Raw genomic sequence first — 576,716 nt, 5'->3', positions numbered from 1 at the left:
TTGCAGCCTCTGTAGTCAAGAGAACTTAAAATGGACCTTCCCATTGTGGCTGGAGTTTTTCAGTTTTCCAGGTTGTGATGAGATCCAGTCTCCCGGTTCCACCTTGTGTAAAGAAAAGTCTAGAGGTGGTGTTTGTGCCAATAGTCCCCTCTTTCGTAAATCTGAAAGAGAGCGTGACAGTGCCTGTAAATAGTTCCTAACAAAAATATCCCCTTCCCCCAAGGTGGGACACCCTTCAACTGTACTCCAGAAGGGAAACCCAAACATCATCTCATAAGGGGACACCCCCACATCCCTGCGTGGGGCAGTACGAATTCTCAATAAGGCCAGGGGCAGACACTTTATCCAAGGCATTTTAGTCTCCACCATTAATTTTGTCAATTGCGTCTTTAGGGTTCCATCAGGCAGCTGGCTTGCGCCCAACTGAGCCATGTCCTTTTCTTCCTTAGCAGTGAAAATGGGAGCTTTTTTATACCTTGTCTTATTGGGATTAAGGTCAGCAAACGGACTTCCTGTTGCATGGCTGCCCTTTTGGCCTCTTCATCAGCCAGTCTGTTCCCAATTGCGGTCGGGGTATCTTCCCTCTGATGGCCTGGTATGTAGACCACTGCTATTTCCCGGGGTAATGTCAGGGCTTCCAAAGTCAGAGTAATCATCTGTTCGTGTGCCAATTCCTTTCCTCTTGATGTAATCAGACCGCACTCCTTCCAGATCTTACCAAAGGTATGCACTACCCCGTATGCGTATTTGGAGTCAGTGTAAATTGTTCCAGTTTTCTCTGCCAGTACTCTGAGGGCTCTCTGCAAGGCATATAGTTCGCAGGACTGTGCCGACCAGCTTCCGGGTAGCCTCGCGAATTCTACAACTTCCCAAGCATCTCCTTCTATTATGGCATACCCGCTTCTCCTCATTCCGTCAACACATCTGGCGGAGCCGTCAATGTAGAATTCATATCCCTCTCCCAGGGGAGTATCGCAAAGGTCCTCTCGGGTCTTGGTCTGGAGATCCGTCAACTCGACACAGTCGTGCTCCACTTCTTCCCCTGTTTCACCGTCGTATAAAAACTGAGCTGGGTTGCAACTATTATTCTTAGCAAACTGTAGGTCTTCTCCGACCATTAAAATGGTCTTGTACTTTAATATGCGGGAATCAGTCAGCCATCGATGGGCGGTTTGTGCTAATAGAACACTCACAGAATGGGAGGTGTACACAGTCATCCTTCCTCCAAAAGTGAGTTTGCGTGCCTCCTCCACCAACAGAGCAGCAGCCGCTACTCCCTGGATATACGTCGGCCATCCGCGATACACTGGGTCCATCATTTTGGACAGGAAATCCACTGGGTGTCGCTGACCGCCATTTTCCTGCGTCAAAACTCCCACAGCTGTTCCTTGGTTATGAGTGACAAATTGCTGGAAGGGTTGTTTTAAAGAGGGCAGAGTGAGTACCGGGGCCCGCGTCAGGCGATGCTTCAAGTCCTCAAGCCATCCCTTCTCCTCCTGGGTCCATTTCAATGGATATTCATCTTCATTTGTCAGCTTTTCATACATAAACTTCACCAACGCTGAGTAAGGGTTTTGTTTCCTTTCCCCTCTGGACTCGGCATTTATCTGTCGGATAGTCTGTACCATAATCTTCGCTGCCCTCTTTTGACCTTCCTCTTCCCTCTGCACATATACTCTTTGCGCCTTTTTTAACAGGTCGCTCAAGGGTTTTTTCATTCCAGTCCTCCTCCTTTTCTAGTTTCTTCCTAATGTCCTGCCACGATTTGGAAACAAATTCAATTCGAATAAGCTGTTCACCCATTGGTGTACTAGGGTCCACGCCCGCATACTGTTGGACATTCTTTCTCACCCTCTCCAAGAAATCAGTAGGGGACTCATCTTTCCCCTGGTGGTTCCCAAATGCCTTGGTGAAATTGTGACCCTTTGGCACAGCCTCCCGTATTCCTTTAATCATCCACTTTCTGTATTGTCTCATACTTGCCAGTCTCTCGGGTGTTCGTTTGTCCCACCTGGGTTCATTCAGGGGATATTTTTGTTCATGGGGTCTGGGGTCCCCAGGTTGTTCACGTTCCCACATGAAGAGGGCAGCCTGTCGAATCATCTGCCTCTCCTGGGGTGAGAATAATGTTCCCATTATTGCGTGCATCTCTTCCCAGGTATATGTATTTGGTCCCAGGAACTGGTCTAACTGTTCGGCCAGTCCCATGGGATCTTCCAATAGACTTTTCATTTCCTTCTTAAATCCTCGCACCTCAGTACTGGTTAGGGGAACGTTTACATATCCCGTTCCCCCTCCCGGTCCTCTCATAGAAACTTCCCTCAGGGGATTTAGGCTTACTGGAGCCTTCGATGGTCCTGGACCAGTCTGGGATCTGGTCCAGGGTCAGTTTACCGGTGGAAGTTTAGGGTCCGACTCCCTTAATTCATCCCTTCGTTCCTGGCCCCTTCCGGGACAATCAGATTCATCACCTTTCCCCTCCAGCAGCGAGCTTCCCTCGGGCACAGTGGGCACCGGGGGAACATAAGGAGGGGGGAGGTTGTCCAAAGGTTCCCACTTCTTTTCTCCCGCTACCCTCAATTTAAAACATTTTGTTAAGGATCCTGGCCAGGGAACCCAACAAAATGCATACGCCGACTCTTCTTGATTCACCTTTTGTCTCGAGTTTACATATATGTTTAATGCTTATCTCACACCAAGACACAAGAGAAACTTGTCCGTGAACTACTCTTTGCAGACGATGCCGCTTTAGTTGCCCATTCAGAGCCAGCTCTTCAGCGCTTGACGTCCTGCTTTGCGGAAACTGCCAAAATGTTTGGCCTGGAAGTCAGCCTGAAGAAAACTGAGGTCCTCCATCAGCCAGCTCCCCACCATGATTACCAGCCCCCCCACATCTCCATCGGGCACACAAAACTCAAAACGGTCAACCAGTTTACCTATCTCGGCTGCACCATTTCATCAGATGCAAGGATCGACAATGAGATAGACAACAGACTCGCCAAGGCAAATAGCGCCTTTGGAAGACTACACAAAAGAGTCTGGAAAAACAACCAACTGAAAAACCTCACAAAGATAAGCGTATACAGAGCCGTTGTCATACCCACATTCCTGTTCGGCTCCGAATCATGGGTCCTCTACCGGCACCACCTACGGCTCCTAGAACGCTTCCACCAGCGTTGTCTCCGCTCCATCCTCAACATCCATTGGAGCGCTTACATCCCTAACGTCGAAGTACTCGAGATGGCAGAGGTCGACAGCATTGAGTCCACGCTGCTGAAGATCCAGCTGCGCTGGGTGGGTCACGTCTCCAGAATGGAGGACCATCGCCTTCCCAAGATCGTGTTATATGGCGAGCTCTCCACTGGCCACCGTGACAGAGGTGCACCAAAGAAAAGGTACAAGGACTGCCTAAAGAAATCTCTTGGTGCCTGCCACATTGACCACCGCCAGTGGGCTGATATCGCCTCAAACCGTGCATCTTGGCGCCTCACAGTTTGGCGGGCAGCAACCTCCTTTGAAGAAGACCGCAGAGCCTACCTCACTGACAAAAGGCAAAGGAGGAAAAACCCAACACCCATCCCCAACCAACCAATTTTCCCCTTCAACCGCTGCAATCGTGTCTGCCTGTCCCGCATCGGACTTGTCAGCCACAAACGAGTCTGCAGCTGACGTGGACTTTTTACCCCCTCCATAAATCTTCGTCCACGAAGCCAAGCCAAAGAAGAAGATCTAACCCAATCCTCATCAGATCCAAATTTCGGCCACCAGACCGAGGAACCTTTGATAGGCTGTTTCAACCAAAGAAGACAATATTGAATCATCTTTTTCTTGTCTTTGTCTCGATATCATTTACTATCCCAATTTTCAAACATTCTCCCCAAAGGGCTGTCAAGGGGAACGCCCCCGGAAAAGTCCTGATCTTTCAGACGAGCCCTTAGATTTTGATCCTCCCATTTCCTCGCCTAGATCCATTTATCGTTGCTGAGGACCCCCCCCCCCCCCCCGTTCGGGACCCTACTCCCTTTCATCTCGGACGCCTCGTCGGAGGTACTATCCCTCCGCCGGTTCCCGCCGAGGTTTTCCCTGGGGTCTATCCTAAGGTCCCACGACAGGGTCCTCACGCCACGACAAAGGCTCTACACCTGATTTATCGTTTTATATATTTTTTTCCGTCATGACCGTTAACTGGGTGGTCTCGTCCGTCAATCCCCACACCACAATCGTAAGTCGTCACTTACTGGTGTCTTCCTGGGGATTGAACCATCACCCCTCTCCTTTTCGTCTTGTCGTGTCACCTTGTCCGGATACCACTCGCTCAAGCCGCCCGAGGCGACGAGCAAGGGACTAGGAGCCGCTCTACTCAGCGGGGTGCACCACCTCCGATGTCCCCTTTCTTGCCTCCTCCCACGGCTGGAGTGTAGATCCCGGAAGTACAAATTCTCACACATGAGTCTCTTTAAAGTTGGTGACACGACAAGCTTTATTTACAAGTCTGCAGAGTTGGACTCAACTGGCTTCTCGCCAAGTCAAGCCCCGATACATACAGTGCATTGATTTTTAAACCTTTTTTGCTTGTCCTTCCCCTCCTCTTTAACACTGTTTTAATTGGTTAGTTTTTGCAAAATCATTCTAAGTACACTTGCATTTGTAATTATCATGTTAGTCATGTACACTACGAACTCTGCACACACTAAATTCTGTTTTTCACTCTTTTATCAATCTTTGGCTCCTACATGTCTCTTTGTGACCATGAAAGATCTCTGTTTGTTATAACATTGTCCAGCTGAACTTTTATGGTAAGCTCCCTGTCTATTCTGGCTTCCCCTTTTATGATTAATCATCACATTTTAACTTAAGCCCTTTTTAACCTAAATTCTCTATCTATAACACTGAATAGGGATGAATTCCGATAAGAGTGTGAGGAAGGGTTAGCAAGTATAATAGAAGAAAGGTCTTATAGTGATAGAAAGAATTAGTTAGCAAATTCTGCATATAGAATTAGTAACTCCTGGGGGTTGAGATGTTTGAATAAGAACAAAGGCAGATTCATGAATAAGGACAATGACATGATGGGACCCAGACAGGATATTCCCCCCACCCCCCATGGTCTTCCAAGTTTACAGAAACTGCAGGTAGGCAGACAGAATTACCAAATGCCAAACCAATCCAGGAGGCAGAAGAATGTTAAGGGGGGGGGGGGGGGTGGTATCTCTACACTGAAATGAACCGTATAAAAGTTGGGTGAGCCCCAGTATGTGTGTGTATTCCCATGGTAAGGGGAAGCACCCCTTACCATTTATTGTTGTACAATAAATGTTCTTTGTTCTCCATTTTTGTCTCGAGCGAAATCTGTGAAGGTACTTCTGTTTCTCACAAATGGGGGCTCGTCCGGGATCGCACTCCCTCCACTGACAGAGTGCCCGACGACGGGGGTAGATGCACCCCAGCTGATTCAGCTGGACTCCCAGATGAAGGGTGACTGGTCAGTGGACGAAGCGAGTAATATCCGAGAGGAGGCATTGAGAACAAAAGACAGGAGGACATTAAGGAAGCGCGCTAGGAATAGCTACTGGATCCCGGTAAGAGGAATTTATTTACCTGCTAGTGTGGGAGGAGTAAGTAGCAAGAGAAACAGTCCTGGAGAAGGACGAGAAGATCAGATACCTAAACATAGTCTGTTAGGGTTATTGTTATCTGATTGGGGTGCGGGGAGAACCCATGGGAAAGATAAACAGACCATGGTCAGGTATTGCTATCAGGAATGGGTTAAGAATCCGATAAGAGGGAGTTCGGTATATTGGCCAAAGTTTGGATCCGACGAGGACTGGATGTGTCAGGCATTGAACATCTGGCTCTACCAAAATCAAGGAGGTAATACCGAGAGCAGAGAATATGCAGCCTGTTGGCTCAGTGGATCGTTTGATCAAATGATTTTGAGCAAAAAGGATTGTAAGAACAAGAAGGATGAGGAACCTTCTGCCCCTGAAATACAAGGATGGGATGTGTTACATTCTCTTCCTCCACCTTATGCTCCCCCTGTGCCGGCTCCTATCTTCCCCCTCTCACCTACACTTTACCCTTTTTCACCTTCCCCTCTTCCTCCACAGTTAGAGAAAGAAAAAGAAAGTAGGGGTGGTATGATGACCCGCTCACAGAGTACAAGATTACTGCCTCAATTGACATGAGAGGAAGGAGACTTTGATTATGAGGGTCATTCAGAACATCATAGAGGAGGGGATAAGCTAGAAATTAACTGGATGAGACCTTTATGAGAGGTTTCCTTGGGAGGAGATGTGGGGGGTCTCGGGTTCGTAAATGTGCCTCTGATCAGTACAGAGATGTGCAATTTTAAGAAAGAAATTACCTCTCTGATAGAAGACCCTCAGGAATGTGCAGAACAATTAGATCAATTTTTGGGACCTAATATATATACCTGGGATGAATTAATGTCTATCTTTAAGACTCTGTTTACTTTGGATGAGCGTGGAATGATTCACCAGGCAGGCATTAGGATCTGGGATAGGGAACACCAAGGGGGACCAGAGGCGATACCTGGAGAAGCTAAATATCCCCTGGCAAACCCAAATTGGGATAAGACTACTAATGATGGTCGCACGTGAATGGATGAGTACAGGGTTAATCTAATAAAAGGAATGAAGGAGTCTGTTCCAAAAGGACAGAACTTTAAGAAGGCATTTGAGGTTCCCCAAGGTCCCGAGGAGACCCCCTCTACATTTCTGAATAGATTGCGTGTGGCCATACAGCAATATGGGGGGTTCGATATAGGATCCCCAGCAGGTGAACAGTTGGTATTGACGGGCTTTGTTACTAATTCAGCCCCAGATATCAGGAAGAAATTACAAAAGACAGAGAATTGGTATGATCAGGGAATAACACAGCTTTTACAGATCACACAAAGGGCATACGTCCAGAGGTCTGAAGATAAACAGAAAGGAAAGGCTAAGATTTCGATGCAGGCAGTCAAGGAAGTTGTGGAGGGACAGCAGGGAAATGTTAGGAGCTGTGTGCCAGCTCCTGGACATTGGGAGGAGCGCCAGGGGTGGGGAAGTAGAGACCAGAGCAGAGGCACGGGTAGAGGAGAATTCTGGGGACGACGACCATCCCCGGGACCCCATGGAGACCCTGGTAGAAATTGGGAAACAGGAGCATTAGTTTGCTATTATTGTATAAAGGAGGGACACTTTAAGAGGGAATGCCCAATGCGAGCCAGGGAGACGCGATCTTATGCATTGATGGAGGCAGATTATGAATAGGTGGGTCAGTCAATACACACCGTGGGGCTGCACAGAGAACCATTTGTAAATTTATGCATAAGACCCCACAGTGATGAGATGACTTTTCTAGTAGATTCTGGGGCAGCCCGGTCTAGTATTTTACAACAGCCCAAGGGTGTTAAAACAGAAGGGACAGTGCTGGTTTTGGGAGTGGGAGAAAGAGATTTTACGGTTCCTATACTAAAGAATGTAAGGATACAAATGGGAGAAAAGATAATAACAGAGGGTATTTTACTAGTTCCCCAAACTGGAGTTTGCCTGTTGGGAAGAGATTTACAAGACCAATTGGCTATCGGTACCAGACCACAGGGATCTGGTTCAATTTTATGTACTAACAGAGGAGGATCGGGAACTAATAAATCCTAGGGTATGGGCAAAAAGAGGCAATAGAGGAGGATTAGATGTTCCTCCCCTGTAAGTTACTTTAAAATACCCTGACCAAGTAATTAGACAAAAACAGTACCCAATTCCTATGGCTGGCCGAAAGGGCCTGCAGCCAGTAATTGACCAATTGGTGAAAGATGGTATACTCGAACCTTGTATGTCACCTTTTAATACCCCAATTTCACCTGTCCAAAAACCAGACGGTACCTATCGATTAGTGCAGGGTTTGAGGGAGTTAAACAAAATCATTCTCACCCGTTATCCGGTTGTACCTAACCCCTATACGATAATGGGTAAAATTGATCCCCATAGTGTGGTTTAGTGTAATTGACCTCAAAGATGCCTTCTGGACCTGTCCGTTGGCAATAGACAGTAGGGACATGTTTGCATTTGAGTGGGGAAAATCCTTTTACAGGACGGAAAAATCAATACCGGTGGACGGTCCTTCCCCAGGGCTTTACAGAATCCCCAAATTTGTTTGGCCAAGTTTTAGAACAGGTACTAGATGAGGCCCCTCGGAGAGAGAATTGTCAATTAATACAATATGTTGATGATTTATTAATCACGGGAAAAATGTATGATGTGGTTAAACAATACACTGTTGAATTTCTGAATTTCCTAGGGAATAAGGGTCTTAGAGTGAGCGAGTCAAAGTTACAATTTGTTCAATCTGAAGTTAAATACTTAGGTCATCTGGTTAGTCAAGGGATTAGGAAGATAAGTCCAGAGAGAACACACGGTATTCTGCAGATCCCGCCTCCAAAGAGTGCTCGAGACTTAGAAAATTCCTTGGTTTAGTGGGATACTGTAGAATTTGGATTGAGAACTATTCTAGCCTGGTCAAATTTCTTTATGATAAACTTGCGACTCTAGGGGATGAAACTGTTGTCTGTACGGAGGAGGAGATTAAAGATTTTACCTTGGTGAAACAGCGTCTTATTAGTGCCCCAGTTTTGGCTTTACCTGACCTAAATAAGCCATTTGATCTATATACCAATGTGAAAGATGGTGTGGCCATGGGAGTATAAATGCAAGAGAGGGCAGGCTTTAGACAACCAGTTGCCTTTCTGTCAAAAACTTTAGATCCTGTTTATCGTGGTTTGGCCAGAATGTGTGCAAGCAATTGCAGCCACTGCTATTTTCGTCGAAGGACGAAAGATTATGTTTGGTGCCCCGATGTTAGTTCATACCCCTCACACAGTCTGCACCATTGTCTTACAATGTGCCAGAAGGTGGCTTACTGATTCTAGAATTTTAAAGTATGAAGCGATTCTCATGGATAAGGATGATTTTACACTGATTATGAACAAAGAACAGAATCCAGCCGCCTTCTTGGTTTCTCCAGATTCTGATACTGTCCCCAATGATTTAGAGCATGTATGTTTAGAAGTGATTGATTTACAGACAAAAATTAGAGATGATTTAAGTGATGAACCTTTACAGGAGGGTGAAAGATGGTTTATTGATGGATCTTCCCGCTGCATTGACGGCATTCGTTATAGCGGGTATAGTATAGTGGATGGGAATGAAGGAGTTGTGATTGAAGCCGGTCGGCTTCCTGGTAATTGGTTGGCACAATCCTGTGACTTATATGCCCTCTGCAGAGCTCTCCAGGGTTTAGAAGAAAAGGTGGGCACAATCTATACCGACTCCAAGTATGCTTTTGGTGTAGTGCACACCTTTGGAAAGAGCGGGGAATGATAACTGGGAAGGGACAAAAGTTGATCCATGAGAACTTAATTGTTCAATCCTTAGATGCTCTTATGTTACCTGAGGAGATAGCTATAGTTCATGTATGGGACCATCAAATTATTGACAGTCCTGAAGCACAGGGGAACAGACGGGCAGATGAAGCTGCCAAACAGGCTGCACTCACAGAAAAAATAGACATGCAGCTGTTACTCCCCACCTCACATGAGGTTCAAAAGACTCCCATCTTTTCACAGGAAGAGGAGATTTATATGAAAGACCAGGGAATGCGTCAAACTGCCGATGGATTGTGGTGGACGGCAGAGGGACACCAAGTACTGAACAAAGCCCTGGCTCGTCAGATTATTGATCAGCTCCACCAGCAGACTCATTGGGGAACACATGCACTTGTTGATGCTTTTGTACGGTCCTTTAATTGCTTGAGAATATACACCATAGCCAAGCAAAGTACTCGGGGGTGCCCAATCTGTCAGCGAGTGAATAAGAAAGTCATGCACCAGGTAATGCCTGGCGGTCACGATATAGCCGTACGCCCGTTTCAATGACTACAGATTGACTTCACGGAATTACCTAAGATAGGGGTTTATAAATACCTTCTGGTGATGGTGGATCATTTTACTCAATCGAGGTACACATTTTACCTCTCAGGAACTCCAGGGTGTGTGTAAAATTTTGGAAATAGATTGACAGTTACATACCCCATGGCACCTCCAGAGTTCAGGCCGTGTTGAACGGATTAATCAGACCCTGAAAAATCAACTCACTCGACTTCATGAGGAAACTGGCCTCTCCTGGATTAAATGCTTACCCTTAGCTTTAATTAGGACTCGCACAGCTCCTCGTAAGGACCTTGATGTCTCACCATATGAAATTATGTTTGGTCTTCCTTGCATGGGATTCCACACTGATACCCCTATCCCTGAGGCTAATGACCAGTACATATCTAAATATTTACAGGGACTTTCTACTTCTCTGTATGACTTACTACAGAAGGGTTTATTAGCTCAAAACACACCCCTGGACTATCCTATTCATTCTGTTAAACCTGGTGATTGGGTATATGTAAAAGCATGGCAAGACCATAAACTAAAACCAATATGGGACGGCCCTTATTGTGTACTTCTGATTACAGACACTGCAGTGTGAACAAAAGAAAAGGGGTAGACTCACATACAACACATTAAACAAGCTAACTCACGAACTAAAGACGTTGATAATACACCCTCCACCTGGCGTGCAGTCTTGCATCCTTCTGGTCTGAAAGTTACGCTACGCTGGGAAAAAGTGCTGTAATGTTATCTTTATTATTTGCTGTGTTGTTTTTCTGCTAGTACCAACCACCCAATTGTACACAATGTATTAAGTCCTCCTGGAATAGAGGCAGCAGAGGTGATAATTACTTTGAGGAATGGACAGGTTTACCTTTAGAATGCAGACAGGGCACAGGTATATAGTGTATTCATAGTGGGGTACTTTATTTAGTATGGTTTAATTTAAGATCCCAACATGGACCAGGGAAACAGAACTGCCCTAGGGGAGTGGATTGGGTTTGCGTCCCGACCTCTAAAGATAGTAAAGAGATGAGTGCTAAAAATATGGTACAAAGGAGAAGGTGGGAAAATGATAGGCAGAACATTAGTCAGGGCTATACCTGGAGTAGGGATAAAGGGGGTATAATATGCTAATGCTCGCAGACAAGCTGCTACTCACAGGTTAGGTAACAATAAACGGTCCCCCCCCCCCAACTTGGCATCTTGTAAATCATCCTTTGGGTCATGAATGCATTCAGAAGGCTAAAGGGAAGGCTAAAGGCAAGGCTAAAGAAAATCACTATAAGGGTGATTCGAGTTGTAAATGGCTCAAGCTGCTCCAGAATACCACAGCTGTTTGGCATTTAAACCGTTTAACCAGACTCCAGGCAGTTTTGAAGATTATCACCAAACAGACAGCAATGGCTTTGGATTTATTGGCTGAAGAACAATGACAGATACGAGCTACAGCTTCTCAAAACCGCCTGGCTCTTGATTACTTGTTAGCTGCTGAGGGCAGCGTTTGTGGAAGATCGATTGATGACAATGGTCACAATGGTCAGGCGGTTGAACTTTTTACTGGTGACTGGAAGTGGATACACACAGCCCTTATAGCAGTTGGACTCATTACTTTAGCCATCATGAAACTTCCCTGCCTAATGACTTGTGTGCAGTGTTTAATTCAACGGACCCTTCATCAGATCACTACAACCCAAAGAATGTATGTTTCCAAAACTCCGTCTGATGATGCTGAGATTGCAGTTCGTTTGCTGACTCGCTGGGAAAAAGACCAAGTTTCCAGTTGAGAATTTACTAAGCGTAGCTAAAGAAAAAGTGGGGATTGTGACAGATAATAGATTATAGGGAGTTAGTATGAATAAAATAATAGATTATAGGAAGTAAAGTTAGTATGAATAAAATAATAGATTAAAATTAGTCTGAATGAAATAAGAATAGACTAGACTAGAGGAAGTTAAGTAAGTGCTGAATAGGGATGAATTCCGATAAGGGTTACGCATGTATAATAGAAGAAAGGTCTTATAGTGAAGCAGGTTCTGCATATAGAATTGTATGCAGAGGTTGAGAGGTGTGAATAAGGACAAAGGCAGATTCATGAATAAGGACAATGACATGATGGGACCCAGACAGGATACCCCATGGTCTTTCAGATTACAGAAACTGCACTGAGGCAGACAGAATTACCAAATGCCAAACCAATCCAGGAGGCAGAAGAATGTTAAAGGGGGGGGGGGGGTGGTATCTTTTTTTTTCTTTGGCTTGGCTTCGCGGAAGAAGATTTATGGAGGGGGTAAAAGTCCACGTCAGCTGCAGGCTCGTTTGTGGCTGACCAGTCCGATGCGGGACAGGCAGGCACGGTTGCAGCGGCTGCAGGGGAAAATTGGTTGGTTGGGGTTGGGTGTTGGGTTTTTCCTCCTTTGCCTTTTGTCAGTGAGGTGGGCTCTGCGGTCTTCTTCGAAGGAGGTTGCTGCCCGCCAAATTGTGAGGCGCCAAGATGCACGGTTTGAGGCGATATCAGCCCACTGGCGGTGGTCAATGTGGCAGGCACCAAGAGATTTCTTTAGGCAGTCCTTGTACCTCTTCTTTGGTGCACCTCTGTCACAGTGGCCAGTGGAGAGCTCGCCATATAACACGATCTTGGGAAGGCGATGGTCCTCCATTCTGGAGACGTGACCCACCCAGCGCAGCTGGATCTTCAGCAGCGTGGACTCGATGCTGTCGACCTCTGCCATCTCGAGTACTTCGACGTTAGGGATGAAAGCGCTCCAATGGATGTTGAGGATGGAGCGGAGACAACGCTGGTGGAAGCGTTCTAGGAGCCGTAGGTGATGCCGGTAGAGGACCCATGATTTGGAGCCGAACAGGAGTGTGGGTATGACAACGGCTCTGTATATGCTTATCTTTGTGAGGTTTTTCAGTTGGGTGTTTTTCCAGACTCTTTTGTGTAGTCTTCCAAAGGCGCTATTTGCCTTGGCGAGTCTGTTGTCTATCTCATTGTCGATCCTTGCATCTGATGAAATGGTGCAGCCGAGATAGGTAAACTGGTTGACCGTTTTGAGTTTTGTGTGCCCGATGGAGATGTGGGGGGGCTGGTAGTCATGGTGGGGAGCTGGCTGATGGAGGACCTCAGTTTTCTTCAGGCTGACTTCCAGGCCAAACATTTTGGCAGTTTCCGCAAAGCAGGACGTCAAGCGCTGAAGAGCTGGCTCTGAATGGGCAACTAAAGCGGCATCGTCTGCAAAGAGTAGTTCACGGACAAGTTTCTCTTGTGTCTTGGTGTGAGCTTGCAGGCGCCTCAGATTGAAGAGACTGCCATCCGTGCGGTACCGGATGTAAACAGCGTCTTCATTGTTGGGGTCTTTCATGGCTTGGTTCAGCATCATGCTGAAGAAGATTGAAAAGGGGGTTGGTGCGAGAACACAGCCTTGCTTCACGCCATTGTTAATGGAGAAGGGTTCAGAGAGCTCATTGCTGTATCTGACCCGACCTTGTTGGTTTTCGTGCAGTTGGATAATCATGTTGAGGAACTTTGGGGGACATCCGATGCGCTCTAGTATTTGCCAAAGCCCTTTCCTGCTCACGGTGTCGAAGGCTTTGGTGAGGTCAACAAAGGTGATGTAGAGTCCTTTGTTTTGTTCTCTGCACTTTTCTTGGAGCTGTCTGAGGGCAAAGACCATGTCAGTAGTTTGCGCGAAAGCCGCACTGTGATTCTGGGAGAATATTCTCGGCGACACTAGGTATTATTCTACACTGAAATGAATTGTATAAAAGTTGGGTGAGCCCCAGTATGTGTGTGTATTCCCATGGTAAGGGGAAGCACCCAACTTTGCACTGTTGTACAATAAATGTTCTTTGTCCTCAATTTTTGTCTCGAGTGAAATCTGTGAAGGTACTTCTGTTTCTCACAATCCTGACTCCCCTCACCTCCCCGACCACAACCTCCTTTCGTACTTGACCCTCCCCTCATCTCCCTGACCCCCTCACCTCCCTAACCCCCTCTCCTCCTAGACCTCCCCACCTCCCTGATTCCTCACCTCCATGACCCCATCACCTCCTTGATGTCCTCTCCTCCTTGACCCCCTCACTTCCGACGCCCTCCTCCTGCTCACCTCCCACGACCCTCCCCTCCCTACTTCCCTGATTCTCTCCTCACCTCCCTGACCCTACCCTACCCCGACCTCTCCCCACCACTTCCCCATCACCCCTTCACCACCCCTCCTCCCTGATCCCCTCACCACCCTGACTCCCCTCACCTCCCCAACCACAACCTCCTTTCCTACTTGACCCTCCCCTCTTCTCCCTGACCCCCTCTCCTCCTAGACCTCCCCACCTCCCTGATTCCTCACCTCCCTGACCCCATCACTTCCTTGACGTCCTCTCCTCCCTGACCCCCGTCACTTCCGACGCCCTCCTCCTGCTCACCTCCCTGACCACCACGACCCTCCTCTCCCCTCCCTACTTCCCAGATTCTCTCCTCCTCCTCAACTCCCTGACCCTACCCTACCCCGTGACTCTCTCCACCCCACCACTGCCCATCCTCTCCACAAGTGCTCCCTCCTCCCCACCACAGCCCTTGTAGGACGAGGGTGGGGGGGAGAGAAGCTCTTTCATACACAGAGGGGGCAGGGGTGTGGAACCAGCTGCCAGTGGGAGTGGAAAGGTGGGGACAATGATAGTGTTCAAAAGACTTTTATTTGGGGGGCTTAGGGAGGGGAGGCTAGTGTTACGGAGTCTAGAGGCCCCCAAAAACCAGCAGCAATGGATATGCACCACAACACAGGGTTACTTAAACAAAAGTAGTTTTAATTATATTTGAACAAGTAAACAGAATTAAACTTTAACTTATTACTTAACGTACCTAACCCCCCCACCCCCTCTAATACTAAGTGTAGGTGTGTGTAATGTGTATTTAAGATTAGAAAACTTCTTTGGATCACAGTCCAATCTCACTGGTTGTAGTCAATTCTTGAACTGTGCACAGAAGTTAGCATTAAAAAAGTTCACCAGGCTTTGGTGCTTAACAGGCAAATGATTACCACTCAGGAGGTTTCTTGCTGGTTTTCAAAGAGAGATTCTTTTTCCAGGCCATCTGCAACTGATTCTTTCTCAGTCAGTCTTGCTGACAAAACTTGCCCCCTTCAGGGTTCTCCAGATGATCCTCTTTCTTTCAGGTCACCTTTCAGACTCCCAATCTTCTCCTTTGACCAGAGAGCCTTCCAAAGTTTGCCAGCTTGCCCCTCTGGAACTGATTTCTGTGACTCCTTCTCTCTCACTCGCTGAGAGCAAAGCTGTTCTGTCTCTGCATGCAAAAATCACATGCTCTCCCAGGCAAGCTGCTGCCAATGCTACTTTGTTGTTCCTCTGCGAAAAGCACTTTGCAAAAGTCCTGCAAAAATTCTGTTTTAAAATGTGTGTGTTCAAGCTGCTCTAGTAATTCCTCCCAATCCACCTCTAAATACTCTATCACACTAGAGGGGCAAGTCCAGCATGGAGAGACGGGCATTATCTGTTCTGTGAGACTCTGACGTTCTCAGTCCCTGTGATATTTAGGACTCTGCTGTAAAGACTGCACATGGACAATGGTGGCCACTGAGGTCCCAACTGAGCCTTCAGATGGGGTTGGGGAGAAGACCAGGAAAGACATCCTCCTGGTTTTTTCGACATTTAGTGCAGGGCCCAGTGGGTCAAGCAGCACAGGAGGGATAGGAGGGACGGTCGATGTCTCGGGCCGAGACCTTCGCGTCTTCACGCTGTCTTCATCCAGCATCTTGTCTTTTGGTTTATATTCCAGTCTCCGACATGTCCACAGTCCCAACATTTCCTGGTTCTCCGGGGAGTTGTATGCATAAATATCCAAGAGCTGAACCCCCTCTCCCTCTCTCTCATCCTCCCTCCCCCTTGCTCCCCTCCATTTCTTCCTCATCCCCTCCCCTCTTTCTCCCTACTCCCTCTCTGCCTCCTAGCCCCTCTTCCTCCCTCTTTCTCCCCCTCCCTCCTCAACTTCACCCTCTCCCCTTCCCCTCTTCACCCTCTCTACCTTCCCCTCTTCACCCTCTCTACCTTCCCCTCTTCACCCTCTCTACCCTTCCCCTTGCCTACCCCTCCCACTTTCTCCCTATCCCCTCTCCCTCACCACCCATTCTCTCCCTGAACTTTTACTCCCTACCCTACTCTTTCCCTTATTTTCTCCCCTTTTACACTCCCTGCCCTCCTTCCCTCCCCTCTTTCTCTCCCTCCCCATCTTTTCTCCCTCCTCCCTTTCTTTCCCCCTCACCCTTACTCTCTCCTTCCCCATGGTCTCCACCTTTCTCTTTCTCCCTCTTCCCCTTTCCCATGTCTCTCTTCCCCTCCCCCCCCCCCAACTTTCTTCCTCTCCCCACTGCAGAGGTATTGAAGTAAAAGTCAATGAGACAAACCACAAACCCGAGACCACTGTCCATGCCTGGTGAGGAACAACTTCTCCAGCAGTTTGTTTCGACCCTGATGTGTCGTCAGTAGTTAAGACTGGCTGTTCATTGGAGGTCCCAGACCATTGTTCTATTCTCAGCACTGACCTCAGAGCTGGTCGCCCATTTCCCCTCCATCCAAGTCTGGTGGGGAACCCCTTATAGATGGCCTGCGGAGGAAACCATTGTCACTTCACAGGAAACCAGGAGGCCATTCAGCCCTTTACACCCGACTCGCTCTCCAACACCACCACAGCTGATCTGGCGTCGGGTCACCAATTCCCCACACCCTACAATCTGTTCAACTTTCAAAAACTTAGCCCCCTCCAGTTTGAATTTCCCCAGCCTTCACTACATGGCGGGGTAGAGGGGTTCAGAAATCAATCACCCTCTGAGACAATTTGTTATACACTTCATTATCAAACAAGTGCCCTCTAATCTTGCTACTCCATCCCTTGTTTGACACTCTCCCAATGGAAATCTCTCTGACAAAGCACCTGAGGATTGTGTTTCAATAAGGTATTCCCACCCCATTCTTCCAAACTTCAGGGAAGACGGATCCAATTCAGAGCAAAGCAAATAACATCAAATCCAAAAACTCAGCACATGTCAGAAACACCGTCCCATCACCCACTCCCGGGGTCAAACACAGAGTGAAGTTCCCTCCACATCATCCCATCATTCACTTCTGGGATCAGACATAGAGTGAAGCTCCCTCTGGGGTCAGATACAGAGTGAACCTCCCTCTACATTGTCCCATTACACACTCCTGGGGTCAGACAAAATGTCTGAGGGGGGTGTTTTGGAGGGGAGGTGAGGTGTTGAGCAGGGGTGGAGGGGATAGGTAATGTTGATGAGGGGAGGGGTAGTGTGAGGAGAGGTGTTGAGGAGGGGTATCCTGGGTGAGCTATCCTCACCTGGGGTGGGGAGAGGGTCAGATGCAGAGAGGGAGGTACAGCTAGGGGGAGGGGAGGCAGTCCTGTCACACCTCAGGGTGAGGAGATTGTCCTGTCATATGCCTGATGTCCTGTTGATGGGGGAAGGGCCCTGGGGAATCAGGAGGAGGAGTCACTCCCTGCGGATCCCCCAGCCTCTAAACTGCTCCAGAAGCCATGGAATTGAGGTCATCGCCGTGGTGAATTCCTCGGGTTGTTGCTGGTCGGGAACCTTGTTGCTAGTCGGGAATCTTCTGACAAATCAGACGCACACTTGGGAACGTCATAGGGATCCAAGGCAAGCTGAAGCCAGAGGAGCTTTGTCTGTCAGGGATGGACCAGGGCGTCGACCTACGAGCTACTCCTTTGTCTCTGGCTCTGCCACTCCCCCCAATCAATACTCTCCACCACCACCTACTCTTCGCCAGAACTCCCAGAATGGTGTCCCGCTCAACGAGCAGTTCCTCAGCTGAGTGTTCCATCTGCTTCCGGAGAAACGCGGAGACGCTGAGATCCGGGACTATCTGCCAGTGTCCGTTCTGGAAACAAGAACAGAAACGTTCCACAAGTGTGCGCATGATGCAAGGAATGTGGACAGATGGCTGCATTCCTGGTCCAGTCACACTGAGACTGCAGCCATCTCACCAACAATCAACACAAGCACACCTCAAGCATGTGTGTTAAGACCACTGCTCTACTCTCTCTATTATGACAGATATGCTTTGGGAGATAGATTGCGGCAGATTTTAGTATAGGTCACATACAAACACTTTAAAGCAAATCATATAAATACTGGAGCTCTCCCCCATGCTAGATATATCGGCCCCAGAACCTTTGCAGAAACTTTGGAGAGTGCCCAAGAGGCTAATGGATTGTTGTCTACAAAAAGGCCACAGATAAAGAGTTTGTCGGAGCCGCATTTTGTCTGGAGTGGAATTTTCCATTCTAGGAGGGTCTTGTGGTTTTGCAAGCAGAGGGAGAGAAAGAGAGAGACAGAGATGAGTTCTCCAGCTTAACAGTCAGCAGCAGCAGCTGGGTCTAGAACAGGTCAAGCTGGCAAGCTTATGGAAAACCCCATTTGGAAGACAGGTTGTGAGTGCTTAGTTCTGCCTGGTCAATGCCCTTGTAGTTCATGCAAGAGGATAGGACTGGCTGCCTAATGTTTCACTTGAAATAAGGGAAACAGAAAAGGAACTGTGCTGACCTGAAAGAAAGAAGTGATCATCAGGAGAACCCTGAAGGTGCAAATTTCGTCAGCAAGACATTGAAGTGGCTGATTAAAAAGGAATCAATTGTGAATGTCCTGGAACAACAAATCTCTCTCTGAAAACTGACAAGAAACTTCCTGAGTGGTAACCATTTACCTTGCAAGCACCAAAGCATGATGAACTGTATAAATGTTAAATTCTGTGCACAGTATAAGAATTGATTGCAATCAGTGAACTTGGAGGAATGAGAAGTGTGAACCAAAGAACTTTTCTGAACTTACACACACGTGCGCTTAGAATTAGAAGGGGGTTAAGTTAGGTTAGTGAAGTCAATAGTACGAAGTTAAAGTATGATTCTGTTTTCATGTTAAAAGATAATTAAAAGCATCTTTTGTTTAAGTAACCATTTGTCTTGGTGAATTTCTATTGCTGATGAAATTGCCCCATCAGGGTTTTCCAGATAGTAACCTCTTTATTTCAGGTTACAACAGAGCCCGTTTTGTTCCTCTTATTCAAAGAGAAACATCAGACTGATAGCACTTCCAGCCATCCGCCACTCTGGAGGTTTTTCATCAGGTTCTTCCTGGATTGCATTGTTCAGTGTCCCACACCCATTGACTGAGAGAGCTTCTTACTTTTCAATCCAACTGGCTTCCAGAAAAGCCCAAGTGACTCACTTGCAAAACCCCCACCTTCTTCAGCAAACAACAGGAGTTCTTTCTTCTGCTCCCATCTGTTGTTAGATCAACAAAACCCAGGAGTGATCTTTCTGTGCACTTTGTCAAAACCCTTGAAAGAGCTTCCAACAGCCAGTCTCTCTCTAGTCCATTCATTTTATGACAACAGTTCAATTAACACCTACTTGTGAAATGTGTTTAGCATTCTCCAGAGATCTTTAATATTTCTTCAGTCTTTCAAATAAGATCTGTTTTAAAATGTGTGTATGTATGTAGCCTACTCTAAACCTTACCAAATTCCCCAAATATTATAATCATTACATAATCTACGTTTGCCGATGACACCATGGTCGTCAGCAGAATCACAACCAGCAATGAGGAAGGGTACAGGAGGGAGAGAGATCAGCTCGTTGAGTGGTGTCACGGCAACAACCTTGCCCTCAACATTAGCAAAACACTGATTGTGGACTTCAGGAGGGGGGAGTCAGGAGAACACAAACCAGTCCTAATCGAGGGGGTCAATAGTGGAAAGAGTTAAGATCTTCAAATTCCTGGGTGTCAACATCTCTGAAGATCTGTCCTGTCAATACAATCAAAATCAGCAGCTATACCTAGGTGTTTGAGGAGATTTGACACGTCACCAAAGACTCTGGCAAATTTCTACAGGTGGACTGCGGACACCATTCTGGCTGGTGGCATCACTGCCTGGTACAGAGGTGCCAATGCCCAGGACAGGAAAAGAGAGCTGTGAACTCGGCCAGCGCCCTCATGGGCATCAGTCTCCACTCCATCGAGGGCATCTACAGGAAGAAAACAGCCACCACCCCAGGCCATGACCTCTTTTCATTACTACAACTGGGAAGGAGGTCCAGGAGCCTGAAGACAAACACCCAGCGGCACAAGGGCAGCTTGATTTCCCCCCCCCCCCCCCAACCCCGCTGTCAGATTCCCAAATGGACAATGACCCACAGACCCCGCCTCACTTTCTCTTCTTTTGGACCAATTTATTTATTTTTAAAATGTAATTTACAGCGATATTTGCCCCAGAGATGCTGCTGCGAAACAACAAATTCCGTGACATGTTCTTGACAATAAAATCTGATTCTGAAGGCTCCCCAACGCCTCCACTTCCTCAGAACCCCAAAGGAAATTCAGCACATCCCGGTACCCCTTCCAAATGTTTTTGCAGAGAGTACCTGTCCGTAGGCATCACAGGTCGGGAAATGTCCCCACCTGAGACTGCAAGGAACTGCAGAGAGCTCAGGGCTCGCTCACACACACACACACACACACACAACACACAACACACACACACACACACACACACACGGACACACACCTCGATCGATTCCCATCATACCTCCCGCTATCTCAGGGAAAACCGCCGACATTCTAAAGGACCAGTCCCACACTCTCTTCTCACCCTTTCCATTGGGCAGAAGGAGTTTGAAAGCGTATGTCACTAGATTGAAGGACAGTGTCTCCCCTGCTGTTACCAGAATGGAAAGTAAAATGGTGGTGCCTTTGCATTAGCTGTAATTTCTAACGGATAGGCCCACAGTACAGGATAACCGGAGACCAGGGCGTATAGACGGGAAAGCAGTAACGGACTGGTGTTTCTCGACTGGGTAATCCGTACAGGAAAGAGGGAGCAAGAAAGCCACAGAAAGATGGGAGAAAGAGAGAGAGAGAGAGAGAGAGAGAGAGAGAGAGAGAGAGAGAGAGAGAGAGAGTGATGGGATAGATATGAGCCACGACAAAGGGTTACTTAAACAAAAGGTGCTTTTAATTATCTTTAAACTTAACCCCCTTCTAATTCTAAGCGCACGTGTGTGTACAAGTTCAGCAAAGTTCTTTGGTTCACAGTCCAATCTCACTGGTTGCAGGGAATTCTTCTACTATGCACAGAAATTATCATTAATAAAGTTCACCAGGGTTTGGTGCTTAACAGGTAAATGGTCACTACTCAGAGGGAAACACCAGACAGCCAGTCCTCTCCTTTGACCAGGTCGTCTTCCAAAGCTTGCCAGCTTGTCCCACTGGAACCGATATCTGTGTGTCTCTCTCTCACTCCCTCCTCTCCGAGAGCAAAGCCTGCTTTTTTCCTCTGCTCTCTGCCTGCAAAGATCACATGAATCTCCAGACAATGAGTCCTGTTTTCCAGACAAAGCTGCTACTGCCTATTGTTACATTTGTTGCCTTTTGCAAAGGACAGTCCATCATGATTCTGTGAGCACTTGCAAACACTCCTGCAAAAGCTGTGTTTTAAAGTGTGTGACCTGCTCTAACAAACCTTTCCCGATTTATCTCCCCAACACCTCGATATAGCTCACAGGAGAGCGAGAGGGAGAAAGATAGAAAGAGAGATGGGAGAAAGAGATAGTGATGGGATGGTGGGATGGGAGAGAGAGAGGGGAGAAAGATGGAAAGAGAGATGGGAGAAAGAGATAGTGATGGGATAAATGGGAGAGAGAGAGAGAGAGGGGAGAAAGATGTACACCTGGATAGAGACACATAAAATGGGTGGGGGGGGGCGGCGCAGAGAGACAGGAGGAAGGAAATGAATCATACACGGAAAGAGAGATAGAAGGAAAGAAAGATGGAAAAGGAGAGAGAGAGATACAGTGAGAGAGGAGAAAGAGAGAGAAGGGGAAGGAAAGAAAGGAGTCACATATAGGGAAAGAGGATTGGAAGTGGATGGAATTGAAAAGTAGGGCAGGTGTCCTGGGGAGGAGAGAGGGCTTGTGAGAGGGAGAGCCGGTTCGGAGTACACACAGCAAGACTCCACTGAATGAGTAAATCTCCCAGAGCAACAGGGATCCACTCCATCTGTTGTGGAATCCCCCTCTGACTTCCTCCCACCACCACCCCAACCGCCCACCCCCTCCTGAGAGGACAGAGGAGGGGCCCCCGCGCCACTGGCTTCCTCGTCGCCCCTCAGGGTCAGAAAGCATGACACAAGCTGGAGGTACCTGCACGGTAACAGGAAACGAGTAGACCAATCCCTCAGGAACTCCGTAGCCATTCCGATCAGAGGTGACGCCCATGGATACCCATTCACCCTGTTGTCGGGGAGAGGGTGGGAACGTGGGAAGAATAAAAATAAAAAGATTAGCGTCAGATCAGTGCAAATGGGCGACTGTTGGTCGGCATGGACTCGATAGGCTGAACGGACTACCTCCTGTACGTCTGACTCCATGAACAATGGGGCTAAGGTGAACAACAGTGCAAACTGCTGTCCAAAGTGCAAATGGCAGGCAAAACACAGAGGGAAGAGGTCACCCCCTTTAAGGGCCAGCTGTGTTCCCTTCCTCGGGCCAGAGAATCTTCACAATATCGTTAATGCACACAGCGAGAATCTCAGAAATTAACTCAAAAGACCTACATTCCAGGTCGCTGGGGCAGGCGGGAGGATCTCATAGCCTGCACAAACCCCCTCCTCCACATTCCCGGAGACATCTGGCTCCAGTGGGGATAAATTCCCTAATCCTCCTGTAGAACATCCCAGCAAAGAAATAGGCTCCTCTGCCCATCTAGTCTGTGCCGAACTATTAGTCTGCCCAGTCCCACAGACCCTGACCATTAGCCCTCCACACCCATCCTATCTAAATTGTCAAAATCAAGCCCCACATTCACCACTTCAGCTGACAGCTTGTTCCACACTCTCTGTGTGGTTCCCCTCCCAATGTTCCCTTTAACCATTTTCACATTCACCCTTACCCCATGACCTTTTATTCGTGTCTCATCTAACCTCAGTGAGAAAAACCCTGCTTGCATTTACTCTCTCTATCCCCCTCTAAATTTTGTATACCTCTATCAAATCTCCCCTCATTCTCTTATGCTCCAGTACATACTAGCCAATTAACCTCCACCCCCGGTACGTACTCATGGGCCAAAATGGCCTGTTACCGTGCTGTATGTCTAAATTAAAAATTAAAAGGTTGGCCACCCCCGCTCCAGGGAATAAAGTCCTAATCTATTTAACCTTTCCCTGTAATTACTGTATAATGTTAAAATATAGAACAATGCAGGAACAGGCTCCTTGGCCCACGATATCTGTGCTGAACATGATGCCCAAATTAAATTAAAACACTGCCTGCACATGTTACCTGCCTAGAAGCCTCTTAAAGACGATTGTATCTGCTTCCACCACCACCCGTATTCAGCTACCATTCTCCGTGTAAACTGCACATCTCCTTTTAAACCCCCCACCCCTTCCCTTGGCCCTCGTATGTGACATTTCCACTCTGGGGAGAAAAAGATTCTGACCGTGTACTCAATCTGCACCTCTCAGAATTTCATAGCATGGTCACATTAACCTGAAACTTTGGGATGCCATTCGATTCATGGACACTCTCTTTCCTGCTGCGATCGGACTTCTGAATGAACCTCACGCGCTGTCTTTGCTTCGTCCTGACGGAAATATGCCTGTCTTACTTGTAGAAGAACTCGCAAAAGAACATGGAACAATACAGCACAGTAAAGGCTCTTCAGCCCTCAATGTTGTGCCAACGCATATAACCCTTCCTTAAAAAAAGTACTCAACCCTCCCTGCCCCGTAACCCTCTATTTTACTTTCATCCATTTCTAAGAGTCTCTTAAATGCCCCCAGTGTTTCAGCCTTCTCCAGCAAGGCATTCCAGGCACCCACAGCTCTGTGTAAAAAAAAAAAAATCCCCTTTATCTCTCCCCTAAACATCCCTCCTTTCATTTTATATGCATGTCCTCTGGTGTTTGCTGACCCTGCCCTGGGATACAGGCATTGGCTGTACACCATGTCTATGCTTCTCGTAATCTTGTAGACCTCTACCAAGTCTTCTCTCATACTTCTACGCTCCAAAGAGAAATGTCCCCAACTATGCTGACCTTGCTTTCCAATCCAGGCAACATCCTGGTGAATCTCCTCTGCCCCCTCTCCACATCCTTCTTGTAATGTGACCAGAACTGAACACATTGTGGTCTTAACAGAGATTTGTAACATGCCCTCCCTACTCCTGAATTCAATCCCCCTGTTAATGAATCCCAGCATCCCATTGGCCTTCTTAACTGTCCGATCAACTTGAGCGGCAAAATGTGCATTACACAAACATGCTGGTTTGAGGGTAGCAGGGATCACAGAGGGTGGAACAGTGACAGAGTCTCTCACAGAACTCCCATCAAAGAGAGGAGGAGAACTTCTGCAGGGTAGGCATCCTCTGAAGTGGAGTGCATTTACACAGTAAACAATCGGGCAGTGGGGAAGTGCGGTAGGACAGAGGGATCTGGGAATACAGATACATCATTCCCTGAAAGTGACATCACAGGTTGTAAAGAGAGCTTTTAGCACATTGGCCTTCACGAATCAAAGTACAGACTACAGGAATTTTGGTGACATAGTGAAGTTGCAAGGCCAAAGATGGAGCACTGTACATAGTTTTGGTTATCTAACTACAGGAAGGATATCGATAAAAGTGTAAAGGATGCTGCCGGGACTTGAGGAACTGAGTTACAGGGAAAGGACTTCAAGATTCCTTTACTGTCATGTCATAAAAAGTGTCATATTACACGAAGATGACTTTAGTCTGCCAAAAGGCCTCTGCCATCTGCTGAAGTTGCTGGGTGCCTCTCAGTCAGAGAAAGAGAAGCAAAAGAGAGTGATCCCACCCCCCCCCCCCACCAAGAGTCACCAAGCGTCTGTGGATTCGCCTCCGTGTTCCCGTTGCCTCCGCAGCTGCACAGTCCAGTCCAAACCACCCGAGCTCCAGATCCAAACCTCCGACACAAACAGGACCCCTTCAGCACCCTCTCACAACCCGGTTCCGATACCCGGTATCCCTTCAGCCAGTGTCGAGTCCGTCCCCAGCAGCCTTTTGACCACAGTCCCCAGCAGCTCGCGCGGGTTGTTCATCTCGAGTTGCCAACAGCTCCGCAGGCTGTGTGTTCCTCAGCCTCAGAGACCCCCCCCCCCCGCCGGACCGCCGCCGTGGTCACCTCCTCTGCTTCTCCTTCTCCAACGCAGGGGCCGTCTCCCTGTTTTCTGGTGCCCTGCTACCAGTTTTTTGCCTCCCTGGAGTCTGCAACCCCACGCGGCTGCTGACGATCATGGAGCTGCCACCTTGGGTCCGGGATTTTAAATAAAACCACTTTAAAACAGGTTTGGACTTTATTCCCCAGAATGTCGGAGAATGAGGAGGCTGCGTAAAGGTTTAGAGTGAAAGGGGGAAAGTTGAAAGGGCACTTTCATTAGCGGGGACTTGTTCATGCAGAAAGTGGTGGGAATGGGAACTGAGCTGCCAGCCGAAGTGGCGATAGCAGACTCAATTTAGACATTTTTTAAAAATTTGGACAGGTGGGTGAATGGGCTATGGACTGGGTGCAGGTCAGTGGGACAAGGCCAAAAAATAGTTTAGCACAGATGAGGAGGCCCATAGTGTTTAACGGTTCCATGGACCCTCGAGACTGGCAAGTCTGTGAAACATGAAAGACCACAGAAATGCATGCAGAACTATCTGGTCAAGCAGCGTTCATAGGAGAAGATATATGACCGACATTTCGGGCCTGAGCCCTTCTTCAAGGTACGAAGACCCCCGAGGAAGAACTCAGGCCCAAAGCATCCGTCATATTTTTCTACTTCCCATGGGCGCTGCTTCGTAGTAAAGGCAGTGCTGAGTTCCTCCAGCTTTTCCGTATGTTTTTATGTTTGTGTATTGCAAATTTTCTCATTGCGTCTTGGTTCATGTGACAGTAAATTTAATTTTTTTTAAAATTTAGACGTATAGCATGGCAATGAGCCTGTACCAGCCAAATATGCCAATTAATCTATGATCCCCATAATATTTTCAGGGTGGGAGGAAACCAGACCAGCCATAGGAAACCCATGCGAACATGCAGAGAACATACGCATTTACAAAAGGCAGCGGATTTGAACCTGGGTCTCTGGAGATGTTATAGAGTTACACTAACCACTACACTAATCGTGCTGACTCTTCCACTCCCCGTCAGCCCAATGTGCCATCCCGGACTCTGTGAACGGAGGGCTGTTGGTATGTGGCCCCGTCGCACACTGCCATGTCACACCACTGCTCTGTAAACCCTCCCCACCGATGCCCGGAGAGAGTGTACCTCCTTCGTCCCAAGCCACCAAGCCCTCAGGTGGTCGCAGATGGCTTTGGTGACAGATGCAGCGCTGGAGAGTTTGCGAGAGCGGACCACAGACGCTTCCCGGTGCTGAACGGCCTGTGGGGAGGGTGGGGGCGAGAGATGGACTGTAGAGGGTTAACAGGTGAGTGAGTTGTTCTACAGTCAGAGGAAATGCTGGCAGATCAGGTCTGGTTTGCATGTGTGAGAGTGTGAGAGAGAGAGCGAGAGCGAGAGCGAGAGAGAGAGAGAACAAACATAAAGGTAAAAGTGCGTGCATGTGCGCGTGTGTGAGCACGCACGTTGGGGGGGGGGGGGGTGGGATGGGAGAATGGGATGGAGAAAGAGGGAGATGGAGAGAAGAATGTGTTAAAGACAATAGGACAGAGTGTCCAGTATGAATGGATGGATGGGGGGGGGGGGGAGAGAGAGAATTAACAAATATGTAGAAAGACTGACTGATGAGGATATTAAGAAAGAACAGAGAGAGAGAGAGAGAGAGAGAGAGAGAAAAAGAGGGGAAAGTGACAAGACAGAAAAAGAGAGGAGGGAGAGGAGCAAGGGAAAGGGAAGGGAGTGAAGGGGGAATGGGGTGGAGTGGGGGAAGTGGTGGAAAGGAGTGAAGGGGCAGGGCAGTGAGAGGGAAGGGGGAAGGTATTGAGGAAAGGGGGAAGGAGAAGTGGAAGGGAAGGTCACTGGATGAAGGGGAGGGAGCAGAGGTAGGAGGGGAGGGAAGGACTGGTTTATGGGAAGGAGGGGAGGAATCATGGTCTCTGATTGAAGGTAGGGGAGCACCTACCGTGATGAGATCCCTATCAAGCCACTGGTCGTGGCGGAGTGGAATTTTGCATGAGCCGCAGGAGATGGTGGCGAGCTGTGTGTCAGCGATAGGGGCGCCAGAACATTTGCCCCAGACAACCACGTTGCTAATGACCCCGGGATCGGTTCCCAGTCTATGGGTGAGCTGCAGACACAGGGGTGAATAGACAGCAATGAGCTCAGCAAGGGAGCATCGACTGCCACACCACACCTCACCCCCCCCCCAATACTCTCCGGACACAAACGCCAAATGCTCCCTCCAATTCCCCCCTCTCCCTCTGATTCCCCCACATTCCCAGATTCCCCCAACCCTCTCCCCAATACACCTCCACACTCTCCTGATGCCCCCACCCTCTCTCCAATTCCCCCCACTCTCTCGACACCCCCAACCTCTCTCCAGATACCCCCATCCTCTCTCCGATTTCCCCCGACCCTCTCCTGATTCTACCCTCTCCGATTCCCCCAACCTTCACTGATTCACCCCTAAATCCTCCCTTCACCCTCTCCTCGATTCCCCTGAGCCTCTCCCAATTCCCCCCCGACCCTCTCTCTGGTTCCCTGATTTCCCTGGTAACAATATTAATATTTGGGGAGAATTCATAAGATTTAGAGTAGGTCACATACATACACAATTTAAAACATCTTATTTGAAAGACTGAAGAATTCACATTGCAAGATCTCTGGAGAATGTAAACCTTTCACAAGTAGGTGTTAATTGAACTGATGCCAACCTCACTGACAAAAGGCAAAGGAGGAAAAACCCAACACCCAACCCCAACCAACCAATTTTCCCCTGCAACCGCTGCAACCGTGTCTGCCTGTACCGCATCGGACTTGTCAGCCACCAACGAGCCTGCAGCTGACGTGGACATTTACCCCCTCCATAAATCTTCGTCCGCGAAGCCAAGCCAAAACAAAACAAAAACAAAAACATAAAATGCTTGACCATTGTCTTGCTGAAGTCAAATTGTCTATCCGTACCCTTTCTACAAAGTGCTCATAGAAAGGTCAATTCTGGATTGTTGTTAACTAAGATAACAACTTGAGAAGAAGAAAGAACTCCTGTTGTTTTGCTTTGGGGTTTTGCAAGACATGAGTCACATGCTCTCTTTGGAGTTTAAGTTGGAAAAGAGAGTTAAGAGCTCAGTCAGTCAATCAGTGTGTGGGACACTGACAAATAACTGAAAAGTGCAATCCAGGGAAAACTGTTTGAAACTGACGAAAGCAAGTTCCAGAGCAGTAGATGGTTGGAAGTGCTATCTGTCTGATGTTTCTCTTGAAATAGAGGAAGGAATGGAACTTTGTGGTGGCTTGAAGAGGTTACCATCTAGAAGACCCTAATGGGGCAAGTTTCATCAGCGAGAGGTGACTAGTGGTGGTACCTCAGTTTTTTTTTAAATTTTATTTTTCACACCATAAACCACATTGACCAAGATACATACATTTTCCTTTTCAAATATATAGTGTCATTTTCTCCCCCCCCTCCCTCCTCCCATCCCACCCTCCCTACCTCACCCACATTGACCAAGATACATACATTTTCCTTTTCAAATATATAGTGTCATTTTCTCCCGGCCCTCCCTCCTCCCATCCCACCCTCCCTACCTCCCCCCCATTCATTTAAAGTACAAAATCTAAGATACATTAAACCAGTCAAACAATGTTGTCACTCAATAAAAATAAACAAGAAATGCCACTGAGTCAATTCTTTTCATTTCCTTCTCCTTTCGTTATTTTAGGTGGTAGATGTCCCCGGTAGGTTTTCTCTATTGTGTTTCATGTATGGCTCCCATATTTGTTCAAATATTTCAATATTATTTCTTAAACTATATGTTATTTTTTCTAATGGAATACATTTATTCATTTCTATATGCCATTGTTGTATTCTCAAATTATCTTCTAATTTCCAGGTTGACATAATACATTTTTTTGCAACGGCTAGAGCTATCTTAACAAATCTTTTTTGTGCACCATCCAAATCAAGTCCAAATTCTTTGTTTTTTATGTTACTTAGGAGGAAGATCTCTGGGTTTTTTGGTATATTGTTTTCTGTAATTTTATTTAATATCTGGTTTAGATCTTCCCAAAATTTTTCTACTTTCTTACATGTCCAGATTGCATGAATTGTTGTTCCCATTTCTTTTTTACAATGAAAACATCTGTCAGATACTGTTGGGTCCCATTTATTTAACTTTTGAGGTGTAATGTATAGCCTGTGTATCCAGTTATATTGTATCATACATAACCTCGTGTTTATTGTATTTCTCATAGTTCCAGAGCATAACTTCTCCCATGTTTCCTTCTTTATCTTTATATTTAAATCTTGTTCCCATTTTTGTTTAGTTTTACCATTTGTTTCCTCATTCTCCTTTTCTTGCAGTTTAATATACATATTTGTTATAAATTTTTTGATTATCATTGTATCTGTAATCACATATTCAAAATTACTTCCCTCTGGTAACCTCAGACTGCTTCCTAATTTGTCCTTCAAGTAGGATCTCAGTTGGTAATATGCCAACACTGTATCTTGAGTTATATTATATTTATCCTTCATTTGTTCAAAGGATAATAATCTATTGTTTGAAAAACAATTTTCTATTCTTTGATCCCTTTTTTCTCCCATTCTCTAAAGGAAAGGTTATCTATTGTAAAAGGGATTAACTGATTTTGCGTCAGTATTAGTTTTGGTAATTGGTAATTTGTTTTATTCCTTTCTACATGAATCTTCTTCCAAATATTGAGCAGATGATGTAATACTGGAGAACTTTTACGTTGTACCAATTTTTCATCCCATTTATATATGTTCAGGTATCTTCTCCCCTATTTTGTCTAGTTCTAATCTAGTCCAATCTGGCTTTTCCCTTGTTTGATAAAAATCTGATAGGTATCTTAATTGTGCGGCTCTATAATAATTTTTAAAGTTTGGCAGCTGTAAGCCTCCTTGTTTATACTATTCTGTTAATTTATCTAGTGCTATCCTCGGTTTCCCCCCTTTCCATAAAAATTTCCTTATTATTTTCTTTAACTCCTTGAAAAATTTCTCTGTCAAGTGTATTGGCCATGCCTGAAATAGGTATTGTATCCTTGGGAAAATGTTCATTTTAATACAGTTTATCCTTCCTATTAGTGTTAGTGGTAAATCTTTCCAATGCTCTAAATCGTCCTGTAATTTTTTTCATTAGTGGATAATAATTGAGTTTATATAGATGGCCGAGGTTTTTATTTATTTGTATACCTAGGTATCTTATTGCTTGCATTTGCCATCTGAATGGTAATTCCGTCTTAAATTTTGAGAAATCCGCATTATTCATTGGCATTGCTTCACTTTTATTTGCGTTAATCTTATAACCCGACACTTCTCCATATTCGTTCAATTTCTTATGTAATTCTTTTATTGATAATTCTGGTTCTGTTAAGTATACTATAACATCATCTGCAAATAAACTGATTTTATATTCCTTGTCTTTTATTTTTATCCCTTTTATTTTAATTTCTGTTCTTATCAATTCTGCTAGTGGTTCTATAGCTAACGCGAAAAATAAGGGTGATAGTGGGCATCCCTGCCTTGTTGATCTGCTTAAATTAAATTGCTTTGATATATATCCATTTACTGTCACTTTCGCCAATGGCCCCTTATATAATGCTTTAATCCAATTAATATACTTCTCTGGTAAACTGAATTGTTGCAATACTTTGAATAAATAATTCCATTCTACTCCGTCAAAGGCCTTCTCTGCGTCTAAAGCAACTGCTACTGTTGGCGCTTTATTCCCTTCTACTGCATGAATTAAGTTAATAAATTTACAAATATTGTCTGTTGTCCGTCTTTTTTTAATAAATCCAGTTTGGTCTAGATTTACCATTTTAGGTAAATAATATGCTAATCTGTTTGCTAATAGTTTAGCTATTATCTTATAATCTGTGTTAAGTAAAGATATTGGTCTATATGACGCTGGTGTGAGTGGATCTTTCCCTTGCTTTAGTATTACTGTAATTATTGCTGTTTTACATGAATCTGGTAAGCTTTGTGTTTCATCAATCTGGTTGATTACTTCCAGGAGTGGCGGAATTAATAAATCTTTAAATGTTTTATAGAATTCTATTGGGAATCCATCCTCTCCAGGTGTTTTATTATTTGGTAGTTTTTTTATTATCTCGTGTATTTCTACTATTTCAAATGGTTCTGTTAATTTATTTTGTTCCTCTATTTGTAATTTTGGTAGTTCAATTTTAGTTAAAATTTCATCTATTTTGTCTTCTTTCCCTTCGTTTTCAGTTTGGTATAATTGTTCATAGAATTCTCTAAAGTTTTCATTAATCTCCGTTGGATTATATGTGATTATTTTGTCTTTTTTCCTTGATGCCAATACCATTTTCTTAGCTTGTTCTGTCTTAAGATGCTATGCTAGAATTTTGTGCCTTTTTTCCCCTAGTTCATAATATTTGTTTTGTCTTCATTATGTTCTTCTCCACCTTATATGTTTGTAGTGTTTCCTATTTTATTTTTTTATCTGCCAATTCTCTTCTTTTAGTTGTATCTTCCTTCATTGCTAATTATTTTTCTATATTTACTATTTCCCTTTCCAACTGCTCTGTTTCCTGATTGTAGTCCTTCTTCATCTTGGTTACATAACTTATTATTTGCCCTCTGATGAATGCTTTCATTGCGTCCCATAGTATAAATTTATCTTTCACTGATTCCGTATTTATTTCAAAGTACATTTTAATTTGTTTTCAATGAATTCTCTAAAATCCTGCCTTTTAAGTAGCATGGAGCTTAATCTCCATCTATACATTCTTGGAGGGATGTCCTCTAACTCTATTGTCAATATCAAGGGTGAATGGTCCGATAATATTCTAGCTTTATATTCTGTTTTTCTTACTCTGTCTTGGATACGAGCTGATAACAGAAATAGGTCTATTCTTGAGTATGTTTTATGTCTACCCGAATAATATGAATATTCCTTTTCCTTTGGGTGTTGTTTCCTCCATATATCCAAAAGTTGCATTTCTTCCATCGATTTAATTTAAATTTGGTTACTTTGTTCTTTCTGTTAATTTTTTTCCCAGTTTTATCCATATTTGAATCCAAATTAAGGTTGAAATCCCATCCTATTAATATGTTCCTTTGCGTGTCTGCTATCTTCAAAAAAATATCTTGCATAAACTTTTGATTTCTTCGTTTGGTGAATATACATTGAGTAGATTCCAAAACTCCGAATATATCTGACATTTTATCATTGCATATCTTCCTGCTGGATCTATTATTTCCTCTTCTATTTTAATTGGTACATTTTTACTGATTAATATAGCTACTCCTCTTGCTTTTGAATTATATGACGCTGCTGTTACATGTCCTACCCAATATCTCTTTAATTTCTTATGCTCCATTTCAGTTAAATGTGTTTCTTGCACGAATGCTATATCAATTTTTTCTTTTTTCAGTAAATTTAGCAGTTTCTTCCTTTTGATTTGGTTATGTATTCCGTTAATATTTAAAGTCATATAGTTCAACGTAGCCATTTTATACTTTGTTTATCTTCCCTTTCCGTTTCCTCATCATCACCTTTCCTTCTTATCCATTTCTGCTTTCTTGTTTTGAACACTTTACAACATTTCTAAAACATCAAACATTTTCCTTATTCTCCTATTTAAAACTTCTTTAACCCCATTCTCCCCTCCCCCTCCTGAGTGGCCCTTTATCCCTTGTCGGGCAACCACATCTCCCCTCTCCATTTGGATTTGCGAATTCATTCGCAAGCGTCAACTGATTTTGCAGTGACCGTAACTCCTCCCCACCCAGCCCTGACCCCCCCCAGAAAAGATTTCAATTTTCATATATAACAAAGGTCACTCTTTTAATTCCCTCCTTATTTCCTATATTCCCTTTCATTCCCTTATTAATTCTTATCTATACTCTATATATTTTCCTCTAAATAGGGATACACTCATTTATACATATATATATATATATATATATATATATACCCATATACACACATACATATAGTTCGTGGTCATTTTTACTCTCATTACATGTCTTCATCTCTCTGCTTGTTTTGTAGTTGTTCTGCAAATTTTCGTGCTTCCTCTGGATCCGAGAATAGTCTGTTTTGTTGCCCTGGAATAACTATTTTAAGTATTGCTGGGTACTTTAACATAAATTTATATCCTTTTTTCCATAGGATTGTTTTTGCTGTATTGAACTCCTTCCTCTTCTTCAGGAGTTCAAAACATGTCTGGATAGAAAAAAACTTTTTGACCTTTGTATTCCAGTGGCTTTTTGTCTTCTCCTATTTTTTTCATTGCTTTCTCCAATATATTTTCTCTTGTTGTATACCTTAAGAATTTTACTAAAATAGATCTTGGTTTTTGCTGCGGTTGTGGTTTCGGGGCGTGTTCTATGTGCCCTCTCTATTTCCATTTCTTCCTGTAATTCTGGTCTTCCTAGGACCCTGGGGATCCAATCTTTTATAAATTCTCTCATATTCTTGCCTTCATCTTCCTTAAGGCCCACTATCTTTATATTATTTCTTCTATTATAGTTTTCCATTATATCTATCTTCTGAGCTAACAGCTCATGTGCCTCTTTAACTTTTTTATTAGATTCTTCTAATTTCTCTTTTAAGTCCTCTACTTCAATTTCTACGATTATTTCTCATTCTTCCACATTATCCACTTTTTCCTATCTCTGATATGACCAATTCTATTTTATTCATTTTTTCTTCTGCCCTCTTAATTCTTCTTTTTATCTCATTAAATTCTTGTAATTGCCATTCTTTCACTGATTCCATATATTCTTTAAAAAAAAATATATCCATTGTCCTGCCTTTCCCTTCTTCTTCCATTTCTCTATGTTCTTCTTCTTCTTCCTCTGGGTTGGCCATCTGTTGTTTCCTTGTTTTCTTTCTTGTTCTCGTTATTTTCTATGTTCTCTTCCTGTTGCTGTGTTGTAGCTGTCACACTCAGCTGTGGAGATCGACTCCTCAGCTGTTCCCCCCTCTCATCAGTGTGTTTCTTTTCATGCGCATCACGCATGCGCGACTCCTCGCGCATGCGCAGTTGCGCACTTTTACTCGGCACCGCGAGCCATTTTTGTAGTCCCGAACTCGGGACTTCCACCGACCTTAGGGAGCGGGCTTCTCTCTCCGCGGCGGGCCTCCTCGGACAGGTAAGGCCTTCATCTTCTTCTTCCGACGTTCTTTCATCTTCTCTTCTTCCCGTTGCTTTTGACTTTTCTCTCTTCGCTGCCATTTTCTTCTCACCTTTACTTTTACTTTGTTTTAATTTTTATTCTTGTACCTTTGTGTTTTGTGTTTTTTTTTCAACTTTTCCGGAGAGGGCTGGAATTCCCTGACCGGCCACTACTCCATCACGTGACTCCTCGTGGTACCTCAGTTGTGGAAATCATGGAGCAACAAATATCTCTCTCTGCAAACCCTACAAGATCCTTCCTGAGTGGTAAACATTTACCTTTCAAGCACCAAGCCTGGTGAACTTTATACATGTTAAATTCTGTGCACAGTATGGTGATTGCCTGCAATCAGAGAACTTGGAAGAAGTGAGATTGAACTGTGAACCAAAGAACTTTTCCTGAATTTACACACACATTGCATACACTTGCGCTTACAATTAGAAGGGAGTAATTTGGGTTAGTATAGAGTATAGTATAAGAATAAAGTTAAAGTTTGATTCTATTTTCATGTTTGAAGTTGATTAAAAACCTTTGTTTTGAAAGCCACTTTTCTTGGTGAATGTCTATTGCTGTTGGGTTTTGGGGTCCTTTGGGCTCGTAATACCTCAAACTCTGTCCCCGATTCCCCACCTGACCTTCTCTCCGATTCCTCCATCTCCTCTTGACGATTCCCCACCCGAACCTCCCTGTTCCTCTCCCCATTACCTAAAGCTCTTTCCTATTCCCCTACCCTCCTCTCCAATTACTCCCGACCTGTCTCCCAACTCTCTCTTCGAATCCCCATCGAATACTTCCCTACCCCCCTCTCTAAATCCCCATCGAATCCTTCCCTACGCCCCTTCTCCAAATGCCCATCGAATCCTTCTCTACCCCCCTCCGATTCCCCAACCCTCTGATTCACCCCAAAATCCTCCCGACACCCTATCCCCGATTCCCCTGACCCTCTTCCCAATTCCCCATACCCTCTTCCCGATTCCCCTGACCCTCTCCCCGATTCTCCACCCAACTCTTTCTCTGAATCCCCACCAAATCCTTACCTACCTCCTCTCCAATTCCCCCTGACCCTCTCTCTGATTATCCCAACCCTCTCAGATTCCATCTGATCCTCTCTCTGATTCTCCAAATTCTTTTCATAAACCTTTCCGGTGCCCCCACCCAACTTCGTAATTCCGTCCGGACCACACCCCACCGCCTCTCCGAGCTGACGTAAGGAGATTCCCGTGAGCATCATCCCAGCCAGTTCCCGGCATCTGCATCCTTGCCTGCTCCCTTACCTGGGCCTGAGCTCGGTTCTGATCCAGCCTTGCCAGGCAGGTGAAATTTTCCGGAGGGAGGGATGGCGCAGAAATCATGGCAACCAGGCAGTCGGTGTTGGCCAAGTCTCCCACGACCAGGACCTGCAGATCGACCCAGAACAAGAGTGCGTCAGGCTCAGAGTTCTGCCATCCCTGTCCCCAATGCCTGATCTCCCACTAATCAAGTTTATTGTCACGTGCAAAGACATACATTGAGAAAGTTTGTTTTGAGACCAGTCTAGCTAGCTAGGCCGTACATTGTAGAGCAGAACTGTGCTGATGACACAACAGCCGTTGGCCTCACAGCAACAACGATGAGTGGCACTACAGAGAAGAGGTAAAAAATCTCATGAAATGGTGCAAGAGGAACAACCCAAGTCTCAACATGAACAAGATGAAGGAGATGATCGTGGGTGTCAGGAGGACCAGGAATGATCGCCCTCCACTAAACATCATCAACTCTGTAGTGGAGAGAGCAAACAGCACCAAGTTCCTTGGAGTTCACTTAACTAGTGACCTATCATGACACACATCTCCTCATTTGTCAGGAAGGCGCAACAGCGACTCCACTTCCTGAGAAGACCGAATCGGCCAAGGTTACCAGCCACTGTCACGTCACCTTTCTACAGGAGCTCTATCGATAACGTCCTGGCCAGCTGCATCACAGTGTGGAGTACGGTTGCTGCAGAGAAACGGATCGGAGGTCAACCCACAGGGCTATAAGAGTGGCAGAAAGGAGTCTCCATCCACCTCCCCACCACCCCTTGACGTGATCTAGTGGGAATGTTGTCCTAAGAGGGTGTGCAAAATCGGTGAAGACCCCCTCCACCCCCGCATCTTTCCTGTCGGTGGTTGGGGGGGGGGAAAGATACAGGAGGATCAGAGCCAAGTGAAACCACACGTGAGCTGTGGTTCCTCAGAGGCTGAGGAACAGCTTCTTCCTGGGTGCAGGCAGTGAGGACGAGCAAAGGAAAAGCTGGCACTCACCTTCTGAAACTCATATTCATGAAAGAAATTTTATTTATTTATTTGTATATACGAATACTTATCCTGGCTGTTTGTCTGCTTGTGTGTTACGTCTGGTTCTGTTCTGTGTGTTTTGCACCAAGGACCAGAGAATTGTCGAGTGCATTAAGGTGAAAATAAATGATTTGAGTAGACAAAGTGTGTTCAGCTACAAGGGCAATGTTATTGAATTTGGGTTAAACACAAAAGTCTGCAAACGTCAGGGTTATAGCGCTATACATAAAATGCTCTAGAAACTCAGCAGACCTCGCAGCATTTATGGGGAGGATGGTAATGGAGAGGTCGTAGCTACCACAGGGCGGCGCTCTTGCGCTCCTATTTGGAGAACACGTTGCATGTCAATGCAAGACTCACCCCCAAGTCATCAAGGTGACCCTTGCGATTGGCCCACCTCAATCACCAGGTGCTGCAGACCAGACAGCCTGCCTGGACTCAGCCCTGACCTTCATCCAATTGGTCCGGGTGAATCACCTCGGCTGACCCCTGCACTTGGCTTCGAGCCACTGGCCACAGCAGCCAACAGCGCCCAGCCTGCCCCAAGTGATTGCACCCCCCCTCTCCAATACTGCCTGCAAAACTATAAAGGACCATGTGCCCCTTTTGGACTCCTCGTGGCACATAAGTAGCGCCTTCCGCACTGGGTTGGGGAGAGTCCCGAGGTCAGGTAGCAAGAGCCGTGTCTGTACCGGTCAAGGGATGGAGGCACACAGAATCGTCTTGATCCTGATTGTATGCATTTGTAATTTCCCCAGTTTCTGTCAGTTTCTCCCTTGTTATTTCAATCTTCTTCAGCATGATGCTGAACCAAGCCATGAACGACCCCAACAATGAAGACGCTGTTTACATCCGGTACCGCACGGATGGCAGTCTCTTCAATCTGAGGCGCTTGCAAGCTCACACCAAGACACAAGAGAAACTTGTCCGTGAACTACTCTTTGCAGACGATGCCGCTTTAGTTGCCCATTCAGAGCCAGCTCTTCAGCGCTTGACGTCCTGCTTTGCGGAAACTGCCAAAATGTTTGGCCTGGAAGTCAGCCTGAAGAAAACTGAGGTCCTCCATCAGCCAGCTCCCCACCATGACTACCAGCCCCCCCACATCTCCATCGGGCACACAAAACTCAAAACGGTCAACCAGTTTACCTATCTCGGCTGCACCATTTCATCAGATGCAAGGATCGACAATGAGATAGACAACAGACTCGCCAAGGCAAATAGCGCCTTTGGAAGACTACACCAAAGAGTCTGGAAAAACAACCAACTGAAAAACCTCACAAAGATAAGCGTATACAGAGCCGTTGTCATACCCACACTCCTGTTCAGCTCCGAATCATGGGTCCTCTACCGGCACCACCTACGGCTCCTAGAACGCTTCCACCAACGTTGTCTCCGCTCCATCCTCAACATCCATTGGAGCGCTTTCATCCCTAATGTCGAAGTACTCGAGATGGCAGAGGTCGACAGCATCGAGTCCACGCTGCTGAAGATCCAGCTGCGCTGGATGGGTCACGTCTCCAGAATGGAGGACCATCGCCTTCCCAAGATCATGTTATATGGCGAGCTCTCCACTGGCCACCGTGACAGAGGTGCACCAAAGAAAAGGTACAAGGACTGCCTAAAGAAATCTCTTGGTGCCTGCCACATTGACCACCGCCAGTGGGCTGATAACGCCTCAAACCGTGCATCTTGGCGCCTCACAGTTTGGCGGGCAGCAACCTCCTTTGAAGACCGCAGAGCCCACCTCACTGACAAAAGGCAAAGGAGGAAAAACCCAACACCCAACCCCAACCAACCAATTTTCCCCTGCAACCGCTGCAACCGTGTCTGCCTGTCCCGCATCGGACTTGTCAGCCACAAACGAGCCTGCAGCTAACGTGGACTTTTTACCCCCTCCATAAATCTTCGTCCGCGAAGCCAAGCCAAAGAAAGAATCTAAAGTGTACATTTTCCCCTTGCGTATCATGCATGCATGTATGCTCACGTTTATATAGCATTTTCACCCTGTTGCCCTGTATTGGAGGATTTAAACCACAGCTTTAAACCATGTTTTTTGCTCCTGCAAGGCTGAGAATCAGTAACCTGCTTGAGTCTCAGCAGACATCAGCTAAATTCCACCATGAGGCCCAGAGATGCAGTTATCTAACAAAAAGTCATCTGTGTACCAAGAACATTTAATCTTCCTGCTTGTTTTGGTCACAGTCTTTCAGGCAGACCTAACCTTTTTTTTTTAAATTTTTTATTTTTCACACCATAAATCACATTAGCCATGATATACACTTTTTCTTTTTCACACATATACAGTGACTTTTTCTCCCCCCCCCCCCTCCTCCCAAGCCACCCCCCCATCCCTCATCCATTTTAGGTATACAATCTAGGTTGCATTAAGCCAGTCAGACAATGTTGTCATTCAACAAAAATACACCAGAAATTCTACTGAGTCCATTCTTTTCTTTCCTTCTCCTTCCATCAACTTAGGTAATGTTTGTCCCCAGTAGGTTTTCGCTATTGTATTTAATGTAAGGCTCCCATACTTGTTCGAATATTTCAATATTATTTCTTAACCTATATGTTATTTTTTCTAATGGAATACATTTATTCATTTAAATTTAGTAGTTTCTTCCTTTTAATTTGGTTATGTATTCCATTAATATTTAAAGTCATATAGTTCAGTGTAGCCCTTTTATATTTTGTTTATCTTCTCTTTCCGTTTTTCCATCATTACCTTTCCTCCTTTTCCATTTCTGTTTTCTTATTTTCAACTCTTTATAAGACAACATTCCTACAACATCCAACATTTTCCTTATTCTCCTATTTCTATCTTCTTTATCCCCAATCTCCCCTTCCCCTCCTGAGTTGTCCTTTATCCCTTGTCGGACAACCACATCTCCCCTCTCCATTTGGATTTGCGAATCCACTCGCAAGCGTCAACTGATTTTGCAGTGACCGCTATTTCCCCCCACCCAGCCCCCCCCAGAAAAGATTTAACTTTTCATGTCACAAAGGTCACTCTTTTAATTCCCTCCTTATTCTCTCTATTCCATTACCTTCCCTTATTAATTCTTGTCTATACTATCTATATTTTCCTCTAAGTATAGATACATTCACGTATGCACATTGTCTCTATTCACTCTTATACCTCTTTACCCGCATACATATCAATCGTGATCATTTTTACTCTCATTACCCGTCTTCATCCCTCAGTCTATTTTTGTCTTTACCCACATACATATCAATCGTGATCATTTTTACTCTCATTACCCGTCTTCATCCCTCAGTTTATTTTTGTAATTGTTCTGCAAATTTTCGTGCTTCTTCTGGATCCGAGAATAGTCTGTTTTGTTGTCCTGGAATAAATATTTTCAATACCGCTGGATGCTTTAGTATAAATTTATACCCTTTCTTCCATAAAATCGCCTTTGCTGTATTGAACTCTTTTCTCTTCTTTAGGAGTTCAAAACTTATATCTGGATAAATGAAGATTTTTTGCCCTTTATACTCCAGTGGTTTGTTGCCCTCTCTTACTTTTTCCATTGTCTTCTCCAGTACCTTTTCTCTTGTAGTATATCTTAGGAATTTTACTACAATAGATCTTGGTTTTTGTTGTGGTTGTGGTTTAGAGGCCAATACTCTACGTGCCCTTTCTATTTCCATTTCTTGCTGTAGTTCTGGACATCCTAGGGTCTTAGGGATCCACTCTTTTATAAACTCCCTCATATTCTTGCCTTCTTCATCTTCCCTAAGGCCCACTATCTTTATGTTATTTCTTCTGTTATAATTTTCCATTGTATCTATTTTTTGAGCTAGTAGTTCTTGTGTCTCTTTAGTTTTTTTATTAGATTCCTCCAATTTCTTTTTTAAGTCTTCTACCTCCATTTCTGCTGCTACTGCCCGCTCTTCCATCTTGTCCATTTTCTTTCCCATTTCTGTTAAGGTCATATCTATTTTATTCATTTTCTCTTCTGTGTTGTTTATTCTTTTTCTTAAATCATTAAATTCCTGTGTTTGCCATTCTTTAAATGACTCCATGTATCCCTTAATAAGAGAAAGTACCACCTTTATCTTGCCTTTCTTTTCTTCTTCTATTTCACTGTACTCTTCCACTTCCTCTTCTTCTTCCTCTGGGTTGGCCATCTGTTGTTTCTTTGTTGCCCTTTCCTTCTCTTCTTTCTTGTTTCTATTGTCTTCTGTGGTCTCTTCTTGCTGCAGGTGTTCTGCAGCTGTCGTTGCCGGCTGTGGAGATCGACTCCCCAGCTGGTCCCCCCTCCCGTCGGTGTGTTTTTTTTCATGCGCGGTTGCGCACTTTTACTCGGCTCAGCGAGCCATTTTTGTAGTCCATTATTTACCGACCTGAGGGAGCAGGTTTCTCTCTCCGCAGCGGGCCTCTTCGGACAGGTAAGGCCTTCACCTTTTTCCTCCGTTGTCTTCTCTTCCTCTCTTCTTACCGTTGATTTTGATTTTTCTTTTTTTGTCGCCATCTTCTTTCCACCTTTATACTCACTTTTCTGTAACTTTTATTTCTGTGCCTTTGTGTTTTCCTTTGTTTTTCCCGACTTTTCTGGAGAGGGCTCAGGCAGACCTAACCTTGATGCAAAATAAACCATTGTATTCAAAGTGATAAGCTGAAAGTTGTGTTATTTGATAGAAGCCTAGCCATGCTAGCTTGCTTGCTTATCTTTCTTGCTGTGCTGGGAATAGGTGCTTGAGTAAGCAGTTTTCGGGTAATATAAGTCATGGTCCCGCTGCTGAAGTTTGAGACTCTCCGAGAGGTGGCAACATCTCTCAGCAAGAAGAACTTCTAGAGTCTAGCCAACTTCCCGGTCGCGGGAGGTGGAGAAGCTGCTACCGGCACCCCGACAACCTACCTTTATGGAAGAAAGGGTATAAATTTATACTAAAGCATCCAGCGGTATTGAAAATATTTATTCCAGGACAACAAAACAGACTATTCTCGGATCTTTGGCCGTTGGGACCAGTCCAGGCGTTGATAAGTATAATTGGGAAGGGCTTGCACACTGTAGAATTTGTAATCAGCTTTAGAATTTGTAATAAAGATTTGTATAAACTGAAGTGCTCTCGGCATGTGTGTCTATTTTCTTTCGGTAGCTCAAACACTGTGACCAATCTAAAATGAACAAAGTGAGAGGTACAAGTTTACCCAGGACATGCCATGTTTGCAACCCCAAAATAAATGTTTGCTTTGTACCCGATTTTGGTCCGGTTCTTAACCTGTGGAATCCACGTGAACCCTTACAACCAGGGTACCTGACGTTTCAGGTCTGAGCCCTTCCTCAAGGTGTGAGCAAAAAGTGGGCAGGTTAGGGGGAAGACTACAAGCCAACAGGGAAGGCCAACATGGGTGGGAGGGGTAGAAAAGAAAAAAAGCTGAGAAGTGTTGGGGAGGGGGAGGAGTATGGAGAGCTGGAATGAAGACGGAGGGATAGAGAAAGAGAGTCCTGGAGACTGGAGAAATTGATGTTAATGACATCTGGTTGGAGGGTGCCCAGACAGACGATTAGATGTGGTTCCTCGAATTTGCAGTAGCCTCAGTTTTGGCCATGCACGAGGATAGTCATGTCAGTATGGGAATTGAAATGGGATGTCCCCACTATTACGGCGGACAGAGCAAAGGCGCTCGATGGAATGGTCTCCCAGTCTGCGTCCAGTCTCTGATGTAGAGGGCACGACAGGAGCACACGGTGCAGTCAACGATCCCCCACAGGTGCTCACGTGTGGTTTCGCTTGGAAGCTCTGCTTGGGGCCCTGAATGGTGGTGAGAGAGGGAGTGTTTGGAGGAGAGGGGAGGAGGTACTGGGGTGAGGTTCCTTCAGGAATGCGATAACAGCAAGATACACACTGCCTCCCCCCCACCCCCGTGTGATTTCGTACTTGTGAACCTTCTTCCTGAGATGGGGGGGGGGCGGGTGTGAAGAGGATGTGGCGGGGTGGGTGGGATGAGTTTTCTAGTGCATTGGCTGTTTTTCCGAAGCAGCGGGAGTTGTCGGTGGAGTCTGTGGAGGGGAGAGGAGGGGTGTGCTCGTCAGCACCTGTGTGTGTTTAGGTGAGTCTGTAAATGTCATAGAATCATCAAACATTTATTCCCAGTTCAGGTCCTTCGGCCCACAATGTTGTGCTGAACTACAAGTATCTACCAAAAAGGAACTAAACCCTCCCTACCCCATAACCTATTTTTCTTTCATCCCTGCCTAAGAGTCTAAGTGGTCCTAATGTTCCAGCCTCCCCTGCCATCCCTGGCAAGGCATTCTAGGCACCCACTACTCTAGGTAAAAAAACTCATCCCTGAAACTTTACTTCCTTCACTTTGAACAGATGTCCGCTCCTACCCTGGAAAAAAGGTGCTGGCTGTCAACCTTTATCTGTGTCTCTCATGATCTTGCAGACCTGTATTATGTCATCCCTCATCCTTCTTCGCTCCAAAGAGAAAAGCCCCATGAGACATATTTTCCAATCCAGGCAACACCTTGGTGTAATCCTGGTTGATCTGGATCCCTCCTGCTGGGATCTGTCTGTTCCAAGTGGAATTCTGCTGGGATCCTGTTCCACATGTTCTCCTCCTGGGATCCTCCTGTTCCATGTGGGATCCTACTGTTCCACAGGGGATTCTCCTGCTGGGATCCTCCTGTTCCACGTGGGGTTCTCCTGCTGGGATCCTCCTGTTCCACGTTGGATTTTCCTGCTGGGATCCTCCTGTTCCATGTGGGATTCTCCTGCTGGGATCCTCCTGTTCCAGGGGAATCCTCCTGCTAGAATCTACCTGTTCCATGTGGGATTCTCCTGCTGGGATCTTGCCGTAACTCTCCTGTTCCATGTGGCTCAGTGCCATGATCTGAGGGGTTTTTATGGCAGTGGGATCGGGCATTGATGCAGCTCCATGCTAGCCCTGAATGACATGGGTTAGCCTAAAGAGAGAATCACGGTGTCAGGGACCTGGGTAGGGGTACCGAGAGAGAGAGAGAGAGAGAGAGAGAGAGGTGAAACAAGTTCTCTCAGCCAGTGTGTGTAACACTCAAAGCTTGGTGGAACTGAGAGCCAGCAGAAGCTCCAGAGTGACGGATGACTGGAAGTCCTATCTGTCCGATGTTTCTCTTGGAATAAGAGAACAGAAAGGAACTCTGTGGTAGCCTGAAAGAAAGAGGTTATCATCTGGAGAACCCTGACGGGGCAAGTTTCATCAGCAAGACAGTGACGCAACTAATGGTGGTACCTCAGTTGTGGAAATACTGGAACAACTCTCTCTGCAAACCCTGCGAGAATCTTCCTGAATGGTAACCATTTACAGCACCAAAGCCTTGTAAACTTTATTCATGTTAAATTCTGTGCACAGTATAAGAATTGCCTGCAACCAGTGAACTTGGAGGAATGAGAAGTGAGATTGGACTGTGAACCAAAGAACTTTTCTTACATTTACACACACATTATATACACATGCGCTTAGAATTAGAAGGGGGTTAAGTTAGGTTAGGTAAGTCAATAATGGTAAGTTAAAGTTTGATTCTATTTTCATGTTTAAAGATAATTAAAAACAATTTTTGTTTAAGTGAATACTTGTCTTGGTGAATGTCTATTGCTGCTGGGTTTTGGGCTTGTAACAACGCTGACAATCTGGGCAGATTCAGGAATAACATAACAATTTACAGCACGGAAACAGGCCATTAGACCCTTCTAGTCACGATGCCGAGACCGGATCCCCTCGTTCTCTAATCCCAAGTGATTTCCAATGGTTAACATGGCACAGCACTCCTCTCTGGGGGCGGGGATGGAACTTCAGCTGCACGATCTCAAGCACGTGCGCGCACACATGCACACACACACTGCACAACATACACTCACTGATGCACTCATACCTATGCGTGCACACATGACCACAAACACGCACAACAGACACATACACACAGACAATGCACATGCGCAATACACACGCTTGCACACCCATACAAACACACCCTCCATGAAAAAGGGGACTGAGGACCTCCAAGGGGCCTGGGAAAGATCCAGGAGGAGAGGATTTACCTGGAATGAGGTGCCGGGGCAGGGGTGTCAATTATGATGTTCAGGAGATGCAGGCAGGTATGTGGTCAGTGAGGGTCATGGACGAGGTCCAGACATAGGCAAATAGGACTGGGCCAGCATGTTCATGTTGGGCTGAAGAGTCTGCTCTGCACTGTACAACCTCCTACCTTGACGGTCTTCTTGGCGTAAGCATCCAAGGCGTGACCGTACGACCTGAACCTCCGAGCGTTGGCCGTCAAGAGATGGTCATGCCTCACAGCCTCCCACGTTGGGCGCGGATCCAGCAACACAGCGACATCCGCTTCCCTGAATCCCACCTCCTCCTGGTGCGTCACCGCCACTCCTGCGGAAGGGTGGAAACTCCATTCAACAACCCTGGCGCATCTGTGATGCATCTTGGAAGGTCATACTTTAAGGCAGAGTACAGGGTTAATGGCCGGTTACTTAACAGTGTGGATGAACAGAGGGGCCATAGGGTCCAAATCCATACATCCCTCAAGGTCGCTCGGACAGGAGGGGGGGGGGGAGTCACGTGATGGAGTAGTGGCCGGACGGTGAACTCCAGCCCTCTCCAGAAAAGTCGAAAAAAATAAAGGAAAACACAAAGGGACAAAAATAAAAATTAAAGTAAAGTGAGTATAAACGTGGAAAGAAGATGGCGACGAAAAAAGAAAAATCGAAACCAACGGTAAGAAGAGAGGAAGAGAAGACAACGGAAGAAGAAGGAGAAGGCCTTACCTGTTCAAAGAGGCCCGCGGTGGAGAGAGAAACCCGCTCCCTCAGGTTGGTAGAAAGTGGACTACAAAAATGGCTCGCTGAGCCGAGTAAAAGTGCGCAACCGCGCATGCGCATGCAAAAAAATACACCGACGGGAGGGGCGACCAGCTGGGGAGTCGATCTCCACAGCCGGCAATGACAGCTGCAGAACAGCAGCAGCAAGAGGAGAACATAGAAGACAACGAAAACAAGAAAGAAGAGAAGAAAAGGACAACAAAGAAACAACAGATGGCCAACCCAGAGGAAGAGTACAGTGAAATGGAAGAAGAAGGGAAAGGCAAGACAAGGGATATACTTTCTCTTATTAAAGAATACATGGAGTCATTTAAAGAATGGCAAGCACAAGAATTTAGTGATTTAAGAAGAAGAATAAACAGTACAGAAGAGAAAGTGAATAAAATAGATATGACCTTATCAGAAATGGGAAAAAGAATGGACAAGGTGGAAGAACGAGAAGCAGCAGTAGAAATGGAGGTAGAGGACTTAAAAAAGAAATTAGAGGAATCTAATAAAAAAGTTAAAGAGACACAAGAGCTGTTAGCTCAGAAAATAGATATAATGGAAAACTATAACAGAAGAAACAACATAAAGATAGTGGGCATCAAGGAAGATGAAGAAGGCAAGAATATGAGAGAGTTTATAAAAGATTGGATCCCCAGGATCTTAGGATGTCCAGAACTACAGCAAGAAATGGAAATAGAAAGGTCACATAGAGCATTGGCCTTCAAACCACAACCACAACAAAAGCCAAGATCTATTTTAGTAAAATTCCTAAGATATACTACAAGAGAAAAGGTACTGGAGAAAACAATAGAGAAAGTAAGAGAGGACAACAAGCCACTGGAGTAGAAAGGGCGAAAAATCTTTATTTATCCAGATATAAGTTTTGAACTCCTGAAGAAGAGAAAGGAGTTCAATACAGCAAAGGCGATTTTATGGAAGAAAGGGTATAAATTTATACTAAAGCATCCAGCGGTATTGAAAATATTTATTCCAGGACAGCAAAACAGACTATTCTCAGATCCAGAGAAAGCACGAAAATTTGCAGAACAATTAAAAAATAGACTGAGAGATGAAGACGTGTAACAAGTGTACGAAAGACCGCGAACTAAAAACACACATAAGTTTTGAACACCAGAAGAAGAAGAAGGAGTTCAATACAGCGAAAGCGATCTTATGGAAAAAGACTATTCTCGGATCCAGAAGAAGCAAGGAAATTTGCAGAACAACTACAAAACAAGCAGAGAGATGAAGACATGTAATAAGAGTAAAAATGACCATAATCTATATGTATGTGGGTAAAAAGGTATATGTGTGTATAAATATATAGTGTGCATACATGAATGTATCCGTATTTAGAGGAAAATATATAGAGTATAGACAAGAATTAATAAGGGAAGGAAATGGAATAGAGGGAATAAGGAGGCAATTAAAATAGTGACCTTTGTTACAAATGAAAAGTGAAATCTTTTCTGGGGGGGGCTGGGTGGGGGGGAGTTACGGTCACTGCAAAATCAGCTGACGCTTGCGAGTGAATTCGCAAATCCAAATGGAGAGGGGAGATGTGGTTGTCCGACAAGGGATAAAGGACAACTCAGGAGGGGAAGGGGAGATTGGGGCTAAACAAGTTTTAAATAGGATAATAAGGAAAATGTTTGATGTTTTAGAAATGTTGTCTTATAAAGTGTTCAAAACAAGAAAGCAGAAATGGATAAGAAGGAAAGGTAATGATGGAGAAACGGAAAGGCAAGATAAACAAAGCATAAAATGGCTACACTGAACTATATGACTTTAAATATTAATGGAATACATAACAATATTAAAAGGAATAAACTGCTAAATTTACTGAAAAAAGAAAAAACTGATATAGCATTTGTGCAAGAAACACATTTAACTGAATTGGAGCACAAGAAATTAAAAAGAGATTGGGTAGGACATGTAACAGCAGCATCGTATAATTCAAAAGCAAGAGGAGTAGCTATATTAATTAGTAAAAATGTGCCATTTAAAATAGAAGAGGAAATAATAGATCCAGCAGGGAGATATGTAATGGTAAAATGTCAGATATATTCGGAGTACTGGAATCTACTTAATATATATTCACCTAACGAAGAAGATCAAAGGTTTATGCAAGATATTTTTTTGAAGATAGCAGATACGCAAGGGAACATATTAATAGGAGGGGATTTCAACCTGAATTTGGATTCAAATATGAACAAAACTGGGATAAAAATTAACAGAAAGAACAAAGTAACCAAATTTATAATTAAATCGATGGAAGAAATGCAACTTTTGGATATATGGAGGAAACAACACCCAAAGGAAAAGGAATATTCATATTACTCGGCTAGACATAAAACATACTCAAGAATAGACCTATTTTTGTTATCAGCTTGTATGCAAGATAGAGTAAGGAAAACAGAATATAAAGCTAGAATACTATCGGACCATTCACCCTTAATATTGGCAGTAAAGTTAGAGGACATCCCTCCAAAAATGTATAGATGGAGGTTAAACCCCATGTTACTTAAAAGACAGGATTTTAGAGAATTTATTGAAAGACAAATTAAAATGTATTTTGAAATAAATACGAAATCAGTGAAAGATAATTTTATACTATGGGATGCAATGAAAGCATTCATTAGAGGGCAAATAATAAGTTATGTAACCAAGATGAAAAAGGACTATAATAAGGAAACAGAGAAGTTGGAAAGGGAAATAGTAAAAATAGAAAAAGAATTAACAATTAAGGAAAATACAACTAAAAGAAGAGAATTGGCAGATAAAAAATAAAATAGGAAACACTACAAACATATAAGGTGGAGAAGAATATAATGAAGACAAAACAGAAATATTATGAACTAGGTGAAAAAACGCACAAAATTCTAGCACGGCAGCTTAAGACAGAATAAGCTAAGAAAATGGTATTGGCATCAAGGAAAAAAGACAAACAAATTACATATAATCCAAAGGAGATCAAGGAAAACTTTAGAGAATTCTATGAACAATTATACCAAACTGAAAACGAAGGGAAAGAAGGGAAAATAGATGAATTTCTAACTAAAATTGAGCTAGCAAAACTACAAATAGAGGAACAAAATAAATTAACAGAGCCATTTGGAATAGTAGAAATACAAGAGATAATAAAAAAATTACCAAATAATAAGACACCAGGAGAGGATGGATTTCCAATAGAATTCTATAAAACATTTAAAGATTTATTAATTCCGCCACTCCTGGAAGTAATCAACCAGATTGATGAAACACAAAGCTTACCAGATTCATGTAAAACAGCAATAATTACAGTAATACTAAAGCAAGGGAAAGATCCACTCACACCAGCGTCATATAGACCAATATCTTTACTTAACACAGATTATAAGATAATAGCTAAACTATTAGCAAACAGATTAGCAGAGTATGTACCGAAAATGGTAAATCTAAACCAAACTGGATTTATCAAAAAAAGACGCACAACAGACAATATTTGTAAATTTATTAACTTAATTCATGCAGTAGAAGGGAATAAAGCGCAAACAGTAGCAGTTGCTTTAGACGCAGAGAAGGCCTTTGACAGAGTAGAATGGAATTATTTGTTCAAAGTATTGCAAAAATTCAGTTTACCGGAGAAGTATATTAATTGGATTAAAGCATTATATAAGGGGCCATTGGCGAAAGTGACAGTAAATGGATATGTATCAAAGCAATTTAACTTAAGCAGGTCAACACGCCAGGGATGCCCACTATCACCTTTATTGTTCGCGTTAGCTATAGAACCACTAGCAGAATTGATAAGAACAGAAAATAATATAAAAGGGATAAAAATAAAAGACAAGGAATATAAAATCAGTTTATTTGCGGATGATGTTATAGTATACTTAACAGAACCAGAACTATCAATAAAAGAATTATATAAGAAATTGAAGGAATATGGAGAAGTGTCGGGTTACAAGATCAACGTAAATAAAAGTGAAGCAATGCCTATGAATAATGCGAATTTCTCAAAATTTAAGAAGGAATCACCATTTAGATGGCAAATGCAAGCAATAAGATACCTAGGTGTACAAATAATAAAAATCTCGGCCAACTATATAAACTCAATTATTATCCACTAATGAAAAAAATTACAGGACGATTTAGAGCATTGGAAAGATTTACCACTAACATTAATAGGAAGGATAAATTGTATTAAAATGAACATTTTTCCAAGGATATTATACTTATTTCAGGCACTACCAATACAACTGACAGAGAAATTCTTCAAGGAGTTAAAGAAAATAATAAGGAAATTTTTATGGAAAGGGGGGGAAACCGAGGATAGCACTAGATAAATTAACAGAATGGTATAAACAAGGAGGCTTAAAACTGCCAAACTTTAAAAATTATTATAGAGCCGCACAATTAAGATACCTATCAGATTTTTATCAAACAAGGGAAAAGCCAGATTGGACCAGATTAAAATTAGATAAAATAGGGGAAAAGATACCTGAACACATATTATATAAATGGGATGAAAAATTGGTACAACATAGAAGTTCTCCAGTATTACATCATCTACTCAATATTTGGAAGAAGATTCATGTAGAAAGAAATAAAACAAATTATCAATAACCAAAACTAATATTGACGCAAAACAAGTTACTCCCTTTTACTATAGATAACCTTTCCTTTAGAGAATGGGAGAAAAAAGGGATTAAAAGAATAGAAAACTGTTTTTCAGGAAATAGATTATTATCCTTTGAACAAATGAAAGATAAATACAATATAACTCAAGATACAGCGCTGGCATATCACCAATTGAGATCCTACTTGAAGGACAAATTAGGAAGCAGTCTGAGTTTGCCAGAGGGAAGTAACTTTGAATATGTGATTACAGATACAATGATAATCAAAAGATTTATAACAAATATGTATATTAAACTGCAAGAAAAGGAGAATGAGGAAACAAATTGTAAAACCAAACAAAAATGGGAACAAGATTTAAATATAAAGATAAAAAAGGAAACATGGGAGAAGTTATGTTCTGGAACGATGAGAAATACAATAAATATGAGGTTACGTATGATACAATATAACTGGAATCACAGGCTATACATTACACCTCAAAAGTTAAATAAATGGGACCCGACAATATCTGATAGATGTTTTCGATGTAAAAAAGAAAGGGGAACAACAATTCATGCAATCTGGACATGTGAGAAAGTAGAAAAATTTTGGGAAGATCTAAATCAGATATTAAATAAAATTACAGAAAACAATATACCAAAGAATCCAGAGATCTTCCTCCTAAGTAACATAAAAAACAAAGAATTTGGAATTGATCTGGAGGATGCTCAAAAAAGATTTGTTAAGATAGCTCTAGCCGTAGCAAAAAAATGTATTATGTCAACCTGGAAATTGGAAGATAATTTGAAAATACAACAATGGTATATAGAAATGAATAAATGTATTCCATTAGAAAAAATAACATATAGTTTAAGAAATAATATTGAAATATTTGAACAAATATGGGAGCCTTACATGAAAATAATAGCGAAAACCTACCGGGGACATGCACTACCTAAATTAACGAAAGGAGAAGGAAATGATAAGAATTGACTCAGTGGAATTTCTTGTTTATTTTTATTGAATGACAACATTGTTTGACTGGTTTGATGTATCTTAAATTTTGTACTTTGAATGGATGGGGGGGGGAGGTAGGGAGGGTGGGATGGGAGGAGGGAGGTGGGGGAGAAAATGGCACTGTATATGTTTGAAAAGGAAAAAGTGTGTATCATGGTTAATGTGGTTTATGGTGTGAAAAATAAAAAAAGAAAAAAAAAAGGTCGCTCGGACAGATAAGAAGGCCGCTGGGATGCTGGGCTTCAATAGTTGTGGGATTGAGTTCAGGAACCGTGAGGTAATGTCAGAGCTCTACAAATCTCTAGTGAGACCACACTGAGAGTATTGTGTTCAGTTCTGGTCACCTCATTACAGGAAGGATGTGGAAGCGATGGAGATGTCGCAGAGGAGATTGACCAGGATGTTGCCTGGATTGGAAAATAAGTCTTACATAGCAGAACTGGGACTCTTTGGAGCGAAATGGATGAGGGGTGACTTAATGGAGGTCTACAAGATTATGCAAAGCTGAGATAAGGCAGGCAGCCAGCACCTTCTCCCAAGGGCAGGAGTGGCAAACACCAGAGGACAAAGTGATGGGAGGAAGGTTTAGGGGAGATATCAGGGCCAAGTGTTTTTATACAGAGAGGGGTGATGGTGGAAGCTAGAACAATAGGGGAATTAAGGAGGCGCAGACACATGGACGAAAGAAAAATAGAAGGCTATGAGGTAGGGAGGGTAATTTTTTTTATATATAGGTCGCGCATCATTGGTCTATTCTGAGTGGTAATGTCCTATCTTATAGAAACGTGTAAAATTATGAAAGGCATAGGTAAGATCGAGGTAGGTAAATTCAAGGTAGGAAAGACAGAAGTAGGTAATTCTGAGGTAGGTAAGATAGAGTAGGTAAGGCAGAGGTAGGTAAGATGTTTCCATTGGTGGGGGAGACCAGAACTAGGATTCAGGGTAGTAGATTTAGGATGGAGATGAGGAGGAACTGCTTTTACCAGAGGGGAGTGAATCTGTGGAATTCGCTGCCCATTGAAACAGTGGAGGGGACCTCGGTCAATATATTTAAGACAGGGTTAGATAGAATTTTACATAGATGGGGAATCAAATGTTATTGGGAAAAAAGTGGAGATTCCATTATTGTCACATAATACTACATGTAGAATGTAACATACACCAAATTTTTAAACTTTTGTCTACCGTGAGGAAGACAAGAGTTGCCATTTTGTCCAGCGCCCCCCACAGAAACAAGGCCCCAGCAAGGATCGAACTTGCCACCCCTGATTTACAAGGCCAGTACTCTAACCCCTGAGCCATCATGAAGATGATCTTATCATTAGAACAGCCATGATCTTATTGAATAGTGGAGCAGGCTCGAAGGGCCAAATGGCCTAATCCTGCTCCTATTCTTTTTAATGTGCTTACGTTCTTTGTTCTAAGGATGAAGGGGCTGGAGGAGAAGGATAGCAACAGGCTGCTCCAGAGACCCGGGTTCGATCCCTGCATCCTTTCCTGATCACCTCCTTCGTTCAGCTAACTTCTCATTAAATCCGCCTCCCTCTCCCCCAGGTTCTACTGATATGGATTTCCAGCATTTTCTGGTTTTCTTTCAGACTTGCAGTATTTTGATTTGCGGCTCTGCAAATTCCAGGAGCTCCCACCTTCTCCCCTCCTAGTCAAGGAGGTCAGTGCAGCGGCTGGAGCCCCTGCCTCACAGCACCCAAGACCCAGGTTCGATTCCCGGCTCTGGGGCTGCGAGGGAGTGAGAGAGAGCGGGGGAGAGAGAGCACACGAGAGAGAGGTTAGAGAGGAGAGAGTGGAGAGTGAGAGAAAAAGGGAGAACTGGATGGAGAGTGGGTGTGCGTGCGTGAGATAGTGTGTGTGAGAGAGTGAGAGTGTGAAAGAACTGTGAGAAAGAGAAGGGGAGCAGATGAGTGAAAGGGGGAGAGTCAGAGATCATGTAAGAGCACGGGGGGGGGGGGGGGTTGAGAGAGAGAGAGAGAGAGTGCTTATGTGCGCATGAGTCCATGTGTGTGTGAGGAATTTACACATTCTCCCCACACAGCTCCAGTGTTCTCTCACATCTTCACCAGTCAGTGGGTTAACTAGCTCACCAGTGCCCTCTCACATCCTCACCAGTCAGTGGGTTAACTAGCTAACCAGTGGGTTAACATCCTCACCATTCAGTGGGTTAACTCGCTCACCAGTGTCCTCTCACATCCTCACGAGTCAATGGGTTAACTAGTTCACCAGTGTGTTAACATCCTCACCAGGCAGTGGGTTAACATCCTCACCAGGCAGTGAGTTAACATCCTCACCAGGCAGTGGGTTAACTAGCTCTCCAGTGTCTTCTCACATCCTTACCAGTCAGTGGGTTAAATAGCTCACCAGTGTCCTCTAAGATCCTCACCAGTCAGTGGGTTAACATCCTCATCAGGCAGTGGGTTAACTAGCTCTCCAGTGTCTTCTCACATCCTTACCAGTCAGTGGGATAAATAGCTCACCAGTGCCCTCTCACATCCTCACCATTCAGTGGATTAACTCGCTCACCAGTGTCCTCTCACATCCTTACGAGTCAGTGGGTTAACTTGCTCACCAGTGTCCTCTCACATCCTCACCAGTCAGTGGGTTAACATCCTCACCAGGCAGTGGGTTAACTAGCTCTCCAGTGTCTTCTCACATCCTTACCAGTCAGTGGGATAAATAGCTCACCAGTGTCCTCTAAGATCCTCACCAGTCAGTGGGTTAACTAGCTCACCAGTGCCCTCTCACATCCTCACCATTCAGTGGGTTAACTCGCTCACCAGTGTCCTCTCACACCCTCACCATTCAGTGGATTAACTCGCTCACCAATGTCCTCTCACATCCTTACGAGTCAGTGGGTTAACTCGCTCACCAGTGTCCTCTCACATCCTCACGAGTCAGTGGGTTAACTCGCTCACCAGTGTCCTCTCACATCCTCACGAGTCAGGGGGTTAACTCGCTCACCAGTGTCCTCTCACATCCTCACGAGTCAGTGGGTTAACTCGCTCACCAGTGTCCTCTCACATCCTCACGAGTCAGTGGGTTAACTCGCTCACCAGTGTCCTCTCACATCCTCACGAGTCAGGGGGTTAACTCGCTCACCAGTGTCCTCTCACATCCTCACGAGTCAGTGGGTTAACTCGCTCACCAGTGTCCTCTCACATCCTCACGAGTCAGGGGGTTAACTCGCTCACCAGTGTCCTCTCACATCCTCACGAGTCAGTGGGTTAACTCGCTCACCAGTGTCCTCTCACATCCTCACGAGTCAGTGGGTTAACTCGCTCACCAATGTCCTCTCACATCCTTACGAGTCAGTGGGTTAACTCGCTCACCAATGTCCTCTCACATCCTTACGAGTCAGTGGGTTAACTCGCTCACCAGTGTCCTCTCACATCCTCACGAGTCAGTGGGTTAACTCGCTCACCAGTGTCCTCTCACATCCTCACGAGTCAGTGGGTTAACTCGCTCACCAATGTCCTCTCACATCCTTACGAGTCAGGGGGTTAACTCGCTCACCAGTGTCCTCTCACATCCTCACGAGTCAGTGGGTTAACTCGCTCACCAGTGTCCTCTCACATCCTCACGAGTCAGTGGGTTAACTCGCTCACCAATGTCCTCTCACATCCTTACGAGTCAGTGGGTTAACTCGCTCACCAATGTCCTCTCACATCCTTACGAGTCAGTGGGTTAACTCGCTCACCAGTGTCCTCTCACATCCTCACGAGTCAGTGGGTTAACTCGCTCACCAGTGTCCTCTCACATCCTCACGAGTCAGTGGGTTAACTCGCTCACCAATGTCCTCTCACATCCTTACGAGTCAGGGGGTTAACTCGCTCACCAGTGTCCTCTCACATCCTCACGAGTCAGTGGGTTAACTCGCTCACCAGTGTCCTCTCACATCCTCACGAGTCAGTGGGTTAACTCGCTCACCAATGTCCTCTCACATCCTTACGAGTCAGTGGGTTAACTCGCTCACCAGTGTCCTCTCACATCCTCACCAGGCAGTGGGTTAATTAGTTAGCTGCTGAAAATGCCCCCTTAGCGAGGGGAATTTTGAGAGGAGGGGTGGGGGTTTGAATTTGGGAGAGCTAATGGGTGATTAATGGTCAGCAAGGAACTGTTGGGCTAACGGGTCTGTTTCCATGACGTACCTTTCCGTTCCGATGGTGGAGAATAACTGCCAACATTGTCGGTGGCTTGGTGTGGAGGCTGCTCTGACACATGGGAGCATGGTGGCACAGCAGCTCCCAGAGACCCAGTCTCGATCCCCACTTCCGACGCCGAATGTGGAGCTTCCTCCCATATCCCAGGTCAGTGGGTCGATTGGCCCTCTGGGTGTGGGTGATGAGGCATGAAGTGGGACGAGAACAGAATTGTGGGGAAAGGAGGGTTGCTCAGAAGGCCTGCATAGACTTAATAGGCTGAACAGTCTCCAAGTGAGAGAAAGCTGGGATGGGCAGGTTTAACTGAATCAGCCTGACCCGAGTTATAGCCCGTGTTACCTCGAAGAAGTTCAAAGGCACAGTCTTGTAACTCCATTGCCACCCCGGTCAACGCGTCCAACTCAGAGGAGCTGCCCAACAGTGCGAGGGCCACGGGCTGGAAGACAAATGGCAGCAGTCAAGGACCGGCAAAAAGATGCAAGGGAAGACATCCCAAGTTACAGGAGAAGGCGGACAGGCAGCGGGACTTGGAGGGGGGTGTGCCTGCGAGCTCCCACCCTCCGACAGCTCGCATGCATGGACACATACGAGCATTCCTTGGCAGGTGCTGAGCACTGAGGGAAGGAGGGAGGAGAAGGAGGGTGGAGGGAGAGTTAAGGGAGGGTAGGCGTGGTTGAAGAGAGGCGCAGAGGGAGGGGTGGGACGGAGGGAGGCAGGGTAGGAGCAGCACAGAGGGTGATAGGGGATGCACAGAGGGTGGGAGGGGAGGAGTGGAGAGTGGGAGAGGAGGGTCTGCTGAAGGGAGGGGAGATGATGTGGAAGAGAAGGGAGGTGCAGGGGAGGAGCAGAGGGTAGGAGGAGAGGGATGCAGGAGTGGCATGGAGGGAGGGAGGCGAGATGTAGAATCAGGGAGGGGAGGTGCAGAGGGAGGGAGGGATGGACAGCAAAGGTACAGAGGAATGGACAGAGCAGAAGGACGACAGAGTGGAAGGACAGAGGGGAGGCAGTGCAGAGGGGCAGAGGGATGGAGAGGAGGCAGTTCAGGGAGGTCAGAGGGATGGACAGAGTGGAGGGATGGAGGGGGGCAGTGCAGAGGGTTGGAGGGATGGACAGAGCGGAGGGATGGAGGGGAGTTAATGCGGAGGGACAGAGGGACGGACAGAGCAGAGGGATGGACAGAGCGAAGGGACAGACAGAATAGAGAGATGGACAGAGCAGAGGTTCGGAGGGATGGACAGAGCAGAGAGATGGAGGGGAGGTAGTGCGGAGGGGAAGAGGGTGGGAGGGGCAGAGGGTGGAAGAGGAGGGGCTGCTGAAGGGAGGGGAGATGCTGTGGAAGAGAAGGGAGCTGCAGGGGAGGGGCAGGAGGGGAGGACCAGAGTGTAGAAGCAGAGGGATGCAGGAATGGCACGGAGGGAGGGAGGGAGGGAGGCGAGATGCAGAAGCAGGGAGGGGAGGTGCAGAGGGCGGGAGGGATGGACAGAGCAAAGGGACAGAGGAATGGACAGAGTGAAGGGATGGAGGGGAGGCAATGCAGAGGATCGGAGGGATGGACAAAATGGAGGGACAGAGGGAAGACAGTGCAGAGGGACAGAGGGATGGACAGAGTGGAGGGATGGAGGGGAGGTAGTGTGGAGGGACAGAGGGATGGACAGAGCGGAGGGATGGATGGAAGGCAGTGCAGAGGGTTGGAGAGATGGACAGAACAGAGGGATGGAGGGGAGAGTGCAGAGGAACAGAGGGATGGACAGAGCGGAGGGATGGAGTGGAGGCAGTGCAGAGGGACAGAGGGATGGACAGAGCAGAGGGATGTATGGAAGGCAGTGCAGAGGGTTGGAGATATGGACAGAGCGGACAGATGGAGGGGAGACAGTGCAGAGAGACAGAGGGATGGACAGAGCGGAGGGATGGAGTGGAGGTAGTGGAGAGGGACAGAGGGATGGACAGAGCGGAGGGATGGAGGGGAGGCAGTGCGGAGGGATGGAGGGGAGGCAGTGCGGAGGGACGGACAGAATGGAGGGATGAACAAAGCAGAAGGACAGAGGAGAGTGATGGAGGGGAGGTAGTGTGGAGGGACAGAGGGATGGACAGAGCGGAGGGATGGATGGAAGGCAGTGCAGAGGGTTGGAGAGATGGACAGAACAGAAGGATGGAGGGGAGAGTGCAGAGGAACAGAGGGATGGACAGAGCGGAGGGATGGAGTGGAGGTAGTGGAGAGGGACAGAGGGATGGACAGAGCGGAGGGACGGAGGGGAGGCAGTGCGGAGGGATGGAGGGGAGGCAGTGCAGAGGGACGGACAGAATGGAGGGATGGACAAAGCAGAAGGACAGAGCGGAGTGATGGAGGGGAGGTAGTGTGGAGGGATGGACAGAGTGGAGGGACAGAGAGAGCAGTAGGTCGGAGAGGACGGATGGACAGAGTAGAGAGATGGAGGGGAGGTATTGCAGAGGGACATCGTGAGGAAGTGGCTACATTGGCACCTGCCTGCTCTTTCCCATACGCCTCCCCACTGGCCAGGCTGTAGAGCAGGGAGTAGGCGATGTGGCCAGCCGCTTCCGTCACCACGACTTTCACTGGGTCAGCCTGCAGCTGGGGAGGGGGGGAAGCGGGTTATGGGGTGAGGTGAGAGAGCATAGTTATGCAATCAGCTCCAAACAGGCCAGCGGAAGCTTGCCTTCCCCAAACACCACCTCCATCCAGGTAGGTCAGCAGCTGTCAGTCACCCGTCTCCTCACCTCCACCCCCAGTGCTGACCCTCTGCCTCTGGCTGCCATTTCTGCTCCACATCTCCGCTCTCACCGAACAATTTTGGCGCTCAAGCCTCTGCGCTCTGCGCCTGGTGCAGGGGCCACCTAGAGGACTGTCCGCACGACCGAAACATCCTGAATTTTCTTGCACTTACTGCAGTCGTGCTTACAGGCTACCCCTGCTCTCTGAAAGCCAAGCGTTCCTATGAAAATTTTGTCAGGCAAAATGGCATAAAGCGAAGAAGCCATTACCATTAACTTATACAGCAAAAATTTCTGAGCGTCCCCAGACCCTGAATAAACCTAAATTAACACTAACATATCGTAAAAGCAGGAATGATATGATAAATACATAGCCTATATAAAAGCCTTTATTTAGTTTACCATAGCACAGAAAAACAGGACATTTGACCCCTCCAGTCTATACTGACCAATAAAGCCAGCCAGTCCCCATTGATCTGCTTTCATTCCACGGATTTATCCAATTTATTTTTTAAACTCAAGATTGAATCTCCATTCCACCACATGGCAGCTCCAACCACCCTCTGAGGAAAAAACATTCCCCTAAACCCCTAATGTTCCCCTTATACCCACCCCCCCTTTCAGCCTAAAGCTATGACCTCTTGGTCTAAATTTATACATTGGAAGGTTAAAGCACTGAAAGGCATGATCCAGGGAGACAGTGGATGTTAACTGCTGATGTTAATAAAGAAAGGGATATTGAAGCTCAATTACAGTTTGTTTTTAATTTTCCCCTCTCTGTCTTCCTTATGGTAGACAAAGTTAAAGAATTTCATGTATATTACATTCTAAATGTAGTACAGGCACTTTATCCGGAACCCTAGGGGGACAGTGTGTTCCGAGTTTTGGATTTTTCCGGATTTCAGAACAAAAGCCAGCTGCCCCAGATTTAAGCCCACCCAAATTGTGCTGCCCTATCCACCCTCTTCCAGTCGTGCTGGCATCTCTCTCTCTCCCTCGCCTCCCCGAGTCACACTGCTATCTCTCTCCCCCTTCGCCCGCCCGAGTTGCACTGCTGTATTTCTCGCCCCCACCCCAGTCGCGCTGCCATCTCTCCCCCCCCCTCGCCCACCTGAGTCGCGCTGCCATCTCTCCCCACCCCACACTGCTGTCTCAGTCTCTCTCTCCACTGAACCAGCACCAGGAAACAAAAATGCCAGAATTTGGATCTTTCCAGATTTTAGATGTCCGGATAAAGGATTGTGACAATAATGGGACCTTTACCTATTTGGAGCATGCTGATAAAGAACATTTTTGATTAATAAGGAATGGGTGGGAGGCCTGGTTGGCGTAGCGGTTAGCGCAATGCCATTACAGCGCCAGCAAACTGGGTTCAAATCCCACGTTGTCTGTGAGGAGTTTGCACATTCTTCCTGTGTTTGCATAGGCTTTCCCCACCGTTTCCTTCCACCATTCGAAATGTATCGTGGGTTGAAGGTTAACTGGGTGAAATTGGGCAGCAAGGGCATGTGGGCCAGAATGGCCTGTTACCGTGCTGTATGTCTAAAAGAGCAAGACAAGAATAAACTCCAGAGGGTTGTTAACTCGACGTGAGACATCACAGGCACCAGACTTCAGGACATCGACATGAGACAGTCTTAAAAAAGCAGCCTCTATCCTCAAAGACCCCCCCCCCCCCACCACATCCCCCAGGCCATGGCCTCTCCACTCTTCTACTGTCAGGAAAAAGGTCCAGGAGCCTGAAGATGAGCACAAGGGCAGCTTCTTCCCCGCTGTCATCAGATTCTTGAATGATCAACGAACCAAAGACACGGCCTGACTCTTCGTCCACTGTTATTGTTATTATTTTATTTTTTATACTAATGTTGTAAGATGGTGAAAATATGAATGTTTGTACTGTGATTCTGCTGAAAAACATGACTTGTTCATGACAATAAACCCTAATTCTGATCTGTGTCATAGTGCGTGCACGTGTATCTGTGTCTGCGTGCATCTGTGTGCACACGCGCGCACCTGTGTGTCTATCCGTGTGTATTTATTTGTGTGTGGTCGTGCGCACATGTGTGTGGTCGTGCGCACATCTCTGTGATGTGTGTGTGCACACATCTGTGTATATCCGTGTGTGTGTGTGTGTGTGTCTCCAGCCAATCAGATAACAGAGATCAACTTTCAGTCAACACAGAGAAGGTGAATAAGCCACCAATCAACTGTCACTGGAAAAATCGACGCCCAATTACAATCAGCTCTTTGCCTCAGTTCCTCAACGGGCAGCCAATCACGTGGCATCTATTGCTTGAGAGGAAGATGCTAGCCAATCATAAAACAATTGACCCACCGGCCAGCCAATCGCAGCATTGGACGGATGCTGCTGCCAATCACAGGACAGTCCGCCAGGTGGTCCCTATAGTGATTGACATGGCATCCGACCAATCTGGCTGTTCCCAGCGCCTCGGGCCTGGAAACCTAGAAGTTGCGGCGCTTGAGGCGGACAAAATGAGCCGCTCACCCCCACCCCTCGACATTCCCCTCCCCCCCTCCCCCCCCCCTCCCCCCCCTCCCCCTCCCCCCCCCTCCCCCTCCCCCCTCCCCTCCCCCCCTCCCCCCCCTCCCCCCCTCTCCCCCCCCCTCCCCCCCTCTCCCCCCCCTCCCCCCCCTCCCCTCCCCCCCTCCCCTCCCTCCCCCCCCGCCGAGCGGCTGCCACCGGGGAGGGGGGGAAAACCGACTCACCATCGCCGCACACTGGGTCAGCGGACAACAACCGTCCACCTTCAGAGAACTGGCCCCTCCTCCACCGTAGACCCCGCCTCACTGCCGAAGCGGGAGCACGCGCGCGCATGCGCACAAGCCTCGGCCCGGACCGGCGCCACCCATGCGCACAAGCATCGCGCCTTGCCCCGCCCCCTCCCCCCCCCCGCGGACCGGGATTGCACATGCCCCTTCGCTTGTATTTAAACGGGCCGCCGCCTTCACCAATCTGCTGGAGGGGCCAACCTGGGATGGCTGAGCCAGCAAGGCTGGGGAGGCTGGGGAGGCTGGGGGAGGCTGGGGGAGGCTGGGGGAGGCTGGGGCAGGCTGGGGCAGGCTGGGGCAGAGTCAAGATTCATTTATTGTCCCCGTAATAAAAACCGTGTCGTATTAGGTTAAATTGCCTGCTGCAAGGCGGCCAGATTCACCACCAGCAGTCAGAAAGAGAGAGTGAGTCGTTTCCCTCCCCCCGCAGCATCACTGAGTGCCCGTGGGTTCCCCCCCCCACCCCGCAGCCGCACAAGGGTCCAGTCTAAACCGTCGGCAGGGCTGGATTGGCAGGTGTAAGGATTCTGGAATGTGAGGAGTCAAGCAAGTGCTCATTAGAAATGAAGTATTATGGGTTAAATCAGGTGAAGGGATGCTGAAATGGGAAGAAGGGTTATAAAAGTATAATAAAATAAGGATCTTCAAAACAGGATAGCAAGTAGATAGCTTGAGCAAGTCTTGGGGATTGATTAATGAGTAAAGAACAAAGACATGATATTTCCTGGCTAACAAGTTTGCAGGAAGGCACATAAACTGATAAGAAGTTAGAATCCACGTGGGCAGAATTACCTAATGCTAAACCAATCCAGGAGGCAGAAGAATGTTAGGGGGAAGGTATCTCTGTACTGAAATGAAATGTATAAAAGTAAGCACCCAAATTTGCATTGTTGTAATAGTATAATAAAAATTCTTTGTTCTCAATTTTTGACTCGAGTGAAATCTGTGAAGGCACCTCTGCTTCTCACAAATGGGGGGTCGTCCGGGATCCCACTCCCTCCAGTGACAGAGTGCCCGACGACGAGGGTAGGTGCACCCCGGCTGATTCAGCTGGACTCACGGACGGCGGGTGACTTATCAGTGGACGAAGCGAGTGATATCCGAGAAGAGGCATTGAGAACAAACGACGGGAAGATATTAAGGAAGCGCGCTAGGAATAGCTACTGGATCCCGGTAAGAGGAATTTTACTTACCTGTTAGTATGGGAGGTGTGAGTAGCAAGGGAAATAGTCCTAAGGAAGGACGGGACAATCAGATAACTAAGCAAAGTCTGTTAGGATTAATGCTATCTGATTGGGATGTGGGTGTTAGAAATTAAAGTACCTTTAAAGAAATTGCTCGAGACAAAAATTGAGAACAAAGAACATTTATTACTGTCAGAAATAAAACTTCTCACACATGAGTCTCTTTAAAACTGATGACACGACAAGCTTTATTTACAAGTCTGCAGATTTGGACTTAACTGGCTTCTCACCAGTTAAGCCCCGATACATACAGTGCATTGATTTTTATACCTTTATTATTTGCCCTTCCCCTTCTTATTAATACTGTTTTAATTGGTTAGTATTACAAAAACATTCTAAGTATAACTGCATTATTAATTATCACGTTCGTTACGTACGCTGTGAACTCTACATTCACTGAATTCTGTTTCTCACACTTCTTATCAATCCTTTGTCTCCTGCATGTCTCTCACTATGACCATGAAAAGATAGGTTTAAAAAAACATATTCAGCAGCTCCTTCTGTCCTTGACTGCTAGTAAACTCTCTGTCCATTCTGGCTTCCCTGTTTATGATTAATCATCACATTTTAACTTAAGTCTTTTTAACCTAAATTCTCTATATCACAATCCACCCCTTTCTCTCTTTAAAATGTGTTGAATATATGTATAGATATGAATGGGGATTCTAAGCTAGGGAAGAGAAATGTTTTATGATACATTAATCTCACGCTGAAATAAAAGTCGTACAGGGTCTCCCATCCCCCCTGGTTGCATAGCTTGTTCGACCATGGAAATCACCAGGCTGCGTAGACAGGGAATAATACAGGGCAAAATAAGTAGGAGGAATAAAATACCTCCGATGACCCACAAGAAGGTACGCCACCAGGTTCCTCCAAACCATTTGTCCATCCAATTAAATTGTGGGAAAGGATGCCAGGTTTGAACCGGTACATGGGACAATGTACGAATATTATCAGCGATTTTACGAATGGCTTTTCCATTATCATCAATCTGTAAGCAGCAGTTAGTCAAATTAAGTTTACCCCTACTGGGTATTTGCCGGCTCGTGAGAGACAATAAAAACCAGAGGGGACGTTAGAGAGAGACCAGGTTTCTCTTGATCTCGTTCGGTTAGTTGTCCAAATGCGGGAAATCATGGTCAATGAATTGAGAGGTTCTCCCCACCAAGGCCATTGTTCTGACATCCGTGGACCCCCGCAGACCCAACAATTAGTTACATTAAAAGTTCCTGCAATTTTAGTTGCCAGATCTACAAAAAGGTTATCTCCCCCAATTGCATTACTGAAACTTACATGGTTATTTGGATGGACTCGAACTAAGTCCGGCTGTCTTAAAGGGACAGGCAATTTCAAGTGTGGAGTGTAACTTTTCATTGGAACAGTACGTTGGTGTATGCAAAACCAGAGTCCATCAGGGCATGGTGGGCTTGAGTCACCTTTCCAACCGTTAAGAGGGAAAGGAGTGGTATTAGGAATCTGTATATAATGACCCATATTATTTCCTTCTTTTTCCACACAAGGGGTATATGGATGTTGGGTGGTATTTTCTGCCCAACATTTCTCAGGAACTGAGGTATGGGAAATGAAATTACCTTCCTTTCTTCCCCAAATGTGGTCCTGAAACAGGACCACTGTATCTCTGCATTTCTTACATTTCACACCTGATAAAGACATAGGCAAACTAAGAAAAATCAAAGAACATAACAATAACATTGTGAATTAAGTCTTTTTGCGAAATCGTAAGGTAAGAGGTTTTTCTCCAGGAATACAAGTCCAATCTGAGTTCGTATCAGGGTCCTGTGGCGCCTCTACAGGTCCCTTAAATCTGGATGCGTGTGTCCACCCCTTCTCTCTTGTTCGTGCTGCAGCTTCTGTAGTTAAGAGAACTTGGTATGGACCTTCCCACTGGGGCTGGAGTTTTTCAGTCTTCCAGGTCTTGATAAGAATCCAGTCTCCTGGTTCCACTTTGTGTAAAGAAAAGTCTAGAGGCAGTGTTTGTGCCAATAGTCCTCTCTTTCGTAAATCTGTAAGAGAGCGTGACAGTGCCTGTAAATAGTTCCTAACAAATATATCCCCTTCCCCCAAGGTGGGACACCCCTCAACTGTACTCCAGAAGGGAAGCCCAAACATCATTTCATAAGGGGACAGCCCTACATCTTTTCGTGGGGCAGTACGAATTCTCAATAAGGCTAGGGGCACTTTATTCAAGGCATTTTAGTTTCCACCATTAACTTTGTCAATTGGATTTTTAGTGTTCCATTCATACGTTCGACCTTCCCTGAGCTTTGTGGATGCCAAGGGGTATGTAATTTCCAAGAGACCTGTAATGCATCACAAATCAATTGCTGGATTTTTGAAGAAAAATGTGGACCCCTGTTTGAGTCTATAGAATCCATTATACCATATCTGGGGATTATCTGCTCTAGGAGGAGGCGAGCTACTGTAGAGGCTGTAGTATTTATTGTTGGGAAGGCTTCTACCCATCGGGTAAAGTGATCTATTATCACCAACAGATATTTCCATCTTTGAACTTGAGGTAACTCTGTGAAGTCGATCTGGATACGTTGAAAAGGGCGTATGGCTAATGGTTGACCTTCCATGGTCCCTGTCCTCATTATCTTCTTATTAATATTTGTGCATAGGTAACAATTTTGCACCTCTTGTTGGGCCAAGGTGTAGATTCCCTTACACACATATTCTCGAAGCACTGTGTCACATAAGGCTTGAGTGCCCCAGTGGCTCTGTTGATGCAGGTGTTTTAAAATGTTGCGAGTTATTTCTTTATTTAGAACAGTTCTTCCATCTGGTTTTTTCCATGTTCCATCAGGTAATTGGCTTGCGCCCAGCTGATCCATGTTCTTTTCTTCCTTAGCAGTGAAAATGGGAGCTGTCTTTATGCCTTGCCTTATTGGGATTAAAGTCAGCAAACGGACTTCTTGTTGCATGGCTGCTCTTTTGGCTTCTTCATCAGCCAGTCTGTTTCCAATTGCTGTCGGGGTATCTCCCCTTTGATGGTTGGTATGTAGACCACTGCTATTTCTTGGGGTAATGTTAAGGCTTCTAAAGTCAGAGTAATCATCTGTTCGTGTGCCAATTCCTTTCCTCTTGATGTAATTAGACCACGCTCCTTCCAGATCTTACCAAAGGTATGCACTACCCCGTATGCATATTTGGAATCTGTGTAAATCGTTCCAATTTTCTTTGCCAGTATTCTGAGGGCTCTCTGCAAGGCATATAGTTCACAGGATTGTGCTGACCAGCTTCCGGGTAGTCTCGTGGATTCTACTACTTTCCAAGTATTTCCTTCTATTATAGCATACCCATTTCTTCTCATTCCGTCAACACATCTGGCGGAGCCGTCAATGTAGAATTCATATCCTTCTCCCAGCGGAGTATCGCAAAGGTCTTCTCGGGTCTTGGTCTGAAGATCTGTCAACTCGACACAGTCATGCTCCACCTCTTTCTCTGTTTCACTGCCGTATAAAAACTGAGCTGGGTTGCAGCTATTAATTTTTGCAAACTGTAAATCTTCTCCAACCATTAAAATGGTTTCATACTTTAATATACGAGAATCAGTCAGCCATCGATGGGCAGTTTGTGTTAATAAAACACTCACAGAATGGGAGGTGTACACAGTCATCTTTCCTCCAAAAGTAAGTTTACGTGCTTCCTCTACCAACAGAGCAGCAGCCGCTACTCCCTGGATACACGTCGGCCATCCACGAGACACTGGGTCCATCATTTTGGAAAGGAAAGCCACTGGGTGTCGCTGACCACCTTTTTCCTGTGTTAAAACTCCCACAGCTGTTCCTTGGTTATGAGTGACAAATAGCTGGAAGGGCTGTTTTAAAGAGGGCAGAGTGAGCACTGGGGCTCGTGTTAGGCGATGTTTCAAGTCCTCGAACCATCCCTCCTCCTCCTGGGTCCATTTCAATGGATAGTCATTTTCATTTGTCAGTTTATCATACATAAACTTCACCAAAGCTGAGTAGTCCTCTATCCATAACCTACAGTATCCTAAGAGTCCCAGGAATTGTCTTATTTCCTTCTTATTACGGGGTAAAGGCATTCTAGTGATTCCCGCAATTCGTTCAGGGGTAATTCGTTTCTGTCCTTTACTTATCTGGTGTCCCAGATATATCACAGTTTTCTCAACAAACTGTAACTTGTTTCTGGACACCCGTAGACCCTTTTTCCCCAGATAATTCAAGAGTCTAATGGTCTCTCTCCTCATTTCTTGTTCCTTGGGTCCTGATAATAGTAAATCATCCACATACTGCATTAGTTGGGAATCATCAGATTGTGGATAGTCCATCAGGATTTGTTCTAGCATTTGTCCAAACAGGTTTGGAGATTCAGTGAACCCTTGGGGCAATACAGTCCACCGAAACTGTCTCCGTCTACCTGTCCATGGATTTTCCCATTCAAACGCAAACATATCTCTACTTTCCTCTTCTAACGGACAAGTCCAGAAGGCATCCTTCAAGTCGATAACACTAAACCACTCATGGTCTGGGGGAATCCGACTCATAATAGTATAGGGATTAGGCACCACTGGGTGGCGGGTCTGAACAATAGCATTCAAACTTCTTAGATCCTGAACTAGGCGATAGGATCCATCTGACTTTTTTACTGGGAGTATAGGGGTGTTATAAGGTGACATGCATTCTTCTAATAGTCCGTCTCGTATTAAAGTCTCAATTACCGGCTGTAGCCCTTTTCTCCCTTCCAAAGAAATAGGATACTGACGTTTCCTTACCGGCTGATGACCTGGTATTAATGTGACATGTAAAGGTGGGATGTCCAGACCTCCTCGATTTCCCTCCTTATACCAGACTCTCTCGTCAATCTGCCGTTCATCCTCTTCCTTTAAAGCGCAGAGGTGGACTCGCACTTCTCCGTCCACAGGGAGAGCACCCAAACCTAGGAGAGCCTGTAAGTCCCTTCCTAGGAGGTTAAATCCAGCCGAAGGTAATAACAAGAGGTCTTGTACCCCTTCTCTTTCTTCCAGTTTCACTGTTACTTGGGGAATTATTGATACCATTCTGGGAGCTCCTTCTATCCCAGAAATTGTCAAATTACTTTTTATAGGCTCAGTTCCGATTGGCACAGTTATTACACTACTTCGTTCCGCTCCTGTGTCCACCATAAACACCACCTCTTCTCCCTTGGGACCAATGTTTAGTTTTACCAGGGGTTCCCTCTTATATTTGGTCCCTAACATTTGGAACCCCTGACACCCCTAATCTTCTTCCATAAGTTCGAGGGCACGCAATTCCCTCTTGTATCGGGGGCATTCCCTCTTAAAGTGTCCTTCCTCATTGCAGTAATAGCATTTAACAAATCTCCGGGGTCTTCCCTCTCTTGGATATTTTGGATTGTTTAGAGGAAGGTTTTGTTTTCTTTCCCCTCTGGATTCAGCATTCATCTGTCGGATAGTCTGTACCATAACCTTTGTCGCCTTCTTTTGATCTTCTTCTTCTCTCTGCACATATACTTTTTGTGCCTTTTTTAACAGTTCACTTAGGGGTTTTTCACTCCAGTCCTCCTCCTTTTCTAGTTTCTTTCTAATGTCTTGCCATGATTTGGAAACAAATTCAATTCGAATAAGCTGTTCACCCATTGGTGTACTAGGGTCCACACCAGCATACTGTTGGACATTCTTTCTCACCCTCTCCAAAAAATCAGTAGGGGACTCGTCTTTCCCCTGGTGGTTCCCAAATGCCTTGGTAAAATTGTGACCCTTTGGCACAGCCTCCCGTATCCCTTTAATTGTCCACTCTCTATATTGTCTCATACTTGCCAATCCCTCGGGTGTTCGTTTGTCCCACCTGGGTTCATTTAAGGGATATTTTTGTTCATGGGGTCTAGGGTCCCCAGGTTGTTCATATTCCCACATGAGGAGGGCAGCCCGTCGAATCATCTGCCTCTCCTGGGGTGAAAATAATGTTCCCATTATTGCCTGCATCTCTTCCCACGTATATGTGTTTGGTCCCAAGAATTGGTCAAGCTGTTCAGCCAGTCCTATAGGATCTTCCAATAACTTTTTCATTTCTTTCTTAAATCCCCGCACCTCTGTACTAGTTAGGGGAACATTCACATATCCCGTTCCCCCTCCCGGTCCTCCCATAGGAACTTCTCTCAGGGGATTTAGGTTTATTGAAAACTTTGATGGTCCTGGACCAGTCTGGGATCTTGTCCAGGGTCGGTTTACCGGTGGAAGTTTAGGGTCCGACTCCCTTAATTCATCCTTTTTATCCCGGCCCCCTTCGGGGCAATCAGATTCATCACCTTTCCCCTCCGGTAATAAGCTTTCCTCGGGCGCAGTAGGCACCGGGGGAATATAAGGAGGGGGAAGGTTGTCCAGAGGTTCCCATTTCTTTTCTCCTGCCACTCTCAATTTAAAACATTCTGTTAAGGATCCTGGCCAGGGAACCCAACAAAATGCATATGCTGACTCTTCTTGATTCACCTTTGGTCTCGAATTTACATATATGTTTAATGCTTGTCTAACCCAATCCTCATCAGATCCAAATTTCGGCCACCAGACCGAGGAACCTTTAATAGGTTGTTTTGACCAAAGGAGACAATATTGGACCATCTTTTTCTTGTTTTTGTCCCGATATCTTTTACTATCCCAATTTTCAAACATTCTCCCCAAAGGGCTGTCAAGGGGTACTCCCAGGAATTGTCCTGAATTTTCAGACGAGCCCTTAGATTTTGATCCTCCCATTTTCCCACCTAGATCTGTTTATCGTTGCTGAGGACCCTCTCGCTCTGGACCCTACTCCCTTCCTCTCAGACGCCTCGTCGGAGGTGCTGTCCCTCCTTCGGTTACCGCTGAGGTTTTCCTGGGGTTGACCCCTCTCTTCTCGGCACTTCGTCGGAGGTGCTGTCCCTCCTTCGGTTACCGCCGAGGTTTCCCTGGGGTCTATCCTAGAGTCCCGCGACAGGGTTCTCACACAACGACAAAAGATCTATACTTAATCTATTCCGTTAGGTTTTTATCCAAACAGGTGTATCCCGTTACACCTGTTACCCAATCCCCACACCACAATCGTAAGTCGTCACTTACCGGTGTCTTCCCGGGGATTGAACCGTCACCCTTCTCCTCTCCGTCTTGTCGTGTCACCCTGTCCGGATACCACTCGCTCAAGCCGCCCGAAGCGACGAGCAAGGGACTAGGAGCCGCTGAACTCAGCGGGGTGCACCGCCTCCGATGTCCCTCTTCTCGCCTCCCCTCACGGCCGGAGTGTAGATCCCGGACGAGCCCCCATTTGTCAGAAATAAAACTTCTCACACATGAGTCTCTTTAAAACTGATGACACGACAAGCTTTATTTACAAGTCTGCAGAGTTGGACTTAACTGGCTTCTCACCAGTTAAGCCCCGATACATACAGTGCATTGATTTTAATACCTTTATTATTTGCCCTTCCCCTTCTTATTAATACTGTTTTAATTGGTTAGTATTACAAAAACATTCTAAGTATAACTGCATTATTAATTATCACGTTCGTTACGTACGCTGTGAACTCTACATTCACTGAATTCTGTTTCTCACACTTCTTATCAATCCTTTGTCTCCTGCATGTCTCTCACTATGACCATGAAAAGATAGGTTTAAAAAAACATATTCAGCAGCTCCTTCTGTCCTTGACTGCTAGTAAACTCTCTGTCCATTCTGGCTTCCCTGTTTATGATTAATCATCACATTTTAACTTAAGTCTTTTTAACCTAAATTCTCTATATCACAATTACTACAACAATGCAAAGTTGGGTGCTTCCCCTTACCCTGGGAATACACACACATACTGGGGCTCACCCAACTTTTATACAGTCAATTTCAGTATCAGAATGCCCTCCCCCTTACATTCTTCTGCCCCCTGGATGGGTTTGGCATGGGTAATCCTTCCTGCCTACGTGCAGTTTCAGTACACTTGGAGGACCAGGGGGTATCCTGTGGGTGCCCCATCATGTCATTGTCCTTATTCACACCTTCCTGATTCTCTGGGCTACAGTCTCTTGATATGCAGAGTTGACTCATTCTATCTAGGGTTGGCTAATTTCATATGTATAAATCTGTGTCTGGTTAGCTAATTAGAAATGTATGACTTGGTACTTCTGTCCAGGGCTAGGAGACCCTTATCTGATCCAGACTACCTCAACTTCCTACATTCTATTGTACCTTACCATTCCTTATCTTAGTCCTATGGTCTTGTCACAAAGACTAGAAGATTCTTATGTTAATCGTGCTGACTCTGCTTTCCTGCATCCTAATCCCCAAGCTTATCCTGTTTGTACTGGTTACAGCCATTTTACTGATGAACTTTAGTTTCTTCCATGTTCATAATTTTAGATCAATTTTCCCATCTCTCACAATCCTCACTTTTCTTTTAGATCAGTAATACTGATCTTTCACCATGATCAGTGTTACTGATCTTTGGCTACTAGTGTCAGTGTGACTGATCCCCCCCCTTCCTCACTTTTCTTTTAGATCAGTAATACTGATCTTTCAAGTGTAAGGTGTAGTTTTACCCAGCTGGTCAATAACCGAATTGTAATATCTGTGTAAAGTCTTTAGGTAGGGGAGCACCGTGAAGGTCAGAGTAGCGAGTCCAGCTGCTTATTAGGGTTGCGAGTATCAGGCTCCAGTTCTCAGTAAAGAGTCTAGTCCATCCCACATCAGTCCGAAGTTGCCACGTCTGAACATGGGCATGGGCAGATTCAAGTTGAAACATTGAAGCAGTGCCACCCGACTTTTGTAAGCATTGTCCTGACGAAGTCTGTGAGAAACGCTGCCTTCAGCAGCGAACGAGTAGCAGTAGTCAGGCGGTTCCGTTGAATTGTGGCTAGTATCTGATGTCCTCTTCAGCCCCGAACCCTAGGGCCATCGATCTCCGAAGGCTGTTTGGAGCCTGATATTAAAGTGTCAAGCAGCTCACGTTGTTGGAAACTGGTGCTCCCCTTCACGGGGTGATGAAAAGTGACCAAGCTGGGGGGGGATTGTTTCTTGTGATTTCACTGTGTGTTGCAGCTTGTCTGCTAACATTAGCAGATGTATCATTGAACTTGTTAGTTGCAGCCTGTCTGTGTACATTAGCATATGTATTAACTCTCTCTCTCTCTGTTACATGTACAATCCTGACTACAATTCTGTCTGTCTTTGTCCCACCATGTCCTTTGTGCTATCGCTTCAAAACTCCTGTCTTTAATACCTGTGTAGGCTAAGATACAAATTAGATGTACTCCACTAAAGCTGTTCAGTTCCCCTGGTCCGTATTGGAATCCCTTGTTAACCCATACCCCACTATGACTATACATTAAATCTATGCCCTGTCTGCATTCTAAAGGAGCACAATTGTAACCTCTGCTGCCCCTATTCCAGGGGGACTTAAAACATTAACGAACAATATTCCAAAAAATGAGTAAACAACAATGAAAGTAAAACCCATTGAAAGCAGCAATAAAATACAACAATAACTGAATAAACCACAATAAATGTAAAGCTCATTGAAAACAGCAAAAAAAATATTCCAAAAAATGAGTAAACAACAATGAAAGTAAAACCCATTGAAAGCAGCAATAAAATACAACAATAACTGAATAAACCTCAATAAATGTAAAGCTCATTGAAAACAGCAATAAAATACAACAATAACTGAATAAACCATTAAAACACGACAATAAATGTAAAACCCATAAAAATACGGCAATAAAGAATACAACAATAACTGTATAAACCATTAAAAAAACGAAAAAAATGTAACATTACGGCACTTTGTCACGGCGCAGTGTAAGTTTCAGGTCTGATGGATGAGGAACTGCACGCCAGGTTGGGGTTTGAATCTGTGTGTCGTGATGTTGTGGTTCAGAAGCTGGTTTAATTCTTTGAATGTGGGTCCAGCCTTTCTGTCTTGTTCTTACTGCGGTGTCTGTAATTAAAAGTACACAGAAGGGACCATCCCAGGCAGGTTTTAGTTGATCCTCTTGCCATGCTTTTACATAAACCCAATCACCAGGTTTAATAGAATGTATAGGAAAGTCTAAGGGTGGTGTTTGGGCTAAGAGTCCTTTTTGCTTTAAATCTTGGATGGAAGTAGAAAGCCCTCGTAAAAATTTAGAAATGTATTGGTCATTAGCTTCAGGAATGGGAGAATCAGTGTGGAACCCCATAAATGGGAGCCCAAACATCATCTCATACGGTGAGACTGCAAGATCTTTACGAGGTGCTGTCCGAATTCTAATCAGGGCTAATGGTAATGATTTAATCCAGGAAAGACCAGTCTCTTCATGAAGTCGAGTGAGTTGGAGTTTCAATGTTTGATTCATACGTTCGACTCGACCCGAACTTTGGGGATGCCATGGGATATGTAGTTGCCATTCTATTCCTAAGTTCTTGCAGACACCCTGTAGAATCTTAGAGGTGAAATGCGTACCTCTATTTGAATCAATGGTCTGCATCATACCGTATCGTGGAATGACACATTCAATGAGTATTCGGATGACAGTGCTGGCACGATCATTCGGGGTAGGAAAAGCTTCAACCCATCTTGTAAAATGATCGACCATGACAAGGAGAAATTTGTAAATACCAATCTTAGGAAGTTCAGTAAAGTCTATTTGTATGCGCTGGAACGGGCGAACGGCAATGTCGCGACCGCCAGGTATTACTTGGCGCATCGATTTCTTATTAACCCTTTGACAAATGGGACAAGATCTAGTAGCAAATTTAGTAATATTGTATATGCCAGGGCAGTGAAGGGAACGTGCAAAGGCATCAACAAGGGACTGGGTTCCCCAATGTGTTTGTTGATGTAACTGATCTATGACTTGGCGGGCTATGGCTTTGTTAATAACTTGCCGTCCGTCTACTGTCCACCACAAGCCGTCGGCAGTCTGGCAAAATCCCTTATCTCTCATTGCGACCTCCTCTTCCCGTGAAAAGATGGGATTCTTTTTAATCTCTATCGGCGTGGGTAGTAGCTGGTATATATGAATCTTTTCTGCTAATGCCGCCTGTTTGGCAGCTGCATCAGCCTGCCTGTTTCCTCTAGCTTCAGGACTGTTACCAGTCTGATGTCCCCGCACATGTGCAATGGCAATATCGGACGGGAGTGTTAAAGCCTCTAGGGATTGGGTAATTAACTGTTCATGGGCTAACTTTTGTCCTTTGCCAGTTATCATCCCTCTTTCTTTCCATATCTTACCGAAGGTATGGACTACACCAAAAGCATATTTAGAATCAGTGTAGATCGTTCCTACCTTGTTCTCTAGTTCGTGGAGTGCTCTACAGAGGGCATATAGCTCACAGGATTGTGCTGACCAATGACCAGGGAGGCGACCAGCTTCGATCACCAGTTCCTGTTTACCGTCCACTACACTATACCCGCTATAGCGGGTTCCTGCAATACAACGTGAAGAACCATCAATAAACAATTTTTCCCCTTCAGTTAAAGGGACATCGGTTAGGTCTTCCCTAATTTTTGTTTGTAAGTCGATAACCTCTGAGCACACATGTTCTAAATTGTCCAAAGGCTGGTCATTAGTTGGAGAGATGAGGAAGGCTGCTGGGTTGAGAGTTTTGGTTGTAATTAAGGTCAAATCATTGCTGTCCATTAGTATCGTTTCGTATTTTAAGATTCTCGAATCCGTGAGCCACCTTCCAGCCCGCTGCAAAAGAATATTGCGGACTGTATGAGGGGTATGCACTATCATAGGGGCACCGAAAGTAATCTTTCGTCCTTCTTCCACCAAAATTGCAGTGGCTGCTACGGCTTGTATACATTCTGGCCAGCCGCGACAAACGGGGTCTAAAAGCTTTGACAGGAAAGCCACTGGTTGTCTATAGCCAGCCTTGCTCTGGGTGAGCACTCCAGTGGCTGTTCCAGCTTTGGTATTAGTGTACAAATCAAAGGTTTTGTTTAGGTCGGGCAGCGCTAAAACTGGGGCACTCGTTAGGCACCGTTTAACGAAGTTGAATTTTTCAATCTCTTCATCCGTCCAGTCAAGGGTTTCGGTTCTTATACTGGAAATCTTATCATAAAGAAATTTGACCAGAATCGAATAATTTTCTATCCATATTCTACAGAATCCCACTAACCCGAGGAATTTCCTGAGTTCTTGGGCATTTTTGGGAGGGGGGATCTGTATAATACCAGTTATTCTTTCTGGGCTAATTTTCCTGGTTCCTTGACTAACTAGATGACCTAAGTATTTGACCTCGGTTTGTACAAATTGTAATTTGGACTCACTGACTCTCAGACCTTTCTTCTCCAGAAAATTTAAAAGTGCTACCGTAAAATCTTTAGCTAATTCCTGTGTTCTTGCAGTAATTAGCAAGTCATCCACATACTGTATGAGTTGGCAATTTTCTATCTTAGGAGCTTCATCTAATACCCGCTCTAAGACTTGACCAAATAAATTGGGCGATTCTGTAAAGCCTTGGGGAAGGACAGTCCACCGGTATTGGTTTTTACGGCCAGTAAAGGGGTTCTCCCATTCAAAGGCGAACATGTCTCTGCTTTCTGTGGCTAATGGACAAGTCCAGAATGCATCCTTTAAATCAATGACACTAAACCATTGATTATGGGGGTCAATTTTACTCATGATGGTATACGGGTTGGGTACAACCGGGTGACGGGCAAGAATGAATTTGTTAAGCTCCCTCATGTCCTGTACTAGGCGGTAGGTGCCGTCTGGCTTTTGAACAGGTAAAATCGGGGTATTAAAGGGAGACATACAGGGTTCGAGTATACCGTCTTGAATCAACTGGTCAATTACGGGCTGTAAACCTTTCCGGCCAGCCATCGGAATTGGGTACTGTTTCTGTCTAACAATTCGTTGAGTATCTTTTAGCGTGACTTGTAGCGGAGGAATATCAAGGATTCCTCTATTTCCATTCCCTGCCCATACTCTTGGATTTATTAGTTTGCGATCTTCTTCGTTTAAAACATAGAATTGTACTCCAATGCCTGATTGTAGAGGTCGAGTACCGATAGCCAATTGGTCCTGTAGATCCCTTCCTAGCAAGCATACTCCGGCTTGGGGAAGTAATAGAAGATCCTCAATTATGATCTTATCTCCCATTTGAATACTGACTTCTCGCAATACCGGGACTGGAAAGTCTCGTCCTCCTACCCCAGAAACTGTAACTGTCCCTTCTATTTTCACCCCCTGGGGTTGGTATAGAACGCTAGATCGGGCAGCTCCAGAATCGACCAGAAATGTCATCTTATCCCTGTGGGGTCCTATGCATAAATTAACTAACGGTTCTCCTTGCAGCCCCACGGTATGTATTAATTGAGAACCGTGACCCCCCTATTCGTGATCAGCTTCCATCAAGGCATAGGAACGTGTGTCCATTGCTCGCAGTGGGCATTCCTTTTTAAAGTGCCCTTCCTTTCTACAATGAAAACAAATGAGGGGTCCTGTTTCCCAATCTTTCCCAAAATTTCTAGGGGGCATACGTCGTCCCCGGAATCCTCCTCTACTCCTCCACCTGCTGGGGTCTCCACCTCCCCACCCGTGGCTCCCCTCACCTCGTACAGAAGTTGGCCAGTAATCCTTATCTTTTTCGTGATGGTCAGCTACTATTCCTTTGACTGTTTGTAATAGAATTTTAGCTTTCCCTTTTTGTTTATCCTCTGCCCTCTGTACAAATGCTCTCTGAGCAATCTGCAGTAACTGGGTAATTCCTTGCTCGTGCCAATTTTCTGTCTTTTGTAACTTTCTTCTGATGTCTGGGGCTGAGTTGGTAACGAAACCCGTTAGAACCAATTGCTCCCCTGCTGGGGATTCTATGTCGAGACCCCCGTATTGTTGAATTGCCGTGCGCAATCTATTGAGAAATGCAGAGGGGGTCTCCTCAGGACCTTGGGGAACCTCAAAGGCTTTTTTGAAGTTCTGTTCTTTGGGGACAGATTCCTTGATTCCTTTGATCAAATTAATCCTATATTCCTCCATCAGTGTGCGACCAGCACTGGTATTTTTGTCCCAATTAGGTTTTGTGAGAGGGAATTTGGCTTCTCCAGGGATCGCCTCGTGTCCCCCTTGGTGTTCCTTATCCCATGCTTTAATGCCTGCCTGTCGGATCATTCCCCGCTCATCTAAGGTAAACAAAGTCTTAAAGATGGCTGTTAATTCCTCCCAAGTATACAAAGTTGGTCCCAAAAATTGGTCTAACTGTTCGGCACATCCCTGGGGATCTTCTATCAGGGAGATTAATTCTTTCTTAAAATTACGTACTTCAGTGCTGGTCAGGGGCACATTTACGAACCCAAGACCTTCTCCTACGGGAACCTCCCGTAGGGGTCGCATCCAGCTAATTTCTGGTTTCTTAGATTTGTGTTCCTGTTCCCTGAGGAATAAATCGCAGGGTTCTGCCACTTCTTCCTGAGGGGTCTCACGCTGTTCTGAGTTACAATGTTCTACCTCTACTGTTAACGGAGGTGGTAATCGAGCGCTTTGTGAGCGAGTCACCATACCACTCCGGTTCTCCTCTTTCTTCTCTAGTGGTAGGGGAGGAGGGGGAGGTGCAGAAGGGTAGGTAATAGGAGGGGAAGGAAAGATAGGAGCTGGCATAGGAGGAACATAGGGTGGAGGGAGGGAATGTAACACATCCCAACCCTGTGGTTCAGGGACAAGAGGTTCCTCCTCTCTCTTATCCCTGAATTCTTTCTCATTCAAAACCAGCTGTTCAATGGATCCCTTGAGCCAGCAGGCTGCATATTCCCTGCTCTCAACATTGTCTTTCTGGTTTTGATAGAGCCATAGGTTCAAAGCTTCACACATCCATTCATCCTCGGATCCGAATTTTGGCCAGTACACGGAGCTCCCTTTAACCGGGTATTTAACCCATTCAATACAACAATACCTGACCATCGTCAGTTTCTCTTTACCACGGGTCTTTCCTGTGCCCCACTCAGATAACATCAACCCAAGCGGGCTGTACGTAGCTATCTGGTGGTCACATCCTGTGTCAGGACTCTCCTCTTTACTGCCCGTTATTCCCATGCTTAGAAACAAGTAAAATACTCTTACCGAGTTCTAGTAGTACTGCTCTAGCGCGCTTCCTTCCGCCGTTTGTTCTCAATGCCTCTTCTCGGATATCACTCGCTTCTTCCACTGACTAGCCACCCGTCGCCCGTGAGTCCAGCTGAATCAGCCGGGGTGCACCTACTCTCGTCGTCGGGGCACTCTGTCAGTGGAGGGAGTGTGATCCCGGACGAGCCCCCATTTGTTAGAAATTAAAGTACCTTTAAAGAAATTGCTCGAGACAAAAATTGAGAACAAAGAACATTTATTACTACAACAATGCAAAGTTGGGTGCTTCCCCTTACCCTGGGAATACACACACATACTGGGGCTCACAGTCAATTTCAGTATCAGAATGCCCTCCCCCTTACATTCTTCTGCCCCCTGGATGGGTTTGGCATGGGTAATCCTTCCTGCCTACGTGCAGTTTCAGTATCATGTCATTGTCCTTATTCACACCTTCCTGATTCTCTGGGCCACAGTCTCTTGATATGCAGAGTTGACTCATTCTATCTAGGGTTGGCTAATTTCATATGTATAAATCCTGTGTCTGGTTAGCTAATTAGAAATGTATGACTTGGTACTTCTGTCCAGGGCTAGGAGACCCTTATCTGATCCAGACTACCTCAACTTCCTACATTCTATTGTACCTTACCATTCCTTATCTTAGTCCTATGGTCTTGTCACAAAGACTAGAAGATTCTTATGTTAATCATGCTGACTCTGCTTTCCTGCATCCTAATCCCCAAGCTTATCCTGTTTGTACTGGTTACAGCCATTTTACTGATGAACTTTAGTTTCTTCCATGTTCATAATTTTAGATCAATTTTCCCATCTCTCACACGGGGAAAACCCGTGGGAAAGACAAACCAACCATGATCAGGTATTGCTGTCTGGAATGGGTTAAAAAACCCGATAAAAGGGAATTCGGTATATTGGCCAAAGTTCGGATCCGATGAGGACTGGATGTGTCAGGCATTGAACATCTGGCTCTATCAAAATCAAAGAGATAATATTGAGAGCAGAGAATATGCAGCCTGCTGGCTCAGGGGATTCTTTGATCAACTGGAATGCAAGGACAAGAAAGATAAGGAACCTTTTGTCCCTGAAACACAAGCATGGGATGTGTTACATTCCCTTCCTCCACCATATGCTCCTCCTATGCCGGCTCCTATCTTTCCCCCCCTCCTATGCTCTACCCTTCTGCACCTTCCCCTCCTCCCCCACAGCTAAAGAAAGGAGAAGAAAGTAGGGGTGGTATGATGACCCTTCACAAAGTACTCGATTACCACCTCTATTGACAAGAGAGAGAGGCGACTTTAATTCAGAGCAGTGTGAGACCCTCAGGGAAGAAAGGGCAGAACCCCTTTGATTCATTTCCCAGAGAGCAGGAATCTAGACATTATAAAGGAGAGGATAAGCCAGAAACTAACTGGATGAGACCTTTACGGGAAGTTCCCATGGGGGGGTCTCGGTTTTGTAAATGTGCCCCTGACTAGTCCGGAGGTGCGTAATTTTAAGAGAGAATGCCCAATGCAAGCCAGGGAGACGCGACCTTACGCACTGATGTGTTGGAATATAGGGGTTAATTAATCATAGAAAATATGTAGAATATATGCTTATGTACTATTCAGTTTGTATACATGAATCCAGTACTATGTAACAATTTAATATTTACCTCATGGTGAAGGGAAAGAGCAATGTAAGTAAGGGGCAGCCACAGTATGTAGCAAAGTTGGTTGATTACAGTAGGTTTAGAATTGCCTGCTCCCAAAATACAAGAGAGGATATGTATGAAACAATTTAGTAGGAATGTTAAGGCATAAGGAGGTGTTGATTAGCACAAACAAAAAGAATCCTGACAGAGACTGTCAGAAACAAAGAGAATGGAATCAGTAAGAAGCTAAGACAGAAGGAGGTGTTTAGTTGAACAGAAGAATATGGCCAGATGAGAACAAAGAAATAATTAGAAATATCTGGGGTATAAATTGATTTCTGATCAAAACAACAGGATATTCTGACCTTGCGGATTAAAAAAGATGGGAGCTCTACACCCCAGATAACTGCAGAGCAGGAAATTACTTGTGATAAATCTTATACAAGAAATCTAGCAAAGGAAGCCAACTTTTGTTCTGTATGATAAGGTTGAGCTGTATAAACTGTAGAGACTGGACAGTAGAGGTCAGTCTTGGGGAATAGCTCACTGTGCAGGTGACCTATGAATTAATGACTGAACCAGAGCTCTGTTAAGCTTTATTCTTATGCTGTGTAATAAACTGATTCTCCTATCACTTTGTTAGAAATTGAAGTACCTTTAAATTAATTGCTCGAGACAAAAATTGAGAACAAAGAACATTTATTTTACAACAATGCAAAGTTGGGTGCTTCCCCTTACCCTGGGAATACACACACATACTGGGGCTCACCCAACTTTTATACAGTCAATTTCAGTATCAGAGTGCCCTCCCCCCTTACATTCTTCTTCCCCCTGGATGGCTTTGGCATAGGCAATCCTTCCTGCCTACGTGCAGTTTCAGTACACTTGGAGGACCAGGGGGTATCCTGTGGGTGTCCCATCATGTCATTGTCCTTATTCACACCTTCCTGATTCTCGGGGCTACAGTCTCTTGGTATGCAGAGTTGACTCATCCTATCTAGGGTTGGCTAATTTAATATGTATAAATCTGTGTAAGGTTAGCTAATTAGATATGTAGGACTTGGTACTTCTATCTAGGGCTAGGAGACCTTTATCTGACCTCAACTTCCTACATTCTATTGTACCTTACCATTCCTTTTCTTAGTCTTATGGTGGCTCTTGTCACAAAGAAGATTCTTATGTTAATCGTGCTGACTCTGCTTTCCTGCATCCTAATCCCCAAGCTCATCCTGTTTGTACTGGTTACAGCCATTAACTGATGAATTTTAGTTTCTTCCATGTTCATAATTTTAGATCAATTTTCACATCTCTCACAATCCTCACTTTTCTTTTAGATCAGTAATACTGATCTTTCACCATGATCAGTATTACTGATCTTTCAAGTGTAAGGTGTTGTTTTACCCAGCTGGTCAATAACCGAATTGTAATCTCTGTGTAAAGTCTTTAGGTAGGGGAGCACCATGAAGGTCAGAGTAGCGAGTCCAGCTGCTTATTAGGGTTGCGAGTATCAGGCTCCAGTTCTCAGTAAAGAGTCTAGTCCATCCCACATCAGTCCGAAGTTGCCACGTCTGAACATGGGCATGGGCAGATTCACGTTGAAATCTTGAAGCAGTGTCTTTAACCGCCCGACTTTTGTAAGCTTTGTCCTGACGAAGTCTGTGAGAAACGCTGCCTTCAGCAGCGAATGAGTAGCGAGAGTCAGGCGGTTCCGTTGAATTGTGGCTAGTATCTGATGTCCTCTTCAGCCCCGAACCCTAGGGCCACCGATCTCCGAAGGCTGTCTGGAGTCTGATATTGAGGTGCCAAGCAGCTCACGTTGTTGGTAACTGGTGCTCCCTTTCACGGGGTGATGAAAAGAGACCAAGCTGGGGGGGATTGTTTCTCTTGATTTAATTGTGTTTTGCAGCTTGCCTGTGAGTCTCTCCCTGTGTGCGAAATGTACATTGATTAATCACTATGTAGGCTGTTAACTGACTATCGCTACTGTGTTCCCCCTGGTCCGTATTGAAAATGCCCTAAATCTATGCCCTGTCTACACTGTAAAGTAGCACAATGGTAACCTCTGCTGCCCCTATTCCAGGAGGACTTAAAACATAGCGAGTTCTGAAGTGACATATACAGTTAACAAACAATACCCAAATAAATTAATAAACAGTTAAAAAAATAAACAGTTAAAAATACAACAATAAATGTAACATTACAGCACTTTGTCACGGCGCAGTGTAAGTTTCAGGTCTGAAGGATGAGGAACTGCACGCCAGGTTGAGGGTTGAGTCTGTGTGTCGTGGTTAGGAAGCTGGTTTGCTTCTTTGAATGTGGGTCCAGCCTTTCTCTCTTGTTCTTACTGCGTGGTGTCTGTAATTAAAAGTACACAGTAGGGACCATCCCAGGCAGGTTTTAGTTGATCCTCTTGCCATGCTTTTACATATAACCAATCACTAGATTTTAATAAAATGAATAACAATCTGACTTTCCTTTGTGTTAGTGTAAAAATTGTAAAATGAAACACAAACCATATTTGCATGGGTTTTGAATATGTTAGACCTTATTAAAATGCAGTTGAAGCTGCTTGTCTGTATGGGGCACAACCCTCCAATATGTTAGAGTGAGTACATAACAGACATTGCAGCACAAGAGCCCCTGCAAGAGAACTTGAAACATATTCAACCTTTAGTTCTGCCTTAAGAGCACAATTAGCCATAATGATTAGGCAAGTGATATTAACTGTATTGTAACTGAATTTATTTTAAAATAGCCGAGTGGGAATAAGACATGTCTTTGTTACTGCCGACGGCAATGAATTTGACGATTATTTAACATCGCTATTGTAATTGTAAAATTAAATGCCTTGTGCCACAGCTCACAACCATATATCATATAATAACCATATAACAATTACAGTACGGAAACAGGCCATATTGGCCCTTCTAGTCCGCACCGATTTACATGAAACTCCAACTAGTTCAACCTACCTACTCCCTGTCCATAACCCTCCAACCCCCTCACATCATGTACTCATCACTGCCACTGTAATATAGTTGAACTAACCACTACACTACCCAAAGTGAGACAAGAGCCCATGCATTTTCTGACTAAAGGTCACAAGTGCAGCCAACAGATTACTTCAAGGCACTTTCAGCCTTGCTCCTCTGTGCAGCCATGTAATCTTTGAGAAGAGGCAAACATAACCAAGGGCATTAAGAGGGTAAAAATCTGGCAATTTTCTCTCATTGGGGAGCTTGGAACCGATTGTTGATTTTGTAAAATGAAGTTGAACAGGCTTGTACACATTTTCAGACTGCTTGTGCAGTGAGTGCCATACACCATGGTCTTCTGATTCATTGGTGAGGAGGTGATCAGTAAGATGCAGCAGTGGAAGTGCTTGCTCAAAGGCTGGAGGAAAATTAGACTTAGACCTGGATTTGTCAGAATGATAAGAGTTTATCTAAAGCTGGCTTTAGATAGAAGAACATCACAGGTGCTCCTCAATTTACGATAGGGTTGCGTTCCAGCAGACCCAGCATAAGTTGAAAAAAAATCTTAATTGGAGACGTACCTTGTCTAACATTGACAGCACTGTATCAGTCCCCATACGGATCCCGCTGCCCCACTCTCTAACGACAGCACTGTAAGCTTTCCGAAAATGTGATTAACCAACGAGGCTACAAAAAATTCACCTTAGAGGAATTATCAAAGTTTATTGGAAAAATCAATGATGCTTGTGATGACCTTTAACACATTATATGAAAGTAAATGACAGTCATGCTATTGTGTCATCGTAAAATCATAAGTAGGGGAGCACCTGTATTACCTTTCATATTTTTCCAATGTTGATTGCACACACAATCATTTAAGTACTGGCTAGTTTCTATAATATTGTACTTAAAGTTTTGCTGCATGAATCCTGGAGCTTGTGGAGTCATTAGTGAATCAAGAAATATTGGTGCCATGCCAATTTCTCTGTACCATGCCAATTTCCCAGTCCTGAAGCCGGGACGTAGTGAATAGTATCAGGTACAAGATCTGTGAGTAATTAATGCTATTATTATTCCTATGCGCCCAATTGTTCTGAACGATGCCACCAATTTAAATCATATTCCACCTATTGCAGTACTCACACACCACCATAGACCAGTTCGCAGGTTTATTTCTCCATTAAGCTGAATCCAGTCGCGCAAGGTTTACCTCCGTGATTATTTACAATGTAACTTCCGCACTACCGGATTTAAATATAAACCTGATGAATGGGGGAAAGTTATCATGAATTAAATAACAGCGGCAATACAGAGAAATTGTGCTGAGGCATTAATTTCACTCCGGAGGAAAATGCACCAGAGAAATGAATGATTAAACTTATAGGAATCCCCATAGGAATCCCCAGAGGTATCTTTATTCTCCAGAGGTGGGTGATCTTTAAACTCACGGACCTTGACTGCTGAATGTGTAGAAGAAATGTACTAAATCTATTGATAGGGCTCCATACCTCTAACTGCTAGACAAGAGCCTGAAGCCTCAATTTCAAGTGCCACAGTGCACTTAAAGGGACATGCACACTCCCCCTTCAACTGGCTGATCCAGCCACTTTACACATCAGATCCTTTCTTTATCTTACATACACTTAAAATAAGACGTGTAGAACTCACCCTATTTGCGCAAACATTTCTCCCTGTAAATGTTATAACATCACTTAACTCTCAGGTACTCCCTGTGCAAAATCACATTTGAATACAATTTATTTCATAAATTGGAATGAACTGGTAGTTAAATTTGCTAATTCTACAATATTGAAAAACGATCATTTATGACATTTAATTTTTAGCATGAATTTTAATCAATATTGGTCAGTGACTGAAGTGGGAAGTCGTGATTTATGAAATTATCTCTGGTCTCTACTCTCCCACTCCCGACACTTCTCCCAACATTCAGGAGCTGGCACACAGTCCCTGCCTTTTTCATGTTACTCATCTACTATTCCTTTAACTGCTTGCATCAAAATGTTAGCCTTTGCTTTCTGCTTATCCTCAGATGTCTGGACAAATGCTTTTTGTGTGATCTGCAGAAGCTGGGTTATTCCCTGCTCATGCCAATTTTCTGTCTTTTGTAATTTTCTCCTAATGTCTGGGGCTGAGTTGGTAACAAAACCTGTTAGAATCCCCAGCAGGGGAACAATTGGTACTATGTCGAGACCCCCATATTGTATATATATTTGGTCCCAAAAATTGGTCTAACTGTTCAGCACATCCCTGGGGATCTTCTATCAGGGAGGTCAGTTCTTTCTTAAAGTTATGCACTTCAGTCACATTTACAAAACCGAGACCCCCTCCCACGGGAACCTCCTGCAGGGGTCTCATCCAGCTAACTTCTAGCTTATTATTTCTGACCCTGCCCTTTCTTCCAGTAGGTTACGTACCTCCGTACATACAAGGTTCAAGTATACCATCTTTCACCAACTGGTCAATTACTGGCTGCAGCCCCTTTCGGCCAGCCATCGGAATTGGATACTGTTTTCCGATGGCTGGCCGAAAGGGGCTGCAGCCAGTAATTGACCAGTTGGTGAAAGATGGTATACTTGAACCTTGTATGTCACCTTTTAATACCCCAATTTTACCTGTCCAAAAACCAGACGGTACCTATCGATTAGTGCAGGACTTGAGGGAGCTGAACAAAATTATTCTCACCCGTCACCCGGTTGTACCTAATCCCTATACAATAATGGGTAAAATCGATCCACATAGTAAATGGTTTCGTGTGATTGACCTCAAAGATGCTTTCTGGACCTGTCCATTAGCAACAGAGAGCAGAGACATGTTTGCCTTTGAATGGGAAAATCCTTTTACTGGACGCAAGAATCAATATCGGTGGACGGTCCTTCCCCAGGGCTTTACAGAATCACCAAATTTATTCGGTCACGTCTTAGAACAAATACTAGATGAGGCTCCTTGGAGAGAGAATTGTCAGTTGATACAATATGTTGATGATTTGTTAATTACGGGAAAAACGTATGAATTAGCTAAACAGTATACTGTTGAACTTTTGAATTTTCTGGAGAATAAGGGTCTCAGGGTGGGCGAATCCAAATTACAATTTGTTCAATCAGAAGTTAAATACTTAGGTCATCTGGTAAGTCAGGGAACTAGGAAAATAAGTCCAGAGAGGATACGTGGTATATTACAGATCCCCCCCTCCCAAGAATGCCTAAGAACTTAGGAAATTCCTTGGTTTAATGGGATACTGTAGAATCTGGATTGAAAATTATTCTAGCCTGGTCAGATTTCTCTATGATAAACTCACGATTCTAGGGGGCGAAGCTGTTGTCTGGACAGAGAAAGAGATTAAAGATTTTAACTTGGTGAAACAGTGCCTTATTAGTGCCCCAGTCTTGGCTTTACCCAACCTAAATAAGCCATTTGACCTATATACCAATGCGAAAGAAGGTGTAGTCACCGGAGTACTAACACAAGAGAGGGCAGGCTGTAGACAGCCAGTTGCTTTTCTGTCAAAAGTTTTAGACCCTGGAGAGTCACGTGATGGAGTAGTGGTCGGACGGTGAACTCCAGCCCTCTCCAGAAAAGTCGCGAAAAACAAGAGAAAATACAAAGGCACAGAAATACAAGTTAAAGAAAAGTGAGTATAAAGGTGGAAAGAAGATGGAGACAAAAGGAGAAAAATCAAAATCAACGGAAAGAAGAGAGGAAGAGAAGACAACGGAGGAAAAAGGTGAAGGCCTTACCTGTCCGAAGAGGCCCGCTGTGGAGAGAGGACCCCACTACCTCAGGTCGGTAGAAAAAGAACTACAACAATGGCTCACAGAGCCGAGTAAAAGTGCGCAACCGCGCATGTGCGAGGAGTCGCGCATGCGCGATGCGCATGAAAAAAAACACACCGACGGGAGGGGGGACCAGCTGGGGAGTCGATCTCCACAGCCGGCAACGACAGCTGCAGAACACCTGCAGCAAGAAGAGACCACAGAAAACAATGGAAACAAGAAAGAAGAGGAGGAAAGGGCATCAAAGAAACAACAGATGGCCAACCCAGAGGAAGAAGAAGAGGAAGAATACAGTGAAATAGATAAAGGGAAAGGCAAGGTAAAGGATATACTTGCTCTTGTTAGAGGATACATGGAGTCATTTAAAGAATGGCAAACACAGGAATTCAATGATTTAAGAAAAAGAATAAACAACACAGAAAAGAAAATAAATAAAATGGATATGACCTTAACAGAAATGGGGAAAAAAATGGACAAGATGGAAGAACGGGCAATAGCAGCAGAAATGGAGGTAGAAGACTTAAAAAAGAAATTGGAGGAATCTAATAAAAAAACTAAAGAGACACAAGAATTACTAGCCCAAAAAATAGATATAATGGAAAATTATAACAGAAGAAATAACATAAAGATAGTGGGCCTTAAGGAAGATGAAGAAGGCAAGAATATGAGGGAGTTTATAAAAGAATGGATCCCTAAGGCCCTAGGATGTCCAGAACTACAGCAAGAAATGGAAATAGAAAGGGCACATAGAGCATTGGCCCCTAAACCACAACCACAACAAAAACCAAGATCTATTGTAGTAAAATTCCTAAGATATACTACAAGAGAAAAGGTACTGGAGAAGACAATGGAAAAAGTAAGAGAGGGCAACAAACCACTGGAGTATAAAGGGCAAAAATCTTCATTTATCCAGATATAAGCTTTGAACTCCTAAAGAAGAGAAAAGAGTTCAATACAGCAAAAGCGATTTTATGGAAGAAAGGATATAAATTTACACTGAAGCATCCTGCGGTATTGAAAATATTTATTCCAGGACAACAAAACAGACTGTTCTCGGATCCAGAAGAAGCACGAAAATTTGCAGAACAATTACAAAAATAGACTGAGGGATGAAGACGGGTAATGAGAGCAAAAATGATCACGATTGATATGTATGTGGGTAAAGACAAAAATAGACTAAGGGATGAAGACGGGTAATGAGGGTAAAAATGACCACGATTGATATGTATGCGGGTAAAGAGGTATAAGAGTGAATAGAGACAATGGGCATACGTGAAAGTATCTGTAATTAGAGGAAAACATAGATAGTATAGACAAGAATTAATAAGGGAAGGTAATGGAATAGAGAGAATAAGGAGGGAATTAAAAGAGTGACCTTTGTGACATATAAAAAGTGAAATCTTTTCTGGGGGGGGCTGGGTGGGGGAAAAGAGCGGTCACTGCAAAATCAGTTGACGCTTGCGAGTGGATTCGCAAATCCAAATGGAGAGGGGAGATGTGGTTGTCCGACAAGGGATAAAGGACAACTCAGGAGGGGAAGGGGAGGTTGGGGATAAAGAAGATAGAAATAGGAGAATAAGGAAAATGTTAGATGTTGTAGGAATGTTGTCTGGTAAAGAGTTGAAAATAAGAAAACAGAAATGGAAAAGGAGGAAAGGTAATGATGGAAAAACGGAAAGAGAAGATAAACAAAATATAAAATGGCTACGCTGAACTATATGACTCTAAATATTAATGGAATACATAACCAAATTAAAAGGAAGAAACTACTAAATTTACTGAAAAAGGAAAAAATAGATGTAGCATTTGTCCAAGAAACACACTTAACTGAATTGGAGCACAAGAAATTAAAGAGAGATTGGGTAGGACATGTAACAGCAGCATCGTATAATTCAAAAGCAAGAGGAGTGGCTATATTAATTAGCAAAAATGTGCCATTTAAAATAGAAGAGGAAATAATAGATCCAGCAGGGAGATATGTTATGATAAAATGTCAGATATATTCAGAGCTTTGGAATCTACTTAATATATATTCACCTAACGAAGAAGATCAAAAGTTTATGCAAGATATCTTTTTGAAGGTAGCTAATACGCAAGGGAACATACTAATAGGAGGGGATTTCAATCTGAATTTGGATCCAAATATGGATAAAACGGGGAAAAAAATTAACAGGAAGAACAAAGTAACCAAATTTATAATTAAATCAATGCAAGAAATGAAACTTGTGGACATATGGAGGAAACAAAACCCAAAAGAAAAGGAATACTCATACTACTCGACTAGACATAAAACATACTCAAGGATAGACCTATTCCTGTTATCAGCCCACATTCAAGGGAGAGTTAGGAAAACAGAATATAAAGCTAGACTATTATCGGACCACTCACCCCTGTTATTGGCAATAGAGCTAGAGGACATCCCTCCAAGAATGTATAGATGGAGATTAAACCCCATGCTACTTAAAAGACAGGATTTTAGAGAATTTATTGAAAAACAATTAAAAATGTACTTTGAAGTAAATACGGAATCAGTGGAAGATAAGTTTATACTATGGGACGCAATGAAAGCATTCATTAGAGGACAAATAATAAGTTATGCAACCAAGATGAAGAAGGACTATAATCAGGAAACAGAGCAGTTGGAAAGGGAAATAATAAACATAGAAAAAAAATTAGCAATAAAGGAAGATACAACCAAAAGAAGAGAATTGGCGGATAAAAAAATAAAATATGAAACATTACAAACATATAAGGTGGAGAAGAACATAATGAAGACAAAACAGAAATATTATGAACTAGGTGAAAAAACACACAAAATCTTAGCATGGCAGCTTAAGACAGAGCAAACTAAGAAAATGGTATTGGCAACAAGGAAAAAAGACAAACAAATTACATATAATCCAAAAGAAATTAAGGAAAACTTCAGAGAATTCTATGAACAATTATACCGAACTGAAAACGAAGGGAAAGAAGGGAAAATAGATGAATTTTTGACTAAAATTGAACTACCAAAACTACAAATAGAGGAACAAAATAAATTAACAGAACCATTTGGAACAGTAGAAATACAAGAGATAATAAAAAATTTACCAAATAATAAAACACCAGGAGAGGATGGACTCCCAATAGAATTCTACAAAACATTTAAAGATCTAATAATACCGCCCCTCCTGGATGTAATCAACCAGATTGATGAGACACAAAACTTACCAGACTCATGTAAAACAGCAATAATTACAGTGATACTAAAACAAGGGAAAGATCCACTCTCACCAGCGTCATATAGACCAATATCTCTGCTAAACACAGATTATAAGATAATAGCTAAACTATTAGCAAACAGATTAGCAGAACAGGTACCGAAAATGGTAAATTTAGACCAAACTGGATTTATCAAAAAAAGATGCACAACAGACAATATTTGTAAATTTATTAACTTAATTCATGCAGTAGAAGGAAATAGAGCACCGGCAGTAGCAGTTGCGTTAGACGCAGAGAAGGCCTTCGACAGAGTAGAATGGAATTACTTGTTCAAAGTATTGCAAAAATTCAGTTTACCGGAGAAGTATATTAATTGGATTAAAGCATTATATGAGGGACCATTAGCGAAAGTGACAGTAAATGGACATGTATCAAAGCAATTTAACTTAAGCAGGTCAACGCGGCAGGGATGCCCACTATCACCATTATTGTTTGCGCTAGCTATAGAACCACTAGCAGAATCGATAAAAATAGATAATAATATAAAAGGAATAAAAATAAAAGACAGGGAGTATAAAATCAGTCTATTTGCGGATGATGTGATAGTGTACTTAACAGAACCAGAACTATCAATAAAAGAACTATATAAGAAATTGAAGGAATATGGAGAAGTGTCGGGATACAAGATAAACGTAAATAAAAGTGAAGCAATGCCTATGAATAACGCGGATTTCTCAAAATTTAAGGAGGAATCCCCATTCAGATGGCAAATGCAGGCAATAAGATACCTAGGTGTGCAAATAAACAAAAATCTAGGCCAATTATATAAACTCAATTACAATCCACTAATGAAAAAATTACAGGACGATTTAGAGCATTGGAAAGAGCTACCACTAACACTGATAGGAAGGATAAACTGTATTAAAATGAACATTTTTCCAAGGATACTATACTTATTTCAGGCATTGCCAATACAACTGACAGAAAAATTCTTCAAAGAGTTAAAGAAAATAATAAGGAGATTTTTATGGAGGGGGGGGAAACCGAGGATAGCACTAGATAAATTAACAGAATGGTATAAACAAGGAGGCCTACAATTGCCAAACTTCAAAAATTATTATAGAGCCGCACAATTAAGGTACCTATCAGATTTTTATCAAACAAGGGAAAAACCAGACTGGACGAGACTAGAATTAGATAAAATAGGGGAAAAGATACCTGAACACATATTATATAAATGGGACGAAAAACTGGTACAACATAGAACTTCTCCAGTATTACACCATCTCCTCAATATATGGAAGAAGATTCATGTAGAAAGAAATAAAATAAATTATCAAATACCAAAACTAATATTGACGCAAAATAAGCTACTCCCTTTTACAATAGACAACCTTTCCTTTAGAAAATGGGAAAAAAAAGGGATTAAAAGAATAGAAAATTGTTTTTCAGGAAGTAGATTCTTATCCTTTGAACAAATGAGAGATAAGTACAATATAACTGGAGATACAGCGCTGGCATATTACCAACTGAGATCCTACTTGAAAGATAAATTAGGAAGCAATTTGAGTTTACCAGAGGGAAGTAACCTTGAATATGTGATTACAGATACAATGTTAATCAAAAGATTTATAACAAATATGTATATCAAACTGCAAGAAAAGGAGAATGAGGAAACAAATGGTAAAACTAAACAAAAATGGGAACAAGATTTAAATATAAAGATAAAAAAGGAAACATGGGAGAAATTATGTTCTGGAACGATGAGAAATACAATAAATACGAGGCTGCGTATGATACAATATAATTGGTTACACAGACTATACATTACACCGCAAAAGTTAAATAAATGGGACCCAACAGTATCTGATAGATGTTTTCGATGTAAAAAAGAAAGGGGAACAACAATTCATGCAATCTGGACATGTGAGAGAGTAGAAAAATTTTGGGATGATCTCAATCAGATATTAAATAAAATAACAGAAAACAATATACCAAAGAATCCAGAGATCTTTCTCCTAAGTAACATAAAAAATAAAGAATTTGGAATTGACTTGGAAGATGCACAAAAAAGATTTGTCAAGATAGCCCTAGCCGTAGCAAAAAAATGTATTATGTCAACCTGGAAATTGGAAGATAATTTGAAAATACAACAATGGTATATAGAAATGAATAAATGTATTCCATTAGAAAAAATAACATATAGTTTAAGAAATAATATTGAAATATTCGAACAAGTATGGGAGCCTTACATTAAATACAATAGCGAAAACCTACCGGGAACAAACATTACCTAAGTTGATGGAAGGAGAAGAAAAGAAAAGAATGGACTCAGTAGAATTTCTGGTGTATTTTTGATGAATGACAACATTGTCTGACTGAATGAATGCAACCTAGATTGTACACCTAAAATGGATGAGAGGGGGGGGGGGTTGGGGGGGTGGCTTGGGAGGAGGGAGGGGGGAGGGAGAAAAAGTCACTGTAAATGTGTGGAAAAGAAAAAGTGTATATCATGGCTATTGTGATTTATGGTGTGAAAAATAAAAAATTTAAAAAAAAAAAAAAAAAAGTTTTAGACCCTGTTTGTCATGGTTGGCCAGAGTGTGTGCAAGCCATCGCAGCCACTGCTATTTTAGATGAGGAAGGATGAAAGATTATGTTTGGTGCCCCGATGATAGTTCACACCCCTCACACAGTCCGCAATATTCTCTTACAACGTGCTGGAAGGTGACTCACAGACTCTAGAATTTTAAAATATGAAGCGATCCTAATGGATAGGGATGATTTGACCCTGATTACGAATAAGAACACAATCCAGCAGCTTTCTTGGTTTCTCCAAATTCTCACAATACCAGCATGTATGTTTAGAGGTAATAGATTTACAGACCAAAATTAGAGAGGATTTAAGTGATGAGCCTTTACAGGAGGGTGTAAGGTGGTTTATTGATGGATCTTCTCGTTGCATTGATGGCACTCGCTATAGCGGGTATAGTGTAGTGGATGGGAAAGAAGGAGTGGTGATTGAAGCCGCTCACTTTCCCGGTCATTGGTCAGCACAATCTTGTGAATTGTATGCCCTCTGTAGAGCTCTCCAGGGTCTAGATAACAAGGTGGGCACGATCTACACAGACTCAGAGTATGCTTTTGGTGTAGTGCACACCTCTGGGAAGATCTGGAAAGAGCGGGGAATGATAACTGGAAAAGGTCAAAAGTTGATCCATGAAAACTTAATTGTCCAATCTCTAGATGCTCTTACATTACCTGAGGAAATAGCTGTAGTTCATGTACGGAGCCATCAAAGTGGTGACAGTCCTGAAGCACAGGGGAACAGACAGGCAGATGCAGCTGCCAAACAGGCTGCGCTCATGGAGAAAATAGACATGCAGCTGTTACTGCCCACCCCTGGAGTATCTTATTCATTCTATTAAACCTGGTGATTGGGTATATGTAAAAGCATGGCAAGATCACCAACTAAAACCTGTCTGGGATGTCCCTATTGTGTACTTTTGATTACAGACACTGCAGTGCGAACGAAAGAAAAGGGGTGGACTCAAATACAACGAATTAAACAAGCTGCTGATCCACGGACTAAAGACATTGATAATCTACCCTCCACCGGGCGTGCTGTCCTTCATCCTTCTGATCTGAAAGTTACACTACGCTGGGAAAAAGTGCTGTAATGTTGTTTTTACCATTTACTGTATTGTTTACTTGTTGGTTCCCAGTTTTTGGGACATCCCTAAATTACTCATGATGTATTAAGTCCTCCTGGAATAGGGGCAGCAGAGGTGACAATTATTTACCTTTAGAATGTAGACAGGGCGTAGATATAAAGTATAGTCATCGTGGGGTATGGGTTAATATAGGATCCCAACATGGACCAGGGGAACAGAACGACTCTAGAGGAGTAGATTTGATTTGTATTTTGGCCTCGACAGGTATGAAAGAGAGGAGTTTTAAAGGGATAGCACAAAGGAGATGGTAGGACAAAGACAGACAGAATGGTAGTCAGGATTGTACATGTGGCAGAGAGAGTTAATACATATGCTAATATTCACAGACAAGCTGCAACTCACATGCTCAGTGATACTTATGCTAATGTTCGCAGACAAGCTGCAACTCACAGGTTAAGTGACAAGAAACACCCCTCCCCAACTTGGTCTCCTGTAAAGCATCCTTTGGGTCACACAGACATTTGGAATGTTAAAAAAAACCCACCACTGTAAGGGGAGTTCCAGCTGTAAGCGAAGTAAGCTGCTCCAGAATACTAAAGCTGCTTGGCATTTAAATCGTTTAATCAGACTCCAGGCAACCTTGGAGATCATCACCGAACAGATAGCAATGGCCCTGAATTTAAGGGCTGAAGAAAAACGACAGATACGAGCCACAGTTCAACAAAACCGCCTGGCTCTCGATTACTCGTTGGCTGCTGAAGGCAGCGTTTGTGAAAGACTGGTTAAGGACAATGTTCACAACGGTCAGGCGGTTAAAGACACTTCTTCAGGAGTTCGAAAATCTTCCCATGCCCAGGTTCAGACGGGGCAACCTTGGTCCGGTGTGGGATGAACTAGACTTTTTATTGGTAACTGGAGTCTGATATCCATAGCCCTTATAGCAGCTGGACTCACTATTCTGGCCATTATGGTGCTCCCCTGCCTAAAGACTTGTGTGCAGTGTTTAATTCAACGGGCCCTTCGGCAGGTCACTACAACCCAAATGATGTATGCTTCCCAAACTCCGTCTGATGATGCTGAGGCCGCAGTTCGTTTACTCACTCGCATGGAAAGGGACCAAGTTTAACAGAACACTACCGAATGGGGATTTACTAAGCGTAGCTAAAGAAAAAGGGTGGATTGTAAGGGATACTGGAATGTGAGGAGTCAAGCAAGTGCTCATTAGAAATGAAGTATTATGGGTTAAATCAGGGTGAAGGGATGCTGAAATGGGAAGAAGGGTTATAAAAGTATAATAAAATAAGGATCTTCAAAACAGGATAGCAAGTAGATAGCTTGAGCAAGTCTTGGGGATTGATTAATGAGTAAAGAACAAAGACATGATATTTCCTGGCTAACAAGTTTGCAGGAAGGCACATAAACTGATAAGAAGTTAGAATCCATGTGGGCAGAATTACCTAATGCTAAACCAATCCAGGAGGCAGTAGAATGTTAGGGGGAAGGTATCTCTGTACTGAAATGAAATGTATAAAAGTTGGGTCAGCCTCAGTATCTGTGTGTATTCCCTTGGTAAGGGGAAGCACCCAACTTTGCATTGTTGTAATAGTACAATAAATGTTCTTTGTTCTCAATTTTTGTCTCGAGTGAAATCTGTGAAGGCACCTCTGCTTCTCACAGGAGCGTTTAATTAGTGTTCCTTGTAGCATAGAGCTGTGCCTGCACTGAGTCGAGGGGAGGTGGGGCATCGTAGTGATTTTTCCATGATCATTGTATGTACCAGTTCGTTATATGTTGTGTGTGTCTGTGTGTGTGGATGTCTGTGTGCGCGCATGTGCGTGTGTGTCTGTGGCTCTGCATGTGCGTGCACGCGCTTTACATCAGTTGCCATTTTCCCACACTTGTCTTCTGTAAATAAAATCCTTCTCTACATCAAAACTGTGTTCAAAGTCCTTGCCTTTGAGACCTACCAAACCTGTTTCCTCACTCACAACACCTTGTCAAAGGGCTCAGGCCTGAAATGTTGGTGATAAATTGCCGTCTCCTATGAGTGCTGCGCAACCTGCTAAGTTTCTCCAGCATATTTGTGCATCGCACTTGCCCCCAGTGTCTGCAGAACAATTTTGGGTCCAGAGTGCAGTAGCTGCAGTCTCCCCAGTGTCGTCAAGATTGTTTGGACTGGAGACCACATGAAGTGACAGTGGAAAACGGAAAGGATTCAGTCCCAAAGTCAAGGGGATCCAATCGCGATGGCTTGTGGAGAAGAAAAAGGCCGCCCAGAAGGAGAGCCGAGACCCAGGAGGCAATGCCACCCAGGACTGGCAAACAGGTGAAAGGAGCCCCGGGAAATGCCACAGGGAGGGGGAGACTTGGAAACACCCTCCGCACCTGCAGCAAGAGCGCCAAGTCGGGCGCTGAACATGACACTTGCACTTTAATCAGCGAGAGGCCGGGAAGCGCGGTGGGGTGGAGAGGACTCAAACCGCGGTGCGGCGAGCCGAAAGCGTCGGGTCCAGGGACGTGATGAGCACTGGCGGCAGGGGTGAAGACAGCGAGGAGGAGGAAGAACACGAGGGGAAACAGAGGCGGCAGCAATGGCGGAAGCCACGAGGCCAGGGGACCCGGTAAAGAGGACTTCCTGAGAGATGTCCACTGGGAGAGTGGACTATTTCGGCCTGTGGAAAGGACTTGGCTCAGAAATGTAATGCAAGGGACCCTCACGGACTTAACGGAGAGAAGATTGGGGGGGGGGGTGAGCGAAGACAGGTTAAGCAGAGTGGAGGGCGAGTTAGGTGCCCTGGTAAGGGAGAGAGAGCGAATCTGGGCGACGCTAGAGGCCCTGGAGAATTACAGACGCAGGAACGGAATCAAAGTTGTGGAGCTCAGGGAAGATGCTGAGAGTAAGACCCTGCGGACTTCTTCCAGAACCGGATCCCCGGAGCACTGGGGGTAAAGGTGGAGCGGGTGAGTCAAAAGACACCCCTTCCAAAACCAGGCCCTGGGCAGAAACCTCGCTCAGTCCTAATAAAACTGGCGTGCTACTGGGATAGGGAGAAAATCCTGGGGGCAGTGAGGGAAAGGTGTGGGGTCGCTGGAGTGACACAAGATATTCTGCTACTCTGATATTAGTGTGGCACTTTTAAAGTGGAGAAAAGAGCTTGAGCCAGTTGGAAAGGCTAAAAGGGTATGAATGCGTCTCAAGGTACTCAGCCACTCTTACCAGGGGGATGGGAAATAATTAAAAAAAAATCAGAGCTGAATGAGGTGCAACAGTTCACGAGAGAGGGTGCGGATCTTGTCGGACTCTGGCTTTACCTTACTCTTCATTTAGTCTATGTGTAGTCTGAGTCCAGCGTGTTCTTTGAATGAAGTGATAGGAGAAGGTATTCGGTTCAACAGTCAATTTATTACACTGCACAAGAATAAAACTTAACAGAGCTCTGGGTCAGTCGTTAGTTCATAGGTCACCTGCACAGTGAGCTATTCCCCAAGAGTGACCCCTATTGTCCAGTTGGTTCAGTTTATATAGGTCAACCTTATCATACAGAACAAAAGTTGGCTTCCTTTGCTAGATTTCATTATCATACAGAACAAAAGTTGTCATCCTTTGCTAGATCTTTTTGCATAAGGGTTATCACAAGTCATCTCCTGTTTTGCAGATATCTGGGGTGTAGCACTCCCATCTTAATCCTCCAGGCCAGACTATCCTGTTGTGTTGATCAGAAATTAATTCATCCCCAGATATTTCTAATCACCATTCTGTTCTTGTCCGGCCAATTTCTGCTGTTCTCTTTAACACCTCCTCCTGCCTTAATCTTCCTCCTAGACTGGTTTTCCATTCTCTTTGTTTCTTGCAGGCCATTCTTTGTTCTGATCTGGCCTGTGTCTCCTGTGCTACTCACAACCTCCTTTAGTTTGAGCATTCCTCCTAAATCGTTTTATGCATTTCCTCTCCCTGTATTTGGGAGCAGACAATTTTGCTCAGCCAACTTTGCTCCATGCTGTGATTGCCACTTAATCACATTACTCTTTTTCCCTGAACCATGCAGTAAATATAAAATTATTAATTAATCATTTCTTTCATAATGTTTTAACCTCTAGATTCCAACAGTCCCCCTTTTGGTCTCATGAAAATGAGACCAACCACCAGTTAACTTATGGGACCAAGACCTCAGGAGTTTTTGCAAGGACTGGCATCTCCGATCCCTTGTTAAACTTAACCTCACAAACTTGGCCATTATGAACACACTTCAGTCCAGTGGGGGCCCCAACACAGTGTTCAGGAACGTCAGTCCAATCCGCAAAATACTGTTTCGGTTCATTATGGGCCTCCCAGGCTGATCACAAACACTTTGTACAGTTGTTTCCTTCTCCAGATGCTTCAAGGGCTAGGAACAACATCACCCATAGTCCCCACATAGTATTCATCCCAGCTCCCTTCATTGTTTTGATGCCAATAAATGGATTATACCGTCAACCACTGATACACAGTCACTGTAGTCCAATAGTCTCTTTAAAAAGGGACGTTAAGTGTTCTTAGTCCGTGGTTTCTTCACAGAGTCCCAGTCATCTCCGTTCGAATCTGTTCCAGTGTCCGTATCGGTGGGTCCGTTGCTGTTCAGACTCCAATGATACCACGTCTCGCTTTTTCCCTGTAGTCGAACCGCGTGGGACATTCTCTCCACCGCTCTGTAGGGTCCTGTCCACCTGGGCTCCGACCACTTTCTTTTGATGACCTTTAGCAGAACCCACTCCGCGACTGAAGGTATCGGTGTTTCCTCTTTTCTGCTGGGACTTGTGACCTGTTGTGAAAAATCTGACACCAGAGCCGTTTGTTTATCATAATAAAGTTTGCATCCCATTGAACTTACCTCATTCTTCGTAGTCTGAATTCCGGCTCCTGGTCCTGGAAACTGGTGCCCTGTTTGTAGTTCATATGGAGTAAATCCTGTCACAGAACTTACCGAACTCCTTATTGACATTAATGCCAGGGGCAACGCATCCACCCAATTTAATTTGGTCCGTGCCTGTACTTTCCCGATCTTACCTTTTATTGTTTGGTTCATCCTCTCCACTTTCCCTTGGGATTGCGGATGGTACACCGTTCCAAAGGCATGTTTCAATCCCAACATTGCTTCTACCTCCTGTAGATCGTTATTCTTAAAATGACTTCCATTATCGGACCTAATTTTTCTAGGAAATCCGTGTCTTGGAATATACTGGTTGATCAGGAATTTACTTACTGTCCTTGCATCTTCTCTTTTGGCAGGGATTGCCTCTGGCCACCCTGTGAACACATCTACTGCTACTAAGAGGTATCAATAGCCACTTACCCTCTCAATCATGTCCGTATAATCAAGTACAATTTCCTGCCCTGGTAACTTAGGTAACGGGAACTGTCCTTCATGTGGCTTTACAGTCGCCTTGACATTGAAAGTTATACATACCTCACACTCTCTAATATGGTTCTCCACCATCGCCGGCAGGAAGGGGTGCCACCAATGTATCAAGTACCTTATCATCTGCTTCTTTTCACAGTGTGTTAGCCCATGCGCCTCCTCGAGGAGGGGTTTCATGAGTCCAGATAGTAAAACTGGCCTCCCGTCTATTGATCTCCATAGTCCTTGATCCTTGGTTCCCCCCCCTTTCCTCCCATACCATCCTTTCCTGAGGTGATGCCTTTGCTTGTCCTGTATTATTACTTCTACCCTACACGGTGGTAATAAGTCATGTGCTGTTCTGTCTGCCTGTATCATAATAAACTGAGGGCCGTATCCTGCTGCCCTTTTAGCGGCCATGTCCGCTTCCTGATTTCCCCGAGCCACCATCGTATCTGTTCTATCATGTCCTTTACATTTAAGAACTGCTAATGCCCTTGGTTTCAGGAGGGCCTCAGCCAGTTTTCTAACGTCCTTCTCGTGTTTAATTGGGGTCATTGCTGCTGTTAAAAACCCACTTCTAATCCATTGACTAAGTTCAACCTGTATTGTCCCTACCACATATGCCGAGTCTGTATACATATTGACCTCCTTCCCTTCTGCCCATTCTAATGCTGCTATCATTCCCTGTAGTTCTGCGAGTTGTGCTGACTCCTTTCCTCTCATTGTCCCTGTAATGATTTCTTCAAATCCTCCTGTAGTTTGTCGTACCACCGCATAGGCAGCTTTCAATCCATCTGTGGGGTGTCTGTAACAACACCCATCTGTAAACAAGGTTTCATCTGGTTCTCTTAAGGGTGTAGCCTGTAAGTCAGGTCTTATTTTAATATCCTTCACTACCCTCTTGTCACAACAGTGTGGTTCTCCCTCTCCCATATTGTCTGCCATGTTAATGCCTTCATGGGTAAACGTAACATATGGAGCATTCAGGATCTTTTCTAGTCTCGTCTGCCTTAGCGAAGTCATTGTAAATGCTGTCGAGCTCACAAATGCTACAATGTTATGTGTTGTTAATACCGTCAGGCCATGTCCCATTACTATGTGTGCCACCTTTTGTAAAATCTTTGCTACTCCCGCTGCATGTCTCGTACATGGTGGGTGTCTGTCTTCCGTTGGGTCTAGTGTGATACTCACATACATGAGCACACATCTTCCACCCACTTTTTTCTGAAAAAGAACACCATCAATTGTGTGTGCTTTTTTAGAAACATCCAAAAAGAAAGGTAGTTTATAATTTGGAATCGCCAAATCTATAGCTGTTGTAAGAGCTTGTTTCAATAGAATAAAACTCATCTCAGCCTGCGCAGTCCAATCAAGTGTAGCTCCCAGATTCCTCATCCCCTGCTCATTCACCAAAGTTCGCAGTGGATGTGTCAACTCACCATACGATGGGATAAACTGCCTACTATAACCTGACAAACCCAAAAACGAAAGCATTTCCTTAACTGTCTTTGGTTTTGGATGATGTAGTATCGCTGTTCGATGTGCAGGGGAAATCCCTGTGCCTTTCACTGAGACCATTCTACCTAAACAGGTGACCACCTGCCTGCAGCATTGCAACTTTAAGCGAGAGACTTTAAAGCCTGCCTTGAACAGCTGCACTAGCAGGAGACAGGTGGCCTCCAAACAGGAAGTATGATCAGGTGCTGCTAATAGGATGTCATCTACATACTGGATCAGAACTACCCCACCTGGCAGTGCTAGCCCCCCCCAGCTGTTCTTTCAATACCTGATTGAAAATCCCTGGAGATAAGATAAAGCCCTGCGGAAGCCTAGTATAACGCAACTTTCTACCTCTGTACGTGAACGAAAACACATCTCTTAATGGTTCTGCCAGCGGCAAGCAAAAGAAAGCATTCGCTAAATCTATGCAAGAGAACCACTTGTGGTTAGGGGTTAAAGCAGTCATGGCAGTATATGGGTTTGGTACTGGAACTGTGGGTGTTCTCACAATACCATTGATGCGCCTTAAGTCATGGGCCATCCGATATTTACCCGTGTCTTGTTTAGGAACAGGTAAAATGGGTGTATTCCAACTAGAACGCAAATGTTCCAACACCCCTGAATACATAAGGCCATCAATGGTCTCTGCCAAACCTTCCTCAGCTTCAGGTTTGTGGGGATACTGCATCTGCCAAATAGGGGTGTAATCTGACAGTTCGAAGGTTATGGGATCAACCTGCTGACAAAAACCCACATCTGCTGATCCCACTGACCACAGGTTCTCAGGGAGAGAATCTAGCATAGGGGCCGAGTTGGGGTGATCCATCTTCTCTCTACCATGAAAGCATTCAATCTGTCTATGCTCAAGGAGGACTTGATCATATGTCGGAGACAAAATTCTGTATGCCTGACCAGATGAGGAGAACTGCACTGTCGGTATTTGGGTATCGGACCAGTCACTTAGGGACATCAAGTTCCGACACATTGGTCCCAAATCTTTTGCCTGGTGAGTAGTGCCAATTGCAAGGGTGACATGAGGAATGGCCTCACCTGCCATCTCATACCATTCCAGCTGTTCAGATGTCAGTGCCACCGTAGTGGCCACTCCCTCCTTTCCTACCACTATGTAGTCCGAATTAATTTCCCATAGCATGCCCTCTACCTCTTCATAAAAGGCATGTTGATACATTTCATCCCCATCCCTATCGTAAAAGAGGGTCATATGGGGAGGGTCCGAGGGAGGGGTATACGGGTGTAACGTCTGGATCCACGGCTTCCATTGATTATAAAGCTTTAGCAGCCCTCCCTTCTGTGGGTCCTCTGGTTGCAACAACCCCCAGTAAATGTCAGCCCATTGTCCCTCAGACGCAGATCCTCCAGCTGCCGCCAACAACATCTGAGAACTGGAATGCAGTGTAGTTAATGAACAGTTCATAGAATATCCATTTGGAAAGGTGACCTCTATTCCGCTGGGTCCACAAAGGATCGATGCTCCGCACCTGACCAGCAGGTGTCTGCCCAAAAGATTGGTAGGGCACCTGGCTGACAAAATGTCTTGATGTGTAAAAGTCTGTCCCGCCACAGAAGTGACTAGTGGTGTAGAAAACAGCAGATTTTCTGGTGTACCCGAGAACCCTATCAGCTGGACGCTAGAGGATGATGTTTTATCTTGAAATTCAGTGCCAGTGAGTGTTGAAAATCTGGCTCCCGTATCCACTAAAAAGGATACTTCCATGTCCATTACTTTAATCTGCAGGAAAGGGTCTGCCAACCTAGCCTGCTCGTGGGTGCTCGGGCTCCGTCACTGTGGGCAATATTGCTCCTCCTCTGTCAGCAAAGGGAATTGTCTCTTCGGAGCTAGAGCCGCATAGGGTGCCTGATGTACTGGGGGTGGCACTGACGATCTCTGGGGCTGGACCCAATGCTCATTTTGTGGTGGTCCATATCCCCTTCCCCCAGTGTCCCGAGGATCCCAAGCTAGGGGGCAGTCTCTCTTCCAGTGTCCTGGCTGACCGAATACAAAACATACGGCTGGTTGCATTCGTGGAGCACCCCGACCTCTCCCTCTTACTCGGAATCCCCCCCATTGGACCTCCCATTCTGGCCACATAGGTGGGACCCGGTGCCCAATATGGGGCCGGGTGCCAACTCATATTATTCCCTTGTGGTGGCTGCGGTGGCTGCTGAATCATTTGGTTCGCACCATTTGAGGAAATATTTTTTGCCTCGTTTGCCTTTTTCCTAGCCTCTTCCAATTGAAGCTTAAGGAGTTGCACTTGTGGCGACTCCGTAGTTTGTTTGTCCTCCTTTTGCTTAGCCCTGTAACGTTTCATGTGATGGGTCAAATGTTTTTCCCATTGCTCACTCGAGCAGCCAGGAATATCAGGGTTATTCTCTAACGCTTCCCTAACTACAGCTGGCAGTCCACTCATTACTGCAGCCCTAAAGAGTGTAGTCTGCAAGGGATCTGTGGCTGGGTGTACTTCTGCTTTATCCGTCCAACTCTCCTTACACTGACTCCAAAAGGTCAAGATCTCCTCATCCTCTGACTCCTTTTGTCTATTGTGAGGAATGGGGGTGGTGTGATCCTCTGACATTCCTACCGAGAAGGCATTCTCAAGTGTCTGTTCTTGCTCTCTCTCATTCGTTTTTTCCAGTCGCATACTAGTTTCCCTCACTTTACATACATCATTCTGTATTTCCTTTGTTAACTCCTTCATTTCCTTCACCCTTTCCTGCATAACTCTCTTAAGTCTCTCCTTCGCCTCCTGGAGTTCGTGACCTGCTAATTCAGTGACATTCACTATTCCCTCATTTATCTGCATCATTGGCATCTGGGGAATAGGATAAGGTGGTGGCAATGTCTCTGGTAACTTTGGATATAGCGGGGCTGACGGCTTAACCTCCCCCGTATTCTCCTTAGTGATATGGGATCCCTTTTTAATATCATGTTGAAGGTTCGCTTCCACAGCCATGCAAGCCAATGTCATAATGTGTAAATCTGCCCTTCTCTGATCCTTCACTTTTTTCTGTTGTTTAAGCCTTCTTCTATTCCATATAGATCCTTGTCCCTTTGCCTCATGTTCCTGTACCTCCTTGGCTGCTTCCCTCTCTGCTTCTCCTAAGTACAGTACCAGCCGGATTTTTTCAAACCCTCGTGGTACCTTCCCCTGACTCTGCAGCTCTCTCCATATCTGTTCGTACCGTGCCATAGCCTGTACCTCCTCTCCCTTCGGTAATCCTCCCAGTAATTGATTCCTTGTTTTTTCCCACTGTCGGTTTACAGATGGGGGAACCCCTCTGTCTCCCCCGAGCTCTTGCCCTACATCCCTATTTACTCCTTCCATCTCCGTTCTGATCTTTAACCCTTTAGACTTCATACTTCACTGGGTCTCTCCCCTGGTAGGATTTTGACACCTTGCAATCTACTTCGTCCCTTCCCACGTTATTATGAACCCCAGCAGCACACTACACACGATCCTTAAACAAATACTTATAAACTATTATGATTTACTAGACGATTCCTAAACAGATACTTATCCACTATAGAAGCAAATAACTATAAAACAATACACCTTATACAGATACTGATTCTTTTTCTTTGGCTTGGCTTCGCGGACGAAGATTTATGGAGGGGGTAAAAAGTCCACGTCAGCTGCAGGCTCGTTTGTGGCTGACAAGTCCGATGCGGGACAGGCAGACATGATTGCAGCGGTTGCAGGGGAAAATTGGTGGGTTGGGGTTGGGTGTTGGGTTTTTCCTCCTTTGCCTTTTGTCAGTGAGGTAGGCTCTGCGGTCTTCTTCAAAGGAGGTTGCTGCCCGCCAAACTGTGAGGCGCCAAGATGCACGGTTTGAGGCGATATCAGCCCACTGGCGGTGGTCAATGTGGCAGGCACCAAGAGATTTCTTTAGGCAGTCCTTGTACCTTTTCTTTGGTGCACCTCTGTCACGGTGGCCAGTGGAGAGCTCGCCATATAACACGATCTTGGGAAGGCGATGGTCCTCCATTCTGGAGACGTGACCCATCCAGCGCAGCTGGATCTTCAGCAGCGTGGACTCGATGCTGTCGACCTCTGCCATCTCGAGTACTTCGACGTTAGGGATGTAAGCGCTCCAATGGATGTTGAGGATGGAGCGGAGACAACGCTGGTGGAAGCGTTCTAGGAGCCGTAGGTGGTGCCGGTAGAGGACCCATGATTCGGAGCCGAACAGGAGTGTGGGTATGACAACGGCTCTGTATACGCTTATCTTTGTGAGGTTTTTCAGTTGGTTGTTTTTCCAGACTCTTTTGTGTAGTCTTCCAAAGGCGCTATTTGCCTTGGCGAGTCTGTTGTCTATCTCATTGTCGATCCTTGCATCTGATGAAATGGTGCAGCCGAGATAGGTAAACTGGTTGACCGTTTTGAGTTTTGTGTGCCCGATGGAGATGTGGGGGGGCTGGTAATCATAGTGGGGAGCTGGCTGATGGAGGACCGCAGTTTTCTTCAGGCTGACTTCCAGGCCAAACATTTTGGCAGTTTCCGCAAAGCAGGACGTCAAGCGCTGAAGAGCTGGCTCTGAATGGGCAACTAAAGCGGCATCGTCTGCAAAGAGTAGTTCACGGACAAGTTTCTCTTGTGTCTTGGTGTGAGCTTGCAGGCGCCTCAGATTGAAGAGACTGCCATCCGTGCGGTACCGGATGTAAACAGCGAATTCATTGTTGGGGTCTTTCATGGCTTGGTTCAGCATCATGCTGAAGAAGATTGAAAAGAGGGTTGGTGCCAGAACACAGCCTTGCTTCACGCCATTGTTAATGGAGAAGGGTTCAGAGAGCTCATTTAGTGTCGCCGAGAATATTCTCCCAGAATCACAGTGCGGCTTTCGCGCAAACAGAGGAACTACTGACATGGTCTTTGCCCTCAGACAGCTCCAAGAAAAATGCAGAGAACAAAACAAAGGACTCTACATCACCTTTGTTGACCTCACCAAAGCCTTCGACACCGTGAGCAGGAAAGGGCTTTGGCAAATACTAGAGCGCATCGGATGTCCCCCCAAATTTCCTCAACATGATTATCCAGATACTGATTATACACTACTATGGTACACGATCCTTAATCAAATACTTATTACACACTATAAAAACAAATAACCATCACCATACACCTTATTCTAATTGGCCAAGTGTCTAAAGCTATCTCTCGAGATCGCTACTAGGGGGACTCCAACCCCCTTTCTACTAGCAGGACTCCAACCCCCTTTTTACTACAGGGGACTCCAACCCTGTTCTACTAGGAGGACTCCAACCCCCTTCTACTACAGGGGACTCCAACCCCGTTCTACTAGGGGGACTCCAACCCCCTTTTGTTTTATTCTTTGGCTTTAACGAGGGCTTTTGCAGAGTAGTGACAACACACAATTTATCTTTGCCAATAGCAGAACTTCGTTAAAACAGGCGTCTGCTTACCTCCCTTTGTAGAATGGTCACTTGTTGTTATCACCACACCACAATCGACCGGTGTTTCGTATCTTTTTCTTCCGTCACTTCTCCATCTTCATCACGTCGGGGTCACCAAATTGTCGGACTCTGGCTTTACCTTACTCTTAATTTAGTCTATGTGTAGTCTGAGTCCAGCATGTTCTTTGAATGAAGTGATAGGAGAAGGTATTCGGTTCAACAGTCAATTTATTACACTGCACAAGAATAAAACTTAACAGAGCTCTGGGTCAGTCGTTAGTTCATAGGTCACCTGCACAGTGAGCTATTCCCCAAGACTGACCCCTATTGTCCAGTTGGTTCAGTTTATATAGGTCAACCTTATCATACAGAACAAAAGTTGGCTTCCTTTGCTAGATTTCATTATCATACAGAACAAAAGTTGTCTTCGTTTGCTAGATCTTTTTGCATAAGGGTTATCACAAGTCATCTCCTGTTTTGCAGATATCTAGGGTGTAGCGTTCCCATCTTAATCCTCCAGGCCAGACTATCCTGTTGAGTTGATCAGAAATTAATTCATCCCCAGATATTTCTAATCACCATTCTGTTCTTGTCCGGCCAATTTCTGCTGTTCTCTTTAACACCTCCTCCTGCCTTAATCTTCCTCCTAGACTGGTTTTCCATTCCCTTTGTTTCTCGCAGGCCATTCTTTGTTCTGATCTGGCCTGTGTCTCCTATGCTACTCACCACCTCCTTTAGTTTGAGCATTCCTCCTAAATCGTTTTATGCATTTCCTCTCCCTGTATTTGGGAGCAGACAATTTTGCTCAGCCAACTTTGCTCCATGCTGTGATTGCCACTTAATCACATTCCTCTTTTTCCCTGAACCATGCAGTAAATATAAAATTATTAATTAATCATTTCTTTCATAATGTTTTAACCTCTAGATTCCAACAATCTGGCTTTTCTCCAAGGGACAGATCTAATGGAGAGGGAACATCAAAAGCTAAAGAGGGAATGGGTAGGCCAGGTTCAGCTCAAGTGGTGGGGTGGGGGGGGGGGGGGGGGCAATTCTGATAGGTAAGAGTGTCCCAGTTATTGACTGAAGATAAAACAGAGAGATTTGTAATGGTACACTATCAGAATCCTGGACCTTAGTAAATGTTTATACCCCCTATCTTGACAACAAAACATTTATACAAGAGACTTTCCTAAAATTGGCAGAGGGAAAGGAGAACATTTTGGTTGGGGGAGGACTTTAACATCTGTCTGGACCCTGTCTAGATTAAGAAAATAGCTAAAACAAAGGCATCAAGGGCTACCATTGGTTGTATGAAGGAGCTGAATCTGATCAATGTATGGAGGCGGAAGCTTCCCAGGGAGAGGGACTGCTCCTCTATTCAAAACTACACAACTCCTACTCTAGATTTTTTTCCTGGCTTCAGCTCACATAGAGGGTCGTATCATAGAGGCTGAGTATACAGTGAGGCTCCTCTCAGACCATTCACCTCTATTATTAACAATAGAAATGCCAGCAACAGTGTTGAGGTGGAGTCTTAATACGTTGCTATTAAAGAAGCCAGAATTTTGATGGAGCGCAGATATACATGTTCTGCAAGACCAACTGTGCTTCTACTCCAGATAAATTTCTCTATGGGACACTCTCAAGGCGCACTAATTGGGGACACAAAAACGGTTAACAAAGAATATACAAAGGAAGTGGACGTATTGAAACAGGAGATTACTCGCCTCGGAAAGGATTTCCAAAATTTGTTCCAAGGACCATTACATTACCAGGAGGTGCTCTAACAAGTAAGAAATTGAAGTGCAATATGTTATGGAAAAGTATAGTATGGAATAGGCCATAATGTGGTTAAAAACAAAAATAAATTATGAATTGGGGAGAGAGAGAGCCCACCAAGTCCTCTCTTGGCAGCTGAGGGCAGAACAGGTCTCATGGATGATCAAACCGGAGTGGCAGGATCTCGTAAAAAAACAAATTTTATGAAGGTCTACATCAGTGATCCTCAGCCTTTTTCTTTCCACTCGCCTACCACCTGAAGTAATTCCTCTGCCATCGGTGCTCTGTGATCAGTAAGGGATTGCTTCAGGTGGGATGTGGGTGGAAGAGAAGAAGTTTGTATCATCCCTCATTGACTCGTTAAGTGCACGGTTTCAGAGCTCTGAAGGAAATGGGCCAATTTTTCTCAAGCCAAATATTTCAGTAATAATCAGGTCCAGAGCAGCAGTTCTCAACCTTCCCTTCCCACCCACATCCCACCTTAAGCAACCACTTATTAATCACAGAGCAACAATGACAGAGGAATTACTTAAAGTGGGATGTGAGTGGAAAGTAAAAAGTTGAGAACCACTGGTGTATCTAAATCAGAATTTATTGGGGGGGGGGGCTGATAAAGCCAGCGAGATCCTGTCTAAATTAGAACTGCCAAATTTAGGACCCAGAAGAAAAAGATGCATTAGATCTTCCCTTTATGGAAGAAGAGATAGGGAATGCATTGAGCTCACTCCAAGCTAACAAGTCTCCAGGGGAGGATGGGTTTCCACCTGAGTTCTATAAAGAGTTTAAAGACTTATTGATACCTCTTTACCTGGAGATGGTAGACCAGGCAATGGAGACCTAAACCCTCCCAGAATCTTTTTCGATGCCAATCATTACAATGATGCTTAAAAAACACAATGATCTGCTAAAGCCATCCTCTTATAGACCTATTTAAACACAAATGATAAGGTACTGGCCAATGCCCTGGCAAATAGATAGGCAAAACATTTGGCAAAGCTAATAAATGAGGACCAAGTTGGCTTTGTACAGAAAAGACAGGCAGACTGTTGAGGACAAAACATGGATGAGAGGGGCTTAGCTGTGGCCCTGGATGCAGAAAAGGCATTTGACAGAATGAAGTGGGATTTTTTTCATTTAAAGTGCTGGGAAAATTGGAACCAGGGCCAACTTGGATCAGGGCACGTGCCCAAGACTAAAGTTGTGACCAATGGACAAATTTCCTCAGCCTTCCCACTGACAAGGTCAAGTAGAAAGGGGTGCCCACTATCTCCAGCTCTGTTTGTACCATTGGTCAGGATCCAAATATTAAAGGGTTCAGGACAGGCCAGGGAGAGCATAATATTAATTTGCATGCCGATGACATCCTGATATATCTGACGGACCTGGCCAACTCATTGTCGAAGCTGCGCTCCACTCTGTAGGGGATCTCTGGGTATGAGGGATAAATCATATCACTTATGAAGGGGAAAATTACAGTCGTAAACTAAAGTGGCCACAAAAATGGGATCAATGGAGTTAGAATAGATAATAACCTGAATAATTTATACAGGTTAAGTTACATCCCCCCCCCCCCCCCCATCCCCAATTTGCTTGGGAAAATTGAGGATGATCTAAATAGATGGATGTCCCTGCCTATTGCATTAGTGGGCAGGGTTAACTGTATTAAGATGAATGTGTTGCCAAGGCTCTCTTTCAGACACTGCCATTGGGATTCTTCAAACATTTCATTGCGGGAGTATGGAATGGAAAGGTAACCATTGTCTCAATGGAAAAATTGACCTGGGTTTACAGTCTGGGCGGATTATTTTTAAAAATACTATTGGGCAGCCCAGTTGAGATACATCACCGCACTCTTTGGGGGGGGTGGTGGGAGGGGTGTACCATCCTGGGCACAAATCGACCTGCACAAGGTAGGTGAGCAGATGGCATAGGACTTTATTTATAAGTGGGATGCTAAATTGCTATCAGGAAAGAAAGGCAGCCCCATATTAAAATGAATAATCCTCATTTGCAATAAAATTAACCAATATGTAGGAACCAAAGTAGTGCTGTCTCCAAATTCGCCCCTGACTCCAGATAGATTAATACCATTGACGATGGGTCACAAGATCCTGGACACCTGATGTCATAATGGCGTCTTGTGCGTAGAGGACTGTTACAAGTGGGGGCGGCTAATGACGTTTGAGCAACTTAGGATGTTTTATGTTTCACTGCTACCTTCAGATAAGATCTTTTCTACAAGATAGATTAGGCCCTACCAGCGTGCAGTGACTTGATTTGAAGGGGGAGTTCATTTCAGCAATGCATTTCATGCCCCAAACCAGGCCCTGATAGGTCGAGGCAATAGAGCTTGGGAATAACGGTTGAGGAACGGGGCCGGCCCGATTGGTGCTGGATCAGCGTGACTGCAGTCATCAATGGGCGGCACAGGCTGGTACTGCATCAGCTGGCCATGACACCACAAAAATTGAACAGATGTAAACCTGAACTATTGGACCAATGTTTTAGATGTTGCATTGCACGCAACCTGGCCGTGTGCCAAGGTGAGAGCCTTTTGGGATGGAACTGGGCCAAGTCCTGCGGGAGAAAAAAATTGTAGGCAAAAAATTCCCTCAGAACCCAGCATTGGGAAACATAATGGACGTACGATAAAGCTGTCCGAATTTCAAATCTGATTTGTCATGATCACTTTGGCGGTGGCCAGGAGGTGCACAAAAATTGCCTGGAAGCCCAACTCCTACCTGGTGTTAAGTGGGCGGTAGGGGGGAGGGGAATAAAGAGAACTCAAACTCTATGAAAGGTTTGTGAGGGATACTGGAATGTTAGGAGTCCAGAGATACTGGAAGCAAGTGCCAATTAAGAATAAAGTATTATGGGTTAACTTAAGGTGAAGGGATACTGGAATGTGAGGAGTCAAGCAAGTGCTCATTAGAAATGAAGTATTATGGGTTAAATCAGGGTGAAGGGATGCTGGAATGAGAGGAAGGGTTGTAAAAGTGTAATAAACTAAGGATCTTGTTGGACTCTGGCTTTAACTTACTCTTCATTTAGTCTATGTGTAGTCTGAGTCCAGCGTGTTCTTTGAATGAAGTGATAGGAGAAGGTATTCGGTTCAACAGTCAATTTATTACACAGCACAAAAATAAAACTTAACAGAGCTCTGGGTCAATCGTTAGTTCATAGGTCACCTGCACAATGAGCTACTCCCCAAGACTGACCCCTATTGTCCAGTTGGCTCAGTTTATATAGATGAACCTTATCATACAGAACAAAAGTTGGCTTCCTTTGCTAGATTTCATTATCATACAGAACAAAAGTTGTCCTTTGCTAGATCTTTTTGCATAAGGGTTATCACAAGTCATCTCCTGTTTTGCAGATATCTGGGGTGTAGCGTTCCCATCTTAATCCTCCAGGCCAGACTATCCTGTTGTGTTGATCAGAAATTAATTCATCCCCAGATATTTCTAATCACCATTCTGTTCTTGTCCGGCCAATTTCTGCTGTTCTCTTTAACACCTCCTCCTGCCTTAATCTTCCTCCTAGACTGGTTTTCCATTCCGTTTGTTTCTTGCAGGCCATTCTTTGTTCTGATCTGGCCTGTGTCTCCTGTGCTACTCACCACCTCCTTTAGTTTGAGCATTCCTCCTAAATCGTTTTATGCATTTCCTCTCCCTGTATTTTGGGAGCAGACAATTTTGTTCAGCCAACTTTGCTCCATGCTGTGATTGCCACTTAATCACATTCCTCTTTTTCCCTGAACCATGCAGTAAATATAAAATTATTAATTAATCATTTCTTTCATAATGTTTTAACCTCTAGATTCCAACAGTCCCCCTTTTGGTCTCATGAAAATGAGACCAACCACCAGTTAACTTATGGGACCAAGACCTCAGGAGTTTTTGCAAGGACCGGTATCTCCGACCCCTTGTTAAACTTAACCTCACAAACTTGGCCATTATGAACACAGTTCAGTTCAGTGGGGGCCCCCACACAGTGTTCAGGAACGTCAGTCCAATCCGCAAAGTACTGTTTCGGTTCATTATGGGCCTCCCAGGCTGATCACAAACACTTTGTACAGTTGTTTCCTTCTCCAGATGCTTCAAGGGCTAGGAACAACATCACCCATAGTCCCCACATAGTATTCATCCCAGCTCCCTTCATTGTTTTGATGCCAATAAATGGATTATACCGTCAACCACTGATACACAGTCACTGTAGTCCAATAGTCTCTTTAAAAAGGGACGTTAAGTGTTCTTAGTCCGTGGTTGCTTCACAGGTTCTCAGTCACCTCCGTTCAAATCTGTTCCAGTGTCCGTGTCGGTGGGTCCGTTGCTGCACACTGACTCCAATGATACCACGTCTCGCCTTTTCCTTGTAGTCGAACCGCGTGGGACGTCCTCTCCACCACTCTGTAGGGTCCTGTCCACCTGGGCTCCGACCACTTTCTTTTGATGACCTTTAGCAGAACCCACTCCGCGACTGAAGGTATCGGTGTTTCCCCTTCTCTGTTGGGACTTGTGACCTGTTGTGAAAAATCTGACACCAGAGCCGTTAGTTTTTCATAATAAAGCCTGCATCCCATTGAGCTTACCTCATTCTTCGTAGTCTGAATTCCGGCTCCCGGTCCTGGAAACTGGTGCCCTGTTTGTAGTTCATATGGAGTAAATCCTGTCACAGAACTTACTGAACTCCTTATTGACATTAACGCCAGGGGCAACGCATCCACCCAATTTAGTTTGTTCCGTGCCTGTACTTTCCCGATCTTACCTTTTATTGTTTGGTTCATCCTCTCCACTTTCCTTTAGGATTGTGGATGGTACACCGTTCCAAAGGCATGTTTCAATCCCAACATTGCTTCTACCTCCTATAGATCGTTATTCTTAAAATGACTTCCATTATCGGACCTAATTTTTCTAGGAAATCCGTGTCTCGGAATATACTGGTTGATCAGGAATTTACATACCGTCCTTGCATCTTCTCTTTTGGCAGGGATTGCCTCCGGCCACCCTGTGAACACATCTACTGCTACTAAGAGGTATCGATAGCCACTTATCCTCTCAATCATGTCCATATAATCAAGTACGATTTCCTCCCCTGGTAACTTAGGTAACGGGAACTGTCCTTCATGTGGCTTTACAGTCGCCTTGACATTGAAAGTTATACATACCTCACACTCTCTAATATGGTTCTCCACCATCGCCGGCAGGAAGGGGTGCCACCAATGTATCAAGTACCTTATCATCTGCTTCTTTCCACAGTGTGTTAGCCCATGCGCCTCCTCGAGGAGGGGTTTCATGAGTCCAGATGGTAAAACAGGACTCCCGTCTATCGATCTCCACAGTCCTTGATCCTCGGTTGCCCCCCTTTCCTCCCATACCATCCTTTCCTGAGGTGATGCCTTTGCTTGTTCCTGTATTATTACTTCTACCTCACACGGTGTCAATAAGTCATGTGCCATTCTGTCTGCCTGTGTCATAATAAACTGAGGGCCGTATCCTGCTGCCCTTTTAGCGGCCATGTCCGCTTCCTGATTTCCCCGAGCCACCATCGTATCTGTTCTATCATGTCCTTTACATTTAAGAACTGCTAATGCCCTTGGTTTCAGGAGGGCCTCCGCCAGTTTCCTAACGTCCTTCTCGTGTTTAATTGGGGTCATTGCTGCTGTTAAAAACCCACTTCTAATCCATTGACTAAGTTCAACCTGTATTGTCCCTACCACATATGCCGAGTCTGTATATATATTGACCTCCTTCCCTTCTGCCCATTCTAATGCTGCTATCATTCCCTGTAGTTCTGCGAGTTGTGCTGACTCCTTTCCTCTCACTGTCCCTGTAATGATTTCTTCAAATCCTCCTGTAGTTTTTCGTACCACCGCATAGGCAGCTTTCAATCCATCTGTGGGGTGTCTGTAACAGCACCCATCTGTAAACAAGGTTTCATCTGGTTCTCTTAAGGGTGTAGCCTGTAAGTCAGGTCTTATTTTAATATCCTTCACTACCCTCTTCTCACAACAGTGTGGTTCTCCCTCTCCCATATTGTCTGCCATGTTAATGCCTTCATGGGTAAATGTAACATTTGGAGCATTCAGGATCTTTTCTAGTCTCGTCTGCCTTAGTGAAGTCATTGTAAATGGTGTCGAGCTCACAAATGCTACAATACTGTGTGTTGTTAATACCGTCAGGCCATGTCCCATTACTATGTGTGCCACCTTTTGTAGAATCTTTGCTACTCCCGCTGCATGTCTCGTACATGGTGGGTGTCTGTCTTCCGTCAGGTCTAGTGTGATACTCACATACATGAGCACACATCTTCCACCCCCTTTTTTCTGAAAAAGAACACCATCAATTGTGTGTGCTTTTTCAGAAACATCCAAAAAGAAAGGTAGTTTATAATTTGGAATCGCCAAATCTGTAGCTGTTGTAAGAGCTTGCTTCAATAGAATAAAACTCATCTCAGCCTGTGCAGTCCAATCAAGTGTAGCTCCCAGATTCCTCATCCCCTGCTCATTCACCAAAGTTCGCAGTGGATGTGTCAACTCACCATACGATGGGATAAACTGCCTACTATAACCTGACAAAACCAAAAACGAAAGCATCTCTTTTACTGTCTTTGGTTTTGGATGATGTAGTATCGCTGTTCGATGTGCAGGGGAAATCCCTGTGCCTTTCGCTGAGACCATTCTCCCTAAAAAGGTGAAAACCTGCCTGCAGCATTGCAGCTTTGAGAGAGAGACTTTAAAGCCTGCCTTGAACAGCTGCACTAGCAGGAGACAGGTGGCCTCCAAACAGGAAGTATGATTGTGTAAATCTGCCCTTCTCTGTTCCTTCACTTCTTTCTGTTGTTTAAGCCTTCTTCTATTCCATATAGATCCTTGTCCCTTTGCCTCATGTTCCTGTACCTCCTTGGCTGCTTCCCTCTCTGCTTCTCCTAAGTAAAGTACCAGCCGGATTTTTTCAAACCCTCGTGGTACCTTCCCCTGACTCTGCAGCTCTTTCCATATCTGTTCGTACCGTGCAATAGACTGTACCTCCTCTCCCTTCGGTAATCCTCCCAGTAATTGATTCCATGTTTTTTCCCACTGTCGGTTTACAGATGGGGGAACTCCTCTGTCTTCCTCGAGCTCTTGCCCTACATCCCTATTTACTCCTTCCATCTCTATTCCGATTTTTAACCCTTTAGACTTCGTACTTCACTGGGTCTCTACCCTGGTAGGATTTTGACACCCTGCAATCTATTTCGACCCTTCCCACGTTATTATAAACACCAGCGGCACACTGTACACAATCCTTAAACAAATACTTATTATAAACTATTATGATACACTATACGAATCTTAAACAGATACTTATACACTATAGAAACAAATAACTATAACACAATACACCTTATACAAATACTTATTATACACTACTATGGTACACGATCCTTAATCAAATACTTATTGCACTCTATAGAAACAAATAACTATCACAATACACCTTATTCTAATTGGCCAAGTGTCTAAACCTATCTCTTGAGATCGCTACGAGGGGACTCCAACCCCGTTCTACTAGGGGGACTCCAACCCCCTTTTTACTACCGGGGACTCCAACCCCGTTCTACTAGGGGGACTCCAACCCCCTTTTTACTACAGGGGACTCCAACCCCCTTTTTACTACAGGGGACTCAAACCCCGTTCTACTAGGAGGACTCCAACCCCCTTCTACTACAGGGGACTCCAACCCTGTTCTACTAGGAAGACTCCAACCCCCTTCTACTACAGGGGACTCCAACCCCGTTCTACTAGGGGGACTCCAACCCCCTTTTGTTTTATTCTTTGGCTTTAACGAGGGCTTTTGCAGAGTAGTGACAACACACAATTTATCTTTGCCAATAGCAGAACTTCGTTAAAACAGGCGTCTGCTTACCTCCTTTTGTAGGATGGTCACTTGTTGTTATCACCACACCACAATCGACCGGTGTTTCGTATCTTTTTCTTCCGTCACTTCTCCATCTTCATCACGTCGGGGTCACCAAATTGTCGGACTCTGGCTTTACCTTACTCTTCATTTAGTCTATGTGTAGTCTGAGTCCAGCGTGTTCTTTGAATGAAGTGATAGGAGAAGGTATTCGGTTCAACAGTCAATTTATTACACAGCACAAAAATAAAACTTAACAGAGCTCTGGGTCAATCGTTAGTTCATAGGTCACCTGCACAGTGAGCTACTCCCCAAGACTGACCCCTATTGTCCAGTTGGCTCAGTTTATATAGATCAACCTTATCATACAGAACAAAAGTTGGCTTCCTTTGCTAGATTTCATTATCATACAGAACAAAAGTTGTCATCCTTTGCTAGATCTTTTTGCATAAGGGTTATCACAAGTCATCTCCTGTTTTGCAGATATCTGGGGTGTAGCGTTCCCATCTTAATCCTCCAGGCCAGACTATCCTGTTGTGTTGATCAGAAATTAATTCATCCCCAGATATTTCTAATCACCATTCTGTTCTTGTCCGGCCAATTTCTGCTGTTCTCTTTAACACCTCCTCCTGCCTTAATCTTCCTCCTAGACTGGTTTTCCATTCCGTTTGTTTCTTGCAGGCCATTCTTTGTTCTGATCTGGCCTGTGTCTCCTGTGCTACTCACCACCTCCTTTAGTTTGAGCATTCCTCCTAAATCGTTTTATGCATTTCCTCTCCCTGTATTTTGGGAGCAGACAATTTTGTTCAGCCAACTTTGCTCCATGCTGTGATTGCCACTTAATCACATTCCTCTTTTTCCCTGAACCATGCAGTAAATATAAAATTATTAATTAATCATTTCTTTCATAATGTTTTAACCTCTAGATTCCAACCATCTTCAAAACAGGATAACAAGTAGATAGCTTTAGCAAGTCTTAGGGATTGATTAATGAGTGAAGAACAAAGACATGATACTTCTCTGGCTAACAAGTTTGCAGGAAGACACATAAACTGATAAGAAGTTAGAATCCACGTGGACAGAATTACCTAATGCTAAACCAATCCAGGAGGCAGAAGAATGTTGGGGGGAAGGTATCTCTGTACTGAAATGAAATGTATAAAAGTTGCGTCAGCCCCAGTATCTGTGTGTATTCCCAGGGTAAGGGGAAGCACCCAACTTTGCATTGTTGTATAATAAATGTTCTTTGTTCTCAATTTTTGTCTCGAGCAAATTCTGTGAAGGTACTTCTGTTTCTCGCAAATGGGGGCTCGTCCAGGATCCCACTCCCTCCACTGACAGAGTGCCCGACGACGAGGGTAGGTGCACCCCGGCTGATTCAGCTGGACTCACGGACGGCGGGTGACTTGTCAGTGGACGAAGCGAGTGATATCTGAGAATAGGCATTGAGAACAAACGATGGGAGGATGTTAAGGAAGCGCGCTAGGAATAGCTACTGGATCCTGGTAAGAGAAATTTTACTTACTTGTTAGTATGGGAGATGTGAGTAGCATGGAAGATAGTCCTAGGGAAGGACGGGACGATCAGATAACTAAGCAAAGTCTGTTAGGATTAATGCTATCTGATTGGGGTGCGGGGAAAACCCGTGGGAAAGACAAACAGACCATGGTCAGGTATTCCTGTCTGGAATGGGTTAAAAAACCCGATAAAAGGGAATTCAGTATATTGGCCAAAGCTCGGATCCGAGGATGACTGGATGTGTCAGGCATTGAACATCTGGCTCTATCAAAATCAAAGAGATAATATTGAGAGCAGAGAATATGCAGCCTGCTGGCTCAGGGGATTCTTTGATCAACTGGAATGCAAGGACAAGAAAGATAAGGAACCTTTTGTCCCTGAAACACAAGGATGGGATGTGTTACATTCCCTTCCTCCACCTTATGCTCCTCCTATGCCGGCTCCCATCTTTCCCCCTCCTCCTATGCTCTACCCTTCTGCACCTTCCCCTCCTCTCCCACAGCTAAAGAAAGGAGAAGAAAGTAGGGGTGGTATGATGACCCTTCACAAAGTACTCGATTACCACCTCTATTGACAAGAGAGAGAGGCGACTTTAATTGAGAGCAGTGTGAGACCCTCAGGGAAGAAAGGGCAGAACCCTTTGATTCATTTCCCAGAGAGCAGGAACCTAGACATTATAAAGGAGAGGATAAGCCAGAAACTAACTGGATTAGACCTTTACGGGAAGTTCCAATGGGAGGGGGGTCTTGGTTTTGTAAATGTGCCCCTGACTTGTCCGGAGGTGCGTTATTTTAAGAGAGAATGCCCAATGCAAGCCAGGGAGACGCGACCTTACGCACTGATGTGTTGGAATATCTTTGGCTTGGCTTCGCGGACGAAGATTTATGGAGGGGGTAGAAGTCCACGTCAGCTGCAGGCTCGTTTGTGGCTGACAAGTCCGATGCGGGACAGGCAGGCACGGTTGCAGCGGCTGCAGGGGAAAATTGGTTGGTTGGGGTTGGGTGTTGGGTTTTTCCTCCTTTGCCTTTTGTCAGTGAGGTGGGCTCTGCGGTCTTCTTCAAAGGAGGTTGCTGCCCGCCAAACTGTGAGGCGCCAAGATGCACGGTTTGAGGTGATATCAGCCCACTGGCGGTGGTCAATGTGGCAGGCACCAAGAGATTTCTTTAGGCAGTCCTTGTACCTTTTCTCTGGTGCACCTCTGTCACGGTGGCCAGTGGAGAGCTCGCCATATAACACGATCTTGGGAAGGCGATGGTCCTCCATTCTGGAGACGTGACCCATCCAGCGCAGCTGGATCTTCAGCAGCGTGGACTCGATGCTGTCGACCTCTGCCATCTCGAGTACTTCGACGTTAGGGATGAAAGCGCTCCAATGGATGTTGAGGATGGAGCAGAGACAACGCTGGTGGAAGCGTTCTAGGAGCCGTAGGTGGTGCCGGTAGAGGACCCATGATTCGTAGCCGAACAGGAGTGTGGGTATGTAGAATATATGCTTATGTACTATTCAGTTTGTATTCATGAATCCAGTACTATGTAACAATTTAATATTTACCTCATGGTGAAGGGAAAGAGCAATGTAAGTAAGGGGCAGCCACAGTATGTAGCAAAGTTGGCTGATTACAGTATGTTTAGAATTGCCTGCTCCCAAAATACAAAAGAGGGGATATGTATGAAACAATTTAGTAGGAATGTCAAGGCAAAAGGAGGTGTTGATTAGCACAAACAAAAAGAATCCTGACAGAGACTGTCAGAAACAAAGAGAATGGAATCAGTAAGAAGCTAAGACAGAAGGAGGTGTTGAGTAGAACAGAAGAATATGGCCAGATGAGAACAAAGAAATAATTAGAAATATCTGGGGTATGAATTGATTTCTGATCAAAACAACAGGATATTCTGACCTTGAGGATTAAAAAGATGGGAGCTCTACACCCCAGATAACTGCAGAGCAGGAAATTACTTGTGATAAATCTTATGCAAGAAATCTAGCAAAGAAAGCCAACTTTTGTTCTGTATGATAATGAAATCTAGCAAAGGAAGCCAACTTTTGTTCTGTATGATAAGGTTGAGCTATATAAACTGTAGAGACTGGACAGTAGAGGTCAGTCTTGGGGAATAGCTCACTGTGCAGGTGACCTATGAACTAATGACTGAACAGGAGCTCTGTTAAGCTTTATTCTTATGCTGTGAAATAAACTGATTCTCCTATCACTTCATTTAACGAACACGCTGGACTCAGACGTGGGGTAGGGTAGGGTAAAGCCAGAGTCAGACAGATGGAGGCAGATTATGAATAGGGGGGGGTCACGGTTCTCAGTCAATACACACTGTGGGGCTGCACGGAGAACTATTGGTAAATTTAAGCATAGCACCCCACGGTGACGAGATGACCTTTTTAGTAGATTCTGGGGCAGCCCGGTCTAGTATTTTACAACCACCCGAGGGTGTTAAGATAGAGGGGACAGTGATGATTTCGGGAGTAGGAGGAAGAGACTTTACAGTCCCTGTATTAAGAGATGTAAGAATACAAATGGGAGAAAAGGTAACAACAGAGGATATTTTACTAGTTCCCCAAGCTGGAGTTTGTTTGTTAGGACGAGATTTACAGGACCAATTGGCTATCGGTACCAGACCACAGGAATCGGGTATCGGGGTTCAATTTTATGTGCTGATAGAGGAGGATCAGAAAATAATAAATCCTAGAGTATGGGCGGAAAAAAAAGGAAATAGAGGAGGGTTAGATGTTCCTCCCCTGCAAGTTACTTTAAAAGATTCTGAACAAGTAATTAGACGAAAACAGTATCCAATTCCTATGGCTGGCCAAAAGGGGCTGCAACCAGTAATTGACCAGTTGGTGAAAGATGGTATACTCGAACCTTGTATGTCACCTTTTAATACTCCAATTTTACCTGTCCAAAAACCAGACGGTACCTATCGATTAGTGCAGGACTTGAGGGAGCTGAACAAAATTATTCTCACCTGTCACCCGGTTGTACCTAATCCCTATACAATAATGGGTAAAATTGATCCACATAGTAAATGGTTTAGTGTGATTGACCTCAAAGATGCTTTCTGGACCTGTCCGTTAGCAACAGAGAGCAGAGACATGTTTGCCTTTGAATGGGAAAATCCTTTTACTGGACGCAAGAATCAATATCGGTGGACGGTCCTTCTCCAGGGCTTTACAGAATCACCAAATTTATTCGGTCAGGTCTTAGAACAAATACTAGATGAGGCTCCTTGGAGAGAGAATTGTCAGTTGATACAATATGTTGATGATTTGTTAATTACGGGAAAAACATATGAATTAGCTAAACAGTATACTGTTGGACTTTTGAATTTTCTGGAGAATAAGGGTCTCAAGGTGAGCGAATCCAAATTACAATTTGTTCAATCAGAAGTTAAATACTTAGGTCATCTGGTAAGTCAGGGAACTAGGAAAATAAGTCCAGAGGATACGTGGTATATTACAGATCCCCCCCCAGAATGCCCAAGAACTTAGGAAATTCCTTGGTTTCGTGGGATACTGTAGAATCTGGATTGAAAATTATTCTAGTCTGGTCAGATTTCTCTATGATAAACTCACAATTCTAGGGGGCGAAGCTGTTGTCTGGACAGAGGAAGAGATTAAAGATTTTAACTTGGTGAAACAGTGCCTTATTAGTGCCCCAGTCTTGGCTTTACCCAACCTAAATAAGCCATTTGACCTATATACCAATGCGAAAGGAGGTGTAGCCACCGGAGTACTAACCACAAGAGAGGGCAGGCTGTAGACAGCCAGTAGCTTTTCTGTCAAAAATTTTAGACCCTGTTTGTCGTGGTTGGCCAGAGTGTGTGCAAGCCATCGCAGCCACTGCTATTTTAGATGAGGAAGGACAAAATATTATGTTTGGTGCCCCGATGATAGTTCACACCCCTCACACAGTCCGCAATATTCTTTTACAACATGCTGGAAGGTGACTCACAGACTGTAGAATTTTAAAATATGAAGCGATCCTAATGGATAGGGATGATTTGACCCTGATTACGAATGAAGAACACAATCCAGCAGCTTTCTTGGTTTCTCCAAATTCTGACAGTACCATAAATTAGTTAGAGCATGTATGTTTAAAGGTAACAGATTTACAGACCAAAATTAGAGATAATTTAAGTGATGAGCCTTTACAGGAGGGTGAAAGGTGGTTTATTGATGGATCTTCTCGTTGCATTGATGGCACTCGCTATAGCGGGTATAGTGTAGTGGATGGGAAAGAAGGAGTGGTGATTGAAGCCGGTCATCTTCCCGGTCATTGGTCAGCACAATCTTGTAAATTGTATGCCCTCTGTAGAGCTCTCCCGGGTCTAGAGAACAAGGTGGGCACGCTTTTGGTGTAGTGCACACCTTTGGGGAGATCTGGAAAGAGCGGGGAATGATAACTGGAAAAGGACAAAAGTTGATCCATGAAAACTTAATTGTCCAATCTCTAAATGCTCTTACATTACTTGAGGAAATAGCTGTAGTTCATGTACGGAGCCATTAAAGTGGTGACAGTCCTGAAGCACAGGGGAACAGACAGGCAGATGCAGCTGCCAAACAGGCTGCGCTCACGGAGATAATAGACATGCAGCTGTTACTGCCCACCCCTGGAGTATCCTATTCATTCTATTAAACCTGGTGATTGGGTATATGTAAAAGCATGGCAAGATCACCAACTAAAACCTGTCTGGGATGGCCCCTATTGTGTACTTTTGATTACAGACACTGCAGTTTGAACGAAAGAAAAGGGGTGAACTCAAATACAACGAATTAAACAAGCTGCTGATCCATGGACTAAAGACATTGATAATCTACCCTCCACCGGGCGTGCTGTCCTTCATCCTTCTGATCTGAAAGTTACACTACACCGGGAAAAAGTGCTGTAATGTTGTTTTTACCATTTACAGTATTGTTTACTTGTTGGTTCCCCGTTTTTTGGACATCCCTAAATTACTCACGATGTATTAAGTCCTCCTGGAATAGGGGCAGCAGAGGTGACAATTATTTACCTTTAGAATGTAGACAGGGCATAGATATAAAGTATAATCATAGTGGGGTATGAGTTAATAATATAGGATCCCAACATGGACCAGGGGAACACAACGACTCTAGAGGAGTAGATTTGATTTGTATTTTGGCCTCTACAGGTATTAAAGAGAGGAGTTTTAAAGGGATAGCACAAAGGAGATGGTGGGACAAAGACAGACAGAATGGTAATCAGGATTGTACATGTGGCAGAGATAGAGTTAATACATACGCTAATGTTCACAGATAGGCTGCAACTCACAGGCTCAGTGATACTTATGCTAATGTTCGCAGACAAGCTGCAACTCACAGGTTAAGTGACAAGAAACACCCCTCCCCAACTTGGTCTCCTGTAAAGCATCCTTTGGGTCACACAGACATTCGGAATGTTAAAAAAACCACCACTGTAAGGGGAGTTCCAGCTGTAAACGAAGTAAGCTGCTCCAGAATACTAAAGCTGCTTGGCATTTAAATCGTTTAATCAGACTCCAGGCAGCCTTGGAGATCATCACCGAACAGATAGCAATGGCCCTGAATTTAGGGGCTGAAGAAAGATGACAGATACGAGCCACAGTTCAACAAAACCGCCTGGCTCTCGATTACTCGTTGGCTGCTGAAGGCAGCATTTGTAAAAGACTGGTTAAGGACAATGTTCACAACGGTCAGGCGGTTAAAGACACTTCTTCAGGAGTTCGAAAATCTTCCCATGCCCAGGTTCAGACGGGGCAACCTTGGTCCGGTGTGGGATGAACTAGACTTTTTATTGGTAACTGGAGTCTGATATCCATAGCCCTTATAGCAGCTGGACTCACTATTCTGGCCATTATGGTGCTCCCCTGCCTAAAGACTTGTGTGCAGTGTTTAATCCAACGGGCCCTTCGGCAGGTCACTACAACCCAAATGATGTATGCTTCCCAAACTCCGTCTGATGATGCTGAGGCCGCAGTTCGTTTACTCACACGCTGGGAAAAGGACCAAGCTTAACAGAACACTACCGAATGGGGATTTACTAAGCGTAGCTAAAGAAAAAGGGTGGATTGTGAGGGATACTGGAATGTTAGGAGTCCAGAGATACTGGAAGCAAGTGCCAATTAAGAATAAAGTATTATGGGTTAACTTAAGGTGAAGGGATACTGGAATGTTAGGAGTCAAGCAAGTGCCAATTAAGAATAAAGTATTATGGGTTAACTTAAGGTGAAGGGATACTGGAATGTGAGGAGTCAAGCAAGTGCTCATTAGAAATGAAGTATTATGGGTTAAATCAGGGTGAAGGGATGCTGGAATGAGAGGAAGGGTTGTAAAAGTGTAATAAACTAAGGATCTTCAAAACAGGATAACAAGTAGATAGCTTTAGCAAGTCTTAGGGATTGATTAATGAGTGAAGAACAAAGACATGATACTTCTCTGGCTAACAAGTTTGCAGGAAGACACAAACTGATAAGAAGTTAGAATCCACGTGGGCAGAATAACCTAATGCTAAACCAATCCAGGAGGCAAAAGAATGTTGGGGGGAAGGTATCTCTGTACTGAAATGAAATGTATAAAAGTTGGGTCAGCCCCAGTATCTGTGTGTATTCCCAGGGTAAGGGGAAGCACCCAACTTTGCATTGTTGTAATAGCATAATAAAAGTTCTTTGTTCTCAATTTTTGTCTCGAGCAAATTCTGTGAAGGTACTTCGGGGAATAAAGAGAACTCAAACTCTATGAAAGGTTTATATGGAATTAACAAGTATGAAATGTTGAGTAGCCCGCTAACAGGGATGCCAAATGGCTGACAAATGTGGCGACCATGCAGACCCTGTGGGGGCCAATGACCTTCGACCCAGGTGGCCACCTGCATGGCAGGAAACAGCGAGCAGTGGCGGGAACACTGATCAGCACTGTCGTGATGTCACTCCTGTCATCAGCAGTAGGGGAGGGGAGAATATAAGGTGTGTGTGTTTGAGATTCTTCTAATCATGTTAATAATTGTTGGAGTTTGAGTGGGAAAACTATAAATAAAATATTCAAAAAGATCAATTGTCCTTGGCACTTTCCCTTGCTTTAATCCTACTCATTTTCTCTGATAGGTGTCCAGTTAATCAGACTGATGGAGCTGCTACATTTCCATTTGACTGATGAGATCGCTGTGGGCTCTCTCCTGCAAATGAAAGTTAAAATGAAATTCAGCTGCCCGATATCTGAACTGAAATCAGAAACTGCGGAGACTGCACAATCACGGAAGCACAACGCATTTATTGTACTGGTGATGCAGAAGATTGGCTTGCAGGTGCAGGTGGAACGCTGGCCTTTATTGCCGGAGGGATTGAACTTGGGAGCAGGGAGGTTCTGCTGCGACTGTACAGGGTCCTGGTGAGGCCACATCTGGAGGACTGCGTGCAGTTCTGGTCTCCTGACTCGAGGAAGGATGGACTGGCTTTGGAGGTGGTGCAGAGGAGTGTGACGGGTTATATAGTATTATATATAAATGTTTTTAAAAAGCATAGATTGTGGGGGGTTTAGTGTATGGGGCATTTCACAGACAGAGAAACACTTCACAAAAGATACCTCATTTGAAATGCATGGGCAGAAACTTCATGTCCACAGTGACTACAGAAACTTTGAAGAATACCTATTGTGACAGAGTATATAGATGTTTTTGGGAGATAAATTGGGAAAGGTTTGTTTCAGTATGTTTGTGACAGTGTATATAGAGGTGTTTGGGAGAGAAATTGGGAGATTTGTTAGAGCCAGTCACACACAGACACTTTAAACCACAGAATTTTTGCAGGGTCCCCAGACTCATGATGGACTGTCAAAGGCAACAATGTGGCAACAGGCAGCAGCAGCTTTGTCTGGAAAACAGGTTGGTGTCTGGAAGAGCAGGTGATCTTTGCAGGGAAGCTTTACTCTCAGAGTGGGAGGGAGTGTGAGAGAGAGGAGAGACAGAGTCTCCAGTTCCAGAGCGACAAGCTATCAAGCTTTGGAAGAACAGCCTGGTCAAGGGAGAGGAACACCTGTTTGGTGTTTCCCTTGCAATAGGAGAAACACAAAGGAACTTTGTGGTGACCTGAAAGAGGTTATTATCTGGAGAACCCTGAAAGGGGATGAGTTTCATCAGCCAGACACTGGAGTGGCTGTCCTGGAACCAGACAATTCTCTTTCTGGAAATGAACCCTCCTGAGTGGTAACCATTTACCTGTTAAGCACCAAAGCCTGGTCAACTTTATTAATGCTACTGTGCACAGTACAAGAATTGCCTGCAACCAGTGAGTTTGGACTGTGAACCAAAGAACTTTTGAAAACTTGTATACATATCACACACACATGTGCTTAGAATTAGGATGGGGTTAAGTTGGGTTAGTGAACTTAATAGAGATAAGTTGAAGTTTGATTCTGTTTTCATGTTCAAAGATGATGAAAAGCAACTTTTGTTAAAGTAACCATTTGTCTTGATGAATATCTATTGCTGCTGGATTTTGGGGTCCTCTGGGCTCATAACAGGTCACATACAAACACTTTCAAACAGATCTTATTTGAAACACTGGAGCTCTGCCCAATGCTAGACATATCTGCTCCATGGCTTTTGCAAGAGCTTTGGATTGCCCAAGAGACTTCACTAATGGATTGTTGTTTACAAAAGGCAAGAGATGAAAGAACTTGTCAAAGCTGCAGATTGTCTGGAGGGGAACTTGCTGTTCTATGAGGGTCATGTGGTTTTGCAAGCAGAGAGAGTCAAACAGTCTTTCTGAGAGAGAGAGAGAGAGAGAGAGAGAGAGAGAGATCATTCTACAGTGTTACAGACAGCAGCTGGGACTGGAACAGGACAAGCTGGCAAGCTTATAGAAAGCCCCATTTTGGAAGACGGCCTGGTCAAAACCTTTGTGGTTCATTCAAGAGGAGAGGACTGGCTGCCTAATGTTTCACTTGGAATAGAGGAAACAGAAAGGAACTTGATGGTGACCTGAAAGAAAGAGGCTATCATCTGGAGAACCCTGATGGGGCAAGTTTCGTCAGGAAGACACGAGTGGCTGTTTAAAAAGGGATCAGTTGTGGATGTCCTTGAATAACAAATCTCTCTACACCGACAAGAACGTTCCTGAGCAGTAACCATTTACCTTTCAAGCACCAAAGCCCAGTGAACTTTAAACATGTTAAATTCTGTGTACAGTGTAAGAATTTCCTGCTACATTTGGCAGTGTTGGAAGAGCAAGATGTAAGATTGTTAGATAATTCATTCACAGAGTTTGAATTTAAGAGGGATTACAGGCCAGTGAAGATGGATTTATGGTGGAATTTTATAAGGAATTTCATGATTTGTTGTTTCCAGTATATGAGGTTGTGAGGCAGGCCACAGATATTGGATTATTCTTGAGAACATTGATTACGGTAATACCAAAGAAAGACAGAAACCCATTGAAAGTTGGTTCTTATAGGCCTATATCTTTACTTAATGTGGATTATGAGATTGTAGCAAAAGTTTTGGCTAATAGATTGGCAAATTTTTAACCAAAATTAGTGCATGGAGATCAAACAAGATTCATTAAAATAGATATTCAGTTGATAATATTACTAAATTAATTAAAATAATTAATGCATCCAGACAGCAAGTTAATCAACCAATGATATTAGCATTGGATGTTGAGAAAGATTTTGATTGTGCAGTGTGGTATTTTTTATTTAAAGTGTTAGAAAGATTTAAGTTTGGGCCATTTTTTATAGGTGGGATTAAGGCATTATATAAGAACTCTTCTGCACAAGTGGTGACAAGTGGTCAAATTTCATAATAATAACATAACATAACAATTACAGCACGGAAACAGGCCATTAGGCCCTTCTAGTCTGCACCGAACCAAACACCCCTTTCTAATCCCACCTCCCTGCACAATGCCCATAACCCTCCATCTTCCTCTCATCCATATACCTGTCCAACCTTTTCTTAAATAATACAATTGACTCCGCCGCCACTATTTCTCCCGGAAGTTCATTCCACACAGCTACCACTCTCTGAGTAAAGAATTTCCCCCTCATGTTACCTCTAAACCTCTGCCCCTTAATTCTTAACTCATGTCCTCTTGTTTTAAACTTTCCTCCTCTTAACGGAAATAGTCTATCCACATCCATTCTGTCTATCCCTTTCATAATCTTAAATACTTCTATCAAATCCCCTCTCAACCTTCTACGCTCCAAAGAATAAAGACCCAATCTGTCCAATCTCTCCCCATACTCCAGATGCTTAAACCCAGGCAACATTCTGGTAAACCTTCTCTGCACTCTCTCCACTCTGTTTATATCCTTCCTATAATTAGGCGACCAGAACTGCACACAGAACTCCAAATTAGGCCGCACCAACGTCTTATACAATCTCAACATCACCTCCCAACTCCTATATTCCATGCAATGATTGATAAAGGCCAGCATACTAAAAGCCTTCTTCACCACCCTATTCACGTGAGTTTCTACCTTCAGGGAACGATGTACCGTCACTCCTAAATCTTTCTGCTCTTCTGTATTCCTCAATGCTCTCCCATTTACCACATATGTCCTATTCTGATTCTTCTTACCAAAATGAAGCACCTCACACTTATCAGCATTAAATTCCATCTGCCATTTTTCAGCCCACTTTTCTAAGCAGCCCAAATCCCTCTGCAATCCTTGAAAACCTTCTTCATTATCCACTATTCCACCTATCTTAGTATCGTCTGCATATTTACTAATCCAATTCACCACCCCATCATCTAGATCATTAATGTATATAACGAACAACAATGGGCCCAATACAGATCCTTGAGGCACACCACTGGTCACCGGCCTCCAACCTGACAGACAATTATCCACTACCACTCTCTGGCCTCTCCCTTTCAGCCAATGTTCAATCCATTTGACTATCTCAAAATTTATACCTAAAGACTGCACCTTCCTAACTAACCTTCCATGTGGTACCTTATCGAAGGCCTTACTGAAGTCCATATAGACAACATCCACTGCGCTACCCTCATCCACATTCCTAGTCACCTCTTCAAAAAATTCAATCAGATTGGTCAAACATGACCTTCCTCCCACAAATCCATGTTGAGTGCTCCTGATCAGACCCTGTCTATCCAGATGTTTATAAGTACTATCTCTAAGAATTTTCTCCATTAATTTACCTACCACAGACGTCAAACTTACAGGCCGATAGTTGCCAGGCTTCCTCCTTGAACCCTTTTTAAATAACGGAACCACATGCGCAAAGCGCCAATCCTCCGGCACTATCCCCATATCTAATGACATTTGAAAAATTACCGCCAGAGCCTCTGCTATTTCCTCCTTCACTTCTCTCAATGTCCTGGGGAAGATCCCGTCTGGTCCCGGAGACTTATCCACCTTTATATTCTTCAAAAGCCTTAAAACTACACCTTTTGTAACCTCTATATTCCCCATATTTACCCAATTTGCTTTCTCAAGCATTTAATTTGTGTAGATCAACTGGACAGGGTTGTCCATTGTCACCAGCCTTGTTTGCACTAGTAATCAAGCGATTAGACAGAATATGACAATTCAAGTTATTACAATTGGACAACATGAGTATAAAATCAACTTATTTGCAGACGACGTATTGATATATTTATTTAAACCGAAGAGTTCATTATGACCCTTACAAGAATGATTGGAATATTATGGGTCAATGTCAGGATATAAAGTAAATTGGGAGAAAAGTGAGATATTACCAATATTTGAAGAAGATTATTCCAATTGTAGGCAAATTACTAATTTTAAATAGTCTGAGAAAGTTAAGTACTTAGGGGTATTTATCCATAAGGAATTTAAGAATTTGTATAGTTTAAATTATTTATCTTTGTTAAATAGTATTAAATTTGATTTGAATCGATGGAAAGATTTACCATTGATGTTAATTGGCCGAGTAAAAAATTGTATGCATGTATTCAGTATTTTCAATCAATTTCATGTTTGGCACCGGGGAATTTTTAAAAAGAATTGAATAAGGTGGTGCATCTCTTTTTATGGAAAAGTAAATTATCAAGAGTATCGATGCAAAAGTTGACGTGGTCATATGACTTGGGAGGTCTTCAATTATCACATTTTCAAAATTATTATCAGGCAGCATAATTGAAATTTATTAGCAGATTGTTTGATATTGACTGATCACCAATGTGGGCATATGTGCAGATGGATCAGATACATGAAAAGTCATTACATAATTTTATATATGTGGAATTTATCACTTTTGCAAACATATAAAGTACCAGTCTTAATTAATTTATTTAAATTATGGAACAAGTGGAATCCGTCTACAGCAGGGGTGTCAAACTCAAATTCACAGAGGGCCAAAATTAAAAACTTGGACTAAGTCGTGGGCCAAACTAAATATTTATTGAAAATTTTCAACAACATCTGCATGTTTTCTCTTCTTTCAACATATGTAATGTTAAACTTTTTCTTATTAAAATAAATGTTTAATAATAGTTTTGGTTAAACTCTTTCCAGAAGAAGCATTAACAAATGAGAAATAAAATATTCAATAAATAATATTTCCCTATAGCCTTTAAGCTCCTTTTAAATGTATTTTTTTTCACAAGCCAACAAGTCAAAAAAATAACAACTTGCTTCAATGACAAACAGGTTTGTCTTTTAAAATGATGAACATATAGTCTGCCTCCCACCTGTCTTGAAAGGTTCTGTTTTCTGTCTTTCGTTTGGCCATTTTTCATAAAGGGTTTATTACATGTGAGTTGGGTGACAGGTCGCAGATGCTAATGAAAGTAAAGAGAGGAGGTGGGGGCGATTAGCGGGCTGACGGGCCGGTGCCAACACATTTGCAAAGCATTCTGGGATTTGTAGTATTAGCTGTGCATGCGCTATACTGGCGCGGCGGCCAGCGGCCCAGCTCTAATACATATTTGATATGATCTTGCGGGCCTAATATAATTATATCACAGGCCAAATTTGGCCCGCAGGCCTGAGTTTGACATGTGTGGTCTATAGATTCGAAAGAAATATGTTTAATTAGAACTCCGCTATATCATAATCAATTGATTCCTTTTTTAATGCATAATCCTTATTTGAAGGAGTGGGACTTAAAAGGTTTGGTATTAATTGAAGATTGTTTTGAGACAGGTTTATCTCTTTAATTTGATAGACTTGGGGAGAAGTTTGGAATATAATGAAACGTTATTTTCTTATGATCAAATACGGGATTTTTTAATAAGTTTGGTCGAGATTTGATATTACCAAGGCAAATGAAGTTTGAAATGCTGCTTTTGGATAAGGGAAAAAAGGTTTGTTTCAGAGATGTATCTGTTATTACAATCAAAAATGAAGTAATCTGGAGTGTTGAGTAAGAGATAAATGGGAACAGGAGTTAGCTATGGTAATCCCTGATGAAGTGTGGTCTGATTTATGTCTACATAGTGTTACAAAATTAGTTAACGTACATTTTACATCAGTTATATTTAACTCTGGAAAAGTTAGAGGTATGGTTTTAGGGATTCTGATTTGTGATTTAGATGTGGAGATCAGGTAGGTACTTTTATACATGTTGTGTGGGAATGCTCAAAAGTTAAACCTTTTTGGAAAAGGTTATTAAATTTTTGCGAGATTTATTTCAAGTATAAATGGTTATGCTTATTAGGATATATGAATCCATTAACAACAAGTTTAGATAAATTTCAGGTTGCATTTATTCGTTTAAGTTTGGCAGTTGCTAGAAAATGGACAGCGGTAACTTGGAAAAATGAAGTAGACTTAAGTATACAGAGATGGCATAATGAAATTCAATCATGTTTGTATTTAGAGAAAATTACATACAACTTGAATAATTAAAAAAAATATGTAGACTTCATATTTGAAATGTATGAAGTTAAATGTTAAGTAATTATTATTTTTATTTACATTGTAATTCAACCCATGTTACATATTCGTATTTTGTAATAACCTTCCTTCTGTATGCTAAGTTCTGGGGGAGGGAGGGATAGTAAGGGGTAGGGGGGATAAGAGGGTGGGAGATACGGGGTTTTTTTCTTACATGTATGTTTTGTTATATTCTTTTCTATTACTTGTAAAATTTAAAATAAAATTTACAAAAAAAAAGAATTGCCTGCAACCAGTGAACTTGGAAGAATGAGAAGTGAGATTGAACTGTGAACCAAAGAACTTTTCTTACATTTACACACTCATCACATAGACGTGGGCTAAGAATTAGATGGGGGGTAATCTGGGTTAGTTGTTAATAGAGATAAGTTAAAGTTTGATTCGGTTTTCATGTCTAAAGATAATTAAAAACAACTTATGTTTAAGTAACCATTTGTCTTGTTGAATTTCTATTGCTCTGGGCCCGTAACAGAAGGTTCACCAGGTGGATTCCAAGGACGAGGGGGTTGGCCTACAAGGAGATATCAAGTCATCTGGGACTGAACTCGCTGGAATTTAGAAGAATGAGAGGGGATTTTATAATATATAAAATTACGAAAAGCATCGATGATTGAGGTAGATGGTTGTTCCCATTGGTGGGGGAGACCAGAACTAGGGGACAAAGCCTTGAGATTCAGCGTAGTAGATTTAGGATGGAGATGGTTTTCTGCTCCTTGCTCTCCCCGGGTCTGCACCAGCAGCAGCTCCTAAGGCCTAATTGAGGGGAAGCCTGTTTGGTCGGCTGCAGCATCCAGCCGGGCAATCAATCCTGCAGTTTTTTTTCAGGCAGTGGGGACAGGGTACCCATGTGAGGCGAGATCTCAATGGTGAGTGAACAACAGTGAGCGAGTTGCATGGGCCCCTTAACCATTCATCCGACAGTGGGGCTCAGTCAAAGAACGCTCTGCAGGCACTTGCTATCTTTGGCATGGCTTTAATTCCAAACAGTATAAATCACAAATAGTGCAACATCAAAAGGGAACATCACCCAAAGCAAACCCCTGGCACATCGCCTGCCAAAAATGAGGTCCTTGGCTTGGGGCTTCTTCGTTCAACCTCTTCATCAAGCCCATGTGCTTACGAGATAGGCCACCCTGTCATGCGCTCGTGAGCTCCCGAGATACCCATGTGCTCATCCCCAGCAAAGCTGAGACAGGGAAGACACAGGGCCAAGGGCAACCTTTCCCCATCCCCATTGTTGGAAGGGGAAAGGCAGATTTTATTTTGCTGGGAAGGGGAATTACAGGTGACGGGGTGGGGGGGGGTGGACGAAAAGGTGGGTGGAGTTGAGACTACATCAGTCACAATCTCATTGAGTGGCCACTCCCACTTCTTGTGTTTTTAAGTTTGGACACATCGTTAACCATCCAAGTTGCCGCGCGTGGCAGAAGTTGCTCTGCCTGGGATCGGGAGCCTCGCGAGGCAGTGAGCGCAGCTCAAGAGTGCAGTGCCAACCCTCCCCTCTCTTTCCCGTTGCCTCAGAAAGGTATTGAAGGACCTCTCCCCTACCGAGTCCACCCCCTCCTCCTGTCGGGGAGCAGGATCAGAGGGTGCACCCAGCGGCAGCCATCAAGCTCCAGAATGAGCCCCCAGCCCCCACCATCATCTTTCCCTTTGCTTGATCTTCCGCTGCCCCACGACGCAGGATGTCTTTCCCCGAACAAGCAGAGGACCCTTCCGGGGATGGTGGAAAGGATGACTCCCTTTGCCCTCCCCCCCACCCCCACAGGAGGCAGAGCTTCACTGGCCAGGGAGACTAGGTTGCCCGAGGCAACCACAGACCCTTCTGTCCTCAGAGATCTGCCAGTTATATGAACCCATTACAATCACACCCAACGTTCCTTACAACAACCCCCCACCCACCCCACAAAGAAACTTCTTCAGCCAGATCGTCAGGTATGTTTAAGGCAGAGATAGGCAGGTGGCTGAATAGACAGTGCATCAACATTGAAGAGGAGAAAGCAGGGGAGTGGGAGAATGGATCAGCTCACAATGGAATGGCAGAGCAGGCTCGACAGGCCGACACAGAAGGGAAAGGAGAGAAAGACACCCACCCTGCACCTCTTTGGGATGCTGGGATGCAGGGGGTGGGGTGGGGAAATCAAGGGTCATCAGGAAAGAAATCAGCTGAACAGCGTTCCGCAGCCTGCTGAGCTCGAGAAATAACGCCGCTGTTGGAGACTTCGATTTCCAACCTGCGCTGCTGGCTGTGTGGAGTTTTCAGGTTCTCCTCCACCACCCCCCCACCCCAGTGTCCCAGCTTCGTCTGGTATCTGAAGGGGAGGGGAGGGGCTGAAGGGTAGTTCTCCGCTGTCAATGTGTTTGGGTGGGGGGGGGGGTGAGTGTACAATGGGGTCGGTGGATGGTCAGCAGGGATTCAGGCCTAAGGGCCTGTGTCCGCGTGGTATCTTTCCACGGCCCTGCTTTTTGCTCCTCTGAATGACCCAGGGTCAGACAGATCTCAACGACGCCAGATGTTCCTTGATCATTCCACATCCTTCTTTCATACAGAGGACGATGAGCCGTTCTCCGATCTGTGGAGGGACCACCGACGGTCTGAGCGTGTGGAGGGCGGGGAACTCGCGGCTCCTTCTCTCCCAAGCTTCATGGAGGCTCAGTCATTGACAGCAGGAAATATAGACATCCATGTATTAGAGGGATTTTTCAGTGGGATGGGGAGGGGAGGAACAAGGAGGTCAACCAGTGTTCGTAAAGGATAGCAGAGACTGGAAGGGCCAAATGGCCACCCCTGTTCTGACTGTCATACCTCTGAGGTGTTTTATTGCATTGAAGGTTGGGGGGTGGTTATTGAAAGGGAAAGCAAACTGCAGGTGAGGAAGGAGGGGGAGGGGTTGGGAAATGGAGCAGACCCTTGGAATCAGCATCCACGCCGGAGAACGCTGACCTTGTCGGGGTGCGCATGGGATTCTGGGGCAGGTTGTGGTTCAGGCCTCTGGGCAAGGTAGCCTCCACCCCGCCCTTCAACCTGTCACACGCCAATCCCCAACCACGCAGGTCCTGGGGTTGAGGGCAAAAAAGAGCAGGACAAGGTCCAGCAGAGAAACGTCTGGGGTGGCCACGGGAAGCGACTTAGGTTCAATGGCGAGCTGGGCGGACAGACAAGCAGTAAGCTCTTCCTGCCAGCTGCCTCTCTCTCTCTGTTCCTCCCTCTGGCCTTCGTTCAGTTCACCACGCACTTCTCTCGCCTGCTACACCTTCGCCGCTGATGCTCTAGCCCTCTCTCCAACCGGGCATCCTCCTCCTCAGCACTATCATGGGCGGGGAGAGAGAGAGAAAACAACTGTCATCACCGCTCAGAGCAATCATGGCTGCAGTTAGTACGCGCGGGGAAGGACTGAATGAATGATAGAACACTGCAGCCCAGAAAACAGGCCATTTGGCCTATCTAGTCTGTGCCAACCATTATTTTGCTAGTCCCATTGATCTGCTCCCATTCCATGTATCTATCCAATTTATTCTTAAAATGTAAGATCAAGTCACTACATCGGATGGCAGCTCGTTCCACACTCCTGCCCTTCTCTGAGTGAAGAACTTCCCCCTAAACCTTTCCCCCTTCATCTTAAAACTATGACCCCTTGTATTTATTTCTCCCAATCTAAGAGGTAAAAGCCTATTCGCATTCACTCTCTGCACCTCTCATAATCTTGTAAACCTCAATCAAATCTCCCCTCATTCTTCTTCACTCCAAGGAATAAAGTCCTGACCTGTTTAATCTTTCCCTGTAACTCAACTCCTGAAGACCCGGCAACATCCCAGTAAATCTTCTTTGCCCTCTTTCTATCTTACTGATATCCTTCCTGTAGTTTGGTGCTCAGATCTACACACAATATTCCAGATGTGGCCTCACCAATGTCTTAAACAATGTCAACATAACATCCTAGACTCAATACTTTGATTTATAAAGGCAAAGATGCCAAAAACATTCTTTACAACCTTGTCCACCTGTGACACCACTTTCAGGGAATTAGGTATCCTTATTCCCAGATCTCTTTGTTCCTCCGCACTCCTTAGTGCCTGACCATTTACTGTGCAAGTCCTACCTTGGTTTGTCCTTCCAAAATGCATCACCTCACACTTGTCTGCATTCAATTCCATCTGCCATTTTCTGGCCCAGTTTTTCAGTTGGTCAAGATCCCTCCCCATGCTTTGAAAGCCTTCCTCGCTGTCCACAACTCCTCCAATCTTAGTGTCATCAGCAAACTTGCTGGTCCATTTTCCCACATTATCATCCAGATCATTGATATAGACAACAAACAACAATGGTCCCAGCACCAATCCCTGAGGCACCCCACTCGTCACAGGCCTCCGCCACTCTGTCTTCTCCGATTCAGCTAATTTCAAATCCAGTTTACAACCTCTCCATGAATATGGAGAGCCTTCTGAACTAACCTCCCACGTTGGATCTGGTCATAGGCCTCACTAAAGTCCATGTATACAACATCCACACCCTTTCCTTCATCTACTTTCTTGGTAACCTCCTCAAAAAAAAAATTCCAATATTCGTTAAACACAATCTACCACATACAAAGACATGTTGAATGTCTTTACTCACCCCTTGGCCATCCAAATACTTGTATATCTGATCCCTCAGAACACCCTCCAATAATTTACCCACTACTGATGTCAGGCTCGCCGGCCTGTAATTTCCTGGTTTACTTTTGGAGATTTTTTTTTAAACAACAGAACAACATGAGCTACCCTCCAATTCTCTGCACCTCACCAGTGGCTCCGGATGTTTTAAATATTTCTGCCAGGGGCCCTGCAATTTCTCCACTAGCTTCCCTCAAGGTCTGAGGGAATATCATGCCAGGCTCAGGGGATTTATCGACCTTCATTAGCTGGAAGATAGCAAGCATTTCCTCCTCTTTAATTTCTGAATGTTCCATGCACTACAGTTTGTTTCTTCTTTATACCAGTTTCCTGAGTAAATACTGATGCAAAAAAACACCCCATCTCCTTAGGCTTCACACATAGACGACAACTCTGATGTTCTAAAGGACCAATTTTATCCCCTACTATCCTTTTACTCTTAACGTACTTGTAGAAACCCTTTGGGTTTACCCTCACATTATCTGCCAAAGCAACCTCATGTCTTCTTTTTGCCTTCCTGATTTCCTTCTTAAGCAGCCTCCTTTGAAGAAGACCGCAGAGCCCACCTCACTGACAAAAGGCAAAGGAGGAAAAACCCAACACCCAACCCCAACCAACCAATTTTCCCTTGCAACCGCTGCAATCGTGTCTGCCTGTCCCGCATCGGACTGGTCAGCCACAAACGAGCCTGCAGCTGACGTGGACTTTTTACCCCCTCCATAAATCTTCGTCCGCGAAGCCAAGCCAAAGAAGATTTTCTTACATTTCCTATACTCTTCTAGTACCTCATTTGCTCCTTGTTGCCCATACCTGCTATACACCCCTCTCTCCTTCTTAACTAAATCACCAATATCCCTCAGAAACCAAGGTTCCTTATGCCTGTTAACTTTGCCTTTAATCCTGACAGGAACATGCAAACTCTGCACTCTCAAAATTTCCCCTTTGAAGGCCTTCCTCTTACTGAGCGCATCCTTGACAGAAAACAACTGATCCCAACCCACTCTTCCTAGATCCTTTCTCATTTCCACAAAATTGGCCTTTCTCCAATTTAGAATCTCAACTCAAAGTCCAGGCCTATCCTTATCCATAATTAACTTGAAACTAATTACATTATGGTCACTGGACCCAAAATGTTTGTCGACACATATCCTAACACCTGACCTGACTGGTTCCCTATAGGAGATCAAGTATTTCATCCTCTATATATTGATTTTGAAAACTTTTCTGAACATATTTGACAGACTCCAAGCCACCCAGCCCTTTTACAGTATGAGAGTCCCAGTTAAAATCTCCCCCGATCACAATGTTCTGTTTCTATTGGCCTGCTCTCTCCCTACAGATTTGCTGCTCCAATTCTCTGACTACTGGGCAATCTATAATACAAAACCCATCAGTGTGGTCACCCCTTTCCCGTTCCTCAGCTCCACCCATATGGCCTCTGTAGATGAGTCATCTGGGCACTCTAGTCTAAACTCAGCTGTAACTGGAAATGCCCCTCCTCCCCCTTTCATCCCTCCCCCTCTGTCACGTCTGAAACAAAATGGGAGCCTGGAACATTGAGCTGCCCCTCCTGCAACCAAGTCTCATTAATAGCAATAATCTGGAGTTTTTCCTGCCCTCCTTACCAGGCAGTGATGCCACCGGACAGAATGCTCTCCACGATCCACCTGTAGAAGTTTTTGAGATTCTTTGGTTGACGTACCCAATCTCCTCACAAAGTAGACCAACTGGCGAGCCTTCTTCGTGACTGAATCCACACGGAGTCCCCAGGGCAGATCTTCAGAGATGTTGACACTCATAGATTTGAGGTTCTTGGCCCTCTCCATTGCCGACCCCTTGAAGAGGACTGGGTTACGTCCCCCTAATTTCCTCCTGAAGATGGCTCTTTCTCCACAGTCCTGAATGAACCTCACCACTGCACTCTCATGCTGCCCTTGCTATGTACAAGTTAGTCTTTTAACACGATGCCATTATGCTGCCATCTGTACCACTGTGCACGCTGTTGAATTGCTGGATTAACATTTTGCAGGAGCACCACTGAGAGGGTCCCGCCCGGCTGCATCACCACATGGGCCGGTAGCAGCAAAGCATCAGACCGGAGATTCATATAGAGCATCGTTGAATACTGGGGCCTCCCTTTCACCATTTGGTTGACATGATGGTGGCCGGTAACCTCGCCCGCCTCATTCTTCTCAGGAAGTGCAGTTGCTGTTCCGCCTTCCTGTCGAGCTCCATATACAGTGTAGAAACTGGACTGTCAGTCCCTACTGATCAAAATTACTCACTGATGCCAGTCCTATCTGTCCTTGTTATGGCCCCACATCCCTCTAAAACTCCTATCTGTCTGAATGTTCCTTAAACGTGCCTTAACCACCTCCTCTGGCAGCCTACTCTTTCTCAGGAGGTTGAGGAGGGCAAGGTTACTGGCCCCCATTTTGACCAACATTTTACAGCAGAGGGTCCTGTCCGGCTGTATCACTGTGAGGGACGGTAGCTGAAAAGCATCGGACCAGAAGTCAGACCCAGAGTGAATCTCCCTCCACATGATCCCATCACACACTCCTGGGGTCAGGCACAGAGTGAAGCTCCCTCCGCACCATCCCATTGCACTCTCCAGGGGTCAGACACAGAGCGAAGCTCCCTCCGCACCGTCCCATCTCACTCTCCCAGGGTCAGACACAGAGGGAAGCTCCCTCCGCACCATCCCATCAATGCTCCTGAACGCTGAACTTCCCCCCGGGAGTATTGCTTAAATCAGGCTCAAATCAGAACTCATTTTCCATCCAGCGCCCTGCATCTTTGACCTACTACATCAGGAAGGAGGCACAGGAGCATCGAAATCAGGGCCGGCAGTCTGGGGAATGGCTTCTCCCTGCAGGTTGTGAGTTAGATGAACAGTATCTGTTCCGAGCAAGTATTTATTTGAATCATTTATGTGCTGAGTATTGTCGGTTCGTGTGCACACTGTGGTCTAGAGAAATGCTGTTTTATCTGGAGTTTCATGACCTGAACTTGAAGCAAATCTCTCTCATAGTGCCAGGTGGACCTGAACTTGAACCTCAGACGTAACCGAAGAGGGCAAGGGGGATGTAAGTGAGGCACTTTCTGCAGGCATTCCCCCCCACCCCACCAAGGATCCTGCTCCACTTACAACCTCTCCTTCGCATCGAGGTCCTGCACCAGACAGTCCCGTTGATTGACCAGGGAAACCAGCTCCTCCAGTAACAGGTGCTCCCTGCGCTGCTGGGCATCCGTCTTCTTCCAGTCTGGGGGGGAAAGAATGTCAGAAGGAAACACCTGGGGGGGGGGGGGGAGGGGTGGGGATGGGGGTTCCAGGCACTGGCGCCGGCTGGCCGAAGGGGGTACCAGGTATCGGAACCGGGACGTGATCGGGTCGGAAGTTCCGGTTGCCGACGCTTTGGAGCTTGGGTAGTTGAGGCAGGGCTGGAACTGAATCCATGGATGTTTGGTCTCTCCGAAAGTGGGGAACTCTCTTTTGCTTCCCTGACAGTAAAGGGCACCAGGCAATACCCGCTGAGGGCAAATCTATCTGCCTTAAGGTAGGCTGAAGGAAATTTCGCGCAGTGTGGAGAGGCAGACGCGGACTGGATCGGAATATGAGGCAAGAGCTTTTCTCTCTGGGGTGAAGCAGGACGACAGGAGACTTAATAGAGATTCTGAGAGGAGTAGGTAAGGTGACAGCCCAGCGCCTTTCTCCCCCAGGCAGGAATGGCGGATACCTGTAAAAAGTGAAGGGCAGGAAGTTTAGGGGAGACGACAGGGGTACGTTATTTTTTAACCAGGGAGATGCGAATGCCTGGAATGCCTTGCTGGGGATGGTGGTGGAGGCTGGAACATTGTGGGCATTTAAGAGACTCTTAGATGGGTATGAATATGTAGGTCGGCACAACATCGAGGGCCGAAGGGCCTGTATGTGCTGCAAGGTTTGAAGCTCCCATCGACATGACAATAAAGGAAACTTGAGAAAAAGAGAGGAGAGAAAATTATCTCAACCTGTTGGTAATTGGGGGTGGCTGGTGGACAGCACGGATAAGATGGGCCGATGACACCCCGCAGTCACTGCGGTGATGGAAGGAAGGAGGGGCTTGATTACCTTCGATGGCCATCATGGCTCGCAGCTCCCGGTTCAGCAACTCAAACTTCCGCTCGAGATCCTGCTCCTCCTCTCTATGTGGACATAGGAGCAGAGGTCAGTCTGGTAGGTAGGGAGAGGACACCGAGCAGGATTGGCTGGAGGTGAGGTAGAACTTCCTTCACTAGGGGAAGCACATCCAAGTTGCAAAACAAATAGTGAGCAAACGTGGACAGAACTGTTCGAGATGGGGAAGGTCCAAGTTCAGGAGCATTGGTGGGACGGGGAGAAGGGACCTTCACTTTGGCTCTGACCCTGGGATTGTCTGATGACATGGTGCGGAGGGAGCTTCACTCAGTGTCTGACCATGGGAGTGTGTGATGGGACGGAGAGGAGGAAGCTTCACTCTGTGTCTGACCCCGGGAGTGTGTGATGGGATGGAGAGGAGGCAGCTTCACTGTGTCTGACCCCGGGAGTGTGTGATGGGACAGAGAGGAGGGAGTTTCCCTCTGGGTCTGACCCCGGGAGAGTGTGATGGAACCGTGCAGCGGGAGCTTCACTCTGTGTTAGACGCCAGGAGTATGTGATGGGACGATGTGGAGGGAGCTTCACTCTGTGTCTGACCCCGGGAGTGTGTGATGGGACGGTGCGGAGGGACCTTCACTTTGTGTTTGACCCCGAGAGTGTGTGATGGGATGGGGCGAACTGACCTTCGCACTGTGTCTGACCCCGGGTGTGCGTGATGGGACGGAGAGGACGGAGCTTCACTCTGGGTCTGACCCTGGGAGAGTGTGATGGGACCGTGCAGAGGGAGCTTCACAGTGGGTCTGATCCCAGGAGTGTGTGATGGGACGGTGGGTGATCCCAAGATGTACCACTGCCCCATCCACATGTTGGTGCATATTGGCAATGCAGCCCAGCACAAGCACCCACCCCAGCATGCAGCCAGCAAGCTGACCAATGCACTCACAGCAGCTGCAGCTGGTCCTGTCGGCGGATCAGCGCGTTCTTCTTGTTCACCAGAATGAACCACTCCTGGATCAAGACTTCCTCCTCCATCCTGCTGGTTCCTGAAATAATCCAGTGTCATTATCCAAAGCCCACCTTCCGTCCAGGAGCCAACCTTCAAACCTCGGGGGATGCAGGCGGTGAAACCTCGCAGGCTTGCTGAGTGCCCCGCAGTTCCACAGAGTGAAGTTCCCTCTGCTCCGTCCTGACATGCGCAGTTCCACCCGTGCGCTCCGCCTCTCAGTTCTAGAGATCATGGGTGTGCCTCCTTCCCTTCCTCTAGGTGTAGCTTTTATGTTCTCCGTGACCCCTCTCCCCCCACCAATCCATCTCATCCATCCAATCAAGGCACTCCCACACTCTAGAGTCTAGAACGGGTGGTTTCTTGTCACGTAAAGGCAGCCCACACCGTAATAAAGCAAACAGCAGAAGCCAGCAGGAACAATTAACCCTGGAAATGATAGTGGGAATGAGAAGTGATCAGGAAAGAGTTTAGTAACTCGTTCTCTGCACTGAACCCCACTCAAAGTATCGGAGTGTTCGTCGCACTTTTATGCACCTGTGGGCAGGGGTCTGCATGAGACTCTTACAAGTTTCATTCACTTAGCAAATTTTACAGTAACTTGCTCCCCCGTGGAGTTGAGAGATGTCTGGGACATGTCAGAGGGTCCTTTACTTAAGGTGCATTGACCTTCTTGTGGAGTTGGCTACTATCTCAGCACGGCACAGAGAAGGCCATGTTAAGAAAGCAATTATATTCCCACCATCTTGCAAGCAGCTACTCGTAAAGCTTATTCTTTAACTTATTCTTTCAGACTTCAGTTCAATGGAGGCATCTCTTGCGACTGCTCCCCATCGATCCCTCAAGGTTGCCAAGAAGGTAATTAAGGTGTACGGTGAGCTGGCCTTCATTAGTCGGGGAGGGGTGCGCTGAGGGATCGAGTTCAGGAACCACAATGTAATGTTGCAACTCCATAAAACTCCGGCAGGTCCGCACCTGGGAGTACTGTGTTTGGTTCTAGCCGCCTTGTGGCGGGAAGGAGGTGGAAGCTGTGGAGAGGGTGCAGAGGAGATTCACCAGGAGGTTGCCCGGATGAGGAGAATATGTCTTATGAGGCAAGGTTGACAGAGCTGGGGCTGGAGTGGAGGATGAGAGCCGAATTAATCGAGTTGTACAAGATGCAAGGGGGCATAGAGAGAGAGGGTGGACAGCCTGGGGGTGAGACTGGCAAACATAGGAACATAGGAAGTATGTGGAGAGGCCCATCGAGCCTGCTCCCCAATTCAATACCATCATGGCTGATCTAATTTATGAGCTAACTCCACCAACCTGCCTTCTCCCCATATCCCCTAATTCCTCTATCCGAATTTTAAATACATTTAATGAGGCAGCTTCAACCACTTCCCTGGTTAGAAAATTCCAAACATTCACTACTCTCTGGGAAAAACTATTTTTCCTCATCTCTGTCCTAAATCTACTCCCCCGAATCTTGAGACTGTGTCCTCTCATTTTAGTTTCCCCGGCCAGCTCAAAAAACCTTCCTACATCTATCCTATCCATACCCTTCATAATCTTATATGTTTCTATAAGATCTCCTTTCATTCTTCTGAACTCGAGCGAATGCAATCCTAGACGATTTAATCTTTCATCATAAGTCAACCCCTTCATCCCAGGGATCAACCTAGTAAACCTCCTCTGGACCGTCTCCAAAGCCAGTAAATCCTTCCTCAAATATGGAGACCAGAACTGGACACAGTACTCCAGGTGCGGTCTCACCAGTACCTTATACAGTTGCAACATTACCTCCCTACTCCTGAATTCAATTCCTCTAGCGATGAATGCTAACATTCCATTTGCCTTCTTAATAACCTGCTGCACCTGCAACCTAACTTTTTGTGATTCATGCACAAGCACTCCCAAGTCCCTCTCCATAATAGCATGCAGTAGTTTTTCACCCTTTAAATAATATTCAGCTATTTTATTTTTCTTGCCAAAGTGGATAACCTCACACTTACTAACATTGTACTCCATCTGCCAGACCTTTGCCCACTCATCCAGCTTAACTATATCCCTCTGCAGACTCTCCACATCCTCATTAAATTTGCTCTTCCACTCAATTTGGTGTCATCCGCAAACTTGGCTACACCACATTTTGTCCCCTCCTCCAAGTCATCAATGTAAATGATGAACAGTTGTGGGCCTAACACTGACCCCTGCAGCACCCCACTTACCACTCTCTGCCAACCTGAAAAACTCCCATTTATCCCGACTCTTTGCCTCCTGTCAGACAACCAATCCAGGCCAATATACTTCCCCGGACTCCACTTTCCTGTAACTTACTGATAAGTCTCGTGCGGCACCTTATCAAACGCTTTCTGGAAATCCAAATATACAACATCAACCTGTTCCCCTCTATCCACCGCACCCATTATATCCTCAAAGAATCCTAACAATTTCTAAAACCATGCTACATCTGCCTGATTGAACCCTTATGTTCCATAAGTTTCACTATTTCATCTTTAATGACGGCTTCAAGCATTTTTCCAACTACAGACGTCAAGCTAATTGGCCGATAATTTCCAGTCTTCTGCTTACATCCCTTCTTAAAAAGTGGCGTGACATTTGCTGTCTTCCAGTCTGCCGGGACCTGCCCAGAATCCAAGGAATTTTGGTATATGACCACCAATGCATCAACTATAACTTCAGAACCCTTGGATGCATATCATCAGGACCAGGTGATTTGTCTGGCTTTAGTCCCATTAGTTTTTCCATCACTACTTCCTTTGTAACAACTATTTTATCAAGGCCCTCCCCAACATTCGCATCCTTAACTCCGCACTTGGGCATGCTGGACGTGTCTTCCACCGTGAAGATTGACACAAAATATTTGTTTAATGCCTCGGCCATTTCCTCACTTTTTGCTACCAGTTTTCCTTTCTCATCCTCTAAGGGTCCTATGTTAACTCTGGCCACCCTCTTCCGTTTTATATATTTATAAAATTTTTTGCTTTCTGTTTTTATATTTTGTGCCAATTTACTTTCATAATCGTTTTTCCCATTTCTTATTACCCGCTTTGTAACCCTTGTTGTCTCTTAAAGTTTTCCCAATCTTCCAGTTTCCCACTGCTCTTTGCAGCTTTGTACACCTGCGCCTTCAATTTTATACTCTCCTTTATTTCCTTTGTTAACCACGGTTGATTTTTCCCTCTCTTGCTGCCCTTTTTCCTGACCAGAATATATTTTTGTTGAGCATTACAAAATATTTCTTTGAAAATCTTCCACTGTTCCTCAACTGTTTCACCAATTAGCCTGTGCTCACAGTCCACTCTGCCCAATTCTTCCCTCATCCTATGGTAGTCACCCCTGTTTAAGGATAATATATTAGTTTTAGATCTAACTATTTCCCCTTCCATCTGAATGAGAAATTCAATCATACTATGATCGCTATTTCCCAGATGGTCTCTGACTATTACATCATTTACCCTACCCATCTCATTGCACAACACTAGATCCAGGAGAGCATTTTCTCTTGTGGGTTCCTTAACATGCTGCTCAAGAAAGCTATCGCGGATGCATTCTATGAAGTCCTCTTCTAGACTCCCACACCAACTTGATTTTCCCAATCTATGTGGAAGTTAAAGTCCCCCATGACTACTGCCGTATCATTAATATCTCTCTATTTATTTCCTGTGCCACTAAACTATTGTTATTTGGTGGGCGATAGATAACACCCACCAATAATTTTTTCCCTTTATTATTCTTTATCTCTACCCAAATGGACTCAACATTATGCTCTTTAGATCTTATATCATTCCTCACTACTACCTGGAGCTCTTCTTTGATTAAGAGTGCAACTCCACCTCCCTTACCATCCTGTCTATCTCTTTGCACCACCTGATACCCTTGAAAATTTAATTCCCATTTAGGGTCACCTTGTAGCCATGTTTCCGTGATGGCTACCAAATCATAGGCATGGGTACCGATTTGCGCCTCAAGTTCACTAACCTTATTTCTAATACTGCGGGCATTCAGATAAAGTGCCCTTATGCGCTTTGCCCTTTTAATATCTAGTGACTTCTGTAACCTTTTCTTTTGATTTTTCTGCCCACTATTTTTCTTTGTAATTCTCTTAACACTATCATTGACCCGAAAACTCACTGCACCATCTGATTTTTTACTTTCTCCTCCCACCATTACTTTTCCTATTTTACTTTTCCTGGCCATTACTTTATCTTCCCTACCCTTTTCCCCATCACTCTGGTTCCCATACCCCTGCCAAATTAGTTTAAACCTTGCCCCACTGCTGTACCAAACATACTTGCCAAAATGTTGACATCTTTTAGATTTAGGTGCAACCCATCTCTCTTGTAAAGATCATGCCTTCCCCAAAAGAGATCCCAATGATCCAAGAAGCCAAATCCTTGCCTTGTACACCAGCACCTCAGCCACAAGTTCATTTTCCTTATCCTTACATTCTTTTCATCACTTGGATTTGGTACAGGTAGTAATCCCGAGATCACCACCCTAGCGTTCCTGTCTTTCAGCTTTCGTCCCAAGTCACTGTAATCCCTTTTCATTACCTCCTCCCTTTTCTTGTCAATGTCGTTTGTACCCACATGTACCAAGATATCAGGCTGCTCTCCCTCTCTTCTCAGAATATTTTGGACCCGATTTGTGATATCTCGTACCCAAAACACCAGAGGATGAGGGGAGGCATCAGGGATAATTATTATTTATTTTCTTTTTAACCACAGAGAACAGTCCCTGGAATCCATTGCCGGGGTTGATGCATTCAAAAGACTTGGATGTAAGAGAAACAGAGGGTTACAGACATGAGGTAGAGAGTTGGGTAGGTTTATACAGGTCGATATGACATCAGGGGCCGAAGGGTCTGTACTGTGCTGCAAGGTCCTGTTTGGACATGAAACCCATTCGTGACAGGCAGAATTAAAGCAAAGGACCCCATGGTCGGCCCACACCATCACACCAGTGTTCAAAGGTGCCATTGTACGCTTTGCCCTGTGGGTTCGCGGTTCTCCCCCCACCTTCCGATGACAGATGGTGGACAGTAAGTCAACACATATTTGAGCACCGCAGGCACGTGGGCTGGTGTCACTTAAATTATATTAAGATGTCACAGGAGAAAAATAAGGGCAATTTTAAAGAAAAACACCAGAAGTGAAAAAATAATTCAAGATCTGAACAAATGTTGGCCGCGCGGTGGGAAAGCGGGCCAAGGTTTGGTGGCCCTGCAGCAGTTATGGATTGGGCGATGACATGACCATAAGTAGGCCATTTGGCGATCCGTCAATCAAATTCCTGGGGGAACAGGGGTGGGGGGGGGGGGCCAACATCTCTGAGATTTGGTGCGTAAGCAAACCTCTACCGGTGGAGAGCATCACTGCCCAGGACAGACAGACACTGACTCCCACTTTGACTTCCCGGTCCTGGGCGAAACAACCTTGCCACATCTTTCACCATTCGGAACACTTCTGAGGCTCCCTCCCCCCCATCATTCTGAACTCCATCCTCAGAGAAGGTTCACCGGATCGATTCTCGGGAGCAAGAGAAGAGGAGCCCAGCTCATCGGAGTTTACACTTGGGGAGGTCAGATGTGAGGGGGTGGCGTGCCACTTAATAGGGCCATGGCAGCACTTGAGGCTGTAAAAAGCACTGGTGAGGCCTTGGAGTACAGCGGACAGTTTCAGTCTCCTTATTTAAGCAGGGATGCGCTGATCTTTGGAGGAGATTTACAAGAATCATTCCCCAAATGAAGGGATGAGCAGATGAGGAATATTTGACAGCTCTTGGACTGTTCAGAAGAATGAGGGGGGGAAGCATTTTGAACGTTGAAAGGCCTGGATAGCGTAGGCATGGCAAAGTTGTTTCGCACGGTAGGGGAGTCTGGGACAACTTCAGGATTGAAGAGAGCCCATTTAAAATAGAGGTGCGGAGGAATTTCTTTAGCCAGAGTGTGGTGAAGCCCTGGAATTTGCTGCCACGGGCGGCTGTGGAGGCCAGGTCGTTGGGTGTGTTGAAGGCAGAGGTTGATAGCGATCTGAATAGTCAGGGTGTCGAGGGTTATGGGCCTGTGGGGAACGAATCAGCTCACGATGGACTCTTTTATCCTATCCCTCCAGATACAAATGTTAACATTGCAGGGACGTTCTTCGGGCTGAGGGGTTGAGGAACTATTCTTGAAGAAAGAGGTTCCAGAAGTCAGGTTTATTTACAATCTGCCTGAAGGTATCAGTGAGAAGAGATCGTGACCAGGATGGGTTGACGGGTGGTGGAATGTGTCACTCAGCCTAAACCCGACCCTAATATGTGGGTGAAGGGTGGAAGCATGGGGAGAATCAGAAGCAATCAGTGCAAGAAAGTAGTTAACGGACATCACGGAATCAACGGACCGAAGGGCCTCCCTCCCCTGTTCACTTACCAGATGCCATCAGGTGTCGCAGTTGCTTCTCGACCACGGCGGCCCGGGAGTCGATCTGCTTCTGTTCGCACTCCAGAGCGCCCATCTCGCTCAGCACGTACTGACTGATGTCTCGGAACCGCTGGGGACAGCAAGATACACATCATGTAGAAGCAGCCATAGGCAGGAAGGTGACACCAAGAGTCAGACCAGCCCACACCAGAACTGTACACCGGTGTTATACAGTGAAAGACCCATCCCCACCATTACTGTACCCCAGTGTGAAATAGCAACAGACCCATCCCCACCAGTACTGTACCCTGGTGTCATACAGACACATCCCCACCAGTACTGTATCCTGGTGTCATACAGACACATCCCCACCAGTACTGTATCCTGGTGTTATACAGACAGACACATCCCCACCAGTAGTGTACCCCAGTGTTATAAAGTGACAAACCCATCCCCACCAGTACTGAATCCCAGTGTTATATAGCGACAGACTCACCCCACCAGTACTGTAACCCAATGTCATACAGTGACAGACCCATCCCCACCAGTACTGTAGCCCGGTGTTATACAGTGACTGGCCCGTTCCCACCAGTATTGTACCCCAGTGTTATACAGTGACAGGCCCGACCTCAACAGAACTGTTTTTTTTCTTTGGCTTGGCTTCGCGGACAAACATTTATGGAGGGGTAAATGTACACGTCAGCTGCAGGCTCGTTTGTGGCTGACAAGTCCAATGCGGGACAGACACGGTTGCAAGGGAAAATTGGTTGGTTGGGGTTGGGTGTTTCCTCCTTTGTATTTTGTCAGTGAGGTGGGCTCTGCGGTCTTCTTCAAAGGAGGTTGCTGCCCGCTGAACTGTGAGGCGCCAAGATGCACAGTTTGAGGCGATATCAGCCCACTGGCGGTGGTCAATGTGGCAGGCACCAAGAGATTTCTTTAGGCAGTCCTTGTACCTCTTCTTTGGTGCACCTCTGTCACGGTGGCCAATGGAGAGCTCGCCATATAACACGATCTTGGGAAGGCGATGGTCCACCATTCTGGAGACGTGACCCACCCAGCGCAGTTTGATCTTCAGCAGCGTGGATTCAATGCTGTCGGCCTCTGCCATCTCGACTACTTCGATGTTGGAGATGAAGTCACTCCAATGAATGTTGAGGATGGACTGGAGACAACGCTGGTGGAAGCGTTCTAGGAGCCGTAGGTGATCCCGGTAAAGGACCCATGATTCGGAGCCGAACAGGAGTGTGGGTATGACAATGGCTCTGTATACGCTAATCTTTGTGAGGTTTTTCAGTTAGGTGTTTTTCCAGACTCTTTTGTTTAGTCTTCCAAAGGCGCTATTTGCCTTGCCGACTCTGTTGTCTATCTCGTTGACGATCCTTGCATCCGATGAAATGGTGCAGCCGAGATAGGTAAACTGGTTGACCGTTTTGAGTTTTGTGTGCCCGATGGAGATGTGGGGGGGCTGGTAGTCATGGTGGGGAGCTGGCTGATGGAGGACTTCAGTTTTCTTCAGGCTGACTTCCAGGCCAAACATTTTGGCAGTTTCCGCAAAACAGGACGTCAAGCGCTGAAGAGCTGGCTCTGAATGGGCAACTAAAGCGGCATCGTCTGCAAAGAGTAGTTCATGGACAGATTGCTCTTGTGTCTTGGTGTGTACCCCGGTGTTATATAGCGACAGACCCATCACCACCAGTACTGTACCCTGCTGTTAAGACAGTGACAGTGACAGTGACCTGTCCCCACCAGTACTGTGTACCAGTGTTATACAGTGACAGACCCGTCCCCACCAGTACTGTACTCCAGTGTTATACAGTGACAGACCCGTCCCCACCAGTACTGTGTACCAGTGTTATACAGTGACAGACCCATCCCCACCAGTACTGTACTCCAGTGTTATACAGTGACAGACCCGTCCCCACCAGTACTGTGTACCAGTGTTATACAGTGACAGACCCGTCCCCACCAGTACTGTACTCCAGTGTTATACAGTGACAGACCCGTCCCCACCAGTACTGTACTCCAGTGTTATACAGTGACAGACCCGTCTCCACCAGTACTGTACCCCAGTGTTATACAGTGACAGACCAGTCCCCACCAGTACTGTACTCCAGTGTTATACAGTGACAGACCCGTCCCCACCAGTACTGTGTACCAGTGTTATACAGTGACAGACCCGTCCCCACCAGTACTGTACTCCAGTGTTATACAGTGACAGACCCATCCCCACCAGTACTGTACTCCAGTGTTATACAGTGACAGACCCGTCTCCACCAGTACTGTACCCCAGTGTTATACAGTGACAGACCAGTCCCCACCAGTACTGTGTACCAGTGTTATACAGTGACAGACCCGTCCCCACCAGTACTGTACTCCAGTGTTATACAGTGACAGACCCGTCCCCACCAGTACTGTACTCCAGTGTTATACAGTGACAGACCCGTCCCCACCAGTACTGTACTCCAGTGTTATACAGTGACAGACCCGTCTCCACCAGTACTGTACCCCAGTGTTATACAGTGACAGACCAGTCCCCACCAGTACTGTGTACCAGTGTTATACAGTGACAGACCCGTCCCCACCAGTACTGTACTCCAGTGTTATACAGTGACAGACCCGTCTCCACCAGTACTGTACCCCGGTGTTATACAGTGACAGATCCGTCCCCACCAGTACTGTAACCCCATGTTGTCGTGCCCACGTATGTGTGATGAGTGGATGTAACCCCTGGCTGCACGACCTACCGGAGTGTTGTTCTCAGACTTGTTCTCTGGAACATTCTCCTTTTCACAAGACTGTTCCTCTTGTCGGGACTGCTGCCTTCTCACCTCTGCACGTGAAAGGGGCAACAGAGTTATAACCCTACCCAACTGCAGCCACATCACCCACCCCCCCAAAGCTCCTAGTCTCCACACAGGGCATTCTGCCCTATGGTGCCGTGCTAGCCTTTTCCCAGGTTTTCCCTCAGCCTCAGAATGGTAAGGCAACACTGGAACCAGAGAGGGAAGGGAAGGACAGATGGGACATGGGGAAGGGGGAAAATTCCAGGGGAGGCAGAGGACTAGCTCTGTGCACAGTTGACAGGGAGACACCCTCCAACTGAGAAGAAGAAGCAGAGAGAGAAGGGACCCTGTGGGATGGTGAGTACAGCAGAGGGCCAGTGAGGGTCTCTGCGGCTGAAGAACACGGGGCTTCCAATGACTCGAGGTGAGGAACGCATGTGAGTTGCTGGTGACTGTGGTGAAAGGACTAGTCCTAGTCTGTTGGAGACTGGCTGAAGGGGTACAAAGTTGTGCAACAGAATAAGTTAATAAAATATATGTTTAAAAGGGGAAATAAGATTACATATCAGAAACAGAAAAAAGAGAGGAAAATAAAAGTTCCAGCAATCAGTGAGGGGCCGGCAGGGTGAGAGAGGAGTGCGTGAGGGGCCGGCAGGGTGAGAGAGGAGTGCGTGAGGGGCCGGCAGGGTGAGAGAGGAGTGCGTGAGGGGCCGGCAGGGTGAGAGAGGAGTGCGTGAGGGGCCGGCAGGGTGAGAGAGGAGTGCGTGAGGGGCCGGCAGGGTGAGAGAGGAGTGCGTGAGGGGCCGGCAGGGTGAGAGAGGAGTGCGTGAGGGGCCGGCAGGGTGAGAGAGGAGTGCGTGAGGGGCCGGCAGGGTGAGAGAGGAGTGCGTGAGGGGCCGGCAGGGTGAGAGAGGAGTGCGTGAGGGGCCGGCAGGGTGAGAGAGGAGTGCGTGAGGGGCCGGCAGGGTGAGAGAGGAGTGCGTGAGGGGCCGGCAGGGTGAGAGAGGAGTGCGTGAGGGGCCGGCAGGGTGAGAGAGGAGTGCGTGAGGGGCCGGCAGGGTGAGAGAGGAGTGAGTGAGGGGCCGGCAGGGTGAGAGAGGAGTGAGTGAGGGGCCGGCAGGGTGAGAGAGGAGTGAGTGAGAGGCCGGCAGGGTGAGAGAAGAGTGAGTGAGGGGCCAACAGGGTGAGAGAAGAGTGAGTGAGGGGCCGGCAGGGTGAGAGAGGAGAGAGTGAGGGGCCGGCAGGGTGAGAGAGGAGTGAGTGAGGGGCCGGCAGGGTGAGAGAAGAGTGAGTGAGGGGCCAACAGGGTGAGAGAAGAGTGAGTGAGGGGCCGGCAGGGTGAGAGAGGAGAGAGTGAGGGGCCGGCAGGGTGAGAGAGGAGTGAGTGAGGGGCCGGCAGGGTGAGAGAGGAGTGAGTGAGGGGCCGGCAGGGTGAGAGAGGAGTGAGTGAGGGGCCGGCAGGTTGAGAGAGGAGTGCGTGAGGGGCCGGCAGGGTGAGAGAGGAGTGCGTGAGGGGCCGGCAGGGTGAGAGAGGAGTGCGTGAGGGGCCGGCAGGGTGAGAGAGGAGTGCGTGAGGGGCCGGCAGGGTGAGAGAGGAGTGCGTGAGGGGCCGGCAGGGTGAGAGAGGAGTGCGTGAGGGGCCGGCAGGGTGAGAGAGGAGTGCGTGAGGGGCCGGCAGGGTGAGAGAGGAGTGCGTGAGGGGCCGGCAGGGTGAGAGAGGAGTGCGTGAGGGGCCGGCAGGGTGAGAGAGCAGTCAGTGAGAGCAGTCAGTGATGGGCCATGTTTCAGGACAGGGTTTTGCGTTCCGAGTTCAGCATATTCGATATCTCTGTAGTGGCTGTTTGTGTTTCTCCAGACATAGGGGAAAAGAACAACTCTTTGCAGTAACCTGGAAGAAGGCATATTTCTTTGATAAGACACTTTCGTTGCTAATTGAAGGAAATCAGTTTGCATGTCCAACAAATCTCTCTCTGCACCCACCAAAGACCTTTGTGTCTGGTAACAACTTAAGGGATAGGCCCTCCTGCCCGTGGCTGCTTCTGCACTGATGTGCATTTTTCTGCCTCCCCAGCAGTCCTGAGGAATGTAATGACTGTGCACAGTACACTGAAATGTGTACTGAAATGTACTTATGGAGGGCTTAGAATTAGGAGGGGTTAAGTAACTTAATAGTTAAATACTGATCTTATTACGAAGAAAATTCAGGTAATTTTGTTTAAGTCGCCATTGTATTGGTGAATATCGGCCGAATGCGCTGAAGGCTTCCTGATCAAGTCGGAGGTTTGGATCAGGAGCTCAGGTTGCCAACGATTTGGACTAAAGGGACTGAGCCTGCGGGAGCACTGGAATCCACGGGTGACCCTTGTGGGTGGGGGGTGCGGGGAGAGACACTCTTTTGCTTCTCTTTCTCTGACTGGAAGGGAAGCCCGTCACTCTCTGCTGCTGGCAAATGGCCCGGCTGCTGGCAAATGGCCCGGCTGCTGGCAAATGGCCCGGCTGACGGCAAACCGCCCCGCTGACGGCAAACCGCCCCGCTGACGGCAAACCGCCCCGCTGACGGCAAACCGCCCCGCTGACGGCAAACCGCCCCGCTGACGGCAAATCTCTCTGCCTCGTGGCAGCTAACAGCAATCTTGTGTAACATCACATCTGTTTTACTGCATGACAATAAAGGGATCTTGAATCTTGGGTGTCAAGAGGGAGGTGGAAACACAGGAGAAAGTTAGAGGAGGGGGAACTCGTTCACAGAAATTAGAGGATCCACTGATCATTGGACTGTAGAATGCAAGGTGCCCCATTTTAACATTTAAGAAGAATTTGGATGGGAGGGGTACAGAGCACTGGTTGCAGGTCAGTGGGATGAGGCAGAAAAATAGTTTGTCATGTCCTCGAAGGGCTCGTTTCTGTGCTGCAATGTTCTAAGGTCCTAAGTACACTTTCCGGGAGCTATGGACTTAGACCTCCTAGATCACTCTGTAGAAAGATCGTGCTAAAAAAAGGTTATCCAATCACATCTGACTAAGCGTAAACTCCGGTAAGCCTCCCTCACTCCCAAGAATTGATCCAGTGAGCCTTCCCTCAAGTTGGATTTCAGGAGAATGAAGGGTGGGGTGGGGGGTGCTTCATAGAAGCATTCCGAATGTTGAAAGGCTTGGGCAGAGTGGAGGTGGCAGAAAAAGGTGTTTCCCATGGTAGAGGAGTCCAGGACAAGAGGGCACAACTTCAGGATTGAAGTGAAACTTGCGGCCACAATTGGCTGCGGAAGCCAGGTGGGCACCAAGGAGTGGAAACAGAGGGGTGGAGCCAAAGGTTTGAACACTCAGCGGTGGGAACAGAGGAGTGGGCACCAAGGGGTAGGAACAGTGGGGTGGGCACAGAGGGGCGGGAACAGAAGTTAGGTGTATTTGTGGCAGAGATTGATGTGTATCTGAATAGTCAGGGCATGAAAAGTTTTGGGGAGAAGGCAGGGGAATGGGTCTGGGTGGGAGAACGATGGGGGTGGGAGAACGATGGGGCTGATTTGACAGCCTTTTTCTGCTCCTATGTTCATCACGTAGAAAGGTGCCTAATTAACTACGTAGAGTGAACATGCACACTGCAGTTGAACCTCTCCGATACCCCAGGACATACCGAGGTGCTGCTCCACACTGGACTGGTATCTTCCCTGCCTGGGCGAAGGCAGCTTGGCGGTGGACTCTGGGCAAATCTCGATCTGTACCTCACTGACATCCAGCTGTGGAGGACAGAGAACAAAGTTGCCGACATATCACACAAAGGGGATGAGCTGGTCTTCAGGCATTCAAACATCTCATTTCAACCTGTTTCCCTCCCCCCCCCCCCACCCCACCACCATGGGGAAAATGCCAGATGTTCCCATTCTCCCGGCCATGCCTCGTGATCCCCTCCAGAGCTCCCCTTCCACCCCTGGGGCCACATTCAGCTACCCTTTTGGCTTTCACCTCTCTTTCCAGGGCCCCCTCTCCCCTTCCCCCCTTTCACTCAGACCACTACCTGCCTGCTCAGAAACACCTCTCCCCGCCCTCTCAACCCCCTCTTTTCTCCCCCATCTCTCCTCCAACTCTCCTTAAATGGCATCCCTCGTGTCTCCATCATCCTCAGGTGCCTTCTCCCCTCCCCCACCCTCTCAGACCCCTTCTCCCCAACCCACTCAGAATCCCCTCTTCTCTCCCGTCCCCTCTGACCAATCTCTCTTCTGCCCACCCTCTCAGACCAACTTCTCCATTCCCCTGACCTCTCAGAACCCCCTCCCCTCCAGCCACCGACTCTTCCCAAAACTCTCCATTCCCCTACCCTCCCAGACGCCATATCTGCTCTCCCGCCCTCATCAGACCACCCTCTCTGGCCCTTAACCCACCCAGACCCCTTTTATCCTGCCCTCAGGTTCCCCTCACCCGCCAAATCAGACTCCCTCCCCTCCCCCTTACATAGCTCCATCCTCAGAGCACCCTCTCTCCACACTCCACCCTAATAGAGCACCCTCACTCCATCCCCGGGCCTCTCCAACGCCCATCTCCCTCCCCATTTTCAGACCACCCTCCCCCACCCTCTCAGACCAATCTCCCCCATCCGCCCCCCCTCAGACTAACCTCTCCACTCCCCTGCCCTCTCAGACTCCCTTTCCATGCCCTCTCAGAATCACCCTCCCCTCCACAACACTCTCAGACCCCCTTTTCCCCTCCCCATCACACCAATCTCCCCTCTGCCTACCCTCTCACACCAACCTCTCCTCTGCCCCTCAGATTCTTCTTGCCCACCACCTTCTCAGACCCCATATCCGCTCTCCTGCCCTCATCAGACCACCCACTCAGACCCCCAGCCCTCCCAGACCCCCCTTTACCCTGCCCTCAAGTTACCCTCCTCAGCCCTCTCAGACCCACTCTACCCTCTCCCTCCCAGAGCGTCTTCCACCCCCTCCCAGCTCCCCCTCCCTCACTCCTCAGAGCACTCTCTCCCCATCCAGACCAAGCTTCCCTCCACCCTCACAGCACACCACCGCACTCCCGAACCCCTTCAGAACTTTCCCCTCCAGGGCTCCTCCTCCCCTCCCTACCCCCTCCAGGGCTCCTCCTCCCCTCCCTACCCCCTCCAGGGCTCCTCCTCCCCTCCCTACCCCCTCCAGGGCTCCTCCTCCCCTCCCTACCCCCTCCAGGGCCCTCCCTACCCCCTCCAGGGCCCTCCCTACCCCCTCCAGGGCCCTCCCTACCCCCTCCAGGGCCCTCCCTACCCCCCTCCAGGGCCCTCCCTACCCCCTCCAGGGCCCTCCCTACCCCCTCCAGGGCCCTCCCTACCCCCTCCAGGGCCCTCCCTACCCCCTCCAGGGCCCTCCCTACCCCCTCCAGGGCCCTCCCTACCCCCTCCAGGGCCCTCCCTACCCCCTCCAGGGCCCTCCCTACCCCCTCCAGGGCCCTCCCTACCCCCTCCAGGGCCCTCCCTACCCCCTCCAGGGCCCTCCCTACCCCCTCCAGGGCCCTCCCTACCCCCTCCAGGGCCCTCCCTACCCCCTCCAGGGCCCTCCCTACCCCCTCCAGGGCCCTCCCTACCCCCTCCAGGGCCCTCCCTACCCCCTCCAGGGCCCTCCCTACCCCCTCCAGGGCCCTCCCTACCCCTCCAGGGCCCTCCCTACCCCCTCCAGGGCCCTCCCTACCCCCTCCAGGGCCCTCCCTACCCCCTCCAGGGCCCTCCCTACCCCCTCCAGGGCCCTCCCTACCCCCTCCAGGGCCCTCCCTACCCCCTCCAGGGCCCTCCCTACCCCCTCCAGGGCCCCCCCCTACCCCCTCCAGGCCCCCCTACCCCCTCCAGGGCCCCTCCCTACCCCCTCCAGGGCCCCCCTACCCCCTCCAGGGCCCCCCCTACTCCCTCCAGGGCCCTCCCTACCCCCTCCAGGGCCCTCCCTACCCCCTCCAGGGCCCTCCCTACCCCCTCCAGGGCCCTCCCTACCCCCTCCAGGGCCCTCCCTACCCCCTCCAGGGCCCTCCCTACCCCCTCCAGGGCCCTCCCTACCCCCTCCAGGGCCCTCCCTACCCCCTCCAGGGCCCTCCCTACCCCTCCAGGGCCCCCCCCTACCCCCTCCAGGGCCCCCCCCTACCCCCTCCAGGGCCCCCCCCTACCTACCCTCCCGGCCCCCCCCCCTCCCCCCTCCAGGGCCCCCCCCTACCCCCTCCAGGGCCCCCCCTACCCCCTCCAGGGCCCCCCCTACCCCTCCAGGGCCCTCCCTACCCCCTCCAGGGCCCCCCCTACCCCCTCCAGGCCCCCCCTACCCCCTCCAGGGCCCCCCCTACCCCCTCCAGGGCCCCCCTACCCCCTCCAGGGCCCCCCCTACCCCCTCCAGGGCCCCCCCTACCCCCTCCAGGGCCCCCCCTACCCCCTCCAGGGCCCCCCCTACCCCCTCCAGGGCCCCCCTACCCCCTCCAGGGCCCCCCCAACCCCTCCAGGTCGCTCACAACCCCTCCAGGGCCCTCCCGAACCCCTCCAGGGCCCTCCCGAACCCCTCCAGGGCCCTCCCGAACCCCTCCAGGGCCCTCCCGAACCCCTCCAGGGCCCTCCCGAACCCCTCCAGGGCCCTCCCGAACCCCTCCAGGGCCCTCCCGAACCCCTCCAGGGCCCTCCCTAACCCCTCCCCTCCCTAACCCTTCCCCTCCCTAACCCATCCAGGGCCCACTCTCCCCTCCCTAACCCCTCCAGGGCCCACTCTCCCCTCCCTAACCCCTCCAGAACCCACACTCCCTCCCTAACCCCTCCAGAACCCACGCTCCCCTGCCTAACCCCTCCAGAGCCCACTCTCCCCTCCCTACCCCCTCCAGAACCCCCTGCTCGCTCCAGGGCCCACTCTCCCCTCCCTAACCCGTTCAGAGACCATACTCCCTTCCCTATTCCCTCCAGAGCCCCCTCTCCCCCCCCTCCAGAACCCTCTACCCCCTCCAGGACTCATTCTCTCTTCCCTCAACCTCCAGAACCCACTCTCCCCTCTCTACCCCCTCCAGAGAACCTCCAGGGCCCACTCTCCCCTCCCTAACCCCTCCAGGGCCCACCTCCCCTCCTAACCCCTCCAGGGCCCTCCCTAACCCCTCCAGGGCCCACCCTCCCCTCCCTAACCCCTCCAGGGCCCACGCTCCCCTCCCTAACCCCTCCAGGGCCCACGCTCCCTCCCTAACCCCTCAGGGCACACGATCCCCTCCCTAATCCCTCCAGGGCCCACTCTCCCCTCCCTAACCCCTCCAGGGCCCACGCTCCCCTCCCTAACCCCTCCAGAACCCACGCTCCCCTCCCTAACCCCTCCAGAACCCACGCTCCCCTCCCTAACCCCTCCAGGGCCCACTCTCTCCTCCCTAACCCCTCCAGGGTCCACTCTCCCCTCCCTAACACCTCCAGAACCCACGCTCCCCTCCCTAACCCCTCCAGGGCCCACTCTCCCCTCCCTAACCCCTCCAGGGTCCCACTCTCCCCTTCCTAACCCCTCCAGAACCCACGCTCCCCTCCCTAACCCCTCCAGAGCCCACTCTCCCCTCCTCACCCCTCCAGGGCCCACTCTCCCCTCCCTTACCCCTCCAGGGCCCACTCTCCCCTCCCTACCCCCTCCAGAGCCCCCTGCTCCCTCCAGGGCCCACTCTCCCCTCCCTAACCCCTTCAGAGCCCATACTCCCTTCCCTATTCCCTCCAGAGCCCCCCTCCCCTCTCTACACTCTCTAACCCCTCCAGAACCCTCTACCCCCTCCAGAACCCTCTACCCCCTCCAGAACCCTCTACCCCCTCCAGAACCCTCTACCCCCTCCAGAACCCTCTACCCCCTCCAGAACCCTCTACCCCCTCCAGAACCCTCTACCCCCTCCAGAACCCTCTACCCCCTCCAGAACCCTCTACCCCCTCCAGAACCCTCTACCCCCTCCAGAACCCTCTACCCCCTCCAGAACCCTCTACCCCCTCCAGAACCCTCTACCCCCTCCAGAACCCTCTACCCCCTCCAGAACCCTCTACCCCCTCCAGAACCCTCTACCCCCTCCAGAACCCTCTACCCCCTCCAGAACCCTCTACCCCCTCCAGAACCCTCTACCCCCTCCAGAACCCTCTACCCCCTCCAGAACCCTCTACCCCCTCCAGAACCCTCTACCCCCTCCAGAGAACCCTTTCCATTCCCTACTCTCTCCAGAACACACTCTCCCTTCCCTACCCACTCGAGGGCCCACTTTCCCCTCTCTACCTTCAGAGCCCCCTTTCCTCCCTGCTCGCTCTCTCTCTCCCCTCTCAAGCCCGGGTTACCTCGGCTTTTGAGGCCGCCCATTCGACCTGGGCTTGGCTGCTCTCGGGCTCCTCCACCGAGCTGCTGCGCTTCCGCGATCGCTTCTTCCTCACCAGGTCGGCGTCCCTCAGGTGCGAGAAGCCCGACCGGCTGGACCTGCTTGGGGAGCGGCTCTCTGTGGACAGTGAGCGCTGCGGCCTATCAGGCCTGCTGGCAACCTCCGTGAGTCCCGGCCCCGGAGAACTCTGAGGCTTCTGCCCCTCCACTCCCGGGCCGCCACCATCCTCCGTCGTGACCCGCTTCCCATGCTCCTCCACGCCAGGCGCCGTGGCGACCTTCTTCCCATCAACCTCTGCGGTCTCCCTGAGGTACCGACATACCGACTCTACCGGAGCCGGCGTCAGTGCATTCGGCCTATCCATTGGGCACGATGTAATGGGATTCCCCGGGGAAGTCTCTGCGCTGGGAGGAACTCCGTTAACTTTCTCCGCCGCGGAACCCTCCTCCACCTGCTTTCCCATCACCTTTGGCGCAGGGGTCGCTGTACTGGCGACCTTCTTCCCATGCTCCTTGGCTGCAGGTACCTCCACCATTCCTGAAACCTGCTTCCCATGATCCTTCGCTGCAGATAACCCGGTGACTCCCGAGACCTTCTTCCCATGACCCTTGGCTGCAGGTACCTCCACCAGTCCTGAGACCGATTTCCCATGATCCTTTGCTGCAGGTACCTCCACAACTTTTTCGACCTGTTTCCCGTGCTCCTTCGCTGCAGGTATCTCCTTGACTCCTGAGACCTTCTTCCCATGCTTCTTCACTGTAGGCACTTCTACAAGTTTTTCGACATGCTTCCCATGATCCTTTGCTGCAATGCCTTCTGCGACCTGCCTCCCATGCTCCCCCGCTGAAGGTAAATTCGCAACTTCTGCGACCTGCTTCCCATGCGCCTTCGCTACAGCTACCTCCGCGACTCCTGGGACCTTCTTCCCTTGCTCCTTCGCTGCAGGAACTGCCACAAGTTTTTCGATCTGTTTCCCAAGCTCCTTTGCTGCAGGTAAATTCACAACTCCAGCGACCTTCTTCCCTTGCTCCTTCGCTGCAGGAACTGCCACAAGTTTTTCGATCTGCTTCCCATGCTCCTTTGCTGCAGGTAAATTCACAACTCCAGCGACCTGCTTCCCATGCTCCTCCAGCACGTCTGCCTCCGCGAAGGTCTCCGCCACCTTCCCGTCGGGCACTACGGCGAACTGCTTCCCATGCTGCCCTGCGCCCTTGGCCGGTCCTTCCGCGCCGCCCGCCTCCTGGGCTCTCCTCCTCGTTTTGGCCACCGGCATGTCCGCTTGACCCGTGCACTCACCAGGCTGCGGGCCCGCCATGGCGGGGCCTGGGCTCTTGCTGCCCCTCCTCTGGACCTCCCGCTTGGGCCTGGCGGGTGGCTGCGGGAACGCGGGCGCTGACTGCTTCTTCTCCGAGTAGAACTGGATGGGATCGAGCGAGCAGTTCGGGTCGGAGTCAAAGCGGCCCACCTTGTACGTGCTGTGGCTGCTATTCTCCTCGATCTGCACCACGTCCAGCTCCTGGCCCGTGAAGTGAGCCCGGATCTGGCACAGGTAGGTCATCACACTGAGCTTGTCCGGGATGGCCAGCAGTACCATGTCCTGGGGCTCCAGCAGCCGTGAGATGCCCAGGCTGGCAAAGGCGTCAAAGGCCTGGTGGGAGGGGGAGGGGTGGGGGAAAGGGTGGGGAACAGAGGAGGGGGAAGGGGGATAGGGAGGGGTAGGAGAAACAGGAGGGGGAATGGAGGAGGAAGGGGAATGGGGAACAGGGGAGGAAGGGAACAGAGGAGGGGGAGGGGAATAGAGGAGAGGAGAAGGAAGGGGAATAGGGGAGAGGAGAAGGAAGGGGAGAGGGAACAGGGGAGGGCGAAGGGAACAGGAGGGGAGGGGAACCAGAGGAGGGAACAGAGGAGGAGGGGATGGGGGAACCAGAGGAGGGGGAGGTGGAGGGGGGAACAGAGGAGGGGGTAGGGGGAGTAGGACAGAGACAGAGGGACAGGGAGGATGGGGAGGGGGGAAAGGAAGGGAAAGGGGACGGATGGGGGATGGGGAGGGAGGGTGATGGGGTAGAAGGAGAATGGGAGGGAAGAGGGAAAGAGAGAGGAGACTTTTACTCGCTATTAATCGGAAGCAGCCACGAGGAGGCTGCAGACTCTGGTGAGCGGAGCGGGCCAGAGGATAGGAAGACCAACCCCCCCCCCCCAACCCATCTGAGAGGGAGAAGTGGAGGAGGCAACCTGTGTTTGGGGGGGGGGGGGGGATGGTGGAGGCTGCTGCCGAGAGACACGCCAGGCTGCGGGTGGCTGGAGAATGGCTCAAACTGGCCGGAGGGCACCAGGTATCGGAACCAGGATGTGAGGAGGTGCCGAGGGTGCTGAAGGGTTCCTGACCGTGTGGGAGGTTTGGATCTGGAATTCAGGTCACCGATGGTTTGGATCTGGACTCTCTGTGGCTGCGGGGGGCTGGAGGAGTATCTACGGGCACTCGGTGACTCGTTGGGGGGAACTCTCTTTGCTTCTCTTTGACTGTCAGAGGCGCTTAGGCAATTCCTGCCAGAGGAGAATCTGTCCACCTTGCAGCAGGCAAAAAGAAATTTCATGCACTGTTTTATTACTTGACTTTCGAACACTTATTTTTTTAATAGTAATTGCCGGAAGACGGTCATAATATGAACGTTTGCACTATGATGTGGCTGCAAAACACCAAATTTCATGCCTTGTCCGTGACGATAAATTCTGATTTTGAATTAACTCTTCGAGCAGCAGATACAGAAATGCCTATAGTGTAGTCGACTAGAATGTCAACAGTTAAACTGTTCTGAAGTTATTTCGATAGAAAATGAATTCGCACTGGGTTTTCTGGGCTAAAAAACACAATTTTCTGGTTAAAAACTGCCGGGCTTCATATTGTTTGGCCCGTGACTCAGATCAGTGGTTCTCAACCTTTTCCTTCTCTCTCACGTCCCACTTTAAGTAACCCCTCTGTCATCGGTGGTCCATGATCAGTAAGGGGCTGCTTAAGGTGGGATATGAGTGAAAAAGTTGAGAATCACTGCTCTGCACCCAATTGTTACTGAAATATTTGGCTTGAGAAAAATTGTCATTGGCCCATTTCCTTTGGAGCTCTGAACCTGTGCATAGGAGTCCATGAGGGACGATTAAAACAGCGATTGTCAACTTTCCCTTCCCACTCACGTCACACCTTAAGCAACCCCTTACTAATCACAGAGCACCTACAGCATAGGGATTACTTAAAGTGGGATGTGAGTGGAAAGAAACCAGTTGAGAACCGCTTTCTACATGTGGCCCACAACCAAAAAGGTTTGGCCACTGCTGCTTTAAACCCTATCTACCTACCTGTCTAAATATCTTGTAAACATTTCCCCCCAGCACCTCCTCTGGCAGCTCGTTCCACACTCTGGCCATCCGCTGTGTGGAAGAGTGGGCCTCTCAGGTCTGTTTTCAACCTTGCCCCTCTCATCTTAAACCTGCACCCTCCAGTTTTAGGTTGCCCTGCGCTGAGGGAAAAGGCCAACGACGGTTTACCTTGGCCGTGCGGGTTATTCCCTTTATGTGGGCAGGACCTGTTTCGTTTCCCAACTGGCAATGTGGGGGTGGGGCATTCCCGGGGGATGATGGGAAGGAGGGCTCTGGTGGGGTCCACTTGCTTTCTCCATTAGAATGGCTCACTCTCAGCCCACAGGCCCATGCCACCCAATTAACCTACATCCTAAGGTATGTTTGGAATGGTGGGAGGAAAGCGGAGCAGTCACAAGGACAAGGTGCAAACTCCTTACAGTCAGCGCCGGGATTTGAACCCAGGTGCTGGTGCCACAACAGTGTTGTGCTAACCGTGACAGGTTGGCACAGGTTTTATAAACCTCTATGGTCTGTTTTCCCTCGGCCTCCTCCTCCTCCTCCTGCAGGAAGAAAAGTCCCAACCTATCCGGGCTCTCCTCCCAACTCAAGTCTACCAGTCCTGGCATCGTCCTCGGTCGGGGGCAATCAACAATCCCACAATCCCCCACCATAAGCTGGCTCCATCACGCAGACCTACCTCCTGGAAGCGGGCTGCTTAATCTCTGGGTTAAACGTATGCAGATTGCATGGAGAGCAGAAGGGCGGTGTGACGGGTACGGCCCCGTGCCTCCCGGGGGGGTGGGGGGGGGGGCTCGCTCCTGACTTCTGACTTCTGCTTGTGTGTGTGAGGCGTCTAGCACATCCTCCCTGCGACTGCATGGATTCTTTCCCCCTGCCCAGGTCGCTCGGATTTCTGCAAGACCAGCAGGTCAACTGCTGTCGGTTGTGTCTCAGTGTGTGTGGGGGAGGGGGTTTTCAGTGGAAGAATGATCATTGTAAATGTCCAGTTGGAGGCCAGCACTGACCCTGTGGGCTGAAGGGCCTTCTGTGCAACTAATTTCAACAAGAGTTTGCAGATTATTAACCTTAAGCAGGCAGGACCTGTTTCATTTCCCAACTGGCAATGGTGGTGGGGGATGATGGGAAGAAGTGCTCTGGTGGGGCCCACTTGCTTTCTCCATTAGAGTGGCTCTCTCTCGGCCCCAGCATTCACCTTCTGCGTCTCACCGCTACACACCCAATACTCCCCATAACTGCAGCAGCTCACCTTCCTGTTGTTGGCTTTTATGTCCACCGGGTCCAGCGAGGAGTAATCCCTGTGGGAAGAGAAGAGGGGACGTAGAGCCATGGGGGAGCGATTTGGGATTGGTTGTGCGATACACTGGCCCAGGACCAATCTGGATCCCCGCGGGAGCCCTGGAGTGGAGCCAGAACCCTTTGGGGTGCTCAGTGGGGAGCTGGGACCCCGGGGGGTTGCCCAGGGCAGAGCTGAGAAGGGCAGAGTACCCCAGAGTGGAGCTGGGGAGAGGAGGGCCCAGGGCGGAGCTGGGATTTGGGGTTTCAGGGCAGAGGTGAGGAGTAGAGGGCTCCAGGGTGGGGCCGGGAAGGGTGGAGAGGTTAGGACAAAGCTGGGGTGGAGTTGGGATCGGAGGCTCCAAGAGGGCCAGGGTAGTGGCGGATTCTCGGCGGGAGCCAGCTTGTTGCGAAACCTGGGGGTTGCGGTGGGGGCTGGTGTTGACCCCAGTGTGGAACTGGGACTGGGTGGAGAGGTGTTGGTCTTAGTGTAGATCTGGGATTGGGTGCTGGGGTTTTGGCCCCCAGTGTGAAGTTTGGACTGGGGAAGGATGTTGGCTCCAGTGCAGAGCTAGGACTGGGGAAGAGAAGGTTGTGTTGGCTCCATTGTGGAGCTGAGACTGGGAGTTGTGGTGTTGGCCCCAGTGCAGAGCTGGGATGGGAGTGGGGGAGACTCCAATGCAGAGCTGAGACTGGGAAGGGAGTGATGTAGGACCCAGTATGGAGCTGGGACTGGGGAGGGGGAGTGACGTTGGCCCCAGTGTGGAGCTGAGACTGGGAGTGGTTGTGTTGGATCCAGCATGGGACCGGGGGGGGGGGGGGGGTTTCAGCTCCAGGGCAAAGCAGTCGTACTCACACAAGTTTTGGGTGGAAGTGGTGCAGGATGGCGCAGAAAGCCAGACCGTTCCTCCAGGATGTGGTGAAGTTGGTGATCTTTAGCCGAGGGTAGTTCTGGGTGACCTCCCTGCACCAGTCCAGCAGCCGGCGGCTGGGGTTGACGGGCATCGTGGTCTGGAGAGAGGAGAGGGCTCGGTTACCCCACCCTATCTCTAAACGCTAAACAGCAGAGCAATGCATTAACCTGCTGGAGAAACTCAGGAGGTCATGCAGGATACATTAGGGGTAAAGCGGGACCAACAGGTGTGGTGAGAAAACTGTTGAAAAGTGATGGGGCAAGGGGCTAGCTCTCTGAATGGAGAGGGAAGAGGATGGGGAGCTGGAGGGGAAGGGAAAGAGAGAGATTGGGGGGTGTGGAACATGGAATTAATGGAACATGGAGAAGTCGATGTTAATGCCGTCTGGTTGGAATATTGGGTTGTTCCTCCAATTTGCAGATGGCTTTGGTTTAGCACGAAAACAGGACTGTTTGTTGGGAACCAGGGTGGTCAGGACCAGAGCAGTGGGGGGGGGGTATTAGGGTCCATGGGGGTGGGGTGTGGTCGAGGACCAGGGGGTTCCAGGACCAGAGCAGTGGGGCATACCTGGGATAGGGGATTGGGGACGGGGGGGTGGGGTTGGGGTGGTCGAGAACAAGGGCAGAGAGGAACCGGGGGAATGGGGTCTGGGGGGGGGCTGGGTTCAGGGAAAAGGGATCAATGGATCAGGGACCAGTGGGGGGAGGGGGGTCGAGGACCTTGGGGATTGGGGAGGTTGGAGACCAGAGGGGTCAGGAACCGGAAGGGTTTTGTTGACACAAAACTGCAGAAGCTGAAATCCTGAGCCAGCAAAGTGGAGCTGGAGGATCTCAGTGATGTCAGTGAAATGGGGGGGAGAGAGAGAGGGAATATGAGAGAGGCATCACCAGGGTTGGTGTCACCCACCCACCCACGGACCTCCTCCATACCAGATCAGACAGAATCCTTAGTGATGTTTTTGGTACTAATGTTACCCGTAAATCATAATTCCCATAGATCACTGAATCTAACGGCAAAAGTCGTGAGATAAACAACTAGAAAAATTTAAATTCCAATATCATACGGACAGCGACTTTAAAACCCCAACAGCAACAAAAACAACAGCGCTTGCTTTTTTTTTGCGGGCAGATGAAACCAGGTGATTCGAAATGTCCTCGTTGGGCAATAACAACAGCTCTGACCTGGGTCCTGTTAGAAGGTTCAAAAAGTAAATGAGCATCGAGTTTTAGCTTCGTAGGCCTATCGGTACATGGAAGCCTGGCTTACAAATAAGTCTTTTGTTGTTAGAACCAACGACAGGGATATTTTTATTAAAAAAAATTTCTGCTGAAGCACTGCACAGAAATTTCATAGACAGTCAATTTAACTCAGTGGCTCTCTCAAATGGTGTCATGTTGAGGTCCAGAGAAAGCAGTCGTCCTCTCGATACATCTGTTAAATTTGAAGAGACTTGGCGACCTTGTATAAATGAATTCCACATGACATAGTAAGTATAAATATTTTCCCTTCCGCACTACAGTTTATTTTATTTCTTTTTTCTTGGTTGGTGAGGACCAGACGATTAATTTTTATTAATAAATTCTCAGGATAGGCTGCCCAGTCTTTTTATTTCAAAATTATTCTTCTTTTGAAGATTTCAGTTTGAGGTGTGGTCCTCATGCAATATGTTGTCAGACAATTATATTTTTCCCCTTTTTGATACTGTTCTCCTATTCTCATGTTTTGTTTACCCAACATATGATTAATAAAAGATTGAAAAAGAAAGACAGTTGGAATTGGATTTGAATAGAAAGATCGATGAAAGTGTTTGGAGGAACTTGTGTGAAGACAGTATGACTCAGGTTATAAATGTACAATATAATTTAAAAAAAATCTTAGTTCTTCAGATTTGTGTTTTAGGTGTGGTCAGGAAATAAATACTTTTTTTTCATTCGACTTGGACTTGTTCTTAGGTTAAAATTTGTTGTTTACAAATTAAATTGTTTTTAGAACAGGTATTGTTACGAGCCCAGGACCCCCAAACCCAGCAGCAATAGATATGCACCACGACAAAGGGTTACTAAAACAAAAGTTGCTTTTAATTATCTTTAAACATGAAAATAGAATCAAATTTTAACTTATCTCTATTGACTTACTTAACCTAACTTAACTCCCTTCTTATTCTAAGCGCACGTATATGTAATGTGTGTTAAGTTAAGAAAAGTTCTTTGGTTCTCAGTCCAATCTCACTTCTCACTCCTCCAGGTTCACTGGTTGCAGGCAATTCTTATACTGTCCACAGAATTTAACATGTATAAAGTTCACCAGGCTTTGGTGCTTGAAAGATAAATGGTTACTGCTCAGGAAGGTTCTTGTCGGTTTTCAGAGAGAGATTTGTTGTACGTTGGATGCCCACAACTGATTCCTTTTCAATCAGCCACTTCAGTGTCTTGCCGAAGAAACTTTCCCCCTCAAGGTTCTCTGGATGATAACCTCTTTCTTTCAGGTCACCATTGAGTTCCTTTTTGTTTCTCTTATTTTGAAGTTAAACATTAGACAGCCAGTCCTCTCCTCTTACATGAACCACAAGGGCTTTGAGCAGGCTGTCTTCCAAAATGGGGTTTTCCAAAAGCCTGCCAGTTTGTCCTGTTCCAGTCCAGCTACTTCTGCTGGCTATAATACTGTACAAGTGACATCTCTCTCTCTCTCTCTCTCTCTCTCTCTCTCTCCCTCTCCCTCTCCGACTCTTGCTTGCAAAACCACATGACCCTCTCAGAACAGCAAGTTCTCTTCTAGACAGCAGCGACTCCGGCATGCTCTTTCATCTGTTGCCTTTTGCAAACAACAACCCATTAGTGAAGTCTCTTGATCACTCTCTCAAGCTCTTGCAAAAGCTGTGAGGCCCCAATATGTCTAGCATTAGCAGAGCTCCAGTATTTCAAATAAGATCTGTTTTAAAGTGTTTGTATGTGACCTACTCTAACAAACCTTTCCCAAAAACATATCTATATACTATGACAAAGTATTAAAAGTGAATTTACCATTTGATCCATTGTTATTTTTTATCAGGGAATATTAAATCGATTGCCTTAGGGTTGAGATTGACTAGGCATCAAATTGAATTTTTACATTGGGCTTTGGCTGTTTCTTAAAAATGTTTAGCTATTACATGGAAATCTGATTTGGTTTTAAGTATAAAAATATGACATATTGAAATGAAATCTTCTATTCCTTTAGAAAAGATGACGTATAATTTGAGAGATAAATATTTTTTACTTTGTTAAAGTGTGGAGCCCCGATTTGAAAATTCTTGGTGTTAAAATTTGATCTCTTGGTCTGCACCAGTGGATATCTCTGCTTCCTCAGCTAAAAGGTTGATTACGATTGATTTTATTGATGATCTCCCTCTTCCTTTCCTTGTCAGTGGGTAGGGAAGGAGGGAAGGTGTTAGTGGGGTGGTTGAGGGAGGTTGGGGTGGTGGGTTTATTTAATCATGTGATGTTCGTATCAATATATTATAATTAATGTTATGTGATTTAAAAATTTAAATAAAATAATAAAAAAAGACTGATGATGTCACCCGGTGCGGTCTGAAACCCCCCCCAGTTACGCCAGTGGAGAGCAATACAGTCGATGCAATCATGATGGCTCACCACCCCACCCCACCAAAAACTACTGTGGAGAGCATTCTGCCCAGCGGCATCGCTATCTGGAATGGAGTCTGGACAGGAAGAGGCTCCATCAAGGGCGACAACAGGAGGGGGGCATCTCCAGGAGGGGGGCATCTCCAGGAGGGGGGCATCTCCAGGAGGGGGGCATCTCCAGGAGGGGGGCATCTCCAGGAGGGGGGCATCTCCAGGAGGGGGGCATCTCCAGGAGGGGGGCATCTCCAGGAGGGGGGCATCTCCAGGAGGGGGGCATCTCCAGGAGGGGGGCATCTCCAGGAGGGGGGCATCTCCAGGAGGGGGGCATCTCCAGGAGGGGGCATCTCCAGGAGGGGGCATCTCCAGGAGGGGGCATCTCCAGGAGGGGGCATCTCCAGGAGGGGGCATCTCCAGGAGGGGGCATCTCCAGGAGGGGGCATCTCCAGGAGGGGGCATCTCCAGGAGGGGGCATCTCCAGGAGGGGGCATCTCCAGGAGGGGGCATCTCCAGGAGGGGGCATCTCCAGGAGGGGGCATCTCCAGGAGGGGGCATCTCCAGGAGGGGGCATCTCCAGGAGGGGGCATCTCCAGGAGGGGGCATCTCCAGGAGGGGGCATCTCCAGGAGGGGGCATCTCCAGGAGGGGGCATCTCCAGGAGGGGGCATCTCCAGGAGGGGGCATCTCCAGGAGGGGGCATCTCCAGGAGGGGGCATCTCCAGGAGGGGGCATCTCCAGGAGGGGGCATCTCCAGGAGGGGGCATCTCCAGGAGGGGGCATCTCCAGGAGGGGGCATCTCCAGGAGGGGGCATCTCCAGGAGGGGGCATCTCCAGGAGGGGGCATCTCCAGGAGGGGGCATCTCCAGGAGGGGGCATCTCCAGGAGGGGGCATCTCCAGGAGGGGGCATCTCCAGGAGGGGGCATCTCCAGGAGGGGGCATCTCCAGGAGGGGGCATCTCCAGGAGGGGGCATCTCCAGGAGGGGGCATCTCCAGGAGGGGGCATCTCCAGGAGGGGGCATCTCCAGGAGGGGGCATCTCCAGGAGGGGGCATCTCCAGGAGGGGGCATCTCCAGGAGGGGGCATCTCCAGGAGGGGGCATCTCCAGGAGGGGGCATCTCCAGGAGGGGGCATCTCCAGGAGGGGGCATCTCCAGGAGGGGGCATCTCCAGGAGGGGGCATCTCCAGGAGGGGGCATCTCCAGGAGGGGGCATCTCCAGGAGGGGGCATCTCCAGGAGGGGGCATCTCCAGGAGGGGGCATCTCCAGGAGGGGGCATCTCCAGGAGGGGGCATCTCCAGGAGGGGGCATCTCCAGGAGGGGGCATCTCCAGGAGGGGGCATCTCCAGGAGGGGGCATCTCCAGGAGGGGGCATCTCCAGGAGGGGGCATCTCCAGGAGGGGGCATCTCCAGGAGGGGGCATCTCCAGGAGGGGGCATCTCCAGGAGGGGGCATCTCCAGGAGGGGGCATCTCCAGGAGGGGGCATCTCCAGGAGGGGGCATCTCCAGGAGGGGGCATCTCCAGGAGGGGGCATCTCCAGGAGGGGGCATCTCCAGGAGGGGGCATCTCCAGGAGGGGGCATCTATCCACATCACCGGCCAAGCGGTGACCCCTTTGTCCCGGTGAAATTCCCAGGAACTTGGGACCTCCCAGGCCTTTCGCACCATGGCCCAAATTGCCGTGAATTTGCCCTCCCTGGAAATTTTTTTGGGTTGGGCATCCTGCCCAATTATTCAAGTTCACCCCTCCCCTATCCACCCTCCCTGCGATGGCGACAAGATATGGGAGGCATGGCCGACTTCATTTCCCATAATCCCTCACACATCTGGAGCCGCTGTGGGAAATCCAACTGCGTGAGGGATTACAGTAGCTGAAGACGTCCACCGCACGCAAGCCCCTACGCCACGAGGCTTCCCCTGCTCTTCACGTCACTGGGAGAGAGAGGGCAGTCTGGGGAAATCTCACCGGGGCCGTGGCCCTACTCATGAGGTAGCGGTCTGAGAAGGGTCACGGCTACCATCGGGAAGGAGGTCCAGGAGCCTGAAGATGAGCAACCAGCGGTACAGAAACAGCTTCTTTCCCTCCTCCGCCAGCTCTCTGGACAGACAGCGAACCCCAGGCACAACCTCCCTTTCCTTTGGCACTAATTTAAAAAAACTTAATTTGTAGCAATTTTTCCACTTTGCAAAACAACGGGTTTCGTGACACGCATTCACGAAAATAAATTCTGATTCTTCAACGCTTCCTGAATTACTGAAAGGCCTGGAGTCAGAGATCAAAAGTAATGCACATGAAGAGATTAATAGGCAGAAAAATAGTTCAGCACAGACGAGAAGGGCTGTAATGTTTTGTCTGAGAGATGATTAGGTAGGCAGACCACTGGTGGTGGGGTGGGGGGTGGGGGCTGTTGGGGGAGAGAAGTTTATTTTTCTTACTTAATCGCACCTAACCAACGTATATGCAGCTGCAACATGGCATCCCAACTCTTGTACTCAATGTCTTGGGTGTCTGCAGATGGTAACACAGACGGACTGGGACGGAGGTGCCAACTCTCGGGACGAAAATAAACCCCAGAGGGCTGTTAACTCTGCACAGGAACCAGACCCCACTCCGTCGAGAACATTGACACGAGGCGGGGTCTTAACAAAAGCAGCCTCTATCCTCAAAGACCATCCAGGCTGTGCCCTCTTAACTTTGCTACCATTGGTGGGCGGGGTGGGGAAGGTCCAGGAGCCTGAAGATGAGCACAAGGGCAGCTTCTTCCCCGCTGCCATCAGATTCCCGAATGATGAATGACACTGCCTGACTTTTCGTGCACTATTATTTTAATAGTATTGTAAGATGGTTATAATATGAATGTTTGGACTGTGGCGTTGCCGCAAAACACCGAATTTCATGACTTGTTCATGACAATAAATCCTGATTCTGATAAGGAGCCTGAGAAGTGTTGCAGAATGGAGAGATCTTGGGGTCAGGGACCACGGGACACTCAAAAGCAGCAGCACAGGATGACCATGTTGTTGAGAAGCCCTTTGGTGTGTTGGCCTTCATGAACCATGGGATCGAGTTCAAGAGCTGTGAGGCAATGTTGCAGCCACGCAAGGCCTCGGTGAGACCCCAGTTGGAATATTGTGATCAGTTCGGGTCACCTCACGACTGGAAGGATGTGGAGGCTAAAGAGAGAATGCAGAAGAGATTCACAAGGACACTCCCTGGATTGAAGAGCAATCTTTTCTTTATGGAGGATGAGAGGGTCACCTGAGAGACATTGATCATGGGGACGGCCAGAGGCTTTTTCCCCCGGGGCTGAAATGGTTAACACGAGGGGGGGCATAGCTTTAAGGGGGGGGGGAGGCAGAGATAAGTTCTTCATACAAAGAGTGGCAGGTGCATGGAATGTGCTGCCAGCAATGGTAGGGGAGGCAAGGACAGCAGGATCTTTTAAGAGACTGTGCCCAAGAGGAGGTTGTTCAGTTTAGATTACAGTAATAAAGGGGTCTGCAGACTTTTGTGGCTTACCTCATTTAGATTTTTAAACATAGACAGAAAGACAGCATGGTAAACAGGCCATTTTGGCCCCCTGAGCCCATGCCGCCCAATTGAACTACAACCCAAAATCCTCGAACTGTACTGGGGGGTGGGGTAGTGGAGGTTAATGGGGTGTAAATTGGGTGGCATGGGCCCATGGACTGAAATGTTACTGTAACCGTGCTGCATGTCTTAAAAAAAAATCCCCAATATGTTTCAAAAGGTGGGAGGAAACTGGAGCCCTCCCCCCGGGAAAAGCCCATGTGGACATGGGGAGAACGTGCCAACTACTTACAGCGCAGTCCTGATCGCAGGCACTGTAAAGGCTATGCCAACCGCTATTAGATAGGAACACTGAACTGATAAAAGGTGTAGGGTTATGTAGTCGTGAAGTTCGGGGCAAACATTAGAATAGGTTATTAGGCCAGTTACAATGCGGTGTGCCTGTACTGTACTGTTCGCTGTTGGGTTGAGAGGACCTCTACTGGTGTTTTTAAATTCTATCACCTTGGCAATCTCCAACCAAATGACACCAACATCGGCCTCTAATTTCCATGAACTTCCTCCCCCCTACCCGTTCAATCCCACAGTTTTCATCCACTCCCCCCTCATTTCTGCTTTCCTTCATCCCTCATGCTCCTTTCCCCCTTCCCCGCTCACCTCAACTAGTCCGTCACCCTCTAGTTCCATCCTCCCCCTCCCTCCAGTCGGGCTGTGCCTTTCTCAGCACTCTCTCCCCCACCCCTCAGCCCCTTTCTCTTCTACTCCCCCACCCCTCCCCACTTGCCTTCACCTGTCACCGTCCAGCCTGTGCTCACACCCCACCCCCCACTCCCTCGAACATGGCTGATTCTCAGTACCCCGAATGAAGAGCTCCAGCCAAATCGTCTTCTGCGGATGCTTCCCCGATCCGCTGAGTTCCTCCAGAAATTTGCCTGTTGCTCCTGTTCCCCAGCTCCTGCATCTTCCTTATTTACCCCAGCAACTGGAGGTCCCCTGCCATTTACTCTCCATGTCCTTCCAGAATTGACAGCACATGGTTAATGGCAGGATTCTTAACCGTGTGGAAGAATGGAGGGACCTTGGGTCCAAACCCATAGATCTCTCAAGGTTGCCGTACTAGGTTGATAGGTCGGTTAATGGGCTTCATTAATAGGGGGATTGAGTTCAAGAGTTGAGAGATCGCTCTGATTAGATTACACCTGGAGTATAGAAATCCCTTCTGGTCGCCTCATTACGGGAAGGACGTTCAGGTTATGGAGAGGGTGCAGAGATTTACCAGATGATACCTGGATTGGAGAACGTGCCTTATGCGATGGGGTTGACAGCGAAATCTTTGGTGCAAAGATGGATGAGAGGTGACTTCATAGAGATCTAAATTTTAAATTTCAATTTTTTAATTTAGACCGACAGCGCAGTGACAGGCTGCTTTGGTCCATGCTGCCCAATTGACATCTCATCAACATACAACTCCTGGTACTTTTTTCGAAGAGTGGGAGGAAAGCTGAGCCATGCTGCCCCCCCCACCCCCCCCGGGGGAAAACCCACGTGGACATGGGGGAAGAGCGGACAAACTTTCAGACACTACGTGATTTGAAGCCCGGTCCCGATCGCTGGGATGACCGTTATGCCAACCGTGTCTTCTTCCCCCCACCCCAATATAATGAGAGGTTTTGATAGGGTGGACTGCCTTTTCTTTCAAGAAAAACAATATACAGAGGACATAAATGTAAGGTGGGGGGGGGGGGGAGTTTAGGGAAGATGTCTGGGGAATGTTTTTTAAAAAGATATTGTGACAGTATATAGAGGTGTTTGGGAGATAAATTGAGAAAAATTTGTTTGAGCAGGTCACAGAAATGTTTTAAAACAGAATTTTTGCAAGAGTTTTGCAGGGAGCCCACAGACTCATGATGGACTGTTATTTGCAAAAGGTAACAATGAAGCAACAGGCAGCAGCATCTTTGTCTGGAAAACAGGTTGCTGTCTGGAAGAGCAGGTGATCTTTGCCGGCAGAGGCAGAACAGCTCTGCTCTCAGAGTGGGAGGGAGTGAGAGAGAGGAGGGATACAGACATCCAGAGGGGCAAGCTTTGGAAGACGGCCTGGTCAAAGGAGAGGACTGGCTGTCTGGTGTTTCCCTTGGAATAGGGGAAACAGAAAGGAACTCTGGGGTGACCTGAAAGAAAGAGGTTATCATCTGGAGATGATAACCTGAAAGGGCCAGTTTTGTCAGCAAGGCACCAGAGTGGCTGTCTTGGAACGAGAAAACTCTCTCAGAACCAACCTCCTAAGTGGTAACCATTTACCTGTTAAGCACCAAAGCCTGGTGAACTTTATTAATGCTAACTTCTGTGCATAGTCCAAGAATTGTCTGCAACCAGTGAGATTGGACTGTGAACCAAAGAACTCTTCTAAACGTTCTAAACACACATGTGCTTAAAATGATAGGGGGGTTAAGTGAGTCAATAGAGATAAGTTAAAGTTTGATTCTCTTTTCATGTTCAAAGATAATTAAAAGCAACCTTTGTTTAAGTTACCCTTTGTATTGGTGCATATCTATTGCTGCTGGGTTTTGGGATCCTCTGGACTCATAACAATACACAGAGAGTAATGGCCTGAAATGCATTGCCAGGGATGCTGGTGGAGCTGTGTACAACAGGGGCATTTAAGAGATTCTGAGACAGGCACCTGGATGCAAGAAAAATAGCGGGTTACGGTTGTGAGGGAGGGAAGGTCCAATCAGTCAATCTCAATGGAGATCCCATGGTGGCCACTGCACATTTAAGTAAAGCCTTGCTTTCTTTTCACCTTCCACAACTGAAATTTTTTAAAATGTGATGAGTAGTAGAGAATTACAGAAGAAACCAAAGGTCTGACTACTTCACGGGGAAAGGGGGCCCCATAAGCTTTGAGCAGAACCCTAAGTGGGGTGGGGGGGGGGGGTGGGGCGCCACAGCCGGAAAAAAAAAGGTTGAGAATGGCTGGTTCTCAACCTTTTTCTTTCCACTCACATCCACTTTAAGTAATCCCTTGGCTATCGGTGCTCTGTAAGGGGTTGCTTAAGATTGGTCATTGACTAGTTATGTGCATGGTTTCAGAACTCCAAATGGGCCAAGACAATCTTTCTCAAGCAAAATATTTCAGTAACAATGGGGTGTGGAGCAGTAATTCTCAACCTTCCCTTCCCACTCACATCCCGCTTTAAGCAGTCCCTTACTAATCACAGAGCACTGATGGCAGAGGGATTGTTTAAAGTGGGATGTCAGTGGAAAGAAAATTATTGTTGTCTAGGTTGATATAGGTCAGCACAATGTGGGCGGTATGATGTTTCTTTTATTGTAATAAAGAAACTTTGGTTCTTTTATAACAACTATATTAGCTTCAGATCTCAAGACCCTTGCGGAGGCATCCACTTTGAATCTACTCCAAGCTGCAACAACTCATCTCTGACTCCCTCTAGTGGTCAGGATTATCACTAGCATTCTGCTCTTCCCCCTTCATTCCTCAGCCTTTAACTCAGATTCTTGTCCTTAGTCCCTCACACCTTGAAGAAAGGTCTCAGCACTGAAACACCAGTAATATATCCTCCGGACACTGCAAGACACAGCTGAGCTTCTCTGTGTTTTGCCTGCTTATCACAACCAATGAACACCTGTTGCCTGTGGGTCTACCCCCTCCCATTCTTCCCTTTACCCCATCCTCTTCATTCAGGCACCTGGCTGCTTTTAACATACCTCGAGGAAGGACTCGGGGTGGTGGGGGGAGAGCTCGGATCATCGGTAATGTATCTTTACTTTCGGTTTGAGACCTACCGAGTCCCTCCAGCATTTCTGTGCTTTGACTACAATTTCAGCAAGACGGGTAGGGAGTTGGGGCGGGAACAGCTTACCAGGAAGCTGCCTGGTTTCGAGGGTTTGGGGTTATTGGGCAAAATTTGGAGATCTTTTACTGCATTGTCAGAAGCTGGAGGGAGTTCACCAAAGGTCAAGGGGGCCACCCTAATACTCAGAATCTTTTCCCCAGGGTTGAAACTTCACCAGGTAGAAGACAGGCGATTTTGAAGGAGGGGTTGGGGGTTACGTTTACTTTTGGTAAGTGCTTGGAACGGGCTGTAGTGGTGGTGGAAGCAGTTAAGGTTGAAGATAAACACTGAAGTATAGAGGGAGATAGATCAGGTGGGGGCAGAAAATCTTTTGCTTAAAATGGGAGCATTTAGCTCAGGCTTTGTCAGCCGTTTCCTGTGCTGTTCCAGGGAACAAGAGACCAGGATCTCACCATTCTAACGATGGCAGAGAGCTACAATGTCAAAAGAGACAGAGAAAAATAACTCACAGTTGAAGGTGTCACTGGTGCCTTCTGGTCTGAGGCATCTGTGTGAGTGCTCTTGACGGGGGAGGCGGGCCTCGGGCTGAGTGACAGTGGAGTGGGAGTGGCTTTCTGCATGGCTTTGGTTTCAGACTCCTGCTGGTTGGCTGGGGCTGCTGCGGCGGGCTCGACTGCCTGGCCAGGAGTCATGGCACTGGGCGGTGCAAATGGACCCGTTGACCCCACTGGGTCTGAAGGTTCTGCAGTCTTCAGAGAGCCTGAACAGGTCAATGGTGTGAGGTTAATGGACGCACTTGTACTGCTTCGCATTTTCTTCAGGCGGGGAGCGGGCTGTGGCATCTCGTTACTCACTCCACTGGTCAACGTGATCCTGAAATTAAGAGCAAGACATATAGTGAACTGTTCCAACAATGCATCTTGAAAGGAGGTCCAAATATCCATCAAATCATCACAGAGAATGGGGTCCGACACTTCATCAAAACAAAAGGTAGAATGGGATCAAACATTAACAGAGAAAGGGGTCCAATATTCCATCAAAATATCACAGATAATATTGTCCAACTCTCCAACAAATCATCGCAGAAAATGGGGTCCATCGCTCTAGCGCTCCAATAAAAAAATCAGCGAACAGGGTTCAACACTCCTTCACACCATCAAATAGAATGGGGTCAACACTCCATCAAACCATCATAGACAATCAGATCCAACATTCCATCAAGCCATCAGAGAAAATGGGGTGCAACACTCCAACAAACCATCATAGAAAATGGGCCCAACACTCCATCAAATGAACACCGAGAATGAGGTCCAACACTCCATCAAACATTCACAGAGAAAGGAGTCCAACACTCCAAACATTCACAGAGATAGGGGTCCATCAAACATTCACAGAGAAAGGGGTCCAACACTCCATCAAACATTCACAGAGAAAGGGGTCCAACACTCCATTAAACTATCTCAGAGAAAGGGGTCAACATTGAATCAAATCATCAAAGACAATCAGATCCACGCTCCATCACACCATCATATAGAATGGCGTCAACACTCCATCAAACCGAGAGGAGTCACGTGATGGAGTAGTGGCCAGTAGGGAAATTCCAGCCGTCTCCAGAAAAGTAAAAAGGGGTCCCACACTCCATCAAACATTCACAGAGAATGGGGTCCAATATTCCATCAATCTATCACCGAGAATGGGGTCCAACACTCCATCAAACTATCACATAGAAAGGTCTCAACCACGCGTTGAAAACTCCACAGAGAATGGGGTCAAGTACTCCATTAAAACATCACTGAACTGGGCCCAACATTCCATCACAGACAATTGGGTCAATACACCATCAAACCATAAGAGGGAATGGTTTGAACTCCAGCAAAATATCAGAGCAAATAAGGGCCAACATTCCATCAAACCATCACATAGATGGATATCCAATACTCCATCAGTACATCACAGAGAATATTGTCCAAATCTCCAACAAATCATTTTTTTTTTATAATTTAATTTTTTATTTTTCACACCATAAATCACAATAGCCATGATATACACTTTTTCTTTTCCACACATTTACAGTGACTTTTTCTCCCTCCCCCCTCCCTCCTCCCAAGCCACCCCCCCACCCCCCCCCCCCCCTCTCATCCATTTTAGGTATACAATCTAGGTTGCATTAATTCAGATAGACAATGTTGTCATTCAACAAAAATACACCAGAAATTCTACTGAGTCCATTCTTTTCTTTTCTTCTCCTTCCATCAACTTAGGTAATGTTTGTTCCCGGTAGGTTTTCGCTATTGTATTTAATGTAAGGCTCCCATACTTGTTCGAATATTTCAATATTATTTCTTAAACTATATGTTATTTTTTCTAATGGAATACATTTATTCATTTCTATATACCATTGTTGTATTTTCAAATTATCTTCCAATTTCCAGGTTGACATAATACATTTTTTTGCTACGGCTAGGGCTATCTTGACAAATCTTTTTTGTGCATCTTCCAAGTCAATTCCAAATTCTTTATTTTTTATGTTACTTAGGAGAAAGATCTCTGGATTCTTTGGTATATTGTTTTCTGTTATTTTATTTAATATCTGATTGAGATCATCCCAAAATTTTTCTACTCTCTCACATGTCCAGATTGCATGAATTGTTGTTCCCCTTTCTTTTTTACATCGAAAACATCTATCAGATACTGTTGGGTCCCATTTATTTAACTTTTGCGGTGTAATGTATAGTCTGTGTAACCAATTATATTGTATCATACGCAGCCTCGTATTTATTGTATTTCTCATCGTTCCAGAGCATAACTTCTCCCATGTTTCCTTTTTTATCTTTATATTTAAATCTTGTTCCCATTTTTGTTTAGTTTTACCATTTGTTTCCTCATTTTCCTTTTCTTGCAGTTTAATATACATATTTTTTATAAATCTTTTGATTAACATTGTATCTGTAATCACATATTCAAGGTTACTTCCCTCTGGTAAACTCAAGTTGCTTCCTAATTTATCTTTCAAGTAGGATCTCAGTTGGTAATATGCCAGCGCTGTATCTCCAGTTATATTGTACTTATCTCTCATTTGTTCAAAGGATAAGAATCTACTTCCTGAAAAACAATTTTCTATTCTTTTAATCCCTTTTTTTTCCCATTTTCTAAAGGCAAGGTTGTCTATTGTAAAAGGGAGTAGCTTATTTTGCGTCAATATTAGTTTTGGTATTTGGTAATTTATTTTATTTCTTTCTACATGAATCTTCTTCCATATATTGAGGAGATGGTGTAATACTGGAGAAGTTCTATGTTGTACCAATTTTTCGTCCCATTTATATAATATGTGTTCAGGTAATCTCCAACAAATCATTGAGGAAAATGCGGACCAACTCTCCATCAAACCATCACAGAAAATGTGGTCCAAAACTCCATCAAAACATCACAGATTATGGCGTCCAACACTCTATCAAACCATCACTGAGAATGTCGTCCAACACTCCATCAAATGTTCACAGAGAATGGGGTCCAACATTCCATCAATCTATCACTAAGAATGGAGTCCAACACTCCATCAAATTATCGCAGAGAATGGTGTCAAAAACGCTACGAAAACATCACAGAGAATGGGGTCAAGTACTACATTAAAACATCACTGAACTGGGCCCAACACTCCATCACATCATCACAGAGAAATGGGTCAACACTCCATCAAACCAACAAAGTCAATCAGATCCAATACTCCATCAAACCATCAGAGGGAATGGGATGGAACACTCCATCAAAATATCACAGCAAATAAGGTCCAACATTCTATCAAACCATCACATAGAAAGAGATCCAATAATCAATAGAAACATCACACAGCATATTGTCCAACTCTCCAACAAATAATTGCAGAAAATGGGGCCCAACTCTCCATCAAACTATAAGAGAGCATAGGGTCCAACATTCCATCAAAAGCACAGAGAAAGGGGTCCAACACTCCATCAAACATTCACAGAGAAAGGGGTCCAACACTCCATCAAACAATCACAGAGAAAGGGGTCCAACACTCCATCAAACATTCACAGAGAAAGGGGTCCAACACTCCATCAAACATTCACAGAGAAAGGGGTCAACACTCCATTAAACCATCAAAGACAATCATATTCAATGCTCCATCAAACCATCAGAGGGAATGGGGTCCAACACTCCAACAAAAGATCACAGCAAATAAGGTCCATCATTCCATCAAACCATCAGATAGAAAGAGATCCAATAGTCTTCAAAATATCACAGAGAATATTGTGCAACTTTCCAACAAATCATTGAAGAAAATGGGGCCCAACCCTCCATCGAACCATAAGAGAGAATGTAGTCCAACATTCCATCAAACCATCACAGTTAATGAAGTCCAACACACCATCAAACAAATACAGAGAATGGGGCCCAACACTCGGCCAAACATGCACAGAGAAAGGTGTCCAACACTCCATCAAACATTCACAGAGAATGGGTTCCAACATTCCATCAATCTATCACCGATAATGGGGTCCTACACTTCATCAGACCATAAGATAGATTGGGGTCCAACACTCCATCAAACATTCACAGTGAAAGGGGTCCAACACGCCATGAAACATTCATAGAAAAAGGGGTAAAACACTCCATCAAACATTCACATAGAAAAGGGTTCAACTTTCCATGATTGTATCACCGAGAATGGGGTCCAAAAATCCATCAAATCATCACAGACAATGCGGTCCAACTCTCCATCAAACCATCAGAGAGAAAGTGTTCCAACACTCCATCAAACATTCACAAAGAAAGGGGTCCCACACTCCATCACACATTCACAGAGAAAGGTCTCAACCACGCTATGAAAACACCACAGAGAATGGGGTCAAGTACTCCATTAAAACATCACTGAACTGGGCCCAACATTCCATCACAGACAATTGGGTCAATACTCCATCAAATCATAAGAGGGAATGGGGTCCAACACTCCAGCAAAATATCAGTGCAAATAAGAGACAACATTCCATCAAACCATCACATAGATTGAGATCCAATACTCCATCAGTACATCACAGAGAATATTGTCCAAATCTCCAACAAATCATTGAGGAAAATGCAGACCAACTCCCCATCAAACCATCACAGAAAATTTGGTCCAACACTCCATCAAAACATCACAGATTATGGCGTCCAACACTCTATCAAACCATCACTGAGAAAGTCGTCCAACACTCCATCAAATATTCACAGAGAATGGGGTCCAACATTCCATCAATCTATCACTAAGAATGGAGTCCAACACTCCATCAAATTATCGCAGAGAATGGTGTCAAAAACGCTACGAAAACATCACAGAGAATGGGGTCAAGTACTACATTAAAACATCACTGAACTGGGCCCAACACTCCATCACGTCATCACAGAGAATTGGGTCAACACTCCATCAAACCAACAAAGTCAATCAGATCCAATACTCCATCAAACCATCAGAGGGAATGGGATGGAACACTCCATCAAAATATCACAGCAAATAAGGTCTAACATTCTATAAAACCATCACATAGAAAGAGATCCAATAATCTATAGAAACATCACAGAGAATATTGTCCAACTCTCCAACAAATCATTGCAGAAAATGGGGCCCAACTCTCCATCAAACTATAAGAGAGCATAGGGTCCAACATTCCATCAAAAGATCACAGAGAAAGGGTTCCAACACTCCATCAAACATTCACAGAGGAAGGGATCCAAGAGTCCAGCAAACATTCACAGAGAAAGGGGTCCAACTTTCCATCATTCTATCAGTGAGAATGGGGTGCAACAATCCATCACATCATCACAGACAATGCGGTCCAACACTCCATCAAACATTCACAGAGAAAGGGGTCCAACACTCCAAACATTCACAGAGATAGGGGTCCATCAAACATTCACAGAGAAAGGGGTCCAACACTCCATTAAACTATATCAGAGAAAGGGGTCAACATTGAATCAAATCATCAAAGACAATCAGATCCAACGCTCCATCACACCATCATATAGAATGGCGTCAACACTCCATCAAACCGAGAGGAGTCACGTGATGGAGTAGTGGCCAGTAGGGAAATTCCAGCCGTCTCCAGAAAAGTAAAAAGGGGTCCCACACTCCATCAAACATTCACAGAGAAAGGGGTCCCACACTCCATCAAACATTCACAGAGAATGGGGTCCAACATTCCATCAATCTATCACCGAGAATGGGGTCCAACACTCCATCAAACTATCACATAGAAAAGTCTCAACCACGCGTTGAAAACTCCACAGAGAATGGGGTCAAGTACTCCATTAAAACATCACTGAACTGGGCCCAACATTCCATCACAGACAATTGGGTCAATACACCATCAAACCATAAGAGGGAATGGGGTCCAACACTCCAGCAAAATATCAGAGCAAATAAGGGCCAACATTCCATCAAACCATCACATAGATTGATATCCAATACTCCATCAGTACATCACAGAGAATATTGTCCAAATCTCCAAAAAATCATTGAGGAAAATGCGGACCAACTCTCCATCAAACCATCACAGAAAATGTGGTCCAAAACTCCATCAAAACATCACAGATTATGGCGTCCAACACTCTATCAAACCATCACTGAGAATGTCGTCCAACACTCCATCAAATATTCACAGAGAATGGGGTCCAACATTCCATCAATCTATCACTAAGAATGGAGTCCAACACTCCATCAAATTATCGCAGGGAATGGTGTCAAAAACGCTACGAAAACATCACAGAGAATGGGGTCAAGTACTACATTAAAACATCACTGAACTGGGCCCAACACTCCATCACATCATCACAGAGAATTGGGTCAACACTCCATCAAACCAACAAAGTCAATCAGATCCAATACTCCATCAAACCATCAGAGGGAATGGGATGGAACACTCCATCAAAATATCACAGCAAATAAGGTCCAACATTCTATCAAACCATCACATAGAAAGAGATCCAATAATCAATAGAAACATCACACAGCATATTGTCCAACTCTCCAACAAATCATTGCAGAAAATGGGGCCCAACTCTCCATCAAACTATAAGAGAGCATAGGGTCCAACATTCCATCAAAAGATCACAGAGAAAGGAGTCCAACACTCCATCAAACATTCACAGAGAAAGGGGTCCAACACTCCATCAAACAATCACAGAGAAAGGGGTCCAACACTCCATCAAACATTCACAGAGAAAGGGGTCCAACACTCCATCAAACATTCACAGAGAAAGGGGTCAACACTCCATTAAACCATCAAAGACAATCATATTCAATGCTCCATCAAACCATCAGAGGGAATGGGGTCCAACACTCCAACAAAAGATCACAGCAAATAAGGTCCATCATTCCATCAAACCATCAGATAGAAAGAGATCCAATAGTCTTCAAAATATCACAGAAAATATTGTGCAACTCTCCAACAAATCATTGAAGAAAATGGGGCCCAACCCTCCATCGAACCATAAGAGAGAATGTGGTCCAACATTCCATCAAACCATCACAGTTAATAAAGTCCAACACTCCACCAAACAAATACAGAGAATGGGGCCCAACACTCGGCCAAACATCCACAGAGAAAGGTGTCCAACACTCCATCAAACATTCACAGAGAATGGGTTCCAACATTCCATCAATCTATCACCGATAATGGGGTCCTACACTTCATCAGACCATCAGATAGATTGGGGTGCAACACTCCATCAAACATTCACAGTGAAAGGAGTCCAACACTCCATCAAACATTCACAGTGAAAGGGGTCCCACACTCCATTAAACATTCACAGTGAAAGGGGTCCAACACTCCATCAAACATTCACAGTGAAAGGGGTCCAACACGACATGAAACATTCATAGAAAAAGGGGTAAAACACTCCATCAAACATTCACATAGAAAAGGGTTCAACTTTCCATGATTCTATCACCGAGAATGGGGTCCAAAAATCCATCAAATCATCACAGACAATGCGGTCCAACTCTCCATCAAACCATCAGAGAGAAAGTGTTCCAACACTCCATCAAACATTCACAAAGAAAGGGGTCCCACACTCCATCAAATATTCACAGAGAATGGGGTCCAACATTCCATCAATCTATCACCGAGAATGGGGTCCAACACTCCATCAAACTATCACATAGAAAGGTCTCAACCACGCTATGAAAACACCACAGAGAATGGGGTCAAGTACTCCATTAAAACATCACTGAACTGGGCCCAACATTCCATCACAGACAATTGGGTCAATACTCCATCAAATCATAAGAGGGAATGGGGTCCAACACTCCAGCAAAATATCAGTGCAAATAAGAGGCAACATTCCATCAAACCATCACATAGATTGAGATCCAATACTCCATCAGTACATCACAGAGAATATTGTCCAAATCTCCAAAAAATCATTGAGGAAAATGCGGACCAACTCTCCATCAAACCATCACAGAAAATGTGGTCCAAAACTCCATCAAAACATCACAGATTATGGCGTCCAACACTCTATCAAACCATCACTGAGAATGTCGTCCAACACTCCATCAAATATTCACAGAGAATGGGGTCCAACATTCCATCAATCTATCACTAAGAATGGAGTCCAACACTCCATCAAATTATCGCAGAGAATGGTGTCAAAAACACTACGAAAACATCACAGAGAATGGGGTCAAGTACTACATTAAAACATCACTGAACTGGGCCCAACACTCCATCACGTCATCACAGAGAATTGGGTCAACACTCCATCAAACCAACAAAGTCAATCAGATCCAATACTCCATCAAACCATCAGAGGGAATGGGATGGAACACTCCATCAAAATATCACAGCAAATAAGGTCCAACATTCTATCAAACCATCACATAGAAAGAGATCCAATAATCTATAGAAACATCACAGAGAATATTGTCCAACTCTCCAACAAATCATTGCAGAAAATGGGGCCCAACTCTCCATCAAACTATAAGAGAGCATAGGGTCCAACATTCCATCAAAAGATCACAGAGAAAGGGTTCCAACACTCCATCAAACATTCACAGAGGAAGGGATCCAAGAGTCCAGCAAACATTCACAGAGAAAGGGGTCCAACTTTCCATCATTCTATCAGTGAGAATGGGGTGCAACAATCCATCACATCATCACAGACAATGCGGTCCAACACTCCATCAAACCATTATAGAGAAAAGGTTCCAACACTCCATCAAACAATCACAGAGATAGGGGTCCAACACTCCATCAAATATTCACAGAGATAGTGGTCCAACACTCCATCAAATATTCACAGAGAAAGGGGTCCAACACTCCATCAAACATTCACAGAGATAGGGGTCCAACACTCCATCAAACATTCACAGCGAATGGGGTCCAACATTCCATCAATCTATCACCGAGAATAGGTTCCAACACTCCATCAAACAATCACAGAGATAGGGGTCCAACACTCCATCAAACAATCACAGAGAAAGGGGTCCAACACTCCATCAAACATTCACAGAGAATGGGGTCCAACATTCCATCAACCCATCACCGAGAATAGGGTCCAAAACTCCATCAAAGTATGACATAGAATGGTCTCAACCACACTATGTAAACACCACAGAGAATGGGGTCAAGTACTCCATTCAAACATCACTGAACTGGGTCCAACACACCATCACAGACCATTGGGTCAACACTCCATCAAAGACAATTAGTTCTAATACTCCATCAAACCATCAGAGGGATTGGGGTCCAACATTCCATCAATCAATACGGAGAATGGGATCCTACACTTCATCAAACCATAAGATAGAATGGGGTCCAACATTCCATCAAACATTCACAGTGAAAGGGGTCCAACACAGCATCAAACATTCACAGTGAAAGGGGTCCAACACTCCAGCAAACATTCAAAGAGAAAGGTGTCCAACATTCCATCAAACATTCACAGAGAAAGGGGTCCAACACTCCATCAAACAATCACAGAGGAAAGGATCCAACACTCCATCAAACATTCACAGAGAAAGGGGTCCATCTTTCCATTGTTCTATCACCGAGAATGGGGTCCAAAAATCCATCAAATCATCACAGACAATGCAGTTCAACTCTCCATCAAACATTCACAGAGAAAGGGGTCCAACACTCCATCAAACATTCACAGAGAAAGAGGTTCAACACTCCATCAAACATTCACAGAGAAAGGGGTGAACACTCCATCAAACCATCAAAGACAATCATATCCAATGCTCCATCAAACCATCTGAGGGAATGGGGTCCAACACTCCAACAAAAGATCACAGCAAATAAGGTCCATCATTCCGTCAAACCATCAGATAGAAAGAGATCCAATACTCTTCAAAACATCACAGAGAATATTGTGAAACTCTCCAACAAATCATTGAAGAAAATGGGGCCCAACCCTCCATCGAACCATAAGAGAGAATGTGGTCCAACATTCCATCAAACCATCACAGTTAATGAAGTCCAACACTCCGTCAAACAAATACAGAGAAAGGGGCCCAACACTCGGCCAAACATCCACAGAGAAAGGTGTCCAACACTCCATCAAACATTCACAGAGAATGGGTTCCAACATTCCATCAATCTATCACCGATAATGGGGTCCTACACTTCATCAGACCATAAGATAGATTGGGGTGCAACACTCCATCAAACATTCACAAAGAAAGGGGTCCCACACTCCATCAAACATTCACAGAGAATGGGGTCCAACATTCCATCAATCTATCACCGAGAATGGGGTCCAACACTCCATCAAACTATCACATAGAAAGGTCTCAACCACGCTATGAAAACACCACAGAGAATGGGGTCAAGTACTCCATTAAAACATCACTGAACTGGGCCCAACATTCCATCACAGACAATTGGGTCAATACTCCATCAAATCATAAGAGGGAATGGGGTCCAACACTCCAGCAAAATATCAGTGCAAATAAGAGACATTCCATCAAACCATCACATAGATTCAGATCCAATACTCCATCAGTACATCACAGAGAATATTGTCCAAATCTCCAACAAATCATTGAGGAAAATGCAGACCAACTCCCCATCAAACCATCACAGAAAATTTGGTCCAACACTCCATCAAAACATCACAGATTATGGCGTCCAACACTCTATCAAACCATCACTGAGAATGTCGTCCAACACTCCATCAAATATTCACAGATAATGGGGTCCAACATTCCATCAATCTATCACTAAGAATGGAGTCCAACACTCCATCAAATTATCGCAGAGAATGGTGTCAAAAACGCTACGAAAACATCACAGAGAATGGGGTCAAGTACTACATTAAAACATCACTGAACTGGGCCCAACACTCCATCACGTCATCACAGAGAATTGGGTCAACACTCCATCAAACCAACAAAGTCAATCAGATCCAATACTCCATCAAACCATCAGAGGGAATGGGATGGAACACTCCATCAAAATATCACAGCAAATAAGGTCTAACATTCTATAAAACCAACACATAGAAAGAGATCCAATAATCTATAGAAACATCACAGAGAATATTGTCCAACTCTCCAACAAATCATTGCAGAAAATGGGGCCCAACTCTCCATCAAACTATAAGAGAGCATAGGGTCCAACATTCCATCAAAAGATCACAGAGAAAGGGTTCCAACACTCCATCAAACATTCACAGAGGAAGGGATCCAAGAGTCCAGCAAACATTCACAGAGAAAGGGGTCCAACTTTCCATCATTCTATCAGTGAGAATGGGGTGCAACAATCCATCACATCATCACAGACAATGCGGTCCAACACTCCATCAAACCATTATAGAGAAAAGGTTCCAACACTCCATCAAACAATCACAGAGATAGGGGTCCAACACTCCATCAAATATTCACAGAGATAGTGGTCCAACACTCCATCAAATATTCACAGAGAAAGGGGTCCAACACTCCATCAAACATTCACAGAGATAGGGGTCCAACACTCCATCAAACATTCACAGTGAAAGGGGTCCCACACTCCATTAAACATTCACAGTGAAAGGGGTCCAACACTCCATCAAACATTCACAGTGAAAGGGGTCCAACACGACATGAAACATTCATAGAAAAAGGGGTAAAACACTCCATCAAACATTCACGTAGAAAAGGGTTCAACTTTCCATGATTCTATCACCGAGAATGGGGTCCAAAAATCCATCAAATCATCACAGACAATGCGGTCCAACTCTCCATCAAACCATCAGAGAGAAAGTGTTCCAACACTCCATCAAACATTCACAAAGAAAGGGGTCCCACACTCCATCAAATATTCACAGAGAATGGGGTCCAACATTCCATCAATCTATCACCGAGAATGGGGTCCAACACTCCATCAAACTATCACATAGAAAGGTCTCAACCACGCTATGAAAACACCACAGAGAATGGGGTCAGGTACTCCATTAAAACATCACTGAACTGGGCCCAACATTCCATCACAGACAATTGGGTCAATACTCCATCAAATCATAAGAGGGAATGGGGTCCAACACTCCAGCAAAATATCAGTGCAAATAAGAGGCAACATTCCATCAAACCATCACATAGATTGAGATCCAATACTCCATCAGTACATCACAGAGAATATTGTCCAAATCTCCAACAAATCATTGAGGAAAATGCGGACCAACTCCCCATCAAACCATCACAGAAAATTTGGTCCAACACTCCATCAAAACATCACAGATTATGGCGTCCAACACTCTATCAAACCATCACTGAGAATGTCGTCCAACACTCCATCAAACATTCACAGAGAATGGGGTCCAACATTCCATCAACCTATCGCCGAGAATAAGTCCAAAACTCCATCAAAGTATCACATAGAATGGTCTCAACCACGCTATGTAAACACCACAGAAAATGGGGTCAAGTACTCCATTCAAACATCACTGAACTGGGCCCAACACACCATCACAGACCATTGGGTCAACACTCCATCAAACCATCAAAGACAATTAGTTCTAATACACCATCAGAGGGATTGGGGTCCAACATTCCATCAATCTATCACGGAGAATGGGATACTACACTTCATCAAACCATAAGATAGAATGGGGTCCAACATTCCATCAAACATTCACAGTGAAAGGGGTTCAACACAGCATCAAACATTCACAGTGAAAGGGGTCCAACACTCCAGCAAACATTCAAAGAGAAAGGCGTCCAACATTCCCCATCAATATTCACAGTGAAAGGGGTCCAACACTCCATCAAACAATCATAGAGGAAAGGATCCAACACTCCATCAAACATTCACAGAGAAAGGGGTCCATCTTTCCATCATTCTATCACCGAGAATGGGGTCCAAAAATCCATCAAATCATCAGAGACAAGGCCGTCCAACTCGCCATCAAACCATTAGAGAGAAAGTGTTCCAACACTCCATCAAACATTCACAAAGAAAGGGGTCAACACTCCATCAAACCATCAAAGACAATCATATCCAATGCTCCATCAAACCATCAGAGGGAATGGGGTCCAACACTCCAACAAAAGATCACAGCAAATAAGGTCCATCATTCCATCAAACCATCAGATAGAAAGAGATCCAAGACTCTTCAAAACATCACAGAGAATATTGTGCAATTCTCCAACAAATCATTGAAGAAAATGGGGCACAACCCTCCATCGAACCACAAGAGAGAATGGGGTCCAACATTCCATCAAACCATCACAGTTATGAAGTCCAACACTCCGTCAAACAAATACAGAGAATGGGGCCCAACACTCGGCCAAACATTCACAGTGAAAGGGGTCCAACACTCCATCAAACATTCACAGTGAAAAGGGTCCCACACTCCATTAAACATTCATTGAAAAAGGGGTACAACACTCCATCAAACATTCACAGAGAAAATGGTTCAACTTTCCATGATTCTATCACCGAGAATGGGGTCCAAAAATCCATCAAATCATCACAGACAATGCAGTCCAACTCTCTATCAAACCATCAGAGAGAAAGTGTTCCAACACTCCATCAAACATTCACAAAGAAAGGGGTCCCACACTCCATCAAACATTCACAGAGAATGGGGTCCAACATTCCATCAATCTATCACCGAGAATGGGGTCCAACACTCCATCAAACTATCACATAGAAAGGTCTCAACCACACTATGAAAACATCACAGAGAATGGGGTCAAGTACTCCATTAAAACATCACTGAACTGGGCCCAACATTCCATCACAGATAATTGGGTCAATACTCCATCAAACCATAAGAGGGAATGGGGTCCAACACTCCAGCAAAATATCAGTGCAAATAAGGGCCAACATTCCAACAAACCATCACATAGATTGAGTTCCAATACTCCATCAGTACATCACAGAGAATATTGTCCAAATCTCCAACAAATCATTGAGGAAAATGCGGACCAAATCTCCATCAAACCATCACAGAAAATGTGGTCCAACACTCCATCAAAACATCACAGATTATGGTGTCCAACACTCTATCAAACCATCAACGAGAATGTCATCCAACACTCCGTCAAATATTCACAGAGAATGGGGTCCAACATTCCATCAATCTATCACGAAGAATGGAGTCCAACACTCCATCAAATTATCGCAGAGAATGGTGTCAAAAACACTACGAAAACATCACAGAGAATGGGGTCAAGTACTACATTAAAACATCACTGAACTGGGCCCAACACTCCATCACATCATCACAGAGAATTGGGTCAACACTCCATCAAACCAACAAAGTCAATCAGATCCAATACTCCATCAAACCATCAGAGGGAATGGGATGGAATACTCCATCAAAATATCACAGCAAATAAGGTCCAACATTCTATCAAATCATCACATAGAAAGAGATCCAATAATCTATAGAAACATCACAGAGAATATTGTCCAACTCTCCAACAAATCATTGCAGAAAATGGGGCCCAACTCTCCATCAAACTATGAGCATAGGGTCCAACATTCCATCAAAAGATCACAGAGAAAGGGGTCCAACACTCCATCAAACATTCACAGAGAAAGGGTTCCAACACTCCATCAAACATTCACAGAGGAAGGGATCCAAGAGACCAGCAAACATTCACAGAGAAAGGGGTCCAACTTTCCATCATTCTATCACCGACAATGGGGTGCAACAATCCATCACATCATCACAGACAATGCGGTCCAACACTCCATCAAACCATTACAGAGAAAGGGTTCCAACACTCCATCAAACAATCACAGAGATAGGGGTCCAACACTCCATCAAATATTCACAGAGATAGTGGTCCAACACTCCATCAAATATTCACAGAGAAAGGGGTCCAGCACTCCATCAAACATTCACAGAGATAGGGGTCCAACACTCCATCAAACATTCACAAAGAATGGGGGTCCAACATTCCATCAATCTATCACCGAGAATAGGTTCCAACACTCCATCAAACAATCACAGAGATAGGGGTCCAACACTCCATCAAACAATCACAGAGAAAGGGGACCAACACTCCATCAAACATTCACAGAGATAGGGGTCCAACACTGCATCAAACAATCACAGAGAAAGGGGTCCAACACTCCATCAAACATTCACAGAGATAGGGGTCCAACACTCCATCAAACATTCACAGAGAATGGGGTCCAACATTCCATCAATCTATCACCGAGAATAGGTTCCAACACTCCATCAAACATTCACAGAGATAGGGATCCAGCACTCCATCAAACATTCACAGTGAAAGGCGTCCAAAACTACATCAAACATTCACAGTTAAAGGGGTCCAACACTCCAGCAAAGATTCACAGAGAAAGGGCTCCATCAAATATTCACAGAGAAAGAGGTCCAACACTCCATCAAACATTCACAGAGATAGGGGTCCAACACTCCATCAAACATTCACAGAGAATGGGGTCCAACATTCCATCAATCTATCTCCGATAATAGGTTCCAACACTCCATCAAACAATCACAGAGATAGGGGTCCAACATTCCATCAAACAATCACAGAGCAAGGGGTCCAAAACTCCATCAAACATTCACTGAGAAAAGAGTACAACTCTCCATCAAACATTCACAGTGAAAGTGGTCCAACACTCCAGCAAACATTCACAGAGAAAGGCGTCTGTCCAACACTACATCAAACATTCACAGAGAATGGGGTCCAACACTCCATCAAACATTCAGAGAGAAAGTGTTCCAACAATCCATCAAACATTCACAAAGAACGGGGTCCAACACTCCATCAAACAATCACAGAGAAAGGGGTCCAACACTCCATCAAACATTCACAGAGAAAGGGGTCAACACTCCATCAAACCATCAAAGACAATCATATCCAATGCTCCATCAAACCATCAGAGGGAATGGGGTCCAACACTCCAACAAAAGATCACAGCAAATAAGGTCCATCATTCCATCAAACCATCAGATAGAAAGAGATCCAATACTCTTCAAAACATCACAGAGAATATTGTGAAACTCTCCAACAAATCATTGAAGAAAATGGGGCCCAACCCTCCATCGAACCATAAGAGAGAATGGGGTCCAACATTCCATCAAACCATCACAGTTAATGAAGTCCAACACTCCGTCAAACAAATACAGAGAATGGGACCCAAGACTCGGCCAAACATCCACAGAGAAAAGTGTCCAACACTCCATCAAACATTCACAGAATGGGTTCCAACATTCCATCAATCTATCACCGATAATGGGGTCCTACACTTCATCAGACCATAAGATAGATTGGGGTGCAACACTCCATCAAACATTCACAGTGAAAGGAGTCCAACACTCCATCAAACATTCACAGTGAAAGGGGGCCCACACTCCATTAAACATTCACAGAGGAAGGGGTCCAAGACTCCATCAAACATTCACAGTGAAAGTGGTCCAACACTCCATGAAACATTCATAGAAAAAGGGGTACAACACTCCATCAAACATTCACAGAGAAAAGGGTTCAACTTTCCATGATTCTATCACCGAGAATGGGGTCCAAAAATCCATCAAATCATTACAGACAATGCGGTCCAACTCTCTATCAAACCATCAGAGAGAAAGTGTTCCAACACTCCATCAAACATTCACAAAGAAAGGGGTCCCACACTCCATCAAACATTCACAGAGAATGGGGTCCAACATTCCATCAATCTATCACCGAGAATGGGGTCCAAAACTCCATCAAACTATCACATAGAAAGGTTTCAATCACGCTATGAAAACACCACAGAGAATGGGGTCAAGTACTCCATTAAAACATCACTGAACTGGGCCCAACATTCCATCACAGAAAATTGGGTCAATACTCCATCAAACATTCACAGAGATAGGGGTCCAACACTCCATCAAACATTCACAGCGAATGGGGTCCAACATTCCATCAATCTATCACCGAGAATAGGTTCCAACACTCCATCAAACAATCACAGAGATAGGGGTCCAACACTCCATCAAACAATCACAGAGAAAGGGGTCCAACACTCCATCAAACATTCACAGGATAGGGGTCCAACACTCCATCAAACATTCACAGCGAATGGGGTCCAACATTCCATCAACCTATCGCCGAGAATAAGTCCAAAACTCCATCAAAGTATCACATAGAATGGTCTCAACCACGCTATGTAAACACCACAGAAAATGGGGTCAAGTACTCCATTCAAACATCACTGAACTGGGCCCAACACACCATCACAGACCATTGGGTCAACACTCCATCAAACCATCAAAGACAATTAGTTCTAATACACCATCAGAGGGATTGGGGTCCAACATTCCATCAATCTATCACGGAGAATGGGATCCTACACTTCATCAAACCATAAGATAGAATGGGGTCCAACATTCCATCAAATATTCACAGTGAAAGGGGTTCAACACAGCATCAAACATTCACAGTGAAAGGGGTCCAACACTCCAGCAAACATTCAAAGAGAAAGGAGTCCAACATTCCATCAAATATTCACAGTGAAAGGGGTCCAACACTCCATCAAACAATCATAGAGGAAAGGATCCAACACTCCATCAAACATTCACAGAGAAAGGGGTCCATCTTTCCATCATTCTATCACCGAGAATGGGGTCCAAAAATCCATCAAATCATCAGAGACAAGGCCGTCCAACTCGCCATCAAACCATTAGAGAGAAAGTGTTCCAACACTCCATCAAACATTCACAAAGAAAGGGGTCAACACTCCATCAAACCATCAAAGACAATCATATCCAATGCTCCATCAAACCATCAGAGGGAATGGGGTCCAACACTCCAACAAAAGATCACAGCAAATAAGGTCCATCATTCCATCAGATAGAAAGAGATCCAATACTCTTCAAAACATCACAGAGAATATTGTGCAATTCTCCAACAAATCATTGAAGAAAATGGGGCACAACCCTCCATCGAACCACAAGAGTGAATGGGGTCCAATATTCCATCAAACCATCACAGTTATGAAGTCCAACACTCCGTCAAACAAATACAGAGAATGGGGCCCAACACTCGGCCAAACATTCACAGTGAAAGGGGTCCAACACTCCATCAAACATTCACAGTGAAAAGGGTCCCACACTCCATTAAACATTCACAGAGAAAGGGGTCCAACACTCCATCAAACATTCACAGTGAAAGGGGTCCAACACTCCAGCAAACATTCATAGAAAAAGGGGTACAACACTCCATCAAACATTCACAGAGTAAAGGGTTCAACTTTCCATGATTCTATCACCGAGAATGGGGTCCAAAAATCCATCAAATCATCACAGACAATGCAGTCCAACTCTCTATCAAACCATCAGAGAGAAAGTGTTCCAACACTCCATCAAACATTCACAAAGAAAGGGGTCCCACACTCCATCAAACATTCACAGAGAATGGGGTCCAACATTCCATCAATCTATCACCGAGAATGGGGTCCAACACTCCATCAAACTATCACATAGAAAGGTCTCAACCACACTATGAAAACATCACAGAGAATGGGGTCAAGTACTCCATTAAAACATCACTGAACTGGGCCCAACATTCCATCACAGATAATTGGGTCAATACTCCATCAAACCATAAGAGGGAATGGGGTCCAACACTCCAGCAAAATATCAGTGCAAATAAGGGCCAACATTCCAACAAACCATCACATAGATTGAGTTCCAATACTCCATCAGTACATCACAGAGAATATTGTCCAAATCTCCAACAAATCATTGAGGAAAATGCGGACCAAATCTCCATCAAACCATCACAGAAAATGTGGTCCAACACTCCATCAAAACATCACAGATTATGGTGTCCAACACTCTATCAAACCATCAACGAGAATGTCATCCAACACTCCGTCAAATATTCACAGAGAATGGGGTCCAACATTCCATCAATCTATCACGAAGAATGGAGTCCAACACTCCATCAAATTATCGCAGAGAATGGTGTCAAAAACACTACGAAAACATCACAGAGAATGGGGTCAAGTACTACATTAAAACATCACTGAACTGGGCCCAACACTCCATCACATCATCACAGAGAATTGGGTCAACACTCCATCAAACCAACAAAGTCAATCAGATCCAATACTCCATCAAACCATCAGAGGGAATGGGATGGAATACTCCATCAAAATATCACAGCAAATAAGGTCCAACATTCTATCAAATCATCACATAGAAAGAGATCCAATAATCTATAGAAACATCACAGAGAATATTGTCCAACTCTCCAACAAATCATTGCAGAAAATGGGGCCCAACTCTCCATCAAACTATGAGCATAGGGTCCAACATTCCATCAAAAGATCACAGAGAAAGGGGTCCAACACTCCATCAAACATTCACAGAGAAAGGGTTCCAACACTCCATCAAACATTCACAGAGGAAGGGATCCAAGAGACCAGCAAACATTCACAGAGAAAGGGGTCCAACTTTCCATCATTCTATCACCGACAATGGGGTGCAACAATCCATCACATCATCACAGACAATGCGGTCCAACACTCCATCAAACCATTACAGAGAAAGGGTTCCAACACTCCATCAAACAATCACAGAGATAGGGGTCCAACACTCCATCAAATATTCACAGAGATAGTGGTCCAACACTCCATCAAATATTCACAGAGAAAGGGGTCCAGCACTCCATCAAACATTCACAGAGATAGGGGTCCAACACTCCATCAAACATTCACAAAGAATGGGGTCCAACATTCCATCAATCTATCACCGAGAATAGGTTCCAACACTCCATCAAACAATCACAGAGATAGGGGTCCAACACTCCATCAAACAATCACAGAGAAAGGGGACCAACACTCCATCAAACATTCACAGAGATAGGGGTCCAACACTGCATCAAACAATCATAGAGAAAGGGGTCCAACACTCCATCAAACATTCACAGAGATAGGGGTCCAACACTCCATCAAACATTCACAGAGAATGGGGTCCAACATTCCATCAATCTATCACCGAGAATAGGTTCCAACACTCCATCAAACATTCACAGAGATAGGGATCCAACACTCCATCAAACATTCACAGTGAAAGGCGTCCAAAACTACATCAAACATTCACAGTTAAAGGGGTCCAACACTCCAGCAAAGATTCACAGAGAAAGGGCTCCATCAAATATTCACAGAGAAAGAGGTCCAACAATCCATCAAACATTCACAGAGATAGGGGTCCAACACTCCATCAAACATTCACAGAGAATGGGGTCCAACATTCCATCAATCTATCTCCGATAATAGGTTCCAACACTCCATCAAACAATCACAGAGATAGGGGTCCAACATTCCATCAAACAATCACAGAGAAAGGGGTCCAAAACTCCATCAAACATTCACTGAGAAAAGAGTACAACTCTCCATCAAACATTCACAGTGAAAGTGGTCCAACACTCCAGCAAACATTCACAGAGAAAGGCGTCTGTCCAACACTCCATCAAACATTCACAGAGAATGGGGTCCAACACTCCATCAAACATTCAGAGAGAAAGTGTTCCAACAATCCATCAAACATTCACAAAGAACGGGGTCCAACACTCCATCAAACAATCACAGAGAAAGGGGTCCAACACTCCATCAAACATTCACAGAGAAAGGGGTCAACACTCCATCAAACCATCAAAGACAATCATATCCAATGCTCCATCAAACCATCAGAGGGAATGGGGTCCAACACTCCAACAAAAGATCACAGCAAATAAGGTCCATCATTCCATCAAACCATCAGATAGAAAGAGATCCAATACTCTTCAAAACATCACAGAGAATATTGTGAAACTCTCCAACAAATCATTGAAGAAAATGGGGCCCAATCCTCCATCGAACCATAAGAGAGAATGGGGTCCAACATTCCATCAAACCATCACAGTTAATGAAGTCCAACACTCCGTCAAACAAATACAGAGAATGGGACCCAAGACTCGGCCAAACATCCACAGAGAAAAGTGTCCAACACTCCATCAAACATTCACAGAATGGGTTCCAACATTCCATCAATCTATCACCGATAATGGGGTCCTACACTTCATCAGACCATAAGATAGATTGGGGTGCAACACTCCATCAAACATTCACAGTGAAAGGAGTCCAACACTCCATCAAACATTCACAGTGAAAGGGGGCCCACACTCCATTAAACATTCACAGAGGAAGGGGTCCAAGACTCCATCAAACATTCACAGTGAAAGGGGTCCAACACTCCATGAAACATTCATAGAAAAAGGGGTACAACACTCCATCAAACATTCACAGAGAAAAGGGTTCAACTTTCCATGATTCTATCACCGAGAATGGGGTCCAAAAATCCATCAAATCATTACAGACAATGCGGTCCAACTCTCTATCAAACCATCAGAGAGAAAGTGTTCCAACACTCCATCAAACATTCACAAAGAAAGGGGTCCCACACTCCATCAAACATTCACAGAGAATGGGGTCCAACATTCCATCAATCTATCACCGAGAATGGGGTCCAAAACTCCATCAAACTATCACATAGAAAGGTTTCAATCACGCTATGAAAACACCACAGAGAATGGGGTCAAGTACTCCATTAAAACATCACTGAACTGGGCCCAACATTCCATCACAGAAAATTGGGTCAATACTCCATCAAACATTCACAGAGATAGGGGTCCAACACTCCATCAAACATTCACAGCGAATGGGGTCCAACATTCCATCAATCTATCACCGAGAATAGGTTCCAACACTCCATCAAACAATCACAGAGATAGGGGTCCAACACTCCATCAAACAATCACAGAGAAAGGGGTCCAACACTCCATCAAACATTCACAGAGATAGGGGTCCAACACTCCATCAAACATTCACAGAGAATGGGGTCCAACATTCCATCAACCTATCGCCGAGAATAAGTCCAAAACTCCATCAAAGTATCACATAGAATGGTCTCAACCACGCTATGTAAACACCACAGAAAATGGGGTCAAGTACTCCATTCAAACATCACTGAACTGGGCCCAACACACCATCACAGACCATTGGGTCAACACTCCATCAAACCATCAAAGACAATTAGTTCTAATACACCATCAGAGGGATTGGGGTCCAACATTCCATCAATCTATCACGGAGAATGGGATCCTACACTTCATCAAACCATAAGATAGAATGGGGTCCAACATTCCATCAAACATTCACAGTGAAAGGGGTTCAACACAGCATCAAACATTCACAGTGAAAGGGGTCCAACACTCCAGCAAACATTCAAAGAGAAAGGAGTCCAACATTCCATCAAATATTCACAGTGAAAGGGGTCCAACACTCCATCAAACAATCATAGAGGAAAGGATCCAACACTCCATCAAACATTCACAGAGAAAGGGGTCCATCTTTCCATCATTCTATCACCGAGAATGGGGTCCAAAAATCCATCAAATCATCAGAGACAAGGCCGTCCAACTCGCCATCAAACCATTAGAGAGAAAGTGTTCCAACACTCCATCAAACATTCACAAAGAAAGGGGTCAACACTCCATCAAACCATCAAAGACAATCATATCCAATGCTCCATCAAACCATCAGAGGGAATGGGGTCCAACACTCCAACAAAAGATCACAGCAAATAAGGTCCATCATTCCATCAAACCATCAGATAGAAAGAGATCCAATACTCTTCAAAACATCACAGAGAATATTGTGCAATTCTCCAACAAATCATTGAAGAAAATGGGGCACAACCCTCCATCGAACCACAAGAGTGAATGGGGTCCAACATTCCATCAAACCATCACAGTTATGAAGTCCAACACTCCGTCAAACAAATACAGAGAATGGGGCCCAACACTCGGCCAAACATTCACAGTGAAAGGGGTCCAACACTCCATCAAACATTCACAGTGAAAAGGGTCCCACACTCCATTAAACATTCACAGAGAAAGGGGTCCAACACTCCATCAAACATTCACAGTGAAAGGGGTCCAACACTCCATCAAACATTCATAGAAAAAGGGGTACAACACTCCATCAAACATTCACAGAGAAAAGGGTTCAACTTTCCATGATTCTATCACCGAGAATGGGGTCCAAAAATCCATCAAATCATCACAGACAATGCAGTCCAACTCTCTATCAAACCATCAGAGAGAAAGTGTTCCAACACTCCATCAAACATTCACAAAGAAAGGGGTCCCACACTCCATCAAACATTCACAGAGAATGGGGTCCAACATTCCATCAATCTATCACCGAGAATGGGGTCCAACACTCCATCAAACTATCACATAGAAAGGTCTCAACCACACTATGAAAACATCACAGAGAATGGGGTCAAGTACTCCATTAAAACATCACTGAACTGGGCCCAACATTCCATCACAGATAATTGGGTCAATACTCCATCAAACCATAAGAGGGAATGGGGTCCAACACTCCAGCAAAATATCAGTGCAAATAAGGGCCAACATTCCAACAAACCATCACATAGATTGAGTTCCAATACTCCATCAGTACATCACAGAGAATATTGTCCAAATCTCCAACAAATCATTGAGGAAAATGCGGACCAAATCTCCATCAAACCATCACAGAAAATGTGGTCCAACACTCCATCAAAACATCACAGATTATGGTGTCCAACACTCTATCAAACCATCAACGAGAATGTCATCCAACACTCCGTCAAATATTCACAGAGAATGGGGTCCAACATTCCATCAATCTATCACGAAGAATGGAGTCCAACACTCCATCAAATTATCGCAGAGAATGGTGTCAAAAACACTACGAAAACATCACAGAGAATGGGGTCAAGTACTACATTAAAACATCACTGAACTGGGCCCAACACTCCATCACATCATCACAGAGAATTGGGTCAACACTCCATCAAACCAACAAAGTCAATCAGATCCAATACTCCATCAAACCATCAGAGGGAATGGGATGGAATACTCCATCAAAATATCACAGCAAATAAGGTCCAACATTCTATCAAATCATCACATAGAAAGAGATCCAATAATCTATAGAAACATCACAGAGAATATTGTCCAACTCTCCAACAAATCATTGCAGAAAATGGGGCCCAACTCTCCATCAAACTATGAGCATAGGGTCCAACATTCCATCAAAAGATCACAGAGAAAGGGGTCCAACACTCCATCAAACATTCACAGAGAAAGGGTTCCAACACTCCATCAAACATTCACAGAGGAAGGGATCCAAGAGACCAGCAAACATTCACAGAGAAAGGGGTCCAACTTTCCATCATTCTATCACCGACAATGGGGTGCAACAATCCATCACATCATCACAGACAATGCGGTCCAACACTCCATCAAACCATTACAGAGAAAGGGTTCCAACACTCCATCAAACAATCACAGAGATAGGGGTCCAACACTCCATCAAATATTCACAGAGATAGTGGTCCAACACTCCATCAAATATTCACAGAGAAAGGGGTCCAGCACTCCATCAAACATTCACAGAGATAGGGGTCCAACACTCCATCAAACATTCACAAAGAATGGGGTCCAACATTCCATCAATCTATCACCGAGAATAGGTTCCAACACTCCATCAAACAATCACAGAGATAGGGGTCCAACACTCCATCAAACAATCACAGAGAAAGGGGACCAACACTCCATCAAACATTCACAGAGATAGGGGTCCAACACTGCATCAAACAATCACAGAGAAAGGGGTCCAACACTCCATCAAACATTCACAGAGATAGGGGTCCAACACTCCATCAAACATTCACAGAGAATGGGGTCCAACATTCCATCAATCTATCACCGAGAATAGGTTCCAACACTCCATCAAACATTCACAGAGATAGTGATCCAACACTCCATCAAACATTCACAGTGAAAGGCGTCCAAAACTACATCAAACATTCACAGTTAAAGGGGTCCAACACTCCAGCAAAGATTCACAGAGAAAGGGCTCCATCAAATATTCACAGAGAAAGAGGTCCAACACTCCATCAAACATTCACAGAGATAGGGGTCCAACACTCCATCAAACATTCACAGAGAATGGGGTCCAACATTCCATCAATCTATCTCCGATAATAGGTTCCAACACTCCATCAAACAATCACAGAGATAGGGGTCCAACATTCCATCAAACAATCACAGAGAAAGGGGTCCAAAACTCCATCAAACATTCACTGAGAAAAGAGTACAACTCTCCATCAAACATTCACAGTGAAAGTGGTCCAACACTCCAGCAAACATTCACAGAGAAAGGCGTCTGTCCAACACTCCATCAAACATTCACAGAGAATGGGGTCCAACACTCCATCAAACATTCAGAGAGAAAGTGTTCCAACAATCCATCAAACATTCACAAAGAACGGGGTCCAACACTCCATCAAACAATCACAGAGAAAGGGGTCCAACACTCCATCAAACATTCACAGAGAAAGGGGTCAACACTCCATCAAACCATCAAAGACAATCATATCCAATGCTCCATCAAACCATCAGAGGGAATGGGGTCCAACACTCCAACAAAAGATCACAGCAAATAAGGTCCATCATTCCATCAAACCATCAGATAGAAAGAGATCCAATACTCTTCAAAACATCACAGAGAATATTGTGAAACTCTCCAACAAATCATTGAAGAAAATGGGGCCCAATCCTCCATCGAACCATAAGAGAGAATGGGGTCCAACATTCCATCAAACCATCACAGTTTATGAAGTCCAACACTCCGTCAAACAAATACAGAGAATGGGACCCAAGACTCGGCCAAACATCCACAGAGAAAAGTGTCCAACACTCCATCAAACATTCACAGAATGGGTTCCAACATTCCATCAATCTATCACCGATAATGGGGTCCTACACTTCATCAGACCATAAGATAGATTGGGGTGCAACACTCCATCAAACATTCACAGTGAAAGGAGTCCAACACTCCATCAAACATTCACAGTGAAAGGGGGCCCACACTCCATTAAACATTCATAGAGGAAGGGGTCCAAGACTCCATCAAACATTCACAGTGAAAGGGGTCCAACACTCCATGAAACATTCATAGAAAAAGGGGTACAACACTCCATCAAACATTCACAGAGAAAAGGGTTCAACTTTCCATGATTCTATCACCGAGAATGGGGTCCAAAAATCCATCAAATCATTACAGACAATGCGGTCCAACTCTCTATCAAACCATCAGAGAGAAAGTGTTCCAACACTCCATCAAACATTCACAAAGAAAGGGGTCCCACACTCCATCAAACATTCACAGAGAATGGGGTCCAACATTCCATCAATCTATCACCGAGAATGGGGTCCAAAACTCCATCAAACTATCACATAGAAAGGTTTCAATCACGCTATGAAAACACCACAGAGAATGGGGTCAAGTACTCCATTAAAACATCACTGAACTGGGCCCAACATTCCATCACAGAAAATTGGGTCAATACTCCATCAAACATTCACAGAGATAGGGGTCCAACACTCCATCAAACATTCACAGAGATAGGGGTCCAACACTCCATCAAACATTCACAGAGAATGGGGTCCAACATTCCATCAATCTATCAACGAGAATAGGTTCCAACACTCCATCAAACAATCACAGAGATAGGGGTCCAACACTCCATTAAACAATCACAGAGAAAGGGGTCCAACACTCCATCAAACATTCACAGAGATAGGGGTCCAACACTCCATCAAACATTCACAGAGAATGGGGTCCAACATTCCATCAACCTATCGCCGAGAATAAGTCCAAAACTCCATCAAAGTATCACATAGAATGGTCTCAACCACGCAATGTAAACACCACAGAAAATGGGGTCAAGTACTCCATTCAAACATCACTGAACTGGGCCCAACACACCATCACAGACCATTGGGTCAACACTCCATCAAACCATCAAAGACAATTAGTTCTAATACACCATCAGAGGGATTGGGGTCCAACATTCCATCAATCTATCACGGAGAATGGGATCCTACACTTCATCAAACCATAAGATAGAATGGGGTCCAACATTCCATCAAACATTCACAGTGAAAGGGGTTCAACACAGCATCAAACATTCACAGTGAAAGGGGTCCAACACTCCAGCAAACATTCAAAGAGAAAGGAGTCCAACATTCCATCAAATATTCACAGTGAAAGGGGTCCAACACTCCATCAAACAATCATAGAGGAAAGGATCCAACACTCCATCAAACATTCACAGAGAAAGGGGTCCATCTTTCCATCATTCTATCACCGAGAATGGGGTCCAAAAATCCATCAAATCATCAGAGACAAGGCCGTCCAACTCGCCATCAAACCATTAGAGAGAAAGTGTTCCAACACTCCATCAAACATTCACAAAGAAAGGGGTCAACACTCCATCAAACCATCAAAGACAATCATATCCAATGCTCCATCAAACCATCAGAGGGAATGGGGTCCAACACTCCAACAAAAGATCACAGCAAATAAGGTCCATCATTCCATCAAACCATCAGATAGAAAGAGATCCAATACTCTTCAAAACATCACAGAGAATATTGTGCAATTCTCCAACAAATCATTGAAGAAAATGGGGCACAACCCTCCATCGAACCACAAGAGTGAATGGGGTCCAACATTCCATCAAACCATCACAGTTATGAAGTCCAACACTCCGTCAAACAAATACAGAGAATGGGGCCCAACACTCGGCCAAACATTCACAGTGAAAGGGGTCCAACACTCCATCAAACATTCACAGTGAAAAGGGTCCCACACTCCATTAAACATTCACAGAGAAAGGGGTCCAACACTCCATCAAACATTCACAGTGAAAGGGGTCCAACACTCCATCAAACATTCATAGAAAAAGGGGTACAACACTCCATCAAACATTCACAGAGAAAAGGGTTCAACTTTCCATGATTCTATCACCGAGAATGGGGTCCAAAAATCCATCAAATCATCACAGACAATGCAGTCCAACTCTCTATCAAACCATCAGAGAGAAAGTGTTCCAACACTCCATCAAACATTCACAAAGAAAGGGGTCCCACACTCCATCAAACATTCACAGAGAATGGGGTCCAACATTCCATCAATCTATCACCGAGAATGGGGTCCAACACTCCATCAAACTATCACATAGAAAGGTCTCAACCACACTATGAAAACATCACAGAGAATGGGGTCAAGTACTCCATTAAAACATCACTGAACTGGGCCCAACATTCCATCACAGATAATTGGGTCAATACTCCATCAAACCATAAGAGGGAATGGGGTCCAACACTCCAGCAAAATATCAGTGCAAATAAGGGCCAACATTCCAACAAACCATCACATAGATTGAGTTCCAATACTCCATCAGTACATCACAGAGAATATTGTCCAAATCTCCAACAAATCATTGAGGAAAATGCGGACCAAATCTCCATGAAACCATCACAGAAAATGTGGTCCAACACTCCATCAAAACATCACAGATTATGGTGTCCAACACTCTATCAAACCATCAACGAGAATGTCATCCAACACTCCGTCAAATATTCACAGAGAATGGGGTCCAACATTCCATCAATCTATCACGAAGAATGGAGTCCAACACTCCATCAAATTATCGCAGAGAATGGTGTCAAAAACACTACGAAAACATCACAGAGAATGGGGTCAAGTACTACATTAAAACATCACTGAACTGGGCCCAACACTCCATCACATCATCACAGAGAATTGGGTCAACACTCCATCAAACCAACAAAGTCAATCAGATCCAATACTCCATCAAACCATCAGAGGGAATGGGATGGAATACTCCATCAAAATATCACAGCAAATAAGGTCCAACATTCTATCAAATCATCACATAGAAAGAGATCCAATAATCTATAGAAACATCACAGAGAATATTGTCCAACTCTCCAACAAATCATTGCAGGAAATGGGGCCCAACTCTCCATCAAACTATGAGCATAGGGTCCAACATTCCATCAAAAGATCACAGAGAAAGGGGTCCAACACTCCATCAAACATTCACAGAGAAAGGGTTCCAACACTCCATCAAACATTCACAGAGGAAGGGATCCAAGAGACCAGCAAACATTCACAGAGAAAGGGGTCCAACTTTCCATCATTCTATCACCGACAATGGGGTGCAACAATCCATCACATCATCACAGACAATGCGGTCCAACACTCCATCAAACCATTACAGAGAAAGGGTTCCAACACTCCATCAAACAATCACAGAGATAGGGGTCCAACACTCCATCAAATATTCACAGAGATAGTGGTCCAACACTCCATCAAATATTCACAGAGAAAGGGGTCCAGCACTCCATCAAACATTCACAGAGATAGGGGTCCAACACTCCATCAAACATTCACAAAGAATGGGGGTCCAACATTCCATCAAACATTCACAGAGAAAGGGGTCCAACTTTCCATCATTCTATCACCGACAATGGGGTGCAACAATCCATCACATCATCACAGACAATGCGGTCCAACACTCCATCAAACCATTACAGAGAAAGGGTTCCAACACTCCATCAAACAATCACAGAGATAGGGGTCCAACACTCCATCAAATATTCACAGAGATAGTGGTCCAACACTCCATCAAATATTCACAGAGAAAGGGGTCCAGCACTCCATCAAACATTCACAGAGATAGGGGTCCAACACTCCATCAAACATTCACAAAGAATGGGGGTCCAACATTCCATCAATCTATCACCGAGAATAGGTTCCAACACTCCATCAAACATTCACAGAGATAGGGGTCCAACACTGCATCAAACAATCACAGAGAAAGGGGTCCAACACTCCATCAAACATTCACAGAGATAGGGGTCCAACACTCCATCAAACATTCACAGAGAATGGGGTCCAACATTCCATCAATCTATCACCGAGAATAGGTTCCAACACTCCATCAAACATTCACAGAGATAGGGATCCAGCACTCCATCAAACATTCACAGTGAAAGGCGTCCAAAACTACATCAAACATTCACAGTTAAAGGGGTCCAACACTCCAGCAAAGATTCACAGAGAAAGGGCTCCATCAAATATTCACAGAGAAAGAGGTCCAACACTCCATCAAACATTCACAGAGATAGGGGTCCAACACTCCATCAAACATTCACAGAGAATGGGGTCCAACATTCCATCAATCTATCACCGATAATAGGTTCCAACACTCCATCAAACAATCACAGAGATAGGGGTCCAACATTCCATCAAACAATCACAGAGAAAGGGGTCCAAAACTCCATCAAACATTCACTGAGAAAAGAGTACAACTCTCCATCAAACATTCACAGTGAAAGTGGTCCAACACTCCAGCAAACATTCACAGAGAAAGGCGTCTGTCCAACACTCCATCAAACATTCACAGAGAATGGGGTCCAACACTCCATCAAACATTCAGAGAGAAAGTGTTCCAACAATCCATCAAACATTCACAAAGAACGGGGTCCAACACTCCATCAAACAATCACAGAGAAAGGGGTCCAACACTCCATCAAACATTCACAGAGAAAGGGGTCAACACTCCATCAAACATTCACAGTGAAAGGCGTCCAAAACTACATCAAACATTCACAGTTAAAGGGGTCCAACACTCCAGCAAAGATTCACAGAGAAAGGGGTCCATCAAATATTCACAGAGAAAGAGGTCCAACACTCCATCAAACATTCACAGAGATAGGGGTCCAACACTCCATCAAACATTCACAGAGAATGGGGTCCAACATTCCATCAATCTATCACCGATAATAGGTTCCAACACTCCATCAAACAATCACAGAGATAGGGGTCCAACATTCCATCAAACAATCACAGAGAAAGGGGTCCAAAACTCCATCAAACATTCACTGAGAAAAGAGTACAACTCTCCATCAAACATTCACAGTGAAAGTGGTCCAACACTCCAGCAAACATTCACAGAGAAAGGCGTCTGTCCAACACTCCATCAAACATTCACAGAGAATGGGGTCCAACACTCCATCAAACATTCAGAGAGAAAGTGTTCCAACAATCCATCAAACATTCACAAAGAACGGGGTCCAACACTCCATCAAACAATCACAGAGAAAGGGGTCCAACACTCCATCAAACATTCACAGAGATAGGGGTCCAACACTCCATCAAACATTCACAGAGAATGGGGTCCAACATTCCATCAATCTATCACCGAGAATAGGTTCCAACACTCCATCAAACATTCACAGAGATAGGGATCCAGCACTCCATCAAACATTCACAGTGAAAGGCGTCCAAAACTACATCAAACATTCACAGTTAAAGGGGTCCAACACTCCAGCAAAGATTCACAGAGAAAGGGGTCCATCAAATATTCACAGAGAAAGAGGTCCAACACTCCATCAAATATTCACAGAGATAGGGGTCCAACACTCCATCAAACATTCACAGAGAATGGGGTCCAACATTCCATCAATCTATCACCGATAATAGGTTCCAACACTCCATCAAACAATCACAGAGATAGGGGTCCAACATTCCATCAAACAATCACAGAGAAAGGGGTCCAAAACTCCATCAAACATTCACTGAGAATGGGGTCCAACACTCCATCAAACATTCAGAGAGAAAGTGTTCCAACAATCCATCAAACATTCACAAAGAACGGGGTCCAACACTCCATCAAACAATCACAGAGAAAGGGGTCCAACACTCCATCAAACATTCACAGAGAAAGGGGTCAACACTCCATCAAACCATCAAAGACAATCATATCCAATGCTCCATCAAACCATCAGAGGGAATGGGGTCCAACACTCCAACAAAAGATCACAGCAAATAAGGTCCATCATTCCATCAAACCATCAGATAGAAAGAGATCCAATACTCTTCAAAACATCACAGAGAATATTGTGAAACTCTCCAACAAATCATTGAAGAAAATGGGGCCCAACCCTCCATCGAACCATAAGAGAGAATGGGGTCCAACATTCCATCAAACCATCACAGTTAATGAAGTCCAACACTCCGTCAAACAAATACAGAGAATGGGGCCCAAGACTCGGCCAAACATCCACAGAGAAAAGTGTCCAACACTCCATCAAACATTCACAGAATGGGTTCCAACATTCCATCAATCTATCACCGATAATGGGGTCCTACACTTCATCAGACCATAAGATAGATTGGGGTGCAACACTCCATCAAACATTCACAGTGAAAGGAGTCCAACACTCCATCAAACATTCACAGTGAAAGGGGGCCCACACTTCATTAAACATTCACAGAGGAAGGGGTCCAAGACTCCATCAAACATTCACAGTGAAAGGGGTCCAACACTCCATGAAACATTCATAGAAAAAGGGGTACAACACTCCATCAAACATTCACAGAGAAAAGGGTTCAACTTTCCATGATTCTATCACCGAGAATGGGGTCCAAAAATCCATCAAATCATTACAGACAATGCGGTCCAACTCTCTATCAAACCATCAGAGAGAAAGTGTTCCAACACTCCATCAAACATTCACAAAGAAAGGGGTCCCACACTCCATCAAACATTCACAGAGAATGGGGTCCAACATTCCATCAATCTATCACCTAGAATGGGGTCCAAAACTCCATCAAACTATCGCATAGAAAGGTCTCAATCACGCTATGAAAACACCACAGAGAATGGGGTCAAGTACTCCATTAAAACATCACTGAACTGGGCCCAACATTCCATCACAGACAATTGGGTCAATACTCCATGAAACATTCACAGAGATAGGGGTCCAACACTCCATCAAACATTCACAGCGAATGGGGTCCAACATTCCATCAATCTATCACCGAGAATAGGTTCCAACACTCCATCAAACAATCACAGAGATAGGGGTCCAACACTCCATCAAACAATCACAGAGAAAGGGGTCCAACACTCCATCAAACATTCACAGAGATAGGGGTCCAACACTCCATCAAACATTCACAGAGAATGGGGTCCAACATTCCATCAACCTATCGCCGAGAATAAGTCCAAAACTCCATCAAAGTATCACATAGAATGGTCTCAACCACGCTATGTAAACACCACAGAAAATGGGGTCAAGTACTCCATTCAAACATCACTGAACTGGGCCCAACACACCATCACAGACCATTGGGTCAACACTCCATCAAACCATCAAAGACAATTAGTTCTAATACACCATCAGAGGGATTGGGGTCCAACATTCCATCAATCTATCACGGAGAATGGGATCCTACACTTCATCAAACCATAAGATAGAATGGGGTCCAACATTCCATCAAACATTCACAGTGAAAGGGGTTCAACACAGCATCAAACATTCACAGTGAAAGGGGTCCAACACTCCAGCAAACATTCAAAGAGAAAGGAGTCCAACATTCCATCAAATATTCACAGTGAAAGGGGTCCAACACTCCATCAAACAATCATAGAGGAAAGGATCCAACACTCCATCAAACATTCACAGAGAAAGGGGTCCATCTTTCCATCATTCTATCACCGAGAATGGGGTCCAAAAATCCATCAAATCATCAGAGAAAAGGCCGTCCAACTCGCCATCAAACCATTAGAGAGAAAGTGTTCCAACACTCCATCAAACATTCACAAAGAAAGGGGTCAACACTCCATCAAACCATCAAAGACAATCATATCCAATGCTCCATCAAACCATCAGAGGGAATGGGGTCCAACACTCCAACAAAAGATCACAGCAAATAAGGTCCATCATTCCATCAAACCATCAGATAGAAAGAGATCCAATACTCTTCAAAACATCACAGAGAATATTGTGCAATTCTCCAACAAATCATTGAAGAAAATGGGGCACAACCCTCCATCGAACCACAAGAGAGAATGGGGTCCAACATTCCATCAAACCATCACAGTTATGAAGTCCAACACTCCGTCAAACAAATACAGAGAATGGGGCCCAACACTCGGCCAAACATTCACAGTGAAAGGGGTCCAACACTCCATCAAACATTCACAGTGAAAAGGGTCCCACACTCCATTAAACATTCACAGAGAAAGGGGTCCAACACTCCATCAAACATTCACAGTGAAAGGGGTCCAACACTCCATCAAACATTCATAGAAAAAGGGGTACAACACTCCATCAAACATTCACAGAGAAAAGGGTTCAACTTTCCATGATTCTATCACCGAGAATGGGGTCCAAAAATCCATCAAATCATCACAGACAATGCAGTCCAACTCTCTATCAAACCATCAGAGAGAAAGTGTTCCAACACTCCATCAAACATTCACAAAGAAAGGGGTCCCACACTCCATCAAACATTCACAGAGAATGGGGTCCAACATTATATCAATCTATCACCGAGAATGGGGTCCAACACTCCATCAAACTATCACATAGAAAGGTCTCAACCACACGATGAAAACATCACAGAGAATGGGGTCCAACATTCCATCAATCTATCACCGAGAATGGGGTCCAAAACTCCATCAAACTATCACATAGAAAGGTCTCAATCACGCTATGAAAACACCACAGAGAATGGGGTCAAGTACTCCATTAAAACATCACTGAACTGGGCCCAACATTCCATCACAGACAATTGGGTCAATACTCCATCAAACATTCACAGAGATAGGGGTCCAACACTCCATCAAACATTCACAGCGAATGGGGTCCAACATTCCATCAATCTATCACCGAGAATAGGTTCCAACACTCCATCAAACAATCACAGAGATAGGGGTCCAACACTCCATCAAACAATCACAGAGAAAGGGGTCCAACACTCCATCAAACATTCACAGAGATAGGGGTCCAACACTCCATCAAACATTCACAGAGAATGGGGTCCAACATTCCATCAACCTATCGCCGAGAATAAGTCCAAAACTCCATCAAAGTATCACATAGAATGGTCTCAACCACGCTATGTAAACACCACAGAAAATGGGGTCAAGTACTCCATTCAAACATCACTGAACTGGGCCCAACACACCATCACAGACCATTGGGTCAACACTCCATCAAACCATCAAAGACAATTAGTTCTAATACACCATCAGAGGGATTGGGGTCCAACATTCCATCAATCTATCACGGAGAATGGGATCCTACACTTCATCAAACCATAAGATAGAATGGGGTCCAACATTCCATCAAACATTCACAGTGAAAGGGGTTCAACACAGCATCAAACATTCACAGTGAAAGGGGTCCAACACTCCAGCAAACATTCAAAGAGAAAGGAGTCCAACATTCCATCAAATATTCACAGTGAAAGGGGTCCAACACTCCATCAAACAATCATAGAGGAAAGGATCCAACACTCCATCAAACATTCACAGAGAAAGGGGTCCATCTTTCCATCATTCTATCACCGAGAATGGGGTCCAAAAATCCATCAAATCATCAGAGACAAGGCCGTCCAACTCGCCATCAAACCATTAGAGAGAAAGTGTTCCAACACTCCATCAAACATTCACAAAGAAAGGGGTCAACACTCCATCAAACCATCAAAGACAATCATATCCAATGCTCCATCAAACCATCAGAGGGAATGGGGTCCAACACTCCAACAAAAGATCACAGCAAATAAGGTCCATCATTCCATCAAACCATCAGATAGAAAGAGATCCAATACTCTTCAAAACATCACAGAGAATATTGTGCAATTCTCCAACAAATCATTGAAGAAAATGGGGCACAACCCTCCATCGAACCACAAGAGAGAATGGGGTCCAACATTCCATCAAACCATCACAGTTATGAAGTCCAACACTCCGTCAAACAAATACAGAGAATGGGGCCCAACACTCGGCCAAACATTCACAGTGAAAGGGGTCCAACACTCCATCAAACATTCACAGTGAAAAGGGTCCCACACTCCATTAAACATTCACAGAGAAAGGGGTCCAACACTCCATCAAACATTCACAGTGAAAGGGGTCCAACACTCCATCAAACATTCATAGAAAAAGGGGTACAACACTCCATCAAACATTCACAGAGAATGGGGTCCAACACTCCATCAAACTATCACATAGAAAGGTCTCAACCACACTATGAAAACATCACAGAGAATGGGGTCAAGTACTCCATTAAAACATCACTGAACTGGGCCCAACATTCCATCACAGATAATTGGGTCAATACTCCATCAAACCATAAGAGGGAATGGGGTCCAACACTCCAGCAAAATATCAGTGCAAATAAGGGCCAACATTCCAACAAACCATCACATAGATTGAGTTCCAATACTCCATCAGTACATCACAGAGAATATTGTCCAAATCTCCAACAAATCATTGAGGAAAATGCGGACCAAATCTCCATCAAACCATCACAGAAAATGTGGTCCAACACTCCATCAAAACATCACAGATTATGGTGTCCAACACTCTATCAAACCATCAACGAGAATGTCATCCAACACTCCGTCAAATATTCACAGAGAATGGGGTCCAACATTCCATCAATCTATCACGAAGAATGGAGTCCAACACTCCATCAAATTATCGCAGAGAATGGTGTCAAAAACACTACGAAAACATCACAGAGAATGGGGTCAAGTACTACATTAAAACATCACTGAACTGGGCCCAACACTCCATCACATCATCACAGAGAATTGGGTCAACACTCCATCAAACCAACAAAGTCAATCAGATCCAATACTCCATCAAACCATGAGAGGGAATGGGATGGAATACTCCATCAAAATATCACAGCAAATAAGGTCCAACATTCTATCAAATCATCACATAGAAAGAGATCCAATAATCTATAGAAACATCACAGAGAATATTGTCCAACTCTCCAACAAATCATTGCAGAAAATGGGGCCCAACTCTCCATCAAACTATGAGCATAGGGTCCAACATTCCATCAAAAGATCACAGAGAAAGGGGTCCAACACTCCATCAAACATTCACAGAGAAAGGGTTCCAACACTCCATCAAACATTCACAGAGGAAGGGATCCAAGAGACCAGCAAACATTCACAGAGAAAGGGGTCCAACTTTCCATCATTCTATCACCGACAATGGGGTGCAACAATCCATCACATCATCACAGACAATGCGGTCCAACACTCCATCAAACCATTACAGAGAAAGGGTTCCAACACTCCATCAAACAATCACAGAGATAGGGGTCCAACACTCCATCAAATATTCACAGAGATAGTGGTCCAACACTCCATCAAATATTCACAGAGAAAGGGGTCCAACACTCCATCAAACATTCACAGAGAATGGGGTCCAACATTCCATCAATCTATCACCGAGAATGGGGTCCAACACTCCATCAAACTATCACATAGAAAGGTCTCAACCACGCTATGAAAACACCACAGAGAATGGGGTCAAGTACTCCATTAAAACATCACTGAACTGGGCCCAACATTCCATCACAGACAATTGGGTCAATACTCCATCAAATCATAAGAGGGAATGGGGTCCAACACTCCAGCAAAACATCAGTGCAAATAAGAGGCAACATTCCATCAAACCATCACATAGATTGAGATCCAATACTCCATCAGTACATCACAGAGAATATTGTCCAAATCTCCAACAAATCATTGAGGAAAATGCGGACCAACTCCCCATCAAACCATCACAGAAAATTTGGTCCAACACTCCATCAAAACATCACAGATTATGGCGTCCAACACTCTATCAAACCATCACTGAGAATGTCGTCCAACACTCCATCAAATATTCACAGAGAATGGGGTCCAACATTCCATCAATCTATCACTAAGAATGGAGTCCAACACTCCATCAAATTATCGCAGAGAATGGTGTCAAAAACACTACGAAAACATCACAGAGAATGGGGTCAAGTACTAAATTAAAACATCACTGAACTGGGCCCAACACTCCATCACGTCATCACAGAGAATTGGGTCAACACTCCATCAAACCAACAAAGTCAATCAGATCCAATACTCCATCAAACCATCAGAGGGAATGGGATGGAACACTCCATCAAAATATCACAGCAAATAAGGTCCAACATTCTATCAAACCATCACATAGAAAGAGATCCAATAATCTATAGAAACATCACAGAGAATATTGTCCAACTCTCCAACAAATCATTGCAGAAAATGGGGCCCAACTCTCCATCAAACTATAAGAGAGCATAGGGTCCAACATTCCATCAAAAGATCACAGAGAAAGGGGACCAACACTCCATCAAACATTCACAGAGATAGGGGTCCAACACTGCATCAAACAATCACTGAGAAAGGGGTCCAACACTCCATCAAACATTCACAGAGATAGGGGTCCAACACTCCATCAAACATTCACAGAGAATGGGGTCCAACATTCCATCAATCTATCACCGAGAATAGGTTCCAAAACTCCATCAAACATTCACAGAGATAGGGATCCAGCACTCCATCAAACATTCACAGTGAAAGGCGTCCAAAACTACATCAAACATTCACAGTTAAAGGGGTCCAACACTCCAGCAAAGATTCACAGAGAAAGGGGTCCATCAAATATTCACAGAGAAAGAGGTCCAACACTCCATCAAACATTCACAGAGATAGGGGTCCAACATTCCATCAATCTATCACCGATAATAGGTTCCAACACTCCATCAAACAATCACAGAGATAGGGGTCCAACATTCCATAAAACAATCACAGAGAAAGGGGTCCAAAACTCCATCAAACATTCACTGAGGAAAGAGTACAACTCTCCATCAAACATTCACAGTGAAAGTGGTCCAACACTCCAGCAAACATTCACAGAGAAAGGCGTCTGTCCAACACTCCATCAAACATTCACAGAGAATGGGGTCCAACACTCCATCAAACATTCAGAGAGAAAGTGTTCCAACAATCCATCAAACATTCACAAAGAACGGGGTCCAACACTCCATCAAACAATCACAGAGAAAGGGGTCCAACACTCCATCAAACATTCACAGAGAAAGGGGTCAACACTCCATCAAACCATCAAAGACAATCATATCCAATGCTCCATCAAACCATGAGAGGGAATGGGGTCCAACACTCCAACAAAAGATCACAGCAAATAAGGTCCATCATTCCATCAAACCATCAGATAGAAAGAGATCCAATACTCTTCAAAACATCACAGAGAATATTGTGAAACTCTCCAACAAATCATTGAAGAAAATGGGGCCCAACCCTCCATCGAACCATAAGAGAGAATGGGGTCCAACATTCCATCAAACCATCACAGTTAATGAAGTCCAACACTCCGTCAAACAAATACAGAGAATGGGGCCCAAGACTCGGCCAAACATCCACAGAGAAAAGTGTCCAACACTCCATCAAACATTCACAGAATGGGTTCCAACATTCCATCAATCTATCACCGATAATGGGGTCCTACACTTCATCAGACCATAAGATAGATTGGGGTGCAACACTCCATCAAACATTCACAGTGAAAGGAGTCCAACACTCCATCAAACATTCACAGTGAAAGGGGGCCCACACTCCATTAAACATTCACAGAGGAAGGGGTCCAAGACTCCATCAAACATTCACAGTGAAAGGGGTCCAACACTCCATGAAACATTCATAGAAAAAGGGGTACAACACTCCATCAAACATTCACAGAGAAAAGGGTTCAACTTTCCATGATTCTATCACCGAGAATGGGGTCCAAAAATCCATCAAATCATCACAGACAATGCGGTCCAACTCTCTATCAAACCATCAGAGAGAAAGTGTTCCAACACTCCATCAAACATTCACAAAGAAAGGGGTCCCACACTCCATCAAACATTCACAGAGAATGGGGTCCAACATTCCATCAATCTATCACCTAGAATGGGGTCCAAAACTCCATCAAACTATCACATAGAAAGGTCTCAATCACGCTATGAAAACACCACAGAGAATGGGGTCAAGTACTCCATTAAAACATCACTGAACTGGGCCCAACATTCCATCACAGACAATTGGGTCAATACTCCATCAAACATTCACAGAGATAGGGGTCCAACACTCCATCAAACATTCACAGCGAATGGGGTCCAACATTCCATCAATCTAGCACCGAGAATAGGTTCCAACACTCCATCAAACAATCACAGAGATAGGGGTCCAACACTCCATCAAACAATCACAAAGAAAGGGGTCCAACACTCCATCAAAGATTCACAGAGATAGGGGTCCAACACTCTATCAAACATTCACAGAGAATGGGGTCCAACATTCCATCAACCTTTCGCCGAGAATAAGTCCAAAACTCCATCAAAGTATCACATAGAATGGTCTCAACCACGCTATGTAAACACCACAGAAAATGGGGTCAAGTACTCCATTCAAACATCACTGAACTGGGCCCAACACACCATCACAGACCATTGGGTCAACACTCCATCAAACCATCAAAGACAATTAGTTCTAATACACCATCAGAGGGATTGGGGTCCAACATTCCATCAAACATTCACAGTGAAAGGGGTTCAACACAGCATCAAACATTTACAGTGAAAGGGGTCCAACACTCCAGCAAACATTCAAAGAGAAAGGCGTCCAACATTCCATCAAATATTCACAGTGAAAGGGGTCCAACACTCCATCAAACAATCATAGAGGAAAGGATCCAACACTCCATCAAACATTCACAGAGAAAGGGGTCCATCTTTCCATCATTCTATCACCGAGAATGGGGTCCAAAAATCCATCAAATCATCAGAGACAAGGCCGTCCAACTCGCCATCAAACCATTAGAGAGAAAGTGTTCCAACACTCCATCAAACATTCACAAAGAAAGGGGTCAACACTCCATCAAACCATCAAAGACAATCATATCCAATGCTCCATCAAACCATCAGAGGGAATGGGGTCCAACACTCCAACAAAAGATCACAGCAAATAAGGTCCATCATTCCATCAAACCATCAGATAGAAAGAGATCCAATACTCTTCAAAACATCACAGAGAATATTGTGCAATTCTCCAACAAATCATTGAAGAAAATGGGGCACAACCCTCCATCGAACCACAAGAGAGAATGGGGTCCAACATTCCATCAAACCATCACAGTTATGAAGTCCAACACTCCGTCAAACAAATACAGAGAATGGGGCCCAACACTCGGCCAAACATTCACAGTGAAAGGGGTCCAACACTCCATCAAACATTCACAGAGAAAGGGGTCCAACACTCCATCAAACATTCACAGTGAAAGGGGTCCAACACTCCATCAAACATTCATAGAAAAAGGGGTACAACACTCCATCAAACATTCACAGAGAAAAGGGTTCAACTTTCCATGATTCTATCACCGAGAATGGGGTCCAAAAATCCATCAAATCATCACAGACAATGCAGTCCAACTCTCTATCAAACCATCAGAGAGAAAGTGTTCCAACACTCCATCAAACATTCACAAAGAAAGGGGTCCCACACTCCATCAAACATTCACAGAGAATGGGGTCCAACATTCCATCAATCTATCACCTAGAATGGGGTCCAAAACTCCATCAAACTATCACATAGAAAGGTCTCAATCACGCTATGAAAACACCACAGAGAATGGGGTCAAGTACTCCATTAAAACATCACTGAACTGGGCCCAACATTCCATCACAGACAATTGGGTCAATACTCCATCAAACATTCACAGAGATAGGGGTCCAACACTCCATCAAACATTCACAGCGAATGGGGTCCAACATTCCATCAATCTATCACCGAGAATAGGTTCCAACACTCCATCAAACAATCACAGAGATAGGGGTCCAACACTCCATCAAACAATCACAAAGAAAGGGGTCCAACACTCCATCAAACATTCACAGAGATAGGGGTCCAACACTCCATCAAACAATCACAAAGAAAGGGGTCCAACACTCCATCAAACATTCACAGAGATAGGGGTCCAACACTCCATCAAACATTCACAGAGAATGGGGTCCAACATTCCATCAACCTATCGCCGAGAATAAGTCCAAAACTCCATCAAAGTATCACATAGAATGGTCTCAACCACGCTATGTAAACACCACAGAAAATGGGGTCAAGTACTCCATTCAAACATCACTGAACTGGGCCCAACACACCATCACAGACCATTGGGTCAACACTCCATCAAACCATCAAAGACAATTAGTTCTAATACACCATCAGAGGGATTGGGGTCCAACATTCCATCAATCTATCACGGAGAATGGGATCCTACACTTCATCAAACCATAAGATAGAATGGGGTCCAACATTCCATCAAACATTCACAGTGAAAGGGGTTCAACACAGCATCAAACATTCACAGTGAAAGGGGTCCAACACTCCAGCAAACATTCAAAGAGAAAGGAGTCCAACATTCCATCAAATATTCACAGTGAAAGGGGTCCAACACTCCATCAAACAATCATAGAGGAAAGGATCCAACACTCCATCAAACATTCACAGAGAAAGGGGTCCATCTTTCCATCATTCTATCACCGAGAATGGGGTCCAAAAATCCATCAAATCATCAGAGACAAGGCCGTCCAACTCGCCATCAAACCATTAGAGAGAAAGTGTTCCAACACTCCATCAAACATTTACAAAGAAAGGGGTCAACACTCCATCAAACCATCAAAGACAATCATATCCAATGCTCCATCAAACCATCAGAGGGAATGGGGTCCAACACTCCAACAAAAGATCACAGCAAATAAGGTCCATCATTCCATCAAACCATCAGATAGAAAGAGATCCAATACTCTTCAAAACATCACAGAGAATATTGTGCAATTCTCCAACAAATCATTGAAGAAAATGGGGCACAAACCTCCATCGAACCACAAGAGAGAATGGGGTCCAACATTCCATCAAACCATCACAGTTATGAAGTCCAACACTCCGTCAAACAAATACAGAGAATGGGGCCCAAATCTCGGCCAAACATTCACAGTGAAAGGGGTCCAACACTCCATCAAACATTCACAGTGAAAAGGGTCCCACACTCCATTAAACATTCACAGAGAAAGGGGTCCAACACTCCATCAAACATTCACAGTGAAAGGGGTCCAACACTCCATCAAACATTCATAGAAAAAGGGGTACAACACTCCATCAAACATTCACAGAGAATGGGGTCCAACACTCCATCAAACTATCACATAGAAAGGTCTCAACCACACTATGAAAACATCACAGAGAATGGGGTCAAATACTCCATTAAAACATCACTGAACTGGGCCCAACATTCCATCACAGATAATTGGGTCAATACTCCATCAAACCATAAGAGGGAATGGGGTCCAACACTCCAGCAAAATATCAGTGCAAATAAGGGCCAACATTCCAACAAACCATCACATAGATTGAGTTCCAATACTCCATCAGTACATCACAGAGAATATTGTCCAAATCTCCAACAAATCATTGAGGAAAATGCGGACCAAATCTCCATCAAACCATCACAGAAAATGTGGTCCAACACTCCATCAAAACATCACAGATTATGGTGTCCAACACTCTATCAAACCATCAACGAGAATGTCATCCAACACTCCGTCAAATATTCACAGAGAATGGGGTCCAACATTCCATCAATCTATCACGAAGAATGGAGTCCAACACTCCATCAAACTATCACATAGAAAGGTCTCAACCACACTATGAAAACATCACAGAGAATGGGGTCAAGTACTACATTAAAACATCACTGAACTGGGCCCAACACTCCATCACATCATCACAGAGAATTGGGTCAACACTCCATCAAACCAACAAAGTCAATCAGATCCAATACTCCATCAAACCATCAGAGGGAATGGGATGGAATACTCCATCAAAATATCACAGCAAATAAGGTCCAACATTCTATCAAATCATCACATAGAAAGAGATCCAATAATCTATAGAAACATCACAGAGAATATTGTCCAACTCTCCAACAAATCATTGCAGAAAATGGGGCCAACTCTCCATCAAACTATGAGCATAGGGTCCAACATTCCATCAAAAGATCACAGAGAAAGGGGTCCAACACTCCATCAAACATTCACAGAGAAAGGGTTCCAACACTCCATCAAACATTCACAGAGGAAGGGATCCAAGAGACCAGCAAACATTCACAGAGAAAGGGGTCCAACTTTCCATCATTCTATCACCGACAATGGGGTGCAACAATCCATCACATCATCACAGACAATGCGGTCCAACACTCCATCAAACCATTACAGAGAAAGGGTTCCAACACTCCATCAAACAATCACAGAGATAGGGGTCCAACACTCCATCAAATATTCACAGAGATAGTGGTCCAACACTCCATCAAATATTCACAGAGAATGGGGTCCAACATTCCATCAATCTATCACCGAGAATGGGGTCCAACACTCCATCAAACTATCACATAGAAAGGTCTCAACCACGCTACGAAAACACCACAGAGAATGGGGTCAAGTACTCCATTAAAACACCACTGAACTGGGCCCAACATTCCATCACAGACAATTGGGTCAATACTCCATCAAATCATAAGAGGGAATGGGGTCCAACACTCCAGCAAAATATCAGTGCAAATAAGAGGCAACATTCCATCAAACCATCACATAGATTGAGATCCAATACTCCATCAGTACATCACAGAGAATATTGTCCAAATCTCCAACAAATCATTGAGGAAAATGCGGACCAACTCCCCATCAAACCATCACAGAAAATTTGGTCCAACACTCCATCAAAACATCACAGATTATGGCGTCCAACACTCTATCAAACCATCACTGAGAATGTCGTCCAACACTCCATCAAATATTCACAGAGAATGGGGTCCAACATTCCATCAATCTATCACTAAGAATGGAGTCCAACACTCCATCAAATTATCGCAGAGAATGGTGTCAAAAACACTACGAAAACATCACAGAGAATGGGGTCAAGTACTACATTAAAACATCACTGAACTGGGCCCAACACTCCATCACGTCATCACAGAGAATTGGGTCAACACTCCATCAAACCAACAAAGTCAATCAGATCCAATACTCCATCAAACCATCACAGGGAATGGGATGGAACACTCCATCAAAATATCACAGCAAATAAGGTCCAACATTCTATCAAACCATCACATAGAAAGAGATCCAATAATCTATAGAAACATCACAGAGAATATTGTCCAACTCTCCAACAAATCATTGCAGAAAATGGGGCCCAACTCTCCATCAAACTATAAGAGAGCATAGGGTCCAACATTCCATCAAAAGATCACAGAGAAAGGGGACCAACACTCCATCAAACATTCACAGAGATAGGGGTCCAACACTGCATCAAACAATCACAGAGAAAGGGGTCCAACACTCCATCAAACATTCACAGAGATAGGGGTCCAACACTCCATCAAACATTCACAGAGAATGGGGTCCAACATTCCATCAATCTATCACCGAGAATAGGTTCCAAAACTCCATCAAACATTCACAGAGATAGGGATCCAGCACTCCATCAAACATTCACACTGAAAGGCGTCCAAAACTACATCAAACATTCACAGTTAAAGGGGTCCAACACTCCAGCAAAGATTCACAGAGAAAGGGGTCCATCAAATATTCACAGAGAAAGAGGTCCAACACTCCATCAAACATTCACAGAGATAGGGGTCCAACACTCCATCAAACATTCACAGAGAATGGGGTCCAACATTCCATCAATCTATCACCGATAATAGGTTCCAACACTCCATCAAACAATCACAGAGATAGGGGTCCAACATTCCATAAAACAATCACAGAGAAAGGGGTCCAAAACTCCATCAAACATTCACTGAGGAAAGAGTACAACTCTCCATCAAACATTCACAGTGAAAGTGGTCCAACACTCCAGCAAACATTCACAGAGAAAGGCGTATGTCCAACACTCCATCAAACATTCACAGAGAATGGGGTCCAACACTCCATCAAACATTCAGAGAGAAAGTGTTCCAACAATCCATCAAACATTCACAAAGAACGGGGTCCAACACTCCATCAAACAATCACAGAGAAAGGGGTCCAACACTCCATCAAACATTCACAGAGAAAGGGGTCAACACTCCATCAAACCATCAAAGACAATCATATCCAATGCTCCATCAAACCAAGAGAGGGAATGGGGTCCAACACTCCAACAAAAGATCACAGCAAATAAGGTCCATCATTCCATCAAACCATCAGATAGAAAGAGATCCAATACTCTTCAAAACATCACAGAGAATATTGTGAAACTCTCCAACAAATCATTGAAGAAAATGGGGCCCAACCCTCCATCGAACCATAAGAGAGAATGGGGTCCAACATTCCATCAAACCATCACAGTTAATGAAGTCCAACACTCCGTCAAACAAATACAGAGAATGGGGCCCAAGACTCGGCCAAACATCCACAGAGAAAAGTGTCCAACACTCCATCAAACATTCACAGAATGGGTTCCAACATTCCATCAATCTATCACCGATAATGGGGTCCTACACTTCATCAGACCATAAGATAGATTGGGGTGCAACACTCCATCAAACATTCACAGTGAAAGGAGTCCAACACTCCATCAAACATTCACAGTGAAAGGGGGCCCACACTCCATTAAACATTCACAGAGGAAGGGGTCCAAGACTCCATCAAACATTCACAGTGAAAGGGGTCCAACACTCCATGAAACATTCATAGAAAAAGGGGTACAACACTCCATCAAACATTCACAGAGAAAAGGGTTCAACTTTCCATGATTCTATCACCGAGAATGGGGTCCAAAAATCCATCAAATCATCACAGACAATGCGGTCCAACTCTCTGTCAAACCATCAGAGAGAAAGTGTTCCAACACTCCATCAAACATTCACAAAGAAAGGGGTCCCACACTCCATCAAACATTCACAGAGAATGGGGTCCAACATTCCATCAATCTATCACCTAGAATGGGGTCCAAAACTCCATCAAACTATCACATAGAAAGGTCTCAATCACGCTATGAAAACACCACAGAGAATGGGGTCAAGTACTCCATTAAAACATCACTGAACTGGGCCCAACATTCCATCACAGACAATTGGGTCAATACTCCATCAAACATTCACAGAGATAGGGGTCCAACACTCCATCAAACATTCACAGCGAATGGGGTCCAACATTCCATCAATCTATCACCGAGAATAGGTTCCAACACTCCATCAAACAATCACAGAGATAGGGGTCCAACACTCCATCAAACAATCACAAAGAAAGGGGTCCAACACTCCATCAAACATTCACAGAGATAGGGGTCCAACACTCCATCAAACATTCACAGAGAATGGGGTCCAACATTCCATCAACCTATCGCCGAGAATAAGTCCAAAACTCCATCAAAGTATCACATAGAATGGTCTCAACCACGCTATGTAAACACCACAGAAAATGGGGTCAAGTACTCCATTCAAACATCACTGAACTGGGCCCAACACACCATCACAGACCATTGGGTCAACACTCCATCAAACCATCAAAGACAATTAGTTCTAATACACCATCAGAGGGATTGGGGTCCAACATTCCATCAAACATTCACAGTGAAAGGGGTTCAACACAGCATCAAACATTCACAGTGAAAGGGGTCCAACACTCCAGCAAACATTCAAAGAGAAAGGCGTCCAACATTCCATCAAATATTCACAGTGAAAGGGGTCCAACACTCCATCAAACAATCATAGAGGAAAGGATCCAACACTCCATCAAACATTCACAGAGAAAGGGGTCCATCTTTCCATCATTCTATCACCGAGAATGGGGTCCAAAAATCCATCAAATCATCAGAGACAAGGCCGTCCAACTCGCCATCAAACCATTAGAGAGAAAGTGTTCCAACACTCCATCAAACATTCACAAAGAAAGGGGTCAACACTCCATCAAACCATCAAAGACAATCATATCCAATGCTCCATCAAACCATCAGAGGGAATGGGGTCCAACACTCCAACAAAAGATCACAGCAAATAAGGTCCATCATTCCATCAAACCATCAGATAGAAAGAGATCCAATACTCTTCAAAACATCACAGAGAATATTGTGCAATTCTCCAACAAATCATTGAAGAAAATGGGGCACAACCCTCCATCGAACCACAAGAGAGAATGGGGTCCAACATTCCATCAAACCATCACAGTTATGAAGTCCAACACTCCGTCAAACAAATACAGAGAATGGGGCCCAACACTCGGCCAAACATTCACAGTGAAAGGGGTCCAACACTCCATCAAACATTCACAGTGAAAAGGGTCCCACACTCCATTAAACATTCACAGAGAAAGTGTTCCAACACTCCATCAAACATTCACAAAGAAAGGGGTCAACACTCCATCAAACCATCAAAGACAATCATATCCAATGCTCCATCAAACCATCAGAGGGAATGGGGTCCAACACTCCAACAAAAGATCACAGCAAATAAGGTCCATCATTCCATCAAACCATCAGATAGAAAGAGATCCAAGACTCTTCAAAACATCACAGAGAATATTGTGCAATTCTCCAACAAATCATTGAAGAAAATGGGGCACAACCCTCCATCGAACCACAAGAGAGAATGGGGTCCAACATTCCATCAAACCATCACAGTTATGAAGTCCAACACTCCGTCAAACAAATAAAGAGAATGGGGCCCAACAATCGGCCAAACATTCACAGTGAAAGGGGTCCAACACTCCATCAAACATTCACAGTGAAAAGGGTCCCACACTCCATTAAACATTCATTGAAAAAGGGGTACAACACTCCATCAAACATTCACAGAGAAAATGGTTCAACTTTCCATGATTCTATCACCGAGAATGTGGTCCAAAAATCCATCAAATCATCACAGACAATGCAGTCCAACTCTCTATCAAACCATCAGAGAGAAAGTGTTCCAACACTCCATCAAACATTCACAAAGAAAGGGGTCCCACACTCCATCAAACATTCACAGAGAATGGGGTCCAACATTCCATCAATCTATCACCGAGAATGGGGTCCAACACTCCATCAAACTATCACATAGAAAGGTCTCAACCACACTATGAAAACATCACAGAGAATGGGGTCAAGTACTCCATTAAAACATCACTGAACTGGGCCCAACATTCCATCACAGATAATTGGGTCAATACTCCATCAAACCATAAGAGGGAATGGGGTCCAACACTCCAGCAAAATATCAGTGCAAATAAGGGCCAACATTCCAACAAACCATCACATAGATTGAGTTCCAATACTCCATCAGTACATCACAGAGAATATTGTCCAAATCTCCAACAAATCATTGAGGAAAATGCGGACCAAATCTCCATCAAACCATCACAGAAAATGTGGTCCAACACTCCATCAAAACATCACAGATTATGGTGTCCAACACTCTATCAAACCATCAACGAGAATGTCATCCAACACTCCGCCAAATATTCACAGAGAATGGGGTCCAACATTCCATCAATCTATCACGAAGAATGGAGTCCAACACTCCATCAAATTATCGCAGAGAATGGTGTCAAAAACACTACGAAAACATCACAGAGAATGGGGTCAAGTACTACATTAAAACATCACTGAACTGGGCCCAACACTCCATCACATCATCACAGAGAATTGGGTCAACACTCCATCAAACCAACAAAGTCAATCAGATCCAATACTCCATCAAACCATCAGAGGGAATGGGATGGAATACTCCATCAAAATATCACAGCAAATAAGGTCCAACATTCTATCAAATCATCACATAGAAAGAGATCCAATAATCTATAGAAACATCACAGAGAATATTGTCCAACTCTCCAACAAATCATTGCAGAAAATGGGGCCCAACTCTCCATCAAACTATGAGCATAGGGTCCAACATTCCATCAAAAGATCACAGAGAAAGGGGTCCAACACTCCATCAAACATTCACAGAGAAAGGGTTCCAACACTCCATCAAACATTCACAGAGGAAGGGATCCAAGAGACCAGCAAACATTCACAGAGAAAGGGGTCCAACTTTCCATCATTCTATCACCGACAATGGGGTGCAACAATCCATCACATCATCACAGACAATGCGGTCCAACACTCCATCAAACCATTACAGAGAAAGGGTTCCAACACTCCATCAAACAATCACAGAGATAGGGGTCCAACACTCCATCAAATATTCACAGAGATAGTGGTCCAACACTCCATCAAATATTCACAGAGAAAGGGGTCCAGCACTCCATCAAACATTCACAGAGATAGGGGTCCAACACTCCATCAAACATTCACAAAGAATGGGGGTCCAACATTCCATCAATCTATCACCGAGAATAGGTTCCAACACTCCATCAAACAATCACAGAGATAGGGGTCCAACACTCCATCAAACAATCACAGAGAAAGGGGACCAACACTCCATCAAACATTCACAGAGATAGGGGTCCAACACTGCATCAAACAATCACAGAGAAAGGGGTCCAACACTCCATCAAACATTCACAGAGATAGGGGTCCAACACTCCATCAAACATTCACAGAGAATGGGGTCCAACATTCCATCAATCTATCACCGAGAATAGGTTCCAACACTCCATCAAACATTCACAGAGATAGGGATCCAGCACTCCATCAAACATTCACAGTGAAAGGCGTCCAAAACTACATCAAACATTCACAGTTAAAGGGGTCCAACACTCCAGCAAAGATTCACAGAGAAAGGGCTCCATCAAATATTCACAGAGAAAGAGGTCCAACACTCCATCAAACATTCACAGAGATAGGGGTCCAACACTCCATCAAACATTCACAGAGAATGGGGTCCAACATTCCATCAATCTATCTCCGATAATAGGTTCCAACACTCCATCAAACAATCACAGAGATAGGGGTCCAACATTCCATCAAACAATCACAGAGAAAGGGGTCCAAAACTCCATCAAACATTCACTGAGAAAAGAGTACAACTCTCCATCAAACATTCACAGTGAAAGTTGTCCAACACTCCAGCAAACGTTCACAGAGAAAGCCGTCTGTCCAACACTCCATCAAACATTCACAGAGAATGGGGTCCAACTCTCCATCAAACATTCAGAGAGAGTGTTCCAACAATCCATCAAACATTCACAAAGAACGGGGTCCAACACTCCATCAAACAATCACAGAGAAAGGGGTCCAACACTCCATCAAACATTTACAGAGAAAGGGGTCAACACTCCATGAAACCATCAAAGACAATCATATCCAATGCTCCATCAAACCATCAGAGGGAATGGTGTCCAACACTCCAACAAAAGATCACAGCAAATAAGGTCCATCATTCCATCAAACCATCAGATAGAAAGAGATCCAATACTCTTCAAAACATCACAGAGAATATTGTGAAACTCTCCAACAAATCATTGAAGAAAATGGGGCCCAACCCTCCATCGAACCATAAGAGAGAATGGGGTCCAACATTCCATCAAACCATCACAGTTAATGAAGTCCAACACTCCGTCAAACAAATACAGAGAATGGGGCCCAAGACTCGGCCAAACATCCACAGAGAAAAGTGTCCAACACTCCATCAAACATTCACAGAATGGGTTCCAACATTCCATCAATCTATCACCGATAATGGGGTCCTACACTTCATCAGACCATAAGATAGATTGGGGTGCAACACTCCATCAAACATTCACAGTGAAAGGAGTCCAACACTCCATCAAACATTCACAGTGAAAGGGGGCCCACACTCCATTAAACATTCACAGAGGAAGGGGTCCAAGACTCCATCAAACATTCACAGTGAAAGGGGTCCAACACTCCATGAAACATTCATAGAAAAAGGGGTACAACACTCCATCAAACATTCACAGAGAAAAGGGTTCAACTTTCCATGATTCTATCACCGAGAATGGGGTCCAAAAATCCATCAAATCATTACAGACAATGCGGTCCAACTCTCTATCAAACCATCAGAGAGAAAGTGTTCCAACACTCCATCAAACATTCACAAAGAAAGGGGTCCCACACTCCATCAAACATTCACAGAGAATGGGGTCCAACATTCCATCAATCTATCACCGAGAATGGGGTCCAAAACTCCATCAAACTATCACATAGAAAGGTCTCAATCACGCTTTGAAAACACCACAGAGAATGGGGTCAAGTACTCCATTAAAACATCACTGAACTGGGCCCAACATTCCATCACAGACAATTGGGTCAATACTCCATCAAACATTCACAGAGATAGGGGTCCAACACTCCATCAAACATTCACAGCGAATGGGGTCCAACATTCCATCAATCTATCACCGAGAATAGGTTCCAACACTCCATCAAACAATCACAGAGATAGGGGTCCAACACTCCATCAAACAATCACAGAGAAAGGGGTCCAACACTCCATCAAACATTCACAGAGAATGGGGTCCAACATTCCATCAACCTATCGCCGAGAATAAGTCCAAAACTCCATCAAAGTATCACATAGAATGGTCTCAACCACGCTATGTAAACACCACAGAAAATGGGGTCAAGTACTCCATTCAAACATCACTGAACTGGGCCCAACACACCATCACAGACCATTGGGTCAACACTCCATCAAACCATCAAAGACAATTAGTTCTAATACACCATCAGAGGGATTGGGGTCCAACATTCCATCAATCTATCACGGAGAATGGGATCCTACACTTCATCAAACCATAAGATAGAATGGGGTCCAACATTCCATCAAACATTCACAGTGAAAGGGGTTCAACACAGCATCAAACATTCACAGTGAAAGGGGTCCAACACTCCAGCAAACATTCAAAGAGAAAGGCGTCCAACATTCCATCAAATATTCACAGTGAAAGGGGTCCAACACGCCATCAAACAATCATAGAGGAAAGGATCCAACACTCCATCAAACATTCACAGAGAAAGGGGTCCATCTTTCCATCATTCTATCACCGAGAATGGGGTCCAAAAATCCATCAAATCATCAGAGACAAGGCCGTCCAACTCGCCATCAAACCATTAGAGAGAAAGTGTTCCAACACTCCATCAAACATTCACAAAGAAAGGGGTCAACACTCCATCAAACCATCAAAGACAATCATATCCAATGCTCCATCAAACCATCAGAGGGAATGGGGTCCAACACTCCAACAAAAGATCACAGCAAATAAGGTCCATCATTCCATCAAACCATCAGATAGAAAGAGATCCAAGACTCTTCAAAACATCACAGAGAATATTGTGCAATTCTCCAACAAATCATTGAAGAAAATGGGGCACAACCCTCCATCGAACCACAAGAGAGAATGGGGTCCAACATTCCATCAAACCATCACAGTTATGAAGTCCAACACTCCGTCAAACAAATAAAGAGAATGGGGCCCAACAATCGGCCAAACATTCACAGTGAAAGGGGTCCAACACTCCATCAAACATTCACAGTGAAAAGGGTCCCACACTCCATTAAACATTCATTGAAAAAGGGGTACAACACTCCATCAAACATTCACAGAGAAAATGGTTCAACTTTCCATGATTCTATCACCGAGAATGTGGTCCAAAAATCCATCAAATCATCACAGACAATGCAGTCCAACTCTCTATCAAACCATCAGAGAGAAAGTGTTCCAACACTCCATCAAACATTCACAAAGAAAGGGGTCCCACACTCCATCAAACATTCACAGAGAATGGGGTCCAACATTCCATCAATCTATCACCGAGAATGGGGTCCAACACTCCATCAAACTATCACATAGAAAGGTCTCAACCACACTATGAAAACATCACAGAGAATGGGGTCAAGTACTCCATTAAAACATCACTGAACTGGGCCCAACATTCCATCACAGATAATTGGGTCAATACTCCATCAAACCATAAGAGGGAATGGGGTCCAACACTCCAGCAAAATATCAGTGCAAATAAGGGCCAACATTCCAACAAACCATCACATAGATTGAGTTCCAATACTCCATCAGTACATCACAGAGAATATTGTCCAAATCTCCAACAAATCATTGAGGAAAATGCGGACCAAATCTCCATCAAACCATCACAGAAAATGTGGTCCAACACTCCATCAAAACATCACAGATTATGGTGTCCAACACTCTATCAAACCATCAACGAGAATGTCATCCAACACTCCGCCAAATATTCACAGAGAATGGGGTCCAACATTCCATCAATCTATCACGAAGAATGGAGTCCAACACTCCATCAAATTATCGCAGAGAATGGTGTCAAAAACACTACGAAAACATCACAGAGAATGGGGTCAAGTACTACATTAAAACATCACTGAACTGGGCCCAACACTCCATCACATCATCACAGAGAATTGGGTCAACACTCCATCAAACCAACAAAGTCAATCAGATCCAATACTCCATCAAACCATCAGAGGGAATGGGATGGAATACTCCATCAAAATATCACAGCAAATAAGGTCCAACATTCTATCAAATCATCACATAGAAAGAGATCCAATAATCTATAGAAACATCACAGAGAATATTGTCCAACTCTCCAACAAATCATTGCAGAAAATGGGGCCCAACTCTCCATCAAACTATGAGCATAGGGTCCAACATTCCATCAAAAGATCACAGAGAAAGGGGTCCAACACTCCATCAAACATTCACAGAGAAAGGGTTCCAACACTCCATCAAACATTCACAGAGGAAGGGATCCAAGAGACCAGCAAACATTCACAGAGAAAGGGGTCCAACTTTCCATCATTCTATCACCGACAATGGGGTGCAACAATCCATCACATCATCACAGACAATGCGGTCCAACACTCCATCAAACCATTACAGAGAAAGGGTTCCAACACTCCATCAAACAATCACAGAGATAGGGGTCCAACACTCCATCAAATATTCACAGAGATAGTGGTCCAACACTCCATCAAATATTCACAGAGAAAGGGGTCCAGCACTCCATCAAACATTCACAGAGATAGGGGTCCAACACTCCATCAAACATTCACAAAGAATGGGGGTCCAACATTCCATCAATCTATCACCGAGAATAGGTTCCAACACTCCATCAAACAATCACAGAGATAGGGGTCCAACACTCCATCAAACAATCACAGAGAAAGGGGACCAACACTCCATCAAACATTCACAGAGATAGGGGTCCAACACTGCATCAAACAATCACAGAGAAAGGGGTCCAACACTCCATCAAACATTCACAGAGATAGGGGTCCAACACTCCATCAAACATTCACAGAGAATGGGGTCCAACATTCCATCAATCTATCTCCGATAATAGGTTCCAACACTCCATCAAACAATCACAGAGATAGGGGTCCAACATTCCATCAAACAATCACAGAGAAAGGGGTCCAAAACTCCATCAAACATTCACTGAGAAAAGAGTACAACTCTCCATCAAACATTCACAGTGAAAGTTGTCCAACACTCCAGCAAACGTTCACAGAGAAAGGCGTCTGTCCAACACTCCATCAAACATTCACAGAGAATGGGGTCCAACACTCCATCAAACATTCAGAGAGAAAGTGTTCCAACAATCCATCAAACATTCACAAAGAACGGGGTCCAACACTCCATCAAACAATCACAGAGAAAGGGGTCCAACACTCCATCAAACATTCACAGAGAAAGGGGTCAACACTCCATGAAACCATCAAAGACAATCATATCCAATGCTCCATCAAACCATCAGAGGGAATGGTGTCCAACACTCCAACAAAAGATCACAGCAAATAAGGTCCATCATTCCATCAAACCATCAGATAGAAAGAGATCCAATACTCTTCAAAACATCACAGAGAATATTGTGAAACTCTCCAAAAAATCTTTGAAGAAAATGGGGCCCAACCCTCCATCGAACCATAAGAGAGAATGGGGTCCAACATTCCATCAAACCATCACAGTTAATGAAGTCCAACACTCCGTCAAACAAATACAGAGAATGGGACCCAAGACTCGGCCAAACATCCACAGAGAAAAGTGTCCAACACTCCATCAAACATTCACAGAATGGGTTCCAACATTCCATCAATCTATCACCGATAATGGGGTCCTACACTTCATCAGACCATAAGATAGATTGGGGTGCAACACTCCATCAAACATTCACAGTGAAAGGAGTCCAACACTCCATCAAACATTCACAGTGAAAGGGGGCCCACACTCCATTAAACATTCACAGAGGAAGGGGTCCAAGACTCCATCAAACATTCACAGTGAAAGGGGTCCAACACTCCATGAAACATTCATAGAAAAAGGGGTACAACACTCCATCAAACATTCACAGAGAAAAGGGTTCAACTTTCCATGATTCTATCACCGAGAATGGGGTCCAAAAATCCATCAAATCATTACAGACAATGCGGTCCAACTCTCTATCAAACCATCAGAGAGAAAGTGTTCCAACACTCCATCAAACATTCACAAAGAAAGGGGTCCCACACTCCATCAAACATTCACAGAGAATGGGGTCCAACATTCCATCAATCTATCACCGAGAATGGGGTCCAAAACTCCATCAAACTATCACATAGAAAGGTCTCAATCACGCTATGAAAACACCACAGAGAATGGGGTCAAGTACTCCATTAAAACATCACTGAACTGGGCCCAACATTCCATCACAGAAAATTGGGTCAATACTCCATCAAACATTCACAGAGATAGGGGTCCAACACTCCATCAAACATTCACAGCGAATGGGGTCCAACATTCCATCAATCTATCACCGAGAATAGGTTCCAACACTCCATCAAACAATCACAGAGATAGGGGTCCAACACTCCATCAAACAATCACAGAGAAAGGGGTCCAACACTCCATCAAACATTCACAGAGATAGGGGTCCAACACTCCATCAACCTATCGCCGAGAATAAGTCCAAAACTCCATCAAAGTATCACATAGAATGGTCTCAACCACGCTATGTAAACACCACAGAAAATGGGGTCAAGTACTCCATTCAAACATCACTGAACTGGGCCCAACACACCATCACAGACCATTGGGTCAACACTCCATCAAACCATCAAAGACAATTAGTTCTAATACACCATCAGAGGGATTGGGGTCCAACATTCCATCAATCTATCACGGAGAATGGGATCCTACACTTCATCAAACCATAAGATAGAATGGGGTCCAACACTCCATCAAACATTCACAGTGAAAGGGGTCCAACACTCCATCAAACATTCATAGAAAAAGGGGTACAACACTCCATCAAACATTCACAGAGAAAAGGGTTCAACTTTCCATGATTCTATCACCGAGAATGGGGTCCAAAAATCCATCAAATCATCACAGACAATGCAGTCCAACTCTCTATCAAACCATCAGAGAGAAAGTGTTCCAACACTCCATCAAACATTCACAAAGAAAGGGGTCCCACACTCCATCAAACATTCACAGAGAATGGGGTCCAACATTCCATCAATCTATCACCGAGAATGGGGTCCAACACTCCATCAAACTATCACATAGAAAGGTCTCAACCACACTATGAAAACATCACAGAGAATGGGGTCAAGTACTCCATTAAAACATCACTGAACTGGGCCCAACATTCCATCACAGATAATTGGGTCAATACTCCATCAAACCATAAGAGGGAATGGGGTCCAACACTCCAGCAAAATATCAGTGCAAATAAGGGCCAACATTCCAACAAACCATCACATAGATTGAGTTCCAATACTCCATCAGTACATCACAGAGAATATTGTCCAAATCTCCAACAAATCATTGAGGAAAATGCGGACCAAATCTCCATCAAACCATCACAGAAAATGTGGTCCAACACTCCATCAAAACATCACAGATTATGGTGTCCAACACTCTATCAAACCATCAACGAGAATGTCATCCAACACTCCGTCAAATATTCACAGAGAATGGGGTCCAACATTCCATCAATCTATCACGAAGAATGGAGTCCAACACTCCATCAAATTATCGCAGAGAATGGTGTCAAAAACACTACGAAAACATCACAGAGAATGGGGTCAAGTACTACATTAAAACATCACTGAACTGGGCCCAACACTCCATCACATCATCACAGAGAATTGGGTCAACACTCCATCAAACCAACAAAGTCAATCAGATCCAATACTCCATCAAACCATCAGAGGGAATGGGATGGAATACTCCATCAAAATATCACAGCAAATAAGGTCCAACATTCTATCAAATCATCACATAGAAAGAGATCCAATAATCTATAGAAACATCACAGAGAATATTGTCCAACTCTCCAACAAATCATTGCAGAAAATGGGGCCCAACTCTCCATCAAACTATGAGCATAGGGTCCAACATTCCATCAAAAGATCACAGAGAAAGGGGTCCAACACTCCATCAAACATTCACAGAGAAAGGGTTCCAACACTCCATCAAACATTCACAGAGGAAGGGATCCAAGAGACCAGCAAACATTCACAGAGAAAGGGGTCCAACTTTCCATCATTCTATCACCGACAATGGGGTGCAACAATCCATCACATCATCACAGACAATGCGGTCCAACACTCCATCAAACCATTACAGAGAAAGGGTTCCAACACTCCATCAAACAATCACAGAGATAGGGGTCCAACACTCCATCAAATATTCACAGAGATAGTGGTCCAACACTCCATCAAACATTCACAGAGAAAGGGGTCCATCTTTCCATCATTCTATCACCGAGAATGGGGTCCAAAAATCCATCAAATCATCAGAGACAAGGCCGTCCAACTCGCCATCAAACCATTAGAGAGAAAGTGTTCCAACACTCCATCAAACATTCACAAAGAAAGGGGTCAACACTCCATCAAACCATCAAAGACAATCATATCCAATGCTCCATCAAACCATCAGAGGGAATGGGGTCCAACACTCCAACAAAAGATCACAGCAAATAAGGTCCATCATTCCATCAAACCATCAGATAGAAAGAGATCCAAGACTCTTCAAAACATCACAGAGAATATTGTGCAATTCTCCAACAAATCATTGAAGAAAATGGGGCACAACCCTCCATCGAACCACAAGAGAGAATGGGGTCCAACATTCCATCAAACCATCACAGTTATGAAGTCCAACACTCCGTCAAACAAATAAAGAGAATGGGGCCCAACAATCGGCCAAACATTCACAGTGAAAGGGGTCCAACACTCCATCAAACATTCACAGTGAAAAGGGTCCCACACTCCATTAAACATTCATTGAAAAAGGGGTACAACACTCCATCAAACATTCACAGAGAAAATGGTTCAACTTTCCATGATTCTATCACCGAGAATGTGGTCCAAAAATCCATCAAATCATCACAGACAATGCAGTCCAACTCTCTATCAAACCATCAGAGAGAAAGTGTTCCAACACTCCATCAAACATTCACAAAGAAAGGGGTCCCACACTCCATCAAACATTCACAGAGAATGGGGTCCAACATTCCATCAATCTATCACCGAGAATGGGGTCCAACACTCCATCAAACTATCACATAGAAAGGTCTCAACCACACTATGAAAACATCACAGAGAATGGGGTCAAGTACTCCATTAAAACATCACTGAACTGGGCCCAACATTCCAACACAGATAATTGGGTCAATACTCCATCAAACCATAAGAGGGAATGGGGTCCAACACTCCAGCAAAATATCAGTGCAAATAAGGGCCAACATTCCAACAAACCATCACATAGATTGAGTTCCAATACTCCATCAGTACATCACAGAGAATATTGTCCAAATCTCCAACAAATCATTGAGGAAAATGCGGACCAAATCTCCATCAAACCATCACAGAAAATGTGGTCCAACACTCCATCAAAACATCACAGATTATGGTGTCCAACACTCTATCAAACCATCAACGAGAATGTCATCCAACACTCCGCCAAATATTCACAGAGAATGGGGTCCAACATTCCATCAATCTATCACGAAGAATGGAGTCCAACACTCCATCAAATTATCGCAGAGAATGGTGTCAAAAACACTACGAAAACATCACAGAGAATGGGGTCAAGTACTACATTAAAACATCACTGAACTGGGCCCAACACTCCATCACATCATCACAGAGAATTGGGTCAACACTCCATCAAACCAACAAAGTCAATCAGATCCAATACTCCATCAAACCATCAGAGGGAATGGGATGGAATACTCCATCAAAATATCACAGCAAATAAGGTCCAACATTCTATCAAATCATCACATAGAAAGAGATCCAATAATCTATAGAAACATCACAGAGAATATTGTCCAACTCTCCAACAAATCATTGCAGAAAATGGGGCCCAACTCTCCATCAAACTATGAGCATAGGGTCCAACATTCCATCAAAAGATCACAGAGAAAGGGGTCCAACACTCCATCAAACATTCACAGAGAAAGGGTTCCAACACTCCATCAAACATTCACAGAGGAAGGGATCCAAGAGACCAGCAAACATTCACAGAGAAAGGGGTCCAACTTTCCATCATTCTATCACCGACAATGGGGTGCAACAATCCATCACATCATCACAGACAATGCGGTCCAACACTCCATCAAACCATTACAGAGAAAGGGTTCCAACACTCCATCAAACAATCACAGAGATAGGGGTCCAACACTCCATCAAATATTCACAGAGATAGTGGTCCAACACTCCATCAAATATTCACAGAGAAAGGGGTCCAGCACTCCATCAAACATTCACAGAGATAGGGGTCCAACACTCCATCAAACATTCACAAAGAATGGGGGTCCAACATTCCATCAATCTATCACCGAGAATAGGTTCCAACACTCCATCAAACAATCACAGAGATAGGGGTCCAACACTCCATCAAACAATCACAGAGAAAGGGGACCAACACTCCATCAAACATTCACAGAGATAGGGGTCCAACACTGCATCAAACAATCACAGAGAAAGGGGTCCAACACTCCATCAAACATTCACAGAGATAGGGGTCCAACACTCCATCAAACATTCACAGAGAATGGGGTCCAACATTCCATCAATCTATCACCGAGAATAGGTTCCAACACTCCATCAAACATTCACAGAGATAGGGATCCAGCACTCCATCAAACATTCACAGTGAAAGGCGTCCAAAACTACATCAAACATTCACAGTTAAAGGGGTCCAACACTCCAGCAAAGATTCACAGAGAAAGGGCTCCATCAAATATTCACAGAGAAAGAGGTCCAACACTCCATCAAACATTCACAGAGATAGGGGTCCAACACTCCATCAAACATTCACAGAGAATGGGGTCCAACATTCCATCAATCTATCTCCGATAATAGGTTCCAACACTCCATCAAACAATCACAGAGATAGGGGTCCAACATTCCATCAAACAATCACAGAGAAAGGGGTCCAAAACTCCATCAAACATTCACTGAGAAAAGAGTACAACTCTCCATCAAACATTCACAGTGAAAGTTGTCCAACACTCCAGCAAACGTTCACAGAGAAAGGCGTCTGTCCAACACTCCATCAAACATTCACAGAGAATGGGGTCCAACACTCCATCAAACATTCAGAGAGAAAGTGTTCCAACAATCCATCAAACATTCACAAAGAACGGGGTCCAACACTCCATCAAACAATCACAGAGAAAGGGGTCCAACACTCCATCAAACATTCACAGAGAAAGGGGTCAACACTCCATGAAACCATCAAAGACAATCATATCCAATGCTCCATCAAACCATCAGAGGGAATGGTGTCCAACACTCCAACAAAAGATCACAGCAAATAAGGTCCATCATTCCATCAAACCATCAGATAGAAAGAGATCCAATACTCTTCAAAACATCACAGAGAATATTGTGAAACTCTCCAAAAAATCATTGAAGAAAATGGGGCCCAACCCTCCATCGAACCATAAGAGAGAATGGGGTCCAACATTCCATCAAACCATCACAGTTAATGAAGTCCAACACTCCGTCAAACAAATACAGAGAATGGGACCCAAGACTCGGCCAAACATCCACAGAGAAAAGTGTCCAACACTCCATCAAACATTCACAGAATGGGTTCCAACATTCCATCAATCTATCACCGATAATGGGGTCCTACACTTCATCAGACCATAAGATAGATTGGGGTGCAACACTCCATCAAACATTCACAGTGAAAGGAGTCCAACACTCCATCAAACATTCACAGTGAAAGGGGGCCCACACTCCATTAAACATTCACAGAGGAAGGGGTCCAAGACTCCATCAAACATTCACAGTGAAAGGGGTCCAACACTCCATGAAACATTCATAGAAAAAGGGGTACAACACTCCATCAAACATTCACAGAGAAAAGGGTTCAACTTTCCATGATTCTATCACCGAGAATGGGGTCCAAAAATCCATCAAATCATTACAGACAATGCGGTCCAACTCTCTATCAAACCATCAGAGAGAAAGTGTTCCAACACTCCATCAAACATTCACAAAGAAAGGGGTCCCACACTCCATCAAACATTCACAGAGAATGGGGTCCAACATTCCATCAATCTATCACCGAGAATGGGGTCCAAAACTCCATCAAACTATCACATAGAAAGGTCTCAATCACGTTATGAAAACACCACAGAGAATGGGGTCAAGTACTCCATTAAAACATCACTGAACTGGGCCCAACATTCCATCACAGAAAATTGGGTCAATACTCCATCAAACATTCACAGAGATAGGGGTCCAACACTCCATCAAACATTCACAGCGAATGGGGTCCAACATTCCATCAATCTATCACCGAGAATAGGTTCCAACACTCCATCAAACAATCACAGAGATAGGGGTCCAACACTCCATCAAACAATCACAGAGAAAGGGGTCCAACACTCCATCAAACATTCACAGAGATAGGGGTCCAACACTCCATCAAACATTCACAGAGAATGGGGTCCAACATTCCATCAACCTATCGCCGAGAATAAGTCCAAAACTCCATCAAAGTATCACATAGAATGGTCTCAACCACGCTATGTAAACACCACTGAAAATGGGGTCAAGTACTCCATTCAAACATCACTGAACTGGGCCCAACACACCATCACAGACCATTGGGTCAACACTCCATCAAACCATCAAAGACAATTAGTTCTAATACACCATCAGAGGGATTGGGGTCCAACATTCCATCAATCTATCACGGAGAATGGGATCCTACACCTCATCAAACCATAAGATAGAATGGGGTCCAACACTCCATCAAACATTCACAGTGAAAGGGGTCCAACACTCCATCAAACATTCATAGAAAAAGGGGTACAACACTCCATCAAACATTCACAGAGAAAAGGGTTCAACTTTCCATGATTCTATCACCGAGAATGGGGTCCAAAAATCCATCAAATCATCACAGACAATGCAGTCCAACTCTCTATCAAACCATCAGAGGAAAGTGTTCCAACACTCCATCAAACATTCACAAAGAAAGGGGTCCCACACTCCATCAAACATTCACAGAGAATGGGGTCCAACATTCCATCAATCTATCACCGAGAATGGGGTCCAACACTCCATCAAACTATCACATAGAAAGGTCTCAACCACACTATGAAAACATCACAGAGAATGGGGTCAAGTACTCCATTAAAACATCACTGAACTGGGCCCAACATTCCATCACAGATAATTGGGTCAATACTCCATCAAACCATAAGAGGGAATGGGGTCCAACACTCCAGCAAAATATCAGTGCAAATAAGGGCCAACATTCCAACAAACCATCACATAGATTGAGTTCCAATACTCCATCAGTACATCACAGAGAATATTGTCCAAATCTCCAACAAATCATTGAGGAAAATGCGGACCAAATCTCCATCAAACCATCACAGAAAATGTGGTCCAACACTCCATCAAAACATCACAGATTATGGTGTCCAACACTCTATCAAACCATCAACGAGAATGTCATCCAACACTCCGTCAAATATTCACAGAGAATGGGGTCCAACATTCCATCAATCTATCACGAAGAATGGAGTCCAACACTCCATCAAATTATCGCAGAGAATGGTGTCAAAAACACTACGAAAACATCACAGAGAATGGGGTCAAGTACTACATTAAAACATCACTGAACTGGGCCCAACACTCCATCACATCATCACAGAGAATTGGGTCAACACTCCATCAAACCAACAAAGTCAATCAGATCCAATACTCCATCAAACCATCAGAGGGAATGGGATGGAATACTCCATCAAAATATCACAGCAAATAAGGTCCAACATTCTATCAAATCATCACATAGAAAGAGATCCAATAATCTATAGAAACATCACAGAGAATATTGTCCAACTCTCCAACAAATCATTGCAGAAAATGGGGCCCAACTCTCCATCAAACTATGAGCATAGGGTCCAACATTCCATCAAAAGATCACAGAGAAAGGGGTCCAACACTCCATCAAACATTCACAGAGAAAGGGTTCCAACACTCCATCAAACATTCACAGAGGAAGGGATGCAAGAGACCAGCAAACATTCACAGAGAAAGGGGTCCAACTTTCCATCATTCTATCACCGACAATGGGGTGCAACAATCCATCACATCATCACAGACAATGCGGTCCAACACTCCATCAAACCATTACAGAGAAAGGGTTCCAACACTCCATCAAACAATCACAGAGATAGGGGTCCAACACTCCATCAAATATTCACAGAGATAGTGGTCCAACACTCCATCAAATATTCACAGAGAAAGGGGTCCAGCACTCCATCAAACATTCACAGAGATAGGGGTCCAACACTCCATCAAACATTCACAAAGAATGGGGTCCAACATTCCATCAATCTATCACCGAGAATAGGTTCCAACACTCCATCAAACAATCACAGAGATAGGGGTCCAACACTCCATCAAACAATCACAGAGAAAGGGGACCAACACTCCATCAAACATTCACAGAGATAGGGGTCCAACACTGCATCAAACAATCACAGAGAAAGGGGTCCAACACTCCATCAAACATTCACAGAGATAGGGGTCCAACACTCCATCAAACATTCACAGAGAATGGGGTCCAACATTCCATCAATCTATCACCGAGAATAGGTTCCAACACTCCATCAAACATTCACAGAGATAGGGATCCAGCACTCCCTCAAACATTCACAGTGAAAGGCGTCCAAAACTACATCAAACATTCACAGTTAAAGGGGTCCAACACTCCAGCAAAGATTCACAGAGAAAGGGGTCCATCAAATTTTCACAGAGAAAGAGGTCCAACACTCCATCAAACATTCACAGAGATAGGGGTCCAACACTCCATCAAACCATCAAAGACAATCATATCCAATGCTCCATCAAACCATCAGAGGGAATGGGGTCCAACACTCCAACAAAAGATCACAGCAAATAAGGTCCATCATTCCATCAAACCATCAGATAGAAAGAGATCCAATACTCTTCAAAACATCACAGAGAATATTGTGAAACTCTCCAACAAATCATTGAAGAAAATGGGGCCCAACCCTCCATCGAACCATAAGAGAGAATGGGGTCCAACATTCCATCAAACCATCACAGTTAATGAAGTCCAACACTCCGTCAAACAAATACAGAGAATGGGGCCCAAGACTCGGCCAAACATCCACAGAGAAAAGTGTCCAACACTCCATCAAACATTCACAGAATGGGTTCCAACATTCCATCAATCTATCACCGATAATGGGGTCCTACACTTCATCAGACCATAAGATAGATAGGGGTGCAACACTCCATCAAACATTCACAGTGAAAGGAGTCCAACACTCCATCAAACATTCACAGTGAAAGGGGGCCCACACTCCATTAAACATTCACAGAGGAAGGGGTCCAAGACTCCATCAAACATTCACAGTGAAAGGGGTCCAACACTCCATGAAACATTCATAGAAAAAGGGGTACAACACTCCATCAAACATTCACAGAGAAAAGGGTTCAACTTTCCATGATTCTATCACCGAGAATGGGGTCCAAAAATCCATCAAATCATTACAGACAATGCGGTCCAACTCTCTATCAAACCATCAGAGAGAAAGTGTTCCAACACTCCATCAAACATTCACAAAGAAAGGGGTCCCACACTCCATCAAACATTCACAGAGAATGGGGTCCAACATTCCATCAATCTATCACCGAGCATGGGGTCCAAAACTCCATCAAACTATCACATAGAAAGGTCTCAATCACGCTATGAAAACACCACAGAGAATGGGGTCAAGTACTCCATTAAAACATCACTGAACTGGGCCCAACATTCCATCACAGACAATTGGGTCAATACTCCATCAAACATTCACAGAGATAGGGGTCCAACACTCCATCAAACATTCACAGCGAATGGGGTCCAACATTCCATCAATCTATCACCGAGAATAGGTTCCAACACTCCATCAAACAATCACAGAGATAGGGGTCCAACACTCCATCAAACAATCACAGAGAAAGGGGTCCAACACTCCATCAAACATTCACAGAGAATGGGGTCCAACATTCCATCAACCTATCGCCGAGAATAAGTCCAAAACTCCATCAAAGTATCACATAGAATGGTCTCAACCACGCTATGTAAACACCACAGAAAATGGGGTCAAGTACTCCATTCAAACATCACTGAACTGGGCCCAACACACCATCACAGACCATTGGGTCAACACTCCATCAAACCATCAAAGACAATTAGTTCTAATACACCATCAGAGGGATTGGGGTCCAACATTCCATCAATCTATCACGGAGAATGGGATCCTACACTTCATCAAACCATAAGATAGAATGGGGTCCAACATTCCATCAAACATTCACAGTGAAAGGGGTTCAACACAGCATCAAACATTCACAGTGAAAGGGGTCCAACACTCCAGCAAACATTCAAAGAGAAAGGCGTCCAACATTCCATCAAATATTCACAGTGAAAGGGGTCCAACACTCCATCAAACAATCATAGAGGAAAGGATCCAACACTCCATCAAACATTCACAGAGAAAGGGGTCCATCTTTCCATCATTCTATCACCGAGAATGGGGTCCAAAAATCCATCAAATCATCAGAGACAAGGCCGTCCAACTCGCCATCAAACCATTAGAGAGAAAGTGTTCCAACACTCCATCAAACATTCACAAAGAAAGGGGTCAACACTCCATCAAACCATCAAAGACAATCATATCCAATGCTCCATCAAACCATCAGAGGGAATGGGGTCCAACACTCCAACAAAAGATCACAGCAAATAAGGTCCATCATTCCATCAAACCATCAGATAGAAAGAGATCCAAGACTCTTCAAAACATCACAGAGAATATTGTGCAATTCTCCAACAAATCATTGAAGAAAATGGGGCACAACCCTCCATCGAACCACAAGAGAGAATGGGGTCCAACATTCCATCAAACCATCACAGTTATGAAGTCCAACACTCCGTCAAACAAATAAAGAGAATGGGGCCCAACACTCGGCCAAACATTCACAGTGAAAGGGGTCCAACACTCCATCAAACATTCACAGTGAAAAGGGTCCCACACTCCATTAAACATTCATTGAAAAAGGGGTACAACACTCCATCAAACATTCACAGAGAAAAGGGTTCAACTTTCCATGATTCTATCACCGAGAATGGGGTCCAAAAATCCATCAAATCATTACAGACAATGCGGTCCAACTCTCTATCAAACCATCAGAGAGAAAGTGTTCCAACACTCCATCAAACATTCACAAAGAAAGGGGTCCCACACTTCATCAAACATTCACAGAGAATGGGGTCCAACATTCCATCAATCTATCACCGAGAATGGGGTCCAAAACTCCATCAAACTATCACATAGAAAGGTCTCAATCACGCTATGAAAACACCACAGAGAATGGGGTCAAGTACTCCATTAAAACATCACTGAACTGGGCCCAACATTCCATCACAGAAAATTGGGTCAATACTCCATCAAACATTCACAGAGATAGGGGTCCAACACTCCATCAAACATTCACAGCGAATGGGGTCCAACATTCCATCAATCTATCACCGAGAATAGGTTCCAACACTCCATCAAACAATCACAGAGATAGGGGTCCAACACTCCATCAAACAATCACAGCGAAAGGGGTCCAACACTCCATCAAACATTCACAGAGATAGGGGTCCAACACTCCATCAAACATTCACAGCGAATGGGGTCCAACATTCCATCAATCTATCACCGAGAATAGGTTCCAACACTCCATCAAACAATCACAGAGATAGGGGTCCAACACTCCATCAAACAATCACAGAGAAAGGGGTCCAACACTCCATCAAACATTCACAGAGATAGGGGTCCAACACTCCATCAAACATTCACAGAGAATGGGGTCCAACATTCCATCAACCTATCGCCGAGAATAAGTCCAAAACTCCATCAAAGTATCACATAGAATGGTCTCAACCACGCTATGTAAACACCACAGAAAATGGGGTCAAGTACTCCATTCAAACATCACTGAACTGGGCCCAACACACCATCACAGACCATTGGGTCAACACTCCATCAAACCATCAAAGACAATTAGTTCTAATACACCATCAGAGGGATTGGGGTCCAACATTCCATCAATCTATCACGGAGAATGGGATCCTACACTTCATCAAACCATAAGATAGAATGGGGTCCAACATTCCATCAAACATTCACAGTGAAAGGGGTTCAACACAGCATCAAACATTCACAGTGAAAGGGGTCCAACACTCCAGCAAACATTCAAAGAGAAAGGAGTCCAACATTCCATCAAATATTCACAGTGAAAGGGGTCCAACACTCCATCAAACAATCATAGAGGAAAGGATCCAACACTCCATCAAACATTCACAGAGAAAGGGGTCCATCTTTCCATCATTCTATCACCGAGAATGGGGTCCAAAAATCCATCAAATCATCAGAGACAAGGCCGTCCAACTCGCCATCAAACCATTAGAGAGAAAGTGTTCCAACACTCCATCAAACATTCACAAAGAAAGGGGTCAACACTCCATCAAACCATCAAAGACAATCATATCCAATGCTCCATCAAACCATCAGAGGGAATGGGGTCCAACACTCCAACAAAAGATCACAGCAAATAAGGTCCATCATTCCATCAAACCATCAGATAGAAAGAGATCCAATACTCTTCAAAACATCACAGAGAATATTGTGCAATTCTCCAACAAATCATTGAAGAAAATGGGGCACAACCCTCCATCGAACCACAAGAGAGAATGGGGTCCAACATTCCATCAAACCATCACAGTTATGAAGTCCAACACTCCGTCAAACAAATACAGAGAATGGGGCCCAACACTCGGCCAAACATTCACAGTGAAAGGGGTCCAACACTCCATCAAACATTCACAGTGAAAAGGGTCCCACACTCCATTAAACATTCACAGAGAAAGGGGTCCAACACTCCATCAAACATTCACAGTGAAAGGGGTCCAACACTCCATCAAACATTCATAGAAAAAGGGGTACAACACTCCATCAAACATTCACAGAGAAAAGGGTTCAACTTTCCATGATTCTATCACCGAGAATGGGGTCCAAAAATCCATCAAATCATCACAGACAATGCAGTCCAACTCTCTATCAAACCATCAGAGAGAAAGTGTTCCAACACTCCATCAAACATTCACAAAGAAAGGGGTCCCACACTCCATCAAACATTCACAGAGAATGGGGTCCAACATTCCATCAATCTATCACCGAGAATGGGGTCCAACACTCCATCAAACTATCACATAGAAAGGTCTCAACCACACTATGAAAACATCACAGAGAATGGGGTCAAGTACTCCATTAAAACATCACTGAACTGGGCCCAACATTCCATCACAGATAATTGGGTCAATACTCCATCAAACCATAAGAGGGAATGGGGTCCAACACTCCAGCAAAATATCAGTGCAAATAAGGGCCAACATTCCAACAAACCATCACATAGATTGAGTTCCAATACTCCATCAGTACATCACAGAGAATATTGTCCAAATCTCCAACAAATCATTGAGGAAAATGCGGACCAAATCTCCATCAAACCATCACAGAAAATGTGGTCCAACACTCCATCAAAACATCACAGATTATGGTGTCCAACACTCTATCAAACCATCAACGAGAATGTCATCCAACACTCCGTCAAATATTCACAGAGAATGGGGTCCAACATTCCATCAATCTATCACGAAGAATGGAGTCCAACACTCCATCAAATTATCGCAGAGAATGGTGTCAAAAACACTACGAAAACATCACAGAGAATGGGGTCAAGTACTACATTAAAACATCACTGAACTGGGCCCAACACTCCATCACATCATCACAGAGAATTGGGTCAACACTCCATCAAACCAACAAAGTCAATCAGATCCAATACTCCATCAAACCATCAGAGGGAATGGGATGGAATACTCCATCAAAATATCACAGCAAATAAGGTCCAACATTCTATCAAATCATCACATAGAAAGAGATCCAATAATCTATAGAAACATCACAGAGAATATTGTCCAACTCTCCAACAAATCATTGCAGAAAATGGGGCCCAACTCTCCATCAAACTATGAGCATAGGGTCCAACATTCCATCAAAAGATCACAGAGAAAGGGGTCCAACACTCCATCAAACATTCACAGAGAAAGGGTTCCAACACTCCATCAAACATTCACAGAGGAAGGGATGCAAGAGACCAGCAAACATTCACAGAGAAAGGGGTCCAACTTTCCATCATTCTATCACCGACAATGGGGTGCAACAATCCATCACATCATCACAGACAATGCGGTCCAACACTCCATCAAACCATTACAGAGAAAGGGTTCCAACACTCCATCAAACAATCACAGAGATAGGGGTCCAACACTCCATCAAATATTCACAGAGATAGTGGTCCAACACTCCATCAAATATTCACAGAGAAAGGGGTCCAGCACTCCATCAAACATTCACAGAGATAGGGGTCCAACACTCCATCAAACATTCACAAAGAATGGGGGTCCAACATTCCATCAATCTATCACCGAGAATAGGTTCCAACACTCCATCAAACAATCACAGAGATAGGGGTCCAACACTCCATCAAACAATCACAGAGAAAGGGGACCAACACTCCATCAAACATTCACAGAGATAGGGGTCCAACACTGCATCAAACAATCACAGAGAAAGTGGTCCAACACTCCATCAAACATTCACAGAGATAGGGGTCCAACACTCCATCAAACATTCACAGAGAATGGGGTCCAACATTCCATCAATCTATCACCGAGAATAGGTTCCAACACTCCATCAAACATTCACAGAGATAGGGATCCAGCACTCCATCAAACATTCACAGTGAAAGGCGTCCAAAACTACATCAAACATTCACAGTTAAAGGGGTCCAACACTCCAGCAAAGATTCACAGAGAAAGGGGTCCATCAAATATTCACAGAGAAAGAGGTCCAACACTCCATCAAACATTCACAGAGATAGGGGTCCAACACTCCATCAAACATTCACAGAGAATGGGGTCCAACATTCCATCAATCTATCACCGATAATAGGTTCCAACACTCCATCAAACAATCACAGAGATAGGGGTCCAACATTCCATCAAACAATCACAGAGAAAGGGGTCCAAAACTCCATCAAACATTCACTGAGAAAAGAGTACAACTCTCCATCAAACATTCACAGTGAAAGTGGTCCAACACTCCAGCAAACATTCACAGAGAAAGGCGTCTGTCCAACACTCCATCAAACATTCACAGAGAATGGGGTCCAACACTCCATCAAACATTCAGAGAGAAAGTGTTCCAACAATCCATCAAACATTCACAAAGAACGGGGTCCAACACTCCATCAAACAATCACAGAGAAAGGGGTCCAACACTCCATCAAACATTCACAGAGAAAGGGGTCAACACTCCATCAAACATTCACAGTGAAAGGCGTCCAAAACTACATCAAACATTCACAGTTAAAGGGGTCCAACACTCCAGCAAAGATTCACAGAGAAAGGGGTCCATCAAATATTCACAGAGAAAGAGGTCCAACACTCCATCAAACATTCACAGAGATAGGGGTCCAACACTCCATCAAACATTCACAGAGAATGGGGTCCAACATTCCATCAATCTATCACCGATAATAGGTTCCAACACTCCATCAAACAATCACAGAGATAGGGGTCCAACATTCCATCAAACAATCACAGAGAAAGGGGTCCAAAACTCCATCAAACATTCACTGAGAAAAGAGTACAACTCTCCATCAAACATTCACAGTGAAAGTGGTCCAACACTCCAGCAAACATTCACAGAGAAAGGCGTCTGTCCAACACTCCATCAAACATTCACAGGGAATGGGGTCCAACACTCCATCAAACATTCAGAGAGAAAGTGTTCCAACAATCCATCAAACATTCACAAAGAACGGGGTCCAACACTCCATCAAACAATCACAGAGAAAGGGGTCCAACACTCCATCAAACATTCACAGAGATAGGGGTCCAACACTCCATCAAACATTCACAGAGAATGGGGTCCAACATTCCATCAATCTATCACCGAGAATAGGTTCCAACACTCCATCAAACATTCACAGAGATAGGGATCCAGCACTCCATCAAACATTCACAGTGAAAGGCGTCCAAAACTACATCAAACATTCACAGTTAAAGGGGTCCAACACTCCAGCAAAGATTCACAGAGAAAGGGGTCCATCAAATATTCACAGAGAAAGAGGTCCAACACTCCATCAAACATTCACAGAGATAGGGGTCCAACACTCCATCAAACATTCACAGAGAATGGGGTCCAACATTCCATCAATCTATCACCGATAATAGGTTCCAACACTCCATCAAACAATCACAGAGATAGGGGTCCAACATTCCATCAAACAATCACAGAGAAAGGGGTCCAAAACTCCATCAAACATTCACTGAGAATGGGGTCCAACACTCCATCAAACATTCAGAGAGAAAGTGTTCCAACAATCCATCAAACATTCACAAAGAACGGGGTCCAACACTCCATCAAACAATCACAGAGAAAGGGGTCCAACACTCCATCAAACATTCACAGAGAAAGGGGTCAACACTCCATCAAACCATCAAAGACAATCATATCCAATGCTCCATCAAACCATAAGAGGGAATGGGGTCCAACACTCCAACAAAAGATCACAGCAAATAAGGTCCATCATTCCATCAAACCATCAGATAGAAAGAGATCCAATACTCTTCAAAACATCACAGAGAATATTGTGAAACTCTCCAACAAATCATTGAAGAAAATGGGGCCCAACCCTCCATCGAACCATAAGAGAGAATGGGGTCCAACATTCCATCAAACCATCACAGTTAATGAAGTCCAACACTCCGTCAAACAAATACAGAGAATGGGGCCCAAGACTCGGCCAAACATCCACAGAGAAAAGTGTCCAACACTCCATCAAACATTCACAGAATGGGTTCCAACATTCCATCAATCTATCACCGATAATGGGGTCCTACACTTCATCAGACCATAAGATAGATTGGGGTGCAACACTCCATCAAACATTCACAGTGAAAGGAGTCCAACACTCCATCAAACATTCACAGTGAAAGGGGGCCCACACTCCATTAAACATTCACAGAGGAAGGGGTCCAAGACTCCATCAAACATTCACAGTGAAAGGGGTCCAACACTCCATGAAACATTCATAGAAAAAGGGGTACAACACTCCATCAAACATTCACAGAGAAAAGGGTTCAACTTTCCATGATTCTATCACCGAGAATGGGGTCCAAAAATCCATCAAATCATTACAGACAATGCGGTCCAACTCTCTATCAAACCATCAGAGAGAAAGTGTTCCAACACTCCATCAAACATTCACAAAGAAAGGGGTCCCACACTCCATCAAACATTCACAGAGAATGGGGTCCAACATTCCATCAATCTATCACCTAGAATGGGGTCCAAAACTCCATCAAACTATCACATAGAAAGGTCTCAATCACGCTATGAAAACACCACAGAGAATAGGGTCAAGTACTCCATTAAAACATCACTGAACTGGGCCCAACATTCCATCACAGACAATTGGGTCAATACTCCATCAAACATTCACAGAGATAGGGGTCCAACACTCCATCAAACATTCACAGCGAATGGGGTCCAACATTCCATCAATCTATCACCGAGAATAGGTTCCAACACTCCATCAAACAATCACAGAGATAGGGGTCCAACACTCCATCAAACAATCACAGAGAAAGGGGTCCAACACTCCATCAAACATTCACAGAGATAGGGGTCCAACACTCCATCAAACATTCACAGAGAATGGGGTCCAACATTCCATCAACCTATCGCCGAGAATAAGTCCAAAACTCCATCAAATTATCACATAGAATGGTCTCAACCACGCTATGTAAACACCACAGAAAATGGGGTCAAGTACTCCATTCAAACATCACTGAACTGGGCCCAACACACCATCACAGACCATTGGGTCAACACTCCATCAAACCATCAAAGACAATTAGTTCTAATACACCATCAGAGGGATTGGGGTCCAACATTCCATCAATCTATCACGGAGAATGGGATCCTACACTTCATCAAACCATAAGATAGAATGGGGTCCAACATTCCATCAAACATTCACAGTGAAAGGGGTTCAACACAGCATCAAACATTCACAGTGAAAGGGGTCCAACACTCCAGCAAACATTCAAAGAGAAAGGAGTCCAACATTCCATCAAATATTCACAGTGAAAGGGGTCCAACACTCCATCAAACAATCATAGAGGAAAGGATCCAACACTCCATCAAACATTCACAGAGAAAGGGGTCCATCTTTCCATCATTCTATCACCGAGAATGGGGTCCAAAAATCCATCAAATCATCAGAGACAAGGCCGTCCAACTCGCCATCAAACCATTAGAGAGAAAGTGTTCCAACACTCCATCAAACATTCACAAAGAAAGGGGTCAACACTCCATCAAACCATCAAAGACAATCATATCCAATGCTCCATCAAACCATCAGAGGGAATGGGGTCCAACACTCCACCAAAAGATCACAGCAAATAAGGTCCATCATTCATTCAAACCATCAGATAGAAAGAGATCCAATACTCTTCAAAACATCACAGAGAATATTGTGCAATTCTCCAACAAATCATTGAAGAAAATGGGGCACAACCCTCCATCGAACCACAAGAGAGAATGGGGTCCAACATTCCATCAAACCATCACAGTTATGAAGTCCAACACTCCGTCAAACAAATACAGAGAATGGGGCCCAACACTCGGCCAAACATTCACAGTGAAAGGGGTCCAACACTCCATCAAACATTCACAGTGAAAAGGGTCCCACACTCCATTAAACATTCACAGAGAAAGGGGTCCAACACTCCATCAAACATTCACAGTGAAAGGGGTCCAACACTCCATCAAACATTCATAGAAAAAGGGGTACAACACTCCATCAAACATTCACAGAGAAAAGGGTTCAACTTTCCATGATTCTATCACCGAGAATGGGGTCCAAAAATCCATCAAATCATCACAGACAATGCAGTCCAACTCTCTATCAAACCATCAGAGAGAAAGTGTTCCAACACTCCATCAAACATTCACAAAGAAAGGGGTCCCACACTCCATCAAACATTCACAGAGAATGGGGTCCAACATTCCATCAATCTATCACCGAGAATGGGGTCCAACACTCCATCAAACTATCACATAGAAAGGTCTCAACCACACTATGAAAACATCACAGAGAATGGGGTCAAGTACTCCATTAAAACATCACTGAACTGGGCCCAACATTCCATCACAGATAATTGGGTCAATACTCCATCAAACCATAAGAGGGAATGGGGTCCAACACTCCAGCAAAATATCCGTGCAAATAAGGGCCAACATTCCAACAAACCATCACATAGATTGAGTTCCAATACTCCATCAGTACATCACAGAGAATATTGTCCAAATCTCCAACAAATCATTGAGGAAAATGCGGACCAAATCTCCATCAACCCATCACAGAAAATGTGGTCCAACACTCCATCAAAACATCACAGATTATGGTGTCCAACACTCTATCAAACCATCAACGAGAATGTCATCCAACACTCCGTCAAATATTCACAGAGAATGGGGTCCAACATTCCATCAATCTATCACGAAGAATGGAGTCCAACACTCCATCAAATTATCGCAGAGAATGGTGTCAAAAACACTACGAAAACATCACAGAGAATGGGGTCAAGTACTACATTAAAACATCACTGAACTGGGCCCAACACTCCATCACATCATCACAGAGAATTGGGTCAACACTCCATCAAACCAACAAAGTCAATCAGATCCAATACTCCATCAAACCATCAGAGGGAATGGGATGGAATACTCCATCAAAATATCACAGCAAATAAGGTCCAACATTCTATCAAATCATCACATAGAAAGAGATCCAATAATCTATAGAAACATCACAGAGAATATTGTCCAACTCTCCAACAAATCATTGCAGAAAATGGGGCCCAACTCTCCATCAAACTATGAGCATAGGGTCCAACATTCCATCAAAAGATCACAGAGAAAGGGGTCCAACACTCCATCAAACATTCACAGAGAAAGGGTTCCAACACTCCATCAAACATTCACAGAGGAAGGGATGCAAGAGACCAGCAAACATTCACAGAGAAAGGGGTCCAACTTTCCATCATTCTATCACCGACAATGGGGTGCAACAATCCATCACATCATCACAGACAATGCGGTCCAACACTCCATCAAACCATTACAGAGAAAGGGTTCCAACACTCCATCAAACAATCACAGAGATAGGGGTCCAACACTCCATCAAATATTCACAGAGATAGTGGTCCAACACTCCATCAAATATTCACAGAGAAAGGGGTCCAGCACTCCATCAAACATTCACAGAGATAGGGGTCCAACACTCCATCAAACATTCACAAAGAATGGGGGTCCAACATTCCATCAATCTATCACCGAGAATAGGTTCCAACACTCCATCAAACAATCACAGAGATAGGGGTCCAACACTCCATCAAACAATCACAGAGAAAGGGGACCAACACTCCATCAAACATTCACAGAGATAGGGGTCCAACACTGCATCAAACAATCACAGAGAAAGGGGTCCAACACTCCATCAAACATTCACAGAGATAGGGGTCCAACACTCCATCAAACATTCACAGAGAATGGGGTCCAACATTCCATCAATCTATCACCGAGAATAGGTTCCAACACTCCATCAAACATTCACAGAGATAGGGATCCAGCACTCCATCAAACATTCACAGTGAAAGGCGTCCAAAACTACATCAAACATTCACAGTTAAAGGGGTCCAACACTCCAGCAAAGATTCACAGAGAAAGGGGTCCATCAAATATTCACAGAGAAAGAGGTCCAACACTCCATCAAACATTCACAGAGATAGGGGTCCAACACTCCATCAAACATTCACAGAGAATGGGGTCCAACATTCCATCAATCTATCACCGATAATAGGTTCCAACACTCCATCAAACAATCACAGAGATAGGGGTCCAACATTCCATCAAACAATCACAGAGAAAGGGGTCCAAAACTCCATCAAACATTCACTGAGAAAAGAGTACAACTCTCCATCAAACATTCACAGTGAAAGTGGTCCAACACTCCAGCAAACATTCACAGAGAAAGGCGTCTGTCCAACACTCCATCAAACATTCACAGAGAATGGGGTCCAACACTCCATCAAACATTCAGAGAGAAAGTGTTCCAACAATCCATCAAACATTCACAAAGAACGGGGTCCAACACTCCATCAAACAATCACAGAGAAAGGGGTCCAACACTCCATCAAACATTCACAGAGAAAGGGGTCAACACTCCATCAAACATTCACAGTGAAAGGCGTCCAAAACTACATCAAACATTCACAGTTAAAGGGGTCCAACACTCCAGCAAAGATTCACAGAGAAAGGGGTCCATCAAATATTCACAGAGAAAGAGGTCCAACACTCCATCAAACATTCACAGAGATAGGGGTCCAACACTCCATCAAACATTCACAGAGAATGGGGTCCAACATTCCATCAATCTATCACCGATAATAGGTTCCAACACTCCATCAAACAATCACAGAGATAGGGGTCCAACATTCCATCAAACAATCACAGAGAAAGGGGTCCAAAACTCCATCAAACATTCACTGAGAAAAGAGTACAACTCTCCATCAAACATTCACAGTGAAAGTGGTCCAACACTCCAGCAAACATTCACAGAGAAAGGCGTCTGTCCAACACTCCATCAAACATTCACAGAGAATGGGGTCCAACACTCCATCAAACATTCAGAGAGAAAGTGTTCCAACAATCCATCAAACATTCACAAAGAACGGGGTCCAACACTCCATCAAACAATCACAGAGAAAGGGGTCCAACACTCCATCAAACATTCACAGAGATAGGGGTCCAACACTCCATCAAACATTCACAGAGAATGGGGTCCAACATTCCATCAATCTATCACCGAGAATAGGTTCCAACACTCCATCAAACATTCACAGAGATAGGGATCCAGCACTCCATCAAACATTCACAGTGAAAGGCGTCCAAAACTACATCAAACATTCACAGTTAAAGGGGTCCAACACTCCAGCAAAGATTCACAGAGAAAGGGGTCCATCAAATATTCACAGAGAAAGAGGTCCAACACTCCATCAAACATTCACAGAGATAGGGGTCCAACAGTCCATCAAACATTCACAGAGAATGGGGTCCAACATTCCATCAATCTATCACCGATAATAGGTTCCAACACTCCATCAAACAATCACAGAGATAGGGGTCCAACATTCCATCAAACAATCACAGAGAAAGGGGTCCAAAACTCCATCAAACATTCACTGAGAATGGGGTCCAACACTCCATCAAACATTCAGAGAGAAAGTGTTCCAACAATCCATCAAACATTCACAAAGAACGGGGTCCAACACTCCATCAAACAATCACAGAGAAAGGGGTCCAACACTCCATCAAACATTCACAGAGAAAGGGGTCAACACTCCATCAAACCATCAAAGACAATCATATCCAATGCTCCATCAAACCATCAGAGGGAATGGGGTCCAACACTCCAACAAAAGATCACAGCAAATAAGGTCCATCATTCCATCAAACCATCAGATAGAAAGAGATCCAATACTCTTCAAAACATCACAGAGAATATTGTGAAACTCTCCAACAAATCATTGAAGAAAATGGGGCCCAACCCTCAATCGAACCATAAGAGAGAATGGGGTCCAACATTCCATCAAACCATCACAGTTAATGAAGTCCAACACTCCGTCAAACAAATACAGAGAATGGGGCCCAAGACTCGGCCAAACATCCACAGAGAAAAGTGTCCAACACTCCATCAAACATTCACAGAATGGGTTCCAACATTCCATCAATCTATCACCGATAATGGGGTCCTACACTTCATCAGACCATAAGATAGATTGGGGTGCAACACTCCATCAAACATTCACAGTGAAAGGAGTCCAACACTCCATCAAACATTCACAGTGAAAGGGGGCCCACACTCCATTAAACATTCACAGAGGAAGGGGTCCAAGACTCCATCAAACATTCACAGTGAAAGGGGTCCAACACTCCATGAAACATTCATAGAAAAAGGGGTACAACACTCCATCAAACATTCACAGAGAAAAGGGTTCAACTTTCCATGATTCTATCACCGAGAATGGGGTCCAAAAATCCATCAAATCATTACAGACAATGCGGTCCAACTCTCTATCAAACCATCAGAGAGAAAGTGTTCCAACACTCCATCAAACATTCACAAAGAAAGGGGTCCCACACTCCATCAAACATTCACAGAGAATGGGGTCCAACATTCCATCAATCTATCACCTAGAATGGGGTCCAAAACTCCATCAAACTATCACATAGAAAGGTCTCAATCACGCTATGAAAACACCACAGAGAATAGGGTCAAGTACTCCATTAAAACATCACTGAACTGGGCCCAACATTCCATCACAGACAATTGGGTCAATACTCCATCAAACATTCACAGAGATAGGGGTCCAACACTCCATCAAACATTCACAGCGAATGGGGTCCAACATTCCATCAATCTATCACCGAGAATAGGTTCCAACACTCCATCAAACAATCACAGAGATAGGGGTCCAACACTCCATCAAACAATCACAGAGAAAGGGGTCCAACACTCCATCAAACATTCACAGAGATAGGGGTCCAACACTCCATCAAACATTCACAGAGAATGGGGTCCAACATTCCATCAACCTATCGCCGAGAATAAGTCCAAAACTCCATCAAATTATCACATAGAATGGTCTCAACCACGCTATGTAAACACCACAGAAAATGGGGTCAAGTACTCCATTCAAACATCACTGAACTGGGCCCAACACACCATCACAGACCATTGGGTCAACACTCCATCAAACCATCAAAGACAATTAGTTCTAATACACCATCAGAGGGATTGGGGTCCAACATTCCATCAATCTATCACGGAGAATGGGATCCTACACTTCATCAAACCATAAGATAGAATGGGGTCCAACATTCCATCAAACATTCACAGTGAAAGGGGTTCAACACAGCATCAAACATTCACAGTGAAAGGGGTCCAACACTCCAGCAAACATTCAAAGAGAAAGGAGTCCAACATTCCATCAAATATTCACAGTGAAAGGGGTCTAACACTCCATCAAACAATCATAGAGGAAAGGATCCAACACTCCATCAAACATTCACAGAGAAAGGGGTCCATCTTTCCATCATTCTATCACCGAGAATGGGGTCCAAAAATCCATCAAATCATCAGAGACAAGGCCGTCCAACTCGCCATCAAACCATTAGAGAGAAAGTGTTCCAACACTCCATCAAACATTCACAAAGAAAGGGGTCAACACTCCATCAAACCATCAAAGACAATCATATCCAATGCTCCATCAAACCATCAGAGGGAATGGGGTCCAACACTCCACCAAAAGATCACAGCAAATAAGGTCCATCATTCATTCAAACCATCAGATAGAAAGAGATCCAATACTCTTCAAAACATCACAGAGAATATTGTGCAATTCTCCAACAAATCATTGAAGAAAATGGGGCACAACCCTCCATCGAACCACAAGAGAGAATGGGGTCCAACATTCCATCAAACCATCACAGTTATGAAGTCCAACACTCCGTCAAACAAATACAGAGAATGGGGCCCAACACTCGGCCAAACATTCACAGTGAAAGGGGTCCAACACTCCATCAAACATTCACAGTGAAAAGGGTCCCACACTCCATTAAACATTCACAGAGAAAGGGGTCCAACACTCCATCAAACATTCACAGTGAAAGGGGTCCAACACTCCATCAAACATTCATAGAAAAAGGGGTACAACACTCCATCAAACATTCACAGAGAAAAGGGTTCAACTTTCCATGATTCTATCACCGAGAATGGGGTCCAAAAATCCATCAAATCATCACAGACAATGCAGTCCAACTCTCTATCAAACCATCAGAGAGAAAGTGTTCCAACACTCCATCAAACATTCACAAAGAAAGGGGTCCCACACTCCATCAAACATTCACAGAGAATGGGGTCCAACATTCCATCAATCTATCACCGAGAATGGGGTCCAACACTCCATCAAACTATCACATAGAAAGGTCTCAACCACACTATGAAAACATCACAGAGAATGGGGTCAAGTACTCCATTAAAACATCACTGAACTGGGCCCAACATTCCATCACAGATAATTGGGTCAATACTCCATCAAACCATAAGAGGGAATGGGGTCCAACACTCCAGCAAAATATCCGTGCAAATAAGGGCCAACATTCCAACAAACCAACACATAGATTGAGTTCCAATACTCCATCAGTACATCACAGAGAATATTGTCCAAATCTCCAACAAATCATTGAGGAAAATGCGGACCAAATCTCCATCAAACCATCACAGAAAATGTGGTCCAACACTCCATCAAAACATCACAGATTATGGTGTCCAACACTCTATCAAACCATCAACGAGAATGTCATCCAACACTCCGTCAAATATTCACAGAGAATGGGGTCCAACATTCCATCAATCTATCACGAAGAATGGAGTCCAACACTCCATCAAATTATCGCAGAGAATGGTGTCAAAAACACTACGAAAACATCACAGAGAATGGGGTCAAGTACTACATTAAAACATCACTGAACTGGGCCCAACACTCCATCACATCATCACAGAGAATTGGGTCAACACTCCATCAAACCAACAAAGTCAATCAGATCCAATACTCCATCAAACCATCAGAGGGAATGGGATGGAATACTCCATCAAAATATCACAGCAAATAAGGTCCAACATTCTATCAAATCATCACATAGAAAGAGATCCAATAATCTATAGAAACATCACAGAGAATATTGTCCAACTCTCCAACAAATCATTGCAGAAAATGGGGCCCAACTCTCCATCAAACTATGAGCATAGGGTCCAACATTCCATCAAAAGATCACAGAGAAAGGGGTCCAACACTCCATCAAACATTCACAGAGAAAGGGTTCCAACACTCCATCAAACATTCACAGAGGAAGGGATGCAAGAGACCAGCAAACATTCACAGAGAAAGGGGTCCAACTTTCCATCATTCTATCACCGACAATGGGGTGCAACAATCCATCACATCCTCACAGACAATGCGGTCCAACACTCCATCAAACCATTACAGAGAAAGGGTTCCAACACTCCATCAAACAATCACAGAGATAGGGGTCCAACACTCCATCAAATATTCACAGAGATAGTGGTCCAACACTCCATCAAATATTCACAGAGAAAGGGGTCCAGCACTCCATCAAACATTCACAGAGATAGGGGTCCAACACTCCATCAAACATTCACAAAGAATGGGGTCCAACATTCCATCAATCTATCACCGAGAATAGGTTCCAACACTCCATCAAACAATCACAGAGATAGGGGTCCAACACTCCATCAAACAATCACAGAGAAAGGGGTCCAACACTCCATCAAACAATCACAATGATAGGGGTCCAACACTCCATCAAACATTCACAGAGAATGGGGTCCAACATTCCATCAATCTATCACATAGAAAGGTCTCAATCACGCTATGAAAACACCACAGAGAATAGGGTCAAGTACTCCATTAAAACATCACTGAACTGGGCCCAACATTCCATCACAGACAATTGGGTCAATACTCCATCAAACATTCACAGAGATAGGGGTCCAACACTCCATCAAACATTCACAGCGAATGGGGTCCAACATTCCATCAATCTATCACCGATAATAGGTTCCAACACTCCATCAAACAATCACAGAGATAGGGGTCCAACATTCCATCAAACAATCACAGAGAAAGGGGTCCAAAACTCCATCAAACATTCACTGAGAAAAGAGTACAACTCTCCATCAAACATTCACAGTGAAAGTGGTCCAACACTCCAGCAAACATTCACAGAGAAAGGCGTCTGTCCAACACTCCATCAAACATTCACAGAGAATGGGGTCCAACACTCCATCAAACATTCAGAGAGAAAGTGTTCCAACAATCCATCAAACATTCACAAAGAACGGGGTCCAACACTCCATCAAACAATCACAGAGAAAGGGGTCCAACACTCCATCAAACATTCACAGAGATAGGGGTCCAACACTCCATCAAACATTCACAGAGAATGGGGTCCAACATTCCATCAATCTATCACCGAGAATAGGTTCCAACACTCCATCAAACATTCACAGAGATAGGGATCCAGCACTCCATCAAACATTCACAGTGAAAGGCGTCCAAAACTACATCAAACATTCACAGTTAAAGGGGTCCAACACTCCAGCAAAGATTCACAGAGAAAGGGGTCCATCAAATATTCACAGAGAAAGAGGTCCAACACTCCATCAAACATTCACAGAGATAGGGGTCCAACAGTCCATCAAACATTCACAGAGAATGGGGTCCAACATTCCATCAATCTATCACCGATAATAGGTTCCAACACTCCATCAAACAATCACAGAGATAGGGGTCCAACATTCCATCAAACAATCACAGAGAAAGGGGTCCAAAACTCCATCAAACATTCACTGAGAATGGGGTCCAACACTCCATCAAACATTCAGAGAGAAAGTGTTCCAACAATCCATCAAACATTCACAAAGAACGGGGTCCAACACTCCATCAAACAATCACAGAGAAAGGGGTCCAACACTCCATCAAACATTCACAGAGAAAGGGGTCAACACTCCATCAAACCATCAAAGACAATCATATCCAATGCTCCATCAAACCATCAGAGGGAATGGGGTCCAACACTCCAACAAAAGATCACAGCAAATAAGGTCCATCATTCCATCAAACCATCAGATAGAAAGAGATCCAATACTCTTCAAAACATCACAGAGAATATTGTGAAACTCTCCAACAAATCATTGAAGAAAATGGGGCCCAACCCTCAATCGAACCATAAGAGAGAATGGGGTCCAACATTCCATCAAACCATCACAGTTAATGAAGTCCAACACTCCGTCAAACAAATACAGAGAATGGGGCCCAAGACTCGGCCAAACATCCACAGAGAAAAGTGTCCAACACTCCATCAAACATTCACAGAATGGGTTCCAACATTCCATCAATCTATCACCGATAATGGGGTCCTACACTTCATCAGACCATAAGATAGATTGGGGTGCAACACTCCATCAAACATTCACAGTGAAAGGAGTCCAACACTCCATCAAACATTCACAGTGAAAGGGGGCCCACACTCCATTAAACATTCACAGAGGAAGGGGTCCAAGACTCCATCAAACATTCACAGTGAAAGGGGTCCAACACTCCATGAAACATTCATAGAAAAAGGGGTACAACACTCCATCAAACATTCACAGAGAAAAGGGTTCAACTTTCCATGATTCTATCACCGAGAATGGGGTCCAAAAATCCATCAAATCATTACAGACAATGCGGTCCAACTCTCTATCAAACCATCAGAGAGAAAGTGTTCCAACACTCCATCAAACATTCACAAAGAAAGGGGTCCCACACTCCATCAAACATTCACAGAGAATGGGGTCCAACATTCCATCAATCTATCACCTAGAATGGGGTCCAAAACTCCATCAAACTATCACATAGAAAGGTCTCAATCACGCTATGAAAACACCACAGAGAATAGGGTCAAGTACTCCATTAAAACATCACTGAACTGGGCCCAACATTCCATCACAGACAATTGGGTCAATACTCCATCAAACATTCACAGAGATAGGGGTCCAACACTCCATCAAACATTCACAGCGAATGGGGTCCAACATTCCATCAATCTATCACCGAGAATAGGTTCCAACACTCCATCAAACAATCACAGAGATAGGGGTCCAACACTCCATCAAACAATCACAGAGAAAGGGGTCCAACACTCCATCAAACATTCACAGAGATAGGGGTCCAACACTCCATCAAACATTCACAGAGAATGGGGTCCAACATTCCATCAACCTATCGCCGAGAATAAGTCCAAAACTCCATCAAATTATCACATAGAATGGTCTCAACCACGCTATGTAAACACCACAGAAAATGGGGTCAAGTACTCCATTCAAACATCACTGAACTGGGCCCAACACACCATCACAGACCATTGGGTCAACACTCCATCAAACCATCAAAGACAATTAGTTCTAATACACCATCAGAGGGATTGGGGTCCAACATTCCATCAATCTATCACGGAGAATGGGATCCTACACTTCATCAAACCATAAGATAGAATGGGGTCCAACATTCCATCAAACATTCACAGTGAAAGGGGTTCAACACAGCATCAAACATTCACAGTGAAAGGGGTCCAACACTCCAGCAAACATTCAAAGAGAAAGGAGTCCAACATTCCATCAAATATTCACAGTGAAAGGGGTCTAACACTCCATCAAACAATCATAGAGGAAAGGATCCAACACTCCATCAAACATTCACAGAGAAAGGGGTCCATCTTTCCATCATTCTATCACCGAGAATGGGGTCCAAAAATCCATCAAATCATCAGAGACAAGGCCGTCCAACTCGCCATCAAACCATTAGAGAGAAAGTGTTCCAACACTCCATCAAACATTCACAAAGAAAGGGGTCAACACTCCATCAAACCATCAAAGACAATCATATCCAATGCTCCATCAAACCATCAGAGGGAATGGGGTCCAACACTCCACCAAAAGATCACAGCAAATAAGGTCCATCATTCATTCAAACCATCAGATAGAAAGAGATCCAATACTCTTCAAAACATCACAGAGAATATTGTGCAATTCTCCAACAAATCATTGAAGAAAATGGGGCACAACCCTCCATCGAACCACAAGAGAGAATGGGGTCCAACATTCCATCAAACCATCACAGTTATGAAGTCCAACACTCCGTCAAACAAATACAGAGAATGGGGCCCAACACTCGGCCAAACATTCACAGTGAAAGGGGTCCAACACTCCATCAAACATTCACAGTGAAAAGGGTCCCACACTCCATTAAACATTCACAGAGAAAGGGGTCCAACACTCCATCAAACATTCACAGTGAAAGGGGTCCAACACTCCATCAAACATTCATAGAAAAAGGGGTACAACACTCCATCAAACATTCACAGAGAAAAGGGTTCAACTTTCCATGATTCTATCACCGAGAATGGGGTCCAAAAATCCATCAAATCATCACAGACAATGCAGTCCAACTCTCTATCAAACCATCAGAGAGAAAGTGTTCCAACACTCCATCAAACATTCACAAAGAAAGGGGTCCCACACTCCATCAAACATTCACAGAGAATGGGGTCCAACATTCCATCAATCTATCACCGAGAATGGGGTCCAACACTCCATCAAACTATCACATAGAAAGGTCTCAACCACACTATGAAAACATCACAGAGAATGGGGTCAAGTACTCCATTAAAACATCACTGAACTGGGCCCAACATTCCATCACAGATAATTGGGTCAATACTCCATCAAACCATAAGAGGGAATGGGGTCCAACACTCCAGCAAAATATCCGTGCAAATAAGGGCCAACATTCCAACAAACCAACACATAGATTGAGTTCCAATACTCCATCAGTACATCACAGAGAATATTGTCCAAATCTCCAACAAATCATTGAGGAAAATGCGGACCAAATCTCCATCAAACCATCACAGAAAATGTGGTCCAACACTCCATCAAAACATCACAGATTATGGTGTCCAACACTCTATCAAACCATCAACGAGAATGTCATCCAACACTCCGTCAAATATTCACAGAGAATGGGGTCCAACATTCCATCAATCTATCACGAAGAATGGAGTCCAACACTCCATCAAATTATCGCAGAGAATGGTGTCAAAAACACTACGAAAACATCACAGAGAATGGGGTCAAGTACTACATTAAAACATCACTGAACTGGGCCCAACACTCCATCACATCATCACAGAGAATTGGGTCAACACTCCATCAAACCAACAAAGTCAATCAGATCCAATACTCCATCAAACCATCAGAGGGAATGGGATGGAATACTCCATCAAAATATCACAGCAAATAAGGTCCAACATTCTATCAAATCATCACATAGAAAGAGATCCAATAATCTATAGAAACATCACAGAGAATATTGTCCAACTCTCCAACAAATCATTGCAGAAAATGGGGCCCAACTCTCCATCAAACTATGAGCATAGGGTCCAACATTCCATCAAAAGATCACAGAGAAAGGGGTCCAACACTCCATCAAACATTCACAGAGAAAGGGTTCCAACACTCCATCAAACATTCACAGAGGAAGGGATGCAAGAGACCAGCAAACATTCACAGAGAAAGGGGTCCAACTTTCCATCATTCTATCACCGACAATGGGGTGCAACAATCCATCACATCATCACAGACAATGCGGTCCAACACTCCATCAAACCATTACAGAGAAAGGGTTCCAACACTCCATCAAACAATCACAGAGATAGGGGTCCAACACTCCATCAAATATTCACAGAGATAGTGGTCCAACACTCCATCAAATATTCACAGAGAAAGGGGTCCAGCACTCCATCAAACATTCACAGAGATAGGGGTCCAACACTCCATCAAACATTCACAAAGAATGGGGTCCAACATTCCATCAATCTATCACCGAGAATAGGTTCCAACACTCCATCAAACAATCACAGAGATAGGGGTCCAACACTCCATCAAACAATCACAGAGAAAGGGGTCCAACACTCCATCAAACAATCACAATGATAGGGGTCCAACACTCCATCAAACATTCACAGAGAATGGGGTCCAACATTCCATCAATCTATCACATAGAAAGGTCTCAATCACGCTATGAAAACACCACAGAGAATAGGGTCAAGTACTCCATTAAAACATCACTGAACTGGGCCCAACATTCCATCACAGACAATTGGGTCAATACTCCATCAAACATTCACAGAGATAGGGGTCCAACACTCCATCAAACATTCACAGCGAATGGGGTCCAACATTCCATCAATCTATCACCGATAATAGGTTCCAACACTCCATCAAACAATCACAGAGATAGGGGTCCAACATTCCATCAAACAATCACAGAGAAAGGGGTCCAAAACTCCATCAAACATTCACTGAGAAAAGAGTACAACTCTCCATCAAACATTCACAGTGAAAGTGGTCCAACACTCCAGCAAACATTCACAGAGAAAGGCGTCTGTCCAACACTCCATCAAACATTCACAGAGAATGGGGTCCAACACTCCATCAAACATTCAGAGAGAAAGTGTTCCAACAATCCATCAAACATTCACAAAGAACGGGGTCCAACACTCCATCAAACAATCACAGAGAAAGGGGTCCAACACTCCATCAAACATTCACAGAGATAGGGGTCCAACACTCCATCAAACATTCACAGAGAATGGGGTCCAACATTCCATCAATCTATCACCGAGAATAGGTTCCAACACTCCATCAAACATTCACAGAGATAGGGATCCAGCACTCCATCAAACATTCACAGTGAAAGGCGTCCAAAACTACATCAAACATTCACAGTTAAAGGGGTCCAACACTCCAGCAAAGATTCACAGAGAAAGGGGTCCATCAAATATTCACAGAGAAAGAGGTCCAACACTCCATCAAACATTCACAGAGATAGGGGTCCAACAGTCCATCAAACATTCACAGAGAATGGGGTCCAACATTCCATCAATCTATCACCGATAATAGGTTCCAACACTCCATCAAACAATCACAGAGATAGGGGTCCAACATTCCATCAAACAATCACAGAGAAAGGGGTCCAAAACTCCATCAAACATTCACTGAGAATGGGGTCCAACACTCCATCAAACATTCAGAGAGAAAGTGTTCCAACAATCCATCAAACATTCACAAAGAACGGGGTCCAACACTCCATCAAACAATCACAGAGAAAGGGGTCCAACACTCCATCAAACATTCACAGAGAAAGGGGTCAACACTCCATCAAACCATCAAAGACAATCATATCCAATGCTCCATCAAACCATCAGAGGGAATGGGGTCCAACACTCCAACAAAAGATCACAGCAAATAAGGTCCATCATTCCATCAAACCATCAGATAGAAAGAGATCCAATACTCTTCAAAACATCACAGAGAATATTGTGAAACTCTCCAACAAATCATTGAAGAAAATGGGGCCCAACCCTCAATCGAACCATAAGAGAGAATGGGGTCCAACATTCCATCAAACCATCACAGTTAATGAAGTCCAACACTCCGTCAAACAAATACAGAGAATGGGGCCCAAGACTCGGCCAAACATCCACAGAGAAAAGTGTCCAACACTCCATCAAACATTCACAGAATGGGTTCCAACATTCCATCAATCTATCACCGATAATGGGGTCCTACACTTCATCAGACCATAAGATAGATTGGGGTGCAACACTCCATCAAACATTCACAGTGAAAGGAGTCCAACACTCCATCAAACATTCACAGTGAAAGGGGGCCCACACTCCATTAAACATTCACAGAGGAAGGGGTCCAAGACTCCATCAAACATTCACAGTGAAAGGGGTCCAACACTCCATGAAACATTCATAGAAAAAGGGGTACAACACTCCATCAAACATTCACAGAGAAAAGGGTTCAACTTTCCATGATTCTATCACCGAGAATGGGGTCCAAAAATCCATCAAATCATTACAGACAATGCGGTCCAACTCTCTATCAAACCATCAGAGAGAAAGTGTTCCAACACTCCATCAAACATTCACAAAGAAAGGGGTCCCACACTCCATCAAACATTCACAGAGAATGGGGTCCAACATTCCATCAATCTATCACCTAGAATGGGGTCCAAAACTCCATCAAACTATCACATAGAAAGGTCTCAATCACGCTATGAAAACACCACAGAGAATAGGGTCAAGTACTCCATTAAAACATCACTGAACTGGGCCCAACATTCCATCACAGACAATTGGGTCAATACTCCATCAAACATTCACAGAGATAGGGGTCCAACACTCCATCAAACATTCACAGCGAATGGGGTCCAACATTCCATCAATCTATCACCGAGAATAGGTTCCAACACTCCATCAAACAATCACAGAGATAGGGGTCCAACACTCCATCAAACAATCACAGAGAAAGGGGTCCAACACTCCATCAAACATTCACAGAGATAGGGGTCCAACACTCCATCAAACATTCACAGAGAATGGGGTCCAACATTCCATCAACCTATCGCCGAGAATAAGTCCAAAACTCCATCAAATTATCACATAGAATGGTCTCAACCACGCTATGTAAACACCACAGAAAATGGGGTCAAGTACTCCATTCAAACATCACTGAACTGGGCCCAACACACCATCACAGACCATTGGGTCAACACTCCATCAAACCATCAAAGACAATTAGTTCTAATACACCATCAGAGGGATTGGGGTCCAACATTCCATCAATCTATCACGGAGAATGGGATCCTACACTTCATCAAACCATAAGATAGAATGGGGTCCAACATTCCATCAAACATTCACAGTGAAAGGGGTTCAACACAGCATCAAACATTCACAGTGAAAGGGGTCCAACACTCCAGCAAACATTCAAAGAGAAAGGAGTCCAACATTCCATCAAATATTCACAGTGAAAGGGGTCTAACACTCCATCAAACAATCATAGAGGAAAGGATCCAACACTCCATCAAACATTCACAGAGAAAGGGGTCCATCTTTCCATCATTCTATCACCGAGAATGGGGTCCAAAAATCCATCAAATCATCAGAGACAAGGCCGTCCAACTCGCCATCAAACCATTAGAGAGAAAGTGTTCCAACACTCCATCAAACATTCACAAAGAAAGGGGTCAACACTCCATCAAACCATCAAAGACAATCATATCCAATGCTCCATCAAACCATCAGAGGGAATGGGGTCCAACACTCCACCAAAAGATCACAGCAAATAAGGTCCATCATTCATTCAAACCATCAGATAGAAAGAGATCCAATACTCTTCAAAACATCACAGAGAATATTGTGCAATTCTCCAACAAATCATTGAAGAAAATGGGGCACAACCCTCCATCGAACCACAAGAGAGAATGGGGTCCAACATTCCATCAAACCATCACAGTTATGAAGTCCAACACTCCGTCAAACAAATACAGAGAATGGGGCCCAACACTCGGCCAAACATTCACAGTGAAAGGGGTCCAACACTCCATCAAACATTCACAGTGAAAAGGGTCCCACACTCCATTAAACATTCACAGAGAAAGGGGTCCAACACTCCATCAAACATTCACAGTGAAAGGGGTCCAACACTCCATCAAACATTCATAGAAAAAGGGGTACAACACTCCATCAAACATTCACAGAGAAAAGGGTTCAACTTTCCATGATTCTATCACCGAGAATGGGGTCCAAAAATCCATCAAATCATCACAGACAATGCAGTCCAACTCTCTATCAAACCATCAGAGAGAAAGTGTTCCAACACTCCATCAAACATTCACAAAGAAAGGGGTCCCACACTCCATCAAACATTCACAGAGAATGGGGTCCAACATTCCATCAATCTATCACCGAGAATGGGGTCCAACACTCCATCAAACTATCACATAGAAAGGTCTCAACCACACTATGAAAACATCACAGAGAATGGGGTCAAGTACTCCATTAAAACATCACTGAACTGGGCCCAACATTCCATCACAGATAATTGGGTCAATACTCCATCAAACCATAAGAGGGAATGGGGTCCAACACTCCAGCAAAATATCCGTGCAAATAAGGGCCAACATTCCAACAAACCAACACATAGATTGAGTTCCAATACTCCATCAGTACATCACAGAGAATATTGTCCAAATCTCCAACAAATCATTGAGGAAAATGCGGACCAAATCTCCATCAAACCATCACAGAAAATGTGGTCCAACACTCCATCAAAACATCACAGATTATGGTGTCCAACACTCTATCAAACCATCAACGAGAATGTCATCCAACACTCCGTCAAATATTCACAGAGAATGGGGTCCAACATTCCATCAATCTATCACGAAGAATGGAGTCCAACACTCCATCAAATTATCGCAGAGAATGGTGTCAAAAACACTACGAAAACATCACAGAGAATGGGGTCAAGTACTACATTAAAACATCACTGAACTGGGCCCAACACTCCATCACATCATCACAGAGAATTGGGTCAACACTCCATCAAACCAACAAAGTCAATCAGATCCAATACTCCATCAAACCATCAGAGGGAATGGGATGGAATACTCCATCAAAATATCACAGCAAATAAGGTCCAACATTCTATCAAATCATCACATAGAAAGAGATCCAATAATCTATAGAAACATCACAGAGAATATTGTCCAACTCTCCAACAAATCATTGCAGAAAATGGGGCCCAACTCTCCATCAAACTATGAGCATAGGGTCCAACATTCCATCAAAAGATCACAGAGAAAGGGGTCCAACACTCCATCAAACATTCACAGAGAAAGGGTTCCAACACTCCATCAAACATTCACAGAGGAAGGGATGCAAGAGACCAGCAAACATTCACAGAGAAAGGGGTCCAACTTTCCATCATTCTATCACCGACAATGGGGTGCAACAATCCATCACATCATCACAGACAATGCGGTCCAACACTCCATCAAACCATTACAGAGAAAGGGTTCCAACACTCCATCAAACAATCACAGAGATAGGGGTCCAACACTCCATCAAATATTCACAGAGATAGTGGTCCAACACTCCATCAAATATTCACAGAGAAAGGGATCCAGCACTCCATCAAACATTCACAGAGATAGGGGTCCAACACTCCATCAAACATTCACAAAGAATGGGGGTCCAACATTCCATCAATCTATCACCGAGAATAGGTTCCAACACTCCATCAAACAATCACAGAGATAGGGGTCCAACACTCCATCAAACAATCACAGAGAAAGGGGACCAACACTCCATCAAACATTCACAGAGATAGGGGTCCAACACTGCATCAAACAATCACAGAGAAAGGGGTCCAACACTCCATCAAACATTCACAGAGATAGGGGTCCAACACTCCATCAAACATTCACAGAGAATGGGGTCCAACATTCCATCAATCTATCACCGAGAATAGGTTCCAACACTCCATCAAACATTCACAGAGATAGGGATCCAGCACTCCATCAAACATTCACAGTGAAAGGCGTCCAAAACTACATCAAACATTCACAGTTAAAGGGGTCCAACACTCCAGCAAAGATTCACAGAGAAAGGGGTCCATCAAATATTCACAGAGAAAGAGGTCCAACACTCCATCAAACATTCACAGAGATAGGGGTCCAACACTCCATCAAACATTCACAGAGAATGGGGTCCAACATTCCATCAATCTATCACCGATAATAGGTTCCAACACTCCATCAAACAATCACAGAGATAGGGGTCCAACATTCCATCAAACAATCACAGAGAAAGGGGTCCAAAACTCCATCAAACATTCACTGAGAAAAGAGTACAACTCTCCATCAAACATTCACAGTGAAAGTGGTCCAACACTCCAGCAAACATTCACAGAGAAAGGCGTCTGTCCAACACTCCATCAAACATTCACAGAGAATGGGGTCCAACACTCCATCAAACATTCAGAGAGAAAGTGTTCCAACAATCCATCAAACATTCACAAAGAACGGGGTCCAACACTCCATCAAACAATCACAGAGAAAGGGGTCCAACACTCCATCAAACATTCACAGAGAAAGGGGTCAACACTCCATCAAACATTCACAGTGAAAGGCGTCCAAAACTACATCAAACATTCACAGTTAAAGGGGTCCAACACTCCAGCAAAGATTCACAGAGAAAGGGGTCCATCAAATATTCACAGAGAAAGAGGTCCAACACTCCATCAAACATTCACAGAGATAGGGGTCCAACACTCCATCAAACATTCACAGAGAATGGGGTCCAACATTCCATCAATCTATCACCGATAATAGGTTCCAACACTCCATCAAACAATCACAGAGATAGGGGTCCAACATTCCATCAAACAATCACAGAGAAAGGGGTCCAAAACTCCATCAAACATTCACTGAGAAAAGAGTACAACTCTCCATCAAACATTCACAGTGAAAGTGGTCCAACACTCCAGCAAACATTCACAGAGAAAGGCGTCTGTCCAACACTCCATCAAACATTCACAGAGAATGGGGTCCAACACTCCATCAAACATTCAGAGAGAAAGTGTTCCAACAATCCATCAAACATTCACAAAGAACGGGGTCCAACACTCCATCAAACAATCACAGAGAAAGGGGTCCAACACTCCATCAAACATTCACAGAGATAGGGGTCCAACACTCCATCAAACATTCACAGAGAATGGGGTCCAACATTCCATCAATCTATCACCGAGAATAGGTTCCAACACTCCATCAAACATTCACAGAGATAGGGATCCAGCACTCCATCAAACATTCACAGTGAAAGGCGTCCAAAACTACATCAAACATTCACAGTTAAAGGGGTCCAACACTCCAGCAAAGATTCACAGAGAAAGGGGTCCATCAAATATTCACAGAGAAAGAGGTCCAACACTCCATCAAACATTCACAGAGATAGGGGTCCAACAGTCCATCAAACATTCACAGAGAATGGGGTCCAACATTCCATCAATCTATCACCGATAATAGGTTCCAACACTCCATCAAACAATCACAGAGATAGGGGTCCAACATTCCATCAAACAATCACAGAGAAAGGGGTCCAAAACTCCATCAAACATTCACTGAGAATGGGGTCCAACACTCCATCAAACATTCAGAGAGAAAGTGTTCCAACAATCCATCAAACATTCACAAAGAACGGGGTCCAACACTCCATCAAACAATCACAGAGAAAGGGGTCCAACACTCCATCAAACATTCACAGAGAAAGGGGTCAACACTCCATCAAACCATCAAAGACAATCATATGCAATGCTCCATCAAACCATCAGAGGGAATGGGGTCCAACACTCCAACAAAAGATCACAGCAAATAAGGTCCATCATTCCATCAAACCATCAGATAGAAAGAGATCCAATACTCTTCAAAACATCACAGAGAATATTGTGAAACTCTCCAACAAATCATTGAAGAAAATGGGGCCCAACCCTCCATCGAACCATAAGAGAGAATGGGGTCCAACATTCCATCAAACCATCACAGTTAATGAAGTCCAACACTCCGTCAAACAAATACAGAGAATGGGGCCCAAGACTCGGCCAAACATCCACAGAGAAAAGTGTCCAACACTCCATCAAACATTCACAGAATGGGTTCCAACATTCCATCAATCTATCACCGATAATGGGGTCCTACACTTCATCAGACCATAAGATAGATTGGGGTGCAACACTCCATCAAACATTCACAGTGAAAGGAGTCCAACACTCCATCAAACATTCACAGTGAAAGGGGGCCCACACTCCATTAAACATTCACAGAGGAAGGGGTCCAAGACTCCATCAAACATTCACAGTGAAAGGGGTCCAACACTCCATGAAACATTCATAGAAAAAGGGGTACAACACTCCATCAAACATTCACAGAGAAAAGGGTTCAACTTTCCATGATTCTATCACCGAGAATGGGGTCCAAAAATCCATCAAATCATCACAGACAATGCGGTCCAACTCTCTATCAAACCATCAGAGAGAAAGTGTTCCAACACTCCATCAAACATTCACAAAGAAAGGGGTCCCACACTCCATCAAACATTCACAGAGAATGGGGTCCAACATTCCATCAATCTATCACCTAGAATGGGGTCCAAAACTCCATCAAACTATCACATAGAAAGGTCTCAATCACGCTATGAAAACACCACAGAGAATAGGGTCAAGTACTCCATTAAAACATCACTGAACTGGGCCCAACATTCCATCACAGACAATTGGGTCAATACTCCATCAAACATTCACAGAGATAGGGGTCCAACACTCCATCAAACATTCACAGCGAATGGGGTCCAACATTCCATCAATCTATCACCGAGAATAGGTTCCAACACTCCATCAAACAATCACAGAGATAGGGGTCCAACACTCCATCAAACAATCACAGAGAAAGGGGTCCAACACTCCATCAAACATTCACAGAGATAGGGGTCCAACACTCCATCAAACATTCACAGAGAATGGGGTCCAACATTCCATCAACCTATCGCCGAGAATAAGTCCAAAACTCCATCAAATTATCACATAGAATGGTCTCAACCACGCTATGTAAACACCACAGAAAATGGGGTCAAGTACTCCATTCAAACATCACTGAACTGGGCCCAACACACCATCACAGACCATTGGGTCAACACTCCATCAAACCATCAAAGACAATTAGTTCTAATACACCATCAGAGGGATTGGGGTCCAACATTCCATCAATCTATCACGGAGAATGGGATCCTACACTTCATCAAACCATAAGATAGAATGGGGTCCAACATTCCATCAAACATTCACAGTGAAAGGGGTTCAACACAGCATCAAACATTCACAGTGAAAGGGGTCCAACACTCCAGCAAACATTCAAAGAGAAAGGAGTCCAACATTCCATCAAATATTCACAGTGAAAGGGGTCCAACACTCCATCAAACAATCATAGAGGAAAGGATCCAACACTCCATCAAACATTCACAGAGAAAGGGGTCCATCTTTCCATCATTCTATCACCGAGAATGGGGTCCAAAAATCCATCAAATCATCAGAGACAAGGCCGTCCAACTCGCCATCAAACCATTAGAGAGAAAGTGTTCCAACACTCCATCAAACATTCACAAAGAAAGGGGTCAACACTCCATCAAACCATCAAAGACAATCATATCCAATGCTCCATCAAACCATCAGAGGGAATGGGGTCCAACACTCCACCAAAAGATCACAGCAAATAAGGTCCATCATTCATTTAAACCATCAGATAGAAAGAGATCCAATACTCTTCAAAACATCACAGAGAATATTGTGCAATTCTCCAACAAATCATTGAAGAAAATGGGGCACAACCCTCCATCGAACCACAAGAGAGAATGGGGTCCAACATTCCATCAAACCATCACAGTTATGAAGTCCAACACTCCGTCAAACAAATACAGAGAATGGGGCCCAACACTCGGCCAAACATTCACAGTGAAAGGGGTCCAACACTCCATCAAACATTCACAGTGAAAAGGGTCCCACACTCCATTAAACATTCACAGAGAAAGGGGTCCAACACTCCATCAAACATTCACAGTGAAAGGGGTCCAACACTCCATCAAACATTCATAGAAAAAGGGGTACAACACTCCATCAAACATTCACAGAGAAAAGGGTTCAACTTTCCATGATTCTATCACCGAGAATGGGGTCCAAAAATCCATCAAATCATCACAGACAATGCAGTCCAACTCTCTATCAAACCATCAGAGAGAAAGTGTTCCAACACTCCATCAAACATTCACAAAGAAAGGGGTCCCACACTCCATCAAACATTCACAGAGAATGGGGTCCAACATTCCATCAATCTATCACCGAGAATGGGGTCCAACACTCCATCAAACTATCACATAGAAAGGTCTCAACCACACTATGAAAACATCACAGAGAATGGGGTCAAGTACTCCATTAAAACATCACTGAACTGGGCCCAACATTCCATCACAGATAATTGGGTCAATACTCCATCAAACCATAAGAGGGAATGGGGTCCAACACTCCAGCAAAATATCCGTGCAAATAAGGGCCAACATTCCAACAAACCATCACATAGATTGAGTTCCAATACTCCATCAGTACATCACAGAGAATATTGCCCAAATCTCCAACAAATCATTGAGGAAAATGCGGACCAAATCTCCATCAAACCATCACAGAAAATGTGGTCCAACACTCCATCAAAACATCACAGATTATGGTGTCCAACACTCTATCAAACCATCAACGAGAATGTCATCCAACACTCCGTCAAATATTCACAGAGAATGGGGTCCAACATTCCATCAATCTATCACGAAGAATGGAGTCCAACACTCCATCAAATTATCGCAGAGAATGGTGTCAAAAACACTACGAAAACATCACAGAGAATGGGGTCAAGTACTACATTAAAACATCACTGAACTGGGCCCAACACTCCATCACATCATCACAGAGAATTGGGTCAACACTCCATCAAACCAACAAAGTCAATCAGATCCAATACTCCATCAAACCATCAGAGGGAATGGGATGGAATACTCCATCAAAATATCACAGCAAATAAGGTCCAACATTCTATCAAATCATCACATAGAAAGAGATCCAATAATCTATAGAAACATCACAGAGAATATTGTCCAACTCTCCAACAAATCATTGCAGAAAATGGGGCCCAACTCTCCATCAAACTATGAGCATAGGGTCCAACATTCCATCAAAAGATCACAGAGAAAGGGGTCCAACACTCCATCAAACATTCACAGAGAAAGGGTTCCAACACTCCATCAAACATTCACAGAGGAAGGGATGCAAGAGACCAGCAAACATTCACAGAGAAAGGGGTCCAACTTTCCATCATTCTATCACCGACAATGGGGTGCAACAATCCATCACATCATCACAGACAATGCGGTCCAACACTCCATCAAACCATTACAGAGAAAGGGTTCCAACACTCCATCAAACAATCACAGAGATAGGGGTCCAACACTCCATCAAATATTCACAGAGATAGTGGTCCAACACTCCATCAAATATTCACAGAGAAAGGGGTCCAGCACTCCATCAAACATTCACAGAGATAGGGGTCCAACACTCCATCAAACATTCACAAAGAATGGGGGTCCAACATTCCATCAATCTATCACCGAGAATAGGTTCCAACACTCCATCAAACAATCACAGAGATAGGGGTCCAACACTCCATCAAACAATCACAGAGAAAGGGGACCAACACTCCATCAAACATTCACAGAGATAGGGGTCCAACACTGCATCAAACAATCACAGAGAAAGGGGTCCAACACTCCATCAAACATTCACAGAGATAGGGGTCCAACACTCCATCAAACATTCACAGAGAATGGGGTCCAACATTCCATCAATCTATCACCGAGAATAGGTTCCAACACTCCATCAAACATTCACAGAGATAGGGATCCAGCACTCCATCAAACATTCACAGTGAAAGGCGTCCAAAACTACATCAAACATTCACAGTTAAAGGGGTCCAACACTCCAGCAAAGATTCACAGAGAAAGGGGTCCATCAAATATTCACAGAGAAAGAGGTCCAACACTCCATCAAACATTCACAGAGATAGGGGTCCAACACTCCATCAAACATTCACAGAGAATGGGGTCCAACATTCCATCAATCTATCACCGATAATAGGTTCCAACACTCCATCAAACAATCACAGAGATAGGGGTCCAACATTCCATCAAACAATCACAGAGAAAGGGGTCCAAAACTCCATCAAACATTCACTGAGAAAAGAGTACAACTCTCCATCAAACATTCACAGTGAAAGTGGTCCAACACTCCAGCAAACATTCACAGAGAAAGGCGTCTGTCCAACACTCCATCAAACATTCACAGAGAATGGGGTCCAACACTCCATCAAACATTCAGAGAGAAAGTGTTCCAACAATCCATCAAACATTCACAAAGAACGGGGTCCAACACTCCATCAAACAATCACAGAGAAAGGGGTCCAACACTCCATCAAACATTCACAGAGAAAGGGGTCAACACTCCATCAAACATTCACAGTGAAAGGCGTCCAAAACTACATCAAACATTCACAGTTAAAGGGGTCCAACACTCCAGCAAAGATTCACAGAGAAAGGGGTCCATCAAATATTCACAGAGAAAGAGGTCCAACACTCCATCAAACATTCACAGAGATAGGGGTCCAACACTCCATCAAACATTCACAGAGAATGGGGTCCAACATTCCATCAATCTATCACCGATAATAGGTTCCAACACTCCATCAAACAATCACAGAGATAGGGGTCCAACATTCCATCAAACAATCACAGAGAAAGGGGTCCAAAACTCCATCAAACATTCACTGAGAAAAGAGTACAACTCTCCATCAAACATTCACAGTGAAAGTGGTCCAACACTCCAGCAAACATTCACAGAGAAAGGCGTCTGTCCAACACTCCATCAAACATTCACAGAGAATGGGGTCCAACACTCCATCAAACATTCAGAGAGAAAGTGTTCCAACAATCCATCAAACATTCACAAAGAACGGGGTCCAACACTCCATCAAACAATCACAGAGAAAGGGGTCCAACACTCCATCAAACATTCACAGAGATAGGGGTCCAACACTCCATCAAACATTCACAGAGAATGGGGTCCAACATTCCATCAATCTATCACCGAGAATAGGTTCCAACACTCCATCAAACATTCACAGAGATAGGGATCCAGCACTCCATCAAACATTCACAGTGAAAGGCGTCCAAAACTACATCAAACATTCACAGTTAAAGGGGTCCAACACTCCAGCAAAGATTCACAGAGAAAGGGGTCCATCAAATATTCACAGAGAAAGAGGTCCAACACTCCATCAAACATTCACAGAGATAGGGGTCCAACACTCCATCAAACATTCACAGAGAATGGGGTCCAACATTCCATCAATCTATCACCGATAATAGGTTCCAACACTCCATCAAACAATCACAGAGATAGGGGTCCAACATTCCATCAAACAATCACAGAGAAAGGGGTCCAAAACTCCATCAAACATTCACTGAGAATGGGGTCCAACACTCCATCAAACATTCAGAGAGAAAGTGTTCCAACAATCCATCAAACATTCACAAAGAACGGGGTCCAACACTCCATCAAACAATCACAGAGAAAGGGGTCCAACACTCCATCAAACATTCACAGAGAAAGGGGTCAACACTCCATCAAACCATCAAAGACAATCATATCCAATGCTCCATCAAACCATCAGAGGGAATGGGGTCCAACACTCCAACAAAAGATCACAGCAAATAAGGTCCATCATTCCATCAAACCATCAGATAGAAAGAGATCCAATACTCTTCAAAACATCACAGAGAATATTGTGAAACTCTCCAACAAATCATTGAAGAAAATGGGGCCCAACCCTCCATCGAACCATAAGAGAGAATGGGGTCCAACATTCCATCAAACCATCACAGTTAATGAAGTCCAACACTCCGTCAAACAAATACAGAGAATGGGGCCCAAGACTCGGCCAAACATCCACAGAGAAAAGTGTCCAACACTCCATCAAACATTCACAGAATGGGTTCCAACATTCCATCAATCTATCACCGATAATGGGGTCCTACACTTCATCAGACCATAAGATAGATTGGGGTGCAACACTCCATCAAACATTCACAGTGAAAGGAGTCCAACACTCCATCAAACATTCACAGTGAAAGGGGGCCCACACTCCATTAAACATTCACAGAGGAAGGGGTCCAAGACTCCATCAAACATTCACAGTGAAAGGGGTCCAACACTCCATGAAACATTCATAGAAAAAGGGGTACAACACTCCATCAAACATTCACAGAGAAAAGGGTTCAACTTTCCATGATTCTATCACCGAGAATGGGGTCCAAAAATCCATCAAATCATCACAGACAATGCGGTCCAACTCTCTATCAAACCATCAGAGAGAAAGTGTTCCAACACTCCATCAAACATTCACAAAGAAAGGGGTCCCACACTCCATCAAACATTCACAGAGAATGGGGTCCAACATTCCATCAATCTATCACCTAGAATGGGGTCCAAAACTCCATCAAACTATCACATAGAAAGGTCTCAATCACGCTATGAAAACACCACAGAGAATAGGGTCAAGTACTCCATTAAAACATCACTGAACTGGGCCCAACATTCCATCACAGACAATTGGGTCAATACTCCATCAAACATTCACAGAGATAGGGGTCCAACACTCCATCAAACATTCACAGCGAATGGGGTCCAACATTCCATCAATCTATCACCGAGAATAGGTTCCAACACTCCATCAAACAATCACAGAGATAGGGGTCCAACACTCCATCAAACAATCACAGAGAAAGGGGTCCAACACTCCATCAAACATTCACAGAGATAGGGGTCCAACACTCCATCAAACATTCACAGAGAATGGGGTCCAACATTCCATCAACCTATCGCCGAGAATAAGTCCAAAACTCCATCAAATTATCACATAGAATGGTCTCAACCACGCTATGTAAACACCACAGAAAATGGGGTCAAGTACTCCATTCAAACATCACTGAACTGGGCCCAACACACCATCACAGACCATTGGGTCAACACTCCATCAAACCATCAAAGACAATTAGTTCTAATACACCATCAGAGGGATTGGGGTCCAACATTCCATCAATCTATCACGGAGAATGGGATCCTACACTTCATCAAATAATAAGATAGAATGGGGTCCAACATTCCATCAAACATTCACAGTGAAAGGGGTTCAACACAGCATCAAACATTCACAGTGAAAGGGGTCCAACACTCCAGCAAACATTCAAAGAGAAAGGAGTCCAACATTCCATCAAATATTCACAGTGAAAGGGGTCCAACACTCCATCAAACAATCATAGAGGAAAGGATCCAACACTCCATCAAACATTCACAGAGAAAGGGGTCCATCTTTCCATCATTCTATCACCGAGAATGGGGTCCAAAAATCCATCAAATCATCAGAGACAAGGCCGTCCAACTCGCCATCAAACCATTAGAGAGAAAGTGTTCCAACACTCCATCAAACATTCACAAAGAAAGGGGTCAACACTCCATCAAACCATCAAAGACAATCATATCCAATGCTCCATCAAACCATCAGAGGGAATGGGGTCCAACACTCCAACAAAAGATCACAGCAAATAAGGTCCATCATTCCATCAAACCATCAGATAGAAAGAGATCCAATACTCTTCAAAACATCACAGAGAATATTGTGCAATTCTCCAACAAATCATTGAAGAAAATGGGGCACAACCCTCCATCGAACCACAAGAGAGAATGGGGTCCAACATTCCATCAAACCATCACAGTTATGAAGTCCAACACTCCGTCAAACAAATACAGAGAATGGGGCCCAACACTCGGCCAAAAATTCACAGTGAAAGGGGTCCAACACTCCATCAAACATTCACAGTGAAAAGGGTCCCACACTCCATTAAACATTCACAGAGAAAGGGGTCCAACACTCCATCAAACATTCACAGTGAAAGGGGTCCAACACTCCATCAAACATTCATAGAAAAAGGGGTACAACACTCCATCAAACATTCACAGAGAAAAGGGTTCAACTTTCCATGATTCTATCACCGAGAATGGGGTCCAAAAATCCATCAAATCATCACAGACAATGCAGTCCAACTCTCTATCAAACCATCAGAGAGAAAGTGTTCCAACACTCCATCAAACATTCACAAAGAAAGGGGTCCCACACTCCATCAAACATTCACAGAGAATGGGGTCCAACATTCCATCAATCTATCACCGAGAATGGGGTCCAACACTCCATCAAACTATCACATAGAAAGGTCTCAACCACACTATGAAAACATCACAGAGAATGGGGTCCAACATTCCATCAATCTATCACCGAGAATGGGGTCCAAAACTCCATCAAACTATCACATAGAAAGGTCTCAATCACGCTATGAAAACACCACAGAGAATGGGGTCAAGTACTCCATTAAAACATCACTGAACTGGGCCCAACATTCCATCACAGACAATTGGGTCAATACTCCATCAAACATTCACAGAGATAGGGGTCCAACACTCCATCAAACATTCACAGCGAATGGGGTCCAACATTCCATCAATCTATCACCGAGAATAGGTTCCAACACTCCATCAAACAATCACAGAGATAGGGGTCCAACACTCCATCAAACATTCACAGAGATAGGGGTCCAACACTCCATCAAACATTCACAGAGAATGGGGTCCAACATTCCATCAACCTATCGCCGAGAATAAGTCCAAAACTCCATCAAAGTATCACATAGAATGGTCTCAACCACGCTATGTAAACACCACAGAAAATGGGGTCAAGTACTCCATTCAAACATCACTGAACTGGGCCCAACACACCATCACAGACCATTGGGTCAACACTCCATCAAACCATCAAAGACAATTAGTTCTAATACACCATCAGAGGGATTGGGGTCCAACATTCCATCAATCTATCACGGAGAATGGGATCCTACACTTCATCAAACCATAAGATAGAATGGGGTCCAACATTCCATCAAACATTCACAGTGAAAGGGGTTCAACACAGCATCAAACATTCACAGTGAAAGGGGTCCAACACTCCAGCAAACATTCAAAGAGAAAGGAGTCCAACATTCCATCAAATATTCACAGTGAAAGGGGTCCAACACTCCATCAAACAATCATAGAGGAAAGGATCCAACACTCCATCAAACATTCACAGAGAAAGGGGTCCATCTTTCCATCATTCTATCACCGAGAATGGGGTCCAAAAATCCATCAAATCATCAGAGACAAGGCCGTCCAACTCGCCATCAAACCATTAGAGAGAAAGTGTTCCAACACTCCATCAAACATTCACAAAGAAAGGGGTCAACACTCCATCAAACCATCAAAGACAATCATATCCAATGCTCCATCAAACCATCAGAGGGAATGGGGTCCAACACTCCAACAAAAGATCACAGCAAATAAGGTCCATCATTCCATCAAACCATCAGATAGAAAGAGATCCAATACTCTTCAAAACATCACAGAGAATATTGTGCAATTCTCCAACAAATCATTGAAGAAAATGGGGCACAACCCTCCATCGAACCACAAAAGAGAATGGGGTCCAACATTCCATCAAACCATCACAGTTATGAAGTCCAACACTCCGTCAAACAAATACAGAGAATGGGGCCCAACACTCGGCCAAACATTCACAGTGAAAGGGGTCCAACACTCCATCAAACATTCACAGTGAAAAGGGTCCCACACTCCATTAAACATTCACAGAGAAAGGGGTCCAACACTCCATCAAACATTCACAGTGAAAGGGGTCCAACACTCCATCAAACATTCATAGAAAAAGGGGTACAACACTCCATCAAACATTCACAGAGAAAAGGGTTCAACTTTCCATGATTCTATCACCGAGAATGGGGTCCAAAAATCCATCAAATCATCACAGACAATGCAGTCCAACTCTCTATCAAACCATCAGAGAGAAAGTGTTCCAACACTCCATCAAACATTCACAAAGAAAGGGGTCCCACACTCCATCAAACATTCACAGAGAATGGGGTCCAACATTCCATCAATCTATCACCGAGAATGGGGTCCAACACTCCATCAAACTATCACATAGAAAGGTCTCAACCACACTATGAAAACATCACAGAGAATGGGGTCCAACATTCCATCAATCTATCACCGAGAATGGGGTCCAAAACTCCATCAAACTATCACATAGAAAGGTCTCAATCACGCTATGAAAACACCACAGAGAATGGGGTCAAGTACTCCATTAAAACATCACTGAACTGGGCCCAACATTCCATCACAGACAATTGGGTCAATACTCCATCAAACATTCACAGAGATAGGGGTCCAACACTCCATCAAACATTCACAGCGAATGGGGTCCAACATTCCATCAATCTATCACCGAGAATAGGTTCCAACACTCCATCAAACAATCACAGAGATAGGGGTCCAACACTCCATCAAACATTCACAGAGATAGGGGTCCAACACTCCATCAAACATTCACAGAGAATGGGGTCCAACATTCCATCAACCTATCGCCGAGAATAAGTCCAAAACTCCATCAAAGTATCACATAGAATGGTCTCAACCACGCTATGTAAACACCACAGAAAATGGGGTCAAGTACTCCATTCAAACATCACTGAACTGGGCCCAACACACCATCACAGACCATTGGGTCAACACTCCATCAAACCATCAAAGACAATTAGTTCTAATACACCATCAGAGTGATTGGGGTCCAACATTCCATCAATCTATCACGGAGAATGGGATCCTACACTTCATCAAACCATAAGATAGAATGGGGTCCAACATTCCATCAAACATTCACAGTGAAAGGGGTTCAACACAGCATCAAACATTCACAGTGAAAGGGGTCCAACACTCCAGCAAACATTCAAAGAGAAAGGAGTCCAACATTCCATCAAATATTCACAGTGAAAGGGGTCCAACACTCCATCAAACAATCATAGAGGAAAGGATCCAACACTCCATCAAACATTCACAGAGAAAGGGGTCCATCTTTCCATCATTCTATCACCGAGAATGGGGTCCAAAAATCCATCAAATCATCAGAGACAAGGCCGTCCAACTCGCCATCAAACCATTAGAGAGAAAGTGTTCCAACACTCCATCAAACATTCACAAAGAAAGGGGTCAACACTCCATCAAACCATCAAAGACAATCATATCCAATGCTCCATCAAACCATCAGAGGGAATGGGGTCCAACACTCCAACAAAAGATCACAGCAAATAAGGTCCATCATTCCATCAAACCATCAGATAGAAAGAGATCCAATACTCTTCAAAACATCACAGAGAATATTGTGCAATTCTCCAACAAATCATTGAAGAAAATGGGGCACAACCCTCCATCGAACCACAAAAGAGAATGGGGTCCAACATTCCATCAAACCATCACAGTTATGAAGTCCAACACTCCGTCAAACAAATACAGAGAATGGGGCCCAACACTCGGCCAAACATTCACAGTGAAATGGGTCCAACACTCCATTAAACATTCACAGAGAAAGGGGTCCAACACTCCATCAAACATTCACAGTGAAAGGGGTCCAACACTCCATCAAACATTCATAGAAAAAGGGGTACAACACTCCATCAAACATTCACAGAGAAAAGGGTTCAACTTTCCATGATTCTATCACCGAGAATGGGGTCCAAAAATCCATCAAATCATCACAGACAATGCAGTCCAACTCTCTATCAAACCATCAGAGAGAAAGTGTTCCAACACTCCATCAAACATTCACAAAGAAAGGGGTCCCACACTCCATCAAACATTCACAGAGAATGGGGTCCAACATTCCATCAATCTATCACCGAGAATGGGGTCCAACACTCCATCAAACTATCACATAGAAAGGTCTCAACCACACTATGAAAACATCATAGAGAATGGGGTCAAGTACTCCATTAAAACATCACTGAACTGGGCCCAACATTCCATCACAGATAATTGGGTCAATACTCCATCAAACCATAAGAGGGAATGGGGTCCAACACTCCAGCAAAATATCAGTGCAAATAAGGGACAACATTCCAGCAAACCATCACATAGATTGAGTTCCAATACTCCATCAGTACATCACAGAGAATATTGTCCAAATCTCCAACAAATCATTGAGGAAAATGCGGACCAAATCTCCATCAAACCATCACAGAAAATGTGGTCCAACACTCCATCAAAACATCACAGATTATGGTGTCCAACACTCTATCAAACCATCAACGAGAATGTCATCCAACACTCCGTCAAATATTCACAGAGAATGGGGTCCAACATTCCATCAATCTATCACGAAGAATGGAGTCCAACACTCCATCAAATTATCGCAGAGAATGGTGTCAAAAACACTACGAAAACATCACAGAGAATGGGGTCAAGTACTACATTAAAACATCACTGAACTGGGCCCAACACTCCATCACATCATCACAGAGAATTGGGTCAACACTCCATCAAACCAACAAAGTCAATCAGATCCAATACTCCATCAAACCATCAGAGGGAATGGGATGGAATACTCCATCAAAATATCACAGCAAATAAGGTCCAACATTCTATCAAATCATCACATAGAAAGAGATCCAATAATCTATAGAAACATCACAGAGAATATTGTCCAACTCTCCAACAAATCATTGCAGAAAATGGGGCCCAACTCTCCATCAAACTATGAGCATAGGGTCCAACATTCCATCAAAAGATCACAGAGAAAGGGGTCCAACACTCCATCAAACATTCACAGAGAAAGGGTTCCAACACTCCATCAAACATTCACAGAGGAAGGGATCCAAGAGACCAGCAAACATTCACAGAGAAAGGGGTCCAACTTTCCATCATTCTATCACCGACAATGGGGTGCAACAATCCATCACATCATCACAGACAATGCGGTCCAACACTCCATCAAACCATTACAGAGAAAGGGTTCCAACACTCCATCAAACAATCACAGAGATAGGGGTCCAACACTCCATCAAATATTCACAGAGATAGTGGTCCAACACTCCATCAAATATTCACAGAGAAAGGGGTCCAGCACTCCATCAAACATTCACAGAGATAGGGGTCCAACACTCCATCAAACATTCACAAAGAATGGGGTCCAACATTCCATCAATCTATCACCGAGAATAGGTTCCAACACTCCATCAAACAATCACAGAGATAGGGGTCCAACACTCCATCAAACAATCACAGAGAAAGGGGACCAACACTCCATCAAACATTCACAGAGATAGGGGTCCAACACTGCATCAAACAATCACAGAGAAAGGGGTCCAACACTCCATCAATCATTCACAGAGATAGGGGTCCAACACTCCATCAAACATTCACAGAGAATGGGGTCCAACATTCCATCAATCTATCACCGAGAATAGGTTCCAACACTCCATCAAACATTCACAGAGATAGGGATCCAGCACTCCATCAAACATTCACAGTGAAAGGTGTCCAAAACTACATCAAACATTCACAGTTAAAGGGGTCCAACACTCCAGCAAAGATTCACAGAGAAAGGGGTCCATCAAATATTCACAGAGAAAGAGGTCCAACACTTCATCAAACATTCACAGAGATAGGGGTCCAACACTCCATCAAACATTCACAGAATGGGTTCCAACATTCCATCAATCTATCACCGATAATGGGGTCCTACACTTCATCAGACCATAAGATAGATTGGGGTGCAACACTCCATCAAACATTCACAGTGAAAGGAGTCCAACACTCCATCAAACATTCACAGTGAAAGGGGGCCCACACTCCATTAAACATTCACAGAGGAAGGGGTCCAAGACTCCATCAAACATTCACAGTGAAAGGGGTCCAACACTCCATGAAACATTCATAGAAAAAGGGGTACAACACTCCATCAAACATTCACAGAGAAAAGGGTTCAACTTTCCATGATTCTATCACCGAGAATGGGGTCCAAAAATCCATCAAATCATCACAGACAATGCGGTCCAACTCTCTATCAAACCATCAGAGAGAAAGTGTTCCAACACTCCATCAAACATTCACAAAGAAAGGGGTCCCACACTCCATCAAACATTCACAGAGAATGGGGTCCAACATTCCATCAATCTATCACCTAGAATGGGGTCCAAAACTCCATCAAACTATCACATAGAAAGGTCTCAATCACGCTATGAAAACACCACAGAGAATAGGGTCAAGTACTCCATTAAAACATCACTGAACTGGGCCCAACATTCCATCACAGACAATTGGGTCAATACTCCATCAAACATTCACAGAGATAGGGGTCCAACACTCCATCAAACATTCACAGCGAATGGGGTCCAACATTCCATCAATCTATCACCGAGAATAGGTTCCAACACTCCATCAAACAATCACAGAGATAGGGGTCCAACACTCCATCAAACAATCACAGAGAAAGGGGTCCAACACTCCATCAAACATTCACAGAGATAGGGATCCAACACTCCATCAAACATTCACAGAGAATGGGGTCCAACATTCCATCAACCTATCGCCGAGAATAAGTCCAAAACTCCATCAAATTATCACATAGAATGGTCTCAACCACGCTATGTAAACACCACAGAAAATGGGGTCAAGTACTCCATTCAAACATCACTGAACTGGGCCCAACACACCATCACAGACCATTGGGTCAACACTCCATCAAACCATCAAAGACAATTAGTTCTAATACACCATCAGAGGGATTGGGGTCCAACATTCCATCAATCTATCACGGAGAATGGGATCCTACACTTCATCAAATAATAAGATAGAATGGGGTCCAACATTCCATCAAACATTCACAGTGAAAGGGGTTCAACACAGCATCAAACATTCACAGTGAAAGGGGTCCAACACTCCAGCAAACATTCAAAGAGAAAGGAGTCCAACATTCCATCAAATATTCACAGTGAAAGGGGTCCAACACTCCATCAAACAATCATAGAGGAAAGGATCCAACACTCCATCAAACATTCACAGAGAAAGGGGTCCATCTTTCCATCATTCTATCACCGAGAATGGGGTCCAAAAATCCATCAAATCATCAGAGACAAGGCCGTCCAACTCGCCATCAAACCATTAGAGAGAAAGTGTTCCAACACTCCATCAAACATTCACAAAGAAAGGGGTCAACACTCCATCAAACCATCAAAGACAATCATATCCAATGCTCCATCAAACCATCAGAGGGAATGGGGTCCAACACTCCAACAAAAGATCACAGCAAATAAGGTCCATCATTCCATCAAACCATCAGATAGAAAGAGATCCAATACTCTTCAAAACATCACAGAGAATATTGTGCAATTCTCCAACAAATCATTGAAGAAAATGGGGCACAACCCTCCATCGAACCACAAGAGAGAATGGGGTCCAACATTCCATCAAACCATCACAGTTATGAAGTCCAACACTCCGTCAAACAAATACAGAGAATGGGGCCCAACACTCGGCCAAAAATTCACAGTGAAAGGGGTCCAACACTCCATCAAACATTCACAGTGAAAAGGGTCCCACACTCCATTAAACATTCACAGAGAAAGGGGTCCAACACTCCATCAAACATTCACAGTGAAAGGGGTCCAACACTCCATCAAACATTCATAGAAAAAGGGGTACAACACTCCATCAAACATTCACAGAGAAAAGGGTTCAACTTTCCATGATTCTATCACCGAGAATGGGGTCCAAAAATCCATCAAATCATCACAGACAATGCAGTCCAACTCTCTATCAAACCATCAGAGAGAAAGTGTTCCAACACTCCATCAAACATTCACAAAGAAAGGGGTCCCACACTCCATCAAACATTCACAGAGAATGGGGTCCAACATTCCATCAATCTATCACCGAGAATGGGGTCCAACACTCCATCAAACTATCACATAGAAAGGTCTCAACCACACTATGAAAACATCACAGAGAATGGGGTCCAACATTCCATCAATCTATCACCGAGAATGGGGTCCAAAACTCCATCAAACTATCACATAGAAAGGTCTCAATCACGCTATGAAAACACCACAGAGAATGGGGTCAAGTACTCCATTAAAACATCACTGAACTGGGCCCAACATTCCATCACAGACAATTGGGTCAATACTCCATCAAACATTCACAGAGATAGGGGTCCAACACTCCATCAAACATTCACAGCGAATGGGGTCCAACATTCCATCAATCTATCACCGAGAATAGGTTCCAACACTCCATCAAACAATCACAGAGATAGGGGTCCAACACTCCATCAAACAATCACAGAGAAAGGGGTCCAACACTCCATCAAACATTCACAGAGAATGGGGTCCAACATTCCATCAACCTATCGCCGAGAATAAGTCCAAAACTCCATCAAAGTATCACATAGAATGGTCTCAACCACGCTATGTAAACACCACAGAAAATGGGGTCAAGTACTCCATTCAAACATCACTGAACTGGGCCCAACACACCATCACAGACCATTGGGTCAACACTCCATCAAACCATCAAAGACAATTAGTTCTAATACACCATCAGAGGGATTGGGGTCCAACATTCCATCAATCTATCACGGAGAATGGGATCCTACACTTCATCAAACCATAAGATAGAATGGGGTCCAACATTCCATCAAACATTCACAGTGAAAGGGGTTCAACACAGCATCAAACATTCACAGTGAAAGGGGTCCAACACTCCAGCAAACATTCAAAGAGAAAGGCGTCCAACATTCCATCAAATATTCACAGTGAAAGGGGTCCAACACTCCATCAAACAATCATAGAGGAAAAGATCCAACACTCCATCAAACATTCACAGAGAAAGGGGTCCATCTTTCCATCATTCTATCACCGAGAACGGGGTCCAAAAATCCATCAAATCATCAGAGACAAGGCCGTCCAACTCGCCATCAAACCATTAGAGAGAAAGTGTTCCAACACTCCATCAAACATTCACAAAGAAAGGGGTCAACACTCCATCAAACCATCAAAGACAATCATATCCAATGCTCCATCAAACCATCAGAGGGAATGGGGTCCAACACTCCAACAAAAGATCACAGCAAATAAGGTCCATCATTCCATCAAACCATCAGATAGAAAGAGATCCAAGACTCTTCAAAACATCACAGAGAATATTGTGCAATTCTCCAACAAATCATTGAAGAAAATGGGGCACAACCCTCCATCGAACCACAAGAGAGAATGGGGTCCAACATTCCATCAAACCATCACAGTTATGAAGTCCAACACTCCGTCAAACAAATAAAGAGAATGGGGCCCAACACTCGGCCAAACATTCACAGTGAAAGGGGTCCAACACTCCATCAAACATTCACAGTGAAAAGGGTCCCACACTCCATTAAACATTCATTGAAAAAGGGGTACAACACTCCATCAAACATTCACAGAGAAAAGGGTTCAACTTTCCATGATTCCATCACCGAGAATGGGGTCCAAAAATCCATCAAATCATTACAGACAATGCGGTCCAACTCTCTATCAAACCATCAGAGAGAAAGTGTTCCAACACTCCATCAAACATTCACAAAGAAAGGGGTCCCACACTTCATCAAACATTCACAGAGAATGGGGTCCAACATTCCATCAATCTATCACCGAGAATGGGGTCCAAAACTCCATCAAACTATCACATAGAAAGGTCTCAATCACGCTATGAAAACACCACAGAGAATGGGGTCAAGTACTCCATTAAAACATCACTGAACTGGGCCCAACATTCCATCACAGACAATTGGGTCAATACTCCATCAAACATTCACAGAGATAGGGGTCCAACACTCCATCAAACATTCACAGCGAATGGGGTCCAACATTCCATCAATCTATCACCGAGAATAGGTTCCAACACTCCATCAAACAATCACAGAGATAGGGGTCCAACACTCCATCAAACAATCACAGCGAAAGGGGTCCAACACTCCATCAAACATTCACAGAGATAGGGGTCCAACACTCCATCAAACATTCACAGCGAATGGGGTCCAACATTCCATCAATCTATCACCGAGAATAGGTTCCAACACTCCATCAAACAATCACAGAGATAGGGGTCCAACACTCCATCAAACAATCACAGAGAAAGGGGTCCAACACTCCATCAAACATTCACAGAGATAGGGGTCCAACACTCCATCAAACATTCACAGAGAATGGGGTCCAACATTCCATCAACCTATCGCCGAGAATAAGTCCAAAACTCCATCAAAGTATCACATAGAATGGTCTCAACCACGCTATGTAAACACCACAGAAAATGGGGTCAAGTACTCCATTCAAACATCACTGAACTGGGCCCAACACACCATCACAGACCATTGGGTCAACACTCCATCAAACCATCAAAGACAATTAGTTCTAATACACCATCAGAGGGATTGGGGTCCAACATTCCATCAATCTATCACGGAGAATGGGATCCTACACTTCATCAAACCATAAGATAGAATGGGGTCCAACATTCCATCAAACATTCACAGTGAAAGGGGTTCAACACAGCATCAAACATTCACAGTGAAAGGGGTCCAACACTCCAGCAAACATTCAAAGAGAAAGGAGTCCAACATTCCATCAAATATTCACAGTGAAAGGGGTCCAACACTCCATCAAACAATCATAGAGGAAAGGATCCAACACTCCATCAAACATTCACAGAGAAAGGGGTCCATCTTTCCATCATTCTATCACCGAGAATGGGGTCCAAAAATCCATCAAATCATCAGAGACAAGGCCGTCCAACTCGCCATCAAACCATTAGAGAGAAAGTGTTCCAACACTCCATCAAACATTCACAAAGAAAGGGGTCAACACTCCATCAAACCATCAAAGACAATCATATCCAATGCTCCATCAAACCATCAGAGGGAATGGGGTCCAACACTCCAACAAAAGATCACAGCAAATAAGGTCCATCATTCCATCAAACCATCAGATAGAAAGAGATCCAATACTCTTCAAAACATCACAGAGAATATTGTGCAATTCTCCAACAAATCATTGAAGAAAATGGGGCACAACCCTCCATCGAACCACAAGAGAGAATGGGGTCCAACATTCCATCAAACCATCACAGTTATGAAGTCCAACACTCCGTCAAACAAATACAGAGAATGGGGCCCAACACTCGGCCAAACATTCACAGTGAAAGGGGTCCAACACTCCATCAAACATTCACAGTGAAAAGGGTCCCACACTCCATTAAACATTCACAGAGAAAGGGGTCCAACACTCCATCAAACATTCACAGTGAAAGGGGTCCAACACTCCATCAAACATTCATAGAAAAAGGGGTACAACACTCCATCAAACATTCACAGAGAAAAGGGTTCAACTTTCCATGATTCTATCACCGAGAATGGGGTCCAAAAATCCATCAAATCATCACAGACAATGCAGTCCAACTCTCTATCAAACCATCAGAGAGAAAGTGTTCCAACACTCCATCAAACATTCACAAAGAAAGGGGTCCCACACTCCATCAAACATTCACAGAGAATGGGGTCCAACATTCCATCAATCTATCACCGAGAATGGGGTCCAACACTCCATCAAACTATCACATAGAAAGGTCTCAACCACACTATGAAAACATCACAGAGAATGGGGTCAAGTACTCCATTAAAACATCACTGAACTGGGCCCAACATTCCATCACAGATAATTGGGTCAATACTCCATCAAACCATAAGAGGGAATGGGGTCCAACACTCCAGCAAAATATCAGTGCAAATAAGGGCCAACATTCCAACAAACCATCACATAGATTGAGTTCCAATACTCCATCAGTACATCACAGAGAATATTGTCCAAATCTCCAACAAATCATTGAGGAAAATGCGGACCAAATCTCCATCAAACCATCACAGAAAATGTGGTCCAACACTCCATCAAAACATCACAGATTATGGTGTCCAACACTCTATCAAACCATCAACGAGAATGTCATCCAACACTCCGTCAAATATTCACAGAGAATGGGGTCCAACATTCCATCAATCTATCACGAAGAATGGAGTCCAACACTCCATCAAATTATCGCAGAGAATGGTGTCAAAAACACTACGAAAACATCACAGAGAATGGGGTCAAGTACTACATTAAAACATCACTGAACTGGGCCCAACACTCCATCACATCATCACAGAGAATTGGGTCAACACTCCATCAAACCAACAAAGTCAATCAGATCCAATACTCCATCAAACCATCAGAGGGAATGGGATGGAATACTCCATCAAAATATCACAGCAAATAAGGTCCAACATTCTATCAAATCATCACATAGAAAGAGATCCAATAATCTATAGAAACATCACAGAGAATATTGTCCAACTCTCCAACAAATCATTGCAGAAAATGGGGCCCAACTCTCCATCAAACTATGAGCATAGGGTCCAACATTCCATCAAAAGATCACAGAGAAAGGGGTCCAACACTCCATCAAACATTCACAGAGAAAGGGTTCCAACACTCCATCAAACATTCACAGAGGAAGGGATGCAAGAGACCAGCAAACATTCACAGAGAAAGGGGTCCAACTTTCCATCATTCTATCACCGACAATGGGGTGCAACAATCCATCACATCATCACAGACAATGCGGTCCAACACTCCATCAAACCATTACAGAGAAAGGGTTCCAACACTCCATCAAACAATCACAGAGATAGGGGTCCAACACTCCATCAAATATTCACAGAGATAGTGGTCCAACACTCCATCAAATATTCACAGAGAAAGGGGTCCAGCACTCCATCAAACATTCACAGAGATAGGGGTCCAACACTCCATCAAACATTCACAAAGAATGGGGGTCCAACATTCCATCAATCTATCACCGAGAATAGGTTCCAACACTCCATCAAACAATCACAGAGATAGGGGTCCAACACTCCATCAAACAATCACAGAGAAAGGGGACCAACACTCCATCAAACATTCACAGAGATAGGGGTCCAACACTGCATCAAACAATCACAGAGAAAGGGGTCCAACACTCCATCAAACATTCACAGAGATAGGGGTCCAACACTCCATCAAACATTCACAGAGAATGGGGTCCAACATTCCATCAATCTATCACCGAGAATAGGTTCCAACACTCCATCAAACATTCACAGAGATAGGGATCCAGCACTCCATCAAACATTCACAGTGAAAGGCGTCCAAAACTACATCAAACATTCACAGTTAAAGGGGTCCAACACTCCAGCAAAGATTCACAGAGAAAGGGGTCCATCAAATATTCACAGAGAAAGAGGTCCAACACTCCATCAAACATTCACAGAGATAGGGGTCCAACACTCCATCAAACATTCACAGAGAATGGGGTCCAACATTCCATCAATCTATCACCGATAATAGGTTCCAACACTCCATCAAACAATCACAGAGATAGGGGTCCAACATTCCATCAAACAATCACAGAGAAAGGGGTCCAAAACTCCATCAAACATTCACTGAGAAAAGAGTACAACTCTCCATCAAACATTCACAGTGAAAGTGGTCCAACACTCCAGCAAACATTCACAGAGAAAGGCGTCTGTCCAACACTCCATCAAACATTCACAGAGAATGGGGTCCAACACTCCATCAAACATTCAGAGAGAAAGTGTTCCAACAATCCATCAAACATTCATAAAGAACGGGGTCCAACACTCCATCAAACAATCACAGAGAAAGGGGTCCAACACTCCATCAAACATTCACAGAGAAAGGGGTCAACACTCCATCAAACATTCACAGTGAAAGGCGTCCAAAACTACATCAAACATTCACAGTTAAAGGGGTCCAACACTCCAGCAAAGATTCACAGAGAAAGGGGTCCATCAAATATTCACAGAGAAAGAGGTCCAACACTCCATCAAACATTCACAGAGATAGGGGTCCAACACTCCATCAAACATTCACAGAGAATGGGGTCCAACATTCCATCAATCTATCACCGATAATAGGTTCCAACACTCCATCAAACAATCACAGAGATAGGGGTCCAACATTCCATCAAACAATCACAGAGAAAGGAGTCCAAAACTCCATCAAACATTCACTGAGAAAAGAGTACAACTCTCCATCAAACATTCACAGTGAAAGTGGTCCAACACTCCAGCAAACATTCACAGAGAAAGGCGTCTGTCCAACACTCCATCAAACATTCACAGGGAATGGGGTCCAACACTCCATCAAACATTCAGAGAGAAAGTGTTCCAACAATCCATCAAACATTCACAAAGAACGGGGTCCAACACTCCATCAAACAATCACAGAGAAAGGGGTCCAACACTCCATCAAACATTCACAGAGATAGGGGTCCAACACTCCATCAAACATTCACAGAGAATGGGGTCCAACATTCCATCAATCTATCACCGAGAATAGGTTCCAACACTCCATCAAACATTCACAGAGATAGGGATCCAGCACTCCATCAAACATTCACAGTGAAAGGCGTCCAAAACTACATCAAACATTCACAGTTAAAGGGGTCCAACACTCCAGCAAAGATTCACAGAGAAAGGGGTCCATCAAATATTCACAGAGAAAGAGGTCCAACACTCCATCAAACATTCACAGAGATAGGGGTCCAACACTCCATCAAACATTCACAGAGAATGGGGTCCAACATTCCATCAATCTATCACCGATAATAGGTTCCAACACTCCATCAAACAATCACAGAGATAGGGGTCCAACATTCCATCAAACAATCACAGAGAAAGGGGTCCAAAACTCCATCAAACATTCACTGAGAATGGGGTCCAACACTCCATCAAACATTCAGAGAGAAAGTGTTCCAACAATCCATCAAACATTCACAAAGAACGGGGTCCAACACTCCATCAAACAATCACAGAGAAAGGGGTCCAACACTCCATCAAACATTCACAGAGAAAGGGGTCAACACTCCATCAAACCATCAAAGACAATCATATCCAATGCTCCATCAAACCATCAGAGGGAATGGGGTCCAACACTCCAACAAAAGATCACAGCAAATAAGGTCCATCATTCCATCAAACCATCAGATAGAAAGAGATCCAATACTCTTCAAAACATCACAGAGAATATTGTGAAACTCTCCAACAAATCATTGAAGAAAATGGGGCCCAACCCTCCATCGAACCATAAGAGAGAATGGGGTCCAACATTCCATCAAACCATCACAGTTAATGAAGTCCAACACTCCGTCAAACAAATACAGAGAATGGGGCCCAAGACTCGGCCAAACATCCACAGAGAAAAGTGTCCAACACTCCATCAAACATTCACAGAATGGGTTCCAACATTCCATCAATCTATCACCGATAATGGGGTCCTACACTTCATCAGACCATAAGATAGATTGGGGTGCAACACTCCATCAAACATTCACAGTGAAAGGAGTCCAACACTCCATCAAACATTCACAGTGAAAGGGGGCCCACACTCCATTAAACATTCACAGAGGAAGGGGTCCAAGACTCCATCAAACATTCACAGTGAAAGGGGTCCAACACTCCATGAAACATTCATAGAAAAAGGGGTACAACACTCCATCAAACATTCACAGAGAAAAGGGTTCAACTTTCCATGATTCTATCACCGAGAATGGGGTCCAAAAATCCATCAAATCATTACAGACAATGCGGTCCAACTCTCTATCAAACCATCAGAGAGAAAGTGTTCCAACACTCCATCAAACATTCACAAAGAAAGGGGTCCCACACTCCATCAAACATTCACAGAGAATGGGGTCCAACATTCCATCAATCTATCACCTAGAATGGGGTCCAAAACTCCATCAAACTATCACATAGAAAGGTCTCAATCACGCTATGAAAACACCACAGAGAATAGGGTCAAGTACTCCATTAAAACATCACTGAACTGGGCCCAACATTCCATCACAGACAATTGGGTCAATACTCCATCAAACATTCACAGAGATAGGGGTCCAACACTCCATCAAACATTCACAGCGAATGGGGTCCAACATTCCATCAATCTATCACCGAGAATAGGTTCCAACACTCCATCAAACAATCACAGAGATAGGGGTCCAACACTCCATCAAACAATCACAGAGAAAGGGGTCCAACACTCCATCAAACATTCACAGAGATAGGGGTCCAACACTCCATCAAACATTCACAGAGAATGGGGTCCAACATTCCATCAACCTATCGCCGAGAATAAGTCCAAAACTCCATCAAATTATCACATAGAATGGTCTCAACCACGCTATGTAAACACCACAGAAAATGGGGTCAAGTACTCCATTCAAACATCACTGAACTGGGCCCAACACACCATCACAGACCATTGGGTCAACACTCCATCAAACCATCAAAGACAATTAGTTCTAATACACCATCAGAGGGATTGGGGTCCAACATTCCATCAATCTATCACGGAGAATGGGATCCTACACTTCATCAAACCATAAGATAGAATGGGGTCCAACATTCCATCAAACATTCACAGTGAAAGGGGTTCAACACAGCATCAAACATTCACAGTGAAAGGGGTCCAACACTCCAGCAAACATTCAAAGAGAAAGGAGTCCAACATTCCATCAAATATTCACAGTGAAAGGGGTCCAACACTCCATCAAACAATCATAGAGGAAAGGATCCAACACTCCATCAAACATTCACAGAGAAAGGGGTCCATCTTTCCATCATTCTATCACCGAGAATGGGGTCCAAAAATCCATCAAATCATCAGAGACAAGGCCGTCCAACTCGCCATCAAACCATTAGAGAGAAAGTGTTCCAACACTCCATCAAACATTCACAAAGAAAGGGGTCAACACTCCATCAAACCATCAAAGACAATCATATCCAATGCTCCATCAAACCATCAGAGGGAATGGGGTCCAATACTCCACCAAAAGATCACAGCAAATAAGGTCCATCATTCATTCAAACCATCAGATAGAAAGAGATCCAATACTCTTCAAAACATCACAGAGAATATTGTGCAATTCTCCAACAAATCATTGAAGAAAATGGGGCACAACCCTCCATCGAACCACAAGAGAGAATGGGGTCCAACATTCCATCAAACCATCACAGTTATGAAGTCCAACACTCCGTCAAACAAATACAGAGAATGGGGCCCAACACTCGGCCAAACATTCACAGTGAAAGGGGTCCAACACTCCATCAAACATTCACAGTGAAAAGGGTCCCACACTCCATTAAACATTCACAGAGAAAGGGGTCCAACACTCCATCAAACATTCACAGTGAAAGGGGTCCAACACTCCATCAAACATTCATAGAAAAAGGGGTACAACACTCCATCAAACATTCACAGAGAAAAGGGTTCAACTTTCCATGATTCTATCACCGAGAATGGGGTCCAAAAATCCATCAAATCATCACAGACAATGCAGTCCAACTCTCTATCAAACCATCAGAGAGAAAGTGTTCCAACACTCCATCAAACATTCACAAAGAAAGGGGTCCCACACTCCATCAAACATTCACAGAGAATGGGGTCCAACATTCCATCAATCTATCACCGAGAATGGGGTCCAACACTCCATCAAACTATCACATAGAAAGGTCTCAACCACACTATGAAAACATCACAGAGAATGGGGTCAAGTACTCCATTAAAACATCACTGAACTGGGCCCAACATTCCATCACAGATAATTGGGTCAATACTCCATCAAACCATAAGAGGGAATGGGGTCCAACACTCCAGCAAAATATCCGTGCAAATAAGGGCCAACATTCCAACAAACCATCACATAGATTGAGTTCCAATACTCCATCAGTACATCACAGAGAATATTGTCCAAATCTCCAACAAATCATTGAGGAAAATGCGGACCAAATCTCCATCAAACCATCACAGAAAATGTGGTCCAACACTCCATCAAAACATCACAGATTATGGTGTCCAACACTCTATCAAACCATCAACGAGAATGTCATCCAACACTCCGTCAAATATTCACAGAGAATGGGGTCCAACATTCCATCAATCTATCACGAAGAATGGAGTCCAACACTCCATCAAATTATCGCAGAGAATGGTGTCAAAAACACTACGAAAACATCACAGAGAATGGGGTCAAGTACTACATTAAAACATCACTGAACTGGGCCCAACACTCCATCACATCATCACAGAGAATTGGGTCAACACTCCATCAAACCAACAAAGTCAATCAGATCCAATACTCCATCAAACCATCAGAGGGAATGGGATGGAATACTCCATCAAAATATCACAGCAAATAAGGTCCAATATTCTATCAAATCATCACATAGAAAGAGATCCAATAATCTATAGAAACATCACAGAGAATATTGTCCAACTCTCCAACAAATCATTGCAGAAAATGGGGCCCAACTCTCCATCAAACTATGAGCATAGGGTCCAACATTCCATCAAAAGATCACAGAGAAAGGGGTCCAACACTCCATCAAACATTCACAGAGAAAGGGTTCCAACACTCCATCAAACATTCACAGAGGAAGGGATGCAAGAGACCAGCAAACATTCACAGAGAAAGGGGTCCAACTTTCCATCATTCTATCACCGACAATGGGGTGCAACAATCCATCACATCATCACAGACAATGCGGTCCAACACTCCATCAAACCATTACAGAGAAAGGGTTCCAACACTCCATCAAACAATCACAGAGATAGGGGTCCAACACTCCATCAAATATTCACAGAGATAGTGGTCCAACACTCCATCAAATATTCACAGAGAAAGGGGTCCAGCACTCCATCAAACATTCACAGAGATAGGGGTCCAACACTCCATCAAACATTCACAAAGAATGGGGGTCCAACATTCCATCAATCTATCACCGAGAATAGGTTCCAACACTCCATCAAACAATCACAGAGATAGGGGTCCAACACTCCATCAAACAATCACAGAGAAAGGGGACCAACACTCCATCAAACATTCACAGAGATAGGGGTCCAACACTGCATCAAACAATCACAGAGAAAGGGGTCCAACACTCCATCAAACATTCACAGAGATAGGGGTCCAACACTCCATCAAACATTCACAGAGAATGGGGTCCAACATTCCATCAATCTATCACCGAGAATAGGTTCCAACACTCCATCAAACATTCACAGAGATAGGGATCCAGCACTCCATCAAACATTCACAGTGAAAGGCGTCCAAAACTACATCAAACATTCACAGTTAAAGGGGTCCAACACTCCAGCAAAGATTCACAGAGAAAGGGGTCCATCAAATATTCACAGAGAAAGAGGTCCAACACTCCATCAAACATTCACAGAGATAGGGGTCCAACACTCCATCAAACATTCACAGAGAATGGGGTCCAACATTCCATCAATCTATCACCGATAATAGGTTCCAACACTCCATCAAACAATCACAGAGATAGGGGTCCAACATTCCATCAAACAATCACAGAGAAAGGGGTCCAAAACTCCATCAAACATTCACTGAGAAAAGAGTACAACTCTCCATCAAACATTCACAGTGAAAGTGGTCCAACACTCCAGCAAACATTCACAGAGAAAGGCGTCTGTCCAACACTCCATCAAACATTCACAGAGAATGGGGTCCAACACTCCATCAAACATTCAGAGAGAAAGTGTTCCAACAATCCATCAAACATTCACAAAGAACGGGGTCCAACACTCCATCAAACAATCACAGAGAAAGGGGTCCAACACTCCATCAAACATTCACAGAGAAAGGGGTCAACACTCCATCAAACATTCACAGTGAAAGGCGTCCAAAATTACATCAAACATTCACAGTTAAAGGGGTCCAACACTCCAGCAAAGATTCACAGAGAAAGGGGTCCATCAAATATTCACAGAGAAAGAGGTCCAACACTCCATCAAACATTCACAGAGATAGGGGTCCAACACTCCATCAAACATTCACAGAGAATGGGGTCCAACATTCCATCAATCTATCACCGATAATAGGTTCCAACACTCCATCAAACAATCACAGAGATAGGGGTCCAACATTCCATCAAACAATCACAGAGAAAGGGGTCCAAAACTCCATCAAACATTCACTGAGAAAAGAGTACAACTCTCCATCAAACATTCACAGTGAAAGTGGTCCAACACTCCAGCAAACATTCACAGAGAAAGGCGTCTGTCCAACACTCCATCAAACATTCACAGAGAATGGGGTCCAACACTCCATCAAACATTCAGAGAGAAAGTGTTCCAACAATCCATCAAACATTCACAAAGAACGGGGTCCAACACTCCATCAAACAATCACAGAGAAAGGGGTCCAACACTCCATCAAACATTCACAGAGATAGGGGTCCAACACTCCATCAAACATTCATAGAGAATGGGGTCCAACATTCCATCAATCTATCACCGAGAATAGGTTCCAACACTCCATCAAACATTCACAGAGATAGGGATCCAGCACTCCATCAAACATTCACAGTGAAAGGCGTCCAAAACTACATCAAACATTCACAGTTAAAGGGGTCCAACACTCCAGCAAAGATTCACAGAGAAAGGGGTCCATCAAATATTCACAGAGAAAGAGGTCCAACACTCCATCAAACATTCACAGAGATAGGGGTCCAACACTCCATCAAACATTCACAGAGAATGGGGTCCAACATTCCATCAATCTATCACCGATAATAGGTTCCAACACTCCATCAAACAATCACAGAGATAGGGGTCCAACATTCCATCAAACAATCACAGAGAAAGGGGTCCAAAACTCCATCAAACATTCACTGAGAATGGGGTCCAACACTCCATCAAACATTTAGAGAGAAAGTGTTCCAACAATCCATCAAACATTCACAAAGAACGGGGTCCAACACTCCATCAAACAATCACAGAGAAAGGGGTCCAACACTCCATCAAACATTCACAGAGAAAGGGGTCAACACTCCATCAAACCATCAAAGACAATCATATCCAATGCTCCATCAAACCATCAGAGGGAATGGGGTCCAACACTCCAACAAAAGATCACAGCAAATAAGGTCCATCATTCCATCAAACCATCAGATAGAAAGAGATCCAATACTCTTCAAAACATCACAGAGAATATTGTGAAACTCTCCAACAAATCATTGAAGAAAATGGGGCCCAACCCTCCATCGAACCATAAGAGAGAATAGGGTCCAACATTCCATCAAACCATCACAGTTAATGAAGTCCAACACTCCGTCAAACAAATACAGAGAATGGGGCCCAAGACTCGGCCAAACATCCACAGAGAAAAGTGTCCAACACTCCATCAAACATTCACAGAATGGGTTCCAACATTCCATCAATCTATCACCGATAATGGGGTCCTACACTTCATCAGACCATAAGATAGATTGGGGTGCAACACTCCATCAAACATTCACAGTGAAAGGAGTCCAACACTCCATCAAACATTCACAGTGAAAGGGGGCCCACACTCCATTAAACATTCACAGAGGAAGGGGTCCAAGACTCCATCAAACATTCACAGTGAAAGGGGTCCAACACTCCATGAAACATTCATAGAAAAAGGGGTACAACACTCCATCAAACATTCACAGAGAAAAGGGTTCAACTTTCCATGATTCTATCACCGAGAATGGGGTCCAAAAATCCATCAAATCATCACAGACAATGCGGTCCAACTCTCTATCAAACCATCAGAGAGAAAGTGTTCCAACACTCCATCAAACATTCACAAAGAAAGGGGTCCCACACTCCATCAAACATTCACAGAGAATGGGGTCCAACATTCCATCAATCTATCACCTAGAATGGGGTCCAAAACTCCATCAAACTATCACATAGAAAGGTCTCAATCACGCTATGAAAACACCACAGAGAATAGGGTCAAGTACTCCATTAAAACATCACTGAACTGGGCCCAACATTCCATCACAGACAATTGGGTCAATACTCCATCAAACATTCACAGAGATAGGGGTCCAACACTCCATCAAACATTCACAGCGAATGGGGTCCAACATTCCATCAATCTATCACCGAGAATAGGTTCCAACACTCCATCAAACAATCACAGAGATAGGGGTCCAACACTCCATCAAACAATCACAGAGAAAGGGGTCCAACACTCCATCAAACATTCACAGAGATAGGGGTCCAACACTCCATCAAACATTCACAGAGAATGGGGTCCAACATTCCATCAACCTATCGCCGAGAATAAGTCCAAAACTCCATCAAATTATCACATAGAATGGTCTCAACCACGCTATGTAAACACCACAGAAAATGGGGTCAAGTACTCCATTCAAACATCACTGAACTGGGCCCAACACACCATCACAGACCATTGGGTCAACACTCCATCAAACCATCAAAGACAATTAGTTCTAATACACCATCAGAGGGATTGGGGTCCAACATTCCATCAATCTATCACGGAGAATGGGATCCTACACTTCATCAAATAATAAGATAGAATGGGGTCCAACATTCCATCAAACATTCACAGTGAAAGGGGTTCAACACAGCATCAAACATTCACAGTGAAAGGGGTCCAACACTCCAGCAAACATTCAAAGAGAAAGGAGTCCAACATTCCATCAAATATTCACAGTGAAAGGGGTCCAACACTCCATCAAACAATCATAGAGGAAAGGATCCAACACTCCATCAAACATTCACAGAGAAAGGGGTCCATCTTTCCATCATTCTATCACCGAGAATGGGGTCCAAAAATCCATCAAATCATCAGAGACAAGGCCGTCCAACTCGCCATCAAACCATTAGAGAGAAAGTGTTCCAACACTCCATCAAACATTCACAAAGAAAGGGGTCAACACTCCATCAAACCATCAAAGACAATCATATCCAATGCTCCATCAAACCATCAGAGGGAATGGGGTCCAACACTCCAACAAAAGATCACAGCAAATAAGGTCCATCATTCCATCAAACCATCAGATAGAAAGAGATCCAATACTCTTCAAAACATCACAGAGAATATTGTGCAATTCTCCAACAAATCATTGAAGAAAATGGGGCACAACCCTCCATCGAACCACAAGAGAGAATGGGGTCCAACATTCCATCAAACCATCACAGTTATGAAGTCCAACACTCCGTCAAACAAATACAGAGAATGGGGCCCAACACTCGGCCAAAAATTCACAGTGAAAGGGGTCCAACACTCCATCAAACATTCACAGTGAAAAGGGTCCCACACTCCATTAAACATTCACAGAGAAAGGGGTCCAACACTCAATCAAACATTCACAGTGAAAGGGGTCCAACACTCCATCAAACATTCATAGAAAAAGGGGTACAACACTCCATCAAACATTCACAGAGAAAAGGGTTCAACTTTCCATGATTCTATCACCGAGAATGGGGTCCAAAAATCCATCAAATCATCACAGACAATGCAGTCCAACTCTCTATCAAACCATCAGAGAGAAAGTGTTCCAACACTCCATCAAACATTCACAAAGAAAGGGGTCCCACACTCCATCAAACATTCACAGAGAATGGGGTCCAACATTCCATCAATCTATCACCGAGAATGGGGTCCAACACTCCATCAAACTATCACATAGAAAGGTCTCAACCACACTATGAAAACATCACAGAGAATGGGGTCCAACATTCCATCAATCTATCACCGAGAATGGGGTCCAAAACTCCATCAAACTATCACATAGAAAGGTCTCAATCACGCTATGAAAACACCACAGAGAATGGGGTCAAGTACTCCATTAAAACATCACTGAACTGGGCCCAACATTCCATCACAGACAATTGGGTCAATACTCCATCAAACATTCACAGAGAATGGGGTCCAACATTCCATCAACCTATCGCCGAGAATAAGTCCAAAACTCCATCAAAGTATCACATAGAATGGTCTCAACCACGCTATGTAAACACCACAGAAAATGGGGTCAAGTACTCCATTCAAACATCACTGAACTGGGCCCAACACACCATCACAGACCATTGGGTCAACACTCCATCAAACCATCAAAGACAATTAGTTCTAATACACCATCAGAGGGATTGGGGTCCAACATTCCATCAATCTATCACGGAGAATGGGATCCTACACTTCATCAAACCATAAGATAGAATGGGGTCCAACATTCCATCAAACATTCACAGTGAAAGGGGTTCAACACAGCATCAAACATTCACAGTGAAAGGGGTCCAACACTCCAGCAAACATTCAAAGAGAAAGGAGTCCAACATTCCATCAAATATTCACAGTGAAAGGGGTCCAACACTCCATCAAACAATCATAGAGGAAAGGATCCAACACTCCATCAAACATTCACAGAGAAAGGGGTCCATCTTTCCATCATTCTATCACCGAGAATGGGGTCCAAAAATCCATCAAATCATCAGAGACAAGGCCGTCCAACTCGCCATCAAACCATTAGAGAGAAAGTGTTCCAACACTCCATCAAACATTCACAAAGAAAGGGGTCAACACTCCATCAAACCATCAAAGACAATCATATCCAATGCTCCATCAAACCATCAGAGGGAATGGGGTCCAACACTCCAACAAAAGATCACAGCAAATAAGGTCCATCATTCCATCAAACCATCAGATAGAAAGAGATCCAATACTCTTCAAAACATCACAGAGAATATTGTGCAATTCTCCAACAAATCATTGAAGAAAATGGGGCACAACCCTCCATCGAACCACAAAAGAGAATGGGGTCCAACATTCCATCAAACCATCACAGTTATGAAGTCCAACACTCCGTCAAACAAATACAGAGAATGGGGCCCAACACTCGGCCAAACATTCACAGTGAAAGGGGTCCAACACTCCATCAAACATTCACAGTGAAAAGGGTCCCACACTCCATTAAACATTCACAGAGAAAGGGGTCCAACACTCCATCAAACATTCACAGTGAAAGGGGTCCAACACTCCATCAAACATTCATAGAAAAAGGGGTACAACACTCCATCAAACATTCACAGAGAAAAGGGTTCAACTTTCCATGATTCTATCACCGAGAATGGGGTCCAAAAATCCATCAAATCATCAGAGACAATGCAGTCCAACTCTCTATCAAACCATCAGAGAGAAAGTGTTCCAACACTCCATCAAACATTCACAAAGAAAGGGGTCCCACACTCCATCAAACATTCACAGAGAATGGGGTCCAACATTCCATCAATCTATCACCGAGAATGGGGTCCAACACTCCATCAAACTATCACATAGAAAGGTCTCAACCACACTATGAAAACATCATAGAGAATGGGGTCAAGTACTCCATTAAAACATCACTGAACTGGGCCCAACATTCCATCACAGATAATTGGGTCAATACTCCATCAAACCATAAGAGGGAATGGGGTCCAACACTCCAGCAAAATATCAGTGCAAATAAGGGACAACATTCCAGCAAACCATCACATAGATTGAGTTCCAATACTCCATCAGTACATCACAGAGAATATTGTCCAAATCTCCAACAAATCATTGAGGAAAATGCGGACCAAATCTCCATCAAACCATCACAGAAAATGTGGTCCAACACTCCATCAAAACATCACAGATTATGGTGTCCAACACTCTATCAAACCATCAACGAGAATGTCATCCAACACTCCGTCAAATATTCACAGAGAATGGGGTCCAACATTCCATCAATCTATCACGAAGAATGGAGTCCAACACTCCATCAAATTATCGCAGAGAATGGTGTCAAAAACACTACGAAAACATCACAGAGAATGGGGTCAAGTACTACATTAAAACATCACTGAACTGGGCCCAACACTCCATCACATCATCACAGAGAATTGGGTCAACACTCCATCAAACCAACAAAGTCAATCAGATCCAATACTCCATCAAACCATCAGAGGGAATGGGATGGAATACTCCATCAAAATATCACAGCAAATAAGGTCCAACATTCTATCAAATCATCACATAGAAAGAGATCCAATAATCTATAGAAACATCACAGAGAATATTGTCCAACTCTCCAACAAATCATTGCAGAAAATGGGGCCCAACTCTCCATCAAACTATGAGCATAGGGTCCAACATTCCATCAAAAGATCACAGAGAAAGGGGTCCAACACTCCATCAAACATTCACAGAGAAAGGGTTCCAACACTCCATCAAACATTCACAGAGGAAGGGATCCAAGAGACCAGCAAACATTCACAGAGAAAGGGGTCCAACTTTCCATCATTCTATCACCGACAATGGGGTGCAACAATCCATCACATCATCACAGACAATGCGGTCCAACACTCCATCAAACCATTACAGAGAAAGGGTTCCAACACTCCATCAAACAATCACAGAGATAGGGGTCCAACACTCCATCAAATATTCACAGAGATAGTGGTCCAACACTCCATCAAATATTCACAGAGAAAGGGGTCCAGCACTCCATCAAACATTCACAGAGATAGGGGTCCAACACTCCATCAAACATTCACAAAGAATGGGGTCCAACATTCCATCAATCTATCACCGAGAATAGGTTCCAACACTCCATCAAACAATCACAGAGATAGGGGTCCAACACTCCATCAAACAATCACAGAGAAAGGGGACCAACACTCCATCAAACATTCACAGAGATAGGGGTCCAACACTGCATCAAACAATCACAGAGAAAGGGGTCCAACACTCCATCAAACATTCACAGAGATAGGGGTCCAACACTCCATCAAACATTCACAGAGAATGGGGTCCAACATTCCATCAATCTATCACCGAGAATAGGTTCCAACACTCCATCAAACATTCACAGAGATAGGGATCCAGCACTCCATCAAACATTCACAGTGAAAGGTGTCCAAAACTACATCAAACATTCACAGTTAAAGGGGTCCAACACTCCAGCAAAGATTCACAGAGAAAGGGGTCCATCAAATATTCACAGAGAAAGAGGTCCAACACTTCATCAAACATTCACAGAGATAGGGGTCCAACACTCCATCAAACATTCACAGAATGGGTTCCAACATTCCATCAATCTATCACCGATAATGGGGTCCTACACTTCATCAGACCATAAGATAGATTGGGGTGCAACACTCCATCAAACATTCACAGTGAAAGGAGTCCAACACTCCATCAAACATTCACAGTGAAAGGGGGCCCACACTCCATTAAACATTCACAGAGGAAGGGGTCCAAGACTCCATCAAACATTCACAGTGAAAGGGGTCCAACACTCCATGAAACATTCATAGAAAAAGGGGTACAACACTCCATCAAACATTCACAGAGAAAAGGGTTCAACTTTCCATGATTCTATCACCGAGAATGGGGTCCAAAAATCCATCAAATCATCACAGACAATGCGGTCCAACTCTCTATCAAACCATCAGAGAGAAAGTGTTCCAACACTCCATCAAACATTCACAAAGAAAGGGGTCCCACACTCCATCAAACATTCACAGAGAATGGGGTCCAACATTCCATCAATCTATCACCTAGAATGGGGTCCAAAACTCCATCAAACTATCACATAGAAAGGTCTCAATCACGCTATGAAAACACCACAGAGAATAGGGTCAAGTACTCCATTAAAACATCACTGAACTGGGCCCAACATTCCATCACAGACAATTGGGTCAATACTCCATCAAACATTCACAGAGATAGGGGTCCAACACTCCATCAAACATTCACAGCGAATGGGGTCCAACATTCCATCAATCTATCACCGAGAATAGGTTCCAACACTCCATCAAACAATCACAGAGATAGGGGTCCAACACTCCATCAAACAATCACAGAGAAAGGGGTCCAACACTCCATCAAACATTCACAGAGATAGGGGTCCAACACTCCATCAAACATTCACAGAGAATGGGGTCCAACATTCCATCAACCTATCGCCGAGAATAAGTCCAAAACTCCATCAAATTATCACATAGAATGGTCTCAACCACGCTATGTAAACACCACAGAAAATGGGGTCAAGTACTCCATTCAAACATCACTGAACTGGGCCCAACACACCATCACAGACCATTGGGTCAACACTCCATCAAACCATCAAAGACAATTAGTTCTAATACACCATCAGAGGGATTGGGGTCCAACATTCCATCAATCTATCACGGAGAATGGGATCCTACACTTCATCAAATAATAAGATAGAATGGGGTCCAACATTCCATCAAACATTCACAGTGAAAGGGGTTCAACACAGCATCAAACATTCACAGTGAAAGGGGTCCAACACTCCAGCAAACATTCAAAGAGAAAGGAGTCCAACATTCCATCAAATATTCACAGTGAAAGGGGTCCAACACTCCATCAAACAATCATAGAGGAAAGGATCCAACACTCCATCAAACATTCACAGAGAAAGGGGTCCATCTTTCCATCATTCTATCACCGAGAATGGGGTCCAAAAATCCATCAAATCATCAGAGACAAGGCCGTCCAACTCGCCATCAAACCATTAGAGAGAAAGTGTTCCAACACTCCATCAAACATTCACAAAGAAAGGGGTCAACACTCCATCAAACCATCAAAGACAATCATATCCAATGCTCCATCAAACCATCAGAGGGAATGGGGTCCAACACTCCAACAAAAGATCACAGCAAATAAGGTCCATCATTCCATCAAACCATCAGATAGAAAGAGATCCAATACTCTTCAAAACATCACAGAGAATATTGTGCAATTCTCCAACAAATCATTGAAGAAAATGGGGCACAACCCTCCATCGAACCACAAGAGAGAATGGGGTCCAACATTCCATCAAACCATCACAGTTATGAAGTCCAACACTCCGTCAAAAAAATACAGAGAATGGGGCCCAACACTCGGCCAAAAATTCACAGTGAAAGGGGTCCAACACTCCATCAAACATTCACAGTGAAAAGGGTCCCACACTCCATTAAACATTCACAGAGAAAGGGGTCCAACACTCCATCAAACATTCACAGTGAAAGGGGTCCAACACTCCATCAAACTATCACATAGAAAGGTCTCAACCACACTATGAAAACATCACAGAGAATGGGGTCAAGTACTCCATTAAAACATCACTGAACTGGGCCCAACATTCCATCACAGATAATTGGGTCAATACTCCATCAAACCATAAGAGGGAATGGGGTCCAACACTCCAGCAAAATATCCGTGCAAATAAGGGCCAACATTCCAACAAACCATCACATAGATTGAGTTCCAATACTCCATCAGTACATCACAGAGAATATTGTCCAAATCTCCAACAAATCATTGAGGAAAATGCGGACCAAATCTCCATCAAACCATCACAGAAAATGTGGTCCAACACTCCATCAAAACATCACAGATTATGGTGTCCAACACTCTATCAAACCATCAACGAGAATGTCATCCAACACTCCGTCAAATATTCACAGAGAATGGGGTCCAACATTCCATCAATCTATCACGAAGAATGGAGTCCAACACTCCATCAAATTATCGCAGAGAATGGTGTCAAAAACACTACGAAAACATCACAGAGAATGGGGTCAAGTACTACATTAAAACATCACTGAACTGGGCCCAACACTCCATCACATCATCACAGAGAATTGGGTCAACACTCCATCAAACCAACAAAGTCAATCAGATCCAATACTCCATCAAACCATCAGAGGGAATGGGATGGAATACTCCATCAAAATATCACAGCAAATAAGGTCCAACATTCTATCAAATCATCACATAGAAAGAGATCCAATAATCTATAGAAACATCACAGAGAATATTGTCCAACTCTCCAACAAATCATTGCAGAAAATGGGGCCCAACTCTCCATCAAACTATGAGCATAGGGTCCAACATTCCATCAAAAGATCACAGAGAAAGGGGTCCAACACTCCATCAAACATTCACAGAGAAAGGGTTCCAACACTCCATCAAACATTCACAGAGGAAGGGATGCAAGAGACCAGCAAACATTCACAGAGAAAGGGGTCCAACTTTCCATCATTCTATCACCGACAATGGGGTGCAACAATCCATCACATCATCACAGACAATGCGGTCCAACACTCCATCAAACCATTACAGAGAAAGGGTTCCAACACTCCATCAAACAATCACAGAGATAGGGGTCCAACACTCCATCAAATATTCACAGAGATAGTGGTCCAACACTCCATCAAATATTCACAGAGAAAGGGGTCCAGCACTCCATCAAACATTCACAGAGATAGGGGTCCAACACTCCATCAAACATTCACAAAGAATGGGGGTCCAACATTCCATCAATCTATCACCGAGAATAGGTTCCAACACTCCATCAAACAATCACAGAGATAGGGGTCCAACACTCCATCAAACAATCACAGAGAAAGGGGACCAACACTCCATCAAACATTCACAGAGATAGGGGTCCAACACTGCATCAAACAATCACAGAGAAAGGGGTCCAACACTCCATCAAACATTCACAGAGATAGGGGTCCAACACTCCATCAAACTTTCACAGAGAATGGGGTCCAACATTCCATCAATCTATCACCGAGAATAGGTTCCAACACTCCATCAAACATTCACAGAGATAGGGATCCAGCACTCCATCAAACATTCACAGTGAAAGGCGTCCAAAACTACATCAAACATTCACAGTTAAAGGGGTCCAACACTCCAGCAAAGATTCACAGAGAAAGGGGTCCATCAAATATTCACAGAGAAAGAGGTCCAACACTCCATCAAACATTCACAGAGATAGGGGTCCAACACTCCATCAAACATTCACAGAGAATGGGGTCCAACATTCCATCAATCTATCACCGATAATAGGTTCCAACACTCCATCAAACAATCACAGAGATAGGGGTCCAACATTCCATCAAACAATCACAGAGAAAGGGGTCCAAAACTCCATCAAACATTCACTGAGAAAAGAGTACAACTCTCCATCAAACATTCACAGTGAAAGTGGTCCAACACTCCAGCAAACATTCACAGAGAAAGGCGTCTGTCCAACACTCCATCAAACATTCACAGAGAATGGGGTCCAACACTCCATCAAACATTCAGAGAGAAAGTGTTCCAACAATCCATCAAACATTCACAAAGAACGGGGTCCAACACTCCATCAAACAATCACAGAGAAAGGGGTCCAACACTCCATCAAACATTCACAGAGAAAGGGGTCAACACTCCATCAAACATTCACAGTGAAAGGCGTCCAAAACTACATCAAACATTCACAGTTAAAGGGGTCCAACACTCCAGCAAAGATTCACAGAGAAAGGGGTCCATCAAATATTCACAGAGAAAGAGGTCCAACACTCCATCAAACATTCACAGAGATAGGGGTCCAACACTCCATCAAACATTCACAGAGAATGGGGTCCAACATTCCATCAATCTATCACCGATAATAGGTTCCAACACTCCATCAAACAATCACAGAGATAGGGGTCCAACATTCCATCAAACAATCACAGAGAAAGGGGTCCAAAACTCCATCAAACATTCACTGAGAAAAGAGTACAACTCTCCATCAAACATTCACAGTGAAAGTGGTCCAACACTCCAGCAAACATTCACAGAGAAAGGCGTCTGTCCAACACTCCATCAAACATTCACAGAGAATGGGGTCCAACACTCCATCAAACATTCAGAGAGAAAGTGTTCCAACAATCCATCAAACATTCACAAAGAACGGGGTCCAACACTCCATCAAACAATCACAGAGAAAGGGGTCCAACACTCCATCAAACATTCACAGAGATAGGGGTCCAACACTCCATCAAACATTCACAGAGAATGGGGTCCAACATTCCATCAATCTATCACCGAGAATAGGTTCCAACACTCCATCAAACATTCACAGAGATAGGGATCCAGCACTCCATCAAACATTCACAGTGAAAGGTGTCCAAAACTACATCAAACATTCACAGTTAAAGGGGTCCAACACTCCAGCAAAGATTCACAGAGAAAGGGGTCCATCAAATATTCACAGAGAAAGAGGTCCAACACTCCATCAAACATTCACAGAGATAGGGGTCCAACACTCCATCAAACATTCACAGAGAATGGGGTCCAACATTCCATCAATCTATCACCGATAATAGGTTCCAACACTCCATCAAACAATCACAGAGATAGGGGTCCAACATTCCATCAAACAATCACAGAGAAAGGGGTCCAAAACTCCATCAAACATTCACTGAGAATGGGGTCCAACACTCCATCAAACATTCAGAGAGAAAGTGTTCCAACAATCCATCAAACATTCACAAAGAACGGGGTCCAACACTCCATCAAACAATCACAGAGAAAGGGGTCCAACACTCCATCAAACATTCACAGAGAAAGGGGTCAACACTCCATCAAACCATCAAAGACAATCATATCCAATGCTCCATCAAACCATCAGAGGGAATGGGGTCCAACACTCCAACAAAAGATCACAGCAAATAAGGTCCATCATTCCATCAAACCATCAGATAGAAAGAGATCCAATACTCTTCAAAACATCACAGAGAATATTGTGAAACTCTCCAACAAATCATTGAAGAAAATGGGGCCCAACCCTCCATCGAACCATAAGAGAGAATGGGGTCCAACATTCCATCAAACCATCACAGTTAATGAAGTCCAACACTCCGTCAAACAAATACAGAGAATGGGGCCCAAGACTCGGCCAAACATCCACAGAGAAAAGTGTCCAACACTCCATCAAACATTCACAGAATGGGTTCCAACATTCCATCAATCTATCACCGATAATGGGGTCCTACACTTCATCAGACCATAAGATAGATTGGGGTGCAACACTCCATCAAACATTCACAGTGAAAGGAGTCCAACACTCCATCAAACATTCACAGTGAAAGGGGGCCCACACTCCATTAAACATTCACAGAGGAAGGGGTCCAAGACTCCATCAAACATTCACAGTGAAAGGGGTCCAACACTCCATGAAACATTCATAGAAAAAGGGGTACAACACTCCATCAAACATTCACAGAGAAAAGGGTTCAACTTTCCATGATTCTATCACCGAGAATGGGGTCCAAAAATCCATCAAATCATTACAGACAATGCGGTCCAACTCTCTATCAAACCATCAGAGAGAAAGTGTTCCAACACTCCATCAAACATTCACAAAGAAAGGGGTCCCACACTCCATCAAACATTCACAGAGAATGGGGTCCAACATTCCATCAATCTATCACCGAGAATAGGTTCCAACACTCCATCAAACATTCACAGAGATAGGGATCCAGCACTCCATCAAACATTCACAGTGAAAGGTGTCCAAAACTACATCAAACATTCACAGTTAAAGGGGTCCAACACTCCAGCAAAGATTCACAGAGAAAGGGGTCCATCAAATATTCACAGAGAAAGAGGTCCAACACTCCATCAAACATTCACAGAGATAGGGGTCCAACACTCCATCAAACATTCACAGAGAATGGGGTCCAACATTCCATCAATCTATCACCGATAATAGGTTCCAACACTCCATCAAACAATCACAGAGATAGGGGTCCAACATTCCATCAAACAATCACAGAGAAAGGGGTCCAAAACTCCATCAAACATTCACTGAGAATGGGGTCCAACACTCCATCAAACATTCAGAGAGAAAGTGTTCCAACAATCCATCAAACATTCACAAAGAACGGGGTCCAACACTCCATCAAACAATCACAGAGAAAGGGGTCCAACACTCCATCAAACATTCACAGAGAAAGGGGTCAACACTCCATCAAACCATCAAAGACAATCATATCCAATGCTCCATCAAACCATCAGAGGGAATGGGGTCCAACACTCCAACAAAAGATCACAGCAAATAAGGTCCATCATTCCATCAAACCATCAGATAGAAAGAGATCCAATACTCTTCAAAACATCACAGAGAATATTGTGAAACTCTCCAACAAATCATTGAAGAAAATGGGGCCCAACCCTCCATCGAACCATAAGAGAGAATGGGGTCCAACATTCCATCAAACCATCACAGTTAATGAAGTCCAACACTCCGTCAAACAAATACAGAGAATGGGGCCCAAGACTCGGCCAAACATCCACAGAGAAAAGTGTCCAACACTCCATCAAACATTCACAGAATGGGTTCCAACATTCCATCAATCTATCACCGATAATGGGGTCCTACACTTCATCAGACCATAAGATAGATTGGGGTGCAACACTCCATCAAACATTCACAGTGAAAGGAGTCCAACACTCCATCAAACATTCACAGTGAAAGGGGGCCCACACTCCATTAAACATTCACAGAGGAAGGGGTCCAAGACTCCATCAAACATTCACAGTGAAAGGGGTCCAACACTCCATGAAACATTCATAGAAAAAGGGGTACAACACTCCATCAAACATTCACAGAGAAAAGGGTTCAACTTTCCATGATTCTATCACCGAGAATGGGGTCCAAAAATCCATCAAATCATTACAGACAATGCGGTCCAACTCTCTATCAAACCATCAGAGAGAAAGTGTTCCAACACTCCATCAAACATTCACAAAGAAAGGGGTCCCACACTCCATCAAACATTCACAGAGAATGGGGTCCAACATTCCATCAATCTATCACCTAGAATGGGGTCCAAAACTCCATCAAACTATCACATAGAAAGGTCTCAATCACGCTATGAAAACACCACAGAGAATAGGGTCAAGTACTCCATTAAAACATCACTGAACTGGGCCCAACATTCCATCACAGACAATTGGGTCAATACTCCATCAAACATTCACAGAGATAGGGGTCCAACACTCCATCAAACATTCACAGCGAATGGGGTCCAACATTCCATCAATCTATCACCGAGAATAGGTTCCAACACTCCATCAAACAATCACAGAGATAGGGGTCCAACACTCCATCAAACAATCACAGAGAAAGGGGTCCAACACTCCATCAAACATTCACAGAGATAGGGGTCCAACACTCCATCAAACATTCACAGAGAATGGGGTCCAACATTCCATCAACCTATCGCCAAGAATAAGTCCAAAACTCCATCAAATTATCACATAGAATGGTCTCAACCACGCTATGTAAACACCACAGAAAATGGGGTCAAGTACTCCATTCAAACATCACTGAACTGGGCCCAACACACCATCACAGACCATTGGGTCAACACTCCATCAAACCATCAAAGACAATTAGTTCTAATACACCATCAGAGGGATTGGGGTCCAACATTCCATCAATCTATCACGGAGAATGGGATCCTACACTTCATCAAACCATAAGATAGAATGGGGTCCAACATTCCATCAAACATTCACAGTGAAAGGGGTTCAACACAGCATCAAACATTCACAGTGAAAGGGGTCCAACACTCCAGCAAACATTCAAAGAGAAAGGAGTCCAACATTCCATCAAATATTCACAGTGAAAGGGGTCCAACACTCCATCAAACAATCATAGAGGAAAGGATCCAACACTCCATCAAACATTCACAGAGAAAGGGGTCCATCTTTCCATCATTCTATCACCGAGAATGGGGTCCAAAAATCCATCAAATCATCAGAGACAAGGCCGTCCAACTCGCCATCAAACCATTAGAGAGAAAGTGTTCCAACACTCCATCAAACATTCACAAAGAAAGGGGTCAACACTCCATCAAACCATCAAAGACAATCATATCCAATGCTCCATCAAACCATCAGAGGGAATGGGGTCCAACACTCCACCAAAAGATCACAGCAAATAAGGTCCATCATTCATTCAAACCATCAGATAGAAAGAGATCCAATACTCTTCAAAACATCACAGAGAATATTGTGCAATTCTCCAACAAATCATTGAAGAAAATGGGGCACAACCCTCCATCGAACCACAAGAGAGAATGGGGTCCAACATTCCATCAAACCATCACAGTTATGAAGTCCAACACTCCGTCAAACAAATACAGAGAATGGGGCCCAACACTCGGCCAAACATTCACAGTGAAAGGGGTCCAACACTCCATCAAACATTCACAGTGAAAAGGGTCCCACACTCCATTAAACATTCACAGAGAAAGGGGTCCAACACTCCATCAAACATTCACAGTGAAAGGGGTCCAACACTCCATCAAACATTCATAGAAAAAGGGGTACAACACTCCATCAAACATTCACAGAGAAAAGGGTTCAACTTTCCATGATTCTATCACCGAGAATGGGGTCCAAAAATCCATCAAATCATCACAGACAATGCAGTCCAACTCTCTATCAAACCATCAGAGAGAAAGTGTTCCAACACTCCATCAAACATTCACAAAGAAAGGGGTCCCACACTCCATCAAACATTCACAGAGAATGGGGTCCAACATTCCATCAATCTATCACCGAGAATGGGGTCCAACACTCCATCAAACTATCACATAGAAAGGTCTCAACCACACTATGAAAACATCACAGAGAATGGGGTCAAGTACTCCATTAAAACATCACTGAACTGGGCCCAACATTCCATCACAGATAATTGGGTCAATACTCCATCAAACCATAAGAGGGAATGGGGTCCAACACTCCAGCAAAATATCCGTGCAAATAAGGGCCAACATTCCAACAAACCATCACATAGATTGAGTTCCAATACTCCATCAGTACATCACAGAGAATATTGTCCAAATCTCCAACAAATCATTGAGGAAAATGCGGACCAAATCTCCATCAAACCATCACAGAAAATGTGGTCCAACACTCCATCAAAACATCACAGATTATGGTGTCCAACACTCTATCAAACCATCAACGAGAATGTCATCCAACACTCCGTCAAATATTCACAGAGAATGGGGTCCAACATTCCATCAATCTATCACGAAGAATGGAGTCCAACACTCCATCAAATTATCGCAGAGAATGGTGTCAAAAACACTACGAAAACATCACAGAGAATGGGGTCAAGTACTACATTAAAACATCACTGAACTGGGCCCAACACTCCATCACATCATCACAGAGAATTGGGTCAACACTCCATCAAACCAACAAAGTCAATCAGATCCAATACTCCATCAAACCATCAGAGGGAATGGGATGGAATACTCCATCAAAATATCACAGCAAATAAGGTCCAACATTCTATCAAATCATCACATAGAAAGAGATCCAATAATCTATAGAAACATCACAGAGAATATTGTCCAACTCTCCAACAAATCATTGCAGAAAATGGGGCCCAACTCTCCATCAAACTATGAGCATAGGGTCCAACATTCCATCAAAAGATCACAGAGAAAGGGGTCCAACACTCCATCAAACATTCACAGAGAAAGGGTTCCAACACTCCATCAAACATTCACAGAGGAAGGGATCCAAGAGACCAGCAAACATTCACAGAGAAAGGGGTCCAACTTTCCATCATTCTATCACCGACAATGGGGTGCAACAATCCATCACATCATCACAGACAATGCGGTCCAACACTCCATCAAACCATTACAGAGAAAGGGTTCCAACACTCCATCAAACAATCACAGAGATAGGGGTCCAACACTCCATCAAATATTCACAGAGATAGTGGTCCAACACTCCATCAAATATTCACAGAGAAAGGGGTCCAGCACTCCATCAAACATTCACAGAGATAGGGGTCCAACACTCCATCAAACATTCACAAAGAATGTGGGTCCAACATTCCATCAATCTATCACCGAGAATAGGTTCCAACACTCCATCAAACAATCACAGAGATAGGGGTCCAACACTCCATCAAACAATCACAGAGAAAGGGGACCAACACTCCATCAAACATTCACAGAGATAGGGGTCCAACACTGCATCAAACAATCACAGAGAAAGGGGTCCAACACTCCATCAAACATTCACAGAGATAGGGGTCCAACACTCCATCAAACATTCACAGAGAATGGGGTCCAACATTCCATCAATCTATCACCGAGAATAGGTTCCAACACTCCATCAAACATTCACAGAGATAGGGATCCAGCACTCCATCAAACATTCACAGTGAAAGGCGTCCAAAACTACATCAAACATTCACAGTTAAAGGGGTCCAACACTCCAGCAAAGATTCACAGAGAAAGGGGTCCATCAAATATTCACAGAGAAAGAGGTCCAACACTCCATCAAACATTCACAGAGATAGGGGTCCAACACTCCATCAAACATTCACAGAGAATGGGGTCCAACATTCCATCAATCTATCACCGATAATAGGTTCCAACACTCCATCAAACAATCACAGAGATAGGGGTCCAACATTCCATCAAACAATCACAGAGAAAGGGGTCCAAAACTCCATCAAACATTCACTGAGAAAAGAGTACAACTCTCCATCAAACATTCACAGTGAAAGTGGTCCAACACTCCAGCAAACATTCACAGAGAAAGGCGTCTGTCCAACACTCCATCAAACATTCACAGAGAATGGGGTCCAACACTCCATCAAACATTCAGAGAGAAAGTGTTCCAACAATCCATCAAACATTCACAAAGAACGGGGTCCAACACTCCATCAAACAATCACAGAGAAAGGGGTCCAACACTCCATCAAACATTCACAGAGAAAGGGGTCAACACTCCATCAAACATTCACAGTGAAAGGCGTCCAAAACTACATCAAACATTCACAGTTAAAGGGGTCCAACACTCCAGCAAAGATTCACAGAGAAAGGGGTCCATCAAATATTCACAGAGAAAGAGGTCCAACACTCCATCAAACATTCACAGAGATAGGGGTCCAACACTCCATCAAACATTCACAGAGAATGGGGTCCAACATTCCATCAATCTATCACCGATAATAGGTTCCAACACTCCATCAAACAATCACAGAGATAGGGGTCCAACATTCCATCAAACAATCACAGAGAAAGGGGTCCAAAACTCCATCAAACATTCACTGAGAAAAGAGTACAACTCTCCATCAAACATTCACAGTGAAAGTGGTCCAACACTCCAGCAAACATTCACAGAGAAAGGCGTCTGTCCAACACTCCATCAAACATTCACAGAGAATGGGGTCCAACACTCCATCAAACATTCAGAGAGAAAGTGTTCCAACAATCCATCAAACATTCACAAAGAACGGGGTCCAACACTCCATCAAACAATCACAGAGAAAGGGGTCCAACACTCCATCAAACATTCACAGAGATAGGGGTCCAACACTCCATCAAACATTCACAGAGAATGGGGTCCAACATTCCATCAATCTATCACCGAGAATAGGTTCCAACACTCCATCAAACATTCACAGAGATAGGGATCCAGCACTCCATCAAACATTCACAGTGAAAGGCGTCCAAAACTACATCAAACATTCACAGTTAAAGGGGTCCAACACTCCAGCAAAGATTCACAGAGAAAGGGGTCCATCAAATATTCACAGAGAAAGAGGTCCAACACTCCATCAAACATTCACAGAGATAGGGGTCCAACACTCCATCAAACATTCACAGAGAATGGGGTCCAACATTCCATCAATCTATCACCGATAATAGGTTCCAACACTCCATCAAACAATCACAGAGATAGGGGTCCAACATTCCATCAAACAATCACAGAGAAAGGGGTCCAAAACTCCATCAAACATTCACTGAGAATGGGGTCCAACACTCCATCAAACATTTAGAGAGAAAGTGTTCCAACAATCCATCAAACATTCACAAAGAACGGGGTCCAACACTCCATCAAACAATCACAGAGAAAGGGGTCCAACACTCCATCAAACATTCACAGAGAAAGGGGTCAACACTCCATCAAACCATCAAAGACAATCATATCCAATGCTCCATCAAACCATCAGAGGGAATGGGGTCCAACACTCCAACAAAAGATCACAGCAAATAAGGTCCATCATTCCATCAAACCATCAGATAGAAAGAGATCCAATACTCTTCAAAACATCACAGAGAATATTGTGAAACTCTCCAACAAATCATTGAAGAAAATGGGGCCCAACCCTCCATCGAACCATAAGAGAGAATAGGGTCCAACATTCCATCAAACCATCACAGTTAATGAAGTCCAACACTCCGTCAAACAAATACAGAAAATGGGGCCCAAGACTCGGCCAAACATCCACAGAGAAAAGTGTCCAACACTCCATCAAACATTCACAGAATGGGTTCCAACATTCCATCAATCTATCACCGATAATGGGGTCCTACACTTCATCAGACCATAAGATAGATTGGGGTGCAACACTCCATCAAACATTCACAGTGAAAGGAGTCCAACACTCCATCAAACATTCACAGTGAAAGGGGGCCCACACTCCATTAAACATTCACAGAGGAAGGGGTCCAAGACTCCATCAAACATTCACAGTGAAAGGGGTCCAACACTCCATGAAACATTCATAGAAAAAGGGGTACAACACTCCATCAAACATTCACAGAGAAAAGGGTTCAACTTTCCATGATTCTATCACCGAGAATGGGGTCCAAAAATCCATCAAATCATCACAGACAATGCGGTCCAACTCTCTATCAAACCATCAGAGAGAAAGTGTTCCAACACTCCATCAAACATTCACAAAGAAAGGGGTCCCACACTCCATCAAACATTCACAGAGAATGGGGTCCAACATTCCATCAATCTATCACCTAGAATGGGGTCCAAAACTCCATCAAACTATCACATAGAAAGGTCTCAATCACGCTATGAAAACACCACAGAGAATAGGGTCAAGTACTCCATTAAAACATCACTGAACTGGGCCCAACATTCCATCACAGACAATTGGGTCAATACTCCATCAAACATTCACAGAGATAGGGGTCCAACACTCCATCAAACATTCACAGCGAATGGGGTCCAACATTCCATCAATCTATCACCGAGAATAGGTTCCAACACTCCATCAAACAATCACAGAGATAGGGGTCCAACACTCCATCAAACAATCACAGAGAAAGGGGTCCAACACTCCATCAAACATTCACAGAGATAGGGGTCCAACACTCCATCAAACATTCACAGAGAATGGGGTCCAACATTCCATCAACCTATCGCCGAGAATAAGTCCAAAACTCCATCAAATTATCACATAGAATGGTCTCAACCACGCTATGTAAACACCACAGAAAATGGGGTCAAGTACTCCATTCAAACATCACTGAACTGGGCCCAACACACCATCACAGACCATTGGGTCAACACTCCATCAAACCATCAAAGACAATTAGTTCTAATACACCATCAGAGGGATTGGGGTCCAACATTCCATCAATCTATCACGGAGAATGGGATCCTACACTTCATCAAATAATAAGATAGAATGGGGTCCAACATTCCATCAAACATTCACAGTGAAAGGGGTTCAACACAGCATCAAACATTCACAGTGAAAGGGGTCCAACACTCCAGCAAACATTCAAAGAGAAAGGAGTCCAACATTCCATCAAATATTCACAGTGAAAGGGGTCCAACACTCCATCAAACAATCATAGAGGAAAGGATCCAACACTCCATCAAACATTCACAGAGAAAGGGGTCCATCTTTCCATCATTCTATCACCGAGAATGGGGTCCAAAAATCCATCAAATCATCAGAGACAAGGCCGTCCAACTCGCCATCAAACCATTAGAGAGAAAGTGTTCCAACACTCCATCAAACATTCACAAAGAAAGGGGTCAACACTCCATCAAACCATCAAAGACAATCATATCCAATGCTCCATCAAACCATCAGAGGGAATGGGGTCCAACACTCCAACAAAAGATCACAGCAAATAAGGTCCATCATTCCATCAAACCATCAGATAGAAAGAGATCCAATACTCTTCAAAACATCACAGAGAATATTGTGCAATTCTCCAACAAATCATTGAAGAAAATGGGGCACAACCCTCCATCGAACCACAAGAGAGAATGGGGTCCAACATTCCATCAAACCATCACAGTTATGAAGTCCAACACTCCGTCAAACAAATACAGAGAATGGGGCCCAACACTCGGCCAAAAATTCACAGTGAAAGGGGTCCAACACTCCATCAAACATTCACAGTGAAAAGGGTCCCACACTCCATTAAACATTCACAGAGAAAGGGGTCCAACACTCCATCAAACATTCACAGTGAAAGGGGTCCAACACTCCATCAAACATTCATAGAAAAAGGGGTACAACACTCCATCAAACATTCACAGAGAAAAGGGTTCAACTTTCCATGATTCTATCACCGAGAATGGTGTCCAAAAATCCATCAAATCATCACAGACAATGCAGTCCAACTCTCTATCAAACCATCAGAGAGAAAGTGTTCCAACACTCCATCAAACATTCACAAAGAAAGGGGTCCCACACTCCATCAAACATTCACAGAGAATGGGGTCCAACATTCCATCAATCTATCACCGAGAATGGGGTCCAACACTCCATCAAACTATCACATAGAAAGGTCTCAACCACACTATGAAAACATCACAGAGAATGGGGTCCAACATTCCATCAATCTATCACCGAGAATGGGGTCCAAAACTCCATCAAACTATCACATAGAAAGGTCTCAATCACGCTATGAAAACACCACAGAGAATGGGGTCAAGTACTCCATTAAAACATCACTGAACTGGGCCCAACATTCCATCACAGACAATTGGGTCAATACTCCATCAAACATTCACAGAGATAGGGGTCCAACACTCCATCAAACATTCACAGCGAATGGGGTCCAACATTCCATCAATCTATCACCGAGAATAGGTTCCAACACTCCATCAAACAATCACAGAGATAGGGGTCCAACACTCCATCAAACATTCACAGAGATAGGGGTCCAACACTCCATCAAACATTCACAGAGAATGGGGTCCAACATTCCATCAACCTATCGCCGAGAATAAGTGCAAAACTCCATCAAAGTATCACATAGAATGGTCTCAACCACGCTATGTAAACACCACAGAAAATGGGGTCAAGTACTCCATTCAAACATCACTGAACTGGGCCCAACACACCATCACAGACCATTGGGTCAACACTCCATCAAACCATCAAAGACAATTAGTTCTAATACACCATCAGAGGGATTGGGGTCCAACATTCCATCAATCTATCACGGAGAATGGGATCCTACACTTCATCAAACCATAAGATAGAATGGGGTCCAACATTCCATCAAACATTCACAGTGAAAGGGGTTCAACACAGCATCAAACATTCACAGTGAAAGGGGTCCAACACTCCAGCAAACATTCAAAGAGAAAGGAGTCCAACATTCCATCAAATATTCACAGTGAAAGGGGTCCAACACTCCATCAAACAATCATAGAGGAAAGGATCCAACACTCCATCAAACATTCACAGAGAAAGGGGTCCATCTTTCCATCATTCTATCACCGAGAATGGGGTCCAAAAATCCATCAAATCATCAGAGACAAGGCCGTCCAACTCGCCATCAAACCATTAGAGAGAAAGTGTTCCAACACTCCATCAAACATTCACAAAGAAAGGGGTCAACACTCCATCAAACCATCAAAGACAATCATATCCAATGCTCCATCAAACCATCAGAGGGAATGGGGTCCAACACTCCAACAAAAGATCACAGCAAATAAGGTCCATCATTCCATCAAACCATCAGATAGAAAGAGATCCAATACTCTTCAAAACATCACAGAGAATATTGTGCAATTCTCCAACAAATCATTGAAGAAAATGGGGCACAACCCTCCATCGAACCACAAAAGAGAATGGGGTCCAACATTCCATCAAACCATCACAGTTATGAAGTCCAACACTCCGTCAAACAAATACAGAGAATGGGGCCCAACACTCGGCCAAACATTCACAGTGAAAGGGGTCCAACACTCCATCAAACATTCACAGTGAAAAGGGTCCCACACTCCATTAAACATTCACAGAGAAAGGGGTCCAACACTCCATCAAACATTCACAGTGAAAGGGGTCCAACACTCCATCAAACATTCATAGAAAAAGGGGTACAACACTCCATCAAACATTCACAGAGAAAAGGGTTCAACTTTCCATGATTCTATCACCGAGAATGGGGTCCAAAAATCCATCAAATCATCACAGACAATGCAGTCCAACTCTCTATCAAACCATCAGAGAGAAAGTGTTCCAACACTCCATCAAACATTCACAAAGAAAGGGGTCCCACACTCCATCAAACATTCACAGAGAATGGGGTCCAACATTCCATCAATCTATCACCGAGAATGGGGTCCAACACTCCATCAAACTATCACATAGAAAGGTCTCAACCACACTATGAAAACATCATAGAGAATGGGGTCAAGTACTCCATTAAAACATCACTGAACTGGGCCCAACATTCCATCACAGATAATTGGGTCAATACTCCATCAAACCATAAGAGGGAATGGGGTCCAACACTCCAGCAAAATATCAGTGCAAATAAGGGACAACATTCCAGCAAACCATCACATAGATTGAGTTCCAATACTCCATCAGTACATCACAGAGAATATTGTCCAAATCTCCAACAAATCATTGAGGAAAATGCGGACCAAATCTCCATCAAACCATCACAGAAAATGTGGTCCAACACTCCATCAAAACATCACAGATTATGGTGTCCAACACTCTATCAAACCATCAACGAGAATGTCATCCAACACTCCGTCAAATATTCACAGAGAATGGGGTCCAACATTCCATCAATCTATCACGAAGAATGGAGTCCAACACTCCATCAAATTATCGCAGAGAATGGTGTCAAAAACACTACGAAAACATCACAGAGAATGGGGTCAAGTACTACATTAAAACATCACTGAACTGGGCCCAACACTCCATCACATCATCACAGAGAATTGGGTCAACACTCCATCAAACCAACAAAGTCAATCAGATCCAATACTCCATCAAACCATCAGAGGGAATGGGATGGAATACTCCATCAAAATATCACAGCAAATAAGGTCCAACATTCTATCAAATCATCACATAGAAAGAGATCCAATAATCTATAGAAACATCACAGAGAATATTGTCCAACTCTCCAACAAATCATTGCAGAAAATGGGGCCCAACTCTCCATCAAACTATGAGCATAGGGTCCAACATTCCATCAAAAGATCACAGAGAAAGGGGTCCAACACTCCATCAAACATTCACAGAGAAAGGGTTCCAACACTCCATCAAACATTCACAGAGGAAGGGATCCAAGAGACCAGCAAACATTCACAGAGAAAGGGGTCCAACTTTCCATCATTCTATCACCGACAATGGGGTGCAACAATCCATCACATCATCACAGACAATGCGGTCCAACACTCCATCAAACCATTACAGAGAAAGGGTTCCAACACTCCATCAAACAATCACAGAGATAGGAGTCCAACACTCCATCAAATATTCACAGAGATAGTGGTCCAACACTCCATCAAATATTCACAGAGAAAGGGGTCCAGCACTCCATCAAACATTCACAGAGATAGGGGTCCAACACTCCATCAAACATTCACAAAGAATGGGGTCCAACATTCCATCAATCTATCACCGAGAATAGGTTCCAACACTCCATCAAACAATCACAGAGATAGGGGTCCAACACTCCATCAAACAATCACAGAGAAAGGGGACCAACACTCCATCAAACATTCACAGAGATAGGGGTCCAACACTGCATCAAACAATCACAGAGAAAGGGGTCCAACACTCCATCAAACATTCACAGAGATAGGGGTCCAACACTCCATCAAACATTCACAGAGAATGGGGTCCAACATTCCATCAATCTATCACCGAGAATAGGTTCCAACACTCCATCAAACATTCACAGAGATAGGGATCCAGCACTCCATCAAACATTCACAGTGAAAGGTGTCCAAAACTACATCAAACATTCACAGTTAAAGGGGTCCAACACTCCAGCAAAGATTCACAGAGAAAGGGGTCCATCAAATATTCACAGAGAAAGAGGTCCAACACTTCATCAAACATTCACAGAGATAGGGGTCCAACACTCCATCAAACATTCACAGAATGGGTTCCAACATTCCATCAATCTATCACCGATAATGGGGTCCTACACTTCATCAGACCATAAGATAGATTGGGGTGCAACACTCCATCAAACATTCACAGTGAAAGGAGTCCAACACTCCATCAAACATTCACAGTGAAAGGGGGCCCACACTCCATTAAACATTCACAGAGGAAGGGGTCCAAGACTCCATCAAACATTCACAGTGAAAGGGGTCCAACACTCCATGAAACATTCATAGAAAAAGGGGTACAACACTCCATCAAACATTCACAGAGAAAAGGGTTCAACTTTCCATGATTCTATCACCGAGAATGGGGTCCAAAAATCCATCAAATCATCACAGACAATGCGGTCCAACTCTCTATCAAACCATCAGAGAGAAAGTGTTCCAACACTCCATCAAACATTCACAAAGAAAGGGGTCCCACACTCCATCAAACATTCACAGAGAATGGGGTCCAACATTCCATCAATCTATCACCTAGAATGGGGTCCAAAACTCCATCAAACTATCACATAGAAAGGTCTCAATCACGCTATGAAAACACCACAGAGAATAGGGTCAAGTACTCCATTAAAACATCACTGAACTGGGCCCAACATTCCATCACAGACAATTGGGTCAATACTCCATCAAACATTCACAGAGATAGGGGTCCAACACTCCATCAAACATTCACAGCGAATGGGGTCCAACATTCCATCAATCTATCACCGAGAATAGGTTCCAACACTCCATCAAACAATCACAGAGATAGGGGTCCAACACTCCATCAAACAATCACAGAGAAAGGGGTCCAACACTCCATCAAACATTCACAGAGATAGGGGTCCAACACTCCATCAAACATTCACAGAGAATGGGGTCCAACATTCCATCAACCTATCGCCGAGAATAAGTCCAAAACTCCATCAAATTATCACATAGAATGGTCTCAACCACGCTATGTAAACACCACAGAAAATGGGGTCAAGTACTCCATTCAAACATCACTGAACTGGGCCCAACACACCATCACAGACCATTGGGTCAACACTCCATCAAACCATCAAAGACAATTAGTTCTAATACACCATCAGAGGGATTGGGGTCCAACATTCCATCAATCTATCACGGAGAATGGGATCCTACACTTCATCAAATAATAAGATAGAATGGGGTCCAACATTCCATCAAACATTCACAGTGAAAGGGGTTCAACACAGCATCAAACATTCACAGTGAAAGGGGTCCAACACTCCAGCAAACATTCAAAGAGAAAGGAGTCCAACATTCCATCAAATATTCACAGTGAAAGGGGTCCAACACTCCATCAAACAATCATAGAGGAAAGGATCCAACACTCCATCAAACATTCACAGAGAAAGGGGTCCATCTTTCCATCATTCTATCACCGAGAATGGGGTCCAAAAATCCATCAAATCATCAGAGACAAGGCCGTCCAACTCGCCATCAAACCATTAGAGAGAAAGTGTTCCAACACTCCATCAAACATTCACAAAGAAAGGGGTCAACACTCCATCAAACCATCAAAGACAATCATATCCAATGCTCCATCAAACCATCAGAGGGAATGGGGTCCAACACTCCAACAAAAGATCACAGCAAATAAGGTCCATCATTCCATCAAACCATCAGATAGAAAGAGATCCAATACTCTTCAAAACATCACAGAGAATATTGTGCAATTCTCCAACAAATCATTGAAGAAAATGGGGCACAACCCTCCATCGAACCACAAGAGAGAATGGGGTCCAACATTCCATCAAACCATCACAGTTATGAAGTCCAACACTCCGTCAAAAACAAATACAGAGAATGGGGCCCAACACTCGGCCAAAAATTCACAGTGAAAGGGGTCCAACACTCCATCAAACATTCACAGTGAAAAGGGTCCCACACTCCATTAAACATTCACAGAGAAAGGGGTCCAACACTCCATCAAACATTCACAGTGAAAGGGGTCCAACACTCCATCAAACATTCATAGAAAAAGGGGTACAACACTCCATCAAACATTCACAGAGAAAAGGGTTCAACTTTCCATGATTCTATCACCGAGAATGGGGTCCAAAAATCCATCAAATCATCACAGACAATGCAGTCCAACTCTCTATCAAACCATCAGAGAGAAAGTGTTCCAACACTCCATCAAACATTCACAAAGAAAGGGGTCCCACACTCCATCAAACATTCACAGAGAATGGGGTCCAACATTCCATCAATCTATCACCGAGAATGGGGTCCAACACTCCATCAAACTATCACATAGAAAGGTCTCAACCACACTATGAAAACATCACAGAGAATGGGGTCCAACATTCCATCAATCTATCACCGAGAATGGGGTCCAAAACTCCATCAAACTATCACATAGAAAGGTCTCAATCACGCTATGAAAACACCACAGAGAATGGGGTCAAGTACTCCATTAAAACATCACTGAACTGGGCCCAACATTCCATCACAGACAATTGGGTCAATACTCCATCAAACATTCACAGAGATAGGGGTCCAACACTCCATCAAACATTCACAGCGAATGGGGTCCAACATTCCATCAATCTATCACCGAGAATAGGTTCCAACACTCCATCAAACAATCACAGAGATAGGGGTCCAACACTCCATCAAACATTCACAGAGATAGGGGTCCAACACTCCATCAAACATTCACAGAGAATGGGGTCCAACATTCCATCAACCTATCGCCGAGAATAAGTCCAAAACTCCATCAAAGTATCACATAGAATGGTCTCAACCACGCTATGTAAACACCACAGAAAATGGGGTCAAGTACTCCATTCAAACATCACTGAACTGGGCCCAACACACCATCACAGACCATTGGGTCAACACTCCATCAAACCATCAAAGACAATTAGTTCTAATACACCATCAGAGGGATTGGGGTCCAACATTCCATCAATCTATCACGGAGAATGGGATCCTACACTTCATCAAACCATAAGATAGAATGGGGTCCAACATTCCATCAAACATTCACAGTGAAAGGGGTTCAACACAGCATCAAACATTCACAGTGAAAGGGGTCCAACACTCCAGCAAACATTCAAAGAGAAAGGAGTCCAACATTCCATCAAATATTCACAGTGAAAGGGGTCCAACACTCCATCAAACAATCATAGAGGAAAGGATCCAACACTCCATCAAACATTCACAGAGAAAGGGGTCCATCTTTCCATCATTCTATCACCGAGAATGGGGTCCAAAAATCCATCAAATCATCAGAGACAAGGCCGTCCAACTCGCCATCAAACCATTAGAGAGAAAGTGTTCCAACACTCCATCAAACATTCACAAAGAAAGGGGTCAACACTCCATCAAACCATCAAAGACAATCATATCCAATGCTCCATCAAACCATCAGAGGGAATGGGGTCCAACACTCCAACAAAAGATCACAGCAAATAAGGTCCATCATTCCATCAAACCATCAGATAGAAAGAGATCCAATACTCTTCAAAACATCACAGAGAATATTGTGCAATTCTCCAACAAATCATTGAAGAAAATGGGGCACAACCCTCCATCGAACCACAAAAGAGAATGGGGTCCAACATTCCATCAAACCATCACAGTTATGAAGTCCAACACTCCGTCAAACAAATACAGAGAATGGGGCCCAACACTCGGCCAAACATTCACAGTGAAAGGGGTCCAACACTCCATCAAACATTCACAGTGAAAAGGGTCCCACACTCCATTAAACATTCACAGAGAAAGGGGTCCAACACTCCATCAAACATTCACAGTGAAAGGGGTCCAACACTCCATCAAACATTCATAGAAAAAGGGGTACAACACTCCATCAAACATTCACAGAGAAAAGGGTTCAACTTTCCATGATTCTATCACCGAGAATGGGGTCCAAAAATCCATCAAATCATCACAGACAATGCAGTCCAACTCTCTATCAAACCATCAGAGAGAAAGTGTTCCAACACTCCATCAAACATTCACAAAGAAAGGGGTCCCACACTCCATCAAACATTCACAGAGAATGGGGTCCAACATTCCATCAATCTATCACCGAGAATGGGGTCCAACACTCCATCAAACTATCACATAGAAAGGTCTCAACCACACTATGAAAACATCATAGAGAATGGGGTCAAGTACTCCATTAAAACATCACTGAACTGGGCCCAACATTCCATCACAGATAATTGGGTCAATACTCCATCAAACCATAAGAGGGAATGGGGTCCAACACTCCAGCAAAATATCAGTGCAAATAAGGGACAACATTCCAGCAAACCATCACATAGATTGAGTTCCAATACTCCATCAGTACATCACAGAGAATATTGTCCAAATCTCCAACAAATCATTGAGGAAAATGCGGACCAAATCTCCATCAAACCATCACAGAAAATGTGGTCCAACACTCCATCAAAACATCACAGATTATGGTGTCCAACACTCTATCAAACCATCAACGAGAATGTCATCCAACACTCCGTCAAATATTCACAGAGAATGGGGTCCAACATTCCATCAATCTATCACGAAGAATGGAGTCCAACACTCCATCAAATTATCGCAGAGAATGGTGTCAAAAACACTACGAAAACATCACAGAGAATGGGGTCAAGTACTACATTAAAACATCACTGAACTGGGCCCAACACTCCATCACATCATCACAGAGAATTGGGTCAACACTCCATCAAACCAACAAAGTCAATCAGATCCAATACTCCATCAAACCATCAGAGGGAATGGGATGGAATACTCCATCAAAATATCACAGCAAATAAGGTCCAACATTCTATCAAATCATCACATAGAAAGAGATCCAATAATCTATAGAAACATCACAGAGAATATTGTCCAACTCTCCAACAAATCATTGCAGAAAATGGGGCCCAACTCTCCATCAAACTATGAGCATAGGGTCCAACATTCCATCAAAAGATCACAGAGAAAGGGGTCCAACACTCCATCAAACATTCACAGAGAAAGGGTTCCAACACTCCATCAAACATTCACAGAGGAAGGGATCCAAGAGACCAGCAAACATTCACAGAGAAAGGGGTCCAACTTTCCATCATTCTATCACCGACAATGGGGTGCAACAATCCATCACATCATCACAGACAATGCGGTCCAACACTCCATCAAACCATTACAGAGAAAGGGTTCCAACACTCCATCAAACAATCACAGAGATAGGGGTCCAACACTCCATCAAATATTCACAGAGATAGTGGTCCAACACTCCATCAAATATTCACAGAGAAAGGGGTCCAGCACTCCATCAAACATTCACAGAGATAGGGGTCCAACACTCCATCAAACATTCACAAAGAATGGGGTCCAACATTCCATCAATCTATCACCGAGAATAGGTTCCAACACTCCATCAAACAATCACAGAGATAGGGGTCCAACACTCCATCAAACAATCACAGAGAAAGGGGACCAACACTCCATCAAACATTCACAGAGATAGGGGTCCAACACTGCATCAAACAATCACAGAGAAAGGGGTCCAACACTCCATCAAACATTCACAGAGATAGGGGTCCAACACTCCATCAAACATTCACAGAGAATGGGGTCCAACATTCCATCAATCTATCACCGAGAATAGGTTCCAACACTCCATCAAACATTCACAGAGATAGGGATCCAGCACTCCATCAAACATTCACAGTGAAAGGTGTCCAAAACTACATCAAACATTCACAGTTAAAGGGGTCCAACACTCCAGCAAAGATTCACAGAGAAAGGGGTCCATCAAATATTCACAGAGAAAGAGGTCCAACACTTCATCAAACATTCACAGAGATAGGGGTCCAACACTCCATCAAACAATCACAGAGAAAGGGGACCAACACTCCATCAAACATTCACAGAGATAGGGGTCCAACACTGCATCAAACAATCACAGAGAAAGGGGTCCAACACTCCATCAAACATTCACAGAGATAGGGGTCCAACACTCCATCAAACATTCACAGAGAATGGGGTCCAACATTCCATCAATCTATCACCGAGAATAGGTTCCAACACTCCATCAAACATTCACAGAGATAGGGATCCAGCACTCCATCAAACATTCACAGTGAAAGGCGTCCAAAACTACATCAAACATTCACAGTTAAAGTGGTCCAACACTCCAGCAAAGATTCACAGAGAATTGGGTCCATCAAATATTCACAGAGAAAGAGGTCCAACACTCCATCAAACATTCACAGAGATAGGGGTCCAACACTCCATCAAACATTCACAGAGAATGGGGTCCAACATTCCATCAATCTATCACCGATAATAGGTTCCAACACTCCATCAAACAATCACAGAGATAGGGGTCCAACATTCCATCAAACAATCACAGAGAAAGGGGTCCAAAACTCCATCAAACATTCACTGAGAAAAGAGTACAACTCTCCATCAAACATTCACAGTGAAAGTGGTCCAACACTCCAGCAAACATTCACAAAGAAAGGCGTCTGTCCAACACTCCATCAAACATTCACAGAGAATGGGGTCCAACACTCCATCAAACATTCAGAGAGAAAGTGTTCCAACAATCCATCAAACATTCACAAAGAACGGGGTCCAACACTCCATCAAACAATCACAGAGAAAGGGGTCCAACACTCCATCAAACATTCACAGAGAATGGGGTCCAACATTCCATCAACCTATCGCCGAGAATAAGTCCAAAACTCCATCAAAGTATCACATAGAATGGTCACAACCACGCTATGTAAACACCACAGAAAATGGGGTCAAGTACTCCATTCAAACATCACTGAACTGGGCCCAACACACCATCACAGACCATTGGGTCAACACTCCATCAAACCATCAAAGACAATTAGTTCTAATACACCATCAGAGGGATTGTGGTCCAACATTCCATCAATCTATCACGGAGAATGGGATCCTACACTTCATCAAACCATAAGATAGAATGGGGTCCAACATTCCATCAAACATTCACAGTGAAAGGGGTTCAACACAGCATCAAACATTCACAGTGAAAGGGGTCCAACACTCCAGCAAACATTCAAAGAGAAAGGCGTCCAACATTCCATCAAATATTCACAGTGAAAGGGGTCCAACACTCCATCAAACAATCATAGAGGAAAGGATCCAACACTCCATCAAACATTCACAGAGAAAGGGGTCCATCTTTCCATCATTCTATCACCGAGAATGGGGTCCAAAAATCCATCAAATCATCAGAGACAAGGCCGTCCAACTCGCCATCAAACCATTAGAGAGAAAGTGTTCCAACACTCCATCAAACATTCACAAAGAAAGGGGTCAACACTCCATCAAACCATCAAAGACAATCATATCCAATGCTCCATCAAACCATCAGAGGGAATGGGGTCCAACACTCCAACAAAAGATCACAGCAAATAAGGTCCATCATTCCATCAAACCATCAGATAGAAAGAGATCCAATACTCTTCAAAACATCACAGAGAATATTGTGAAACTCTCCAACAAATCATTGAAGAAAATGGGGCCCAACCCTCCATCGAACCATAAGAGAGAATGGGGTCCAACATTCCATCAAACCATCACAGTTAATGAAGTCCAACACTCCGTCAAACAAATACAGAGAATGGGGCCCAAGACTCGGCCAAACATCCACAGAGAAAAGTGTCCAACACTCCATCAAACATTCACAGAATGGGTTCCAACATTCCATCAATCTATCACCGATAATGGGGTCCTACACTTCATCAGACCATAAGATAGATTGGGGTGCAACACTCCATCAAACATTCACAGTGAAAGGAGTCCAACACTCCATCAAACATTCACAGTGAAAGGGGGCCCACACTCCATTAAACATTCACAGAGGAAGGGGTCCAAGACTCCATCAAACATTCACAGTGAAAGGGGTCCAACACTCCATGAAACATTCATAGAAAAAGGGGTACAACACTCCATCAAACACACAGAGAAAAGGGTTCAACTTTCCATGATTCTATCACCTAGAATGGGGTCCAACATTCCATCAAATCATTACAGACAATGCGGTCCAACTCTCTATCAAACCATCAGAGAGAAAGTGTTCCAACACTCCATCAAACATTCACAAAGAAAGGGGTCCCACACTCCATCAAACATTCACAGAGAATGGGGTCCAACATTCCATCAATCTATCACCGAGAATGGGGTCCAAAACTCCATCAAACTATCACATAGAAAGGTCTCAATCACGCTATGAAAACACCACAGAGAATGGGGTCAAGTACTCCATTAAAACATCACTGAACTGGGCCCAACATTCCATCACAGACAATTGGGTCAATACTCCATCAAACATTCACAGAGATAGGGGTCCAACACTCCATCAAACATTCACAGCGAATGGGGTCCAACATTCCATCAAACCATCAAAGACAATTAGTTCTAATACACCATCAGAGGGATTGGGGTCCAACATTCCATCAATCTATCACGGAGAATGGGATCCTACACTTCATCAAACCATAAGATAGAATGGGGTCCAACATTCCATCAAACATTCACAGTGAAAGGGGTTCAACACAGCATCAAACATTCACAGTGAAAGGGGTCCAACACTCCAGCAAACATTCAAAGAGAAAGGAGTCCAACATTCCATCAAATATTCACAGTGAAAGGGGTCCAACACTCCATCAAACAATCATAGAGGAAAGGATCCAACACTCCATCAAACATTCACAGAGAAAGGGGTCCATCTTTCCATCATTCTATCACCGAGAATGGGGTCCAAAAATCCATCAAATCATCAGAGACAAGGCCGTCCAACTCGCCATCAAACCATTAGAGAGAAAGTGTTCCAACACTCCATCAAACATTCACAAAGAAAGGGGTCAACACTCCATCAAACCATCAAAGACAATCATATCCAATGCTCCATCAAACCATCAGAGGGAATGGGGTCCAACACTCCAACAAAAGATCACAGCAAATAAGGTCCATCATTCCATCAAACCATCAGATAGAAAGAGATCCAATACTCTTCAAAACATCACAGAGAATATTGTGCAATTCTCCAACAAATCATTGAAGAAAATGGGGCACAACCCTCCATCGAACCACAAGAGAGAATGGGGTCCAACATTCCATCAAACCATCACAGTTATGAAGTCCAACACTCCGTCAAACAAATACAGAGAATGGGGCCCAACACTCGGCTAAACATTCACAGTGAAAGGGGTCCAACACTCCATCAAACATTCACAAAGAAAGGGGTCCCACACTCCATCAAACATTCACAGAGAATGGGGTCCAACATTCCATCAATCTATCACCGAGAATGGGGTCCAACACTCCATCAAACTATCACATAGAAAGGTCTCAACCACACTATGAAAACATCACAGAGAATGGTGTCAAGAACTCCATTAAAACATCACTGAACTGGGCCCAACATTCCATCACAGATAATTGGGTCAATACTCCATCAAACCATAAGAGGGAATGGGGTCCAACACTCCAGCAAAATATCAGTGCAAATAAGGGCCAACATTCCAACAAACCATCACATAGATTGAGTTCCAATACTCCATCAGTAAATCACAGAGAATATTGTCCAAATCTCCAACAAATCATTGAGGAAAATGCGGACCAAATCTCCATCAAACCATCACAGAAAATGTGGTCCAACACTCCATCAAAACATCACAGATTATGGTGTCCAACACTCTATCAAACCATCAACGAGAATGTCATCCAACACTCCGTCAAATATTCACAGAGAATGGGGTCCAACATTCCATCAATCTATCACGAAGAATGGAGTCCAACACTCCATCAAATTATCGCAGAGAATGGTGTCAAAAACACTACGAAAACATCACAGAGAATGGGGTCAAGTACTACATTAAAACATCACTGAACTGGGCCCAACACTCCATCACATCATCACAGAGAATTGGGTCAACACTCCATCAAACCAACAAAGTCAATCAGATCCAATACTCCATCAAACCATCAGAGGGAATGGGATGGAATACTCCATCAAAATATCACAGCAAATAAGGCCCAACATTCTATCAAATCATCACATAGAAAGAGATCCAATAATCTATAGAAACATCACAGAGAATATTGTCCAACTCTCCAACAAATCATTGCAGAAAATGGGGCCCAACTCTCCATCAAACTATGAGCATAGGGTCCAACATTCCATCAAAAGATCACAGAGAAAGGGGTCCAACACTCCATCAAACATTCACAGAGAAAGGGTTCCAACACTCCATCAAACATTCACAGAGGAAGGGATCCAAGAGACCAGCAAACATTCACAGAGAAAGGGGTCCAACTTTCCATCATTCTATCACCGACAATGGGGTGCAACAATCCATCACATCATCACAGACAATGCGGTCCAACACTCCATCAAACCATTACAGAGAAAGGGTTCCAACACTCCATCAAACAATCACAGAGATAGGGGTTCAACACTCCATCAAATATTCACAGAGATAGTGGTCCAACACTCCATCAAATATTCACAGAGAAAGGGGTCCAGCACTCCATCAAACATTCACAGAGATAGGGGTCCAACACTCCATCAAACATTCACAAAGAATGGGGGTCCAACATTCCATCAATCTATCACCGAGAATAGGTTCCAACACTCCATCAAACAATCACAGAGATAGGGGTCCAACACTCCATCAAACAATCACAGAGAAAGGGGACCAACACTCCATCAAACATTCACAGAGATAGGGGTCCAACACTGCATCAAACAATCACAGAGAAAGGGGTCCAACACTCCATCAAACATTCACAGAGATAGGGGTCCAACACTCCATCAAACATTCACAGAGAATGGGGTCCAACATTCCATCAATCTATCACCGAGAATAGGTTCCAACACTCCATCAAACATTCACAGAGATAGGGATCCAGCACTCCATCAAACATTCACAGTGAAAGGCGTCCAAAACTACATCAAACATTCACAGTTAAAGGGGTCCAACACTCCAGCAAAGATTCACAGAGAAAGGGGTCCATCAAATATTTACAGAGAAAGAGGTCCAACACTCCATCAAACATTCACAGAGATAGGGGTCCAACACTCCATCAAACATTCACAGAGAATGGGGTCCAACATTCCATCAATCTATCACCGATAATAGGTTCCAACACTCCATCAAACAATCACAGAGATAGGGGTCCAACATTCCATCAAACAATCACAGAGAAAGGGGTCCAAAATTCCATCAAACATTCACTGAGAAAAGAGTACAACTCTCCATCAAACATTCACAGTGAAAGTGGTCCAACACTCCAGCAAACATTCACAGAGAAAGGCGTCTGTCCAACACTCCATCAAACATTCACAGAGAATGGGGTCCAACACTCCATCAAACATTCAGAGAGAAAGTGTTCCAACAATCCATCAAACATTCACAAAGAACGGGGTCCAACACTCCATCAAACAATCACAGAGAAAGGGGTCCAACACTCCATCAAACATTCACAGAGAAAGGGGTCAACACTCCATCAAACCATCAAAGACAATCATATCCAATGCTCCATCAAACCATCAGAGGGAATGGGGTCCAACACTCCAACAAAAGATCACAGCAAATAAGGTCCATCATTCCATCAAACCATCAGATAGAAAGAGATCCAATACTCTTCAAAACATCACAGAGAATATTGTGAAACTCTCCAACAAATCATTGAAGAAAATGGGGCCCAACCCTCCATCGAACCATAAGAGAGAATGGGGTCCAACATTCCATCAAACCATCACAGTTAATGAAGTCCAACACTCCGTCAAACAAATACAGAGAATGGGGCCCAAGACTCGGCCAAACATCCACAGAGGAAAGTGTCCAACACTCCATCAAACATTCACAGAATGGGTTCCAACATTCCATCAATCTATCACCGATAATGGGGTCCTACACTTCATCAGACCATAAGATAGATTGGGATGCAACACTCCATCAAACATTCACAGTGAAAGGAGTCCAACACTCCATCAAACATTCACAGTGAAAGGGGGCCCACACTCCATTAAACATTCACAGAGGAAGGGGTCCAAGACTCCATCAAACATTCACAGTGAAAGGGGTCCAACACTCCATGAAACATTCATAGAAAAAGGGGTACAACACTCCATCAAACATTCACAGAGAAAAGGGTTCAACTTTCCATGATTCTATCACCGAGAATGGGGTCCAAAAATCCATCAAATCATTACAGACAATGCGGTCCAACTCTCTATCAAACCATCAGAGAGAAAGTGTTCCAACACTCCATCAAACATTCACAAAGAAAGGGGTCCCACACTCCATCAAACATTCACAGAGAATGGGGTCCAACATTCCATCAATCTATCACCGAGAATGGGGTCCAAAACTCCATCAAACTATCACATAGAAAGGTCTCAATCACGCTATGAAAACACCACAGAGAATGGGGTCAAGTACTCCATTAAAACATCACTGAACTGGGCCCAACATTCCATCACAGACAATTGGGTCAATACTCCATCAAACATTCACAGAGATAGGGGTCCAACACTCCATCAAACATTCACAGCGAATGGGGTCCAACATTCCATCAATCTATCACCGAGAATAGGTTCCAACACTCCATCAAACAATCACAGAGATAGGGGTCCAACACTCCATCAAACAATCACAGAGAAAGGGGTCCAACACTCCATCAAACATTCACAGAGATAGGGGTCCAACACTCCATCAAACATTCACAGAGAATGGGGTCCAACATTCCATCAACCTATCGCCGAGAATAAGTCCAAAACTCCATCAAAGTATCACATAGAATGGTCTCAACCACGCTATGTAAACACCACAGAAAATGGGGTCAAGTACTCCATTCAAACATCACTGAACTGGGCCCAACACACCATCACAGACCATTGGGTCAACACTCCATCAAACCATCAAAGACAATTAGTTCTAATACACCATCAGAGGGATTGGGGTCCAACATTCCATCAATCTATCACGGAGAATGGGATCCTACACTTCATCAAACCATAAGATAGAATGGGGTCCAACATTCCATCAAACATTCACAGTGAAAGGGGTTCAACACAGCATCAAACATTCACAGTGAAAGGGGTCCAACACTCCATCAAACAATCATAGAGGAAAGGATCCAACACTCCATCAAACATTCACAGAGAAAGGGGTCCATCTTTCCATCATTCTATCACCGAGAATGGGGTCCAAAAATCCATCAAATCATCAGAGACAAGGCCGTCCAACTCGCCATCAAACCATTAGAGAGAAAGTGTTCCAACACTCCATCAAACATTCACAAAGAAAGGGGTCCCACACTCCATCAAACATTCACAGAGAATGGGGTCCAACATTCCATCAATCTATCACCGAGAATGGGGTCCAAAACTCCATCAAACTATCACATAGAAAGGTCTCAATCACGCTATGAAAACACCACAGAGAATGGGGTCAAGTACTCCATTAAAACATCACTGAACTGGGCCCAACATTCCATCACAGATAATTGGGTCAATACTCCATCAAACCATAAGAGGGAATGGGGTCCAACACTCCAGCAAAATATCAGTGCAAATAAGGGCCAACATTCCAACAAACCATCACATAGATTGAGTTCCAATACTCCATCAGTAAATCACAGAGAATATTGTCCAAATCTCCAACAAATCATTGAGGAAAATGCGGACCAAATCTCCATCAAACCATCACTGAAAATGTGGTCCAACACTCCATCAAAACATCACAGATTATGGTGTCCAACACTCTATCAAACCATCAACGAGAATGTCATCAAACACTCTGTCAAATATTCACAGAGAATGGGGTCCAACATTCCATCAATCTATCACGAAGAATGGAGTCCAACACTCCATCAAATTATCGCAGAGAATGGTGTCAAAAACACTACGAAAACATCACAGAGAATGGGGTCAAGTACTACATTAAAACATCACTGAACTGGGCCCAACACTCCATCACATCATCACAGAGAATTGGGTCAACACTCCATCAAACCAACAAAGTCAATCAGATCCAATACTCCATCAAACCATCAGAGGGAATGGGATGGAATACTCCATCAAAATATCACAGCAAATAAGGTCCAACATTCTATCAAATCATCACATAGAAAGAGATCCAATAATCTATAGAAACATCACAGAGAATATTGTCCAACTCTCCAACAAATCATTGCAGAAAATGGGGCCCAACTCTCCATCAAACTATGAGCATAGGGTCCAACATTCCATCAAAAGATCACAGAGAAAGGGGTCCAACACTCCATCAAACATTCACAGAGAAAGGGTTCCAACACTCCATCAAACATTCACAGAGGAAGGGATCCAAGAGACCAGCAAACATTCACAGAGAAAGGGGTCCAACTTTCCATCATTCTATCACCGACAATGGGGTGCAACAATCCATCACATCATCACAGACAATGCGGTCCAACACTCCATCAAACCATTACAGAGAAAGGGTTCCAACACTCCATCAAACAATCACAGAGATAGGGGTCCAACACTCCATCAAATATTCACAGAGATTGTGGTCCAACACTCCATCAAATATTCACAGAGAAAGGGGTCCAGCACTCCATCAAACATTCACAGAGATAGGGGTCCAACACTCCATCAAACATTCACAAAGAATGGGGGTCCAACATTCCATCAATCTATCACTGAGAATAGGTTCCAACACTCCATCAAACAATCACAGAGATAGGGGTCCAACACTCCATCAAACAATCACAGATAAAGGGGACCAACACTCCATCAAACATTCACAGAGATAGGGGTCCAACACTGCATAAAACAATCACAGAGAAAGGGGTCCAGCACTCCATCAAACATTCACAGAGATAGGGGTCCAACACTCCATCAAACATTCACAAAGAATGGGGGTCCAACATTCCATCAATCTATCACCGAGAATAGGTTCCAACACTCCATCAAACAATCACAGAGATAGGGGTCCAACACTCCATCAAACAATCACAGATAAAGGGGACCAACACTCCATCAAACATTCACAGAGATAGGGGTCCAACACTGCATAAAACAATCACAGAGAAAGGGGTCCAACACTCCATCAAACATTCACAGAGATAGGGGTCCAACACTCCATCAAACATTCACAGAGAATGGGGTCCAACATTCCATCAATCTATCACCGAGAATAGGTTCCAACACTCCATCAAACATTCACAGAGATAGGGATCCAGCACTCCATCAAACATTCACAGTGAAAGGCGTCCAAAACTACATCAAACATTCACAGTTAAAGGGGTCCAACACTCCAGCAAAGATTCACAGAGAAAGGGGTCCATCAAATATTCACAGAGAAAGAGGTCCAACACTCCATCAAACATTCACAGAGATAGGGGTCCAACACTCCATCAAACATTCACAGAGAATGGGGTCCAACATTCCATCAATCTATCACCGATAATAGGTTCCAACACTCCATCAAACAATCACAGAGATAGGGGTCCAACATTCCATCAAACAATCACAGAGAAAGGGGTCCAAAACTCCATCAAACATTCACTGAGAAAAGAGTACAACTCTCCATCAAACATTCACAGTGAAAGTGGTCCAACACTCCAGCAAACATTCACAGAGAAAGGCGTCTGTCCAACACTCCATCAAACATTCACAGAGAATGGGGTCCAACACTCCATCAAACATTCAGAGAGAAAGTGTTCCAACAATCCATCAAACATTCACAAAGAACGGGGTCCAACACTCCATCAAACAATCACAGAGAGAGGGGTCCAACACTCCATCAAACATTCACAGAGAAAGGGGTCAACACTCCATCAAACCATCAAAGACAATCATATCCAATGCTCCATCAAACCATCAGAGGGAATGGGGTCCAACACTCCAACAAAAGATCACAGCAAATAAGGTCCATCATTCCATCAAACCATCAGATAGAAAGAGATCCAATACTCTTCAAAACATCACAGAGAATATTGTGAAACTCTCCAACAAATCATTGAAGAAAATGGGGCCCAACCCTCCATCGAACAATAAGAGAGAATGGGGTCCAACATTCCATCAAACCATCACAGTTAATGAAGTCCAACACTCCGTCAAACAAATACAGAGAATGGGGCCCAAGACTCGGCCAAACATCCACAGAGAAAAGTGTCCAACACTCCATCAAACATTCACAGAATGGGTTCCAACATTCCATCAATCTATCACCGATAATGGGATCCTACACTTCATCAGACCATAAGATAGATTGGGATGCAACACTCCATCAAACATTCACAGTGAAAGGAGTCCAACACTCCATCAAACATTCACAGTGAAAGGGGGCCCACACTCCATTAAACATTCACAGAGGAAGGGGTCCAAGACTCCATCAAACATTCACAGTGAAAGGGGTCCAACACTCCATGAAACATTCATAGAAAAAGGGGTACAACACTCCATCAAACATTCACAGAGAAAAGGGTTCAACTTTCCATGATTCTATCACCGAGAATGGGGTCCAAAAATCCATCAAATCATTACAGACAATGCGGTCCAACTCTCTATCAAACCATCAGAGAGAAAGTGTTCCAACACTCCATCAAACATTCACAAAGAAAGGGGTCCCACACTCCATCAAACATTCACAGAGAATGGGGTCCAACATTCCATCAATCTATCACCGAGAATGGGGTCCAAAACTCCATTAAACTATCACATAGAAAGGTCTCAATCACGCTATGAAAACACCACAGAGAATGGGGTCAAGTACTCCATTAAAACATCACTGAACTGGGCCCAACATTCCATCACAGACAATTGGGTCAATACTCCATCAAACAATCACAGAGATAGGGGTCCAACACTCCATCAAACAATCACAGATAAAGGGGACCAACACTCCATCAAACATTCACAGAGATAGGGGTCCAACACTGCATAAAACAATCACAGAGAAAGGGGTCCAACACTCCATCAAACATTCACAGAGATAGGGGTCCAACACTCCATCAAACATTCACAGAGAATGGGGTCCAACATTCCATCAATCTATCACCGAGAATAGGTTCCAACACTCCATCAAACATTCACAGAGATAGGGATCCAGCACTCCATCAAACATTCACAGTGAAAGGCGTCCAAAACTACATCAAACATTCACAGTTAAAGGGGTCCAACACTCCAGCAAAGATTCACAGAGAAAGGGGTCCATCAAATATTCACAGAGAAAGAGGTCCAACACTCCATCAAACATTCACAGAGATAGGGGTCCAACACTCCATCAAACATTCACAGAGAATGGGGTCCAACATTCCATCAATCTATCACCGATAATAGGTTCCAACACTCCATCAAACAATCACAGAGATAGGGGTCCAACATTCCATCAAACAATCACAGAGAAAGGGGTCCAAAACTCCATCAAACATTCACTGAGAAAAGAGTACAACTCTCCATCAAACATTCACAGTGAAAGTGGTCCAACACTCCAGCAAACATTCACAGAGAAAGGCGTCTGTCCAACACTCCATCAAACATTCACAGAGAATGGGGTCCAACACTCCATCAAACATTCAGAGAGAAAGTGTTCCAACAATCCATCAAACATTCACAAAGAACGGGGTCCAACACTCCATCAAACAATCACAGAGAGAGGGGTCCAACACTCCATCAAACATTCACAGAGAAAGGGGTCAACACTCCATCAAACCATCAAAGACAATCATATCCAATGCTCCATCAAACCATCAGAGGGAATGGGGTCCAACACTCCAACAAAAGATCACAGCAAATAAGGTCCATCATTCCATCAAACCATCAGATAGAAAGAGATCCAATACTCTTCAAAACATCACAGAGAATATTGTGAAACTCTCCAACAAATCATTGAAGAAAATGGGGCCCAACCCTCCATCGAACAATAAGAGAGAATGGGGTCCAACATTCCATCAAACCATCACAGTTAATGAAGTCCAACACTCCGTCAAACAAATACAGAGAATGGGGCCCAAGACTCGGCCAAACATCCACAGAGAAAAGTGTCCAACACTCCATCAAACATTCACAGAATGGGTTCCAACATTCCATCAATCTATCACCGATAATGGGATCCTACACTTCATCAGACCATAAGATAGATTGGGATGCAACACTCCATCAAACATTCACAGTGAAAGGAGTCCAACACTCCATCAAACATTCACAGTGAAAGGGGGCCCACACTCCATTAAACATTCACAGAGGAAGGGGTCCAAGACTCCATCAAACATTCACAGTGAAAGGGGTCCAACACTCCATGAAACATTCATAGAAAAAGGGGTACAACACTCCATCAAACATTCACAGAGAAAAGGGTTCAACTTTCCATGATTCTATCACCGAGAATGGGGTCCAAAAATCCATCAAATCATTACAGACAATGCGGTCCAACTCTCTATCAAACCATCAGAGAGAAAGTGTTCCAACACTCCATCAAACATTCACAAAGAAAGGGGTCCCACACTCCATCAAACATTCACAGAGAATGGGGTCCAACATTCCATCAATCTATCACCGAGAATGGGGTCCAAAACTCCATTAAACTATCACATAGAAAGGTCTCAATCACGCTATGAAAACACCACAGAGAATGGGGTCAAGTACTCCATTAAAACATCACTGAACTGGGCCCAACATTCCATCACAGACAATTGGGTCAATACTCCATCAAACATTCACAGAGATAGGGGTCCAACACTCCATCAAACATTCACAGCGAATGGGGTCCAACATTCCATCAATCTATCACCGAGAATAGGTTCCAACACTCCATCAAACAATCACAGAGATAGGGGTCCAACACTCCATCAAACAATCACAGAGAAAGGGGTCCAACACTCCATCAAACATTCACAGAGATAGGGGTCCAACACTCCATCAAACATTCACAGAGAATGGGGTCCAACATTCCATCAACCTATCGCCGAGAATAAGTCCAAAACTCCATCAAAGTATCACATAGAATGGTCTCAACCACGCTATGTAAACACCACAGAAAATGGGGTCAAGTACTCCATTCAAACATCACTGAACTGGGCCCAACACACCATCACAGACCATTGGGTCAACACTCCATCAAACCATCAAAGACAATTAGTTCTAATACACCATCAGAGGGATTGGGGTCCAACATTCCATCAATCTATCACGGAGAATGGGATCCTACACTTCATCAAACCATAAGATAGAATGGGGTCCAACATTCCATCAAACATTCACAGTGAAAGGGGTTCAACACAGCATCAAACATTCACAGTGAAAGGGGTCCAACACTCCATCAAACAATCATAGAGGAAAGGATCCAACACTCCATCAAACATTCACAGAGAAAGGGGTCCATCTTTCCATCATTCTATCACCGAGAATGGGGTCCAAAAATCCATCAAATCATCAGAGACAAGGCCGTCCAACTCGCAATCAAACCATTAGAGAGAAAGTGTTCCAACACTCCATCAAACATTCACAAAGAAAGGGGTCAACACTCCATCAAACCATCAAAGACAATCATATCCAATGCTCCATCAAACCATCAGAGGGAATGGGGTCCAACACTCCAACAAAAGATCACAGCAAATAAGGTCCATCATTCCATCAAACCATCAGATAGAAAGAGATCCAATACTCTTCAAAACATCACAGAGAATATTGTGCAACTCTCCAACAAATCATTGAAGAAAATGGGGCCCAACCATCCATCGAACCATAAGAGAGAATGGGGTCCAACATTCCATCAAACCATCACAGTTAATGAACTCCAACACTCCATCAAACAAATACAGAGAATGCGGCCCAACACTCGGCCAAACATCCACAGAGAAAGGTGTCCAACACTCCTTCAAACATTCACAGAGAATGGGGTCCAACATTCCATCAATCTATCACTAAGAATGGAGTCCAAGACTCCATCAAATTATCGCAGAGAATGGTGTCAAAAACGCTACGAAAACATCACAGAGAATGGGGTCAAGTACTACATTAAAACATCACTGAACTGGGCCCAACACTCCATCACATCATCACAGAGAATTGGGTCAACACTCCATCAAACCAACAAAGTCAATCAGATCCAATACTCCATCAAACCATCAGAGGGAATGGGATGGAACACTCCATCAAAATATCACAGCAAATATGGTCCAACATTCTATCAAACCAACACATAGAAAGAGATCCAATAATCTATAGAAACATCACAGAGAATATTGTCCAACTCTCCAACAAATCATTGCAGAAAATGGGGCCCAACTCTCCATCAAACTATAAGAGAGTATAGGGTCCAACATTCCATCAAAAGATCACAGAGAAAGGGTTTAACACTCAATCAAACATTCACAGAGGAAGGGATCCAAGAGTCCAGCAAACATTCACAGTGAAAGGGGTCCAACTTTCCATCATTCTATCACCGTGAATGGGGTGCAACAATCCATCACATCATCACAGACAATGCGGTCCAACACTCCATCAAACCATTATAGAGAAAAGGATCCAACACTCCATCAAACAATCACAGAGATAGGGGTCCAACACTCCATCAAATATTCACAGAGATAGTGGTCCAACACTCCATCAAATATTCACAGAGAAAGGGGTCCAACACTCCATCAAACATTCACTGCGAATGGGTTCCAACATTCCATCAATCTATCTCTGAGAATAGGTTCCAACACTCCATCAAACAATCACAGAGATAGGGGTCCAACACTCCATCAAACAATCACAGAGAAAGGGGTCCAACACTCCATCAAACATTCACAGAGATAGGGGTCCAACACTCCATCAAACATTCACAGAGAATGGGGTCCAACATTCCATCAACCTATCGCCGAGAATGGGGTCAAAAACTCCATCAAAGTATCACATAGAATGGTCTCAACCACGCTATGTAAACACCACAGAGAATGGGGTCAAGTACTCCATTCAAACATCACTGAACTGGGCCCAACACACCATCACAGACCATTGGGTCAACACTCCATCAAACCATCAAAGACAATTAGTTCTAATACTCCATCAAACCATCAGAGGGATTGGGGTCCAACAGTCCATCAATCTATCACGGAGAATGGGATCCTACACTTCATCAAACCATCAGATAGAAAGAGATCCAATACTCTTCAAAACATCACAGAGAATATTGTGCAACTCTCCAACAAATCATTGAAGAAAATGGGGCCCAACCCTCCATCGAACCATAAGAGAGAATGGGGTCCAACATTCCATCAAACCATCACAGTTAATGAACTCCAACACTCCGTCAAACAAATACAGAGAATGCGGCCCAACACTCGGCCAAACATCCACAGAGAAAGGTGTCCAACACTCCTTCAAACATTCACAGAGAATGGGGTCCAACATTCCATCAATCTATCACTAAGAATGGAGTCCAACACTCCATCAAATTATCGCAGAGAATGGTGTCAAAAACGCTACGAAAACATCACAGAGAATGGGGTCAAGTACTACATTAAAACATCACTGAACTGGGCCCAACACTCCATCACATCATCACAGAGAATTGGGTCAACACTCCATCAAACCAACAAAGTCAATCAGATCCAATACTCCATCAAACCATCAGAGGGAATGGGATGGAACACTCCATCAAAATATCACAGCAAATAAGGTCCAACATTCTATCAAACCAACACATAGAAAGAGATCCAATAATCTATAGAAACATCACAGAGAATATTGTCCAACTCTCCAACAAATCATTGCAGAAAATGGGGCCCAACTCTCCATCAAACTATAAGAGAGTATAGGGTCCAACATTCCATCAAAAGATCACAGAGAAAGGGTTTCAACACTCAATCAAACATTCACAGAGGAAGGGATCCAAGAGTCCAGCAAACATTCACAGTGAAAGGGGTCCAACTTTCCATCATTCCATCACCGTGAATGGGGTGCAACAATCCATCACATCATCACAGACAATGCGGTCCAACACTCCATCAAACCATTATAGAGAAAAGGATCCAACACTCCATCAAACAATCACAGAGATAGGGGTCCAACACTCCATCAAATATTCACAGAGATAGTGGTCCAACACTCCATCAAATATTCACAGAGAAAGGGGTCCAACACTCCATCAAACATTCACTGCGAATGGGGTCCAACACTCCATCAAACAATCACAGAGGAAAGGATCCAACACTCCATCAAACAATCACAGAGAAAGGGGTCCAACACTCCATCAAACAATCACAGAGGAAAGGATCCAACACTCCATCAAACCTTCACAGAGAAAGGGGTCCATCTTTCCATCGTTCTATCACCGAGAATGGGGTCCAAAAATCCATCAAATCATCACAGACAATGCAGTCCAACTCTCCATCAAACCATTAGAGAGAAAGTGTTCCAACACTCCATTAAACATTCACAGCTATAGGGGTCCAACACTCCATCAAACATTCACAAAGAAAGGGGTCAACACTCCTTCAAACCATCAAAGACAATCATATCCAATGCTCCATCAAACCATCAGAGGGAATGGGGTCCAACACTCCAACAAAAGATCACAGCAAATAAGGTCCATCATTCCATCAAACCATCAGATAGAAAGAGATCCAATACTCTTCAAATCATCACAGAGAATATTGTGCAACTCTCCAACAAGTCATTGAAGAAAATGGGGCCCAACCCTCCATCGAACCATAAGAGAGAATGGGGTCCAACATTCCATCAAACCATCACAGTTAATGAAGTCCAACACTCCGTCAAACAAATACAGAGAATGGGGTCCAACATTCCATCAATCTATCACTATGAATGGAGTCCAACACTCCATCAAATTATCGCAGAGAATGATGTCAAAAACGCAACAAAAACATTACAGAGAATGGGGTCAAGTACTACATTAAAACATCACTGAACTGGGCCCAACACTCCATCACATCATCACAGAGAATTGGGTCAACACTCCATCAAACCAACAAAGTCAATCAGATCCAATACTCCATCAAATCATCAGAGCGAATGGGATGGAACACTCCATCAAAATATCACTACAAATAAGGTCCAACATTCTATCAAACCATCACATAGAAAGAGATCCAATAATCTATAGAAACATCACAGAGAATATTGTCCAACTCTCCAACAAATCATTGCAGAAAATGGGGCCCAACTCTCCATCAAACTATAAGAGAGCATAGGGTCCAACATTCCATCAAAAGATCACAGAGAAAGGGGTCCAACACTCCATCAAACATTCACAGAGAAAGGGGTCGAACACTCCATCAAACAATCACAGAGAAAGGGGTCCAACACTCCATCAAACAATCACAGAGAAAGGAGTCCAACACTCTATCAAACATTCACAGAGAAAGGGGTCGAACACTCCATCAAACAATCACAGAGAATGGGGTCCAACACTCCATCAAACATTCACAGAGAAAGGGGTCAACACTCCATCAAACCATCAAAGACAATCATATCCAATGCTCCATCAAACCATCAGAGGGAATGGGGTCCAACACTCCAACAAAAGATCACAGCAAATAAGGTCCATCATTCCATCAAACCATCAGATAGAAAGAGATCCAATACTCTTCAAAACATCACAGAGAATATTGTGAAACTCTCCAACAAATCATTGAAGAAAATGGGGCCCAACCCTCCATCGAACCATAAGAGAGAATGGGGTGCAACATTCCATCAAACCATCACAGTTAATGAAGTCCAACACTCCGTCAAACAAATACAGAGAATTGGGCCCAACACTCGGCCAAACATCCACAGAGAAAGGTGTCCAACACTCCATCAAACATTCACAGAGAATGGGTTCCAACATTCCATCAATCTATCACCGATAATGGGGTCCTACACTTCATCAGACCAGAAGATAGATTGGGGTGCAACACTCCATCAAACATTCATAGTGAAAGGAGTCCAACCCTCCATCAAACATTCACAGTGAAAGGGGTCCCACACTCCATTAAACATTCACAGAGAAAGGGGTCCAACACTCCATCAAACATTCACAGTAAAAGGGGTCCAATACTCCATCAAACATTCATAGAAAAAGGGGTACAACACTCCATCAAACATTCACAGAGAAAAGGGTTCAACTTTCCATGATTCTGTCACCGAGAATGGGGTCCAAAAATCCATCAAATCATCACAGACAATGCGGTCCAAGTCTCTATCAAACCATCAGAGAGAAAGTGTTCCAACACTCCATCAAACATTTACAAAGAAAGGGGTCCCACACTCCATCAAACATTCACAGGGAATGGGGTCCAACATTCCATCAATCTATCACCGAGAATGCGGTCCAACACTCCATCAAACTATCACATAGAAAGGTCTCAACCACGCTATGAAAACACCACAGAGAATGGGGTCAAGTACTCCATTAAAACATCACTGAACTGGGCCCAACATTCCATCACAGACAATTGGGTCAATACTCCATCAAACCATAAGAGGGAATGTGGTCCAACAGCAAAATATCAGAGCAAATAAGGGCCAACATTCCATCAAACCATCACATAGATTGAGATCCAATACGCCATCAGTACATCACAGAGAATATTGTCCAAATCTCCAACAAATCATTGAGGAAAATGCGGACCAACTCTCCATCAAACCATCACAGAAAATGTGGACCAACACTCCATCAAAGCATCACAGATTATGACGTCCAACACTCTATCAAACCATCACTGAGAATGTCGTCCAACACTCCATCAAATATTCACAGAGAATGGGGTCCAACATTCCATCAATCTATCACTAAGAATGGAGTCCAACACTCCATCAAATTATCGTAGAGAATGGTGTCAAAAACGCTACGAAAACATCTCAGAGAATGGGGTCAAGTACTACATTAAAACATCACTGAACTGGGCCCAACACTCCATCACATCATCACAGAGAATTGGGTCAACACTCCATCAAACCAACAAAGGCAATCAGATCCAGTACTCCATCAAACCATCAGAGGGAATGGGATGGAATACTCCATCAAAATATCACAGCAAATAAGGTCCAACATTCTATCAAACCATCACATAGAAAGAGATCCAATAATCTATAGAAACATCACAGAGAATATTGTCCAAATCTCCAACAAATCATTGCAGAAAATGGGGCCCAACTCTGCATCAAACTATAAGAGAGCATAGGGTCCAACATTCCATCAAAAGATCACAGAGAATGGGGTCCAACACTCCATCAAACATTCACAGAGAAAGGGTTCCAACACTCCATCAAACATTCACAGAGGAAGGGATCCAAGAGTCCAGCAAACATTCACAGAGAAAGGGGTCCAACTTTCCATCATTCTATCACCGAGAATGGGGTGCAACAATCCATCACATCATCACGGACAATGCAGTCCAAAACTCCATCAAACCGTTTTCGAGAAAAGGTTCCAACACTCCATCAAACAATCACAGAGATAGGGGTCCAACACTTCATCAAACAATCACAGAGAAAGGGGTCCAACACTCCATCAAACATTCACAGAGATAGGGGTCCAACACTCCATCAAACATTCACAGAGAATGGGGTCCAACATTCCATCAACCTATCGCTGAGAATAGGGTCCTAAACTCTATCAAATTATCACATAGAATGGTCTCAACCACGCTATGTAAACACCACAGAGAATGGGGTCAAGTACTCCATTCAAACATCACTGAACTGGGCCCAACACACCATCACAGACCATTGGGTCAACACTCCATCAAACCATCAAAGACAATTAGTTCTAATACTCCATCAAACCATCAGAGGGATTGGGGTCCATCCATCCATCAATCTATCACGGAGAATGGGATCCTCCACTTCATCAAACCATAAGATAGAATGGGGTCCAACATTCCATCAAACATTCAAAGTGAAAGGGGTCCAACACAGCATCAAACATTCACAGTGAAAGGGGTCCAACACTCCAGCAAACAATCACAGATGAAAGGATCCAACACTCCATCAAACATTCACAAAGAAAGGGGTCCATCTTTCCATCATTCTATCACCGAGAATGGGGTCCAAAAATCCATCAAATCATCACAGACAATGCATTCCAACTCTCCATCAAACCATTAGAGAGAAAGTGTTCCAACACTCCATTAAACATTCACAGCTATAGGGGTCCAACACTTCATCAAACATTCACAAAGAAAGGGGTCAACACTCCATCAAACCATCAAAGATAATCATATCCAATGCTCCATCAAACCATCAGAGGGAATGGGGTCCAACACTCCAACAAAAGATCACAGCAAATAAGGTCCATCATTCCATCAAACCATCAGATAGAAAGAGATCCAATACTCTTCAAAACATCACAGAGAATATTGTGCAATTCTCCAACAAATCATTGAAGAAAATGGGGCACAACCCTCCATCGAACCACAAGGGAGAATGGGGTCCAACATTCCATCAATCTATCACCGAGAATGGGGTCCAACACTCCATCAAACTATCACATAGAAAGGTCTCAACCACACTATGAAAACATCACAGAAAATGGGGTCAAGTACTCCATTAAAACATCACTGAACTGGGCCCAACATTCCATCACAGATAATTGGGTCAATACTCCATCAAACCATAAGAGGGAATGGGGTCCAACACTCCAGCAAAATATCAGTGCAAATAAGGGCCAACATTCCAACAAACCATCACATAGATTGAGTTCCAATACTCCATCAGTACATCACAGAGAATATTGTCCAAATCTCCAACAAATCATTGAGGAAAATGCGGACCAAATCTCCATCAAACCATCACAGAAAATGTGGTCCAACACTCCATCAAAACATCACAGATTATGGTGTCCAACACTCTATCAAACCATCAACGAGAATGTCATCCAACACTCCGTCAAATATTCACAGAGAATGGGGTCCAACATTCCATCAATCTATCACGAAGAATGGAGTCCAACACTCCATCAAATTATCGCAGAGAATGGTGTCAAAAACACTACGAAAACATCACAGAGAATGGGGTCAAGTACTACATTAAAACATCACTGAACTGGGCCCAACACTCCATCACATCATCACAGAGAATTGGGTCAACACTCCATCAAACCAACAAAGTCAATCAGATCCAATACTCCATCAAACCATCAGAGGGAATGGGATTGAATACTCCATCAAAATATCACAGCAAATAAGGTCCAACATTCTATCAAATCATCACATAGAAAGAGATCCAATAATCTATAGAAACATCACAGAGAATATTGTCCAACTCTCCAACAAATCATTGCAGGAAATGGGGCCCAACTCTCCATCAAACTATGAGCATAGGGTCCAACATTCCATCAAAAGATCACAGAGAAAGGGGTCCAATACTCCATCAAACATTCACAGAGAAAGGGTTCCAACACTCCATCAAACATTCACAGAGGAAGGGATCCAAGAGACCAGCAAACATTCACAGAGAAAGGGGTCCAACTTTCCATCATTCTATCACCGACAATGGGGTGCAACAATCCATCACATCATCACAGACAATGCGGTCCAACACTCCATCAAACCATTACAGAGAAAGGGTTCCAACACTCCATCAAACAATCACAGAGATAGGGGTCCAACACTCCATCAAATATTCTCAGAGATAGTGGTCCAACACTCCATCAAATATTCACAGAGAAAGGGGTCCAGCAATCCATCAAACATTCACAGAGATAGGGGTCCAAAACTCCATCAAACATTCACAAAGAATGGGGTCCAACATTCCATCAATCTATCACCGAGAATAGGTTCCAACACTCCATCAAACAATCACAGAGATAGGGGTCCAACACTCCATCAAACAATCACAGAGAAAGGGGACCAACACTCCATCAAACATTCACAGAGATAGGGGTCCAACACTGCATCAAACAATCACAGAGAAAGGGGTCCAACACTCCATCAAACAATCACAATGATAGGGGTCCAACACTCCATCAAACATTCACAGAGAATGGGGTCCAACATTCCATCAATCTATCACCGAGAATAGGTTCCAACACTCCATCAAACATTCACAGAGATAGGGATCCAACACTCCATCAAACATTCACAGTGAAAGGCGTCCAACACTACATCAAACATTCACAGTTAAAGGGGTCCAACACTCCAGCAAAGATTCACAGAGAAAGGGGTCCATCAAATATTCACAGAGAAAGAGGTCCAACACTCCATCAAACATTCACAGAGATAGGGGTTTAACACTCCATCAAACATTCACAGAGAATGGGGTCCAACATTCCATCAATCTATCACCGATAATAGGTTCCAACACTCCATCAAACAATCACAGAGATAGGGGTCCAACACTCCATCAAACAATCACAGAGAAAGGGGTCCAAAACTCCATCAAACATTCACTGAGAAAGGAGTACAACTCTCCATCAAACATTCACAGTGAAAGTGGTCCAACACTCCAGCAAACATTCACAGAGAAAGGCGTCTGTCCAACACTCCATCAAACAATCACAGAGGAAGGGATCCAACACTTCATCAAACATTCACAGAGAATGTGGTCCAACACTCCATCAAACATTCAGAGAGAAAGTGTTCCAACAATCCATCAAACATTCACAAAGAAAGGGGTCCAACACTCCATCAAACAATCACCGAGAAAGGGGTCCAACACTCCATCAAACATTAACAGAGAAAGGGGTCAACACTCCATCAAACCATCAAAGACAATCATATCCAATGCTCCATCAAACCATCAGAGGGAATGGGGTCCAACACTCCAACAAAAGATCACAGCAAATAAGGTCCATCATTCCATCAAACCATCAGATAGAAAGAGATCCAATACTCTTCAAAACATCACAGAGAATATTGTGAAACTCTCCAACAAATCATTGAAGAAAATGGGGCCCAACCCTCCATCGAACCATAAGAGAGAATGGGGTCCAACATTCCATCAAACCATCACAGTTAAGAAGTCCAACACTACGTCAAACAAATACAGAGAATGGGGCCCAACACTCGGCCAAACATCCACAAAGAAAAGTGTCCAACACTCCATCAAACATTCACAGAATGGGTTCCAACATTCCATCAATCTATCACCGATAATGGGGTCCTACACTTCATCAGAACATAAGATAGATTGGGGTGCAACACTCCATCAAACATTCACAGTGAAAGGAGTCCAACACTCCATCAAACATTCACAGTGAAAGGGGGCCCACACTCCATTAAACATTCACAGAGGAAGGGGTCCAAGACTCCATCAAACATTCACAGTGAAAGGGGTCCAACACTCCATGAAACATTCATAGAAAAAGGGGTACAACACTCCATCAAACATTCACAGAGAAAAGAGTTCAACATTCCATCAAATCATTACAGACAATGCGGTCCAACTCTCTATCAAACCATCAGAGAGAAAGTGTTCCAACACTCCATCAAACATTCACAAAGAAAGGGGTCCCACACTCCATCAAACATTCACAGAGAATGGGGTCCAACATTCCATCAATCTATCACCGAGAATGGGGTCCAAAACTCCATCAAACTATCACATAGAAAGTCTCAATCACGCTATGAAAACACCTCAGAGAATGGGGTCAAGTACTCCATTAAAACATCACTGAACTGGGCCCAACATTCCATCACAGACAATTGGGTCAATACTCCATCAAACCATAAGAGGGAATGGGGTCCAACACTCCAGCAAAATATCAGAGCTAATAAGGGCCAACATCCTGTCAAACCATCACAGAGATTGAGATCCAATAATCTATAGAAACATCACAGAGAATATTGTCCAATTCTCCAACAAATCATTGCAGAAAATGGGGCCCAACTCTCCATCAAACTATAAGAGTGCATAGGGTCCAACACCCCATCAAAAGATCACAGAGAAATGGTTCCAACACTCTATCAAACATTCACAGAGGAAGGGATCCAAGAGTCCAGCAAACATTCACAGAGAAAGGGGTCCAACTTTCCATCATTCTATCACCAAGAATGGGGTGCTACAATCCATCACATCATCACAGACAATGCGGTCCAACACTCCATCAAACCATTATAGAGAAAAGGTTCCAACACTCCATCAAACAATCACAGAGATAGGGGTCCAACAATCCATCAAATATTCACAGAGATAGTGGTCCAACACTCCATGAAATATTCACAGAGAAAGGGGTCCAACACTCCATCAAACATTCACAGAGATAGGGGTGCAACACTCCATCAAACATTCACAGCGAATGGGGTCCAACATTCCATCAATCTATCACCGAGAATAGGTTCCAACACTCCATCAAACAATCACAGAGATAGGGGTCCAACACTCCATCAAACAATCACAGAGAAAGGGGTCCAACACTCCATCAAACATTCACAGATATAGGGGTCCAACACTCCATCAAACATTCACAGAGAAAGGGGTCCAACACTCCATCAACCTATCGCCGAGAATAAGTCCAAAACTCCATCAAAGTATCACATAGAATGGTCTCAACCACGCTATGTAAACACCACAGAAAATGGGGTCAAGTACTCCATTCAAACATCACTGAACTGGGCCCAACACTCCATCACAGACCATTGGGTCAACACTCCATCAAACCATCAAAGAGAATTAGTTCTAATACACCATCAGAGGGATTGGGGTCCAACATTCCATCAATCTATCACGGAGAATGGGATCCTACACTTCATCAAACCATAAGATAGAATGGGGTCCAACATTCCATCAGACATTCACAGTGAAAGGGGTTCAACACAGCATCAAACATTCACAGTGAAAGGGGTCTAACACTCCAGCAAACATTCAAAGAGAAAGGCGTCCAACATTCCATCAAATATTCACAGAGAAAGGGGTCTAACACTCCATCAAACAATCACAGAGGAAAGGATCCAACACTCCATCAAACATTCACAGAGAAAGGGGTCCATCTTTCCATCATTCTATCACCGAGAATGGGGTCCAAAAATCCATCAAATCATCAGAGACAAGGCCGTCCAACTCGCCATCAAAGCATTAGAGAGAAAGTGTTCCAACACTCAATTAAACATTCACAGCTATAGAGGTACAACACTCCATCAAACATTCACAAAGAAAGGGGTCAACACTCCATCAAACCATCAAAGACAATCATATCCAATGCTCCATTAAACCATCACAGTTAATGAACTCCAACACTCCGTCAAACAAATACAGAGAATGCGGCCCAACACTCGGCCAAACATCCACAGAGAAAGGTGTCCAACACTCCTTCAAACATTCACAGAGAATGGGGTCCAACATTCCATCAATCTATCACTAAGAATGGAGTCCAACACTCCATCAAATTATCGCAGAGAATGGTGTCAAAAACGCTACGAAAACATCACAGAAAATGGGGTCAAGTACTACATTAAAACATCACTGAACTGGGCCCAACACTCCATCACATCATCACAGAGAATTGGGTCAACACTCCATCAAACCAACAAAGTCAATCAGATCCAATACTCCATCAAACCATCAGAGGGAATGGGATTGAATACTCCATCAAAATATCACAGCAAATAAGGTCCAACATTCTATCAAATCATCACATAGAAAGAGATCCAATAATCTATAGAAACATCACAGAGAATATTGTCCAACTCTCCAACAAATCATTGCAGAAAATGGGGCCCAACTCTCCATCAAACTATGAGCATAGGGTCCAACATTCCATCAAAAGATCACAGAGAAAGGGGTCCAATACTCCATCAAACATTCACAGAGAAAGGGTTCCAACACTCCATCAAACATTCACAGAGGAAGGGATCCAAGAGACCAGCAAACATTCACAGAGAAAGGGGTCCAACTTTCCATCATTCTATCACCGACAATGGGGTGCAACAATCCATCACATCATCACAGACAATGCGGTCCAACACTCCATCAAACCATTACAGAGAAAGGGTTCCAACACTCCATCAAACAATCACAGAGATAGGGGTCCAACACTCCATCAAATATTCTCAGAGATAGTGGTCCAACACTCCATCAAATATTCACAGAGAAAGGGGTCCAGCAATCCATCAAACATTCACAGAGATAGGGGTCCAAAACTCCATCAAACATTCACAAAGAATGGGGTCCAACATTCCATCAATCTATCACCGAGAATAGGTTCCAACACTCCATCAAACAATCACAGAGATAGGGGTCCAACACTCCATCAAACAATCACAGAGAAAGGGGACCAACACTCCATCAAACATTCACAGAGATAGGGGTCCAACACTGCATCAAACAATCACAGAGAAAGGGGTCCAACACTCCATCAAACAATCACAATGATAGGGGTCCAACACTCCATCAAACATTCACAGAGAATGGGGTCCAACATTCCATCAATCTATCACCGAGAATAGGTTCCAACACTCCATCAAACATTCACAGAGATAGGGATCCAACACTCCATCAAACATTCACAGTGAAAGGCGTCCAACACTACATCAAACATTCACAGTTAAAGGGGTCCAACACTCCAGCAAAGATTCACAGAGAAAGGGGTCCATCAAATATTCACAGAGAAAGAGGTCCAACACTCCATCAAACATTCACAGAGATAGGGGTTTAACACTCCATCAAACATTCACAGAGAATGGGGTCCAACATTCCATCAATCTATCACCGATAATAGGTTCCAACACTCCATCAAACAATCACAGAGATAGGGGTCCAACACTCCATCAAACAATCACAGAGAAAGGGGTCCAAAACTCCATCAAACATTCACTGAGAAAGGAGTACAACTCTCCATCAAACATTCACAGTGAAAGTGGTCCAACACTCCAGCAAACATTCACAGAGAAAGGCGTCTGTCCAACACTCCATCAAACAATCACAGAGGAAGGGATCCAACACTTCATCAAACATTCACAGAGAATGTGGTCCAACACTCCATCAAACATTCAGAGAGAAAGTGTTCCAACAATCCATCAAACATTCACAAAGAAAGGGGTCCAACACTCCATCAAACAATCACCGAGAAAGGGGTCCAACACTCCATCAAACATTAACAGAGAAAGGGGTCAACACTCCATCAAACCATCAAAGACAATCATATCCAATGCTCCATCAAACCATCAGAGGGAATGGGGTCCAACACTCCAACAAAAGATCACAGCAAATAAGGTCCATCATTCCATCAAACCATCAGATAGAAAGAGATCCAATACTCTTCAAAACATCACAGAGAATATTGTGAAACTCTCCAACAAATCATTGAAGAAAATGGGGCCCAACCCTCCATCGAACCATAAGAGAGAATGGGGTCCAACATTCCATCAAACCATCACAGTTAAGAAGTCCAACACTACGTCAAACAAATACAGAGAATGGGGCCCAACACTCGGCCAAACATCCACAAAGAAAAGTGTCCAACACTCCATCAAACATTCACAGAATGGGTTCCAACATTCCATCAATCTATCACCGATAATGGGGTCCTACACTTCATCAGAACATAAGATAGATTGGGGTGCAACACTCCATCAAACATTCACAGTGAAAGGAGTCCAACACTCCATCAAACATTCACAGTGAAAGGGGGCCCACACTCCATTAAACATTCACAGAGGAAGGGGTCCAAGACTCCATCAAACATTCACAGTGAAAGGGGTCCAACACTCCATGAAACATTCATAGAAAAAGGGGTACAACACTCCATCAAACATTCACAGAGAAAAGAGTTCAACATTCCATCAAATCATTACAGACAATGCGGTCCAACTCTCTATCAAACCATCAGAGAGAAAGTGTTCCAACACTCCATCAAACATTCACAAAGAAAGGGGTCCCACACTCCATCAAACATTCACAGAGAATGGGGTCCAACATTCCATCAATCTATCACCGAGAATGGGGTCCAAAACTCCATCAAACTATCACATAGAAAGTCTCAATCACGCTATGAAAACACCTCAGAGAATGGGGTCAAGTACTCCATTAAAACATCACTGAACTGGGCCCAACATTCCATCACAGACAATTGGGTCAATACTCCATCAAACCATAAGAGGGAATGGGGTCCAACACTCCAGCAAAATATCAGAGCTAATAAGGGCCAACATCCTGTCAAACCATCACAGAGATTGAGATCCAATAATCTATAGAAACATCACAGAGAATATTGTCCAATTCTCCAACAAATCATTGCAGGAAATGGGGCCCAACTCTCCATCAAACTATAAGAGTGCATAGGGTCCAACACCCCATCAAAAGATCACAGAGAAATGGTTCCAACACTCTATCAAACATTCACAGAGGAAGGGATCCAAGAGTCCAGCAAACATTCACAGAGAAAGGGGTCCAACTTTCCATCATTCTATCACCAAGAATGGGGTGCTACAATCCATCACATCATCACAGACAATGCGGTCCAACACTCCATCAAACCATTATAGAGAAAAGGTTCCAACACTCCATCAAACAATCACAGAGATAGGGGTCCAACAATCCATCAAATATTCACAGAGATAGTGGTCCAACAATCCATGAAATATTCACAGAGAAAGGGGTCCAACACTCCATCAAACATTCACAGAGATAGGGGTGCAACACTCCATCAAACATTCACAGCGAATGGGGTCCAACATTCCATCAATCTATCACCGAGAATAGGTTCCAACACTCCATCAAACAATCACAGAGATAGGGGTCCAACACTCCATCAAACAATCACAGAGAAAGGGGTCCAACACTCCATCAAACATTCACAGATATAGGGGTCCAACACTCCATCAAACATTCACAGAGAAAGGGGTCCAACACTCCATCAACCTATCGCCGAGAATAAGTCCAAAACTCCATCAAAGTATCACATAGAATGGTCTCAACCACGCTATGTAAACACCACAGAAAATGGGGTCAAGTACTCCATTCAAACATCACTGAACTGGGCCCAACACACCATCACAGACCATTGGGTCAACACTCCATCAAACCATCAAAGAGAATTAGTTCTAATACACCATCAGAGGGATTGGGGTCCAACATTCCATCAATCTATCACGGAGAATGGGATCCTACACTTCATCAAACCATAAGATAGAATGGGGTCCAACATTCCATCAGACATTCACAGTGAAAGGGGTTCAACACAGCATCAAACATTCACAGTGAAAGGGGTCTAACACTCCAGCAAACATTCAAAGAGAAAGGCGTCCAACATTCCATCAAATATTCACAGAGAAAGGGGTCTAACACTCCATCAAACAATCACAGAGGAAAGGATCCAACACTCCATCAAACATTCACAGAGAAAGGGGTCCATCTTTCCATCATTCTATCACCGAGAATGGGGTCCAAAAATCCATCAAATCATCAGAGACAAGGCCGTCCAACTCGCCATCAAAGCATTAGAGAGAAAGTGTTCCAACACTCAATTAAACATTCACAGCTATAGAGGTACAACACTCCATCAAACATTCACAAAGAAAGGGGTCAACACTCCATCAAACCATCAAAGACAATCATATCCAATGCTCCATTAAACCATCACAGTTAATGAACTCCAACACTCCGTCAAACAAATACAGAGAATGCGGCCCAACACTCGGCCAAACATCCACAGAGAAAGGTGTCCAACACTCCTTCAAACATTCACAGAGAATGGGGTCCAACATTCCATCAATCTATCACTAAGAATGGAGTCCAACACTCCATCAAATTATCGCAGAGAATGGTGTCAAAAACGCTACGAAAACATCACAGAAAATGGGGTCAAGTACTACATTAAAACATCACTGAACTGGGCCCAACACTCCATCACATCATCACAGAGAATTGGGTCAACACTCCATCAAACCAACAAAGTCAATCAGATCCAATACTCCATCAAACCATCAGAGGGAATGGGATGGAACACTCCATCAAAATATTCACAGAGAAAGGGGTCCAGCACTCCATCAAACATTCACAGAGATAGGGGTCCAACACTCCATCAAACATTCACAAAGAATGGGGGTCCAACATTCCATCAATCTATCACCGAGAATAGGTTCCAACACTCCATCAAACAATCACAGAGATAGGGGTCCAACACTCCATCAAACAATCACAGAGAAAGGGGACCAACACTCCATCAAACATTCACAGAGATAGGGGTCCAACACTGCATCAAACAATCACAGAGAAAGGGGTCCAACACTCCATCAAACATTCACAGAGATAGGGGTCCAACACTCCATCAAACATTCACAGAGAATGGGGTCCAACATTCCATCAATCTATCACCGAGAATAGGTTCCAACACTCCATCAAACATTCACAGAGATAGGGATCCAGCACTCCATCAAACATTCACAGTGAAAGGCGTCCAAAACTACATCAAACATTCACAGTTAAAGGGGTCCAACACTCCAGCAAAGATTCACAGAGAAAGGGGTCCATCAAATATTCACAGAGAAAGAGGTCCAACACTCCATCAAACATTCACAGAGATAGGGGTCCAACACTCCATCAAACATTCACAGAGAATGGGGTCCAACATTCCATCAATCTATCACCGATAATAGGTTCCAACACTCCATCAAACAATCACAGAGATAGGGGTCCAACATTCCATCAAACAATCACAGAGAAAGGGGTCCAAAACTCCATCAAACATTCACTGAGAAAAGAGTACAACTCTCCATCAAACATTCACAGTGAAAGTGGTCCAACACTCCAGCAAACATTCACAGAGAAAGGCGTCTGTCCAACACTCCATCAAACATTCACAGAGAATGGGGTCCAACACTCCATCAAACATTCAGAGAGAAAGTGTTCCAACAATCCATCAAACATTCACAAAGAACGGGGTCCAACACTCCATCAAACAATCACAGAGAAAGGGGTCCAACACTCCATCAAACATTCACAGAGAAAGGGGTCAACACTCCATCAAACCATCAAAGACAATCATATCCAATGCTCCATCAAACCATCAGAGGGAATGGGGTCCAACACTCCAACAAAAGATCACAGCAAATAAGGTCCATCATTCCATCAAACCATCAGATAGAAAGAGATCCAATACTCTTCAAAACATCACAGAGAATATTGTGAAACTCTCCAACAAATCATTGAAGAAAATGGGGCCCAACCCTCCATCGAACCATAAGAGAGAATGGGGTCCAACATTCCATCAAACCATCACAGTTAAGAAGTCCAACACTCCGTCAAACAAATACAGAGAATGGGGCCCAAGACTCGGCCAAACATCCACAGAGGAAAGTGTCCAACACTCCATCAAACATTCACAGAATGGGTTCCAACATTCCATCAATCTATCACCGATAATGGGGTCCTACACTTCATCAGACCATAAGATAGATTGGGATGCAACACTCCATCAAACATTCACAGTGAAAGGAGTCCAACACTCCATCAAACATTCACAGTGAAAGGGGGCCCACACTCCATTAAACATTCACAGAGGAAGGGGTCCAAGACTCCATCAAACATTCACAGTGAAAGGGGTCCAACACTCCATGAAACATTCATAGAAAAAGGGGTACAACACTCCATCAAACATTCACAGAGAAAAGGGTTCAACTTTCCATGATTCTATCACCGAGAATGGGGTCCAAAAATCCATCAAATCATTACAGACAATGCGGTCCAACTCTCTATCAAACCATCAGAGAGAAAGTGTTCCAACACTCCATCAAACATTCACAAAGAAAGGGGTCCCACACTCCATCAAACATTCACAGAGAATGGGGTCCAACATTCCATCAATCTATCACCGAGAATGGGGTCCAAAACTCCATCAAACTATCACATAGAAAGGTCTCAATCACGCTATGAAAACACCACAGAGAATGGGGTCAAGTACTCCATTAAAACATCACTGAACTGGGCCCAACATTCCATCACAGACAATTGGGTCAATACTCCATCAAACATTCACAGAGATAGGGGTCCAACACTCCATCAAACATTCACAGCGAATGGGGTCCAACATTCCATCAATCTATCACCGAGAATAGGTTCCAACACTCCATCAAACAATCACAGAGATAGGGGTCCAACACTCCATCAAACAATCACAGAGAAAGGGGTCCAACACTCCATCAAACATTCACAGAGATAGGGGTCCAACACTCCATCAAACATTCACAGAGAATGGGGTCCAACATTCCATCAACCTATCGCCGAGAATAAGTCCAAAACTCCATCAAAGTATCACATAGAATGGTCTCAACCACGCTATGTAAACACCACAGAAAATGGGGTCAAGTACTCCATTCAAACATCACTGAACTGGGCCCAACACACCATCACAGACCATTGGGTCAACACTCCATCAAACCATCAAAGAGAATTAGTTCTAATACACCATCAGAGGGATTGGGGTCCAACATTCCATCAATCTATCACGGAGAATGGGATCCTACACTTCATCAAACCATAAGATAGAATGGGGTCCAACATTCCATCAAACATTCACAGTGAAAGGGGTTCAACACAGCATCAAACATTCACAGTGAAAGGGGTCCAACACTCCATCAAACAATCATAGAGGAAAGGATCCAACACTCCATCAAACATTCACAGAGAAAGGGGTCCATCTTTCCATCATTCTATCACCGAGAATGGGGTCCAAAAATCCATCAAATCATCAGAGACAAGGCCGTCCAACTCGCCATCAAACCATTAGAGAGAAAGTGTTCCAACACTCCATCAAACATTCACAAAGAAAGGGGTCCCACACTCCATCAAACATTCACAGAGAATGGGGTCCAACATTCCATCAATCTATCACCGAGAATGGGGTCCAAAACTCCATCAAACTATCACATAGAAAGGTCTCAATCACGCTATGAAAACACCACAGAGAATGGGGTCAAGTACTCCATTAAAACATCACTGAACTGGGCCCAACATTCCATCACAGATAATTGGGTCAATACTCCATCAAACCATAAGAGGGAATGGGGTCCAACACTCCAGCAAAATATCAGTGCAAATAAGGGCCAACATTCCAACAAACCATCACATAGATTGAGTTCCAATACTCCATCAGTAAATCACAGAGAATATTGTCCAAATCTCCAACAAATCATTGAGGAAAATGCGGACCAAATCTCCATCAAACCATCACAGAAAATGTGGTCCAACACTCCATCAAAACATCACAGATTATGGTGTCCAACACTCTATCAAACCATCAACGAGAATGTCATCCAACACTCTGTCAAATATTCACAGAGAATGGGGTCCAACATTCCATCAATCTATCACGAAGAATGGAGTCCAACACTCCATCAAATTATCGCAGAGAATGGTGTCAAAAACACTACGAAAACATCACAGAGAATGGGGTCAAGTACTCCATTAAAACATCACTGAACTGGGCCCAACACTCCATCACATCATCACAGAGAATTGGGTCAACACTCCATCAAACCAACAAAGTCAATCAGATCCAATACTCCATCAAACCATCAGAGGGAATGGGATGGAATACTCCATCAAAATATCACAGCAAATAAGGTCCAACATTCTATCAAATCATCACATAGAAAGAGATCCAATAATCTATAGAAACATCACAGAGAATATTGTCCAACTCTCCAACAAATCATTGCAGAAAATGGGGCCCAACTCTCCATCAAACTATGAGCATAGGGTCCAACATTCCATCAAAAGATCACAGAGAAAGGGGTCCAACACTCCATCAAACATTCACAGAGAAAGGGTTCCAACACTCCATCAAACATTCACAGAGGAAGGGATCCAAGAGACCAGCAAACATTCACAGAGAAAGGGGTCCAACTTTCCATCATTCTATCACCGACAATGGGGTGCAACAATCCATCACATCATCACAGACAATGCGGTCCAACACTCCATCAAACCATTACAGAGAAAGGGTTCCAACACTCCATCAAACAATCACAGAGATAGGGGTCCAACACTCCATCAAATATTCACAGAGATAGTGGTCCAACACTCCATCAAATATTCACAGAGAAAGGGGTCCAGCACTCCATCAAACATTCACAGAGATAGGGGTCCAACACTCCATCAAACATTCACAAAGAATGGGGGTCCAACATTCCATCAATCTATCACCGAGAATAGGTTCCAACACTCCATCAAACAATCACAGAGATAGGGGTCCAACACTCCATCAAACAATCACAGATAAAGGGGACCAACACTCCATCAAACATTCACAGAGATAGGGGTCCAACACTGCATAAAACAATCACAGAGAAAGGGGTCCAACACTCCATCAAACATTCACAGAGATAGGGGTCCAACACTCCATCAAACATTCACAGAGAATGGGGTCCAACATTCCATCAATCTATCACCGAGAATAGGTTCCAACACTCCATCAAACATTCACAGAGATAGGGATCCAGCACTCCATCAAACATTCACAGTGAAAGGCGTCCAAAACTACATCAAACATTCACAGTTAAAGGGGTCCAACACTCCAGCAAAGATTCACAGAGAAAGGGGTCCATCAAATATTCACAGAGAAAGAGGTCCAACACTCCATCAAACATTCACAGAGATAGGGGTCCAACACTCCATCAAACATTCACAGAGAATGGGGTCCAACATTCCATCAATCTATCACCGATAATAGGTTCCAACACTCCATCAAACAATCACAGAGATAGGGGTCCAACATTCCATCAAACAATCACAGAGAAAGGGGTCCAAAACTCCATCAAACATTCACTGAGAAAAGAGTACAACTCTCCATCAAACATTCACAGTGAAAGTGGTCCAACACTCCAGCAAACATTCACAGAGAAAGGCGTCTGTCCAACACTCCATCAAACATTCACAGAGAATGGGGTCCAACACTCCATCAAACATTCAGAGAGAAAGTGTTCCAACAATCCATCAAACATTCACAAAGAACGGGGTCCAACACTCCATCAAACAATCACAGAGAGAGGGGTCCAACACTCCATCAAACATTCACAGAGAAAGGGGTCAACACTCCATCAAACCATCAAAGACAATCATATCCAATGCTCCATCAAACCATCAGAGGGAATGGGGTCCAACACTCCAACAAAAGATCACAGCAAATAAGGTCCATCATTCCATCAAACCATCAGATAGAAAGAGATCCAATACTCTTCAAAACATCACAGAGAATATTGTGAAACTCTCCAACAAATCATTGAAGAAAATGGGGCCCAACCCTCCATCGAACAATAAGAGAGAATGGGGTCCAACATTCCATCAAACCATCACAGTTAATGAAGTCCAACACTCCGTCAAACAAATACAGAGAATGGGGCCCAAGACTCGGCCAAACATCCACAGAGAAAAGTGTCCAACACTCCATCAAACATTCACAGAATGGGTTCCAACATTCCATCAATCTATCACCGATAATGGGGTCCTACACTTCATCAGACCATAAGATAGATTGGGATGCAACACTCCATCAAACATTCACAGTGAAAGGAGTCCAACACTCCATCAAACATTCACAGTGAAAGGGGGCCCACACTCCATTAAACATTCACAGAGGAAGGGGTCCAAGACTCCATCAAACATTCACAGTGAAAGGGGTCCAACACTCCATGAAACATTCATAGAAAAAGGGGTACAACACTCCATCAAACATTCACAGAGAAAAGGGTTCAACTTTCCATGATTCTATCACCGAGAATGGGGTCCAAAAATCCATCAAATCATTACAGACAATGCGGTCCAACTCTCTATCAAACCATCAGAGAGAAAGTGTTCCAACACTCCATCAAACATTCACAAAGAAAGGGGTCCCACACTCCATCAAACATTCACAGAGAATGGGGTCCAACATTCCATCAATCTATCACCGAGAATGGGGTCCAAAACTCCATCAAACTATCACATAGAAAGGTCTCAATCACGCTATGAAAACACCACAGAGAATGGGGTCAAGTACTCCATTAAAACATCACTGAACTGGGCCCAACATTCCATCACAGACAATTGGGTCAATACTCCATCAAACATTCACAGAGATAGGGGTCCAACACTCCATCAAACATTCACAGCGAATGGGGTCCAACATTCCATCAATCTATCACCGAGAATAGGTTCCAACACTCCATCAAACAATCACAGAGATAGGGGTGCAACACTCCATCAAACAATCACAGAGAAAGGGGTCCAACACTCCATCAAACATTCACAGAGATAGGGGTCCAACACTCCATCAAACATTCACAGAGAATGGGGTCCAACATTCCATCAACCTATCGCCGAGAATAAGTCCAAAACTCCATCAAAGTATCACATAGAATGGTCTCAACCACGCTATGTAAACACCACAGAAAATGGGGTCAAGTACTCCATTCAAACATCACTGAACTGGGCCCAACACACCATCACAGACCATTGGGTCAACACTCCATCAAACCATCAAAGACAATTAGTTCTAATACACCATCAGAGGGATTGGGGTCCAACATTCTATCAATCTATCACGGAGAATGGGATCCTACACTTCATCAAACCATAAGATAGAATGGGGTCCAACATTCCATCAAACATTCACAGTGAAAGGGGTTCAACACAGCATCAAACATTCACAGTGAAAGGGGTCCAACACTCCATCAAACAATCATAGAGGAAAGGATCCAACACTCCATCAAACATTCACAGAGAAAGGGGTCCATCTTTCCATCATTCTATCACCGAGAATGGGGTCCAAAAATCCATCAAATCATCAGAGACAAGGCCGTCCAACTCGCAATCAAACCATTAGAGAGAAAGTGTTCCAACACTCCATCAAACATTCACAAAGAAAGGGGTCAACACTCCATCAAACCATCAAAGACAATCATATCCAATGCTCCATCAAACCATCAGAGGGAATGGGGTCCAACACTCCAACAAAAGATCACAGCAAATAAGGTCCATCATTCCATCAAACCATCAGATAGAAAGAGATCCAATACTCTTCAAAACATCACAGAGAATATTGTGCAACTCTCCAACAAATCATTGAAGAAAATGGGGCCCAACCATCCATCGAACCATAAGAGAGAATGGGGTCCAACATTCCATCAAACCATCACAGTTAATGAACTCCAACACTCCATCAAACAAATACAGAGAATGCGGCCCAACACTCGGCCAAACATCCACAGAGAAAGGTGTCCAACACTCCTTCAAACATTCACAGAGAATGGGGTCCAACATTCCATCAATCTATCACTAAGAATGGAGTCCAAGACTCCATCAAATTATCGCAGAGAATGGTGTCAAAAACGCTACGAAAACATCACAGAGAATGGGGTCAAGTACTACATTAAAACATCACTGAACTGGGCCCAACACTCCATCACATCATCACAGAGAATTGGGTCAACACTCCATCAAACCAACAAAGTCAATCAGATCCAATACTCCATCAAACCATCAGAGGGAATGGGATGGAACACTCCATCAAAATATCACAGCAAATATGGTCCAACATTCTATCAAACCAACACATAGAAAGAGATCCAATAATCTATAGAAACATCACAGAGAATATTGTCCAACTCTCCAACAAATCATTGCAGAAAATGGGGCCCAACTCTCCATCAAACTATAAGAGAGTATAGGGTCCAACATTCCATCAAAAGATCACAGAGAAAGGGTTTAACACTCAATCAAACATTCACAGAGGAAGGGATCCAAGAGTCCAGCAAACATTCACAGTGAAAGGGGTCCAACTTTCCATCATTCTATCACCGTGAATGGGGTGCAACAATCCATCACATCATCACAGACAATGCGGTCCAACACTCCATCAAACCATTATAGAGAAAAGGATCCAACACTCCATCAAACAATCACAGAGATAGGGGTCCAACACTCCATCAAATATTCACAGAGATAGTGGTCCAACACTCCATCAAATATTCACAGAGAAAGGGGTCCAACACTCCATCAAACATTCACTGCGAATGGGGTCCAACATTCCATCAATCTATCTCTGAGAATAGGTTCCAACACTCCATCAAACAATCACAGAGATAGGGGTCCAACACTCCATCAAACAATCACAGAGAAAGGGGTCCAACACTCCATCAAACATTCACAGAGATAGGGGTCCAACACTCCATCAAACATTCACAGAGAATGGGGTCCAACATTCCATCAACCTATCGCCGAGAATGGGGTCAAAAACTCCATCAAAGTATCACATAGAATGGTCTCAACCACGCTATGTAAACACCACAGAGAATGGGGTCAAGTACTCCATTCAAACATCACTGAACTGGGCCCAACACACCATCACAGACCATTGGGTCAACACTCCATCAAACCATCAAAGACAATTAGTTCTAATACTCCATCAAACCATCAGAGGGATTGGGGTCCAACAGTCCATCAATCTATCACGGAGAATGGGATCCTACACTTCATCAAACCATCAGATAGAAAGAGATCCAATACTCTTCAAAACATCACAGAGAATATTGTGCAACTCTCCAACAAATCATTGAAGAAAATGGGGCCCAACCATCCATCGAACCATAAGAGAGAATGGGGTCCAACATTCCATCAAACCATCACAGTTAATGAACTCCAACACTCCGTCAAACAAATACAGAGAATGCGGCCCAACACTCGGCCAAACATCCACAGAGAAAGGTGTCCAACACTCCTTCAAACATTCACAGAGAATGGGGTCCAACATTCCATCAATCTATCACTAAGAATGGAGTCCAACACTCCATCAAATTATCGCAGAGAATGGTGTCAAAAACGCTACGAAAACATCACAGAGAATGGGGTCAAGTACTACATTAAAACATCACTGAACTGGGCCCAACACTCCATCACATCATCACAGAGAATTGGGTCAACACTCCATCAAACCAACAAAGTCAATCAGATCCAATACTCCATCAAACCATCAGAGGGAATGGGATGGAACACTCCATCAAAATATCACAGCAAATAAGGTCCAACATTCTATCAAACCAACACATAGAAAGAGATCCAATAATCTATAGAAACATCACAGAGAATATTGTCCAACTCTCCAACAAATCATTGCAGAAAATGGGGCCCAACTCTCCATCAAACTATAAGAGAGTATAGGGTCCAACATTCCATCAAAAGATCACAGAGAAAGGGTTTCAACACTCAATCAAACATTCACAGAGGAAGGGATCCAAGAGTCCAGCAAACATTCACAGTGAAAGGGGTCCAACTTTCCATCATTCCATCACCGTGAATGGGGTGCAACAATCCATCACATCATCACAGACAATGCGGTCCAACACTCCATCAAACCATTATAGAGAAAAGGATCCAACACTCCATCAAACAATCACAGAGATAGGGGTCCAACACTCCATCAAATATTCACAGAGATAGTGGTCCAACACTCCATCAAATATTCACAGAGAAAGGGGTCCAACACTCCATCAAACATTCACTGCGAATGGGGTCCAACATTCCATCAATCTATCTCCGAGAATAGGTTCCAACACTCCATCAAACAATCACAGAGAAAGGGGTCCAACACTCCATCAAACAATCACAGAGGAAAGGATCCAACACTCCATCAAACCTTCACAGAGAAAGGGGTCCATCTTTCCATCGTTCTATCACCGAGAATGGGGTCCAAAAATACATCAAATCATCACAGACAATGCAGTCCAACTCTCCATCAAACCATTAGAGAGAAAGTGTTCCAACACTCCATTAAACATTCACAGCTATAGGGGTCCAACACTCCATCAAACATTCACAAAGAAAGGGGTCAACACTCCTTCAAACCATCAAAGACAATCATATCCAATGCTCCATCAAACCATCAGAGGGAATGGGGTACAACACTCCAACAAAAGATCACAGCAAATAAGGTCCATCATTCCATCAAACCATCAGATAGAAAGAGATCCAATACTCTTCAAATCATCACAGAGAATATTGTGCAACTCTCCAACAAATCATTGAAGAAAATGGGGCCCAACCCTCCATCGAACCATAAGAGAGAATGGGGTCCAACATTCCATCAAACCATCACAGTTAATGAAGTCCAACACTCCGTCAAACAAATACAGAGAATGGGGTCCAACATTCCATCAATCTATCACTATGAATGGAGTCCAACACTCCATCAAATTATCGCAGAGAATGATGTCAAAAACGCAACAAAAACATTACAGAGAATGGGGTCAAGTACTACATTAAAACATCACTGAACTGGGCCCAACACTCCATCACATCATCACAGAGAATTGGGTCAACACTCCATCAAACCAACAAAGTCAATCAGATCCAATACTCCATCAAATCATCAGAGCGAATGGGATGGAACACTCCATCAAAATATCACTACAAATAAGGTCCAACATTCTATCAAACCATCACATAGAAAGAGATCCAATAATCTATAGAAACATCACAGAGAATATTGTCCAACTCTCCAACAAATCATTGCAGAAAATGGGGCCCAACTCTCCATCAAACTATAAGAGAGCATAGGGTCCAACATTCCATCAAAAGATCACAGAGAAAGGGGTCCAACACTCCATCAAACATTCACAGAGAAAGGGGTCGAACACTCCAGCAAACAATCACAGAGAAAGGGGTCCAACACTCCATCAAACAATCACAGAGAAAGGAGTCCAACACTCTATCAAACATTCACAGAGAAAGGGGTCGAACACTCCATCAAACAATCACAGAGAATGGGGTCCAACACTCCATCAAACATTCACAGAGAAAGGGGTCAACACTCCATCAAACCATCAAAGACAATCATATCCAATGCTCCATCAAACCATCAGAGGGAATGGGGTCCAACACTCCAACAAAAGATCACAGCAAATAAGGTCCATCATTCCATCAAACCATCAGATAGAAAGAGATCCAATACTCTTCAAAACATCACAGAGAATATTGTGAAACTCTCCAACAAATCATTGAAGAAAATGGGGCCCAACCCTCCATCGAACCATAAGAGAGAATGGGGTGCAACATTCCATCAAACCATCACAGTTAATGAAGTCCAACACTCCGTCAAACAAATACAGAGAATTGGGCCCAACACTCGGCCAAACATCCACAGAGAAAGGTGTCCAACACTCCATCAAACATTCACAGAGAATGGGTTCCAACATTCCATCAATCTATCACCGATAATGGGGTCCTACACTTCATCAGACCAGAAGATAGATTGGGGTGCAACACTCCATCAAACATTCATAGTGAAAGGAGTCCAACACTCCATCAAACATTCACAGTGAAAGGGGTCCCACATTCCATTAAACATTCACAGAGAAAGGGGTCCAACACTCCATCAAACATTCACAGTGAAAGGGGTCCAATACTCCATGAAACATTCATAGAAAAAGGGGTACAACACTCCATCAAACATTCACAGAGAAAAGGGTTCAACTTTCCATGATTCTGTCACCGAGAATGGGGTCCAAAAATCCATCAAATCATCACAGACAATGCGGTCCAAGTCTCTATCAAACCATCAGAGAGAAAGTGTTCCAACACTCCATCAAACATTTACAAAGAAAGGGGTCCCACACTCCATCAAACATTCACAGGGAATGGGGTCCAACATTCCATCAATCTATCACCGAGAATGCGGTCCAACACTCCATCAAACTATCACATAGAAAGGTCTCAACCACGCTATGAAAACACCACAGAGAATGGGGTCAAGTACTCCATTAAAACATCACTGAACTGGGCCCAACATTCCATCACAGACAATTGGGTCAATACTCCATCAAACCATAAGAGGGAATGTGGTCCAACAGCAAAATATCAGAGCAAATAAGGGCCAACATTCCATCAAACCATCACATAGATTGAGATCCAATACGCCATCAGTACATCACAGAGAATATTGTCCAAATCTCCAACAAATCATTGAGGAAAATGCGGACCAACTCTCCATCAAACCATCACAGAAAATGTGGACCAACACTCCATCAAAGCATCACAGATTATGACGTCCAACACTCTATCAAACCATCACTGAGAATGTCGTCCAACACTCCATCAAATATTCACAGAGAATGGGGTCCAACATTCCATCAATCTATCACTAAGAATGGAGTCCAACACTCCATCAAATTATCATAGAGAATGGTGTCAAAAACGCTACGAAAACATCTCAGAGAATGGGGTCAAGTACTACATTAAAACATCACTGAACTGGGCCCAACACTCCATCACATCATCACAGAGAATTGGGTCAACACTCCATCAAACCAACAAAGGCAATCAGATCCAGTACTCCATCAAACCATCAGAGGGAATGGGATGGAATACTCCATCAAAATATCACAGCAAATAAGGTCCAACATTCTATCAAACCATCACATAGAAAGAGATCCAATAATCTATAGAAACATCACAGAGAATATTGTCCAAATCTCCAACAAATCATTGCAGAAAATGGGGCCCAACTCTGCATCAAACTATAAGAGAGCATAGGGTCCAACATTCCATCAAAAGATCACAGAGAATGGGGTCCAACACTCCATCAAACATTCACAGAGAAAGGGTTCCAACACTCCATCAAACATTCACAGAGGAAGGGATCCAAGAGTCCAGCAAACATTCACAGAGAAAGGGGTCCAACTTTCCATCATTCTATCACCGAGAATGGGGTGCAACAATCCATCACATCATCACGGACAATGCAGTCCAAAACTCCATCAAACCGTTTTCGAGAAAAGGTTCCAACACTCCATCAAACAATCACAGAGATAGGGGTCCAACACTTCATCAAACAATCACAGAGAAAGGGGTCCAACACTCCATCAAACATTCACAGAGATAGGGGTCCAACACTCCATCAAACATTCACAGAGAATGGGGTCCAACATTCCATCAACCTATCGCTGAGAATAGGGTCCTAAACTCTATCAAATTATCACATAGAATGGTCTCAACCACGCTATGTAAACACCACAGAGAATGGGGTCAAGTACTCCATTCAAACATCACTGAACTGGGCCCAACACACCATCACAGACCATTGGGTCAACACTCCATCAAACCATCAAAGACAATTAGTTCTAATACTCCATCAAACCATCAGAGGGATTGGGGTCCATCCATCCATCAATCTATCACGGAGAATGGGATCCTCCACTTCATCAAACCATAAGATAGAATGGGGTCCAACATTCCATCAAACATTCAAAGTGAAAGGGGTCCAACACAGCATCAAACATTCACAGTGAAAGGGGTCCAACACTCCAGCAAACAATCACAGATGAAAGGATCCAACACTCCATCAAACATTCACAAAGAAAGGGGTCCATCTTTCCATCATTCTATCACCGAGAATGGGGTCCAAAAATCCATCAAATCATCACAGACAATGCATTCCAACTCTCCATCAAACCATTAGAGAGAAAGTGTTCCAACACTCCATTAAACATTCACAGCTATAGGGGTCCAACACTTCATCAAACATTCACAAAGAAAGGGGTCAACACTCCATCAAACCATCAAAGATAATCATATCCAATGCTCCATCAAACCATCAGAGGGAATGGGGTCCAACACTCCAACAAAAGATCACAGCAAATAAGGTCCATCATTCCATCAAACCATCAGATAGAAAGAGATCCAATACTCTTCAAAACATCACAGAGAATATTGTGCAATTCTCCAACAAATCATTGAAGAAAATGGGGCACAACCCTCCATCGAACCACAAGGGAGAATGGGGTCCAACATTCCATCAATCTATCACCGAGAATGGGGTCCAACACTCCATCAAACTATCACATAGAAAGGTCTCAACCACACTATGAAAACATCACAGAAAATGGGGTCAAGTACTCCATTAAAACATCACTGAACTGGGCCCAACATTCCATCACAGATAATTGGGTCAATACTCCATCAAACCATAAGAGGGAATGGGGTCCAACACTCCAGCAAAATATCAGTGCAAATAAGGGCCAACATTCCAACAAACCATCACATAGATTGAGTTCCAATACTCGATCAGTACATCACAGAGAATATTGTCCAAATCTCCAACAAATCATTGAGGAAAATGCGGACCAAATCTCCATCAAACAATCACAGAAAATGTGGTCCAACACTCCATCAAAACATCACAGATTATGGTGTCCAACACTCTATCAAACCATCAACGAGAATGTCATCCAACACTCCGTCAAATATTCACAGAGAATGGGGTCCAACATTCCATCAATCTATCACGAAGAATGGAGTCCAACACTCCATCAAATTATCGCAGAGAATGGTGTCAAAAACACTACGAAAACATCACAGAGAATGGGGTCAAGTACTACATTAAAACATCACTGAACTGGGCCCAACACTCCATCACATCATCACAGAGAATTGGGTCAACACTCCATCAAACCAACAAAGTCAATCAGATCCAATACTCCATCAAACCATCAGAGGGAATGGGATTGAATACTCCATCAAAATATCACAGCAAATAAGGTCCAACATTCTATCAAATCATCACATAGAAAGAGATCCAATAATCTATAGAAACATCACAGAGAATATTGTCCAACTCTCCAACAAATCATTGCAGAAAATGGGGCCCAACTCTCCATCAAACTATGAGCATAGGGTCCAACATTCCATCAAAAGATCACAGAGAAAGGGGTCCAATACTCCATCAAACATTCACAGAGAAAGGGTTCCAACACTCCATCAAACATTCACAGAGGAAGGGATCCAAGAGACCAGCAAACATTCACAGAGAAAGGGGTCCAACTTTCCATCATTCTATCACCGACAATGGGGTGCAACAATCCATCACATCATCACAGACAATGCGGTCCAACACTCCATCAAACCATTACAGAGAAAGGGTTCCAACACTCCATCAAACAATCACAGAGATAGGGGTCCAACACTCCATCAAATATTCTCAGAGATAGTGGTCCAACACTCCATCAAATATTCACAGAGAAAGGGGTCCAGCAATCCATCAAACATTCACAGAGATAGGGGTCCAAAACTCCATCAAACATTCACAAAGAATGGGTCCAACATTCCATCAATCTATCACCGAGAATAGTTTCCAACACTCCATCAAACAATCACAGAGATAGGGGTCCAACACTCCATCAAACAATCACAGAGAAAGGGGACCAACACTCCATCAAACATTCACAGAGATAGGGGTCCAACACTGCATCAAACAATCACAGAGAAAGGGGTCCAACACTCCATCAAACAATCACAATGATAGGGGTCCAACACTCCATCAAACATTCACAGAGAATGGGGTCCAACATTCCATCAATCTATCACCGAGAATAGGTTCCAACACTCCATCAAACATTCACAGAGATAGGGATCCAACACTCCATCAAACATTCACAGTGAAAGGCGTCCAACACTACATCAAACATTCACAGTTAAAGGGGTCCAACACTCCAGCAAAGATTCACAGAGAAAGGGGTCCATCAAATATTCACAGAGAAAGAGGTCCAACACTCCATCAAACATTCACAGAGATAGGGGTCCAACACTCCATCAAACATTCACAGAGAATGGGGTCCAACATTCCATCAATTTATCACCGATAATAGGTTCCAACACTCCATCAAACAATCACAGAGATAGGGGTCCAACACTCCATCAAACAATCACAGAGAAAGGGGTCCAAAACTCCATCAAACATTCACTGAGAAAGGAGTACAACTCTCCATCAAACATTCACAGTGAAAGTGGTCCAACACTCCAGCAAACATTCACAGAGAAAGGCGTCTGTCCAACACTCCATCAAACAATCACAGAGGAAGGGATCCAACACTCCATCAAACATTCACAGAGAATGTGGTCCAACACTCCATCAAACATTCAGAGAGAAAGTGTTCCAACAATCCATCAAACATTCACAAAGAAAGGGGTCCAACACTCCATCAAACAATCACCGAGAAAGGGGTCCAACACTCCATCAAACATTAACAGAGAAAGGGGTCAACACTCCATCAAACCATCAAAGACAATCATATCCAATGCTCCATCAAACCATCAGAGGGAATGGGGTCCAACACTCCAACAAAAGATCACAGCAAATAAGGTCCATCATTCCATCAAACCATCAGATAGAAAGAGATCCAATACTCTTCAAAACATCACAGAGAATATTGTGAAACTCTCCAACAAATCATTGAAGAAAATGGGGCCCAACCCTCCATCGAACCATAAGAGAGAATGGGGTCCAACATTCCATCAAACCATCACAGTTAAGAAGTCCAACACTACGTCAAACAAATACAGAGAATGGGGCCCAACACTCGGCCAAACATCCACAGAGAAAAGTGTCCAACACTCCATCAAACATTCACAGAATGGGTTCCAACATTCCATCAATCTATCACCGATAATGGGGTCCTACACTTCATCAGACCATAAGATAGATTGGGGTGCAACACTCCATCAAACATTCACAGTGAAAGGAGTCCAACACTCCATCAAACATTCACAGTGAAAGGGGGCCCACACTCCATTAAACATTCACAGAGGAAGGGGTCCAAGACTCCATCAAACATTCACAGTGAAAGGGGTCCAACACTCCATGAAACATTCATAGAAAAAGGGGTACAACACTCCATCAAACATTCACAGAGAAAAGGGTTCAACATTCCATCAAATCATTACAGACAATGCGGTCCAACTCTCTACCAAACCATCAGAGAGAAAGTGTTCCCACACTCCATCAAACATTCACAGAGAATGGGGTCCAACATTCCATCAATCTATCACCGAGAATGGGGTCCAAAACTCCATCAAACTATCACATAGAAAGTCTCAATCACGCTATGAAAACACCTCAGAGAATGGGGTCAAGTACTCCATTAAAACATCACTGAACTGGGCCCAACATTCCATCACAGACAATTGGGTCAATACTCCATCAAACCATAAGAGGGAATGGGGTCCAACACTCCAGCAAAATATCAGAGCTAATAAGGGCCAACATCCTGTCAAACCATCACAGAGATTGAGATCCAATAATCTATAGAAACATCACAGAGAATATTGTCCAATTCTCCAACAAATCATTGCAGAAAATGGGGCCCAACTCTCCATCAAACTATAAGAGTGCATAGGGTCCAACACCCCATCAAAAGATCACAGAGAAATGGTTCCAACACTCTATCAAACATTCACAGAGGAAGGGATCCAAGAGTCCAGCAAACATTCACAGAGAAAGGGGTCCAACTTTCCATCATTCTATCACCAAGAATGGGGTGCTACAATCCATCACATCATCACAGACAATGCGGTCCAACACTCCATCAAACCATTATAGAGAAAAGGTTCCAACACTCCATCAAACAATCACAGAGATAGGGGTCCAACAATCCATCAAATATTCACAGAGATAGTGGTCCAACACTCCATGAAATATTCACAGAGAAAGGGGTCCAACACTCCATCAAACATTCACAGAGATAGGGGTGCAACACTCCATCAAACATTCACAGCGAATGGGGTCCAACATTCCATCAATCTATCACCGAGAATAGGTTCCAACACTCCATCAAACAATCACAGAGATAGGGGTCCAACACTCCATCAAACAATCACAGAGAAAGGGGTCCAACACTCCATCAAACATTCACAGATATAGGGGTCCAACACTCCATCAAACATTCACAGAGAAAGGGGTCCAACACTCCATCAACCTATCGCCGAGAATAAGTCCAAAACTCCATCAAAGTATCACATAGAATGGTCTCAACCACGCTATGTAAACACCACAGAAAATGGGGTCAAGTACTCCATTCAAACATCACTGAACTGGGCCCAACACACCATCACAGACCATTGGGTCAACACTCCATCAAACCATCAAAGAGAATTAGTTCTAATACACCATCAGAGGGATTGGGGTCCAACATTCCATCAATCTATCACGGAGAATGGGATCCTACACTTCATCAAACCATAAGATAGAATGGGGTCCAACATTCCATCAGACATTCACAGTGAAAGGGGTTCAACACAGCATCAAACATTCACAGTGAAAGGGGTCTAACACTCCAGCAAACATTCAAAGAGAAAGGCGTCCAACATTCCATCAAATATTCACAGAGAAAGGGGTCTAACACTCCATCAAACAATCACAGAGGAAAGGATCCAACACTCCATCAAACATTCACAGAGAAAGGGGTCCATCTTTCCATCATTCTATCACCGAGAATGGGGTCCAAAAATCCATCAAATCATCAGAGACAAGGCCGTCCAACTCGCCATCAAAGCATTAGAGAGAAAGTGTTCCAACACTCAATTAAACATTCACAGCTATAGAGGTACAACACTCCATCAAACATTCACAAAGAAAGGGGTCAACACTCCATCAAACCATCAAAGACAATCATATCCAATGCTCCATTAAACCATCAGAGGGAATGGGGTCCAACACTCCAACAAAAGATCACAGCAAATAAGGTCCATCATTCCATCAAACCATCAGATAGAAAGAGATCCAATACTCTTCAAAACATCACAGAGAATATTGTGCAACTCTCCAACAAATCATTGAAGAAAATGGGGCCCAACCATCCATCGAACCATAAGAGAGAATGGGGTCCAACATTCCATCAAACCATCACAGTTAATGAACTCCAACACTCCGTCAAACAAATACAGAGAATGCGGCCCAACACTCGGCCAAACATCCACAGAGAAAGGTGTCCAACACTCCATCAAACATTCTCAGAGAATGGGTTCCAACATTCCATCAATCTATCACCGATAATGGGGTCCTACACTTCATCAGACCATAAGATAGATTGGGGTCCAACAGTCCATCAAACAATCACAGAGATAGGGGTCCAACACTCCATCAAATATTCACAGAGATAGTGGTCCTCTCTCTTTGGCTTGGCTTCGCGGACGAAGATTTATGGAGGGGGTAAAAAAGTCCACGTCAGCTGCAGGCTCGTTTGTGGCTGACCAGTCCGATGCGGGACAGGCAGACACGATTGCAGCGGTTGCAAGGGAAAATTGGTTTGTTGGGGTTGAGTGTTGGGTTTTTCCTCCTTTGCCTTTTGTCAGTGAGGTGGGCTCTGCGGTCTTCTTCAAAGGAGGCTGCTGCCCGCCAAACTGTGAGGCGCCAAGATGCACGGTTTGAGGCGTTATCAGCCCACTGGCGGTGGTCAATGTGGCAGGCACCAAGAGATTTCTTTAGGCAGTCCTTGTACCTTTTCTTTGGTGCACCTCTGTCACGGTGGCCAGTGGAGAGCTCGCCATATAATACGATCTTGGGAAGGCGATGGTCCTCCATTCTGGAGACGTGACCCATCCAGCGCAGCTGGATCTTCAGCAGCGTGGACTCGATGCTGTCGACCTCTGCCATCTCGAGTACCTCGACGTTAGGGGTGTGAGCGCTCCAATGGATGTTGAGGATGGAGCGGAGACAACGCTGGTGGAAGCGTTCTAGGAGCCGTAGGTGGTGCCGGTAGAGGACCCATGATTCGGAGCCGAACAGGAGTGTGGGTATGACAACGGCTCTGTATACGCTTATCTTTGTGAGGTTTTTCAGTTGGTTGTTTTTCCAGACTCTTTTGTGTAGTCTTCCAAAGGCGCTATTTGCCTTGGCGAGTCTGTTGTCTATCTCATTGTCGATCCTTGCATCTGATGAAATGGTGCAGCCGAGATAGGTAAACTGGTTGACCGTTTTGAGTTTTGTGTGCCCGATGGAGATGTGGGGGGGCTGGTAGTCATGGTGGGGAGCTGGCTGATGGAGGACCTCAGTTTTCTTCAGGCTGACTTCCAGGCCGAACATTTTGGCAGTTTCCGCAAAGCAGGACGTCAAGCGCTGAAGAGCTGGCTCTGAATGGGCAACTAAAGCGGCATCATCTGCAAAGAGTAGTTCACGGACAAGTTTCTCTTGTGTCTTGGTGTGAGCTTGCAGGCGCCTCAGATTGAAGAGACTGCCATCCGTGCGGTACCGGATGTAAACAGCGTCTTCATTGTTGGGGTCTTTCATGGCTTGGTTCAGCATCATGCTGAAGAAGATTGAAAATCTTTTTTCAGTACCAACCGCTCAGTCCAAGATTCCGCCCTGCTCCAGCTCCCTCAACAGCCCCTAAGGCTAGAGCTGGATGAGGTTCCCACCCTGGATGAGACATATAAGGCAATCGAACAACTGAAAAGTGGCAAAGCAGCAGGTATGGATGGAATCCCCCCAGAAGTCTGGAAGGCTGGCGGCAAAACTCTGCATGCCAAACTGCATGAGTTTTTCAAGCTTTGTTGGGACCAAGGTAAACTGCCTCAGGATCTTCGTGATGCCACCATCATCACCCTGTACAAAAACAAAGGCGAGAAATCAGACTGCTCAAACTACAGGGGAATCACGTTGCTCTCCATTGCAGGCAAAATCTTCGCTAGGATTCTACAAAATAGAATAATACCTAGTGTCGCTGAGAATATTCTCCCAGAATCACAGTGCGGCTTTCGCGCAAACAGAGGAACCACTGACATGGTCTTTGCCCTCAGACAGCTCCAAGAAAAGTGCAGAGAACAAAACAAAGGACTCTACATCACCTTTGTTGACCTCACCAAAGCCTTCGACACCGTGAGCAGGAAAGGGCTTTGGCAAATACTAGAGCGCATCGGATGTCCCCCAAAGTTCCTCAACATGATTATCCAACTGCACGAAAACCAACAAGGTCGGGTCAGATACAGATAGTGGTCCAACACTCCATCAAATATTCACAGAGAAAGGGGTCCAACACTCCATCAAACATTCACAGCGAATGGGGTCCAACATTCCATCAATCTATCTCCGAGAATAGGTTCCAACACTCCATCAAACAATCACAGAGATAGGGGTCCAACACTCCATCAAACATTCACAGAGATAGGGGTCCAACACTCCATCAAACATTCACAGAGAATGGGGTCCAACATTCCATCAACCTATCGCCGAGAATGGGGTCAAAACCTCCATCAAAGTATCACATAGAATGGTCTCAACCATGCTATGTAAACACCACAGAGAATGGGGTCAAGTACTCCATTCAAACATCACTGAACTGGGCCCAACACACCATCACAGACCATTGGGTCAACACTCCATTAAACCATCAAAGACAATTAGTTCTAATACTCCATCAAACCATCAGAGGGATTGGGGTCCAACATTCCATCAATCTATCACGGAGAATGGGATCCTACACTTCATCAAACCATAAGATAGAATGGGGTCCAACACTCAGGCAAACATTCAAAGTGAAAGGCGTCCAACTTTCCATCAAACATTCACAGAGAAAGGAGTCCAACACTCCATCAAACAATCACAGAGGAAAGGATCCAACACTCCATCAAACCTTCACAGAGAAAGGGGTCCATCTTTCCATCGTTCTATCACCGAGAATGGGGTCCAAAAATCCATCAAATCATCACAGACAATGCAGTCCAACTCTCCATCAAACCATTAGAGAGAAAGTGTTCCAACACTCCATTAAACATTCACAGCTATAGGGGTCCAACACTCCATCAAACATTCACAAAGAAAGGGGTCAACACTCCATCAAACCATCAAAGACAATCATATCCAATGCTCCTTCAAACCTTCAGAGGGAATGGGGTCCAACACTCCAACAAAAGATCACAGCAAATAAGGTCCATCATTCCATCAAACTATCAGATAGAAAGAGATCCAATACTCTTCAAATCATCACAGAGAATATTGTGCAACTCTCCAACAAATCATTGAAGAAAATGGGGCCCAACCCTCCATCGAACCATAAGAGAGAATGGGGTCCAACATTCCATCAAACCATCACAGTTAATGAAGTCCAACACTCCGTCAAACAAATACAGAGAATGGGGTCCAACACTCGGCCAAACATCCACAGAGAAAGGTGTCCAACACTCCATCAAACATTCTCAGAGAATGGGTTCCAACATTCCATCAATCTATCACCGATAATGGGGTCCTACACTTCATCAGACCATAAGATAGATTGGGGTCCAACAGTCCATCAAACATTCACAGTGAAAGGGGTTCAACACTCCATCAAACATTCACAGTGAAAGGCGTCCCACACTCCATTAAACATTCACAGAGAAAGGGGTCCAACACTCCATCAAACATTCACAGTGAAAGGGGTCCAACACTCCATCAAACATTCATAGAAAAAGGGGTACAACACTCCATCAAACATTCACAGAGAAAAGGGTTCAACTTTCCATGATTGCATCACCTAGAATGGGGTCCAAAAATCCATCAAATCATCACAGACAATTCGGTCCAACTCGCTATCAAACCATCAGAGAGAAAGTGTTCCAACACTCCATCAAACATTCACAAAGAAAGGGGTCCCACACTCCATCAAACATTCACAGAGAATGGGGTCCAACACTCCATCAAACTATCACATAGAAAGGTCTCAACCATGCTATGAAAACACCACAGAGAATGGGGTCAAGTACTCCATTAAAACATCACTGAACTGGGCCCAACATTCCATCACAGACAATTGGGTCAATACTCCATCAAACCATAAGAGGGAATGGGTTCCAACACTCGAGCAAAATATCAGAGCAAATAAGGGCCAACATTCCATCAAACCATCACATAGATTGAGATCCAATACTCCATCAGTACATCACAGAGAATATTGTCCAAATCTCCAACAAATCATTGAGGAAAATGCGGACCAACTCTCCATCAAACCATCACAGAAAATGTGGTCCAACACTCCATCAAAACATCACAGATTATGGCGTCCAACACTCTATCAAACCATTATAGAGAAAGGGTTCCAACACTCCATCAAACAATCACAGAGATAGGGGTCCAACACTCCATCAAATATTCACAGAGATAGTGGTCCAGCACTCCATCAAATATTCACAGAGAAAGGGGTCCAACACTCCATCAAACATTCACAGAGATAGGGGTCCAACACTCCATCAAACATTCACAGCGAATGGGGTCCAACATTCCATCAATCTATCACCGAGAATACGTTCCAACACTCCATGAATCACAGAGATAGGGGTCCAACACTCCATCAAACAATCACAGAGAAAGGGGTCCAACACTCCATCAAACATTCACAGAGATAGGGGTCCAACACTCCATCAAACTTTCACAGAGAATGGGGTCCAACATTCCATCAATCTATCACCGAGAATAGGTTCCAACACTCTATCAAACAATCACAGAGATAGGGGTCCAACACTCCATCAAACAATCACAGAGAAAGGGGTCCAACACTCCATCAAACATTCACAGAGATAGGGGTCCAACACTCCATCAAACATTCACAGAGAATGGGGTCCAACACTCCATCAAACATTCAGAGAGAAAGTGTTCCAACAATCCATCAAACATTCACAAAGAAAGGGGTCCAACACTCCATCAAACAATCACCGAGAAAGGGGTCCAACACTCCATCAAACATTCACAGAGAAAGGGGTCCAACATTCCATCAAACATTCACAGAGAAAGGAGTCCATCTTTCCATCGTTCTATCACCGAAAATGGGGTCCAAAAATCCATCAAATCATCAGAGACAAGGCCGTCCAACTCGCCATCAAACCATTAGAGAGAAAGTGTTCCAACACTCCATTAAACATTCACAGCTATAGAGGTACAACACTCCATCAAACATTCACAAAGAAAGGGGTCAACACTCCATCAAACCATCAAAGACAATCATATCCAATGCTCCATTAAACCATCAGAGGGAATGGGGTCCAACACTCCAACAAAAGATCACAGCAAATAAGGTCCATCATTCCATCAAACCATCAGATAGAAAGAGATCCAATACTCTTCAAAACATCACAGAGAATATTGTGCAACTCTCCAACAAATCATTGAAGAAAATGGGGCCCAACCATCCATCGAACCATAAGAGAGAATGGGGTCCAACATTCCATCAAACCATCACAGTTAATGAACTCCAACACTCCGTCAAACAAATACAGAGAATGCGGCCCAACACTCGGCCAAACATCCACAGAGAAAGGTGTCCAACACTCCTTCAAACATTCACAGAGAATGGGGTCCAACATTGCATCAATCGATCACGAAGAATGGAGTCCAACACTCCATCAAATTATCGCAGAGAATGGTGTCAAAAATGCTACGAAAACATCACAGAGAATGGGGTCAAGTACTACATTAAAACATCACTGAACTGGGCCCAACACTCCATCACATCATCACAGAGAATTGGGTCAACACTCCATCAAACCAACAAAGTCAATCAGATCCAATACTCCATCAAACCATCAGAGGGAATGGGATGGAACACTCCATCAAAATATCACAGCAAATAAGGTCCAACATTCTATCAAACCAACACATAGAAAGAGATCCAATAATCTATAGAAACATCACAGAGAATATTGTCCAACTCTGCAACAAATCATTGCAGAAAATGGGGCCCAACTCTCCATCAAACTATAAGAGAGTATAGGGTCCAACATTCCATCAAAAGATCACAGAGAAAGGGTTTCAACACTCCATCAAACATTCACAGAGGAAGGGATCCAAGAGTCCAGCAAACATTCACAGTGAAAGGGGTCCAACTTTCCATCATTCTATCACCGACAATGGGGTGCAACAATCCATCACATCATCACAGACAATGCGGTCCAACACTCCATCAAACCATTATAGAGAAAAGGATCCAACACTCCATCAAACAATCACAGAGATAGGGGTCCAACACTCCATCAAATATTCACAGAGATAGTGGTCCAACACTCCATCAAATATTCACAGAGAAAGGGGTCCAACACTCCATCAAACATTCACAGCGAATAGGGTCCAACATTCCATCAATCTATCTCCGAGAATAGGTTCCAACACTCCATCAAACAATCACAGAGATAGGGGTCCAACACTCCATCAAACAATCACAGAGAAAGGGGTCCAACACTCCATCAAACATTCACAGAGATAGGGGTCCAACACTCCATCAAACATTCACAGAGAATGGGGTCCAACATTCCATCAACCTATCGCCGAGAATGGGGTCAAAAACTCCATCAAAGTATCACATAGAATGGTCTCAACCATGCTATGTAAACACCACAGAGAATGGGGTCAAGTACTCCATTCAAACATCACTGAACTGGGCCCAACACACCATCACAGACCATTGGGTCAACACTCCATCAAACCATCAAAGACAATTAGTTCTAATACTCCATCAAACCATCAGAGGGATTGGGGTCCAACATTCCATCAATCTATCACGGAGAATGGGATCCTACACTTCATCAAACCATAAGATAGAATGGGGTCCAACACTCAGGCAAACATTCAAAGTGAAAGGCGTCCAACTTTCCATCAAACATTCACAGAGAAAGGGGTCCAACACTCCATCAAACAATCACAGAGGAAAGGATCCAACACTCCATCAAACCTTCACAGAGAAAGGGGTCCATCTTTCCATCGTTCTATCACCGAGAATGGGGTCCAAAAATCCATCAAATCATCACAGACAATGCAGTCCAACTCTCCATCAAACCATTAGAGAGAAAGTGTTCCAACACTCCATTAAACATTCACAGCTATAGGGGTCCAACACTCCATCAAACATTCACAAAGAAAGGGGTCAACACTCCATCAAACCATCAAAGACAATCATATCCAATGCTCCATCAAACCATCAGAGGGAATGGGGTCCAACACTCCAACAAAAGATCACAGCAAATAATGTCCATCATTCCATCAAACCATCAGATAGAAAGAGATCCAATACTCTTCAAATCATCACAGAGAATATTGTGAAACTCTCCAACAAATCATTGAAGAAAATGGGGCCCAACCCTCCATCGAACCATAAGAGAGAATGGGGTCCAACATTCCATCAAACCATCACAGTTAATGAAGTCCAACACTCCGTCAAACAAATACAGAGAATGGGGTCCAACACTCGGCCAAACATCCACAGAGAAAGGTGTCCAACACTCCATCAAACATTCTCAGAGAATGGGTTCCAACATTCCATCAATCTATCACCGATAATGGGGTCCTACACTTCATCAGACCATAAGATAGATTGGGGTCCAACAGTCCATCACACATTCACAGTGAAAGGGGTCCAACACTCCATCAAACATTAACAGTGAAAGGCGTCCCACACTCCATTAAACATTCACAGAGAAAGGGGTCCAACACTCCATCAAACATTCACAGTGAAAGGGTTCCAACACTCCATCAAACATTCATAGAAAAAGGGGTACAACACTCCATCAAACATTCACAGAGAAAAGGGTTCAACTTTCCATGATTGTATCACCTAGAATGGGGTCCAAAAATCCATCAAATCATCACAGACAATGCGGTCCAACTCGCTATCAAACCATCAGAGAGAAAGTGTTCCAACACTCCATCAAACATTCACAAAGAAAGGGGTCCCACACTCCATCAAACATTCACAGAGAATGGGGTCCAACACTCCATCAAACTATCACATAGAAAGGTCTCAACCATGCTATGAAAACACCACAGAGAATGGGGTCAAGTACTCCATTAAAACATCACTGAACTGGGCCCAACATTCCATCACAGACAATTGGGTCAATACTCCATCAAACCATAAGAGGGAATGGGGTCCAACACTCGAGCAAAATATCAGAGCAAATAAGGGCCAACATTCCATCAAACCATCACATAGATTGAGATCCAATACTCCATAAGTACATCACAGAGAATATTGTCCAAATCTCCAACAAATCATTGAGGAAAATGCGGACCAACTCTCCATCAAACCATCACAGAAAATGTGGTCCAACACTCCATCAAAACATCACAGATTATGGCGTCCAACACTCTATCAAACCATTATAGAGAAAGGGTTCCAACACTCCATCAAACAATCACAGAGATAGGGGTCCAACACTCCATCAAATATTCACAGAGATAGTGGTCCAACACTCCATCAAATATTCACAGAGAAAGGGGTCCAACACTCCATCAAACATTCACAGAGATAGGGGTCCAACACTCCATGAAACATTCACAGCGAATGGGGTTCAACATTCCATCAATCTATCACCGAGAATATGTTCCAACACTCCATCAATCACAGAGATAAGGGTCCAACACTCCATCAAACAATCACAGAGAAAGGGGTCCAACACTCCATCAAACATTCACAGAGATAGGGGTCCAACACTCCATCAAACTTTCACAGAGAATGGGGTCCAACATTCCATCAATCTATCACCGAGAATAGGTTCCAACACTTTATCAAACAATCACAGAGATAGGGGTCCAACACTCCACCAAACAATCACAGAGAAAGGGGTCCAACACTCCATCAAACATTCACAGAGATAGGGGTCCAACACTCCATCAAATTATCGCAGAGAATGGTGTCAAAAACACTACGAAAACATCACAGAGAATGGGGTCAAGTACTACATTAAAACATCACTGAACTGGGCCCAACACTCCATCACATCATCACAGAGAATTGGGTCAACACTCCATCAAACCAACAAAGTCAATCAGATCCAATACTCCATCAAACCATCAGAGGGAATGGGATTGAATACTCCATCAAAATATCACAGCAAATAAGGTCCAACATTCTATCAAATCATCACATAGAAAGAGATCCAATAATCTATAGAAACATCACAGAGAATATTGTCCAACTCTCCAACAAATCATTGCAGAAAATGGGGCCCAACTCTCCATCAAACTATAAGAGAGTATAGGGTCCAACATTCCATCAAAAGATCATAGAGAAAGGGTTTCAACACTCCATCAAACATTCACAGAGGAAGGGATCCAAGAGTCCAGCAAACATTCACAGAGAAAGGGGTCCAACTTTCCATCATTCTATCACCGACAATGGGGTGCAACAATCCATCACATCATCACAGACAATGCGGTCCAACACTCCATCAAACCATTACAGAGAAAGGGTTCCAACACTCCATCAAACAATCACAGAGATAGGGGTCCAACACTCCATCAAATATTCACAGAGATAGTGGTCCAACACTCCATCAAATATTCACAGAGAAAGGGGTCCAGCAATCCATCAAACATTCACAGAGATAGGGGTCCAACACTCCATCAAACATTCACAAAGAATGGGGTCCAACATTCCATCAATCTATCACCGAGAATAGGTTCCAACACTCCATCAAACAATCACAGAGATAGGGGTCCAACACTCCATCAAACAATCACAGAGAAAGGGGACCAACACTCCATCAAACATTCACAGAGATAGGGGTCCAACACTGCATCAAACAATCACAGAGAAAGGGGTCCAACACTCCATCAAACAATCACAATGATAGGGGTCCAACACTCCATCAAACATTCACAGAGAATGGGGTCCAACATTCCATCAATCTATCACCGAGAATAGGTTCCAACACTCCATCAAACATTCACAGAGATAGGGATCCAACACTCCATCAAACATTCACAGTGAAAGGCGTCCAACACTACATCAAACATTCACAGTTAAAGGGGTCCAACACTCCAGCAAAGATTCACAGAGAAAGGGGTCCATCAAATATTCACAGAGAAAGAGGTCCAACACTCCATCAAACATTCACAGAGATAGGGGTCCAACACTCCATCAAACATTCACAGAGAATGGGGTCCAACATTCCATCAATCTATCACCGATAATAGGTTCCAACACTCCATCAAACAATCACAGAGATAGGGGTCCAACACTCCATCAAACAATCACAGAGAAAGGGGTCCAAAACTCCATCAAACATTCACTGAGAAAGGAGTACAACTCTCCATCAAACATTCACAGTGAAAGTGGTCCAACACTCCAGCAAACATTCACAGAGAAAGGCGTCTGTCCAACACTCCATCAAACAATCACAGAGGAAGGGATCCAACACTCCATCAAACATTCACAGAGAATGTGGTCCAACACTCCATCAAACATTCAGAGAGAAAGTGTTCCAACAATCCATCAAACATTCACAAAGAAAGGGGTCCAACACTCCATCAAACAATCACCGAGAAAGGGGTCCAACACTCCATCAAACATTAACAGAGAAAGGGGTCAACACTCCATCAAACCATCAAAGACATTCATATCCAATGCTCCATCAAACCATCAGAGGGAATGGGGTCCAACACTCCAACAAAAGATCACAGCAAATAAGGTCCATCATTCCATCAAACCATCAGATAGAAAGAGATCCAATACTCTTCAAAACATCACAGAGAATATTGTGAAACTCTCCAACAAATCATTGAAGAAAATGGGGCCCAACCCTCCATCGAACCATAAGAGAGAATGGGGTCCAACATTCCATCAAACCATCACAGTTAATGAAGTCCAACACTACGTCAAACAAATACAGAGAATGGGGCCCAACACTCGGCCAAACATCCACAGAGAAAAGTGTCCAACACTCCATCAAACATTCACAGAATGGGTTCCAACATTCCATCAATCTATCACCGATAATGGGGTCCTACACTTCATCAGACCATAAGAAAGATTGGGGTGCAACACTCCATCAAACATTCACAGTGAAAGGAGTCCAACACTCCATCAAACATTCACAGTGAAAGGGGGCCCACACTCCATTAAACATTCACAGAGGAAGGGGTCCAAGACTCCATCAAACATTCACAGTGAAAGGGGTCCAACACTCCATGAAACATTCATAGAAAAAGGGGTACAACACTCCATCAAACATTCACAGAGAAAAGGGTTCAACATTCCATGATTCTATCACCGAGAATGGGGTCCAAAAATCCATCAAATCATTACAGACAATGCGGTCCAACTCTCTATCAAACCATCAGAGAGAAAGTGTTCCAACACTCCATCAAACATTCACAAAGAAAGGGGTCCCACACTCCATCAAACATTCACAGAGAATGGGGTCCAACATTCCATCAATCTATCACCGAGAATGGGGTCCAAAACTCCATCAAACTATCACATAGAAAGGTCTCAATCACGCTATGAAAACACCACAGAGAATGGGGTCAAGTACTCCATTAAAACATCACTGAACTGGGCCCAACATTCCATCACAGACAATTGGGTCAATACTCCATCAAACCATAAGAGGGAATGGGGTCCAACACTCCAGCAAAATATCAGAGCTAATAAGGGCCAACATCCTGTCAAACCATCACAGAGATTGAGATCCAATAATCTATAGAAACATCACAGAGAATATTGTCCAATTCTCCAACAAATCATTGCAGAAAATGGGGCCCAACTCTCCATCAAACTATAAGAGTGCATAGGGTCCAACACCCCATCAAAAGATCACAGAGAAATGGTTCCAACACTCTATCAAACATTCACAGAGGAAGGGATCCAAGAGTCCAGCAAACATTCACAGAGAAAGGGGTCCAACTTTCCATCATTCTATCACCAAGAATGGGGTGCTACAATCCATCACATCATCACAGACAATGCGGTCCAACACTCCATCAAACCATTATAGAGAAAAGGTTCCAACACTCCATCAAACAATCACAGAGATAGGGGTCCAACAATCCATCAAATATTCACAGAGATAGTGGTCCAACACTCCATGAAATATTCACAGAGAAAGGGGTCCAACACTCCATCAAACATTCACAGAGATAGGGGTGCAACACTCCATCAAACATTCACAGCGAATGGGGTCCAACATTCCATCAATCTATCACCGAGAATAGGTTCCAACACTCCATCAAACAATCACAGAGATAGGGGTCCAACACTCCATCAAACAATCACAGAGAAAGGGGTCCAACACTCCATCAAACATTCACAGATATAGGGGTCCAACACTCCAACAAACATTCACAGAGAAAGGGGTCCAACACTCCATCAACCTATCGCCGAGAATAAGTCCAAAACTCCATCAAAGTATCACATAGAATGGTCTCAACCACGCTATGTAAACACCACAGAAAATGGGGTCAAGTACTCCATTCAAACATCACTGAACTGGGCCCAACACACCATCACAGACCATTGGGTCAACACTCCATCAAACCATCAAAGACAATTAGTTCTAATACACCATCAGAGGGATTGGGGTCCAACATTCCATCAATCTATCACGGAGAATGGGATCCTACACTTCATCAAACCATAAGATAGAATGGGGTCCAACATTCCATCAGACATTCACAGTGAAAGGGGTTCAACACAGCATCAAACATTCACAGTGAAAGGGGTCCAACACTCCAGCAAACATTCAAAGAGAAAGGCGTCCAACATTCCATCAAATATTCACAGAGAAAGGGGTCTAACACTCCATCAAACAATCACAGAGGAAAGGATCCAACACTCCATCAAACATTCACAGAGAAAGGGGTCCATCTTTCCATCATTCTATCACCGAGAATGGGGTCCAAAAATCCATCAAATCATCAGAGACAAGGCCGTCCAACTCGCCATCAAAGCATTAGAGAGAAAGTGTTCCAACACTCAATTAAACATTCACAGCTATAGAGGTACAACACTCCATCAAACATTCACAAAGAAAGGGGTCAACACTCCATCAAACCATCAAAGACAATCATATCCAATGCTCCATTAAACTATCAGAGGGAATGGGGTCCAACACTCCAACAAAAGATCACAGCAAATAAGGTCCATCATTCCATCAAACCATCAGATAGAAAGAGATCCAATACTCTTCAAAACATCACAGAGAATATTGTGCAACTCTCCAACAAATCATTGAAGAAAATGGGGCCCAACCATCCATCGAACCATAAGAGAGAATGGGGTCCAACATTCCATCAAACCATCACAGTTAATGAACTCCAACACTCCGTCAAACAAATACAGAGAATGCGGCCCAACACTCGGCCAAACATCCACAGAGAAAGGTGTCCAACACTCCTTCAAACATTCACAGAGAATGGGGTCCAACATTCCATCAATCTATCACTAAGAATGGAGTCCAACACTCCATCAAATTATCGCAGAGAATGGTGTCAAAAACGCTACGAAAACATCACAGAGAATGGGGTCAAGTACTACATTAAAACATCACTGAACTGGGCCCAACACTCCATCACATCATCACAGAGAATTGGGTCAACACTCCATCAAACCAACAAAGTCAATCAGATCCAATACTCCATCAAACCATCAGAGGGAATGGGATGGAACACTCCATCAAAATATCACAGCAAATAAGGTCCAACATTCTATCAAACCAACACATAGAAAGAGATCCAATAATCTATAGAAACATCACAGAGAATATTGTCCAACTCTCCAACAAATCATTGCAGAAAATGGGGCCCAACTCTCCATCAAACTATAAGAGAGTATAGGGTCCAACATTCCATCAAAAGATCATAGAGAAAGGGTTTCAACACTCCATCAAACATTCACAGAGGAAGGGATCCAAGAGTCCAGCAAACATTCACAGTGAAAGGGGTCCAACTTTCCATCATTCTATCACCGAGAATGGGGTGCAACAATCCATCACATCATCACAGACAATGCGGTCCAACACTCCATCAAACCATTATAGAGAAAAGGATCCAACACTCCATCAAACAATCACAGAGATAGGGGTCCAACACTCCATCAAATATTCACAGAGATAGTGGTCCTCTCTCTTTGGCTTGGCTTCGCGGACGAAGATTTATGGAGGGGGTAAAAAAGTCCACGTCAGCTGCAGGCTCGTTTGTGGCTGACCAGTCCGATGCGGGACAGGCAGACACGATTGCAGCGGTTGCAAGGGAAAATTGGTTGGTTGGGGTTGGGTGTTGGGTTTTTCCTCCTTTGCCTTTTGTCAGTGAGGTGGGCTCTGCGGTCTTCTTCAAAGGAGGCTGCTGCCCGCCAAACTGTGAGGCGCCAAGATGCACGGTTTGAGGCGTTATCAGCCCACTGGCGGTGGTCAATGTGGCAGGCACCAAGAGATTTCTTTAGGCAGTCCTTGTACCTTTTCTTTGGTGCACCTCTGTCACGGTGGCCAGTGGAGAGCTCGCCATATAATACGATCTTGGGAAGGCGATGGTCCTCCATTCTGGAGACGTGACCCATCCAGCGCAGCTGGATCTTCAGCAGCGTGGACTCGATGCTGTCGACCTCTGCCATCTCGAGTACCTCGACGTTAGGGGTGTGAGCGCTCCAATGGATGTTGAGGATGGAGCGGAGACAACGCTGGTGGAAGCGTTCTAGGAGCCGTAGGTGGTGCCGGTAGAGGACCCATGATTCGGAGCCGAACAGGAGTGTGGGTATGACAACGGCTCTGTATACGCTTATCTTTGTGAGGTTTTTCAGTTGGTTGTTTTTCCAGACTCTTTTGTGTAGTCTTCCAAAGGCGCTATTTGCCTTGGCGAGTCTGTTGTCTATCTCATTGTCGATCCTTGCATCTGATGAAATGGTGCAGCCGAGATAGGTAAACTGGTTGACCGTTTTGAGTTTTGTGTGCCCGATGGAGATGTGGGGGGGCTGGTAGTCATGGTGGGGAGCTGGCTGATGGAGGACCTCAGTTTTCTTCAGGCTGACTTCCAGGCCAAACATTTTGGCAGTTTCCGCAAAGCAGGACGTCAAGCGCTGAAGAGCTGGCTCTGAATGGGCAACTAAAGCGGCATCATCTGCAAAGAGTAGTTCACGGACAAGTTTCTCTTGTGTCTTGGTGTGAGCTTGCAGGCGCCTCAGATTGAAGAGACTGCCATCCGTGCGGTACCGGATGTAAACAGCGTCTTCATTGTTGGGGTCTTTCATGGCTTGGTTCAGCATCATGCTGAAGAAGATTGAAAATCTTTTTTCAGTACCAACCGCTCAGTCCAAGATTCCGCCCTGCTCCAGCTCCCTCAACAGCCCCTAAGGCTAGAGCTGGATGAGGTTCCCACCCTGGATGAGACATATAAGGCAATCGAACAACTGAAAAGTGGCAAAGCAGCAGGTATGGATGGAATCCCCCCAGAAGTCTGGAAGGCTGGCGGCAAAACTCTGCATGCCAAACTGCATGAGTTTTTCAAGCTTTGTTGGGACCAAGGTAAACTGCCTCAGGATCTTCGTGATGCCACCATCATCACCCTGTACAAAAACAAAGGCGAGAAATCAGACTGCTCAAACTACAGGGGAATCACGTTGCTCTCCATTGCAGGCAAAATCTTCGCTAGGATTCTACAAAATAGAATAATACCTAGTGTCGCTGAGAATATTCTCCCAGAATCACAGTGCGGCTTTCGCGCAAACAGAGGAACCACTGACATGGTCTTTGCCCTCAGACAGCTCCAAGAAAAGTGCAGAGAACAAAACAAAGGACTCTACATCACCTTTGTTGACCTCACCAAAGCCTTCGACACCGTGAGCAGGAAAGGGCTTTGGCAAATACTAGAGCGCATCGGATGTCCCCCAAAGTTCCTCAACATGATTATCCAACTGCACGAAAACCAACAAGGTCGGGTCAGATACAGATAGTGGTCCAACACTCCATCAAATATTCACAGAGAAAGGGGTCCAACACTCCATCAAACATTCAGAGCGAATGGGGTCCAACATTCCATCAATCTATCTCCGAGAATAGGTTCCAACACTCCATCAAACAATCACAGAGATAGGGGTCCAACACTCCATCAAACAATCACAGAGAAAGGGGTCCAACACTCCATCAAACATTCACAGAGATAGGGGTCCAACACTCCATCAAACATTCACAGAGAATGGGGTCCAACATTCCATCAACCTATCGCCGAGAATGGGGTCAAAAACTCCATCAAAGTATCACATAGAATGGTCTCAACCATGCTATGTAAACACCACAGAGAATGGGGTCAAGTACTCCATTCAAACATCACTGAACTGGGCCCAACACACCATCACAGACCATTGGGTCAACACTCCATCAAACCATCAAAGACAATTAGTTCTAATACTCCATCAAACCATCAGAGGGATTGGGGTCCAACATTCCATCAATCTATCACGGAGAATGGGATCCTACACTTCATCAAACCATAAGATAGAATGGGGTCCAACACTCAGGCAAACATTCAAAGTGAAAGGCGTCCAACTTTCCATCAAACATTCACAGAGAAAGGGGTCCAACACTCCATCAAACAATCACAGAGGAAAGGATCCAACACTCCATCAAACCTTCACAGAGAAAGGGGTCCATCTTTCCATCGTTCTATCACCGAGAATGGGGTCCAAAAATCCATCAAATCATCACAGACAATGCAGTCCAACTCTCCATCAAACCATTAGAGAGAAAGTGTTCCAACACTCCATTAAACATTCACAGCTATAGGGGTCCAACACTCCATCAAACATTCACAAAGAAAGGGGTCAACACTCCATCAAACCATCAAAGACAATCATATCCAATGCTCCTTCAAACCTTCAGAGGGAATGGGGTCCAACACTCCAACAAAAGATCACAGCAAATAAGGTCCATCATTCCATCAAACTATCAGATAGAAAGAGATCCAATACTCTTCAAATCATCACAGAGAATATTGTGCAACTCTCCAACAAATCATTGAAGAAAATGGGGCCCAACCCTCCATCGAACCATAAGAGAGAATGGGGTCCAACATTCCATCAAACCATCACAGTTAATGAAGTCCAACACTCCGTCAAACAAATACAGAGAATGGGGTCCAACACTCGGCCAAACATCCACAGAGAAAGGTGTCCAACACTCCATCAAACATTCTCAGAGAATGGGTTCCAACATTCCATCAATCTATCACCGATAATGGGGTCCTACACTTCATCAGACCATAAGATAGATTGGGGTCCAACAGTCCATCAAACATTCACAGTGAAAGGGGTTCAACACTCCATCAAACATTCACAGTGAAAGGCGTCCCACACTCCATTAAACATTCACAGAAAAGGGGTCCAACACTCCATCAAACATTCACAGTGAAAGGGGTCCAACACTCCATCAAACATTCATAGAAAAAGGGATACAACACTCCATCAAACATTCACAGAGAAAAGGGTTCAACTTTCCATGATTGTATCACCTAGAATGGGGTCCAAAAATCCATCAAATCATCACAGACAATTCGGTCCAACTCGCTATCAAACCATCAGAGAGAAAGTGTTCCAACACTCCATCAAACATTCACAAAGAAAGGGGTCCCACACTCCATCAAACATTCACAGAGAATGGGGTCCAACACTCCATCAAACTATCACATAGAAAGGTCTCAACCATGCTATGAAAACACCACAGAGAATGGGGTCAAGTACTCCATTAAAACATCACTGAACTGGGCCCAACATTCCATCACAGACAATTGGGTCAATACTCCATCAAACCATAAGAGGGAATGGGTTCCAACACTCGAGCAAAATATCAGAGCAAATAAGGGCCAACATTCCATCAAACCATCACATAGATTGAGATCCAATACTCCATCAGTACATCACAGAGAATATTGTCCAAATCTCCAACAAATCATAGATAAAAATGCGGACCAACTCTCCATCAAACCATCACAGAAAATGTGGTCCAACACTCCATCAAAACATCACAGATTATGGCGTCCAACACTCTATCAAACCATTATAGAGAAAGGGTTCCAACACTCCATCAAACAATCACAGAGATAGGGGTCCAACACTCCATCAAACATTCACAGAGATAGGGGTCCAACACTCCATCAAACTTTCACAGAGAATGGGGTCCAACATTCCATCAATCTATCACCGAGAATAGGTTCCAACACTCTATCAAACAATCACAGAGATAGGGGTCCAACACTCCATCAAACAATCACAGAGAAAGGGGTCCAACACTCCATCAAACATTCACAGAGATAGGGGTCCAACACTCCATCAAACATTCACAGAGAATGGGGTCCAACACTCCATCAAACATTCAGAGAGAAAGTGTTCCAACATTCCATCAAACATTCACAAAGAAAGGGGTCCAACACTCCATCAAACAATCACCGAGAAAGGGGTCCAACACTCCATTAAACATTCACAGCTATAGAGGTACAACACTCCATCAAACATTCACAAAGAAAGGGGTCAACACTCCATCAAACCATCAAAGACAATCATATCCAATGCTCCATTAAACCATCAGAGGGAATGGGGTCCAACACTCCAACAAAAGATCACAGCAAATAAGGTCCATCATTCCATCAAACCATCAGATAGAAAGAGATCCAATACTCTTCAAAACATCACAGAGAATATTGTGCAACTCTCCAACAAATCATTGAAGAAAATGGGGCCCAACCATCCATCGAACCATAAGAGAGAATGGGGTCCAACATTCCATCAAACCATCACAGTTAATGAACTCCAACACTCCGTCAAACAAAAACAGAGAATGCGGCCCAACACTCGGCCAAACATCCACAGAGAAAGGGGTCCAACACTCCATCAAACATTCACAGAGATAGGGGTCCAACACTCCATCAAATTATCGCAGAGAATGGTGTCAAAAACACTACGAAAACATCACAGAGAATGGGGTCAAGTACTACATTAAAACATCACTGAACTGGGCCCAACACTCCATCACATCATCACAGAGAATTGGGTCAACACTCCATCAAACCAACAAAGTCAATCAGATCCAATACTCCATCAAACCATCAGAGGGAATGGGATTGAATACTCCATCAAAATATCACAGCAAATAAGGTCCAACATTCTATCAAATCATCACATAGAAAGAGATCCAATAATCTATAGAAACATCACAGAGAATATTGTCCAACTCTCCAACAAATCATTGCAGAAAATGGGGCCCAACTCTCCATCAAACTATAAGAGAGTATAGGGTCCAACATTCCATCAAAAGATCATAGAGAAAGGGTTTCAACACTCCATCAAACATTCACAGAGAAAGGGGTCCAACACTCCATCAAACATTCACAGAGATAGGGGTCCAACACTCCATCAAACTTTCACAGAGAATGGGGTCCAACATTCCATCAATCTATCACCGAGAATAGGTTCCAACACTTTATCAAACAATCACAGAGATAGGGGTCCAACACTCCATCAAACATTCACAGAGATAGGGGTCCAACACTCCATCAAATTATCGCAGAGAATGGTGTCAAAAACACTACGAAAACATCACAGAGAATGGGGTCAAGTACTACATTAAAACATCACTGAACTGGGCCCAACACTCCATCACATCATCACAGAGAATTGGGTCAACACTCCATCAAACCAACAAAGTCAATCAGATCCAATACTCCATCAAACCATCAGAGGGAATGGGATTGAATACTCCATCAAAATATCACAGCAAATAAGGTCCAACATTCTATCAAATCATCACATAGAAAGAGATCCAATAATCTATAGAAACATCACAGAGAATATTGTCCAACTCTCCAACAAATCATTGCAGAAAATGGGGCCCAACTCTCCATCAAACTATAAGAGAGTATAGGGTCCAACATTCCATCAAAAGATCATAGAGAAAGGGTTTCAACACTCCATCAAACATTCACAGAGGAAGGGATCCAAGAGTCCAGCAAACATTCACAGAGAAAGGGGTCCAACTTTCCATCATTCTATCACCGACAATGGGGTGCAACAATCCATCACATCATCACAGACAATGCGGTCCAACACTCCATCAAACCATTACAGAGAAAGGGTTCCAACACTCCATCAAACAATCACAGAGATAGGGGTCCAACACACCATCAAATATTCACAGAGATAGTGGTCCAACACTCCATCAAATATTCACAGAGAAAGGGGTCCAGCAATCCATCAAACATTCACAGAGATAGGGGTCCAACACTCCATCAAACATTCACAAAGAATGGGGTCCAACATTCCATCAATCTATCACCGAGAATAGGTTCCAACACTCCATCAAACAATCACAGAGATAGGGGTCCAACACTCCATCAAACAATCACAGAGAAAGGGGACCAACACTCCATCAAACATTCACAGAGATAGGGGTCCAACACTGCATCAAACAATCACAGAGAAAGGGGTCCAACACTCCATCAAACAATCACAATGATAGGGGTCCAACACTCCATCAAACATTCACAGAGAATGGGGTCCAACACTCCATCAAACATTCAGAGAGAAAGTGTTCCAACAATCCATCAAACATTCACAAAGAAAGGGGTCCAACACTCCATCAAACAATCACCGAGAAAGGGGTCCAACACTCCATCAAACATTCACAGAGAAAGGGGTCCAACATTCCATCAAATATTCACAGAGAAAGGAGTCCATCTTTCCATCGTTCTATCACCGAAAATGGGGTCCAAAAATCCATCAAATCATCAGAGACAAGGCCGTCCAACTCGCCATCAAACCATTAGAGAGAAAGTGTTCCAACACTCCATTAAACATTCACAGCTATAGAGGTACAACACTCCATCAAACATTCACAAAGAAAGGGGTCAACACTCCATCAAACCATCAAAGACAATCATATCCAATGCTCCATTAAACCATCAGAGGGAATGGGGTCCAACACTCCAACAAAAGATCACAGCAAATAAGGTCCATCATTCCATCAAACCATCAGATAGAAAGAGATCCAATACTCTTCAAAACATCACAGAGAATATTGTGCAACTCTCCAACAAATCATTGAAGAAAATGGGGCCCAACCATCCATCGAACCATAAGAGAGAATGGGGTCCAACATTCCATCAAACCATCACAGTTAATGAACTCCAACACTCCGTCAAACAAATACAGAGAATGCGTCCCAACACTCGGCCAAACATCCACAGAGAAAGGTGTCCAACACTCCTTCAAACATTCACAGAGAATGGGGTCCAACATTGCATCAATCGATCACGAAGAATGGAGTCCAACACTCCATCAAATTATCGCAGAGAATGGTGTCAAAAATGCTACGAAAACATCACAGAGAATGGGGTCAAGTACTACATTAAAACATCACTGAACTGGGCCCAACACTCCATCACATCATCACAGAGAATTGGGTCAACACTCCATCAAACCAACAAAGTCAATCAGATCCAATACTCCATCAAACCATCAGAGGGAATGGGATGGAACACTCCATCAAAATATCACAGCAAATAAGGTCCAACATTCTATCAAACCAACACATAGAAAGAGATCCAATAATCTATAGAAACATCACAGAGAATATTGTCCAACTCTCCAACAAATCATTGCAGAAAATGGGGCCCAACTCTCCATCAAACTATAAGAGAGTATAGGGTCCAACATTCCATCAAAAGATCACAGAGAAAGGGTTTCAACACTCCATCAAACATTCACAGAGGAAGGGATCCAAGAGTCCAGCAAACATTCACAGTGAAAGGGGTCCAACTTTCCATCATTCTATCACCGACAATGGGGTGCAACAATCCATCACATCATCACAGACAATGCGGTCCAACACTCCATCAAACCATTATAGAGAAAAGGATCCAACACTCCATCAAACAATCACAGAGATAGGGGTCCAACACTCCATCAAATATTCACAGAGATAGTGGTCCAACACTCCATCAAATATTCACAGAGAAAGGGGTCCAACACTCCATCAAACATTCACAGCGAATAGGGTCCAACATTCCATCAATCTATCTCCGAGAATAGGTTCCAACACTCCATCAAACAATCACAGAGATAGGGGTCCAACACTCCATCAAACAATCACAGAGAAAGGGGTCCAACACTCCATCAAACATTCACAGAGATAGGGGTCCAACACTCCATCAAACATTCACAGAGAATGGGGTCCAACATTCCATCAACCTATCGCCGAGAATGGGGTCAAAAACTCCATCAAAGTATCACATAGAATGGTCTCAACCATGCTATGTAAACACCACAGAGAATGGGGTCAAGTACTCCATTCAAACATCACTGAACTGGGCCCAACACACCATCACAGACCATTGGGTCAACACTCCATCAAACCATCAAAGACAATTAGTTCTAATACACCATCAGAGGGATTGGGGTCCAACATTCCATCAATCTATCACGGAGAATGGGATCCTACACTTCATCAAACCATAAGATAGAATGGGGTCCAACATTCCATCAGACATTCACAGTGAAAGGGGTTCAACACAGCATCAAACATTCACAGTGAAAGGGGTCCAACACTCAGGCAAACATTCAAAGTGAAAGGCGTCCAACTTTCCATCAAACATTCACAGAGAAAGGGGTCCAACACTCCATCAAACAATCACAGAGGAAAGGATCCAACACTCCATCAAACCTTCACAGAGAAAGGGGTCCATCTTTCCATCGTTCTATCACCGAGAATGGGGTCCAAAAATCCATCAAATCATCACAGACAATGCAGTCCAACTCTCCATCAAACCATTAGAGAGAAAGTGTTCCAACACTCCATTAAACATTCACAGCTATAGGGGTCCAACACTCCATCAAACATTCACAAAGAAAGGGGTCAACACTCCATCAAACCATCAAAGACAATCATATCCAATGCTCCATCAAACCATCAGAGGGAATGGGGTCCAACACTCCAACAAAAGATCACAGCAAATAATGTCCATCATTCCATCAAACCATCAGATAGAAAGAGATCCAATACTCTTCAAATCATCACAGAGAATATTGTGAAACTCTCCAACAAATCATTGAAGAAAATGGGGCCCAACCCTCCATCGAACCATAAGAGAGAATGGGGTCCAACATTCCATCAAACCATCACAGTTAATGAAGTCCAACACTCCGTCAAACAAATACAGAGAATGGGGTCCAACACTCGGCCAAACATCCACAGAGAAAGGTGTCCAACACTCCATCAAACATTCTCAGAGAATGGGTTCCAACATTCCATCAATCTATCACCGATAATGGGGTCCTACACTTCATCAGACCATAAGATAGATTGGGGTCCAACAGTCCATCACACATTCACAGTGAAAGGGGTCCAACACTCCATCAAACATTAACAGTGAAAGGCGTCCCACACTCCATTAAACATTCACAGAGAAAGGGGTCCAACACTCCATCAAACATTCACAGTGAAAGGGGTCCAACACTCCATCAAACATTCATAGAAAAAGGGGTACAACACTCCATCAAACATTCACAGAGAAAAGGGTTCAACTTTCCATGATTGTATCACCTAGAATGGGGTCCAAAAATCCATCAAATCATCACAGACAATGCGGTCCAACTCGCTATCAAACCATCAGAGAGAAAGTGTTCCAACACTCCATCAAACATTCACAAAGAAAGGGGTCCCACACTCCATCAAACATTCACAGAGAATGGGGTCCAACACTCCATCAAACTATCACATAGAAAGGTCTCAACCATGCTATGAAAACACCACAGAGAATGGGGTCAAGTACTCCATTAAAACATCACTGAACTGGGCCCAACATTCCATCACAGACAATTGGGTCAATACTCCATCAAACCATAAGAGGGAATGGGGTCCAACACTCGAGCAAAATATCAGAGCAAATAAGGGCCAACATTCCATCAAACCATCACATAGATTGAGATCCAATACTCCATCAGTACATCACAGAGAATATTGTCCAAATCTCCAACAAATCATTGAGGAAAATGCGGACCAACTCTCCATCAAACCATCACAGAAAATGTGGTCCAACACTCCATCAAAACATCACAGATTATGGCGTCCAACACTCTATCAAACCATTATAGAGAAAGGGTTCCAACACTCCATCAAACAATCACAGAGATAGGGGTCCAACACTCCATCAAATATTCACAGAGATAGTGGTCCAACACTCCATCAAATATTCACAGAGAAAGGGGTCCAACACTCCATCAAACATTCACAGAGATAGGGGTCCAACACTCCATGAAACATTCACAGCGAATGGGGTTCAACATTCCATCAATCTATCACCGAGAATATGTTCCAACACTCCATCAATCACAGAGATAAGGGTCCAACACTCCATCAAACAATCACAGAGAAAGGGGTCCAACACTCCATCAAACATTCACAGAGATAGGGGTCCAACACTCCATCAAACTTTCACAGAGAATGGGGTCCAACATTCCATCAATCTATCACCGAGAATAGGTTCCAACACTTTATCAAACAATCACAGAGATAGGGGTCCAACACTCCACCAAACAATCACAGAGAAAGGGGTCCAACACTCCATCAAACATTCACAGAGATAGGGGTCCAACACTCCATCAAATTATCGCAGAGAATGGTGTCAAAAACACTACGAAAACATCACAGAGAATGGGGTCAAGTACTACATTAAAACATCACTGAACTGGGCCCAACACTCCATCACATCATCACAGAGAATTGGGTCAACACTCCATCAAACCAACAAAGTCAATCAGATCCAATACTCCATCAAACCATCAGAGGGAATGGGATTGAATACTCCATCAAAATATCACAGCAAATAAGGTCCAACATTCTATCAAATCATCACATAGAAAGAGATCCAATAATCTATAGAAACATCACAGAGAATATTGTCCAACTCTCCAACAAATCATTGCAGAAAATGGGGCCCAACTCTCCATCAAACTATAAGAGAGTATAGGGTCCAACATTCCATCAAAAGATCATAGAGAAAGGGTTTCAACACTCCATCAAACATTCACAGAGGAAGGGATCCAAGAGTCCAGCAAACATTCACAGAGAAAGGGGTCCAACTTTCCATCATTCTATCACCGACAATGGGGTGCAACAATCCATCACATCATCACAGACAATGCGGTCCAACACTCCATCAAACCATTACAGAGAAAGGGTTCCAACACTCCATCAAACAATCACAGAGATAGGGGTCCAACACTCCATCAAATATTCACAGAGATAGTGGTCCAACACTCCATCAAATATTCACAGAGAAAGGGGTCCAGCAATCCATCAAATATTCACAGAGATAGGGGTCCAACACTCCATCAAACATTCACAAAGAATGGGGTCCAACATTCCATCAATCTATCACCGAGAATAGGTTCCAACACTCCATCAAACAATCACAGAGATAGGGGTCCAACACTCCATCAAACAATCACAGAGAAAGGGGACCAACACTCCATCAAACATTCACAGAGATAGGGGTCCAACACTGCATCAAACAATCACAGAGAAAGGGGTCCAACACTCCATCAAACAATCACAATGATAGGGGTCCAACACTCCATCAAACATTCACAGAGAATGGGGTCCAACATTCCATCAATCTATCACCGAGAATAGGTTCCAACACTCCATCAAACATTCACAGAGATAGGGATCCAACACTCCATCAAACATTCACAGTGAAAGGCGTCCAACACTACATCAAACATTCACAGTTAAAGGGGTCCAACACTCCAGCAAAGATTCACAGAGAAAGGGGTCCATCAAATATTCACAGAGAAAGAGGTCCAACACTCCATCAAACATTCACAGAGATAGGGGTCCAACACTCCATCAAACATTCACAGAGAATGGGGTCCAACATTCCATCAATCTATCACCGATAATAGGTTCCAACACTCCATCAAACAATCACAGAGATAGGGGTCCAACACTCCATCAAACAATCACAGAGAAAGGGGTCCAAAACTCCATCAAACATTCACTGAGAAAGGAGTACAACTCTCCATCAAACATTCACAGTGAAAGTGGTCCAACACTCCAGCAAACATTCACAGAGAAAGGCGTCTGTCCAACACTCCATCAAACAATCACAGAGGAAGGGATCCAACACTCCATCAAACATTCACAGAGAATGTGGTCCAACACTCCATCAAACATTCAGAGAGAAAGTGTTCCAACAATCCATCAAACATTCACAAAGAAAGGGGTCCAACACTCCATCAAACAATCACCGAGAAAGGGGTCCAACACTCCATCAAACATTAACAGAGAAAGGGGTCAACACTCCATCAAACCATCAAAGACATTCATATCCAATGCTCCATCAAACCATCAGAGGGAATGGGGTCCAACACTCCAACAAAAGATCACAGCAAATAAGGTCCATCATTCCATCAAACCATCAGATAGAAAGAGATCCAATACTCTTCAAAACATCACAGAGAATATTGTGAAACTCTCCAACAAATCATTGAAGAAAATGGGGCCCAACCCTCCATCGAACCATAAGAGAGAATGGGGTCCAACATTCCATCAAACCATCACAGTTAATGAAGTCCAACACTACGTCAAACAAATACAGAGAATGGGGCCCAACACTCGGCCAAACATCCACAGAGAAAAGTGTCCAACACTCCATCAAACATTCACAGAATGGGTTCCAACATTCCATCAATCTATCACCGATAATGGGGTCCTACACTTCATCAGACCATAAGATAGATTGGGGTGCAACACTCCATCAAACATTCACAGTGAAAGGAGTCCAACACTCCATCAAACATTCACAGTGAAAGGGGGCCCACACTCCATTAAACATTCACAGAGGAAGGGGTCCAAGACTCCATCAAACATTCACAGTGAAAGGGGTCCAACACTCCATGAAACATTCATAGAAAAAGGGGTACAACACTCCATCAAACATTCACAGAGAAAAGGGTTCAACATTCCATGATTCTATCACCGAGAATGGGGTCCAAAAATCCATCAAATCATTACAGACAATGCGGTCCAACTCTCTATCAAACCATCAGAGAGAAAGTGTTCCAACACTCCATCAAACATTCACAAAGAAAGGGGTCCCACACTCCATCAAACATTCACAGAGAATGGGGTCCAACATTCCATCAATCTATCACCGAGAATGGGGTCCAAAACTCCATCAAACTATCACATAGAAAGGTCTCAATCACGCTATGAAAACACCACAGAGAATGGGGTCAAGTACTCCATTAAAACATCACTGAACTGGGCCCAACATTCCATCACAGACAATTGGGTCAATACTCCATCAAACCATAAGAGGGAATGGGGTCCAACACTCCAGCAAAATATCAGAGCTAATAAGGGCCAACATCCTGTCAAACCATCACAGAGATTGAGATCCAATAATCTATAGAAACATCACAGAGAATATTGTCCAATTCTCCAACAAATCATTGCAGAAAATGGGGCCCAACTCTCCATCAAACTATAAGAGTGCATAGGGTCCAACACCCCATCAAAAGATCACAGAGAAATGGTTCCAACACTCTATCAAACATTCACAGAGGAAGGGATCCAAGAGTCCAGCAAACATTCACAGAGAAAGGGGTCCAACTTTCCATCATTCTATCACCAAGAATGGGGTGCTACAATCCATCACATCATCACAGACAATGCGGTCCAACACTCCATCAAACCATTATAGAGAAAAGGTTCCAACACTCCATCAAACAATCACAGAGATAGGGGTCCAACAATCCATCAAATATTCACAGAGATAGTGGTCCAACACTCCATGAAATATTCACAGAGAAAGGGGTCCAACACTCCATCAAACATTCACAGAGATAGGGGTGCAACACTCCATCAAACATTCACAGCGAATGGGGTCCAACATTCCATCAATCTATCACCGAGAATAGGTTCCAACACTCCATCAAACAATCACAGAGATAGGGGTCCAACACTCCATCAAACAATCACAGAGAAAGGGGTCCAACACTCCATCAAACATTCACAGATATAGGGGTCCAACACTCCAACAAACATTCACAGAGAAAGGGGTCCAACACTCCATCAACCTATCGCCGAGAATAAGTCCAAAACTCCATCAAAGTATCACATAGAATGGTCTCAACCACGCTATGTAAACACCACAGAAAATGGGGTCAAGTACTCCATTCAAACATCACTGAACTGGGCCCAACACACCATCACAGACCATTGGGTCAACACTCCATCAAACCATCAAAGACAATTAGTTCTAATACACCATCAGAGGGATTGGGGTCCAACATTCCATCAATCTATCACGGAGAATGGGATCCTACACTTCATCAAACCATAAGATAGAATGGGGTCCAACATTCCATCAGACATTCACAGTGAAAGGGGTTCAACACAGCATCAAACATTCACAGTGAAAGGGGTCCAACACTCCAGCAAACATTCAAAGAGAAAGGCGTCCAACATTCCATCAAATATTCACAGAGAAAGGGGTCTAACACTCCATCAAACAATCACAGAGGAAAGGATCCAACACTCCATCAAACATTCACAGAGAAAGGGGTCCATCTTTCCATCATTCTATCACCGAGAATGGGGTCCAAAAATCCATCAAATCATCAGAGACAAGGCCGTCCAACTCGCCATCAAAGCATTAGAGAGAAAGTGTTCCAACACTCAATTAAACATTCACAGCTATAGAGGTACAACACTCCATCAAACATTCACAAAGAAAGGGGTCAACACTCCATCAAACCATCAAAGACAATCATATCCAATGCTCCATTAAACTATCAGAGGGAATGGGGTCCAACACTCCAACAAAAGATCACAGCAAATAAGGTCCATCATTCCATCAAACCATCAGATAGAAAGAGATCCAATACTCTTCAAAACATCACAGAGAATATTGTGCAACTCTCCAACAAATCATTGAAGAAAATGGGGCCCAACCATCCATCGAACCATAAGAGAGAATGGGGTCCAACATTCCATCAAACCATCACAGTTAATGAACTCCAACACTCCGTCAAACAAATACAGAGAATGCGGCCCAACACTCGGCCAAACATCCACAGAGAAAGGTGTCCAACACTCCTTCAAACATTCACAGAGAATGGGGTCCAACATTCCATCAATCTATCACTAAGAATGGAGTCCAACACTCCATCAAATTATCGCAGAGAATGGTGTCAAAAACGCTACGAAAACATCACAGAGAATGGGGTCAAGTACTACATTAAAACATCACTGAACTGGGCCCAACACTCCATCACATCATCACAGAGAATTGGGTCAACACTCCATTAAACCAACAAAGTCAATCAGATCCAATACTCCATCAAACCATCAGAGGGAATGGGATGGAACACTCCATCAAAATATCACAGCAAATAAGGTCCAACATTCTATCAAACCAACACATAGAAAGAGATCCAATAATCTATAGAAACATCACAGAGAATATTGTCCAACTCTCCAACAAATCATTGCAGAAAATGGGGCCCAACTCTCCATCAAACTATAAGAGAGTATAGGGTCCAACATTCCATCAAAAGATCATAGAGAAAGGGTTTCAACACTCCATCAAACATTCACAGAGGAAGGGATCCAAGAGTCCAGCAAACATTCACAGTGAAAGGGGTCCAACTTTCCATCATTCTATCACCGAGAATGGGGTGCAACAATCCATCACATCATCACAGACAATGCGGTCCAACACTCCATCAAACCATTATAGAGAAAAGGATCCAACACTCCATCAAACAATCACAGAGATAGGGGTCCAACACTCCATCAAATATTCACAGAGATAGTGGTCCTCTCTCTTTGGCTTGGCTTCGCGGACGAAGATTTATGGAGGGGGTAAAAAAGTCCACGTCAGCTGCAGGCTCGTTTGTGGCTGACCAGTCCGATGCGGGACAGGCAGACACGATTGCAGCGGTTGCAAGGGAAAATTGGTTGGTTGGGGTTGGGTGTTGGGTTTTTCCTCCTTTGCCTTTTGTCAGTGAGGTGGGCTCTGCGGTCTTCTTCAAAGGAGGCTGCTGCCCGCCAAACTGTGAGGCGCCAAGATGCACGGTTTGAGGCGTTATCAGCCCACTGGCGGTGGTCAATGTGGCAGGCACCAAGAGATTTCTTTAGGCAGTCCTTGTACCTTTTCTTTGGTGCACCTCTGTCACGGTGGCCAGTGGAGAGCTCGCCATATAATACGATCTTGGGAAGGCGATGGTCCTCCATTCTGGAGACGTGACCCATCCAGCGCAGCTGGATCTTCAGCAGCGTGGACTCGATGCTGTCGACCTCTGCCATCTCGAGTACCTCGACGTTAGGGGTGTGAGCGCTCCAATGGATGTTGAGGATGGAGCGGAGACAACGCTGGTGGAAGCGTTCTAGGAGCCGTAGGTGGTGCCGGTAGAGGACCCATGATTCGGAGCCGAACAGGAGTGTGGGTATGACAACGGCTCTGTATACGCTTATCTTTGTGAGGTTTTTCAGTTGGTTGTTTTTCCAGACTCTTTTGTGTAGTCTTCCAAAGGCGCTATTTGCCTTGGCGAGTCTGTTGTCTATCTCATTGTCGATCCTTGCATCTGATGAAATGGTGCAGCCGAGATAGGTAAACTGGTTGACCGTTTTGAGTTTTGTGTGCCCGATGGAGATGTGGGGGGGCTGGTAGTCATGGTGGGGAGCTGGCTGATGGAGGACCTCAGTTTTCTTCAGGCTGACTTCCAGGCCAAACATTTTGGCAGTTTCCGCAAAGCAGGACGTCAAGCGCTGAAGAGCTGGCTCTGAATGGGCAACTAAAGCGGCATCATCTGCAAAGAGTAGTTCACGGACAAGTTTCTCTTGTGTCTTGGTGTGAGCTTGCAGGCGCCTCAGATTGAAGAGACTGCCATCCGTGCGGTACCGGATGTAAACAGCGTCTTCATTGTTGGGGTCTTTCATGGCTTGGTTCAGCATCATGCTGAAGAAGATTGAAAATCTTTTTTCAGTACCAACCGCTCAGTCCAAGATTCCGCCCTGCTCCAGCTCCCTCAACAGCCCCTAAGGCTAGAGCTGGATGAGGTTCCCACCCTGGATGAGACATATAAGGCAATCGAACAACTGAAAAGTGGCAAAGCAGCAGGTATGGATGGAATCCCCCCAGAAGTCTGGAAGGCTGGCGGCAAAACTCTGCATGCCAAACTGCATGAGTTTTTCAAGCTTTGTTGGGACCAGGGTAAACTGCCTCAGGATCTTCGTGATGCCACCATCATCACCCTGTACAAAAACAAAGGCGAGAAATCAGACTGCTCAAACTACAGGGGAATCACGTTGCTCTCCATTGCAGGCAAAATCTTCACTAGGATTCTACAAAATAGAATAATACCTAGTGTCGCTGAGAATATTCTCCCAGAATCACAGTGCGGCTTTCGCGCAAACAGAGGAACCACTGACATGGTCTTTGCCCTCAGACAGCTCCAAGAAAAGTGCAGAGAACAAAACAAAGGACTCTACATCACCTTTGTTGACCTCACCAAAGCCTTCGACACCGTGAGCAGGAAAGGGCTTTGGCAAATACTAGAGCGCATCGGATGTCCCCCAAAGTTCCTCAACATGATTATCCAACTGCACGAAAACCAACAAGGTCGGGTCAGATACAGATAGTGGTCCAACACTCCATCAAATATTCACAGAGAAAGGGGTCCAACACTCCATCAAACATTCAGAGCGAATGGGGTCCAACATTCCATCAATCTATCTCCGAGAATAGGTTCCAACACTCCATCAAACAATCACAGAGATAGGGGTCCAACACTCCATCAAACAATCACAGAGAAAGGGGTCCAACACTCCATCAAACATTCACAGAGATAGGGGTCCAACACTCCATCAAACATTCACAGAGAATGGGGTCCAACATTCCATCAACCTATCGCCGAGAATGGGGTCAAAAACTCCATCAAAGTATCACATAGAATGGTCTCAACCATGCTATGTAAACACCACAGAGAATGGGGTCAAGTACTCCATTCAAACATCACTGAACTGGGCCCAACACACCATCACAGACCATTGGGTCAACACTCCATCAAACCATCAAAGACAATTAGTTCTAATACTCCATCAAACCATCAGAGGGATTGGGGTCCAACATTCCATCAATCTATCACGGAGAATGGGATCCTACACTTCATCAAACCATAAGATAGAATGGGGTCCAACACTCAGGCAAACATTCAAAGTGAAAGGCGTCCAACTTTCCATCAAACATTCACAGAGAAAGGGGTCCAACACTCCATCAAACAATCACAGAGGAAAGGATCCAACACTCCATCAAACCTTCACAGAGAAAGGGGTCCATCTTTCCATCGTTCTATCACCGAGAATGGGGTCCAAAAATCCATCAAATCATCACAGACAATGCAGTCCAACTCTCCATCAAACCATTAGAGAGAAAGTGTTCCAACACTCCATTAAACATTCACAGCTATAGGGGTCCAACACTCCATCAAACATTCACAAAGAAAGGGGTCAACACTCCATCAAACCATCAAAGACAATCATATCCAATGCTCCTTCAAACCTTCAGAGGGAATGGGGTCCAACACTCCAACAAAAGATCACAGCAAATAAGGTCCATCATTCCATCAAACTATCAGATAGAAAGAGATCCAATACTCTTCAAATCATCACAGAGAATATTGTGCAACTCTCCAACAAATCATTGAAGAAAATGGGGCCCAACCCTCCATCGAACCATAAGAGAGAATGGGGTCCAACATTCCATCAAACCATCACAGTTAATGAAGTCCAACACTCCGTCAAACAAATACAGAGAATGGGGTCCAACACTCGGCCAAACATCCACAGAGAAAGGTGTCCAACACTCCATCAAACATTCTCAGAGAATGGGTTCCAACATTCCATCAATCTATCACCGATAATGGGGTCCTACACTTCATCAGACCATAAGATAGATTGGGGTCCAACAGTCCATCAAACATTCACAGTGAAAGGGGTTCAACACTCCATCAAACATTCACAGTGAAAGGCGTCCCACACTCCATTAAACATTCACAGAAAAGGGGTCCAACACTCCATCAAACATTCACAGTGAAAGGGGTCCAACACTCCATCAAACATTCATAGAAAAAGGGATACAACACTCCATCAAACATTCACAGAGAAAAGGGTTCAACTTTCCATGATTGTATCACCTAGAATGGGGTCCAAAAATCCATCAAATCATCACAGACAATTCGGTCCAACTCGCTATCAAACCATCAGAGAGAAAGTGTTCCAACACTCCATCAAACATTCACAAAGAAAGGGGTCCCACACTCCATCAAACATTCACAGAGAATGGGGTCCAACACTCCATCAAACTATCACATAGAAAGGTCTCAACCATGCTATGAAAACACCACAGAGAATGGGGTCAAGTACTCCATTAAAACATCACTGAACTGGGCCCAACATTCCATCACAGACAATTGGGTCAATACTCCATCAAACCATAAGAGGGAATGGGTTCCAACACTCGAGCAAAATATCAGAGCAAATAAGGGCCAACATTCCATCAAACCATCACATAGATTGAGATCCAATACTCCATCAGTACATCACAGAGAATATTGTCCAAATCTCCAACAAATCATTGATAAAAATGCGGACCAACTCTCCATCAAACCATCACAGAAAATGTGGTCCAACACTCCATCAAAACATCACAGATTATGGCGTCCAACACTCTATCAAACCATTATAGAGAAAGGGTTCCAACACTCCATCAAACAATCACAGAGATAGGGGTCCAACACTCCATCAAACATTCACAGAGATAGGGGTCCAACACTCCATCAAACTTTCACAGAGAATGGGGTCCAACATTCCATCAATCTATCACCGAGAATAGGTTCCAACACTCTATCAAACAATCACAGAGATAGGGGTCCAACACTCCATCAAACAATCACAGAGAAAGGGGTCCAACACTCCATCAAACATTCACAGAGATAGGGGTCCAACACTCCATCAAACATTCACAGAGAATGGGGTCCAACACTCCATCAAACATTCAGAGAGAAAGTGTTCCAACATTCCATCAAACATTCACAAAGAAAGGGGTCCAACACTCCATCAAACAATCACCGAGAAAGGGGTCCAACACTCCATTAAACATTCACAGCTATAGAGGTACAACACTCCATCAAACATTCACAAAGAAAGGGGTCAACACTCCATCAAACCATCAAAGACAATCATATCCAATGCTCCATTAAACCATCAGAGGGAATGGGGTCCAACACTCCAACAAAAGATCACAGCAAATAAGGTCCATCATTCCATCAAACCATCAGATAGAAAGAGATCCAATACTCTTCAAAACATCACAGAGAATATTGTGCAACTCTCCAACAAATCATTGAAGAAAATGGGGCCCAACCATCCATCGAACCATAAGAGAGAATGGGGTCCAACATTCCATCAAACCATCACAGTTAATGAACTCCAACACTCCGTCAAACAAAAACAGAGAATGCGGCCCAACACTCGGCCAAACATCCACAGAGAAAGGGGTCCAACACTCCATCAAACATTCACAGAGATAGGGGTCCAACACTCCATCAAATTATCGCAGAGAATGGTGTCAAAAACACTACGAAAACATCACAGAGAATGGGGTCAAGTACTACATTAAAACATCACTGAACTGGGCCCAACACTCCATCACATCATCACAGAGAATTGGGTCAACACTCCATCAAACCAACAAAGTCAATCAGATCCAATACTCCATCAAACCATCAGAGGGAATGGGATTGAATACTCCATCAAAATATCACAGCAAATAAGGTCCAACATTCTATCAAATCATCACATAGAAAGAGATCCAATAATCTATAGAAACATCACAGAGAATATTGTCCAACTCTCCAACAAATCATTGCAGAAAATGGGGCCCAACTCTCCATCAAACTATAAGAGAGTATAGGGTCCAACATTCCATCAAAAGATCATAGAGAAAGGGTTTCAACACTCCATCAAACATTCACAGAGAAAGGGGTCCAACACTCCATCAAACATTCACAGAGATAGGGGTCCAACACTCCATCAAACTTTCACAGAGAATGGGGTCCAACATTCCATCAATCTATCACCGAGAATAGGTTCCAACACTTTATCAAACAATCACAGAGATAGGGGTCCAACACTCCATCAAACATTCACAGAGATAGGGGTCCAACACTCCATCAAATTATCGCAGAGAATGGTGTCAAAAACACTACGAAAACATCACAGAGAATGGGGTCAAGTACTACATTAAAACATCACTGAACTGGGCCCAACACTCCATCACATCATCACAGAGAATTGGGTCAACACTCCATCAAACCAACAAAGTCAATCAGATCCAATACTCCATCAAACCATCAGAGGGAATGGGATTGAATACTCCATCAAAATATCACAGCAAATAAGGTCCAACATTCTATCAAATCATCACATAGAAAGAGATCCAATAATCTATAGAAACATCACAGAGAATATTGTCCAACTCTCCAACAAATCATTGCAGAAAATGGGGCCCAACTCTCCATCAAACTATAAGAGAGTATAGGGTCCAACATTCCATCAAAAGATCATAGAGAAAGGGTTTCAACACTCCATCAAACATTCACAGAGGAAGGGATCCAAGAGTCCAGCAAACATTCACAGAGAAAGGGGTCCAACTTTCCATCATTCTATCACCGACAATGGGGTGCAACAATCCATCACATCATCACAGACAATGCGGTCCAACACTCCATCAAACCATTACAGAGAAAGGGTTCCAACACTCCATCAAACAATCACAGAGATAGGGGTCCAACACTCCATCAAATATTCACAGAGATAGTGGTCCAACACTCCATCAAATATTCACAGAGAAAGGGGTCCAGCAATCCATCAAACATTCACAGAGATAGGGGTCCAACACTCCATCAAACATTCACAAAGAATGGGGTCCAACATTCCATCAATCTATCACCGAGAATAGGTTCCAACACTCCATCAAACAATCACAGAGATAGGGGTCCAACACTCCATCAAACAATCACAGAGAAAGGGGTCCAACACTCCATCAAACAATCACAATGATAGGGGTCCAACACTCCCTCAAACATTCACAGAGAATGGGGTCCAACATTCCATCAATCTATCACCGAGAATAGGTTCCAACACTCCATCAAACATTCACAGAGATAGGGATCCAACACTCCATCAAACATTCACAGTGAAAGGCGTCCAACACTACATCAAACATTCACAGTTAAAGGGGTCCAACACTCCAGCAAAGATTCACAGAGAAAGGGGTCCATCAAATATTCACAGAGAAAGAGGTCCAACACTCCATCAAACATTCACAGAGATAGGGGTCCAACACTCCATCAAACATTCACAGAGAATGGGGTCCAACATTCCATCAATCTATCACCGATAATAGGTTCCAACACTCCATCAAACAATCACAGAGATAGGGGTCCAACACTCCATCAAACAATCACAGAGAAAGGGGTCCAAAACTCCATCAAACATTCACTGAGAAAGGAGTACAACTCTCCATCAAACATTCACAGTGAAAGTGGTCCAACACTCCAGCAAACATTCACAGAGAAAGGCGTCTGTCCAACACTCCATCAAACAATCACAGAGGAAGGGATCCAACACTCCATCAAACATTCACAGAGAATGTGGTCCAACACTCCATCAAACATTCAGAGAGAAAGTGTTCCAACAATCCATCAAACATTCACAAAGAAAGGGGTCCAACACTCCATCAAACAATCACCGAGAAAGGGGTCCAACACTCCATCAAACATTAACAGAGAAAGGGGTCAACACTCCATCAAACCATCAAAGACAATCATATCCAATGCTCCATCAAACCATCAGAGGGAATGGGGTCCAACACTCCAACAAAAGATCACAGCAAATAAGGTCCATCATTCCATCAAACTATCAGATAGAAAGAGATCCAATACTCTTCAAATCATCACAGAGAATATTGTGCAACTCTCCAACAAATCATTGAAGAAAATGGGGCCCAACCCTCCATCGAACCATAAGAGAGAATGGGGTCCAACATTCCATCAAACCATCACAGTTAATGAAGTCCAACACTCCGTCAAACAAATACAGAGAATGGGGTCCAACACTCGGCCAAACATCCACAGAGAAAGGTGTCCAACACTCCATCAAACATTCTCAGAGAATGGGTTCCAACATTCCATCAATCTATCACCGATAATGGGGTCCTACACTTCATCAGACCATAAGATAGATTGGGGTCCAACAGTCCATCAAACATTCACAGTGAAAGGGGTTCAACACTCCATCAAACATTCACAGTGAAAGGCGTCCCACACTCCATTAAACATTCACAGAAAAGGGGTCCAACACTCCATCAAACATTCACAGTGAAAGGGGTCCAACACTCCATCAAACATTCATAGAAAAAGGGATACAACACTCCATCAAACATTCACAGAGAAAAGGGTTCAACTTTCCATGATTGTATCACCTAGAATGGGGTCCAAAAATCCATCAAATCATCACAGACAATTCGGTCCAACTCGCTATCAAACCATCAGAGAGAAAGTGTTCCAACACTCCATCAAACATTCACAAAGAAAGGGGTCCCACACTCCATCAAACATTCACAGAGAATGGGGTCCAACACTCCATCAAACTATCACATAGAAAGGTCTCAACCATGCTATGAAAACACCACAGAGAATGGGGTCAAGTACTCCATTAAAACATCACTGAACTGGGCCCAACATTCCATCACAGACAATTGGGTCAATACTCCATCAAACCATAAGAGGGAATGGGTTCCAACACTCGAGCAAAATATCAGAGCAAATAAGGGCCAACATTCCATCAAACCATCACATAGATTGAGATCCAATACTCCATCAGTACATCACAGAGAATATTGTCCAAATCTCCAACAAATCATTGATAAAAATGCGGACCAACTCTCCATCAAACCATCACAGAAAATGTGGTCCAACACTCCATCAAAACATCACAGATTATGGCGTCCAACACTCTATCAAACCATTATAGAGAAAGGGTTCCAACACTCCATCAAACAATCACAGAGATAGGGGTCCAACACTCCATCAAACATTCACAGAGATAGGGGTCCAACACTCCATCAAACTTTCACAGAGAATGGGGTCCAACATTCCATCAATCTATCACCGAGAATAGGTTCCAACACTCTATCAAACAATCACAGAGATAGGGGTCCAACACTCCATCAAACAATCACAGAGAAAGGGGTCCAACACTCCATCAAACATTCACAGAGATAGGGGTCCAACACTCCATCAAACATTCACAGAGAATGGGGTCCAACACTCCATCAAACATTCAGAGAGAAAGTGTTCCAACATTCCATCAAACATTCACAAAGAAAGGGGTCCAACACTCCATCAAACAATCACCGAGAAAGGGGTCCAACACTCCATTAAACATTCACAGCTATAGAGGTACAACACTCCATCAAACATTCACAAAGAAAGGGGTCAACACTCCATCAAACCATCAAAGACAATCATATCCAATGCTCCATTAAACCATCAGAGGGAATGGGGTCCAACACTCCAACAAAAGATCACAGCAAATAAGGTCCATCATTCCATCAAACCATCAGATAGAAAGAGATCCAATACTCTTCAAAACATCACAGAGAATATTGTGCAACTCTCCAACAAATCATTGAAGAAAATGGGGCCCAACCATCCATCGAACCATAAGAGAGAATGGGGTCCAACATTCCATCAAACCATCACAGTTAATGAACTCCAACACTCCGTCAAACAAAAACAGAGAATGCGGCCCAACACTCGGCCAAACATCCACAGAGAAAGGGGTCCAACACTCCATCAAACATTCACAGAGATAGGGGTCCAACACTCCATCAAATTATCGCAGAGAATGGTGTCAAAAACACTACGAAAACATCACAGAGAATGGGGTCAAGTACTACATTAAAACATCACTGAACTGGGCCCAACACTCCATCACATCATCACAGAGAATTGGGTCAACACTCCATCAAACCAACAAAGTCAATCAGATCCAATACTCCATCAAACCATCAGAGGGAATGGGATTGAATACTCCATCAAAATATCACAGCAAATAAGGTCCAACATTCTATCAAATCATCACATAGAAAGAGATCCAATAATCTATAGAAACATCACAGAGAATATTGTCCAACTCTCCAACAAATCATTGCAGAAAATGGGGCCCAACTCTCCATCAAACTATAAGAGAGTATAGGGTCCAACATTCCATCAAAAGATCATAGAGAAAGGGTTTCAACACTCCATCAAACATTCACAGAGAAAGGGGTCCAACACTCCATCAAACATTCACAGAGATAGGGGTCCAACACTCCATCAAACTTTCACAGAGAATGGGGTCCAACATTCCATCAATCTATCACCGAGAATAGGTTCCAACACTTTATCAAACAATCACAGAGATAGTGGTCCAACACTCCATCAAACATTCACAGAGATAGGGGTCCAACACTCCATCAAATTATCGCAGAGAATGGTGTCAAAAACACTACGAAAACATCACAGAGAATGGGGTCAAGTACTACATTAAAACATCACTGAACTGGGCCCAACACTCCATCACATCATCACAGAGAATTGGGTCAACACTCCATCAAACCAACAAAGTCAATCAGATCCAATACTCCATCAAACCATCAGAGGGAATGGGATTGAATACTCCATCAAAATATCACAGCAAATAAGGTCCAACATTCTATCAAATCATCACATAGAAAGAGATCCAATAATCTATAGAAACATCACAGAGAATATTGTCCAACTCTCCAACAAATCATTGCAGAAAATGGGGCCCAACTCTCCATCAAACTATAAGAGAGTATAGGGTCCAACATTCCATCAAAAGATCATAGAGAAAGGGTTTCAACACTCCATCAAACATTCACAGAGGAAGGGATCCAAGAGTCCAGCAAACATTCACAGAGAAAGGGGTCCAACTTTCCATCATTCTATCACCGACAATGGGGTGCAACAATCCATCACATCATCACAGACAATGCGGTCCAACACTCCATCAAACCATTACAGAGAAAGGGTTCCAACACTCCATCAAACAATCACAGAGATAGGGGTCCAACACTCCATCAAATATTCACAGAGATAGTGGTCCAACACTCCATCAAATATTCACAGAGAAAGGGGTCCAGCAATCCATCAAACATTCACAGAGATAGGGGTCCAACACTCCATCAAACATTCACAAAGAATGGGGTCCAACATTCCATCAATCTATCACCGAGAATAGGTTCCAACACTCCATCAAACAATCACAGAGATAGGGGTCCAACACTCCATCAAACAATCACAGAGAAAGGGGTCCAACACTCCATCAAACAATCACAATGATAGGGGTCCAACACTCCATCAAACATTCACAGAGAATGGGGTCCAACATTCCATCAATCTATCACCGAGAATAGGTTCCAACACTCCATCAAACATTCACAGAGATAGGGATCCAACACTCCATCAAACATTCACAGTGAAAGGCGTCCAACACTACATCAAACATTCACAGTTAAAGGGGTCCAACACTCCAGCAAAGATTCACAGAGAAAGGGGTCCATCAAATATTCACAGAGAAAGAGGTCCAACACTCCATCAAACATTCACAGAGATAGGGGTCCAACACTCCATCAAACATTCACAGAGAATGGGGTCCAACATTCCATCAATCTATCACCGATAATAGGTTCCAACACTCCATCAAACAATCACAGAGATAGGGGTCCAACACTCCATCAAACAATCACAGAGAAAGGGGTCCAAAACTCCATCAAACATTCACTGAGAAAGGAGTACAACTCTCCATCAAACATTCACAGTGAAAGTGGTCCAACACTCCAGCAAACATTCACAGAGAAAGGCGTCTGTCCAACACTCCATCAAACAATCACAGAGGAAGGGATCCAACACTCCATCAAACATTCACAGAGAATGTGGTCCAACACTCCATCAAACATTCAGAGAGAAAGTGTTCCAACAATCCATCAAACATTCACAAAGAAAGGGGTCCAACACTCCATCAAACAATCACCGAGAAAGGGGTCCAACACTCCATCAAACATTAACAGAGAAAGGGGTCAACACTCCATCAAACCATCAAAGACAATCATATCCAATGCTCCATCAAACCATCAGAGGGAATGGGGTCCAACACACCAACAAAAGATCACAGCAAATAAGGTCCATCATTCCATCAAACCATCAGATAGAAAGAGATCCAATACTCTTCAAAACATCACAGAGAATATTGTGAAACTCTCCAACAAATCATTGAAGAAAATGGGGCCAAACCCTCCATCGAACCATAAGAGAGAATGGGGTCCAACATTCCATCAAACCATCACAGTTAATGAAGTCCAACACTCCGTCAAACAAATACAGAGAATGGGGCCCAACACTCGGCCAAACATTCACAGAATGGGTTCCAACATTCCATCAATCTATCACCGATAATGGGGTCCTACACTTCATCAGACCATAAGATAGATTGGGGTGCAACACTCCATCAAACATTCACAGTGAAAGGAGTCCAACACTCCATCAAACATTCACAGTGAAAGGGGGCCCACACTCCATTAAACATTCACAGAGGAAGGGGTCCAAGACTCCATCAAACATTCACAGTGAAAGGGGTCCAACACTCCATGAAACATTCATAGAAAAAGGGGTACAACACTCCATCAAACATTCACAGAGAAAAGGGTTCAACATTCCATGATTCTATCACCGAGAATGGGGTCCAAAAATCCATCAAATCATTACAGACAATGCGGTCCAACTCTCTATCAAACCATCAGAGAGAAAGTGTTCCAACACTCCATCAAACATTCACAAAGAAAGGGGTCCCACACTCCATCAAACATTCACAGAGAATGGGGTCCAACATTCCATCAATCTATCACCGAGAATGGGGTCCAAAACTCCATCAAACTATCACATAGAAAGGTCTCAATCACGCTATGAAAACACCACAGAGAATGGGGTCAAGTACTCCATTAAAACATCACTGAACTGGGCCCAACATTCCATCACAGACAATTGGGTCAATACTCCATCAAACCATAAGAGGGAATGGGGTCCAACACTCCAGCAAAATATCAGAGCTAATAAGGGCCAACATCCTGTCAAACCATCACAGAGATTGAGATCCAATAATCTATAGAAACATCACAGAGAATATTGTCCAATTCTCCAACAAATCATTGCAGAAAATGGGGCCCAACTCTCCATCAAACTATAAGAGTGCATAGGGTCCAACACCCCATCAAAAGATCACAGAGAAATGGTTCCAACACTTTATCAAACATTCACAGAGGAAGGGATCCAAGAGTCCAGCAAACATTCACAGAGAAAGGGGTCCAACTTTCCATCATTCTATCACCAAGAATGGGGTGCTACAATCCATCACATCATCACAGACAATGCGGTCCAACACTCCATCAAACCATTATAGAGAAAAGGTTCCAACACTCCATCAAACAATCACAGAGATAGGGGTCCAACAATCCATCAAATATTCACAGAGATAGTGGTCCAACACTCCATTAAATATTCACAGAGAAAGGGGTCCAACACTCCATCAAACATTCACAGAGATAGGGGTGCAACACTCCATCAAACATTCACAGCGAATGGGGTCCAACATTCCATCAATCTATCACCGAGAATAGGTTCCAACACTCCATCAAACAATCACAGAGATAGGGGTCCAACACTCCATCAAACAATCACAGAGAAAGGGGTCCAACACTCCATCAAACATTCACAGATATAGGGGTCCAACACTCCATCAAACATTCACAGAGAAAGGGGTCCAACACTCCATCAACCTATCGCCGAGAATAAGTCCAAAACTCCATCAAAGTATCACATAGAATGGTCTCAACCACGCTATGTAAACACCACAGAAAATGGGGTCAAGTACTCCATTCAAACATCACTGAACTGGGCCCAACACACCATCACAGACCATTGGGTCAACACTCCATCAAACCATCAAAGACAATTAGTTCTAATACACCATCAGAGGGATTGGGGTCCAACATTCCATCAATCTATCACGGAGAATGGGATCCTACACTTCATCAAACCATAAGATAGAATGGGGTCCAACATTCCATCAGACATTCACAGTGAAAGGGGTTCAACACAGCATCAAACATTCACAGTGAAAGGGGTCCAACACTCCAGCAAACATTCAAAGAGAAAGGCGTCCAACATTCCATCAAATATTCACAGAGAAAGGGGTCTAACACTCCATCAAACAATCACAGAGGAAAGGATCCAACACTCCATCAAACATTCACAGAGAAAGGGGTCCATCTTTCCATCATTCTATCACCGAGAATGGGGTCCAAAAATCCATCAAATCATCAGAGACAAGGCCGTCCAACTCGCCATCAAAGCATTAGAGAGAAAGTGTTCCAACACTCAATTAAACATTCACAGCTATAGAGGTACAACACTCCATCAAACATTCACAAAGAAAGGGGTCAACACTCCATCAAACCATCAAAGACAATCATATCCAATGCTCCATTAAACTATCAGAGGGAATGGGGTCCAACACTCCAACAAAAGATCACAGCAAATAAGGTCCATCATTCCATCAAACCATCAGATAGAAAGAGATCCAATACTCTTCAAAACATCACAGAGAATATTGTGCAACTCTCCAACAAATCATTGAAGAAAATGGGGCCCAACCATCCATCGAACCATAAGAGAGAATGGGGTCCAACATTCCATCAAACCATCACAGTTAATGAACTCCAACACTCCGTCAAACAAATACAGAGAATGCGGCCCAACACTCGGCCAAACATCCACAGAGAAAGGTGTCCAACACTCCTTCAAACATTCACAGAGAATGGGGTCCAACATTCCATCAATCTATCACTAAGAATGGAGTCCAACACTCCATCAAATTATCGCAGAGAATGGTGTCAAAAACGCTACGAAAACATCACAGAGAATGGGGTCAAGTACTACATTAAAACATCACTGAACTGGGCCCAACACTCCATCACATCATCACAGAGAATTGGGTCAACACTCCATCAAACCAACAAAGTCAATCAGATCCAATACTCCATCAAACCATCAGAGGGAATGGGATGGAACACTCCATCAAAATATCACAGCAAATAAGGTCCAACATTCTATCAAACCAACACATAGAAAGAGATCCAATAATCTATAGAAACATCACAGAGAATATTGTCCAACTCTCCAACAAATCATTGCAGAAAATGGGGCCCAACTCTCCATCAAACTATAAGAGAGTATAGGGTCCAACATTCCATCAAAAGATCATAGAGAAAGGGTTTCAACACTCCATCAAACATTCACAGAGGAAGGGATCCAAGAGTCCAGCAAACATTCACAGTGAAAGGGGTCCAACTTTCCATCATTCTATCACCGAGAATGGGGTGCAACAATCCATCACATCATCACAGACAATGCGGTCCAACACTCCATCAAACCATTATAGAGAAAAGGATCCAACACTCCATCAAACAATCACAGAGATAGGGGTCCAACACTCCATCAAATATTCACAGAGATAGTGGTCCTCTCTCTTTGGCTTGGCTTCGTGGACGAAGATTTATGGAGGGGGTAAAAAAGTCCACGTCAGCTGCAGGCTCGTTTGTGGCTGACCAGTCCGATGCGGGACAGGCAGACACGATTGCAGCGGTTGCAAGGGAAAATTGGTTGGTTGGGGTTGGGTGTTGGGTTTTTCCTCCTTTGCCTTTTGTCAGTGAGGTGGGCTCTGCGGTCTTCTTCAAAGGAGGCTGCTGCCCGCCAAACTGTGAGGCGCCAAGATGCACGGTTTGAGGCGTTATCAGCCCACTGGCGGTGGTCAATGTGGCAGGCACCAAGAGATTTCTTTAGGCAGTCCTTGTACCTTTTCTTTGGTGCACCTCTGTCACGGTGGCCAGTGGAGAGCTCGCCATATAATACGATCTTGGGAAGGCGATGGTCCTCCATTCTGGAGACGTGACCCATCCAGCGCAGCTGGATCTTCAGCAGCGTGGACTCGATGCTGTCGACCTCTGCCATCTCGAGTACCTCGACGTTAGGGGTGTGAGCGCTCCAATGGATGTTGAGGATGGAGCGGAGACAACGCTGGTGGAAGCGTTCTAGGAGCCGTAGGTGGTGCCGGTAGAGGACCCATGATTCGGAGCCGAACAGGAGTGTGGGTATGACAACGGCTCTGTATACGCTTATCTTTGTGAGGTTTTTCAGTTGGTTGTTTTTCCAGACTCTTTTGTGTAGTCTTCCAAAGGCGCTATTTGCCTTGGCGAGTCTGTTGTCTATCTCATTGTCGATCCTTGCATCTGATGAAATGGTGCAGCCGAGATAGGTAAACTGGTTGACCGTTTTGAGTTTTGTGTGCCCGATGGAGATGTGGGGGGGCTGGTAGTCATGGTGGGGAGCTGGCTGATGGAGGACCTCAGTTTTCTTCAGGCTGACTTCCAGGCCAAACATTTTGGCAGTTTCCGCAAAGCAGGACGTCAAGCGCTGAAGAGCTGGCTCTGAATGGGCAACTAAAGCGGCATCATCTGCAAAGAGTAGTTCACGGACAAGTTTCTCTTGTGTCTTGGTGTGAGCTTGCAGGCGCCTCAGATTGAAGAGACTGCCATCCGTGCGGTACCGGATGTAAACAGCGTCTTCATTGTTGGGGTCTTTCATGGCTTGGTTCAGCATCATGCTGAAGAAGATTGAAAATCTTTTTTCAGTACCAACCGCTCAGTCCAAGATTCCGCCCTGCTCCAGCTCCCTCAACAGCCCCTAAGGCTAGAGCTGGATGAGGTTCCCACCCTGGATGAGACATATAAGGCAATCGAACAACTGAAAAGTGGCAAAGCAGCAGGTATGGATGGAATCCCCCCAGAAGTCTGGAAGGCTGGCGGCAAAACTCTGCATGCCAAACTGCATGAGTTTTTCAAGCTTTGTTGGGACCAAGGTAAACTGCCTCAGGATCTTCGTGATGCCACCATCATCACCCTGTACAAAAACAAAGGCGAGAAAGCAGACTGCTCAAACTACAGGGGAATCACGTTGCTCTCCATTGCAGGCAAAATCTTCGCTAGGATTCTACCTAGTGTCGCTGAGAATATTCTCCCAGAATCACAGTGCGGCTTTCGCGCAAACAGAGGAACCACTGACATGGTCTTTGCCCTCAGACAGCTCCAAGAAAAGTGCAGAGAACAAAACAAAGGACTCTACATCACCTTTGTTGACCTCACCAAAGCCTTCGACACCGTGAGCAGGAAAGGGCTTTGGCAAATACTAGAGCGCATCGGATGTCCCCCAAAGTTCCTCAACATGATTATCCAACTGCACGAAAACCAACAAGGTCGGGTCAGATACAGATAGTGGTCCAACACTCCATCAAATATTCACAGAGAAAGGGGTCCAACACTCCATCAAACATTCAGAGCGAATGGGGTCCAACATTCCATCAATCTATCTCCGAGAATAGGTTCCAACACTCCATCAAACAATCACAGAGATAGGGGTCCAACACTCCATCAAACAATCACAGAGAAAGGGGTCCAACACTCCATCAAACATTCACAGAGATAGGGGTCCAACACTCCATCAAACATTCACAGAGAATGGGGTCCAACATTCCATCAACCTATCGCCGAGAATGGGGTCAAAAACTCCATCAAAGTATCACATAGAATGGTCTCAACCATGCTATGTAAACACCACAGAGAATGGGGTCAAGTACTCCATTCAAACATCACTGAACTGGGCCCAACACACCATCACAGACCATTGGGTCAACACTCCATCAAACCATCAAAGACAATTAGTTCTAATACTCCATCAAACCATCAGAGGGATTGGGGTCCAACATTCCATCAATCTATCACGGAGAATGGGATCCTACACTTCATCAAACCATAAGATAGAATGGGGTCCAACACTCAGGCAAACATTCAAAGTGAAAGGCGTCCAACTTTCCATCAAACATTCACAGAGAAAGGGGTCCAACACTCCATCAAACAATCACAGAGGAAAGGATCCAACACTCCATCAAACCTTCACAGAGAAAGGGGTCCATCTTTCCATCGTTCTATCACCGAGAATGGGGTCCAAAAATCCATCAAATCATCACAGACAATGCAGTCCAACTCTCCATCAAACCATTAGAGAGAAAGTGTTCCAACACTCCATTAAACATTCACAGCTATAGGGGTCCAACACTCCATCAAACATTCACAAAGAAAGGGGTCAACACTCCATCAAACCATCAAAGACAATCATATCCAATGCTCCTTCAAACCTTCAGAGGGAATGGGGTCCAACACTCCAACAAAAGATCACAGCAAATAAGGTCCATCATTCCATCAAACTATCAGATAGAAAGAGATCCAATACTCTTCAAATCATCACAGAGAATATTGTGCAACTCTCCAACAAATCATTGAAGAAAATGGGGCCCAACCCTCCATCGAACCATAAGAGAGAATGGGGTCCAACATTCCATCAAACCATCACAGTTAATGAAGTCCAACACTCCGTCAAACAAATACAGAGAATGGGGTCCAACACTCGGCCAAACATCCACAGAGAAAGGTGTCCAACACTCCATCAAACATTCTCAGAGAATGGGTTCCAACATTCCATCAATCTATCACCGATAATGGGGTCCTACACTTCATCAGACCATAAGATAGATTGGGGTCCAACAGTCCATCAAACATTCACAGTGAAAGGGGTTCAACACTCCATCAAACATTCACAGTGAAAGGCGTCCCACACTCCATTAAACATTCACAGAGAAAGGGGTCCAACACTCCATCAAACATTCACAGTGAAAGGGGTCCAACACTCCATCAAACATTCATAGAAAAAGGGGTACAACACTCCATCAAACATTCACAGAGAAAAGGGTTCAACTTTCCATGATTGTATCACCTAGAATGGGGTCCAAAAATCCATCAAATCATCACAGACAATTCGGTCCAACTCGCTATCAAACCATCAGAGAGAAAGTGTTCCAACACTCCATCAAACATTCACAAAGAAAGGGGTCCCACACTCCATCAAACATTCACAGAGAATGGGGTCCAACACTCCATCAAACTATCACATAGAAAGGTCTCAACCATGCTATGAAAACACCACAGAGAATGGGGTCAAGTACTCCATTAAAACATCACTGAACTGGGTCCAACATTCCATCACAGACAATTGGGTCAATACTCCATCAAACCATAAGAGGGAATGGGTTCCAACACTCGAGCAAAATATCAGAGCAAATAAGGGCCAACATTCCATCAAACCATCACATAGATTGAGATCCAATACTCCATCAGTACATCACAGAGAATATTGTCCAAATCTCCAACAAATCATTGAGGAAAATGCGGACCAACTCTCCATCAAACCATCACAGAAAATGTGGTCCAACACTCCATCAAAACATCACAGATTATGGCGTCCAACACTCTATCAAACCATTATAGAGAAAGGGTTCCAACACTCCATCAAACAATCACAGAGATAGGGGTCCAACACTCCATCAAATATTCACAGAGATAGTGGTCCAACACTCCATCAAATATTCACAGAGAAAGGGGTCCAACACTCCATCAAACATTCACAGAGATAGGGGTCCAACACTCCATCAAACATTCACAGCGAATGGGGTCCAACATTCCATCAATCTATCACCGAGAATATGTTCCAACACTCCATGAATCACAGAGATAGGGGTCCAACACTCCATCAAACAATCACAGAGAAAGGGGTCCAACACTCCATCAAACATTCACAGAGATAGGGGTCCAACACTCCATCAAACTTTCACGGAGAATGGGGTCCAACATTCCATCAATCTATCACCGAGAATAGGTTCCAACACTCTATCAAACAATCACAGAGATAGGGGTCCAACACTCCATCAAACAATCACAGAGAAAGGGGTCCAACACTCCATCAAACATTCACAGAGATAGGGGTCCAACACTCCATCAAACATTCACAGAGAATGGGGTCCAACACTCCATCAAACATTCAGAGAGAAAGTGTTCCAACAATCCATCAAACATTCACAGAGAAAGGGGTCCAACATTCCATCAAACATTCACAGAGAAAGGGGTCCATCTTTCCATCGTTCTATCACCGAAAATGGGGTCCAAAAATCCATCAAATCATCAGAGACAAGGCCGTCCAACTCGCCATCAAACCATTAGAGAGAAAGTGTTCCAACACTCCATTAAACATTCACAGCTATAGAGGTACAACACTCCATCAAACATTCACAAAGAAAGGGGTCAACACTCCATCAAACCATCAAAGACAATCATATCCAATGCTCCATTAAACCATCAGAGGGAATGGGGTCCAACACTCCAACAAAAGATCACAGCAAATAAGGTCCATCATTCCATCAAACCATCAGATAGAAAGAGATCCAATACTCTTCAAAACATCACAGAGAATATTGTGCAACTCTCCAACAAATCATTGAAGAAAATGGGGCCCAACCATCCATCGAACCATAAGAGAGAATGGGGTCCAACATTCCATCAAACCATCACAGTTAATGAACTCCAACACTCCGTCAAACAAATACAGAGAATGCGGCCCAACACTCGGCCAAACATCCACAGAGAAAGGTGTCCAACACTCCTTCAAACATTCACAGAGAATGGGGTCCAACATTCCATCAATCTATCACTAAGAATGGAGTCCAACACTCCATCAAATTATCGCAGAGAATGGTGTCAAAAACGCTACGAAAACATCACAGAGAATGGGGTCAAGTACTACATTAAAACATCACTGAACTGGGCCCAACACTCCATCACATCATCACAGAGAATTGGGTCAACACTCCATCAAACCAACAAAGTCAATCAGATCCAATACTCCATCAAACCATCAGAGGGAATGGGATGGAACACTCCATCAAATATCACAGCAAATAAGGTCCAACATTCTATCAAACCAACACATAGAAAGAGATCCAATAATCTATAGAAACATCACAGAGAATATTGTCCAACTCTCCAACAAATCATTGCAGAAAATGGGGCCCAACTCTCCATCAAACTATAAGAGAGTATAGGGTCCAACATTCCATCAAAAGATCACAGAGAAAGGGTTTCAACACTCCATCAAACATTCACAGAGGAAGGGATCCAAGAGTCCAGCAAACATTCACAGTAGAAGGGGTCCAACTTTCCATCATTCTATCACCGAGAATGGGGTGCAACAATCCATCACATCATCACAGACAATGCGGTCCAACACTCCATCAAACCATTATAGAGAAAAGGATCCAACACTCCATCAAACAATCACAGAGATAGGGGTCCAACACTCCATCAAATATTCACAGAGATAGTGGTCCAACACTCCATCAAATATTCACAGAGAAAGGGGTCCAACACTCCATCAAACATTCACAGCGAATAGGGTCCAACATTCCATCAATCTATCTCCGAGAATAGGTTCCAACACTCCATCAAACAATCACAGAGATAGGGGTCCAACACTCCATTAAACAATCACAGAGAAAGGGGTCCAACACTCCATCAAACATTCACAGAGATAGGGGTCCAACACTCCATCAAACATTCACAGAGAATGGGGTCCAACATTCCATCAACCTATTGCCGAGAATGGGGTCAAAAACTCCATCAAAGTATCACATAGAATGGTCTCAACCATGCTATGTAAACACCACAGAGAATGGGGTCAAGTACTCCATTCAAACATCACTGAACTGGGCCCAACACACCATCACAGACCATTGGGTCAACACTCCATCAAACCATCAAAGACAATTAGTTCTAATACTCCATCAAACCATCAGAGGGATTGGGGTCCAACATTCCATCAATCTATCACGGAGAATGGGATCCTACACTTCATCAAACCATAAGATAGAATGGGGTCCAACACTCAGGCAAACATTCAAAGTGAAAGGCGTCCAACTTTCCATCAAACATTCACAGAGAAAGGGGTCCAACACTCCATCAAACAATCACAGAGGAAAGGATCCAACACTCCATCAAACCTTCACAGAGAAAGGGGTCCATCTTTCCATCGTTCTATCACCGAGAATGGGGTCCAAAAATCCATCAAATCATCACAGACAATGCAGTCCAACTCTCCATCAAACCATTAGAGAGAAAGTGTTCCAACACTCCATTAAACATTCACAGCTATAGGGGTCCAACACTCCATCAAACATTCACAAAGAAAGGTGTCAACACTCCATCAAACCATCAAAGACAATCATATCCAATGCTCCATCAAACCATCAGAGGGAATGGGGTCCAACACTCCAACAAAAGATCACAGCAAATAAGGTCCATCATTCCATCAAACCATCAGATAGAAAGAGAACCAATACTCTTCAAATCATCACAGAGAATATTGTGCAACTCTCCAACAAATCATTGAAGAAAATGGGGCCCAACCCTCCATCGAACCATAAGAGAGAATGGGGTCCAACATTCCATCAAACCATCACAGTTAATGAAGTCCAACACTCCGTCAAACAAATACAGAGAATGGGGTCCAACACTCGGCCAAACATCCACAGAGAAAGGTGTCCAACACTCCATCAAACATTCTCAGAGAATGGGTTCCAACATTCCATCAATCTATCACCGATAATGGGGTCCTACACTTCATCAGACCATAAGATAGATTGGGGTCCAACAGTCCATCACACATTCACAGTGAAAGGGGTCCAACACTCCATCAAACATTAACAGTGAAAGGCGTCCCACACTCCATTAAACATTCACAGAGAAAGGGGTCCAACACTCCATCAAACATTCACAGTGAAAGGGGTCCAACACTCCATCAAACATTCATAGAAAAAGGGGTACAACACTCCATCAAACATTCACAGAGAAAAGGGTTCAACTTTCCATGATTGTATCACCTAGAATGGGGTCCAAAAATCCATCAAATCATCACAGACAATGCGGTCCAACTCGCTATCAAACCATCAGAGAGAAAGTGTTCCAACACTCCATCAAACATTCACAAAGAAAGGGGTCCCACACTTCATCAAACATTCACAGAGAATGGGGTCCAACACTCCATCAAACTATCACATAGAAAGGTCTCAACCATGCTATGAAAACACCACAGAGAATGGGGTCAAGTACTCCATTAAAACATCACTGAACTGGGCCCAACATTCCATCACAGACAATTGGGTCAATACTCCATTAAACCATAAGAGGGAATGGGGTCCAACACTCGAGCAAAATATCAGAGCAAATAAGGGCCAACATTCCATCAAACCATCACATAGATTGAGATCCAATACTCCATCAGTACATCGCAGAGAATATTGTCCAAATCTCCAACAAATCATTGAGGAAAATGCGGACCAACTCTCCATCAAACCATCACAGAAAATGTGGTCCAACACTCCATCAAAACATCACAGATTATGGCGTCCAACACTCTATCAAACCATTATAGAGAAAGGGTTCCAACACTCCATCAAACAATCACAGAGATAGGGGTCCAACACTCCATCAAATATTCACAGAGATAGTGGTCCAACACTCCATCAAATATTCACAGAGAAAGGGGTCCAACACTCCATCAAACATTCACAGAGATAGGGGTCCAACACTCCATGAAACATTCACAGCGAATGGGGTCCAACATTCCATCAATCTATCACCGAGAATATGTTCCAACACTCCATCAATCACAGAGATAAGGGTCCAACACTCCATCAAACAATCACAGAGAAAGGGGTCCAACACTCCATCAAACATTCACAGAGATAGGGGTCCAACACTCCATCAAACTTTCACAGAGAATGGGGTCCAACATTCCATCAATCTATCACCGAGAATAGGTTCGAACACTTTATCAAACAATCACAGAGATAGGGGTCCAACACTCCATCAAACAATCACAGAGAAAGGGGTCCAACACTCCATCAAACATTCACAGAGATAGGGGTCCAACACTCCATCAAACATTCACAGAGAATGGGGTCCAACATTCCATCAATCTATCGCCGAGAATAGGGGCCAAAACTCCATCAAACTATCACATAGAATGGTCACAACCATGCTATGTAAACACCACAGAGAATGGGGTCAAGTACTCCATTTAAACATCACTGAACTGGGCCCAACACACCATCACAGACCATTGGGTCAACACTCCATCAAACCATCAAAGACCATAAGTTCTAATACTCAATCAAACCATCAGAGGGATTGGGGTCCAACATTCCATCAATCTATCATGGAGAATGGGATCCTACACTTCATCAAACCATAAAATAGAATGGCGTCCAACACTCCATTTAACATTCACAGTGAAAGTGGTCCAACACTCCATCAAACATTCACAGTGAAAGACGTCCAACACTACATCAAACATTCACAGTTAAAGGGGTCCAACACTCCAGCAAACATTCACAGAGAAAGGGACGCAACACTCAATCAAACATTCACAGAGAAAGTGGTCTAACTTTCCATCATTCTATCATGAAGAATGGGGACCAACAATCCATCAAATCACCACAGACAATGCGGTCGAACACTCCATCAAACCATTATAGAGAAGGGGTTCCAACACTCCAGCAAACAATCACAGAGAAAGGGGTCCAACACTCCATCAAACAATCACAGAGAAAGGGGTCCAACACTCCATCAAACATTCACAGTGAATGGGGTCCAACACTACATCAAACATTCACAGTGAATGGGGTCCAACACTACATCAAACATTCACAGTTAAAGGGGTCCAACATTCCATCAAACCATCACAGAGAAAGGGGTCCAACACTCCATCAAACATTCACAGTGAAAGGGGTACAGCACTACATCAAACATTCACAGTTCAAGGGGTCGAACACTCCATCAAATAATCACAGAGAAAGGGGTCCAACACTCCATCAAACATTCACAGAGAAAGGGTTCCAACACTCCATCAAACATTCACAAAGGAAGGGATCCAAGACTCCATCAAACATTCAGAGAGAAAGGGGTCTAACTTTCCATCATTCTATCACCGAGAATGGGGTGAAACAATCCATCAAATTATCACAGACAATGCGGTCCAACATTCCATCAAACCATTATAGAGAAAGTGTTCCAACACTCCATGAAACCATCACAGAGAAAGGGGTCCAACACTCCATCAAGCATTTACAGAGATAGGGGTTCAACACTCCATCAAACATTCACAGTGAGTTGGGTCCAACATTCCATCAAACTATCACATTGAATGGTCTCAGCCACGCTATGAAAACACCATAGATAATGGGGTCCAACACTCCATCAAAATATCACAGCAAATAAGGTCCAACACTCTATCAATCCATCAAAGACAATTAGTTCCAATACTCCATCAAACTATCAGAGGGAATGGGGTCCAACATTCCATCAATCTATCACGGAGAATGAAATCCTACACTTCATCAAACCATAAGATAGAATGGGGTCCAACACTCCATCAAACATTCACAGTGAAAGGGGTCCAACACAGCATAAAACATTCACAGTTAAAGGGGTCCAACACTCCAGCAAACATTCAAAGAGAAAGGCGTCCAACATTCCATCAAACATTCACAGAGAAAGGGGTCCAACATTCCATCAAACATTCACAGAGAAAGGGGTCCATCTTTCCATCGTTCTATCACCGAGAATGGGGTCCAAAAATCCATCAAATCATCACAGACAATGCAGTCCAACACTCCATCAAACCATTAGAGAGAAAGTGTTCCAACACTCCATTAAACATTCACAGCTATAGGGGTCCAGCACTCCATCAAACATTCACAAAGAAAGGGGTCAACACTCCATCAAACCATCAAAGACAGTCATATCCAATGCTCCATCAAACCATCAGAGGGAATGGGGTCCAACACTCCACCAAAAGATAACAGCAAATAAGGTCCATCATTCCATCAAACCATCAGATAGAAAGAGATCCAATACTCTTCAAAACATCACAGAGAATATTGTGCAACTCTCCAACAAATCATTGAAGAAAATGGGGCCCATCCCTCCATCGAACCATAAGAGAGAATGGGGTCCTACATTCCATCAAACCATCACAGTTAATGAAGTCCAACACTCCGTCAAACAAATACAGAGAATGGGTCCCAACACTTGGCCAAACATCCACAGAGAAAGGTGTCCAACACTCCATCAAACATTCACAGAGAATGGGTTCCAACATTCCATCAATCTATCACCGATAATGGGGTCCTACACTTCATCAGAGCATAAGATAGATTGGGGTTCAACACTCCATCAAACATTCAGAGTGAAAGGGGTCCAACACTCCATCAAACATTCACAGTGAAAGGGGTCCCACACTCCATTAAACATTAACAGAGAAAGGGGTCCCACACTCCGTTAAACATTCACAGAGAAAGGGGTCCAACACTCCATCAAACATTCACAGAGAGTGGGGTCAAACATTCTATCAAACTATCACATTTAATGGTCTAAGCCATGCCATGAAAACACCACAGATAATGGGGTCCAACACTCCATCAAAACATCACAGATGATGGCATCCAACACTCTATCAAACCATCACCGAGAATGTCGTCCAACACTCCATCAAATATTCACAGAGAATGGGGTCCAACATTCCATCAATCTATCACCGAGAATGGGGTCCAACACTCCATCAAACATTCACAGAGAATGGGCTCCAACATTCCATCAATCTATCACCGAGAATGGGGTGCAACAATCCATCAAATTGTCACAGACAATGCGGTCCAACATTCCATCAAATCATTATAGAGAAAGTGTTCCAACACTCCATCAAACCATCACAGAGAAAGGGGTCCAACACTCTATCAAGCATTCACAGAGATAGGGGTTCAACACTCCATCAAACATTCACAGAGAGTGGGGTCAAACATTCTATCAAACTATCACATTGAATGGTCTAAGCCATGGCATGAAAACACCACAGATAATGGGGTCCAACACTCCATCAAAACATCACAGATGATGGCATCCAACACTCTATCAAACCATCACCAAGAATGTCGTCCAACACTCCATCAAATATTCACAGAGAATGGGGTCCAACATTCCATCAATCTATCACCGAGAATGGGGTCCAACACTCCATCAAACATTCACAGAGAATGGGCTCCAACATTCCATCAATCTATCACCGAGAATGGGGTCCAACACTCCATCAAACTATCACATAGAAAGGTCTCAACCACGCTATGAAAACACCACAGAGAATGGGGTCAAGTACTCCATTAAAACATCACTGAACTGGGCCCAACACTCCATCACAGACAATTGGGTCAATACTCCATCAAACCATAAGAGGGAATGGGGTCCAACACTCCAGCAAAATATCAGAGCAAATAAGGGCCAACATTCCATCAAACCATCACATAGATTGAGATCCAATACTCCATCAGTACATTACAGAGAATGTTGTCCAAATCTCCAACAAATCATTGAGGAAAATCTGGACCAACTCTCCATCAAACCATCACAGAAAATGTGGTCCAACACTTCATCAAAACATCACAGATGATGGCATCCAACACTCTATCAAACCATCACCGAGAATGTCGTCCAACACTCCATCAAATATTCACAGAGATTAGGGTCCAACATTCCATCAATCTATCACTAAGAATGGGGTCCAACACTCCATCAAATTATCACAGAGAATGGTGTCAAAAACGCTACAAAAACATCACAGAGAATGGGGTCAAGTACTACATTAAAACATCACTGAACTGGGCCCAACACTCCATCACATCATCACTGAGAATTGGGTCCACACTCCATCAAACCAACAAAGTCAATCAGATACAATACTCCATCAAACCATCAGAGGGAATGGGATGGAACACTCCATCAATATATCACAGCAAATAAGGTCCAACATTCTATCAAACCATCACATAGAAAGAGATCCAATACTCAGTAGAAACATCACAGAGAATATTGTCAAACTCTCCAACAAATCATTGCAGAAAATGGGGCCCAACTCTCCATCAAACTATAAGAGAGCATGGGGTCCAACATTCCATCAAAAGATGACAGAGAAAGGGGTCCAAGACTCCATCAAACATTCACAGAGAAAAGGTTCCAACTTTCCATCATTCTATCACTGAGAATGGGTTCCAACAATCCATCAAATCATCACAGGGAATGAAGTCCAACACTCCATCAAACAATCACAGAGAATGGGGTCCTACACTTCATCAAACCATAAGATAGAATGGGGTCCAACACTCCATCAAACATTCACAGTGAAAGGGGTCCAACACTCCATGAAACATTCACAGAGAAAGGGGTCCAACACTCCATCAAACAATCATAGAAAAATGGGTACAACACTCCATCAAACATTCAGAGAAAGGGGTTCAACTTTCCATCATTCTATCACCGAGAATTGTGTCCAACAATCCATCAAATCATCACAGATATTGCGGTCCAACACTGCATCAAACCATTAGAGAGAAAGTATTCCAACACTCCATCAAATATTCACAGATATAGGGGTCCAACACTCCATCAAACATTCACAAAGAAAGGGGTCCCACACTCCATCAAACATTCATAGAGAATGGGGTCCAACATTCCATCAATCTGTCACCGAGAATGAGGTCCAACACTCCATCAAACTATCACATAGAATGGGGTCTCAACCACGCTATGAAAACACCACAGGGAATGGGGTCAAGTACTCCAATAAAACATCACCGAACAGGGTCCAACAGTCCATCACACCATCAAATAGAATGGGGTCCAACACTCCATCAAATGATCACAGAGAATGAGGTCTAACACTCCATCAAACCATCACAGAGAATGGGGTCCAAAACTCCACCAAACCATCAGAAACAATGGTTTATTTATAGAGAATAAGAACCAACACTGCATCAAACCATCACAGAGAATGGGGTTCCAACACTATATCAAAACATTACAGAGAATCGGGAACAACACTAAATTAAACCATCACTGAGAATGGGGTCCAACACTTCATCAACCCATAAGAGAGAATGAGGTCCAACATTCCATCAAAAAATCTCAGAGAATGAAGTCCAACACTCCATTAAACAATCACAGAGAATGGGGTACTGCACTTCATCCAACCATAAGATAGAATGGGGTCCAACACTCCATCAAACATTCACAGAGAAAGGGTTCCAACACTCCATCAAACATTCACAAAGGAAGGGATCCAAGACTCCATCAAACATTCACAGAGAAAGGGGTCCAACATTCCATCAATCTATCAATGAGAATGGGGTCCAACACTCCATCAAACATAACAGGGAATTAAGTCAAACCCTTCATCAAACCATCATAGAGAATGGAGTCCAACATTCCTCCGAACCAACACAGAGAATGGGGTCCAACACTCCATCAAACCATCACAGAGAATGGAGTCCAACATTCCTCCGAAGCAACACAGAGAATGGGGTCCAACACTACATCAGACCATCACAGAGATTGATGTTCAACACTCCATCAAACATTCACAGAGAAAGGGGTCCTACTTTCCATCATTCTATCACCAGGAATGGGGTCCAACAATCCATCAAATCATCACAGACAATGGGGTCCAACACTCCATCAAACCATTATAGAGAAATGGGTCCAACACTCCATCAAACATTCACAGAGAAAGGGGTCCAACAATCCATCAAACATTCACAAAGAATGGGATCCAACATTCCATCAATCCATCACATAGATTGGGATCCAATACTCCATCAAAACATCACAGAGAATATTGTCCAACTCTCCAACAAATCATTGCAGAAAATGGGGACCAACTCTCGTTTAAACCATCACAGAGTATGGCATCAAACACTCTATCAAACCATCACAGAGAATGTTGTCCAAAACTCCATCAAAACTTCACAGAGACTGGGGTCAAGTACTCCATTAAAACATCACCGAACAGGGCCGAAAAATCCATCACACAATCACAGAGAATGGGCTCAACACTCCATCAATCCATCAGAGAGTATGGTGTCCAACACTCTGTCAAAATACCACAGCGAATGAGGTCCAATATTCAATCAAACCATTACATAGAATGGGATCCAATACTGCACCAAAACATCACAGACAATATTGTCCAACACTCCTGCAAAACATCACGGAGAATGGGCTACTACACTACATCAAACCATAAGAGAGAATGGGGTCCAACAATCCATCAAAATATCACAGAGAATGGGGTCCAACACTCTATCAAACCATCACCGAGAATGTCGTCCAACACTTCTTCAAAACATCACAGATGATGGCATCCAACACTCTATCAAACCATCACCGAGAATGTCGTCCAACACTCCATCAAATATTCACAGAGATTAGGGTCCAACATTCCATCAATCTATCACTAAGAATGGGGTCCAACACTCCATCAAATTATCACAGAGAATGGTGTCAAAAACGCTACAAAAACATCACAGAGAATGGGGTCAAGTACTACATTAAAACATCACTGAACTGGGCCCAACACTCCATCACATCATCACAGAGAATTGGGTCCACACTCCATCAAACCAACAAAGTCAATCAGATCCAATACTCCATCAAACCATCAGAGGGAATGGGATGGAACACTCCATCAAAATATCACAGCAAATAAGGTCCAACATTCTATCAAACCCTCACATAGAAAGAGATCCAATACTCAATAGAAACATCACAGAGAATATTGTCAAACTCTCCAACAAATCATTGCAGAAAATGGGGTCCAACTCTCCATCAAACTATAAGAGAGCATGGGGTCCAACATTCCATCAAAAGATGACAGAGAAAGGGGTCCAAGACTCCATCAAACATTCACAGAGAAAGGGTTCCAACTTTCCATCATTCTATCACTGAGAATGGGTTCCAACAATCCATCAAATCATCACAGGGAATGAAGTCCAACACTCCATCAAACAATCACAGAGAATGGGGTCCTACACTTCATCAAACCATAAGATAGAATGGGGTCCAACACTCCATCAAACATTCACAGTGAAAGGGGTCCAACACTCCATCAAACCATTACAGAGAAAGAGGTGTAACACTCCATCAAACCGGCACAGAAAATGGGGTCCAACACAGCATGAAAACATCACAGTGAATGGGATCGAACACTCCATCAAACTATCACCGAAAATGGTGTCTAACACTACATCATTCCATTACAGAGAATGGGCTTGAAAACTACATTAAAGCATCACAGAGAATGTGGTCCAAAACACCATCAAACTATCACCAAAAATGGGGTCCAACACTGCATCATACCATTACAGAGAAAGAGTTTGAAAACTGCATTAAACCATCACAGAGAATGGGATACAACACTCCATCAAATCATCACAGAGAATGGAGTCCAACATTCCATCAAACTCTCTCTGAGAATGAGGTCCAACACTCTATCAAACATTCACAGAGAATGTGGTCCAACACTCCATCAAACCATCACAGAGGATGGGGTCCAAAACTCCATCAAACCATCACAGAGAATAGGGTCTAACTCTACACCAAACCATTATAGAGAATGGGGTCCAACGCGACATTGAACTATCACTGAAAAATGTCCAATACTCCATCGAATTTCAACATCAAAACATTACAGAGAATGAGGTCCATCACTCCATCAAACCATCACAGATAATGGGGTCCAACACTCCATGAAGCCATCACAAACAATGGGGTCCAATACTCCATCAAATCATTACAGAGAATAGGGTCCAACACTCCATCAAACCATCACAGACAATCGGGTCCAATATTCCATCAAAACATTTCAGAGAATGAGGTCCATTACTCCATCAATCCATCACAGATAATCGGGTCCAACACTCCATGAAGCCATCACAAACAATGGGGTCCAACATTCCATCAAATCATTACAGTGAATAGGGTCCGACACTCCATCAAATCATCACTAAACAGGATCCAACATTCATATAGCCATCACTGAACAGAGCCCAACATTCATCAAGCCATCTCTGAACGGAGCCCATCACTCCATCAAACCATCATCGAAAATGGGGTCCATCATTCCATCATACCATCACCATAAATGGTCTCAACACTCCATCAAAGGTGAGGAGTCATGTGATGGAGTAGTGGCCGGTAGGGGAACTCCAGCCCTCTCCAGAAAAGTAAAAAAAAGATAGAGAAAAAGCAAAGGCACAAACATAAAAACCAAAACAAAGTGAAAGTAAAAGTGTGGAGAAAATGGCAGCGAAGAAAGAAAAACCAAAAACAACGGGAAGAAAAGAAGAAGGAAAGACGTTGGAAGAAGAAGATAAAGGCCTTACCTGTACGAGGAGGCCCGCCGTGGAGAGACAAGCCCGCTCCCTGAGGTCAATCGAAGCTCTGAACTCGGGACTACAAAAATGGCTCACGGAGCCAAACAAAAGTGCGCAACCGCGCATGCGCAATGCACAAGACAAAAATAACACTGATGGGAGGGGGGGTACCAGCTGAGGAGTAAATCTCCTCAGCTGAAACTGACAACTACAACACAACAGCAAGAGGAAAACATAGAAAATAACGAGAACAAGAAAGAAGAGAGTAAAAATAAGAAATTAAAGAAACAACAGATGACCAACCCAGAGGAAGAAGACCAACATCAAGACACTTCTAATAAAAATAAGAAGACCAAAAATACCCAACAAAATTAAACAAACAACCCAACAAGAAAACCAGAAGAGACAGAGGTAAAGGACACAGATCCTGGAGTGGACTCAGAAGAAGAAGAGGAAGAACACAGAGAAATGGAAGAAGAAGGGAAGGGCAAGTACATGGGTATATATTTTTTTAAAGAATATATGGAAACAGTAAAAGAATGGCAGACACAAGAATTCAGTGAAATAAAAAGAAGAATAAAAAGTGAATAGATTAGAGATGATCATGTCAGATATAGGATAAAGAGTAGACAAGATGGAAGAACAAGAAACAGCCAAAGAAATGGAAGTAGATGACTTAAAGAAATTAGAAGAATCTGATAAAAAAGTTAAAGAGACACAAGAGCTGTTAGCTCAGAAGATAGATATAATGGAAAATTATAATAGAAACATTATTATAGAAAGATAGTGGGCCTTAAGGAAGATGAAGGCAAAAATATGAAAGAATTTATAAAAGAATGGATCCCCAGGGTCCTACGAAGACCAGAATTACAGGAAGAAATGGAAATAGAAAGGGCACACAGAACATTAGCCCCTAAACCACAACCACAACAAAAACCAAGATCCATTCTAGTAAAATTCCTAAGATATACAACAAGAGAAAATATATTGGAGAAGGCAATGAAGAAAATAAGAGAAGACAAAAAACCACTGGAATACAAGGGTCAAAAATTTTTTTTCTATCCAGATATAAGTTTTGAACTCCTGAAGAAGAGGAAGGAGTTTAATGCAGCAAAAACGACCCTATAGAAAAAAGGTTATAAATCTATGTTAAAATACCCAGCAGTACTTAAAATAGTTATTCCGGGGCAGCAAAACAGACTATTCTCGGATCCGGAAGAAGCACGAAAATTTGCAGAAAATCTACAAAGCAGACAGAGAGATGAAGAGATGTAACAAGGACAAAAATGACAACAAACTATACGTATGTGTGTATGTATATATATAAAAAATAGAGTATAGGTAAGAACTAAGAAGGGAAAGAAAGGGAAGTAAAGAAGTAAGGAGGGAATTAAGAGAGTGACCTTTGTTATATATGAAGATTAAAATCTTTTCTGGGGGGGCTGGGTGGGGAAGAATTACAGTCACTGCGAAATCAGTTGACGCTTGCGAATGAATTCACAAATCCAAATGGAGAGGGGAGATGTGGTTGCCCGACAAGGGACAAAGGGCAACTCAGAAAGGGGAGGGACTATTGGGGTTAAAGGAATAGTGGAAATATTTTATGTTTTAGAAATGTTGTCTTATAATGTGTTCAAAAAAATAAAGAAATGGATAAGAAGGGAAGGTGGTGATGACGAAATGGAAAGGAAAGATAAACAAAGCATGAAATGGCTATGTTGAACTATATGACTTTAAATATTAATGGAATACATAACCAAATCAAAAGGAAGAAACTGTTAAATTTACTGAAAAAAGAAAAAAATTATATAGAAACACATCTAACTGAAGTGGAACACAAGAAATTAAAGAGAGATTGGATAGGACATGTAACAGCAGCATCATATAATTCAAAAGTCAGAGGAGTAGCTATATTAATCAATAAAAATGTACCAATCAAAATAGAAGAGGAAATAATAGATCCAGCAGGGAGATATGTAATGATAAAATGTTAGATATATTCAGAATTTTGGAATTTACTCAATGTATATTCACCTAATGAAGAAGATCAAAAATTTGTGCAAGATATTGTTTTGAAGATAGCAGACACGCAAGGGAACATACTAATAGGAGGGGATTTTAACCTTAATTTGGACTCAAACATGGATAAAACTGGAAAAAAAAACTAACAGAAAGAACAAAGTAACCAAATTTATAATTAAATCGATGCAAGAAATGCAACTTTTGGATATATGGAGGAAACAACACCCAAAGGAAAAGGAATATTCATATTATTCAGGCAGACATAAAACATACTCAAGGATAGACCTATTCCTGTTATCAGCCCACATTCAAGGGAGAGTTAGGAAAACGGAATATAAAGCTAGACTATTATCGGACCACTCACCCCTGTTATTGGTAATAGAGCTAGAGGACATCCCACCAAGAATGTATAGATGGAGATTAAACGCCATGCTACTTAAAAGACAGGATTTTAGAGAATTCATTGTACGACAAATTAAAATGTACTTTGAAATAAATACGGAATCAGTGAAAGATAAGTTTATACTATGGGACGCAATGAAAGCGTTCATCAGAGGGCAAATAATAAGTTATGTAACTACAATGAAGAAGGACTACAATCGGGAAACAGAACAGTTGGAAAGGGAAATAACAAATATAGAAAAAGAATTAGCAATAAAGGAAGATACAACTAAAAGAAGAGAATTGGGAGATAAAAAAGTAAAATATGAAACACTACAAACATATAAGGTGGAGAAGAACATAATGAAGACAAAACAGATATATTATGAGCTAGGAGAAAAAATGCACAAAATTTTAGCATGGCAGCTTAAGACAGAACAAACTAAAAGAATGATATTGGCATTAAGGAAAAAGGACAAGCAAATTACATATAATCCAACGGAGATCAATGAAAACATCAGGGAATTCTACGAGCAACTATATCAAACTGAAAACGAAGGGAAAGAAGACAAAATAGATGAATTTCTAACTAAAATTGAACTACCGAAATTACAAAGAGGAGCAAAATAAATTAATAAAACCATTCGAAATAGAAGAATTACAGGAGATAATAAAAAAACTACCAAACAATAAAACACCAAGAGAGGATGGATTCCCAACAGAATTCTATAAAACATTTAAAGACTTATTAATTCCTCTCCTTCTGGAAGTAATCAACCAGATTGATAAAACGCAAAGCATACCAGATTCATGCAAAACAGCAATAATTACAGTAATACCAAAGACAGGGAAAGATCCACTTGCACCAGCGTCATATAGACCAATATCTTTACTTAACACAGATTATAAGATAATAGCTAAACTATTAGAAAACAGATTGGCCGACTATGTACCAAAAATAGTAAATCTAGACCAAACTGGATTTATTAAAAAACGACGAACACCAGACAATATCTGTAAATTTATTAACTTAATTCATGCAGTAGAAGGAAATAAAACTCCAACACTAGTGGTTGCTTTAGACGCAGAGAAGGCCTTTGACAGAGTAGAATGGAATTATTTATTCAAAGTACCTCAAAAATTCAGCCTACCAGAGAAATATATTAATTGGATTAAAGCATTATATAAGGGGCCATTGGCGAAAGTGACAGTAAATGGATATATATCAAAGCAATTTAACTTAAGCAGATCAACAAGGCAGGGATGCCCACTATCGCCCTTATTGTTCGCGTTAGCTATCGAACCACTAGCAGAACTGATAAGAACAGAAAATAAAATAAGAGGGATAAAAATAAAAGAGAAGGAATATAAAATCAGTCTATTTGCAGATGACATTATAATATACTTAACAGAACCAGAAATATCAATAAAAGAATTACATAGGAAATTGAAGGAATATGTAGAAGTGTCGGGGTACCAAGATCAATGCAAATAAAAGTGAAGCAATGCCAATGAATAATGCGGATTTCTCAAAGTTTAAGAAAGAATTGCCATTTAGATGGCAAATGCAAGCAATGCGATACCTAGGTATAAATAAAAACCTCGGCCATCTATATAAACTTAATTACCAACCATTAATGAAAAAATTACAAGACGACTTAGAGCATTGGAAAGACTTACCTCTAACACTGATAGGAAGGATAAACTGTATTAAAATGAACATTTTCCCAAGGATACAATACCTATTTCAGTCATTACCAATACGCCTAACAGAGAAATTCTTCAAGGAGTTAAAGAAAATAAGGAAATTTTTATGGAAAGGGGAGAAACCGAGGATAGCACTGGATAAATTAAGAGAATGGTACAAACAAGGAGGCTTACAACTACCAAACTTTAAGAATTATTATAGAGCCGCACAATTAAGATACCTATCAGATTTTTATCAAACAAGGGAAAAACCAGATTGGACCAGATTAGAACTAGATAAAATAGGGGAGAAGATACCTGAATATATACTATATAAATGGGATGAAAAATTGGTACAACATAGGAATTCACCAGTATTGCATCATCTGCTCAACATTTGGAAGAAGATTCACGTAGAAAGGAATAAAACAAATTACCAACTACCAAAACTAATATTGACGCAAAATCAGCTAATCCCTTTTACAATAGATAACCTTTTCTTTTGAGAATGGGAGAGAAAAGGGATCAAAAGAATAGAAAATTGTTTTTCGGGAGGTAAATTATTGTCCTTTGAACAAATGAGGGATAAATATAATATAACTCACGATGCAATGTTCGCATACTACCAACTGAAATCCTACCTGAAGGACAAATTGGGAAACAGTTTGAGGTTACCAGAAGGAAGAAATTTTGAATGTGTGATTACAGACACAATGATAATTAAAAAATTTGTAACAAACATGTACATCAAACTGCAAGAAAAGGAGAATGAGGAAACAAATGGTAAACCTAAACAAAAATGGGAACAAGATCTAAACATAAAGATAAAGAATGAAACTTGGGAGAAGCTATGCTCCGGAACTATGAGAAATACAATAAACACAAGGTTACGCATGATACAATATAACTGGATACACAGGCTATACATCACACCTCAAAAGTTAAATAAATGGGATCCAACAGTATCAGAGATGTTTTCGCTGTAAAAAGGAAGCGGGAACAACAATTCATGCAATTTGGACATGTGAGAAAGTGGAAAAATTTTGGGAAGATCTAAACCATATATTAAATAAAATCACAAAAAGCAATCTACCAAAAAACCCAGAGATCTTCCTCCTAAGTAATATAAGAAACAAAGAATTTGGACTCAATTTGGATGGAGCACAAAAAAGATTTGTTAGGATAGCCCTAGCTGTAGCAAAAAAATGTATTATGTCAACCTGGAAATTAGAAAACTTGAGAATACAACAATGGTATATAGAAATGAATAAATGTATTCCATTAGAAAAAATAACATATAATTTAAGGAATAACATTACAATATTCGAACAAATATGGGAGCCATACATTAAACACAATAGAGAAATCCTACCATGGACTTCCACCACCTAAAATGACAGAAGGAGAAGATAACGAAAAGAACTGACTCAGTAAAATTTCTTGTTCATTTTTATTAAGTGACAACATTGTTTAACGGGTTTAATGTATCTTATAGTTTGAACTTTAAATAAATGGGAAATGGAGTGAGGAAGGGAGGAAAGGGGGAAAAAGGGGGAAAAAAACGACACTGTATATATTTAAGAAGAAAAATGTCTGTATGTATCTTGGTCAATATGGTTTATAGTGTGAAAAATAAAAAAATTTAAAAAAAACACTCCATCAAAGCATCACTGAATGGTGTCCAATGCTCCATCAAGTTATCACTGAATGGGGTACAACATTCCATCACTAAATGGTGTTTAACATTCATCAAACCGTCACTGAATGAGGTCCACACTATTGGAGAGGATTCTTGATGAGCATTTGGAGAAGTACAGTCTTCTCAGGGACAGTCAACTTGGGTTTGTGTACAGGAAGATCGTACTCATGAGCATAATTGAGTTTTTTGAGGAGGTAACAAAAGAAATCGATGAAGCTAAGGCGGTAGATGTGGTCTATATCAAGTTTAGTAAGGCAGTCGATAAGGTCCCTCACGAGTGATTCATTCAGCAATACTGAGGCAAGCGATCCATGGAACCTTGGCTGAGTGGATTCAGAATCGCAGAATAGCAGTGGAAAGCGGGGACTATTGGCTTTCCACCGGGATCTGTTCTGGGACCCCCCTGCTCTTTGTGATTTTTATAAATGACCCGGATGAAGAGGCGGAAGACGTGTCAGTAAGTTTGGGGCTGACGCAAAGGTGGAAGGAGCTGTGGATGGAGCTGAAGGTTGTCGAAAGTTACAAAAGGATGCAGAGTTGGGCGTAGAAGTGGCAGATGGAGTTCAATCTGGATTAAGTGTGAGGTGATGCATTTTGGAAGGACAAACCAGAAGGCTGAGTACAGGGTTAATGGTCGGTTACTTAACAGTGCGGAGGAACAGAGGGACCTTGGGTCCAAATCCATACACCCCTCAAGATCTCCACATGTCGATAGATAGTTAAGATGGTCAGAGGGACGCTGGGCTTCATTAGTCAGTGGATTGAGTTCAAGAGTCAAGAGGTCACGTTGCAACTTGAAAAAACTCCGGTGAGAACCACACCTGGAGTATTGTGTTCAGTTCTGGTCACCTCATTACAGGAAGGATGTGGAAGCTGTGGCGAGGGGGCAATGGAGATTCATCAGAATGTTGCCTGGATTGGAAAATAAGTCTTATGAGACCAGGTTTAGCAGAGCTGGGACTTTTCTTTTTGGAGACAGGTGACTTGACAGAGGTTGACGAGATTACGAGATGCTTAGATTGGGTGGACAGCCAGTGCCTGTTTCCCAAGGTGGGATCAGCAAACACCAGTGTAGGGAGGGAAGTTTTGGGGAGACGTCAAGGATAAGTTTTTACCCACAGAGAGTTCTGGGGGCCTGGAATGGCTGGCATAGTGGTGGAGGCTGGAATAGCAGGGGCATTTAAGAGAGACCCAAACAGGCACATGGGTGAAAGAGAAATAGAGATAGGGAGCATTTATTTTTTTATTGGTAAGACTATGTAGGTTGGCACAACATCGAGGGCCGAAGGGCGTGTTTCTGTGCTGTTAAAACCTATGACATTAAAATCTACAAGAAAACTTCCCACAAACTGTGGCCACGCTTGAATAATGGGACGTTACAGCTCCTGAGTGTATGGAGGAGGGTCATATTTGGGGTCATACTTTGGGTGCGCTAAGTTCAAGACATCGGGAGCTCAGAGTTTAATTTTTAAAATGTTTAATTTGGACAAACAGCACAGTAACAGACCATTTCGACCCACGAGGCCGTGAAGCCCAATTTACACCCCATTAACCTACAACCCTCCCTCCCGATATGTTTTGAACGATGGGAGAAAACCCATGCAGACATGGGGAAAATGTACCAACTCCTTATAGATAGTGTGGGATTTGAACCCTGGTTCTGATCGCCTGTGCTGTAAAGGCATGACGCTTACCACTACGCCAACCCTGTGCCCAGGGCCAAGTGGTAAGTGCATGGCATTGGGAGCTCAGATGGGCAGCCGGCTGAGGCAAGGATCCACGGTCGGGGCATTGTGAATTCCGGTTGGATGCCCGCTGGGGCCAAATATCGGAGGATCATACGGAAAACAAGGGGGGGGGGGGGGAGTCAACTAATACACGGGATCAACTATTACTCAATTATATATGGTAAATGGCAAAAATGGAAACATATCAGGTCAGGCAGCATTCATAGAGAGAGAGAGAGAGAGAGAGAGCGAGGAGAGATCGAGAAAGAGAGTGAGTGAGAGTGAGAAAGAGAGAAGAGAGAGGAAAGAGCAAAAGAAAGGAAAAAGAGAGAGAGAGAGAGAGAAAGAGTGAGGAGAGAGAAAAAGGAGAGAGGGAGAAAGAGAGAAGGGGAGAGAGAGGAGAGAAAGAGAGAGAAAGAAAAGAATGAGGAGAGAGGAGAGAGAGAAAAGGAAGAAGGAAAGAGGAGAGAGAGAAAAGGAGAGAGGAGAGAGAGAGAGGAGAGCGAGACTGGGTCTGTTGCCAGCGGAGGAATATGTCAGTTTCAGCAGGAAGGGTAAGTGTACATTTTCCTCTGCTGATGGTACCGGCCTCAAAGCGGGAGCCCTCCATTAAAACACCCAGAGGGAGAAACGATGTGGAAGGTGTTAACACACATGAAAGACGGGTTGACCCCAAAGAGTCGAGAGTGGTGTTTTGCAGGGATCTGTTCTGGGCCCCGTCCTCCCAGTGATTTTTATAAATGACCTGGACGAGTGGGTGCATTAAGTTTGCAGAGATTGGTGGTGCTGTGGACAGTCTGCCAGAGAGACTTTGCTAGGTGGCAGAGCTGGGCTGATGGAGCTTATCCCAGAAAAATGTCAAGAGGTTCATTTCAGTTGGTCAAATTCGGAGGCAGATTATAGTGCTGACGGGAGAACTCGGAGTGGCGTGGGAGATTTTAGGGTCCGTGCCCCATCGGACCCTCATCGCTGCTCCACGGATCGACTGTGTTATTGCAAAGGCGTTTCGGCGTGCTGGCCCTCACAAACAGTGGGACCAAGAGAGGTCTTGTGCAAGACTTCAGTTGGGCCCCGCCTGGAATATTGCGCGCAGTTTGGGTCCCCCCGCTGCAGGAAGGATGTGGACGGTGTAGAGAGGTTGCAGAGGAGACTCATAAGGATGCTGCCCGGGCTGAGGAACTTGGTCTTTTCTCCTAATGGCAACAGAGGATGAGGGGTGACTTGACACAGGCCAGCTGATGCACCAAGCACAGCCCAACAGTGGTTTCCCCTTGACCCTTCCGTCGCCCAGTGTACAGTAAATGCTGATTGTGAAATAATAAGACTAAACATTCAGTTATCTTTCAGGCCAGACCTCACAACTAGATTAAATATTACCTGGGGTGTTTTCATGGTTAATCTAGCTCTGGAAAAAACCTCTGGTCCCCCTCTTTCCCTGAGCATGTGCTTATTTTGATCCAGATGGTGGGGACGGCCGGAGGCTTTTCCCTGGGGCTTAAATGGCCAACCCGGGAGGGGGGCGGGACTAAGTATGGGGAAATCGGGGGGGAAGTGTCAGATGTAGGTTCACACGGAGGGTGGTGGGGGCATGGAGTGCGCTGGTGATGGAAGCTGGTCCAACAGGATCTTTGAAGAATCTATTAGATCATTCAATGAGTAATCAGTATTTAAGGATTTGGGATTCTAAGGGGATTAAAGAGGTGGATGAATGTTTTGAAGATGGACAGTCCCTTTACCAGGTTTAGGGAGAAGTTCGGGATACTGTCTAATTCCTTATTTGTATACTATCAGGTGCGAGCATTAGGGATAGATAATTTTGAAAGAGAACTAAATTAATTAAGTTCAAGACTTTAATTTTGGATGGCTCAAAAAAATGGATTTATGTCAGAAATGTATGCTATGTTACAAGATAAGATGAGTAAACCAGATTTAAGTCAATCTAGAATTTGATTTATCTTTTGATATATCCCAGGAGTAGGGAAGTCACGTGTCAAGAGAGTATGACTAAATTGATAAATGTAAGATATTGTCGATTATAATTTTTTTTTACATCAGTTACATTTGATTCCTGAAAAGTTAAAAAGATATGGTTTCAGTAATTCAGATTTGTGTTTTAGATGTGGGATTCACACTGGAATGGTTTTACATGCTGTTTGGTCTTTGTGACAAAGTTCAACCATTTTGGATAAAGATTAAACACTTTTTGGAAGAATTATTCAAAATTAAATTACCAGTGGATCCATTAAATTTTTTTGTTGGGTTACAGTGTATCTTTAACTTCTGGTTTGAAGTTGGATAAGTTTCAGATGGCTTTTGTCCATCTGGTATTGGTGGTAGCGTGGAAATGTATTGCAATTACATGGAAATATAATGTGGAACTAAATATGGTTCGTTGGCAGAATGAGTTAAGATCCTGTTTTTATTTGGAGAAAATAACATATAACTTGTATAATAATTATTCTTTCTTTGTGAAGATGTGGTTGACTTATTTGAAATTTCTGTGTTTGTAAATATCTTAATTTTTTTTCCCTCTGGTATTGTTAGTTTGGCATACAGCGTACGTAATTAACTGATTTATGTTTTCTTTTTGGCTCCCCTTGAGGGGTTAGTCGGGGTTGGTGGGAGGGAGGGTGGGAGGGTGTAGTTAATTTTTTTTATGTATGTGTCTTAAATTTATAAATAAAGTTAAAAAAAATATATATTAGAACTAAGGACAAGGGCTGGCACAGCACTGTGGGCCGAAGGGCCTGCATTGAGCTGGTGATTTTTGTGCTCTCTGTAGAGGAAGCAGCAAAGGAAATGAAAAACAAAAGGGGAAGCTAACTACCCTCTCGTGGCTCGGAGAGGAGTTCCGTGAGGAGGGGCGGGGCGGGGCCAGTCCGAAATCAAACCAGAAACGTTCCCGGAGCACACGCCACAGCTAGGGTAGCAAATGAGCGGCTTGGACCGGCCTGCACACAAGGGAGAGCGGAGTGGACTGTCGGCAGAGAGGGGTGTCACTTAAACGTTGATCATCGGTTTTACTTAAAAAGAAAGGGGATGGGGAGTGTGCAAGGCTGCAAAGAGAGAGAAACACACGGCTGGGTTAGGCAGCAGTTCCCTGGGGAGGGAGGGGATGGTGGGTTGCCGATAGGGGAGGTGGCCTTTGTCCAACACCCTTCACTTTCCTGGCCCCCCAGGCTCCCAATTCCTCCCTCCACCCCCTCTCCGCAGCAGTTCTTGGCAGGGGACGGTGGGTTGCCGAGGGGGAGGTGGCCTTGGTCTGACACCCTTCACTTGCCTAACCCCCTGCATCCCAATTTCTCCCTCCTCCCTCTCCTCGGGGTGGGGGCGGGGGACTGTGAGTTGCTGAGAGGGGAGGCAGCCTTTGTTCGACACCCTTCACTTGCCTGCCCCCCCCCACTCCCAATTCCTCTCTCTCCCCCCACTCTGCCCATCATTGTTCACCCCTACCATGCTCCACCAATCCCCTGCTTTGCACCCCCACCCCCCTTCACACTGGCTACCCTCCCTCACCACGTTCAGAAAGTGAGGTGAGATTTTGAGGAGCAATGGCGATGGCAGAGGTCGGAGGCCAGAAGTCGGAGGTCTGTGTGCAGTGTTTACTACTGAGGAACGGGGTCCTTAGGTTTAAAAATATTGGGGGCAGGGGAGGTAGAATTTTACAGCATTATGTGACAGATTATAGGTAAGTTTTTGGGAAATAAATTGGGGAAGGGTTTGTTAGTGTAGGTAACATACACACACTTTAAAACAGATCTTATATAAAATTCTGGAGCTCTGCTCCATGCTTGACATGTCGGGGCCAACAGCCTTTGCAAAAGCTTTGGAGAGTGCCCAAGAAACTTTGCTAACATACTGTTGTTATAAAAAGGCAACAGATGAAAGAGCTCGTCAGAGCCGCAGGCTGTCTGGAATGGAACTAGCTGTTCTAGGAGGGTCATGTGGTTTTGCAAGCAGAGAGAGTCAAACAGGTTTTTTCTCTGAGAAAGAATTCAGTTTTACAGTCAGCAGCAGCAGCTGGGATTGGAACAGGATAAGCTGGCAAGCTTGTGGAAAAGCCCTTTTGGAAGACAGGTTGTGAGTGCTTAGTTCAGCCTCATCAAAGCCCTTATGGTTCATGCAAGAGGAGAGGACTGACTGTCTAATGATTCACTTGGAATAAGAGAAACAAAAAGGAAATCTGTGGTGACCTGAAAGAAAGAGGTTATCATCCAGAGAACCCTGGAGGGACAAGTTTTGTCAGCAAGACACTGGAGTGGCTGGTTACAAGGAATCAATTGTGAGTGTCCAGCAAACAACAAATCTCTCTCTGAAAACCAACAAGAAAATTCTTGAGCGGTGACCATTTACTTTTCAAGCACCAAAACCTGGTGAACTTTATACTTGTAAAATTCTGTACACAGTATAAGAATTCCTCCAGTGAACTTGGAGGAATGAGAAGTGAGTTTGGACTGTGAACCAAATAACTTTCTGAACTTACACACACATTCCATACATGTGCGCTTAGAATTAGAAGGGGGTTAAGTTAGGTTAGTTAAGTTAATTGTGATAAGTTAAAGTTTGATCCTGTTTTTGTGTTTAAAGATAATTAAAAGCAACTTTTGTTTGAGTAACCATTTGTCTTGGTGAATATCTATTGCTGCTGAGTATTGGGGTCCTCTGGGCTCTTAACAGCGGAAACAGGTCCCTTTGGCCCATCTGGTCCATACCATCCGTTGTCTTTCTTGGGGGCACCGCATTTGCCTGCGTTCGGCCCATATCCTTCTAACCCAGTAGATTTCAAGCTTTCCACTTTAAGTAACCCCTTGGCTGTAGGTGCTCTGTGATTACCAAGGGATTACCTAAGGTGGGATGTGAGTGGGAAGGGAAGGTTGAGAACCACTGATTGTTACTGAAATATTTAACTTGAGAAAAATTCTCAATGGCCCATTTCCTTTAGAGCTCTGAAACCATGCACATATCGAGTTCATGAGGGATGATTAAAACAGTGGGTTTCAAACTTTTTCTTTCCACTCACACCCAACTTTTAAGTCTTCCCTCTGCCATCACTGTTCTGTGATTAGTAAAGGATTGCTTAAGGTGGGATGTGGGTGGAAAGAAAAAGATGAAAACCATTGTTTTAATTGCCCCTCATGGACTTGTTATGTGCACAGTTTCAGAGCTCCAAAGGAAATGGGCCAATGACAATATTTCTCAAGCAAAATATTTCACTTATAGTTGGGCCTAGAGCAGTGATTCTCAACCTTCCCACTCACATCCCACTTTAAGCAACCCCTTACTAATCACAGAGCACCGATGGCAGAGGGAATATTTAAAGTGGAATGTGAGTGGAAAGAAGGTTGAGAACCACTGATCTAATCCACGTGAAGGACCCCCCATGAGCCTGGTCACAAATGCTTCCTTTGGCCAGAAGGTCCAGCAGTCTGATGAGCCCCACCTCTATCTTCCAGAACAGTTTTTTTTCCCCAACAGCGATCAGGAACACAGATCAGGGACTGCTCCAATACCACAAAAGGACTGTCTGTACTATTGCGAGATAACTGAATATTTACGCTCTATCGCTTATTTTTTTGTCTCTTTTAAGTTTCCATATATACTCGCGCCATGGTTGATACCACATAAAAGTCAAACCTTCCCCCCCGGCATATTTTTGGCAACGCCGCAAGCGTGGACTTGCCCTGTTGGTCCGTCTGGTTGCCTGGCCATCCAAGCCCCCGACACCCCGAACGTGGACTGACATAGAATACTACAGCACAGTACATGCCCTTTGGTCCTCTATGTTGTGCTGACCCATATATTCCTTAAGAAAAAGTACTCAACCCTCCCTGACCCGTAACCCTCTATTTTTCTTTCATCCATGTGTCTGAGAGTCTATTAAATGTCCCCAACATTTCACCTTACACCACCATCCCCCGGCAAGGTATTCCAAGCATCCACAACTTTGCATAAACTGACCCCTGACGTCTCCCCTAAACTTCCCTCCCCTCACCTTGTACACACGTCCTCTGGTGCTTGCTGTTCCTGCCCTGGGAAACAGGTGCCAGCCATCCACCCTGTCTACGCCTCTCATATCGAACTCTATTCAAGTCTCCTCTCATCCTTCTATGCTTCAATGCTTCAAAAAGAAAAGCCCCAGCTCCAACGATCTTGCTCAATGTGACATCGTCTCCAATCTGGGCAACCTCCTGGTGAATCTCCTCTACACTCTCTCCAGAGCTTCTAATGAGGGGACCAGAACTGAATACAGTCCTCCAAGGGTGCCCCGACCACAGTTTTACAGAGCCGCGGAACTACTTCATAGCTTGTGAACTCAATCCCCTGACTACTGAAGGCCAATATGCCTTCTGAACCACCTTATCAACTTGTGCGGTGGCACTGAGGGATCTGGATCCCAAGATCTCTCTGTTCCTCCACACCTGTTAAGAACCCTACAATTAACCACGTTCTCCGCCTTCAAGTTCAACCTTCCAAAGTGCATCTCCTCGCACCTCTCTGGATTAAATGCCATCCGCCACATCTCCACCCAACTCTACATCCTGTATATCAGGGGTCGCCAAACTACAGCCCCCAGGCCAATTGCGGTCTATTGCCCATTTTTAAGTGGCCTGGGGTGAACTTGAACAATAAAAGGGAACATGGCCCATTAGAACATAGTCTCTAACAACCAATTGTGCTGGATATATGTTGCACATCTAAATTTCAACACTAGATGTTGCTGCCATTTTGAACAACTACTAGACCAACCGTTGCAATGTTACTCACTGATGAAAAACGTTTACCTCAGTTAAAAAAACTATTTGCCTCAATTAAAAAAAAATAGTTATTTAATTTATTATTTATGTTTAAATTAAAAAAAAAGTAGGTGTAAAATGCAGTCACAGGCCATTTCAGCCCAACGAGTCCATGCCGCCCAATTCACACCCCATTAGCATACACCCTCAGTACGTTTCAAATGGTGGGAGGAAACTGGAGCCCATGGAGAAAGCCCACACAGGCATGGGGAGAATGTACAAACGTCTTACAGACAGCGCGGGATTCAAACCCAAGTCCAATCCTGATCGCTGGCGCTGCAAAAGCATTGCGTTAACTGAGGTAAAATTGCTTACCTCAGTTAAAAAAAAAAGTTTACCTCAGTCGATTAAACATGGCAGAACCGAAAAGATGGAAACTAGCAAGGAGGTGGGTTCCGTAAATTTCAGACATGATTGTAAAATGAATTTCTTTATCACAGATGTCAAGGGGAAGTGCATTTTTCTGATTTGCAAGGAATTGGTTCACTTTAACAGTCTATCTACAGATCTACACATTGCACCAGAATCATTGAGGTGGACACTTGGGCTGTAAACTGTATTCACTGAGAGTCGTGGAGGAATGTTGGAGATGACCTGGTCCCTTTCTGGATCTTATCTCCTGTTCTCATTTTGGACTGCGTTTTGAATTAGAGTTTTAAAGGGTTTTATTGTAATAATTTAAATTAAATTTAAGAGCAGCAGATACAGAATGCCAACTGTAATATGCCAACTGCACATCAATAATGGCTGGAATGTTGACAATGAAACTGTTCAGTAGCGTCGTGTAGTTATTTTGATAGAAAATTAATTTTCACTGGGACAGGGGTTTTCTGGTCTAAAAACCATTTTCCATGCAGTGTGTTAAGGGTTATATTATACATAAATATGTCTTTTAAAGAGATAGATTGTGGGGGGTTTAGTGTAGGTCACTTCACCAACAGATACTTCTCATCACATTTAAAATGCAAGAGCTGGGCTGAAGCCAGACATTCAGGCACCAGTTGCTTTGCAAAAGACAACGGGACAGCTTTGGAAGGAACTTCAGAAGCAGGTGCAAGTGGATCGTAGCCCAGGCTCAAAGTGCTGATAAGATCTTTCAAGGATTGGGTTTGGAGTCCTGCAGGACTCTGGTTTTTAGAATCAGAGAGACGAAAGAACCAAACAGGATTTCTCTTTCAGAGAGAGAGAACTGAGTGGCTTTTAAGGCTATAACATGGCGAGCTGGCAGCTTGTTGAAAATCTCATTTTGAAGACAGGTTGTGAATTCTGAGTTCAGCCTGTTGTGGTCCATACAAGAGGAAATGGCTGGCTAGAGCATTTCTCCTGAAATAAGGGTAACAAGAGGAACTCGGTGGTGACCTGGAAGAAGAGGTTATCATTTGGAAAACCCATGATGGGGCAAGTTTCTTTGGCAAGACACTGAAGTGGCTGATCGGAGGAAATCAGTTAGTGTGTGTCCAACGAACAATGAATCTCTCTCTGAAGCCAACAAGAAACTTCCTGAGTGGTAACCGATTACCTGTAAACACCAGAGCCCAGTGAAAATTCATAAATGTTACATTCTGTGCACAGTATAAGAATTGACTGATACCAGGGAACTTGGAGAAGTGAGATTGGACTGTGAATCACAGAACTTGCTTGAACTTGCATACACATTACATACATGTTGGCTTGGAATTAGAAGGGGGTTAAGTTAATAGTAATAAGTTAAAGTTTTGATCCTGTTTTCATTTTTAAAGATAATTAAAAGCAACTTTTATTGAAGTAACCCTTTGTCTTGGTGAATATCTATTGTTGTAGTGTTCCCATAGTTATAATATCTGGGCAAACGGGGACCTTGTGTTTAAAGCACCGTGAGTATAGAGATACTTTGAATTTGTCATCTTATTATCTTATTTGTTTCAATAATTTCTTATATCGTATGTCTTTAAATATAATCGAATGCTTTGTTAATTCATCGTCATGAAAATCTTGATGCAAAGTTAAGCAAAACGGATTTGTCAACAAATTAGTGGCATGCAAAGCTGCAATAAGGAAGTTTGGTCGATCGGAGGGATCATATTGGGGTACGGGATATTGAAGCTTGCAGTTCGTAGAAGATGATGTGCTTTGACATTGGGAAATAGGAAAGATACAGTGGAGGGGAGGGGAGGGGGGCAGAGGAGATTGACCAGGACATTGCCTGGGTTGGAGAATGAGGTGGGACGAAGAAAGCTGAGAGGTGACTTAATAGATTATAACAGGCATAGTTAGGGTGGACAGCAAATAGAAGGTGACATCTTTATAAGGTAGAGGGAGGGAGGTATTTTGACACAGAGAGTAGTGGGCACCTGGAATGCCTTGCTGAGTGTTGCAGTGGAGGCTGGTACAATAGGGATACTTAAACGACTCTTAGATGGTGACACATGCTAGAAAAATAGAGGGCTTGAAAGAGGGTGAGATTGTTGAGTAGGTTTAACATGGGCCAAATGACATGTACTGTGCTGTTCTACTGGCCAAAGAAACAAGGCCAGAGTTCATCAAATGGAAACTTGCTCTCACTTACCCATCAGGTTTTCCTCCCTTGGCTGAATGAACAACTTCAAGATTGGGGGCAGCCTCGAGGCACTGGTTGCCAAGAGGGACGTCTTCAAAGGGATTGGTCGGCTCAACAGCATGGGCAACTGTCGGCGGTTCCCTCCTCGCAAGGGTGGACTTGGCCTCAGAATCTCGGCTTCCGGGAGATGCAGCTGGGGCACTGGTCTCCAGACATCGGGACGGAGGCTCCTTTGACCCCTGCATGCCGAGACCATCCTCCAGCGGTTTGTCATCTCGGTTGAAATGGTTTTGGTGAGGGCCAGGCTGTGACTGGCATGGACGCGCCGAGGCCCACGGTGTGTCATGGTTCGTTGAAGACCCTTTAATCGGACAAAAAATTGTGCATCAAACAAGATTAACCAAGTCAAACACAGAGTACAGCTACCTCCGCACCTTCCCATCACACACTCCCGGGGTTAGACACAGATAGAAGTTCTCTCCGCACCAACGCATCACACACTCCCGGCGTCAGACAGAGAAGGAAGCTCCCTCTGCACCGTCCCATCACTCACTCCTGGGATGAGACACAGAGTTAATTTCCCTCCACACCTTCCCATCACACAATCCCGGGGTCAGACACGTAGTGAAGCTACCTCCGCAACATCCCATAATAAACTTACGGGATCAGACACAGAATGAAGCTCCTGCCGCAGCGTCCCATCATACAATCCCGGGGTCAAACACAGAGCAAAGGTCGGTCCACGCGGTCCCATCACACACTCCCGGGATATACACAGAATGAAGCTCCCTCTGCACCGTCCCATCACTCACTACAGGGGTCAGACACAGAGTGAAGCTCCATCCACACCATCCGATTACACATTCCTGGAGTCAGACACAGAGTGAAGCTCCCTCCGCACCATCCGATTACACACTCCTGGAGTCAGACACAGAGTGAAGATCCATGCACACCATCCAATTACAGAGTCACGGGGGTTCAGACAGAGTGAATCTCTGTCCACACCGTCCTGTCACACACACTCGGTGTGAGACACAGAATGAAGCCCCCTGCACACCGTCCCATCACACTCCCGGGGTCAGACACAGAGTGAAGCTCCCATCATACCGTTCCATTACACATTCCTGGTGTCAGACACAGAGTAAAGCTCCTTCCATTCCATTCCATCACATATTCCCAGTGTAAGAGACAGAGGGAAGCTCCCTGCCGCAACGTCCCATCACACACTTACTGGGTCAGAGAAAGAGAGAAGCTCCCAACGCACAGTCCCATCACACACTCTGGTGTCAAACACAGAGTAAAGTTCCTTGCACACCCTTCCATCACACAATTTCGAGGTCAGAGACAAAGGGTAGCTCCCTCCACACCATCCCATCACACACTCCTGGGGTCAGACACGTAGTGAAGCTACCTCCGCAACATCCCATCATAAACTTACGGGGTCAGACACAGAGGGAAGCTCCCTCCACACCTTTCCAACACAAACTCCAGGGCTCAGACACAGAATGAAGTTCCTGCCACAGTGTCCCATCACACACTTCTGGGAACAGACAAAGTGGGTAGCTCCCTCCACACCGATCCATCACACACTCACAGAGCAAAGATCGCTCCGCACAGTCCCATCACACACTCCCAGGGTCAGAAACAGAGTGAAACTCCAACCACACCGTCCCATCACACAATTCCGGGATCAGACACAGAATGAAGTTCCCTCCACATCGTCCCATCACACACTCCCAGGATCAGGTACAGAGTGAAGCTCCCTCCGCACCATCCCATCACACACTCCCGGGGACAGACAGAGTGAAGTTCCCTCTGCACCGTCCCATCACACAATCCCAGGGTCAGACAGAGAGCATAGCACCCTCCACACAGTCTCATCACACACTCACGGGGTCAGACACAGAGTAATGCACCCTCGGGACCGGCACATTACACACTCCCAGGGGTGGGCACAGAGTGAAGATCCTTCCGCAATGTCCCATCACACACTCCCAGGGTGAAACACAGAGTGAAGCTCCCTCCACACTGTCCCATGTCACATTGTCGGAGTTAGAGACAGAGTGAAAGACCCACCACACCATCCCATCACACACACCCGTTGTTAGACACAGGGTGACGCTCCGTCCGCATCTTCCCATCATACACGCCCGGATTCAGACACAGAATGAAGCTCCCTCTGCACCGTCCCATCAACCAGTTGCGAGGTATCAGAGATAGAGTGAAGCTCACTTCACACGGTCCCATCACACACTCCCACGGTCAGACACAGTGTGAAGCTCCCTCTATACAGTCCCATAAAACACTCCGGGACTCAGAAACAGAATGAATCTCGTGCGCTCCATCCCATCACACACTCCCGGGGTCAGACACGTAGTGAAGATAACCCCGCAACAACCCATCATACACTTACGGGGTTAGTCACAGAGGTAAGCTCCTTCCGCACCGTCCCATCACACACTCCCAGTGTCAGGCACATAGTGAAGCTCCCTCTGCACCATCCCATCACACACTCCTTGGGTCAGAGAGTGAGTGAAGCTCCCTCCGTACCATCCCATCACACACTACTGGGATCAGACACAGAGTGAAGATTGCACCGCAATATCCCATCAAACAATTGCGGAGGGGTCGGACGCACCCTCTGTACCCTGTCCCATCACACACTTCTGGGGTCAGAGACTGAGTGAAGTTCCCTCCACACCCTCCCATCAACCAGTTGCGAGGGATCAGAGACAGAGAGATGTTTCCTCCATATCGTCCCAATACACACTCCCGCGTTCTGACACAGAGTGAAGCTCATTCCGCACCGTCCCATCAACCAGTTGCGAAGGATCAGGGACAGAGTGAAGCTCCCTCGGCAACGTCCCATCACACACTCCCAGGTTCTGAAAGAGAGTGAAGATCCCTCCGCACCGTCCCGTCACACACTCCCGGGGTCAGACACAGAGTGAAGCTACAGCTGCACAGTCCCATTAAACACTGCTGGAGTCAGACACAGAGTGAAGCTCCCTCTGCACCATCCCATCACACACTCCTGGGGTCAGACAGAGAGTGAAGTTCCCTTCGCATGTCCCGTCACACTCTCTCGGAGTAAGACACAGGGTGAAGCTACAGCTGCACAGTCCCATTAAACACTGCTGGAGTCAGACACAGAGTGAAGCTCCCTCCGCACCGTTACATCACACACTCCTGGGGTCAGACACAGTGTGAAGCTCCCTCCGCACCGTCTAATCACACACACCCAGAGACAGATACAGAGTGAAGCTCCATCCGCACCATCACACGACACACTCTCGGCATGAGACACAGAAGAAACTCCCTCCACACCGTCCCATCACGCAATCCCAGGGTCAGACAGAGTGAAGCTCCCTCCACACTGTACCATCACACAATCCTGGTTTCAGACACTGAGTGAAGCTCCCTCTGCACCGTCCCATCACACATAAGCCAGGGATCAGACAGAGTGAAGCCCCCGCCGCTGAATCCCATGACACACACTAAGAGTCAGACACAGAGTGAAGCTCCCTCCGCACCGTCCCATCACACACTCGCAGAATAAGACACAGAGTTAAGCTCCCGCCGCAGGGTCCCATCACCCACTCCCAGCGTGAGGCACAGAGTGAAGCTCCCTGCACACCGTCTCATTGAACACTGCTGGAGTCAGACACAGAGTGAAGCTCCCTCTGCACCGTCCCATCACACATTCCTGTGGTCAGACACAGAGTGAAGCTATCTCCACACTGTCCCATCACACACACCCGGAGACAGACACAAAGTGAAGCTCCCTCTGCAACGTCCCAACACAAATTCCTGGGGTCAGAGACAATGGGTAGCTCCCGCCGCAGCGCCCCATCACACACTCCCAGGGTGAGGCACAGAGTGAAACTCCCTGCACACCGTCTCATTAAACACTGCTGGAGTCAGACACAAAGTGAAGCTCCCTCTGCACCATCCCATCGCACACTCATGTGGTCAGACACAGTGTGAAGCTCTCTCCGCACTGTCCCATCACACACATCCCGAGACAGATAGAGAGTGAAGCTCCGTCCGCACCATCACATGACACACTCTCGGCGTGTTACACAGAAGAAACTCCCTCCACACTGTCCCATCACGCAATCCCAGGGTCAGACAGAGAATGAAGCTCCCTCCGCACCGTCCCATCACACACTCCCGGGGACAGACACAGAGTGAATCTCCCTCCGCACTGTCCCATCACACACTCCCAGGGTCAGACACAGAGTGAAGCTCCCTCCTCTCCATCCCATCACACAATCCCAGGGTCAGACAGAGCGTAAAGCTCCCTCCACACCGTCTGATCACGCACTCATGGGGTCAGACACAGAGTAAAGCACCCTCTGGTCCTTCCATTACACACTCCCAGTGGTGGACACAGAGTGTAAATCCCTCCGCACTGTCCCATCACACACTCCCGGGATATGCACAGAATGAAGCTCCCTCTGCACCGTCCCATCACACACTCCCAGGGTCAGACACAGAGTGAAGCTCCATACACACCGTCCCATCACACAATCCCACGGTCAGATACAGAGTGAAGTTCACTCCGCACTGTCCCATCAAAAAATTCTGGGCTAAGACACAGAGGGAAGATCTCTCTGCATCGTCCCATCATACACACCCGGAGACAGATACAGAGTGAACCTCCGTCCGCACCATGACATGACACACTCTCGGCGTGAGACACAGAAGAGACTCCCACCACACAGTCCCATCACGCAATCCCAGGGTCAGACAGAGAATGAAGATCCCTCCGCACCATCCCATCACACAATCCCAGGGTCAGACACAGAGTGAAGCTCCCTCCGCACTGTCCATTAACAGAATTCTGGGGTAAGACACCAATGGAAGCTCCCTGTGCACCATTCCATCACACACACCCGGGATCAGTCACAGATTGAAACTCCGTGCGCATCGTCCCAACACACAGTCGTAGGGGGTCAGACATAGAGTGAAGCTCCATCCGCACCATCCCATCAAACAGTCCTGGTGTCAGACACAATGGAAGCTCCCTCCACACTGACCGATCATACAATCCTGGTGTCAGACACTGAGTGAAGCTCCCTCCGCACCGTCCCATCACACATAAGCCAGGGATCAGACAGAGTGAAGCCCCCGCCGCTGAATCCCATGACACACACTAAGAGTCAGACACAGAGTGAAGCTCCCTCCGCACCGTCCCATCACACACTCCCAGCGTGAGGCACAGAGTGAAGCTCCCTGCACACCATCTCATTCAACACTGCTGGAGTCAGACACAGAGTAAAGCTCCCTCTGCACCGTCCCATCACACATTCCTGTGGTCAGACACAGAGTGAATCTCTCTCCACACTGTCCCATCACACATACCCGGAGACAGACACAGAGTGAAACTCCCTCTGCACTGTTCAATCACACACTCCTGTGGTCAGACACAGAGTGAAGCTCCCTCCACACCATCACATTACACACTCCCGGCGTCAGACACTGAAGGATGATACCTCCACACCGTCCCATCATGCAATCCCGGGGTCAGACACAGAGTGAAGTTTGCGACGCACCATCCCATCACACACTCCTGGAGTCAGCCACAGAGTGAAGCTCCCTCTGCACCGTCCCATCACACACTCCTGTGGTCAGACACAGAGTGAAGCTCCCTCCACACTGTCCCATCACACACACCTGGAGACAGATGCAGAGTGAAGCTCCCTCCACACCATCACATTACACACTCCCGGCATCATACACTGGAGGAATATCCCTCCACTCCGTTCCACCATGCAATCCCGGGGTCAGACACAGAGTGAAGCCCCCGATGCTGCGTCCCATCACACACAACCAGAAAAGACACAGAGTGAAGCTCCCTCCACACCGTCCCATCACAATCTCTTGGACTGAGACACAGAGTGAAGCTACCGCTGCACAGTCCCATTAATCACTGCTGGAGTCAGACACAGAAAGAAGTTCCCTCCGCACCATCACATCACACACTCTCGGGGTCAGACACAGTGTGAAGCTCCCTCCGCACCGTCCCATCACACACACCCGGAGACAGATACAGAGTGAAGCTCCGTCCGCACCATCACATGACACACTCTTGGTGTGAGACACAGAAGAAACTCCCTCCACACCGTCCCATCACGCAATCCCAGTGTAAATTCTGGGGAAAGACACAGAGGGATGCTACCTCTTCACCGTTCCATCACACACTCCCAGGGTCAGTCACAGATTGAAACTCCGTGCGCATTGTCCCAAAATGCAGTCATAGGGGGTCAGACATAGAGTCAAGATCCATCCGCACCATCCCATCAAACAGTCCTGGTGTCAGACAGAAGGGAAGCTCCCTCCGCACCTTCCCGTCAAACACTCCTGGAGTCAAACACAGTGTGATGCTCCCTCTATACCATCCCATTAAACACTCCTGGACACTGAAACAGCATGAATCTCATGCGCTTCATCCCATCACACACTCCCTCCCCTGGTCAGACACATAGTGAAGGTACTCCCGCAACATTCCATAATACACTGACGGGGTCAGACACAGAGGGAAGCTCACACTGCACTGTCCAAACACAAACTCCCAGGGTCAGACACAGTGAGTAGCTCCCTCCACAATGTCCCATCACACACTCCCGGGGTCAGAAACAGAGCGAAGCTCTGTCCGCACTGAACCATCACACACTCCCAGGATAGACACAGAATAAAGCTCCCTCCGCACAGTCCCATCACACGCTCCCGGGGTCAGACACTGAGTGAAATTCCCCCCACACCGTCCCATCACACAATGTCGGTGTCAGACACTGAGTGAAATTCCCTCCGCACCATCCCGTCACACATTCCAAGGGTCAGACACTGAGTGAAGCTCCCTCCGCATCGTCCCATCACACAATCCCAGGGAGAGACACAGACCCATCACAGGTTCGCAAGTGGTCAGATACAGAGTGAAGCTACCTCCGAAACATCCCATCACACACTTACAAGGTCAGAAACAGAGGGAAGCTCCGTCCACACCGTCCCAACACAAACTCCCATGGTCAGTCACAGAATGAAGCTCCCGCCGCACCGTCCCATCACTCGGACGCGAGGGGTCAGACACTGAGTGAAGCTCCCTCCGCATGGTCCCATCAAACACTCTCGGGGTCAGGCAGGTAGTGAAGCTACCTCTGCATCAACCCATCATACACTTACAGGGTCAGTTAAAGAGTGAAGGTACCTCTGCACGTTCCCTTCACACACTCTCGGGGTCAGACACGTAGTGAAGCTACCTCCACAACATCACATCACACACTTACAAGGTCAGACAGAGAACAAAGCTCCCTCTGCACTGTCCTATCACACAGACTCCCGGGGACCAACAGAGGAAGGATCCCTTGGCTCCGTCCCATCACACACAACCTGAGTCAGACACAGCGTGAAGTTCCCACCACACCGTCCCATTAAACACTTCCTGTAGTCAGACACAGAATGAAGCTCCTCGAAACAGTCCCATCCCACAATCCCGGGGTCAGACACAGAGTGAAGCTCCCTCCGCACCGTCCCATCACACGGTCACGAGGGGTCAGACACAGAGTGAGGCAATCTCCGAAACATCCCATCACACTCTTACAAGGTCAGACAAAGAGAGAAGCTCCCTCTGCACCGTCCCAACACAAACTCACAGGTTCAGACACAGAAAGAAGCTCCCACTGAACTGTCCCATTCCAATTTCACGAGGGTCAGACACGTAGTGAAGCTACCTCCGCAACTTCACTTCACACACTTACAGGGTCAAACACAGATGGAAGCTCCCTCTGCAACGTCCGATGATTCACACTCCCAGAGTCAGACTGAGTAAAGCCCCACCGCTGCATCCCATCACTCATACCCTGTGTCAGACACAGTGTAAAACTCCCGCAACACCATCCCAACACACACTCCTGGCATCAGGCAGAGAGTGAAGCTCCCTCCACACTGTTTCATTAAACATTCCCGAGGTGAGGAGTCACGTGATGGAGTAGTGGCTGATAGGAGAACTCCAGCCCTCTCCAGAAAAGTTAAAAAAAGATAGGGAAAAAACAAAGGCACAAACATAGAAACCGTAACAAAGTGAAAGTAAAAGTGTGGAGAAAATGGCAGCGAAGAAAGAAAAACCAAAAACGGGAAGAAAAGAAGAAGGAAAGACATCGGAAGAAGAAGGTGAAGGCCTTACCTGTACGAGGAGGCCCGCTGTGGAGAGAGAAGCCCGCTCCCTGAGGTCAGTCAAAGCCCCGAACTCGGGACTACAAAAATGGCTCACTGAGCAAAACAAAAGTGCGCAAACGCGCTTGCGTGAATCCTCGCGCATGCGCGATGCGCAAGACAAAAATAACACTGACGGGAGGGGGGACCAGCTGAGGAGTAGATCTCCACAGCTGAAACAGACAAGTACAACACAACAGCAAGAGGAAAACATAGAAAATTACGAGAACAAGAAGGAAGAGAATAAAAATAAGAAATCAAAGAAACAACAGATGACCAACCCAGAGGAAGAAGACCAACACCAAGACACTTCTAATAAAAATAAGAAGACCAAAAATACCCAACAAAATAAAACAAACAACCCAACAAGAAAACCAGAAGAGACAGAGATAAAGGACACAGATCCTGGACTCAGAAGAAGAGGAGGAAGAACACAGAGAAATGGAAGATGAAGGGAAGGGCAAGTACATGGATATATTTTTTTTTAAAGAATATATGGAAACAGTAAAAGAATGGCAGTCACAAGAATTCAGTGAAATAAAAAGAAGAATTAAAAGTGCAGAAGAAAAAATGAATAGCATAGAGATGATCATGACAGATATAGGAAAAAGAGTAGACAAGGTGGAAGAATGAGAAACAGCCATAGAAATTGAGGTAGATGACTTAAAAAAGAAATTAGAAGAATCTGATAAAAAAGTTAAAGAAACACAGGAGCTGTTAGCTCAGAAGATAGATATAATGGAATAACCACTGGAATACAAGGGTCAAAAATTTTTTTTCTATCCAGATATAAGTTTTGAACTCCTGAAGAAGAGGAGGGAGTTTAATGCAGCAAAAACGAACGAATGGAAAAAAGGTTATAAATTTATGTTAAAATACCCAGCGGTACTTAAAATAGTTATTCCGGGGCAGCAAAACAAACTATTCTCAGATCCGGAAGAAGCACGAAAATTTGCAGAACAACTACAAAACAGACAGAGAGATGAAGAGATGTAACAAGAACAAAAATGACAACAAATTATATATATATTTAAAAAAATAGAGTATATGTAAGAAGTAAGAAGGGAAAGAAAGGGAAGAAAGGAAGTAAGGAGGGAATTAAGAGAGTGACCTTTGTTATATATGAAGATTAAAATCTTTTCTGGGGGTTCTGGGTGGGGAAGAATTACAGTCACTGTGAAATCAGTTGACACTTGTGAGCGGATTCGCGAATCCAAATAGAAAGGGGAGATGTGGTTGCCCGACAAGGGACAAAGGGCAACTCAGAAAGGGGAGGGACTATTGGGGTTAAAGGAATTTTAGATATGAGAATAGTGGAAATATTTTATGTTTTAGAAATGTTGTCTTATAATGAGTTCAAAAAAATAAAGCAGAAATGGATAAGAAGGGAAGGTGGTGATGACGAAATGGAAAGGAAAGATAAACAAAGTATGAAATGGCTATGTTGAACTATATGACTTTAAATATTAATGGAATACATAACCAAATCAAAAGGAAGAAACTGCTAAATTTACTGAAAAAAGAAAAAATTGATATAGCATTCGTACAAGAAACACACTTAACTGAAGTGGAGCACAAGAAATTAAAGAGAGATTGGATAGGACATGTAACAGCAGCATCATATAATTCAAAAGCTAGAAGAGTAGCTATATTAATCAGTAAAAATGTACCAATCAAAATAGAAGAGGAAATAATAGATCCAGCAGGGAGATATGTAATGATAAAATGTCAGATATATTCAGAATTTTGGAATTTACTCAATGTATACTCACCTAATGAAGAAGATCAAAAATTTATGCAAGATATCTTTTTGAAGATAGCAGATACGCAAGGGAACATATTAATAGGAGGGGATTTTAACCTTAATTTGGACTCAAACATGGATAAAACTGGAAAAAAAACTAACAGAAAGAACAAAGTAACCAAATTTATAATTAAATCGATGCAAGAAATGCAACTTTTGGATATATGGAGGAAACAACACCCAAAGGAAAAGGAATATTCATATTAATCGGGTAGACATAAAACATACTCAAGAATAGATCTATTCCTGTTATCAGCTCGCATGCAAGACAGAGTTAGGAAAACAGAATATAAAGCTAGAATATTATCGGACCACTCACCCCTGATATTGACAAAAGAGTTAGAGGACATCCCTCCAAGAATGTATAGATGGAGATTAAACTCCATGCTACTTAAAAGGCAGGATTTTAGAGAATTAATTGAACGACAAATTAAAATGTACTTTGAAATAAATACGGAATCAGTGAAAGATAAGTTTATACTATGGGACGCAATGAAAGCGTTCATCAGAGGGCAAATAATAAGTTACGTAACTAAGATGAAGAAGGAATACAATTGGGAAACAACAGTTGGAAAGGGAAATAACAAATATAGAAAAAGTATTAGCAATAAAGGAAGATACAACAAAAAGAAGAGAATTGGCAGTTAAAAAATAAAATATGAAACACTACAAACATATAAGGTGGAGAAGAACATAATGAAGACAAAACAGAAATATTATGAACTAGGAGAAAAAACGCACAAAATTCTAGCATGGCAGCTTAAGACAGAACAAACTAAGAGAATGGTATTGGCATCAAGGAAAAAAGACAAACAAATTACAAATAATCCAACGGAGATCAATGAAAACTTCATGGAATTCTATGAGCAATTATATCAAACTGAAAACGAAGGGAACGAAGACAAAAGAGATGAATTTCTAACTAAAATTGAACTACCGAGATTACAAACAGAGTGAGCAAAATAAATTAATAAAACCATTTGAAATAGAAGAATTACAGGAGATATAAAAAAAACAACCGAACAATAAAACAACAGGAGAGGATGGATTCCAAATAGAATTCTATAAAACATTTAAAGACTTATTAATTCCTCCCCTTCTGGAAGTAATCAACCAGATTGATAAAACACAAAGCATACCAGATTCATGCAAAACAGCAATAATTACAGTAATACCAAAGACACGGAAATATCCATTTGCACCAGCGTCATATAGACCAATATCTTTACTTAACACAGATTATAAGATAATAGCTAAACTATTAGAAAACAGATTGGCCGACTATGTACCAAAAATAGTAAATCTAGACCAAACTGGATTTATTAAAAAACGACGAACAACAGACAATATCTGTAAATTTATTAACTTAATTCACGCAGTAGAAGGAAATAAAATTCCAACAGTAGCGGTTGCTTTAGATGCAGAGAAGGCCTTTGACAGAGTAGAATGGAATTATTTATTCAAAGTACCTCAAAAATTCAGCCTACCAGAGAAATATATTAATTGGATTAAAGCATTATATAAGGGGCCATTAGCGAAAGTGACAGTAAATGGATATATATCAAAACAATTTAACTTAAGCAGATCAACGAGGCAGGGATGTCCACTATCTCCCTCAATGTTCGCGTTAGCTATAGAACCACTAGCAGAACTGATAAGAACAGAAAATAAAATGAGGGATAAAAATAAAAGAGAAGGAATATAAAATCAGACTATTTGCAGATGACGTTATAATATACTTAACAGAACCAGAAATATCAATAAAAGAATTACATAGGAAATTGAAGGAATATGGAGAAGTATCGGGGTACAAGATCAACGCAAATAAAAGTGAAGCAATGCCAATGAATAATGCGGATTTCACAAAGTTTAAGAAAGAATCGCCATTTAGATGGCAAACACAAGCAATGCGATACCTAGGTATACAAATAAATAAAAACCTCGGCCATCCATATAAACTCAATTACCATCCATTAATGAAAAACTTACAAGACGACTTAGAGCATTGGAAAGACTTACCACTAACACTGACAGGAAGGATAAACTGTATTAAACTGAATATTTTCCCAAGGATACAATACCTATTTCAGTCATTACCAATACACCGAACAGAGAAATTCTTCAAGGAGTTAAAGAAAATAATAAGGAAATTTTTATGGAAAGGGGGGAAACCGAGGATAGCACTAGATAAATTAACAGAATGGTATAAACAAGGAGGCTTACAACTCCCAAACTTTAAAAATTATTATGGAGCTGCACAATTAAGATACCTATCAGATTTTTATCAAACAAGGGAAAAGCCAGATTGGACTAGATTAGAACTAGATAAAATAGGGGAGAAGATATCCGAACATATATTATATAAATGGGATGAAAAATTGGTACAACGTAGGAATTCTCCAGTATTATATCATCTGCTCAATATTTGGAAGAAGATTCATGTAGAAAGGAATAAAACAAATTACCAACTACCAAAACTAATACTGACGCAAAATCAGCTAATCCCTTTTACAATAGATAACCTTTCCTTTAGAGAATGGGAGAAAAAAGGGATCAAAAGAATAGAAAATTGCTTTTCAGAAAATAAATTATTATCCTTTGAACAAATGAAGGATAAATATAATATAACTCACGATACAGTGTTGGCATACTACCAACTGAAATCGTACTTGAAGGACAAATTGGGAAGCAGTCTGAGGTTACCAGAGGGAAGTAATTTTGAATATGTGATTACAGACACAATGATAATCAAAAAATTTATCACAAACACGTATATTAAGCTACAAGAAAAGGAAAACGAGGAAACAAATAGTAAAACTAAACAAAAATGGGAAAAAGATCTAAACATAAAGATAAAGAATGAAACATGGGAAAAGTTATGCTCAGGAGCTATGAGAAATACAATAAATACGAGGTTACATATGATACAATAAGAATGGATACACAGGCTATATATTACACCTCAAAAGTTAAATAAATGGGACCCAACAGTATCTGACAGATGTTTTCGCTGTAAAAAGGAAATGGGAACAACAATTCATGCAATCTGGACATGTGAGAAAGTGAAAAAATTTTGTGAAGATCTAAACCAGATATTAAATAAAATCACAAAAAGCAATATACCAAAAAACCCAGAGATCTTCCTCCTAAGTCACATAAAAAGCAAAGAATTTGGACTTGATTTGGATGGTGCACAAAAAAGATTTGTTATGATAGCCCTAGCTGTAGCAAAAAAGTGTATTATGTCAACCTGGAAATTAGAAGACAATTTGAGAATACAACAGTGCTATATAGAAATGAATAAATGTATTCCATTAGAAAAAATAACATATAATTTCAGAAATAACATTACAGAATTCAAACAAATATGGGAGCCATACATGAAATACAATAGAGAAATCCTACCATGGACTTCTACCACCTAAAATGACAGAAGGAGAAGATAACGAAAAGAACTGACTCAGTAAAATTTCTTGTTAATTTTTTATTAAGTGACAACATTGTTTAACGGGTTAAATGTATCTTATAGATTGAACTTTAAATAAATGGGAAAGGGAGTGAGGGAGGGAGGGAAGGGAGGGGGGAAAATGGGGGAGAAAATGACACTTTGTATATTTAAGAAGAAAAATATCTGTATGTATCTTGGTCAATATGGTTTTTAGTGTGAAAAATAAAAAATTAAAAAAAAACACTCCCGAGGTCAGACACCGAGTGAAATTCCCTGCACACCGTCCCATCACACACTGTCGGTGTCAGAAATTGAGTGAAGCTCCCTCCGCACCGTTCCATCACATATTCCCGGGGTCAGACACAGAGTGACGCTCTCTCAGCACAGTCCCATCACGGGTTCACAAGGGCTCAGATACAGAGTGAAGCTACCTCCGAAACATCCCATCACACACTTACAAGGTCAGAAAGAGAGGGAAGCTCCGTCCGCACCGTAGCAACACAAACACCGGTGGTCAGACACAGAATGAAGCTCCCGCCGAACCATCCCATCATTCGGTCATGAGGGGTCAGACACTGAGTGAAGCTCCCTCCGCATGTTCCCATCACACACTCTCGGGGTCAGACACGTTGTGAAGCTACCTCCGCATCATCCCATCACACACTTACAGGTTCAGTCAAAGAGTGAAGCTAACTCCGCACGGTCCCATCACACACACTCGAGGGGTCAGACACGTAGTGAAGCCACCACCGCAATATCACATCACACACTTACAGGGTCAGACACAGAGTGAAGGAACCTCCGCAACGTCCGATGACACACACTCCCGGAGTCAGACCGAGTAAAGCCCCACCGCTGCGTCCCATCACACACACCCTGAGTCAGACACAATGTAAAACTCCCGCCACACCGTCCCAACACACACTCCTGGTGTCAGGCAGAGAGTGAAGCTCCCTCCACACCGTCTCATTAAACACTCCCGAGGTCAGACACTTAGTGAAATTCCCCCCACACCGTCCCATCACACACTGTCTGTGTCAGACACTGAGTGAAGGTCCCTGCGCACAGTCCCATCACATATTCCCGGGGTCAGACACAGAGTGACGCTCTCTCCGCACAGTCCCATCACAGGTTCGCAAGAGGTCAGATACAGAGTGAAGCTACCTCCAAAACATCCCATCACAGACTTACAAGGTCAGAAACAGAGGGAAGCTCCGTCTGCACCATACCAGCACAAACTCCGGTGGTCAGACACAGAATGAAGCTCCCACCGCATCATCCCATTGTTCGGTCGTGAGGGGTCAGACACAGAGGGAAGCTCCCTCTGCAACGTCCGATGACACACACTCCCTGAGTCAGAAAGAGTAAGGCCCCACCGCTGCATCCCATCACACACACACTGAGTCAGACACAGTGTAAAACTCCCGCCACACCGTCCCAACACACACTCCTGGCATCAGGCAGAGAGTGAAGCTCCCTCCACACCGTCCTATTAAACACTCCCGAGGTCAGACACTGAGTGAAGTTCCCCTCACACCGTCCCATCACACACTGTCGGTGTCAGACACTGAGTGAAATTCCCTCCGCACCATCCCGTCACACATTCCAAGGGTCAGACACAGAGTGAAGTTCCCTCCAGAACGACCCATCACATACACTCGGTGTCAGACACTGAGTGAAGCTCCCTCCGCATCGTCCAATCACACATTCCCAGGGAGAGACACAGACCCATCACAGGTTCGCAAGGGGTCAGATACAGAGTGAAGCTACCTCCGAAACATCCCATCCCACACTTACAAGGTCAGAAACAGATGGAAGCTCCGTCCTCACCGTACCAACACAAACTCCGGTGGTCAGACACAGAATGAAGCTCCCACCGAACCATCCCATCGCTCAGTCGTGAGGGGTCAGGCACTAAGTGAAGCTACCTCCGCACGGTCCCATCACACACACTCTCGGGGTCAGACACGTAGTGAAGCTACCTCCGCAACATCACGTCACACACGTACAGGGTCACACAGAGAGTGAAGCTCCCTCTGCACCATCCCATCACACACACTCCCGGGGTCGGACAGAGTGAAGTTCCATTCGCGCCGTCCCATCACACACTCTCGGTGTCTGACACTGAGTGAAGCTCCCTCCGCAACGTCCCATCACACATTCCCGGGGTCAGACACAGAGTGAAGTTCGCATTTCACCGTCCCATCACACACTCTCAGCGTCAGGCACGTGGTGAAGTTCCCTCTGCTCTCTCCCATCACATACTCTCGGTGTCAGACACTGACTGAAGCTCCCTCCGCACCGTCCCATTACACATACCCGGGGTCAGACACGGAGTGAAGCTCCCTCCGCACCGTCCCATGACACAAACCCGGGGTCAGACACAGAGTGAAGTTCGCATTTCACCGTCCCATCACACACTCTCAGCGTCAGGCACATGGTGAAGTTCCCTCTGCACTCTCCCATCACACACTCTCGGTGTCATACACTGACTGAAGCTCCCTCCGCACCATCCCATTACACATACCCGGGGTCAGACACAGAGTGAAGCTCCCTCCGCACGGTCCCATCACACACTCTCAGTGTCAGACAGAGTGTAAAGCTCCCACTGCACCATCCATTACACACTCTCAGGGTCAAACACAGCGAGAAGCCTACTCCGCAGCATCCCATCAAATACTCGCGGTCTTAGTCACAGAATGAAGCTCCATGTGCACTGTCCTATCACACGGTCGCAGGGAGTCAAACACAGAGTGAAGCTACCTCCGCAACATCCCATCACTCACTTATTGGGTGAGACACAGAGTGAAGCTCCCACCGCACCGTCCCAACACAAACTCGCATGGTCAGACACAGAATGAAGCTCGCGCCACACCGTCCAATCACTCGGTCGGGAGGGGTCAGACAGTAAGTGAAGCTCCCTCCGCATTGTCCCATCACACACTCTCGGGGTCAGACACGTTTTGAAGCTACCTCCACACCGTTCCGTCAAACACTCCTGGGGTCAGACACAGAGTGAATCTCCCGCTGCTGTGTCCAATTGCACACTCCCAGAGTCAGCGACAGAGTGAAGCTCCCTCCACACCGTCCCATAACACACTCCTGGGTTCTGACAAGAGAGTGAAGGTCCCTCTGCACCATCCCGTCACACAATCCCGGGGTCAGACACAGAGTGAAGCTCCCTCTGCACTGTCTCGTCAAACACTCCTGGGGTCAGACACAATGTGAAGCTCCCACTGCACCATCCCATCACACACTCTCTGGGTCAGACACAGCGTGAAGCTAACTCCGCACCATCCAATCAAACACTCGCGGACTTAGTCACAGAATAAAGCTCCATGTGCACCGTCCTATCATACGGTGGCGAGGCGACAAACACAGAGTGAAGCTTCCTCCGCAACATCCCATCACACTCTTCCAGGGTCAGAAATAGAGTGAAGCTCCCTCCTCACCGTCTCATCACATACTCCCGGGGTTAGACACAGAGTGAAGCTCCCTCCGCACCGTCCCATCACACACTCTCAGTGTCAGACACAGTGTGAAGCTCCCTCTGCACCATCCCATTACACACTCTCGGGGTCAAACACAGCGTGAAGCCTACTCCGCAGCATCCCATCAAACACTCGCGGTCTTAGTCACAGAATGAAGCTCCATGCGCACCGTCCTATCATACGGTGGCGAGGAGTCAAACACAGAGTGAAGCTACCTCCGCAACATCCCATCACATTCTTCCAGGGTCAGAAACAGAGTGAAGCTCCCTCCGCACCATCCCATCATACACTCTCAGTGTCAGACACAGAGTGAAGCTTCCTACGCACTGTCCCATCACACACTCCCTGGGTCAGACACAGAGTGAAGCTCCCACCGCACCGTCCCATCACACACATCCCAGGGTGAGACAGAGTGAAGTTCCATCCGCACTGTCCCATCATACATTGTCGGTGTCAGACATTGAATATAGCTTCTTCCGCAACGTCCCATCTCACATGCCCAGGGTCAGACACATTGAAGTTCCCACTGCTCCGTCACACTCTCTCGGTGTCAGACACAGAGTGAAACTCTCTCCGCGCTGTCCCAAAACAAACTCCCATGGTCAGGCACAGAGTGAAGCTCCCTCTGCACCATCCCATCACAGGGTCGTGTGGGGTCAGTCACAGAGTGAAGCTCCTTTCGCATGGACCCATCCTACACTCTCGGGGTCAGAAATGTAGTGAAGCTACCTCCGCAACATCCCATCACTCACTTATTGGGTGAGACACAGAGGGAAGCTCCCAACGCACCGTCCCAACACAAACTCGCGTGGTCAGACACAGAATGAAGCTCGCGCCACACCGTCCCATCACTCGGTCGGGAGGGGTCAGACAGTAAGTGAAGCTCCCTCCGCATTGTCCCATCACACACTCTCGGGGTCAGACACGTTCTGAAGCTACCTCCACACCGTTCCGTCAAACACTCCTGGGGTCAGACACAGAGTGATTCTCCCGCTGCTGTGTCCAATTGCACACTCCCAGAGTCAGCGACAGAGTGAAGCTCCCTCCACACCGTCCCATAACACACTCCTGGGTTCTGACAAGAGAGTGAAGGTCCCTCTGCACCATCCCGTCACACACTCCCGGGGTCAGACACAGAGTGAAGCTCCCTCTGCACTGTCTCGTCAAACACTCCTGGGGTCAGACACAATGTGAAGCTCCCTCCGCACCATCCCATCACACACTCCGGGGTCAGGCACAGAGTCAAGCTCCCTCTATACTGTCCCATTAAACACTGCTGGAGTCAGACACAGACTGAAGCTCTCTCGAAACAGGCCTATCGCACACTCCCGGGGTCAGACACTAAGTGAAGTTCCCTCTGCACCGTCCCATCACACACTCCCAGGGTCAGGATCAGAGTGAAGATTGCTCCACACCGACCCAGCACACAATTAAGGGGGGGAACGGACACAGAGTGAAGCTACCTCTACACCGTCCCATTAAACATTGCTGCCGTCAGACGCAGAGTGAAGCTCCCACCGCACCGTCCTATCACACACTCCTGGGGTCAGGTAGAGACTTAAGCTCCCACTATATCATCCCATTAAACTCTAGTGTCACACTCTCCCGGGGTCAGACACAGAATGAAGCTCCCTCCGCACCGTCCCATCACACACTCTCAGGGTTAGACACACTGTGAACCTCCTGCCGCACAGTCCCATCACACACACACTCCTGGGTCAGACACAGAGTGAAGCTTCCTCCACCCCATCCCATCACACACTCCCAAGGTCAGACACAGAGTGAAGCTCTCTCCGCCCTGTCCCATCACACACTCCCGGGTTCAGACACAGAGTGAAGCTTCCTCCACCCCATCCCGTCACACAGTCCCGAGATCAGACGGAGAGTGAAGCTCCCTCCACACTGCCCCAACACATATTCCCAGTGCACTGTCCTCCACTTTACTGAGATATTCAATCAGGAGTACCTTTCTCTGATTGGCTGCCTCTGCTGATCTGTTTACCCAACCTCAGAGAACATTCAATGGTCAACAGAACTTCTTATTTCCTCACCCCTTGGCCTAATGACTCCCCACATTATCTCGCTAACCCAAACACCACCTAGATTTGATTTCAATTTAAACACCTATTGGTCTCATTTCTAAAATTGGTATTGTGATGCGAAAGCGATTCGCAAGAGGTAATATCATGTTTGAAAGAGTCCCTCGTGGTCGGTAGAGAACTCACCTGACTGAGTCTTGGTCACGTGACGAATCCCTGTCCCATGATCCTCCTCTTCCTCTTCCAGAACACTGAGGGGCTCGGTGACGTCTGAGGTTAAAGTACAGCAGGGTAGGTCCATGCTCAAAAGCCAAGGCTGCTCCCAATCCAAGCCCAAAATCCATCCATCCCACCACTTCGAGGGGTTGGTGTCATTTGTCGAGTGGTGCATTTCCCCCCCCCAAAGGCCGTGGGTGGTTTAATGGAGATGTTGTGTATCTGCCATGCTTGCTGGGATACCATGGCCCCTATTGTTGGCCATCATTCCAATGCATCTCCTCCTAGCCCAAACTTGTAACTCTCTCCGATGGGGGGGAGGGGACAGAATGAACTGAGGGCGAGGATAAAGAGAGATTAGGAGATAAAAATGCCTTAGGAGGCTGTGTGGTTGCAGCAAGGTGGAATTTCAGTGCATGTGTATCCTGGACTTATGCATATGATAATAAACCCACTGATTCTCAACCTTTCCTTGCCCCAGGCCCCACCTTGACTTTTCAATAAGAATGGTCGCCCCACCATTAGTGGAAAAAAGTTATAAAAGAAGTGTGACAGAGTATATCAGTATGTTTTGAGGAGATAAATTGGGAATGGTTAGTTGGAGTAGGTCACATACAAACACTTTAAAACAGATCTTGTTTGAATACATGGAGCTCTGCCCCATGCTAGACATATCAGCCCCACAGCTTTTGCAAGAGCTTTGGAGAGCACCCAAGAGACTTTACTAATGGATTGTTGTTTACAAAAAGGCAACAGATGAAAGATCTTGTTGGAGCTGCAGATTGTCTGGAGCTGTTCTAAGAGGGTCATGTGGTTTTGCATGCAGAGGGAGTTAAACAGGCTTTTTCTCAGTGTGTGTGTGTGTGTGAGAGAGAGAGAGAGAGAGAGAGAGAGAGAGAGATCATTTTGACGGTGTTACAGCTAGTAACAGTAGCTGGGACTCAAACAGGACAAGCTGATAAGCTTGTGGAAAGCCCCATTTTGGAAGACGGCCTGATCAAAGTCCATGCAGTTCATGCAAGAGGAGAGGACTAGCTGTCTAATGTTTCACTTGGAAATAAGAGAAACAGAAAGGAACTCTGTGATGACCTGAAAGAAAAAGGTGATCATCCGGAGAACCCTAAGGGGGGCAATTTTCATCAGCAAGACACTGAAGTGGCTGATGGAAGTACATCAGTTGTGTATGTCCTGGAACAACATCTCTCTCTCTGAAAACCTACAAGAACCTTCCTGAGCGGTGACCATGTCCCTTTCAAGCACTAAAGCCTGGTGAACTTTATAAATGTTAAATTCTGTGCACAGTTAAGAATTGACTGCAACCAGTGAACTTGGAGGAGTGAGAAGTGAGATTGGACTGTGAACCAAAGAACTTTTCTGAACTTACACACGTGCGTTTAGAATTAGAAGGGGGTTAGGTTAGTTAATTTCAAGTGTGATTCTGTTTTCATGTTTGAAGATAATTAAAAACAACTTTTGTTTAAGTAACCATTTATCTTGGTGAATATCGCTGCTGGGTTTTGGGGTCCTCTGGGCTCATAACACAAGTCATGATTAATGATTAAATCATTTACTGCAAGTGTATTTCAATACAATTAAGGTCGGGAACACGCATTTCATATTCAACTACGCATCAACCCTCTCAAACACATGTTTAATAATCGACAAAATCTCATCCCTGATTATTTTTTGATTCGAGGGACTAATTTTGTCAGTTTCACCCTTAAATCTCCACATTTTGTCATTTCCAGTTGGTCTCTCTTCTAGTAAGTCACTAACGGCACTGAGGCCACTCTCCACTAAATATCCCCTTGCTAAAGTAGTCGATTTTGGGTCTTTCCTCTCCATCTCGATCTCCATCACTTTCGCTTGGAGCAGAGTTTTCATCACGTGACAACTCCTCTTGGAATGTCCGAGAAGTCGACCAGCAAATGGCTGAGTCAACCGTTGCCTTTAAATCACGGAGTCGACCACTGAAGTCGGTCACCAACACTTTCAAATGGTCAAGTCCACTTTTTCATTATTTCCCAAAGTTCTCCTGCGCCCCATTAAAACATCCTTCAGCTCCCCCGCCCCCCACCAAAATATTCCCGGGCCCATCCATTGGGGCATACAACCCCACCCCCACCTTGAGAATCTATGCCATAAGCCCTTGCCTCATTTCCTATCAAGCAGATGTAAGAAGAGAGAGAAAGGCCCAATGCAGCGAGTGAGAGAGACAGAATAAGAGGGAGAGAAAGGAGGAACATCAAGGTTATAAGACCAGAAGACCCAGGCCATTCAGCCCATCGTGTCCACCCTGTCATTTTCCCATTCAGCCCCATTGGCTGGCCTTCTCCCCATAACCTTTGATCCCTCTCCCAGCTAATCAAGAACCGACCAATCTCTGCCTCAAATACACCCAATGACCCGGCCCCCACGCTCCCCCGGGGCAACAAATTCCACAGATTCACTGCCCTCCGGCTAAAGAAATCCATGCACGTTTCCAATCCGAGTGGACACCCTGAAGTTGTGCCCCCTCTTGTCCCGGACACTCCCAAGGTGTGGAAACAACCTTTCTACTCTGTCCCTGCCTTTCAATATTCAAAATGGACCCTCTCCAACGTCAGCACCTCCATTCTTAAACGAGGAGCCCAGAACTGATAATGACACTCCAAGTGAGGTCTCTCCAGTGCCTTATAAAGGTTCAACATCACATCCCTGCTCTTGCATTCTATTTCTCTTGAAATGGAATGGCCATATCTCTGGGGTCTCCCCCCACCCCGGTTGATAGGATTTACCGGAATCAAAGCCAAGAGAGGGTTCACATAATCATCGAAGACCCCTTCCACCCCCGCACACGGCACCTTTCAACTGCTTCCGTCGGGGGAAGAGATACAGGAGCCAGGCTGAGGAACAGCTTCTTCCCAGTGAGAGTGCTGAATGACCAGAGGAATTGCTCACACTCACCCTCTTTGGCTCAACTATTTATTTAACGATAAATCATTTATTTTAATATTTGTACTGCATACAAGCACTGTTGGGGCCGTTTCTTTTTACAACACGCGTCGATGATTTAGATTAAGGTCAAAGGGTCCTGTGGCCACGTTCGTGGACGTGGCCAGGACGGGTGGTGGAGAAGGAAGTGAACGGTCGCGGAGAGACTCAGACAGTTTTGGAGAGGGGGCAAAGAAATAGCAGGTTGAGAAATGGACGGTTGAACATCTTGGATGAAGAAATAAACAGGCAGATTATTATTTGGATGGGGAGAAAAGGGATTTGGGGTGGGAGGGGTCCTCGTGCAGGATACCCTAAAGGTTAACCACCAGATCAGATCGGCAGTAAAGGAAACGAAAGCTATGTTGGGCTTCGTTTTGAGGGAAATTGTGCATGAGAGTAGAGGGGTGTTGACGAGGCTCCATGGGGCCCCAGTGAGGCCTTGTTTGGAGTAACTGTGGGCAGTTTTGGGGCCTCTTAGAAGGGATGTACTGATGTAGGAGAGGGTGCAGAGAAGATTGACCAGGATTGTTCCGGGAATACAGGGGGCGAACGTATGAGGGGCGTTTATCAGCTCTTGGACTCTATTTGTTGGAGTAGAGAAGAATGAGAGGGATCTCACAGAAATGTTTTGAACACTGAAAGGACTTGTCAGAGTCGATGTGTATAAGATCTGAATCCAGGATATGAGGGCATGGTCTTAGAATGAGAAGGTGCCCATTTAAAATGGAGAGAAGGAATTTCTGTAGCCAGAGGGCATTGCCACCTACAGCAGTGGAGGTCGGATCACTGGGAGAGATTGACAGGTATCTAATTAGTCAGGGGATCGGGATATGGGGAAAAGGTTGGTTTGGAACTGGAGGTGGACGGTTTTGCTCAGGGTGGAGAGGCAGACCAGACTTGATGGGCTGAATGGCCTACTTCTGTTCCTTTATCCTGTGATCTGTGAATATATATTGTTTGTCTGTGGCAGTGGTTCACACCCTTTTTCTTTACATTCACATCCCGACTTTAAAAATTCCCTCTGCCATCGGTGCTCTGTGATTAGTAAGGGATTGCTTAAGGTGGGATGTGAGTGGGAAGAAAAATGTTGAAAACCACTGTTTTAATCATCCCTCATGGACTCGTTATGTGCACGGTTTCAGAGCACCAAAGGAAATGGGACAACAACAATTTTTCTCAAGCAAAATATTTCAGTAATAATTGGGCCTAGAGCAGTGATTCTCAACCTTCCCTTCCCACCCACATCCCACCTTAAACAATCTCTTACTAATCACAGAGCAATGATGGCAGAGGGACGTGAGTGTAAAAGGGTTGAGAACCACTGGTCTGTGGGTTATGTCTGTACGTGTGTTTGCAGTGTGTTGCATCAAGGTTCGAGGGAGCACTGTTTCATCAGGTTGTTCTAGTGCAGGTCGAATACCCCTTATGCCTGGGACCAGAAGCTTTTTGGATTTTGGAAGACCATTTAAACAATCCACTCATTCACTCAGACTCAACGATACAGGCATTCACATTACGACACAAATAGTTACACCTGCACTAATTAACTGAAGTAGACATATATTGAAAATCTACTCTCTGTAATGCACCACTTACGCCCGCCATGTCCTGTTCTCCGATTGGGATTTCTGAACTCTATTACACATCACCTTATGGGACCAGGGATGAAAAAGTTTCGGATTTTGGATCGATTCGGGTGTTTGGACCAGGGGTATTCAACCTGCACAATCGGATGATAAATAAACTTGAATGTTGGACTGTCCCGCACAGGGGCTTGTTGAGTTCTCAGCGGGAGCACTCCCTCCCCTGAGAAAGGTAGAGACAGCACAAAGGAGATTTATCAGGCTAGTTCCCGGGATCAGAGGGCTGTCCTATAAAAAGAGGCTAAACCGGTTTGGGTCCATATTCTTTGGCACTTAGAGGGGGTGTTTTGAGATTGTGACTGAAAGATACCGAGGGCAGACATCAAGATATTCCCACTGCTGGAAGAATCTCGAATGAAGGTAGAGGGATGGTCATTGAAAACAGAAATCTCTCCACAAAAAGAACAGCGAACGTTCCAGCTCAGTACAGATCATTCGGTCCACAATGTCATGCTGACCTACCCCACTGCAATCTAAACCAGTGGTTTTAAACCTTTTTCTTTCCACTCACATACCACTTTAAGTATTCCCTATGCTATAGGTGCTCTGTGATTAGTAAGGGATTGCTTAAAGTGGAAAGTAGGTGGAAAGAAAAAGGTTGAAATTCACTGTTTTAATCGTCCCTCACTGACTCGTTACATGCATGGTTTCAGAACTCATGTTTTCAAGCAAAATAGTTCAGTAACAATTGGGTCTAGAGCAATGGTTCTCAACCTTCTTTCTACTCACATCCCACCTCAAGCAATCCCTACCCATTGGGGCTCTGTGATCGTTAAGGGGTGGCTTAAGGTGGAATGTGGGTGGGAAGGGAAGGCTGAGAATCACTGCTCCAGACCCAATTGTTATCAAAATATTTGACGAGAAAAATTGTCATTGGCCCATTTCCTTCAGAACTCTGAAACAGTGCACATAACGAGTCCACGAGGGATGATTAAAACAGCACCTATAGAAAGAAGGTTGAGAACCATTGCTCTAGACCCAATTGTTACTGAAGTATTTTGCTTGAAAAAATGAGTTCTGAAACCATGCATGTAACGAGTCAGTGAGGGATGATTAAAACAGTGATTTTCAACCTTTTTCTTTCCACCCACAGAACACCTTACGTAATCCCTATACCATCCGTGCTCTGTGATTAGCAAGGGATTGTGTAAGGTGGTCTGTGAGTGGGAAGAAAACATTTGAAAAACAGTTTTAATCATCGTTATGTGCACTGATTCATAACACCAAAGGAAATGGGTCAATGAGAATTTTTCTCAAGTCAAATATTTCAGTAACAATTGGGTCTAAAGCAGTGATTCTCAACCTTTCCTTCCCATTCACATCCCAACTTAAGCAATCCCTACACCATAGGGGCTTGGTGATTAATGGGGTGCTTAAGGTGGGATGTGGGTGGAAAGAAAAATATTGGATAAACCTTCCCTACTTCACACCTACAAGCCTCTAGTTTTCTCACACGTCCAAGAGCCTTTTGAATGCCCCCAATGTTCCAGCCTCCACCACCATCATTCTAGGCCCCCACAGCTCTCTGCGTAAGTACCGATGTCTCCCCCAAACTTCCCTCCCTTCAATCTGTACAGACGTCTCTGGTGTTTGCTACTCCTGCCCTGGGAAGAGGGTGCTGGGCCCATCTCTCTTTCTCTTGTCGATCTCTATTAAGGTCACCTCTCATCCTTCTTTGCTCCAAAGAGAAAAGCTCTTTTGATTTTGCCAACATGTTCCCCAATCCAGGCCGCATCCTGGTAAATCCCCTCCGCCTCCCCCCCCCTCCAAACCACCTGTAAAGAGACGACTGGAACTGAGGTGGTGGATCTTCAGAATTCTCCGCCACAGTGTGGCTACGGGGGGAGGGAGAGAGAGAGAGGGGCAGACGGGGACGCCGAGGGTTGTCAAACTGGCAGAGAGATCTGGGGCAGGGCAATCGTGATCCTGTTTTGGGGCGGTCCAGTTGGTGTAGCGGTCAGCACGGTGCTTTAACAGTGCCAACGATCGGGACTAGGGTTCGAATCGTAAGGGGCATCTGCATGGGTTTTCCCAGGGGGGCGGGTCCTCTGGTTTCCGCCCACCATTCGGAACATATTGGGGATGGGACGAAGGTTAATTGGGCGGCATGGGCTCGTGGCCTGTTATCGTACTGTATGTCTAAATTTAAAATAATGAACGGTAGGGATAAGGTGCCCTGTCATGAGGCGACTAGAAACGAACACAATTTTCTAAGTGTGGTCTCACCAGAGATTTACACACACACACAAGGCCCTCACTCATGGCCATAGAGGCCTCTCCTGGTTGAATTGCTTGCCAGTGGACTCTGCGGATGCCCCACCTCCATTCCATCTCTTTGTGACCAACTTGCAATTTTCCTGACTTGGGAGTACTGTGTTCAGTTCTGGTCGCCTCATTACAAGGAAAGATGTGGAAGCTGTGGAGAGGGGGTGGAGGAGGCAGTGTGGGTATACAGGACTTTGTCCGGTTTGGAGAATGTGCCTTGTGAGGCAAGGCTAAGAGAGCTAGGGACTTTTCTATTTGGAGTGAAGAAGGATAAGAGGTGACTCAAGATGATGAGGGGCTTACATCGGGTGGACAGCCAGCATCATTTGCCTGGGCCGACAGAAGCAAATGTCAGAGGACATCTGTACAAGGTGAAGTGATGCGTCAGGAGTATTTCTTTTACACAAAGCGGTGGGGGCCTGGAATGCTTTTCTGGGGGTGATGGTGAAGGCCGGTACAATAGGGACATTTAAAAGACTCTTACACTGACCACAGATGCAAGAAAAATAGAGGGTCATGGGTATGAGGGAGGGAAGACGACTGAGTAGGTTTATAGAAACACTCCTGTTCGTTTCTCACACGCCCGCACCCCTCCCAGTGGTCTCACTCCAGCCCTACCCCTAACCAGTAATCCATCACTTCTTCTTGCTACGCAAGACTGCACTGCTTAACTTCCACGACACGTTCTGGGAAATCAGGCATGATGTGACATGGATGTTGTGTGAACACAATATTATCTACTGAGAAAAACTATATGGGACACTGTAGTGTGCCTGTAAACTTTTCATTTATAAGCAGGGATCAGTATGGGAACTGATACAGGGAGAGAGAGAGGGGAGCGGGATCAGTGTGGGGACCAACACGGGGCTATGGGGGAGACCAGGGCAGTGGGATCAGTGTGGGGACTGAATCAGGGCTGTGGGGAAGTGGGATCAGTGTGGGGACTGATATAGTGCTGTGGGGAGAGAGTGGGGCAGTGGGATCAGTATAGGTATACAGTGGACAATTGCCTATATTTAGCGATCGCTTTTCTAAATTGCTGCAGACCTTCTCGTGGGAACTGAATAATTATGGGACTACAGACGTATATGAGTTCGGATATTGACCATTCAGTTAAGCAGCACCTTGTTATTCTCCTCCCCTCTTCACACTCTATTTTCGATCAAAGGTCCTAACTGACTGACCATTTCTACCCAGGGAAGTACCCCCCACATGGGGTAAAGAAGGAAGATGCCACCCCATGGGGCACACAAAAGAGCTGGTGAAACATGGAGGCTGTACTTCAGGGATTAAGGTAACAGAACAGTTGCATGGGTGGGGTTCCACTCTGGGAACTAAGGTAGTGGGCACACCTCTAATCAGGTGCAGGAGGGAGTGAGCAAGGCATGGCAATCTCAAACACATAGACCAGATTTCCTTCTGGAACCGGGGGCCGGGCATATCCCCCATCCTGATGCAGGGTTAGATTTCGATTTACCTCACAGTAACGGGCCCTTTTGCCCCCATGAGTAAGTGTCACCCGATTTACACCCCCGCCTGCCGCATTTCGAATGGTGGGTGGGAGTAACTGGAGACCCCCCCCCGGGAAAGCCCGCGTAGCCACGGGGAGAGCGTGCAAACCCTTCACAGCCAGTGGGGGACTCGAATGCCGATCGTGGCCCATGTCCTCCACTGACAGAGGGAAGCCTTCAGGCAGCAGAGCGGAGCAGGCGGGAGATCGCACGGCCCGATCTCTTCACACCCACGGGACTCGGCCCGTGTCAACTCGCGGTGGGTGGCACTTTTTTGATGCCAGCGAGGGTTTTTTTATGTTCACCCCCATGTCTGCGTGTGTTTACCCCCAGTTCTCTAGCTTACTCCCACCCTTCGAAACGCACGGGGCTGTGGGTTAATTTGGGTGGCATGGATTTAAATGGCCAGAATCGGCTTCTAACAAGCTGTAAGTAAAATAAAATATAGAATTAAATTTAAAAAGGGGCAGACAGGAGGGCGGCTGAAATCCTGACTAAATGGTGAACTGCTAAAGCAACTCTCTGAAACGCCACTTCGACTCCCGAAGTGTCCCCTCCACCACCATCGGCTTAGCCCTCCTCCATCTCTCACGGCCCCCTCTGACCCCACACACAACCGTTTAACGTTGAGTCCCCCCCTCATCCTACCAGCCTCCTCATCCGCCTGAATTTCCGGCACTCACTGCAGGATCCCACCACCTGACATGTCTTTCCCGTCCTTCAGTCCCTTCCGTGGGGACCGTTCCCGCAGTGATTCCCCTCCTGAACCCCTCCCCGCCCATCGATCTTCCCCTGTGGCCCACAGGAGGCGCAACACTTGCGCCCACACCTCCTCTGTTGCCACAGTCCGGAGACCTGAACCGCTCGACTGATTTACTGCACCCGTCGCTCCCTCTGCTGCCTTCTCTACATCGGGGAGACCGGGCGCAGACCGGGAGATCGCTTCGCCCAGCACTTCCTCTCTGTCCGCAACCACAGTGACCTCCCAGTGGCCAACAATTCCAGGACATTCTCCCTGCCCTCGCACATCTGTCCACGGCCTTATGTACGGTCCCAGACCTGTCCACCCGCAGATTGGAGGAACAACACCTTATTGACCGTCTGGGCCCTTTCCATGAAAGCCTTTTCTCCCCCTTCCCCATTTCCTGCCTTTCCAGTTCTTTCACCTACACAGCCCTGCCTTCCCAGCCCCCCGCCCCCCCCCCACCTCCTCCTTCCCTCCCACTCCCCCTTCCCCCCTTTTACTCTGACACTCCTCGGCATTTTCTCGTACTTTGATGCAGTCCTCAAGGCCGAAACATTGGTTATATGTCTCTGCCTTTGCTACGTAAAGGACACTGTTTGACCCGCTGAGTCTCTCCAGCAATGAGTGTTTTTACTTCAACCATGGCGTCCGCAGAACTCTGTGTTTTACCTCTGAAACACCACTGTTTATTAATAATATTAATCTTAAATATTGTCTGCATGTATGTTTGCACTGCTTTGTATTGTGGACAGAAGAACAGGTTGTACTGGTACAATCGGGTGAACTCATGAGGTAATGCATTTTGGAAGGGCAAACCAAGATAGGAGATTATACTTTACCACTGGCACTCCAGTAAATTGGCCACATGGGGACCCAGGACACCTCGCGCCGTTTTCTCTGGGCTCACCCTTAACCGGGACACTAATTGCTTTTCCGCCAAATACAATACATCCCCGGGGATCGGAGTGTTCGACCTTCCCAACGGGAAGCGGGTGACTTCCTGTTTTACCAGCACGCCAGCATCGGCAAACAGCCGGGGGGCAGGAGCAGGGGTCAAGGCCATCAGTCCCCAGCATGAAATGACGCCATTTGACACTGGCGTTCGGACAGCTCTCCTTTTCCACTGGGCCCTGTCCTGGTAAATTCCCCGTTAATTCCCGGGACAGGGTGCCAGTGGGATGGGGGCTCATGGTCAGGCACTGAGGAGCACGGGGGAGCAGAGAGAGATCTGGGGATACAGGTACATTGTTCCCTGAAGTGGAGTCACAGGCGGATGGGGCTGTGAAGAAAGCTTTTGGCATCTTAGCTTTGAGTCCAGGAATTGGGATCTTATGTTGAAGTTGCTTAAGACGTTGGTGAGGCCAAATTAGGAATATTGTGTGCAGTTCTGGGCACCACACCACAGGAAAGATATCAGTAAGATGGAAAGAGGGCAGAGAAGATTTACTAGGACGTTGCCGGGTCTTCAGGAGTTGAGCTACGGGAAAAGATTAAACAGGTTAGGACTTTATTCCTTGGAACAAAGAAGAACGAGGGGAGATTTGATCAAGGTTTACAAGATAATGAGAGGTACAGACAGAGTGGCTTTTTCCACGTAGATTGGGGGAAGATCAATATGAGAGGTCATAGTTTTAAGCTGAAAGGGGGAAAGGTTTAGGGGGATCATTAGGGGGGGAAGTTCTTCACTCAGGGAATGGTGGGAGTATGGAACGAGCTGCTGTCTGACGTGGTGGCCCGATCTTCGGAATAAATTGGAAAGATACATGGAATGGAGAGGCCTGGAGTGGGGTGGACTGGGAGCAGATCAGGGGGTCTAGTGGAATAGTGACTAGAGGGGCCAAATACCCTGTTTTCTGTAGCGTTCTACGGTAACAAACTAAAAAACAACAACCATGGACCGAGTATCATGTAGAACAGTGGCCTTCACACTTTCTCTCTCCGTTCACATGCCACCTGAAGTAATCACCGTGGGGTGAAAGAACTGGAAATGGGTGGAGGGGGAAGGCGGTAAAGTCAACATGCCTGGATGGCGCCCAGATGGAAAAATAAGGTGCTGTTCCTCCTATCTGCCTGGGTGGGACAGTAAACAAGGTTTTTTTTAAGCCGGCAATGTTGGAAAAACCGCAGGAAAAATTAACCTAGTTACGGGTCATTCACACAGGGGTGCCCTTCTCAGGCTGTGGGTCCCTGTGCGCGAGAGTCCTATCATTCGGTCGTGCAGTTGACGAGTTTTTTTTCCCAGTGCGATTTACACCTCCCAAACGTTGTAGGAGCTCCTGCAGGATAAATCACAGCGCAGAAATGGACTCAAAATTCCCGCACATTCCTTTCTCGACAGGCCATTTGTGGCGGAAAGATTCCTTGATTGTGCCGTTACACACCTGCAGTCCGAAATCCATAATGGACAGACACAAGAGTGGGAATCGAAAAGGTTAAACAGTTCAGGACTTGGTTCTCTGGAGTGTCGAGGGGAGATTTGATGGAGATGTTCAAGGTTATGAGGGGGATAGACAGAGTAAATGCAAACAAGCTCTTCACACTGGAGGTAGGTGAGACATGGGTGAGATGTTTAGGGGGAACTTCTTCACACACAGAGAGTGGTGGGAGCGTGGAACGAGCTGCCAGCTGAGGTAGTGAATGCGGTCTCAATTTTGGCATTGAAGAAAATTTTGGACAGGGGCTTGCAGGGAGACGGTATGGGTGCAGGTCAATGGAACTGGGTAGAATAATAGTTGGGCACAGACTAGATGGGCTGAGGGCCTGATTATGCACTGCAGTGCTCTCAGTTTCCCTGGTTCTTCCCCACCACGTCTCTCGGGGTGGGGGGGGAGGTGTGTGCCCCAGACTCACCCCACGTCTTGCTCGCCTGGTCTTCCTGCTGCAGCCTCCTCTTGTCCGGTTCCTCCTCCTCGCTGTCACCGGCAAAGTCGTCCAGGTTCCCAACGTCACTGTGCTTCACACTCATCAGACTGGCCAGGCTCTGCATGTCCTCGTCCCTGGCAGTGGGGAGAGAGAGGGAGAGATGGAAATCCAGTCAGTAGTCACCCAGTCAAAGAAGGAAACCTGCAGATGCTGTGTACAACAGGTACTCCCCGACTTAATAATTGGGACTGAAGGATCGGTTGCATCTCACAATGTTTCAGCCTCCACCACCATCCCGGGCAAGGCACCCACAATCTACCTACCCCTGATGTCTCCACAAAACTTACCCCCCCATCCCCTAACTATGTACACGTCCTCTGGTGTTTGCCATTCATGCCCTGGGAAACAGGCGCTGGCCGTCCACCCTCTCTATGTGTCTCATAAGGCGGTAGCTTTCCTACCCATTGCCCCCCCCCAGGAGGGGAACCAACTCGCTTCCCCTTCCCACCCTTTCCCCTCCAGATTTCCCCTTGCCTCACCCCCTCATCCACATGGGACCCGAGGGTGGGGGTCAGCCTCAGTATGGAGGATTTTTCCCCCACCCGAAACTTACGTTGCCAGCCCTTCCTGCAGGAAGACACAGGAGAGGGAGAACTGGAGTGTGGCGGAGACGACCTTCACGGAGAGGGGTCTGAGCTGCAGCTTGACGTCTGTTGCAGTGGTCATGGGGCTGGCGTACTTCTTCATACTGATGTCCATCGAGGCCAACACCTTGTGTCGCCCCTTGCTCACCTGGAAGGCAAAGCACCCCCCAAATAACCCAGAGCCCTCAGGGAACCAAACGGGTGGGGGCGGGGGGAGGGGGCGATCGCAGGCCTCGGTCGCCGCTAGCGGTCACAGTGCCAGTGAATCCCGCTCTGTCTGTGAGGAGGCTTGCACGTTTTCCCAGCATCCGCATGGGTTTTCCCCTGGGGAGGGGGCTCCGGTTTCCGTTCGAAACATGCCGGGGGGGGGGAGTTTATGTTAATAGGGTGTAAATTGGGCGGCACAGACCCATAGGCCAAAATGCGGCACGTCTAAATTAAAATCTAAAAGAAACTAAATTATGAAATGCTTCAAGCGTCCGGTAATGTCCACCACCCAAGGACTAAATTCATTTTGATTCACCTACAGATGGAACTGTTCCACTATGGGCCAGTGGTTCACAACCTTTTTCTTTCCACTCAGAGACCACTTTAAGTATTCCCTCTCCCATCGGTGCTCTGTGATTATGAAGGGTATGTGGGTGGAAAGATAAAGGTTTGAAACTCACTGTTTGAATCGTCCCTCAAGGACAATTTCAGAGTTCCCAAAGGAAATAGGCCAATTACCATTTTTCTCAAGCAAAATAACAATTGGGTCTAGAAGCAGTGGTTCTCAACCTTCCCTTCCCACCCACATCCCACCTTAAGCGACCCCTTACTGATCACAGAGCACTGACGGCAGAGGGACTACTAAAAGTAGCGTGCGAGTGGGAAGGAGAAAGGTTGAGAATCACTGATCTAGGTAGTGTCTTAAAAAAGCAGCCTCAATCCTCCAATACCACCCCCTCACCCCCCCTTTACTCTGGGGAAGGCGAGCACTCAGCGGCACAAGGGCAGCTTCTTCCCCGCTGCCATCAGATTCCTGAACGGACGATGAACCAAAGACACAGCCACACTTTGTCTTTTTCTTCTTAAACTGTTGTGATTTACCAGTTGGTGAAATGTGGTTTGGTTGGTGACACTGCCACACAGCAACTAATTTTGTGACATGTTCATAACAATTAATTATAATTTTTCTGGTTCTAGCCTTGTCTCCCCCTCTCCCCCCACTTCATCCTGGACCCCGAGAACACCGCCTTGTATGCCCCAGGCCTCAGGCCTCTGTTCATTGGCTTCAGCTCGGTGTTTCATACAATGATTCCCCGGAGGGTGGTGGAGAAACTGGGACTCAACGCCACCCCGCACCCCCGCCCCCTTCTCTGTGACTGGATACTGGACTTGCTCACGTAAAGACCGCAATCTGTTCGGGTCAGTAGCAGAACATCGAGCATCGTCATGCTGAACATTAACACACCTCAGGGCCGCATGCTCAGCCCACTCCTGTTCACACTATCAAACCACAACTGCGTCGCCAGCTCCAATAGGGTCATCGTTTGAGGATGAAACGATGATCGTCGGCCCCGTCAGGAACAACAATGAGTCGCACTGCAGAGAAGAGGAGGGAACTTTCGTGATCTGGTGCAAGAGAACAACCTGGGTCTCAACGTGGACAAGACGAAGGAGATGATCATGGACCAGGAACGTCCACCCTTCACTATACATCATGTCTTGGAGAGAGCGGAGAGCATCAAATTCCTCAGAGTTCACTAAACTAGTGACCTATCGTGGTCACTTAACATCTCTTCACTGGTCCGGAAGGTGAAACAGTGACCACACTTCCTGAGAAGACTGAAGCGGGTAAGGCCGCCGGCTACTGTCATGTCAACCTCTATCGAGAGCGTCCTGGCCGGCTGCATCACAATGTGGGTACGGTCACGGCAGAGAAATGGATCGGAGGTCAATGCACAGGACCACGAGAGTGGCAGAGAGGATCACTGGGGTCTACCCCCCCCACTCCCCCCATCGACGTGATCTACCCGGATCACTGTCTGAAGAGGGGGCACAAAATCCTCATCCTTCCACCCCCTCACTTCAGAGTCAGAATCTATTGTCATGAACAAGCCATGAAATTTTGTGTTTTACGGCAGCATCGTAGTCCAAACATTCATATTATAACCATCTTATAGTGATTACTGTAAAAAAATAACATTGCTCGAAAAGTCAGGCAGTGTCTTTGCTGGAATCTGGTGGCAGCGGGGAAGAAACTGTCCTTGTGCTCATCTTCAGGCTCCTGGACCTTTTCACCCAATGGTAGCAGAGCGAAGAGGACATGACCTGGGGGGTGGGGGGGTCTTTGAGGATAGAGGCTGCCTTTTTAAGACCCCGCCCGCTTTGTGTTGATGTCCTCGACAGAGTGAAGTCTGTGCCTGTGATGTCGCAGGCCGAGTTAACGACCCTCTGGAGTTTATTCTCATCCCGAGTGTTGGCGTCTCCATCCCAGGCTGTGATGCAAAGAGCCAGAATGCTCCCCACGGTACCGCCTGCTTACAAGAGTCTTCTGTGACATCCCAAATCTCCTCAACCACCTCGCAAAGTCGAGCCTTCTTTGTGATTGCATCGACGTGGAGGCTCCGGGACAGATCCTCGGGGATCTGTTCCCGTCAGGGAAGAGGTACAGAGGCGGATCAGAGCCAGGGCCACCAGGTTGAGGAGCAGCTTCTCCCCACAATGATGCGTCCTGGACTCGCCGGAAGCTCAGACGTTGGCTGCCACGGTGACGCATGCGCTGACGTCGCCGGAACAAGCCATTTTTCCCCCATTCAAGTTACCTGTGGGCACCACCTAGAGAAGATGAACTGGGTTCCCTTGGCCCCCTCTGAGGTAGATCAGGGACCCGGTTGGATTCTGACGGGATTGGGGGGGAGTCAGACCCTTTCTAACTGCCGCACGACTGGGGCACAAATTACACCTTTTACTCGGCAGTTTGAAGGGCTTCATATTAATCTTCCAGCCCTCTATCTTAACCGGCCTGTATCCCACTGCAAGCTTTGAAAACCTTCTTCACTATCCACAACACCACCAATCTTCGTATCACCTACATACTTACTAATCCAATTTACCACCCTGTCATCCAGATCATTAATATATACAACCAACAACAATGGAACCTGAGGCCACTGGTCACCGGCCTCCAAGTTTTCCTAAAATTTTCTACATAACCTTTTTACAGCACAGAAACAGGCCAGTTTGGCACTTCTAGTCCATACCGAACATCATCTCCCACCTAGTCTCACTGACCCGCATTCGGTCTATAAACCTCCAGGCCTCTCCCATTCATATACCTATCCAACCGTTCCCTGAATATTAACCTCGACCTCGATTCTACCACCTCATTCCATACCCCCACCACCCTCTGCATGAAGAAATTCCCCCTCACGTTTCCCCTAAACTTTCTCCCTTTCACCCTCTCAATCTGTGCCCCCTTGTTTCAATCTTCCCCCACTCTCAGTGGGAAAAAGCCCGTCCACATTGACTCTATCCGTCCTCCTTATAACACATACACACACACACCCACAAAAACACACACAGACACAAACACACACACACACACACACACACTCACAAATTCACACAGACACACACAAACACACACAGATACACACACAAACTCATACACTCACAAACACACACAGACACAAACACACACTCACACTCAGACATGCACAAACACACACAGACATGCACAAACACAGACACACACTCAAAAACTCACTACAAATGCACACACAGACACAAACACACAGACACTCACACTCACAAACACACAATCTCACACACACACAGACACAAACACAAACACACACACCCACAGACACAAATACCCACACTCACACAGGCACACACTCACACACACACTCACAAACACACTCACACACTCACAAATGCACACACACACTCACAAACATGCACAGACGCACACAAATGCACAGACACACACAAATGCACAGACACAAATACAAACACACACTCACACAGACTCAAATGCAAACACACACACCCACAGACACAAATACACACACTCACACAATCACACACTCACAAACTCACACAGACACACACACACTCACACACAGACACACAAACTCACACACACTCACAAACTCAGACAAGGACACACAAACACACAGAGACACATACACACAAACAAACTCACACACATTCACAAACACACACACTCACAAACACACACAGACACACACACACTCACATACAGACACAAACACACATGCAGACACAGACTCACACACAGACACACACAGGCGCACACACACTCACACACACACGCAGACACAAGCACACACACAATTCCACACAGACACACTCACTCACAGAGACACGCACACTCAAACACACACACAGACAGACACACACAGACATACACACATAGAAAGACAGACTGACACGCACACAGACACACACAGACAGTGTAACATGGTGTGGGATGGCACAGTGCAGGCTTGTACCGTGTTACGGAGAAACGTGCGGGCCACAGTAATGGTCAGTAACAAACCATGGGGCCGTGCACTTTCAACCCAGGGTTAACGAGAAAGCTCAGTAACCGCGCCATTTGGGAGGGAGTTCTGCCATGGGCTGCCTCCCAGGTTCATTCTTCACTTACATTCTCAATCACAAATGTCCATTCCTTCTCTTCAAATTCATCAGTGAGGGGGTCCTGAAAGGAACGTGAAGAGAATGGGTCAGACGGTGAAGTGAGGGAGACAGGACAAGAGAAAGAGTCCAGAGTCCAGAAGACCACAACACACAGGAGAAGGAACAGGCCATTCAGCCCATCCACACCATTTAATCACAAGCTGATCCATTCTCCCACACTTTGGATGCTCCCCCCAGAATCCACGGCACATGGAGGCAGGTGATGGAGACAGACAGCAGGTTTCATCAGCAGAACCTGTCCTGGACACAGGACGGTGATGGAGGGATAGAATATCTTCCCTTCACTAGCTGCGGGGCCCACTGTTGGACCACTCTGCGTCTGACCCCGGGACTGAATAACAGGAAGGTGCGGAGAGAGCTTCACTCTGTGTCTGACCCCAGGAGTATGTGACGGGACGGTGCAGAGGGAGCTTCACTCTGTGTCTGACCCCGGAAGTGGGTGACGGGACGGTGCGGAGGGAGCTTCACTCTGTGTCTGACCCCGGAAGTGGGTGACGGGACGGTTCAGAGGGAGCTTCACTCTGCGTTTGACCCTGGGAGTGTGTGACGGGATGGTGCGGAGGGAGCTTCACTCTGTGTCTGACCCCAGGAGTATGTGACGGGACGGTGCGGAGGGAGCTTCACTCTGTGTCTGACCCCAGGAGTATGTGACGGGACGGTGCGGAGGGAGCTTCACTCTGTGTCTGACCCCAGGAGTATGTGACAGGACGGTGCAGAGAGAGCTTCACTCTGTGTCTGACCCCGGAAGTGGGTGACGGGACGGTTCAGAGGGAGCTTCACTCTGCGTTTGACCCCGGGAGTGTGTGACGGGATGGTGCGGAGGGAGCTTCATTCTGTGTCTGACCCCAGGAGTGTGTGAAGGGACGGTGCGGAGGGAGCTTCATTCTGTGTCTGACCCCAGGAGTGTGTGAAGGGACGGTGCGGAGGGAACTTCCCTTTGTGTCTGACCACGGGAGTGTATGATGGGACGGTGCGTAGGGAGGGAGTGTGTCACGGGATGGTGGAGAGGAAGGGAGAGTGTGACAGGAGGGTGAGGAAGAAAGGAATGTGTGTCAGGACAGCATGAAGGGAAGGTGTGTGATGGAACGGTGGGGAGGGAGTGTGTGATGGGATGGTGTGGTGGGAGGGATTGTGTGATGGGATGGTGTGGAGGGAGGGAGTGTGTGACAGGACAGTGGGGAGAGAGAGAGTGTGTGTCAGGACAGTGCGGAGGGAGGGAGTGAGTCATGTGATGGTGGAGAGGGAGGGAGAGTGATGGGAGGGTGGGGGGGACAGAGAGTGTGACAGGACGGTGGGGATGAAAGGAGTGTGTGTGACTGGACAGCGTGAAGGGAGGGAGTGTGTGGTGGGACGGTGTGGAAGTAGGGTGTGTGTGCCGGGACAGTGGGGAGGGTGTGTGACGGGACAATGTGGAGGGAGGAAGTGTGTGGTGGGATGGTGTGGAGGGAGGGAGTGTGGGACAGGACAGTGGGGAGGGGTTGTGTGGCGGGATCGTGGGGGGGTATGTGTGTCAGGACGGTGGGGAGGGTGTGCGTGATGGGACCATGGTGAAGTGTGTGTTTCTGATGGTGGGGAGGGGGTGTGTGATGGGAGGGTGGGGATGGAGAGAGTGACAGGACTGTGCAGAGGGGTATGTGTCGGGACGCTGCACTTGCTCTCGCCTGGGCCTCACCTTGTAGAGAGTGACTGTGATGTCCACGTTCTCCGGGACGGGCCAGACCACCATCCCACGGTACGGATTGTTGATTCCTGGCTGCCAGCTGTGTGGCTGGAAAACAATTCCAAACATTTGTTACAGCAGGATGACGAACTCTCCCCAAACACAATGGTCCAGGAGCCCGCCATTTGGTACTTCTCCTCTCTTCGGGACCCTGCTCCTCAACAGCCCCTCTCTCCTGTCATCACAGCAACGGGGCAAGGCCAATCAGCCCCTCATGTCCACGCCACCTTCCAACGCAGCTCCGAAGCCACTCTCTGTTCCCACTTCTCTCTGCGGATTGAAGGGCTCTGTTCACCCAAGAGGTGCTTGCCCCTGGGGCTCTGATGGACGTGGCCCTGGATTTATCAGGGAAGGGGAGCAGAGGTGGAATTTGGGGGAGAACAATGGGAACTTGCAGGGAACTGGTTGCAGGGGAACGGTACTGATGCAATAGCTCAGAGAGGCAGGATTACATCAATGGGCTGAATGGCCTCCTTGGGGAGGGAATGTCTCTGAGCCAGAAGTGTGTTGGGTGGGTGTAGAGATGACTTAACAATGACACACAAGCAAGCACACACAGACACAGGCATACATGCAAACATACTCACACCAACGCACTCACACACACACACACTCTAACACACCCTCACCCGCACACACACAGGTAAACACACACACACACACCAACACACATATACTCACACAATCTCTTTTCTCTTTGGCTTGGCTTTGCGGACGAAGATTTATGGAGGGGGTAAAAAGTCCACGTCAGCTGCAGGCTCGTTTGTGGCTGACAAGTCCGATGCGGGACAGGCAGACACGATTGCAGCGGTTGCAGGGGAAAATTGGTTGGTTGGGGTTGGGTGTTGGGTTTTTCCTCCTTTGCCTTTTGTCAGTGAGGTGGGCTCTGCGGTCTTCTTCAAAGGAGGTTGCTGCCCGCCAAACTGTGAGGCGCCAAGATGCACGGTTTGAGGCGTTATCAGCCCACTGGCGGTGATCAATGTGGCAGGCACCAAGAGATTTCTTTAGGCAGTCCTTGTACCTTTTCTTTGGTGCACCTCTGTCACGGTGGCCAGTGGAGAGCTCGCCATATAACACGATCTTGGGAAGGCGATGGTCCTCCATTCTGGAGACGTGACCCATCCAGCGCAGCTGGATCTTCAGCAGCGTGGACTCGATGCTGTCGACCTCTGCCATCTCGAGTACTTCGACGTTAGGGATGTAAGCGCTCCAATGGATGTTGAGGATGGAGCGGAGACAACGCTGGTGGAAGCGTTCTAGGAGCCGTAGGTGGTGCCGGTAGAGGACCCATGATTCGGAGCCGAACAGGAGTGTGGGTATGACACAATCACCCACACAGAAGTACCCACACACAGGTACACACACACAAATGCACACATGCACTCACGCAGATGCAAACTCACACACACACACACTCATACACAAGAACTCACACACAAGCACCCTTACCCACATATGCACAGACACACATGCTCATGCATATACAGCAGGTGTACCCTGGCCCTGACCCACATCCCCACACTCCTACCTTTGAGCACACGCGGCGGTTCCTGCGGGTCCACACCACGATCAGTTTGTCGGGCTGCCTGTGAGGGGTGGAAGGGGAACAGGTATGACCACACTGGCCCCACACAGCACCCCCACCCCATCAACCCCACCTCACCCTCCCCCTCTCTGTGACCTCGGGCGCCTGGAGGGGTGGACTGAAACCTGGCACAGCTCAATCCCATTACTCTAAACCCTCATGGCACAGAACCCAGAGACAGGCCCTTTGGCCCATCGTATCCATGGTGGCCCTCAAACACCCAATTATAAGCATCCCCCTCTTGACAGTCACAATTTACAGCGGCTCCATGTAGACATGGGGAGTGGGGAGGAAGGGGAGGGGGAGAGAGTGTGATGACCTACCCAGTCATGGGGAAGACATGCAAACTCCACACAAACATGGTGGGAGGTCAGGATAAACAGGTTTGGGAGTTAGAAGCAGCACTTCACCCGCTCTGTCTGCCCCGGGGTTGCCCTCCTCACTTACCTCCATCTACTATGCTTCCTCTTTCACCTTTCTCCCTGACTCTCTTCCCCTCCCCCCTCACCTCCCCTCTCTTCCCCCTCTCCACCTATGTTTTCCCTCACTCTCTCCCCTGCTTCTATCTCCCCCTTTACCCCTCTCTCTTCCCCCTCCCTCTCCTCCTCTTTCCCTACCTTCTCTCCCCTCTCCTCTCCCTGCCTTTCTCCCCCTCTCTCTCCTCTCACCACCTTCTCTCCCTCCCTCTCTCTCCCCTTCTCCACTCTCTCCGCCTTCTCTCCCCCTCTTTCTCTTGCCTCTCTCAACCCTCTCTCTCTGCTTCTCTCTCCCTCCCTCCCCCTCTCTCTCTCCCCACCTCTCTCTGTGCCTCTCGCCCCTCCTTCCCCTCTCCCTCTCCTCTCTGACCTCTTCTCCCTCCCCATCTCCTCTCTCACCCCTCTCTTACCACGCTCTCCCTCTCTCCCCCCTCTTACCCTCTCACCCCATTACCTCTCTACTACCTCTATCCATCTCTCACTCTCTTTCTCTCGACCCCACCAAATCCCTTCTATCTCTCTGTATCATCCCCTTCTTTCTTTTTACCCCCTCTCCACCACCCTCTCTCCCTTGTGTGTGAGTGTGTATGTGCATGTGCGAGGGAAGGAGGGAGGGACAAATCTCTCAGAGTAGAGGAATCCATTTCAGAGAGAGACCATTAACCTACAAAGTTTAATGGCTCTGGAATTGTGAGGGGAGGTGAGGGGATATCTCATTGGTTACTGAGAGGGCTGGGTGGAGTGGACCTGGAGAGGATGTTTAATATGGTGGGGGGGTGGGAGACGGGAACTAGAGGGCTCAGAATACATAAACGTCCCTTTCAGAGCAGAGGCGAGGGGGACTTTCTCTACCCGGTTGTGGGGGGGGGGGTGCAGGTGTGAATCTGTGGAGCTCATTACCATGGACGGCTGTGGAGGCCCATTGACAGAGAGGTTCTTGATTAGAAAGCCCAGAGAATGAGGGAAAATACACCCGCCACGAATTGATAGGCGGATCGGACATAATGGGCTGAATGGTGTGGCGATTCAATGGGATCGCTTGGTGTTGTGAACCCTGTCGAGAGAGGTTCCAGCTTGTGTGGGTGCTGGAGGCAGAGATAAGGGTGGGGATCTGTGGTGGGATGGGCGGGCGATGGTGGGTCCCCGATTACACTGAGTGCCTGGTCGCACAGGCTCTGCGGCCCACAGTTCCTGCTGACCCATGCCCAATGCCCACACACACACACACACACACACACACACACACACACACACCTCACCGCATACATACACAACCCTACCCAGAAAGGCACAGCCACACACACTCTCTCACACAGGCACCCGTTTGCACACTCAACCACACTGACCATGACCCATCTATGCCCCTTCCCATGACTGCAGACATTTTTCCCACCAGCCAACCCTGCTGATGGAACATGTGGGCTGTGGGGGGGGGAGGGGGGGAGTGCACAAGAGGGCAAGAGAGAGATGGGAGGGGGGCAGGGAGGGAGGGAGAGAGGGGAGGAAAGGAGAGGGGGAGGGGAGAAAGGGAGGGGAGAGGGGAGGGTGGGATGGGTGAGGGAGGTAGGGAGGGAGGGAGGGGAGGAGAGAAAGGAAAGAGAGAGAGCAGGGAGGGGAGAGAGAGGAGAGAGAGAGGGGTGGGAGGGAGAGGTGAGAAAGGGAGAGTGAGGAGGAGGAGGGGAGGGAGTAAGAGAAGGGAGAGAGAGCGAAGAGGGAGAGAGAATAGGGAGAACAGAGAGGGAACTGGATGTCGGGGTGGGGAACGGGGGGGGGGGTCAGGGTGGGGAATGGGGGGTCAGGGTGGGGAACAGAGGCGGGGGCAATAGAGTGGGGGTGGGGTTGTTGCTGCACTGACCAGCCGTAGGTGGTGGTCCGGGAAAGTGGGAACAGCCCGTGTCTTGAGCAGCACTTCCCCCGGGAAGGGGCGTGTGGACTGGCCAAGGGGCAGCTGTGGCTATAAATGGGAACTGGCAGCTGAGGAGATTAAAGAGGATTAGGAGCAGGGGCCCAGCCCTGAACCTGGGTTGGTTTGGTCACAGGCACAGGATCGGACCCCTTCCCTTCTTGCAGGGTCGCCTTCCACCAAGCTGCCCCAGGAGCTCCTCCCCACTGCTCCCTGCCTATTCCGCAGTGCAGAGGGAGCTTCACTTGTTGTGTGTTTCGGGACAGTGCGGAGGGAGCTTCACTCTGTGTCTGACCCCAGGCGTGTGTGATGGGACGGTGCGGAGGGAGCTTCACTCTGTGTCTGACCCCGGACGTGTGTGATGGGACGGTGCGGAGGGAGCTTACTCTGTGTCTGACCCCGGGAATGTGTGATGGAATGGTGCGGAGAGAGCTTCACTCTGCTTCTGACCCCAGGAGTGTGTGATGGGATGGTGCGGGAGTTTCACTGGGAGAAAGTTCCAGTGCAAAGTCGATGGTCAGGAAGAGCCTGGATGCAATTCCCCCCCCCCCCCCGCGCTTAACCCACGTGCCCCATCTCCTCTATGTTCGCGGGATCTTTCTGTGCTCAGCAGCAGAGCATTTCCTGAGCTTCTGCGTGTCCTCAAACCAAGAGGACCATTCCCAAACCATTCTGGGAAATTCCCAGGCAATTCACCACTCTCCTCCTCCACCCACTTTCCCCCCTCATACGCAGGATGCAGAGACTTGACTGCATTTAATGCCCTCCCCCACACATCCCTTTATATACAGGATGCAGAGACGGGACCGTGTTTAATACTCTCTCTGACCCACTCCCTCATACACAGGATACAGAGACGGGACTGCATTTAATACCCTCCCCCACACATCCCTTCATACACAGGATGCATAGACAGGTCACCATTTAATACCTTCCTGTGATAGTACAGATCTATCACCAATGTATATAGTGTATATAGTTACAGTATCTAGACTGTGCTTACAGCGATTGGCTGAGAGCTTAGCCACGCCTACTGTCTGGGCCTTATAGGGTTGTGTCCCTAGCCAGGTCAGATCATTCCGGACTGGTCGGCCACCTGTGAAGAGCTCCTGTCTTTTGCTAATAAAACCCTTGGTTTGGATCAACAAGTCTTTGATTCTTTCGACGAGCTCTACACCTCCCCCACCCAGTCCCCCATACACAATATGCAGAGATGGGACCGCATTTAATACCCTCCCCTATCCACTCTCCCTTACACAAGATGCAGAGATGGGACTGTGTTTAATACCCTCCCCCACCCACTCCCCCATACACAAGGTGCAGAGATGGGACCGCATTTAATACCCTCCCCCACCCACTCCCCCATACACAAGTTGCAGAGATGGGGCCGCGTTTAATACCCCCTCCCACCCACTCCCCCATACACAAGATACAGGAATGGTACTGCGCTTAATACCCTCTCCCACTGAACACACCAGCATTTAGCACTTGGGTGGATTGTAACTGATTTGATGATAATGTCAACTATTGTTTTCAACCTGACTGAGGTAATCTTTAACCCCACGCTTATTGGACCATGTCTTCAATGGTCTGGGGATCTCAGGAAGGGTGGGGGGGGGGTTGGGCAAAGGGTTTTCCCCCCCAGTTAGGACAGGGTGGAGGAACTGGTGGAGATGGATTCGGACAGGGTTAAAGGGGTGTGTGTTGTATTAGCACGGGCAGAGGATGGATTAACCAACAGAGAGTTGGGGTACAGGGGTGTTTCTCTGGCTGGCCATCGGTGGGGAGTGGGGTGCTGCGGGGAGGGGCACGCAACTGTTCATGATATACATTAACAATCTGGAAGAGGGGACAGAGTGTCATGTATCCACGTTTGCTATTGAGTGGAAAAGCAGAGGGTGTGGAGCGTCTGCAGGGAGTAAGTGAGTGAGCAAGGGTCTGGCAGGTGGAGTACAATGTCGGCCTCTTTGGAAGGGAAAACAGAAGATCGGATTATTATTTCAATGGCAAGCAATTGCATCCAGCTGCCGGGCGGAAGGACCTGGGAGGGCTTGTGCATGAATCCCAGAAGGTTGGCTTGCGGGTGCAGCGAGCTGTCGAGAAGGCAGATTGGGAACGCTGGTCGTCATTGCTGGAGGGACTGAATTTAGGAGCAGGGAGGTTCTGCTGCAACTGGACAAGGTCCTGGTGAGGCCGCATCTGGAGAATTGTGGGCGGTTCTGATCTCCTGACTCGAGGGAGGATGGACCGGCTTTGGAGGCAGTGCAGAGGAGGTTCACCAAGTGGATTCCAGAGATGAGGGGGTTGGCCTATGAGGAGAGATTGAGTCGTCTGGAACTGTACTTGCTGGGATTTAGAAGAATGAGGGGATCTTATAGAAATGTATAAAATTATGAAAGGCATCAATAGGATAGAGGTGGGCAAGTTGTTTCCATGGATGGGGGAAACCAGAACTCGGGGACAGAGCCTCAAGATTCAGGGTCACAGATTTAGGACGAAGATGAGGAGGAACTGCTTTTCCCAGAGGGTGGGGAATCTACCCATTGAAGCAGTGGAGACGACCTCAGTAAAGGTATTTAAGACAAGGTTAGGTAGATTTTTACATCGGCGGGCAATTACGGGATAATGGGAAAAGGCAGGTGGGTGGAGATGAGCCTGTCATCAGATCAACCATGATCCCGTTGAACAGCAGAACAGCATCGAAGGGCCGGATGGTCGAATCCTGCTCTTATTTCTTATGTGAAACAGAGTTAGCTCAGTGGGACATCATGGACAAGATAGGGAAATCAGGCTCCGCCGGGCTTGAGTTAGAAGCAGGGGCTGCATGTGGTAGGGCAAATACTCTCTGAAACCTCCGCGGACAGTGTACTGGCTGGTTTGGGAATTCGAGTGCCCCCCGCACCCCCCAAGAAACACAGAACATTGCGGATCAGGTCCGTCCACCTCTGACCTCCCATTCACAGCGGGCATTGAATTTAAATGGACAACGCGATAACAGGCCCTTTCGGCCCACTGGTCCGTACCGCCAGATTAACCTGGAACCCCCCCCACAATTGGTACGTTTCGAAAGGCGGGAGGAAACCGGAACCCCGGGGTGGGGGGGGGCGGAACCCAATGCAGACATGGGGAGAACTTACAGACAACGTGGGATTCGAATCCCGGTCCCAATCGTTGGGCTGTAAAGACGTTATGTTAACTGCTATACCAACCCTGCCCTAAATATATCCTTAAAAAAGTGGTAAACCTTCCCTACCCCATAACCCCCTCTATTTTTCTTCCATCTGCTAAATAAAACATTTAAATTTAATATTTCCGCCTCCACAACCACCCCTCAACATGAGGTAATGTTGCAGCAACACATGACCTCGGTTTGACCCCACTTGGAATATTGTGTTCAGTTCTGGTCACCTCGCTGCAGGTAGGATGTGGAGGCAGTAGAGAGGGCATGCCTTGTGAGGAGGGGTTGAGGGAACTTGTTCTTTTCTCCTTGGTGGGTGAGGGGGGCGACCTGACGGAGGGTGAGGGGCATTGATCATGTGGATAGCCAGAGACTTTTCCCCCCCAGGGCTGAAATGCCCAACACGAGATGGACGTAGTTTTATGGTGCTGGGGAGTAATTCCGGGGTGGTGGGGGGGAAGTAAAGGTTCTTCACACCGAGAGTGGTGGGTGCACGGACTGCGATGGGGGAGGCGGGGACGACGGGATCTTTTTATGAGATAGGTACGTGGAACTGAGGAAAATGGAGGCTTATTTAATTTAAATTTAGGCACACAGACCATTTTGGCCCCACGAGTACGTGCCGCCCAGTTTACACCCCATTAACCCCCCAACCCACCCCCTCTATGGTACGTCTTGAATGGCGGGAGGAAACCGGAGCGCCACCCCCCCACCTCACCCAGAAACAGAGAGGACATACAAACTCCTCACAGACAGCGTGGGATTCAAACCCCACAGGCGCCACCTGTGAAGTCGGGAATTTCCGGGCAGTCGCCAGGAATTACATGCAAACATCCCCCTTCCTACCCTCCACCCCAGTTACATTTTGAAGGGTGGAAGCACCTGGGGGGGGGGGGGGAAGAGAAATCACGCAGGTCACGGGGAGAACATGCAAACTACTTGACAGACAGTGCCGCATGCGTACTGTGTCTTGTCAATAAACACCTGATTCTCACTCTCCCTGGAGGCTGAGGGGCGATCTTTTCTCGAGGTTTGTAAAATCACAAGGTGGGAGGGCGCAGATAAGGGCGGGGGGATGTGGGGAGGCTTAAAAAGCCCCTTTCACACTAGCGACCCACCAAATAGGCGGGTAAACGGCCTAGGTGGGCTGTGAAGACTCCGGCTCTTGCAGATATCGCGGATCTAAAGGGGGGAGGGGTGGGGCCACCTCCAGCAGTGAGGTCTCAAGTGACGTATTACGCAGAGAGGTGAAATCGTAGCGGGAATAAAGCACAGACACGCTCAATATATAAAAGACGGTGGGAGAAGTGGCCTTCAGACCATACACACCGAGGGCAAACCCAGAGTCCAGCTTGTCATTATTCCTAAATAATGGAGTTAAACTACTAATTACTTAGTATTGGGTATTCGAAGTCATCTTGAGAAGATCGATAGCCCACACCGGCCACCCTGTGATGATAATGGTACCCGGTTGGCCATTCACACTACAGCCGAGTCAACTCGGCCAGGCTCTGATACAACCCCCTACCAAGAATCAGAGCCCTGCTGATGTTTACCCACCCCCCACCCCCCCCGCCCACCCAGTCGGGAGCTTGTGCACTGCCAGGTGACCCACTAAATTGCCCAGTTGAGCCCACATTATTTGGCAATGTGTTCCTAAACCCCCCAAGCTGCAGGTTGAAGGAGAGTGAGGGGAAGATTTCATTGAGACACCCAGCACTGTAACAGGCCCTTTCGACCCAAGAGCCCGAATTTAAACCCAATTGACCTACAACCCCAGGTACGTTTTGAACACGACCCCCTCCCCCCGGGTGGGAACCCCAGGCAGACACGGGAAGAATGTACAAATTCCTTACAGAATGTGCTGGATTTGAACCCATGCCGCCCCATTTAAAGGGGACCTGAGGGGCACCTTCTCCACATGGTGGGGGCGTGGGACAAGAAAGAGGTGGAGCCGGGGGTGGGAGGGGAGGCTCCGCTGTTCGAGCTACATTTAGAGGGAGAGGTGACGGGGGTGGGTGGAGCCCAATGCAGGCAGACGGGACAGCTCAGGCAGGGATGAGGTGAGCCGAAGGCCCTGCTCAGTTCCGACAGCGCCGATAGGGAGGGATAGCACCGCAGAGAGCCCAGCACACCTCCGGGAGTTTGCCACAGGCCGACAATTTTCCAAAATTATCGGTGGGTACAGGCAAGAGTGTATTTTTAATTTTTTAAATGTGGATGTATATAGCATGGTCTTTACAGCCCAGCCAATCGACCTACGACCCCGGGTACATTTCGAGTGGAGTCCCCCTCATGGAAGACCCACGCAGACACGGGGAGAACACACCAACTCCTTGTGGACAGCGGCAGGCCATTGGCACCGTGACACCACTTTTCCCGCTGAGGTGAGACATATAAGGAAAAGTCGAAGGTTCAGGGTGAGCGGGAAATTGGTCACACGGAGAGAGGGTGGAACGAGCTTCTAGCTCCTCTGGGATGACGCAATCCCACAGCTGTGCAGGGTTCAGAGAGAGAGAGATAAAGAAACGATAGAAGAGGAATAAAAGATAATGGAAAGAAATAAAATCCCCACAAGGCTCTGAATGTATTGCCTTAAAGAGCCAGGTGACCTGAGTGCACTGAACCTGGACTTGGGTGTGGAAAGAGCCAATTGCATTGTTTACTGTCACCTGTTCTTGGTAAATGTTAAAACTGAGCCAATTCCCCCTAAACCTTTTATCCTTAACCCATGTTAACCTCAGTGGAAAAGGCCCACTGTAATTTTAAATACCTCTATCAAATCTCCCCTCATTCTCCAGGGAATAAAGTCTTCTTCTGTTTAACCTTTCCTTTTAACTCAATCCCAAGTAAATATTCTCTGCACTCTTTCTATCTTGTTGATATCTTTCTTGCAGTTAGGTGACAAATACTCCCAAATTTGGCCTCACCAATGTCTTATACACCTTGGCCATAACATCCCAGCTCCTAGATACTTTGATTTATGAAGACCAATGTGCCAAAAGTTCACTTTACTATAACACGGTGAATAGTCAGGCACTGAGGAGCGGTAGAACAGAGGGATCTGGGAACGGTCGAGCACTGAGGGAAGAGGAAGAACTGAGGAATCAGGGAATGGTTGGGCACTGAGGGGAGTGGTAGGACAGAGGGATCTGGGAACGGTCGGGCACTGAGGGAAGCGGTAGAACTGAGGGATCTGGGAACGGTCAGGCATCGAGGGAAGCAGTAGAACAGAGGGATCTGGGAACGGTCGAGCACTGAGGGAAGAGGAAGAACTGAGGAATCAGGGAATGGTTGGGCACTGAGGGGAATGGTAGGACAGAGGGATCTGGGAATGGTCAGGCACTGAGGGAAGCGGTAGAACTGAGGGATCTGGGAACGGTCAGGCATCGAGGGAAGCAGTAGAACAGAGGGATCTGGGAACGGTCGGGCACTGAGGAGTGCGGTAGAACAGAGGGATCTGGGAATGGTCGGGCACTGGGGAGAGCAGTAGAACAGATGGATCTGGGACAGTCGGGCACTGGGGAGAGCGGTAGATCAAAGGGATCTGGGATTGCAGATACATAATTCCCTGAAAGTGGGTGTGTTGATACTGTTGTAAAGAGAGCTTTTTGGACAGCTCATTCCACACTCCCACCATTCCCTGTGTGAGGATGTCCCCCCTGAACTCCCCCCCCCCCCTTTCTTTCACCCTTAACCCATGTCCTCTGGTTTGTATCTCACCCACCTACGTTTACTCTGTCTAGACTCTCATAATTTTAAATACCTCTATCAAATCTCCCCTCATTCTTCTATGCTCCAGGGATAATCCAATTTACCACGTTATCATCCAGCTCACTGATAGAGATGGCAAACAACAATGGTCCCAGCAACGAACCCTGAGGCACAGCACAAGGCACAGGCCTCCGGTCTGAGAAGCAACCACCCACCACCACTTGCTGGCTCCTCCCGTCCAGCCATCGTTGAATCCGGCTGGCTACCTCACTGTGAACACCGCACTTCTGAACCTTCCTGGGACTTCATTAAAGGTCTCACCAAAGTCCACGTGGACAACATCCTTTCCTTTGTCCACTTTCTAGGTAACCTCCTCGAAAAACTCGACAAGATTGGTTAAACACGCCCTACCAGGCAAAAAGCCCTAATCAGTCTCTGGCTATCTCTGGTCTGCTCTCTTTGAACCCCTTCCAATAACTTACCTATGACTGACGTCAGGCACACTGGACTATAATTACCTGGGTTATTTTTGGAGCCTTTTTTAAGCAACGGGACAACAAAAGCAACCCTCCAAACCTTGGGCACCTCACCCATGGCTAAGGTCATTTTAAATAAATCTGCCAGGGGCCCTGTAATTTCATTTATTAGGGCTGTTTGTTTTTAATGTTCATTATTGCAGCTTGTTTTAGTTCATAAATTTAAACTTAAAAATACTCTGCAGTAACAGGCTCTTCTGGATGCCCCAATTCCACCAAATAGCCGTCCCGTACATTTTGGAAGGGAAGGGTGGGGGACGAAAGAGGCGCGCCTGGAGGGAAACCCCAAAGCAGACACGGTGGGGAAGTGCACACTCTCTACAGGCAGCGGCTGGACTCGAAACTGGGCCACCGGCGCCGGGCTCACTGCTGCGGCAACCGCACCGCGTGACAAAAGGAAACTCGAGATCGTTATTTTGAGGCTCCTGGCCCTTGCACTGGGGGCGGGTCAGGAAGTCGAGCTTCGGTCGGGCCACGCCACTGGCACACAGTTCTGACAGAGGAAGGAAGTGGGGGTTTTGGAAAAGGCTGAGGGAGATTTAGCGGGAGGTTCGCCTGGTTGTTGGGGGGTGGGGGTCTGACCTATAGGGAGATGTTAGACAAATCTGGTTCCTTTCTCCAGATCATCCAAACCAAAGGTGAAATACAGTAATAGATTGTAAAATTATGGAGGGGAGAGAGGGAGAATAATTCTTCCAATGTAGAAATGTCACACGAGAGGTCATGCTTTGAAGGTAAAGATGGGGAGGGGTGGGTTGGGAGAAGCTCCCTCCACCCCATGGCAACAGGCACTCCCAAGGTAAAACACAGGGTGAAGCTCCCTCCACACCGTCCCATCACACACCCCCGGGGTCAGACACAGAGTGAAGCTCCCTCTGCACCGTCCCATCACACACTCCCGGGGTCAGACGCAGAGTGAAGCTCCCTCTGCAACGTCCCATCACACACACCCGGGGTTGGACACAAAGTGAAGCTAACTCCACACCATCCCATCACACACTCCCGGGGTTGGACACAGAGTGAAGCTCCCTCCGCACCGTCCCATCGCACACTGCTACGCTCTGCATTTAAGATAGGGGCAGGAAATTTAAGGAAAACATGCAGTTAAGATAGGGGCAGGAAATTTAAGGAAAACATGCAGGCTAAGATTTTACCCAGTGAATGGTGGGTGCCTGTGATAGGCTGCAGTGGGCAGTGCTGTAAGCAGATAATTGGATTCCAGAAAGACACAGGAATGTGCAGGATATTAATTTATTTTTGGTAAATTTAGTCATACAATAACAGGCCCCTCCGGCCCACGAGCCCATGCTGCCCAATTACACCCTATTGACCAACAAACACCATATATTTTTGAAAGAAACCAGAGCACCTGGAGGAAACCCACACCGACACGTGGAGAATGTACTGACAGCACCTGATCCAGAGCTGGGTCGCTGGCACCATAACAGCGTTGCACTAACTACAATGTCAACCACAATGACCCGAAAAGGGGGTGTGTATTGTGCAGGCAGCGGGGAAGTCATTTAACTTGGCCGTCATGCACAGCACACACACTAAGGGGTGAAGGGCCTGTTCCTATCCCATGCTGACTCAATTGTTAAGCACTACTTTTACTGAAAGTCAAGACCCTGGGGTGTGGGTGAAACAGATTGGATGCTGAGAGGAGGGGTTCCTTCCATGGGGTGGGGGGGATATCTGGAACGGGGCAGGGTGGGGGGGGGGTCGGGGGACTGCACCAACTCAGATGGAGCTGGTGGAAAATTAGGAGACCCCTTCTGAGGCGGACCCGGGGTTAAATCAGCCTGGATCCCAGTGAAGGGAGGTGTAGTACTGATGGGCAGAGTGGTCTGTGCTTCCATTATGTTTGCGCTGGGGAATGTGGGAAGTCCTGGGACACATGGGTAGGAAAGGGGGAGACAAAGGCAAGGCTCAAGCACCCTGAGGCAGGCAACAGGGAGGGGGGGCATCTCAGAACAGATGTGGGGGGGGTAGTGTGCGTGGGGAGGAGCTGATGGATGTGGGGTGGAGGGGGAGGAAGATGGGGAAGAGGTAATGGGGAAAGTGGGAGAGGGAGGAGAAAGGAGGAGGGAGAGGGGGGATGGAGAGGGGGATGAGGGAGGTAGAGGGGGGAAGGCGAAGAGGGGGAAGGGGAGAGAGGAGAGAGGGGGAGAGGGGAGGAAAAAAGGGGTCAGAGGGGGAAGCAGCAGGGGGGGAGAGGGAGAGACATGGACTGTGAGAAGGAATGGGGGAGACGGGAGTCGGGGATCCAGGGCTCGTGAGGGAATCGACAGGAGCTCGCTCTCCTGGCCAGAACCGTCTGGCCAGGAGAGAGTTAACAGGGGTGAGATGCAGTAGGAACCAGTTCCATTTGCACTTCCCTGTTTCCACCCATGCCTTCCTCTCTCGGCCACTGTTCCACTTCCCCATCAAAAGTCCTTGCTTCTTGGATCGGGGTGGGGGGAGGGGGCGGTAGGAGATGGGGCCTGGGATGGTCACCACACCACCAGCACCTCTGGAGGAAGAGGGAGACACACCAGATCCATGCTGAGTCTCGCACATGCGTGCGTCCCCCCCATCCCTAAATCTTCTCCACCCACGGCCCAGATCATAGAACCCCGCTCACTGTACAATGTTCCTCGTCTGCACTGTCCAGGGGATGATTCGCAATAGATCTGGAATATAGCTGAGTACAGGGTTAACGGTCAGTGTGGATGAACAGAGGGACCTTGGGGTCCAAATCCATACACCCCTCAAGGTCGCCGCACAGGTTGATAGGATAGTTAAGGTGGCCTGTGTGGGATGCTGGGCCTCAATAGAAGGACTGAGTTCAGGAGTAGAGAGGTCATGTTGCAACTCTCCAAATCTCTGGTGAAACCATATTTTGGAGTATTGTGTTCGATTCTGGTCACCTCATGTGGAAGCCGTGGAGAGAGGGCAGAGGAGATTCACCAGGATGTTGCCTGGATTGGAGAAACAGGTCTACGAGTCAAGGGTTAGCAGAGCTGGGGCTATTCTCTTTGGAGCGTAGAAGGACGAGGGGAGACCTGATAGAGCCATGGTTTGAGGATAATAGACAAACCATTTAGGACCGAGATGAGGAGGAATTTCTTTACCCAGAGGGTGGTGAATCTGTGGAATTCATTGCCACAGAGGGCAGTAGAGGCAGGTTCATTAAATATATTTAAGAGGGAATTAGATATATTTCTTCAGTATAAGGGTATTAAAGGTTATGGAGAGAAGGCGGGGACGGAGTACTGAACTTTAAGATCAGCCATGATCTCGTTGAATGGCGGAGCAGGCTCGAAGGGTCGAATGACTTACTCCTGCTCCTATCTTCTATGTTTCTATGTCTAACAAGATTACGAGAGGGTGGATGGCCAGCACCTGTTTCTCAGGGCAGGATCTGCAAACAATTGCAGCCCAGAAACAGACCCATTTGGCCCTTCTAGTCCAGACAAAACATCTTCTCCCATTGACCCCCGTGCCCAGCCCCTGACCTTCCACACCCCTCCCGTCCATCAACTTCCCCGACTTTTCCTTAAAAGTCGAGCCCACATCTACCACTTTGTTCCACGTTCCCCACTGACCTCGGAGTGAAGAAATTCCCCCTAAACTTTTCCCCCTTCGATCTCAATCCACATCCTCTTGTTTGAATCTACCCCCCCTCCTCTCAATGGGAAAAGCCCGTGCGCATTGACTCTGTCAAATCACCCTTCAATCTTCTCCACGCCAGGGAGTAAAGGCCCAGCCTGTTTCACCTTTCCCTGTCACCCAGTGAAGGGAGGAAGGTTTCAGGGAGACGTCAGGGGTAAGGGTTTCCACACACAGAGTTCTGGGTGCCTGGAATGCCTTGCCAGCGGTGGGGGCAGGAACATTAAATTGATTTTTTTCGAGAGGCATGAAGACAGGCGCATGGTTGGAAGAAAAATAGATGGTCACGGGGTAGGGAAGGTTTACTATGGGTATATATTTGGGCTGTCCAGTTGGCGAAGGGGTCAGCGCAACGCCTTTACAGTGCCAGTGATTGGGACTGGGGTTCGAACCCTGTGCTGTCCGTAAGGAGTTTCTCCCCGTGGGTTTTCCACATGGGTGGGCTCTGGTTTCCTCACACTGGGGGGAGGGGGGGAGGGGTGGCACGTGTAGATCAATGGAGTGTAAATTGGGCTCGTGGGCCGGAAGGGCCTATTGCTGTGCTGTATGTCTACATCGAGTGAAAAATATGGGTCAGCGCGTCGAGAGGCCAAAGGACCTGCACTGCACCGAGTGAAAACTCGACTGCCTGCCCCCAATGCCACTGCGTTTCACTGTCCTACCGATTTACGCCCAATACCCTGCTCCAATCTCACTGATTACTTCCACGGTCATTCGAGAAGCCAAGGGGGGACGCAGGGAGGGGCACTCGGATTTTAACTGCCGCCGGCTCCTTTAACAGGCTGTTTAACGCCTGTTGGATTGGGCATATTGACCCCACAGTGGAAACCGCTGAGTTCGCCTTCTGCGGCCCCTCGCTGGTGTAACGGCAGCGCTGCCATTTTGCTTTTGTGGGCCAATCAAAAAGGGACAACAGGCCCGGGGGCCATAGTTTGGCCACCGCTGGTTTAAGGTGATGGGGGGGGAGGGTGGGGGGAGAGATTTAACGAGAAGAGACTGAAGATTATGTGACAATTGTATAAGAGACTGGTGAGGGCCCATTTGTGTTCGGTTTTGGTCACCGGACTACAGGAGAGATGCTGTTGGGCTGGAGAGGGTGCGGTGGGGGGGGGGGGTGGTTGATGAGGAGGTTGCCAGGCCTCGGGGGGGGGGGCCTGGATGACAGGGAGAGGTTAACCAGGCTTGGCCTTTATTCCTTGGAGTGCAGGAGGATGGGGAGGGCGATCTCACAGAGGTGGGCAACATCATGGGAGGACTTGATCGGGTGACACACAGGGTCTTTTGCCCAGAGGGTAAAGATTCAGGGGAGGGGGCAAGGGGAGAGGAATATAACAGGAACCTGAAGGGTAAAGATTTCACACAGAGGGTGGTGGGAATGTGGAACAGATTGGCGGTCGAGTGGTTGAGGCTGTTGAAACATTTTAGAAAATGTTTAATGTATGTATGGATAAAATGGATTTAGAAGGGGTGTGGGCTAAACACAGACAGGTGGGTTTGGCGAATGTGGTCCTTGGGTTCAATGCTGCGAGGTGGGCTGAAGGGCCTCTTTCCACACAAATGTGACTTGATTACATGAATTGATTGTAGTTTGAAAGAATTTTTAAAAAATTCTCATTGTCTTTTTATCACTCAGACTGACATCAGTGTTCAAACACAGGTGTGTCCCAGACAGGTGATCAGACAGTGTGAAGCTCCCTCCACACCGTCCCGTCACACACTACTTGGGTCAGACACAAAGTGAAGCTCCCTCCTCACCGTCCTGTCACGCACACCCGGGGGTGGGTCGGCTATGGGTTCAGATCAGTAGTTCTGGACACAGACTGGGGGGGGGGGGGGGGGTGTGGATTGATGAGAGACTCATCCCCAGAGTCACTTCCCAGCCAACTCACCTTGCAAACTCTTGCGGAGAGATCAACACTCTCTCTTCCCAACTCCTTGCTAGTGTGTGACCCCTCCCCCCCTCCCCTCTCTTGCCCGGGCATTCAAGTGAAGAAAGGGCCAGCAAAGAGGAGGGAAGTGTTTCCTTGCAGCTCAGTTCGGATGAAGGGAGGGGCGTGTTACAAATGGCGAGCACTTTATTTCTGAACTTTTTCTGCCCATCTGACAGGACAATTGGTGCATAAGAAGCTGGAACAGGCAGGAGAAGACAAATCTCACCATTTCCTGGTGCACTCGACCAGCAGTTCTTGGTAGGAAGCGACGAACTGGAATTTGAAGGCACGTTTCCCCACTCTCTTGCAGCCTCTTCCAGACCGAAGTCATGGTCGCTGGGCTCCTGGGGGGGGGGGGGGTGGGGAAAGGAGACGGGGGGGGGGGGGGGAAGGAGACGGGGCGTAGTGGGCAGTACACAGGGAGCTGTCACACTCGGCGTGCTGTCGGCCCGTCGGTTGCTGCTGGGCTGTCACTGCCCACCGCGCCGAGCCGTCCTTGATCGCTCCGTTGTTCCTCTCCGCCCTGCTCCGGGCTGCGGTGGGGAGAGCCCTGGTCCCGCACCCGGCTTCCCCCGTCGCTCAGGCACACGTGGGTCGGGGCGCTGCCATCGGCTCTGCCAAGGGCTGCGGTGCCCTGTGCTCGGCCACTCCCCTCCCCCCTCCCTCTTTCTCCCTCACCCCTCCCTCTTTCTCTCACACCCTCCCTCTTTCTCTCACACCCCTCCCTCTTTCTCTCACACCCCTCCCTCTTCTCTCACACCGCTCCCTCCCTATCACTTATCCCTCCCTGTCCCTCTCATTTATTTATCCCTCCCTGTCCCCCTCTCACCCCTCCTCTCTCTCGCCCCTCCTCTCTCTCGCCCCTCCCTCTCCCTCGCTCACCCTCCCCCTCCCCTCCCCCTTCCCCTCCCTCCCCCTTCCCCCTCCCTCCCCCTCCCTCTCCCTCTCCCTCCCTCTCCCTCCCCCTCTCCCCTCCCTCTCCCTCCCCTCCCCCCTCCTTCCCTTCCTCTCGCTTCCCTCCCTCTCACTTATTCATCCCTCCCTGTCCCTCTCATTTATTCATCCCTCCCTGTCCCCTCTCCCCCTCCTCTCTCCCCTCCCTCCCTATCACTTATCCCTCCCTGTCCCTCATTATTTATCCTCCCTGTCCCCCTCTCATCCATCCTCTCTCTCGCCCCTCCCTCTCCCTCACCCCTTGCTCACCCTCCCCTCTCCCCTCCTTCCCTTCTCTCCCTCTCCCTTCCCTCCCTCCCTTCTCTCCCTCTCCTTCCCTCCCTCTCACTTATTCATCCCTCCCTGTCCTCTCATGTGGGGGGAGAAAGGGAGAGGAGGAGGAGGAGGAGGAGGAGGAAGGAAGGAAGGTGGGAGGGAGGGAAGAGGGATGAAGGAAGGGGAGAGAGAGGAAAGGAGTGGGGGAAGAGGGAGGGAGGAGAGGGGTGGGGAGGGAGGGAGGCAGGGAGAGGAGAGAAAGAAGAGGAAAGAAATGAGGGAGAGATGATGAAGACAGGTGACACATCCACATGGAGATTACTGTAAAAGGAAGGAGAGTGTGGAGGATGGGAGAGAGGCAGGGAGGGAGAGTGAGATGGAGAGAGAAGGGGAGGGAGGGGGAAGATGGAGGGGAGGGACAGGAGGAGGGAAGGGAGAGACAGAGGGAGAAGGAGGGAGGAGGGGAGGGGCAAGAGGCAGATACACAATGGTGTAAGATGGAGATCACTGTGAAAGGGATTGAATCAAAAAGGGGGAGATATATTGGCAACAAAAACAGTCAATCGCCAGACCAGGAGGCCATTTGGCTCTTCGAGTCCCTTGACATCTGGGTCCCCCCCTTCCCCCCCCCCTGCCCCCGTAATGGGGGTAGCAGTCTGGGAAGGACACACATTCGAAGTGCTGGAACCTCGCGACTTCCCCACCCTCGCTGTCCCCTCCCCCAGAGTCTCGGTGAGCTGAGGGGGTGGGGGTGTAAATTTTCCCTGTTGCACACTGTGAAGGTAGGTGGATTTTGTGGTAGATGATTTGGAGGGCAGGAGATCTTGATGGTGCAGGTCCATAGGTCTCTCAAGGCTGCTGTGTGCATTGATAGGGTGGTCAAGAGGATTATGGTCTGCTGATCTTCATTAGTCGAGAGGTGGGGGGATTGAGTTCAAGAGTGGTGAGGTAAAGTTGCAGCTCTTTAAAATTCTGATGAGACCCCACGGAGTATTGTGTTCAGTTCTGGTCACCTCATTACAAGGAAGAATGTGGAAGCTGCAGAGAGGGGGGCAGAGGAGATTCACCAGGGTGTCGCCTGATTGGAGAACACGTTAGCTTAGCAGAGCTGGGGCTTCTCTCTTTCGAGGGAAGGATGAAAGGAGACCTGATAAAGGTCGACTAGATTCTTAGTTAGGATGGACAGTCAGCGCCTGTTTCCCAGTGTGGGATCAGCGAGCACCAGGGGACGTCTGTTTAGGACGAGAGGGAAGGAACATTCAGGAGAGATGTCAGTTTTCATTTCCACAGAGAATGGTGGGTAGCCTGGGGTACCACTGCTGGGGGGGTGGTGAAGACATTCAAAAGATTATTAGTCAGGCGCATGGATGTAAGAGAAATAGGGGCTATGGGTGTGAGTGAGGGAAGGGTGAGATTGTTATGAAGTAGGTTTCAGCCTCTCACGTTCTGAAGCTGACTCCTGACCTGTCTCTTGCCCTGTTATATGGAGGTCTCTCTCTCTCTCTCTCCCCCCTCTCTATGAAGCTGACCCCTGACCCATCTCTTGCCTTGTTATACGTAGTGCTCGCGCGCTTTCTCTTTCTCTCCCCCTCCCTTTCTGAAGCTGACCCCTGACCCATCTCTTGCCCTGTTATATGGAGGTCTCTCTCTCTCTCTCTCTCCCTGAGGCTGACCCCTAGCCTGTCTCTTGCCCTGTTATACATAGGGCTCTCTCTCTCTCCCTCCCCCCCCCTCCCCAAAGCAAACCTCTGACCCATCTCTTGCTCTGTTAAACATAGGGCTCTCTCCCTCTCTCTCTGAAACTGACCTCTGACCCATCTTTTGCCTTGTTATATGGAGGTCTCTCTCTCTCTCCCACACCCAGTTTACACCCCCATAACCTGCAGCCCAGTACGTTTTTTGAAGGGTGGGTGGAAACCAGAGGAAACCCACACAGACCGCGCAAACTCCTGACAAACAGTGCGGGATTTGAACCCCGGTCCGGTCCCGATCGCTGGAGCTATAATCTGCTTCTTGCTCTGAACACAGAGGGATCTCTCTCTCTCCCCCTCCCCCCCACCATTCTCTTGCACGAAACTGACCCCTGACCTGTCCATTGCCCAGGTAGTCTACCCTGTGGTTTAGCTACCCCTCTGTGTTAAACCAGCAGAGAGACACCTTCCCCCCCACTACCCAAGCAGGAGCTTTTGACCGCTCAGCGAGGTGAGGATGGGGTTGGTGGGAGGGAGGATGAGAGCTGCAGCTGGGGAGGAGACGAGTGAAAGCCGGAGGAGGTGGGTTGCTGTGAACGTCGGCTGCTGGATCACTCCAAGGACAGGGTTCTATTAATGGCTCGGTTATTTGAGACCGAAGTCACACATCACATGCCGGGGGATTATCGCGTTGGAAGTCATGCTCCCGATATAGTGCGCAGTGATCCGTCTGGACGCTTCGGGCATCCCAAAGCTGGGGAAGGTGGCGCCAGTGCCAGTACCCCTCCCTCAGACAGGCAGCAGCACTGACGGAGGAGCCCCAGAGTGAGGTGGGGGTTTGGAGAACAGACCCTACCCTCCCACTCTCGCCTCAAAGCTGGGGAGGGCACGGGATTGCGCTCCGGACATATGAGCTCAGAAGGCAGGCCATCAAGGACACCCACCCCCCACCTCTTCTCATTGGTTACTTCAGGTGGAAGGTATGGAAGCCTAAAATCCGGCCCCTCCAGCAATCATGAGTTTGCTGTCACGTGCGCGAGTACAAAACAGACATTCTTAACGTGAAGCATCCACACAGACACTTCTCATGGCACAGTACAGAAAACAGACCCTTTGGCCCTTCTCAGCTCTCCCAAACTATTATTCTACTGAGTCCCACTGACCTACATCCAGTCTATTAGCCCTCCACACCCCTCCGATCCATGCACCTGTCCAAATTTCTCTTAAATTATAAAATTGAGCCTGCATTCCTCATTTTAGCTGGCAGCTCGCTCCACACTCCCCCTACTCTCTGTGGGAAGAGGTTCCCCCTCAACTTTTCCCCCTTAACCCATGTCCTCTGGTTTGTATCTCACCCATCCTCAGTGGAAAAAGCCAACCTACATTTACTCTGTCTATCCCCCTCATAATTTTAAATACCTCTCTCAAATCTCCCCTCATTCTTCTACACTCCAGGTAATAAAGTTCTAACCTGTTTAACCTTTCCCTTAATTCAGTTTCTGAAGTCCGGGCAACATCCTAATAAATCTCTGCACACTTTCTATCTTATTGATATCTTTCCTGTAGTTGGGTGACCAAAGCTGCACACAATGCTCCAAATTTGGCCTCACTAATATCATACAACTTTCCCATCCCAACCCCTGTACTCAATACTTTGATTTATGAAGGCCAATGTGCCAAAATGTGCCAATGTGATCCCTCTGTTCTCCTGGTCTCCTCAGTGCCTGACCGTTCACCATGTACATTCTTTCTTGGTTTGTCTTTCCAAAATGCAACACCTCACACTTGAACACATTAAATTCCATCGGCCATTTTTCCAGCAGGTCCAGATCCCTCTGGAAACATTGATAACCGTCCTCACTGACCACAATCTTAGTGTCATCTGCAAACTTGCTGATCCAATTTATCCCATTATCATCCAGATCACTGATATCGATGACAAATAACCATGATCCCAGCACCAATCCCTGAGGCAACAGCATGGGTCACAGGCCTGAGAAACAATCACCCACCACCACTCCCTGGCTTCTCCCGTGTTGCAAATGTCAAATCCAGTTTCTACCTCGCCTGAACATTCCTGACTAACCTCCCACATGGGACCTTGTCAAAGGCCTCACTGAGGCCCCTGTGGACAACATCCTCAAGCCTTTCATTCGTCAACTTTCCTGGTAACCTCCTTGAAAAACTTGATAAGATTGGTTAAGCATGACCTACCAGGCATAAACTATCCCTAATGAGTTTCTGACCATCCAAATAACTTTATCACATCCTGTAAACTCGATCAATAAAGAAATTACATTTTAGACATACTCTTTCAGCCCATAAATCTGCACCCCCCCCAATTGACCTACAATCTCCACATGATTTTTGGAAGGGTGGGAGGATACGGAAACCCTCCCCACACACAGACACTGGGAGAGCACCAGATTAAAACCCGGGCAGCTGGCGCTGTGACAGCCTTGCGCCAACTGCTGTGCTGACCATGCCACCTAAATGACCCCGGGCGGAGGGAGGGAATGAACATAAGTGGTCCATCAGGGCAAGAAGATGCATTTGGCCTTCGGAGGCATGTGCGCCGTGCAAGTGCGCCGGAAAAATCCAGCAGGCTACGAAGTAAAGGGTTGACCGATTATTCGGGCCTGGGCCCTTCATCAAGTCCAGTCACCTGATTGGACCCGGTGAAGCAGTGTTCTCCGGTCCTCAGTGCAAAGCACGCAGGCACACAACCATACGTAACACTCACACAGACAGTGCATACACAAGCAGACCCGGGGTTACATACGAGATCCGTCCCTAAGTCTGTCTTCAAGTCCAATTTGTTGTTAAGTCGGAACAGGTACATACGGTTCCTATTTAGCGTCAGTTAGTCAAATGTGTATCTTAGTGGATTGTACTGTACATATTTTTAATTTAAGCCAAATGCAAAGTTACATTGTTAACGGCAACATGATCTGATTTTAAAAATGGCGGATGGCGTTCTCCTTCCTCAAGCCGATGAACTGCTGAAGCCGTGCGTGGCTCCGCTCGAGAAGGCCACTTGTATCCCAGGGTCAGCCTGGGTATAAATAAGTTAACACTGTTTAAATAAATAGTAGAGTCGCGGAGGGTTCGTGTGAGCAGTCCGTTCAGCATTCTCACTGCCCACGGGAAGAAGCTGTGCCTCAGCCTGGTGGTGCTGGCTCTGATACCCCTGTATCTCTTCCCCCCTCCCCCACCCCTGAATGCAGCTGACAGTGCGGGGGATGGAGGGGGTTCTCAATGATTTTGTGCGCCCTCTGGACATCGATCCCGTTTGATCTTGTCAATGGTGGGGGAGGGGGGAAGAAATTCCTCTCTGCCGCTCTCATGGTCCTGCGGATTGACCTCCGATCCATTTCTCTGCGACGACTGTACCTGCACCATGATGCAGCCGGCCAGGACGCTCTCGATAAAGAATCCTGTAGAAGGCTGACATGATGGTGGCCAGTAACCTCGCTTGTATTAGTTCCTTCAGGAATATCGCGCCAACCTGACAAGTGAGGAGATGTTGAGTGTCCATGATAGGTCACTAGTTAAGTGACCTCCAAGGAACATGGTGTCTCCACTCTCAACAGATGAAAGATCTTGCTGGAGCTGCAGATTGCCTGGAGGAGAACATGTTGTTCAAGGAGGGTCATGTGGTTTTGAAAGCAGACAGAGTCAAACAGGCTTTCTCTCAGAGAGAGAGAGAGAGAAGCAGAAATCACTTGACAGTCTTACAGGCAGCAGAAGTAGCTGGGACTGGAACAGGACAAGCTGGCAAGCCCATTTGGATGACAGTCTGGTCAAAGCCCTTGTGGTTCATGCAGGAGGTGTCTAATGTTTCAGTTGGAATAAGAGAAACAAGAAGGCACTCTGTGGTGACCTGAAAGAAAGAGGTTATCATCTGGAGAACCCCAAGGGGGCAAGTTCTGTCAGCAAGACACTGAGGTGACAGTGGAAATCCTGGAAAAAATCTCTCTTTGAAAACCGACAAGAACCTTCCTGAGTGGTAATCATTTACCTTTCAAGCACCAAAGCCTGATGAACTTTATAAATGTTAAATTCTGTGCACAGTATAAGAATTGTTATATAGAGAATTTAGGTTAAAATGACTTAAGTTAAAATGTGATGATTAATCATAAAAAGGGAAGCCAGAATGGACAGGGAGCTTACTAGCAGCCAAGGACAAAAGGTTCAGCTGGAGATGTTTTTTTTTAAAACCTATCTTTTCATGGTCATAGTGAGAGACATGCAGGAGACAAAGGATTGATAAGAAGGGTGAGAAACAGAATTTAGTGTATGTAGAGTTCACAGCGTACGTAACGAACGTGATAATTAAAAATGCAGTTATACTTAGAATGCTTTTGCAATACTAATCAATTAAAACAGTATTAATAAGAAGGGGAAGGGCAAACAATAAGGGTATAAAAATCAATGCACTGTATGTATCGGGGCTTAACTGGTGAGAAGCCAGTTGAGTCCAACTCTGCAGACTTGTAAATAAAGCTTGTCGTGTCATCAGTTTTAAAGAGACTCATGTGTGAGAAGTTTTATTTCTGACAAATGGGGGCTCGTCCGGGATCTACACTCCGGCCGTGAGGGGAGGCGAGAAGAGGGACATCGGAGGTGGTGCACCCCGCTGAGTTCAGCGGCTCCTAGTCCCTTGCTCATCGCTTCGGGCGGCTTGAGCGAGTGGTATCCAGACAAGGTGACACGACAAAACGGAGAGGAGAAGGGTGACGGTTCAATCCCCGGGAAGACACCGGTAAGTGACGACTTACGATTGTGGTGTGGGGATTGGGTAACAGGTGTAACGGGATACACCTGTTTGGATAAAAAACCTAACGTAATAGATCAGGTATAGAGCTTTGGTCGTGGCGTGAGGACCCTGTCGTGGGACTCTAGGATAGACCCCAGGGAAACCTCGGCGGTAACCGAAGGAGGGACAGCACCTCCGACGAAGTGCCGAGAAGAGAGGGGTCAACCCCAGGGAAACCTCAGCGGTAACCGAAGGAGGGACAGTACCTCCGACGAGGCGTCTGAGAAGAAGGGAGTAGGGTCCAGAACGAGAGGGTCCTCAGCAACGATAAACAGATCTAGGTGGGAAAATGGGAGGATCAAAATCTAAGGGCTCATCTGAAAATTCAGGACAATTCCTGGGAGTTCCCCTTGACAGCCCTTTGGGGAGAATGTATGAAAATTGGGATAGTAAAAGATATCGAGACAAAAACAAGAAAAAGATGGTCCAATATTGTCTCCTTTGGTCGAAACAACCTATTAAAGGTTCCTCGGTCTGGTGGCCGAAATTTGGATCTGATGAGGATTGGGTTAGACAAGCATTAAACATATATGTAAATTCGAGACCAAAGGTGAATCAAGAAGAGTCAGCATATGCATTTTGTTGGGTTCCCTGGCCAGGATCCTTAACAAAATGTTTTAAATTGAGGGTAGCGGGAGAAAAGAAATGGGAACCTCTGGACAACCTTCCCCCTCCTTATATTCCCCCGGTGCCTAATGCGCCCGAGGAAAGCTCATTACCGGAGGGGAAAGGTGATGAATCTGATTGCCCCGAAAGGGGCCGGGAAAAAAAGCATGAATTAAGGGAGTCGGACCCTAAACATCCACCGGTAAACCGACCCTGGACGAGATCCCAGACTGGTCCAGGACCATCAAAGTTTTCAATAAGCCTAAATTCCCTGAGGGAAGTTCCTATGGGAGGACCGGGAGGGGGAACGGGATATGTGAATGTTCCCCTAACTAGTACAGAGGTGCGGGGATTTAAGAAAGAAATGAAAAAGTTATTGGAAGATCCTATAGGACTGGCTGAACAGCTCGACCAATTCCTGGGACCAAACACATACACGTGGGAAGAGATGCAGGCAATAATGGGAACATTATTCTCACCCCAGGAGAGGCAGATGATTCGACGGGCTGCCCTCCTCATGTGGGAATATGAACAACCTGGGGACCCCAGACCCCATGAACAAAAATATCCCTTAAATGAACCCAGGTGGGACAAACGAACACCCGAGGGATTGGCAAGTATGAGACAATATAGAGAGTGGACAATTAAAGGGATACGGGAGGCTATGCCAAAGTGTCACAATTTCACCAAGGCATTTGGGAACCACCAGGGGAAAGACGAGTCCCCTACTGATTTTTTGGAGAGGGTGAGAAAGAATGTCCAACAGTATGCGGGCGTGGACCCTAGTACACCAATGGGTGAACAGCTTATTCGAATTGAATTTGTTTCCAAATCATGGCAGGACATTAGAAAGAAACTAGAAAAGGAGGAGGACTGGAGCGAAAAACCCCTAAGTGACCTGTTAAAAAAGGCACAAAAAGTATATGTGCAGAGAGAAGAAGAAGATCAAAAGAGGGCGACAAAGGTTATGGTACAGACTATCCGACAGATGAATGCCGAATCCAGAGGGGAAAGAAAACAAAACCTTCCTCTAAACAATCCAAGATATCCAAGAGAGGGAAGACCCCGGAGGTTCGTTAAGTGCTATTACTGTAATGAGGAAGGACACTTTAAGAGGGAATGCCCCCGATACAAGAGGGAATTGCGTGCCCTCGAACTTATGGAAGAAGATTAGGGGTGTCAGGGGTTCCAAATGTTAGGGACCAAGTATAAGAGGGAACCCCTGGTAAAACTAAAAATTGGTCCCAAGGGAGAAGAGGTGGTGTTTATGGTGGACACAGGAGCGGAACGAAGTAGTGTAATAACTGTGCCAATCGGAACTGAGCCTGTAAAAAGTAATTTGACAATTTCTGGGATAGAAGGGGCTCCCAGAATGGTATCAATAATTCCCCAAGTAACAGTGAAACTGGAAGAAAGAGAAGGGGTACAAAACCTCTTGTTGTTACCGTCGGCTGGATTTAATCTCCTAGGAAGGGACTTACAGGCTCTCCTAGGTTTGGGTGCTCTCCCTGTGGACGGAGAAGTGCGAGTCCACCTCTGCGCTTTAAAGGAAGAGGATGAACGGCAGATTGACGAGAGAGTCTGGTATAAGGAGGGAAATCGAGGAGGTCTGGACATCCCACCTTTACATGTCACATTAATACCAGGTCATCAGCCGGTAAGGAAATGTCAGTATCCTATTTCTTTGGAAGGGAGAAAAGGGCTACAGCCGGTAATTGAGACTCTAATACGAGACGGACTATTAGAAGAATGCATGTCACCTTATAACACCCCTATACTCCCAGTGAAAAAGTCAGATGGATCCTATCGCCTAGTTCAGGATCTAAGAAGTTTGAATGCTATTGTTCAGACCCGCCACCCAGTGGTGCCTAATCCCTATACTATTATGAGTCAGATTCCCCCAGACCATGAGTGGTTTAGTGTTATCGACTTGAAGGATGCCTTCTGGACGTGTCCATTAGAAGAGGAAAGTAGAGATATGTTTGCGTTTGAATGGGAAAATCCATGGACAGGTAGACGGAGACAGCTTCGGTGGACTGTATTGCCCCAAGGGTTCACTGAATCTCCGAACCTGTTTGGACAAATGCTAGAACAAATCCTGGTGGACTATCCACAATCTGATGATTCCCAACTAATGCAGTATGTGGACGATTTACTATTATCAGGACCCAAGGAACAAGAAATGAGGGGAGATACAATTAGACTCTTGAATTATCTGGGGAAAAAGGGTCTATGGGTGTCCAGGAACAAGTTACAGTTCGTTGAGAGAACTGTGGTATATCTGGGACACCAGATAAGTAAAGGTCAGAAACGGATTACCCCTGAACGGATTGCGGGAATCACTAGAATGCCGTTACCCCGTAATAAGAAGGAAATAAGACAATTCCTGGGACTCTTAGGTTACTGTAGGTTATGGATAGAGGACTACTCAGCTTTGGTGAAGTTTATGTATGAAAAGCTGACAAATGAAAATGAATATCCATTGAAATGGACCCAGGAGGAGGAGGGATGGTTTGAGGACTTGAAGCATCGCCTGACACGAGCCCCAGTACTCACTCTGCCCTCTTTAAAACAGCCCTTCCAGCTATTTGTCACTCATAACCAAGGAACAGCTGTGGGAGTTTTAACACAGGAAAAAGGCGGTCAGCGACACCCAGTGGCTTTCCTTTCCAAAATGATGGACCCAGTGTCTCGCGGATGGCCGACGTGTATCCAGGGAGTAGCGGCTGCTGCTCTGTTGGTAGAGGAAGCACGTAAACTTACTTTTGGAGGAAAGATGACTGTGTACACCTCCCATTCTGTGAGTGTTTTATTCACACAAACTGCCCATCGATGGCTGACTGATTCTCGTATATTAAAGTATGAAACCATTTTAATGGTCGGAGAAGATCTACAGTTTGCAAAGATTAATAGCTGCAACCCAGCTCAGTTTTTATACGGCAGTGAAACAGAGAGAGAGGTGGAGCACAACTGTGTCGAGTTGACAGATCTTACCTTTGGTAAGATCTGGAAGGAGCGTGGTCTAATTACATCAAGAGGAAAGGAATTGGCACACGAACAGATGATTACTCTGACTTTAGAAGCCTTGACATTACCCCAGGAAATAGCAGTGGTCCACATACCAAGCCATCAGAGGGGAGATACCCCGACAGCAATTGGAAACAGACTGGCTGATGAAGAAGCCAAAACGGCAGCCATGCAACAAGAAGTCCGTTTGCTGACCTTAATCCCAATAAGGCAAGGCATAAAGAAGGCTCCCATTTTCACTGCTAAGGAAGAAAAGGACATGGCTCAGCTGGGCGCAAGCCAGCTGCCTGATGGAACATGGAAGACACCAGATGGAAGAATGGTTCTAAATAAAGAAATAACTCGCAATATTTTAAAACACCTGCATCATCAGAGCCACTGGAGCACCCAAGCCTTATGTGACACAGTGCTTCGAGAATATGTGTGTAAGGGAATCTACACCTTGGCCCAACAGGAGGTGCAGAATTGTCACCTATGCACAAAAATTAATAAGAAGGTAATGAGGACAGGGACCATGGGAGGTCAACCATTAGCCATACGCCCTTTTCAACGTATCCAGATCGACTTCACAGAGTTACCTCAAGTCCAAAGATGGAAATATCTGTTGGTGATAATAGATCACTTTACCCGATGGGTGGAAGCCTTCCCAACAGTAAATACTACAGCCTCTACAGTAGCTCGCCTCCTCCTAGAGCAGATAATCCCCAGATATGGTATAATGGATTCTATAGACTCAGACAGGGGTCCACATTTCTCTTCAAAAATCCAGCAATTGATTTGTAATGCATTACAGGTCTCTTGGAAATTACATACCCCTTGGCATCCACAAAGCTCAGGGAGGGTTGAACGTATGAATGGAACCCTAAAAATGCAATTGACAAAATTAATGGTGGAAACTAAAATGCCTTGGATAAAGTGTCTGCCCCTGGCTTTATTGAGAATTCGTACTGCCCCACGAAAAGATGTAGGGTTGTCCCCTTATGAAATGATGTTTGGGCTTCCCTTCTGGAGTACAGTTGAGGGGTGTCCCACCTTGGGGGAAGGGGATATATTTGTTAGGAACTATTTACAGGCACTGTCACGCTCTCTTGCAGATTTACGAAAGAGAGGACTATTGGCACAAACACCGCCTTTAGACTTTTCTTTACACAAAGTGGAACCAGGAGACTGGATTCTCATCAAGACCTGGAAAACTGAAAAACTCCAGCCCCAGTGGGAAGGTCCATACCAAGTTCTCTTAACTACAGAGGCTGCAGCACGAACAAGAGAGAAGGGGTGGACGCACGCATCCAGAATTAAGGGACCTGTAGAGGCGCCTCAGGACCCTGATACGAACTCAGATTGGACTTGTGTTCCTGGAGAAAAACCTCTTACCTTGCGATTTCGCAGAAAGACTTGATTCACAATGTTATTGTTATGTTCTTTGATTTTTCTTAGTTTGCCTATGTCTTTATCAGGTGTGAAATGTAAGAAATGCAGAGACACAGTGGTCCTGTTTCAGGACCACATTTGGGGAAGAAAGGAAGGTAATTTCATTTCCCATACCTCAGTTCCTGAGAAATGCTGGGCAGAAAATACCACCCAACATCCATATACCCCTTGTGTGGAAAAAGAAGGAAATAATATGGGTCATTATATACAGATTCCTAATACCACTCCTTTCCCTCTTAACGGTTGGAAGGGTGACTCAGGCCCACCATGCCCTGATGGACTCTGGTTTTGCATACACCAGCGTACTGTTCCAATGAAAAGTTCCACTCCACACTCGAAAGTGCCTGCCCCTTTAAGACAGCCGGACTTAGTTCGAGTCCATCCAAATAACCATGAAAGTTTCGGTAATGCAGTTGGGGGAGATAACCTTTTTGTAGATCTTGCAACTAAAATTGCAGGAACTTTTAATGTAACCAATTGTTGGGTCTGCGGGGGTCCACGGATGTCAGAGCAATGGCTTTGGTGGGGAGAGCCCCTCAATTCATTGACCATGATTTCCCGAATTTGGACAACTAACCGAACGAGATCAAGAGAAACTTGGTCTCTCTCTAACGTCCCCTCTGGTTTTTATTGTCTCTCACAAACCGGTAAATACCCAGTAGGAAAAAGTCCCTGCAAGGCTGTATGGATTCGCATTTCGCCTGGTATTTTCACTTGGTTTCCTAAACCCCTGACTTGGTTCTTATCCACTGTTTTTAAAACTAATTGCTTACCCCTGTGTCAGAAATAAAACTTCTCACACATGAGTCTCTTTAAAACTGATGACACGACAAGCTTTATTTACAAGTCTGCAGAGTTGGACTCAACTGGTTTCTCACCAGTTAAGCCCCGATACATACAGTGCATTGATTTTTATACCTTTATTATTTGCCCTTCCCCTTCTTATTAATACTGTTTTAATTGGTTAGTATTACAAAAACATTCTAAGTATAACTGCATTATTAATTATCACGTTCGTTACGTACGCTGTGAACTCTACATTCACTGAATTCTGTTTCTCACACTTCTTATCAATCCTTTGTCTCCTGCATGTCTCTCACTATGACCATGAAAAGATAGGTTTAAAAAAACATATTCAGCAGCTCCTTCTGTCCTTGACTGCTAGTAAACTCTCTGTCCGTTCTGGCTTCCCTGTTTATGATTAATCATCACATTTTAACTTAAGTCTTTTTAACCTAAATTCTCTATATCACAATCCACCCCTTTCTCTCTTTAAAATGTGTTGAATATATGTATAGATATGAATGGGGATTGTAAGCTAGGGAAGAGAAATGTTTTATGATACATTAATCTCACGCTGAAATAAAAGTCTTACAGGGTCTCCCATCCCCCCTGGTTGCATAGCTTGTTCGACCATGGAAAACACCAGGCGAAATGCGAATCCATATAGCCTTGCAGGGACTTTCTCCTACTGGGTATTTGCCGGCTCGTGAGAGACAATAAAAACCAGAGGGGACGTTAGAGAGAGACCAGGTTTCTCTTGATCTCGTTCGGTTAGTTGTCCAAATGCGGGAAATCATGGTCAATGAATTGAGAGGTTCTCCCCACCAAGGCCATTGTTCTGACATCCGTGGACCCCCGCAGACCCAACAATTAGTTACATTAAAAGTTCCTGCAATTTTAGTTGCCAGATCTACAAAAAGGTTATCTCCCCCAATTACATTACCGAAACTTACATGGTTATTTGGATGGACTCGAACTAAGTCCGGCTGTCTTAAAGGGACAGGCAATTTCGAGTGTGGAGTGTAACTTCTCATTGGAACAGTACGTTGGTGTATGCAAAACCAGAGTCCATCAGGGCATGGTGGGCTTGAGTCACCTTTCCAACCGTTAAGAGGGAAAGGAGTGGTATTAGGAATCTGTATATAATGACCCATATTATTTCCTTCTTTTTCCACACAAGGGGTATATGGATGTTGGGTGGTATTTTCTGCCCAACATTTCTCAGGAACTGAGGTATGGGAAATGAAATTACCTTCCTTTCTTCCCCAAATGTGGTCCTGAAACAGGACCACTGTATCTCTGCATTTCTTACATTTCACACCTGATAAAGACATAGGCAAACTATCTGCTCTAGGAGGAGGCGAGCTACTGTAGAGGCTGTAGTATTTATTGTTGGGAAGGCTTCTACCCATCGGGTAAAGTGATCTATTATCACCAACAGATATTTCCATCTTTGAACTTGAGGTAACTCTGTGAAGTCGATCTGGATACGTTGAAAAGGGCGTATGGCTAATGGTTGACCTCCCATGGTCCCTGTCCTCATTATCTTCTTATTAATTTTTGTGCATAGGTAACAATTTTGCACCTCTTGTTGGGCCAAGGTGTAGATTCCCTTACACACATATTCTCGAAGAACTGTGTCACATAAGGCTTGAGTGCCCCAGTGGCTCTGTTGATGCAGGTGTTTTAAAATGTTGCGAGTTATTTCTTTATTTAGAACAGTTCTTCCATCTGGTGTTTTCCATGTTCCATCAGGTAATTGGCTTGCGCCCAGCTGATCCATGTTCTTTTCTTCCTTAGCAGTGAAAATGGGAGCTGTCTTTATGCCTTGCCTTATTGGGATTAAAGTCAGCAAACGGACTTCTTGTTGCATGGCTGCTCTTTTGGCTTCTTCATCAGCCAGTCTGTTTCCAATTGCTGTCGGGTTATCTCTCCTTTGATGGCTTGGTATGTAGACCACTGCTATTTCTTGGGGTAATGTTAAGGCTTCTAGAGTCAGAGTAATCATCTGTTCGTGTGCCAATTCCTTTCCTCTTGATGTAATTAGACCACGCTCCTTCCAGATCTTACCAAAGGTATGCACTACTCCGTACGCGTATTTGGAATCTGTGTAAATCGTTCCAATTTTCTTTGCCAGTATTTTGAGGGCTCTCTGCAAGGCATATAGTTCACAGGATTGTGCTGACCAGCTTCCGGGTAGTCTCGTGGATTCTACTACTTTCCAAGTATTTCCTTCTATTATAGCATACCCATTTCTTCTCATTCCGTCAATACATCTGGCGGAGCCATCAATGTAGAATTCATATCCTTCTCCCAGCGGAGTATCGCAAAGGTCTTCTCGGGTCTTGGTCTGAAGATCTGTCAACTCGACACAGTCATGCTCCACCTCTTTCTCTGTTTCACTGCCGTATAAAAACTGAGCTGGGTTGCAGCTATTAATTTTTGCAAACTGTAAATCTTCTCCAACCATTAAAATGGTTTCATACTTTAATATACGAGAATCAGTCAGCCATCGATGGGCAGTTTGTGTTAATAAAACACTCACAGAATGGGAGGTGTACACAGTCATCTTTCCTCCAAAAGTAAGTTTACGTGCTTCCTCTACCAACAGAGCAGCAGCCGCTACTCCCTGGATACACGTCGGCCATTCGCGAGACACTGGGTCCATCATTTTGGAAAGGAAAGCTACTGGGTGTCGCTGACCGCCTTTTTCTTGTGTTAAAACTCCCACAGCTGTTCCTTGGTTATGAGTGACAAATAGCTGGAAGGGCTGTTTTAAAGAGGGCAGAGTGAGCACTGGGGCTCGTGTTAGGCGATGTTTCAAGTCCTCGAACCATCCCTCCTCCTCCTGGGTCCATTTCAATGGATAGTCATTTTCATTTGTCAGTTTATCATACATAAACTTCACCAAAACTGAGTAGTCCTCTATCCATAACCTACAGTATCTTAAGAGTCCCAGGAATTGTCTTATTTCCTTCTTATTACGGGGTAAAGGCATTCTAGTGATTCCCGCAATTCGTTCAGGGGTAATCCGTTTCTGTCCTTTACTTATCTGATGTCCCAGATATATCACAGTTTTCTCAACAAACTGTAACTTGTTTCTGGACACTCGTAGACCCTTTTTCCCCAGATAATTCAAGAGTCTAATGGTCTCTCTCCTCATTTCTTGTTCCTTGGGTCCTGATAATAGTAAATCATCCACATACTGCATTAGTTGGGAATCATCAGATTGTGGATAGTCCATCAGGATTTGTTCTAGCATTTGTCCAAACAGGTTTGGAGATTCAGTGAACCCTTGGGGCAATACAGTCCACCGAAACTGTCTCCGTCTACCTGTCCATGGATTTTCCCATTCAAACGCAAACATATCTCTACTTTCCTCTTCTAACGGACAAGTCCAGAAGGCATCCTTCAAGTCGATAACACTAAACCACTCATGGTCTGGGGGAATCCGACTCATAATAGTATAGGGATTAGGCACCACTGGGTGGCGGGTCTGAACAATAGCATTCAAACTTCTTAGATCCTGAACTAGGCGATAGGATCCATCTGACTTTTTTACTGGGAGTATAGGGGTGTTATAAGGTGACATGCATTCTTCTAATAGTCCGTCTCGTATTAAAGTCTCAATTACCGGCTGTAGCCCTTTTCTCCCTTCCAAAGAAATAGGATACTGACGTTTCCTTACCGGCTGATGACCTGGTATTAATGTGACATGTAAAGGTGGGATGTCCAGACCTCCTCGATTTCCCTCCTTATACCAGACTCTCTCGTCAATCTGCCGTTCATCCTCTTCCTTTAAAGCGCAGAGGTGGACTCGCACTTCTCCGTCCACAGGGAGAGCACCCAAACCTAGGAGAGCCTGTAAGTCCCTTCCTAGGAGGTTAAATCCAGCCGAAGGTAATAACAAGAGGTCTTGTACCCCTTCTCTTTCTTCCAGTTTCACTGTTACTTGGGGAATTATTGATACCATTCTGGGAGCTCCTTCTATCCCAGAAATTGTCAAATTACTTTTTATAGGCTCAGTTCCGATTGGCACAGTTATTACACTACTTCGTTCCGCTCCTGTGTCCACCATAAACACCACCTCTTCTCCCTTGGGACCAATTTTTAGTTTTACCAGGGGTTCCCTCTTATATTTGGTCCCTAACATTTGGAACCCCTGACACCCCTAATCTTCTTCCATAAGTTCGAGGGCACGCAATTCCCTCTTGTATCGGGGGCATTCCCTCTTAAAGTGTCCTTCCTCATTGCAGTAATAGCACTTAACGAATCTCCGGGGTCTTCCCTCTCTTGGATATTTTGGATTGTTTAGAGGAAGGTTTTGTTTTCTTTCCCCTCTGGATTCAGCATTCATCTGTCGGATAGTCTGTACCATAACCTTTGTCGCCTTCTTTTGATCTTCTTCTTCTCTCTGCACATATACTTTTTGTGCCTTTTTTAACAGTTCACTTATGTGTTTTTCACTCCAGTCCTCCTCCTTTTCTAGTTTCTTTCTAATGTCTTGCCATGATTTGGAAACAAATTCAATTCGAATAAGCTGTTCACCCATTGGTGTACTAGGGTCCACACCAGCATACTGTTGGACATTCTTTCTCACCCTCTCCAAAAAATCAGTAGGGGACTCGTCTTTCCCCTGGTGGTTCCCAAATGCCTTGGTAAAATTGTGACCCTTTGGCACAGCCTCCCGTATCCCTTTAATTGTCCACTCTCTATATTGTCTCATACTTGCCAATCCCTCGGGTGTTCGTTTGTCCCACCTGGGTTCATTTAAGGGATATTTTTGTTCATGGGGTCTAGGGTCCCCAGGTTGTTCATATTCCCACATGAGGAGGGCAGCCCGTCGAATCATCTGCCTCTCCTGGGGTGAGAATAATGTTCCCATTATTGCCTGCATCTCTTCCCACGTATATGTGTTTGGTCCCAAGAATTGGTCAAGCTGTTCAGCCAGTCCTATAGGATCTTCCAATAACTTTTTCATTTCTTTCTTAAATCCCCGCACCTCTGTACTAGTTAGGGGAACATTCACATATCCCGTTCCCCCTCCCGGTCCTCCCATAGGAACTTCTCTCAGGGGATTTAGGTTTATTGAAAACTTTGATGGTCCTGGACCAGTCTGGGATCTTGTCCAGGGTCGGTTTACCGGTGGAAGTTTAGGGTCCGACTCCCTTAATTCATCCTTTTTATCCCGGCCCCCTTCGGGGCAATCAGATTCATCACCTTTCCCCTCCGGTAATAAGCTTTCCTCGGGCGCAGTAGGCACCGGGGGAATATAAGGAGGGGGAAGGTTGTCCAGAGGTTCCCATTTCTTTTCTCCTGCCACTCTCAATTTAAAACATTCTGTTAAGGATCCTTGCCAGGGAACCCAACAAAATGCATATGCTGACTCTTCTTGATTCACCTTTGGTCTCGAATTTACATATATGTTTAATGCTTGTCTAACCCAATCCTCATCAGATCCAAATTTCGGCCACCAGACCGAGGAACCTTTAATAGGTTGTTTTGACCAAAGGAGACAATATTGGACCATCTTTTTCTTGTTTTTGTCCCGATATCTTTTACTATCCCAATTTTCAAACATTCTCCCCAAAGGGCTGTCAAGGGGTACTCCCAGGAATTGTCCTGAATTTTCAGACGAGCCCTTAGATTTTGATCCTCCCATTTTCCCACCTAGATCTGTTTATCGTTGCTGAGGACCCTCTCGCTCTGGACCCTACTCCCTTCCTCTCAGACGCCTCGTCGGAGGTGCTGTCCCTCCTTCGGTTACCGCTGAGGTTTTCCTGGGGTTGACCCCTCTCTTCTCGGCACTTCGTCGGAGGTGCTGTCCCTCCTTCGGTTACCGCCGAGGTTTCCCTGGGGTCTATCCTAGAGTCCCGCGACAGGGTTCTCACACAACGACAAAAGATCTATACTTAATCTATTCCGTTAGGTTTTTATCCAAACAGGTGTATCCCGTTACACCTGTTACCCAATCCCCACACCACAATCGTAAGTCGTCACTTACCGGTGTCTTCCCGGGGATTGAACCGTCACCCTTCTCCTCTCCGTCTTGTCGTGTCACCCTGTCCGGATACCACTCGCTCAAGCCGCCCGAAGCGACGAGCAAGGGACTAGGAGCCGCTGAACTCAGCGGGGTGCACCGCCTCCGATGTCCCTCTTCTCGCCTCCCCTCACGGCCGGAGTGTAGATCCCGGACGAGCCCCCATTTGTCAGAAATAAAACTTCTCACACATGAGTCTCTTTAAAACTGATGACACGACAAGCTTTATTTACAAGTCTGCAGAGTTGGACTCAACTGGTTTCTCACCAGTTAAGCCCCGATACATACAGTGCATTGATTTTTATACCTTTATTATTTGCCCTTCCCCTTCTTATTAATACTGTTTTAATTGGTTAGTATTACAAAAACATTCTAAGTATAACTGCATTATTAATTATCACGTTCGTTACGTACGCTGTGAACTCTACATTCACTGAATTCTGTTTCTCACACTTCTTATCAATCCTTTGTCTCCTGCATGTCTCTCACTATGACCATGAAAAGATAGGTTTAAAAAAACATATTCAGCAGCTCCTTCTGTCCTTGACTGCTAGTAAACTCTCTGTCCGTTCTGGCTTCCCTGTTTATGATTAATCATCACATTTTAACTTAAGTCTTTTTAACCTAAATTCTCTATATCACACCTGTCTAATAGCAGTATTCAGTTTTGGAATTGTACTAGTTCCACCATCACAGGACCATACCAATCAAACCCCGTTCTTAAAAGAGTTTGGGAAAGGGGGTATGGAGTATCCCCAAATGGATTATTCTGGGTATGTGGTAATAAAGCTTATACTCGTCTTCCCTCACAGTGGAGTGGAACTTGTTTCCTAGGAATAATCCGCCCAGAATTTTTCCTCCTCCCCCACGATCACGGTCATAAATTAGGCGTGAAGGTTTTTGATACATTACACCGTCAGCCCCGCTCTAGCACGGTACATTTGGGACAATGGGGAGATGATTGGCCTCCAGAACGCATAATTCAATATTATGGTCCCGCTACATGGGCTCAAGATGGATCCTGGGGTTATCGTACTCCTATTTATATGTTAAATCGCATTATTCGCTTACAAGCAGTCCTTGAAATTGTTACAAATCAAACAGCTCTAGCCCTGCAATTACTTGGTCCAACAGGCTATGCAACCAGGGGGACTGGGAGACCCCGTTAGAATTTTACTTCAGCACGAGATTAATGTATCATGAAACGTTTCTCTTCCCCAGGTTAAAATCCCCATTCATATCTATATATATTACACACATTTTAAAGAGATTGTTATATAGAGAATTTAGGTTAAAATGACTTAAGTTAAAATGTGATGATTAATCATAAAAAGGGAAGCCAGAACGGACAGGGAGCTTACTAGCAGCCAAGGACAAAAGGTTCAGCTGGATATGTTTTTTTTTTAAAACCTATCTTTTCATGGTCATAGTGAGAGACATGCAGGAGACAAAGGATTGATAAGAAGGGTGAGAAACAGAATTTAGTGTATGTAGAGTTCACAGCGTACGTAACGAACGTGATAATTAAAAATGCAATTATACTTAGAATGCTTTTGCAATACTAACCAATTAAAACAGTATTAATAAGAAGGGGAAGGGCAAACAATAAGGGTATAAAAATCAATGCACTGTATGTATCGGGGCTTAACTGGTGAGAAGCCAGTTGAGTCCAACTCTGCAGACTTGTAAATAAAGCTTGTCGTGTCATCAGTTTTAAAGAGACTCATGTGTGAGAAGTTTTATTTCTGACAAGAATTGTCTGCAACCAGTGAACTTGGAAGAATGAGAAGTGAGGTTGGACTGTGAACCAAAGAACTTTCACATACATTACACACATGTGTGCTTAGAATTAGAAGGGGATTAAGTTAGGTTAAGTAAGTCAATAGAGATACTATTTTCATGTTTAAAGATAATTAAAAACAACTTTTGTTTAAGTAACCTTTTGTCTTGGTGAATATCTATTGTTGCTGGGTTTTGGGGTCCTCTGGGCTTGTAACATAGAAACACCCAGAAAGACTGCTGAATAGAAACATTTGGGATGGCTGACAGGTAAGAGATGAACTCAAGTCGCTAAAGGGGCGAAGGTTCCTTTTATTGTCACAAAATAATGACATTAACAACGTCACGTGCAGACCCAGGAAATGGCTGTCGATCACGGTGATCGAGCAAGCGGGATGAGACGCCCACCGCAGGAGTAGCCACCGATTGCCTCCGGCGGATCGCGGGGTCCAATCGGCAGCCGGCCCCGCTCCAACCATGCCCCCGGTGGTGACGGGGTCGGCAGCCTATAAGAGGCTGTCAGTGTCGTCGACACTCCTTCATGTGCGAGCTTTCTCTCCACCTCGAGCTGGAACCGCAGCGACTCTGCTGCGATACCTGATGAACTTCAACTATTGCCCTGCGCCCCCAACAATGGGGGACAGTCACCAAGTGTCCGGGGATTCGCCTCCCTCACCCTCTGCAGCCACGTACACATCCGCCGCCTCGGGCCCGCGGCCCACGTGGTAAGGGGCTGGACATTGTTCCGGGTGGGAGACCAGGCCTTCAGGCAGGAGGGGTGAACAGATAAGGTTGGTGGTCCCTGAGTAGTCAGCATATGGTGTCGGGCGCCCCTTCCGTCCGACAGCCTGCAGGTCACGCTGGGGCAAGGTGTTCAGCACCCCCCCCCCACCCACCCATCAGGGTGGGTCAGGGTCACGTAAAGCCAGATGGTGGATGGTTTTTAGAAGCAGATTGGAATTTTTGGCTGTAAACGCTGGGCAGATGAAACTGTGGATGGACATGGTCACCATCCTGCGACAGGAAGCCTCTTCAGTCTCTCCCCCCCCCCCCCCCCATCCCGTATAATGACGGATTCAACATCGGCCACGGTTTCCATTCAAAGACAACAGAGGCAACAGCTACAATTCGGAGGGTCAGAGACGGATCAAAGGACGTGATCACCCACCCTCGAACGGAAAGCAACCTGAATGAATGACTGCGTCGTTTAGTACGACCTGATGGACAATAACTACTCTTGAAGCTGGAGGGGGCTGGTCGTCGGGCTTCTATGCCTTCCGCCTGAAGGCTGCGTTGAGGCATGATTGATAGGGTGGGGGCTGGTGTCTCCTTGAGGCTGTACCTCATGTTAAAATAAAGACTCCTTCACAACAGCTATTAGGGTCTTGAAGCCCTCCCGGTCTCACCCAAACCGGGAACCTCTCCAGGAAGACGGGCGCGGACCATTTCTTGCTCGACTTCCTCAGGAGGTTGCGGAGGTTCAGTACAACACCGGAAACTCTGGAAAATTTCTACAGAGGGGCGGTGGGAAGTGTGCTGACCAGCTGCATTACGGTCTGGTACGGGACCGGTGGATCACACAATAATCACATGACCGGGTCCCAGGTACAGGAGCAAGAGGGGGCAGGTCCGAGCACCCTGGCCTTTATTGGGAAATCCCAGGAGGAGCTAAGGGAGGGGTCCGGGAGGTTCGGAATGGCCAGTCCATACATCTATACCCTTGAGCGTAAAAGCCCAGGACATCACAGGCAAAACCTTCCCCAATATTGAGAATATCTGTGGGGAATGCTGCTGTCGGAGGCCAGCGGCGATCATCGAGGACCCTACCCACCCAGCCCACGCTCTGTTCTCACTGCTGCCTTCAGGAAAGAGGTATCAATGCCATGAAACTCGCACCACCATGGTCAGGAACAGCTTCTCCCCCTCCACCATCATACTCCTCAACAACAATCTCAATTAGGGACTTGTTTATGGTCTCTGACTTGTGCACTTTATCGGTTTTCTTTCTTCTCTCTGTGTCGCACAGTCCGTTTGTTTACATTCATTATCCGTTTCCAGTTCTTTATTAGTTTACATGTTTTTGTTGTGTACAGTTTATTTTTTGCACTACCAATTAGTGGGAATTCTGCTGCGCCAACAGGAAAAGGAATCTCAGGGTTGTATGTGATGTCGTGTACGTTTTCTGACAGTAAATCGGAAATCGGAATCTGAAATCGAATCCCCACTGTTATTGGGAAGATGGTGGGGGAAGAATTGACCATTTACATGTTACTTGTCACCAATTCACCAATGGGGATTGCCCTCCACTCCCACTGGTCCCATTCTACTCTCACCCCAAACCCGTCAGCTTCCCCACCCCCAAGACCCTCGCCCATACCCTGAGGGGCAGGTTCCAGCAGCTGGGCGGCTCCATTGGCCACATGTGCGAGGGGAGCACGCGTGGTCACAGACAGAACAGGTCTCTGTCATGATAATGAATATGCATGAGATGTATTCACCTGTCCGAAAGTCACATGGTATGAGAGAGAGAGAAGAGCGCGAAATGGAGGAACAATGAAAACTGGAGAATAAAGACATGGAGATGTTTAACTGGTAAAACCTGCGTTATTAGTGTTATTAACTTCACATTTAGGGCCACAAATGTGACATTGGTGACGAGGATTAAAACAACAACATTTTGGAACTTCAATGTGATAAGAATTTTGATCTTTGATTCGGTGGTTTTGGGCTGAAAAAAAGTTTCCTCATGGCAGGCGCAGAAGCTGACTTTCTAACACTTCAAGGTGTTCCTCATTTTGACCCAACGGGTGATGCAAGCACTGTGAGTGTGAAGTGGAAGGCATGGCTGGAAGAATTTGAAGCCTTCGCCGACAGTCGTGGCCTATTTCTCGATAGCGGTATGGTGGAACAAAAAGCGCAGAGGAGGGCGTTACTTCTTTTCACCGCAGGACCCGCAGTTCGGGAAACTTTTAAGACACTTTTGAATACAGGAAGGAAGGATGAATACCAGAAAGTGGTCGACGCTTTGAATGCACACTATGTAGTGACACCGAATGCTACATTTCAACGCCATTTTTTTCGGAGAACGAAACAAGAAAATGGACAAACAATTGCTCAGTACGTGACGAGATTGCGCCAGCTGGCTGTTGGATGCAATTACATGGCAGCTGATTTGGACAACCAATTATTGGATCAAGTCGTGGAGCACTGCAGATCAGACAAGCTCAGGAGACGTCTGCTGGAAAAAGGAAGTGAGTTGAAGCTCACCGATGCTTTAGCCATTGCTGCTGCATTAGAGGCTGTTGAGGGGCAATTTCATACCATGACCCTGAAGGACAACTCAAGCCAGCAAGTTAAGAGGCTCTCGCATCACCAGAACCAGCCAAGATATACGTCGACACATGACGTGGAGTGTTATCGATGTGGAAACAGAGATCATTTTGGAAAAGACCCATGCTGCCCAGCAAAAGGCAAAGTTTGCAGAAAGTGCAGAGGTAAGGACCACTTTGCAAAGAAGTGCAAAAGCAAGTCCAATACAGACCAGAAGGAGAAGAGCACAGCTTCCAAAGGCAAAGCTTGGGGGAAAGGAAAGTATCCTGGAAAGAAAGACACTATTCGCCATATAGACGGTGACCCAGAAAGTGACGATGATGATGATAACCAGGATGGACAGAGATATTATCAATTTACATTGAATGATGTACATCATGAGAAGGTCCCAGTGATAATTGGTGGTGTGACAGTTCAGGTCATTGTAGACTCAGGCAGTGACAGTAATGTAATTGATCAACATTTATGGGAGAAATTGAAAAGGAAAAAGATCATCTGTACCTCAAAGAAGTGCTCCAAGAAACTGTATCCATACACAGCAACCAAGCCATTGCAGACCATTGGATGTTTTACTGCAACTGTTGAAGCTGGTGATAAGTACACCGAAGCAGAGTTTGTTGTCATAGACGAGAGGGGAGAACCATTGCTGAGTAGAAGCACAGCACAAGACCTGGCAATACTTCATATTAGAGCTCGTGTCAATTCAGTTCAGTCATACGAGGATATGAAGCAAGAATTCCCCGCAGTCTTCCAAGGAGTAGGAAAGCTGAAAGGTCAACAACTAAAGCTAGCGGTGGACAAAACGGTCAAACCCAAGGCGCAACCGGTGCGCAGAACTCCATTTGGACTTCGTGGGAAAGTCGAAGCCAAAATTAAAGAGTTGATCGAGCAAGACATTATTGAACCTGTGGAACATTCGACACAATGGGTCAGCCCAGTAGTGATTGTGCCCAAACCAAATGGTGACATAAGACTGTGTGTTGATATGAGGATGGCCAATGAAGCTATAATTCGAGAACGACACCCTATGCCAACAGTGGAGGAAATACTTCAGGAGTTAACTACCAGTAAGATATTCTCAAAATTGATTTAAAATGGGGCTATCATCAATTAGAGCTGGACCCAGAATCTCGAGACGTAACAACATTTGTGACTCACTGTGGATTGTACCGATACAAGAGACTATCGTTCGGCATTAATGCAGCTTCTGAGATCTACCAGTATGAAATCCATCGAGTGATTCAAGGCATTCCTGGAGTTGCCAACATTTCTGATGACATCATAGTCCATGCACCTACAAAGGAAGAGCATGACAGATGGTTGAGGCGTGTACTATCTAGACTACAGGAGGCAGGCCTTACCGTGAATGGAAACAAGTGCCAGTTCGGTGTGTCAGAAATGGACTTCATGGGACACAGACTTACACAGGAAGGACTAAACCCAGCAGAGGCCAAGGTGAAGGCTATTGCAGATACACGTGCACCCCAGAACGCAACGGAGGTGAGGAGTTTCCTGGGATTGGTCAATTATTGCGCAAAGTTTATCCCTAACTTTGCTACAGTGGCAGAACCACTAAGGAAACTAACCAGGAAAGGTGTACCATTTCATTTTGGATCGGAGCAGAAGAAAGCGTTCACAACGCTGAAGCAAAGTCTGACAGATGCTGATACTCTTGGATATTATGATCCGGCTGCACCAACCAAAGTCATAGCAGATGCTAGTCCCGTTGGTTTAGGAGCCGTGTTGGTCCAGATGCATGATGTAGGACCAAGAATCATTGCCTACGCCAGCAGATCGTTGTCAGATGTGGAAAGAAGATATTCTCAGACAGAGAAAGAAGCACTCGGACTTGTATGGGCCTGTGAGAGGTTCCATGCGTATTTGTATGGCATTGAATTTGAACTCATCACAGATCATAAGCCATTAGAGGTGATCTATGCCACTAGATCCAAACCGTGTGCCAGAATAGAGTGATGGGTACTCCGACTCCAACCCTACAAATATAAAGTAGTTCACATTGCCGGGAAAGCAAACATTGCTGATCCGCTGTCCAGATTTGTGATGGATGGATGCCCACAATCCAAGTCAGAATTGGGGACAGAAGCAGAGAGCTTTGTACGCTTCATAGCTATTCAGTCGACACCAAAAGCTGTGACCACGAAGGAAGTCGAGAGAGAGTCCGAACATGACCCAGAACTCATGGAAGTGAGAGAATGTATCCAGAGTGGACAATGGGACAAGTGTACTCACAAGGCTTACATTCCCATTAGAGATGAACTTTGTTGCATCGGATAGTGTGTATTGAGAGGTTGTAGATTGGTGATACCACAGAGGTTGAGACCGAAGATCGTATCCTTAGCTCATGAAGGACACCTAGGTATTGTTGATACCAAGCAAAACCTCAGGAGTAAAGTATGGTGGCCAGGTTGTGATAAAGACCCAGAGAAATTCGTCAAAACTTGCCATGGATGTCAAATTACAAGTAGGAGTAATCCTCCAGAGCCGATCCGGAGTACGCAACTCCCGACAGGACCGTGGATCGACGTAGCCGTTGATTTTCTTGGACCTTTACTGACTGGTGAATCAATCATGGTAGTGATAGATTACTACAGCAGATATTCTGAGTACGCTGTGATGAGGTCCACGACCACTGAAAAAACAATACAAGCATTAGCAAAGATCTTCGCAAGATATGGATTGCCTGTTACGCTATACTCTGACAATGGTCCACAATTCATTTCAGAGACATTTGCTGAATACATGAGGACCACAGGTATCCACCATCATAAAGTAACTCCGAAATGGCCGCAAGTCAACGGGGAAGTAGAGAGACAAAATCAGTCCATTGAAAAACGATTACGGATTGCTCACACAGAAGGACAAAATTGGCGAGAAGCATTGCTATCTTATGTGGCTGTCTATCGGGCAACACCTCATGCAACCACAGGAAAAAGTCCTGCAGAAGCATTTTTTGGGAGAAAAATCCGCACAAAAATGCCCGAAATAAAGGAAATCTGCGACGACCAGGAGATGAGGGACCATGATGCTGGAAAGAAAGGAGCAGCAAAGCTGTATACAGATTCGAGACGTGGAGCCAGGTACTCAGACATCATGCCTGGAGATAATGTTCTGGTGAGGCATGAGAATAGTGGTAAGCTAGACACACCTTATTACCCTCAACCCTACACTGTCGTATCCAGAAGTGGCAGTATGGTAACAGTCAAGTCTCCGGCTGGAGTCCTGTACAAAAGAAATGTGTCAGGTGTAAAAAGGTACCAGCCCAGAGATACATCGAGCGAGGTGGTTGAAAGTCCAATATGAGATGCTCAACCCTAGAGACCAGATGATGTTCCCGAGGCGGTTACCAGCATTCCTGATGAAGTGACCAGAGTGCCAGAAGCACCCGAGGCCGTGGCGAGCAGTGTTTCCGACGCTGAGAGTGAACAACCAAGTAGCGACAATAGTATCGCAGGAAGGCCGAAACGAGACAGGAAACCGCCTAAACAATATGAAGACTTTGTGCCGTATTTCTAATTGTGCCCGCATTATCACAACAGGGAAAGTTTGTGACGGTTGGAATGATAAAAGAACATTGGGACAGTGATTTGATCATATATCATAAAGTGCGTGTACGAGTGCTGTATGAAGTACACTTTGTTTAGTTGAGTTATTGTATTACAGTTAGTTACGACATGTTCCTGTTACATTGTGTGTAGAAGGAGTTTGAACTTGTTTGTTTGTTGTTAGACATTGTTTGTTGGTTCTGAGGGATATTGATAAGGTGACGGTGTTTACATTTCAACATTAAGGTGTAAAGTTTATTTCTGGTAAAAGGAGGGATGTCATGATAATGAATATACATGAGATGTATTCACCTGACCGGAAGTCACATGGTATGAGAGAGAGAGAAGAGCGCAAAATAGAGGAACAATGAAAACTGGAGAATAAAGACACGGAGATGTTTAACTGGTAAAACCTGCGTTATTAGTGTTATTAACTTCACATTTCGGGCCACAAATGTGACAGTCTCAATCCCCAGTTAGGGTCACTGTATGTGGGATCCATGCCCCCATGAGGGTCCGTGTATGTGGGACCAGTCCCCCAGTGAGGGTCAGTTTGTGGAACCCGTCCCCCGAATGAGGGTCAGTGTGTGTGGGACCCATTCCCCCAGTGAGGGTCAGTGTGTGGGACCCGTCCCCCAGAGAGGGTCAGTGGGTATGGGGCCCGTCCCCCAGTGATGGTCAGTGTGTGTGGGACCTGTTCCCCCAGTGAGGGTCAGTATGTGTGGAACCCGTACCCCCAGTGAGGGTCATTGTGTGGGACCTGTCCCCCAATGAGGGTCAGTGTATGTGGGACCCGTTCCCCCAGTTTTAGGGTCTGTGTGTGTGGGACCCATTCCCCCCAGTTAGGGCCTGTGTGTGTGGGACCCGTCCCCCCAGTTAGGGCCTGTGTGTGTGGGACCCATTCCCCCCAGTTAGGGCCTGTGTGTGTAGGTCCCATCACCCCAGTGAGGGTCACTGTGTGTGGGACATGGCCCCGAGTGAGAGTCTGTGTGTGTGTGCCCGTCCCCCAGTGAGGGTCATTGTGTGTGGGGGCCTGTCCACCCAGTGAGGGTCAGTTTGTGGAGAGGGACCTGTCCCACTCCCCTATTGAAGGTGTGTGTGTTCCATTCCCCAGTGAGGATGATGGTCTGTCCGGCCCGTCCCTGGTGAAGAAGCAGAGGCGGCTGTGGTTTCACAGCCCTTCCCTGCCCTCTCGTGTCTGTGCGCGGAACTGACACAGTCCCGGCCCCAGTCATTGACGTGGGGAAGGTGGCTGCTTGAACCCAGCACCAGGAGCTGGAGTAGACCTTGGCCACCGTCCCCGCGGACACCGCCCCAACACCGCCTGGGCCTGGAGGTGACCCCAAAATGCGGGCAGGCAGCCGACTCTTGCTCGACCACCTGCTGCCTCGACCTGTGAATGGGCAGTTTCACCAACCCCACAAGGGGATCCACTGAACGGCCATACCCTCCCCCCCCCACACACCAGGTGGCCAAGGAGCAGGAACGTGGGAGCTGAAGTGCAGCAAGGCTTCCTCACCGCCCCTCCCATAGTGCGGGGCTCCCTCACCGCCTCTCCCACAGTGCGGGGCTCCCTCACCGCCTCTCCCACAATGCGGGGCTCCCTCACCGCCTCTCCCACAGTGCGGGGCTCCCTCACCGCCTCTCCCACAGTGCGGGGCTCCCTCACCGCCTCTCCCACAGTGCGGGGCTCCCTCACCGCCTCTCCCACAGTGCGGGGCTCCCTCACCGCCTCTCCCACAGTGCGGGGCTCCCTCACCGCCTCTCCCACAGTGCGGGGCTCCCTCACCGCCTCTCCCACAGTGCGGGGCTCCCTCACCGCCTCTCCCACAGTGCGGGGCTCCCTCACCACCTCTCCCTCAGTGAGGGTCTCCCTCACTGCTCATCCCCCATTGTGGGGCTCCCTCACATCCCCTCCCTCAGTGGGGCTCCCTCAGCCCTTCCCTCAATGTGGAGCTCCCTCACCACCTCTCCCACAGTGAGGGGCTCCCTCACTGCGCTTCCCTCAATGTGGAGCTCCCTCACTGCCCCTCCCAAAGTGAGGGGCTCCCTCACTGCTCATCCCCCATTGTGGGGCTCCCTCACATCCCCTCCCTCAGCAGGGCTCCCTCATCCCTTCCCTCAATGTGGAGCTCCCTCACCACCTCTCCCACAGTGAGGGGCTCCCTCACTGCCCTTCCCTCAATGTGGAGCTCCCTCACTGCCTCTCCCACAGTGAGGGGCTCCCTCACCACCCATCCCCCCATTACAGGGCTCCCTCACCACCTCTCCCACATTGAGGGGCTCCCACATCACCCATCCCCCGTTGCGGGGCTCCCTCACCACCCCTCCCTCAGTGTGGGGCTCCTTCACCGCCCCTCCCTCAGTGTGGGGCTCCCTCCCCATCTGAGCTCGGCAGCGTTCAGAGGAGTAGGGGGCAAGGTGAGAGTGACAGGGTTAATCAGTCAATTAAAAGGAGGGTAAGGCAATGGAGTGGCCCAGTGAAGAGCGGCCCAGCGAGGGGCGGCCCAGCCAGGAGTGACCCAGCGAGGAGCGGCCCAGCCAGGAGTGGCTGAACGAGGGCGTCCCAGCGAGGGGCATCCCAGCAAGGGGCGTCCCAGCGAGGGTGGCCCAGCCAGGGGCGTCCCAGTCTGGGGCATCACAGGCAGGAGTGGCCCGGCAAGGGGCATCCCAGCGAAGGTGTGGGGCTTCAAGGCTTTGGCTCGCAAGGAGAACAACTGTGGCAACCAAGGGGAGAATGTCAGTCTAGTCAAGGATATTATTCTACAAGAGAATGGAGTCCACTTGGGTTGTGGGAGATCTGGGACGATTTACTCGTGTCTGACAACCACACCTGCAGGAACTGCATTCGGCTCTGGCTCCTCACTGACCGAGTTCGGGAACTGGAGCTGGGACTGGATGAACTCTGGAGGCCGAGGCAGTCACAGAGAGGTCAGCACCCCACAAGAGGTAGGATGCAGACAGATGGGTGACTGTCGGAGGGTAAAAGGAAGAGGCGGGTAATGCAGTGTTACCCCTATGGACGCTCCCACTGCCAATGTGTATGGCATTTTTTGGATACCGCTGGTGGGGATGGTCTACCAGGGACGAGTGGAGGCAGCCAAGTCCTTGGCACAGAGATTGACCCCGCAGGGAAGAGCTGAGAAGAAGAGAGCATTAGTAACAAGGGACGGTTAGGAGGGCAGACAGGAAGTTTGCTGGGATGCATCGAGACTCCCGGATGGTCTGTTGCCTCCCAGGTGCCAGGGTTGGGGATGTCTCGAATCGTCTCCATAGCATTCTGCAAGGAGAGGGGGAGAGCAGTTGGATGTTGTGGTCTGCATGGGGACCAATGATGTAGACAGAGGTAGAGACAAGGTCCTCTTTTGGCAGTAGAAAGTTAAAAGACAGGACCTCGAGGGCGGTAATCCCCTGGATCGCTGCCTGTGCCATGCACGAAGCATGGAACTAATAGGAAGTTATGGCAGACAAATGCCTGTCAAATGAGTTGGTACAGGGGGAAGGGTGTCAGAATCCTAGATCTCTGGGATAATTTCTGGGGATGTCGGACCTCTATAAAAGGGATGGGCTACACCTGAACTGGAAGGTGACCCATATCCTGGGAGGAGGTGGTCAATAACAACATGAAGGAAAGGCAGCTGAGCAGATGGGAGATCGAGCTGTTCACCAGGAACACACCATCGATAACGGGCTTAAGGGCACTTGACTTAAATGCATGTTGTATCGGAAACAAGGTGGGTGACCTGGCCGCTCAGATACATCTCAAAAGGTAGCCTTTACCGAAACGTGGCTTAATGAGGCGTGTAGTCGGGAGCACAGAATCTGAGGATACACAGTCTACAGGAAAGATGGGCGGGGGTAGAGGAGGAGGGGTGACTCCGATGATAAGTAATGACGTTAAATCGATATGGGGTTGAACATGGTAGAATCAGTATGGGTTGAATTAAGAAATGCCCAGGGTAAAAAGATCTTATTAGCAGTGATATATAGGCCCCCAAACAGAAGTCAGGAGATACAGACAGAAATACAAAGGACACGCACAAAGATAATATCAAAATAATTGTGGAGGCTTTGAACGTGGCAGGAATTCACTGGACGCAGGAAAATGAGTTTGTGGAAAACCTAAGAGATGGATTTTTATTTGAACAGCCGACTGGGGACCCGCAGTTCTGAATTGGGACATATGCAATGACCCTGAGGTTGTTAGGGAGTTAAAAGTGGTGGACCCTCGAGGAAGCAGTGAGCACCACATGGCTGTATCCAATTTCAAAGTTGAAAAGTAAGGAGGGTTATCAGACCTTTCAATTTTTCAGTGAAATAAAGGAAACTATAGTGGTTTGCGGAAAGAACTGGCTCAGGGCGGCCGGAAAAGCAAACAAGTCAGAGGAACAGAGCAGGAGTGGAAGATACCTTTGCAGGATAGATAAATTCCAAGGAAAAGGAAATTAGTCGAAGGAAAGATAGTCCCAGCATGGCCAACAAAAGAAGTGAAGGTCAGGATAAAAGCGAAGGGGACGGCAGACCAAATGAGACAGAATATTTAGAGGTGGTTTGGGAGGAATTGCTAGAGCAGCTTGCACACAAACACATTTTAAAACACAGAATATTTGCAGGACTTTTGCAGAATGCTTTTTGCAGGAGGCAACAAAGTAATGACAGCAGCTTGCCTGGGAGAGCATGGATCTTTGCAGGCAGAGGAGAAGAGTTTTGCTCTCAGAGAGGGAGGGTGTGAAACAGAGAGAGAGAACACCAAAATCAGTTCCAGAAGGACAAGCTGGCAAACTTTGGAAAGCTGCCTGGTCAAAGAAGAAGATTGGTAGTCTGAAAGGTGGCCTGAAAAAAAGAGGATCATCTGGAGAACCCTGAAGGGGGCAATTTTCGTCAGCAAGACTGATTGAGAAGGAATCAGTTGCAGATGTCCTGGAAAAGGAATCTCTCTCTGAAAACCAGCAAGAACCTTCCTGAGTGGTAACCATTTGCCTGTTAAGCACCAAAGCCTGGTGAACTTTATTAATGCTAACTTCTGTGCACAGTTCAAGAATTGCCTACAACCAGTGAGATTGGTCTGTGATCCAAAGAACTTTTCTAATCTTAAAAATACATTACACACACCTGCCCTTCGTATTAGAGGGGTGGGGGGGTGGAAATTAAGTAGGTTAGGTAGGTTAAGTAAGTAGGTTAAGTAATAAGTTAAAGTTTTATTCTGTTTTCTTGTTCAATTATGATTAAAAACTACTTTTGTTTAAGTAACCCTGTGCTGTGATGAATATCTATTGGTGCTGGTTTTTGGGGTCCTCTGGACTCCGTAACATTTTATGGGGACTTGTCCTTTAGGATTTAAACATTGCAATTTGGAGATTTATTGGGTTTTTTTTTGCAAGCTATTATGTGTGGAATTTTTGCAAGCTAACTTAAAGGCTGGTGCATGGAAAAACAGCAGCAATGGATGTTGATACATTTTTGATACAACTATCACCTGCAGAACAGCAGAGCATGAGAAAAGAGGAACTGATGGCTATTTCTAAGGCACTGAAAATTGCTGGTTAAATAGTGGATGAGACAAGTACAAATACAGAGGATTATAGTTAAATATATAAGTGAAGGAAAATTTGTTGAGGAAGACTTAGAAAATTTTCCAGAGAATAGATCTTTGAATTGGAATTGGAGAAAATGAGGGTGCAAGAAAAAAGAGAGAAAGGTAATTTTGAGTTGCAGAGACAACAATATGAAGTTGAAAAGCAAAGAGCAGAGGCTGAAAAACAAAGAGCAGAGGCTGAGAGAAAAAGGATACATGAGGCAGAGGAAAGTGAAAAACAGAGGAAATATTAGTTAGAGATAGATGAAAGGGCCAGACAGTTTCAATGAGAGAAGTAAAGAAAGGAGATAGAAAGAAGTATGAGAACTGAGGATGTAACTCCTGGGGAGAGATTTTTGCCTAGTAGAGGTAAATCTATTGCCTCCTTTTGATGAGGGAGCTAGAGATGCATATTTTCAGCTTTTTGAAAAAGTCGCTGAGAGCTCAAGATGGCCAAAAGAAAAATGGCCTCTTATGCTTCAAAGTGGGAAAAGCACAAGTAGCATAGTCTAGCTTGACTCCACAGCAGGTGGCAAATTATGATACTGTTAAGCAAGCAGTATTGAAAGCTTATGAGTTGGTTCCAGAAGCATATAGGCAAAAATTTAGGAGTTTGGTGAAAACATGGAATCAATCTTATATGGGTTTTGCTCTGAAGAAATCTGTGTGTTTTGACCGGTGGTGCGCCTCAAAAGGAATAAACAATGATTTTAACAGATTGAGAGAATTAATATTAATAGAGGAAATTAAAAGGTTGTCTTGGGTAAACTTATACCTCTCATTTTGTTCGTTTTAAATTGGTCACAGTGTTTGAGCTACCGAAAGAAAATAGACACACACACACACACCGAGAGCAGTTCAGTTTATACAAATGTTTATTACAAATTCAAAAGCTGATTTCAAACTACAATATGCAAGTCCTTCCCAATTATACTTATCAACGCCTGGACTGGTCCCAACTGCCGAAGCGAGGCAATGACTGCACACTTGTAGTAGGTTGTCAGGGCGCCGGTAGCAGCTTCTCCACCTCCCCAAACCGGGACGTTGGCTGGACTCTAGAAGTTCTTGCTGAGAGATGTTGCCACCTCTCGGAGGGTCTCAAACTTCAGCAGTGAGATCATGGCTTATATTACCCAAAAACTGCTTACCCAAGCACCTATTCCCAGCACAGAAAGAAAGATAAGCGAGCAAGCTAGCATGTGAGGCTTCTATTGAATAACATAATTTTCAGCTTATCACTTTGAATACAATGGTTTATTTTGCATCAAGGCTAGGCCTCTGACAGTCTGTGACCAAAACAAGCAGGAAGATTAAATGTTCTTGGTACACAGATGTCCTTTTGTCAGTTAACAGCATCTATGGCCCCTCGGTGGAATTTAGCTTATGTCTGCTGATTCTAAAAACAATTAGGTTCTCAGCCTTGCAGAAGCAAAGGCTGCAAAAGTAAAAAACACGGTTTAAATCTTCCATTACAAAGGTGTGTCCCAAAGGAGATTAAATTATTCCTGGATGAGAGAGATGTGGGGATGTGGAAACAGGCGGCAAGATTAGGAGACGAATTTGCTCTGATTCACAAAGGTACATTTCAGAATAGTAGGTATTTTCAGAGAGTTAATGTGGAACAGATTAATAAACCTGCTCATAAGGTTAATGTGGAGCAGGATAGTAGGCCTGAAATTAAGTCTGGAGAAAATGTTAAAAGAAACGATGAAGGAAAGGACAGAACTTCTGCATTTGTATGTCATTTTTGTAAGAAACCTGGTCATGTGATTGTGAATTGTCTCGTGTTGAAAAAGAAAAGAGAAAAAGAGGTTTTAACCAGAAGCATGTATTCAAACAGTGGAATTTAAGGAGAGCAGAGGTGCCAAACCTGGTAAGGAGGTAGGTCATGGATATTTTCAAGCCTTTTGTCTCAATAAAGGAGGGAGAACCACAGGTTCCAGTTAAAATTCTTAGAGATACTGGGGCTGTTTGAAAGAGTTGTTGGAAAATGTTTTAACTGTGGATCAAAGGACTGACATAGGGGAGACAACTTTGATTAAAGGTGTTGGAGGTGAGGTAGAGTCAATATCGCTTCACAAGGTTGTGCTGAATTCAGAATTAGTCAAAGGACCTGTTGTAGTAGTGTGGCGGCTCACCACTAGGCAGGCGAACCAGCCACGCTTGTAAGCCACGCGGCGAGGCAGCTGGCCAAAATGGCGCCATCGGGGGTGTTCCCTTCCTCCCAGCACGGGCCTCAGAAGTCCGTGCTGGGGAACCACGTAATGCCCGGGTGATGTCAGCGCCCTCCAGCGTGGTTCTCAGCCAGGTCCAGGCTGGGAGTATAAGTGCAGCCCAGCAGCCTGCAATAAACTAGTCTGCTCACTGAGCTCAACCCGTCTGGTTGTGTGTGTTCTTTCAGGAGCAGGTGTAGCTGCCGCTACAATTAGTGACCCTGACTGATTCAAACATCTTTGAACCCATCATGAGCGAGCCTGGGATCAGTGCTACAGCAATGAAACTGCCTGAATTCTGGGTTCAGGAGCCAGAGTCCTGGTTCGGCCACACGGAGGCTCAGTTTCACCTCCGCCTCATTTCGTCCGACATGACCAAATTCTACCATGCCCTGGACCAGGCCACCATCAGACGCGTGCTGCACCTCATTCAACACCCACCCACTGAAGACAAATACAAGACCATCAGGCGAGTGCTTACCGGATCCCTCGGACAATCCAGACACCAGCGTGCTGCTCGGATGCTTCACCTCGACGCCCTGGGGGACAGGTCCCTGATGGATGAGATGCTCGTGCTCATGGGTGAGCACACCAACTGCCCACTCTTCGAGCACATTTTCCTCGACCATATGCCTGGGGACATCTGGCCGCTGCTGGTCCAGGAGAGCTTCACCGACCCGAGGAAGGTCTCCCAGAAGGCCCAAGAGCTATGGCTCGCATGATTTCCAGAGGGCTCAGCAGTCCAGCAGGTCACGAGGCATGGGCATGACCACGCCAAGCCTGCCCCTAGCATTGCAGTAGAGCATCCGGCCCCTGCAGGGGCCCCCAAGAGCATAACCAAGGCCACAGCATCCGCTCCAGTGCTCTGCTTCTACCACCAGTGCTGGGGAGCCAAGGCTCGGAAGTGTCGTCAGCCCTGCTTGTTCCAGGGAAACGACCAGGCCGGCCGCTGTTGATGGCTGCAACGGGTGGCCAAGGACACAGCCTCCTCTACCTGCGGGACTCAGTCAGCGGCCGGCGGTTCCTCGATGACACTGGAGCCCAGATCAATGTCATCCCGGCCATGGCCGTCAAGTCCAGGAACCAACCACGTGAACCTCCCATCCGTGTGGCCAACGCAACAGAAATCTGGACGTATGGAGACAAGACAGTCCACTTCCAGATAGGCCAACGAAATTTCGTGTGGAGGTTCACCATCTCATCCCTCCTGACTGCCATCCTGGGTGCAGACTTCCTCCTTGCACACGGGCTTCTGGTGGACATTCAAGGTAGGCGCCTGGTGGATGCCCATACCTTCTAGGCCGTTTGCCTCGACGCCTCCCGCTTGGAGCAACTGCAGATGGCCACAATCAGCACGCCCAGAGACGAGTTCCAGTGAATTCTGGATGAGTTCCCGACACTTCTCAAGCCACAGTTCTCTGCTGCCTCACCATGCCATGGGGTGTTCCACCACATCCCCACCCAGGGCACTCAAGGCACGTCGGCTCCCACCTGACAAGCTCCAGGTAGCGAAGGAGGAGTTTTTGCACCTGTTAGAACTGGGGATCATTCAGTGGTCTGACAGCCTGTGGGCATCGCCACTCCATCTGGTCCTGAAAGCCTGGCTGGCGTCCCTGCGGAGACTATCAATGGCTCAACGAGGCAACAGTTCCTGACCGTTACCCCATCCCTCACATTCAAGACTTTACAGCCAACCTGCATGGTGCGAGAGTTTTCTCCAAGGTTGACCTGGTGCGCGGATATCACCTGGTGCACCCTGAGGACATACCCAAGATGGCCATCATCACCCCCTTTGGCTTGTTCGAATTCCTGCACATGCCGTTCAGGCTCAAGAACGCCTCTCAGACCTTCCAGCGCCTCATAGACTCTATGGGCAGGGACTTGGATTTCGTCTTTATTTATGCCAGTTCGGGAAAGAGTCCATGCAGTTCCTGGGCCATACCATCACGGCCGAAGGAACCACACCTACCACTATGAAGGTTGCCGCTATCAGGGAGTTGCCACGCCCAGACAGCCTCAAGGGGCTGCAGGAGTTTACGGGTATAGTCAACTTTTACAACCGCTTCATCCCGGGAGCTGCACACATCACGCAGCCGCTATTCGCCCTCATCGCAGCCAAGCACAAAATGCTCGCTTGGAACCCAGAAGCCCGCACTGCATTTGAGGTCACCAAGGACGCCGTGGTGAAGGCCACCATGCTCGCCCACCCACACACCGATCTGCATATGGCACTCTCTGTCAATGTCTCTGCCACAGCCATCGGTACCATCCTGGAGCAGCAGGTGAAGGGGCATTGGAAGCCTCCGGCATTTTTCAGCCACCTGCTCTGCCCACCGGAATGCAAGTATAGTGCCTTCGACCGCGAGTTATTGGGCATGTACCTGGCGGTGCAGCATTTCTGCTATTTTTTTGGAGGGGAGGGCTTTTACCATCTTCACCGACCACAAACCCCTCTCCCAGGCGCTCGCGATGGCAAAGGATCCCTGGTCGGCTCGCCAGCAGTGTCACCTCTCCTTCGTGTTAGAGTTTACCACTGACATTCGGCACAAGGTGGGGAAGGACAATGTGGTTGCCGATGCACTCTCACGACCGGCCATCTGCGCACTGACGCTCAGCCTCAACTTCGACCAGCTCGCTCGGGACCAGAAGTCTGATGAGGAGACGAGGGCTTTCAAGACCGCCATCACGAGCCTGCGGTTCCGATACCTCCCGACTGAGCGGCAAAGGCACCATCCTGTGCGATATCTCCATAGGCACCCCACAACCAGTGGTTCCACAGTAGTGGCGCAGGCAGGTTTTCCATCACATCCACGACCTTTCACATCCGTCCATCGGGTCCACGGTCCAGAACAATTTGTATGGCATGGGCTGCGGAAGCAGATCACGGGCTGAGCCAGAACATGCACCCATTGCCAGATGTCCACAGGGACATCAGGGCGCCCGTACAGGAGTTCGAGCACATCCAGGAATGGTTCAGCCACATTCACGTGGACATTGTTGGGCCCTTACCCGTAAACTGATACCTGTTTACGATGGTGGACTGCACCACTCGCTAGCCTGAGGCGATCCCGATGTCAGATGCCTCCACCGACTCCTGCTCCCGAGCACTGCTGCATGGTTGAGTCACCCGGTCAGCATCCCGGGTCACCTCACCAGCGATTGGGGCACCCAGTTCACATCTGCGCTCTGGGCACAGCTCGCCAGCAGGTTGAGGATCCAGCTAGACTGCACCACGGCCTACCACCCACAGGCCAATGGACTGTCAAATGTCTGCACCACCACCTTTAGTCAGCACTCATGGTCCACCTCACCGGTCCCAACTGGGTGGACGAACTGCCTTGGGTGCTCCTGGGCTCTACTCCGCTCCACTCCCAAGGAAGATCTGCAGGCGTCATCTGCTGAGCTGGTCTACGGTGCACCGCTGGCACTACCTGGTGAGTTCGTCAACACACCTCACAATCCCCAGTGGTTGCCGCACAAACTACTTCCTCACCTCAGGGCATGCTTGGACTCGTTCGAACCCTCACCGCCACCCAGGCATGGCACCCGCCCATCTCACGTTCCCGGCAAACTGCTTTCTGCGGAGTGCATTTTCGTTCACTGGGGCCTGACCACGGCACCTCTGCAGCGACCGTACAAGGAGATGTACAGGGTTGTACAGCGTTCCAGCTCTACATTCACTCTGGACATTGGTGGCAGGTGGGAGCTATTTACTGTGGACAGGCTGAAGCCAGCACACCTCGATCTCACTGAACCCATGGTCATAGCCCAGCCCAAGAATCGAGGCCACCTGTCGAAAAAGGACATTGGCATCAGTTCTGGGGGTGCTGTGTGGCGGCTCTCCACTAGGCAGGTGAACTGGCTCCACGTGCAGCCAGCCAAAATGGCGCCATCGGGGGTGTTTCGCGCTGGGGACCACGTGACGTCAATGCCTTCCAGCGCGGTTCTCAGCCAGTTCCGGGCAGCCCAGCAGCCTGCAATAAACTAGTCTGCTCACTGAGCTCAACCCGTATGGTTGTGTGTGTTCTCTCAGGAACAGTGTAGCTGCCACTACAGTAGGAGTAATTCCAAAGTTGCCCATGCAGGGTGTCTCGTTTTTGTTGGGGAATGATTTGGCAGAGGATAAAGTTGGGTCAGTTTTAAGATTAAGAAATCAGCCTAGTAAGGATGTGGTTAGAGAGGATGGTGAGATATATCTTGCATGTGCGGTAACTAGATCTGTGACTGAGGAAATGAGGAAGATCCAGTTGATAGAGACTTGCCCAGTACTTCTGAAGTACTTTTGAAAGAGCAGGGCCATTTTGAGTAAGGATTTCTCTTTGTCAAGGAAAGAGTTAATTCAGCAACAGAAAATAGATGCAGATCTTGTTAGTTTAAGGGACAAAGCAGTAACTGAACAGGAGATTAAAGAAATGGCTTGTGGATATTACTTGGAGGGTGAAATATTGATGAGAAAATGGAGACCTCTTGATATTCCTGCTAATGAAGACTGGGGCTGGAGGGGGGAGGGGGGGGTGATTCATCAGGTGGTTGTTACTAGAAATTACCAGAAGGAAATATTAGATTTAGCCCACAGTACACCTTTGGGTGGTCATCTTTGTGTAAAGAAAACCATAAATAAGATTTTGAAACAATTTTACTGGCCTGGTTTGAGGAAGGATGTTGTATGTTGGTGCCGGACATGTCACATTTGTCAGGTTGTGGGGAAATCTAACCAGGGTCCTCCAGTGGCTCCATTACAACCTATTACTGTTGTTGAGGAACCTTTCACTAGGGTTATTGTAGATTGTGTAGGTCCCCTGCCGAATACTGAGTCTGGTAACCAGTACTTATTAACAATTATGTGGACAGCGTTGAGATTTCCAGAGGCTATGCCACTGAGAAATATTAAAGCCAAAACAATGGTAAAAGCTCTGGAAAGACTTTTCACAGTGTTTGGACTACTGTAAGAGATCCAGAGTGATCTACTTTATGTCTGGATTGTTTCAACAGTTAGTTTATGAGTTGGGAATAAAACAGATCACTTCATCTGCATACCATCCTGAAACTCAGGGAGCTTTGGAAAGATTTCATTCTACTCTTAAAAATATGATGAGAATTTACTGAACAGAGAAGGGATTCATTTATTGTTGTTTGCAGCAAGAGAGGCTGTGCAGGAGTCAGTTGGTTTCAGCCCTTTTGAAATTGTGTTTGGATATCAAGTTAGAGGACCTTTAATGTTGATAAAAGAACAGTGGGTTAATGAGGATGGACAGTTGTGTGAGAAACAGAAGTACCTTCACAGAAATTGCTCGAGACAAAAATTGAGAACAAAGAACATTTATTATACAACAGTGCAAAGTTGGGTGCTTCCCCTTACCCTGGGAATACACACACACACTGGGGCTCACCCAACTTTTATACAGTTGATTTCAATATAGAAGTACCCTCCCCCTTACATTCTTCTGCCTCCTGGATGAGTTTGGCATTAGGAAATCCTGTCTGCCTACATCCTGTTTCTGAGAACTTGGAGGACCAGGGGGTATCCTGTTGGTGTCCAATCATGTCATTGTCCTTATTGTCCTTATACACAAACCTGCCTTTGTCCTTATTCACACCTTGCTTCTGTCTAAGGCTTACTAATTACATATGCGGAACTTGCTGACTCTGTCTAAGGCTAGAAGACCCTTATCTTATTCAGACTAACTTTACTTCCTACATTCTATTATCTCTCTTCTCTTTGGCTTGGCTTCACGGACGAAGATTTATGGAGGAGTAAATGTCCACGTCAGCTGCAGGCTCGTTTGTGGCTGACAAGTCCAGGCAGACATGGTTGCAGCGGTTGCAGGGGAAAATTTGTTGGTTGGGGTTGGGTGTTGGGTTTTTCCTCCTTTGTCTTTTGTCAGTGAGGTGGGCTCTGCGGTCTTCTTCAAAGGAGGTTGCTGCCCGCCGAACTGTGAGGCGCCAAGATGCACGGTTTGAGGCGATATCAGCCCACTGGCGGTGGTCAATGTGGCAGGCACCAAGAGATTTCTTTAGGCAGTCCTTGTACCTCTTCTTTGGTGCACCTCTGACATGATGGCCAGTGGAGAGCTCACCATGTAACACGATCTTGGGAAGGCGATGGTCCTCCATTCTGGAGACGTGACCTACCCAGCGCAGTTGGATCTTCAACAGCGTGGATTCGATGCTGTTGGCCTCTGCCATCTCGAGTACTTCGATGTTAGGGATGAAGTCGCTCCAATGAATGTTGAGGATGGAGTGGAGACAACGCTGGTGGAAGCGTTCTAGGAGCCGTAGGTGATGCCGGTAGAGGACCCATGATTCGGAGCCGAACAGGAGTGTGGGTATGACACACTATTATCTACCCTTATCCTATTCATACTGGCTTTATTCATTACACATATATCCATACTAGCCTTCATCTCTCATATTTTCATATTAGTTTTACTCATCTCTCACAATCCTCACTTTTCTTTTAGCTACGCTTCGTGAATTCTCAACTGGAATGTATTACTTGCAAACTTGGTCTTTTTCCCAGCGAGTCAGTAAACGAACTGCAGTCTCAGCATCATCAGACAGAATTTGGGAAACATACATCCTTTGGGGTATAGTGATCTGATGAGGGGTCCGTTGAATTAAATACTGCACACAAGTCTTTAGGCAGGGGAGCACCATAATGGCCAGAATAGCGAGTCCAGCTGCTATAAGGGCTGTGGGTATCAGACTCCAGTTACCAATAAAAAGTCTAGTCCATCCCACACCAGACCAAGGTTGCCAAGTCTGAACCTGGGCATGGGAAGATTTTCGAACTCCTGAAGAAGTGTCTTTAACCGCCTGACTGTTGTGAGCATTGTCCTTAACCAGTCTTTCACAAACGCTGCCTTCAGCAGCCAACGAGTAATCGAGAGCCAGGCGGTTTTGTTGAACTGTGGCTCGTATCTGTCGTTTTTCTTCAGCCCATAAATTCAGGGTCATCGCTGTCTGTTCGGTGATGATCTCCAAGGCTGCCTGGAGTCTGATTAAACGATTTAAATGCCAAGCAGCTTTAGTATTCTGGAGCAGCTTACTTTGTTTACAGCTGGAACTCCCCTTACAGTGGTGGTTCTTAACATTCCGAATGTCTGTGTGACCCAAAGGATGATTTACAGGAGACCAAGTTGGGGAGGGGTGTTTCTTGTCACTTAACCTGTGAGTTGCAGCTTGTCTGCGAACATTAGCATAAGTATTCACTCTATTTCTGCTACATGTACAATCCTGACTAACATTATATCTGTCATTGTCTCACCATCTTCTTTGTGCTATCTCTTTAAAACTCCTCTTTTTAATACCTGTAGAGGCCGAAATACAAATCAAATCTACTCCCCTAGGGCCGTTCTGTTCCCCTGGTCCATGTTGGGATCCTATATTAATCCATACCCCACTATGACTATACTCTATACCTGCGCCCTGTCTACATTCTAAAGGTAAATAATTGTCACCTCTGCTGCCCCTATTCCAGGAGGACTTAATACATCGTGAGCAATTTGGTGATTCCCCAAAAATTGGGAACCAACAAGTAAACATAACAACAAATCGTAAAAACAGCATTTAAGCACTTTTTCCCAGCGTAGTGTAACTTTTAGATCAGAAGGATGAGGGACTGCATGCCAGGTGGAGGGTAGATTATCAATGTCGTTAGTTCGTGGATCAGCAGCTCGTTTAATTCCTTGTATGTGGCTCCATCCCTTTTCTTTCATTTGCACGGCAGTGTCTATAATCAAAAGTACACAATAGGGGCCATCCCAGACAGGTTTTAGTTGGTGATCTTGCCATGCTTTTACATATGCCCAATCACCAGGTTTAATAGAATGAATAGGATACTCCAGGGGTGGGTTTTGAGCTAATAAACCCTTCCGTTTTAATTCATATAGAGAGGCAGAAAGTCCCTTTAAATATTTGGATATGTACTGGTCGTTAGCCTCAGGGGTAGGGGTATTAATGTGGAATCCCATGTAAGGAAGACCAAACATGATCTCATATGCTGAGACAGCAAGATCCTTACGAGGGGCTGTGCGAGTCCTGATTAAAGCTAAGGGTAAGCATTTAATCCAGGAGAGACCAGTTTCCTCATGAAGTCGAGTGAGCTGATTTTTCAAGGTCTGATTCATTCGTTCAACACGGCCTGAGCTCTGGGGGTGCCATGGGGTATGTAGCTGCCAATCTATTCCCAGTATTTTACACACACCCTGGAGTATCTGAGAGGTAAAATGTGTACCTCGATCTGAGTCAATGGTTTGAATCATACCATATCCAGGAATCACAAACTCCAGTAGTATCCTGATAACGGTGCTGGCACGATCATTAGGGGTCGGGAAAGCCTCAACCTATCGTGTGAAATGATCTACCATCACCAGGAGGTATTTGTAAACCCCTATCTTAGGTAATTCTGTAAAGTCAATTTGTATCCGTTGAAACGGGCGTACAGTTATATCGTGACCGCCAAGCATTACCTGGCACATAACTTTCTTATTTACTCTCTGACAGATTGGACAACCCGAGTACTTTGCTTGGCTATAGTGTATATTCCCGAGAACAAAACAAAGGACTCTACATCACCTTTGTTGACCTCACCAAAGCCTTCGACACAGTGAGCAGGAAAGGGCTTTGGGAAATACTAGAGCGCATCAGATGCCCCCCAAAGTTCCTCAACATGGTTATCCAACTGCACGAAAACCAACAAGGTCGGGTCACATACAGCAATGAGCTCTCTGAACCCTTCTCATTAACAACAGCGTGAAGCAAGGCTGTGTTCTCGCACCAACCCTCTTTTCAATCTTCTTCAGCATGATGCTGAACCAAGCCATGAAAGACCTCAACAACGAAGACGCTGTTTACATCCGGAACCGCACGGATGGCAGTCTCTTCAATCTGAGGCTCCTGCAAGCTCACACCAAGACACAAGAGAAACTTGTCCGTGAACTACTCTTTGCAGACGATGCTGCTTTAGTTGCCCATTCAGAGCCAGCTCTTCAGCGCTTGACGTCCTGTTTTGCGGAAACTGCCAAAATGTTTGGCCTGGAAGTCAGCCTGAAGAAAACGGAGGTCCTCCATCAGCCAGCTCCCCACCATGACTACCAGCACCCCCACATCTCCATCGGGCACACAAAACTCAAAACGGTCAACCAGTTTACCTATCTCGGCTGCACCATTTCATCAGATGCAAGGATCCACAACGAGATAGACAACAGACTCGCCAAGGCAAATACCGCCTTTGGAAGACTACACAAAAGAGTCTGGAAAAACAACCAACTGAAAATCCTCACAAAGATAAGCGTATACAGAGCCGTTGTCATACCCACACTCCTGTTCGGCTCTGAATCATGGGTCCTCTACCGGCATCACCTACGGCTCCTAGAACGCTTCCACCAGCGTTGTCTCCGCTCCATCCTCAACATTCATTGGAGCGCCTTCATCCCTAACATCGAAGTACTCGAGATGGCAGAGTCCGACAGCATCGAGTCCACGCTGCTGAAGATCCAGCTGCGTTGGGTGGGTCACGTCTCCAGAATGGAGGACCATCGCCTTCCCAAGATCGTGTTATATGGCAAGATCTCCACTGACCACCGTGACAGAGGTGCACCAAAGAGGTACAAGGACTGCCTAAAGAAATCTCTTGGTGCCTGCCACATTGACTACCGCAAGTGGGCTGATATCGCCTCAAAACGTGCATCTTTGCGCCTCACAGTTCAGAGGGCAGCAACCTCCTTTGAAGAAGACCGCAGAGCCCACCTCACTGACAAAAGACAAAGGAGGAAAACCCAACACCCAACCCCAACCAACCAATTTTCCCCTGCAACCGCTGCAACCATGTCTGCCTGTCCCGCATCGGACATGTCAGCCACAAACGAGCCTGCAGCTGACGTGGACATTTACCCCCTCTATAAATCTTCGTCCGCGAAGCCAAACCAAAGAAAAAATATTCCCGAGCAATGAAAATACCGTACAAAAGTATCCACAAGTGCCTGTGTTCCCCAATGTGTCTGCTGGTGGAGCTGATCAAGAATTTGCCGAGCCAAGGCTTTGTTCAGCACTTGGCGTCCTTCTGCTGTCCACCACAACCCATCAGCAGTTTGACGCATTCCCTGGTCCTTCATGTAAACCTCCTCTTCCCGTGAAAAGATGGGAGTCTTTTGAACCTTATATGGGGTGGGCAGTAACAGCTGCATGTCTATTTTCTCTGTTTGGCAGCTGCATCTGCCTGTCTGTTCCCCTGTGCTTCAGGACTGTCACCACTTTGATGGCCCCGTACTTGCCAGTAAAAGGATTTTCCCATTCATTTTTTTTAATTTTTTTATTTTTCACACCATAAATCACATTAGCCATGCTACACACTTTTTCTTTTTCACACATATACAGTGACTTTTTCTCCACCCCCCCCCCTCCCTCCTCCCAAGCCACCCCCCCACCCCCCCCATCCATTTTAGGTATACAATCTAGGTTACATTAAACCAGTCAGACAATGTTGTCATTCAACAAAAATACACCAGAAATTCTACTGAGTCCATTCTTTCCTTTCCTTCTCCTTCCATCAACTTAGGTAATGATTGTCCCTGGTAGGTTTTCGCTATTGTATTTAATGTAATGCTCCCATATTTGTTCGAATATTTCAATATTATTTCTTAAACTATATGTAATTTTTTTTAATGGAATACATTTATTCATTTCTATATACCATTGTTGTATTTTCAGATTATCTTCCAATTTCCAGGTTGACATAATACATTTTTTTGCTACGGCTAGAGCTATCTTAACAAATCTTTTTTGTGCATCCTCCAAATCAATTCCAAATTCTTTGTTTTTTATGTTACTTAGGAGAAAGATCTCTGGATTCTTTGGTATATTGTTTTCTGTTATTTTATTTAATATCTGATTGAGATCTTCCCAAAATTTTTCTACTTTCTCACATGTCTAGATTGCATGAATTGTTGTTCCCATTTCTTTTTTACATCGAAAACATCTATCATATACTGTTGGGTCCCATTTATTTAACTTTTGAGGTGTAATGTATAGTCTGTGTAACCAGTTATATTGTATCATACGTAGCCTCGTATTTATTGTATTTCTCATCGTTCCAGAACATAATTTCTCCCATGTTTCCTTTTTTATCTTTATATTTAAATCTTGTTCCCATTTTTGTTTAGTTTTACCATTTGTTTCCTCATTCTCCTTTTCTTGCAGTTTAATATACATATTTGTTATAAATCTTTTGATTAACATTGTATCTGTAATCACATATTCAAGGTTACTTCCCTCTGGCAAACTCAAATTGCTTCCTAATTTATCCTTCAAATAGGATCTCAGTTGGTAATATGCCAGCGCTGTATCTCCAGTTATATTGTACTTATCTCTCATTTGTTCAAAGGATAAGAATCTACTTCCTGAAAAACAATTTTCTATTCTTTTAATCCCTTTTTTTCCCATTCTCTAAAGGAAAGGTTATCTATTGTAAAAGGGAGTAACTTATTTTGCGTCAATATTAGTTTTGGTAATTGATAATTTGTTTTATTTCTTTCTACATGAATCTTCTTCCAAATATTAAGGAGATGATGTAATACTAGAGTAGTTCTATGTTGTACCAAATTTTCATCCCATTTATATAATATGTGTTCAGGTATCTTTTCCCCTATTTTATCTAATTCTAATCTCGTCCAGTCTGGTTTTTCCCTTGTTTGATAAAAATCTGATAGGTATCTTAATTGTGCGGCTCTATAATAATTTTTAAAGTTTGGCAATTGTAAGCCTCCTTGTTTATACCATTCTGTTAATTTATCTAGTGCTATCCTCGGTTTCCCCCCTCTCCATAAAAATTTCCTTATTATTTTCTTTAACTCTTTGAAGAATTTTTCTGTCAGTTGTATTGGCAATGCCTGAAATAAGTATAATATCCTTGGAAAAATGTTCATTTTAATACAGTTTATCCTTCCTATTAGTGTTAGTGGTAAATCTTTCCAATGCTCTAAATCGTCCTGTAATTTTTTCATTAGTGGATAATAATTGAGTTTATATAATTGGCCAAGATTTTTGTTTATTTGTACACCTAGGTATCTTATTGCCTGCATTTGCCATCTAAATGGAGATTCCTTCTTAAATTTTGAGAAATCCGCATTATTCATAGGCATTGCTTCACTTTTATTTACGTTTATCTTGTAACCCGACACTTCTCCATATTCCTTCAATTTCTTATATAATTCTTTTATTGATAGTTCTGACCTGCTTAAGTTAAATTGCTTTGATACATGTCCATTTACTGTCACTTTCGCTAACGGTCCCTTATATAATGCTTTAATCCAATTAATATACTTCTCCGGTAAACTGAATTTTTGCAATACTTTGAACAAATAATTCCATTATACTCTGTCGAAGGCCTTCTCTGCGTCTAAAGCAACTGCTATTGCAGGTGCTTTATTTCCTTCTACTGCATGAATTAAGTTAATAAATTTACAAATATTGTCTGTTGTGCGTCTTTTTTTGATAAATCCAGTTTGGTCTAAATTTACCATTTTCAGTACCTGCTCTGCTAATCTGTTTGCTAATAGTTTAGCTATCATCTTATAATCTGTGTTTAGTAAAGATATTGGTCTATATGACGCTGGTGAGAGTGGATCTTTCCCTTGTTTTAGTATTACTGTAATTATTGCTGTTTTACATGAATCTGGTAAGCTTTGTGTTTCATCAATCTGGTTGATTACATCCAGGAGGGGCGGAATTAATAAGTCTTTAAATGTTTTGTAGAATTCTATTGGAAATCCATCCTCTCCTGGTGTCGTATTATTTGGTAATTTTTTTTATTATCTCTTGTATTTCTACTGTTCCAAATGGTTCTGTTAATTTATTTTGTTCCTCTATTTGTAGTTTTGGTAGTTCAATTTTAGTCAAAAATTCATCTATTTTCCCTTCTTTCCCTTCGTTTTCAGTTCAGTATAATTGTTCATAGAATTCTCTAAAGTTTTCCTTAATTTCTTTTGGATTATATGTAATTTGTTTGTCTTTTTTCCTTGATGCCAATACCATTTTCTTAGCTTGTTCTGTCTTAAGCTGCCATGCTAGGATTTTGTGCGTTTTTTCACCCAGTTCATAATATTTCTGTTTTGTCTTCATTATATTCTTCTCTACCTTATATGTTTGTAATGTTTCATATTTTATTTTTTTATCCGCCAATTCTCTTCTTTTAGTTGTATCTTCCTTCATTGCTAATTTTTTTTCTATATTTACTATTTCCCTTTCCAACTGCTCTGTTTCCTGATTATAGTCCTTCTTCATCTTGGTTACATAACTTATTTTTTGCCCTCTAATGAATGCTTTCATTGCATCCCATAGTATAAACTTATCTTCCACTGATTCCATATTTATTTCAAAATACATTTTTAATTGTTTTTCAATAAATTCTCTAAAATCCTGCCTTTTAAGTAGCATGGGGTTTAATCTCCATCTATACATTCTTGGAGGGATGTCCTCTAGCTTTACTGTCAATATTAAGGGTGAATGGTCCGATAGTATTCTAGCTTTATATTCTGATTTTCTTACTTTATCTTGCATACTAGCTGATAACAAAAATAGGTCTATTCTTGAGTATGTTTTATGTCTAGCCGAGTAATATGAATATTCCTTTTCTTTTGGGTTTTGTTTCCTCCATATATCCAAAAGTTGCATTTCTTGCATTGATTTAATTATAAATTTGGTTACTTTGTTCTTTCTGTTAATTTTTTTCCCAGTTTTATCCATATTTAAATCCAAATTCAGGTTGAAATCCCCTCCTATTAGTATGTTCCCTTGCGTATTAGCTACCTTCAAAAAGATATCTTGCATAAACTTTTGATCTTCTTCGTTAGGTGAATATACATTAAGTAGATTCCAAAACTCCGAATATATCTGACATTTTATCATTACATATCTCCCTGCTGGATCTATTATTTCCTCTTCTATTTTAAATGGCACATTTTTACTAATTAATATAGCCACTCCTCTTGCTTTTGAATTATACGATGCTGCTGTTACATGTCCTACCCAATCTCTCTTTAATTTCTTGTGCTCCAATTCAGTTAAGTGTGTTTCTTGGACAAATGCTATATCAATTTTTTCTTTTTTCAGTAAATTTAGCAGTTTCTTCCTTTTAATTTGGTTATGTATTCCATTAATATTTAAAGTCATATAGTTCAACGTAGCCATTTTATACTTTGTTTATCTTCCCTTTCTGTTTTTCCATCATTACCTTTCCTCCTTTTCCATTTCTGTTTTCTTATTTTAAACCCTTTATAAGACAACATTCCTAAAACATCAAACATTTTCCTTATTCTCCTATTTATAACTTCTTTAGCCCCAATCTCCCCTTCCCCTCCTGAGTTGTCCTTTATCCCTTGTCGGACAACCACATCTCCCCTCTCCATTTGGGTTTGCGAATTCACTCGCAAGCGTCACCTGATTTTGCAGTGACCGCTATTCCCCCCCAACCAGCCCCCCAGAAAAGATTTCACTTTTCATATGTAACAAAGGTCACTCTTTTAATTCCCTCCTTATTCTCTCTATTCCATTACCTTATTAATTCTTGTCCATACTATCTATATTTTCCTCTAAGTACAGATACATTCACGTATGCACATTATACCTATACACTCTTATACCTCTTTACCCACATACATATCAATCGTGATCATTTTTACTCTCATTACACGTCTTCATCCCTCCGTCTATTTTGTACTTGTTCTGCAAATTTTCGTGCTTCTTCTGGATCCGAGAATAGTCTGTTTTGTTGTCCTGGAATAAATATTTTCAATACCGCTGGATGCTTTAGTATAAATTTATACCCTTCCATAAAATCGCCTTTGCTTTATTGAACTCCTTTCTCTTCTTTAGGAGTTCAAAACTTATATCTGGATAAATGAAGATTTTTTGCCCTTTATACTCCAGTGGCTTGTTGCCCTCTCTTACTTTTTCCATTGTCTTCTCCAGTACCTTTTCTCTTGTAGTATATCTTAGGAATTTTACTAAAATAGATCTTGGTTTTTGTTGTGGTTGTGGTTTAAAGGCCAATGCTCTATGTGCCCTTTCTATTTCCATTTCTTGCTGTAGTTCTGGACATCCTAGGATCCTAGGGATCCAATCTTTTATAAACTCCCTCATATTCTTGCCTTCTTCATCTTCCTTAAGGCCCACTATCTTTATGTTATTTCTTCTGTTATAATTTTCCATTATATCTATTTTCTGAGCTAACAGTTCTTGTGTCTCTATAGCTTTTTTATTAGATTCCTCTAATTTCTTTTTTAAGTCCTCTACCTCCATTTCTGCTGCTACTGTCCGCTCTTCCATCTTGTCCATTTTCTTTCCCATTTCTGTTAAGGTCATATCTATTTTATTCATTTTCTCTTCTGTGTTGTTTATTCTTCTTAAATCATTAAATTCCTGTGTTTGCCATTCTTTAAATGACTCCATGTATCCTTTAATAAGAGAAGGTAAATCCTTTATCTTGCCTTTCCCTTCTTCTTCTATTTCACTGTACTCTTCCTCTTCTTCTTCCTCTGGGTTGGCCATCTGTTGTTTCTTTGTTGCCCTTTTCTTCTCTTCTTTCTTGTTTCCATTGTCTTCTGTGTTCTCTTCTTGCTGCAGGTGTTCTGCAGCTGTCGTTGCCGGCTGTGGAGATCGACTCCCCAGCTGGTCCCCCCTCCCGTCGGTGTGTTTTTTTTCATGCGCGGTTGCGCACTTTTACTCGGCTCAGCGAGCCATTTTTGTAGTCCAATTTTTACCGACCTGAGGGAGCGGGTTTCTCTCTCCACCGCGGGCCTCTTCGAACAGGTAAGGCCTTCTCCTTTTTCTTCCGTTGTCTTCTCTTCCTCTCTTCTTACCGTTGATTTCGATTTTTCTTTTTTTGTCGCCATCTTCTTTCCACCTTTATACTTACTTTTCTTTAACTTTTATTTCTGTGGCTTTGTGTTTTCCTTTGTTTTTTCCGACTTTTCTGGAGAGGGCTGGAGTTCACCGTCCGGCCACTACTCCATCACATGACTCCTCCCTGGATTTTCCCATTCAAAGGCAAACACGTCTCTGCTCTCCGTTGTTAACGGACAGGTCCAAAAAGCATCTTTGAGGTCAATCACACTAAACCATTTACTATGGGGATCGATTTTACCCATTATCGTATAAGGACGACGGGTGAGAATAATTTTGTTCAGCTCCCTCAAATCCTGCACTAATCGATATGTACCGTCTGGTTTCTGGACAGGCAAAATTGGGGTATTAAAAGGTGACATACAAGGTTCAAGTATACCATCTTTCACCAACTGGTCAATTACTGGCTGCAGCCCCTTTCAGCCAGCCATCGGAATTGGATACTGCTTTCATCTAATTACTTGTTCAGGATCTTTTAAAGTAACTTGCAGCGGAGGAATATCTAACACTCCTCTATTGCCTCTTTTTGCCCATACTCCAGGATTTATTAGTTCCCGATCCTCCTTGGTTAATGCATATAATTGAACCCCGATACCTGATTCCTGTGGTCTGGTGCTGATAGCCAATTGGTCCTGTAAATATCATCCTAACAAACAAACTCCAGCTTGGGGAACTAGTAGAATGTCCTCCGTTACTATCTTCTCTCCCATTTGTATTCTTACATCCCTTAATACAGGGACCATAAAATCCCTTCCTCCTACTCCCGGAATCATCACTGTCCCCTCTATTTTAACACCCTCGGGTGGTTGTAAAATACGAGACGGGGCTGCCCCAGAATCTACTAAAAAGGTAATCTTGTCACTATGGGGTCCTATGCTTAAATTTACCAATGGTTCTCCGTGCAGCCCCACGGTGTGTATTGACTGAGAACCATGACCCCCCCTATTCATAATCTGCTTCCATCAGTGTGTAAGATCGCGTCTCCCTGGCTCGCATTGGGCATTCTCTCTTAAAATGTCCCTCCTTTTTACAATGGTAGCAAACTAATGCTCCTGTTTCCAAATTCCTACCGGGATTACCATGAGGTCCCGGGAATGGTCGTCGTCCCTGGAATTCACCTTTGCCCTTGCCCCTGCTCTTGTCTCTACTCTTCCACTCCCAGAGCTCCTTCCAATGTCCAGGAACTGGCACACAGCCCCTACCCTTTCCTTGCTGTCCCTCCACGACTTCCTTGACTGCCTGCATCAAAATCTTAGCCTTTCCTTTCTGTTTATCCTCAGACCTCTGGACGTATGCCCTTTGTGTGATCTGTAAAAGCTGTGTTATTCCCTGTTCATGCCAATTCTCAGTCTTCTGCAATTTCCTTCTAATGTCTGAGGCTGAATTTGTAACGAAGCCCGTTAATACCAATTGTTCACCCGCTGGGGATTCTATATCCAGACCCCCATATTGCTGTAGAGCCGTACGCAATCTATTCAGAAATGCAGAGGGGGTCTCCTCGGGACCTTGGGGAACCTCAAATTCTTTCTTAAAATTCTGTCCCTTTGGAACAGATTCCTTGATTCCTTTTATCAAATTAACCCTATATTCCTCCATTAAAGTGCGACCATCATTAGTATTCTTATCCCAATTTGGTTTTGCCAGGGGGAATTTAAGTTCCCCAGGTATCGCCTCTGGTCCTCCTTGGTGTTCCCTATCCCAGACTCTAATCCCTGCCTGGTGAATCATTCCACGTTCATCCAAAGTGAACAGAGCCCTAAAGATCGATGTTAACTCATCCCATGTATATATATTTGATCCCAAAAATTGATCTAATTGTTTGGCACATCCCTGAGGATCCTCTATCAGGGAGGTCATTTCTCTCTTAAAGTTACGCACCTATGTACTAGTAAGGGGCACATTTACGAAACCGAGACCCCCTCCCACGGGAACTTCCCGTAAAGGTCTCATCCAGTTAATTTCTGGCTTATCCTCTCCTTTATAATGTCTAGGTTCCTGCTGTCCGGAAAATGAATCAAAGGGTTCTGTCCTTCCCTCCCGGAGGGTCTCACACTGTTTTGAATCAAAGTCTCCTCCCTCTCTTGTCAATTGAGGTGATAATCTAGTACTTTGTGAACGGGTCATCTAACCACCCGTACTTTCTTCTCCTTTCTTTAGCTGTGGGGGAGGAGGGGAAGGTGAAGAAGGGTAGAGCATAGGAGAGAGGGCAAAGATAGGAGCCGGCATAGGAGGATCATAAGGTGGAGGAAGGGAATGTAACTCATCCCATCCTTGTGTTTCCTTTTCATTCAAAACCAGTTGATCAACCGATCCACTGAGCCAGCAGGCTGCATATTCTCTGCTCTCAATATTATCTCTTTGATTTTGATAGAGCCTGACACATCCAGTCCTCATCAGATCCGAACTTTGGCCAAAAAACTGAATTCCCTTTTATCGGGTTTTTAACCCATTCCAGACAGCAATACTTGACCATGGTCAGTTTGTCTTTCCCACGGGTTCTCCCTGCACCCCAATCAGATAGCATTAATCCTAACGGACTTTGCTTAGTTATCTGATCGTCCCGTCCTTCCTTAGGACTATTTCCCTTGCTACTCACACCTCCCATACTAACAGGTAAGTAAAATTCCTCTTATCGGGATCAAGTAGCTATTTCTAGCGCGCTTCCTTAATGTCCTCCCATCGTTTGTTCTCAATGCCTCTTCTCGGATATCACTCGCTTCATCCACTGACCAGTCACCCGTCGTCCGTGAGTCCAGCTGAATCAGCCCAAGTGCACCTACCCTCGTCGTCGGGCACTCTGTCAGTGGAGGGAGTGGGATCCCGGACGAGTCCCCATTTGTGAGAAACAGAAGTACCTTCACAGAAATTGCTCGAGACAAAAATTGAGAACAAAGAACATTTATTATACAACAATGCAAAGTTGGGTGCTTCCCCTTACCCTGGGAATACACAAATACACTGGGGCTCACCCAACTTTTATACAGTTTATTTCAGTATAGAAGTACCCTCCCCCTTACATTCTTCTGCCTCCTGGATGAGTTTGGCATTAGGCAATCCTGTCTGCCTACGTGCTGTTTCTGAACTTGGAGGACCAGGGGGTATCCTGTCTGTGTCTTATCAAGTCATTGTCCTTATTGTCCTTATTCACAAATCTGCCTTTGTCATTATTCACACCTTCCCAACCCTCAGGACTTACTAACTCTTAAATGCAGAACTTATTCTTGTCTAAGCCTTACTAATTACATATGCGGAACTTCTGAATCTGTCTAAGGCTAGAAGACCATTATCTTATTCAGACTAACTTTACTTCCAACATTCTATTATCTACCCTTATCCTATTCATACTGGCTTTATTAATTACACATATATCCATACTAGCTTTCTTCATCTCTCATATTTTCATATTAGTTTTACTCATCTCTCACAGTTGAATTTGCTCGATTATGTTTCTAAATTTAAAGATAGGTTACATAAAGTGTGGACTTTAGCTCGAGAATTTGGAAATGGCTCAGGGTAAAATGAATAGTTTATTTGACAGGAAAGCTCAGCTGAGGAATTTTAAGATAGGAAGTAAAGGTTTGATTTTGTTTCCAACACATGTCTATGTGTGATTTTCTGGATTGTACACAGTTAAATCAAAACTGAATGTGTGTGTGTGAGAGTGAGTTTGTGGGTCTATGTGAGTGAGTGAGTGGTTCGATGTGTGAGTAAGTGTGTGTATGTGTGTGTATGTTCGCCTATGTGTGTGTGCTTGTGTGTGTGTGCGTGTGTGTGTGTGTGTGTGTGTGTGTGTGTGTGTGTGTGTGTGTGTGTGTGTGTGTGTGTGTATGTGAATGAGTGTGTGGGTCTAGGTGTGAGTGAATATGTGGGCCTATGTTGTTAACACTCCAGACAGAAGGAATAAAACTCAGGTTTCTCACATAAATATATTAAAACCTCATTATAAGGATAAGGGTAGTGGAGAACAATCTGTATCAGAGGTGTTGGCTGTTGACAGAGTGGAGGAAGTATTGGATCATAAGATTATGGAAAGAGAATCTTGTGAGGGTAACCTTAAAGAAACCATGGTTCCTGTGCGCCTGTCTAACTCAGCAATTTTGGAAAACTTGCTGTATGTGTGTGTGTGTGTGAGTGAGATTGCAGGTCTATGTGAGTAAGTGAGTGGTTCTGTGTGTGAGTAAGTGTGTGTGTGTGTGTCAGTGAGTGTGTGGGTCTATATGTGAGTGAGTGTGTGTGAATATGTGGGCCTAGGAGTGAATGTGTGTGTAAGAGTTTGAGAGTGTGTGAATCTAGGTATGAGTGTGTGTGTGTGTGTGTGTGTGTGTGTGTGTGTGTGTGAGAGAGAGAGTGTGTGTCAATGTGAGTGAGTGAGTGGTTCTGTGTGTGGGTAAGTGTGTGTGTTGAGTGTGTCAGTGAGTGTGTGGGGCTATGTGTGAGTGAGTGTGTGTGAATATGTGGGCCTAGGTGTGAATGTGTGTGAGAGTGTGTGTCTATGTATGAGTGAGTGTGTGTGACTGTGTGGATCTATGTGTGAGTGAATGTGTGTGACTGTGCGTGCGTGCGTGCGTGCGTGCGTGCGTGCGTGCGTGCGTGCGTGCGTGCGTGCGTGCGTGCGTGCGTGCGTGCGTGCGTGCGTGCGTGCGTGCGTGCGTGAAATTGTGTGTGTCTATGTGTGATTGAGTGTATGGACATATGTGTGTGTGAGAGTGTGTGTGTCTATGTGTGAGTGTATGTGGGTCTATGTGAGAGTGAGAGTGTGGGTGACTGTGTCGGCCCGTGTGTGTGTATGTGAGTGAGTGTGTGGGTCTATGTGTGAGTGATTGTATGTGAGTGTGTGGATCAATGAGTGAGTGAGTGTGTGTGACTTTGTGGACCTATGTGTTTGTGTGACTGTGTGTGAGAGAATGTGTGGGCCTATGTGTAAGAGTGTGTGGCTCTAGGTATGAAGGAGTGTGTGGGTCTATGTGTGAGTGAGTGTGTGTGACTGTGTGGGCCTATATGTGTTTGTGAGTGAGTTTGTGGATCTATGTAAGGGAGTATGTGGGTCTAAATGTGAGTGAGTGTGTGAGAGTGTGTGTGACTGTGTGGCCCTATGTGTGTGTGTGTGTGTGTGTGTGTGTGTGTGTGTGTGTGTGTGTGTGTGAGTGAGTTTGTGGGTCTCTGTGAGTGAGTGAGTGGTTCTATGTGTGAGTAAGTGTGTGAATGAGTGTGTGAGAGTGTGTGTGACTGTGTGGCCCTATATGTGTGTGTGTGTGTGTGTGTGAGTGAGTTTGTGGGTCTATGTGAGTGAGTGAGTGGTTCTATGTGTGAGTAAGTGTGTGTGTGTGTGTGAGTGTGAGTGTGTGGGTCTAGGTGTGAGTGAGAGTGTGGGTCAAGGTGTGAGTGATTGTGTGAGTTTGTGGGCCTATGTATGAGTGAGAGTGTGTGGGGTCTATGTGTGAATGCGTGTATGGGAATTTTTGAGTCTCTGTGTGAATGAGTGTGTGAGACAGTGTGGGTCTATGAGTGAGTGTGTGTGTCTATGTGTGTGTGAGAGTGTGTGGGTCTATGTGTGAGTGGAAGTGTGAGAGTGTGTGTGACTCTGTGGGCCTATGTGTGAGTGAATGTGTGAGAGTGTGTGTGACTGTGTGGCCCTATATGTGTGTGAGTGTGTGTGTGTGTGTGTGTGTGTGTGTGTGTGAGAGAGAGTGAATTTGTGCGTCTATGTGAGTGAGTGAGTGGTTCTATGTGTGAGTAAGTGTGTGTATGTGTGTGTTGGCCTGTGTGTGTGTGTGTGTGTGTGTGTGTGTGTGTGTGTGTGTGTGTGTGTGTGTGAGAATGAGTGTGTGTGTCTAGGTGTGAGTGAGACTGTGGGGACCTATGTGTGAGTGAGCGTGCAAGAGTGTGAGGGTCCATGTGTGAGTGTGTGTGTGTGAGTTTTTGAGTCTCTGTGTGAGTGAGTGTGTGAGTCTATGTGTGAGTGAGTGTGTGAGAGTGTGTGATTCTATGTGTGAATGAGTGTGTGTGACTGTGGATCTATGTGCGAGTGAGAGTGTGTGGGTCTATGTGTGAGTGAAAGTGTGAGAGTGTGTGTGTCTCTCTGGGCCTATGTGTTTGTGGGGGTCTAGGTACATTGACCACCGCCAGTGGGCTGATAACGCCTCAAACCGTGCATCTTGGCGCCTCACAGTTTGGCGGGCAGCAGCCTCCTTTGAAGAAGACCGCAGAGCCCACCTCACTGACAAAAGGCAAAGGAGGAAAAACCCAACACCCAACCCCAACCAACCAATTTTCCCTTGCAACCGCTGCAATCGTGTCTGCCTGTCCCGCATCGGACTGGTCAGCCACAAACGAGCCTGCAGCTGACGTGGACTTTTTACCCCCTCCATAAATCTTCGTCCGCGAAGCCAAGCCAAAGAAGAATGAGTGAGTGAGTGAGTGTCTGTGACTTTGTGGTCCTCTATGTGTGGGTGTGTGTGTGTGTGAGAGAGAGTGTGTTTGTGGGTCTATGTGTGTGAGTGAGTGGTACTATGTGTGAGTAAGTGTGTGTATGTGTGTTGGCCTATGCGTGTGTGTGTGTGTGTGTGTGTGTATGTGTGAGAGAGAGAATTAATGTGCTGCACTAGGTGTCAGTGAGAGTGTGTGGGTCAATGTGTGAGTGATTCTGTGAGAGTGTGTGTGATTGTGTGGGACTATATGTGAGTGAGTGTGTGGGACTATGTGTGTTGAGAGTGTGTGACTGAGTGGGACTATGTGTTTGTGTAGGTGGGTGTGAGAGTGTGTGGATCTATGTGTGACAGAGTGTGTAAGTGTGTGTGTGCTTGTGTGGGCCTATGTGTGAGTGAGTGTGTGAGAATGTGTGTGACGATGTGGGACTATATATGTGTATGCGCGTTTGAGTTTGTGGGCCTATGTGTGAGAGTGTGTGACTGTGTGGGTCTATGTGTGCGTTAGTGTGTGCAACTACGTGTGAGTGAGTGTGTGAGAGTGAGTGTGACTGTGTGGGTCTATGTGTGTGTGAGTGTGTGGGACTATATGTGAGTGAGTGTGTGGGACTATGTGTGTTGAGAGTGTGTGACTGAGTGGGACTATGTGTTTGTGTAGGTGGGTGTGAGAGTGTGAGGATCTATGCGTGACAGAGTGTAAGTGTGTGTGTGCTTGTGTGGGCCTATGTGTGAGTGAGTGTGTGAGAATGTGTGTGACGATGTGGGACTATATATGTGTATGCGCGTTTGAGTTTGTGGGCCTATGTGTGAGAGTGTGTGTGACTGTGTGGGTCTATGTGTGCGTTAGTGTGTGCAACTATGTGTGTGTGAGTGTGTGCGACTATATGTGAGTGAGTGTGTGAGAGTGAGTGTGACTGTGTGGGTCTATGTGTGAGTGAGAGTGTGAGAGTTTGTGTGACTCTGTGGGCCAAGGTGTTTGTGTGGGTCTGTGTGTGTTTGAATGTGTGAAGGTGTGTATTCTGATGTGTCAGTGAGTATGTGTGTCTATGTGTGAGTGAATGTCTGTGACAGCATGGGCCTAGGTGTGATTAAATATGTTAGAGTGTGTGGGTCTATGTGTGAGTGAGTGTGTGAGAGTGTGTAAGTCTATGTGTGTGAGTGTGTGTGATTGTGGATCTATGTGTGTGTGAGAGTGTGCGGGTCAATGTGTGAGTGAAAGTGTGAGAGTGTGTGTGACTCTCTGGGCCTATGTGTTTGTGGGGGTCTAGGTATGAGTGAGTGAGTGAGTGTCTGTGACTTTGTGGTCCTCTATGTGTGTGTGTGTGTGTGTGTGAGAGAGTGTCTTTGTGGGTCTATGTGAGTGAGTGAGTGGTTCTATGTGTGAGAGATGGGAAAATTGATCTAAAATTATGAACATGGAAGAAACTAAAGTTCATCAGTAAATGGCTGTAACCAGTACAAACAGGATAAGCTTGGGGGTTAGGATGCAGGAAAGCAGAGTCAGCACGATTAACATAAGAATCTTCTAGTCTTTGTGACAAGACCATAAGACTAAGATAAGGAGTGGTAAGGAACAATAGAATGTAGGAAGTTGAGGTAGTCTGGATCAGATAAGGGTCTCCTAGCCCTGGACAGAAGTACCAAGTCCTACATATCTAATTAGCTAACCATACACAGATTTATACATATGAAATTAGCCAACCCTAGATAGAATGAGTCAACTCTGCATATCAAGAGACTGTAGCCCCGAGAATCAGGAAGGTGTGAATAAGGACAATAACATGAAGGGACACCGACAGGATACCCCCTGGTCCTCCAAGTGTACTGAAACTGCACGTAGGCAGGAAGGATTACCTATGCCAAACCCATCCAGGGGGCAGAAGAATGTAAGGGGGAGGGCACTCTGATACTGAAATTGACTATATAAAAGTTGGGTGAGCCCCAGTATATGTGTGTATTCCCAGGGTAAGGGGAAGCACCCAACTTTGCATTGTTGTAGTAATAAATGTTCTTTGTTCTCAATTTTTGTCTCGAGCAATTTCTTTAAAGGTACTTTAATTTCTAACAAATGGGGGCTCGTCCGGGATCACACTCCCTCCACTGACAGAGTACCCCGACGACAAGAGTAGGTGCACCCCGGCTGATTCAGCTGGACTCACGGGCGACGGGTGGCTGGTCAGTGGAAGAAGCGAGTGATATCCGAGAAGAGGCATTGAGAACAAACGACGGAAGGAAGCGCGCTAGAGCATTACTACTGGAACTCGGTAAGAGTAATTTTACTTGTTTATAAGTATGGGAATAATGAGTAGCAAGGAAGAGAGTCCTGGTTCAGGATGTGAACACTAGATAGCTACGTACAGCCCGCTTGGGTTGATGTTATCTGAGTGGGGCACAGGAAAGACCCGTGGGAAAGACAAACTGACAATGGTCAGGTATTGTTGTAGTCCTGGTTCAGGATGTGAACACCAGATAGCTACGTACAGCCCGCTTGGGTTGATGTTATCTGAGTGGGGCACAGGAAAGACCCGTGGGAAAGACAAACTGACAATGGTCAGGTATTGTTGTATTGAATGTGTTAAATACCCGGTTAAAGGGAGCTCCGTGTACTGGCCAAAGTTCGGATCCGAGGATGAATGGATGTGTAAAGCTTTGAACCTATGGCTCTATCAAAACCAGAAAGACAATGTTGAGAGCAGGGAATATGCAGCCTGCTGGCTCAAGGGATCCATTGAACAGCTGGTTTTGAATGAGAAAGAATTCAGGGATAAGAGAGAGGAGGAACCTTTTGTCCCTGAATCACAGGGTTGGGATGTGTTACATTCCCTCCCTCCACCTTATGTTCCTCCTATGCCGGCTCCTATCTTTCCTTCCCCTCCTATGACCTACCCTTCTGCACCTTCCCCTCCTCCCCCACAGCTAGAGAAAAGAGAAGAGAATAGGAGTGGTATGGTAACTCACTCACAAGGTGCTCGATTACCACCTCCGTTGACAGTAGAGGTAGAACATTGTAATTCAGAACAGCGTGAGATCCCTCAGGAAGAAGTGGCAGAACCCTGCGATTCACTTCTCAGGGAACAGGAACACAAATCTAAGAAACCAGAAATTAGCTGGATGCGACCCCTGCGGGAGGTTCCCGTGGGAGAAGGTCTTGGGTTTGTAAATGTGCCCCTGACCAGCACTGAAGTACGTAATTTTAAGAAAGAACTGACCTCCCTGATAGAAGATCCCCAGGGATGTGCCGAACAGTTAGACCAATTTTTGGGACCAAATATATATACAATATGGGGGTCTCGACATAGAATCCCCAGCAGGGGAACAATTGGTACTAACAGGTTTTGTTACCAACTCAGCCCCAGACATTAGGAGAAAATTACAAAAGACAGAAAATTGGCATGAGCAGGGAATAACCCAGCTTCTACAGATCACACAAAAAGCATTTGTCCAGACATCTGAGGATAAGCAGAAAGCAAAGGCTAACATTTTGATGCAAGCAGTTAAAGTAATAGTAGATGAGTAACATGGAAAAGGCAGGGACTGTGTGCCAGCTCCTGAATGTTGGGACAAGCGTCGGGAGTGGGAGAGTAGAGACCAGAGATAATTTCATAAATCACGACTTCCCACTTCAGTCACTGACCAATATTGATTAAAATTCATGCTAAAAATTAAATGTCATAAATGATCGTTTTTCAATACTGTAGAATTAGCGAATTTAACTACCAGTTAATTCCAATTTATGAAATAAATTGTATTTAAATGTGATTTTGCACAGGGAGTACCTGAGAGTTGTGATGTTATAACATTTGCAGGGAGAAATGTTTGCGCAAATAGGGTGAGTTCGACACATCTTATTTTAAGTGTATGTAAGATAAAGAAAGGATCTGATGTGTAAAGTGGCTGGATCAGCCAGTTGAAGGGGGAGTGTGCATGTCCCTTTAAGTGCACTGTGGCACTTGAAATTGAGGCTTCAGGCTCTTGTCTTGCAGTTAGAGGTATGGAGCCCTATCAATACATTTAGTACATTTCTTCTACACATTCAGCAGTCAAGGTCCGTGAGTTTAAAGATCACCCACCTCTGGAGAATAAAGATACCTCTGGGGATTCCTATGGGGATTCCTATAAATTTAATCATTCATTTCTCTGGTGCATTTTCCTCCGGAGTGAAATTAATGCCTCAGCACAATTTCTCTGTATTGCCGCTGTTATTTAATTCATGATAACTTTCCCCCATTCATCAGGTTTATATTTAAATCCGGTAGTGCGGAAGTTACATTGTAAATAATCACGGAGGTAAACCTTGCGCGACTGTATTCAGCTTAATGGAGAAATAAACCTGCGAACTGGTCTATGGTGGTGTGTGAGTACTGCAATAGGTGGAATATGATTTACATTGGTGGCATCGTTCAGAACAATTGGGCGCATAGGAATAATAATAGCATTAATTACTCACAGATCTTGTACCTGATACTATTCACTACGTCCCGGCTTCAGGACTGGGAAATTGGCATGGCACCAATATTTCTGGATTCACTAATGACTCCACAAGCTCCAGGATTCATGCAGCAAAACTTTAAGTACAATATTATAGAAACTAGCCAGTACTTAAATGATTGTGTGTGCAATCAACATTGGAAAAATATGAAAGGTAATACAGGTGCTCCCCTACTTATGATTTTACGATGACACAATAGCATGACTGTCATTTACTTTCATATAATGTGTTAAAGGTCATCACAAGCATCGTTGATTTTTCCAATAAACTTTGATAATTCCTCTAAAATGAATTTTTTGTAGCCTCGTTGGTTAATCACATTTTCGGAAAGCTTACAGGGACTGTTGGGAGAGAGCAAGGCAGCGGGATCAGTATGAGGACTGATACAGTGCTGTCAATGTTAGACAAGGTACGTTTCCAATTAAGATTTTTTTTCAACTTATGCTGGGTCTGCTGGAACGCAACCCTATCGTAAATTGAGGAGCACCTGTGATGTTCTTCTATCTACAGCCAGCTTTAGATAAACTCTTATCATTCTGACAAATCCAGGTCTAAGTCTAATTTTCCTCCAGCCTTTGAGCAAGCGCTTCCACTGCTGCATCTTACTGATCACCTCCTCACCAATGAATCAGAAGACCATGGTGTATGGCACTCACTGCACAAGCAGTCTGAAAATGTGTACAAGCCTGTTCAACTTCATTTTACAAAATCAACAATCGGTTCCAGGCTCCCCAATGCTCTCTGTGGAGAGAAAATTGCCAGATTTTTACCCTTTTAATGCCCTTGGTTATGTTTGCCTCTTCTCAAAGATTACATGGCTGCACAGAGGAGCAAGGCTGAAAGTGCCTTGAAGTAATCTGTTGGCTACACTTGTGACCTTTAGTCAGAAAATGCATGGGCTCTTGTCTCACTTTGGGTAGTGCAGCGGTTAGTTCAACTATATTACAGTGGCACTGATGAGTACATGGATGTGAGGGGGTTGGAGGGTTATGGGCAGGGAGTAGGTAGGTGGAACTAGTTGGAGTTTCATGTAAATCGGTGCGGACTAGAAGGGCCAATATGGCCTGTTTCCGTACTGTTATTGCTATATGGTTATTATATGGAATATGGTTGTGAGCTGTGGCACAAGGCATTTTACTTAAGGCAGAACTAAAGGTTGAATATGTTTCAAGTTCTCTTGCAGAGGCTCTTGTGCTACAATGTCTGTTATGTACTCTAACAAATTGGAGGGTTGTGCCCCATACAGACAAGCAGCTCCAACTGCATTTTAATAAGGTCTAACATATTCAAAACCCATGCAAATATGGTTTGTGTTTCATTTTACAATTTTTACACTAACACAAAGGAAAGTCAGATTGTTATTCATTTTATTAAAATCTAGTGATTGGTTATATGTAAAAGCATGGCAAGAGGATCAACTAAAACCTGCCTGGGATGGTCCCTTCTGTGTACTTTTAATTACAGACACCGCAGTAAGAACAAGAGAGAAAGGCTGGACTCACATTCAAAGAATTAAACCAGCTTCTGAACCACAACATCACGACACACAGATTCAACCCTCAACCTGGCGTGCAGTTCCTCATCCTTCAGACCTGAAACTTACACTGCGCCGTGACAAAGTGCCGTAATGTTACATTTATTGTTGTATTTTTTTAACTGTTTATACATTTATTGTTGTATTTTTAACTGTTTATTTTTTTAACTGTTTATTCATTTATTGGGGTATTGTTTGTTAACTGTTTATGTCACTTCATTACTCGCTATGTTTTAAGTCCTCCTGGAATAGGGGCAGCAGAGGTTACAATTGTGCTCCTTTAGAATGTAGACAGGGCATAGATTTAATGTATAGTCATAGTGGGATATGGGTTAACAAGGGATTCCAATACGGACCAGGGGAACTGAACAGCTTTAGTGGAGTACATCTAATTTGTATCTTAGCCTACACAGGTATTAGAGACAGGAGTTTTGAAGCGATAGCACAAAGGGCATGGTGGGACAAAGACAGACAGAATGGTAGTCAGGATTGTACATGTAGCAGAGAGAGAGAGTTAATACATATGCTAATGTACACAGACAGGCTGCAACTCACAAGTTCAATGATACATATGCTAATGTTAGCAGACAAGCTGCAACACACAGTTAAATCACAAGAAACAATCCCCCCCCAGCTTGGTCTCTTTTCATCACCCCGTGAAGGGGAGCAC

The 576,716-nt window shown here is 45.0% G+C and overlaps 2 protein-coding genes and 1 long non-coding RNA gene across 8 annotated transcripts; 1 reads left to right on the top strand and 2 right to left on the bottom strand.

Annotated features, from left to right (window-relative positions):
- Positions 1 to 14,719: 14,719 nt before the first annotated feature.
- Positions 14,720 to 60,801, bottom strand: LOC138740776 (malate dehydrogenase, cytoplasmic-like). Of its 6 annotated transcripts, XR_011343162.1 has the most exons (11): positions 60,708 to 60,801; positions 57,736 to 57,840; positions 55,590 to 55,686; positions 44,847 to 45,022; positions 35,608 to 35,730; positions 27,119 to 27,283; positions 26,305 to 26,418; positions 22,176 to 22,265; positions 17,737 to 17,857; positions 16,361 to 16,553; positions 14,720 to 15,758 (listed from the first exon to the last, which is right to left on the bottom strand). XR_011343162.1 is itself a non-coding variant. In XM_069893853.1 (10 exons), exons 1-10 carry the CDS (start codon positions 60,708 to 60,710, stop codon positions 16,543 to 16,545), a joined length of 1,005 nt encoding a protein of 334 aa, XP_069749954.1. In that variant the 5' UTR covers positions 60,711 to 60,801; the 3' UTR covers positions 16,296 to 16,542. The 6 variants fall into 6 exon arrangements, 5 of the variants coding, with proteins under 5 accessions (XP_069749954.1, XP_069749955.1, XP_069749958.1 ...); XM_069893853.1 differs by lacking the exon at positions 14,720 to 15,758 and having other exon boundaries at positions 16,296 to 16,553; XM_069893854.1 differs by lacking the exon at positions 14,720 to 15,758 and having other exon boundaries at positions 16,296 to 16,553; positions 57,736 to 57,834; positions 60,708 to 60,797.
- A 69,896-nt stretch (positions 60,802 to 130,697) lies between these two features.
- On the bottom strand, positions 130,698 to 512,299 carry LOC138740774 (EH domain-binding protein 1-like). The gene is made up of 19 exons (XM_069893852.1): positions 511,859 to 512,299; positions 496,187 to 496,244; positions 494,611 to 494,706; positions 492,886 to 492,939; positions 488,198 to 488,376; positions 487,573 to 487,718; positions 475,553 to 475,636; positions 456,380 to 456,731; positions 174,054 to 174,417; positions 162,521 to 162,675; positions 161,639 to 161,687; positions 156,980 to 158,665; positions 152,336 to 152,438; positions 148,667 to 148,752; positions 145,932 to 146,052; positions 139,454 to 139,553; positions 138,505 to 138,578; positions 137,542 to 137,656; positions 130,698 to 133,048 (listed from the first exon to the last, which is right to left on the bottom strand). The coding sequence occupies exons 3-19, from the start codon at positions 494,662 to 494,664 to the stop codon at positions 132,961 to 132,963; spliced, it is 3,810 nt and encodes a 1,269-aa protein (XP_069749953.1). The 5' UTR covers positions 494,665 to 494,706; positions 496,187 to 496,244; positions 511,859 to 512,299; the 3' UTR covers positions 130,698 to 132,960.
- On the top strand, positions 158,098 to 172,257 carry LOC138740775 (uncharacterized). Its single transcript, XR_011343161.1, has 2 exons — positions 158,098 to 158,566; positions 171,129 to 172,257. It is a non-coding gene; the product is annotated as an uncharacterized lncRNA (long non-coding RNA).
- Positions 512,300 to 576,716: the final 64,417 nt, after the last annotated feature.

The sequence above is a fragment of the Narcine bancroftii genome, chromosome 8 (assembly GCF_036971445.1).
Source record: "Narcine bancroftii isolate sNarBan1 chromosome 8, sNarBan1.hap1, whole genome shotgun sequence".
NCBI lineage: Eukaryota > Metazoa > Chordata > Chondrichthyes > Torpediniformes > Narcinidae > Narcine > Narcine bancroftii.
This window is presented reverse-complemented; position numbering and strand designations above follow the sequence as displayed.

What these genes read in the sequence shown, in the direction of transcription:
- LOC138740774 (XM_069893852.1), bottom strand. Translation starts at nt 494,664, where the DNA reads ATGGTGGTCTGGCCCGTCCCGGAGAACGTGGACATCACAGTCACTCTC. An exon ending in TAAAAGCCAACAACAGGAAG is followed by an intron (nt 158,666 to 161,638) that starts GTGAGCTGCTGC and finishes CCCTCCCACCAG; the next exon opens with GCCTTTGACGCCTTTGCCAG. An exon ending in CTCGATGCGAAGGAGAGGTT is followed by an intron (nt 133,049 to 137,541) that starts GTAAGTGGAGCA and finishes CGCCCATGATAG; the next exon opens with TGCTGAGGAGGAGGATGCCC.
- LOC138740776 (XM_069893853.1), bottom strand. An exon ending in AGGCGTATGGGAAAGAGCAG is followed by an intron (nt 55,687 to 57,735) that starts GCAGGTGCCAAT and finishes TTTGTCTTCCAG; the next exon opens with CCCGTGGCCCTCGCACTGTT. An exon ending in CGTTTCCTGTTACCGTGCAG is followed by an intron (nt 17,858 to 22,175) that starts GTACCTCCAGCT and finishes TCTTGTTTCCAG; the next exon opens with AACGGACACTGGCAGATAGT.